At 38.5% G+C, this 544,917-nt stretch overlaps 1 protein-coding gene, 2 long non-coding RNA genes and 2 pseudogenes across 9 annotated transcripts; 2 read left to right on the plus strand and 3 right to left on the minus strand.

Moving 5' to 3' along the window:
• The first annotated feature begins 12,656 nt into the window (after window positions 1-12,656).
• On the plus strand, window positions 12,657-29,121 carry LOC144283770 (uncharacterized). Its single transcript, XR_013352342.1, has 3 exons — window positions 12,657-12,854; window positions 17,917-17,979; window positions 27,210-29,121. It is a non-coding gene; the product is annotated as an uncharacterized LOC144283770 (long non-coding RNA).
• A 562-nt stretch (window positions 29,122-29,683) lies between these two features.
• LOC144283041 (splicing factor 3B subunit 4 pseudogene) lies at window positions 29,684-39,436 on the minus strand (annotated as a pseudogene).
• A 36,350-nt stretch (window positions 39,437-75,786) lies between these two features.
• On the plus strand, window positions 75,787-419,655 carry SLC4A4 (solute carrier family 4 member 4). Of its 7 annotated transcripts, none has more exons than XM_077848312.1 (27): window positions 75,787-75,888; window positions 123,162-123,235; window positions 141,025-141,204; window positions 213,681-213,816; window positions 224,405-224,565; window positions 231,203-231,382; window positions 242,734-242,829; window positions 269,146-269,222; window positions 300,548-300,705; window positions 307,045-307,132; window positions 309,354-309,508; window positions 310,134-310,253; window positions 312,360-312,534; window positions 325,773-325,906; window positions 332,247-332,518; window positions 344,764-344,834; window positions 365,065-365,256; window positions 377,923-378,036; window positions 380,010-380,171; window positions 394,081-394,259; window positions 395,438-395,510; window positions 403,417-403,485; window positions 406,201-406,374; window positions 408,024-408,185; window positions 411,558-411,654; window positions 414,501-414,580; window positions 415,265-419,655. In XM_077848312.1, exons 2-26 carry the CDS (start codon window positions 123,163-123,165, stop codon window positions 414,542-414,544), a joined length of 3,342 nt encoding a protein of 1,113 aa, XP_077704438.1. In that variant the 5' UTR covers window positions 75,787-75,888; window position 123,162; the 3' UTR covers window positions 414,545-414,580; window positions 415,265-419,655. The 7 variants fall into 7 exon arrangements, with proteins under 7 accessions (XP_077704438.1, XP_077704435.1, XP_077704437.1 ...); XM_077848309.1 differs by lacking the exon at window positions 75,787-75,888 and adding an exon at window positions 122,664-122,810; XM_077848311.1 differs by lacking the exons at window positions 75,787-75,888; window positions 242,734-242,829 and adding an exon at window positions 122,669-122,810 and having other exon boundaries at window positions 231,203-231,355.
• Window positions 165,358-177,444, minus strand: LOC144283771 (uncharacterized). The gene is made up of 3 exons (XR_013352343.1): window positions 177,147-177,444; window positions 172,025-172,110; window positions 165,358-166,729 (listed from the first exon to the last, which is right to left on the minus strand). It is a non-coding gene; the product is annotated as an uncharacterized LOC144283771 (long non-coding RNA).
• On the minus strand, window positions 206,588-206,994 carry LOC144283812 (dihydrofolate reductase pseudogene; annotated as a pseudogene).
• Window positions 419,656-544,917: the final 125,262 nt, after the last annotated feature.

Here is a 544,917-nt window from a genome sequence, read left to right on the forward strand (position 1 = left end):
TATTATCAAGTTCTTTCTTCTTTTTGATTTCTTATTATTTCCTAGCCTCCTATTGCTATGAGCTCAGAATTCACAGGATCCTTACAAAAGATACTACTGCTGATGGGACAATATGGTGCCATTGGGTGAATCTGAATGAGCTCCTTCCCACAGCAGCCCCCCATCTTGTAGCAGTTTGTTTTGCAGTGATTTTACTTTGTGGTTTCTGATAGGAGGGAGCTTAGTGGGTTTGCCCTGGAGGTTATTGACTCTGGCCACCCTTGGCCTATGACTTTACTTTGCTCTTTACCCTTCCACTAGAATTTACTTCTGTTGAGAAGTAAGGGGAATGAGAATAGGATAGTGGGGAGTGTTGTGACCCAGAGACCCAGAACTAAAGCAAATCACAACACCCTCCAAAAGTAGAGAAGTCTTCCACACATGCAGAGAAGAAAATTTAGTGTGAAAAAGAATTAAACCTCTATTTCATTCTTCTGTCACTCATTATACACACAATAGTGTGGTAGCACCACACTATTTTAATTGGTGAAGTTTCAAAATAAATATAGTAGACTTGTTCTCCTTTTATTATTAATTTTACTTTTTTAGATACAGGAATATATCTAAAGCCTTATGGCTTTTTTCTTTTTCCAGATGCACTTTAAATTCCCTAACAGTATATTTTCTTAGTCCTGCTAGACTGTTCAGCAGCTCCTCCTGGGGAGTAGGGCAGTACAAACGCAAAATCTCAGAAAGGAAAGTGTTTTTTTTTTTTTTTTTAATATTTCAAACAGCATTTTTAAAAATCATGAAAAGATAAGCCAACAATTAACCAAAATTTTATCATATAATCTCTTAACAAAATGTTAATTTAAATGAAGACTTTAAAACCAATGGCAAATTTGAAAATAAATTGCCCTAAAGCAAATACAATCCTAACATATATCTTGATTATCAGTTACTTTGTTCTGCCCTGTACTGTTCTGTAAATGTTTGATGAAGCCACAGTTCACTATTTACTCTTTTTTGATCTCTCCACCAGCTAAATATATTTGTTTCTGTTTTCCTTGTGACTTTGCATTTGTACTATCTGAGATTGGAATTTTGCTGAATAGATGAGTTTTATTCTTTATGGGAGAGAAGGAGGAATGTAGATAACCTGTGTCCAAGTAGGTTGTGGTCAAACAGAAGGAGATCTCAGGCTAGTTTTTAGAAGTTGGGGTACAGTTTACATACAGTAAGCCTGTAAGTTTTAAGGAAACATTTTAAAGTGTGCATTTAACCACGAATCATCAAAATAGAGAACATTTTCAGTACTATGGGAGACCCTCAGATGTGCCCTCCCTGACATTACCTACTCCTAAGGATAACCACTATTCGGATTTCCATCACCATAAATGAATTTTGTCAAGACAGTTGTTTTTAACAGTGCTTTTCATAGAAAACATCATGAATGGGAATGACTGATACAAAGTTTGGGAATTGGGAGTAAGTTAAAATTCCTTGGGATGATGTGTATAACAGCTGTTGGGGTATCAACTGCTTCTTAAAAACAGAAATTCTCAACTTGTTCTACCCAGTTCCACATTGGTCAGAGGACAGAATTTTCCCTTAGGTAGTCATCTCTGCATAGGATGTCCAAAGTCACCACATTAAGTCCCACTTTCTCTTCACGGGATATTTTAAGAGTATCCAGGTTGGTGAGATGTTAATGTCCATAGGCAAAGGATCAATGGGGGGCCCACACTAAAAATAACTCATCACTGAATCCTTTTCTTTGTGTTCCTGGACCTAAAAAGTTCCCATTCCCACTTTGAAAGGGCCCCCAGTCCTGGACCCCCATTCAGGTCCATTCTCCATCGCTACTTGCCCTGATCTCAGCTTCTCTTTGTTACTCTTCAGTAACAAAAAAGCTGGAAGCATATATCCACACCTTTTCTGTCTCACACTTAATCTATTGGGTTTTGGGGGTCTCTGTTTCTGCAGAGGATGGAGATCCTTCTGTATCAGTACATAGAGATTTGCCTTATTCTTCAAAGGCTGCATAGAATTCCATTATATGGATGTATCCCAATTGTTCCAGTATTTTGATATTTTAAATAATGCTGCATAAATATCTTTTCTCACATGTATCAAATATATGGGATCAAATCCTAGAAGGATTTCTGAGTCAAAGACATATACATTTAAATTTTAATAGTACCAAATTACTCTCAATAGAGCTGGTACCATTTTATACTTCCATCAGCAATATATGTTACTTTTTATTCACATAGAAAAGCTGTTGTGTGTGTGTGCTTTTTAATTTTGCTTATAGTATTTTTATCTTGCAGGAATTTAAAATTTTTATGTATTTGAATTGATAATTTTTTAATGACTTCCAGGTTTCCACTCTATTAAAAAAATTCTTTCTTGTTTCTAGTGCTTTTTAAAAGTTTAAAACTTTAATGTACCAAAGGTTTGTTCTGGTATAAAGGATATGGTGTACATTTTTAATAAATGACTAACCCAGTTGTTTTTAAACCATTTACTTAATAATTTACCTTTTCTCCCAGTAATGTGCAATGTCACCTTTATACTAAATTCCCTAATATATTTATATGTATTTCTAGACCTTCTATTCTGTTTTATTCATCTGTCACTTATTCAGGGGCACCATACTTTAAATTGGTGAAGGTTCAAAATAAAAATAAATATAGTAGACTTGTTCCCTTTTATTATTAATTTTATATTTTTTAGGTATAAAAATATATCTAAAGCCTTGTGGCTTTTTTCTTTTTCCATATGCACTTTAAATGCACTTAGCTATTTTTCCAACAAATTTTTATGATATTTTCATTAGGATTTTATTAAATTTAAATATTTAAGTTAGGGAGAATTGCTGTCTTTGTGATGTTGAATCTTCCACTCATGAACTTGATATTCATTTTCATGTGTTCAAGGTGGTTGTACTCCAAAGGGTGTTTCAAAATTTCCTTCATAGTTCTTGAACATCTTTTGTCATATTTTTTCCTAAGTATTTTGCCATCTTTTATTGGCATTGTAAATGGGATTTTGTCTTCTTTTGTATTTTTAAATTGGTTGTTTGTACTAATCCATAGGAAGGCAATTAATGTCTGGATATTAATTTTGTCACTGTTCACATTGCTGAATTCTTTTTTCATCGTAACTGGTTCCTCCATCTTTACCTTTACGTCGAAGCAATTGATAGATAATCTGTAAATTGTGATGTTTAACTCCTCATTTGCTATGTTTAGGAAAGATTTTATTTACTTGGTAGAGAAAGTGCACAAGTAGGGAGAGTAGAAGAGGGAGAGGGTGAAGCAAGCTCCCTACTGAGCAAGGAGCCCGACTTGGGCCTCTATCCTAGGACCCTGGGATCATGACCTGAGCCGAAAGCAGACACTTTACTGACTGAGCCACCCAGGTGCCTCTCTTTTGCTATTTTTATACCTAATTTCTATTGACCGATTTCATTGGCTGCTGTCTCCTCCAGAACAATGTTAGATAATAATGTTCAGAGTGGTCATCCTTGAGCTAACATATTTTGAATTTGTGTAAAGTGATCCACAAGGCTATAAGATATGTTTCCTTAAACCCACCACAGAGAATATGTCTTTAGAGAAGAAATGACATGAAGCCAAAATGCTCCCTGAAAGGGTATTTTATATGTTTAAATCTTTCAATTTGTTCAAGTGAATCTTTTCAGTGACACCTTCGCTGACCACCTATTTAAAATTACACTTGCCCTACCCCTAGTCCTTCTTATTCTCCTTTCCTGGCTTACTTTTCTCCATAGCGTTTATCACAATTTCCCAAGCTATGTATTTCATTTATTTAATTTTATGATGTATGTTTCCCTCCACTGGAAACAATAACAGGGATTTTTACCCTTTTTTGTTTACTGCTGTGTCTCCGGCACCTAGAACAATTGACCTGGCACATAGTAATGCTCAACAAATACTTCATAGATGAGACTCCAAAAAAAATCCAGGAAAGGCACTATGAGAGAGATGCGCCTGCCTCTAATTAGATGACAGGATAGAATAGGAATTAATTACCTGAAGAACTAGGTGGAATTTAAAAATGTTTTGTGACATCATCACATTTAAAATTTCTGTTACATTGTCTTTTTCTCCTGTGATGAACAGGAAATGAGAGTGTTCATATCCTAGGTGAGTCTGGGGAGATAAGGACCAGGTGGTGGTAGGCTGTGACTTGAGGCAGCAGGAATTCCCATGTAGCTCCTTGACTGGCATCCATTTTGAAGGACAAAATATTCTTCATCGGTTTTGCAGCAATGACCACAAAAGTATTTCACTAGAAAGAGAATTCATCAGGAGGACTTGAGCTGCAATACAATCTTACTATTGCTCAAAACAGATGTTCTTTTGTACCTAATTTACATTAAAATTAAACACAGTAAGAGGTCTTTCTTTTACTAAAGGAGTGAGAGACTTCATATCTAAAGGACACCATTTAGGCCCAGGATGTAACTATGATTATTAAGAGAAAGGAAGGGAGGGAGGGAGGGAAGGAGGGAGGAAGAAAGACAGGAAGAAAGGGAAAAAGGTTATGAAATTTAAACAAATTAGCTGGTGAAATTCTGTGCAAGTTCTGTTAGAAAATTGTTCTAGTAGCCTCAATGTGGGAAAATGAGTTTTTTTTTTTTTCTGTTTTTTGAAAATGAGTTTTTGCTAAAAATACAGTAACTAGAAAGATGAGGTTGCTGCATGTGGCACATTTGCCTGGCCAATGCTTGGTAGTTCTAGGTTCCAGCTCTGGCATAGTGTCAGCACCTTAAAGTTTGTTCACCACAGGATAAGGATTAACCTCAACCTGGAGGACATGTAGCAAAGCTCGATTCAGAAGCAAAATTTGGGGATCTCTAGCTCAGAGATGCTCTTCATATTTGTGCTATTATTAGCACCATGATTAGGCTGGATTTAGACTAGCATTTCTATTTCACCTGATGGGAAAATAGGAGGTTACTGCATTTAGACTGAAGGAAATCATGAATGTCACCCTGCTATTAACAAGGTTTTCAGATAAAAATTGCAAGAGCCACATGTTATGATCTTGGAGTAGATTTCAAAGCAGTCTGTTGTTCATCAGGACTAGTCTGTTCTCTCCTTGGCATTGTGATTCCTGTAATGTATTCCTTCCTTCCTTCCACTTGATCCTAGAAAGAAATAAACGACTGACTACTTCATGAGGGTAAAGGAAGGATAATCCCATCTTTTGTCTATCATTTCAATCAGAGACAGGAATAAAGACCTTACCATGCTTCATGAGGTACTTAATATCTCCTACTTCATTTCTTACTACTTTTCTTCTTGCTCATTCACAGCAGACTGGCCTCAGCTAGTCCTTGAGTATATCAAGCACCTTCTTGTCCCAGAGACATTGCTTTGCTAGTCGCCCTTGATTGGGGTGCTTTCCCTTCAGATCTATTCATGGCTCTCTCCAGCACTTCCTTAGGTCTCTGTTCGTCATCTTATTAAGCAGGTGTTATCTGACTAACCTGTCTGGTAGCATCCCCTTCTTCCTGTTTCCCACTATTTCCTTTAACTTGTTTTATACTTGGTTATTATTTCTATCCCACCTGTCAAATATATATTTGTTTATAGTCTGTCTTCTTCCACTAGAATGTAAGCTCCATGAGGACAGGGACTTATTTTGTTTGCTCCTCTGTTCTCAGTACTTAGAATAGTATCTGGTAAATGAAGCAGATGCTTGTAAATATTGGTTGAGTGAATAAGAGAATCTGCTTTAATCCTTGGCCCTTCAATGTACAGGTTTTTCCTATACTTAATATACTTAATTCTTAGGTCTGTGGCACATGGTAATGTATTTGTTACATAGCATTAGTAGTTATTTATTTTTATAAAATGTTTTATAGGGATCCCTGGGTGGCGCAGCAGTTTAGCGCCAGGGCGCGATCCTGGAGACCTGGGATCGAATCCCACGTCGGGCTCCCGGTGCATGGAGTCTGCTTATGTCTCTGCCTCTCTCTCTCTCTCTCTCTCTCTCTCTCTGTGACTATCATAAATAAATAAAAATTAAAAAAAAACTTTAAAAAAAATAAAATAAAATGTTTTATAAAAATGAACTTAAGAAAATTAAATATGTAGGGTATGTGTGAAGGTTCTGTATGCAGTTGGTTAATGAAATTTGGTCCTGGACTTTTCAGAGTATATACTTTCAATTTTGGTTTCTATCTTTTCCTACTTATCACACTCTGCTAGGTAGACAATGATAAGGACCAAAGTAACATATATATATACTCAACTCTACATTATCTATCCTAATGAACAAGCTGCTAGCTGGAACTATTTTGCTTGTGTTTGTTTTTATACTTTCCCTAAGTTAAGGAGGATCAATGTTTTGGTTGAGAAAGTTTGGTTATAGGCTACATAGGGGAAGCATGTAAATAAGAAAAAAAAATGGGCTTTATAGCAGAAGATTTCATTGTTACCTGTTCAGCTTAATGATGCCTGAGAATTTGAAAGCAAGATTTGCTATGGATCATGCTCCTTTTATTTTTTCTCCTACTGCATTCCCTTGGTTTCTTCCAACAAAAATAGATAATTAAGAGTTTTCTATACTATAACAGACAAAAGAATTACTATCCTGCAAATATGTCTAATGACTAAATATGCATTATTTAGAAAAATCAGTACAAATATATTTATGTTAACCCAGTATGAGTGCCAGGAAAATGCATGTTCAGATAGAATAGGTCTTCTTTTCATCCCAGTATTTAGAAAATCTTGGTAAGATAAGATTCTATAAGAAACCAGAAGAACTATAAGGAAAAAAAAGATGTATTCTATGTAGAAAATATAACATTAGGAAAGATTTGGATATAGGAGAACTGTGGCCCTATGAGGGGGTTCTGAAAGTTAACCAACACGTTGTGGGCCCTCAAAATACATCAGACTATCTTTGTGCAGTTAGCATTCATTTATTCACTTATTTTTCATTATCAGACATTACTGGATGCCCCCTATGTGCCAGTTTAGTTTGTTTGTTTTTGTATTTAAGAATACAAAGTTGAGGAGCACCTGGGTGGCTTAGCGGTTGAGCATCTGCCTTTGGCTCACGGTGTGATCCCGGGATCCAGGATCAAGTCCCACATCAGACTCCTTGTGCAGAGTCTGCTTCTTCTGCCTGTGTCTCTGCCTCTCTCTCTGTGTCTCTCATGAATAATTAAATACAATCTTAAAAAAAAAAAAGAAAAAGAATACAAAGTTGAGTGAACAATAGGACCCTGCCCTCAAGTTGCTTACAGCCTACTTCAGAAGAGAAATGTATCAATCCAGAGGTATAATGAGTTGCTTAGAAATCTATACAAGATTATGGGGAAGTGGTAGAGTTCACCCCAGAAGAGAATTATCAATTCAAGCTAGGATGGGTTTGTTTGAGGGAAGCATCAGGTAGTGGAATCTAGGAAAGACTCAAGGAAAATGTCTTGCATGTCAAGGAAGAGTTGGAATGATGTTTAAAATATTAATCGATGCAAGAAAAAAATGCTTTGGACATCATCAAAATAAAAAATGGAGTGGGAGAAGATATCTATAAATGACATCTGATAAAGGGTTAGTATCTAAAATATATTTAAAAACTTAAAAAACTCAACACTGAGAAAACAAATAATCCAAATTAAAAATGGGCAGGAGACACGAATAGACATTTTTCCAAAGAAGACTTACATCTGGCCAACAGGCACACGAAAAGATGCTTGACATCACTCATCATTAGGGAAATACAAATCAAAACTACGATGAGATATTACCTCACACTTGTCAGAATGGCTAAAATTAACACAGGAAACCAGGTGTTGGTAAGGACACGGAGAAATGGGAATCCTCTTGCACTGTTGGTGGGAATGCAAACTGGTGCAGTCACTGTGAAAGACAGTATGGTGGTTCCTCAAAAAGTTAAAAATAGAACTACCCTATGACCCAGCAATTGCACTACTAGGTATTTACCCAAAGAATATAAAATTACTCAGAGAAATACATGCACCTTGATGTTTATAGCAGCATTATCTACAATAGCCAAATTATGGAAAGAGCCCAAATGTCCTTGACTGATGAATGGATAAAGAAGAAGTAGTATATGATATGATATATGATGGAATATTACTCAGCAATAAAAAGAATGAAATCTTGCCATTTGCAATGATGTGGCTGGACCTAGAGGCTATTATATTAAGCAAAATAAGTCAGAGGGGTGCCTGGGTGGCTCAGTTGGTTAAGTGCCTGCCTTTGGTTCAGGTCATGATCCCAGGGCCCTGGGATGGAATCCTGTGTCAGGCTCTCTGCTCTGTGAAGAGCTTGCTTCTTCCTCTCCTTCTGCCACTTCCCCAGCTTGTACTCTCTCTCTCTCTCAAATAAATAAATAAAATCTTAAAAAATAATAAATTAGAGAAAGACAAGTACCATATGATTTCATTCATATGTGAAATTCAAGAAACAAAACAAGCGATCATAGGAGAAAAAAAAAGACAAACCAAGAAACAGACTTTTAACTATAGAGAACAATCTGATGGTCATCAGAGGGGTGTTGAATGGGGTATGGGTTAAGTAGGTGTTGGGGATTAAGGAGTGCATTTGCTGTGATGGGCACTGGGTGTTGTATGGAAGTGCTGAATCACTATAGTGTACAACTGAAACTAATATAATGCTGTATGCTAACTAATTGGAATTTTTAAAAATATTTTTTAAAAATTTATTTATTAATGAGAGATACAGAGAGAGGGAGTGAGGCAGAGACACAGGCAAAGGGAGAAGCAGGCTCCATGCAGGGAACCCGACGTGGGACTCGATCCCGGGTTTCCAGGATCAGGCCCTGGACTGAAGGTGGTGTTAAACCGCTGAGCCACCGGGGTGCCCACTAATTGGAATTTAAATAAAAACTTTAAAAACTGATTCAAAGGATGCCATTAAGAAAGTAAAAAGATAACCCACAGAACTGGAGGAAATTTGTGCAAATCATTTGACTGATAAGGAACTTGTATTTAGAATACATAAAGAACTTAAAGAATTTTAAAAATGGGCAAAGCATTGAATAGACATTTCTCTAAAGAAAGCATACAAATGACTAATAAACACATAAAAAGATGGATAATATCACTAGCTATCAGGAAAATGCAAATCAAAACCCCACTGAGGTAATACTCTGTACCTACTAAGATACCTATAATCAAAAAGACAGATAACATATTGGCAAGGGGTGAGGAAATGGCATTATATTCACAAATTCTACTCACCCAAGGGGAGGGGATAATAGGGTCTGTTTACCAGGGGTGGGAATCTTGGGGATCATCTTAGAATTTGCTTACCACACTTACTTTTTACTCTGTCCAATTTTTTCTTTATCCTTTTGTTCTATTTACTGGGGGATTTTTTTTTTTTAATTTCATCTTCTAAAACTTGGGTTGAGTGTTTTCAAAATTTTGGAGATTTAACTTCTCAGGGTACTTTCGTGTTTTGTGAGTGTTTAATATAATTTTTTAAAAGATTTATTTATTTATTTTAGAGAGAGGGGAGGGGAGGGGCAAAGGGAGGGAATCCTCAAGCAGACTTCATGCTGAGTGCAGAGCTGGACCTGGAGCTCAATCTCAGGACCCCAAGATCATGACCTGAGCCGAAATCAAGGGTCAGATGCTTAACCAACTGAACCACGCAGGCGCCCCTAAAATAATTTTTTAATCTAAGATAACTTGTATGTAATAACCTCTCTTATCTCTCTGAGCTTAATTATAGTTAAAAAGCTTTTTATTCTGTACTTTGCATCAACCATTTCCTCGGAATTTATTTTGTTTTGTTTTTTCTCTGTATTTTTTTTAAAGATTTATTTATTTATTTTAGAGAGCAAGAGCACGGAGGAGTGGGCAAAGGGAGAGGGAGAGAGAGTCTTAAGCAGAGTCTGCGCATCTCATGACCTTAAGATTACAGCCTGAGCCAAAACCAACAGTTGGCTGCTCAGCTGACTGTGCCACCCAGGCACCCCCCTGTTTGTATATTTTAGCCTGAGTTTCATGTTGGAGATGATCCTTACATGTTTGGTGATTCTTGACTATTCACTTGTATTTAGAAGAGAGTCACGGAGAAGGTAATGAGTTTAATGAATATAAACTCTATAGGTTTATATTCTTGTGGGTTTTACCATACAGTAATTGGACAGGGACCCAGCTGTTCTGTTAGGACTCAGAAATGCCAACTGCTGTAGTTTCTTCAGAGAAGAGTCCTCTAATGCCCTGCAGAGACAACTAACTGTCAGCATTCTGGAAGCTGAATGGAGGGAGGTGTCGTGGGTTCCACAGTCCAGCATGATTTTCATTTAATCCCTCATCCCTGCCCGTAGCTGGAACACAGCTGTTTTAATATCTTTAGTAAACCTGTCTTCAGCCAAGGAGGTCCCTGATGATATGGGTTGAGGAAGGGCATCTTGGCTTCCAGCTTTCTAATAAAGACACAATCTTTCTGTTTCAGCCACACTGAGGGACAAATACAAGATTAGTCGGGCATAAACTTGTACAATTTAGGGGCTCTCCTTTAAAAAGAATGCAAAATTAGTTACCGGGCTCTGGTAGAGGCTGTGTAGGAGAAGAAAACTTCATTGACCTCCCTCCTCAGGTTGCCTTTCACAGGAAGCAGGGCCTTCAATGTTGCAGCGTTCCAGGGGGTGAGCAGAATGATTTCGGTGCAGCTACGTCAATCTCTGCTCAGCCAGATCAGTTTTATTTGTCCAGGAGCCTTCTACCTCCAGCTCTTTTGTTACCATCTCTTCATCTCCTATTATTTTTGTTGTTGTTGTCCTTTTTTTCTGGTGAGTTTTTAGGAGGGAGTAAAGAAAAACAAGAGTGTTTGTCAAGTTTAACCTGAGCTTCTGTAAACTCATTGTAGAGTCGGAAGAAATCTCTGAGACCATCTAGTTCAGGGATGCTTAACCTGGATTGTAAGGAGGTTTGTGAATCTCCTCCTTTCCAAATTACATGCAGATTTTGCATGAAAGTGTTCGTATTTGTTTTTCTGGGGCAGAGGAAGAGCTGTAGCTCTTATCAGATTCTCCAAAGTTAACATGCCTTGATACTCACAGTTGGGGAAATTGTGGTCAAGAGTGACAGACATTACACACCTCATTGATTCTGTGTGTCTGACGATAAAAAAAAAAAAAAAAAAAAAAAAAAAAAGCCTTGATTCTTAGTCGAGAAGTCACTGAAGGAATTTTTCAAGCTATGAGCTTTCCGACTCTGGTTTTTCTCAGTACACTCTAGTCCTCTCTCAGGTGTATAAATATGGACACGTGTAAGATCTTTGCTCTTGCTTAATGGAATGCTTGCTCCCCCCGTTTAATTGTCTTCCTTTGTGAGGAAAAGTCATTTTCCTTGATGGAATGATGTCCATGATTGTAAACAAAACAGGGAGATCTCAATCTGTACCTTAGCTGTGTTTATCTTGGGTTTAGCCACCCAGAAGGCCTTTGTCTTGGGATCCTCTAAATTCACAAGGAATCTGACACTGCACCTACATAGCCTGCTCAGCAGTGACTCATTCTAAAGGAGTAAGAGCTACAGGCAGCCTAGAGTTGGTGGGAAGGGGTAATTTTGGGGCATTGGGGCATTCTTCATTCAGCTCATGCTCTGTCCAGTTCCCATGGATCCTTGTCTGAATGCTAGGGAGAGACTGCAAATAAAATCTCAAAGGGATATTTTCATGAAAACCTCTGAACACTGGAAGCACAAAAGCATCGCTGCTTTGGGATTGTATGACACTTTCAAACTGAAATTGTGAGAAATCATTCCCTATTTTGGTAGAATTGTGATGCAATGTTTAGTTTTCAACAGCTTTAGGGTATTTCTACGGCAAGGGTGAGAGTCTCAGAGGGCTTGGCAGTCATCTTAGGGAACCAGGAAAGCAGGAAAACTGTTGTCTGGTAGCTGAGAGAATTGTGACCATCATTGCTTATGAGATACCTCCTGGGGAGGAGAGGGGGCATCTGGGGTGTTAAAATGTTTAGACATTCCTGTTGTAAGCCTCTTATTTGGTCGTGGCAGGAGAAACATGAGACACATGCCATGTGTTAGGATACCTATAATGAAGAGAAGGGATATGTCTTTTTGTGTTTTGAATTTCAGGTATGCTATTTCATTAAGAAATCTGTAGTCAGTATGATCTCCAAGTATCGCTGAACCTTCAAGTCCTAAGATGATGGAGGATTTAAATTTCACCAAAAGGATTATGTGATTTGCATGTGGATCATATTCCACAGAGGTAAGGCTGCCAACAAGTCATCATATGGCATTATCTGGAGATACACTCCTCTGCGGACACTCTCTAAGTCTTCACTGGAATCAGTAAGAAGGTGGGAAGTGTGAGGACTGTGGGGCTGTGTCCCCCACAACATATAAATGCTAATGATCAGCTCTCCTTCCTATGTGATGCCAACATCAGCCTTCTCTGGGGGGATTAATATATTGATTGGCCCTCTGGATGGCAGTGACCTTCCCAGTGGGAGAAGTCTGGCTAATCCCTTAGTTTCTCTGACAGCAGGTCCGGAAGGATCCTGTTGCCAGGAATCGAAGGTAGTTGTTACCTTGACAGCAGGACTGCAGCATGCTTGCGTCTCTCCTGGTCCCCATGTGATCCTTTGCTGTGACGCTTGTGTGTTTATACCTGTGCAAGACTCAGGAAGGTAGAGACAGCCCACGTGTGTCCCATATGCCCTTTTCGGGAGGCTGGGCCCGCTGGGGGCAGTGTGCATTCTCTCTGCTGCTCTCTCAGTCCTCAACAGATGGGACCCTTTAGCCAGAGGGGGAACTCTCAGGGAGGACAGCATGGTTCCTGATATGGGCAAAAGGCTGGGTAAGTAAGCACACTTACACTTTCAACAAGCCAACTGGCTAAAATGCTTCCCAACACGGGGCACGCGTGAGAGGACGACCGCCTTCCCCTTCTGGGTGGCCCGCGTGTTGCTGGACATTTCTCAACATCACATCGGAATTGGCTCAGGGGTTTCCACCACCCCTCTTTCTCACTTTATTGTTTCTTACTTTATATATTCAAATGCTTTATACACTGCGCATTGCTGGAGCTATGGGCTTATAAGTGTTTGGGGGTGAATTGGGGGCGTTTTAGATTTGAGGCTGTCCCTGTGATTACTGTTATTGCTTAGCTCCTTCTCATTTCACCTGGATTTAATATACTTAGTTGTCCTGCTGCAGGAATGCTGCCACGTCTTGTCTTTCACCTCAAGCTTCAAACTAAATTCTAGCTTTTACACAGAGTTCCACTTAAAACAGTCTCCAATATGACCTGCTTCTCACTGTGTAACTGAAGAGATCGTCACGATGACATATTCATAAGTGGATATATTTGGTCATTTGCAGTTTCTTCCTCTTTCCCTTCCCCCTTCCCATTCCTTTTCTTAACCAAAAATCCTCTTAGAAGATTCCATATCTTAGAGGGATGTAAAAACATTGGGCAGAATGATCTAATTCAAACTTGTGTTTTATTTTATTATGTTTTCTTTTATCCCCCTCTGAAGCACAAAGTCTTTCACAAACATGCTGTGTTCTGCAGCAGCCAGTTACGGGGACTTGGACATCGCAGCGTTCCCCACCCTGGGAGCACAGGGGCGTTCACAACTGGATTGCTCTGCGCCCCCCCCTCCCCCCATTAGGGTTCCTGTGCAATTCTCCTCTTCCATGTGCTTGTGGAAATTCCCCCACAAGACGCTTTTCATTTGTTCATGCAGAGCCCAGGCGAGAGCTCACACCCGGGGCTTCCCAAGCTGGGTTGCCACAGCTGCCAAAACTGGAAGTCTGCTGTTGCACTGCAGTCTAGCTGCAGATCCCAGTGAAAGGTTGGTGCCAGCACAGCCCAGCGCTGCCATCGCCGCCTTGCTGTGGCTCTTATCTCAGGCACCTGAGCCAGGGGAGCTTCTGCAAAGTGAGGAAAAGAATACCTCCTTGCTGTACATTACAGTGAAGACAAGGGGTTCTAGAACGGGCTTGGTTAGTGTTAAAGCACAATGGTTAGATAGACAGCGCTTTCTTCTGAGCTCACCTGCATTGCTTCTGCTACAGCCAGAACTTCCACCTGGAACTAATCTGGTTGGAACTCTGATGTTGCAGCTGCCTTTTGAGCCTGGTAAGCTGGGACCTTGCTGCCACCAACACCTTCTCATTTGGGATCCCTGCTAATATCTTGGCCAATTCTGTTCTTGAAAATGAAAACTAAAGTGTTTCTTCCGTCAGTTTTGGGAATGATGGGAAGTCTTGTGCCACAAAGTTCCTAAGTTGTGAGCCAGCTGTTAATTCATACGTGCAGGGCTCAAACATGCTGCTGGAATGCCTGGGTCCCCCTCGGTTCTGCTCTCAGCTGTTCAATCTACTGCCCTCCAAACCTGAGGTCCTATTGCTGAATTTACTGCAGCAGACACCCTCCTCCCTTTGGTAAATTTTCTGTTATCTCTCATTATATCTTACTTTATGTGAGGTTCCCTAAGTTAATCAGACATAATTGTATACATATAAAACCTAATTGTGGATTTGATTTAATTATTTTTCCAAGGGGATCCAGGTCTCAGGTAATCTAGTTTATGCCAATAGATTGTGTCTGTAAGAAGGATAAAGGGTGGTGGGTATCCTCTTATTCTCTCTAACTTGGGTGTATCTGAGTCTCATCTCCAGCCCAGCCAAGGCTGTGCATTTGCAACCAGTTATAGTTCAAGTTTCGAATATTTATTTATATATAGCTCCCCCACCGATAAGACACTGTATTCTCTCATCTTCCTTTTTTAAAAAAGAATGATAAACTATTTCAAACATTCAGAAAATTATGCTGAAATAACTATTTCGAACATTCAGAAATGTGTAGAAATGAACACAATACCATGTAGCCGTCTCCTACATTTAACTAGTGTGAACATTTTGCCATCTTTGCTTCAGATATTTTAAAACAAATACAATGTTACAGAAATAGTCAAGGTCCTGTACATACTTCTCCCCAGCCCATAACTCCCTAAATACCCCAGAAGTAAGCATTCCTGACATAGACTTTTCCTTCCCATCAGTATTTTATGCATTTTGTTTTTATGTGTATATCCATATCAATACATAGTATTATTTTATGGGCTTAAAACTTAAATGTATGCTATTATTCAGTAAATAACATAATCCAACTTGATATTTTCTGTCAAACTAGATTTTTCAGGTTTTTTTTCCATGTTGATACATTGGATGCAATTCATTTGTTTTTCTATTATAGTGATTATCTTTGAGAATATACCACAACTGGATATATACGTCTCTCAGTTGATAGGCCATATGGCTACTTTGAAGAAGAAGCTCCCTTATTTTCTATTCTTCCAACTTTTGCCTTATTACCTCCAAAATGTTTCATTATTTCTTATGATTCTGATTATTTTTTAAAAAGATTTTATTTATTTATTCATGAGAGACACAGAGAGAGAGGCAGAGACGCGGGCAGAGGGAGAAGCGGTCTCCATGCAGGGAACCGGATGTGGGACTTGATCCTGGGACTCCAGGGTCACGCCTTGAGCTGAAGGCGGGCGCTCAACCGCTGAGCCACCCAGGTGTCCCAGTGATTCTGATTATTGGCTTAGATTCTAGAACCCTTCTTACCTTACTTGGCTCCAGTGTTGGAATAAGTAAATTGATACCTGAATTGAAAGACACGGCAATTTATGGACAAGAAAGGAGTACATAGTTATAAGTTCTGAAATGATGACTTAAAGATGCTCCAAGGGGAATGCCTAGCTGGCTCAGTCAGTAAAGCATGAGACTCTTGAGCTTGGGGTTGTGAGTTTGAGCCCCACATTGGGTATAGAGGTTACTTAAAATTAAAAAAAAAAAAAAAGAAATAAAGATGCTTTAAGGCCTTATATGAGATTGGTACAGATGCTGTAACTGTAGTGGGAGCAAGTGTAATTTTGGCAATTCTTTCTAAACTCTAAAAACTGACCCTCAAATTATGGGTAGCTTATGGAGTTGTTTTGGGTATTAAATGAAATAATTCACATAAGACTTATAGTGAGTGCTTGGCATAGGGTGAGTATTCTGTTCATCTTCAATATGAGTGACAGTTATTAGATTATTCGAAGGTAGATACCTTTATTTTGTTAGTGGGGCCTATAGATAATTACTCTGCTTCTTGGCTAGAGCTGCCTATTTGTGTGTTCAGGGAGGGATGCAGAGGATGTAATTGCAAAGCTCTTATAGGGGATCCCTGGGTGGCGCAGCGGTTTGGCGCCTGCCTTTGGCCTGGGGCGTGATCCTGGAGACGTGGGATCGAATCCCACGTCGGGCTCCCGGTGCATGGAGCCTGCTTCTCCCTCTGCCTATGTCTCTGCCCCCCCCCCCCCTCTCTGTGTGTGTGACTATCATAAATTTAAAAAAGAAAAGAAAAGCTCTTATAATCTTAAGCTTATATGGAAGATTCCTCAACTGTGCTTCAAAGGCAAAATAGACTTTTGGATGTGTTGAGAATTCTGTATAAATTCAAGGGAATTGTTCAGTATCCTAACGTCTTTTTTTTTTTTTTTTTTTTTTTTTTTTTTTTTTTGAGACAGAGGGTAGGTGGAAAATGTGGGGGAGAGGGGCAGAGGGAGAGGAAAAAAGAGAATCTTGAGCAGGCTCCATGCCCAGCTTGGAACCTGATGAAGACCTTGATCTCACAACTCTTGAGATTATGACCTGAGCTGAAATCAAGAGTCAGGTGCTTAACCGACTGAGCAACCCAAGTGCCCCTCTCCTAACATCTTCTAAGAGCATTATCTATAAAGGGATGCAAATACTGTGTTGAAATATATTCTATAAAGTAACTTCAATAATTCCAGTATACTAAATATAATCTAAAATGATTTTTTCATATGTAAGCTTACATACATGTTTACAGCCTGTTATGTTACTAGCTCCTAATAACTAGTCTTATACCTGTGTTTGAAAACTTCATGCATTATGAATAATAATGTCTGTAATAACAACTAAGATAACATGAAATTCTTTTACTTCATTTGTATAATTGTTAAATCTTTGGGGACTATATGTGCAATTACTTAGGAAGGCAATATAGAGATGATTTTCATTAAGGGACATAAGATAATATAAACATACACAGGATTGAGCAGTCTGTTAAGTAAAGATAATCTGGCCACCACTTTTTTTTTTTTAGATTTATTTATTTATTTGAAAGAGAGAGGGAAAGAAAGAGAGAGATCAGGGGAAGGGGCAGAGGGAGAGAGAGAAAATCCTCAAGCCGACTCCCCGCTGAGTGTGGAGCCCCCTATGGGGCTCTATCCAGGACCCTGAGACCATGACCTGAGATGGAACCAAGAGCCTGATGCCCAGCTGACTCAGCCGCCCAGGCACCCACTGGCTACAGTTTCTATACTTCATTTTAAGCATGATTTTTTTTTTCTTAGAAAATTCAAGTTCTTATGATTGATAAAATCTAATACATTTTTATTTTTATATATTTCAATAGCATTATTTTTTTCCTCCATTTTCTTATAGGGACTTTTTCCTTTTAATTGACATCTAAAATGAATATTAACATCTAAAATGAGTATTTATATGTTTCAAATCTCAGTAAGAGATTAGGAGTAGGTAGCTTTGTAGAAGTTCCTGTAGAGTCTTGCTTAGACATATTTCCTATATATTTTAAAGGAAGAAATAAGTGATTTTCAATATTTTTCCAACTAATGGAAATTTGCACATTGCATTACCACAGCAATAAGAATGCAAAAGTCTAAGAATAGGATGCCAAGAACAGAACCTAAAAGAGGGCCAAGAAGAGAAGAAATGAAGAAATTCTTATATTAATTTAGGTATCATGAGTTATTATACTCTCAATGAAAAACTTTGAGATTCATCAAATAATTGTTATTTTTTTCTTCTTACAGATACCCATACCTGTTTCATAACCGCCTCTGGCTGTAAACCTGAACACCGATGCTTGACCTGTTGTAAGTCAGAAAGTCATATATGGAAAAAAACAGCTTTGCATTTTAACCTCTGTCCTATCTTTACTTAAAAAAAAAAAAAAAATTAGAGGTACCCCGAGAGCTCAGTTAGTGAATCATCTGACTCTTGATCTCAGCTCAGGTCTTTATTTCAGGGTCGTGGTTAGAGACAGAAAAGCCTTTTTTGTGTCTGTAAGCAAATGTCTGACCTTGTTCTGAATTGATTAACTGCATAGATCTAGCTTTACTAATTTAAATTCCCAGAGCTCCTCTTGTGGTACTGGTTGATTGTCAATAAATCATTGCTATTGTTGTTGATGATGAATATAGGTAAGAATGTGGAGACGCATTTTTCCCTTTGTGGCTTGATATAAAAAATTTCCTTTTCAAACCATTATAGGGAGATATCTATTATTTGTAGATCTTACAACAGTGAGTCATTTATGCATCCCATTATAATTTGATGTAGATACAATAGTTTTTATCTTTGCGTGGAAACAAATCAGAGAGAAGTAATAAGGCAGCATTTGGAATTGTTGGCAACTTTAAATGTTCAAAAAAATGAAGTCACAAAAGCAAGAGAACAAAAGGCCTCATCCTGGCTGATTAGATGATTTAACCAGCAGTTGGTGTTGGCACCAAAACATCAACCAGACTGTTTAAAAATAAAACAAAAAAAAAAAACCTTGGGGGCTAATAACTCTGTCCTCTTGGGGGAAAGATCTAAAGTATGTCCCTCATTATACCTTTCAGTACACATATTTCCCTTATGAATTTCTAATTGGAAGAAAAATATGAAGATATGGCATTGTAAGAAAAACCAAGAGTGGGAAACAGTAATAAAGTGTTGTGGCCCTTGTGCAAGGGAGTTTTATCCTTTGCAATTTGGGAGGCAGTCAGAGACTCAGGTCTTGTTATCAGAGTATCATCTCCTCTCTTCATCTAAGCATCCATGGCTCACGTATTGATGCTCAGAGGGAGAGATCCCAGGAAAAATGGATTGGAAAAGTTGCCACATTTATTGTAAAGAGATTTTGCAGTGTAGAGTGGCACATACAGGATCTTTCTCCAAACACTAGGCAGTGTGTGTCTATTTTTGGCATTACATGATAAATAGGTCTTGTGCTTGTAGTGATACAGAAAAAAAAACACTTTTAAGAGAATTTATATTCAGCTTTACTACTTTATGATATTTAAGGCTCCAATATTTTCATAGATGATGCTAATCTGTTAGTACGTTTTATTACTGTGTAAGTCTCAGCCTTTAGTACATATAAGGATATGTGGTCTGGGAAGCTCTGAGTGTTTTCTGACAGATCCTCCACATGTTAATAGGGAATATTAACCACACACAGTGAGGTTAATGAAGTTCTCTATTTTCTAGGGGTGTTTTTTTTTTTTTTTAAACAAATTTTTTTTTTAATTTTTATTTATTTATGATAGTCACAGAGAGAGAGAGAGAGAGGCAGAGACATAGGCAGAGGGAGAAGCAGGCTCCATGCACCGGGAGCCCGACGTGGGATTCGATCCTGGGTCTCCAGAATCACGCCCTGGGCCAAAGGCAGGTGCCAAACCGCTGCGCCACCCAGGGATCCCTCTAGGGGTGTTTTTTACACTTTTTTTTGGATTACAAGAAACTGGATTTTTGTGCATATGTTCAGCTCATGTGACAGTCTTCATTCTTTCAGGAGAAGAAATGTCTCTTTCTTCTCCTGCAGTCTTCAATGAAGTCACCAGGGCCAAGTCCTACGTTTTCTAGCTTGAAAGTCTTGACTTACATTTTACGTATGTTCTATCAGTTTTCAATGGACAGGCTAAAACTTAGGCAATTGAAGGTTTTTTGGGTTTTCTTTGTTTTTGTAACCTGTGGAACTGGACTTATTTCAAATTGTTGACCAGTAAGACCATATGTTAGTCTTATATACTGTATAATATGGCTTTCTGTTGGATCAGTGTAATATTTTCAGAAGAGCCTTATGAATCTAACTATGTTAGGAAAGGGTTTCAAACTTCACAGTGAGCTTTTGGGATCTGGAAAACTTGAATTTCTTTCCTACTGCTGTGTGAAGCCATCCTGCACTACTCTTGATGAGATGGCAATAGCCAGCAGACGGAAGCAAAACCTCTATATCCTGGGAAAGATCAATGGGCAGAGCATTTGATCACAGAAGAGCAGAAATGAGTTTCAGGAGGAATGCTAAAGGCCAGATGGCCCTGCAGAGGTCTGCCAAGATTTCAGAGGCCACAGGACAATCAAGCCAACAATTGGACTGTGCTCTGCCTATTATACAGACAGCATTAGAGCAAGGAGTACAGGTTATTTAGAAAAAAATATGTGTCCAAGATAAGAAAAAAAGTGGGAGTTTATTTATCTGCTTCCTAATAGTGGCTGGACTTTGTGACCTCTGCATCTGCTGCCTTTTGCTCTTGGCTTAGTTGCTTATTGATTGCACAGGTTCTATTTGGATGATGTTTGATTCTCGCTGACTGGCCTCCTTCCCTTACATAATTACTTATTGAGTGACTGATAAATCCTGGGCACTGTGTTAGAACTGGATGTATATAATGAATAAGATGTATATGGCTTCTGCTCTCATGGACCCTGTGGACTAGTGGGGAAGATAGAAAATGGAACAGATAGTTATAACAATGTATAATGAGGGATATGAAAGAGAAGGTACAAAATCCTATAGGTACACATAGCAGGAGATCCTAATATAATTTAGAGATCAGAAAAGGTCTCCCTGGAAGGGATATGTAGGCTGAAACTTTAAAGATAAGTGGGAGTTTGCTAGTAAAGTAAGGAAATATGCCAGATGGAGAGGTATATGAAATTGTGAAATTGAGAAATAATTTGGCATAGTTGAGCAACTGGAGGCTAAAGTGGAGGGAAGGTAAGATGGAGGGCCTGAAGGGTGTCTATTTCTTTCTCTCCCTACCCGTACTCTAGGGTATGAGGCAGGAATGATAGAGGTGGGGAAAAGGTTTTGTTGGGTACAGAGGTTCAACTTTGGCAGGAGAAAGTACTTTATTGGAAGTGGGAAGTATGATTCCAGAATGTGTCGTGGGAACAGAAATTGACCACAAAGGCAGAGAATTGGAGGCTAGAGTAGGTTTAAATGATCTATGTAGGGTGGCTGGAAACAGTTTGAGACTCAATAGAATATGGAAGTAGCTGAGATAACCCAAGTGGTATGTGTAGAGAAAGGGGAAAAGAGTTAAAAAGAGCCCTAAAGAACTTCGACATTTAGTTAACAAAAGAAGAACAAAGAAGCAAAGAAGATTGAGAAGCCAGAAGGAGAGGAGGAAAGCTAGCAAATGGTGATACCAAAGAGATGACACAAAGAGAGTCCTTTCAGGGCTGGGACTTGCCTCAGGTCACAAAATGTAAGAGAGTGCCAAAAAAAGTCTAATTAAGGTAAATAATATTTTAACACAATATTAAAAAAAAAAACCTAAGTTAAAGCAAAAATTGGTGATAAGCAAAACATCAAACTTCTTTTTTTTTTTTTTTTATCAAACTTCTAAATAAAGACAAAATCAGAGGCTAGATTAGGTTAAGTGGCCAGATTAGCCACCTGGATGGCTTAGTCAGTGAAGCGTCTGCCTTCAGTTTGGGCCACGATCTCGGGGTCCTGGGATACAGCCCCACATTGCTGGGCTCCCTGCTCAGTGGGGAGCCTGCTTCTCCCTCTCCCTCTGCCCTTCTCCTCTCACTCATGCTCTCTCTCTCTCTCTCTCCCTCAAATAAATAAGTAAAATCTTTAAATAACTCTGTTAAAAAAAAAAAAGACAAGATCAGGATTACTGAATTTCCTGTTGCCTCAGGCTTCAATATGCCTCCTCAGGACACATTACAATATTAGATTTAGAAATCTTTTATATTTAGAAGTTTGATATTTTGTTCATCTAAAAAGAGGGAGTAATAAATTGTGTTGGGCAGCCTGGGTGGCTCAGCGGTTTAGCGCGGCCTTCAGCCCAGGGTGTGATCCTGGAGACCTGGGATCGAGTCCTGCCTCCGGCTCCCTGCATGGAGCCTGCTTCTCCCTCTGCCTGTGTCTCTGCCTCTCTCTCTCTCTCTCTCTCTCTCTCTCTCTCTCTGTGTCTCTCATGATTAAATAAATAAAATCTTAAAAAAAAATAGTGTTAAATGTGGCAGAGAAGTCAGTAAAAAAATGGGTTAAAATGAATCCATTTGGATTTAGGGACCAGGTATTGGTCCCTAAAAACCAGGTATTTTCTCTACCTTGTTTTAATAAATCAAAATAGAGGTTATCTTATCTCTGCAAGCCTAATCACCACCTCCTAAGAAGCTAAGTCTTTTTCTGAACGGAGATTGTGTAAACCATAAACATATGTTTTGTTGTTTAAAAATGTTTTTATTGTGGTAAAATGGATATAGCACAAACTTTACCATCCTAACCATTTTAAGCGTATAGTTCAGTTATATTAAGTACCTCATAGTGTTGTGTAAACATGCCACCATCCATCTGGAGAATTCTTTTCATCTTGCAAAATTAAAACTATATATCCAATAAAAACCTTTTTAAACTTAAATTCTATTTTGTCTGATGTAGTATAGTCACTCCTGCTCTCTTGTCTGCATCAAATGTCTTTTTCCATCCTTTTACTTTCAACCTGTTAGTATCTTTGGATCTGAAATGAATTTCTTGTAGACAACATGTAGTTGAACTGTGTGTGTGTGTGTGTGTGTGTGTGTGTGTGTGTTTTCCATTTTGGAATCTCTGTCTTTTGGTTGGAGAGTATAGTCTATTTACATTTAAAGTAATTACTGGTAAGGAGGGACTTCTGTCATTTTGCTATTTGTTTTCTATATGTCTATAGTTTTCCTGTGTCTCATTTCCTGCGCTAGTAAACACGACGTTATAGTCCGAGCCTTCCCCTGGAAGTTACAAGCCTTTAATAGTCTCCGAGTTCCCAAATAGTTACAGCAGACAAATTCTGCCAGTGTGATTGTTTCCTGGGTGGGGAGACAGATTCCTGATGCTCTTTACAGCCTCTTTATAGCATCTTCCCAGGATCCTCTTTCCTCATCTCTACATTTTTAACCTCAAGGTATCTTTTATGTTAACTTTAGAGGGAAGGGAGATAATTCCTTACTTTAATGAAGTCGTCTTTCTAAGTTCTCTGGATGGATCCTTGTTCTTACCTAAATCCCTGGAGCAGGCATATCTGAGGGTCAGAAATGTAGGCTGGGGTGCCCGATAACTAAGTAGAATTGCTAAGAATGTCTGTCCGTGTTGACCTCTGAGAAAGAGAAGTCCATTTCTGTTTTGTTTGTAGCTTGAAAATGAAAACACAAACACAAACTAATTATTTGGGAGGCACGAGGCTCTTATTTTTTTGGCACTAGTCTGTTTTTTAAAATAATTTGTTTCTTGACAAGTTCTTTAGTTTGAAGTACTATGCACAAATCAGTGCTATGTACAATACAATCCCCAGATCCCTCCCTAATAAAGATGTTTATGTACATTCCTTCTCAAGTGCTCTGATGCTTATTATTTAGATTATACCTTTTGCCTTAGGCTCCAATAAAGCTCATTTTTTTGTTCATATACTATTTTTTATTCTAATTATTGTTGGGATACCTCAGAAGATTAGAAGTAACTTGTCACATTCCAGCCACATGCCCAAAATCTGGGGAGCTCCAGCTTCACTTCTCAGTGTGTCAAAAGTCTAATTACATTTATAACGTAAAAAATTTTCATTTAGGTCTCATAAACTCAACCTCTGGCCTTAGGATGACCAACTGTCAGGGTTTGGCTACAACTGTCCAGGTTTTAAATCTGAAGTACTGTGTCCTGGTAAACCCCTTAGTGCTGAGCAAACCTGGGCAATTAGTCACCCTATTTGACCTACAAATATTCCTGGACTGCTTTATTAAAGTCATTGCACACTTCCGGTTCTACAAGTAACAGATGACTTTGCTAATTTTACATGTTCATGTTCTTGCTGAATTTCTGAGGACTCTGTTCAAGGATATTGCACAGTCATGGACGGCTGGTGGTTTGGAGTGAGAGGAGAGTTAAGAGATCCTGCGCTGCAACCATCTCATTTTATAGATAAAATCCCAATTGCAGTGGAAAGTTTTAGCCATCTTCGTTTTACTCTGGCTGCTATGGTACCAGATTTCTGCAATGTCTTCAAACATCTCCTTTCCCACTAATTAAAAACAAATGATTATGTTGGAACATCAGCTACAGTAAAGGAAAAAGTAACATTCAGCTAGTTTTAAATTGTCCAATAATCTTTTTCTAATGCCTCTATTTGCGTCACAGGCATTTTAACTTCCCTCGTGTCTAAAGTTCAATGTCTTTCATGGATTACTCATATTATCTGAGTGTGAAGATAAATATGGTCAGGTTAATTAGCATCGATTTTAATAAGATCCCAAAGTAATTTTATACAATGCTTCCTGGAAAGAAAGAAATTAAGCTTGATAACTGAGATGATGGGATTTAAAATAGAAGCAAAGCAAGGGACACCAAAGAAAATAAGCACAGAAAAAGGAGAAAGATATTGCATATCCTGTGTGTGATATATGGACAGGTTTTCTTTTCAGAATTGCACAAAGGACCTTTGTTATTTTGCCTTCAAGGGAAGTCAGAGTCCAGTGGTTTTCAAACAAGCAGAACAAGCAGACTGATCTTGTAGGCTTGTTGAGAATTCAAATACCTGGCTCCCATTCTTGGTCATTCTGATTCAGTAGCTCTGGAGTGGGACCGGGGGATTTCTATTTTTAATAAACTGCAAAGTGGCTCAAATGCAATTGGTCTGGGAACCAGTAATCTAGGCTATTTGAAAAGGCTTTCCTATTTTTCACTTTGGGAAAAATATTTAACGGTCATTTCTCAGACTTCACTTAATGAGATGGCAGGTATCATTTTGCTTCTTTTAAAGAGAGGGAAATTGAGGAAGCTAGAGTCACATTTTAATGTAAGAATATGAGAAAATGAGGATCTTTACACCCCAGTTTCGTCCTGAAGAGTATATTAAGGTCCTGAAATAAGATCCACTACAAAGAGCAAGGGTGAATTCCTCCAGAGGGCAAATGGGACTGTGCAAAGCCATTTGTATATTTTACATTTGGCCATAATGAAGAGACTGAGTAGGAATGGCCCTTGAAAACTGCCCAATAGTCCAGCATTTCTCAACATTAGTCTGACTTGTACTGTAGAGGTTGTCTAACCCTAATTGAGTGAAGAAGAAATGGCCGAAGTCTCTCTTGTTCACTATTCATAGTAGAAGTATCTATTAAGTGCATGTTTACGAGGCCATGTACACACATACCCACATACCCTGAAAATCCTCTGGGAAACTAATATGAAGCCCCAAGTTCTTAATTAGCAGAATAGATTCCCCAGCCCTGTCACTTAATAGTATAGCAGAAGATGTGCTTGGCAATTAATTGGATGAGCTGTAAAACTGGAATCCTGACCACTTGTGGTCGTTAAAGATCCCAGGGCACTTTCCTTATGGCAGGCGGAGTCTTAGAATAATTCCAACCCTGATAATTAAATTAGATTCTGCCCAGCTTCCGTTTACACTTTCAGTTGGACTCTGTTCCTTTTATATCTCTAATTGCAGTGAATTTGTACATTAGTAGAGAACCACTGGATTCTACAGATGCTTACAAATGGTAACAACAGCATCTCCTGACTTTCAGAGTAAGGTTTACTGGTTAGTGGTCCACAGGTGTACTTTGTACAAAAGTGAATTGTTGCACTGGCATCTAACAGGACCCAGTATCACTCCTGAAAGATTAAGCCTGTTAGACATTTCAGTATATGATTAAAAATACATGTCCTAATAACACTTATAAATCATTTTTTTGGATGATATATTTCTATAAACAAAATAATTAATAGGTATACTTAGTAGCAGACTGGAGCCATATGTTTCATAAAAAAATCAAAATATAAAAGGGCTGATCTTAGTTACTAGGATAGGGTAGGGATATGCACAGTGAGACATGCTGGGAACCAATTTGCTGGCATGGAATTTGTTGATGCAGAATTTTACTTCATGTTCTTCATTATACACAATTGGCTCCTAATCTCCTATTACATTTTTCCAGAATGAGGTTTGGAGGGTAGTGATTATATATATGTATATATAAACAGTTACATTTTTTACTACCACAAATTGTTTTGTTAATACAGATGTATTTTCAGGCAAATGAAAACCCAGTGAACTGTATGTTTACTGCAAATATAGTGCTATTATATAAGGTGAGCAAACTCTTAGACATTATTTATTTATTTAATTTTACTTATTTATTTTTAATAGATAACACAAATATTTAATTTAATTCTACAAGTTATTATTTGGTAGGTTGTTTCTGGGAATTAAAATTCTCACAGAAACATTTTTAAAGATATGAATGAAATATTATTTTCTTATTGTGGATAATAACTTTCTACACTTGAAAAGTACTTAACCCATGCTCTGTTAATAAACCAAAAAAGCACTTTATTTGGTATGCAGATTAACTCATTCACATACAGTAAAATGTACTCCCCCCAGTTTATGTGGTTTGTTAACATGTTTGAGACTAAGTTCAGTTGAAGATTGTTTTTGTCTGCTTTTGTTATTGTGAAACTAATTTTCTGTTTCAAAAAACATACCTGGCTCAAAATTTCTTACCTTTCACACAAAATTGATCAACACACATATCCATACACTCTCCATCCCTCCCGCCCCCCAATGCTTAATACTTGAGAATTTTATAATTATTTTCTGTGCATCTGTTCTCTAACCCATAATACTGTTTCACTTCAGTTGGGTAAAAGAGGAAAAAATAAATCAGAAGGTAGATACCAGCTGGTTCTCACTGTAAGAAAACTCTTTTTATTACCTGGGTTAATGGAGGAAGAATTTTTTAAAAGTGCATTTAAGGGTGCTTATAAAAATATTTTAAGTATAAATGAAATCCTATAATGAAAAGAAGTGAACTTTTGTACTTAGAAAGTCTTTCAAAATAGCAAAAATTCTGAGCAATATAGATGGCTTGGAAATGAATCTGTCTTGTGTTTGAAAAGAAAAAAAAACTGGGTAGGGATTGTTTGTTTATTTAAATGGTAAAAATGGAAAAGCCTAAAGAAAGGAAAAAAGGGAGAAATAGTGCATCAGATTGTGTTCTTATAGCTGTTTTAATGGAATTTTGCTACAACTGGCTGATTGAAACATGTGTTCATCTTTTTTTCTTCTAGAGACTTCTCTAAACTGAAAGTAATAAAAACTCCTCACAGTCTGCAGTGTCAAAGAGAATGGGGTGCCATTCTCCAGTGGGAGAAGTCCCACATTCCTAATGTGGCAGAGGGATCTACCTTTCTAAGGATGAACTGCTAGCCTTTCCAAGATGGAAGAGTTCTGATGTAGTAACTCTATTGTAGTTCGAAATAATTTCTCATTTCCATTATGATTTCCTCTTCAATAATGCAAAATTCAAAGTTTATTTCTTACCTTCCAAGCATATTTTCTAGTTGTCTTTTTGTTATTGATTTCTACCTTAATTGTTTTTGGAAATTGTATGCTCTATTTCTATTCCTTTAGTGGTTTCCCTAGAAATTACAACATGAATATTTAATTAATCAAAGTCTAAAAGTAATCAATACCTGTATTGTCTTCTTAGACAATAAAGGCCCTTAGAACACTTTAACCTCAAATATGTCATTCTTGTTTGGACAGGTGGTATTATTGTATGAGTTCATTAACCCAAAGGATATTACTATTGTTATTTTATAAAAATGTCTTCTTAGATTTATCTATGTACTTACCACTTTATTTGGCTCTTTATTTCTTTTGTCTTCTTTAGCATTCTATCTAGAAGTACTTTTCTTGTGCTCGAAGTTTACTCTTTAGAATTTCCTTTACTGAAGATTTATGTGTGGCGAAGTGTCTCTGTTTTTGCTTTTCTTAAAATATCTTTATTATGCTTTTATTCTTGAACAATTACTAGTTGTAGAATTCCTGTTGGCAAATATTCTCTTTTAGCATGTTAAAGATATAATTCCACTATCTTCTGGCTTCCAATGTTGCTGTTGAGAAGCTAACTGCCTGTTACTTATTTTTAGTTAATTTCTTTCTTATCTCTGGAAGCTTTTATGATTTTTAAAATTTATTGTTTTCTTTGCAGTGCTGCTCTTTCAGTCTGAATTTCTTTTTATTTTTCCTGTTTGCTATCTGTAGAGAAGTTCTGCATTTCTTCTATGAGGCAGCAGTGAATACCAGCCTGGGATCACCTTAACTGTGTTCATGACTCCAGGTTCCTTGATCCACCCAGGTGATAGTGCTCCCCTGTTTTAGGAAGTTGTAGTCCTTTGGAACCTTAATTTACTGAAGAGAACTTCTCCTATTGGAATCTCATGTCCTGGGCCTTTATTTTATTCCCCTGGGTTGTCAAATGCCATCAAGGCAATACTGCTTCTGTGCTGGCTTCTCTCTCTGGTCTCTGCTTTCCTTTCAATTTTAGCCTGGTGATTGCTTAATATCTTGTAACCTCTTTGATGCTTTAAAGAAGACTGAACAAATATTTGACCTGGCAATTTTAGTTGTTTTCATTGGGAGGGTGGTCTAAGTAACCTCTTCTGCCATTGTTGGAAATCAGAAAGATTTCAGCATAATTCTGGAATCAGCAAGTAGATGGAACAGAGATAATTGCTGTTGCTAAGTGGTATAATGGTAAATTTACCATTGAGTGTTTTCAAAAGAGGACATAGAATTATAGGAATTTGATTTGTGCCCACAGAATTTTGTAAAGGCTTCAGGTTCAGAGATGCTAAATAAAGAGGAGAGTGAAGGTAAGGAGTAGGGCCTTTAAAAAGACTGATTGCCTAACACCAGCAGCAAATGACTCCTCATACTCCCCCATTAGAACTTTCTTTCCTGAAGAAATTGAACTTTCTGGGGCTCCTGGGTGGCCCAGTTGGTTAAGCATCTGCCTTTGACTCAGACCATGATTTCAGAGTCCTGGGATCGAGCCCTGTATCAGGCTCCCTGCTCAGCGGGGAGTCTGCTTCTCTCTCTCCCTCTCCCTCTGTGTATGAGCTCTCTCTCAAATAAATAAATAAATAAATAATCTTAAAATAGAAAAAAAGAACTTGAACTTTTCTAGATCTCTACATGCTGCCTTAGTGTTTCCCTCTTCCTGTGGACATGTCCTTGCCTACCCACCACAAAGAGAAATCCACTGGTTAAAACAGTTACTATATACAGAACTTCCAACCATTTTTTAAATGTGTGTGTGCCACTTGTCAATATGAATAGAAACCAAGGAACAGCAAAAAGTTGTAGAAAGTTTGCTTTGTGAAAGAAGAGACAGAAATAAACAAATAGACAATGTAAATACGGAGGAACAGTAATACTGCAGAGAACTTCAGAAGACAAAACAAAATTAATTTTATTTATTTATTTATTTATTTATTTATTTATTTATTTATTTATTTATAAAGAAGGAGTTTAGTTTTATTTTCTCTGTGCATTTGCAAAACACTTAGGACCAACATAGAAACAATAATAAAACCTCCTGTGACAATTACACTAAAAAAAAAAAAAAAAAAAAAAAAAAAAAACCTGAGAAGGTTTAGTGCCTTAGCTCTAGGGAGCTATAGCAAATCTGATTGGCCCAAGGAATTGAAAAGATATTAGGAAGATAAGACGGAACAGGAGGTGAGAGAATTAGAAATTACTGAGGAAGAGGGCCTCGGAGTGGGCCACGAGGGGGAACTGGAGGCCCCGGGGGTGGGTCTGGGTGGAGGCAGGGGCCCCCACTGGCAGCCGTAGGGTGGGGGTCATGGAGGCCCAGTGTATCCACGAGGAGGCATTAGTGGAGGAGGTCCAAGTATCCCATGTGGAGGCATGGGACCTGGGTGACCCATGGGAGATCCAAAAGGAGGCCCTGGAGCGGGCATGCGCATCAGAGGAGGGCCAGATGAGGCATTCCAGGTGGTGGTCGGGGTGGTGGCTGCCCCCCCCGAGCCTGGGGGCCCAGCATGTGGGTGTCCTAGGCCAGGAGGGCCGTGGTGGGCCGACTGCAACTGAGACATCCCTAGATGGGGCGTCCCACTCTGGGAATGGGCGAGGCTGCGAGTGTCCATGTCCAGGACGTCTGCCCCTGGGGTTCCTGCTGATGGTGGACCGTGTCCTCCAGCCCCAGGAGGCATAGGTGGCGGGGGCATGGCTGGGGGTATCCCAGGTGGAAGGGCTCCAGGAGGCGGCACTGGGGGTGGGAAGGACCCAGGAGGAGGCATGCCTGGTGGAGGGAGCCCAGACCCCAACGATGATACGACAGGATTGGGGGCGGAAGGTGGAGGGGGCGCATCTGCAAACAGCTGGTGAGGGCGGTCAGCCTGGGAGAGGGGTCCTGGGCCGCTGGAAGTCGGCAGCTGCCGCGCCTTGAAGGCACAGGACACGGGGATGGGGCGGCCTCGGAGACCCTGCGCGTTCAGGGCCTCAATAGCTGCATCCGAAGCGTCAAGTGAAGCAAAATTAATAAAGGCATAACCTTTGGAGTTGCCTGTATCAGGCTCCCGCATAATCTTAGGGGTTTGTAAGATGACCCCGAAGGCGCTGAAAGTATCATAAGAAAGATGCTACTTTCATAAAACTAGAGCAGGATAAAATGAAAAGATAAAAGAGAACAAGAAGGATCTCCTGAAAAATTAAGATGTAATGGCTGAAAAAAATCAATTAGACAAAAATCTCTCAGTATAACAAAAAGTAAAAGAAAATGGGGGAGAAGCAGCTTAAAGGAGCAGTCAACTGATTGCTGTTCTAGGAAGAAATACTAAACAGAAAGGAGGAATATAACAAATATATAATATCAAAGCTGATGTATAGCAGATTTCTAGGTCAAAAGGGCACTTTGAATGCTTTTCAAAATGAATGCAAGACTCATACTAAGGCACATAGGTATTGCACTGCAATATGCTTGGGAAAAAGAGAAAATATGGTAAATTTCCAAAAAGAAAATTTAGATTACTTTCAAAGAGGAAGTACTCAAAGTGTCACTGAATTTCTTAAGGCGACCTATTGCTTGAAGGCAATAGAGAAATAACTCTAAAATTTGAGAGAAAATTATTTCAAACTTAGAATTCTATACCTAACCAACTATCAATAAAACTGTTAACAGAATAAAGATTTTTAAGATGTCCAAGGATTCAAGAAATTTATCTCTCACATACTGTGAGAGAATTTCTTAAATTTATTTTAAGAAATTTATTGAGGAAGTTTTCTAGCAAAACAAAAGAAGAAACTTAAAGATTTAAGATATAAAATTTAAAGGAGTCATCACGTCCCAGGGTAACTCTTTTGCCAGAGGCCTAGCATGTATTCAAATTGCAGTAAAATGCCAGAGGGCTCGGAAGGTTATTTCTCCCCATACCTCTAAGACATAGCATAATATTACTGATGGAGTTTTTAGAAATAAAAATGGAGAATAATTACAATAAAGATTTTACAAGAAGGAAAAAGAAGGCAATTTGAAACTTCAGGAAAAACATGTATCCAAGAAAGAAACGTCTGTTTCTTCAGTGAACAATATTTATATGCAAATATTATTTATAAACTTATTTAAAATACAACCAATAGTGTGCTGGTAAACATTTAACAAATTACTAAAATACACATATATCTACATACATACATAATTTATGATAACTTTTACTTGTATAAAGGATATATATGTAGCCCACCATTTACAAATAACAAAATAGACAAGACTCTTCACAGTAAGTTCTATAAAGTCATTGATTCTCACATTGTGCTTTTGTTGAGTTTTGCTGAATTCTTGGAACCATAGCTAACTTATGGTTGTGATGACAAATAAATATACTTCTGATATGTATGTTGAATTTTCTTTTATCTTAACAAGTAAGAAAAATGAGGGGTACCTGGGTGGTCCACTCGCTAAGCATCCAACTCTTGAGTCTGGCTCAGGTCATGATCTCAGGGCGGTGAGATCAAACCCTGCATCAGACTGTGCTGAGTGTGGAATCTGCTTGAGATTCCCTCTCACTCTCCCTCTGCCCCTCCTGCTTGTGCTCTCTCTGTTTCTGAAATAAATAAAATAACTCTTTAAAAAAAAGTAAGAAAAATGAAACAATGAAGACATATGTCAGAACTGCACTCATTTGCTAATGACACAAACAACTTCTTTGCTGAAATGAATACCGGAAAAGTACTCCTTCATTTTTTGTTCTGTTCACGATGTAATGGCTAGATATGTAATATACTTTAAGTTATACCTAAATTATTAAGCTTGTCTCCATTATTTTCCTGAGTCTAAAGTCTAGACAATTAACCAACCAATAAATCAAAGCCCAGATTTGTAATCTGCTGATTTCAACAGTGAAATGCTTCCACCATCATCAATATCAAGCTATCAATGTGCCACTGAACACGGAGTTGGGAAGCTACAGGTGGTAGCATAGCATTGTATAGTATTTCTACCATACAGTTACATTAAATGTAAGTAACTTCAACAGCATAGATAATAGTAAAATGTAGTAACATAATTAGGAACTTTAAATTTTGATGTTCATTACTTTTTAAAAAATATTTATTCATTTATTTGAGAGAGAAAAAAAGAGAGAGAGCTAGGGAAGAGGCAGAGGAAAAGAATATCCAAGCAGACTCCTGCTAAGCACAGAGGCTGACTCCGGGCTCAATCTCATGACCTAAGAGATCAGGACCTGAGCTGAAACCAAGTCAGATGCTTAACCAACTGGGCCACCCAGGCGCCCCTCATTATCTTTACTTTTAATATAATTTATTTAGTTATAAGTTCATGTAATTTAATTTTTAATAATGGCTATATTTAACACTTAATTGGCTTGTAAAATTCCTAAAACAATTAGCTTTTGCAAGTTGGCACAAGTAGGCTCCAACATACCCCTGGATATGGGGCTATTGTGTAGAGTGGGGGAAACTAGGTTGGAAGTGGTATAAAATAGAAAAATCTCCATTTCCCATAGTGTAAAGCAAAAATATCATGACTAAAGATGTTAAAGGCAAAAATATATTTTTCTAAAGATTTTTATATAGTCATTAAATTATTTAAATATGATTAGAGAGAGAAGGATTGGGAGGCTGAGTAGTTGTAGGGCAAGACAAAGATTTTATTAGAGGTATTTCATTTAATATTTAACCCTGGGTATGCACTAAATTAATTATTTTTTAAATTAAATTTATTAAATTAACCCCTGGGTATATACTCTAAAATATTAATAAGAATAAAATAAATGCAAAATATGTATTTAATAATATAGACATTTTGAAGTAGTGTGAGATGGTATTATTTCTCATGGTAAATGGTCTTATATACTGTTCCAGATGTTTTGTGTCAAATCATTATTTAGGTCTAAAATTTGATATAACTTTTGGATATTTTTGACTGAGCCGTTTTGAAGTGGTATTTAAAATTTTGCCAATTTTTGGTTGATAGTGTCAATTGGGACAAATTTGAGATGTTTCTACTCTGACTGTGTAATTTGCTGCTTTCTTTTGGCAGTCACTGAGCTCTTATGGTTTTAGGCCGTTGTTGGCTCACTAAGATTTTAATTAGGCAGCTGAGTCCCATATGTTGTATGCACTGCTTTAATTTCACTAGCATGTTTATTTGTGTGGTTGTGGCATTTTAACCCCCTGCTTTCCCAGAGGACATACAGACAGTCTGGTAATTTGATATATGATGTAACCATAGGACACATACCAGTTCATCAAATGTCCTAAGCCTACCTACAACTTTAAAACCTGTCTGGAAAGTGAGTACATAGTAAATTCTGTTCATTGTCTTTTATCAGGTCAGTTGATTTTGTTTCTTTTTTTTTATTCTCATTTCCACACTAATTTTCATTACAACCTTTCAGTTTTGGGTTATTGCATTGGCCTCCTAACTCATCTTTCTACCTTCAAATTCCACTGTTCAATCCATCTTGGATAGCATCAATAAACTAATTTTCCAAAAGTATCACTTTAGTGTCTCTACCCTTCTCAAATATCATTTAAAAAAAAAAGATTTTATTTATTTATTCATGAGAAACACAGAGAGAGAGAGAGGCAGAGGGAGAAGCAGGCTCCATGCAAGCAGCCAGATGCGGGACTCGATCCTGGGTCTCCAGGATTACCCTGGGCTGAAGGTGGTGCTAACTACATAAAGAAATATATATATTTTTAGGTAAAAAAGAAAATAAGTTTCTCATATACCGATTGATACAAAAACTGCCTTTCAGACTGTATGTCACATGATCATACCACTCACCACTCACGATACCTGAGATATCTTGAAGTAATTAAGTTTCAAAGTAGAGTATAGCAGTTGTTCCCTTATTTTTTGGGTTAACTTCCAGCATATTTTGATGTTTTTCTATTTAGAGGCATCTAGTTATGATTTATTGATTGTATGGTTTCATGAATATGAAAGAGGCTTAAGAAGATTTAGGAAAGAAAGCAGATTGAAGAGAATGGTAACTGCACGTGTAAGAGAACAACAAAAAAAAGGTCAAGGGGCAGCCCGGGTGGCTCAGCAGTTTAGAGCCGCCTTCAGCCCAGGGCCTGTTACTAGAGACCCGGAATCGAGTCCCATGTCAGGCTCCCTGCATGGAGCCTGCTTCTCCCTCTGCCTGTGTCTCTGTTTCTCTCTCTCTGTCTGTGTCTCTCATGAATAAATAAATAAAATCTTAAAAAAAAAAAAAAGTCAAGCTATTACTTCAATTCTTAATATGGCTTTGTAAGCCATATTATGTAGTAAAAATAGTGCAGCTAATAAGATCTGACAACAATTTGATCGAAAAGATTCAAAATTACTGAAATGACAATTTGAAACAAAAATTCATATCCTTATATTTAACAATACATTTCACTTTAAGCGTTTATTGTATTTGAGATTTTAGTTAGTGATAGTACAAAGCCATTAAATTAGCAAGATGTGTAAACTGTGCACCTAAAAAGGACATATTCCAATTTTGTGGAGCTTGAACTTCAGTTAGTTTTGGAGGATTCTTTAAGGAAAAAAACACAAAATGGTAAATGCAAAGTCAAGAGTGAAAGTGAACATTTATTTAGAATGAGAAGAAATCACAACAAATTACTCAGCTTAAAAAGCAGAAAATACCACAAACAACATAAAATCCGGAAAAATAACAGCGTTTTTATAGATGAACTGCTGACATGCCTCTATAATAGCGTCTTACTATCTTTTTAGCTACATCTTCTTTGAATACCCTTTTGTAAGACAATTACTTTGTAGTATTTTCTAAAGACAAAATAGAAGGGTACTCATACTTTAGCATAAGTGATCAAAACTTGTTTTTATTATCAATAATTTGCTACTAATAGTGTTACACAGATTTTTAGGACTGTAGTCAAATTTGGAGAAACTTTTATGTGAATGTTTGGGCTGCAAGATTTTGGGGAGGTTAATATTTTGTCACGTAGGAAAGACTAACTTGAAATGCTCTCTGAACCAATAATACCAACTGATCAGAGCAAATTCAAATGCTTTTTAAAAAAATGCCCTCATGTTGCAGTGAGCTACATAACTGTATAATCAAATTATTCTTATGCTATATATTTTGGCCTATTAAACAAACAAATATGTAGGAGTTCAGTTATAGGAACACCTGTTCTTTAATTGTTTTGCTAAATAATTGTTTATTATTTTGTATAGCAAAACAATAAAAACCACTTTATCTGGTCCTTCCAGATTTCATCAGGACAAGATACATGCAATAGACTCTGATAGATGGCAGACATAAACTGTGTGACTTCACACATAGACATACCGATTGTAGTATTGCTATACAATCAGTGCCTCACAAACACAAGAATTATAACAAATTCTGTTTCATGTGAATACAATAAAGAGAAAACAAAAACCTATGATTTGTTTAAAAATGAATATGGTGACAGAAGAATTTCTAATGAGAACCCAATGGTTTGCTTATAATGTTACATATCTGATGACTGGAAGAATTTTTCACAGATAAGCTTCTGGTTCCAGAATTTCACACATTGTTTCTCTTCACTTCCACATATTTTTGACACTGGGTGACACTGGCCATAGAAGAGATTCATATTGTTATATGACCTCTGATTGTGCACGTCACATCACAACCACATATGAGTCAGTAGAGTGGGCAGGAACATTCCTGGAAGGCACCTTCTACTGGGTTGGCTAGTGACCACCTAACTACACATGGAAGAGCTTAAGAATCACATAAAGACGTCCCACTAAACCCAAGCTAAATGTATTCCCAATTCTACTTCCCCTTATTCAGATCCCAAAAATGGTTGCATCCACCTATATTCCCTCTAGCACAAAGGACATGTAATAGAAAAATCAGTGTGGAAAAGAACATTGTCTTAGTTACAGCCAAAATATCTTACCTTTACCTCACCTCTGCAACCTTTTTAGATATATACATTGTGGGGGAAAAGCTCATGCAGGTGCACAGTCCTGCACTTAAGCTTTGTGAGCATTATGGTCTCTAACTTCAAAAAATGAAGTCAAGTGGCTACTAATATTTTAATTGTATTTAAAGCATTTGACACTTAACAAAATATAGAATGTTGCTGAGCTTAATGATAAATTCTTTTGCAATTCCTTCTTTATTTAAGAGTAAAGAAAAAATCCACTGGATATCTTTTGACATCTATGTCAGCCACTAAAGTCAATTATCAAAATAAAATGTGTAGAGCCAGATTTTGAATTGCTATGTCATAAAGTGTTATTCAAAGATTAACAAAAAGGGGGGATCCCTGGGTGGCTCAGTGGTTCGGCGCCTGCCTTTGGCCCAGGGCACCATCCTGGAGTCCCGGGATCGAGTTCCGCGTCGGGCTCCCGGCATGGAGCCTGCTTCTCCCTCTGCCTGTGTCTCTGCCTCTCTCTCTCTCTCTCTCTCTCTATATCATGAATAAATAAATAAAGTCTTAAAAAAAAAACAAAGATTAACAAAAAGGGTATTAAATCATATTGCTCTTTAAAAATGTTTTTTCACAGATGACGTAAAGGATTTTATATCATAAAAAACAAAGAATAAAAATATTAAAATATTATTTCATTATTTAAAATATATAAAAGTACAAAATATAGATTTCTTATACATATGTGTATAGATATACATATGTATGTACATGTGCGCATACATACACACATATTGGGGAGTGTGCTCAAAAATCTTTACATGGGGCTGAGACCCAGTGGCTCAGCGGTTTAGCGCCGCCTTCAGCCCAGGGCCTGATCCTGGAGACCTGGGATGGAGTCCCACGTCGGGCTCCCTGCATGGGGCCTACTTCTCCCTCTGCCTGTGTCTCTGCCTCCCTCTCTCTCTCTCTGTATCTCTCATTAATAAATAAATTAAAAAAATCTTTTCTAATAAGATGTACAATTCCAAATACCTGGGTATCATTGAATTAGGCATTAATGACCCTCAAAATTTGGCTCCAAAGGACTCCATCTCTTGAGCTAGGCTGAATTAATTATTCCTAGTCCCTAAAACAAGCCTTTATTTTCCTACCCCACTGCCATTATCCAGGTAAATCCTACCTCAGCTTCCAACTTGGAATATTTCCTTTTTTTTATGGCCAGCTCAAATCTTATCTATCTTCAAGGATCTGTTTTTTTAAAGCTTCCCTTGACGTTTTCAGTTTTCAGAGTTCTCTAATTTTGTTAAATGAATAATACTATTTTTAAAAGATTTATGTGGGATCCCTGAGTGTCTCAGTGGTTTGGCACCTGCGTTTGGCCCAGGGTGTGATCCTGGAGTCCCGGGATCGAGTCCCACATCGGGCTTCCTGCTTGGAGCCTGCTTCTCCCTCTGCCTGTGTCTCTGCCTCTCTCTCTCTGTGTCTCTCATGAATAAATAAATAAAATCTTTTAAAAAATAAAAGATTTATGTATTTATTTGAGAGAGAGAGAGAGAGACTATGGGGCAGAAGGGGAGAAAGAGTGAGAATCCCAAGCAGTCTCTGCATTGAGTGCAGGTCTGACACAGGGTCAGTCTCACAACCCTGAGATCATGACCTGAGCCAAAATCAAGAGTCGGATGCATAACCAACTGAGCCTCCCAGGTGCTCCTTATATTTACTGTTTTAATATGTTGTTAGCGCTAAGTGATAGCACACTGTAAGGCTTCTCTTTTATTGTATTATTTGTTTTAATGCAATGTAAATCATACTTTACAGCTTCTCAAAGGCAAAGGCTCCCTCTTATACTTTTGTATCCCTACAGCACCTAACACAAGCCTATGCAAATAATAGTTACCCTATGAAGATCTGTACAATCAGTACCTTTTTTGGAAAAAAATCAAGTTAAGGGGAGATATCTTTGGAGTTCATGAAACCCTCTTTGTGGGGGGGGCTATGTGTGAAGGCAGTCATAATGACAGCCTTTTTCTTCCCAGTGACACACTGGGAGAAAGTTCTTCCCTTTATACATCTATCCTGGCTGAGAACATCGTCCTCAGGATGAATATTAAGTGAGGCGTATACACTAAAATCTCAAACTATGACACTAAAGGGAAAGAATGGCTTCATTTAGAGTCCCGATGTGATTAGCATATTCTCTCTCCAAATGAGATAATTTTATCTTCTCCACCGCTTACTTTTCTTATTCATCAAAAGACCATATTCACTAACAATGGCAGATGGGAGGGTGGGGGTGTGTCTGTCCATCTCCCGCTAGTTTGGCATCTCTGTGGACGGAAAACAAACTGATAAAAAAAGAAAAAAATTCTGAGTTCCTTGTGAGCATCCTAGTGGAAGCTCCTCTGTGTTTTCCTTTCCAGAAGGGCACTGTACCTGTCCCTCTGTAGACGTTGCTTCTTTTTTAACAGCAGAGGTCCTCCTTGCTCAGCAGTCCTCCGGGATGGAGCAGCTACTCATCCTAAAGGCGTGAGAGAGTTGGGAACTGCATGACTTAGACGGATTATTAAAAAGCCATTGTTAGTGCTGTAACTGGGTTTATGATGTTTTTTCATCTCGACACCTGCCGACATCTGAAGGTTCTGATTAACTGTCAATCAGGGCAGAACGCTCAGCATCGTGCCTGGAATTACTATGTGGAAGTATATGCAAATTGATCAGGTTAAAGCTAAGAAAGAATCTGTACTTTAGAGAATGAAAAGCTATATTAATCCAGGATTATCAAGCACTGGTAAATGTATTATCGACTTTGTCATGACCCCAGATAGAATAATACTGTGATCTAGAGCCCAGATTTCCCGGACACCGGTAAAACACGCTGGCTCTGGCCTGAGTAGTTCTATTGGAATCTACAAGGAGTAGAAAGAACCAAGCCCCACTCCCCCTAATCGAGTATGTCTGGGGTCCCATGCCCATGAGATTGGGACAAGCTCTACCCTGTGCCACCCACCTTTTCCCATCTGTATCCATCTCCTACTGTGTTATCAGATGCTCCAGATGGAGCTTCCTGTGCCATTGTTAATTATTATTATTATTTTTATCTCTTCAACCCATAATGTCTCTAAATCTCCTGGCACTGCAACTGTTGTCTTTGTTGGAAAGAGATGATAGCCTTCTGAGACGGTGATGGTGGTATTTCTTTGTAAGCTCTCAGGAGCAATGTGGATACTATTCAAGTTTTAGAAAATAATAATTATGTCCTGACACTTTTAAAAAGTGAGTTTCTTTGTAATTAGTTCTAGTATTTAGGATTGCTTTGAAATTCACTAGGGTTTTTCCTTTAAACAAGACGAAAAGATTCAGCTTATTTCTCTTGTTTGGGATCCTTTGGGATGAAAAGCACTAAAGAAATGTAAGCTATTATTAATCCGCCCCTTCTCCAGGCACATGTCAACGGGGGCTCTAAAATGTATATCAGCTGACGATATATCTTGGTTCAAAGGAGGCTGCAAAATTATTTTTAAGCATGTACTTTGAATTTGCCCAAAGCCTGTCTATTTCCATGGCAATGGAAGTGGCATCCTGTGGCTAAGGCTCCTGTTGGTTTTAGCAGTTACAGCAGGTTCAGCTGGATGGATGCTACCTCCTGGATAATGCCTAGTGCTTTTCTAGAAGTGGTTTGTATAGAAAGGTTGGGGAGTGGGGTTGGTTCTGCTTGGATGCAGGGGGATGAACAGATCTTGCATATTTCCTCCAAAACTTTGCATCCTATAATATGGACTGTTGATGATTGCTCTCTCTTTTGCAGTTGTTCACAGCTCTTGCATAGTGAGAAGAAAAGGAAATCCTCATGTCTTGTCCCACATAGCTTTACCAGTTGTATGCCTAGTTGGAATTTTTATTTTTTTAAAGATTTTATTTATTTATTCACGAGAGACACAGAGAGAGGCAGAGACACAGGCAGAGGGAGAAGCAGGCTCCCTGTGGGGAGCCCCATGCGGGACTCAAACCACTGAGAGCAGATGGGATCACACCCTGAGCCCAAAGCAGACGCTCAGCCACTGAGCCACCCAGGTCTCCCTAGCTGGAATTTTTAAATAATACTTCCTTTACCATCGTTGCTTCATAGCTGGTGTTGACTGACCCCAACCAACCAGAAGTCATGGTCTCTGCTACCACTGTCCTCCGTGGGCCATGCAGCACCTGCATGTGTGTACTGGTGTGTTGGGCACTGCAGACAGAGACAGCTCGAGACCACTGCGGCGCAGGTGGACGTGTGGTGTGGAGAATGTGGTGGTAAGAGTGAGCTCCGAACCCCGTGGCAGTGGACGAGGCTAGAGATTTGTATCACTTGCCAGTTACAGTAATTTGCTTGTTGAACTTCCATGTTTACCACAATGGTATCTGTCGAAATTTGGGCTGTTCTCATTTGGAAATGAGTGAGAGCAGCAGAGCCCTTTCGAGGTCCCTGCCCTGGAACTTCTCAGGCAGAAGTTTTGGAGCCTGAGATTAGTAGCCCGGGAAGCAACGAGATGTCCTCTCTCCCACTTGGACTCTATTTTCCAGGTAGCTCGGTGAGGCTGTCTTCACAGCGTGCTTCAGTTACCCATTCTCCCTGAAACTCAGTTGAAACAACGATCATTTATTTGCTTAAGATTCTTCAGTCTTTTACTCTCTTTGCTTTTTGGCTTTTGAGGATTTTATTAATGTATCCTCAGGCTCAGAGATTCTTTCCTCAATTGTGTCCAGTCTACTAATAAGCCCATCATCAAAATAATTCTTTGTTTTGCTGACAGTAGGTTTTTCTTGTTTTTTTTTTTTTTGTTTTTGTTTTTGTTTTGTTTAAATCTCAGCATTTCTTTTGGTTCTTTCTTAGGATTTCCATCTCTCTGCTTACATTGCCCATCTGGTTTGCATGCTGTCCACTTTATCCATTAGAGCCCTTAACATCTTACTCATCATTGTTTTAAATTCCATGTCTAATAATTCTAACATCCCTGTTTCTGATGATGACTCTGTCTCTTCAAAATGTTTTTTTTTCCCTTCTGGTGTGCTTTGTATTATTATTTTTTTAAATAGCTGGGCATGATATACTGGGTAAAAGAAACTGCTGTAAATAGGACTTTAGTAATGTGGTGGTGAAGTATAAGGTCAGGAGGAAGCATTCTAATGATCCTATGATTCTGTGTTTGGGTCCAATCTTTCAGTGAGTCTGTATCTCTGGACTATGAACTTCACAAGTGTTTCTCAGATTTTGTTGTTGTTGTTGTTTTTGGTCCCCTTTTAGGGCAAGTATGCTAGAGTGCGCTGGAATTGGGTACTTCCCTTCTCTCATATGAAAGACTAGAAAAGCTGAATTTGGGTTATTTCCCTTCCTTAAAGTCAGTTGGGCTCTAATAATACCTTAGCAGGTTAACTAGTTTCTCCTGAGGGCAGGTCTTGTTAAGAACAGAGTGCTCTGGCTATTTAAAAATGGTTCCTTTTCCTCTCTCCCTACTGGATACACGAGATTTTTCTCCTATATTTACTATGGGAATCTGGTTGAGCACTTAGAGCTAAATCTCACAATATTGTGGGGAGCCTCCTAAGACTGGATCCCCCTGCAGCCTGTAACTCAGAGTTGTCTGTACTTAGTCTCCAGCAATTCCTCAATTACAATTCAGATTTTCCCATCCAGATGCTGGTTCCCATGGTGGTATCTGCCTGGGAGTCTCTGCTCCAATAGTTATTCTCTGTATTCTCCTATTGATCTCTCCAACCTTGGAGACGGCAGTTTGCCTTGTGTCCTCCCCTTTCCTATGGATCCAAGAAGAGTTGTTGATTTTTTAGTCTGTTCAGCTTTTTACTTGTTCTTAGGACAGAGTGGCAACTTCTAAGATGCCTACATGCAGAACTGGAAAACCTGCTTATGAGTCTTCATTTTGTCTATGACTTGGCAGGGGCAGCATGATTCTGCCTCATGTGGTGTTATCTTCCAAGATGGTTCACTCACACAGCTGGCAGATTGATACTCAAGTGGGGCAGCCAGCCATGGGCACCTCTGTTGGAAGGATTCCTGGGTTCCTCTCCATGTGGCCAGTTTGGGCTTCCTCACAGTGAGGTGGTCCACAGTGGTCAGGTTTCTTACATTTTGACTAGTTTCCCCCAGAGTGCAATAGCAGAATTGTGGACCTTTTGAAGGCTTAGTCCTAGATCTAACACGGCATTACTTTTGTCAGGCCTCAGGGCAGCTCAGATTCAAGGGAAGATATGACACAAGGATGTGAATACCAGGAAGTATGATTTATTGAAGGCTATCAATGTAATAATCATCCAGTTTGGCTCCCTGATTCTAGTGGTTGTCCTTGCCTTGATACCTCCTATTCTTAACTTGGTACTTTCAGTCCTCAGAATTTTAAGGTCCTGACTTCCTCTTGTCAGAACTTCCAAGAACTGAAGTCCTCCTCTCCAAACTTGATCCTCACGCAGCTACCAAATGCCTTGCTCTGCCTGGTTCTGCACAACCATTGATATCCTCCATGAAGTTTTCTGGGGACTGCCTACCAGTTTGCCTGGGCCTTCACTATATGTCTGACTCTCAAATAGAGGCCTGAATTCACCTACATATATGAAACAGTGTGCCCATGAGTGTGGGGAATTGCAAGAGGAAAACGGGAATCATCTTCCCTGAAAGTTTATTTTATTCCAGAATATAGATATTAAAAATTCTCATTTCATTATTATTTTTAATACAAAAGATATTCTATTAAAGTACATGTATATAAGCATATTCTATTGAAAGTTTAAGATAGGACCAAGGCTTTAAAGACACTTAAAGCTTAGTGTGGCTGCTCCAAACTGTGCCCCTGGACTCCCATATTACTACTAGAGATTGCCTTCTCATCTTGCGTATCCTGCCATCCACCCAGTTCCAGATTAGACTACATTATGGCCTGGGTCCTGACTAAACGGTACTTATGATGCTTGCCGACAGTCGCTTCCCTGTAAAGGGAGAAAGCTGTTCTGTGAAGGAGGAAGAAAATACCTTGTTTCTGTGTCCTCTTTCTGGGGCCCAAATTCTGTTCTAAACTTTGCTCCATTACAACTAGACACTGCCATCTGCTCTATGGACCTCCCATGCCACTTGCTTTCTCAACCTCTCAATACCACTGATTGAGAAAACTCATTCAATACAATACTGAATGTATTAGTTTGAATAGAAGCCCTCAAGACCAGGAATTTTCTTCCTCTGTTACTGAGCATGGCTGAGACGCTTCAGTAGTGCTGTTGGGAACTTCAGCAATTCTTCATTTTTGAATCCCCAGTATTCTGGGAAGACTCTGAAGGTTGTGCTGCCCCATAGTCTGAGTCCATTGCTGTGGACCACAGTCCAATTTCCCCAGCAGAGACAGGATGGTGCTTAGGGAGCTTGGTGGTAAATTTTAGATAGGCCCCAAGGATGTCAGCAAGTGTTGTCTCCTCTGTGTATGGCAGAGGCTGGGGCTTCCAACTCTAAAAGAGCCAAGGTGATTGGAGCCTTGGAGCCTCTAGGGAAGGTGGCGACATGAGGCAGTGGACTACAGTCAGTGCTTGCTGGAGATTACAGTTGTTGAGACTCCCATGTTGAGCTGCAATAAGCCTTTAAGAAACTACAGAGGAATAAAGTTGCTCTTTAGCTTGGATAAAATATCTTCACTAGATCCTGGAGGTAAATACTTGTCTTCTTAGAGTTGTAGAGCTGTTGAACCTCAGCCTAACCAGTCTCCTGAAAGAACTTAGAGTTTTGGATTTAACTAAGACCCTCAACACTTCTGGTGTTCTTCTGACTGAGTTTCCAAACCCTCACAAGCCTTGAGGTTCATAATGCTGCAGAAATAAGAATTTGGGGGAATCACAGAATCACAGATCTTGAATCTCCTCTTTTTTTTTTTAAATCTATGGTCCTCTCCCTTTGGATGGGTAGCTTTAGAGCCTAGTGTAACCAAGCCGTCTGTGAGCACAGGCCCAGGTGTTCATCTCAAACCTTGTTTTAATGTTTCTGAATCTGGTTTTAGTTTCATCCTAGGGTCTTTAGTTGGGCTCTCTGGGGGTAGGGAACACAGTATCATACACGTCCTTGATGACCTAGAGACCAACAGACCTCGGTTCAAGCCCGATGTCGTTAGAGAAGAATCCTCATGCATAGCTGAATGCTTTTCTCACTAATCTTATGTGGGAATATATGTTTTGAGTTCTCTTGAGAGAGAACCAGATGTTCACATGCTACTTGGAACAGATTAGAGTAGAGCTAATTTAGAGAGACCTTTAGTAATTGCAGCAAAGTCAGTGTTAGCATGGGGTTATCCATAAACCCCATATGTGATGTACACCATCCTCTGAGGAATCATCTGGGAGGGGTCCAAAGTAGATTCAAGACTCAATTATGGTTTCATATTTTCAAGGGTCAGTATATTATAAGAGCAAAGGTTCTAGTGTCAGACAAACTAGTTTGAAATACCAGTTCCTCCTGTACGAATTGTGTAACCTTGGACAAGTTACATAATCTCTTGGGGTCTCCCTTTTCTCCTGTATAAGTGTGTGGTAACAATAGTACTACCTCAAGGTGTGTTGGGTGGGCCAAATGAGATGATGTGTCTGGCATGTGGTAAGCCTTCTATAATTCTTGAAATAACAGCAGCAGCAACAACAACAACAACAACTTCAACTTAGAGTAAGTCTGGCACGGTCTTAAGCACATTACATGTTTTACATACAAAGAGGCTATGTTACTATCACCAGACTATTGTTAGCGGACAGATGGGGAAGCTGAAACTTTTTTTCCTGAATCCAAAGCCTGTGCTCTTAGTCCTGGCCAAAGAAGAGATACAGTAGTTGTGATAGAAGCCTCCATCTTGGACCCATGTTCTGGTAACAGGATCCCTGTCATATTTTCTTCTGTCTCCACCTTATAATCCACACTGGACCTTAGTTCAGGAGTCATCCTCTACTGATTGCCAATCCATGAAACTTTATCTGACAGCAGTTTGTTTTCTGGCCAGGATACCTGAGCAGTTTGCCCAGCATTCCTCCTATGGTATAAAAAGTGATGCCTCCAGAGGTAGCTTCTTCACCTGAATGGACATTTTCATTCATTCATTCATCCCATAATGTTTAGTGAACAGGATTATAAGCTTCTAGATCTCAAGATCCTTTAACCACTTTCTCTTTTAGGGCCTTCTCATAGCTTGACCAAGCCCTTATTTATCCTGACAAATAGCTCTTGACCACAACTTCATTCTTAGCTTCTTTCTGCATATTTTCTGGACATTCAATACTCATAGGATTGAAAATTTTCAAGTAGTTGCTACTTGTCCCCCTTGTAAATTTGAGCTCTGAGAGCAACTCTAACCACTGGTACCATCTGAAAAAAGAAGGAGAGATGAATAAAGATGCTGAGATATGTTGTGTTAACACAGGGAAAGACTTTTCTGTGTCTGGTTTGTTCTACTCATGAGCTTAAAGGCAAAGGAGTACTTTAACAGAGAGTTTCATCTACAAAGCAGTTTCATGAAATAGGCCCCAATACTTTGATTGGCAAGGGTGGCTCCTAACACACAGAGAAAATGCCCTGGAGATCTGCTCTTTTGCTGATATTGGGCTCTAATAAAATGATGGTGTTAGTTTTTTAATATGAGAATGCTCCACGGGTATATTTGCCAAATTCCTTTCTATATTTAACAGTGTCATAGCAGGGCTCCAAAAGACAGACTTCATTCATTATGTCAGTGTGGCCTTGGAATGACAAACCAAGTAGTTAAGTTGATTAATGAAGGGTATGTTTTGTCACCACTTCAAATAAAAAAAAGCCGGAGGGGTCAATAAGTGAACTCTTTCTGGAGGCCAGTGTTATCACCCCTATTAAAATATTAACACTATCCACTTCCTGGCTGCCTTACTAGTCAATTTAATTTCCGTATTAATTTAATTTTAGGCCAGCCTCTTTCCCAAACCTTGCCCAGGCAAACAAGATAAACCACAGGTGGCAATCACATCAAATGGTGGTCATGGGTATTGTCAACTTTCTTGCAAAACTCTAAGTAGGGTCTATGGGAAAGAACTGTCTTTAGTAGGAAAAGAAAGATGCAACCAAGAGTACACCAAGACCTTCCATCTTTCCAGTTTTAAGGAGTCAGTGGGTTATTAAATTTCACTCAGTTCATACTATCTTCAAAGATCTATACAGTCAGTGAACAAAGTTCTCTTGAGCAAGCATTATCTTAAGGTTCACAGATTATCCAAACACTGTTTCTTCTCTGCACTGATTATATCTATCCACCTTTGTCACAGTGATTCACACTTCTGAGCCAGTGAAAGTGTTCTGTTCTTTTCCAGGGAGGGAAGGAGGCTGATGGGGTATGTTGGGAGCCAGAGGAAAGGGTATAGTTGAAAGAAGAAGAAAGAAAGAAAGAAAGAAAGAAAGAAAGAAAGAAAGAAAGAAAGAAAGTCAATGATTGATCCATTTTTCTCTGTTTAACCAGAAGAGATCATTTAGTTGGAAGGGAAGTGGTAATTAATCTATTTCATCCAGTAAACTGCTTCTTTTTGGGATAGTTGTGATGCTTGATTTTTTGTTTTCTCTTTTCTTGGATTTTCCAGTCAAACTATTTTAAAACAGATTTTTTTAACAGTTTATAATATCTAATGGTAATAAATAAAACCTGCTAAAACTTCCAGATTTATATCTCAGAGTTTCACTTCTCTTTGATCTTCAGATGTCTGTATTGAAATGCTTTGGGTTTTCATTTGGATTTGTAATGGACATCACAAACACATTGTTTTGTTTTTTTTCCTCCAAAGCTGCTTCTCCTTGGCCCTAACTGCCTTATCTCATTAAATGTCATCATTTACATGTTACTATTGCTCGGGCCCCAAACCTAGGACTCATTCTCCATTTCTTTCTTCCACACTTCCCCACAATAGGGCAATCCCTTGATAGTTTGCTTTCAAGAGATGTATCAGATATGAGCACTTCTCATCACCTCCAGTACAGGAACAGTAGTTCCAGACACAATCAGTCATCTCTCACCTGGACTACTGTGGACTCTTAGGCTTCCACGCCTGCCCTCCTTCGGTATAATCCTATGGCCAAAGTGATCATGCAACTTCCTTGCTCAAAACTCTGGAATGACTTCCTGTTACATTTAAAATAAAATAAAAATTTCTTATCATGTCTATGAGGCTCTTATCTTTATGTTCATTTTCTGCTGTTCTTTTCCTCATGCACTCCAGCCACGGGGACTCAAACATTTCAAGATTTTCCCCTCTCAAAGCTTGTGCTCTTGCACTTTTCTTCTCTTGGACTGTGCTTCCCTCATACCTTCACCTGGCTTGCTCTCTCACTTCACTTGGATCTCAGTGAAATATCTTCAGCAATTAAAACTTTGTTTATATTTTGTTTTCCCCACTGGAAGTTATTTTTTTTAAAGACTTTATTTATTTATTCATGAGAGGCACAGAGAGAGAGGCAGAGCCACAGGCAGAGGGAGAAGCAGGCTCCACTCAAGGAGCCCAATGCAGGACTCAATCCCGGGTCCCCAGGATCATGCCCTGGGATGAAGGCAGCGCTAAACTGCTGAGCCACCCAGGCTACCCCCCACTGGAAGTTAATTCCAAGAGACCTTGTCTGCCTCCCTCATTAGTATCTCCAGTACCATAGAACAGCACCTGGAACATATTAGTGCTTAACAAATATTGAATAAATGGATGAATACATTTGTTTGTGTGTGTGTGTATATATATATATATATACACACACACACACACATATACACACATATATATACACATATTTCTTTTCTGTCTATATACACACCACAGTGATGCTTTTCCTTCCTTTCCCCTTGCACTTCTCCCGTGCATGAACCAAGGACTTAGGTTTGGTTTTGTGTGGGTTTTTTTTTTTTTTTTTTTTGACAACGTACTCTGATGGAGTAGAGTAGGAGGAGAGGGTGAATACATTTGTTTGTGTGTGTATATATATATATATATATATACACACACACACATGTATATACGTATATATGTATATACATATACACACATATATGCATACATAGATATGTACTAGTACATACATATATATAAATATGTAATAGGAATTCAACTGGAGAGAATTAACAGTATTAAGGATCAGCAAAGCTCTCAGGTCAGGGTTCAGTGTTGGGGGAATAGTAGGAGAGTGAATAAGGAGGAAAACAATACTGGTTACATAAATAGCTACTATCTAACCTTTCCCATCTTTTCATCAAAAAAAAAAGGCTTAAACTAAACTAAACTAAAATTCATTGATAATTTATTAAGTCTAAAGCATGGGAGCAGGGAATGCAAAGTTGCATAACACATAGCTCCAAATACTTATATGGGTGTGTGTGTGTGTGTGTGTGTGTGTAAGAGGGACAGGTCTTATTCAGAAAAGGAGAAAGGAAACTTCTTCCACAAACTGCAGGTAGTAATTGCTTTATAATCAGACCTAATGCATAGAAATGCTATAAGATACTATGCAGTTAAGAGTATAGCTCTAGGACAGAGCTTCCCAGTGACTGCCAGTTACAAGTGTGCCTCATGAGCAGCCTCCTCCTTTTTGTAAGACCAAAATAAACATATTAAGTGTAAAACTAAACACTACACATAAAAAAAAGTGGGAAGCATTTAAGCATAAAACAGGAGGGAGGTGTTTTAGAATCCACTGAAGTAACTACTCTGGAAACTTGTGGGGCCCATTTTAGGGTATCTATGGCATTTGAACTCAATCATGGTTCTTGCTGTCCCTCTGTTTTAGGAGAAAAGAGTGCCTTGGTGACTATCCAGCCATGGCATTGAGAGCAGAGGCTGCATCCCATTTGGGGGGTATTTACCAATATGAGTTTGGGTCTTTTTAAAGCACCTCCTATGCTCTCCTTGGAGATGATACCCAGCAGTTGGAAATGCAGTAGAGTGAATTCAACTCTCTGCAGTCATGCCCAAAAAAAGTAATCTTTTTTTCTTTCCTTTTTTTTTTCTTTTGAGAGAATTACAGGGGGTATTGGGAAATGTATGGGTTTTTATTGTTTGCTCTTTCTCTCCTCTCTCTCCTCTTCCTGTCCTCTTTTTATCTTCCTCACCTCTGTTCACTCTCTCCCCAGCGCTCCCTGGAGTTGGCGGTTGATGACAATCAGTGAGTAATAAGCAGTCAGAGAGATGAATTCCAAAGTCAACTGTGGGAAACTAAACCACACACCACAGTGATGCTTTTCCTTCCTTTCCCCTTGCACTTCTCCCCTGCATGAACCAAGGACTTCGGTTTGGTTTTGTGTGTGTGTGTGTGTGTGTGTGTGTGTGTGTGTTTGTTTTTTTTTTTTTTTTTGCCAACGTGCTCTGATGGAGTGGAGTAGGAGGAGAGGAAATAGGAAACAAATGGGGCTTGACTTAATCACACCAGTTAATTTGTCAGAATACCAAGTTAATTTATACCATCATGACACAGAACATCATATTTCAGGACACAGAGTTAAACCGAGAAGAATCTGACAGTTTTTAAGATAGGGTCTTTCTGGGGTGGTGGTGGCTGAGGAGTCATTGAAGCCATCTGCATTTTAGTCAGAAAAAGAGCTGTTTTCCACATTTCCAAGGCAAGATTTATTTTGGCTGGATTCTGTATGCCTGGCAAAGTACTGGTCTGGCCTGGTTGTCCTGAGGGAAGATAGAGCACTTCCAATAAGCAGTGACTCTGGAGGGAATGAGACTGGTTTCAAGAAAACAATGGGCCTGACCAACGAGGGATTCCGTTCCTTCTTGACTTTGGTAGCTCAGGTAAGCAACTAGATTCAGAGGCTTATTTCAGAATGTCAGGAGGAGACTCTTGGACCCACAGAAACTGGAAAGGACTTTAAAGGTCATGGACCTTACCGCTGACTGATGCTTCTTCCTTCCTCTCTCTTTCTGTCCTCTATCTGAACAGGGACAAGGAATTTCCCAGGTCATGACATAGCATAGGCAATACTTCTAATTTCCCAGACAGCTCTGATGATTGAAAAGCTCTTCTTCCTACTGAGCCAATATTTCTTTTCTGTCTAAAATTTTCCCACTGGCCTTTCTCAATGCTCTTCTGGGATCCTGTGAAACAAGTCTTAGACCAGTGTAAAGGGAAGATGGGTTTTCAGACCCTCTAAAGGAATGAATCATTAAGGTTCTTAGTAGAAACAGCCTCAACACTTAGAGCTGGGATTAAAGCAAGATGTACCATGAACTCAGTAAGTTTAATCAGAATGAATTTCTTGAATTTCCTCACTATTAGTTCTTCAGAAGATGTCATGGAAACACTCTTTACTACTTTACTATTATTAGTTTAAAACTAAGGCCTAAAAATAAATTCAACACTAAGAAAAAAATCATAGGCAAATTCTCTCCCCCAAATGATAAAGTCTTTTTTCTGGGATCTCTTCAAATATGATTCAGGGCCATTGGTTCAAAAAGGGGATAGAAACACGACACAGCTTTTCTTTGTCAGGCAACAGGAAGTCCTAAATTTTGTGTGCTCAAAGCATGGCGTGTGATAGCATTGAAGTCCTATAGCTGGATCAGACGAGACAGGGACCTCTAAACTTTCAGGTATGAGTCTGAAACTCTGTAACTATCCATTGGTGTATAGAGGTATTTTTTACTCAGTTTCTCATTATTTGCTCAACAATTTTTTTTTAAAGATTTCATTTATTTATTCATGAGAGACACACAGAGAGAGACATAGGCAGAGGGAGAAGCAGGCTCCCTGCTGGGAGCCTGATGTGGGACTCGGGCCTGGATCCCCAGACCCAGGATCATGCCCTGAGCAAAAGGCAGACAGACGCTCAACCACTGAGCCACCCAGGCATCCTGCTCAACAAATATTTATTAAGTACCAGTCACATGTCAGGCACAGTAGTCCAAATGGATAGAGGTGGGAGAGGGGCAATGTTCTCTTTTATCTTCCAAGGCTTGGAACTAGTTTTGTCAATTCTGCTGATAGGTTTGGATGAGATTTGCTGTTTGCTAATGGATTTTCTTTCCCTATCACCATGAAAATGCAGTGGGGCCAGAGTTTTACTGGCCTACTTTCAAGGATGGCATTATTTTTTGATTCATCAAATGGAGCCCCTAAATCCAATTAGCCATCTGGCTTAAGTTAACTGTTTATAAATTTAAGTGTGAATTCTATTATATATTAATATTACCTGCTTATACATACCTGTCTATAGCATATATGCTCATAAACCATTTTTATACTTGAATTCCCCTTAAATTTTATGGCTGAAAGAGAAAATACATTATTAATTTTGAGTATTGTTGCAAAAAATAAATATTGAGCCCTGACAATCCTTGGAGTGTCCAAGCAGTGAATTTCTGTACACAGTGATGTTGCCTAGGGAAACAGAGAGTATCTGGGAACAGAGAAACCAAACTTGGGTTTGGCTGAGGGTGGAGGAGGGAGGTGGCCAATAAGTTCTGGGTAGAACCAAGAGCCATATGGTAAGATGTGGCTGGGAAAACAGATGCCCTTCTCATAAATGGAGATGGTCTGCAAGTTGCCTTCCTCTGGGAACCAAGGTTTGGGTTCAGCCAGAAATAGTGGTACATAAACACCCTGATTCCCTCATGTGCAGGCAGAGAACTGAGCCAGTAAATACACAGAACCTTTTTTTAGTCCACAGAAGGCGAACGAAAGCTCAGCTAAGTGTGTTGCCTAAATGAAAAGGTAAATTCAATTTGCAAAATGCTATAAAGGCCCTGCCATTTTGCAAGAATAGCAGAAAAGATGATTTAAAAAATGAAATCCTTTGCCTATCCCATCAATTGTTTCCAACCAGCAACTCTTCAAATAGGTACACAGAGATGGGAAGAGGAGAAATGGAGGTGGGGGTGCAATGGGGCTTGCAACCTGAATTCTCCCAGAGACAGCTTGCTTTGCCCAAGGTTGCTGAGCGCTCTCGGACCACTCCCCGCTTTGGCTTTAGTTGACCATGTCTTTCCCATCAGCTTTCCTCATTTTTCCTCTTGTTTTTTTCTAGCTTCTCATAAGTCTAAAAGGATGTGGGGGTCATGGTAGAAGAAGAGTCATGGTGTGATCAGGTGTGTTGGAGGGAAAATATTTTACTCCTTGCAAGTCCATGCCTCAAATTGTTTCCATATGATTCCTTTTTCATTCCTAATTGTGGGGAGATGAGGATATCCTGCACTATCCAAGACAGTAGCCACTAGCCGCATGCAGCCAACCATGTGGCACTCAAACACTTGAAATGTGGTTAGTGTGACTGAAATCATTTAGTGATACATTTGAGAGGAATGAGGAGAAAATTGTACAAGAGAAGGTGCAGTAAAGAATTATTGCAAGAGCACCTGGTCCTCCAAGTACAATCAACAAGGAATCTGCATAAGTTAGTTAATAATTGGGGTTAATAGAATTAGAAAATCATTAAAACGTGTATTGGACTTGGCTAATAGAAAATAGAAATGTGAAAATACAATAGTGACAAAGTCAAGAGGACAAAGATCATAATAGTACAAATTATATATTCAGAAGAAACTGGAGGGACACCCGGATAGCTCAGTTGGTTAAGCATCTGCCTTCAGCTCAGGTCATGATCCCAAGGTCCTGGGATCGAGCCTCACATTGGTTGCGGGATAAGACCTGCATCAGACTCTCAGCAGGAAATCTGCTTCTCCCTCTGTTCTTCCTGTCCCCTCTGCTTGTGCTCTCTTTCTCTCTCAAATAAATAAAAAAAAAATCTTCAAAAAAAAACATTAAAAAAAGGAGAAACTGGAAAAAAAGTAGATTTATGCCAATTAAAGGAAAGATAGCTATAAATAATCAATCACTTATCATCTTTTATATTTGTGAAGGAAAATTTGATAATCTATACTATGGAAAAGATTAGTATAGAAGTCTGTTTTTGTATCATCCTTAAAATGAAAAAAAATTAGATTTCATCTATAATTCATTTCATTCTTATAAATTACCAAAGGCTGGGGTATTGCTTAAGTTTTTTTTTTTTTTAAGATTTATTTATTTATTTATTCATGATAGACACAGAGAGAGAGAGAGAGAGAGAGGCAGAGACACAGGCAGAAGGAGAAGCAGGCTCCATGCAGGGAGCCCGACGCGGGACTCGATCCCGGGACCCCAGGATCACGCCCTGGGCCAAAGGCAGGCGCTAAACCCCTGAGCCACCCAGGGATCCCCTGCTTAAGTTTTTGAACTGTAAGTTGCAACCCCCTGGTAGGTCACAAAATCAATTTAGTGGGTCACAATGAGCATTTGAAAATAGAATTATAGATATTATCAGAGTAATGCATTTCATAAGTTAAGGGAAATTACTGTGTTATGCCATTTACTTTTATTATTGTGTGTGTGTGTGTTTATGTATGGTTCATCTGTAGTTGAAAAAGTTTGAAAGCCACCAACCTAGATAAGCCCTAGTGAACCCTTTCAAATCTGGTGTATAATGATTCTGTATGTTGAACAAGTTGAGTTTCAAGATGAAAATTGTTCTGTAGGATTTTTGTAGTTTCTCCGTCTGGGAATAGCACTAGGTTCTGTTAAATGGAATTTGACTTAAGGAGTCTCCACATTGGACTGTAGAAAAAGAGCGTTTAATTATTAAAGAACAAAATAAAGAATAAACACCATTGGTTTCATCTTTAAGGTATTCCAAATATATGGAGCCATAATGAAGGGGAAACTCCCATTATATGAAAATATTTCTTCTATATTTCTGCTGTATTTCTCTGTATGAACTTATTAGAATTATCCAATTGGCATTTTAGACACACAAATTAGCATAAATGTATGATTTTTAAAAAACCTGTTTGGTATTACAGGTATTGGAAACATTTCCTTGCAATCTTTGGTAATTATAAGTATGCATAAGCTTCACACATCGTGATTCTTTACAGAGCAGTCAGTATTTGCAAGAATATGCATACTCTCTGCTGGCTTTTACACACTAATTTAATGAAAAAGAAGTTTACTCCATCTTTCTTTATTATGTTTCTTTGTCATTATTCATATAAACCCAGTTTTGGACATGTGGGAATAATGATGCACTGTCTAAACAGGCAATTCTGTGACATATAATTCCACAGAGTGCTGCCAAAGAAGTGTAGTAGGAGGGTAGGTTTCCTTATAGTCTGCACGGCTCATTCACGGGTTGGAGATTTTGGTGAATCTGATGAAGGATTTTGACACTTTACCTCAGTTGAATGAGGTGAATATTTTTTATCTGATTTCATTGTTATGATGTATTTTCACTGTGTGCTCAGCTATGTACACACCTCGTGTACACATGACACGTTTTTGGTATATCCTCATGCTCTTTGACTATTTTTACGCTCACAAGTCCTCACTTTGGCAGCACATATACTATGCTCATGAATTTTACAAGTAAAAATTATAGGGCTTTCATCACAACTGAATCTGATAGGATTAAACATATTGGTATAAAGACAGTAAAATTATACCTTGAGAGAAGTTGGCTTATGTCCAAAGAAGCACACATCTCGTGATTCTGCAGGCAGCTGATATAAAAATACCATATCAAAAGAGAAATAACAGCCCTTGAAACACTATTAGGCTTATTCGATAGTGAAGCCACGTTGGCTGCCACTAGTACTCTTCTATGGATTTCTTGCATTGCCTCAGCAGTAGTTTTTGGCTTCGTTTTAGCAATGCTGAGGTGACGTTTCCTTTTTGCTCTGAACCCTTAACAGCTTTAACTAATAGTACGTATTCAGCTCATGCTTAGCAGTTTTATTTTTGCAGAGTGATTTATAATCATTTTTATTAGTTATTCTAAATTGAGATTTAGAATGGCATGTCATAAAGAAAATGCTTCGTGTTCGAGAAAGGAGACTATTTCTACCCAGCATTTGTCTAAATAGCGTAATTATGGCTGCATTACTCATGGATTGTTATTTATTTATTCCTTAATCTGTAGAAGTAAATACACCACACCAACCTGCAATTATGGAAGGTCTGTCTATAAACCTGACATGTGGAGTTCAACTGATGATACCTGTAAGGATTCTTTTTTTTTTTTTTTTTTTTTTTATTGGTGTTCAATTTACTAACATACAGAATAATACCCAGTGCCCGTCACCCATTCACTCCCACCCCCCGCCCTCCTCCCCTTCTACCACCCCTAGTTCGTTTCCCAGAGTTAGCAGTCTTTACGTTCTGTCTCCCTTTCTGATATTTCCCACACATTTCTTCTCCCTTCCCTTATTTTCCCTTTCACTATTATTTATATTCCCCAAATGAATGAGAACATATAATGTTTGTCCTTCTCCGACTGACTTACTTCACTCAGCATAATACCCTCCAGTTCCATCCACGTTGAAGCAAATGGTGGGTATTTGTCATTTCTAATAGCTGAGGAATATTCCATTGTATACATAAATGATGATACCTGTAAGGATTCTTAAAGCAAAGTTGAGTATGTATCTACAGCTAAAACACTATCGAAGAAAAAGGAAGTTGGAGTAATGATATAAATTATTAGACGCTAATGACAATCCAAATTTAGTAGTGTGTATAATGATGCCATGCCATTAGAAATCAGGAGAATCAGAATAATATCACTTTTATTTGTTTAAAAGTGACACACATTAATATAACACATTTTTAAAAAATATTTTATTTATTTATTCATGAGAGACACAGAGAGAGAGAGAGACACAACACAGGCAGAGGGAGAAGCAGGCTCCATGCAGGGAGCCTGATGTGGGACTTGATACCGGGGGTCTGGGATCAGGCCTTGGGCTGAAGGTGGCACTAAACTGCTGAGCCACCCGGGCTGCCCCACTATAACACATTTTAATAAGATATGTATTAATGTATTTGTAACAAGAGCAAAACTGGTCATTGGAAAATACTTTTTCAGGTGATATGAATCAAGGTTGCCATTGGAATGCTTATTTTTGAGTTGGATTTTCTAGATTTTCATGTACCAAAGGACAAAAAATTAGCATAAGCAATATTTTAATGACTTTGCATTTATTACTTTAGCATACATTATAGAATGTAATGCACAAATTCAAACTTCTGAAATTAGGAAATTTGAAATGAAATGTAATGTTCCCATTACATTAACTCAGTTACAACTTTCAACTGATTTTGTGATTATTCAAATACCTTCTAATCTTTGGATTATATGTACTTCAGTTTGCCTTCTGGATATTATACTACACATGTTAAGAATCTTTATAAGTGGAGGCCTGCAGAAGGGAGAAGTAGTGAAACAGTGACCACCTTCCTTGCTTTTTGGTTATCTCGGACAATGAAAGCAATGGTAGCAAGAAGAAAACATGACCCTAAAGGACCCTAGATACCAGGAAAATGCACTCACTTGATCTAAAGACCTATTTTCAGAATTTAAATCCAATTTTCAGACCATCAAATGATGAGAAATGGATTTCATGAAAAGTTTTCTTTCCCTGGTTACCATGGTGTTTGTAAGAGAAAGAAACTGTGAACAACAACCTCGGTTTATGGGAAAAAACCCAATTAAAAAATCAGAATGCCAGGCAAACACATCCTTGACTCAGTGTGTCTCTTTTTTAGGAACGAGTAATATAAACATGTAGCCACACAGCATCTGCATAGATATTAAATATGATAAAAAGATTTACGAATGTACAACTGTGACCTGAATGAAAGGGCATGTCTAAACACAATGAATCCAATTTTCTGCTTACACTGGCAAAGAAACCAACCACTGTGCCTAAAAAAACAGTTTAGTTTTATTAGCTAAATAAACAGACTAATCAACACCACTGGTTCCCTGCTCCCACTTACCCAAAGCCTTTTGAAAAGCTAAGATGTTTCCCAAAGGCAAGCTACAGATTTTAAATGCTGAATTGAGGTTTTAAATACACAAAAATTCAAGTGATGGTTTCCATGGTGACCTTCTGCAGCCACTTACTTGGAATGGCAAAGTAACTCCCCTTCAAACATCAAATTCCTAAGTCCCTTTAGCCTTGTAGCAATGTGGTAAAAAAGAAATGGCTAGCTTTGAGAAGGGTATTTGGGATTGGCAGTCAATTCTTATGTCAGTATAGATTCTGATTCATCATCAGACCTGATTCTGGGCATTCTGCTAAAACTCCATCCTTTTTTGCCACCCATGGTGTTCTGGGTCTGGGCAGAAGTAGAATATGCATAGAGTGTGGGTGGGCCAGTAAGAGATGAGTTAGCTTGGTGCACTTTTCAGATTGCAAGTACTGAAATCTGATGTGAGCTGGAGAATAGAGTCCTGAAGTAACATGTTCCATTCTTTTCATTTGGGAGACCTTAAAAGTCCAATCTTTCTACCCAGAAAACACCTGGATGAATTTCATAGTGCCTCATACGTAGTTTATTTTAAAAATATATATTTAATACAATAACAAAATAAACATCAAGAGATATAACTAATCATAAAAGAAAAAATAGAAGTACAAAATTTGCATGTGTATATTAATGTGTGTGTGTGCGTGTGTAGCTATGCATCTATACAGGACTCTCCTGTATTGCCAGATCATAATAAACAGGCCTATGTGAAAATCTGGTTAGTTTTCCCGTGCATTTGGTTTGAATTTTATGTAGTATTAGGGGTTCAAAAAAGAAAGACATAGATCTTTGCAATTTGGAATCTATCTTAATAATGGCTATCATTTATTGAATGTTTCCTATGAATCAGACCTTCTAAGCACTTTACATCTATTTAATTCATGTACTTTTGGGGCACTTTTGGCTTAGTGGTTGAGCGTCTGCCTTCAGCTCAGGGCATGATCCCAGAGACTCAGGATCAGAGTCTTGCATTGGGTTCCCTGCAGGGAGCCTGGTCCTCCCTCTGCCTGTGTCTCTGCCTTTGTCTCTGTGTCTCTCATGAATAAATAAATAAAATCTTTAAAAAATAATAATAATTCGTGTACTTTTCACAAGTTTATGAAGTAGATACTTTTTACTAGTGTGGACACTGAGCCTCAGAGAAGTTAGGTAACATTGACCGGTCATGAGGGTAGTAAATGATGCGCCAGGATTTGAATCTACCTAGTTTCAATCTAGAGTAGACAGTCTTTTTTTTTTTTTTTTAAGACTTTATTTATTTGTTTGAGAAAAAGAAAACAAGCAGGGTGGGGAGGCCCAGAGGGAGAGGGAGAAGCAGGCTCCCCACAGAGCAGGGAGCCTGACATGGGGCTCTATCCCAGAACCCTGGGATCATAACCTGAGCCAGAAGCAGATGCTTAACCCACTGAGCTCCCCAGGTACACTTAGAGTAGAAAATCTTAATCGGACCTCATAGCACTCCCTCTTCCTTGATGGTCTCTATTTGGAAAGGAAATAAACACCTTCCCTATTGTTTTATCTTACATACATGTCTAGGTAAGTGTTAACTCTGGGACTCCCCCACCTCTCTGCAAAGAGATAGCTATTATAACTGTCAAATTTTGCACAATGCCATTTTTTTGATGCTTGACAAAATTGTAATTCTACTATATATTAGCTTTTCTTATGTGGAACTCAATTTTATTTCTATAGCAGTTTAATAGAGCAAAGAGACATTCACCTTATAGATTCAGAAGCCAGCTTAAACAATGAGGAGAAATGAGGGGAGACATCAGAGCAGAAGGGAGGGGAACATAATATCATGGAGTTGAAAGGGGATATCATGAGATGGATGACAGTATAGATGAAGGATAAGAAAAAGGTAGGAGCTTAGAAAAAAGGACAGGGCTTTGATAAAAAAACAAACAACAGACTTAGTCTAAAGAAAGCAACTAAATGAAGAGGATTTGGCAGAAATATCCACAGACTAGCAACAGTATTTGTGGCTAGGAACATATCTTTTTTTCACATTTGAAAAGTCCAAAAAAGAAAAAAAAAGGCAACTTTGATAATTTTTTTTTGATAATTTTTTTAAAAAAATGAGCCTTACACTAATTTCTCCTTACTGGCAACGCTCCTTTCATATACTGGCTAGATGTTAAAAATGAGGTTTTGATGAATTCTGAAGGAAGATCTATATTTTGGAGAAGTAGGGTAATTTTGATAATAAATATTCACCTTCCAGATAAATAAAAGATCTTAAGAATACATTATTACAAAGAAACTGTATTCCCACAGTATCCATTAGGGTTCCATGTCTGAGTGGGGATGTGTATATCAGGGAGCAGAAGGAGGAGAGAAGGGATGCCTGGGTGGCTCAGCAGTTCAACATCTGTCTTCGGCTCAGGGTGTGATCCCCGGGGGTCCTGGGATCGAGCCCCACCTTGGGCTCTCTGCATGGAGCCTGCTTCTCCCTCTGCCTTGTCTCTGCCTCTCTCTGCCTCTGTGTCTCTCATGAATAAATGAATAACAAATCTTAAAAAAAAAAAGGGGAGGGGGGAGAGAATCCAGTGTTTCCAACTGGACTTTCTTTCCCTTACGAAGACGGGAACATGAGTGAGCCATAGAGTTCTGACAGAGACAGACATCACCTTGAGCTCTTCACCACAAAGCAAATAAGCCTCTCAGGGTGCTTTAAATAAACAATTTGTGCGATTTCCCTAAAGGCAAGTACAGTGTTATAGAGTGAGAAAAGGTATCATGTGGCAATATGATTATTCATTAACTTACTCTACAATAACATTTATTGCCCCATCCAAGGATCATCATCCATATCCCATTGTTTGATTTTACTGAGGGAATGATGTCAGTGGCAGGGAATGTGAAGATAGGAAAGTCATCTCCAGTTGGCATCCCATTAGGTGTAGAGGTGATAGCTCACTAGACTTTGGAAGGACAGATCTCCATCTATTTCAATGATGACTATTGTCTAACCCTATTTGTAATTACTAAATTGCCTACTTGTATATTTATTTAATATTTATCTTTCATAGGAACTCTACTGTAAGCTCCATAAGGACAAGACTGTATCATGTCTTGTTGACTGTTGTTTATTCCCATTACTGAGCATAGTGTTTGACACATAAATGCTATAAATTGTTTAATGAACAAAAAACAAAGTCCACACACAAAAAAGTGAAACAGAATAGGATAATGGCAGGTGATAAAAGAGGATTATAGACCCTAGGTCCACCACTGTGTGTTAGGATAATTTATTAAGACTTTTTAAGAGTTGAAGGAAGAATGACATGGTATGATGGGAGAGAATAAGGTCTGCCCTCATGGACTATATAGTTCTGTTCTTAGAGTTTAAGAAAAGAGTAAAAAAGTATAGAAATGGATATGTTCCTCTCTTCTCTAATTTTGACTATACTTCCAAACCAATCTATTAATTGAATGTAGGATTAGAGTGAGGTTTGCATTTCCATAGGAAATAGGGGATGGATTAAATGATGAAGACTTTTCCAGTGCTTCTTTCCATGCCAAGTGGTGGCCTTAATTCAATCAATATCACTTTGAAGAGATAAATTTTTGCTCACTCAATTGAAGATAGAATATAGATTGAGGCATTCCATATGTCTGATGGACTGAGAAAGTTATTTGAAATTACTTTGGCACTAAAATTGTGTCTTTTTCTCTCATGGTTACTGAACTACTAGTGATACCCACACCGCTACCACCAGCACTGACAGTCTACCACCACCATAATAACAGAGATTACTCAGAGAATAAATAGTAGAAATGAGTTTAAAATCCAGGAGACTCCAAAACTCATGCTCCTCTGTTTCACAGTTGTTACAAAGTATGGTTTTTATCCTATAAGGAATGGGACAGTTATATTCCATTTGAGATCACTACTTTTAGGTAACTGCACAAGGATTAATCAGATCATTTCAAGGTTTTAGTGGTTTTAGTTCAAGGCTAAGCGGTAGAACACCTGAGTTCAGTTGCTGCTGACCTTGCCCTGATCCCTTGTTCATATCTTTTAAATGGAATTGTAGTTCATGAGAGTAAGTATGAATTACTAATGAATGTAGAGCATAAGGGAAAGTGGATTAGTGGATTAGCTCAGGAAAGAACTAAAGATTATTATTATGAGAGAACATTTTTACCATTATGCTTGATTTTGGATCAAGGTATCTTAAAACTTGGAAAGACCGTGGAAAATAAATGTAATTCTTTAAGACTACCATTTATGGTCAGAAGTTTTTTATGTAAGATAAGCAAGACAATACACTCAAGGACTCACTACATTTATTCATTTATTTTTTTAAAGATCTTTTCTGTTTATTCATGAGAGAGTGGCAGAGACATAGGCAGAGGGAAAAGCAGGCTCCTCACAAGGAGCCCGATGTGGGATTCAATCCTGCATTGGAATCACGCTGTGAGCCAAAGGCAGATGCTCAACTGCTGAGCCACCCAGGTGTCCCAGGACTCACTACATTTAATTGATATTTCAATTCCATTTTTTTTAAACCTATTCTATTGACTTTGTTGTAAACTACCTTTGGTAATATTCTTTTTCACTAAAACAATGTTCCTAAAATTGTTCTATCGTTCTTTATCAGTAATGATTCAATCTTTGCCAGAGACTATGGGGTCAGGGAACTAGAAATCTGAATCATATAGGGAGAAGGTAGATTTTTTTTTTAGCAGGTGATTGGTAACACTAATGGGAATAAGTAAAATTTTCAAGCTAGGTTGACCACATCAGATTTATTTGGCCATAGAAGAAGGCAGGTCATTAAATACTTTATAAAGTTAATCTTTTAATCTACTGTTTATCTTCACTTTTGCTTAATCATGAGAATGGGTAGGGTGTGGGCTTTATTTTTTGTCACTCCAATTTTATTAGGTTGTTTAATTTTAGTGAAATGGGAGTGTCCACTTCATTGTGTGTGATATTAGTGCCTCTGAGAGGTATACCCGCTATTAGCCACATCAGCTGTCAGTTTTTAATTTAGATGTAGCTACACAAGGTAATAGGATGCTTTGCTAAATATTCTGAACTAGTATTTTCACACCTCCCTCCAACTCTAAAATACTAGACATAGGCTTTTAGTCTGTTATTTTCTGCAGTGGTGTCCCAGAGTAGTTTTGTAGCATTCCAATCATTGGTGTAATACGATAATTGACTTATCTCAGTCTGCTGTAACACAAGAGGTGGGTTGAGTGAGGGAGCAGGGTATAGTCTGTGATAAAACAAAACAAGAGGTATAAAGAAAGACATACTAAGAAGATTTGAAAGGCAGATCTTTTCATAAACACGATATTCCAATATGTTTTATTAACGTAGTCTGCCTTTAGTCTCAACCAGGGCTTGGCAAAGTGTGGCCCTCTGTGGCCAAATGTGGCCACACCCATCATTTGCATATTGCCTACAGCTGTTTTCTCACAACAATGGCAGAGTTGAGAGTGGTTGAGACAAAATACATGGCTGGCAAAGTCAAAAACATTTGCTATCTGACTCTAAAAAAAAGAAAAAGTTTGGTAAGCCCTGGCTAAAACTAATTTCTTATCCTATTTCTTATTTGGCAGACATTCATGAAATATAACAAGCCTCTAAATTCAAACTCTTCAGCGAACAAAAAAATATTTGTTTTAAAGTTGTTGCAGTAGAGATTTAAAAAAAAATGACATGACCCTATGAGTCCCTAAATAAAAATTTCTGTACGGCAACTGAAACATTCTAAGGCTGTAACTTCTGATTATGTTGGTTTATTTCTTTGGAAAGAGATGAAAAAAAAGCATAAGCACATGTAATTACCAGTTTTTAGGGGCTTCCAAAATGTTAGCACTCTATTTTTTTTTTTTAAGATTTTATTTATTCATGAGAGACGGGAGGTGGGGGGCAGAGACACAGGCAGAAGGAGAAGCAGGCTCCATACTGGAAACCCAATGTGGGATTTGATCTTGGGTCTCCAGGATCACACCCTGGGCTGAAGGCGGCGCTAAACTACTGAGCCACCCAAATCTGCCCAAATCTTAGCATTCTAAATAGAGCACCAATATTGTTATTACCCATATGGGTGTAATAGTGAAGGTCGAAGTAGAGTCAATAGCCTTGAGTTCAGTTTATTTTGCCCACATCAGACTAAAAGTTTCATATTGATTACGGATCTGCCAGGGTAATCAAAACTTATTGGATCACTAAGGAGTAAAATATGGTCAAAGACCAGCACTGTCAGAGCCAGGAAGCAGAGGTCAAAGTAACTGCTACCTCTGGGGATGTAATTTATTGTTAGTGCTTGCTAAAGTCATCCATATGATTTTAATAAATATTTCTAGTTGTTGTAAAAGCAAAACAAGTTGACTTTAGTCACTTACAGGATAACAGGTACTAATGCTTAGGAAAATAATTTACTTTCAAAATTTAGTATGTTGTGGTTAAATAGTTTTCAAATCAAAGTATTATTTCAGAAGAAATATCCTAATATCCAAAGCCAAATTCTCCTATTTCATACTTTTTGAAGAAAAGAGAAAATATTGACTGTTAAGAAAAGAAAAAATGGAGATTATTTCTGAAAACAAAACAATTTTGAGTTCAAATTCCCTGTCACACCTAGGGATTTTAATACATAAGAAGTCTTTTCTATTTGTAGCTCCACTCACATAACTTAGAGATAACTGCAGGAGACCATCTTATGAAACGTAATGGAAATCGTAAGATTTGAAATGTAGATACATACATCAGGGTTTTAAAATTGGTTTCATTTGACACTAGTTGCTTATCAAAAATACGTACTTTACTATCAAACTTAATTTTACCAAGAAGAATTAGTTGCCAAATTTATGTTCGAACTTCAGAATCCTCCCGTAGTCACCACTAATATGGTTACTCAACCGTCATTTGAGTAAGTAAAATGATATTTAGTTTAAGAATCTTACTTGGAGATTGCATACTCCACTTAGAATTTAGTGTTGAACTGTGTAAACTGCATATGGGTAGGATTATAGCTTAAATGTATTTATTCTCCAAATGTTTGTTTAACTGCCTAATCTGGTAACTATCACTGCTTAACAAACTACCCAAACATTTTCCAGCTTACAATAATCATTTCATTACGTTCATGGATTCTGTGGGTCAGGACAGGGCACAGCAAGATGGCTTGTCTTTGTTCCTCAGAGTCTAGGATTTTCCTTGAGAAGATGCGAAGGCTGTGGTGGTTTGATGGCTGGAGGCTGGGATCATCTGGAAGCCCCTTTATTCACGTGGCTGGAGCCTATGTTGGGAAGACTTGGAGACTAGAATTGGCAACTGGACTGCCTATAGGTGGCTTCTCCATGTGGTTGCTCCAAGTGGCTTGGCTTGGAGCCATAGATGGCAGCTTTAGGACAATTGGATTTCTTACATGTCAGCTCCAAGCTCCAAGCATGACTGCTGCAGCAAACAAAGTGATAGCTACATCATCTTTTACGACTAAGCCTTGGAAGCCATACAGCCTCACCTCCACTATGTTCTTTTGGTCAAGGAGTCCCAAACCCATCCAGATTCAAGGAGAGGACAATTAAGACTCTACCTCTATATAGTGGAGTGGTAGGGTCACATTGAAGAAGAGGTTGTGGGAATCAGAGATGTTGCTAAGACCCCCGGTGGGAAATACAATCTGCTACATGGCCAAAGAAGTGGGGACACAATTAGAAAATATAAGTGTTCAGTGAAATGTTAACTGAAATGTTTTTGTGATGTTTATTACAATTAGATATCTAAAAGTCATCTCAAACCTATTATTTCAAAACAGTAAGAGTACTGTTTTCCCTTCAAACAGAAAGAGTGATTTTTGTCTTCTTCAAATCTGGTCCTTCTTATATGTCTCCCTCATAGAAGACTTGGGAGTCATCCTTGATTTTTCTTGTTCTTTCAACTTTTCCATCTAATTTGTCTACTCCCCTCAGTTCTAGCTCCAAAATGCCTCTTAAATTCATTCACTTCTCTCCATCTTCAGTGCTCTTCCCTTAATACAAGTCATCAGTACCTCTCCACTCCATTCTCCGTTTCGTAGTAAGAATGAACTTCCCAATCCTAAATTTGGTTATGTGATACCCTTTTTTAGAACTCCTCAGTAGCTTCTGATTGCTCTTCTAGCATTTGATGTTAATTTGTTCCTGTGACCTACAAATCCCTGCAAGATCTGGTTCTTGCCTGTTTCGCTAAACCTTCTCTTATACCACTCTCTCCTTTTCTTTTCTTTTGGTTGCACTCTTTTGTTTCACTCTTTTGTTGAAGAACATCGATCTATCTTTGGTTCTTCAACCCCCAAGAGTTTTTGAACCTGCTGTTTCCTCTGCCCGGAGTGCTTTCCCTACAGCTTTCTGCAAGGCTAGCTCATTTAAAGTCAGCTGTTACCTCCTCAAGCCTTCTCTGACTAGCCAATCTAAAGTATTTCTATCTTGTTACTCTCTCCATTATCATGCTAATTTCTGTAATAGAACTTATTGTTCTGTATGTTGTTTACTTGTTTGTTACCTCTCTTTCTAACCAGAATTTGAGCTCCCTGAAGGCCTTATCTGTTTTGCACCCTTGTTTCTTCAGGACTTCGTTGAAACTTTTGTGTAATAGACATTTCATGTTTTGAATGAATAAATGAAAGATTGTTTAAAGCAAGGAGAAATTATATGTTTATGTCTAATTTCTCCTGAAAATGTACTTACAGCTAAAGCCCATGACTGAACATGAAAGATGATTTTTACATTAATAACCACAGAAAAATAAAAACTTACCATTTTTTTTTTTTTGGTTCAATGTGACCCTTCAAGGTAGATCTTTCTATATTTGAGGTTGTAATTATCATTAACTAAACCTAAGCCTCATTTATTCATTCAGTTTTTAGTGAGAACCTCCTGTATGTATGGGATTACACTAGAGGAGGTGAAAAATGTAAAAGCGCATGACACATTTCCTATTTTCATATAGCTGACAATTTTGTGGGGGGAAAGGAGGAAAATAGACCAAAAGCCTCATTACATTGAGATGGTTCAAGTGACAGATAAGTGGCACTATCTAAATGCTACCAGTATGGAGGAGAAAGAGGTCTTCTGTGCTAAATGAATCAGAGAAGATAATATTGATTAAGTAGCATTTTAGCTGGATGTTTAAATATAAGTAGGCTTTCCATAGATGAAGAAGGAGATCAAAGAAAGAAAGACATTCCTGGTAAAATAAATTGGCATGAGCTAGAAACCAGGACCAAGAAAACACAACTCGTATTTGGATAATGGTGAGAAGTCTGGGTTGTATGGAGCATCAAGCTGTGTGTGGGATCAGTAGCAAACATAGCTGGTTGAAACCAGGTCATGAAAGGCCACTAACTCCAACCTAAATAACTTGGACTTAATTCAACAGCTGATGAAGAACATTGAAAGAGAGTGTTTTTTATCGGTTAGGGGAAAGCAGGAACTTAATCAAAATAATCCTGTTTTGTGTGCAGTTTAGATTGAAAAAAGGGAGTGTGAAGAGGAAGGGTGTGGAAGTAAGGAGTCCAGACTTTTTCCCTCATGGACCAAAGACCTTGTAATTTCAACTTTTCCATGTATCTCCCTAGAGGTAGATTGAGGAAGCCTGGTATAGTGGAAAGAGCAGGGGCTTACGTTTAGTTTCAGAACTCCAGCTCCATAACTGGTATTTGTATGATCTGAGGTGAATCACTTGACTTTTCTGACCTCTGTTTCCTTAATCGTGAAATAAGGATCATTTTTATCTTATCGTACAAGGTTTCCGTGAGGGTTAGGAAGTTCTTGACAAATGATAGCTATTGCTAATTATTGAATGCAGCATTGAATTTATTTGTTTACGGTCTTTTAGCATTTCACTGGACTACTTCCATTTGCCTTGATGAGTGGTCTGCACCAAAGGAAGAATGTGAAAGCAGTGTGTTAGGACAGCACCACTATACCTAGTATGTAATCTTTTCTTCAGTATTCTCTGAAAAATCACCTCCATCCACTTGATTACGCTGCTCTTTGTTCCAAATAGTAACTGCAGCATCAGCAGAAACTTTTGAAGAGTTGTTTCTCTAAATGGAATGTCTTTTACTCCCGCCAGGATAGACAAAGTGTTAAATAAGTGCTCAATACATATTGTATTTTAATTTAATCAAAGAAGCAGTAATAGCATCAGAGGGCCACTGGCTGGAGCAGAGAGATCTGTCTAGCACTCTTGCTTCTGATTTCTTCCATTTGCCTCTTATTCTTTAGGGTTTATTTTAATAACTTCCTTGGACTAAAATGTCAGGCTATTGGTTCCAAGGCATTACTAAACCTATGCAGAAATGTGAGTACCAAGAAATGATTTGGAGTTAGTTACCCTGGATCAAAGTTGCCAAAGTACTCACATGGCAAATTGAGAGGAAAGGAGTGTAGCTTTCAGTAATATGAAAATCACCTTTCTCTTCCAATTTCTGATTTACCATTACATATGCTAACACACATTTTCTGACACATTTTTGCTACATACAAATTTTTGAGTTTAAGCAAGTAAGAATTGCTGAAGGAAACATGTGACCTGTTTCTGTGTAATCCTGGATGAGATGCTGGTTTTTGGTAGAGAGATATAAGGTCTAAAATTTAACTTAAGGATGAAGACTGCTAGTAGCAGGCCCAGGTCCTAAATAACAAAACAACAATAACAGTATCAGAATACTAAGAAAAATATTTCCTTTCCCTACATATCTTAATATGAAAATCAAAATGTCAATGGGGAAAAGCATAAGCAAATACCATGGTTTATCGGTCCATGGAAGTTATTAGTGGCCTTCAAACATGTATGTTTGCATTTCTGTTGTGTGTCCTATAGGGATGATTGGAGATAGCACATATATGTGATTAAAGTTAAAAGAAAACACCACTGAAAATCTCATTTTCAATGGCTGTGATGAAAAAGTAGCCATGTTAAAAAAGAAAATAATACCAAAGTGTAGTGTCCTCAGCTTCCAAAAATTCTGGTTTTGGATAGCTGAGTTTTCAGAAGTATATCCAGGTGTTGGTATTAATATATACGTGCTGCTGTCAGATTTGGTTGGAATCGGAGCAGTAAATGGAATTCAGCTGTTACTTTGTGGGCATTTGCCCAACAGTTAGTTAACTCTTCCAGATTAGATGTTTAAGTTCACAGAGAAAGACAAACCCTCAATTCCAAACTTCCTCAAATTCTGAAGAAATCTGAAACAGTTGATATGTATGATAAGGTATGGGTTCTGATGTTCGTATTGTTTTTTTTTTTTTTTTTTTTTTTTGATATTGGATAATGCCACTGAGGGGGTTATTATGAAGACTGAATGAGTGAGTTCATTTATGTTAAATTATTAAAATAGTCCCTGGAGCATGGTAATGACTATGTGGGCATTGGCTATTTGTTTTAAATGATACTTTATTTTTAAAAATTTATTTATTTGACAGAGAGAGAGAGAGGAAGAGAGAGAGTCCAATCAGGGGAAGTGGCAGGCAGAGGGAGAGGGAGAAGCAGACTCCCTGCTGAGCAGGGAGCCCGTAGTGGGGCTTGATCATAGAACCCTAGGATCATGACCTGATCCCAGCACCCCAGGATCATGACCTGAGCTGAAAACAGATACTTAACTGACTGAGCAGGTGCTCCTAAAATAATACTTAATTTTAAAGCAATCTCTAAATGCAAAGTGGGGCTTGAATTTATAATCCAGATGAAGTCACATGCTCTACCAACTGAGCCAGCCAGGCACTCCAACATTGGCTATTCTGATCATAAGTATTAGTACTGTTAGTGGGGTAGTCAATATTTCCATTACCAGAAAGCAGAAGCTGTCAATATAGACCCTGTTCCATATGAATTTTCACCAGCAGCAGGGCAATTCTGGAATTGTGCTGAGATAAGAGGCCAGTAGCTATCAACTGGACTTAGAAAGATGGCACCAGGGCAGCCCTGGTGGTGCAGCGGTTTAGCTCCGTCTTCAGCCCAGGGTGGGATCCTGGAGTCCCAGGATCGAGTCCTGCATCAGGCTCCCTGCATGGAGCCTGCTTCTCCCTCTGCCTGTGTCTCTGCCTCTCTCTCACTCTGTATCTCTCATGAGTAAATAAAATAAAATCTTAAAAAAAAAAAAGAAAAGAAAGAAATATGGCACCAAATCCGGATCCTACCACTCCCCCTTTTTTTTCTGGCTAGAAACTTGTGTTAAAAATATGCCAAGATATTAGCAGTCTTCTCTGAAAGAGGATATTTCTCACTGCTGTTCTATTTTCCTCTATTTTACAAATTTTAAATAATGAAACTATATTAGTTTTATAATGGAAAAAAGCGACAGATTTTCAGTTTTGAAAACCACATAGCCATCATCAAAGGTGCAGCAAGATGCCCAATAAAATATTATTTTAGGATTTTTGTACTGATTTTATTTGCCCAGGTGCAAGAAAAGCAGAAATACCCTTTTGAAGATCTTTTTGTCCCATGACACTGATTTGAGGTGGGCAGTGAGCACAGTTGGCCCTCAACAGTACCTAATAACTATGAAGAGGCTCAGAGGCTCCAGCCCTGCCAATGGTTTGTAAGAATATCAACCTTATTGTTTATCAGAAGAGTTTCTGTGTAATTATGGTACTTATTCATATGGAGAAACAGCTCCAAGATGTAAATGGAATTATTTATGTATCTTAAATTCAAAAAAGAACAAAGGATACATTGAAAAGTCTTCCTGTGATCACATAATTTCCTTTCCTGGAGGCAAATAGTGTTTTCAATTGCTTATGTATCCTTCTGAGATATTTTATGCACATGCAGATAAATACATAGATGTAGTCTAAAAGTTCTTGTTTCAGAAGAATGATATCATAAGGAATATGTGGAATCTGAATTTATCTTAATGGAAATATATTGTGGTTGACTAAACCTCTCTAGTTTTAATGTTCCAGAATGAGTGGATGTAATCATTCTATGAATAATTACCGAGTTCCTACTATGTGCAAGGCAGCCTGCCAGGTGTTGTTTGTTGTGTCAAGTTGCCTTTAAAATTTTTCATATTTATGCATCTTGTCATTCTGATCTGTGTGCTCAGACATCGCCACGTTAGAGAGGCTTTCCCTAACATCACCTGAAAGTAGCTCTCTCTTGTCCTCTCATTGTGTTTTATTTCTTCTAACGCTAGGGTGATTCTAAATCTCCTTTTTGAGAGTAAGGGGGGATGGTGTTATTAAGACCCAGGGATTGGGGATCCCTGGGTGGCTCGGTGGTTTGGCTCCTGCCTTCGGCCCGGGGTGTGATCCTGGAGTCCTGGGGTTGAGTCCCACATCGGGCTCTCTGCATGGAGCCTGCTTTTCCCTCTGCCTATGTCTCTCTCTCTCTCTCTCTCTCTCTCTCTCTGTGTCTCTCATGAATAAATCATTAAAATCTTAAAAAAAAAAAAAAAAAGACCCAGGGATAACAGGGGTAAACTGGAATTGTGAACTGGGATGCTTGGCCCTCCTATTCATAGCATTTGCTATGTCATAGAGTTCTGTATTCTAAGGAAATGGAAATTTTCTTGTTATTTACTTATTTGTGAGCTCCATGAAGCAGGACTTCGGTCTGCTTGTTCTAGGAGTCCATCACCTAGAAGAGTCCTTGACACATAGTAAGTAGATTCTTAATAAATATTTGTGGATGAAACAGATGATCCCGTTATGCTCCGTGTTCTGTGTAGAACTGAGCACTCTTTGGTCAGCAGTGAGTAATTGAAAAGCCATAAAGCGCAAATTTTCTCAGAATATTTCCTCCCTTAAGATAGGGGCAAAAGGAGCCAACTTTTAAAATTCAGATTTTAATCTTGCAGCATTTCCTGTAAAGAAATCAGTCTGGCAAAGGTACACTTGAAGTGTCAACTCTTTTGTTACTTTCAAGGAGACTGAGGCGCTATGGCCTCCATGATAGGCCTGGTCTGGGGAACAGACCAGTGGGACAGGAATGGGCACGGCCCAGGTTGATGCAGTGGTGGGTTAATCTGTGGAAAACCTGTCCCCATGTAATGGAACAACTGTGTCCACGTGACTCAGTTAAGAGCAACTTCAGAGCAGCCTGCCATCTGGGCTTATTCATCCCCTGAGGAGGCGGGGAGGCCAGAGGGATACAAGGAAACAAGCACCTTTCTATGCCCGGGAGATGGCTGATGTGGACACACACATACACGCGCGCGCACACACACACACACACACACACACACACACACACGAGCAGAATCCTTGGGGCCCCGAGTCCGTTCTGGCAGAGAAGCTTGACATAATTCTCTACTATCTTACCTAAAACCAGACCAATCTTTTCACTCAGGGGGTTATAGGTGTAGTAGCTTGATTTAAATTTTCCTTTCCAAATAGCGAGGCCTGTGTCCTATGTTATGCTACTCATGGGAGAATTTCTGTAGGAGGAAGAGGTTGGAACTCTGGCCTAGGGTTATTAGGCAGAGCTTTCATAATAAATGTGTCAATACCATTCCTGAAAGATTTGCATGTTTCTCTCACAAACATTCTCCAAATTTTATTAAAGAAAAATATTCTGGTGTCCTATTAGAATCATTATTATTATTTAAGAAAAAAAAATCTCAAGCCCCTTGATTTTACTGCTGAGGGAACTTAGGCCCAGAAAGATTGAAAACTTGCCTTCCTTGACATTAACAGAGGTAGGCTCCTGTTTTTAGAAGTCAGAACTTCTCCTAATATTTGAGTTTAGGTTTGTGTTTTTAAAAATGACAGTTGGATACATTGAGAGTTTAGTAGTTTAAGCTAGGAAGCAACATACGACACGTGTTTAACCCAATAGAATTATTTTCCCTAGCTCATTCCATGTGGACAGCTTACAACAACCGTGTGCACTTTTTTTCTTTCCTCATAGGAAAGGGGTGGTTATTTTTATACCTCAGATTTGAAGGAGGGAATATAGATTATAAATCTAGGTTGGCTGAATTTATTCAGGAATTTGTCAGATTGAATATGAAATTCCTAGAGTGTAAATGAAGCAAAAATGAGGCCTTTAAGGGATCTCTTTGTCTTTATCTATATCCATCTTCAGTTTCATCCCAGGCTGGTTCCTGGATGAGAAGAAAAAGTGGTTTTCTCTTTTGTTGCTCTTACGTCATGAAGCGGTTGACGAAATTGATTACGGAGCAGAGCGGCAGTTTTAGTGACCATTCTATTGCAATGTTGCTTCATAACAAAACACCTGCAACTTAAAACAAACGTCAGCACAAAGAAAACTATTGTGTACAGCAAAATGTTTGTCAAACTTCTACCAATGAGCCCCGTATTTAAAAAGAACCTGATACTGAGAAATAATTCTGATTATTCTTTGAAGTTTGTAGTAGTAGGATATATCTGCTGCTGCCTTTGTGTTTAGGCCTCCGAATGAGATGTGTCTGATCATTCAATAGTAGCAGCACTCACCGATCTAACTATTATATTTGGAGGTCTCTTCATTATTCCATTTTATTAGAAAAAAAAAAGAAGGTGAAAGATATCACTGACTGTTTATCCTGGAGTCATTAAAAATTATAGCAAGTGCTTTACAGATAACATTTGGTGATAATGCATCACTCTCCTTATTATATGAGGAAACTTAAATACGGAAAAAAATCTTTTTTAAATACAGAAATTTTTAAGTGCAAAAATACAGAGGTGTGGCTTGAGGAAACACTTTATGGCAATAATCCTGTCTGCACGTCACCTCTGCACCCTATTTACTTTGAATAGTTAACAAAGGGCCTACTGGTTGTATTAATTTACCACAGACAAGTTTCTTGTTTTAGAATCCAAGAGTGCCATGGTAGTACATGACCCGGGTGCCTGGACTGCCTGTGCCCGAACTTCATCTTCATTCCTGTTGGGCTTTATGCGGTCTGGAGGTTTCATCACCTGCTGCCACTAGATGGTGCTTGTCATTGAAACAAAGGTTCCTTCTCCCATCTTGCTGTTTTCTTTCTGTGCCTATTAGGACCTTGGCTGATATGAAAGAAACTTGATGGATAAGCTAAGTAGTGCGAGGATATTCTAGAAGGTCATTTCGTACAAAGAGGTATTGACTAAAAAATAAATCATTATCAGTAAAGATCACTTATGCCGTTTTTAAAATTCCATTAATTTTTCTGTTCATTCTCTTTGTCACCAAGCTGTGAGAACCCCAAAACAAAAAGAACAAATAAATCTTTCTCTGGGCTCATGGGAATCAAGGGACATAACTCAAGTTTTATGATAGGTGAAAGAAAGATCTCAGGATTCATTGTCCTCACCCAGAATAGCAATAGCAAAGGTGACCACATGCAGAGTTAACAAGAAAAGTTAATCAATGACCTTTTAAAGGAAAAACACATGTATCTCAATTACTGGACAATAATCAATAGGAAAGGAAATGGAACATGCTCTTTTAATTGTGGGATAGCAAACATCAAGTAATGAGAATGATAACAAAGGTTGTTGGCTCTTTGCCAGAGATAACTCTTTTTCTCATTAATTTCAGGCACACACAAAACCTCAGTGCTCTAATTACCCCCTGCCTCTCGCCCCACACACCAATTTTATACCCCTTTCAGGGTGAAATTGTGCCAATCTCAATAGTGAAATGCTTCCAGGGGTTACCTTGGTTTGTGTGAAGGATGATTTAATATATTTGCAGCAGAAGTTTAGAAAACGTAAGTTTCTTGCACTTTTCCTTTCCCAAACGTCCACCAACGCTGACCATTCATGGCTGGTTCACGATTATAATGCGAAATTGCCAGCTATGTTGAAATACATAATCCACAGTGTGAAAAACTGCTGAACAGCAGCGTCAAATTCTTAATACAAAAGTGGCTTCCCTTTGCTTGTGAGCTCACTTTGGGGTTGCTGATTCTTGCTAACTGTGTGCTCAGGGATTGAAAGTCAATTTTAACGTCAGTCTAAAAACAAAATGTGACTATGTAGGCACAAGTGTTAAGGTTAATTCCCCCCCCCCCCGCCCCCTCAATCTTCGGTTTTGAATTTCCCATGTCACTGCAGTGGGTTATGTAGAATATGTGAACATACATGCGAGACGGATGTAACCAGAGTTGGACACACGGCATTAGTACATTTTAATCAGACAACATACAACTTTGGGTGGTTCCTGGTACCTTCTGATCACTGATTGAGGATTTTAAATATATGCCTTTTTTTTTTTTTCTTCCTTCTTTAAATACCTGCTTTCTAAGCACTGGTGAGGTACAGTGGGCCTCTTCCAGTTTTAAGCACTAGAAGGAGAAGCTTCTGTCCCTGTTATTTTCCCTCCCCCTGAGGTCTTATTAGGTATTGCCTGGTATTGGAGAGGGATCTGGAACCGGGAGCAGGTAGTCTCCCGGTATGGGAAGTTATTCTTCTTGAGTATTATGTGTTTTGGTGGCGACTGCTGAACGTGCAGTTTAGTCAGTGACTTCACACGTATTACACATATAATGCGTAATAACGGGAAACTCCTATCCACCTGCAGCGTACACGTTGTGGCTCAGGTGCATCAAGCGGCTGCCCTAGCAGCTCCCCGAGCACTGCGGGGGCCTGTGCTGGGCCCCTTGATCTCTTCGCGGTTTACTCAAGTGCTGGTGCTAATGGGGCTGGGTCACTGATCCATCATCGGGATTGTCTGCTTAGCAAAGGGTGCTCCAGCCTCGGTAATCAGGCTTAGGAGCAGAGTAGACACAAAGCCCCCCTTGGACGGCTCGAGGGGTCGTGCGGGTGCCCGGGAGCCCGAGGACGGCGGACGGGCTGGGGGCCCCGGGGCAAGGCCGGGGTCGGGCTCCCCGCAGACCCGCGCGCGGAAGGTGACCCGCGGCCGTGCGCCGTGGCCCGTGCCCAGGTCCGCCGGGGAGCCTCGCCAGGGGCCTGGGCCGGGAGGGCGGGGGCGCGCGGTGCCTGGGGGGGCCTGGGGGGGCCTGGGGGGGCCTGGGGGGGCCGTCCCCGCGGGGCTGCGGTGCACCGGGCGGGGCGGGGGCGGGGCCCTGGGGGCGGGGGCGGGGCGCGGGGGCGGGGCGGGGCGGCCCCGGGCCCAGGCCCAGGCCCAGGCCCAGGCCCAGGCCCCTCCCCCCGGCGGGCCTCCCGGGCGCCTGACGCCGAGCCGAGCCGGGCCGGGCCGGGGCGGCGGGGCCGGGCGGCGCGCGCGAGGGCAGGGCCGGGGGCCGGCCGAGGCCACGCGCGGCTTTAAATATGGGTCGCGGGCCCGCTCGGCGCACAGCCTCCCGCGGCCGCCGGCCCCGACCCCGCCGCCCCGTCCCCGTCCCCGCTGGCTCCCGAGGGGCTCCCGAGGGCCGCCCGGCCGGCCCCGCCGCTGCAGCGCTGGTCCCTGGCGGGGGCAGCGGAGCCCCGGGGCTCCCCGCGCACAGGCCGGAGCTGCGGGGCGCAGAGTAGCGTGGACGCCGCCCCCCCCGCCCCCTCCCGCCCCCTCCCGCCCCGCGGCCGTCGGCAGCCGGTCCCGCTCGCTCCGAGGACCCTCCCGCCCCGGCGCGCGCAGACACCCGGCGGCAAAGTTGTGGCCCGCGCCCCGCTCGCCCCGCGCGCCCCGGCCCCGCGCCCCCCGCGCCCCCCGCGCCCCGCGCCCCCCGCGCCCCCCGCGCCCCGGCCCGCGCCTGCGAGCGCTCTGCGGGCGTCCACGCAGCCCAACACCCCGCCGTCAAACTGGAGGAGCGACGGAAGGCGGACCCCGGGAGGTGAGCGCCGGCCGGGCGGCGGGGGGGGCGGCCCCGAGGGCGCTCCGGGAGGCGGAGACGGGCCCGCGGCGGGCGGGCATCCCGGGCCGGGCGCCGCAGGGGAAGGGCCGCCGCCGGCCCCGGCGTGTGCAGCAGCCGCTGGGGGAGCCGCTGGGGGAGCCGCTGGGGCAGCCGCTGGGGCAGCCGCTGGGGGAGCCGCGCCGTGCAGCCCGCAGCGCCCGCAGGCGGCGTTGGCCCCGGCGCAGGGACACGCGTGGACGCGGGGCGGCCGGGCACCTGCCGCACGACGCCCGCAGGCCCGGGGGGGGGGGACGAGCCGGTGAGGCAGGCGCAGTCCCCGCAGGCGGCGCGCACAGTCGCTCGGGCTCGGGCGGGTTTGCAAGGGGGCGGCCGAGGTCAAGCCGGGGTTCCCTTGGCCCGCGGCGGCGGAGCTGTTCCCCGGGTACCCGCCGGGCGCCGAGCGCGTCGTGGCCAGGATAGGTGACTTCTGTCCTCCTAAGTGCACTGTGCCCAGCCTTTGCCAGCCCCTTGATAGCGCCCCCCCCCCACCCGCCCCGAGAAAGGCAGCAGTTGGGAACCACATCTGCAAACCGCAGCAAGCCCTGCAAGGGGAGAAAAAAGTTCCCTAAGAACAAAAGAACAACGACGACAACAGCAGAAAACAAACAAAACCCACAACAAACCCTGAACTTGACCTGAAAGATGGAGAGGAAGCCACTCCATCCCGGTTCAAGCACCGCAAAGCATCCCCCCCCCCCCCCCCCCAGCTCCTTGGGAGAGTTTTGCTTTCCATCCCTCCTCCCCTCTCTCGGCCCTACCTTCTCGGCAGGATCCCCCCCCCCCCCCCCAGCTCTTTTCAGCGTTGAGGATGAGGAGCATGAGGAGCTCTTACCCCTCTGCCCGGCCTCCTTCACCTCCTCTCCTGCTCCCCTTCAGTGTTGGAGGAAGTTGCTCCTGATGGGAAATAGCGAACTGAACGCTACTAACACACGTTGTCTTAAATCCGGGAGTAGCTCCTTTCCTGAGGGACACCGCATTTGTGCAGGATCCCCCCCCCCCCACTTTTTGTTTTTTCTTGCATCTGGGACTTGGACTTAAGCTATTTCCCGAATGAAAGTGTACATTGCCCATTAGGGTTTATCTTTTTATTTTTATTTTTTTTTCATTTTGATTTGAATAGCTTTTTCAGTGCGGTTAAACCGGTAATCAGTAGCGTCTTAAAACCAACCTAATGTCTTTGGGAAGGTATCTAAGAGCTCTGCTTCCATCCGTCACATTAGCATTTAAATAATTCTCATCATCCTAGCACTTAGATCGAGGTTATTAGCACAACTTCATTCAGAGCAAGCGCGTCTGCTTATTTTCCTGTACTTTTAATAACAGGAAAAAACTTTTACTTTCATTTTAAAGTTAAATATAGGGATAGGAATCTGTTCTCTTTCTATGAAATCGGGAAATGGAATTGTTTTGACTTCATCTCAGAGTCTCTGGGAAGATGACACAAGGACTCCCACATGCAGGAGCAGAAAGAGGAGAGTAGTCCTCTTCAGAGCTGGGGAGGGAGGCATGGGGCATCCTTAAGACTGGGAGTGGGAGGGATAAGATGGGATATTTGGATAGTTCCAGGCCTGTCTGCCTTTGAGGAAAAAGGAAACTAAGCAGCCCCTCTCCCCCAGAGTGTTTTCACAATGAGGTGTTTAGTGTCATTTAATGTGTTGAGGTTATCTGGAGACTTAGGAACTAACAGGTAAGGCACCTCAGCCGACGAGATGGATGGGATGTGCTCTGTTTGTAATGATGTATCTTTCAGTTTAGTTTCTCAGCAGAAAATCACTTTAAGTGTTTGTAGTGTTACCATTTTAATCTTTTAAAGGGTTAGGATAAATTTGGAGTTGACAGTAATGTGTGAAAAGAATACAGGCAATCATTTAGAGAGAAAAAAAAAAAAAACATGTGATAGAACTCGGGTGCCCTTTGGGACAACTTCCAGTGTGGTCTGATGGTGATTTCATTTTTCACAGAGCCCTGGCAAGTGCAATTTTGAGGTTCTGATAACAAAAACGACAGCCTGGCCGTAGCTTGCATCGTAAAGAAAAACCCAACACTTAAGGAAAGGAAATGCACGTTAGAGGGTGACTCGTGCAGATGATCAGGTCTCTGCTTGCCTCTGAGGGCGCTGCAGTCCGCGAGGATGCGGGATGCTCGGGTTGAGGGTTGAGGGAGGGCGCCCTGGGGGAGCTCCCTGCTCCTCTCGGGAGGTGCGGCCGCGGACCTCATCTGCCCCGGCCTTGGAGGTTTCTTGTGTTCCACTCGTAACAGCAGGCGTACGGTTTATGGTCAGGGCTGATAGCAAGATTGGGAGTGGGGAGAAAGAACTGAGAAGAGAATCTAATGACGGTGAAAGTTTCACTGTACTTCTTCCTTGATTGCTAAGTGGAAAGAACCAGGGTACATGATCTGATGCGACAAAGCGAAGCTCTAAGCAGAACACGTGTCTCAGTTCTTACTGCCGGTGCAGTTTCTGGGGCCAACCTCTGATTTATGAGACGTATGCCTTTTGGGGGAGTCATTTAGCAAAATGGAGAGTGTACAAACATCCAGGAAGTTAGCAAGACTTTAACAATTGAGGTCTTGCTATCTTCAGGATTTTTTTTTTTTTTCCGTAATGCCGGAAATTTAAGGGATGGGAAAATAACTTCTCTTTCATATAAGGTCAGGGGTAAGTTGTATTCCAAATATATTTTGCCTTTCTCCTGATTGCTCTACATTGATATGTTTGAGTCACAGAGTAGAAAATATGCTTACCGTCCCTCTAACATAAAGATGATATTTTATATGCCTGTGGTGCATGCCTTAGAAATTTTTCCAGCAGTGGAGATGGATTTTCCTAACCTACCCTTTTACTCATTTTGTTTGTATGATGTGTACACACACACACACACACACACAAATGTGCACATACACACACATACTACTCTTGTAGAGATGACTGATTTTATTTTACCTAAAGCCGTATTTATGACTGTCATAATGATTTTGTGACAATGACTTTGTTACATTTCTCTAGTCTCGGCAGTACAATGGCATGTCAAACAAGGCATCAAAAGGATGGGCAGCTCTAAATGGTGATGGATTTATTTACCTGGTGTGGCAAAGAAGAGAGAAAGTTTTGCTTTTCCAGACTTTTCATGATGTTCATAATCTTATTCCTTATTGATCTTACTTGCTTTTGAATTAAGTTTTATATTCAAAAAAGATGATTGTATGTAGAAATAGGCATGGTGACTCCATATACATCTGCAGTTGTTTTCATAAGCCAAAATCTCATCTTGTTCTTCTTCCCTGCAAATTAAGTATATGTAAAGGATTGTTATACTCGTTGAAAAAAGGAGGAAACTAGGCACAGAGAAGTTTGTATTTCTTTTTCTTTCTTTCTTTCTTTCTTTCTTTCTTTCTTTCTTTCTTTCTTTCTTTCTTTCTTTTTTTCTTTCTTTTCCTCCCCCCCTTTCTCTCTCTCTCTCTCTCTCTCTCCCTCTCTCTCTCTGTCTTTTAGTATGATTTCTTAAACTAAAAGAAAAATTATTGGTGGAGGTGGGGAATGAACCTTTTTGAACTAATGATACCTATGTATTGAATGAGTGTCATCAAATGAATGAATGTTACTTTAGTCATAGCTGAAGATACTAAAGCAGAGAAATGTTTTTCTTGGTTTGAAGGGATGGTTCTGGTTCCTTGTTAAATGATTCTGCTCTGCAGCAGTGCCCATGTGCCTCAACTTTATTTCTTGTCCATTGGTGCCAGGGGGCATTTCATTAGTGAAGAATGTTCTGTTTGTGTGGAGCATTTTTAGTTCCAGTTTTTAAGAGTTAACTTTTGTTTTTCATGGAGAGTAACACAAAAAGGAGTTATGTGCAATTAGGATGTTAAAAGAAATAAATAACCACCAACAGATATTTTGGGATTATTGTGTAGAAAAAGGCTTATCCTCAGTTTAACTTGAATTTTTGTCTTAGAATGCTTAAGACAGTTTTATTTATTTATTTATTTATTTATTTATTTATTTATTTGCTTAAGACAGTTTTAAACAAAACTTGTAGTGGTATACTTTTGGGGGAGTTTAAAAATCAAAATTAATAAAAATACATAATGAGAAAGGAATATATTGTCTTTTAGAACTGACGGAATGTTCTCTGAGTAATACAACTAGAAAAGTTCTTCATGATGTCTTGTATAAGAAGTCATGGTTTCTTTTATTCTTTTTGGAAGTGTATTCATTGATAGATCACGTCCTTTATATTATTTGCAAATAAGTAAACTTGTGGGATCTGGCCTTTTGCCTTAGTTAGTTCCAGCTTTGGCCTGGAGACTAGTATTCAAGATAGGATCTGGTAACAACTTCATCTATTTGGAACCCCTATATTTGGCATATTCTTCAGAAAAAAAAAAAGCCTCTCAGCAGGCAAAATAAAGGGTTACAGAAAGACATACATTGAAGAGGATTCACTTTACTCATAGGAGATCCCTCTTATTTTACTCTTAATTCACAGACAGTTCTAACATGACTGGTTATAGCATTTCTAATCCCACAGCAAACACTGAATTACACAGGAAAAGACAGGACTGGTCTGATTTTGGCAGCTATGTGGCTAACGTTGAAAAGTGCCGGGGGGGAAAAAGTGCCAGGGGTAGTAAAGGAAGAGTTAGACCAAGTACTAAAAGCAGATGTAAGAATTCTAGCAAACACAGTGGTAAGGACTATATTAGGTGTTTCCAAATAGGTCACTTTATACTCTCTTCTCCCTCCCTCCCTATATTTTTCTTCCTTTCTTTTTGCTCTCCTACCTGCCCCCGCTTCCTATCTTATCTAGGTATCTATGTATATATGTATCTATCTATCTGATGTTTTGCATTCCAGCTATATCACCTATTAATTGTGTAATCTTGAGTAAATCAAAGTACTGCTCTTTTTTTAAAAAAATATTTTATTTATTTGACAGTGCATGCACAAGCAGGAGTGGGAGAGGCAGAGAGAGAGGGAGAAGCAGGTTCTTCACAGAGCAGGGAGCCAGCCCCATGTGGGGCTCCATTCCAGGACTATGGGATCATGACCTGAGTTGAAGGTAGATGCTTAGCTGACTTGAGATATAAAATGTGTAGAGAAAGTGTGCATGTCATTGAGATATAAGCGAGTGGTTTGGTGATTTATCTAAATAAATACACTAAGGCCAAGATATAGACCATTGTCAGCAACTGGAAGTCCCCTATCTCTCCCGCAAGTCATTATTTCCACAAAGATAACTTCTCTCCTGGCTTCTGAGACTATAGGCTATTTTTATCTATTATTGAACTTTCTTTTCTTTTTTTTTCAAAGATTTTGTTTATTCATAGAGACACAGAGAGAGAGAGACAGAGACAGAGACAGAGACACAGGCAGAGAGAGAAGCAGGCTCCATACAGGAAGCCTGACCTGGGATTCGATCCTAGGTCTCCAGGATCACACCCCAGGCTGCAGGCGGCGCTAAACCGCTGGGCCACTGGGTTTGCCCTGAACTTTCTACCAGAATATATGTTGTGTATCCTTGTATCTGGCTTCTTTTGCTCAGCACTGTGTTTGTGAGATTCATTAATGTTTTGTGTGTAGCAGCACTTTATTGTTATTGTTCTGCAGTATTCTGCTTTATGAGAATGCCACACTTTAGTTAGGATTTTGGTCTTGATGGGTATTTGGCTAGTTTCTCATTTTTGGCTATAATCAATAGTGCTGTTATGAACATTATTACATGTCTTTTGGTAATCATGTGGGGATACTAGATAGTGCCTTCTTTCAAAAGTGGTACCGATTCATACTCCTACTTGCATCTTATAAGTGTTTTGGCTTTTCCACATCCTTACAAACCACTGGTATTATCTTTTTTATTTTAATCATTTAGGTAGATGTATAGTTGTATCCCATTTGTGGTTTCAATTTGCATTTCCCCAGGTATCTTTTGTTCCTTTTCATATGTTTATTGGCCACAGTCTTCTGTGAAGTACTCGTCGTTCAGGTTTTTTGCTCATGAATTTTTTGTCCAGTATGTTATCCCAAGTAAGAAAGATTTTAGTATCTGGGAAGTAAACTTTTTTTTTAATTTGTTTAAAAAACTCCGATAACCATGCACACTTATTCACTGGTGTTTCCATATAATAAGTAAGATAATGGGTGAAGTTATTAAGAACACTTTGAACTTGTAAACATCACAGACTGGATCTGTGAAACCCTGTCCTTAAAAAAAAAAGCACCAACTTTAACACGACACTCACAAACATGCAGAACTTGTCTTCAGGGCTTAACATAAAAGTAAAGAATTTTGCAATTTAGAATTGCCCAGTGACCAAGAGAGATATGCATTTGGAAGATACGGGTTAAAGACCCAGCTCTCTTACTTGCTGGTTATTTGATTTGGGGAGTTAAAAAAAAAATCATCTTTCTTTCTGTTTTCATTATTAAGCCGATTGTAAAACCTAGCTCACAGAGGTGTTAGGAAGGAGGAAGGGAGTGATTGTTATGCAACCTTGTTCAGAATTGTAAATGACTATACATATGTTAGTTATTATTGTTGTTGTTGTGTTCTACAACATTCCTTATTCTTGCATTGAATTGTGCCAGCACTGAGAACGGTTCCTGACATATTAATAAATGGTTGTTGGCTGAATGAATGAACAACACTTAAGTGTCTTTTTTGAGCTGTTCCTCTGAGTGATCCAAACTCAGAAAACATTTTTTTCTCTTGGATTTTTACTTTTTATTGCTAAAGTTGAATTGGGAACAGAGTTTATTAAACATCAGCTTGAAAAATTGAGTCTAATAGCCAGCAGTTTGAGATCACCCGTTTCACTGCATCGCTCATATCAACTTTATGCCCCAAGTAACACACACAGGACCTGGAGAACCCTTGAAAATGATTACAGTGCTCTTCACCTCATGGGTGATCCCCGAAAGCTTACACATTGAATATTTTTAGCCTCTATAATTAGAATGCTGGCCAACGATTTCCAGATTTAAAATATTGTCATGGCGTCTCTAGTGCTGATACCTTGGAAACCATATTTCATGAAAAATTGAATGTTTAAGGATGAGTAATAGCTGCAAACTAGGGCTTGTAGAGAGCCTTTTCAGCTTAATATGGATAAGGCATTTCCCATATATGTTGATTATAATGTCAAAAGCAAACTTCTAGAGTAAACCTTATAAACATTTGTGTAAAGCAACAATTGAAAGGTCTGATTCTCCAGGACTGTTTGACTTTGACCTCGACTTTCTTTATGTGAAAAGGGGTTTAGGCCAAATATTTGTTTCTAAATTACATATAACTAAACTTTGTATGATTTTTGTTTTCGAGAGTTATAAGACAAATAATAGGAGGTATCCCCTTGCAAAATCAGGCCTGCCGCAGAAGGAACTTGGATTTTGATGTGGAAATCTAATTAATTTTTTTAACCCACAGACTGATTTTCCTTTCCTTTTATTTGATGGGTTTTGCTGTTGTTTTTCTTTTGAGAGCCAGTGGTGGTCTTGATTGATTGGCTTTTATCGTTTAAATATAACGGTTTTGCTGTCCTCAGAGTACTGAGTATATACCGTAGTACCTCAGAATAAAATAAGTCAGTCTGCATTTTTGAGGATGTTTACTTTTTAGGTAGCATCTCTCATATATGCTTAACCCAAATGTGGTTGCTTTCGCGTGCTTCAGCGGAACATGGAATCATCTGGTATAGTAGACAGCTTTTGTTTTCTGTTGCAGACAAAATGCTATGGAAAATTGAAATAAATACAAAGGGTAATTATGGTGAGCCTTGTTAAACTACTGTTTTAAAAACGGTGAATTTCAGAAAACATCCTCTGTTCTGGGTGCTTTCATTCCTGTGAGAAGTTAAAGTGGGTCGTTATAAAACAAAAGCATCCAGGCCTGTCTGGGGATTGCTGTGTTAAATGCTGGAAGCAAGGCTCCTCCCTTTGGTCTCTACTCGGCCCTGGAGACTTTCAAAAAACATTGGTGCTAGGATTGGATTGAGGGAAGAACAACTATTTAAGGAATAGGATCATGACAATAATACCTAGACCGTGGGCCTGGGATTAGCTCTTCCATCTCTCCCGCTCTTCAGCTTGGAAATGTTGCCTCAGTGGCCCTAGGACAATCTATAACGCCTTGAATACAAACCAGGTTTTCGTACCTGCTCCCTAGGATGATCGCGAATGAAGTTCTGAAGGGCACGAGCTGGTGAACCGCGTTTGCCGGGAGTGAGGACTCGGTGGGTTCCTCAGTCCACGAGAGGGTTGAGTGGACCTCGAGTGCTGATGCTGCCCTCGGGGAGCCTCCCTCGAGGCCTCAGGGTTCCATCTCTGCAGCTGCGGGGAGGCCTCCCAGGAGAGCCGCCTTCGTTCCTTTGACCTCCAGAGGCCGCGGAGGCCTTAGGAATGTGCGGTGAGAGCTCGCCCTGTCAGCAGAGGAGGGCCTCCTGGTAGGAGATGCCGAGGTCCTGAGCACAGTCGCCCTCGGAACACTGCTGCGCCTGAACATCAAGCAGAAGCACAGGGCTCACCCGCTTGCACTTTTTACAAGTTGAGCTCCTCCACCAGGGAAAAGAGAGAAGGCCCTGTCTTCAAAGATTTAGATAAATGGGATCAGATAATTTCCCCTGAAAAATACATTAAGAAACGGAACAAAACACTCATCTAGAGACATCAGAAGAAAATATGGTTCAGGCACTCACAGGTTTTTAGTGTGCAAACTTTAGGCCGTGCTCGCGGCTCTGCACGGCCCTTTCTATCACTGTGGTCCTACACTGCATGCTTCCTCGCTGTGGCATGTGTGGCGGAGCATCTTTGGTGGCTCCTGCAGTGGCTAGCATATTTTATAGAGAAAATCCTTATTTAGTGGAATGATAGTCACTTAAAAACTCTGGATAAATCCGAGATGCCCAGTCATTATACCCAGCTTCATTTGAACTCTATTTTGTCTAGAGGTATTTCTCCAGTGTAGTAACTCTGATTGCTGCTGTCTAGTCTCTCAAATATTTCCTGTGGAATTTGTCATAAAGTTTGAAATCCAGTACTTTGGGGATGTGTGTGTGAAACTTTGTTTTTAGGGTCTGTGATGTGTTATATAGTTCCTTGGAAAACTTAACTAACTTTTCTATATAGATAGAACTATATGTCATCTGTTCTCCGAATTGGACACAATTTTATTTACTATTTTTCTTGAGATTAAAAGTGAGTTGTTATTGGTGAGGATGTGGAGAAAGGGGAACCCTCTTGCACTCTTGGTAGGAATGCAAACTGGTGTAGCCACTCTGGACAACATGTGGAGATTCCTCAAAAAGTTAAAAATAGAACTATCCTGTGACACAGTACCCAAAGAATCCAAAAATACTGATTTAAAGGGATACATGCACCCCAGTATTTAAAGCAGCATTTTTTACAGTAGCCAAATTATGGGAATAGCCCAAATGCCTATTGACAGATGAATGGATAAAGAAGATGTGGTATAAATATATATACACACTGGAATATTACTCAGCCATCAAAAAGAATGAAATAAAACAAAACAAAACAAAAGAATGAAATCTTGCCATTTGCAATGACATGGATGGATGGAGCCAGAGACTATTATGCTAAGTGAAATAAGTCAGAGAAAGACAAATACCATATGATTTCACTCTTATGTGGAATTTAAGAAACAAAACAAATGAGTGAAAGGGGGAAAAAAAAAGAGAGAGGCAAACCTAGAAACCAAACTCTTAACTCTAGAGAACAAACTGATGGTCACCAGTGGGAAGTGGGTGAGTGGATGGGTGAAATATGTGATGGGGTTTAAGGAGTGCACTTATGATGAGCACCAGGTCTCCTATGGAGGTGTTGAGTCACTATATTGTACACCGGAAACTAATATTACACTGTATGTTAACTAACTGGAATTTAAATAAAAATTAAATAAGAGTGAGTTGCTAGTCCTTATTTTTTTAAATTTTGAAATAATTACAGGCTCACAGAAAGCTGCAAAACTGTAGTACAGTTTTCACACAGCCTTCCCCCAACTTTCCCCAATGAGTATTGCTTTTAAGGTTTTAAAAAGACATTTACCTAAAAAGATTTATGAGGAGTTGCGATTTTTATGCCTTCTCTGAATAATATATAGTAAGAAAAAAAAAAAAGACTATGTAGTAGGTATTGTAAAAAATCCAGAATTAGACACATCTGGTGTTTTCTGGGTTACAGTTAGAAAGATGCTCCTGTGGTAGACAAGGGAGAAGAGTCATTTATTCGTTTATTCACTTCTGTGAATTATGTGTTTGCCTCATTTTTTAATGTTCATTGTATTTAACTGGGAAGTTTTGAGTCCAGATATTCTCAGAAAATCTCTAAAAGATATAAATGAGGGCTATAGAAATCTTTTATGGGATGCCTGGGTGTCTCAGTGGTTGAGCATCTGCCTTTGGCTTGGGTTGTAATCCCAGGGTCCTGGGATTGAGTCCCACATCGGGCTCCCTGTAGTGAGCCTGCTTCTCCCTCTGCCTACGTCTCTGCCTCTCTGTCTATGTCTCTCATTGATAAGTAAATAAATCTTAAAAAAAAGAAAAGAAATCTTTTATGGTACTCTTATTAGGATACCATGATAATAACTGGATTTTATGTAAAAGTGAGAGGATATCATTGTACTAGCTATCTCTATGTTAGGTGTATCCCTTATACTATACATGCCTTACAATGTATGCAAATGCACAACAAATTGAGACATTTTAGAAGAGATGTTTTATTTATTATATATACATTATAATATTTCCAGTGAAATGTCAATATGTTTCACTGTTCTTTACATTGATAAATATTACATTTGAATACATTTTTAAGTTCAGTTATCACATCTTCATAGGTATCTTCTAATGCTGTAAGTTTATGTTCATCCATGTGTCTGAACCTTATGCTGTATTACCTAGAATGTTCCCTCAGAGGTAGGTCTTACACCTTGAGACAGACATACCTGCAAAGGTCTAGAGAAATGCACTGCATATCATGGGAATACAGGCTCTCCCAGAGGACAGACAGAAGTTGGTCTGAATGCTTATAATCTTCAGTAGTGAGGTCTGAAAGGAGCTCTCACAGCCTAATGTTATGAACACTGTACTCCAAATCCAAGAACATCAGAAGTAGGAGGACCATTTACAACTCTAAGAAATAAGTTTAGCATGAATCAGTTTAAATTTATGTCATGGGTAATGACTGTGAACAGTGTTTCACTCCACAAGAAAATGGCTTCTTCAAGAGGAGAAGGTCCAGAAGAAATCTTTGGGTAGATTAAGTATTCATAAAATGATAAAGGGAATATGGATGGTATTCTCTCCTTATCCAGGCTTTCTCACATAACTTTGCTTATGTCACTTACCATTTTGTAGAATAATTTCTTGTTCTTTGATATCGCTCAATGTTGGCCTCTAGTATTGACTAGTTTGACTTCATGCAATGTTGCCTATAAAGTTTACCTGCCTCAGCTATCTTATTTCTAGACCTTGACCAGAAGGCACTAGTATAAGTGCATTCTTACACATGAGGGTAAAAAGTGATCAGATAACTTAGACCTCCTTGTAAAATTTCCCTGAATCTAGACCACACCTTGCTGCTGATAAAATGAAATTGGATGTTATTTCTGAATGGAAACCAGCACCTTTGGGATAGTTCCACTAATCTGAAATAGTTTGCTTTTTCTTTTTTTTTTTTTTTTTTAAACTTTTTATTTATTTATTTATTTATGATAGTCACACACAGAGAGAGAGAGAGAGAGGCAGAGACACAGGCTCCATGCACCGGGAGCCCGATGTGGGATTCGATCCCAGGTCTCCAGGATCGCGCCCTGGGCCAAAGGCAGGCGCCAAACCGCTGCGCCACCCAGGGATCCCTAGTTTGCTTTTTCAATTAAGTGAAATATATTTTATTTTGTGCAGGTTTAAAAATCATTGTGTTAGGATCCCTGGGTGGCTCAGCGGTTCGGCTCCTGCCTTCGGCCCAGGGCGTGATCCTGGAGTCCCGGGATTGAGTCCCACATCGGGTTCCCTGCACGGAGCCTGGTTCTTCTTCTGCCTGTGTCTCTCTCTCTCTCTCTCTCTCTCTGTGTCTCTCATGAATAAATAAATAAAATCTTAAAAAAAAATCATTGTGTTGGATAGCTTTCTTAGGTGTAATATTATACTCATAAATTTAAAAAAAAATTATTTATTCATTCATAAGAGACATGGAGAGAGGCAGAGACACAAGCAGAGGGAGAAGCTCCCTGTAGGGAACCTGATGTGGAACTCCATCCCAGGACACCGGGATCATGCCGTGAGCTGAAGGCAGACGCTCAACCACTGAGCCACCCAGGTGTCCCTATACTCATAAATTAAATAGAATTTGGAAAGTCCAATGCCATATATTTCTGTTTGACCCACAGCTTTTACTTCTGTTATAGAAGGACTCTGGTATTAATGGGCTTGAATAACACAGTGTCTTTTATATAAAAACCCAGAGCAGCAGAAAACAACAACAACAAAACAGGCTAGAGCATGTGGCCCAGTCTTCAAGCAGGTTGCTGCTTGAGTTAGTAGCTGGTGGAATAATGTCTTAGTTCTGTAAAGACAGTGAGGGATCCATTTCTAAGTTAGGTGTCCATATACAGGGCCTATAGAACTCTGATGACTTGGGAACTGTGAGGGGATGGTGTTAATGCTTGAAGTGTGGGCAGTAGGTACCATGAGTTTCAGAGTCTGTAGAATCAAAGAAGAGGAAATAATATTATAAGGAGGCTGTTTCCAGGAAATTGTGAATCTGTCTGCTTAAATTGCAAGAGTGGTCTATTTTTTTTTTAAGATTTTATTTATTTATTCATGAGAGACACAGAGAGAGGCAGAGACACAGACAGGGGGGAAAAGCAGGCTCCATGCAGGGAGCCTGGTGTGGGACTCGATCCCAGGACCCCAGGATCACGCCCTGAGCCAAAGGAAGACATTCAACCACTAAGCCACCCAAGTGTCCCACGGAGTGGTGTATTTATCTACTGTAATTAGAGCGTATTTAATTGAATTTTGCCATAATTGAAGCTTACTCAATTAAGTATCCAGACTAAAATTGTCTTAAAATATGTTTCTGATGTACATCATTCCAAAATAAATTGCACTTTCTTCTTTCTTAACAAGATATTGAATATACTTTCCCCTTTGGCTCATCTCTCTTGGTCATCATTATGCAGTTCCACAAAGCTCTCAGGGCTTGAGATGTGTGAAGCTGTTGCTCCTACACCAGGTGTTCCTGTATTTTTGTGCCTTATCCATTGTTTCACTTATGTTTTATGTTGTGAAGAGGGTGTCTTAGCTGTTCCTAAACAGGCCTGAGGGGCTCCCTCTTCTCTACATGATGGGCAGTGATCCCAGGTATCTATTTTCATGAGTTGAACATGAGGAAATGTGAGGCTGGCCCAGAGGTGGGCGAGAGGGAGAGTGAGAAGAATTACGCTGGCTGCTCCCTTTGGTCCCCTAGAGAGGAGGCCTTAGTTCTCCTGGGAGAGAGGCTGTAAGACAAGGCTGAGGTAGTGGGAGAGGTGGGCTCTGAGAGCTGACGTGCCCACGCGGGCGACCGGGCCGGTGTCTTGGTGAGGTTCTCCGGGGAGCGTGTTGCGGCGTGACCGCGGGCCAGGTGGCTCCCTGGGCCCAAGACCGTTGCCCGAGCAAGACAGCGCCAGGTGGCGGCTGGATGGATCCTGACCCTGGCCCTGGCCCTGACCTTGGCTGTCGCCCTGGCCCTGAACCCTGGCCCTGGCCCTGGCCCTGGCCCAGGCCCTGACCCTGACCCTGATCCTGCCCCTGGCCCTGGCCCTGGCCCTGACCTTGGCTGTCGCCCTGGCCCTGAACCCTGGCCCTGGCCCTGGCCCTGGCCCAGGCCCTGACCCTGACCCTGATCCTGCCCCTGGCCCTGGCCCTGGCCCTGCCCCCGCCCCTGCCCCCGGCCGGGAAGCACCTGCGTCCCGAAGGGAAGATGTAGGCCGTGCACCTGACACCTGCCGGCTCCGTGGCTCATGACTCAGGTGACTCCGCGCTTGCAGTTTTTCGTGAAACCCTCATTTTTCTCCTGGGGTTTCAGTAAGTGAATATATGTGAAATGCTTAGAAAAGTCTGTAGCACCTGGGAAGTATGCTTCAGGCGTTAGTTATTATGCTCATACCTAACTTCAAGGGCGCTACCTTTCCCTTATAATTCTTTTGATTCACAACGAGTTTGACGGTGAATGCTCTCATTATTAATTTTTTTTCTCTAATTTTCTTTGCAAGAGAAAACATCTGACAATATCTTAGTAAGAAATAATTTGAGGTACCATTTTTTTTAGTAGTATTTGCATTTTTAGTTTTTTACCAGAAGAAAGATGCCAAAAGGACTAATCACTGATGTTGAAATTTGAAGGATTTGGACATGTGGTGAATGAAATTTTTAGGTGGGTATGTATGTGAGTTCTTAGCCTCCTTCAAAGTATCTTACATAAGGATCTTCTAAATTTACAGGGAGTGACCTCTCTGCTGAGTTGACTGGAGGAATCATTCAGTAAAAGCATTTCATGACCAGGTGATAATGTCCATCTGAGAAGGTCCTTGGAGTCTTTCTTTCACTCCAGTTCTAGAGCTGAGTGTTGCAACATACAATCAAAATACAACATTGCCCCTTAATTAAATTCCTTCATTTCTTAAAAATTTCAGAATCATTTTTTTTCACTATTTCAGCATATAAATTAATAAATATAGGGCAGATCACCTGGAGTGTTTTAGAAATTTGGTTTAGATTCAAAGTAATGTTCTCATGGAGGCTCAGTCCCTGCCAATTCATTTCTTACTCACTTGGGGACATGTCTAATTCCTTTGGACAGCTTTTATCTCCTTCATATTCACATGCATGGAAAACATTTAATTTGAAATGACTCCCTACCCCCATATGGCAATTGTATCATATTTTTCATTTTTAAGGAACTATCCGATAGTCCTGTTAACATTAAAGCAGACATAGTTAATATGTATGCCCCCAAATAGTTCTTTAAAATGTAAAATGTGGGCAGCCCTGGTGGCTCAGCGGTTTAGTGCTGCCTTCAGCCCAGGGCGTGATCCTGGAGACCCGGGATCGAGTCCCTCCATGGAACCTGCTTCTCCCTCTGCCTGTGTCTCTGCCTCTCTTTCTCTCTCTTTCTGTGTCTCTCATGAATGAATAAATAAAATCTTAAAAATAAATGTAAAATGTTCCTGTTCCTTCTGTTTGTACCAGTAGCCCATTGTTGGCACATCCTAATAAAGTCAGGAGAGCAGAGAAGGAAATACTATGACACCTCCTTTGAAAGAATTTTTTTTTTTTTTTGAAAGAATTTTCTTAAAAGAGTCTTTTCTGGATCCATTTTCCTCTTTAGGTTTAGATTGCTTATAGATGTTCCCTTCCTTCAAAGTAAGGGAGATCTTTAATGGAAAACCGTTATCTTTTTTTAAGAATAAAAAATTTATCTGCATATTTATTATATAATGATCCGTAGAAGATGAAGATTATATCATATATATATGGTAAATATCAACCTGAATCAATGAGAAGATTTCTTCATTTTTTTAAAAATATTTTTATTTATTATTCTTGAGAGACAGAGACACAGGCAGAGGGAGAAGCAGGCTCCATGCAGGGAGCCTGACACAGGACTCGATCCTGGGTCTCCAGGGTCACGCCCTGGGCCGAAGGCAGCACTAAACCACTGAGCCACCTAGGGAATCCCCAATGAGAAAATTTCTTAGCTGTTTTGGCATTAACCTGTTCCGAGTAGAGCAGCCTATTGTGGGTTCTCTGCAGAATTCCATAGTTACATTTGTCATGTGAGCCAGGGGCCTGATTGAGATCATCCTGCTAAAACAACCAGCAGGCCCCCCCCCCCCCCCCGCCCTTATTGAGATTCAGAATGTTGAGCACATTAAGATTTCACTTCCACATTTTTTTTGGGGGGTGAGATCTTTGGAAGTTGAATATGGATAAAAGATTGAAGGTTGACTAATAGATGTGTAAAAGGTATTAATTTAAAGTGCTAAAAACCATCTTATAACAAAACCTTTCTAAAAGCAATGATGACTTTTAAAACTGTGCATTTTGAGATTAAAATACATAAACCCTCTTTTTAGAAAAATGTTATTGAGCTCCATCTAATGGGTAACAAGTCCCACATCCAAGAAGATTATGTCAGTACAGCTTTTAATTTTCAAAACCATGAAATTATGATTTTCTACATATGATCTTTCACTGTGGGGGGATATGAAGTAAAAAAATAATATTTGGGGCAAAATTATGTATTTCTTCCAAAATGGACAGCGGTATGAATGAGTTCTACTCTTGTGTATTTAATCCAAATTGACCACAGTTATTGTGTGATGGCTTTGCAGAGTGTAGCCTGCTAGTGACTTTCCATTTAAAAACCACTTAGTCACTTAATGCCTCTTTTTTTTTTTTGCGTGGATGCAGGTGGGTTTTTAAGTGGATTTTAGTTATACTTTGGTGAAAAAAAATCTCAATCTTGGGTCACTGTTTTGAGTTTTAAAGTGAAAAATATAGATAAGAATATATTATAGACGGGGAAAAATTGTCTAAGCAAATAATTTCTATTTTAATAGAATAAGAGGGGTGCCTGGGTGGCTCAGTCAGTTAAGTGTCTACCTTCAGCTCAGGTCATGATCCCAGGGTCCTGGGACTGAGCCCCATGTTGGGCTCCCTGCTCAGCAGGGAGTCTGCTTCTTCCTTTCCCTCTGCAGTTCCCACTGCTTGTGCGCACGCTCTCTCTCTCTCTCTCTGTCAAATAAATAAATAAATAAATTCATTCTTTAAAAAGTAAATAAAATAAGTTATTACTTTCATTTAGAGCATTAATCAAGGTTAATCAGTTCTTAGATTGTTTATCTAAATTTATACATGTAGTGTAATGCAGCTGTGGACACTTCAATAAATATGCTTTCTTAAATGATAACTAATACAGTAGAAGCACATTACACTAGATTTTAATTTCACAGTTTTACAAATGAAATCATTAGTAAATTCACTGTTTATTTTATTACTTAAATAAAAGGCAGAAGAGGAATGATACCTAATATGCATATCACTGTAAATTCTGGCAAAACAACATTATTAGAATTTATATTTCTCTGAAAATTAAGGACTAGTTTTTTACTCAGAGGACATTTAAAGGTTGACCAAAAGGAAGGAAAGTTCCATATGGGTGTTGGTTGTTTGGTCTAATGGTCTAAGTGAAATGGAAAAAGAAAGCATAATCTTATACTCAGTTTCCAACAGTAAACCTGGTGAGTTCACTTTAAGTGTGGTTTGCTGAAAATTGATGATGATTTTTAGCACTTAGCTTCTTATCTCCAAAGTACTTTCCAAATGTTGAATAATTAATTGCCACAGCCCCCATGTGGGGGTAGAATAGCCAGCATGTCTTTCTGTTTACCAGAAAACCATTAAGGCAGTCTGGAAATGTTGAGTTTTATTTTTAGAGGTTTCTGTGTTTTCCAAGGTGACCAGCGTTTTAAATACTGTCCTGGTTTCCAATCACAGGGTCATGGGAAAAATTACCAAGGATGTTGAATACTTGAAACCTTTCTCTTCCCGTTGTTTCCCTGCAGATTTTACCCTTCATCTCACTTCTGCATGTTCATCATTTGCAATATACTTTAAAAAATGGAATATTAAGTATTAGTAAGTTTACTCTCTGCAGTTTTATATGATCTCTTCTCACCTGATAAGTTGAGAATTTGGAAAGCCTGGTGGAAGGACAAATCTAAGTGGCAAAACAGTTGCATTCTGAAATAGGATTTAATAAATCAAAGGACTTACTCTTTCACACAGTAGTTTTTATAACTTCAACTTAATCTTGGAATCTGAGGAATAATCAATATAGACTATATTTGCTTGATAGTGTATTATAAACAGTTGAGCTATGTGACATTTATGGAGGACAAACTTACATTAAAAAATTGGATTAACAAGAAAGAATATGAGAGAGGCTTAGTTAGACAAAATAAGTTTAAAGTGGGTAATTGAATGCTGGAGTTAATAAATCCAGAAGAAGTTTAAGAAGAGAGAGGTCATGATCGAGGGTGTGACAAGAGCCTTGGGAAGGTAGGTGGGTAGAATTTATGAGATTGGTTCCGGTGGTGACTGTGGCCTACCAGATACCTACATTAGCTAGGTCAATTCCTGACTTGTTTCTGTTGCCAGCATCAGGATGTCTGCTGATTAGCTCTCTGGAGAGATGCAGGATGAAGTCACCCCAGCAGATGCAGAAGACTGTCCATCCCTCAGGTTCTCAGCCTTTGAAATAGAAAGAGCCAGTGCTTTTCTTTGAGATCCCTTAATCCCTTTGTGCCTTGAGAAACACCAGATAATAAAGAGAATGCCACGGTAATTATTTTTGATGAATGCTGAGTTTCTCTGCATATGATTAACGTCTTTAAAGGCAGAGTAAGGGGAATCCCTGGGTGGCTCAGCGGTTAAGCGCCTGCCTTTGGCCCAGGCCGTGATCCCGGGATCGAGTCCTGCGAGTCCTGCGTCGGGCTCCTGGCATGGAGCCTGCTTCTCCCTCTTCTTGTGTCTCTGCCCCTCTCTCTCTCTATGTCTATCATGAATAAATAAATAGATCTTAAAAAACAAGGCAGAGTAGAGTTTGATTCTTCTTGTTGTTTCAAGGAGATGAAGTCCTAGAAATCAGAAGTGTTGGTTCACACTTGCCTACTTAATGCAGGAGGGGTAAGTTCTTAATCTTCAGGTCTGGAGTCCACAGCAGGGCTCTATGGGGCTCATGAGCCCCCCAGGTATCGTATATAGAATTTGTGTGCATATATGTTTTTGGAGGAGTGCATCCAAAGTATTGATGATGTTGCTAAAGCTCTGACATGCACAAGACATTTAATGTTTAATATGGACTAGTGTCCTTTAAGAATGTTTACTTAGGGGATCCCTGGGTGGTGCAGCCATTTAGCGCCTGCCTTTGGCCCAGGGTGCGATCCTGGAGACCCGGGATCGAATCCCACGTCGGGCTCCCGGTGCATGGAGCCTGCTTCTCCCTCTGCCTATGTCTCTGCCTCTCTCTCTCTCTCTCTCTCTCTCTGTGTGACTATCATAAATAAATAAAAAATTAAAAAAAATTAAAAAAAAAAAGAATGTTTACTTAGACCCCTCCGAATAACAGAACAAAATATAATTTCCAGCTGTCTAGTTCACCAAAATCTGGATGGAAAGGAAGTGAGAGCCTATCAGCTCCAGGATATCACCTCTAAAAATCTAATGTTTTTGTATTATCAGAGACATCAGAAAATGCAATGATGCAATCAAAGCCAGTGAACATGGTTATTTAACTACAGTACATTAAATTTAGAAGGATAGCGATCAAGTCCACCTTATCTATAATCAGTCATGGGGCTTTCTTACTATCAGATCTGAAGAAGGTGTGCCCATAAGGATAAGGCATTTATATAATGTAGCTTACTTTCAGACATGAGATGTTTTAATAGCATTTTTGTGGGAAACTGCTCATTGAAATGTGATAGAACTTGTAGGGGAAGTAGAGGGAATTCTTTGCCTCTATATGGTTCCTTTTATAAGCAGTGTAGCTGTTTTCCTGAATATTTGTAGATTAATTAATTTTTTGTAAATAATATTACATTTATGTGAATTTTTTCAAGTAAGGCCTTGATTACAGCTCATTAGGGGAAACTTGATATTTAAAGAATACTGCAATGTAAGAGAATTGATAAATACTAGTACAAAATAAGACCAAAATATTAGGTTTTTTTTTTTAATGTGAATTCATGGTTGGTTTTTGGGGGACAGGGATTCAATAACCTCATTAAATTATGGCAACATTTCCACAATGGACATAATCAAAACCCAAAGAAGTTAAGTTGGGAATTTATCAAAATTTTAAAACTTTGCTATTAAAAAGACGCATTTAATAAAGTTAAAACTGCAGGCTTTAAAAAAATAATTACATAATCATAGATCCATTTTATTTTGAGGTTAAAATCCATTGTTCATCCGATTCTCAAAAGACCCATGGCCCCCCTAAAAGTTAAGAATCATTAGCTTATAATGCCAGAATCTTATATATGCTTATCTAAAAAGAAATCTTCTACAATTTTGAAGATTTTGCTCATCTTTAGAAATTTGAAGACAAGTCATTGATAAGGAGTAAAATGGCAAAACAAAATTGAGTTCAAAACTATTAAGGGCTGCTATGATGTGAATGTGTTCCCCTCAAATGCGTATGTTGAAATCTTAACCCTCAAAGGTGATATTAGTAGGTGGAGCCTTTGGGAAGTTTTTAGGTGAATGGGATCTGTGCCCTCTAAGAGATCCCACAGAGCTCCCTCAGGTCTGCCCTGTCACTATACGGTGAGAAGTCTGTGACTTGGAAGACGGCCCTCACCTGGCCATTCTGGCACCCTGTTCTCTAAGATTCCCACCATTCAGAACGCTGAGCAATGCATTTGTCTATAAGCTCCTTGTCTATGATACTCGGTTTCAGCGACCTAAAGGGACTAGGGCAAGGGTTAAAAGTTCTGGAGATCTATTGCACAACAATGTGAATTTATTTAATACTACTGAACAGTACACTTAAAAATGGTTAAGGTGGTAAATTTTATGTTATATGTTTTCTATCCCGATTAAAAAAAAAGTGTTTAGGGCTGAGTATGGTGCTTGATAAATATGTATTAGATTTGACATCTGTGGGACGCCTGGGTGCTGCAGCAGTTGAGCGTCTGCCTTTAGCTCAGGGCATGATCGGAGTCCTGGGATCGAGTCCTGCATGAGGGCCCCAGCAGGGAGCCTGCTTCTCCCTCTGCTCCTGTTGCTGCCTCTCTCTCTGTGTCTCTCATGAATAAATAAATAAAATATTTTAACAATTTTGACATCTGTATAAGAAGATAAGCAAGAAAGATCAAACCAGTAACAATTAACTGAGGGTCAGATATTGAATATATGGGTTGAAATCTATGGGTAATCCATAAATCTCATTATGACAGTAGTTGGAAGCATTTTACCTATTTTACCTATAGCACCTTCATTTTGATTAAAAAAAAGTAGGTTTCTTACTTTAGTGATGGGTTAGGGCTTCATTTCCTCTTACTGTGGTTATCTACTGGAGGCAAATCATGCAGTGGTTAAGTATTCAGGTCTGGCATCAGAGTGGATGGCCCTATTGCATTGCCATTTATGACTGTGGTCTTGGGAAAATCACTTGACACCCCCATGTCCCTCATCTATAAATTAAACAGAGCAGAATTACGGATCCCATAGGGTAGTTGTGGAAAATCAAATGCTCCAGTGTATATTGACAACAGTGTCTGTCTCATGGTAAGGACTTAATAATTGTTAGTTTATTACTACTTTTGGAGTGATGTCTGCCAATAAGTTAGGTAAGGTAGTACAGGCTGAAAGGACACAAAGAAGAAACAAAGTGTTGGCTGTATTCCAAACACTATAACTATCCCTTGAATAAATGAGAATTGACAGTTTATGTTACTGATACTAGTCTGAAGTCTCACGGAGATTTTTCATTTGATTTAATATGCCTAGACACATGGGTCTTCCAAATAAAATATTTCTAAGCTTATTAAATCAGAAATACAAAAATTAAAAAAATCTGTAATTTTTTTTAAAAGATTTTATTTATTCATTCATGAGAGACACACAGAGAGAGAGAGAGAGAGAGAGAGAGAGAGAGAGAGGCAGAGGCACAGGCAGAGGGAGAAGCAGGCTCCATGTAGGGAGCCCGATGTGGGACTCCATCCCCGGACTCCAGGATCATGCCCTGGGCCGAAGGCAGGCGCCAGACCCACTGAGCCACTCAGGGATTCCTGTAACCATGTTTGAAGATAAATTTATAGGATATGTTTCCATGTCCTTAAAGGAAATTAAATCTATAGGTACAAATCACTATTGATTTTAAATATGATCTCCCCTCATTAGGTGGGCATTTAGCTTTCTTTTGTGCACGCACACACATGCAGATGACTTTTAAACCTTGAAATCAGATCATCCCCCAGTGAATAAGCTTAATTTTCATCTTTCTGTAGTGGTAAAGGAAGGTCTGAAGTGGTAAAGGAAGGTGTAAGTGGGAAGGTGATGCAAACTTTGCTACTTCACATTTGCCTTCATGATTGACTTCTTGGCGGTTAAGATGACTTTGCATTTCTAAGAACTTCATGGAAGCTCTTTTTTTAATGTAGAAAAAGTTGATGCTTGAGTTCTGTTTTCTCTCTTTTCGTTTACATTTGAGTTTAAGAAAATTTCAAAGGCTTTCTTCCATTGAGAAATTAAAAATAATATGATATAACCAGGTTATTCTTATAGACATCCAGATATGTTTTTGGCTAGTCATATCTCCAGATTAAAAAAAGATTATTGGAAATAAAATCTAATATTGCACAGTTTATCACATCACATTAAAAGGACTGTATTGTATGTGGAAGCAAAAGTGGTTCCATCTTTTTTTGTACCAAAATCTCGTGATCTCATTTTATTTGTCACTTATGGTTTTCTTTACTCTTATGGTCCTTGCTTTCATTATCATCAGCTGGAGTCTTCTGTTTTAAATCACCTTCCTGTTTACGATTACCTGAAAAGCAAGGTAACCTAGTTGAGTTGGATTCTAGGATGCCTGGATCTGTTTCCCAGGTTGTTTGTATCATCTCTTGAGGATCCTGGGTGGAATTCAGATAAACCTCACGTAGATCTAGGGTAGTTGGGTGACCAAAAAGATGTGACCAAAAAGATGAATCATTTTTCAGCTTTTTTTCCCCTGGAGTTTTCAGACTTGAAAATGACTAGTAATTGGTTGGAATATTTTTATGACAAGTGAGTTTAGTAATATTGGTAACCTTCTGATCTTTAGAATGGTCCTATGCTCTTTATGCAATGCTAAAACTCTTCAGAAAGTCTGTGTTGGGGACGCCTGGGTGGCTTAGATAGTTAAGCGTCTGCCTTTAGCTCAGGTCATGATCCTAGGGTTCTGGGATCGAGTCCTGCATCGGGCTCTTGGATCAGCGGGGAGCCTGCTTCTCCCTCTGCCTGCCGCTCCCCATGCTGTCTATCTCTGACAAATGAATAAAAGCCTTAAAAAAAAAAAAAAGAGGGAAAGAAGGAAAGTCTGTGTTGAATATTTCCTGCTCTTGAGGTTTAGTCTGCATGATCAATATAAATATGGCCTAAGTGACTCTATATGACATGAGCACATATTTATTTTTCAGTGCTCGGTATAATATGCAAATTAGAAGGACCTACACTATATGTGCTATTGGACACAATATATTTTTACTTTTGAAATTTTTATTTAATAGGCATCTCTTGTTTTGAGCATTGTATTAGGATCTTGGTAGAAAGAAGAAGCATGGCCATGCCCCCTCTAATGCCTAACAGCCTATTGGGGGGAGATAATTCAGACACATTTAGAAAGCAGAATGCTACAACGATGCTGTAGAAACAGGTTCAAGAGCATGTAGGGTAATGAGGTACAGAGGCAATTTTTCTTTACCCCTCTTTTTTTCTTCTTTTGAATACAATGCTGAGATCACACAGCTTCACATAATAAAGATGCATCATAAAATATGGGTAGCAGTAAAATCTATGTAATACATTTTGGACACTCGAATGTCCAAATGCAGGATTATCTGTGAATGTGTCTTTCTACCTCCGTAGCCTGTAATCTCTTCAGTGAAGTGGTCATATCTTATTTTTTATATCTCTGCTCTTTGGTCTGCCATAGGGTAAGTCCTCAATAAAAGTTGCTCAAGTGGATGGACCTGGAGAGGTACAACTGCAGCAGTGAAGATGAAAAATAATAAACAGTATTGGATAATGAAAGTTCCAAAGAATTGTCTGAAAAATCTGAACAGACTTTATACCAAATGTATGACAAAGATAACTCACATTCAGAATGTTTTTCTTTGTAATTTATCTTGGGAACATTTATTCATTTGCAGATCCACGAGCTTTTTAGAGTGCTTTCAAACAAGATCTTTGTATGTCAAGGTGACTGCATCATATACTTTTCCCACAAAAACACCTTCACAAAACAGGCTTTCATAATTACCTTCCCTCTTTTTTTTTTTTTTTTTACTCCTACAGATTTTCAGCTTTGGCTGATGATTTAAAAAGGATTTATAGTTTATTTGCTTTTAACGATAAAAAGACATAGTGATTCTCCTGTGATTCTATACCATGGCAAATTTAGATCTGTCATTACATGCTTTATTTAAAATACAGTAGAGAAGTTTTTCTATACCACCTCTGAAACTCCACAGTTTGCAAAATGGTAACAGCAAAATGGTACATGATAGCTTATATCATTGCTAATTTTTTTTTTTTAAATCAGGGGGATAGACATTTTAGGCCTGTAACGCAAAATATTAACATTTAGTTTTCGCCTATGTTTTTGAGAATATACCAGCAAAAACTAGCAGCGACCTTAATGTTGCTGCATTCTGAAGTTTTAAAAACATGTGGGTATTTTTAGCAGAGCTTCCTGATAAACGGGAGCTTGAACCTGAAGAGATGGAACCCTACCTTAGTCAGGTAGACTGACTTTTATAAATCTGTGGGTAAGAAGGTGACAATTTAAAGTCATGTCCTCTATAATTTGAGAGTAAACACACAGTAACAGTAGCTCTTGGATTTATTCGATGATTGTGTGTGTATGTGTGTGTGTGTGTGTGTAAGGAGCTTATAATGCCTCATGGATTTTATGAGCACCCCATAGTATTCTTAGGTCTGAGATTGTGCAAAAGTGAGCTTTGTCTCTTGTAATCAAGGAAACAGATACAAGAAAGCAGAGGTTTTTTTTAGAGTCACTTAAGTTAGGGTGGTAGGAGTGACAACCAGCTTTGTGGATGTGACAACTGCAGTGCCTCATCACCAAGGAAGTCAGCCAACTGTTAGGATGTCTCATTGGCCATTTAGAGAGACAACTTAGGTGCCATCTAAGAAAATCTAACCTTCCACCCTTTGCATGTACAAGTGTGTCTGCCCTCAACGAGTTTGTCTTCCATCTGAAATAATAAATTCAGGCTTCATTCCAAAAATATCTGATTCTTCCCTGAAATTTTGAGGTCCATATCTCTATTATTGTTATTTTTTATCTCGAAGAATTGGATTTTGCTTAGATCCTATGCACTGACCTTTGGTTTCTCACTTGGTTAAATTCAGGGTTAGTTTTAATACAGTCGCCATTCTGTGTTTAATCTTCAGGATTAGGAATAGATCTAAACAAAATTGTGCCTGACTGGAAAAGCAGGAAGGAAGAGGCCCATGATACCATCATGTCATCATCATCATCATCATCCTTTAAAGGAATGTAGTTATAACCTATCATGATACCTTTGATGACAAGACCTCATTGAATACACATCAATATATGCATTATAACATATCAGTGTCTGTTCATAGTATGGGCTGTTGAAGGAAAACACAGTGAAGAAAACTCCTCTGGGACTAAGCAGAAGGTTGGGGTTGCCCTTGCTTGGAGCCACAGGGTGGATACCAGTTCTGACATGCACTGGTCAGAGGGACTCATGAGTACTGAGAGAGAGAAGCCAGGAGGTCCCTGAGACCAGAATTGGGTTCCTCAGGGCAGAGCTACATTGGATTGGAGAACTATGGAATGTGAAGACGTGAGGCAGAGGTTGGCATTCACTACGTGAATGAGGGGTGGTGGCCTATATTTTAATATACATAAACTGTGTGTGTGCATGTATGTATACACACAGGCATGCATGTATGATTAGGATACTAGGTACAGTTTTGGGCAGGTCAGGTCACATGAAAAACTGGGGTGGGATAGATATTCGGGAGCTAAGCAGAGTGATTTTGCCCGAAGTCAAAGCTCCTCCAGTGTTTGGGGAAGTTTTCCAAAAATGAGAACTAAGTGTAAAGCCTAATGACCTCTCAGAATTCTCTGTCGTCTGATGTGCGCTTTGTTGTTGGCTTGCGTGTAATTTGTACTTGCTTTTATTTTCATTACTAGTAGCAATCCTGAATTTTGCCTCTTAAAAGATTGGCCTGTGACTGCAGCTCGTGACCTGTTATAAGGAGCTAGTGAGGCAGGTAGGGGTGTCTCTGTTCTTGTTTTTGGGATTGCGGACACAAGGGACTTCCACAGCTGGTGGGTTTGAAGGCAGGAACTTCTTTTGCCACCACACAGGCCCGTCTTACTGGGGATTACTGAGTTTTCACTGCACACCAGTTGCTTTTCATAAACAGCCATTCCTGTGGCTCTCTTTGGGATTGCGCACCTGTGTATCCACAGATGTCATGAAAAATGTCAAGGTAAGAGGGAAACCCCTTTCCTCTCTGCTCCCCACTCAGGCTGTCCCCTTGTAGTATGTTTGTGACTATTCAGTTGGCACTAATGCTTCAGTCATTTTTTTTGGTGTGGCCTCCTGGCATCCAGATCTATCTTAGTACATTTTGTGAGTGGCCTGTGTGGAGAACTGAACTGTCTGGGGCTCCTTCTTTGATACAGACTGATCCCGTCCTGAGGGCATACAGATGCCTTTAGCTGTGGCCTCCTAACTTGGTTTATACAGCCTGATATACGGCACTTGAGAAAGTGTGTCATCCTCAGCCTGGGGTGATGCTGCCCAACGGCTGTTGGAGAAGTAATGGCCCCTGTGGGGAGGGAAGAGGATTGAGAGGGAATGGTTATTCACTCTACTCCAGGCGCATTTTGGATTTTCTAAGCTGTTAGCATTTCTTGGTCAAGAAATTGGTGAAACGATGGATACATTTACTAATGTTTCTGAAGCTTTTTCACGTCATAGAATACTTAGTAAGTAATAATATTTGGACAGCACTCTGGGTAAACAATCCAGACATCTTGCGGCTGGAGGTCACTGGCCTGGGACTCTGGCTGTGTCTGGCCCTGCCTGGTAGTCCCCAGGAATGGGGAATGGACCTCTCAGTCCACCTGTAAGTATTCCCAGGACACTGATCAGAACTATCAAGATTCACAGTTGACACAGTAGCAGCTTTATCCAGTGAAGCAAATCCTATGCTGGGAGCTTAGGTAATGGTTTTGCTTCTACTGTGATTTCTTCATGTTCTTAGAACCTCCTTTGGTCTGAATTGTGTTATCTCTAACCCAGACTCAATATGATACCTACCTTGTTAGCTGTTAGGCATGTTGAAAAAAATAATTTGTGTGAACTCTTTGAGCACCTTGAAAGTGTATCGTAGCCTGTATGATACGGCGGTATTACAACATTTTGTAAGTATTTTGTCTATCCTCCTGTCTTCTACTTGGTCCTGTTGATTGTACAGAGTAGATGAAAACAACACAGATGGGCTTGGTTTTTTAATTGTTTTGAATTCATTAATTTGCTTTTGACTGCTTTTTTTGGTTTATTAAGAACTTTGTATTCTGGTTCTGTCCAAGGTGCAGATGGTCATGCTTTCAAAACACCGTATTGTCATAACAGCACCCATTTAAAATAATCAGTCCGCTGCTCTCAGTTTCACCATTTTCAGCACCGTTGATTTGGTCCTTGAGGAGAAGGTGATGCTCTTCCCTGATACTCTGGGTCTGATCCTCCAGGAACCCCCAACCACTTTGTATCTTTCTCAGGTTACTAGGGAGGGAGAACTAGACAAATGAACCCTGTGCTGGGCACATTCGCAGCCCATAGGGGATGGCAAAGGTGTTCGAGTCAGACAGTTCTGAGTGTGAATTTCCATTCTTCCCTTTTTAGCCTCTGTACCCTCAGGCATTCTCCTTATGGCTCTCAGACTGCATTTCCTCCTGTGTGGAATGTAGCTGGTCGTAACGGCAGGGAGTGTGTGTTGTTGTGAAGATCATAAGTGAACCATCTATAGGGACCGGCAAATAGTAGGTACACAACAAAGCGTGTCTGTGATTATCATTATAGATAATTTCTTAGTGTCATATAGAGCCAGTAGTGTTACTATAAACTACCAAGTTTGTTATTTCTATTTTAGGAAATTACTAATTTCAGAAAATTAGTTCTTACCAAAGATATGTTAGTGAAGACCCCAGAATACGTTCTTTTCCCCTTTATTTTGTTGCTTTTATCCCTCAGTCACGTCCATCCTTAAATTTTCTTTTATTCTGACTTAACACATTAACATTTGGGGTCATTTTTTTAATTTTTTTTTTTTAATTTATTTATGATAGTCACAGAAAGAGAGAGAGAGAGAGAGAGAGAGAGGCAGAGACACAGGCAGAGGGAGAAGCAGGCTCCATGCACTGGGAGCCTGATGTGGGATTCGATCCCGGGTCTCCAGGATTGCGCCCTGGGCCAAAGGCAGGCACCAAACCGCTGCGCCACCCAGGGATCCCTCATTTTTAAGTTTTTTCTTGGTCTACAAGCAGGTCAGTGTTTCACAGTGTGACCACCTATCAAAAATACTCTGCTGACTTATTTCTAGTCCTCAGCCATGTTCCCAGTTAGCCCTCTGAGTATTATCAACAAGTTGTGAAATTTGACCTCTGGTATATCAAGAGGTAAAAGCTTGATGAGTTCTTTCCTTGATGCCCCTGTACTTCCTATAAAGTTAGGAGAGGGAAGCTTCCCTCATCCTTCCCTCCTACTCTGGACCTCGTAAGCTTAGAAAAAGACTTTAGCAGAACTACCTGGTAGTTCTGAGAAGGAGGCTGGCATGGGAGTGCTAGCAATAGGCAGAGCTGGGTTTGAGTTCCATCTTGGCCACCTGCTAGCAGTGTAATGTTCATAGACTTGTGCCTATCTGCGAAAAGTTAAGGACCCTGAGCATCATAGTGCCAGCTGTGTGTGTTGCCTGCAGCTCTTTGCCGAGCACTGAGCATACAGAATACTTTGTTCACAATTAAACAATGTTGGGATTACTAAACCCATTTATCAGATGAGGAAATTGAGACCAAGAGCTAATAACCTGAATTACATTCATTTTATAAAAAAAAGTCTTTCCTAAATTTTTAAAGGCAAGTTTGTGAGTGGGACAAGGTTGGGAGAATCCGAATTAGACGAGAAATTTTAGACTTGCCCAAACATCAGCATTTAGAGTGTATTAGACTTATCTTTCCTGAGACTGAATAATAAGATGTTTCTTCTATTGAGTGAGTGGTCAGTGCTAATGCCAAGCAGTGCCCATCAATAATGTAACGAAGCAGTGAATGAGTTGGCTACCAACAAAGTGGCATTTATATAGCTTAGTGAGTAGTTTTTATGTGTAGATGCTTATTATATGCTTGCCTTTCAAAGCCCATCGTAAAGAAAAATGGATCTGTGAACATAACAGAGGCAGGTAACCCTAAGCCGGTCATCACTTCCATTTGGTAGAAGAGTGACATCATTTGCACTAAGCTGGTCTTTCCTGGGGTCGACTGTTGGTTTTGCAAAACTCTGAGTACTGGCAGGAAGGCCAACAAAACAGACCTGGAGGTCTCTGTCAAGGCTGGAATGTGGTGGTGATAGTCTGACTGGCACGGTTTTGGCTCTTTCCCCTTCAGCTTGGCTGCAGCTGGTAAGTTGGGGGGACTATGAAAGTTCAAACAAGGGGAGATTGGACAGAAAGGAAGCTAAACTTAAGACTCTTCTTGGCAGGGGGAATTTTTCCTAATATTCAGATGAAGACATAGGTTTTCCTTTTTAACTAATGGTTTGAGAACTCGATTCGAGTTGGTAATAGTTTGCAAGCAAGTCCCAGAGGTTCAGAGAAGGGATGTTGTGACGCTGAGCAGGTCTTCAAGAATGAATTGGTGTTTTTACTTTGGTCTTTATGTGTCATGTGTTTGTCCAGATGATTGATTTTTGAAATAAGGAGCAAATTTTTTTACATTTGAAACAAATGTAAAAAGAATTGCCTTAGAATATAAGTGTACGTTGTTTCTTCTTGGGGTAGGTTTGTCTCAACCCAACTGATTGTAGTTAATTTTATTTGTGATTATCTGTTAGAGATAACACTAGTATTTATCCTCTGATTGCCGCTATTCGTTTGATGACCTTTCTAACCAAATGCATTCTGCTTTTAATTTGTTTTTGGAATGCCATCATTATATATGGTCGTTTGGAACTCAAACTGTGTTTCTCCATAGGAAACAATGTTAGAGTGATGCTTTGGGTTTCACTGAGCCCAAGCAAGTCTGTTTCATCTGTCATGTACCTAAAGTGATCCTTTTGGCATTGTACTATTATTAGTTGATTTTAATACTACTAGTTGATAACATATATGGTTCTGTCACTTAGAGACTTTTTTCCCCCTGGTCAACTCACTTATATCTTTAAATCTCTATTTCATCAATTGTACATCGGGGGTATTAATACCATTTATCTCATGGACTGATAGTAAGGTTCAAATATTGTCCAAGCAAAGCCCTTATTATATTAGCTTATGTTATTATTACTGTAATTTGGCCACATTTGTAGTCAGTTGATTTTTGTGAGTTGGCTTTGTAACATAACCAAAAATGTAATAATATTTCTTTGGGAAAAATTGGTGTCCTGTATTTGGCAAGAAGGGAAGTATGGTGTCACCGAGAACACCCTTCCTGTGCTTTTCCCTTGGACCCCATCAATGTCTAGCAACAGAAGGACTATGATGGTTTTTAGATACTTTTTGTTCTTCCAGGTGCCGGAGAAAGCTCACTGTCTCAGACACAGACATCATGTATTTGTCCGTACAGGCAGTCCTGACTTTTCATAGGTTCAGCTTTCATACAAACCATACTTGGATATATGCGAACCCCCATAATTCACCTTTTGCATTCTGCTGGTGTTTTTTGGTATGTCTGCTAAGAAGTGGAGGGGCATTAGCAATGACTTCTGTTTGGCTTTGCACACAGCCAGTGGTGCAGAGTTGTCAGCATCACCGGGCTTATGTGCACCTCTGTGTTCGTTGCCGCAGGTGTTAGAGTGCTCCGTTGCATTTTCCAGTGCAATTTTACACAAATAAGGGGAGAAATTAAAAGTGCTGATGCTAATACTAAGAAACATAGGTCTCATAAGCTTTGCTTGTTTTGACTAAGATGGACAGGATGAGCCATGCCAGTCAACCAAGTACTTGTTGGATTAGAGCCTATATATTAAGAAGGACAAGAGAAAAACATGTTGAAATGCCTAATACACACTTTTATTAATTATGTCTAAAATGAAGGATATGAATGTGGTTTTAGAGTTGTTATATTCTTTAGATACAGAGCTATCTTTATAACAGGTAAATATATTTGTTGTGACTTTTGGATTATACTTGTTTTCTGGAATGCATTGGCAGAGAAGAAGAGAGACTTATATAGAATAGTTTTGAAATTTTTTTTAAAGATTTTATTTGGGACGAATAAAATCCCAAGGAGCCTGGGTGGCTCAGCGGTTGAGTGTCTGCCTTCAGCTCAGGGCATGATCGGGCTCCTTAGAGGGAGCCTGCTTCTCCCTCTGCCTGTATCTCTGCCTCTCTTTTTGTGTCTCTCATGAGTCTTTTTTTAAAAGAGATTTTATTTATTTTGAGAGAGAGAGAGAGAGATTACAAGCAGGAGTGAAGAAAGAGGGCAAAGCAGACTCTCCCCTGCTGAGCAGGGAGCCCGATGTAGGACTTGATCCCAGGACCCCAGGATCATGACCCGAGCTGAAGGCAGATGCTCAACCAACTGAGTCATCCAGGTACCCCACAGTTTTAACGTTTTTAGAAAGCATTTTATTTTGGCAGATTTGAAACATGAACAAACAAAAAAAGTGAAGAAAATAGTACAGTGAACTCCTATGTACCTATTACCCAGCTTCAACAATTACCAACACGTTGACAGTCTTGTTTCATATTCTTCCTCCAACCCCTTTTCTTGCTGGAGTATTTTAAAGCAAATCATAAATCATACCATTTCACCAGTTAATAAATACGTCAGTGTTTATTTCTAAGAAATAAAGACATGAAAAAAAGTAACCTCAATTCATTATCATACCTGATAAAATGAACAGTTCCTAAGTACATCTAATAATTAATACTCAGGTTTCCTTGATTGTCTTAAAAACATTTTTAAAACAATTGATTTGTTTGAATACATATACTGCATTTGATAATTAAGCCTATTGGTTTTTTGTTAGCTACCAGGTCAAAGAAGGTTATTTTTAGGTTGGGGAGTACCATACTTCTGCAGGGTTGGCGGCTACTGGATAACAAAGGAAGCCACTAGAGCCAAAGAAGCATTTATTCCATCCGTAGGCAAGAGATGGCAAGCCAAGGGCATTTCCCCTCAAAATACAATAAGCATAACTATGGAATTGGCAGTCTTCCTATGTCCTTCCCATTCTTTTTAAACATTTTTTTCTTTAAGCAGGGTGTGGAGCCTGACATGAGTTTGAACTCATGACCCTGAGCTCAAGACCTGAGCTCAAGACCTGAGCTGAGATTATGAGTCAGACACTTAACTGACTGAGCCACCCAGACTCCCCATATGTCCTTCTCATTCTTATAAAATTAATCTAGAAAAGTTATTGTTAAAAACAGCTTCAAATGTGTTCTTTATTATTTAAAGCATAGATTTGAATCATAGGTGTCAAAAAGCCATCAATAAATCAATTCCATGCTATTCTCCCCATATCTGCCTATTAATCATCTGCTTTGACATCTTCTAACATTGCTACTGCTCTCTCTGGGGTCAGTTTAGGTAGACAAGGATTCAGGTGGCAACTGCTTGAGTCATGAACTCCAAGGCTAGTTAGCAGAAGTTAATAAAGATTGTATGGATACAGGATGCCAGGTGGCCTTAGTTCTGAGCACTGATGCATTGCTCAGTACCTTTGCAAAGCTGGCATTAGTGTGCAGACACTGGACACTGGGGTCAGCCTTCTGTGGTGTGCTGGTCTACCCATGGCTCTGCAGACACAGGACTGGGTCAGCTCTGGCAAGGCTGTCATAGGACCCTGACCCACAGACCCTGCCTGTAACTGCTCTGCTACATTCTGAGTGGAACGATGTTCCAAGAAGGACCTTGCTGGAAATGTTTACATAATGACAAAGATTTAAAAAGTAAAGAAGACCGTAAGCTTGAGGAAAAAATCACTTCTGTTCAGAACTGTTCAGTGGTTCGTTGCTCAGAGTAAATGTCAAGCCTTTAGAACAGCCTCCCAGGCCACGCAGCCTGCCCTTTCACTGCCTATACATCTCTGACCTTATCTTCTAGCCTCCACGTTCACTCAGCTTTAGCCACTTGTCTCCTTGATGTTCCAAGAATCTGCCAGGCTCTTTCCTGCCTCAAGGCCTTTTCATTTGCTCTTCCTTCACACACTCACTTCCTCACCTCCTTCAGGAGGTCTTTGCTTAACTACCACTCAGATATTCCCTAAGTACCTATTTAAAACTGCCCCCTCCATATCCCGCCCCCATCCCCATCCTTGGCCTACCAGCACATGCTAAATCTCTTTCTTGCTTACATTTCCTCAGAGGAGTGTCACCTTCTATAGTACACAATTTACTTTTAAATTTTGTTTATCATCTATTTCTCACCATGAGTTTATCCTTAGTGCCTAGAATAGTGCCTAGTTGTAGTAGACACTCAAGAAATTGTTTAAATGAATGAATAAATGAGTTAAACTCTGGAAAATTTGATCACAAGTATACACAGAAGGATTCCTTGTGGGAAATGAAGGACACACTTTGAACAACCTTGTGGAGAGAGACCCTTTAGTAGGGAACAAAGAGTAGAGATGTGTCTTCATTATTCATGTAACAGTGAAGTGTGCTCATAAAGTTTGTGGGATAAAAGTTGTTTTTCTGTTTAGTGGCGTAGCCCATATGGTAAGTGATGTACCCTTCTCACATTTGTTACAGTAGATCCTTGGCATGTGTGAACCTAACAATTGTGATTTCAGCTCTTTGTTGGCGGCCCTGAATGGTTATATGGTGTAGACGCTGCTTTATAGCAGTGCATGTGGTGAACTGTGTGGGTGGTGAGCCCAGAGTGAGCCTAGTGGATGGGCTACCTCCTGCATTGCAGGTCATCCTGGTTGCTTTCTTTACCCTGAGGATTGAGAAACTCATAAAGTTATACTTGACTACATGGTATATCAGAAATTATGCTACAGGGATATTTGTGAATTTGAGTATTTGCAAAATTAGGTTGGGAGAGACAATGTTTCATGAATGTCAAGGGTCTGTATGGTCTATGGGTGACCTGGTTTGTCTTTCAGCAAAAGTCTGTTTAATATTTGTGATTCCAGGTTCCTAAAGGTTTAGAACAGATTTCAAAATAGCCAAAGAGAGGCAGCATGATAGATAGTGGCTAAGAACACAGAACCGTAGGCCTAGACTGCCTGGATTCACATTCTGACTCAACAGTTACTAGCTGGATGACTTTGGGCAAGTTACTTAATATCTCTGTGCTTAAGAGATAATGAAGACAAAAATGGTACATACATCATTGGATTGTTGTCAGAACTAAATGAGTTAATAACACTTGTCTAGCAGTTACAGCAGTGGCTGGCAAATAGTAAGCTCAACCTAAGTGTTTGCTAAGTAAGAATAAAGGCATTTATTTGGGAGGCATGTTAGAGGATGCTTAAGTCTTTGGCCAGTAGGCACACCAAGAGAGGGAAAGAGGTGAGAATAATTGATGTAATTTGTAGACATATTTCAGTTAACCAATATAAAAAAAAAAAAACTCGAAGGTAGTGCCTAACAGGCATGGATTATTTAATTATACAGGAATAGAGTAGAGTGGATGTAATTGTGGATTGCTTTAGATGGCCTGCTTGGTCTTCTCACATCACATTGTACTGTGTGATTTGTGGTTAATTATTTAATGTCAAACTTTAAGTCTAAGATGGGTTTGTGAAAAGTACTTACCTCATGGAGTTGTCATGAGGATTTAATAAAAAAAACATTGTAAAGTGCTTAGCACAGTACTTGGCATGTGGTAAGTGTTTAAAAATGGGACTCTTTTTTTTTTCAAATTAATGGATGATGAGAGTCCCTAATCTCAATTCCTACATTGTTATAGGTGTTGAAATCTTTTGGCTAAAAGTCTAAGGCCTATTCTGTTTCTGAACCAGTCAGACAAAATTTCACAGCGTTGAGAAAGAAATAATGCGTGCTTGAGGTTAGCTAACAAGAACTCAGCCAAATGCTAGGAGCCTCATCTCCACCAGTGGCTGTGATGGTTCAGGACGGAAGATGTGAGCAGTATGGCTGCCACATTGGGTAGAGGTTGGCACCTTTCTCTGGAGTCAGCTCTGGGTGTTAGAGGTGGGTAGGTCAGGGGCTGTGCCTGACCAGTGCCATCCAGCTGACTCCCAGTGCTGTGTCCTAGAACGAACTCCTGCTCTTGAGTCTCTATTCACCTGTCAACCAGGATCTTACTAGAGGTCATGGTAAAATCCACAATAAATGTATGTGAAATCATCATCTAAAATGAAACGTATGACAAATCAAAACCACAATGAGATACCACCTCACACCTGTCAGAATCTAAATCTAATCTAAAATTAACAACACAGGGGATCCCTGGGTGGCGCAGCAGTTTGGCGCCTGCCTTTGGCCCAGGGCGCGATCCTGGAGACCCGGGATCAAATCCCACATTGGGCTCCCGGTGCATGGAGCCTGCTTCTCCCTCTGCCTGTGCCTCTGCCTCTCTCTCTCTCACTGTGTGCCTATCATAAATAAATAAAAAAAAATTAAAAAAAAAAAAAAACTTAAAAAAAAAAATTAACAACACAGGAAACGATAGATGTTGGTGAGGATGATGAGAAAGGGGAACCCTCTTGCGCTATTGGTGGGAATGCAAACTGGTGCAGCCACTCTGGAGAACAGTGTGGAGATTCCTCAAGAAGTTAAAAATAGAGCTACCCTATGACCCAGCAATTGCACTACTACGTATTTATCCAAAGGATACAAAAATGCTGATTCAAAGGGGCACGTGATCCCTAAGGTGCATAGCAGCATTATCTATAATCGCCAAATTATGGAAAGAGCCCAAATGTCCATCAGCTGATAAACAGATGAAGAAGTGGTATATATACACAAGGAAATATTACTCGGCCATTGAAAAGAAATGAAACCTTGCCATTTGCAACAACGTGGATGGAGCCAGAGTGTATTATGCCAAGCGAAATAAGTCAGAGAAAGACAAATACCATATGATTTCATTCATATTTGGAATTTAAGAAACATAACAGATGAAAACAGGGTAAAGGAAGAAAAAATAAAATAAGATAAAAATAGAGAGGGAGGCAAACCATAGAGACTTTTAACTATAGAGAATAAACTGAGGGTTGCTGGAGGGGAGTGGGTAGGCAGATGAGCTAAATGGGTGATGGGTACTAAGGAGGGCACTTGGGATGAGCACTGGGTATTATATTTAAGTGATGAATTACTAAATTCTGTCCCTGAAACCTATACTACACTGTATGTTCACTAACTTGAATTTGAATTAAAATTAAAAAATGAAATGTTTGAATTAACTGTGGATATTAGTTATCTGTGCTATTCCTGTGCCAATTACCATAAATAATTAACATTAACTATGTATAAATGTAAGGTTTGGCTAAAATTTCCAGTGCTCAAGATTTATATTGACATTTTAAATCCTAATTTCCTCTTCAAGTAGCTACTATGAGGGTCTTTATTGGTTTACCTAAACAAGTTTCAGAATTTTATTTGTCTAGTTACAGGTCTCAGGAACAAAATTGAACTTTCTTTATAACTTCTTATACTTCTTCAAGTTTTTTTTTTTTTTTAAGATTTTATTTATTTGAGAGAGAGCATGAGCAGAGGGAGGGGGCAGAGGGAAAGGAAGAAGAGACTCCCTGCTGAGCAGGGAACCAGATGTGGGGTTTGATCCCAGTGGATCCCAGGACACTGGGATCCTGACCTGAGTCAAAGGCAGGCATTTAAATGACTGAGCCACCTAGGTGCCCCATTCTTCAGGGTATTTTTAAGGCAATTTAAGCTGCAGTTTATTTTTAAGTTTATTCATTTGTACATTCATTGAACAAATATTTTCTTAGAGTCTTCTACAAGGCAGGTCCAGGTGCCTCTTAACTTTTTAGTTTAAACAGATGGGGAAATTCTGATTTGAATTTCATTCTGCCTTTACATATTTCAGTCTAGTTATAGTCTCTGTGAAGGGTTAAGTTCTTAAATTAGCCAATAAGGAGAAGAGTAGATATTTAAAATCATTCTTAAAAAATACCTTAATTCACCCACAGACATAACATCTTTCAGAGAATACAACATAGCCCTTTTCTTCTTGTTTTGGAACAAATCACTGTTTTCTTTTTTTTTTTTTTTAATTTTTATTTATTTATGATAGTCACACAGAGAGAGAGAGGCAGAGACACAGGCAGAGGGAGAAGCAGGCTCCATGCCGGGAGCCCGACGTGGGATTCGATCCCGGGTCTCCAGGATCACGCCCTGGGCCAAAGGCAGGCGCCAAACCGCTGCGCCACCCAGGGATCCCAAATCACTGTTTTCTTTAGTTGAATACCAAACCATGTAATTGGAAGTTTGCTCATGTATATTGTTTTTTAAAAATATTTTATTCATTTATTCATGAAAGACACACATACACACAGAGAAGCAGAGAGACAGGCAGAGGGAGAAGCAGGCTCCATGCAGGGAGCCCGATGCGGGACTCGATCCTGATACTCCAGGATCATGCCCTGAGCCAAAGGCGGATGTACTTAACCGCTGAGCCCCCCAGGCGTCCCTCGTGTATATTGCTTGAAAAATACTTTTAGGACCTTTAAACTTAGAGATGCATTTAGTACCAAACAGGTACCTATCCTCATTGTACCCTTTCTTCATTGGTTGGTTCATTCATTCATTCATTTGTTCATTCATCAGCATTTAAAGAGCACTTAGGATATATAGTGACTGTGCTTTACACTGGAGTTAAAAAGAGCATGGAAAGATGATACCTGCTCTCAAAAGAGTTCATAATGTGGTGGGGATGACATGTCCAAGTGCAGGCGCGTGAGCTTCAGCGATAGTGACAGCGTAGTGTTGTACGTGCCATATGAGAAGCAGACAGGTTCAGGGGGCTGCTGAGAACAGAGGAACACAATGGCTTGGTAGTCTCTTCGGGGCATGCTGTGGCATGGGGGATGACAGGAGCTAAGTGTGACAAGCTCGTGACAGGCCTTAAATTCCATGTCGAGCAGTTTGGACTTCATCTTCAATATAATTGAGAACCATTGAATGATTTTTAAGGGGGCGCGGCGCGGGGGGCGGGGCGGGGCGGGCGAGAAAAAAAAAAAAATGAATGATTTTTAAAAGGCGAATGATACCAAATGGTATTTTTATAAATGGATGGGTTACAGGAGAGTGGGTTCAGAGCGGGGGACGAGTTAGAGCCCATGGGTGGGAGGGCAGGGAGGAAGCCGCCCATCACATATTGACTTCTAAGCCCGAACATACTGGAGCGTCCCTCAACTCACAGCTGTCTTGCAGGATGGTTTCTACTATAGATATTCCCTTTCCCCATATTACCCTGAGGTTTATCTTCTTCTCTTGGCTCTGCCGTCTTTATTCTGTGGCTGGTTGGGCTCTGGCTTTTGGCTGAAGACCTGGCAGTGGTGAGGAGGAAGGGGGAGAGGAGAGACTTGCCCACAGCTGCCCTCCTGGTTTCTCACATGGAGTATCCCCAGCCTTTTCCTCTTGCCTTCACCTTCTCTTAGGACCTTTCTGATTTTCACACCAGAGCATATGAAAAAGGGCAATTGAAAGTTAAAAGAATTGAGAAGGGAGCCTTCTTTCCCTGCCCCCAACAGTAAAAACTGAGAAAGCTTTCAAAGGACAAGGTGCTGAATCTCTGCATTTAGAGGAATGAGACCATTCTGTTCTTCAGGTGGAACTCGGGGCAGAAGCAACGCACAGTGGTTGTGGAAGCGCATGGAAAGGGCCACTAACAAAATCAAAGAGGGTGTGGCTGCGGGGTGCAGGCTAAATGAGGCGAGTCGTGCAAGTCATTCCCTTCTTTGCACACTTGATGCCCTGTCTGGTTACTTCTCCCTTCATCTATCACATGCCCTGAACCTCCATTTCTTTCCTCACCCCCTAATTCCTGTGTCCTCTCTGCTACCAGTTCTTTTCTTGTCCTTTGTTGCTGAGTCTGCTGCAGCCTTTCAGAGCTCAGTCAGCAGTCTGGGGACAGAGAGTAGAGCAGACCTTGCCCCAACATAGAAAAGATGGGACACAGGAGTTGGGGCCTTTTGGTGATGAGCGGCAGTTTATCTGTAGTCTCCCCAGGCGACACTCCCGTGCCTTTGCTCTTAGAGACCGAATTAAGGCCATGGGGTCTGTAGGACTTGATTCTCTGGTACTTTCTGGGCCCTTAGGGACCTTAGATTTAAATTCAACTAAAACTAATTGAATTTATCTACTCCAGGAACTTCTTTAATTCCTTGAATGTTATGAAGTATTTTTAGGCTCATTTTAAAGGCCGCTGGAGTGCGATGGAAGCTGACGTTCCGGGGTTAGCACAGAGCGCGCCTGGGACTTGGGCTGGCCGGCCTGCTTCTGCATAGATGTGGAAGGGCCAGTCCTGGTATGTGACCATCATAAAAATTGTGCTCCAAGGGGAAATTTTTTTAAAAGAGCAGATTCGTAAATGAGCTTTTAGTTTTTTTTTTTTTGAAACTTTTGTTGAACTGTTTATAGATGCACATGCATATTTGAGAAATAATACAGAGAGATTTCTTGTACACTCTGCCAGTTTTTCCCAATGTCAGCATTTCTACAACTTTAGTATAATATCAACCACCAAGATATTGGCTCTGATATGATACACTGAACTTACCCAGATTTCCTCAGTTTCACCTATCCTCATTTTTTCTTTTTTTTCCCTAAATATTTATTTATTTATTTTGGAGGGAGGAAGAGAGAGAGAGAGAGAAAGACACAGAGAGAGAGAACACGGGGAGGTGAGCAAAAGGGGAGAGAGAGAGAATCCTTAAGCAGACTCCCTGCTGAGTGGGGAGACCAATGAGGGGCTTGAACCCAAGGATGCTGAGATCAGGACCTGAGCCGAAATCAAGAGTTGGATGCTGAGCTGACTGAGCCACCCAGGCACCCCACTTACCCTCATTTTTCTGTGTATTTGTCTGTATGTATTAAGTTCTATGTAATTGTATCACTGTGTGGATCCATGTATCCACCACCGTAGGTAAGACACTGAACAGAGCCAATTTCACAGGATCCTCATGTTGTTCTTTTATAGCCACAAACACCCTCCTGTCCACCCCCCCAACCCCCCAGTTTCTACCCCTGGCCACCCTAATCTGTCCTTCATATCTAGAATTTTGTCATTTCAAAAAATGTTACATAAATGGGATCATACAATACATAACCTTTTGGGATTAGCTTTTTTCACTCAGCATGACCGCCTGGAGATTCATTTAACTTGTTCTGTGTATCAATAGTTTGCTCCTTTTGTCACTGCGTGGTATTCCATACTTTGTTGAACTGTCACCTGTTGAGAGGCGCCTGGGCTAATTCTAGCTTTTGGCCATTGCAAATAAAGCTGCTGTGAACCTTCATGTCCAGGTTTCTGTGTGACCGTAAGTTTTCATTTCTCTGGGATAAGTGCCCAAGAGTACAAATGAACTTTTAATGCAGTTCATAAATCCAGATTTATGTTTGGCATGATCCTGCCCTGGATTACGTTTTCACCTTTTATCCAGTCTGCAGCCTGATTCCATTGGGGCTGTCACCCATTTCTCCCTGGCCCTGGGCCTGTGTAAATTTCCAGACTGATTAGGGCCCTCCTGAACTCCGTGGCGGGGTTTGCTTTGCTTTGTTGCTGGCTGATCTCGGGGAGTTGCCTCTGGCCATCGGTCATGCCTGTCAGGTCTGTTGCATTGATGTCTCTTTACCCCAACGATCACGTCCGGAGCTCCAGCGGCCTCTACAGTGACACCCACAACTGCCGCCTTGTCTCTTCCTCCCTGGGGAGCGGAAGGCCCCTGGGAGACCCGCTGAAGCTTGGACCCAGCGGGGTCGCAGCCTTTCTTCTGCTCTTGCCCTCCGCCTCCCTGTAGTGAGCACATGTTGCCAAAAGGTGGCACTGCTCCTTGCAGCCACCGCTGTGGCTTGTCCCCGTCGCCTATGGTTTGGAGACTCGATACTGTTCTTGAATTGTGTGTTGTAAGTGTGGAAAGCAGATTTCCCGAAACCGCAAAGGCACCAGTAAAACACTGTGCAGTTTAAAAAAAGATTGAAAGAACATATCATGCTTGCAAATGGTGCCTAATGAAAATGGTCCCCCGCTTCTTAGAAATGACTTGAATAGGGAATAGAATTCAGAGATGTGTGTCTGAGTGTATAATTTTAGATGTCAGGACTGATTGTTGCTTTCTGTGTGGCTCCTGAAGAAGACCTGTGAAAATGCTGCTTTTTGCCTTCCCTGTGTCCTAAGACCAGCGAAGTAGGAGGGCCGGCCTGCTTCCGAGCTCCGAGGCCTGAGATTGGCACCTCTTCGTCCTGGTGGAGGCCCTTATGCAGGCCGAAGATAGACTTTTCAGGGCGGCAATGGCTAAAAATAACAAAACTCTTTACTTCTTAGTATCTGTCTGCCCCCCTGTGTGCGTCACTTTGGTGTGCGTGAGGGCATGTGGATAAAGAACTGTTTAAACATTTGCTGTGCACTGGCAAGCTGTTGTAAAGTGCGAGATTATGGGGTTCATTAGACGTCGTAAACACATCAAACTAGTGAGGAGAAAGCAGGGTGGCTTAGAGCATGAGGTGAACTAATGCACTTTTTTTCTGCCTGAGCAGAAGGAACCGTCATTGTCAAACTCACGCAGGGACGTGCAGGAACTGGAGCTATTCTGCGCCCCAGGATGCCATCCCGTGCTGCCTTTTGGAAAATGGGCAGAAAGGCCCGGTGTGGAGGGTGTGGAGGGTGTGGAGGAGGAGGGTGTGGAGGAGGAGGGTGTGGAGGAGGAGGGTGAGCCGGCCCTGGGATTGGGGCTGCCAGCCCCGGAGCGGGTCCTTCGCGCGCAGCCTGCTGCCGGGCTGGACGGTCCGTTTTGGCCCCGGGGAGTCTCGGTGTTGCTGCTCCTGTGACCCTGCAGCTCACGACACGGCGGGGGGCAGGTGGCTCCCCCTCAAGCCGTGACCTCCTTGCTGGTGCATCCTTTGGCAAAAGCCTTAGGTTAAGAGGAAACTCGCCCTGTATGAAGTCATGACCCTGAAACCCGATGCTATTACCCTAGAGACGGTGAAAGCCGCCCGGGGAGGGGGAGGGGGAGGCGGGCGGGAGGGCAAGTGAGGCGAACCTAGAGGCCAGCACCCCCGGAGACCTTCAACCTTTAGCAGCGCCCTGCCCTGCAGCTTGGGGGCTGGCGGCCTGCCACCTGCTGACTGGCTGAGTGGCAGCTGCTTGCGCGGCGCGGACTAGCTGGTGAGCACGTTGGCAGTTGGCGAGGGCTTCGGGGTGGGAACTCGCAGGGCTGGAATGCAGATGGGTGCCCGGGGCCCAGCGGCTGGCAGTTTTGCACGAATGTTTCTCGTGCCGGGCTTAAGTCACCCTTACAAGCCCGCTCAGCGATTAGGAGCGGCTGGTGAGAGCTGGTCACTTGGCAGCGGGTTTGACATGTGTTGCGGTTAAATCATGTTAGTGCCCCAGGACAGTGGAGAATAGGAGAAAGCCCCACGTTGGCTGTGGACTTTGGAGGAAGGGGTCCGACTTCTGCTGTCAGAGCCACCGGTAAAGGAAAGCTGCATTGGCCCTGGGCGGATCTTGCACTGACTGGGGTGACCCTTATCCCCGTGATGCTGGTGAGAAGCTTCCAAATCTATTCTGAACTTTGCCTCATGCTGGCGATGTGAGCAACCCAGGGAGCTGTTGAGAGGCTTGCTCCTTCCTTCCTTTGTTTTCAGCAGAGGCAGCTTGTGTGAAAGGAACACGCTGCAAATGGATTCGGGGGGCCCGATTAGGGATTAGATGAGCTAATTTCTCCCTACTGATAAAAAGGAAAACTGGTCGGGTCAGCCCGTCACGTCAAAAGATATCTCTGTCTGACTAATAATAGCAAGCGATTGCTGAGAGGCCTCAGGAGGGGAAGGCAAACCCAAATACTCGATGTTTGTTAGCATGAAGATGGGGAAAAGTTGTAGAATCCCTGTGCTTGGTGCAGGAGCCTGGATGCACCTTGCTTTTGAGGAGGAGAGGGCTGGTCTGGGGAAAGGCCACTGTGGACCTGCAGGTTTTATATTTTCAGTTTGTGGCAATCTCTCTTTTTCCGCTTCCTACAGGGAAGAGGCTGCTTGCAGATGCTTTGTATTGTCTGTCAGAAAGAACTAGGTTTCTAATTACTTGCTATGTATAGTCTCGGAGGGAATGTGAAATATGTATCAAAGGGCCAAGGAATGCACCCATCATTATTCTCATGAACTCAGAGGGAGCACAGGATGGAGCTTCAATTAGGCCGGATGGTTACTCAGCCCAGGAAGAAGGCTCTCTGGTTATTAACATTTCTTTGGTCTCCTTTAGTTGTTACTGATCTTTCTCCTTTACTTCTGCTTCAGTTGTTGGTTGCATACAGTTTTGGGAGGGGCTTAGGAGCAAAGGCTAAACCTTTTATTTAGGAAATGTCTAAAAAATTGATGAAAGACTTTAAGATTAGCTTGGTTGTGGTGGGGTGCAGAAATGATGTTCTGTAGGAAACTATGTTGGGTTCTATAGATTGATAAGGCAGGAAAGGGTTTGTGCTGAGAAGTGTGGGCTAACATCCTGTTTGTTTGTTTTCCAAAGGGGAGTCAGTCCTGTTGATGTGCTTGCAGTAGTACAGGCTTCCAGGATTCTCTTGTGCTTTTCAGGTCTTTAAAAAAAATTCCCCCGTTAAGCTGCCATCCTTATGTATGTCTGAAAATGCCACGTGGCTGATGACTTCTTGCTCTTTGGACTGACTCTCCCAGACAAGTCCTCGAGGAGGCAAGTGTGATTGACGCAGAGCCCCTGATCTGTCCTGTTCATCACGGTGTCTCCAGGGCCTAGCAGTATGCCTGGCACCTAGTCCATATCTGCTGAGTGGATGAGGGACGGAAAGAGAAGAGGACTAGATCTGATGGATGCCCTCTGAGTGTCTAGCACTGTGTTTGGTATGTTTCAGGTGCTGTGGTCATTGTGGCCAGTGACCTCCATGTTGCCACATTGAATTTTCACTTCTCTGCCTCCATCCTTCTTAGCCTCTCTGTAGCAGTGCTTCCTTGACATCACTCTTTCCTGGTTTTTCTTTGGCCTCGGACTGCTTTTGTCCTTCTGCTCTGCTTATAATTGTTGACATGCTTCAGCATTTGATCTTAGGGCTACACCTCAATTTCTGTCTTTTCTTCCTGGATGAACTCATCTAATAATGGCCGCAGATTACCAGCTTCATTCATTGATTCTCCAGCTCTAGGTCCCCAAGCTCCAGACTTGGACATTTAGTTGTAAGGCTCCTTTTGCATATATAATAAACATCTCAACCATAAAGCGGCTGGAAAAGAACTGTTGATTCCTTCCCCAAAACCTGTTTCTTCCACAGCCTTTCCTGGGTTCCTAAAATAGTTTCCTAGTTTCTTTGGTCTCCTGATTATCCACATTTCACATACCAGCCAGAGGGATTCTTTAAAAAGGTAAAACAGCTCAGGTCACTTTCCATCTTAAAATCTTAACTGTAATTAGTAATACTGTATTGCATATTTGAAAGCTGCTAAGAGGGTAGATCTTAAGAGCTCTCAACCCAAGAAAAAAAGTCTTGTAACTGTGTGGCGACAGATGTTAATTAAACTTATTGTGGTGATCATTTCGCAATATATATAAAAATTGAATCACGTACATCTGAAACTAATATAATGTGGTATGTCAGTTTTACCTCAATAAAACAAAGCAAAACAAAATTCTTCAGTGGCTCCTGTAACACCTAAGATTTTTGTCTGCTTATCATGGACTGCGTGGACCTGTTTCCTCCAGCATTGCCCACTACCATTGACCTTCTCTCTGTCTAGCCTCACTGACCTCATTTCCTTCCTGGAACATGCTAAACTTGTTCCCACTTAGGGCCTTTGCACTTGCTGTTCCCTTTGCTTGGAATGCTCCCTGCACTCAGATCTTCAAATACCTGGTTCCTCCCTGTCATTTCTGTCTCCACTCAGATGTCAGCTCCTCAGAAACCTCTTCTGAACCACCTTATGCCAAGCAACCCTTGCCTCATTTTATTCTGTGCAGAGCACTTAATGCTATCTAAGAGTACTTTGCTCATCTATTTATTATTGGTTTCTTAGGAATTTTGTCTGTCTTGTGAATGAATGTATTCCCCCTCCTTCTGAGGAGTGCCTGGAACATAGCAGACATTAAATATTTGTTGAGTTGGTAAATTATGTGTATCATTTAATCTTCCTGGTAAATGATTTGACTTCTCAAGTCTTCAAGGCATTTTCTTTTCCACCATAATCCTGATTTCCTATATCCTATTTGCTTTTAGTTTTATATTTTTAGTTTGAGTATAGAGGAGGAAAAAGATATATATCAGGATGAAATTGCATACAAGACCCCTATCCCTAAAAGAAGATGTTATGCAAGTGTCCAAAGGTAACAAGTTTCCTAATGGCATTGTCTACCAGTAAAGTTCAGGGTAAGAAGAAAGAAGAAAAGAATAAAGGAAGGAAACTTATCTTTATTGACCATGTAGTAGGTGCAAGGCACAAAACTGAGTGTTTTCACGTTTGTGAAATTCAGAGCAATCCTGCAGTGTTGATACTGTTACCCCCAATTTCATTGGTGGAAAAACTGAGGCTCAAAGAATTAAATACTCTGCTTCAGGTGATACATTTATTAAATGGTAGCGCTAGATTTTTAAAACCCAGGTCTACCTGACGCTCAATTTCTGACTTTTTACACTCAGATGGTTGCTTTGAAAGATGGATATGCTCTTAAAATAGAAAAGAGGAAAATGTGAATTCAGCACATATCCACATAGATTATAACAAATATCTGAAGCACAAGAATAAGTTATACGGACAATATGGAAAACAGACTTACAATATTCAGTGCCTGAGCATATAATTGGATGAATAGAATACAGAGTGAACATTTGGTTCTCTGGCAGAGCTTATGTACGGTATGACATAGAGCAGCTGTCTCCAGAGAAAGTTCTTTGTTTCTAGACCGGTGCGACACAAGCAGCATTTGAGCAATTCGGGATTTTTTTCTGCTTTCACTATAAATAGAGTTCATGGAATTCTGCGTGTTGAAGTTAATGCAGTGAAAAGAAGTCACAGAATTTGGAAATCAACCTTAACTCATCCTATAAACTAAGAAACATGTTTGGCATCAGGGGCCGTAAAAACGCTGTCATTACTTGGATGGATTCTGAGGTCTTATTTAGCATATGAAATTGCAGAGCAGATCCTATTATGTAAGGAGGCAGGACAGACAGCATAATGTGGCTACAAACTGAAGAACTTTGTGCCCTTCAGGGAAGAGTTAACAGGACAGGTATACACAGGGATGTGTGATAAGAACGTGGAAATGAATGAATGGGTGGCGTATATACATGACTGTTGCTGGAGCTGGGTTGCTGGATAATCCTCAGATGTCAGATTTCCGTAGGGCCAACATGTGACTCAAAGCTTGCCACTCAACAGAGAATCCTGGGCTGTGCTGGTATTAAGAGGCTGGCTGGAAGCTAGGCTCCCACTGTGCACTAGCCTAACTCCCTGTCGTTTGCTGTGTGTGGGTGGGTGTGCGTGTGTGCGCGCGGGCGCGCGCGCATGTGTGTGTGTGTGTGTGTGTGTGTGAGGGTATACATTTTTATGCAGTGGGTGTTTAAAGAGCTAAGCACTGAAGCTGGATTTCCACAAACGATCATCACGAGCACTCCAGACAAACCAAACTTCCTCTCTTGGTATTTTTTTTTTTTTTTTTTTTTTGCTTTCATCTTTTCCCCCCTGCCTTTTTGCAAATCCCAAAGGGAGAGCCCCCAGCATCCAGCCTATAGGATTGAGATGATTTTCTCTCACCTGTCCATGTGGGTGCCCTCTCAAGGTTAGAACTGAAGCTATGTGGGACCGGCATATTTTCAAGCACCAGATGAGAGGAGCTGCGTGAAGGAGTAGCAGACACCAAAGGAAGAGTGACTCTGCCCTGTTAACATGAACAGCAGCCTGCAGGTTAACCTGCCCAGAAGCTGGGCTACTTCAAGTGGCTCACTCCAGGAGAAGTCTGAGCATTCTTTTTTTCTTTTTTATTACTATAGGATGGAGGATGAAGCTGTCCTGGACAGAGGGGCTTCCTTCCTTAAGCATGTGTGTGATGAAGAAGAAGTAGAAGGTGAGCTTAATGGGTCTGGGGAAGTATATATTCATATACTTATGTCTTTGTAGATGATAGCACTCATACATTGCATATAGCTATAATGTTGAAGTTAAAAACTAAAGCTTTTCTATGGGGTTTTATTAGTCTGCACATTTTTGCTTCAACACAGAAAGTAATTTTAAGAACTTCATTGGGCCATTAGAATCTGAATCAGTGTGGTCCTGCATGGTTAAAAATAAGGGGGGAGGAGGTGTCTTACTTTTGAAGCAGGTGCCTGTGTTAGCTGTGCCTTTCTGTCAAAAATAAATATTTTGCCAGATACTTACCACCTTGTAATGACTAATTCAGAGAGGCTGCTAGATTTATATAAATGTATTTGGCAGCATCTTCTAATATTCTTTCTTGTAGCTTGCAGGGTAGAGAAACAGATGTTACAGAAGAAGGAGAATGATATCATTGTTGCAGGAAAAATGGGTATAAACTGAGGTTATAAAGAGGGGTAATCATGGATGAACTTCAGTGAGGAAATGATGGACATTTTTTACTTAAAAAACCTTCAGGACCTCTTTTGTTAATGTTGCCCAGTGCCTGTTAAAAACCAAATACGAGTTAAATTTTAGTTGGTGCTCTCATGCTTTCAGTGTGCCTCTCTTCTCTTGTCTTTTGACTTATCAGTAATGTGGGAACAATACTATTTGCTTGATATGAGAAGACAGGGCTCAATTAATATTTATTAAAGTGATTAGGTGAAGGCATCACAGATAAACAAGATATTATTATTTACAATGAGATTTAAAAAAAATCAGAGTTGTAGACAATACTCATCAAGTTAAATGAAACTTGCAAGTGAACTGTGTCATATATTCTTCCCTTTAAAATCACCTGAGAGACAACTTGTATGTGTTTTGGAAACTCTAGTCTGATTGGTGCTGTTTGGTAAACATGTAATGCTTACCAAAAACTTGGACTAGTGGGGGTGGAGGGTTTGGAAGAAAAAGGGTGGGTATTTCATGTTCTGGAGTGATTCTTCAACCAGACTGAACAGCAGGTCCTGGGTACGTGATGCCTCCTCATAACTCCTAGAATAGTTGCAATAGTATGGCCATCATGACGTTTCTTATGTTTGCATACGAGGTTTCTTCTGTGTAGTCCCCTCGCCCCGCCCCCCCCCATTTCCCTCCTTCCCTCACTTATGCTCTTGACTCTGAATAATAAGAATTTGATGCCTAAGTTTCTTAGGAAAAAGGAAACTACAGTATTTTCTTTTATATTGTTTTATGGGTTCCTTGCACTTTTACAACATGACTGTGGGAAAATGTCAGGTTAGTGTAGGCAAAATAGTAAAACTTCTGTCTTAAGATTCTTGTGCCTCTGGTGTTAAGTCTCCACTGTGGTGACTGTCACTGCCCCAGTGTCAGAGACGAAGTAAAAGTCTTATAGCATATGAATGTAAGAAATATTGTAGATTGAATGAATATATACTTTTGAGACAAAGCAGAGAAATCAGTGAGAAGGTTTGGGAATGAGATGTACTCTGTGTGTGTGTGTGTATGTGTTTTCCTTGAGAATAATGTTCGTGCTAAGTTCACAGGAGATGTAAATCATTTCTTGAGTTTGTAAGGTCTGTAGGATTGACAGCACTCTACTGCAATAGGATATTATACATGGGTTTCTTAAAGCTTTGACTAAGAAGTTTATTTCCTAAAGTATTTTCCTTGATTTTCAAGCACAAAATTAAAATAACAATGTAATGAATAGCATACAAATATGTAGTCAAGTTTCTCTAAGAAGAAACAAAAAGACAACAAAATATGGTAGAAACATCTGTAAAATTGTTTGGCTTTGTGATAATTAAACTTGCCACATGGATATTGTGTATTTTTGTATTCTGATAAGACTTCTGTTCTAAGATTATCTTTCATGTTGATTGGAGACTGAGCTGATTGCACTTTTTTTGAGGCATATTTAGCTAGTTGCCTGTTACTGAATTTTGGATAGTTGCTTTTGGTGCCATTATTTGGTGGAGAATATTCAACAGTGCAAGCTCTTCTGTAGTACAAGTTTTTTTTTTCTTTCTTTCTTTCTTTCTTTCTTTCTTTTTTTTTTTTTTTCTTTTGAGAGAAAGCTTGAGCAGGGGAGAGGCAGAAGAAGAGAGAGAATCTCAAGGAGACTCCATGCTGAGCATGGAATTGGACATGGGGCCCCATCTCATGACCCTGAGATCATGACCTGCAACAAAATCAAGAGCTGGTCCTGTAACCAACTGAGCTACCCAGGCACCCCTACAGTAAAACAAGTCTTGAAACTACAGTTAGGGACTATTCATTTCTAATTTAGTGCCCTCTTAGTTGACCCTCCCTTTTTTCTTACCTGGCTTTATCTGGTGGGAGTGGGATCACTTAGATATTATAGTAACTCCAGTTAAAATATAAAAAAGTTGAAATAGCTGGGTTCATGGCTTATTCATGGTCTCAGTGGTTGAGAGTGAAAATTATCAAGACCTCTAATAAGGATTCATTGTTTGAGCAAGAATGTCTTCCACAAGGACACGAGTCCATCTCATATTTTTAACTGCATAGAGAAGGGTGTATTTAGAGGAAAACAAACTGTTATCTTGTTCTGAAGTAGTTTCTGGTACATTTATGGCAGAAGTAAGTGCTCCATTTTTAAGGATCAGAAATCCAAAGGGCAAGGAGCTGGAACACCTTTCATTTATTTTATCAAATGTTTCCTTTGATCCAGGTGGTTCTTTCTCTTGCTCCTAGGATAAGCATGGCTAAAGCATAATGCAGCACACTTGGCAAAAGAAAACTTAAAATTTTGTTTTTTGAAGTAATTTGCACAAATAAGAGATTGAGTGTGACTAAGGTCCAGGAGCTTTAGTTACTTTGAAAGGGTCCTGCTTTAAAAATTCTTCTGAGGGTCCCTTAATTTGTGATAGTCGGATTCAGCTCAGCCTGAAGGTGAGAAGAACTAGATGCTGTCTCACAGTGCCTTCTCTGCCAGAGTTCTGTGGAGAGGAGGGAGACTGAGACTTCCGTCCACGCCCCCAGCTCACCTGGTTCAACTTTACTCTCGGTGGGTGGCATGATGCTTAATCCACGGTCTAAAAACTCAATAGAAAACCATCAACTGCAGAGCTCACTAAGAATAGAGTGAGTCAGAAGAGGAGTCATCTTCTGTTTAAATAATGAATTTATGTGGGATATATTTAAAGACCTAAACCTCATTTTCACATAATTTCCTTCATGTACATTTGTGTTAATCATTTAAAGAGATACTCTTTAAAGAAGGTGACCAAGTGCCAATTTTAATCTTTAACATAAAGAGAAGCTTTTATGTCTGTTCTTCCGCTGGTTATTTTACATCAGTGTCTATGTCTATCTGTAGTTTTATAAAGTTAACATTTTTGTCATGGAGGGGCTACTGTGGATTAACTCATTTAAAACTTTCAAAGTTTCAGATACTCATACTTGTTTCTATATCAAAAGACTCCAGCTCCAGCCCAGGCAGTTCCACAGAATTGGTCTGTAGAAGACAAATTGACGTTACCAGATGACCCAGAAATGCTGGCCACGAGGAACAACACTAAATTTTCATTTCAAACGCACTTAGGGGAAATTGCCAAATTTTACTGGGTGAACCAAGGTTGAGATCGGAAGAAAGAGTCTCATGTAGCTCTTTCCAACTAGGAAGTCCTATGGATGTTTTATCCTTAAAAACCCAGCCAAGATTTTGGATCTGTATGATATAAACAGATTACTTAATATTCTCATATTTTGCAATAGGGGAAAGGAGCAAACTCCACCTTATCCTTTGAGATAAGGCCTTGGCTCTGTAGGGCTAGGTAACTTCCCAGCAAGCCTTGGCAACTCTGACTTCATGAGGAGGGGCCTTTTCTTAACATCAAGTCTAACTCAGGAAGCATAAAATACAGCAAGACAATATTGGCTGAAACGTGTCTCCGTTTCTGAAGTGTGATCAGTGCACTCACAGCTATTATGGTACATTGTGGTGGTTTTCCTCTTCCATTGAAAACGAAGTCTAGAAGGAAGTGCGCTCCCATCTGTCCAAATGGAAGAATAATTTTACAAATTCCCATGTGTACTGATGGACATTAAGAGAGAGAATTGTTAAAAATTCATGGAATTTATGGTAGGATTCTTTTTAGGGAAACAAAGGTAGAAAAGTAGAGCAGAGTCTGGAACAGAATAGGTGTTTACTAAATATTTGTTAAAAGGGAGAACTGAATACACGAATATGTAACATTAAGTAAAGCGCATGCAGAATTACTTTATATAATCCTCTAAAGACTGTTTAAATTTTTAGTCAGAAATTTGGTTCCCTTAAAAAAAATCTTCTTTTTTTGAAGATTCTGTTTATTTATTCATGAGAGACACAGAGAGGCAGAGACACTGGCGGAGGGAGAAGCGGGCTCCCCATGGGGAGCCCCATGGGGGAATTGATCCCAGGATCTTGGGATCCCAGGATCACGACCTCAGCCAAAGGCAGATGGTCAGCTACTGAGCCACCCAGGTGCCCCTCCCTTTGTACTCTAATCAAATGAAGCAATATAGCCTCTAAAGATCCTATCCTTGCTATTACTGCTATTTGATTTTGCAGAGATCGTTGACATATTTATACATATTTATGTTGTTTATATATCTATATTGAGAAATTAAAGAGGCCCCTAAATCGTGTTTGCATTTTTCTTTTCTACCCTGTCCTTCGAAGAGAGAGACTAAACTAATGAAACCACGATGTTTGTGTTTTTGGAGGTCAGGATCTCAACATTTTACAGACATGAAATCATAATGACTTAACCCTATTTTTCACTAGAGGATATCGTGATGACGTATTTATGTGTATCGGAGGAGGTAGTATTCTAAAGAAAAAGTGGGGCTGGGTGGACATTTGTTAATAATTACAATGGTAAAAAACGTAATTGCCGAGAAGAAGTGAATGAAAACCTATCGGATGGGAAGGGAGGGGCCAAGTTGGAGCTGGGGCTATTCTGAGCGCTGGCTATAAGTGTCCGGTTGCATTTTGCTGACCTCTTCTCTGGTGTTCACTCTGATTGCTCAGAAACTGTGTGTACAGAGGAAACGCTCAGGCAAATATTGCCGAAGGAAAAGCCTTCTTAAAAGAAACCTGTATCCACCCATTGGAGAGCTTTAAAGAAATGTGGTGAGGTGTGTAAGGGTTGGTACTTGAACAGCAAGTTGGGTTTCCCAGAGCAGGTTGTGCCCATACAGACCCCTTCTCAGCGCTCTGCTTCTTTCTCATCATGGCCTCAGCTGCAAGCCCACCAGGGTCCCTAAGAGCAGACAACACGTAGCTTAGGAGCTCTTTGACACCTGCTGTATCGGTGAAGTCAAATATTTGCATATAGATTTCTTTAGCTTCAGGGGCTCTGAGGGTAATTCCATGGGTTTTGAAACTGGAATCAGACATTCCTTCCCAGAGTTTTCCAGTTGTAGAGAGTTCCCTGGTAGTACAGTATGTGCTAAAGTCCTCTTGAAGACACTTTCTGTCCTAGGTGTCCACATTCTTTTTACACAGTAAACCATAAGAAATTGAACTTGGTAGTTGGTTGTGTTTTGCAAGGATCTAGAAATTCTGAAATGATATACCTGCAGCAATTTTTGTCTGTAGGTTGAGTTTCTTTTTAGAAGCTTTTTATCTGGTCATATTTTTGAAACTCATTGATACTTATTTTGGGGACATATTGTTTGATGCGCTTTTTGGTCTCATTTTTTAAGTTAAAATGATTGTTGAGGTTGTTAAAGCAGGGTGGCTAAGCATCAGTCTGGGAATAAAAGTTTTAAGACTTTTAACTAATCTCTGCCGAATCATTACATAAGTGAAGGGAGAAAATTACAGTTTGGATTTTGGGTTTCTCGCTCTGTAAAATGGGAATAATAGAATGTGCCATTTCCCATAGAACTGTTTTGATAATTATCAGAAATTATGTTGCTGCCGTACTGGGCGTTGGGAACAGGAGTGCTTTATACTGCACTGCTTTCTATACTTCTTTCTGATTGATACAGTTTTCACCAATAATTTTCGATGATTATCATTCCAAAAATTGTAATTGGCCTAAATGTTTTTTATTTGCTTAATTCATTTTTACCAACACCTATCTTTTGCCTTCCTAACCATACTTACCTTTTGCTTCTTGCATTGGAAAAGGCAAGATAGAATGGTCAAGTGAAGTTTCCCAAGACCTACTCTCGATTTCTCTTTGGACTCATTCTGGTTCTCTTTAGGTTCCGGGTGTGATATCTGATTTTCATGATTAAACTGCTCTGACACATATCGCCCCTGATTTGTAAATTTGTCTTCTTTCCCAAGTAGAGGCATTTTAACTATAATTGTATGCAGGTTAAAATAAAGTGTGTGCCCACTGTCTAATGAAGCCTGTAAAATTGCTTCCTCTGGAAAACACATATAAAGTGTATGGTATTTTCCCACCAATGAAGAGGATTCAGGGATTGTGATCAATCTAATTATTGATCTATATCACATATATAGAATATATATGTACACATATATATATATTCTGTGAAATGTATATATTCTATGAGATGTATACATTCCTCCTCCCCACCCAACATGAACTAGAATAATTCTGTTCTTTGTTGGTTATTATATAATTTAGGTACCAATTAGATGAGATTATGCAATAGTATAGAAATAAACCTGAGCTAAATATTTCCCCATTTTTGTCATCACAAGATTCAAAATCATTAGGGGAATTGAGAATTGGGTCTGACGGGGGAGAATAGAGTAAAACTAGGATAAAGCTGAATAAAGCTCAGATGAGGCTCTCTCGTTGCTGTGGTGAGCTTCTTGGTGGGATTTTATTTTATTTTCTAAAATCTTATTTTACTTTTTTGGCTGATAGCATTTAGGGGACTGAGGTGAGGACCTGCCATGACAGGAGCTCACAGGAGGTTCCAAGCACTTTGCCCCTAATGCTGCTGATTGCCAGGTGGGATGAGGTGAAGGTGGGGAGGGTGGTGAGTGACATGCATTGAATCAGCAGTATAGGTGACTTAAATAACTCCCTTCTCTGAATAGCTGCAAAAGCTTTTAAATCCAGTTAATTGTTTTTACCTTTCCGTGGAGTTAGAATTAGAAGGCAGTACTGTATCCAGTGTGTTCACCTTTCTTTATACTCTGCTGACTTTGGAAGGAGAATAGACCCTACTTAAGCCTCTTGAGACATTATTTTACTGACTCTTTTCATGGTAGAATGCTCAATACCATTTAGCAGGCCGAAACTTCTGGGAAAAAGTAGGTTTCGAATTTTATTAATCTTGGCCATCATATCAGCTTTGGAGGGCCAGAACTGCACATTTGTAGTTTAGTTAAATCACCACCCCACCTTTAGGTAATTATTCAATTTTCAACAAATAATTCTATTCTTACCGAAAAACAGAGAAAATGCCTTGGATGCAGAATGAAAGCTCATAATTGAATCTGATAGATACATATATTCAGCAAATTAGATCAGTATTTGATTGTTCAGGTATTTCTATCCAGTCTGTGCCATGGGTTGGAGAACCAGGAGTCTTAGAACCTATTTCTATTTCTGTCTGTGCCCTCCCTTTGCGGGTGACATGAGGCCACTCATGCTTATATGGTTACATTTCCTTTATGCAAAGGGCAGTTAGTAATCTATCTTCTTTTTTTTTTTTTTATTTATGATAGTCACACACACACACAGAGAGAGAGAGAGAGAGAGAGGCAGAAACGCAGGCAGAGGGAGAAGCAGGCTCCATGCACTGGGAGCCCGACGTGGGATTCGATCCCGGGTCTCCAGGATCGCGCCCTGGGCCAAAGGCAGGCGCTAAACCACTGCGCCACCCAGGGATCCCAGTAATCTATCTTCTTATCCAGCTACCAAAGATGCTCTGAGGATTCTTGGATAATATGTAAAAAATACTTTGATATTGGCAGTAAGCCATTGACAAGTTACCTAATTTCTGAATATCAGTTTGTTCTACAAAGAAATAACACTTGTGCCTCCCTATCTCCTACTTTCACAAAGAGTATAAGTAAACTAATTTGAAATCCCCAGGATGAACCCTATAAATTTAAGATACCATCTCCCTTGGATATATTCCCTGCCTACAATTTATTACCAGTGGTTGGTACTTTCTTGCCAGTGGTTGCTGTGATTCCAGAATGCTCTCAGGCTAAAGGTAATACTGATATCTGGTAATCAACAAATTAGTTGATTAGTATCTATATTAATTCTTTTTACTAACTTTAAAACTGAGGCAAAGCGGTTTATTTTTCTTTAAGTTTATCAAAATGTTAAGAACAATTGCAGATATAAACTCAAATATGTTACTTTTCCAGGCTCATATGGCTCCTTGAACATGATAAAACATTCTGATTAAGGCCACAGTTATTGTTCAGTCAAATAAACCAGTCATTATCTAAGCACGAGTTTGGCTGATATGATAATTTAGAGAGTATATCATGTATGTGGGTGAGTGTATGTGGGAAACAGAGGTATATATTTCCCATAGAGTGACATTAAGTTGAACCCTAAAGGATGAGGTGAGAGTGGCCTGAGGTGGATAGGACCCAGTTAATGCATGGCCTTTTATGCTACTCGAAAGATTTAGGATTGTACTGAGTGTGCACTGGGGAGCCATTGCAGGAAAGCGACCAGACAAAATTTGCATTTTAAAGAAGATCCCTTTGGCTGATACATGGGGGAAGCATTCCAGGAGGACTGAGATTGAAGTGGGGAGACTGTTGCTAGGATTCAGTTGAGAGATTATTTTGAGTTAGACTAGAGTGGGTACTAGACAAGACAGAGGTCAAGACAAATGGGTTGAATTGCCAGGATCTGCTGATGGACAGAGGCTGCAATGGGAGCCATTGCTTCTGGATTTCTACTGTGAGCAATTTGGGAAATTCATATGCCATTTTGTGGAGGCTTGAGGACTGTTCCCTCTGGAGCCAGTAGGGAGCTTGGAAAGGGAGATGGATGAGAACTGGAAGAAGCACCTGGAAGAACAGGAAGTGGGAAGAACTGGGGAGAGGAGGATGATAAGTGTCGGAAGAGCTCATGAAAAGGCGAGAGGAAGAAGAAACAGCCTGGTGGGCCCCACTTTTGTAAGCTTTTCATTTGGGGGATGAGCACCACGCTGAGAAAGTGTCCATGTCCTTGTTATTCCGGTTCCTGTCAGTGTCGCCACAACCGATCACTTTCACCTCTCCAGGCTCCTCCATTCATCTGTGAGGTGAGAATGTTGAGCTGTATTCTCTCTAAGATCCTTTTGAGCTCTAAAAATTCTGTAACCATTCTAAATATTTTAATTGATTGAGTGTAATGGAGCACATAGAAGGAAAGACTAAAACTTTTTCTACCATTTCTCGAAGCGATCAGTGGTGATCAGTGGAGGACAGATATCATAGCCAGAACATCTTCATATTTTAGGGCAGTTTATGGAACCTAAGGGTTGTGGATTTAAACTTGTAATTCTAGGGGCACCTGCATGGTACAGTCAGTTGAGTCCTCAACTCTTGGTTTCAGCTCAGGTCATGATCTCAGGGTTGAGAGGTTGAGCCCCCACTCTCCCCCCCAGTCAGGCTCTGGACTCAGTGGGGAATCTGCTGGAGATTCTTTTCCCTCTGCCCATCCCCCAGTTCATGTATGCTCATGTGTGTGTGCATGCTCTTTCTCTCAAATAAATAAATAAATCTTTAAACTTGTCATGCTATAATTATAAGAGAGAAGCATTTTCAGAGACTCCCTGATCCCTTTTTTCCTTCTAGGTAGTTACAAACTTGAAAGGACTAATTTTTTTTTTTTTTTTTAGTCATGTTTTGCAGACAGTGGAAGGTGGGAGGAATCGTGGTAGTGGTGGGCTGGCATCATGGGAGTGGGAAAGTGGTAGAAGAAACCTTACCTATCTAGGAGCCCCAAGAATTCCAGTCTTCACATTATTAACTGGCTATTTGGCTTTGATTGCCTCAACTGGCAAATGAAATTGAACCATGTAATGTTTAAGGTCATTTCAACTCTAAAAGTATAATTATGTGCTCCTGTGTCAGTGAATGCTGTCTTCTTTTCTGGATGCATGTGGAAAACCACCGCCATGGAGATTCTGAGATTGGTCTTATTTAGGCTAATTTAAGTCACTTGGAGCACTTTCTTCGTCATTGTTTCAATCTTACAGCATTATCCATCTCTCATTTCCCTGTGTATAGGTATGTGAGAGGAGGGAATTATGTGAACTAATATTAAATATTTGATACCTGATTGGCCATGAGTGCATTAACTATATGGTGGATTATCTGTCTATAGCAAGTAAAGACTATTCTTCCTATTGCCCAGCCAGGGTTTAGGCCAGTGTTAAAAGGGAAGCCATAATAGAGTCAGAGATGGACAATGTGGGTAGGATGAAGAGTGTGAATGTGTGCATTTATGTGTCTGTCTCAGCTGCCTCTCTGGCTGCAATTGCAAATCCAGTTATCAATGACAATTGGATTAGCCATTGTTTTCTCTCTTCCAACCCTGTTTCCCATTCAGTTGTGCAAATGGTGACCGTAAGAGAAATAATGGAAACTGTCAGTTCTTCGTGATTGGATCATGGGTGGATTTTGTTTGACAGTATGTGTAGTTCACATTAAAAAACCACCAGGTCTTTTTGGGTTCTGGGGTGTCAGGATGAGTGGAGAGATCATCTCTTTCTGTTGGATGTTTCTTCTTCACTCTTAGCACTGCTCTACCTGGCACTGGCCTTCCCAGGTCTTTTGGTTCCAATCTATTCTGCTCAATCAAGTAAAGGGATAACAGCTCATGAGGGTTGGCACTTACTGCGCGAACGCACTGGGTGAAACTCTACCCAGAACAGGGTGGGGATTGCCAGGCATGTGTTTCTGGGCAGGAAGAGGGAAGATTGAGTTTATGCAGGGTGTTGCCTCTGTTGAACATTGAAACCCTGTGTAATGACTAAAGCAGCCCACCGAAGGGCGAGTTACACTTGGTCTAATGTTGGCCCTTTTGTCCTCAGGAGTGCCTTTGCTAGTGGAGGGGATTTACAGGTTGTTATCAGGGCTCAAAGGTGATGGGAATAAGAAGAAATTGTGCTCTGTATTTCCCTCCTTGGAAAGGGAAGGGAGAAGGAAGATCAACACTTGTGTGGCACTTTTGTGTATTGTCCATGGCAGGAGACATTTTATTGATATGATTTGATTTGGATTGTCCATAAAAAAATGACCTCTCCCTCTCTCTTCTCCCTATATATGGAGACTATATAGATATCTCTGTATATGTCTATATATTATATCAATGTAGATATAAATATAGAGATATAGATTATGTTTTATGTCTACAGATGAAAAGAGATTTTGCTAAAGCAAAGTTAAAATTACTTGGGAGAGTCAACTTTTTAGAGATTGTGAAGCACTTCAGGGTTTGCAGTTTATGAAAAATAAGATGACTTTTAGTCTTGTTTACTCATTAGGTAGGTTTCTGTATTACCTTTCAGTGCTTATTCTAGCCTAGATATTTTAAAATAATTGATGACTACTGAACATATTAAAGTTATATTTCGTTAAGAATATTTGGGGTGCCTGGGTGGGTCAGTGGTTAAGCGTCTGCCTTTGGCTGAGGTCATGATCCCCAGGGTCCTGGGATTGAGTCCCTCATTGGGCTCCTCATAGGGAGCCTGCTTCTCCCCCTGCCTATGACTCTGCCTCTGTGTATTTCAAGGATAAATAAATAAAATCTTAAAAAAAGAAGGGTATTCACTAATTCAAACTTTTTATCATGCTAGTCATTTTTTGCATCCTATTAGCTATTAATAATGGTAACTATAATGGAAATTTAACCTTAGTGTGTGGTCTTCGAGTTCTCTAAAGACTATAATTAGAACTTTGCTAGAAATCAACACTTAAAAGACAGGTGGAGAAGTTTCCTGAGCTAAAGGACAGGAGGTTAGCTGGGTAACCATAAGCTTGACTCCCCTTCAAGACCTTTTTCCTGTAGCTATTTGTTCCTGCCTAGAGATTGTAATCATCATCATCATCATCATCAAATATTAAATATTAAAAGCACTATACTTAGTAAACAGCTGATAACAAGCTAAGATTTCTTATCAGTCTCGCTTGGGGAACCTCAGGTCGCCTTAAGGTTTTCTGGGAGGCTTTCAATAGACAAAATTCCCATGCAGTTCAGTGAGAAGAAAAGTATTTCCCTGTTTTTCATCGCTTGCACTGGTTATTTGCTTGCATGCCTAATCTTAAGTGTAATTGGTGGCATTAATATTAAAAGAGATTATTCATCAGGATTCAAAATTATTTATAAATAAATTACATAGGCAATATATAACTTCCTGTTAATAAACATATGCATCATTATTTTTTCTTTTTTCTCCTTTTTTTTTTTTTTAAAGATTTTATTTATTCATGAGAAGCACAGAAAGAGAGGCAGAGACATAGGTAGAGGGGGAAGCAGGCTCCCTGTAGGGAGCCTGCTGTAGGACTCGATCCCAGGACTCCGGGATCACGACCTGAGCCGAAGCCAGATGCTCAACCACGGAACTACCCTGGTGTCCCTATCTTTTTTTTCTGTGATAAGTGACTTCTGTCTAAAATACAAAAAGAGAAATCATGCCTTGTTTTGTGTAGTAGCATATGTTTGAAATATGGACCTTTATGCCAACATTTCATCAGGGCTGACTTTCCCCTTGTTAATTGCAAAATTGTATCATGCTCTTTGAAGAGCATTTTCTTTTCATGAGCTGGTATTTATGCCCCAGTAAATTAGCAGTTACTTGGATTATATCTTATTAGAGCTGCTTATGGACACTCCTATGTGTTTGTGAGTAATAAGCTAACAAATTACTTGTATTTCATTTATTAAAGTATTTTGGATTATATGTACCGATCTGTATTTTTAAGAACATGTAACAACTTTATTTTTTTCTTCCAAGGTTTTATTTAAATTCAAGTTAGTTAACATATAGTGTAGTATTGGTCTTAGGAGTAGACTTCAGTGGTCCATTACTTACCTATAACGTCCAGTGCTCTTCCCAACAAGTGTCCCCCAAGTGCCCGTCATTGTTTGAGCTCGACCCACCTCCCTTCCAGCAAAGTGTCAGTCACAGAGCCTCTGTGCATCTGACTGGAGGTTCCCTGAGCCTTGGTTCCTTTGCCTATACAATCATTATCATTTTTTTAAAAAAAGATTTATTTATTTATTTATTTATTTATTTATTTATTTATTCATGAGAGACACAGACTGAGAGAGAGAGGCAGAGACGCAGGCAGAGGGAGAAGCAGGCTCCTCACAGGGAGCCTGATGCAGGACTCGATCCCAGATCCTGGGATCATGACCTGAGCCAAACGCACGTGCCCAACCGCTGAGCCACCCAGGCATCCCAGCCTGTACAATTAGGATAGTAGTGTTTAATTTGTACAGTTGTCATAATTGCATGAGGTAATGGGTATAAGAGATCTAGCTAGAACCTGACACATTTGTAAGTATCCAACAAATAGTTACTCTCATCTGTATGTACAGTAAACACAGTAATATGTTTCTTAAAGGAGCTAATAGATCTATCTTGCGTATAGAGGCATATGGTCTTTAATTATCCATCCCTTTCTAGAATTTTGAGGTTGGCTGACATAAAACCCTTTTCTGGTTTGATAGGTTTAATTCTACAAAATTCTAAATCATCCTTGGTAATGTCTATGAAAACCTCTTTAACTCGAATGGCTGTAGAGTTACTAGGTTACTAAGTGTAAGAGTTCTCTGTTGGTCTGAAAACATGATAGCAACTATCAATGACATTAATTTAGAACTATTTCAGGAATTGGAAGAATTGGACATGATAACATCACAGTACTTCTGCTTTCAGCTGAGGTGGAGCAGGTGAGGATGGGAAGATACAGGCATCACCTAGTGATAATTTCTGACATTCAGAGATAACTAGGAAAACCATACTTTCTTCCCAGTAGTATTGGCTGTGGGATGGATTATGAGATATTCCCAAGACATTTAGAGTTTGTTGGGAACTTACACCATCTGTCAGAGAAAGGTATGTAGGGTATTTATTTGAACACATGATACTGAGGCCACTGCCAAATCAAGGACTGAATGCCCTTTGACTCATACCTAAATGAACTGTCAAATGTAGATTTCAGTAGTTTTAGTTTATGCAATTTTAGTAGCAAAAATGCAAACTTTATTTTAATAATATTTAAAACAAGCTTTTTCTATTTGAGTATAGTTGAAACAATAACCTTCTCTTATGAATTATAGCTATTTAAAAAATTGTTGCTTCTTAAGAAGTTTTTGGTGAAACTTTGGAAACAGTCTTCGGTGAAATTTCTAGGGGAGGGATTTTATTTTATTTCTGAAGTCTAAAATTCTCTTCAAGTTAAGCAGGTAACTGTCCCTGATTCTTTCAGCATCTACAGTTTTGTAGACTCTTGCTGGATTGGAAGGCTTGTCTGTCAAGTTTCTCATTTTTTATTTTATATATAAAATAATACTATGCCCTCAACCTTTGTAGATTTCCTAAGTGCTTGCTGTCGTTTTTATGAGTTACAATTTTAAAAATAGCCATCATTCTTCATGACAGATCTCTGAGACAGATAAAGATACTTTATTCAAAATAAATATTGAAATCCATCTATGAGATTCTTTTCAACAATAGTATATTTTCATCAGTAATTCTGCTTCCTGAAGACAGGTATTCTGTGGGAGCAGCAAGAATGCTTCCATTTGAGCTCATTTTACTTTCAGTATTTTTGTTACCTGGCATGTACAGCTTATGAAATATTTGGTGATCATTTTGAGAAAGCCTTCCCCTTCACTCTCCAGGGCAAGGGTGTCTTGTTCTCCTCCCCTGGGCAAAGAAGCTGACATGGAGAGTGACGGAGAAGTAATTGATGAAAACACAGCACCTTCCCTGAGTTCCGGTTTATTTAACTTCAGGACCGGGCTCTTTCTCTTCTCCCTGAACCCAAGAGAGAAAAGGAAAATTTAGTTACTGGTAATGTGTGAGAAGAAAAGGAGGGTGCTTTGAGTTTTGCCCAGTGTCATGATCGCCTCTGGCAGCTCTTGGAAAGCAGGATCTTCTTCACTCAGGAAATATGCTGTTCTGCTGTGCTGTAAGGGTCCCCGCAAAAAAGTCATGGCTATTTGGGTACCAGAGTATTGTAGCTTCCCAGAGGCCATCACTGAGAGTATCAAAAATGCTTAAGAGTGGTTATATGGAATGGGAGTGGGAACAGAAAGTGCACTACTGGATGGGTGGAAGTATTCTAAAATTGATGGTGATGGTTGCAGAACTCTGTAAATAATCCCCAAATCATTGAATTGTATCCTTACAATGAGTGAATTTTATGACATGCAAATTATACCTCAATAAAGCTGAGAAAAAATGTCTGAAATTTGGGGTGTCTTGCAAGGGACCACGGTTCTGCTTGGTATTTGAGCTGCAAAGAGCATCATCATATCTGAAAGCTTCCCCACTTGTGTGATAGTGTGTGATAAAGTGAGTGAGGTGTGTGTGTATGTGTGTGTGTGTGAGAGAGAGGGACAGAGAGAGAGAGAGAGAGAGAGAACCTGAGGCAGGAGCTAGAAGAGATGGGGATAAGCTGAATCTTCTTCATAGGGGTGGGGTGGGGGACGGCATGTGATCATGATGTGAATAAGATGACACCATATTTGTGATGTTACACCTCCAGTTAGGTCCCAGAAGTTAAGGTATTCTCCTCTCCATGGGCCTTGAAAGCTCACTCTCTGAATCACCCACCCTCTTGGTTAGGTTGACAACAAAAAGAGTTTATAGTCAGAAATCTTATCTTAGAATCCTATCGACCCATATAAACTATTTTTTAAATGACTTATCAAAGACACTGTGCAGATTTGGGTAGATACATATAAAGATCTTTCTGTGTAACATCAATTTGACTAATATAGCTTAACTGCCCCCCCCTTTTTTTGCTTAGTTGCCATTATTTAATAAGATATAGAAAATATTTAATGTGATAGGCTTTAAAATTTTCCAATTTCTTAATTTTTTTCATGACGTTTTCCTAATTCCTGAATGAAAGCAACCAAGCTCTCAGTGTTTGATTTACTGAAGAAATTGGTTGGCTTTGCTTACATATATTGTGTGAGTTGAGATAAAGCTGCAGGACTCCCTTGGTAACTGGAGCACAGGAAACAATTGACACTGTTTCTTAATTCACATTGTTTCTGAGACATTTCCTACTTCCTAGTATAATATAGCTTTCCCATGAGAACAATTTGCTTGCAAATGGTTAGACATGATAAATTTCTCATTGGCACTCATTCTGTGAAGAGAATTTCACTGTGCTTTGTAATAGTTGAGTTGGTGTGTGTGTCTATGTGTGTTGAGGGGAGTTTCATACTTTATATAGATGCCTCCAACTTCATTCCAAATACCAGATTTTTTTGGAATGCTAACCCATTCATTTAGGGATCTGCATTCCTTAGTTGGAAGCTTTCTCTTGAAGGAGCATATAATTGTTTTAATCCTTCCAATTTAAGGGAACATCCCTGTGAATTATAGTGTTTTTAGATATGCCTGATGGGTTACTGTGGAGAGTAACTCGCAGTAGTTTATATTAGACGTACTGCATGTATACGTATTGCATGTTAGGTGTGTGATATTATCTGTGGTACTGTAAAGTGGTCATCAAGGAGTAATTCCAGAATAGGAAATGGGAAAGATGAGATAATCTAATCTAATTTGCAGTTAAAAAAAAAGTTTTCACATTTCTTCCGAGATAGTGGTTCCCACATTCAGAAGTTATGCTGTATATAAAGTGAAAGTAAAAGTTTCCCATTTTTTTTTAAAGATGTGGAACTTTGAGTTCCTTTTTTTCCCCCGTCTTATCAGATTTTGTAAAAATAATACCACTTGTCAGTTTTGCAGCTTCTTCCATCTAGAGAACTAAAAGCATTTCACAATCTTTTTTCCTCATGCCCTTCTCTTCAAGGCAATTTTTGCTGGGCTGGGTTTATTTTTATCATTGCAACAACCAGTTTTTAGAAACTTTTGGAAACGAAAAAAGAAAAATGAGAATGGCACTGTAACTGACATTCATTTTAGCTGTTTCCTAGTGTGAACATTTGAGTATTTCTAAAATCTTCTCTCCAACTATGTCTTATTTTTTCTCAATTTGTCCCAGTTCTAAGTCTCTATTCTGCTGATTTGGTTAAAAAAAAAAAAAAAAAGAAAGAAAAAAAAGTTTTAATGCAAGAGCTTATCTGCAGCAGAATGACTTCTTGAACTTTGAGTTAGATCTTTATTTTTTTGCTGCTCCCAGACCTCCTTTTTCGGTACCCTGAACAGGACTCAGGAGGGTTAGAACTGGAAAGGTCTCCAGGGATCACCCAGTGTAAGCCTCTTGCTATACAAATGACGAGATTGAGGCCCAGAATGGTTAAGGGACATGCTCAAGGTCAAATAGCTAATTGATGACGGAGGTATGGCTGGATCAGGGATTCCTGATTTCTGGGTTGGCATTTCTTGGCTTCCCTAAACTTTTAAAAGGAGTCTATCTGAGTGGCACTGGAGTACACCCTCACAGAATCCTAGCACCAGCCAACAGATTGAATTATACTCTAGCGAACTGAAAATTGGGAAGAGATTTTATTTTTCCAGTTTATTTGTCAAATATAAAATGGTAATGAATTCATGGACATTTTCTTCTGACCTGAGGAGCTTGTGAAATTTATATGCAGCAGAGAATGTGATTTGAAATGACTGATGATCTGTGACCTTTCTTAGGCCACCATACCATCTACATTGGGGTCCATGTGCCGAAGAGCTACAGGAGAAGGAGACGCCACAAGAGAAAGACAGGGCACAAAGAAAAGAAGGAAAAAGAAAGAGTCTCTGAGAACTATTCTGATAAATCAGATGTGGAAAATGCTGATGAATCCAGCAGCAGCATCCTGAAGCCTCTCAGTGAGTACTCTCTGGGTGTTGCTCCCTTTCACCACCTCACTCTATATCTTTGGGAAAGACATCTTTTAGGATCTTGTGACTAATGGGAGGGGCACAATGGTAGTGGGGTGGTCTCCTCTAAAAGATAGTGTCTGTGGGACTCTTTTTTTTTTTTTTTTTTTGTCCTAGCAGGTTGTTCTAGCAGGGAATCTGGTAGGAAGGATTCTGAAAAGATCTGATGAAATTTAGGCATGCTTGTGTATTGTACATTTTGACTAATGAAACAGGGCAGAGTGTTATAGATGATGGTATTTAACTGTAGGAATCAATAGTAACAGGAAGACTCAAAGAAATTTTTGGATTGCTTTTGCTTAAAATAGGTTTTATTAAGACAGTAGATCAAGATGAGAACTATATATACATATGACATTGATAGGGTTATAGATGACATTTAACCAGGTGGTGGGCCAGGTTGATGATTTGAAAGGGAGGAGTGGAAAAACATCCTGTAAGCCAGAGAAGAACGTAGATTGGTACAGTTCTTGAAACGTTGAGGATATTAAATATCATACATTGGATAGAAGCGTTATTAAGAACAGAGTAATAGGAATTCAGAGAACAAACACTCAAGGATTCAATTGATAGGGTGGACTGTATGTTTAGGTATATGCATATGTTGCTTTTGCTTCTTCTGATGTGGAGAATATTTGGCTATCTGGGGAGCTTTGTGGCTGAAGTGAGAATGAATATGTGAAGCAGGGAGAAGCGATAGAAACACATGCCAATTTTGGGAGATTCCCCAACAGGAGCTACATAGTGACAGCTTTTCATGTTGGCAGAGCTCTGTACATTCTTCATCTTTTCGCTACAGTTGCAGAAATGTGGAACCTGCAATAAAATGCACCATGGGTGGCACAGATAAAGATCTGGCTCAGTCATTGCAGGTGATGAGAGGCCAAATTAGAATTAACAGCTCAGGAGTGTTGAAAAGTGAATTTACAGAGTTAAATTAAAGACGGTGTGAAGTGTGGTGATGTGAATCTGCGAATCTTGTAGTCTCACTACCGAAACTGAGCAGGTGGCTTCGAAGCTAGTGAAGTACTATCCGGAGAGGAACAGCACAGATGGACCACCAGATTAGAGAGCAAAGGTTGGAGGAAAGCTTGGAGATAGACCACAAAATTAAGACTTAAACATATTAGAATAAATGTAAGACAGAAAGGATCAAAGGGCAGGATATAAGAATTCTGTGCTTTTCATCAGAACGTTGGGGAAAAGCCTTTCTGAAAGGAGTCCTTCACATACCGACTAAAATAATGGGGTCTGTTTCAAGCAAAGTCCTTGGGGCAGCCCGGATGGCTCAGTGGTTTAGTGCAGGGTGTGATCCTGGAGACCGGGGATCGAGTCCCGCGTCGGGCTCCCTGGAGGGAGCCTGCTTCTCCCTCTGCCTGTGTCTCTGCCTCTCTCTCTCTCTCTCTCTCTCAGTCACTCTCTCTCTGTGTCTCATGAATAAATAAAATCTTTTTTTTAATAAATTTATTTTTTATTGGTGTTCAATTTACCAACATACAGAATAACACCCAATGCTCATCCCGTCAAGTGTCCCCCTCAGCGCCCGTCACCCAGTCACCCCCATCCCCCGCCCTCCTCCCCTTCTACCACCCCTAGTTCATTTCCCAGAGTTAGGAGTCTTCATGTTCTGTCTCCCTTTCTGATATTTCCCATACATTTCTTCTCCCTTCCCTTATATTCCCTTTCACTATTATTTATATTCCCTAAATGAATGTGACCATATAATGTTTGTCCTTCTCCGACTGACTTACTTCACTCAGCCTAATACCCTCCAGTTCCATCCACGTTGAAGCAAATGGTGGGTATTTGTCGTTTCTAATAGCTGAGGAATATTCCATTGTATACATAGGCCACATCTTCTTTATCCATCATCTTTCGTTGGACACCGAGGCTCCTTCCACAGCTTGGCTATTGTGGACATTGCTGCTAGAAACATCGGGGTGCAGGTGTCCCGGCGTTTCACTGCATCTGTATCTTTGGGGTAAATCCCCAGCAGTGCAATTGCTGGGTCATAGGGCAGGTCTATTTTTAACCCTTTGAGGAACCTCCTCAGTTTTCCAGAGTGGCTGCACCAGTTCACATTCCCTCCAACAGTATTAGAGGGTTCCCCTTTCTCCGCATCCTCTCCAACATTTGTTGTTTCCTGCCTTGTTAATGTTCCCCATTCTCACTGGTGTGAGGTGGGATCTCATTGTGGTTTTGATTTGTATTTCCCTGATGGCAAGTGATGCAGAGCATTTTCTCATATGCATGTTGGCCATGTCTATGTCTTCCTCTGTGAGATTTCTCTTCATGTCTTTTGCCCATTTCATGATTGGATTGTTTGTTTCTTTGGTGTTGAGTTTAAGAAGTTCTTTACAGATCTTGGAAACTAGCCCTTTATCTGATACGTCATTTGCAAATAGCCTCTCCCATTCTGTAGGTTGTCTTTGAGTTTTGTTGACTGTATCCTTTGCTGTGCAGAAGCTTCTTATCTTGATGAAGTCCCAATAGTTCATTTTTGCTTTTGTTTCTTTTGCCTTCGTGGATGTATCTTGCAAGAAGTTACTGTGGCCGAGTTCAAAAAGGGTGTTGCCTGCGTTCTCCTCTAGAATTTTGATGGAATCTTGTCTCACATTTAGATCTTTCATCCATTTTGAGTTTATCTTTGTGTCTGGTGCAAGAGAGTGGTCTAGTTTCATTCTTCTGCATGTGGATGTCCAATTTTCCCAGCACCATTTATTGAAGAGACTGTCTTTCTTCCAGTGGATAGTCTTTCCTCCTTTATCGAATATTAGTTGCCCATAAGGTTCAGGGTCCACTTCTGGATTCTCTATTCTGCTCCATTGATCTATGTGTCTGTGTTTGTGCCAGTACCACACTGTCTTGATGACCACAGCTTTGTAGTACAACCTGAAATCTGGCATCGTGATGCCCCCAGCTATGGTTTTCTTTTTTAAAATTCCCCTGCTATTCGGGGTCTTTTCTGATTCCACACAAATCTTAAGATGCTTTGTTCCAACTCTCTGAAGAAAGTCCATGGTATTTTGATAGGGATTGCATTAAACGTGTACATTGCCCTGGGTAACATTGACATTTTCACAATATTAATTCTGCCAATCCATGAGCATGGAATATTTTTCCATCTCTTTGTGTCTTCCTCAATGTCTTTCAGAAGTGTTTATAGTTTTTAGGGTATAGATCCTTTACCTCTTTGGTTAGGTTTATTCCTAGGTATCTTATGCTTTTGGGTGCAGTTGTAAATGGGATTGACTCCTTAATTTCTCTTTCTTCAGTCTCATTGTTAGTGTATAGAAATGCCACTGACTTCTGGGCATTGATTTTGTATCCTGCCACACTGCCAAATTGCTGTATGAGTTCTAGCAATCTTGGGGTGGAGGCTTTTGGGTTTTCTATGTAGAGTATCATGTCATCGGCGAAGAGGGAGAATTTGACTTCTTCTTTGCCAATTTGAATGCCTTTAATGTCTTTTTGTTGCCTGATTGCTGAGGCTAGGACTTCCAGTACTATGTTGAATAGCAGTGGTGAGAGTGGACATCCATGTCTTATTCCTGATCCTAGGGGAAAGGCTCCCAGTGCTTCCCCATTGAGAATGATATTTGCTGTGGGCTTTTCATAGATGGCTTTTAAGATGTCGAGGAAAGTTCCCTCTATCCCTACACTCTGAAGAGTTTTGATCAGGAATGGATGCTGTATTTTGTCAAATGCTTTCTCTGCATCTAATGAGAGGATCACATGGTTCTTGGTTTTTCTCTTGCTAATATGATGAATCACATAGATTGTTTTATGAGTGTTATAAATAAATAAAATCTTTAAAAAAATTTAAAAAGTCCTTGAAATGCAGATAAAAAAGGTCATAGTTAATACTCTGCATAGTTAATACTCTGCACCCCTTTGCCAAATAAAGTGCTACTGTTTATCTCTATTTGCTGTCTGTTTGGGCAAAGCCTGTGCCAGAACCATAGGTGCTCTCCCCTGTGTGTGTGTGTGTGTGTGTGTGTGTGTGTGTGTGTTATAAGAGAGGGAGAGAGAGATATCTGACTCTTTCCCTCCCTCTGTCTCTAAGTCATCTCTCATTTTGCAATGTAGGAACAAGAGCGTATCGTCACTGTAAATAATAAAAGGGTGAGAGATGCTCACCTAGACGAGTGGGCCAAGGGATTTTGAGATAATTATGTACCAGCTTTTCAGGAAGGGCAACAGAAACAATGCCAGTAACACTCAGATAGGTAAAAGGGAACGAACAGATCAGAATGGTACTGAGACTAAAAGTGCATCAGTCATGGGAGCATTCAGGGACCAGTTAGAGCACAGCTTGTAAAAGAAACAAGGCCGTCTATTCTCTTTCCCTCTGAGGCCTCCTCCCTGAGGGAGTACTGCGTTGTGTTGTACACTCAGTTTCCGAGAGGGTCCTATGGAGAGACTATTGTTAGGGACCAGGTTGTTCAGTGATCATAAGAAAATTATTTGTAAATGTACATTTTATAGTTAGTTATTTCTTGCCAGTAAATAAGTTATGCTATATATATACACCTCGACGTATTTGACATGTGTTATTCATTTTTTTTAAAAGAGCATTGCTGATTTTATTTATTTGTTTGTTTATTTATTTTTAGAGGGAGAGAGAGCGACAGAGAGAGCAGGGGAGGGGCAAAGAGAGAGGGAATAAGAGAATCTCAAGCAGGCTGCATGCCCAGCACAAAGCCCAATTTGGGGCTTGATCTCATGACCCCGAGGTCGTGACGTGAACTGAGATTAAGAGTTGGACGCTTGGGTGCCTGGGTGCCTGAGTTGGTTGAACATCTGTCTTTGGCTCAGGTCATGATCCCGGGATCCTGGGATTCAGCACCACGTCTGGCTCCCTGCGCAGCGGGGTCTGCTTCTCCCTCTGGCCCTGCCCCTACTCATGTTCTCTTTTTCTCTCCCTCAAATAAATAAATAAAATCTTTAAACAAAAAAGAGTTTGTTGCTTAACCAAAGAGTTGGATGCTTAACTGAGCCATCCATGCACCCCAGTGGGTCATCCAATTTGATATCAAGGTCCCTTTAGAAATTTGTATTTTCTCTACTGCTTATCATGGAGACTGAACGGATGGGTAGCTGGTTTATCTGGAACTCTTGTATGTGAAAGTCAGAATTTTTGCACCCGGGTATAGAAAGGCATTTAAGCCTAGGTTTTTGGGAAAGCTACAGGGCTCTGGCATCAACATGACAATAAAATCCTTATGGGAAAACTCACTGAAATATCTGCCTAGTATACCATTACTGTTTCTCAAGAACAACCACGCACAGTTTCTGTTATTCTTGGATCCAGGGTGCTTGAGTTCCTTATGCACATACAGGCATACCGTGTCCCATAGATCAGATTCCTGCAGGAGCCTGACATTATATCAGGTGATGCTTGTAACTTCTGGAAAAACCCTGTATATAAATAGAGTAACTTGAGAGTCATCTCTGATTTTTCCCTTGTTTCGTCCTCATATACAATCCATTAATGACTTTCATTGGTTCTATTTCTAAAATATATCTGAATCTGTCTATTCTTTTTCAGTTTAGCTGGCACATTCTGGTTCAGAGACTCATCATCTCTTGCTTAGACAATTGCAACAAGCTCCACTCTTCACATCTTTACCACCCAGAGGCAACAAGAATCATCATAAAGTACAAATTGGGTTAGGCCCTTCTTCCCCTGAAAATTTCCTCTTGTCCTTAGAATAAAATCTTGATTGGGCATCTTGGCCCACAGGGTCTCACCAAGTCCTGTTATGTGTCGTCCTCATCTTACTTTACTTCAGCCACGCTGATTTTTCAGTTCACTGGTGCCCAGACCTTTTCTGCCTCAGGGCCTTTGCATATCTAATCCTGTCTTCCTGGAATGGTCACCCCATTTTTGTCCTGGTTAGTTTTTCTTTCTCTTTGTGTTCTAGCTTTCAAATGTTATGGAGACAGGCCTTTTCCTATGACTCTATCTAACATAGGTTCTCCAATGTCACTCTTTCTCAGCTCTTTCTGTCCTTCCTAATTCATGCTCCAATTTGTGATTTTGTGAGCCAGCAGCTTTGTCTTGTGCTGATGCTTGATTGTTAGCGCTGTGAGGGATAGGATCAGATTTGACTTGTTCACTATGTTATTTCTGGCATTTGGCACAGTGCCTGGCACATAGTATGTGCCTAATAAATTGAAAAGTAATTGAGTGAATGGATTACTACTGCAGAAAACATAAATATTGCTTTTATTGGTCTGAATATTTCACATTAACTGATAAAGAGCTAGCTGATTTTCTTGTTTTTAATTCTTACACATCATCTTTGTATTTCCCTGCTCTGCCTTCTTCCCTTGCTGCATAAAATCTGGTCCTAACTTTTAATTATTCCACTTTGGAAAGTGCCTCATTATTTCAACTATTGCTAAAGTGGTATTTTGGTTTTGGGTAGATGACTCCCGAGTGTGTTGAGTTGCTTGTCGCCCACAGCTGATGGAAGGAATTCATCCACAGGGCACATGGATTCATCGTGTACACTTAAAAATGCTTACTATTCTGCACAGAATTCAGGCAGCTCAGCTTCAGAAGCCATGTTAAAGAGGCATGGAATTCAATAATGAAGGGAATTTAGAAGAAGAAATAAGCCTAGTATCTTCCAGGATTTAGGCACATCAGCAGGATGACATAATTAACAGGTTCATTTGGCTCTTAATAGAGATGCTGCTTCTTTTCTTCATGGCTCCCATGTCAAGGCAGGGCTTCTAAAAAGTGAGTGTTTTGATTCCCACACATCTGGAGCCTTGAGGTGGAACTAGATTTGTTTCTCTGAGCTTGGCGGCAGCCCTGAGTCCTTACACAGCTGTTCTTCCCACTGTGGTGTCCGAGCTGCCGGCCCAGCTTGGGACACTGAGAAGGAAATGCATGTGAGAAGGTGTGGTTCACTGAGCAACGGGGAGAGAGCCTGGGAAAGAAGAGTGAAATGGAAGAGCAAGCAGGAGGAGAGACAAGGGAATGAGGAGGTGGTGTGGAGTGGGTGGTGGAGAGAAAAGTTAGATTGTGCTCTTTCTTAAAAATAATCCTTTTTGCCTCCTCCACCATGCACTTTTTTTTTTTTTTTTTAAGTTAGCAGCTGCCATCCTCTGAGGGTTGCCCAGAAAGTGGGTGGGAAGGTGGTCTTTGATGAGATAGGCCCTAGAAACACACCACAACTTCCCACCACAAATGGTTTTGACCTCTGAACCTCTCATTTTGTTAGTGTCCTGGGATATTTGTGGGGGAATCACATGCCACTGGGAGTGCAGAGACTCTGAAGATGTGTAAAATGTTAGGAAACAGAGCTGCAAACAGAATATCCTGCTCAGCATATTGGTCTGATGTGTAATATGTTTTTTGACAAGCTTGAACATGCATCAGTGCTTGGAGGGGCTAACTGCTTCTCACATGTATGACATGCCTGTTGTGGAATCATATTGCGACGTATGTGCATATAGACACTCATTCAGTCTTGTGGTATTCTTTTTTTTTTTTTTTTTAGCTCTTTGGATATGTACCAGAACTGATGGATTTATGCTAGTGAACATTGTTCTGTGAGCTGGGAACAATGGATGCCAGTTGGTGGTCCAGTTAGATTCAGGAAACTGAAACAGAGAAATGGGGAGCTGCTTTTGTTTGGTGCTTCCGGGTAAATGAACAGAGTAACTGTTCATAAGAGCCAAGATTATTTGGGGTTTTGTCATTTGACTTCCCCTTTTCCCACCCCTCTACCTGACTTCATTCTTTTTTTTTTTTAAATATTATTTATTTATTTGACAGAGAGAGAGAGAGAGAGAGAGAGAGAGAGAGAGAACAAGCAGGGATGGAGTCCCACATAGGCTTCCCTCGTGGAGCCTGCTTCTCCCTCTGCCTGTCTCTGCCTCTCTCTCTCTGTGTGTCTCATGAATAAATAAATAAAACCTTAAAAAAAAGAAAAGGGATGTGTGTGAAATGAGGTAGATTCTGTCCCCGTTAAGAGACAAAACACAGCACAAAAGAACTATGTGGTCTCTTTCACCCTCTTCTCATTTTTTTGTCTTATATAAGTAGGAGGAAGTACTTTTCTTTAGGTCTGAAACAAAGGCTCTTTATATTTAAAAAGTAATTTGAAAACAAACTTTTTAGAAGGGGCACTTGTGATGTAATTTTACTGAGAAGGCAGTGGTTAGGGACACATATTCGAGCCAGATTGACTTTGAATCCCAGCTCATATCAGCAGTGCAACTTTGGCAAAGATACTTAACCTCTCTATACTCTAGTCTCCTCATTTGTGAAAAAGAGATAATCCTAGAATTTAATTCATATGGGACGCCTGGGTGGCTCAGCGGTTGAGCTTCTGCCTTTGGCTCAGGGTGTGATCCCACCGTTCTGGGATCAAGTCCCACATCGGGCTCCCTGCATGGAGCCTGCTTCTTTCTTTTTTTTTTTTTTTTTTATGGAGTCTGCTTCTACCTCTGCCTATGTCTCTGCCTTCTCTCTGTCTCTCTCATGGATAAATAAGTAATAAAAAAATCTAAAAAAAAAAAAAGAATTTATAGTGTTCTAAGGATTAAATGAGTAGTGCATCTGCTTAACAATGATGGTTATCAATTATTATTTTGAATTACTCTGAACAAACTCATTTTCCCCATCATTATACACAGGTAACGCCAAAAAGCTTCAGACTAAGACTTTGTAGAGATTAATATCCTGTGAACACTAATCACTATTCTTTACGCTTTTCTGAACTTTTCTACTACAAATTCCCGCTGACTATTGCTTCAGCATGGCTCCTCGATCTCAATGGCATCATTGAGAGAACTAACCTAAGTTTAGTCTCTTAACTTGCTAGTGGTGTCACCTGGATGGTGACTGGTAGGTAAAAAGCCCAATGAAACAAGGCTTTCAAGGGGCAGCAGAAGTGACTCTGCTTACTGACTCTGTTCTTGATTTTCATCAACAGTTGGGATTCCCAGTTCTGGGTCCCTGCAAGTAAGTGGGCTGTTTGCTCCTTCATGAGAAGGATCTCTTTCTGGCTCTTTGTGTTTCTCAGTGAGACTAGTCCAGTGAATGGCTATTGGGTGGGACAAGTCAGCAACTTGAAGGCAGTGTTGTACAGAAAGGAAACATGTTTAGCATATTTGTGTTTTTGGTGGCACTGGGTTGGCTCAGCAAATGTGGTGTTTTGTGTGGTACAAATAATTGCTGTTTATTCCTCTGTGACGCTGGTGAATATAGGAGGACTGTGTTGTGGTGCTTTTGTCTTCTTTAGCCAGTTAAGCATATACATCTCTCAAGGAGCTTTGAATTTCTGAAATTCAGTTCTCCTGAAGTCACCTTGAAGTGCCCTTCGAATGGCAGTTCTTACACTGTGGAAGGGTGTCCTTTCTTGTTGCCTCTGACTATTCTATGACAATAGTTATTCCGTTTTATCCTGCCATAAGATGTTATGAATAGTGTGTTTACATGTGTCATGGGAGAGTTGATGTTGTTTCTATATATAGTGACTCATGAGTTCAGGAGGCCTCTAAGGGTTCTACTGTGTTCCAGGTGCTAGGGGACTCTGGGCTAAAAGGAGGTTGTGATTTGGGATGGAAAACAGAGGAAACCCCAGCAGTGTGTGGAAGTTAAGATGTAAAATATACTTTAATGAAGTGAGTGGGGGTGTGAGTGACTGTCTGCCATAGGCATTACCACTTAAGCAGAAGGCAGGACGTGTGCTATGGTTTAGGTTCAAGTTTCTAACACAGGAAGCTTGGGGGTGTGAGTATATTTGTGAGCATGTGTGTGATTATTGGAATTGAGTGGAATATTGGAATATTTCTTTTTAGTCGAGTATAGTTGACACATCATGTTGCAAGATTAGTTTCAGGTGTACAACATTAAACACCTCTATATGCTATGCTGTGCTCAGCACAAGTGTAGCTACCATCTGTCACTGTGCAACACTATTACAACATCATTGACCTTATTGCCTGGTAAGGATCTTCCTGAAATGGTATTCTGTTTAGGAAATTTCTCATATTGAAGAAAATAGTTCTTAAAGGACTACATGTGTTCTTGATACCAGGGATTTAGATTCCAGCCTTTATGAGTTTGAACTGTTGATGCAGTAGTAGTTGAGATGAGGGACCATTGAAGGCCATGGATATATTCTACAAATAAGTTCTCTGGAATTCTTCCATGACCACAATCTGGAAGCAGGGATGTTGGGTTCTTTTAATAACTTCCCCATGCAAGGGGAGTGTTACTTGATTTTTTATCACATTTTTATGAAGGTGTTGTGAGCATAGAGTCCCTACTCTCCTGGTTGCCTATATAATCAAAATCTCAATTATCCTTGACTCTTTCCTGTTCTTTTTCTTCCATAGCCAGCCACTTACAGAGTCCTATTGGTTTTTCCTTCACAGCCTCTCATGTCTGCCCTTTCCTTTGAATTCCCAAGGCAACATCTTATTTGGGTTTTCAGCCTTCAGATTTTTCTTTGAAATAGAAGGGACTTTTTTTTTTTTTTTCAGACAAGGCTGCCAGATATCTTAAATGCACTTTATCTTGTCTTTCTTTAATTAAACAAGCAAACAAACAAATAAGCAAAATTCTTCTAATGCTCATTACTTAAAGCAGGTTTCTAACTTGGGGTGCTTACACATTAAGAGTAAACTGACAATGTAATGGCGTTTCCTCTATTATTTTTACTATCTTAAGTTGCTTAATGAAAATTATAGGTTTACTCTGTTTCTTCAAGGCCTTAAAGACTGCATTTGTACCAACTCATAACAGCTTTCCCAGTTTTTGAACTTCTGTGGCAAGTATCACCTACATTACATGTTCTGGTACTTAGGTTGGTAACGCTTCCCATACTGACTTGCCTGTTTCATTCAAGTGTGTGCCATCTCTCCAATAGCATCTTTAGAGCTTCAAGGGCAGGAGCAATATCTCATACTTATTTTGAGTCGTTTTCTGAAATAGCATATCCTTTGCATGGATGCATAAATAAAATGTCCAGAAATTACCAATTAGTTTAAAATATTCCAGTCTGTCTGAGAAAATAAAAACTGAAGAGGAAAGGTTATGTGATGATTCAGTATTAACAACTACTTTAGTTAAAAAAAATGCTACCCCTTCAACCTAAATCTTACTGAAGTGTGATTAAAATAGAAATCACCAGTGTTGTGCAATAGAGTGAGTTGAATGATGGTGAAATGACAAGAGAGAAGGCCAGGAAAAGTGATCTTGCTCATGCCATATAGTTCTAAAACTTTGTTTTGCAGTGACTAATTAGCACATAAATAAAATAGAAATTGTCAGTGTTTTCAAAACAGAAATAAAAGTGCTACCCTGCATGTACTTTTCCTCAGGGGGAAATATTCAAATTTTTGAAAATATGCATGTTAATGTAAGCATGCAAAATATAATTTAAGATGACATTTCTCTAAAGAACCATATAGCATGTTGAGTTGCAATAAGCCTGCCTCTGCTTACGACTATTCATTTAGGATTCTTATTCCACTGTGATGAGTGAGGATAGTATGTAAAAGAGGCTACTTAGGATAGTGAGATTTGTTAATTACTGAGTGTGTCATCAAGGCTGTTTGTGGACTGTCTTACACAGGGAATCTTAAGAGTTGTTTATTTGTGTGTATCATGGATAAACAGATTAATCTATGTTGCTGCAGAGGTGAACTTAGATGGCCTTTGTGCATCCTTCTAGAATTAGAATTTAGTGATTTTGAAACAAGAACATCCCTGAAACTCTTTATTCTGTTGCTGTTTGTCATTTAAGCAAAATTCCATTAAAAAAAAAAAAAAAAGCAGGATGCACTTGCTACCCTTACTTAAAGCTACTACTAGTAGAGGTGTTACTGTGATACAGCACTCAGTATTAAAATTATTTTTTATCAGTTACCAAGATTTTATCACAAAGGCCACAAAAGAAGGCAGTTATATTTAATTGCTTCTGCTTCATTTATGAGGCTTTGGGAAGGGATAATTTAGGTGTAATGGAAAATGTGACTTCTGAAGGCAAATTCACAGTAAACATGTGGGCCATATAGCTAGCTGTGTTTGTTTAAGACCCAAGTTGTTTTCAGTAGAAAATAGGCTGATTTCTGTTGCCAAGGCATGGGGATAGCAACTCCTATAACTATAAACTCACTGCAGATTCACCCAATATCCAGAACACATGCATGAGCAACTATAAAATCTTAAATCAATTTTTGTCTCTTATTTGGTTACTTCTTGTGAAACTGCTGAGAACCCCAAACAAAAACCAAGGAAACAAACAAGCAAAAAATTTCAGAAAGGCTTTTGGATTATTATGTATTGATGTCCACACCCAAAAACAATGAATATTCTCTCTTGTTAGTCCAAGTCTTAAATGTAGATTTTGAACAAAAGATAACTTTAGTTTAGAAGAATTAAAGGGCGATAACTGGTATTCTACTGGCCACTTCATTTAGATCAAATGCTAATCAAAATTTTTGGAAGTATGTGTGTAAAGTGTTGCTCAAGGAAACTTTCCTACTCTTTGCATGCTCACACCAAACTTGGAAGGATTACAGATTTTATTCCCCCATGAAACTGGCTGGAAATCTGTCTACACTGCATTCTCTTTAAGCTCCCTTTCTTATTTTGTGGTTCCTTCTGACATTTGTAAAAACATGGTGGTAAATAAAATGGGGTAAATTTGAGGAGCTTCTTTGCATATTTTTGTATAGAGGCGCACGTGCCAGAGATGCTTTTCTCATTTTGGGGGAGGTGGCGAGAATGCGCTGTCTTTAAGAGTGGGAATGGGGACAATTGTTTTAGTCGAAGGCTCATACTAGTTTAGATGAAAAAGAAATCAGTCAAGAGCAATATATAAGAAAGACCAAGCTGGAGAATATAGTTCTTTCTAAATAACAATTTGGTTTTCAAAATGTCATTGAGTTCTATATTTTGGCCAGTTGCGGGAATGGGGGGAGAACAAACATGAAGGACAGTGAAGGTGAGAAGAGACAAAGGAGATGACAGATTATCAGAAAGAGGGAGTGGAGGAACCCTCACTATCAAGAAAGGCAGTGAGATCAAAGAAAAGCGGAAAAATCCCTGGGCTGATGGCAAAGGGTGACATGTCACCACCCCTCAAAGTAGAGCCCTATCACCTTAGCAGGACCAGGTCTCTCCATAGTCTCCTCAAACCAGTTTTGAGTAACCTCTGCCTGACTTATCTTTAGTTCCCTAGGGGTAGCTTTTTCACTATGATTATGTAATGATTACAGTGATTCTGTAACTAGCTTCCTTTCATTTTTATATTATATTTCTTTTTTTCATATTGGTTTTAGAGTCCTCTGTACAAGGCGATCCTCTTTGTAAGAAGTTTGGGGCTTGTCTTGTGGCTACAGTAGTCTTTTTCTTGATATTTGTTTTTGTTTTGGTGTGTGTGTGTGTGTATGTGTTTATACCAGAGCACCATTGTGTAAATAAAATAATTTTTAATATTCTAAAAATGTTATTTTAAGTATTCTCTATTCTTCTAGCTCGTCACTTATTATAACTCTGCAATTCAATTTATACTCCTTATAAGAGATTACCCCCAGGGATTTGATCAGCCACAAGACAAAACTGGAGGAAGTTACTTACTTTATACCGAGGCTACCCTTAGTGTCCACACCAAATCCAAGTCTGGCCTCTTAGTAATCTGCCTGATGACAGTGGAAATTCAGAGTGAGGCAATGGGACTTTTTTGGAAGACAGCTGGGTCTAGGGGAATTTTTGTAAGCAATGAACCATTCTTTAATTGAAACCACTGGATGTGGTTAGTAGTTTATTTTAAAAACACCATATGTTAGTCCATTCCTATACACTGTGACAATCATAGTTAATCAAAAGCTGCTTGTGACATTCCTGCTCCGTGTTCATAAAAGAGTGGCTTGCTTCCTTGAAATCCTGAACTCTGTGCCAAATGCCAACATGTTCACAATTGCAGTTTGGCTCTTATAGGCAGTTGTGTAACTTTTTGAGTATGTGGTAGGTTTTTATTTATTTTTGTCACTTTCACTAATTTGTCATATTCTTAAATGGAAAAATGTTTTCTCAGCCTTTTGTTTGGTAAACAGTGACTTTTATTCCTTTCTCCATGGTTCCCCTGAGAGGAAATAAGCTCATGTAACTGCTTTTTGACCCTCCTTTCTGGCCAGAAAGCCACGCGAATGCATGATCTCATTGAGACATGATCTATTCTTATGAAGCATAAGCTTGTAAGCTTGTCATCATCCTTCAGGGTGCTTGGGCAGGCACCCGGTTAGCCACCACGATAGGGTGAGAAGAGAGATGCAGCCACATCCGTGATCCTGCAGTGCAGTAGAGTGTAAGTCAGTTCATTTCATTTAGGTTTAATTCATTTTGATCCAATCCAAGAAATGTTTATGGACTACTTCTTCTCAGTTGTAGTCCTGGACAATGGGCCTGCAGAGATGAAAATTTCATGGAAAAACTGACAGTTTAGTAGAGAAAATGATGCCAATCAGGCAAATCTAGGAGAATGTCAATAATTGCTCTTGTGGAATTATACCCAAGGTGGGATAAGAGCATAAAGGATGTGCCTAAATTAGGCAGTGGGAGTGTGTTGGGAAGTAATGAAGGGAGGGTGAGGAGCTGCCCCTTCATTCAGGCGTAGACCAGCACAGATGGTGAGCAAGCCAAGGTGCTTCCCCCAGAACATCCCTTCTCCCTTCAGAAGGAAGGAACATGGTGGTTTTCTTTGTACTTAAATAACTGGGAAAGTCCATTTGGGGGGACTCTGCTTAGTAGTCTGTCTGATGTTCATTTTCTTTTTCTTCTTTATCCCCAGAATCCCAATTTTGTTCATGAGAGCATTGTGACAGCTAAAAACCTTGATTTCCTTGTGCCTAGAGATGGCCGTGTGACTCGGCCTGACCAGTAAGATGGAAGCTTAGGTGTCCTTGGTGGTGCTTGGGTGAAATGTATCATTTTCTGATGGAAAGGGTTAGGAGGCTGACACACATTTTAATGGGTATGGTGAATTAATACTTTAGTTCAATTATTTACTTTGTAAATAGTAAAAAATTATCATATGATTTTTACTTCCAGGGTGGAAGACCTGGTATCTCTTAACTCTGTCATTATCACTGGAGAGCCTGAGTAACCCCTTATAGTTTCTAGGTTAATCTGTTTATGTTTGTTTACCCTTTCTCTTTCTCTTCTTATTAAGGAAGATTACAAGAAATAATAATAATGAATTTGTGTATAAGTAGCTTAAATTTCTTTGTCAAATGTTGATAATAATAATAAAATTAATATTTATTGAACATGCATTGTCGTCTAGGTCCACTGCAGGTACCTAAAATATCTAACTTTAGTTTTCCTCATCAAAGTCCTCAGAAGTTGATGTCCTCTTTTTGGGGTTGAGCACATTGAAGCTTGCAAACATGAATGACTCACCGGGCATTACACGGTTGGCAAGTAGCATTACTGGGACACTGAGGTCTCTTTGACTCCAAGCAAAGGCTTTTAACCATTGCACTACAGTGATTATGAAAAAGGTTGGATTGGGCTTTTTCACAGTTTTATGCTAGAGTGAATGAAACTGGAAAGACATTGTACACATCCACATTCCATTTGTGTTGACAATATCGATTCTTACTAATCCAAAACCCGCACAAATAAATGTTAACTTGCATGTATGGTAAGTGCTGTAGTTGAGTGTGGCCTATGGTACTATAAAATCTAACAGTGAGAGTTGAACCAAATTAGAGAGACCAGGAAATAACTGAAGTCTCTGAGAAAGCCATGCTTGAGTTGAGTTCTGAAGGATGAGAAAGAGAAATGTGGTAAACGTTGAGGAGAACAATACAGTAGGTAAAGAGAAGAGCATAGAACAAGGCTCTGTGCCCCTAGGAGGCATGATGAGCCTAAGTACTTTTGTTTAAGACATGACATCAACACTGCCTGAATATGGGGAGGCCTCACTGAGAAAAATTTCGACTAAAAAATAATTTCGGGGGCACCCGGGTGGCTCAGTTGGTTAAGCGTCTGTCTTCGGCTCAGGTCATGATCCCAGGATCCTGGGATGGAGCCCCGTGTTGGGCTCCCTGCTCAGTGTGGAGTCTGGTTCTCCTTCTCCCTCTGGCTCCGTGTGCTCTGTCTCTCAAATAAATAAATAAGTCTCTAAAAAAGGATTTCATGTTTTTTTGGACTAGTATTTGAGAAAATGAAAGATACCAATTTCAGGTTAATAATTAGGCACATACAATGCCAAACGCACGGAGGTTAAGTTAAAGCATCAATTTTTAACCTAAGTTTAAAAGCAGAACTTTCTGCTTTCCAACTTCACATTTTGTTCCCACTGCTGTTTTATCTTCTGGATCACCTCTAACTTCTGCTTATGTGACATTACCTTCTTTTCTGCAAATACTGCTTCCTACTATATCAGTATGTCAAAGAAAGCATTTGTTTTTGAGCCGTGAGTGCGTCTCAGCAAAAGCTTTTGGCGTTGGCAGGAGAGGTACATTCCTACCTTCTCTGGTAGCTACATGACCGTCTGCTTTGACGTAGTACTCTGTTGGCAGTCAAGATCATCTCCTGAGGATACCAGTTCTACAGTTTAGAATACAAAAGGGTAGAGGGGCAAACCATTCTGGGAGAATGTTTCAGGAGCATTGACTTTAAATCATACACATGCCTTTTCTATCTGTCACTCACATGATGTAAGGAAGAGAAGGAGGATTGAGTGACAGGGTCAAGAGGATAGAAAACCTCAGCCCTGCTTCTGCTTACTCAGTGATTCCCTTCCAGGGTGACTTTACATATATCACCACAGCATGGAAGGGTATCTTACCCTGACGATTTATACTGTGGTTTTGATTTATTACCTTTTTATGTCAGAGCCAGGACAAGAAGAGAAGTGTCTGATACAAAAGGAGATTTTGTTTGGCCAGAAGGATTTTGAAAACTTTATATACTAAGGACATCAGTGTATTTTTGCTCACTGTACTTTTGAAATCTGTGATCAGGAAATGTGTATAGTCCCTAAAAAGAAATCAGAAAAGGTCCCAGGAAGGCCTTATGACTACAGCAAAATATATATTTTTATATCACTTTTCATGTTCTCACACTTTGCCTTTTCTTTCTTTGCCTCATGTTGCATTTTTTCTATCAAAGTTATTTTGGATGGCATTGAAAGTTTTTCCCTGGGCCCTCTGTACACAGTTCAAAGGGCATTCAGAGAGTTGAGTAAGCTGAGTTGACTATACATTGCAAAATATTTTATTTTTGTATAGTGCTATATAACTTATAGAGCTTTTTATACACGATATCCAATTGTGCCATAACTCTTGATGCAATTAAAGCAAGCATTATTCCTGTTTAAGAAATACGAATCAGAGGCTTCTTCCGCAGGCTAACAACCTGCCTGAGGTCACATCCTGGACTGGAGGAGTCAGGCTTAGTATGGGGTCTTTGGACTCCTGCTCTGGCTTCCTTTATACTGTATCACGAAGCTGTAATACTGGAGTGGTTGGGCTGAAAATGAGCATTTGATCGGGTGCAATCAAGTCCTGGAGGATTCCATTATTCATTTCTCCAAAGCTCAGTGTATTCAAAATTAGAAAATTATAGCTATGAATAGTTGTTTTCCACTTGATTGGTCTAAAGTCAACTGAATCCTAGAGAAAAATCCTTTGCAAGTGGGTTGCCTTGGAAATGGATGAGCCTAGCAGTGGAATAACTTTTACTGTATTTGAAATTCCAGCAGTTTAGGTGACAGTTGTGTCTTTCTGAAGAGTGTGGGCGGACTCTGAACGGGCTTTTCCCATTGCTCATCAGCCTGGCCGTCGGTACTCTCGCTAGCAGCAGTCACTCATTTTCACAGATGTCTTTTAAAAATCTTTTTTGGTTGTTTCTTTCTTTCCTTTTTTTTTTTTTTTTTTTTTTGAGTTCAGAATATGTAGAAGTAACTTCTTTTTGGCATATCGCACCATTTGTCCTTGCTGAGCAAATAGTTGATGCTAGGAGATGCATACTGACTTGTGTAGGAGCCTGCCACATTTGTAGAGTACTTTAGACTTAATAAAGGGCTGTCACTTCCAGGATAAATGTTTGATGACCTTGTGAAAAATCTAATGTCCATTTTATTATTCCTTTCTTTTACAGATAAGGTAAAGCAAGATTTACAAAAGCAGTTATTACACAGTGGTTACGACCACAGGCTGGGAATCTTGCTTGGGTTCAGATCCTCGTATACCTTACTTACCAGTTTTTTTTTTTTTTGTTTGTTTGTTTGTTTGTTTTATGGTGAGCAAGTCACTTGACACTTCTCAGAGAGTCTCAGTTCTTAAAATCTATAGAGTAAAGTTGAGAAAGGTGCCTGTACTCATTGGGTTGTAAGGGTTAAGTGAGTTCTGCGGCTTCCACAGGATACCGGCAAATAACAAGGCTCAGTGTAGAGTACTTATTATTAAGTGACTTGATCATATTCCCACATTATCAGTGAGCAGGGTTGAGACTTGAACCCATGGCCTTCAACTCTCCCCCTACCTCATCTTTTCAGCAGCTTCCTTCTCTCCTCCACTAGCAGGTAGCTGCTGCCCTAAGTTTTCAGTGAGGGGAATGGGGTTTTTGGAATAAAAGACTTCAAGATGCTCAGAGAACATTTGAACTCCTGGAATAAGTTGGCAAATTATTCTAAAAATGGAGTAACACCTACCCTCCCTATTATTAAAAGCTGCTTGGTTCTAGCCCAAATTTAGCTTTTTAAAAAATCCCCCTCTCTGAATTACATTAATAGTATATGAGTCCTTCTGGATGTACCAATTGATGTGACATATAAGGTGTCATTGGGAAGGGATTAAGGGGAGTGGTTGGAGTCCCACATTGTAAACTCCCTTGCGACCCACAGCCTGCTCCTGTGATGGATCCTGTGAGAATGAGGGTGCAGCTCACAGGCTCGTGAGAAACAGAACACGGTCTCATTTGCACTGTTCTTTACTCAGATCAGCTTAGATCAACGGCCAAACAATTAAGTTGGCTTGAGTTATTACTGAATTAGAATTGTTCCTTGAAGCGTTTACATTTATTTCCACTGTGCCCTCTTCTTTTTCTGGTGGGTCCTGCTGGAGCTTTCTAGTGAGCCTAGCTAGTGAGCATGGTAGCTGCTTCTACCCCCCCCACCCCCACCCCGCATACACATCTCCCATGTTTGCCTGCAGGGGTCCTCAGTCCTGAACCATATGTGTGTGTGCATGTGCGCGTGTGTGCACATGTGCTCTCACTCCTGCAGACACTCACCCCTTCTCAGATGATGAAAATAATAATATCTAGCCTTATATAGCACTTGACAGGTGACAAAACACATTTGTATATGTAAATGAATCTGAAAGGTCTTCAGAGATCATTGTTCCTACTTGACATGAGAGACTATAGATCTGAAAGGCTCAATGAACTGTGCAGAGAGAGGGGGTAAATGTAAGAAATAGGACCTGAAGGCCTCAAGTCTGGTACTCTTTTCCTAATACTTAAATCAATATTTTCCCCTGGACTGAATTAATTAGCTAGTTAGTTAACAGCTTCTCACGCCGTACAAAAGATTTAGGTGTCTTGTAGTAATTACGTAAGGGTGAAAATAGATGTTAAAACCAGGGAGAATGTTCAGTATGCAGAACCACTAGTACTGATGTTGTTACTAGAGTTGAATTTATTTTGTCTCTGAGCTTCCTGGCAGCCAAGATAAGAGAGGGAGAGGGAGAGGGGGAGGGAGAGGGAGAGGGGGAGGGAGGATATATATATATATATATATATATATATATATATATATATATATATATATATGTATATAATAGGTTACATATTTCATATCAGAAAAAAAAAGCATGCTTAAAGGAAAATAGGATTAGTAATTTTTCACTTGAGCCTTTAGATAAGGGGCAATAAGAATAATGGAAGATAATGACCTCAACCAAATTTTATAGCTGTACAATACCATAAAAATGTATTGCAAGGAGGCTGACATTTGTTGGGTTCCTATTATGCGTCAGGCACCATCTTAGGAACTTTGTAATGTATGCTTTATTTTAAACTCTCATAAACATTTAATTATTACAACTGTCTATCTTTTAAAGGTATCAAAGGTATACCTTTTGATGATGAGGAGACTCTGCCTTGAGGAATTGATATAACTTCCTCAAGGTCACACAGCTGGTAAGAAATAAACCTATAGTAAGGCCTAGACCTGGTCTGATGCTGGACCCCATGCTCTTCGTACACTATCATGCTGTTACAATGTTTTAAGAAGATAAGTATCTAGAATCAGGTTTACCATCTTCTCGTGGTTCTATTTATCCAGGGATATGTTTTTAGGGGATCCAGATTAGAGGATCATCTGTAAGCATTTCTTCTCTTATCCAGGCTTTAGTAGGAGGTGGGTAGTAGAAAAGCTCCTGTTCTGTTGCTGCTTGACAGTCTTTTCCTAAATTAGGGATCATGGTTATTTTTTGTTGTTGTTGAATGGTACACACTTATTCAAGTTACCATCTTTAGTCTTCCCAGCAGTCCAGTGTGGAAAGTGCCATTATTATTCACATTTTGCAGTTGGAGAAAGTGAGGCTTGCTGAGATTAAATGACTCACAAAGGATCACAGCTGCTCAGTAGCCAGATTCAAATACAGGTCTCTTTGGCTCTAATGAGAGCTCTCATGAGTCTCTTATTAAGAGTGGTAAAGTCATTAATCTCCCGGGAAAGCGGAGATCCTAATCTAGATTCTTCTCTGAAATGAAGATCATTCCACTTTAGCGCTGAGATAGACTGCAGGGATACCACCAGCAAGTCTGAATTTCCTGGAAAGGCAGTTGGGTCACCTTTGGCATATGTTCATACTTTAGTGTGTAGAATTTCACATCATGGATCATGAATAATATGACTTTGATATGGAGAATTTTCAAAGAAGATGTTCCTGATAGTTTTCACACCTATGGGAGAACCTTAAAAATGTTTTAGTGGATTTTATTTTATGGGGTCCCTGAGGGGGAATGAACTACTAAATATTGGCATGTCAAGAATTGATATGAGTAAGTTTAATTTTGGGAAATGCAGCCAAATGTAATGATTTTAGTTTAGAATAGTTAATACAGAATTGTTCTGACAGTTCTTTAATACCACGATCAATTATGTAGGTAAAGTCACTTTCATTTTGTGATTATTCTAATACTAATAACCACCACTTTCACCATCACTATGGTAAGAATTCTTAACATTCACTGAGTATTTTTCTGAGTGCTTGATAAGTAGTAACTCATTTAATCCCCATAGCAAGCCTATGAGGGAGGTGTAATTATTAACTCCATTCTCTAAATGAAGAAACAGAGAGAGTTGAGTAAGTCACCCAAGGCAGACAGCTGATGAATGGCTTGTGCACTGCACCAGTCTGCTCTCTGTATGGTGGATTGAATAAAGGAAATCATATTCCTTTTCTGTGTTGCAGGTTACAAAGCAACCAGTTCATAGGCAAGACATTTTAAACCCTTAAAAATAGAAATTAGTAATGGGGGCAGAGATGCAAAAAAACAGTGTAAGATTGCTAGCTCACTTAGGAGGAGACCACTTTTGCCCAGCCTAATCCTTGTTGTGGGGAAAGAATCACATGATGGGGAGGCTCCACTGAGCTCATGTAGTTTGGTTCATAGTTGGTTTCAATCCACAGAATCAAAAGTTGGTTAAAAGCCTAGAAAATTCAATCTTATGACATTGTTCTTGACAGGTATCTTCACAGGGTAGGGCACATTGTTTCAAGGACTGATAGTAGCATACTTTTGCCTAAAATTCACCTGATCCTTAAGCTGAGTTTTGGATTGAGAATTCTAGATGTGCATGCTGATCAAGAAAAAACTGGCATATCATTTTGAAGGAATAGTCAAGTGATAAGAAGTCTGCAGGTTTGAGAAGTATATTGGTTAAGCTTGAATGCTGAAATCAGATTGACTTGATTAGATGTGTGGCTTGAGCCATTTTACTAACTTCTCTTAAGTGTTAGTTTTCTCATCTGAAAAATGGGGCTAATACTACCTAACTCAGAGTGATTGTGATGATTAAATGAAGTAATCAATATGAATTGTTTTGCCTATCACCAGCAGATTATAAACTCTGAATAAATATGTGCCATCTAAGATTGCCCGGCAACTCAGAATGGGGTAATCTATGTTCTGAGTCCACTCAAATAGAATTAGACATGAAGAATTAGAGCAGTTTGGCAAGGAATGGGGGTCACCAAATAGAATATTCCTGGGTAATTTAGGTGTCAGAATTTGTGTTCTTATATGCAGTTAGTACCTTTGGAGAAGTTTGAGGCTCTAATTAGCAAACTCTGTAGAATTTCTTTCCAGCCTGCAAGGGAGGAGGGTGGACTGTGGTAAAGTGGGGAGGGCCCTGAGCTGGTACAGAAGCGTTCTAGTCTGGCTATGCCACTCACCAGCTCTTTAACATTGGGCACTTTCTTGATGGTTTTGGGCTTCAATCTACTGAGCTGTGGAATGAGGGTTTTGTAGAGGTAATCTCTAAATTTTCTTCAGCTCTCACATTCTACTGTAAATTAGGTTTTATGAAAACTAGATAAACTAATCAGTTAAAAGTTGTCAAAAAGAGCTTTTTTTTAAAAAAATAGTCACAAATAAGAAGAGAGAGAGAGAGGGGAAATAAATAAAACAAAATAAAATAAAAAGTCTGAAGTAGGTTGCTAGAGATTCTGTGTTTTATTCCAGGGTGTCCCTTAGGGCCAAATGACCCTTTATTGTCTTTCATTGATTCCTTTGGAGAAATGTCCTCAGCTCATTCACAGGCCGGGGATCTTTTGCTTCCTTCCTTGATTGAAAAAAATGCTTTAAAATTCTTTCACAGCAACAGCAGGAGTGGCCCCAAAGGATGCAGGCACAGGAAACGCCTTTACTTCCATGGTTGCCAGAGGCAGTCTTTTCTGAGTTGCCCTGAGCTGTCACCAGAGTGAATATATGAATGAATCAAATGAATAGGGAAGATAAGTCCAAATAACAGAACACTGTTTTGTTTTGTTTGTTTTGTTTTTCTTCCTCCCCAAGAACAATTCTGTCTTGAGCAAAGGGTCATTTAGCCTGGAGATGTAGTTGGCATAATGCCTTGAAAAGTTTTGTCCCTTTCTTTCTACAATTTTTCCTGAAGCATTTTCCTTCCATTTGTGACTTATTCCAACTGGCTATCGTAATTTTCCCTAGAATAATGGTGACAGGGAGATGATTAAATGAAAGTACATTCTAGAACTGATTTTCCGCCTTTCAGAGTTTCAAGATAGTAAGATTTTCCTCTGAAATTTAGCTCTTCTTTTTCTCATAGTGCCTTGAGGGCAGTAGTAATGGATGGGAGGCTGACATATAAATTACACAGTTAAGCCTCCACATTTAATGTATCAGGTGACTGAGGAAAAGGGATTTGGCCAAGGTGGCCTGAAGAGTTAATCTAGGCCTCTAGCATTCAAACAAGTGTTTTCTCTACCACATTTCCTTCCGTTATTGGGCAGCAGTTTCTAATAACTTGAATTTCCACCAACATCAGAACTTTAGAAGAGTGGAAAAAATTACCTTCTTTCTTCAGAAAGAATGAGGTTGAGGGTCAAATCCATGAGGATGTGGCTGCCAAATTCTTCTGAAGCTAAGAGACACTGGAAGAGCAAAATGAAAGCAAATGGGGGTAGAACTAGAGCTTCCAAAGCAGTTAGTGATGGAGTGAGTTCTAAGTTCAGGTGGAGACCTTTCCAAGGGGAGGGACTGTGGCATTCAGTCTAGAATGATCTGTGGCAGTTCAAACTAGAATAATATAGTTTTTTAAACTTTTTTTTTTTTTAACTTTTATTTATTTATGATAGTCACACACAGAGAGAGAGAGAGAGAGAGAGAGAGAGAGGCGGAGACATAGGCAGAGGGAGAAGCAGGCTCCATGCACCGGGAGCCCGATATGGGATTCGATCCCAGGTCTCCAGGATCGCGCCCTGGGCCAAAGGCAGGCGCTAAACCGCTGCGCCACCCAGGGATCCCTAATATAGTTTTTTAAAAAGAAACTTTATTTTGAAAAAAAATAACAATTTACGAGAAGTTGCAAGAGAGTATATACAGGTCCTATGTACCTTTTACTTCATTTCCTGCCATGGTTACATCTTATATAATAAGAGTGTAATATCAAAACCAGGAAATTGACATTGGTATGCTATAGTGTGTTATATAGTTCCATGTCATTTTATCACCCCTGTCTAAATTGACATAACCACCACCACAAACCACGAAGACCTTCCTAGGGCTTCTTTTTTATAGTTACAACCTTCCCTTTCACACCCTCCTCAACCCTTGGCACCTACTAATCTGTTTTCCACTTCTATAATTTTGTCATTTTTCATGAATGTTATATAAATGAATCATATGGTATGTGAACTTTTTAGATTCGTTTCTTTTTAATCAATGTAATGCTCTTGAGATCCATCCAAGTTGTCGCAAATTGTTTTTTTATTGTTGAGTAGAAAACTATGGCATAGGTGTAACACAGTTTAACTATTTACCTACTAAGAGACATTTTGGTTATTTCTATTTTCAAGTTATTACAAAAAAAGCTACTGTGAACAATCATGTACAGGCCTTTGAATGGCCATCATTTTATTTCTGTGAGATAAATGCCATGAGTGCGCTTGCTCAGCTGTGTGTTTAGTAAATGTGTGTTTAGTTTTTTAAGAAACTGCCGAACTATTTTTCAGAGTGGTTGTACCATTTTGCTTTCCTATCAGCAATGTATGAGCAATCCTGTTTCTTTGCATCCTCACCAGTATCTTGATGGGGTCACTACTTTTCATTTGGATTGCCTAATTTGTGTATAGGGATAATCTTAACTGGCATTTTCCTAAAGGCTGGTGAGGTTGGGTATATTTTCATATTCTTGTTTGCCCTTTATATATACACTCTTTGGTGGAATGTCTTTGTATATTTTACCCATTTTTATTGGGTTATTTATTTTATTTTATTTTTTTTACTATTGAGAGTTCTGTATATATCCTAGGTATGAGTTGTCTCATATGTGATTTACAAATTTTTTTCTCCCAGCCCATAGTTTGTCTCTTCATTGTCTTAACAGGGTCTTTCACAGAGCAAAAGTTTTAAGTTTTGATGAAATCTAGTTTGTCAAGTTTTTTTCTTTTACGGGTTTTTAAATCATGTCTAAAAACTCTCCACTAAGTCCTAGTTCTGATGATTTTTCCCTTTGTTGTTATTTAAAATCAAGAAAATTTTACAATTAAATCTGTGATCTATTTTGAGTCACATTTTGTATCAGGGGTGAGGTTTAGGCCAAGGTTTGTTTTTAAAATTAATCTTTTCCTTTAACAGTTATTGTCTACATCAAAGTGTAGGTGTAATAAGTCCATGCAAAGTTGTTATGTTGTGTATTTTTTATATCAGACAATATCTCCTGCAGAGAAGTGGGTGCTGCAAAGAAATAAAAAGGAAGAAGTTAATATAAATTTGATACCTTGTTTTTTGAGGGGTGCTGCTGAATACTTAAATAAGTGAGAGTTAGAAGATACCAAACAGAACAGGAATCTAAAGAACTCTTACATCTCCCATCCTAAATTTTATTTCCTGATTGCTACTTGAATGCATTGTCCTTGGTTGGGAGTTGGACGACAAAGCAGGCACTATAGCTTGTGTTTGGCACTGAGGGTCCTGCAGTGGGCCTGGAGTCAGTGCAGGGCTCTACTTAAGGTCTGCAAGGTGGCGTTGGAGTCTGACTTCATATTTAATACAATGCTGAAGAATGATTAGGTAAGATGAGTGCATCTGAATTTTGTTCTGAGGAGAACATCATGTAGAAGAAAGAGCAGCAAGGCGATATCAGGAGGCCTGGATTAAATATTTGCCAGACCTGTAATAAGTGTTTTATGGCTTCCTGTAACTTAGATAATCAATATGAGCTCCAGGGTCTTGGTCCCTAGCTGATCTCTTCCATATTGGTATTTCATAGTTCTGTGAAATTTCTTTGTGAAATGGCAGCATTTTCTCTTGTTGAGTTGATTACGATTCAGCATTCATTTTCTCTTGATTAGAATATAAAACCTTGATATGAGAAATGATAATTGATGTTCAGTAGAGCATTTTTAAAACTGTAATGCGTTGTGGAAATGCCCCCTTTGATATATAGAATATGTATTGTGTCAAGCATTTCCATGTATCTAATGCCACAGTGATTAATTGATTGATTCTCTCTCAGAAATATTTGCCACATTAAATATTGTGTGTTGGAGTTGACAGTCCATTAGAAATATCTTAGTATTGCCAATGATACGCAGTCTGTTGATTTGTCTTGAACAATACACAACATCAGGGATTAATAGTAAGGGGCATTTGCCTTATTTTCTCTGTTTTTTGTTTCCCTTTAATTTCCTGAGTGAGATGACTGCATGATGCACGTTATTTCATTCTTAGATTTCTTGTTTCAGAATATCAGTTCTTGCTCAGTGGTACAAGTTCTGAAAAAGAGCGTCTTTTTAATGAACCCTGTTAAAAAACCTTGAAAAGTTTACTTTGGGGTTATAACAGAAAAGTAATGGAAAAACTATTTGAGCTCTTAGGAAAGAAAAAGCTGTGGCTTGGTAAAGTTACAAGTGGGCTCAGTGGAAAGCCAGAAAACAACCCATTTGGCCAGTGTATTGTAGTGTATGGCAAATAAACAAGTAGCTGCATTAGGGGAAAAAAGCAGCCCTAAAGCTGATTTTAACTGAACCACGACCATGCCACTCACTATAAATGATTGAAACACCCATGACTGGTGACTGGATTTTTCAAATATGCAAAGAAAATGGCACCAATACATTTAAGCTGAGGTCTAATATCTAATAGACTTGGTTATAAATATGATGAGCAAAATTTTATTATGTAAATACCTACCCAATGTCCTGCCACTCTGTCTTTTATGACAACCTAAAACTGTTGCTCTGGCTCTGTGCAGCAACAAACAATGACCATGGCTCTGCTGATGTGTTTTATATTTCTTTAATATCTTTATGACCTTCATCCTCTCTCTCCTCCTCCCCTGATCCTTATTTCTCTTACATTGTCTTGGGAAGCCTTTTAATGAAAACCTCATTTCTATCTTTGATCTTTATGTGCCTTTTTATGGTGATGTCTCCTGGAATAAGAGCATGATCTAGGTACAGAGTGTCTTTAGAAGCTGAAATGTGTGCAGTCCTGACATTTGACTCACAGAAGGAGCTTCTCAGAATCACACAGACTGAACTAGTTCTGCCTCAATTGCTTTGAATGTCTTAGTCTTTGTATGTGGGCAGGCAGCAGAATCTCTGCAGGACCTGGTATGAAGGCCACTCTTGTCTTATAAGTGCAAGTCCATGGTCTCTGTATGTCATTTTCAGGGAAGAAAATTTTAGGCTGTTGGGAGAGTGGCTTTTGAGTCAACATTATTGCTCTGTCATCCCCACTTTCTTTTCTTAAGATTCATGCCTGTTGACCACCAAACTGTACCTGTTTGTTAATAATTTATTGCTATTTACAGAAATCGGATTGGGTCCGGAACTTTGATTACTCTTCTTCTACAAAATTTCCACTGGTTTTGTATGTGTTCCAGGTCTTAGGGAACTTCTGTGCAGAGTTCAGTGTAAGCTGATCCCAGGCTGGTCCACGGTGTCATCCTTTCAGACCCAAGTGAGCTTTTTATAGTCCTCTTCCTGCAGGTCCCTCCTTCTTTTACTTTTCTATGCTGAAGGAGGAGAGTGAACAATCATCTCATATTTTCTCAGTAGTGAGCTTTCAGGAATAGGGTCCTTTTCTTCTGTCTTTGTCTTGACTTATAAAGTCTGTAAACTTCTGTTGGAAACTTAACCCATGGTGATAAGGGTAATAGGAGTAGTGCTAGTAGTAGTATGATGTCATAGGTAAAAATAAGCCTCTATCAGTTATATTCCCAGAATGGAAATAAAGGGCTTCTACTTGTAATTCAGCCTGGGATCATTTTAGATGTTATACTCTTTGCCAGATTCATTACTACTCCTTTCATGGTAGAAAGAGTTGGTTTCTCCCAAAATATTTTTTGAAGAATTTTGAGCACAAAGAATTTAAAGGCCAGCTACTCTCATCAAAGCAGAAATCCTTGTGACGACTTTTCCAGCTGACCATAATTCACACTCCTAGGGCCAGAGAGCTCATTGCTTGCACTGTGGTCCATTCCATTTGTGGACAAATTTAATTGTTAAAATGCCTTTCATTACATTGGATCAGAGTCAGCCTTCCAGTGGTTTTTTGACCCTTTGGTCTTAATTGTGCCCTTCATAATACAATTAATCCCTTTTCCTTTTCTCACATGATAACCCTTGAAAATAAGAAGGAATTGTAAAATCTCTTAGCTTTGGGTGACTCGATGTTTTTATAAGCTTATTCTAAGTTTCCAAGTCATTGCTAACAATGTCAAATAGAATAGTGCGTTACTTCTCTGAGCTGGTTGTGGTTCATCAGTCAGCTCTCTTTGTGTTTACATCTTTCTGAACCTTTGCCTTTAAACGAAGACGATGACCCACTTATACATCCTGGTCTTGGAACCTCTTTGCTCCCGTGAGTGGTTTTGCTCCTCATTCTTTTCTTGTATATTTCTGTCTTCTTATACTTTGAGTTTTCTTCTTATATCCAGTTTCACACTAGTCCTCTAGTCCTCTTTGGTTTTCTGGCGTTTCCTGCTTTAGTCACTTTGGGTAAATACCTGCCAATCTACATCTCTCACTCATTGATATCCAGACTGGTGCCCTCAGTGGGGAAAATGGTTAGACCATTGTGTAGTTATGGAGTGATATTCCTTGGAGTATGTTTCCCAGCTGACATCCTGCAGCAATAGATTAAAGATGTACTGAGAAATGGATCTTTGCAGTTCTTGGGTAGCTGGGCAGGGCCTTAGTGGACCCAGGTGTCAAGTAGTTTTATCTCTCTACTTGAGTGTGACATACAAATGTCATTCTTTGTTTACTCTATGAGGGACCAAAGCCTAAAGCGCTTCTTCAAGGGCTTGTCATAAGGTAACCACTAAGTAAGTTAGTTATGGGGTAAAGTTAGATATTTTGCTTAATTCAGGTTAATGATGCTGTGGTGATGATTCCAATTTGGTTAGTATTTCTGTATCTCAGTGCAGCATATTTTTTTAATGATTACAGTTTTATTATAAAGGATACAAATCAGAACCAGCCAAAGAACAAGACGCAGGATGAGGTCTGGGCACATCCCAAATGCTGTTTCTTTGTCCTTAGGGATGCATGACTCTCCCAGCATGTAAGTGTGACTACATTAAAAGAGTATTGCCAATTCTTAAATCTCCAGCTCCTCTGCCCCTGAGGAAGTGGTGGTGGGCCTTTCTTGGGGCCTCCCCCCCCAATCCCTCCCATAATGCTGTCATTTAATCAGAAAGAGAAATGAGGCTATTTTGGTATAGCACATTCTCCGTGAACCCATACTGGTTCCTGGTAACCTTTCAGGCTGAAAGAACTGGTGTGAATGTGACTAAGCACTGTCAGCAGTATTCTGAGTGGAGATACTCCCCACAGGTTCACCAGGAGAGTGTGAAGGCAGATTGCCTGTGTTGATTATAATCCTCTCATTAGATGTCGCTAGCCTCAAAAGATGGGTGGTTGTGTTTCAGGCAAGTTCAGTGAAGGCTGGGGCTTGAAGCCTTGGAACTTGAAGTATGCTGATTTTTAACTTTTGTTGAAAGAGTTGGCACAAACAAGTGTGCAAGTGTTAAGGGGAAGCAAGTGCCAGTATCTGGAGCACAGGGAAACCGGACTATTGAATAATGACCAGTTGTAAATCAATGTTTATATTACTTTATGAAATGTCATTGAAAAGATATATGTAAGAGAAAAATCTTGATTTTTTAAAAATCTTGTAAGAGAAAAACAATCTTGATTTTTTAAAAATCTTGTGTACCCCATCCATTTCAAAATTTGTACTTTGATTAAAATTTTGGGGTGAGATCTATTTCCTCCTTTTTTTGGGGGGGGGGAACAGTTTTCCATAATGACAAGTACTAACTGTGCTTATTTGTGATTTTTTTTTTTTTTTGTAACAAAACTTTGAGGCAGAAGGTCTCAAACTTGATTGGATACCAGACCTCTTGGAGTCTTGTTAAAAATTCAGATTCTTGACCTCACTCCCAGAGATTTTGACTAACTGGTTGGGGTGTTGCTCAGAAGTGTCTTATAAAAGCACCCTGTGTGCATTCTCTTGCAAGTGGTCAGAAGACTGAACGTTGAAAAGCATTGAATGTATAAGTTGATGCTTTCCTACTTCCCTACTTTCCTATTTACTTTCTACTTCCCTACTCTCCTACTTAGATGCTTTGTATTGTATTGTCAAAGGATCATTTGCTTTGGAGACTTTGGTTTTTCCCCTCGTGTGTGTTTCTCCTTGTGCCCTACTGAGATAGAGAAACACTAACCAAACTGGAATCATCACTAGCAGTTTCTATAACCTTGTGCAAAGTCAGGTCAAGCATTATATGTTGCCTTTGGTTATAGCATCTGGGAAACACTCGGTTTATTAAGTTGAGCAGAATAATGTTACCCTCCTTTTGTGTATACCTTTTGTGTATAGATATACCGTCAAGAAGTATTTTCACTGACAACATCTCATCAATCTTTGTAACAATCTTGTGCACTTAGTATTGTTATTTACATTTTATGAAGTAGAAAGTTTAAGGTTATGAATAAATGGTAGAAGTGATGCTCTTACCTATATTATTTTTCTTGAAAATTAGGCAGGATTTATCATGTGCCAGGGACCATGATGTACATTCTGTTTATCCTCTCTTAAAAACACTGTGAAATAAATGTTATTATTTGTAGATTCACAACCTTTTCTTTTTAATTGGCTCCAGATGAGGTTAAAAGTAACAGTAACTTCTTCAGGTCATGCCCTTAGTGAATGGCAGAGCCAAGATTTCAGCTAGGTTTGTCTGACACCAGAGTTCATGCTCTTACCCTGGGTAGTGTGAAGGCAGATTGCCTGGATTGATTACAGTCTTCTAATTAGATGTCTCTGTTCTCAGAAGGATGAGTGGTAGTATTTCTAGGCAAGTTACCAGTGCACATTACAAGTTACCCATATGCATTATACAAAGCCATACTATATAACTCACTCTAGAAAGAACAGAAAGTAACTGGGAGATCTAATTAGAAGGAAAGTATACATTCAAAGTATAAAAATTAAAACCAAATAAAAGGAAATTGTCCCTTTTTAGAAAAATTGGTAAAAAGGACATTTTATAGTCTTCAGTCACTGTGAAAGTACAAAGGGTGAGAAAGGCTTAAGTCTTGGTCTACATACATTCTAATAATGTTAGCCATTCTTCCTGAAGAAGCAATAGAATTGTCCCATGTTTTATTGGCTTTTGGGTGTCATTCAATCTTTCCTTTATGGGATCATATTTTCATTACTAATACCAACTGGCATTTAACCCTTCATGTTTATGCCTTTGGCAGTGATCATGTCTATATCTTCAGTGTACAGTATGGCCTTAGTGTTTTAAATCAGAAGTTTGCTTTCATCAGATATATCTTATGTTGTGCTAGGGCTTCCCTCCCCCACACCCCCACCCTGGATAAGTTTCATTGATCTTGTACTTATCCTGGGTTTCCTTATGAAATTTGAAATTAAAAATTTTGGTTTTGGTAGTTTTGGTTGTAATCCAGTGATCATTTTTAATACAGAAAAAATAAACAAAATGCTTAATTTTTTTTTTTTTTTTTGTTCTGTATCCTACTCTGAACTATGGACCAAAACAAAGTATTTTCTATTTACGAAATTTCACCAAGATTCAGTGTGAACAAATGACTTGAAGCATCTTTTTTTTTTTTTTAAATCTAAAGTCAAGCTTTCATTATGTATAGCTTGTATTATCTATTACTGATCGTGACAGAAATTCCCAGGATCTGATATATTGTTCTGATATCTTTTAATTCTCTATCTACCAAAGTACATTTAGGAACTGTCCATATCCATCTGGCTTTTAATACTTAATGATGTCATATTAATACCTTTTGGTTTTGATAGTCTATTTAATTAATATAAATATTTATATTTGCCATAAAGAAGCAGCATTCAGAAAGAGTCTTACTTAAATTCGTTGTATCTTGCGCGGTGCCCTAATTGAAAGCAATGAGTGGAAGATCTGGGATACATCAGTTTAGGCCTGTGTTTGCTAAATGTTTTTCTTTCAGTCAGAGTCATTGAAAATGTCAGAGGCCTTGCTTTCTAATGGATACAGACCATGCAGCTCTTGATGATTTGGCTTGAAAACAAGGAGTCAGGAGTGCAAATGCAGGGTAGGGCCTCTGTAGGAGCTTTCAAGGGCATCTTGAGCCACCAGGCCAATATCCTCACTTGAGACATCTTGCATAGTTCAGTTATTTATCCAATTAAAAATCTCCATGGAGATGCTATACAGAGTATTCTGCTTTTTCCCTCACTCCATTCTGAGTAAGAGAAAGTCAATTCTAATTGTCTCTCTTTCTCCTTTGTATGGCTGACATCAGAATATGTATGACTGTTTGTATCTTTCATTCAAATGCAGGTTGCTTCTTGATTTCTGGGTGGCTGGTGGAATTATATTCTAGGTTCTCAAACTCCAGGGACTTAAGGAGAGGCCTAGGCTGACCTTGAAAATAGGCTTTCTTATGCCTGTGAGGGTAGCACTAAGCAAAGTAGATAGGAGAGCCAGGCTTCCAATACAGGCAGGAGCAAGTAATTAGGTTAGGTAAGAAATCATTCCTTTTCTTTTTAGCAAGTAGATGAGTTAAAGTGGGGAGCATAAAAAAAATAAAGTTAATCTGAAGAGAAAAAAGGTCTATAATGGAATATTTTAACACTTTTTATTGAAGAAAATTGTATCTCTTTTGACTACTGGTTGAAATGTGCATTGAATGTGTAGTATTTCTTATAGGATCTGGATATAGGATTATGACGTTGACCAAACATGACACTATTTATAATTAACAACTAGTTAGTGGATAACTGCTGGTCATGTACAGTACAGAGCACCAAAATGTTATAGATGTTTTTCTACAAGCACTAAAATATTATTATAAGTAAGAGATATTCCTTGTTTCGGAGTTTTGTAATCTAGCAGAGATAAAGATAACATGTACATATGACACAAATTGACATCACTTGCCAAGAAGCATATCAATAAGTGAAAAGAACATAGCGTGAGTTGAATATTTAAGTATCAAGCAATTAGGGGAGAGGTGGTAAAGATATGGGGATAAGGGAAGAAGGAACTGAATTTTGAACTGGATAATAAAGAAAGAGAGAAACATAAATTGGCAAATAGAAGTGAGGATGAAGAGTGTGAAGAAAGGTGTGCGAGGACACAGATTTGGAAATGACAATAAGCAAGTCATAAGTGGTGGTTCTTAAACACATTGGTTTGGTCAAGATGAAACTTCCATGGCTATTGATAATTTGTGATTAATTTTATTAGTGATTTGATGGAGCAGACAGTAGGAACATGTCATAGGTTCTGAATGTATACTATGTGCTGAAATTGATAGATATGGTAGTTATTTAGGCAGCAGTGTTCATGATGGATTGGAGTGGTAGACCTAGAGGTGGGAAGAGTGCTAGGGGAGTGTTTTGTAATCCAGGTATAAGATAATGAGGACTTTGTGTGGGGATGCTGGGAAAGTCTCAGGGGGTGGGAAAAAAATGAGCTCTGTCTTTGCGATGTTACATTGTGGATGTCAGGGGTCATAGCCTGAGATGACCAGTAACTGGTCAGTTACTGGATATGGAATAGATGGTCAATAACTGGATATGGAATCACAATTAGAGATGTCAAGCCCTAATGGGTGATTTTGGAGGCATCTATGCAAGGCGATAGCTCATTTAGTGCTGGTGTAGGCTTCATAGTGGTGAATACTGAGGGAAAAATGCAGAGAGCCAAGTTCTGAACCTTCAAGCTGTTGCCAGCCAAGGGGGTGGAGGCAGGCAAAAAGAACAGTCAGCAAATGAGACAAAGAGGTAGTAGAAGAACACAGAGAACATCCAGGGAAACCATGCGAGGAGAGAATTTCAACAGTGCTAAATGAAGCATAGAGGTCAAGGGGATTGGAGGCTTGAGAAAGGCCTATCAGATTTGTTAAGGGAAAGATCTTTGGAGACTCAGAAAAATGTGTTTCCAGTAAGGTTTCAGTGGAAAAGTGCATCAGGGATTTTTCTAGGTACTCTGCCATGACAAGATTAATGTTTAATAAATAATCCCTTCTATAATTGCTTTAGCACATGTGACTGGGTATCTGGGTCTTCAATATTTCAAGAAAAATTATGAGGTCACTTGAAGGAATTGAGGTTAGAGTTATTGTATACCTACAGACTGATCAAGTGATTTGATGTGTTGTTATGTGAGAGAGAAACTTTCAAAGCTGAACTGTTGGACTTACTTGGGTTCATAAGATCATATTTGGCTCTGGGGAAAATCTGGGGGAAAATGTAAAACCCAAGCAGTATTGGAGAGCATCATCGTGGGTACTGTTATTTGGTGTATGCTAATAGGTGATCTTGAAGTATTTGTCACAAATGTTGCATTATGGAAAATAGATTAAAGCTTATAAAAATAATTAATATTAATTTACATGGAAGTGGAGTCACCAAAGAAATTTTGGTCAGACTGAATCAAAGCTCTACATTTAATGACATATTATTGATGCTATGTCAAAAGCACATAACCATTTTATAAGAAATATCATCAGTCTAGTTGAATAAATGGAGGTGCAATTGTGTTAGATATGGTGAAGAACTTGAATTTTAAGGCAGCAGAAACTTTTTCATGACTCAGAGGGAGAAAATAGTAGAAAGAAAAACTTTTCAATCTGTCTCCTTTTCAACTAATTAGTGGTGGTCTCCTTTATATTTATAAAACCTGAAATTATAGGCATAAGATGATCTAATTTGGATGTAATTATATGAAAATGTGGTGCTTTTCTGGTGAATTAAATATGTGATATGTGATTTTGAATATTTTATAATCATATTTCAAAAACTAATTGAGAATGGATGAAAGTATAGATGAGTTTTAAATTTTTTTATTTCTTTTAGCTCATATTTTGTTATGTTCAGGGGGTAGTTGCCCAGAACTAATGAGGGGCTAAATATAGCTTGCCTATAATTGAGGATTTAATGTTTCTATATCTTTTCATGTCTCTTCTAGTAAAACATGAATTTCTTGTGCTGCTTCTCTAATATGAAATATACTGTTTTCTAGTGCTCTATATAATGTAATTTAGATAGGTGAACTGGAAACTGTGCTTTAAACTTGGATTGCATGGGAATATGAAAATTTTCTGCTCATCTCTTCCAGTTAATACTTGACTGTGATGCATATGGTGTTGTGTTTCTTCTTGATTTCCCAAAAACTGCTGTTTAGTATAGGATGTATAGTGAATCGAGCCAGTAATTTTCAAAAGGTCTAATAACTTTCTACATTTACTTATTTGAACTCCATCTTATTACCAGAAAGAACCAAGGTGACATATAGTTATTATAGAATCTAAAAGAATACAAAAAAAAAAAAAGGTAAATAAATGAGAAACGAAAGGGGAAGGAGTGATAGAGACTTCTGGAATCAAGAAGAACAAATAGAAACCATTGAGCAGTCATGGTCACCTGGTATATGTGGGCTTCACTTTTGTTATTAAGTTTTCTTCCAGCTGGGGAAAAATACAAAACTTGATTACTTACTGAATTTATAGGCATAATGAATTAAAAACAAGCCATTTGCTTAGGAGAAGCAAAAGTGTCGCCAACACAGAATCCAGAAAGAAATAAAGAGGATTTTATAGAATACAGTGAAAGATACCTTTAACAGCATAGTGATTGGAGACCAGTTAGGTTCCCCAAGCTCCACTGGGCTGACTTCTCAAGTCCACAGATGGCTGGTGTTAGGTGAAAACCTCCTTCTTCAAAGTCAATTGAATGGTGGCTCTTCAGATCAGTTAGATAATTCTCTTAGTTCTTACACTGAGAGTAACTAATTTTTCTTTTTACCTCATGTGTTTTGGGCTTTCAGGCATCCATTATATATAACCCAGGACATATCCCTGGCACTCTTTAAGTTCTGAGTCTTTGCATAGAAACTCATTCAAGTATGAGTTTTCTTTTACTGTGAGCCAGTAGAAAGGGTGAGCTTTCATGAATTAATGAAGGAATTAGGTAATTATTACACAATTGGTTTTGGAGTACATGATAAATTCCAAGTAAAAAGTTAGCTTCCTCAGTTACATCGTGGTTATAAAGGAGAACTTAACCTGACAGAAATTTCTGGAGATAGTTTACATGTTTCCTCCAGAACCAGGAGACTATTAGTAACTACCATAAATTCTTTCTGGAAGAAGGTGTAACATTTGGAAAAATTAAGCTCAATGGCAGTAAGATTTCTATGAGATTAAGAGAGAGGCAAATTCTCCACTTAGGAAAGGTTTCCTTTGTCAAGCTGTCTAATAGTACAGTGGAACAGATTCCCCTGACAGGTATGAAATGCATCTTTATTCTAGAGTGGCCTGTTCCTTGTTATTTCCCTTGGCACGTGATTAAGGTTGTTGGTGACTTTGGTAGACTCATAGTAGATCATGGATTGATGTAAGTTCATGTTTGGATGCTTTACATCGGTTGGAACCTGACTAGGGGGAGGAATGTATGTCAACAACTGGCCTTGGAAGAGATTAAACACATTTGAAAATTTTTTTTTTTTAATGGCAGTAGAGGGGGTAGTAATCTTTCTTTTGCAGTGAGCTAGCAAGTGTGGCCTGTTAGGAGAGCATTCCTGTACACATGATGAATCAGAGACTGATTAGCTGTAGTTTAAGTAAGGCATCTGGAAACTGCTTGTGAGGGAGATTTTGCCATTAATTATAGAAGATACACATGCCACCTATTTAAGGACTAAAGACAGATTACTCCTTACCAAACTTAATTCTATCTCATTTTATATTCTCTTTTAATTTAAACTTTAGGACTAGCTGCCTTAAAAGTCATTGGCTTTCTTCAGCCAATGATATATAAAGAATGAATGGAACCCGCAGTTGTTACAAATATTATGTTTACAGCTATATTTAATTTGAAACATCACTGGTCAAAAAGATAGTTTTTTTTTTTTCTCCAAAAATTTCAATCTTGTTCTATAAAATGTTCTTTACAACTCATTACTTTTTGGAGACTATTTATTTTCCTTTCTATAGTTTTGAGCATTTAGGTATGCTAGAATTATAAAATATGCTTATTCTGGCTTTAAGTTTTTAGATATGGAAGACTGAGGGAAAGAAGTTTAATGATAGAAGTGGAGAACAGAACTCACTTCTGTAGGAAATAATTGGAGACAAAGGACTAAAGTTTAGGAGCATAGTGGTTGTAGATGTAGATTTGTGAGTTATGTATTTTATTTCAAAAATATTTTTCTTACTGTAAAAGTGGTATATATAAGTACTAAAGGAAATATAATTAATATTGATAAGCAAAAAAGGAAAACATAGCAATTATATAGAATTTGTAGTCATTAATATTTTAGGTATAGTCTCCTAAGTTTGTATATTAAAACATATTTTTTATAAAAATGATATCATACTATAAATACTATCTTCAAAGTCTGCTCTTTTCTCCTAACAGTGTCTCAATGAACATCTTTTTAGATTGTTATGTAGTTTTATAACAAACCCAATGTTATTTTCAATGGCTTATTGTAGAGATGTACTATAATTACTTAAACCATTTCCCTGTTTTGGAGTTTGGGTTCTTCCTCATTTTGGTTACCATCAATAGTGCTTTATCAAACATTTCTGTTGTTAAATCTTTGAGCACATCCATGGATATTTCTTCAGGATAAATTCTAAATAGTAGAATTGCTGGGTCAAGGCATAAACAGATCTGAAAGTTTTTGTCACATAACATCATGGTTTTTATCCACAAAATCCGTGTCTATTTACTGGATGGTCAGTGGTGTACAAAGAATATATCAAAGTGGCATCCTCTTTCGAGGTAATAGCTGAAGCTTTGCCATTATGATGTAATTTGGAATGATTGGCAGTTTGGCTTAGCAGTTGGGACCTCCTTTTGGAGGTAAGCATTCTTCAGCTCCTACTCTATTGTATCTGGTAATATTTTAGTTTGACTCCTTTTTGAGGCAGACTCCTCATTACAAATTAAAACCAAATTTCTGGCGCTGCAAATAATACCCTAGGTATTAATGTGGTCACTCTGGGCTGGTTTACCTTTGGTTTGGAATATTCAGATCCTTTGTAATAGCAATATAAGAGATTTTCAGGGGCTTTACCTTGATTTTCCCAAGAGAAGAGGCAATCGTGGAACTGAATTCCTTTTCATGATTCTTCACCATTGATTGGAGAGGAAATGGAGAGGATTGGAGAAGGTAGTCCCTTCTGCTTTTTCACTTTGAGAAAGGCTTAATAATGTCATTTACCTTAAATCGACGTGGGTTTATCTATGGCAGCAGCTGCCCATTTCTAAAGTGTTGTGTCCACTCAGAGATTGTTCTAGGTTTTTGGTGGTCCTGATTTGAACCAAATCTTTCTAAATTTATTTTGTTTTTTCATTTTCTTCTTTTTTTTCTTTCTTCTTTCTCTCATACAAATAAAACTTGTGGGGCAGCCCCTGTGGCTCAGCGGTTTAGCGCCACCTTCAGCCCAGGGCATGATCCTGGAAACCTGGGATCGAGTCCCACATCAGGCTCCCTGCATGGAGCCTGCTTCTCCCTCTACCTGTGTCTCTGCCCCTCACTCTCTCTCTCTCATGAGTAAATAAATAAAATTTAAAAATAAAATAAAATAAAACTTGTGTTTTTATTTCTGTAGTTCAAACAACATGGAGCAAGAAGCAATAAAATAGAATAAGTAATGGAGCAGAAAATCAAAGCCTGTCTTCATTGTTTTGCTATCAAGTTCCCTCTCGGGTTTTCTTTCTACTCCCTTCTCTTTGGATTTATATGCATTTAAATGCATACATAAAAAGAGATTAACTTGTGTTTTGCATTACATATAATTAGTAATTTTTTTTTTTTTTTTTTTTTAGGCACAAAATGAACATTTATTTAGAATTAGAAATGTCAAAAACCCCAAACATTTTAAAAGCTGGTAAATACCACAAATATCACAAAATTCAGAAAAATGACAATTAAAAAAGTCACCTAACCATACCTCTTTAAAATACATTCTTTCCTACATTTTAACTGCATACTTTTTTTTTTTTTTTTTTTATTGGTGTTCAATTTACTAACATACAGAATAACACCCAGTGCCCGTCACCCATTCACTCCCACCCCCCGCCCTCCTCCCCTTCTACCACCCCTAGTTCGTTTCCCAGAGTTAGCAGTCTTTACGTTCTGTCTCCCTTTCTGATATTTCCCACACATTTCTTCTCCCTTCCCTTATTTTCCCTTTCACTATTATTTATATTCCCCAAATGAATGAGAACATATAATGTTTGTCCTTCTCCGACTGACTTACTTCACTCAGCATAATACCCTCCAGTTCCATCCACGTTGAAGCAAATGGTGGGTATTTGTCATTTCTAATAGCTGAGTAATATTCCATTGTATACATAAACCACATCTTCTTTATCCATTCATCTTTCGTTGGACACCGAGGCTCCTTGACCTACCTCAGTGTAACAATTGATGAACTATTAGTCTAAAATTCCAATTTGTACCTTTTGGTAACATGCAACATTTCTTTGTTATAAGAAACGTCTGGATAAATGGCAAAGCTCTGGGCTTCTTGAGTTTATTTTATTCAGAGTTGGTCATATTTTTTGTTTTGGGGACATTAGTTACTTTTAGATATATTAGACTAACTCATAATTTTTAAGCATCAAAAAAGTTGGAGAGACTGAAATATGATTTGATGTTTTTTACTGATTACATGTACTATCCTTTTAATATTTTCCTAATTTTATTTTATTTTTTAAAAATATTTTATTTATTTATTCATGATAGATAGAGAGAGGGGCAGAAACATAGGCAGAATGAGAATCAGGCTTCCTGCAGGGAGCCCAATGCAGGACTCTATCCCAGGACCCCGCCGAGATCATGACTGAGCCAAAGGCAGACACTCAACCACTGAGCCACCCAGGTGCCCCAATATTTTCCTAATTTTAAAAGTGGCTTACTTATGTATGTTTAGCATATCATGGAGTTGCTAATTGCAAATAATTCTCCACTTACTACACATACTTGAAAAATTTGCTGTCTCAGGTTAAAAGGGAGAAATACTCTGTCCCTGTAGATATGTCATTTTACAGCCATATCAATTTGCCTTATTGACTGGGTGATAGGAAATAAAAGGCAGAAAATAAATTATTTTCATTGGATATTACTTTGTTCTGGATTTTAAAGCATTATTGGCAAAAAATATCCCCTAATCTTTTATTAAAGATAAAGGACAAGCTCATACAAAGTATAGGTTGTTTACAAGACTGAGAAATATTGGAAATATGTCTTGGCTCAACTGCTGGCCACCCTTGAGAGCCAGTGTAATACCCAGTGGCTCAGCTTAGTTGTACTCAGTGGCAAGAGACATTGTGAGGTTTCCCATGTGTTGGGAGGGGGCCCAAGACAAAGAGGTCCTTGTAAAACTCAGCTAGAGATTTGGCTGTCGGACAGAGTCCTTGAAGAATCTACGTTAACTGTGCTTTGCCCGGTGGCATGCTGCTACAGACCCTGTGCTGTAAACCATCAATATCATGGAATGAGGTGGCGTCTTCAGGTAGACATGCTGAGCCCCTTTGACTTTCTGATCCCATTATTATCCCTGATACTGGAGCTACCCTTGCAGCATCATATGCCTTTTTTGCAGAATCATATCACACATTAATTGTTAAAAACTGCTTACTCCTTTTGTTTTCTCATGTGTGGTTGTTTATGGAGAAGATGATTATTTATCTTTACATATACTTGTCTGGTTTGTCCTATGTGTGTGTATATATATGACATATATATATATATGACATGCACATATATACACTGTGCATGTATATATTGATATGCACATATATATACAAATACATACTTTTTAGTATATTTATAAACAAAGTTGTAAAATTTAACAATTTGTTAGTTTCTCTTGTGACTGTAAAAAGAGCATAGTATTTGAAATCAGAAGATCTGGCTCAAGTTCTGCTTCTGCCCCTTAATAGTAGTATCAGCTTCTGAGGCTTTGTTTCCATTTCCCTTTTCTATCATAGTTGGGAATTGTGAGTCTTAAATGAGAAAATGTATTTAAAAGTACTTTGTGAATAAAATCAGGCCACTTTCTTACACCATACACAAAAATAAATTAAAAATGGATGAAAGACCTAAATGTGAGACAGGAAATCCTCAAAATCCTAGAGGAGAACACAGGCAGTAATCTCTTTGACATTGGCTGTAACAACTTCTTACTAGGTATGTCTCCTGTGGTAAGGGAACAAAAGCAAAAATAAACTCTTGGGACTTCATCAAGATAAAAACTTCTGCACAGTGAAGGAAACAATCAGCAAAACTAAAAGGCAACCTTTGGAATGGTCTCCTATATTTGCAAATGACATATCTGATAAAGGCTTAGTAGCCATAATATATAAAGAACTTCTAAAACTCAACACCCAAAAACCAAATAATCCAGTTGATAAATGGGCAGAAGACACGAATATTTTTCCCAAAGAAGACATCCAGATGGCCAACAGACATATGAAAATATGCTCAACATCACTCATCATCAGGGAAATACAAATCAAAACTACAATGAGATATCACCTCACACCTGACAAAATGGCTAAAATTAACAGTATAGGAAACAACAGGTATTGGCTAGGATGCAGGGAAAGGAGAGCCCTCTTGTATTGTTGGTGGAATGCAAACTGGTACAGCCACTCTGGAAAACAGTATGGAGGTTCCTCATAAAGTTAAAAATAGAACTACCCTATGATCCAGCAATTGCACTATTAGGTATTTAAAGGATACAAAAATACTGATTTGAAGGGATATATGCACCCCAATGTTTATAGCAGCATTATCAACAGTAGCCAGATTACGGAAAGAATCCAAATGTCCATTGACCGATGAATAGTTAAACAAGAGGTGGTATTTATATACAATGGAATATTACTCAGCCATCAAAAGAATAAAATCTTGTCATTTGCAATGATATGTGTAGAGCTAGAGTGCATTATGCTACATGAATTAAGTCAGTCAGGGAAAGACAATATCGTATGACTTTACTCATATGTGGATTTAAGAAACAAAACAGATGAACATGGGAGAAAAAAAGGAGAGAGGTAAACAAGGGAACAGACTCTTAACTATAAAGAACAAACTGAGGGTTGCTGGAGGGGAGGTGGGCAGGGAGTTGGGGTAAATAGGCGATGGGGATTAAGGAGGGCACTTGTGATGAGTACTGAGTATTGTATGTAAGCAATGAATCACTAAATTCTATACCTAAAGCTAATATTATACTGTATGTTATTGAACTAGATTTTAAATAAAAATTTGAAAGGAAAAAGAAGTTTTGTAGTTTTACATTTTACATTTAAGACAATGATCCATTTTGTGTTAATTTTCCATAAGAGGTAAGGTTTCAATAAAGATTCATGTTTTGCCTGTGGATTTCCAATATATGACATATTTATTTATTTTTTAACTTAAAAATTTAAAAAGATTTTATTTATTTATTCAAGAGAGAGACACACACAGAAGCAGAGACATAGGCAGAGGGAGAAGCAGGCTCCCTGTGGGAACCTGAAGCGGGACTCTATCCCAGGACCCTGGGATTATGCCCTCAGCCGAAGGCAGACGCTCAACCACTAAGCCACCCAGGTGTACCCAAATATTAGTAATGAATGTTTCATCTTAGGGAAGACCTATAAACTTAATATACTCTTCTTTGGTGGTTAAAAGACATATTTGTATAAAGGCTACTGTTAAGGAGTGAAAAATCACAGGTGTGCTAATTTTGTACTGGAGTTCTGCAGGCAACTTTGGGTTGAGAAAGGAGGAGAAAGAGAACAGATATCAGTAAAGGCTTAGCTTTTACAGCCTGGTGAAAAACTGCATTTTGAAGGATTGAGTTTAATTGTTAAGGTTGATAGTGTTTTACTTTTACATTGATGCTTAAATAGTAGCATTTATCAAATTTTAAAACAATATTTTTTGTGAGTCACCAAATGCACCATAAATGATTAGATGTGTATTATGCTTTTCAGAGAAATTTTCTAGTTTGAGTGGAAGTGAGAGTCCTTTTTTAACACAGAAAACAGTACTGGACAGAAGATTCAGAATTTCCTAAGATGAGTTTCACATCCCAGAAAATTTATTTCCTCAGTTGGACACTGGGGCCATCTTCAGGTTAGAACGTGTCAACAGAAAATAGTTCGGGTTCAGATATGGGTAGGTTCTGTGTTTCTCAGTTTTTGGACAGACTTCTGATTTTCATTTGGGACTTGGTTTTCATCTATCCAGTTTTGTAGATGAGTGGCCAGTTTCATTTCATCCTTTGGCCTCATTCAATTTATTTGTTGTTTTCATTAGAAACTCAACTTTTCTGATGAAAATGTTATCTGGGGTTTAATTTTAGTAAAATCTTATTAATTTTCTTTATTAGTTTAGCTATTATGTTTATTTTTATAACATCTTTTTGAAGCAGAACGTCTCACAAACTAGATGTTCATAATATGAGTATCATTTATATTTCCGAAGAGAAGTTTTATTCTGGTTTTGAATAAACCATTGAATTAGTCAAGTTAAGAGATTAGTTTTTGTTATCTGTGAGGCAGAAAAGTGGTAGAAGGATATGTGACTTCAGCCAACTGGCACTGACAAGCTTCCCTGTTGTCTAGGTCATAGGAAATTAGGCATTTGGAGACAGGTGCTGAGGAAATGAGTTACACTTACTATGATAAGTCTGACACATTCCCAGTTTTATTTTCTGTATTTGGTGGTTGGTGCTTTTGTGGTATAGCAAAAGATAGTATAGCTTAATAAGGTACTATTTATTTCAGTTTGAGGTAGGAATGACCTTGATTATTGTAGATTTGAGGAGGAGGCACATAATTTGATTTTGTAGGTGTTGTGTATTTAGTCTTCTGGGCTTTGGAGTGGTGGTGATCCCCCCCCCCCCCCCCCCCGCCCCGCCGTCTTAGCAAAGGAAATATCCTAAAACTTCAAAACAACCAAATTATTGATAAAGTGTGTTATAGTGGTAGAAAGAGCTATGTGCTGAGAATTATGAATTTAAAAAATGGTCTCTGCTAATGACTTGCTGAAAATGGGCATTTAATGTCTCTGAACCTCTTTTTCTTGTTTATAAAATGCTATTTTTGTATAACTCCTAAGGTCTCTTCTTGTTCTAAAATTCTGTGACTTTACGCCTCTTCTCTATGACTGCAGTGATTGATTCTTTCCACAGAGTAGGGAGGTAACGGATACTCCTTATCCATGAAAACAGCCAATTTTGTTGGAAAAGGAATGTGTGGAAGTGGACCTGTGGGTCTTGGATCTAACTGCATTGCTTGTAGCTCACTCTTTTTGAAATGTAGTACCTGCATAGTGGGCTCTTGGCTGTTTGTTTCTTCCTCTCCAGGTATGCTGAAATTCTGGAAGGTAGGCACCCGCTTGAATGCATAGTTTTCAGCAACCTGTTTCTAGAGCGGACATTTGTATTTCGATTGTGACCTTTAGTGGTGATGGTACCCTGGTCTTCCCTGTAAGACCCATAGGTAACACTACGATTGGGAGTTTGCAACCTTATGGGAAAGGAGGATGGTGCCATGTTAGGCCTAAATAAGGTGTTTTGCATTTGCAAAACATCATACACTCTACCTAAACATAGATTTTGGTAAATGGATTTTAGATGGCTTTTCCAATTCCATCATGTTTCCTTAAGCCATTTTCACTTTTTGCAGTAATCATTTTTCCAGTGTTTGCAATACATTCTGTTATAAATGAGATTTATCATCTGTCAAAAAGAAAAGCATAAGAATCAGGCTGTGACCACCTCTCTCTCTCTTTTTAAAAGCTTTTATTTATTCCTGAGAGACACAGACAGGCAGAGACATAGGCAGAGGGAGAAGCAGGCTCCCTGTGGGGAGCCTGTTGCTGGACTCAATCCTAGGACCCTTAGATCATGACCTGAGCCAAAGGCAGATGCTCAACCACTGAGCCACCCAGGCATCCCACCTTTTTTTCTTTTAAAAGTAATTTCCATCAGCTCTTCTTTTCCTTTGCTTTACTATCTCCTGTGAATGCATTTCAGGAACTTGAAGGACATAATAAGTATAAATCTGTGGACTGAGCAGAAGGGAGGAGAGAGAAATGCTAAGATGGAATAGGAGGGCAGTAGATCGATTATTCATATAATGCTTCTTTGGGAGTAGAGAAAAGCAGATTCATTGTTTATAGTAAAATTTAGCCCAAATGGCCTCTGCACAATGGGAAGGTCTATTTCAGAGCAATGCAATATGCCTATTAGTGTTTCAGACAAGTCTCTGTTTCTCTGTCAGAATGTTTGCTGGTGACTTTGTTGCTCAGACCTCAAGGTGCTTTTTGTCTCCTAATGTCTTTCCCATAGACCACTGCTGGAAAACAACTCTTCTAGCATACATGGACAAAAAGTATCTGTTTATGATTCATCCTGTCCACTTTTCGATTCTTTGATTAGGAATCACAATTGCTGTTAGAATCACAATTCTCTATTAGCAGAGAGAATAAAACAGAAGGCCATAGTTAGCCATTGTAATCCAGGATCAGAATCACAAGGCCGTGTGTGACTTTGAAGCCTACTTGTTCTTTCTCAACACAATTGATGTTATAACATCCAAGATAGGTTTTATTATTTCCTTTTCTTGTTTTTCCCTCCCCCTTTCATCTTCTACCTTCCTTTCCTATCCATCCCCTCTATCTTCGTCCCTCTCTCCTTATATCCCCTCTTTCTTTTCCTTCCTTTCTTCCTTCCTCACTGTATTTAAGTACTTGTAAGAAAATGGGCAACAACACTTTGTTTTGCTGCATCTTGTGATCTCCAGATTCTGTCATGAACATCTGTCACGTGCGTGTTATATTCCTGGCTCCATGCTAGGCCCATTCCTGTGCATTGTCTCATTGAATCCTCAGCGGTCCTGTGAGAAAGCGGTTTCATCCCCTGTTCCATCGATGAGGAAACTTTGGCCTGATTCACAGAGCTGGTATGTGGCAGAGCCTGAATCTGAAATTAAGTCCTCTGGATCCTTCCTCTACTGGGTAGGAATGCTGTTTCATTTTGGAACTGCTTTTAGAAAAAGAGCCACACCTTAGTATGGAAGCAAGGCAGCTGTGAATAAATGAGTACAACATGAAACTAGACTCTGGTTCCAGATTCCCCAATGACTGAGTTGGCCTTGGGCAGGTTTTTAAACTTTGTACTTCAGAGTCCTTTTTAAATAAGGATAGTAAAAAGACTTCCTAGAAGAATGTTAATCTATAGGTATCTCTTTTCATTGTGGAATCTTCTGTTTATCTTTTTAATTTTGTGGAACACTCCAGAACTCCTAGTCAGGAGAGAAATTCCAACATAGTTGTCTTTATAGCACAGCATTTCATAGAAGTATTATTATCTAAATTGATTGTTAACAAATGTGCTGAACCATTAGTCAAATCTGGTTATTAGTTAATGGGCCATCAATACTTAGTTATTGACTACCTGCCGTGTGACTGACAGTTTATATTTATTATCTCATTTAATCCTTTTATCATTCCTATGAGTTCTCTTTCAAGTTCACAGATGATAAAAATGAGGCTCATGAACTCATAGAAATAGAGAGTAGAATGGTGGTTATTAGGAGCTGGGATGTGGAGAATGGGGAGATGTTGGTCAAAGGGTACAAACTTGCAGTTATAAGAGGATGAATAAATTCTGGGGATCTGATGTACAGCATGATGACTATAGTTAACAATACTATATTATATACTTGAAAGGTGCTAAAAGAGTAAATCCTAATTATTCTCCCCCCCCACACACACACACACACACACACACACGGTAATTATGTAAAGTGATAGAGGTGTTAACTAGCCTAATTGTGATAATCATTTCAAAATGTGTACTGATATCAAATGATTACATTTTGTACCTTGAACTTACACAATCTTATATGTTAATTCTATCTAATACAGTCAGGAAAAAATGAGTCTCAGAAAAGTTAAATAAATTCCTCAAGGTCACATTCTGGTAGAAGGTGGGGGTGATATTTGGATCTCTGAGAGCACAAAAATAGTACAGTGGTTATTAGTGTGGGATTTGGAGTTAGATTTAAGTCTTGGTGTGTCTCTTACTAGCTGTGTAACCTTGGACAAGTGACTTGACCTTTCTAAACTTTCAGTTTTAGAATGGGTTTCTTCAGCATACTCTTCTGAAAATTAAATTGCAGATATGCATACCCTGAAAATGGTCTAACAACAGAAATTGAAGTATGCAGTCGCCCTGCCGACAATGATTTACTATGTCAAATGAGAGATGAAGCATAAAGATGAAATGGGAACACAATTTTATGTTTCATAATGTATGGTAAAGTGTGAAATCATGCAGTTTTAGCCAAAGAGAAGATGCAGGTAGTATATTAGAACTTTTGACTAGGTGGGGCTGGGGTATACAAACTGTTTTCTCATCTTTGCCACAAGTGTACTGTGAATCATAGAGCAAGTTATTTCACTTCTGCATCCCTCTCTCTGTGTTTCATTTGTTCACTCATTCATGAAACATCTGTTGAGAGACAGAAGTGTGCTGAGGCACTACTAGGAAGCTAGGTACTGCACGAGGAGCTGAGACTTGCTCTCTGTTCCCAGAATGCGTCATGGAACTTAGAATATCTTGGAAGAATAGGCAGACATATGAGGATTTCATTGTAATGCAGTGTGAAAAGTGACACACTAGTGCTTGAGAGACATACACAGAGTCCTGTGGGTACTTACAGAAGACATTGATGAAGTCTCTTTGGAGTCAGGGAAGGGCTCGTGAAAGATGACAGTTGAATAAGCAGTGAAGATGAGAAGGGACTTTGTCTTATTCATCTTTATGTTAATATTTCCCAAAGCATGGAGCGCAAGTGCAGTGCCTTCCTACATAGTAGGCCCTCACTAGTGGATTGGATACTGAGTTATAAGCCTGACTTGTTTTGAAGATCCTTCCTGTGTTTTTGGTCAATGGCTATTCTATTTCTGACAAACACAGCTCAAGTCTGTACGTCCCTCAGTGTCAGAGCAGAGGCTCTGAAGTTAGACTTCTCAGTTTCAGTTCCCATCTCTGCCACCAACAGTCTTTGACCTTGGACAGGTTTACTTCTCTGTGCCTCAGTTTCCTCAGCTAAAAAAATCTACATAATATGGTCTTGGCATTATTAAATGGGAAAAAATCAAATGCAGAGAATTTAGAATGAGGACTACACATAAAGAGTAGTAACCACTTAACCAGATTATCAGTTTGTATTTTTCATTTACATATATCTTTGCCCTGAGTTTATCAATAATGCTGTTCCACAAATACTCATTGTTAATTGCTAAAATAGTACCTTTTCTGTATATTTTCTGATTGACAGAGGACAAAAAGAGAAGGTGACTTATTTTAGGAAACAGGTTGCTTATTCATGGCCTGTTCTTGCTGTAAAGCTCTGATCATAAGTTTCTGGTTAACGCCACAAGGAACTCGCATGTATTTTGCTAATTACAAGTCATGTTTCTTGGCGGCCCCTTTTACTGTTAAAATGACCTCCAGATTTGGATTTTTCTTCACTCTTTATTAATGGTTAACAAACTGTTTAAGGCACAGCAGGAAAGCCAAGTAAGCCTGAAGCGTTTAGAAAATGGCATGTGAATTAGTTGTAAACTGTTTCAGTAAACATTAAATGGGTGGCAATTACTTAAAGTGATTGCCTAAGTTTCGTTAAAGTATTTAAGATAAAAAATATGTGCTTAATACTGTTTTAATTATAAGGAACTCATTAGAGTAGCTTCAATCTAGGGTTTACCAAACCAGCCTAATTCTTAACCTCACCTCACCTAGGGTTTCTCTTAAAAAGACAGATTCCTGACTCACCCCTCTTCCTTCAGATCTACTGAGACTCAGGAACCTCGTAATCTATATTTTGAATAATCTCAGGTGAATCTGATGATCAAGATTGAAAAATACAGCTCAGGTGTTGTCTGGCTAAAGGCCTGCCTTAAATTTTCCTTGCAACAGTTGGAAAAACCACTTAAAGATACTTCAGTATAACTGATTATCAAGGGTTAACAGTGGTGAATGTAGAATGAAAAGTAGCTAAGAAAATGGAAGTCTTAGCTCTGGATTACCTTCCTAAACTCATTGACATCAGAAGCAATACCACTGGATGCTGGACTATAGCAGGAAATGCTATATATTTAGATTTGCCACAGTTTTTTTTTTAGGTAGGTGAAGAGTATACATGAAAATAAGGTAATCTTGTAAGATGTTGCCTAATAACTGAAAGTGGTGCATTTATGAACGGAGTTGCAGAAGAAATGCTGAGTGCTGAGTGCACCTTTGAGGGAAGGTAGCCTTGCCACGGACGGTTGGAGATGAACAGCAGGAAGCTACATTCTCAACATGTGTGCGGCCAAGAACACCCAGATGCTGAGCTGCAAAGAGCAGTCCACTTGAATAGGTGTTTACAACTACCAATCACAGCGCTACAGATGTCTTCATCGTGGTAAGAACTGCTGAATACCCTCCCTTCTTGCCCCCACAAACTATGGCATTGCCTACACAGCTTTCTAAAATACACACCTGCTCTTGCCACTTCCTGCTTGGGGCTCTCAGTACTTCCCTATTGGCACCATAGGATAAAGTCTAAATGCTTTATCAAAGTATATAGGACCATTCATGACTTATATCTATTTTTATAGTCTCCTCTCTCTTCTCTTACCATGCTCTGTGCTTCAGCCACATTGAGATATAGACTTCCAAAGTGCTTTAAGGAAAAAAAAAAACATTATTCTGTTATAGCCCCTAGCATAGTGCCTAGTAGGGGCTCAGTTCACAGTAGGTGCTTAGTGAGTGCTTATTAGATGAATGAATAAATCAAAAGCATTTTGCACAATTACTATAATTATCTGTTTACATGTCAGTTTTTCCCTTTCGAGATATGAGCCCACCCGGAGCACTATAGTGTGTACATAGTTCCTGGCACATCAGAGATACTTATTTCAAATTTGCGAATGAATTAGTAGCTTGATAGGATCACAGATTACAGGTACTTTGCATATTCATTGTCAGTCCTTAATTATCCATGCTATTTAAGGCAGATTGGATAAGTCAAGCATATTAAATAATAGTGCGTTTGATTTTCTTGGAATTTATAAAATTATCAAGCCAAACAATGACTATCTGAATCTTGAGAGACTGGAAATTTGGCTGACTTTTTAGGTTCCTCCCTTTCCCATGGAATTCTTTGTTTTTTCTCTGTATTCTATGTTCAATTGCATCAAGCTTAAGATTCCTTATAAATACCATAGATTAAGGCAGAGCTGACCTGTCCCAACTCACTCTGTTAATAGTTCACACCTCACCAAGGTTGAGAAATTGAACTGTTTAAGGACTTTGGCTTGAGCTGAGTTTCCTGGGAGAACAAAAATAGATAAGAGATATTGAATGTCATTATATTACTTTATCAGAGTTAATGTGGTTATGACTGTGTTTGTCGGATCATTGTCACATGTCGAGCCATTGCAAAGCCAAGCTGCAGGCGTTGATTTAGAGCTTCTTTAGTAGAGGCAGAGAAGACTTCCTTTTCAGAGTGGGCTCCAGTTGCTCCTAGGATTGGGTAGATAAGCATATAATATTTATGTGAAACATCACTTTTACTTGGATATTTGCAAGGAAATATTTTTATAATAAAACAGAATTATTAATTTTAAATGTGAAATCCATGAGAGTCTTTAAAGTTTAAGGATGGAGATTTACAGAGACATTTTGACACTGGGTAGGTGCCTCAGTTTTCTCCTCTGATTAAAGTTTGGAAGAACATGCACATTAGAGGTTTGTATTGTGGAAGATTTAATGACCACAGCATAGGCATTTTGAACTTAAAGAACACATCCGATGATAAAGCCCTTGAAAGTCTTAGTTTTTAGATTTCATCACTGAGGACCCTGAAGTTCTCTCTCACTTGCTTCTTGAGCATGAAGGGCTGTGGTACAGTCTTTAGCTTTACTTTGTTGCATGAAAAACCATTTTGGAACCAAAGCTTCAGAGAAAGAGATGCTTTCCTGTTTTTGAGAACAAGTTAAATTATGAACTGCTTTATTTCGAGCCAGTTGGAGGTAGTATACTGCTGGCAATTCCAAACCATTTAAAAACAAAAGTTACGGTTATTAATTTTTGAAGCCACAAAAGCATGAATCAACATTATAGCAGTGTCAGTATCTCAGTAGGAACTGTTTTCAACTGAACTGTGGCAGCAAAATAAATGTTTGCAGATTGTTTTGACAAAATGTCATCTACTGGGCTTCAATTTATTCTCCAACAGCCTTGCTTTTGAAACACAGTTGCTGCACTTGAAGTAGAGAAGAAAATCCTCCCTCTGAACCTTTCTGGGCCTTAGCAAAGAACTCTGTTTGCAAGCATTTGTAATGCAGATCTCCAAATGTTTTCAATAGAAACCAAATATGTTGCTAAGAGATGTGCCGGTAAACATCTGTTTGGCATATTTCACCATGGCGGAGATTAGGGAAATGGGCCTGTAAAGCAGAGTGGTCAGCTGGTCACCACAGTGGTACAGGCCATTTTAAAACACAGGTCATATGTGTTTTTAAAGATCTCTAAACAGGGCTGTAAAGTAGAAAGGTATTTTTTTTCAGCTAATGTATTGCATTATTATTCTAAGCATTTATTGACCCTTGACAGTCTTAAAAATTATAATGTTCCTTAGCGAATTTTTATAGGATACTTTTTTTTTTTAAACTTCTAAGATTTTATGAGGGTGTGTATGCACTGTTAGTTGATTTTATTCTTATTTTTCAGTGTACACCCATCGTAGTAGCTTAGGCCCATGCAAACCCTAGGGTAGTTTTATTCCTGGAATGAATATTTTTTATTTATTTATTTTTTATTTTATTTTTTAAAAAATATACATTTTGAAAGTTGTTTGATGAGCTTGAAAATAATTTTCCAAAATAGTTGCATCAGTTTTACACAAAACTCTGCTTGTGTTTGTTTGCATGTCCTCTGACTCTTAAACAGATCTGTAACCTCCAAAGTTAAAACTGACAAGTTTATAGGCTAAGTTATTTGAACTCGGCAATGGATTTAGACAGCTCTTAAAGCCATTTACAATCAGAGGAAAAGAAATGAAAAGGAATAGAATGGATGGCTTGTTGAAAAGTAAAGGAATAACAGCTCAATCCTAAGCTTAATGTAGGAAAATTTTAACACTCATTGGAGGGCGTTTGGTAATATATAATGCTTGGTTACTTTACAGAAAAAGATAAACATTGTTATCAAGATCTCAACATCTCTCACTTTCAAAGAGTTCAAGTCAATGGCCAGTTATGTTTTTGAGATATGGAGCATGGGTTCTTGAAGGGAGCCCTGTGTTCTGAAATAGAGTAGACATAGAAATGGAGCGGAAGCATGCTGTAGTAAAAAAGAGTATAGACTTCAGGGTCAGACAAATCCACAACTTCATGCTAAGTCTAGATCCTTCCATTACTGGGTCTGTGACTTGGATAATGTATGTAACTTCCTGGAACATGTTTCATTTGAATGTTGGCATAATAATAGGTTATAGGAGTGTATAGAAGTATTTCTTAAAAAAGATAATATATGTTCCCAGTAGGTGCTGTTTACTGATGGATGTCCATATTGAGTAATATTTCTAATCAAGTGCCCAAACTAACACAAATATTACAGTTTAAAATTCTTGGCCACAAAAAATAGAAAGCAAGCTAACAACTCCTCAGTAAACCCTGTCTTAGTAACTATTTGAAGCAGCTTGTGAGTGGTGATCAGTTGGGAAAAGAATGAAACCTTTTGATAATGGATGATAGAAATATAAATTTTGGAAGAAAAGACTGCAGTGCTTGTGTAGTCCAGTTTGCTAATATGTGATTGTATCCTATATAAGATTATAAGACAACTGATTGCTCTCAAAGTCTTTGATCATTTGAAATAGGACTAGATTCCAGATAGGAAAGAAACTCACTTTTGGAGTTTGATTTTGGCATGTGAAAAGATGCATTTTTTTTTACTCAACTTAGATTCCACAATCAGAGGCAAATTAACCAATTGTCATTCATGGTGGGACATACCAAACAAACATTACAAAACTATTTTAATTGTAGTTGATGTTTTTGAAGTGAATCCTTGGACATAACCATCTATATGACTTGGATGAATCACTCTATAGGAGAAAATTTAGTGTCGATTGATTTAATGTCCAAATAATGAAATTTTGAATGTTCAGGCCTATTTTATATTAGTGGCCAGGGAAAAATAATTAGGAATTGACTTTCAGTATCCTTTTTAAGGGAATCATTTAGTAAGATCACAAGTAATTATTTAGTGACATTTTTGGGTGTGTTTTAAAGTAGGATTAAATGAATATAACATTATAAGAACTGGGCATTGGCCAACTTTTTTTTTGAGTATACAAGGCAGAGTTTATTTCAGAGGTTCAGAGTTTATTTATTTATTTACTTATTTATTTATTTTTCAGAGTTTGTTTAATGATGATAATTTATTTTTACGTAAACTGACAGTGGAATCTGTAAAAATATTTGGGCTCTTGAAAAATTAAGACTTTTAAGAAACCTGGTTAAGGACTGATTTTACGTTTTATTATTTATTTATTTATTTATTTATTTATTTATTTATTTATTTATTTATTTATTTTAAAGATTTTATTTATTTATTCATGAGAGACACACAGAGGCAGAGACGCAGGCAGAGGGAGAAGCAGGCTCCATGCAGGGAGCCCGACGTGGGACTCGATCCCGAGACTCCAAGATCACACCCCGGGCCAAAGGCAGGCGCTAAACTGCTGAGCCACCCAGGGATCCCCCTACATGTTTTATTTTAATATGAACTTTGTTCTACTGTAATAGAGAATCCCAGTTCCTAAAAATCTGTCTTAGGCAAGAGTAGAAACTGGGTGAGCCTATCTTAGGGTAACAGTCTTAATGTGTGCATAGCTTTCCTGCAGCTCTGAGATAACCGATGCTGTTAAGTATTTATTGGGTATCTCTAGGGTTGCCGATTGTGTATTTGCTTTGAAGACAGGCACAACTTGAAGAGACAAAGTAGATGGTTGTCAGTATGACTGACTGTGCTCTACACAAAATTCTCACATTCATTGCTTAGTCAGTTACCCTTGTATCACCACACATTCTTTTTATCTGTGAGCCATCATGCATGCCTTTCCCTTTCTGTCTTTGGAAATCCCCATCCTTATGCTTTATTCTTCTTTCGGTAAAATCTCAGCTTTTTAATCATCTTGAGTACTTAGTGCTTACTTAGGTCTCTGGAGTTGGTTATGTGCCTTTACCAACTGTAGGTCACTGTCACAGAGGTTTATTTTTGTTGCCACAGTTGATGGTAAATTCATTGAAAAAGGAAGAATAAATATCTTCATTCATTTTGCAACTCCTTTTCGTAGCTGGTATCTAAATACTCTTAGTGCTTACTACACATCTTTGACTAAATAATAGGAGACATAAAGGGGATTTGCTCAGGATTGTTTTTTTCCCTCCAATCTTTGCATTTGAAAATCTGTTGATACTCTTTCTCAAAGGAAAAGATGAGATCAAAAGTGATAGAATGAATAGCACTGTCTCATATCTTGAACAGGTTTTTGTAAGCCAGAATAACAAAATTCAATTCCACCATCCATGGATGTGCTTTGCAATCTCTTCTTTCTTCCGGTTGTTATTAAACATCAACCAGATGAGGAAGCTGAGTCAGAGGGCAAAGAGGGATTTGCTCAGATGGAATTGGAGCTGAGCATGGGATCTGGGTCTTACAGTTCTGAATCCATGACTCCAGCCATGATTACTGTTTATTTAGTCATGTTGTCTTGAGTAAATTCCCTGTGCTATCACTAGACAGGAGAGCATAGAAAACCCCATCTGAACACTGAATGCTCCTTAACTATGAAGATCCATTTCTTCTGAAGTTGTGAGAACCAGTTGCTGAGGACATTTCACTAATCACTTGAAGGAGTATGTCAACCTATCAGCAAGGTTTGTAGGGTCTTTAGTATCTTATGTGAGTCCTTCCTAAAATTTATTGAGAAGACTTCCCCATCATGCCCCCAAACAACACTACTTCTTTAGTTCATTTTCACATTATTAAACAACTTTAGTATTTATATTTAATATTTGCCTTGACCTTTAGGTCCTACTGACTTGGTAACTTGACCTTGATTGATTCTTCCTTCTGTCCCTTTAGGTTTGGTGTTTATATTTCCTGGAGTTGGCATGTGTACTTAGGCTTTTCTCACTTTTTAGGCCCACAGCACCTTCTGTTGCCTTCGTATGAGTTCCCTCTCTCATTCTTTGTATCTTTCTATATCTGAATCCCAATGATCCCAGTTTGCTAGTGGCTTTTTCCTGCATAAGGAAGGCAGCAGAGGGATTTGCACAGTTTTCAGGTGAATGCCCAATCTCTGCTTCAGAAGGCTGCTAAAGCATTTTATGAGCATAGTTCTAGGAAAGATAAATTTGAACTTATGTAGTTCTAGAAAAGTGTGGTTAAGTTGACAAATGTTATTTCTAAACCAGCTTAAACAAATTTGTGATTAATCTAAAGAAGGAGTGGTCTGGGAAGGTAAAGAAACTCTTAAGTTTTATGATTGATATTTAATTAATTGGAAATTCTGCATCCAATTAAGGAATAGCCATGCCTTACACCTCACCACAAGTTTTAGAAGTGACTAAATTCTCTGCCTGTCTTTTATGAACAGGAAGCTGTTAATAATAAATCTCTTTTGAAGTGGTGCTCATTTACTTCCCCTGATAACAGAGGTTATCCCCAGATGACTCAAAGTGTTATGTATAGGTTCTTTATGTAAGGGATTAAGAAATGTTAGATGGGAAAATTATAGTGAAAACATATTTTGTTGAAAAGGGTGATTCCTTTACTTTTATTGATATTACCCTGTGAAGTACAGAGATTGTTCATACCACACCTTCATAGGAAATCAGTCCCTAACAAGCCCGCAAGTGTTCCTCTATTTTAAAATAGTTCCAAAAACTAAGCTGATTCCATCTTATTGTTTATTGAAAGTGGATTTAGCAAATCCCTGTTGACATTTTGGGAAAGCATTTAATGAAACAGCATGAAAATTTAGTTGTTTGCATTAATTAGGCTCTGGTCATTAATATGCCATTTTTGTACATTGAACAAATGTACAAGTACTCAACCTGAGTAGTTGAACTCAGGTTTTACAAGTGGTCCTTTAGATTCTGGTGTGATTTTGAGCTCAGTGCTGACCAATGGACATGTGTTGCTGGTTGACTTCCCTATTACGGTCTTTTGGGTAGATAAAGCCAGGTAAATGAAGAATTATGTTGTCTGAGAACACTGAAACTAGAAATATCAAGTGGATGGTGTTGGAGAACGTGTTAAATAATTTTTGTCTTTACTGAGAATTTAATTAAGACGGGTTAGGACTCGTTGCCACTAATTTTGGATCCTCAACTCAGAGCAGACTTTTTTTTTTTTTAAAGATTTTATTTATGTATTCATGAGAGACAGAGAGAGAGAGAGAAAGAGAGAGAGAGAGGCAGAGAGAGAAGCAGGCTCCATGCAGGGATCCTGGGACTCCAGGATCACGCCTTGAGCCGAAGGCAGGCGCTAAACTGCTGAGCCACCCTGGGATCCCCCAGAGCAGACTTAAAAAAAGCAGAAAAGCTTGTTGTAGAATCTTATTAACATTTCTGTATTATGTCCAGAGTTTTATCAAAATCTTTAAAAAAAAAAAATCTTTAGAACATTGATGGAATGTCACCATTTTTCCTTTAGAAAGAACCAGCACCTATGTAATGTTTCCTTGATTCTTGCATTCTTCGATCTCTCCTTTTAAAATGGGATTATATTCTGAATCACATTTTCCCTTTATTGCTATCCAGGAAAGATGGATAGGATTTTTTGGTAATGTTGGGATGAAGTCAGACATCCTAAAGATTCCTTAAGGCTTGCTGCCTTTATATTCTTTCGCATTTTGAAAGAGAGTCTGCGGGAGGGAGGAGGTCTTTGCTTGTGGAGGCATCTAATGACAGCATTAGCATGGTAGTTGTGATACTAATTTTGGAACAATAAATTTAGCTACTTTTGTATAGAAAGTAGTGGCACTTGAGCAAGTCTGTAGAGTTTATTTTGAGAATCTTGAAGATTTCCTAATGTTGATGAAAATTAGGTCTGACTTTAGAAACCTCAGGGTATAAATTGTGCTGTTAATTGTTCTGAGTTGAACCTGGAGAAACTGCTGATATGTTCACTCTTAAGCAGAGTGATTCATCATATAAACCTTATCATGGACAGCTCTGGCAAAGCAAAGAGAAGTGAAGTAGGGAGTAAGAAATTAAAGGAAAACAGATGAGAGCTGTGACATGCATTAGGAACTTTGAGGTCTTTTAGGAAGAGGTTGCTGGGTAGTCTTATTCTTTACCATTTTCATGGGTGAGTTCCTACTTAGAGAAAGCATCCCACCTTTCCATGCTACCTACATGAAGCCCCTTCCTACTGTCCACATTCTTTTGCACCCATGGGATTATCTTTAGAAATGTGTGGCTCTTCAGTCTGCTAGGTTTCAGATCCATGGCCAGTCCTGTTAAATGGTTCAGAATAGGCAGTTGGAGTCCCTGGGCAGCAGTAAAGACAATACTGGAAGACTTTGTTTTGGACATTTGTTAAGAAAGATAATTGAGAATCTGCAGTTTCAAGTATTGCAGGGAAGTGTTTGGCACTAATTTGACATGCCTATCCTTGAGTTAGCAAATAAAGATACCATAATTCATTTATTTTCCTTATAATAATGACATTAATGTTAATTTTAGAAAATTTGTCAATTACACGTAAACACAATGAGGAAAATAAGAATCATCTAGAATTCCATTATTTAGGGATAACAATTGTTAACATTTGGTATACATCCTTCTGATTTTTTTTCGTATTTGCTATGTAAGCCTTTGGGTTGAGAGTGCTATAAACTCAATTATAACTGGAATAAATAGGCAAGAATTTATTAAGAATTTATTGGTTGACTGAAGTAAAGTCTAGTATAGTCAGCTTTTTGGAGAAAGTGATTTGATCTGAGCAGAAGACTAGAAAAAAGCTAAACACAAGAATAGAAGTTAATTCTTATTCAGATACATAAGGCATTAGGTAACTTGTTAAGCTTAATATCATGGTAGGTAAATGTGAGGAGATGGACATGGTCACAGGAATTCTTCTTCCTTACTTGAGTCCTTTTCTTTTCTTCTGGAAATTTCCTGATACCTGGTAGGTGTCCAAAGACATAATTTAGGACTTAAGCAGAGGCCAGACAACACAATGAACTCTGTACTGACTTAACAAATCCACATTTGTCTGTCATGGTATTTCATCCAGATCTCTTTGTCACTGACTTTCTTCTTTTTTCTTTTTTCTTTTCTTTCTTTTCTTTTCTTTCTTTTCTTTTCTTTTTTTTCTTTTCTCTTCTCTTCTCTTCTCTTCTCTTCTCTTCTCTTCTTTCTTTTCTTTTCTTTTCTTTTCTTTTCTTTTCTTTTCTTTTCTTTTCTTTTTTTTCTTTCTTTTCTTTCTTTCTTTTTTTTTTTTTTTTACCACTGTGCTGCTTTGGTGCTCAGGGCCTGAGTCCTAGGGAACTTTGGGAGCTGAATGCTTTTGCAGACAGAGGTCATCAACAATGGGGCTGGAGCCACAAGGATGAGTATGTGTGAAATATCCCTTGGAGACTGGACAGGCACTTTGCAGTTGAATTTATTAGTGGGCATGCAGTCTTGTAATATGCAGCTGGGGCAGAGTGAGTGAAATTGGTTATTAGTATTTCTCTGAGCCTGTCCTCCCTTCAAAGGCTCATGAATACCATGCAAACCTGATTAAATGAAATAGGGAAAATAGTACTATGGGAAGTAAAGTCCAGGAAAAAAGTAAAAAAGTTGAGTCTCATTTAGTTTGTTTAGTTATTGTATTAATCTGTGAGGGTTGCCATAGCAATATACCATAGACTGGATGGCTTAAAAAATAGGAGTTTATTTCTGACTATTCTGGAGGCTGAGAATGCCAAGATCAAGGTGCCAGGTGATTTAGTTCCCTAATGAAGGCTCTGGCTTGCAGATGGAAGCCTTCTCATTGTATCTTCACATGGTGGAGAGAAAGAAGAAGCAAGGTCTCTGGTGCTTCTTATAAGGGCGCTAATCCCATCATGAGGGCCCCACCCTCATGACCTCATCTAAACCTAATTACCTCCCAGAGCCCCATCTCCAAATACTATCACAATGAGGGTTAGATTTCAGTATGTAAATTTTAGGGGACACAATTCAGTCTGTAACAGTGACTTGATTTAGGTCACTATTGAGGATGTTTTAAAACCTAAAATGATTGATGGGAATTTTGTGTCTTTCTGGTAGAGATTCTAGAAATATTGAAATAATATTAATAATATGATTAAATTGGAATAATTAATAAAAGACTTGGCAGGCCAAAAAGTCTGGAATTTCACAGCTAAAATTTGTTTGACCGCTACAACCATCACTGAGACTACTTCTGGGGAAATGGCTTAGTACCACTTAAAAAACACACATTAGCACTTACAGGGAGCTTTTTAAAAATTTTCCAACTTACTATGTTGGCAGAAATTATGAAGGAGGGAGACAGAAGAAGTTGGGGGATGTAAGGGCTAACGCCCTTTTGTAGGAAGCTCTGGGTAGCGCATGCTTTTAGTGGACTGCATCGTTAGCTGATTTTACTTTATATTTGCAGAGTAATTAACATTTCTAATATTTATTGAAACAGCTTAATTTGCACACCCTGTATTGTATACAAAAGAATAATGTATAAAATATGAGAATTAAGTTTAAGTTAGAATTGTGACCCTGATTCTTTGTGGCAGAACTTTCCATTGCCCGGCTTTCTGAAGAGTTCAGCGAAGCTCTTAGTGCTTCCCGACATCTGTGCCATAACTACTTGAAAACCTGCAGGTTTCCTATCATTTTTTATATCAAAATAATCAGTGTGAACCGTTGTTGGACCTGAGTCCGCAGATATTTGAGGTGATGGGAGCCTCCAGACGTCTGACTAGATTCACTAGCATGTGCCTTTTGCCTGTAACTCTTGAGTTTAGCAAAACCTTTAATTCAGAAGTCACTTTTTTAATGTCATCACGGTCGATTCCCACCGTGTTTGGATTCTTTTCCTTTGGATTCCCGGCCCTTTTGTTTTAAATAATTTTCAGTATCTTATGGCTATGACTCAGATCCTGATAACATTTTTGTAATGTAAACACTAGGTAAATTATTTTTCTGATTATTTTGAAGACGAAAGGCTAAGGACACGATATTTTCCCAAAATGTCTCAGCAAACTCTGGTTCTTCTCATTTTCTGCTAGCTGAAATTGAACTTACTCTGGTTCTAAGATAGCTTGGTAGTATTCTGAAATTCAGGCTTCTAGCACTGTTGACTTTCTATAGCTGAATAATAATGTCATGGCATATTAAGGATAATTGTGATAATTGACAGCTTTTCATGTGTGGGAGCTTATTAATACATGGATACCTAAGTATTTAAAAAATTATCCATCTTAATGCATGCTATTTGGCTGTTTCAATTTCTTAGCTAATTTGAAATAGAAAAAGTAACCATCTAATTTACCTGTCTAGAGCTTGCCAGTGTGTAAATCAATAGTCATTTTCTGGATTTATTGAGGTAGAGCTAGGGTTAAGGCATGGAGAAAGTCTAGATGCCTTGTATAGATCAATCCAAGAAAATCTTTTTGCTATAAAAACAGGTTTTTTGATGCAATTAATTTGAAGATGCTAATTTGTGAATGACTAATATGAGCTCTACTGCAGCCCAATAAAATGGAATCACAGGCATCTATATATCAGGACTCTTTTTGTTGCAAATGACAAAAATAAAATTTCCTTAGATTACTTTAAGCCAAAAAGGAATTGTCATATATGGTTGAGAAGTATCTGACTTCAGACATGGCTGAATCTAGGTGCTTTCATAATGACATCACGAACCTTTCTGCCTTGGTTCTTCCATGTTTACTTTATTTTCACACATGCTCTTCCCTTTGAGTTGCAAGATGCCATCTGCACTCAAAGCTCTTATCACCGTCTTAGCACCTTAGCATAAAGTGGAAATTTATTTCCTGGAAGTTCCAACAAAAAAAGGCTGACACTTATTTACTCTGATTGGCCTGAAATAGGTAAAGGGTCCTCTTAAAAATTAATTATTATGGCCAAGATTTGTGATATTCTCATTCTCCAGGCCTGGGTCATAGGGAATAATTCATCCTCATTGGACTTCAAAGTGTAAAAATGGTTCTTCTGAGGAAAGTGGGATGCTGTTATCAGAAAAAGAGATGAGGCGTGCCGAGTAGGCAAGAGTTTAACAGATAGCCACTACAATGCATGTGTGTGTTTTAAAGATTTATATATGTAACTTTATTTTAGGGATTTCTCATTTCTTACAGTAATGAATGTGAAATTGAAATTTGATGATTTTATATATACATTCAATGTATTTTTTAGATACTATAATGGTATCTAGATGCTTAGATAAATTGTGGAAGTTTTAGCAACCATGGCATTGATTTACAGACTTTTAACTCAGAATGGAGAGAAATAAATATTTAAAATGATAACTGTATAAACCAGTTGGTGATAGCACATTGGTAACTTAAAGAAATAGGAATTTCTTTTTATTAAAAAAAAGATTTATTTATTTATTTGAAAGAGAGGGTAGGGAGAAGTAGAGGGAGAGAAAGAATCTCAAGTAGATTCCCTGCTGAGAGGAGAGTCCGACTCAGGGCTTGATCCCACAACTCTGAGATCATGACAGGAGCTGAAATCAAGAGTTGGACACTTAACTGACTGAGCCACCCAGTTGCTCCAGTTAATTCTTTTTATAGTTTCTTTTGAGAGCTAAGACTATACCAGTCTTATATATATAAGACCAGTCATATATATATATATATATATATATATATATATATATATATATATATATACCAGTTGGTGCCAAGGAGAAAATACAAAATCCCTAAGTCTCCGTTTAACTCACAGAAGAGAATTTGCATGTAAACTTGTCATGCTCAGTATGAATTGTTCATTATGATCATTATTTCTATTAAAAAGATTTTTTTATGGTAGCCTGTAGGGTGGCCACAGTGGGATATTTTCTAGACCAAAAACAAAAGGGCACATTCACCAACTGCCTTTTGGTGGATAATGAGCCAAATGTTCAGTTAATTTACTTTAGGACTATTTCATATGCCATTATGATTTCTGCCTCTTCTGAAATCCAGTAGCACATTTACTGTCTGTATTGTTCATATGGCTCTCTCTCTCTCTCTCTCTTTTTTTTTTTTTTTAATGAGATCATCTTTTAGAGAGTGGTGGCTTGGCAATAACACAAGTAGGCTTGAGGTTATATCACTTAATACTTGTGTGATCTTGGGAAGTCCCTTAGTCTCTAAAATACTGTTTCCCTGTTTGTAATATGAGTAATACAAGAGATTGGTAACAGTAGATATTTCATATTTTTATGTAAAACAAATGATATAATAAGTGAAGGGCACTTACCACAGTGCCTGGTACAGTGTAACCATTCAAAAACATTAGTAATTGTATATTACATATTTATTGATAGAATTTTCCCCATTGTCCCTTGAGGACAGGGACCTTATCTTAAAAATACTTTGTGTACTTTCAACAAATACCATAGTGTCTCTTACACTAAAAACAAATAAATATTAATTATCAAAATGAGAGTGTAGAACTATACTTCAAGCATTGCTAAGCCTCAGGGAAGCAGAGGAAAGGAGCAAAGAAAGATTTTTTTTTTTGCATGAGAAACTGGGATAGAATAAATATTGTAGATTCTTAGCATTCATTTCCTTACTTATTCTTTTATCCATTCTTTTTTTGTGTAACTTCACTGTGCACAAGGTAGGGACCAAGAGTAGTTTAGGTAAGTGAAGAACCAGGTGGTTGCCTTAGGGAAGGTGCAAAGATAAAGTACAGCAGTGGATAAATACACAAAGTAGTAGATATTAAATGTCTTAATAGAAGTGCAGATTAAATGTTGTGGGACCTCAGGGTCCCTCAGGAAGAGATTGCATCTACCAGAGGAAAGTAGCTTACTTCAGGTGTTCATCCCTTTATTTGTGGCTTACTCAATAGGAAATGGTGACTGTGTTTGTGGTCACTGTGCAGCTAATGGAAAGGTGGATTAAGGGAAAGGATGGAATAAGGACAGTTTCCAAAACTTAGATATTTTCCATTTCAGAGCTCTTACAGTAAGCTTTCTTTTTGCATATGGTTTTGTTTTTGTGTACTTGAAAATGTCCAAAGTTTATTCATCCATATCTAATTCATTAATTTAATATTTCGAGTGATGATAAGTGCATGGTACTGTGTTGGTCTTTAAGGAAAGTACATAGGCAGACCCTGTCCCAGGAGCTTGGTGATTATTTGGAGAGAGGTCATATCACCAAAGGTTAGGCAATAATGACCAGGTTATATACTTGTTGGTGCCTAAATGATAATTTAGACAAAGTGTTGTTATTGTTTGAATAAAGGAAAAATTCACATTTCTGTGAATTGTTAATAAAGGTTATTAGAAAAGATAGAATTTTCAGTTGGGCCTTGGAAATTGAGTCAGAGTTCGGTAGAAAGGAGAGAAAAGACTATAGGAGATGGGAAAGATGAAAAAAGATCTGAAAATGAACAGGTATATTCTCTAATTTCTTTCTTTCTCCCTCTCTCTCTTTCTTCCTGTTCTTTTTTTGGTTGTTTCTTTATTGATTGACATTTGGGCTTCTTCCAAATTTCAAAAAATGGTGCCACATATACTCTTGGGTCCATCCCCTTGTTCAGGATTAATTTCTAGAAGTGGAAGTTCTGAGTCCAAACCCAGAATACTTGATTTTTCATTGATACTGCTAACCTACACTTTAAAAAGTTTGTATGAACTAACAAGGCAGAAAATGCTATTTCTTTGAATACCTAACAATTCAAATCTTTGCTAACATGACAGGTAAAACATGTTTTAATTCTAATTTTTAAATCTTGCGATGTTTAGTTTCTGACTTACTAATTTTGGTTTCTGGCATTATCCATTTCAACTTATTACCTCTTTGAAGTTTTAATTTTATCCATAGCTTATTATTGGATTACTCTTTTTTTGTAAAGAGCAGCTTATTTTTCTATCATTGCACTGTCCCATGGAATCTCACCAAAGATCAGAAACAGAGTTTTTAGAGGTCTCAGACCTTCTCTTTGAACCTTCAAAAACATATTCTCCTACATGTTTTTTTACTATCCATATGGAATGTACTAGAGTTCTCAACTACTGCTTTCCTAAGTGAACAGAACTTTTTTTCGGGAGTGTGATATGCAGAGAGTAATTCATAGTTCCTATTTTGATCTCATTTTCTTTTAAGGTCTGAATTCTAGCTCTTTTGTGTATTTATTTCTGACCTCTGGACCAATCTATCTAGCTCCTATCTCTATGAGCCCCGGTTTCAATTCCTGGTATCAGGGGATTTTCCCACTTTAGTGTCTTTGTAGATACGTAGGTGATAGGTAGATAGGCAGGCGAGCATCCTTGACGGGCATTCAGAGAGCCATAGCAAGAAGTGTTCCACAAATAGCATCTGGTATAATCTAGTTAAGATTAATCTTAATTGTAGTCTAGTTAAGATTAATTAATTAATAAAGACATTGGCTTAGAATAGTTATCCTTTGATCTAAAGTCAACAAAAGTCTTTTTTCCATTTTTTTTTTGTTTTAAGATTTTATTTATTTATTCATGAGAGACACACACACACACACACACAGAGAGAGGCAGAGACATAGGCAGAGGGAGGAGCAGGCTCCATGCAGGGAGCCTGATGTGGGACTTGATCCTGGGACCCCAGGATCATGCCCTGGGCCAAAGGCAGGCGCTAAACCACTGAGCCACCCAGGCATCCCAAGTCTTTTTTCCTAATATTAAAATATGTAATTGGAGGGCAGGGGGAGCAATTTGAGATAAATCAGAAAACACCTTCACGTTAAGCATTCTTTTTATACACTTCAAATTTCTACTTAATACTTTTTTCCTCCCGGACATCAGAAAGAACACTTGGGTATTCTGGAAGAAGCTTCTATATCTCCAAATCATTTTCTGGAAGAAAAATGTTATTTTCAAATGCCTGCGTGATCCCTGTCACCAATAGTTTGAGATGGCCTGGCTTGTTTGTGGCTTCTTTATACACAGAACTGTCTCCCACTGTCCAAACCATGTCCGCTTTCTTTGTTAATTCTGGTTGGTTAATAAGTTTTAAGGCATAATCCAGACTTTGGCTAGAAAATAAGCTCCTTATGGAGGTCCCTTGAGTTTTCTCCTGAGAACTAAATTAATTCTGTCCTTTAAAAGTCAGTTCTTCTAGGGAAGAGCAAGTCATGTCTTCCTTCCCATAATCACAAAATTCTGTTTCCCTCTACTGAGGTTGTGGTCATTCTTGGGAAATACCTGAATTCGTTCCTGAATGGGGGCCAGGGTAGGTTTCTGTTCTTGCCTATGCTAATGCTAAACTGGGACACAGTTTAGCAGATGAACTGTGACAGCAGCAATGAACACCTCTGTGCTTGCTTGTGGCACTGGGATTCCTGGCTGAGGCTGGTGCAGAATGGAGCAGGTGTGTTCTGTTACAATACACTTCTGGGGGGGACGCCTGGGTGGCTCAGTGGTTAAGGTCTGCGTTTGGCTCAGGTCGTGATCCTAGAGTCCCAGGATCAAGTCCCACATCGGGCTCCCTGCATGGAGTCTGCTTCTCCCTCTGCCTGTGTCTCTGCCTCTCTGTCTCTCATGAATAAATAAATAAAATCTTAAAAAAAAAAAAAAAAAAACACTTCTGGGTTGTTGTGGGAGAAAGGTTGGATGCCCAGATTAGGGCCACAGTGACATGAAAGGCACCCTGAGAGTTGACTCTCTAGCCAGGTAGGTGTCATTGGAAAGGTGTCCTCTCACATGCCATCTTTGATTGATGGACAGTGGCTGCTCTGAAGCCAAGTTCAGTCTCAGCAGGAATGGATATGATGCTGTGTAAGTGCTTGCACGCTGTGGTGTTGGTGGTGGGAGTGGGTATGGCAGCAGTCCTGCCACATATTATTTGCCTTCCTTCTTGTCAGTACTGGGGATTTGGGAACACTGGGTCTCTCCAGCCATCATAGACTCTATGACATTGTCACCCTGTGGTAGATGCTGGTCAGAGATAACCACACTTACGTAGGGCCTTCCAGGAAATTCTGCAGCTACTCCGGGGGGCGGGGGGGGGGACAGCCAATCCCCCACCTCTTGCCCAAACCCCAAAAAGACATTCTAACCAGAGGGTAGAATAAAAAAAGAAAAAAATCAAGGCAGATGAGAGGCTTTAACTTGGCTTTGATCTACAGGCCTTCTGTTCTGACAAAGGTGATTGGATTAATTTGACAGTTTTTCTCTCTGTCCCTCGTTTCCTGCCTCCCTGTCACCCTCTCTCATTTTTCTCCAGGTTCTCTTTTATGATGAAACTAGGTTAGTTATTACTTAGAATCATCATCTAGTCATCTGTAATATAAGTTGATTTTGTGATGCTTTCTCCCCACCCAGGTATTAAAGTGAGACTAAAGAGGATTCATTGTTTCCCCCCTGTTATCGGCTGTTTCCCAGAAAGCTACACCTGAGTTCTCATTGCCAAAGCTACTTAATTCACAGAAGTAACACATGCAGAACTTTTGACTTTTTTCTCTCCTATCTTATATGTTCTCAACATACAGGGGCTCTCAGGGCCAAAATCTGTGAGCGTTTTCTTTCTTAGAAGCGAGGCAGGTTTTGCTAGTAAGGGCTGGCAGTTTTTAAACTCATTTAAACCTTGTATTTTACCTACGATAATGGTCACCATCACCATATTGTTCAGGTGAGGAACTTGAGACACAGAAAAGTTAATTAACTTGACTCAGGTCATACAGCATGTAAGTAAGTAGCAGAGTTTGGATTCAAATGTAGGCAGTTTGGTTCCAGATTTCTATATGCCTAATTTCAGTGCAGTGCTGGGTCTTCTGTTTAGCTCATTTCCCATTTTATCAAAAGTTATGGGGAAAAAATGAATTCCTGATATCCTTCATTAGGGAGACTCTCACTCTTCCTCTTCATATCTTTGTGTTAAGAATGATGTTAGAAATTGGGAAGGGTGTTCGCTGGCTATGGAGGATTTCAGGTCTATATTTACATTACAATTGCTGTGGCCTCTTCTAATTCCTGGGGAAGCTTAGGGGAGCAAGCTAGTTTGTGACATAGGATTTTGGAATTTTATCCCAAAGGGATTATTACACTGGTTGCTCAGAAGCTGTATTTAATATGCATAAAACAGCTTACCCATGAGACTCAAAGAGTAAAACCTAGAGGTAAAGTCACAGCCTTCTATTGGATTATGTGGAAGCCACAGCTGAATCTCTGATAAGCAATGAGTTGTGCTTTCCTAACTTGAGGTTGCTGGATCTCAGAGTAATGCTCCACGGATCAGAGCTGAACAGAAGCATGTTCTGTTTCTCTGCAGGAGACTCTCCTTTCTAAGGAGGAGAAGGTTGATTCATCTCTGTTAGAGGTGGGGACTAACTCATTTCACATTTTTAGAAATGGACAAAAAATTGATTCTCTTCCTGTAGATTTTTCTCTTCCACAGTAGTTCTACCTCAGGGATCTTTGATGTTGAATATTGATCTGTGATTGTCAGTTTGGTAGGGGAAGCAGTATGGTAAATAACCACATTTTGAGTAGTGTGAATACTCTGCTCCTGAGAAGTCAGCTAGATTCCAAATTCTGTGCATTTCTTGCCTTCCCATCATTTCTTTCATGACTTCCATGATATTCTAAAATAATTACACATTCCATTTCTTGATTGGGAAGGCATTGAAAGTATTTTTACACAAAAGTTCTGGAACTTTAGGTATTTTTTCCCCCAGAGATGATAAGAAATTTCAAAGTCACCTTTTTTCTAATTACAGGAATTAAACATACCGTATCCTATATTAATATATATTCAATTATCTTATTTGAATGTCCTACAAACACAGAACAGTTTGCAGATTTTTTTTTTGTTGGTTTCTATACTAATTCATTCATTTACCCAATTAATTATTCACTAACTAATTGGTTAACATTTGTTGCCCCTCTTACAGCATGTACACTTGAAAGAACAACGATCTTGTGAAGGTTTTTGCTTTATCTTCAAAGCCTGAAACAAAGCCTATTTAGAGCAAAGACAGTACTCAATAAATATTGCTGAATGAACGTGTGGATGAATTGTGCATATTTTAGAACTGACAGAAAAGTGAAAGGAAGAAAAGAGAAGCCGTAGAAACTGTATAACATTTATAAAACATATTTATAGGCAATCCTTGCTTTGGATGGTAGTGCCAGGCCATAAATATGACTCTTCAAGCTGAAATTATGCAAAAACAATCCTAATGATCAATGTGAAAAGTTACTATTTTACTTTGACCTTTAAAAATTTTTGCCAAATCATTAAGAATTCTCTTGCTGTTGATTATAAAGGTGTAGGGAAATGAAAATAGTAAAACTAATATTTAGTATACTCTAAAACATCAGAAACATTGAGATTAAAGTGTTTTATTTCTTTGTAAAGTCTTACTAGAAGTCATTTGAATAATGCTTGTCTTCTTCCTGTTGTACAACTTATGAAATAGAGCGAGCATCTTTTCTATGCCCGGATGAATTGCATACTCCCTCCTAAGTTTGGATCAACTTCCAGTTTTCTCCTTTGTGCTTTCCATGTCAAGAAATATCTCTGAGAGTTCCTTTAATGTGAAGTGCTTTTTTTTTTCCTTCTCTTTTTTTTTTTTCAGCATCACTTCTTTATCATTTTGGTCCAACCATTTTTCCTTATTTATGTTGCTAAGTTTGCCTTCACTGTGTGCTTTTTCACTGTTATCCAGGTTATCTCACATGGTAAAGGAGCAGTATGGTCAACATTCCCATGGGCAGCTCTGTCTTCTACAAATCCATTTACGTCTGACACAGATTTCATTTCCACTCCACCATATCACTTTTGTTTTTGTCTTCTACTTTCATTTCTGTTGGTCACTTCCCTCTTGTGACATGAAGGCAGCATGGGTACACTTTGCTGTCTGTACATGAACTGGGTAACAAATGTGCCGTGACCAATCACTTCACTGACAGATTTTGCAAGAAACATTATTATTGGTCACTGACCACGAGGCATGTATGTTATTTACATAGGAGTTTATGGACTGAAGAGCTGGCAGCGAAATTTGTACTTTATGCAATTACTCCACTAATGTACTCTGCTAACTGAAATTTAAACTGTATTGTTGGGGAACTGGCGTTCTTTGAATGGCCGTAACTGAAATTCATGCCCATTGGAGCCATGCACGATGAGGGTTCCCTCAATATGGGACTTTATTTTGTGGATATATGTGCATTTTTTTCTTCCTAACGTGGGATCACCTTATTCATATGACTTTGCAATTTTATTTTTCATTTGATATTATATATGTGTGAAAAATGATAATTTTGACTTCATGTTTTATAACTACATGGTGACTTACTGAACAGTTATATTATAGTTTATTTAACCAGTCCCAATCTTCCTTTTTGGATGTTTAGGCTTTTTCTATTTTTCTCAATTATAAACAGTGTTGCAGTGGTCACCTCTGTCTTTGAGGTAACAACTATTATTTATTTGAAATGAATGTCTTTCTAGTGGTAGAATTACTGGCTTACATGATATTTACACATTTATTTATTTATTTATTGGAGTTTGATTTGCCAACATAGAGCATAACACCCAGTGCTCATCCCGTCAAGTGCCCCCCTCAGTGCCCGTCACCCAGTCACCCCATCCCCCCACCCACCTCCCTTTCCACTACCCCTGTTCGTTTCCCAGAGTTAGGAGTCTCTCATGGTTTGTCACCCTCACTGATATTTCCCACTCATTTTCTCTCTTTTCCCCTATAATCCCTTTCACTATTTTTAATATTCCCCAAGTGAATGAGACCATATAATGTCTGTTCTTCTCCAATTGACTTACTTCACTCAGCATAATACCCTCCAGTTCCATCCACATTGAAGGAAATGGTGGGTATTTGTCGTTTCTAATGGCTGAGGAATATTCCACTGTATACAGAGACCACATCTTCTTTATCCATTCATCTTTTGTTGGACACCGAGGCTCCTTCCACAGTGTGGCTATTGTGGCCATTGCTGCTAGAAACATCGGGATGCAGGTGTCCTGGTGTTTCACTGCATCTGTATCTTTGGGGTAAATCCCCAGCAGTGCAATTGCTGGGTCATAGGGCAGGTCTATTTTTAACTCTTTGAGGAACCTCCACACAGTTTTCCAGAGTGGCTGCACCAGTTCACATTCCCTCCAACAGTGCAAGAGGGTTCCCCTTTCTCCACATCCTCTCCAACATTTGTTGTTTCCCGTCTTGTTAATTTTCACCATTCTCACCGGTGTGAGGTGGGATCTCATTGGATATTTACACTTTTAAAATGTTTCCATATCCTTCCAAATTTTCCTTCAGAGAGATGTTCCCAAATATTTAGGCTTCTACCAGTGACATAAATTGAGAGGTGCTGGTGCATGTGTCCTAAGTCTCTGGCAACAGTGGGATTATCTTTTTAAATTTTTTTTGCTATTTTTGTAGGTAAGACATGTATCTTATTTTTTTTAAAGATTTTTATTTATTTATTCATGAGAGACACACGCACACACAGAGGCAGAGACTCAGGCAGAGGGAGAAGCAACATGTATCTTATTTTAATAATTAGTTTTGATTAATAGGTTAAATAGTTTTTTATGGGTTTGTAGAATTTTTTGATCTGTGGAATTTCATTCTGTCCTGTATTATAGTAGTTTTCAGATGGTAGGGATTTTCTTGTTTTGTTAGATTATTTGGGTACATATATTTCTATAATTTATGTGTGTATTTATATATGTGCACATCTGTGTGTATATGTGTATACACACATATATCTGTGTACCTGGACTACATTCACATGTATGCACCATTTTTTAATCCAAAGATTTTATTTATTTATTCATGAGAGACACACAGAGAGAGAGAGGCAGAGACACAGGCAGAGGGAGAAGCAGGCTCCTGCTAGGGAGCCCAATGCGGGACTCAATCCCAGGACCCCAGGATCACAGTCTGAGCCGAAGACAGATGCTCAACCTCTGACCACCCAGGTGCCCCTGCATACGCCATTCTTGGTTTTACACAAGGATTATAAAAAGTATCTGTGGGCCTTAGTTTTATAATATCATTATTTTCCAAATTTTTCCTTTCCTTAAAAAAAAAAAAAAAAAGAAGGGGCAAATAACCAATAACTCGAGGGAAGTTCTAGTTAATTTTTCATTACATGATTTTCAGAAGATAGGGTCAAAAGGAGCTAGTAGGGCATTCAATTATGTGCTTCAGTGTCAGAAAAGATTTTTTTCCTCAGGTGTACAATATTTTACTTAGGCTTGTTTTTCAAGTGCATTGAAGTGTGACTAAACATTTTTGGGTACTGCCCTTATGTAGGGAAGAGGCCCCATCTTGTTAAATATTCCTTCATCAACTTTGCACTTAGCCAGTTACCAGCAGTGAGGCTCCTGTGAGGGCATGAGCTTTAGGCATTGGCCAGAGGGAAGGTGGGTGGGAGGCGAGGGCCTGGGGGAACTCAGGATTGGGATGCTCTGTTGCCCCCTCCCACTGCTATAGAAAAAGTGGTTGGCTCAGGCTGGTTTCTGTCCAATAATTTTGGATGGGTCATAAGTGGGGTAGGAGGGAAGGTCATGCGGTTGGACCTCAGCTCATCTGAGGGCTAAAGGTTCTTTGTCACACATCACACAGAACTGGAGCCTTGTCCTGGAGAGTGGTGGCGAGCTGAGACCTAGCGTAGGACGAAGATACAGAGAAGGGCTTTGAGTTCTTTTTGTGTGTAGGTTGGTGATAAAAGAGGCTCAGCAAAGAGGATGTCCACGGAAAACGTGGCCGGGAAGTCCAACAGCCTTGGGGACAGAGGAAGAGCTCGAAGCTATACTTTCCTCAGGGTTGTCCAGCCTGTGTTTAACCGTAGTATTTTCACTTCTGCAGTTTCTCCTGCCGCAGAACGTATCCGATTCATCTTGGGCGAGGAGGATGACAGCCCAGCACCCCCTCAGCTCTTCACTGAACTGGATGAGCTGCTCGCCGTGGATGGGCAGGAGATGGAGTGGAAGGAGACAGCGAGGTGAGGCATGGCTGGCTGTGCAGTGGCGACCTGGGGAAGCAAGTGCAAGGCAAGATCGTTGTCTGTGGGCACCTTTCTCTCACCTTCACACTTTGAATAACTGAGGAACGTCATGTTGACTGTGTTAAGGAATAAAAGGAGTCTTTCCTCTTTTATATTGATGTGGATGCAGGACACCCTTTATTTCACTGCTAGAGCATTGTTACATTGATTCACGTTATTACAGTTTTACCCTTTTTAAGGAATTAGAAGTAAATCTCCATTCACATGCTATTTAATCGTAATATATATATATATATATATATATATATATATATATATATATATATATATTAGAGATTTTATTTATTTATTCATGAGATACCCAGAGAAAGAGAGGACAGAGACAGGCAGAGGGAGAAGCAGGCTCCCTTTGGGGATCCTGATGCGAGACTAAATCGCAGGGCCTCAGGATCACGACCTGAGCCAAAGGCAGACACTCAACCACTGAGCAGCCAGGTGCTCAATAGTAAAATATCTTAAAGAGATAAACTCAAGCACCCAAACATGATAGCTTAGAGATATGTGTCCACAGTTTCTACATGCCAAGGTGTCTGGTGAAATCATGTCTGATTTGTTGTTAGCATTTATTAGCATCCATTTCCAGTTAGCAGGGAGGTTGCAATGTTTACCCACAAACTTGAATTATTCCAAGTAGAAACCTGTCATCTTTAAGTATCCACAAAAGCAAGAACAAGGCTCACTTGAACTTGGAGTATAGAGACCTGAGTTCAATTTCAGATTCTGTTATCTGTTAGCTGGATAGCACTCAGTTTCTCAGAACTTTGATTTCATAATCAGTAAAAAGTGGATAATAATCTACTACATATAATATATATGTATGCAATATAAGGTACGTAACATATGTAAATGTAGTATTATTTAATATTTGTCTGATTATGTCACAGATATTTATATGCATGCCTATATGTATATATGTGTATATATATGGAAATACCTTGTAAATTGTTAAGCACCACGGAAATATCTAAGATTTCATTAATCTCATGGTAACAGAGCTTTTCTTTCTTTCTACATATAGGTTATTTACTCCATGCCTATCTTCTAGAACGTAGAACAATTATGTAATAGAAAGAATTCGATATAATGCAGTTACTAGTCTCATTGTCATACTTGCATGGAGATTCAATATATTTCCCTTTCACAAGCAAGATAATGTCGAGATACACCTTCTATAGTCTGCAACTTAATTCAAATAAAATTCAACTGGTGTTTTTTGAATGCATAGTATATGTCAGGCAGTAATGAAATACTGGGAATAAAGATGTGAGCAAAAGAAACTCACACACAAATCATGGTATCTTACTCAAGTTTCAAGTGTGTTCAATTTAATATCTTTACAATCTGAGGAATGAGGCAAATCAAATCCTTATTGTAGCTTTGGGTTTAAAATAAGAGCAAAAGAACTGAAGGCCTTCTTCTGTGGATTAGATGGAAAAGAGATATGTCTGTTGTTCCACTACTAGCTAGGTCATTCTAGAGTGAGAAAGAAATATATTTTTTATCATCTATGATTAGTAAAAGTTGATGAGATGTAAAGAACCACTAACTCAATGGTCTTTTCTTCTCTGGATGAGATTCTTTTGAGAATTAAAGAAAGAACTTTTATTTTCTGGGACATATCTTTTTTTTAAGTTTATCTATTTTTAGTACGCTCTACACCCAATGGTGGGACTTGAACTCATAACCCGAGATCAGGAGTTCCATGCTTTTCCACTTGAGCTGGCCAGGTGCTCCATTTCTGTAGCATATTTTATTTTTTATTCTTTTTTTTTAAAGATTTTATTTATTTATTTATTCATGAGACACACAGAGAGAGACAGAGACATAGACAGAGGAGAAGCAGACTCCCTGCTGGGAGTCCAGTGTGGGACCCGGTCCTAGGACCCTGGGATGACGCCTTGAGCCAAAGGCAGAAGTTCAGCCACTGAGCCACCCAGGTACCCCTCTGGGGCATATTTTAAAAGCTTCATGTATCATATCATTTGTAATCAAATGTTCATCAAGTTATTTGGATTTTTTAGGTAATTTTTGTTTAGTTACTGAGACTTATGCTCTGTAGGTTTATGGGTTTATTATTATTGTTGCACTCCTAAGTACTATTGAATGTCTTTAGCCATTTAGGATTTTTAATAATAGAGAAGCTTCATAAATTAATTTGTTTGATAATGATAGAGTAGCTTTTATTTCTCACTAAGAATTTCTAGGTAGTTTGGCCTTGTGGAAACATCTACTTTAAAAGAAAGTTCAATGGAAAAAAAAAGTTTAGTAGAATCCATTGATAATTTCATATCTTCCAAAACTTAAACTGTGCCCAGAGAAGAAAATCATTACATTTTACTCCTGGCCGTCCCAGTAGCATTAAGGGGAAAAAACTTAATCTTAAATATGTTATTTTCCATTTGCTGGATAATTCTAATATGCAGACCCATGTTTTACTTCTTCGGTTAATATTTTCTCCTTATCAAAAAGCTATCTGTAGCATGTTTCTGCTTCTCTACCTTTGATGCTCCCCCTTGGAGCTCTTCATTTTTGTTCTTTCAAGACCTCTTTCCATGATACAGTAATTCTCATTCCCTTCTCTTAGTTCTAATAACCTGGATATTAAAAGTACTACATAAAGTATACTTTTGGTTCATAAAGCATCCTCCAAAAAAAAAAAAAAAGACTTTCAAAGTAGAATCTTATACTAGTAGCTCCATTTCATGCTTTCTTTTCCTTCTTTCTAATAGGAAAAACAAAAACAAAAACAAAAACAGAATGAAAATTGTACTGGTGCAGCCTGAACTGAGTGTTGGGGAGATTTTGGTCTAGTCTTGGCTTTGTTGCTGACTGGCTACTTCACTATGGGCCAGTACTCATGGAATCTTCCTGAGCTTGAGTGTTCTCTTCTATCCAATGAAGGATACTGGGTTGCATCTCTGTAACTTCATGTATAGTTTATAGCTCTAAAATTCCAGACCTTTGTATATGCTGGCATAGTCAGTCAGTTGTGGCCAGAAGAGCTACTTTGATTCATACTATCTTCTTGAAATTCTGTGTGAGTGCCTATCATAGAGTAGAATTCAGGTGTAGCTTCCTGCTTTTTCTTTCAGTCCAAGGCAGACTATATTTTATATGATCTTTGGTCTCAGAAAGGTGGAGAGGTGACAGTTCACTGTGTAGGTGATTCAACATTGAGTGAGGTGGACATAGCACTTTCATGTAAGATTCTTGAAGATTAAGATAATTTTGAATACTTTATAATACTTAAAATCTTTATTTCCTCAAGAATTCACGTGTCATTTTTGGTGATGTCATTAGTCCCCAAGAGACTGTACTGCTGGAGAGAATGTGTGGTGGGAGTTTTCCATGTGTTGGCAGTGGGAAGAAACATACTCATACCAGTCTACACTCTAGGGCTTCTGTACAGGACTTGCTACAATTACTATTGGTTAGTTAAATGTAAACGTGATATTATTATTTTCATTTTGTCTCCTTAATTACAATAATTCTTCCAACTGAGGACCATCATGTCTGTCTTTCCCTATTTTACTCCCACAGCTTCACTGTGCTATGTAGTATTTGTTGAGTGTGAGTAGTTGAGAACTGATTGCTTTAGAAATAGCTGTTCTAAATATAATACTTTCTAAGGTATATTCCTTGACCAAAGTTGGAGTTCTGTGGTAATTTATCTCTTTCTGACTGATGGACTGCTGAATGACAGACCCAAGGTACCTAGCACACCACTGATCAAGCTCATAAGAAGACCTATGTTTGAAGTTTCAACCTAATTCATTAATATGCTGCTGCCATCTACATTAAGTTCTCTAGCCCAAACTTTTGTCCTTATATGATTGAAAATAAATGAATAATAATTGAAAATAAATAATAATAAATAATTGGATGGCTAATACACTTCTAAAAATAACATGTCTAAAATGGAGCTTCTGATCTACCTGCCTCAGATCTGTTCCTCCTGCAGAGTTCCCCACCACAACGAGCAACTCCATTCTTCTAGTTGCTCGAGCCCAAAACATTGGCATCTTCCTTGACTTCTTTCTCTACCCTCATTACTTGATCCATTGGCAAACCCTATTTGTTTTACCCTCAAAGATATTCAGATATTCAGAATCTCACCACACCTCACATTCAGTACTGCCACAACCCAGATGCAAGCCACCATTATTTCTCATCTAGATTATTTTAAATACTTCCTAATTAGTCTGTATCTCTGCATCTGCCCTTACCTACCTCATGAACAATCTACCACGATCTCGTTGATCATCTACTTTTCTCCCTTTTGTTCACTCGCTGGCCAGTCATGCTTCTGTGCCAGGGACATTGCACTTGCTGTTCCCTCTGTCTGAAATGCTTTCCTTGCTACACTCCCCGGTTTCTCCATGGTTCATTTTCTCACCCCCTCAGGTCTTTATTCAAATATTACTTTCTCAGTGGCTGCCCCATCTAAAATTGAAACCGTCCCCCAATACTATCTAACCCCCATCCTTCATTATGTTTTCCTTGACACTTATCATCATTTATTTATTTATTTTATTTCTTTATTCATAGACACACAGAGAGAGGCTGAGACATAGGCAGAGGGAGAAGTAGGTTCCCTGTGGGGAGCCTGATGTGAGGCTCAATTCCCAGGACCCTGGGATCACGCTCTGAGCCAAAGGCAGACACTCAACCACTGAGCCACCCAGGTGCTTCAACACTTATCATCATTTAGCATATTGCATATCTTGTTATTTTCTCTTTCCAATAAAATTAAAGTTCCATGAGGGCAGAAAGTTTTGGCTGTTTTATTCATCACTATGTCTCTAGTGCCTTCAACTACCGGGCATACTGTCCACAGTCAAGAAGTATGTGTTAAGAGAATTAGCTCCACCTAAATCCTGTTGGGAAGTTGGAAGGTGATTGTGCCTCCAGAAATGATTCATAGTTTTACTAATCTCTAGTTCCTGCAACGTACCCTGCTTAAGAACGTTTTTGCAGTAATTTCTGATTGCCACTTATGATATCCATTTTCTAGAGATGATAGGATTTTTCCTGCCATTAAAAATTCTCAAACCTATCAAACTAATAAAAGTTTAATACTTAGAAGGGATTGATTTTATAAATGAAAATGTGCAATGAATATTTTTCTGGCTAACTTATAAAATTGAGATCTTTGGTTTTTTTGTGAAAACCCCGATTCATAGACTGTTTTATTCCACAGAGAACTAATCCACTAGACTTCTCCAGCTATAGTTTCTACTGTGAGCCCACAGCCCCACAGGACACAATACCACCCCTTTTAATATTCTATACATTTTAGGTAGCTAATGATTTGATTTGACCAAAAATATCCTACATTGATTCTCAACATTACTGCAGCTTCAGTTTTAGTTAGGAAGTTCGGGTTATGCTCTGTCTCAAAAAATAGAGAATGGTTTCAGTAGTAGGAAAAATATCCCAATTTAAGTCTTGGAAGGCACAGTAGTCATGTAAAACTATGAACAAGGGAAGTCTTTATTTATATGAAGTTTGAAGTTCAGCCAACTCCACCACCACCACCCCTTTTTTCCACATCTTTCCCTTGCTTTTCCCCTTTCCTAAAAATTAGAACTTTTAATTTTTATTGGCTCTTCCAACATAAAGCACACATTGAAGACTGGGCAAAGGATAGGATGATTAGACCTGAGAAATGTATATGATCAGTGGAATGCAGAGAATACTCTTTCTTTAGAGAGTATTCCTGAGTGTTAGGTAAGTACTGACATTCAGTAATACAGCAGTGATCACAGTGGAGAATTTGGTATTAGTGAAGAAGTCTATGCTCTTTGTTAAGAATTTCTAGGTGGCTAGGCATTAGCTGACAGGTTCATGACACAAACTAGTGAAAGAATAAGTCATGGTCCAGCTTTGGTGTCGGCCCAAAGCCAGGATCAAGGGCTACTGCTCTTCCCTACCACCCTAAGCTCTTTATTTCTTTGAGACAGCGCTGCCTCTGCAAAAATGGTTATTGGCTCTCTGTCTTCCTTCAGTGAATATTCAGATGGCTAATGTCGGATTTCGCTGTTATAAGAATATATGTTAAAGGTCAGTCCAGTGTGATTCAGTTTTTTGTTGCCAAACCTGGGTAAAAAGGACCGTCACAAGTTCCAACAAAACAAGGAGCCAACAAAGGAAAAGGGCATTGATGTTTTACTTCTAGCAGGACAGCACAAATGAGCACCCATCTGTGTTTCTGCTTGGCAGACTGACCCAGCCTACCTCTGGAAAACCTGATTACAGGGCATGACCATCAAGCACAGACATGCATACTTACCCTGGGGATTTGGAGAGAGATTGTCCTTTTCCCAATCTACACCAACTTCTCTGTCTTTTCTCTGCTAGATTACTTTGGGACATTCCATTTCAGAACAAGTTTATTTCTTCTGTAAGAAAAAGGCTAAAGGAAATGGAATCTAATCATCTACATAATTACACGTAGTTACATATACTGCTTTGCAGTAGCTTTCACAGTTGATCTAGAAATCTAAGAGTTCTTTTTAAAAACATAATTTATCCCAGATACACACTAGCATTGGCTTCTTTTAGGTAATGAGGCACTTACTAGTTAGCAAGAAATATATTACTTTAATCTTATATAGTTAGGTTATATTCTAGGGCAAAAGTCATGTCTATTTTCCGCTGTAAAATTGGTATGTTTTTAAGTTAGAGGTCTTGTCTTTTTAAAATTATATTTAATCATATGATTGGAAAGTTGCAAAATTCAGTGATTCCCAGTGGGCCTTCTATTTCTTTAATAAACGAGAAAAATGCTGTTTGGTTGGCAGTCACTCAAGGTGCATTAAACTGAGCATGCTGTATTCTTCTTCGTCTAAGACCTTGAAATAAATAAACTTTACCTAATAAACTCTTCTTCCAAGGTTACAACAGTTTTGTAATTGCAAGCATTTAAAAACTAACTTCTGAAATTAATTTTCTTGTAACATGTGGAGTACCAAGACAAAAGGAAAAGTAGGAAACTTATTGCAAATATATTGTTATTCACAGTCACTATAAAGGGTAGATAGTAGCTTATATAGAATGTTTTTACAGTAAAAACGTCTGTTTTTTTTTATAAAGTGTAATTACAAGGTTTTAAGGCACCTTAACAAATTCATTGGCACTTGGGTAGGCTGAACTTTGGTACCTTTGCCTTAGCCTTTTCTTTAATGGGTTCTGATTTGAATTGAGTAATTTTCAGGTTTTTTTCAAATTTGTCCTTGATATGTGATGAGTTAGACATAGCATGTGTAGTTTCTGGAATGAAACTGCATGCAAACAATCTGTAAGTGGGAAACCCACATAAAACTTTATGTCTGAAAGCATACGTTGGAAGCATACTCCGTTCCTTGAACAATCAGAGCAATACATTTTAAAGGAATTTAATAGTCATTATCCCAGAGTTTCCCTTATGCTGTTAGCTGTGCTATGATATGACATCATCACAACAGTCAATATTTACTAACCTCAGAGTGAAAAAGATGCTAAACTGAAGTATGAGATAATACTTATCCCTTAGGAATGTAGATTCTAAGGAACTTGCTAGTTTTGAGATTTTACATTTTCATTCCTTTATGATTAAATCTTGACCTAAAGGACTGGTGTATGCCAGGAGGGTGAGTAATGCTATTCCATAAATCCAAGCTGGTTGGGATTTATGATTTCTAAATATACTGTTAAAACCTCTTTAAAATCATATTTAAGTCTAGTCAGCTTACCTACAATACAAACTATGGAGAGGAATGAAGCTAAAGATTGGTCACAAAAGAATGTAGTCATTTTGCTCCTTTTTGTTTTTTAAAGATCTGTTTACTTATTTGGAAGAGGGCGCCCACACACATGAATGAGGGGATGGCAGAGGGAGTGGGAGAGAAGCAGACTTTCCCCCTGAGCCTGGTGACTCAGGGCTGGATCTCACAAACCTGAGATCATGACCTGAGCTGAAACCTGAAGTCGGACGCTTAACCAACTGAGTCACCAGGTGGTTTTTTTTTTTTTTTTTTTTAAAGAAAATTTTATTAAACTTACATAGTTTGGACAATTGAGAAAGATGGCAGAAAAGACCCATTCTCACATATGGATGTATTTGGTAGTACAGATTTATGGCAACTGACAGGAAGGGGGTCTCATTGAGTAGAATTAAGAAGGAAGTGAAGGCTGTATAAAACACTCCCATTTACTGAGTTTCTAGCTGGCCTTTGTTATTTATCTTGGGTTTAATTTATATCCTATGATCTAAGATTTATCTCTCAGCTAATAAGACTTCTCTCAAGAATCAAAACAAGGAGTCACTACACTAGAGATAACATCCTTATATGTAATCCTGAAATGGTTTTATATACTATAGAAGCTTTTAATATACTAGAGTCTTATCTTGAGTAATAAATTATGACATCAAATGTAAATGTGACTGACTGTAATGTACATCTGAAATTAGTAGGATATAATTAATTATTAATTAATTATACATCAGTTATACTTCAGTAAAAATACTCTTCAAAAATTATTTTAAGTTTTTATTTTAATTCCAGTTAACACACAGTGTTATATTAATTTCAGGTGTACAATATAGTGATTCAACACTCCATATAACTCCTAGTGCTCATCATGACAAGTGCACTCCTTAGTCCCCATCACCTATTTCACCTATTCCCCAAATCCCAATTTTTGAAATAGTTTAAAATTATTTTTAAAATACATGATTTATGTAACAGTTATCAACAAACATAGTTAGAGATTGTGTGAGCAAGCCTGAAAAGATAATATACCTAAAGTTAACCAATGTAATATACACTGTAAAATGATTACTCTTGAAATAACCCCAGTCACCGTTTATCTTTTTGGCAAATCCATAGGATTCTTTAAGAGTATGATGTAAAATTGTTATTTTTCTGCCCTTTCGTTCTATTTCTGTGGAACTAATAGCAACCAAAGGGAAGAACTATTCATTTAATTACACACACACTCATGTGAATATTAAGGGTCTTTTATTCTCTCTTGGAATGTTTCACAACTACTTTTATAGGCAGACATGAGGTCCAGTTCTGAAGTTTTAGAATTTTGGTGGTGATGTGGGCTTTTTAACTTGTGAGGAAAATATGTAAAAATCTCCACTGTTTACATTTTGGGGGGATACAGAGGAAAGGAAGAGGGTCTGGGAGTTGAGGGTGAGATTGGAGAGAAGGTTACCATTGACATGTGGGAGCCCTTCCCGAGAGGAGTGCATACTGAGTTTCTGGATATGGCTAAACACTTCTGGATCACATGGGTATTGGGCTTGATTAAAATTCTAAAGTTTCTTTGACTCTGTGGCTGATCTTTTGATCTGCGTTCACTCTTGGTTCTACTAATGTGTTTTCTTGCCTCCTCTGGGGGTGGTGAGCAGTCTATAAATAATACCTTATGTAGAGCTTCCTCTGATCTCTGCCCTTTGTTCTCTTCTTTAGTGAGCTAGGTGAGCGTTTAGCTTTTTCTAGGAAAACATTTTTCAATTATTAAACCTTTGAGTGAAGAATGTAGGAAAACAATTTTTTAACCCCCTCTGTATCTTTTTCAATATCTTTCAGAAGATTTGAAGTGAGAGAAAGAAGCATTTTTTTCTTTGGGTCATAATGAATAGCAAAATGGTGATGCTTTTGGGTTCTCCTTTACCAGTGTAGAGAGAGTCTGTATGAGCAATACATGGGATACAAAGACTGTCAAATGTGTTTTGTTTTCATTTCCATTAAACTTTTAAAAAGTTGCAGTATATTGGGAAGTTATTGGAGTATCTGGAAGTCTTAGAAAGAAGGAGTTATGAAATTGGTTTGTTTATTCCATTGTTAAGGTTGATAGGAGATCTGTTATTGGAATCGATGTGTTGTTCCCTGAACTTGTGTATTTTTAAATGCATGTGGAGTGAGACTTGAAGGGTAAAGCTCCCATTAGAATCTCAGTGAGAATGGAACATGTGTCATCTGAGAAATACAAGCCGCACATGCTGGCCTTCTTTAAGTGTTGAAGGGAAATTTTATATTCATCCAAACACTTCATGCACCATGTTTTTCAAATAATTAAGATAAATATTGGTTTATAACTGATATTTCAACTTATATAAACTTGCCTTGTGAAGTCACAACAGAATTCTCACAATGGTGGTTATTTTTACACAGTGTGGGCTTTCATGGAGAATTTTGAAATGCACATTTTTCCTATGTTATTTTAAAAATTTAGCAAAATAATCATTCTTCAGGATTTCATGGTTACATATAGACAGATAAAAAACCAAGAATCCTTTGGATCATTTTGGTTTATTTTCTTTCTCTCTAACACCAGGGGAAGGAGAGTCTAGTGACTCTGTTTGGTGTATTTATAAAGGTAATGCAATTAATGATATAATAAGCTTTTAAGACTCCACCAAATGAGACATTTTGGGAGTGCTGGTGGGGGTGGAGATGGAGGGGTTGATGTAGCTATTTCCAGAGGAGGTTGGAATACTTTTAATTGCTGTTCACTAATCTCATGTTCCTAGGTGGATTAAGTTTGAAGAAAAAGTGGAACAGGGTGGGGAAAGATGGAGCAAGCCCCACGTGGCCACATTGTCCCTTCACAGCTTATTTGAGCTAAGGACATGTATGGAGAAAGGATCCATCATGCTTGACAGGGAGGCTTCTTCTCTCCCACAGTTGGTGGGTAAGTATGTTGTTTTAAGTTTTTATCATTTCTTTAGCTACCTGTCTGTGGGTCTCCATTAATGCAGATAACTTCTAGTGTAAAAAGAGTTGAATATTCTACATTTATTTTTGCTCTTTTTTATATTACAAAAATAGTAACATTTTTCTCAGAAGATTTGGAAAATACAAATATTGAGAAGAAAGTGAAAAAAATCTTCCATCATACTTTCATAGCCATTGGTACCATTGTGGCATGTTTCCATCCAACTTTTGTTTCTCAGTCTTCCCTCTCATGCTTTTAATTTTTCATGTTATTTTTTTAGTGGGATCATAATGTGTATACGTACAGAGTTGCATTCACTTCTACCTTGTAAGGTGAATATTTTTAATATAGGCTTCCCCCCTGCATCCTTGTTTATTTTAAACTGGAGATCTGGGGACTCGATTTCTAGAACTCTGACCTTGGACATTTGCACTAACCTTTTCTGGTCCTTACTTTCATCATCTGTAAAATAGGGGGCTTAAGTCCTATCTAAACAGGAAAATCATCTAGTTGCTGGGTTGGGGCTGATTTTGTAAGTGGAAGTCAAGATGCTTTAACTGTATGTCAGAAAGGTTGTGTGGGACAAGAGGCTGGCTCACCCTGGTGGGCTAGTGACTGATCATGTCACATGATGATGCTGATCATCAATCTACAACCATCACCAAGTCACGGAACCTCAAGGTGCAGGGCAGCATTGGTATCTTTGGTAATTAGTGTTGGTTAGTGAATGTGAGTGTACCATGTTGAATATCTGGGACACACATTACTACATTCCGAACAGGAGTATTGTTTTCATTTTCTAACAAAAGCCTGGTCTGAACTGCCTTATTACCCTTTGGATCTAGATGTGCTAAAGATCATGTTTTTCTCAAAAAGGAGTATAGGGGCTCTGTTTGGCTTTCCTAGGAAAATTCATGATCTAGATGACCGCTGGACCTGTATGGATGACCACACTTTCCCCAGGGCTCTGCAGGGTACCTCATTTGGGATTGTGGGGAAGAAGTGGTGGATTGCAGCCCTGTAGAAAGTGACCAGTGTAAAATTCTTGTGTAATTTCAGGTTTACTACAAAATTTCTTTGGATATCTATAGTCAAAAGGCTTACCTATGGCATCTGTATTTGTTTGTTTTAATTGACAGTGGGAAAGCTATAGCATGTGTATGGAAGAAAAGATTAGTTGTCGAATGAGGCATGTATCTTACTGATGTGTATGTATCAGATTCTTCTTCAGAGAACTGGTTAGTTCCATTTGCAAAGGAGTCCCATACATTTCATGAACTTGAGGTGTTTAAAGTATCAGTGGAGAAGGGGTAAAGGCTAATGTGAAGATACTGGATGGACAGAATTAACTAGTTCATGCAATAATTATTCAGCAGTGGTGCATGAGCTTCTGCGATGTGCCAGTCATTGGAATTAGGTTTGCAAATCGGTCACTTTGTAGATGGGATAAGTTACAAATCCACATCCACATGGTGGGAAGATAATGTAGGAAATAATCTCTATGTAGAATTTTTCATATTTGACAAGGCAAGTTAGCTGAAAATGGATATATTATTGTGGGAAAATGGATATATTATTGTGGGAAGATCAGCCCATCTCCAAAGACAGAAGCAAACAGAAGGGATAGTTTTCTGGGTGATTTGTTTTATTGCAAGGGAGTTTGTTATTAAAAAGAAAAATCGTGGTTACAAAAAATCTGTCCAGTTTTGGAGTGAGAATTGCAATTTCTGTGTGTTCCGACTTTAAGAACTAATCTGGAGCAAAGATGTCTGAAATTAGACAAATTGAAAAAACAAGTCAGAACGCATGAATGCTGGGTAAAATGAAAGTTAAACTTGTGACTGGGCAAGATATAGGCAATCTCAGGGGAGTATATGTATTGTGGCTTAAGGGTCACTAGAAAGGTTCCAATATTAAGAAAGAAGAACTTGGGCTTTTCTGTAAAACTGTCTTTGGGATCTTTAGTATCAGAAAGAGCCATCTTAAGGAGTTTCTGCTCATCAGCAATTGGCTAGTCTTTTCCATTCTCTAGAAGACAGAATCCCACTTTATATTGGAGCTTTGTTAGCCAATGGCCAGAGAAAGAGGTTCTGGTATTCACTAGATTTTTTTTTTTTATTTTTTATTTTTTATATTCACTAGATTTAAGAAAGGTTTATTAAGCATGTTAAATTCTCACTTTAATGTTCCATTACTTTTTATTATCAGTTGTGGACTTTTTTCTCTAACCATTCCTATTTACTTTTAAAAATGTCATTATATTTTAAAATTAGATACCTAACCAGGTCACTTGGAAGTGCTGTCACTCTCATTCTAGAGCTGATAATACATAAAAACAATTCAAGGCAAAAAACACACATTAGAAGCAGAAAGAGGAAGGAAGGATGGAGGGAAGGAAGGAAAGAAAGAAGGGAAGGAGGGAGGGAGGAAAGGGATCAGATTTGCAGGAATGGAGAGAGTATGTTTGAAAGAGTATAACTGAAAAAAATATTTAAAAATCCTCAAAGAATCAAAACCTTACAGAGGATTAAAACACATGAAGGCCAAAAAAAAAAAAGCGCGCCCTAATTTCATTTTAAATGACAGAAATGGCACAGTGACTTGAAGGGTTGTGGTCATTATTTATTTAGTTATTTAAAAATCCTTTTCTAGCAGAGGCTGAAGTGGTTGTTTTGTTTTGCATCATGCCAATAATTCAGAGTTGAGAATTATGTACAGCTACATCTCTAAGGTGCATCTACCCTCCACCCCATTCTTATCTCCACAAAAGAGAAGAGAAATAAATAATAGTGGGTGTGATCATACAAACAAACAATAGCGTGATTTGTATCTTCCTTGCAGTGCACCTGCTCCTCCTGCTCCGTGGCCTGTCTCTGAGAGGCGGCCTCCGTCTGCAGGTGCAGACTGTCACCACGTGATTGCTTAAGCAGGTGCTACCTCTCATCTTTACACGCAGCTTTCAGCCTGATCCTGATTCTCCTTGGGGCGTCTCCATGTTTTCTTTATGAAGAACCCCCTTTGAATGTTAATAAAAAATTTTATCTTTAAAGCAACTAAAGGATAAAACAATATTTTCATGGATTATTTTAATAGCTTGATTATTACTGTCATTGTTATAATCCTACAATTAAAGAATGTCATTCCTACATGGAGGCAAGTGCATGAGAATTTTCCTGCCCTCCTAAATTAAAAGAAATTATAAGCCACCTCAGGTATTTTATTATGATGGTGAATGGGTTAGGAAAGCGTAGCTCTATTTTTGGAGTTCTCATTTTTATATTTAAAGGCATTCCTGAGCTGTGCATGTTGGCAGATGTGTTAGTCATGTTGTTTCTTGCTTTTAACACCTTTTATATTTTCAAAATGGCTATGTATTTATTTTTTATCACAAAACTAATGAACATTCATTTTTAAATAATCCAGAAAAATAGAACACACAAAAATAAAAATGCCACCATTTACAGTTACCCTCCCAGCAGTTTTTCTGCACATCTCTATTTACACATATGAAATTTATTTTACAAGTGGGATCATACTATATATAACACTTTAATCTGCCCTTCTTAACTTAAAAACGTGAATTTCTTTCCATGTGATTAAACATAATTGCACATGTCATTTTAATGGCTGCAAAAATATTTAGTAATCTATTACTGAGCATTTAAGTTGCCTTTCTAATGGTGAAATATTCAAAGAGTTTGAACATATTAAAGGGTTTTATGTCATTTGCCAAAGGGCTTCAAGTAAGGTTGTACTAGTTATGGCTGCCATGATCAGTCTGTGGGGTTCCCTGTGGCACCCATCCTTCACATCAATGTGGATTGCTCTTTTACATTTTGCTACTTTGATAGGTTTCAAAATCTCACAATTGGTGACATTTATATAGATTTACTTAAATTGCCCTTGTTAGTCCTGAACAAGTCCTGAAGTTTAATATTTCTTGGGCCTTGTATTTCTTTTAAAAATGTTTCTCACTTTTGATCATTTTTTGGTTGCATTCTCCATTCTTTTGGTTTGCAGAAGCTCTGGATATAGCAACAAAATAATATATTTTTTTGGTCCAGAGCTTCCTTTTTTAAATAAAGAGAAATACTGTATGATATGGAAAAAGATATGAATTATGTGTTGGAAAACCTGGTTTTACTTAGTGGGGGGTTGTTAGGCTACCTCGGAGGGCAAGTCACCTCTTTTGTCTTTTGCCCTCTCTTTTCCCATCTGTACAACAAGAGGTTGCAAACTTGGTGTTTCCTGAGGTTTCTTTCAGCTCTGCTCTTATCTACAGTTGGCACGTTCTCTCCCGATTGGTAGTGTTTGTGGAATTTTGAACACTGAAGGCTTAATTTCAGTGTAGCTGTGAAATGTTACTGCCCCCACTTTCCTTGAAAGGTTTTGTAGTTTGTGCTTAAAAAGATCGCTGTAATGTGGGCCGTTTTATGGAAACTTAATGAAGGGCATAAGCCACACAGATGTCTTAACCTGTTCTAACCGGTGATTTCCAGGCATTAGTAACAGAGGGTCGGCTGTGTGTATGTACAGATAGGTTTGAGATTACAAGGGAAGGCAAGTGTAGAGGGAGGCCCTGCCAGGAAGGATAGATAAGAAACACTTTAATCCACAGCCCTGGAATTATAGTAGGAGCTTGATAACATGTGCCTCAGATATGCTGGGGCTGTTTGTTTATTTTTATGGTTCTTCTGTAAAATGGACCTTCCACATTGAATAAGACTTCAAGGGAAAGTAGAGTTGCACCTAATTATTTTACTGTGGAACAGATCAGTAATTATAGGATCAGTTCTGAGAGTTTCACTGAGAAGGGTTTGTGCAGTTAAAAACATTCAGAGCTAAAGGCCACTCTCAAACCAAAACATTCCTATGGGAGAAACTCTTCCTGCCTTGCCCAAGCTCCCCCACCAAGTGGCCCAGTGTTATGTGACATTTATAGCATCTGTGTTAGACATGGGATGGAAAATCCTGGGTTCAGCCTCTGCGTGGCTCCCAAGTAGTTGCTTGTATACTACGTAAGTTGTCAGTTTCTAGCTATAGGCTGTAGGGCAGGTTCTGCGAGTGCTTGTGATTAAGATGGTCTTCTGGGAGGCACAGTTGTGACCCAGCAGAGACCCTAGAACATTTGTAACTTCTTTTAGGAGATGTTGTTATCCTACCAGTTCCCATCACTTTTTTTTGGTCAGACTTCTGCAAGAGAAGAACTTTTGTTCCCATCTCCACTTAAAAAAAAAAAAGATTTATTTATTTACTTATTTATTTATTTATTTGTGAGAGAGACCCTGTGGGTACAAGCAGGGAGATGGGCAACAGGAGAGGGTGAGAATCTCAAGCAGACTCCACGCTAGCACTGGACCCTGATGCAGGGCTTGATCCCAGGACCCTGAGATCATGACCTGAGCTGAAATCAAGAGTTGGACACTTAACTGCTGAGCCACCCAGGTGCCCCTCTCATTTCCACTTTTGTATACTGGGAAGTTTGCCCAAGGGGAGAATGTTGAGGTGCGCTAGATGCACTCATATACCTGAAAAGGTAGGCGTGGGATCCACTCATTGTTCTGGTTCTGTGCAGGGGTGAAAGCTCCACCTGTGTACAGTGGATGAAGTAATCTCCTGCCTTGTATAGTTTCTGTTATGATTTGGCCAGAACTCTATTCTGGACAGAGGAAATGTCGACCTGTTATGTGATGTTAGAGAAGGATGCACCAGGCTACATTTATGCCATTCTGCTGACATGCTGGACTTGGGAGCAAGAGGATTTCTTCTTTCGGAGTAAAACTTGTCCTTTAGCAGAGTCACCCATGGAGCAGTTTCTATTAAACACAGTTATCTTTTTCAATTAAAGCCATTCTAAAAACAAGAACTAATAGAAATGACAACTTTTTGTAGTAAGACTGAAATTTTATATAAAATTCTGGTCACTTTATATTTTAAAATGATTACTGGAATATATTGAAAAGGCTTTTGTTGGATCCAAAGAATAGCCTCCCTTTTTAGAAAAGATGAAGGCATAGTTTTGTATGTTAGTGTTTCTTTCATTGGATTGATTGGTGTTCAAATAACCTGATATGGGCAACAGTATTGTTTTCCTTTGTCCTATTTTAAGGAAAATATATCATTACAGAGAATTGGGAAATCATCTAAAAAATTAATAATGTCATTATATTAAATTTTGCATATCTCTTCAAGTTTTTTTGTATAATTTATATTTCTGGCATACTTGCTATGATAGAGCACATGAAATTTTTCTAATCTTTTTTTTTACTTAATTGAAAAAATGTAAATTACTGACTTACTGTATTACTCATAGAAGAATGTGATTAATGTGAATTCACTATTAACTGGGATTGGATAAAAGAGGACAAGATGATTCTTCCTCTCCAAACATATAAATTCATAGTGGAATATTTATCTCTCTCTCATTAACACCAGGATCTTTGTGTCCTGTATCTTTATCCTTCATACAAAGGGGAAAGTTGAAAATTTGGGGAAATAGCATATTGATAGTAAGTTTGAAGGTGATGTCCGTAAAATCAGAGTAAAAAATTAACGTTGTGATCTTATAACTTAGTTTTGCTTTTTGTTTTTGTTTTGCTTGTTTTTGTATCAGAGATGATTGTTGACCATCAGATTGAGACAGGCCTATTGAAACCTGACCTTAAGGATAAGGTGACCTACACTTTGCTCCGGAGGCACCGGCATCAAACCAAGAAATCTAACCTTCGATCCCTGGCTGACATTGGGAAGACAGTCTCCAGTGCAAGTAGGATGTTTACCAACCCTGATAATGGTAATGCAGGGCCAAACAGCTGCCCCGCTCTCTTTCCTGTCTTACTCACCTTTACTCCATCTCACATCATCTGTTGTTTTTACCCCCTCCATATTTCTTCTTTCCTCAAGTTCATATGCCACAGCCATTTCCTACTGACACTTTTACCCAGTTGGGCAGGTTTGCAGTCCTGTTGGAAAGATTTCAGCAGTTACTAAGGCTGCAGATGCCAAGATGCCTTGCTTGCTCCATATACGTCTATTCTGATTGACTGAGATGGTTTGGTAATGTCACTATGATGAAACAACTGAATATTTCAGAGGAGTCATCAAATTTGTTTTTTGAGTATATCAAGGAAAATACTTTTGACTTGGGGATGTGTAAGAATACGGAGGATAGACTAAGATAGGATAAAAAGCTCTGAATTCTAGTATCATAGAGTATTTGCTGGGTATGGGAGATGGTGTCTACTCTATAAATGACTATTTATCCAAGTAAGGCTCAGTATTACATTTATTACTTAATAAAGTCTAGGCCTACAAAAAGAAAGAAAAAGAATCATCTACTCTTTTGTTATATAAAAATGATGGTTTGATGTGAGAATAATTATTCAAGGTGGTATACTACCCCATTATTTAGTAATAGGAAAGGCACCGTGTCTTATTTATGCTTTGTTGCATTTAGCAGAGTTTTCTGTAAAGTATCTATCTTTTGTATCATTGTCTTTATTTCAAATAAATTTCATGGCTGCCTATAATCTGAGAAGGGAGAAGCTAATTTCCAGGAAGAATGGAAAATGAAAGCATGACGGGAAGTGTTGCTAAGCACCGGGCTGGTAGAACCGGGTCTCTCTCATCCCACCCTGGTCTTTTTTAGTACAAGAGAAATGAGTAGGTAAGGGAGCATCAAATTCGTTGCCTTCATCTGTACTTTCAGAATAGCATAAAAATATTTTGCTGTGGAAAAAGTGGACTGAATGAATTGTATAAACTGAATTCTAACTTGGTCACTCCGTTTCTGGGAATTGAATTTTCTGACTTGATATTAAAACGAATGGTTGGCTCAAAGAGAGCATACTGTTAGCAAATTTTCTCTGGTGTATTTTTGAACCATTCCATTATTGTAGTTTCTTAATGAGTCGTTAAGTAGCACCAAATGAAAAGTTCAGTTTTATTGAATGACTTCTACATTGATTTAACTGCTACCATAATTTTTTTAAAAAGCAAAACAATTTATAAATAAATACTTAAAATAGAAGTGCTCCTTATGAAAAACATTCACAAAAAGAAGAATCTAATCTAGAATATTCCTACTACAGTTTGATGGTTCTATCATTACTTGTCATATTGCTGCTGATGGGAAATGTTTTATTTCTTGTATATGTCCTTTGTTTCCTTTTTGTTTTTTCAATTGTATTTTTGAAGGGCTTAATGGCTGGAAATGTTATGGGATGAACAGTGGGTTACAACTGATGTCACAAATACTTCATTTTAAAAGCAGTCCCTGTTCTTTAAATTAGGGCAACTAAAGTAAAAATCTGACTTTTATGGTTTTTTTTTTTAAGGTTTTATTTATTTGAGAGAGAAAGGGAATGAGGGAGGGGGAGGGGAAAGGGGAAGAGGGAAGGAAAGAGAGAGAGAGAGAAGCAGACTCCCCGCTGAGCAGGAAGCCTGATATGGGGCTCTATCCCAGGACCCTGAGATCATGGCCTGAGCCTAAGGCAGATGCTTGACCAACTGAGCCACCCAGGTGTCCCTTTTATGTTTTATTTTTTATCCTCTTCTTCATTTAAATGAAATTCCATGATTTGGAGATTAATTTTTTTTATCATGAAGTTGGTACTTATTGTTAAAGAAGCAAGACACTGCATTGTTTTCAAACATTGCTATGTTTGCAAAGAGAAGCGGAGTGGAAATGGCAGCGTAAGGGTGCCTTCTACCAGTTTGGTCTGAGCTTTGTTTTCATGAAGTGCCAGGCAAAGTAGAAATTAAGAACAGATGGATCTTGTAGGCCAGTACTTTGTGCTTTAGGAGAAAGTATTTGGATGTGGAATACAACTGATAAGTTGACATCATCCAGCATTCAATCTTTTATCCTATCAGTAGATCTTTGTACTTCAGAGCAAAGTTGAAATTGCCTTTGTCATTCACCTTTCACTTGTGAAATGTTATATATGCTGGGCAGAAAGCAAGTAGGGAGGGCAGTCAGTTCTTCCTTTCCAGCTCTTCAGCTGATCAGCTTACACCCTGAAGCGTGGAATATGATTAGGCCTTATTAAACATGTTATTATTGGCCTTTGTGTTACTTAACTCCTTTTAATTATCCAAAGGTGAGATTTGACTTTGAGAGATTCTATAGTAATGCCTTTCACGTACCTCTAAGGTATGTTCTTATAAATTATCAGATGGCAAATTTTTGTTTCTTTTAAAGACACTTTTTCTTACCTTGCAAGTTTACACAGTTACCTCGATATGTTAGGGTTTAATTACTTGATATCTTTAACAACTATGAAATGTTCTTAGAATAAATTTCTAAGACAAAGAATTATATAATTGTGGCTACTATTTTAATAAACGAGAATCTTCTATCTATTGTTGGAGCTAGATTCTAACACTGTATCTGCATGTAAAATCTAGATAAACCTCAGCCACTTTAATATTCCAGTATAGGCTAGAGATTAGACATTGCTTGCTTTAGTTATGATAACAACAGTGCAATTAATAGCTGAAATTATGGAGATACTTTAGGATTGGGATTTTTTTCATTTCCCATTGGTGTGCTGGAGCTACTTCTATTTATGCACAAGAGCCAATCAGGAATTTTGCAAGCCAGCTGTTTAAACACAGCTACTATTAAAAATTAAATTATGTATACATACAATTAAATAGTGATATTAAAAACAAAGATAATTACTCAAAATTCATCATTTCCTACTTATTTTATTGCAGTGTACTGGAGTTTATACTCTTTAGGTTATCTATTGTGTATATATGGTGGAAATACTATAAATTGGTATGGAGTCACATCTTCCCAACTCTGTATTCAGTGACTTCATTTTGGTAGCTTAAAATAAGCTGTGGTGGTAGCATTTGCACCATCGAAATCAGTGAATTCAAATCAGGACTTGATTTATTGTTGCATCATTTGTTTATAGGCTTTAAAAGTGATGGAGAAAATGCTAATAATGCAGATTAAATTTAAGTGTACAGTGTCTATGGCCATTGTGTAGTCAGTTTGAGCTCTTAACAAATTACCATACACTGGGTGGCTTAAACAATAAGCGTTTATTTCACATAGTTCTGGAGGCTGGGGAATCCAAGATCAAGGTGCCACAGATTTGGTTCTTGGTAAGGGCCCTCTTCCTAGCTTGTAGATGGTTGTTTTCATTGTATCTTTTACATGGCAGAGGGAGCTCGATCATCTTTCTCCTCTGTCTTTTCATAAGAGCATTAATCCCATTCAGGAAGGCTCTGCCCTCATGATCTAATTTCCTCTCAAAGGCCCCATCTCCTCCTATCATATTGGGTGGAAGGGTTAGGATTTCAACATATGAATATTGGGAGGATAGAAACATTCAATCCTTAACAGCTTTTAAAATGTGAAAAGCAGAAAGAATCCATCCAGTAAATACCTGGCCAGTATTCAAAAATTATTATCCAGTTTTAGCAGAGGAGTCACCACATCATTGAGGAATGAGTGAAGTCTGACATATGTCTTCATTGTTTCACTTTTGTCCTACTTGTTAACATATATGATAATGGATGTTCAACATGGGTGTTGCAACTATGTTTGGTTTCCAGTTGCAACAACAAGTTGGCTACTGCCAGAGGAGTTTGGTAAAAATTAACAAAAGCATTCTATGAGAATCAACTGACTACATGCAATATACAACAGAGTATTATATGTTTTCTTATTATGTATATGTGTGTGCCTGTCCTTTATATCAGTAAAATTTACTATGCACACACACACAAAAATGCTTTTTCTCTAGAGAGCTGGTCTTCTCAAACATTTATTATTAGCAGCATACCCATTAACAGCCCACCACTGTCTTTCCATAGCTAAAGATTAACTCCCGTTTTTTAGGGTTCTGATGTAGCTTTGGGTTCAAGATAATTTAGTGTTTTAAAAAAGAAAGGAAAAACATTTTTAATTGTAATAAATCAGGAAAGAATCAGGCTAGCTTCCAAGATGTTAATTATGATGAAATTACGACTTGTCTGAGGCATCTGTGAATTTTGATAGACATGTCTGCCAGGTACTAAATTTTAGGCAAGTGATATAATTTCCCAATATATTAATTGAGGTGTTTCTGTGGAGTTAGTGTTAGGTTTCCATTTCCTCTGGTGTTAGATTTCCCTTCATCCACTCTTTTTCTTACTATTATTTTAGTTTAAGCCATATGAAATTGCCATTTTGTAGGTAAAATAAAGTTGACTGTCAGCAATTTCATAGAGTTCAACTTAATAATTTGGTTTGAGATATGTAGGTAATCTATATTATTGCAGTTTACCATGAAAGAATGACATGTAAACCTAGGAACTTTCCTTGGTAGTATTTAAAAATCAAGTAAGATATATTTCATTTGCTTTTTATTAGAAAGTAAAAACAAAGTTTATACTTAATTGGTATGTATTCAAAATATTTAGTAAGATGTTTATGACAAGGTTATCTGATAACTGTTTTAAAGAATCATGGTTTGTAGGATGATCTAAAAACATCATTTACCACTTAAATGGATAGTTTTGATATGTAGTGTCTAAGCTTATAAGAGATGAATGAGACCTGATTTAAGGACAAAGACCAACTAGGAACCTTAATTTGAAAACTCAGCTTGTACTACCTCTGTGGAAATTTGGGCAGTGCCATCATCAATTTGTCCCTGTTCTTTTTTCTCCCTGGCTTCTTCATTTTCTTACCCCTACACTATTATAGAAACTTTTTCCTTACCCTTCATTGTCTGTGAGTATGCATGCCCTTTATTTACTGCAGTGACTTTGGTTATCCAGTTAAGCCTAGACTATGAATGTCATTTTTTTCCCAATCCAATTTCATGACCCCATTTTTCTTTAGGTTTTTTTTTTTCAACAGAAAGTTAGAAATATAATTTAGTACTTAGTTTCCATGCCTGTAAAACAGAGATAAGGAAAATTAAATGAGATAATATAGGTAAAATGGTGACTGGCATGTAGAAACGAAACAAATCACTCCACAAAACACAATTAAGGAGGAAAAATCTCATATTGAATAAGTGGTTTGTGGAATGATATTTGTTCTGTAGCTTATTATTTGGGGAGAGATTCAGGATACAGTACTGAGTTATTTCTTCTGCTCTTTGGTACTGGTAGCTAATACCAAATGGGATATGAGAGAGGAAGAAGCCCTTTCCCATCACAGCCCCTTACAAAGAGTCTTTCTCCCTCATTCATTTTACTCTTTGCTAAATGACTATCAGGGAAACCCTAAACCACACTGAGAACCCAAGAATATAGCTGCTCCGGCAGGTAGATGAGGCGTGAGGAGAGGTGTCACCTCCAGAGCCAGGGCAGCTGGTTCTTAGGCCTCACACTGCTTCCCCCATGTTTTTCCTGGTGCCCTGTGGCCTCTTCTGTATTGATAAGGACCCATGGCTTGTTCCTGATTGAGCCTCTGGGTTTTCTCTCCAGTTTGGCACTTTTTTTTTTTTTTTTTTTCCTGTCAGATAAGAGAAATGGGACCTACTTGCTCCCATCACTTGTTGCCATCACTTACTTTCTCCCTGGATCCTCTTTTCATTGTTACCAGGCAGGATGCTACTTCCTCACTAGCTCTCACACTGCTTCTTCTGACATAAGCACACAACAGCTTTAGATATTTTAAAAAGTGTAGTCTAGTGCTGTTACCTACAGTAGTATAGACTGTAGTTAGCAACATAGAACAAACAATGGAAAGAAATCAATTTTTTTTGTTAATAGTAATTCTAGGCTCCATTGAAATGTAAGTGGAATTAGCTAGGCTTTTGTTGCTTTGGATCTGATTTGAGATTAGGCATATTCAAGCTATTTGGTTTGGATGTTAGATCAAGCTGCCTAGATACTGGCACACAGTAGATCTGGCTGGGACCACCGCCAGGTTTGGCAGCTTTCTCAGTCCCTTTAGAAATTCTTAGCTTTTGTCTGGGTTTTGGATTCTGGTTTATCCCAATTGTTTCTGGCTGGGTTGTTCTACTTTGCAGCCTCCCCCTTCCCTGTTCCCTTGAATTCAGACCTGGTCCCTGAATCAATGGGTAGGGCAGGCGCTTCCCTGACTTCCCTCAGATGGTCTGCTCCTCTGAGGCAGGCCATCATGTTTCTCCAGTTCTGAGATGGATCAATCAACATTTTGTTTCTCAGGCTCACATCACCTTAAAATGAGAGTCCTCTTCCCAGGTGCCTTTCTGCATACAATCAGTTCTCTCCAAAATCCAACAGCACACATCCATCTGTTTTGTTCAGGGCTCTAATTCTGCGTTCATTTGCACAGCACAGATGAGTGTCCTGGCCAGAGCCCAGTGAATGATCAAGCTTTTCTCAGCCTTAGATTAAATGAACCAATCCATGGAAAGTTTCTAGAAAAGTGCCTCGATATTCCTTGATAATGGTAACTTACTAAAAGCAGTATTTCTAATTCATCTATCAGATACCACTCTTAGTTTCTTTCTCTTCCCTAGGCAGGTGACTGATCTTCCAGATTTATAATATTCAGATCTTTTAATAAAATAACACATTTTTTTCCCAATAGTCTTTGTCACCCAAGTATTTGGTAGTCTGTTCTGCTGTTTATGGTAATGAAGAGTCAGGCTTAAGGGATATAACACAAGTGTTTCATTTTTGGCTTTATAATCTTCTTGGACACATGGTGCCACCTTTTCTAAAGGCTTTGTTCTAGTCTTGGGCTAATATTTAGTAGTAGTGTGACTTTGAGCAATTTATATAATATCCTTGAACCTTGATTTTTTTTTATACCTGTAAATAACGATAGTAATATCTTACTCTAGTTATGCCATCAGGAGTAGATGAGATATTTTTGTGATAAGTATTTAAGAAGTATAATGTGAGATACCACTGTAAGGAATGGCTATTCAGAAATATTTAAAGAAGATTTAATGCCTTTCATATTTAAAACCAAGGACAGAGACTCAATTCACCACCAGTATTTTGTATTCTGTTATTTTTTTGTGCCTCTCAATTTTTTTTCTCCTACTCCTTCAAAAATGAAAACATTCTTGGAGTTTTACTTTTAATACTGTGCTTTCACTATCACCTTTAGAGATGCCAAATGATACCTAATGAAAAAAAATACCTAATGAGGTGTCACTTTTGGCTGTAGATTTTCAATTAGGTTATAAAGATTGATCAATATATCTGAGTAATGACAATTGTTATCTATCAATAAATAATATATAACAAGATGTTACCATGAAATAAACATATTTTTAAATTTTATTACTTGCCAGTCCACAGCCAGGGTTATAGATGGAGTAATGGAATGGAATAATTCTCTGTGTCATACCCTACTATACAGGGAAAAGTGATATACTTAAAGGGCCCTTAACTGATTTTCTGCTGCCACCCCTGGGTAATTGTCTTTCTGGAGATACTTGATAGAGTCACTTTTGTGAAGTCCTATTTTCCCCAGCCTCATCTTTCTCTAAAGAGAAAGATCTGGGACCACATCCTGGTCTCTATAAAAGATAAATAGTAAAGGAGAGGGAAGGACAGGAAAGTGTGAAAAAGAAAGGAATGGGAAGAGGAGATGTGAACACTATGGACTTTGGGAAGACCCTGTCTTCCCAAAAGAAAAAAGAAGGAATAAAATTAATGTCTGCCAAGAATGATTAAGCATGCCTCACCTACTCAAGCCTAGTTTTGGTACAAATAGCAAAGGGCAAAAAGAAGATCTGTTTAGGTTTATGAACCCAATATCTTAAAAAGCACATTTTGATTTTCAAGTTGAATTAAATTAGGACATGGTTTCTGTCTTTGGTGTTTTCTAATACCTTACAGGATGCTGAGCAAAAGAAACATCATTCCATCATTGATATTAATGATAGTAGCAACAGTAATATCTCCTATTAATTGAGCACTTATCATATACCAGGCATTGTCATCCATGATGTTTCTAATGTATATATCATTTCCATTTGCATATGAAAAGCCTGAGTTCAGAAATGTAAAATAATTTGCCTAAGCATAAAAAGATGGAGGAGCCTAGTATGTTTAATAACCATATGCAAATTAAACTGCAAAGGGTAATGAGCTTCTTCAACCATAATTATTTCCTACACATCAGTTGAGTCCACGTCTTTTATTTTGTGTAATCTTGTGATGTTGAGGAGATCTGGAAGTCAACCTATGTATTGGTTATATAGGCAGTTGTATAGGCAAGGTCGTATAGGAAGGAATACACTCCAAACTTGGCAGTTGGGTGTCTTTTTATTGGCTTTCCAAATGGAGATTTCTAGACAACATATTTCATAGGTTTACAGGTGAAATGCAGCTATCCTCTTGTGTTGAACTTTTTGACTAAATAATTGTGGAATGCATTATACATGCTCAGTGACTGCTTTTTAAAAGTTTTTATTAAAATTACAGTTAGTTCCCATATAGTGTAATATTAGTTTCCAGATGACTGTCTGCACATCCAATATTGCAATCCTAAAAGAATGCTAAAACTTGAACATGAGTAGAATTTATTTTTTCTTAATAGGATTGTTAAGAATGCATTTTGCTAGAGAGATATTTTTGGTTTATATGCATGATTCAACTAGGGACACCTTCACTTGAGCAGATTGGGGTTGATGGTTTTGGACAAGTTGATCTCAAGGGTAATGTGAAGTCATTCAAAAAACTCACCACACTGTTTTCTACAGTCTAGATATTGGAAACTATCACTCTGAAATGTTTAGAGCTGTAGATCTTTAGATCTTTCCTCATCAAGTCACAATAATATTAACCAATTTCTACCTTGTTTATGCCTGGAGTCAGGCAAAAGTGATTTAGAAGAGAATGTGTAAGATGATAGCAAAGCCAAGTTGTTTATTTTATAGCTTAAGTGCAGAAGAAGTACAATGGAAGCATTATCTGGGAAAGGCGTACGTACTATGTCATTATCATGGTATAATTATAGAAAGTTCGGCTCCAGCTTTGGGAAGGACTTTTCAAAATTGTATCCTTGAAAAATTTGTGCAGAGAAAAAAACATAACATGAAAGGGTTACGGAATTTGTATCTCTTCCTGCACAGAAGTCCACAGAGGGTCCAACAAATCAAAATGTTGGAATTTGCCAACATAAGTAATGGATGCTGTGAGCCTCCCAGTTTTCATGAGAGTAAGCAGCCAGATGGCTCCAATCAGCTTTGCTAAAACACAGGTGCCAAGTCTCTATGGGCAGTTTCATTTTTCATGCCTGTCTTTGGAGCCAGGTTCTTTGCTGGTGTGTGTGCCAGGCTTCATTCCACTGTCCCCTTGATGGTGCTGCTCAGCGTCATTGGAGGCTGTATCTGCAAAAAGGAGTTTCCAGCTTTCACTCCCCACAAATAACACACTGACACCTTGGGAGGAATAGAGGAAAGAGAAGATGTTGGAGAAAGTTAGTTATCAGCACCTGAGTTTTAGAGCAGCTGCTGCCCTCTTGTACACACTTTCCAGGTAAGCCCTGGTATCAGTGATAAAGTTTGGGTAGCTTCACACTGCTCAGAAGCTGAAGAATGTGGACGTTCCTTTGAGTTTACTTTGTACTTGTCACCTCTGTCAGTTCTTGTTGACCTGGAATTTCAGTCGATCCTTGCTCAGGCCTTGATAAATGGCTGGAGATGTCCCACATCTCTCATTTCCTTTAGCTAAGTCAGCTGGAATATTGACTCCTTAAGCAGATCACTCAGCTGTCAGAAGAAATAGGAGGTGAGACTTGGTCAGTGTAATAGTGTATGTTTCTAATTGCCTCCTTCTTGACAAAAGTAATTTTGGAATAATCTCAACTGATTCATTTCCCTTTTTTCATTTTTCTTAGTGCAATAAAAACTTGCAAAGAAGTTCAGTTATGGGAAACAATTAAAAATTCAGATTGCAAAGAGAAGACATCAGATTTGCCTCAAACAGGTGCTGGCACAGATGGCCTGCTCACAAGTCCTGGCTTTATTTACAGCTTTTAAACACAGACAGATAAATTGACAAAAATGTTTCTAGATTTTATAATGTGCTGAATGCCCAAATTTGGCCATAAACTTACATTAATTTGTAAATGATTCCATTCAAAATTTGACCTCCCAAGTCACCAATAGCCTTAAAAAGACGATTTGTCTGCCTGGTTATTTGTATACTTGTGTGAATACATTATCTAATCTTTGCTTTTGGTTGGATATGCTTTGTTGCCTTGATTATTTACTATCTCTAGTATTAAAATTCTCTTAAATTGTATGTAGTCTGATGGTTAGATATTTCCTACCTCAATGTTCCTTGAAGGACAATTATGCTGCCTATTTCTTACTAGCCTTGGACTGAAGTATTTGATGAGAATAGCAGAATAGATGACGTGAAGCTCAAATGAAATTATCTTGAAGCAGAAGTTTGTGATGCTCTTCAGTTGATGAAAAATATCTAGAGGAACCATACTATGTATTTAGCTTGCATCGTTAATCTTTGATTTGGTCTGAGATTTGGCATGGATGTGCTGAATATTAAAATTATAGTAAAATAAGTATTAAAGGGTACCAGAAATTGAGCATGCATTTCTGAATTGGTTTATATTAAGGTGTTGATTCATCTGTATCCCAGTCTCATATTTCTGAAGGGCTGAAAAACAGAGGCAAACATAGAGTTCTGTGTTCATCAAGGAAACTATTTCAGAAGTGGAAGTATGAAATGTTGCTTTCTGCCTTTCTGTACAAGATCCACTGGAGGGTCTGTAGGGTAGATCATAAGAAAGCTCCTTACTAATGCCCCCTGTGCTTTACAAAATTGTGTGTAACTTCCCTTTGTGTGTGCTTTTGTGGTGCAAAATTATTAACGGTCTTGATCTTACATCTTAAGATTAGCATTTGTTATGTAAATCTTTCTTCTGGATACAATCCATGTGTGTGTATCAGAACTGAGCAGATCATTCAGTGGTACTTGGAGAGCTATAGTGATTGAATGTATTTTTTTCAAAGCTTTTTCATTATTTGTTGGGATTTGCTCTATCTAAGGGTCACGGGAGGGGGTATGTGTGTCAATGTAATATGTCACTGTTCTTCTTTAACTCGCTTGTGTGATTTGCTTTAGTATTTTTTCTTCTTAATTAATGCTTCCATCCTCATCCTTGCTGTGGCTGCTCATGTGTCCTCCTCCTCCTGTCTTCTGCTTCTGACACTAAAGCCCGCAGCCCGCTTGAGAACTCAGTGCCCTGCCTAGCAACCCGCACCTTGGACGATGACCCCCGAGTGCGGCGCACTCCCAGCGTGGGATGGCTAAGTAAGTCCGTGGCTGGGGAGGGCAAGGATGGTGGCGATGGTGGGATGTGGGGGGTCACAAAGGCTGGGCTCATGGTCACTGAGTGGAGGGCATCCTTAAGAATGCCTGAAAGGAGATAAGCCGTATAGATTCCTACAGTTACTGATTTTTCCTTCTACCGCCAGGGAGTAACAGCAATAATGTATTTTCTGGGTCATCTGCCATCCTGAATTCAAGCTGAGTACCTTGGAAGGCAGGGGAAAGAGTTCCAGACTCAGGGTGAGAGGCCTGTCACAGGTAGCGCTCCCTTCATAGAATGCATCTTGGAGCCTAGGTTTCCTAACGGGGGGTGGGGGTCCATGAGGGGTGGGAGTCATGATGCCGGACCTCTTCCTTCAGAAGATTGTGAAGAAGATCACTTGAGATGAGATCTCTAATCAAAAGCATTCAAGTGTTGGGTAAGAGGAAGAACTTACTAGGTTAATGGTCTTTAAAAAAATTCAGATTCTCTTTATGCGTAAGAGGCAGTAGGCTCCATGGATATAAGTTAGAATCTTCTGGGTTTTTTTTTATTTAAATAAAGAGTTCATCAAAGAGACAGGATTTATTATACCTAAATCCAAAAAAGAAAAGAACATGCACGAAAAACTATATGGACTTTTTTCCAAATTTGATTATATGGGATACACATTTCTTTCAGTTGTCAAGAAGCCCATCCACAATGACATCATTAGGCTTTTAACTGTTTATTATCATCTTTCTTATAATAAACCCATTGATTTATGCTTTTTATTAATTTAACAGGAAATTTCACTTTCCTGGGAAGATGAGATTTCTTTCTCATGTCTTAATGGGGGAAGTTTTGGCTCATCTTAAAATAGTGTGTGTTGCACTACATGCTTCCAGGGCTTTTCTTGGAGTTAACTTGATGTTTTTGGAAACTCTTTTGATAATTTCTGTGTCCATAGAGATAGAAATGTATGTGCTGCGTGTCACTACATGCCAGGCACCGTGAGAGGCAGGGAGTATTTAGAGATAAATGAGTCCCTGTCCTCAGGGGACTGCCTTTCTAATAAAGAAGGCAGGACACAATGGGTAGAATTGTATAAAATGTTAAGTGAAATGACTGAAAATCACATACACACACTTAAGATTATGGAAATATCTGCTTGGCCTGGGAGTTGTGATGGTAGAAGAGGCTTCTGGAGGAGATGATTTTAGGGCTAGATCTTTAAAGGAAAAGTAGGAATTGGGTGTTGGGAGACTAGGACAAAGGGACCCTTATTCAACTCAACCTTGTAATCATTGCTGCTATGTCTACAAAGCTTGAATATTTATTCTTGAATAATAATAAAAGTTGCAAACATTAACTTCTTAACTTTTCAGTAATAAACCCTGAGCTAAGTATCTTATGTGATACCATTTAATTTTCTACACCATCCTGTGAAGTGGCTATTGTTACCCATTTTTTAGAGATGAATACATGGGGCTTAGAGAAGTTAAGTAACTTACTCAAATGATACAAATCTCAAGTGTCTAGGGCAGGTGTTGAACTTCCTCCTATGGTAGTTTCATGAGTAATATCTCATTCAACTTAAAGTACAGGAGATTCACATGGTTATATTGCCAAAGAAATAGGCTGACTCCACTATGCTATGATGTTCTAACACTCACATGATTTTCTCTGCAAGTATCATACATTCATTCCTTCTAATAATTTTTTTTTTCAGTGATACCTCTTGGGCAAAAATACATTTAGGTATGAAGTTTAGTCATTGATGGAGTTTGGAATCAGGCAGGATTGGGTTTGAATCCTTGCTGGCTTCCTGACTTTGGGCAAGTTACTTCTCTACTGCAAATTTGGGTTTCTCAACCATAAAAGTGGGTTGATCTTACCAACATAGGTTCGTTGTGAGAATTAAATTAGAAATATGTAAAGTGTTTATCATATTTCACAGCACTCAAAAAATCCAACATTACTGTTACTAGCAAAGTGCTTATCGGAATTGCTCAAGAAATTGTAGACCTTTTATCCTCTGAAAGTTTTATTTATTCCATGTCAGGGATCTAGATTATTGCAATATTGTTGTGGATAAAGCTTCAAGGAGATTGACCAAAACGTTCAGTTTGTTGATGATGGAAATACATCAACTAGTTGGAAATCAGCTTTAGGTCACATCCTGCCTGGGCCAGTCCTTCTAAGAAAACACATTTTAGTCATGAGAGAGGATTCCTCTTATTGTCTATTTATATGATATATTCTCTCCTTAAATAAACAGCTTTAATTCGTAATCTCAGTCACCCTCCCAGGGCTCCCTATTACGTACCACATCAATTCAATAAATTTAATATACACATATAGATGGTCTGCAGCTTAATGATAGTTCAGCTTACCATTTTTCTACTTTAGGATGGTGTGAAAGTAATACACGTTTAATAGAGACTGTACTTTGAATTTTGAATTTAGATCTTTTCCAGGCTGGTGATACGTGGCACAATACTCTTCCATGATGCTAGTCAGTGGCAATGAGCCACAGGCCCTTTCAGCCATGCAATCACGAAGCAAACAACCACCACACATGTAACCATTTTGTACCCATAAACCGTTCTGTTTTTTACTTTCAGTACAGTGTGCAATAAATAATATGATATTCACCATTTTATTAAAAATAGGCTTTGTGTTAGGTGATTCCATTAGATGATACAATAGGCTATTGTAAGTGTTCTAAGCACATTTAAGGTACACTAGGCTTGATGTTCAGGAGTTTGGGTGTATTAAATGCATTTTGACTTACCATATTTTCCATTTATGATGAGGTTATCAGGATATGACCCCATTGTAAGTTGAGAAAGATCTGTAATACATAATAAAGATGTGCAAAGTGATACTAAATTCTGCTGGTTGTACCTACCTATCCAATTTCATTTTCATGTCTTCCCAGTAAGAACCCCTAGTCTTATCAGCTGTTCTTTTTCTTCTGGCTTATATCATGGTAAGTTCTACTTCCATGCTTTAGTTGATTCCTCTGCCCTTCCAGGAATGCCTTTTCAAGTATTCCTATCCAAATGTATTTAGTAGGGTCCAAATGAAGTGCGGTTCTCATGGATGCAGAAGATCTTAAAATTCCATAGCTCCTATTATCTGTGTCTCACCACTGGAAGATTTATAGTGTATTGTTTTATGTCCTCTGTTTTCATTGTTTGTATTTTTCATTTCAGCTATGTAAAAAAAGCTCCTTTAGGGCAGGGCGTGTAAGTCATGCTTTTGTGTCTCTTTCAGTGCAGTGTAGATGCTTGAAACATGGGATTTGTTCAGTAAACATTGATCAATCCTTGATTCTCCATCATTTCACTTAAAGCAACCAACAGCCTCATTTTCACTGGGGCCCATCTTGACCATAGTAAACTATGAACCAGAAATAAATATTGTTTACCTGCAAAAAATGTTTACCAATATCTCTACTCATCCAGGTCTGATGAATTTGGTTATTTTAGTTTGCTCTAATATAATATAGAATTATTTTTCACAAACACTGTCAAAAATATCAGCTAAAGAACAGACTTCTGAACAAGGTTCCATTAATTTAATCTTTCAGTTTTCTTAGCAAGATATTTCCAGGCTTAGTGTAACTTGAAATAACTACCTTTTAAAAAAAGCTACATTTAAAGTTGCTTTTGGGGCATAAGCTCTCATCATTTTTACATTGTGTGCTTCTTATCTTAGTTGTCACCTGAGGCAGATACGAGTTTACAGCTCTTATCCATTTCAAATGCTGCCAATGTATTGAATTAGAAGTTGGAACAAAACCAAAAATGATTTCCTCTTATAGATCTTACTGGCAGGTCTGAAACCAGCCTGGGCTACTGAGAACAAAAGAAAAGCTTTCACCTCTCCTTTTCTGGACAAGTTAATACCCACCTAAATGCTTTGCCATTACTGGAGCCTAGGAACATACTATGTCTTGGAAGATTCCAGAGTGGCTCTTCACTGTACACGCTTATCTTTAAATTCAGTGTGAGACATCTAACAACTGGTATCTTCTGAGCCCTTAGAAAATACTTGCGTCCTTTTGCTGTTATTGGCAGTCAAGATCAGCTGCTTCAGACTCTTAGGTCTGAACTTTAAAGAAGAAAATGAGGTTTAGGGCTTTTTCCTGCCATCTTTTGAATATTCCAGCATCTGTCTTCACTTTGCTCTTTGTGTTATGTCTGCCTGTCTGGTTTGTAAATCTACCAGGCAAGGACCTCTTGGTCATGTTCAATGTTTTGTTTTGTAGGTTCTTATCCAGTGTTTGATATTATCACCATCCTTAAGCATTAATATTAGATCATACTATTTTTTTTGTAGGTTTTTTTTTTGTTTTTTATGAAACCACAGTGGCGTAACTGTAGATTCTAGTTTCATCCTACAACCAGGTTACACAGTTAACATTAGAATTTAAATAAATGAATTGCAAATGGGACCTTTTTTTTGCTTTTTTTTAAAAGAAATTTAAAAAATTTCCTTTTGGGTATTTCTGGAATTAAGCAATTTGAAGTCTTTCATCTGTTAGAAAGTTTACTGACTAAATAAAAATTGTAATTTTCTTGGGCTCTAGAGTTTTCTTAAAAAGTTCTGAAACTTCTTTAGGAAAGTAGTGAACCCAGAGAGTTCACTTTAACAAATTCAGGTCAACAACTGTTAACTGAGCTCTTACTTTTCTCATTCTGTAGTCCAATTGGAGAGAAGGAGATGAGGGAAATTCACAGGTAACAATGATTTGAGAGAGGCAATGGTAAGTATCCCCAGAAGACTTTAAAGACAGACCAGTTTATCTACAGTGTGTAACACGGATGCATGCACTACACTCTCTGGAAATGCTTATCAGAAGACTGGATAGTGGGGCATAAAGAGAGAATTGGGAAATTTTTTTTCTTAGAGGAGATAGACTTCCACTTTTTTATAAACTGAGGTATAATTGACATATATTTTATATTAGTTTCAGGTGTACAACATAATGATTCAATCTTTGGATATATTGCAAAACGACCACCACCATAAGTCTTGTTAACAGCCATCAGCACACATAGTTAAGTATATTTTTTCTTGTGATGCGAACTTTTAAGATCCTCTCTCTTAGTAACTTTCGAATATGCAATACAGCATTATGAACTATAGTCGTCATGTTGTACATGACATCCCCATGACTTATTTATTTTAATTTTTGACTTATTTATTTTCTAGCGGGAAGTTTGAACCTTTTGACATCTTTTACCCATTTTGCACCCCCCACCCTTACCCCACCTGTAGCAGCCACCAGTGGGTTTTCTGTGAGATCACTTCACTGGATCTTAAAGGATGGGTTGTACTTCCACAAGTGGAGGTTGTAGGAAAAGTAGGATGAGACGTTGAAAGGTTGTGCTAGCTGAGGGAGAAGTAGAAAAGCAAAGTTGTTGAGAAAGCATAAAGAAGGAGTTTTTGTGAGGTCGAGTAAGTGGACACACTTAATTAGCAGAGAGGGCAGGAGAACGGAATATGTGGGTGGTAAGGTCGCAAAATAATTGAGCCATTTTGTGGAAGGTCTGGGAACAGTTTTTTAGCCTGGAGGTAGATTGGTCAGAGCTGCACGTCAAGGAAATTAATCTGCCAGGGGTTATTTGAATGGAATAGAATGGGAAGCACTTGAGGTAGGGAGAGAGTCAGGAAGGGATCACAGTGGACCAGATGGAGAGAGTGAGGATCTGGGCTTGGATTGTGACTGTGGGAATGGAAAGGAGGGGATCATGCAAGAAATGTTAGGGATGGCATCTGTAGGACTTGGCAGCTAATTGCATGTTAGGAGAGAAAGAGAGGAATCCAGGATGCCTCAGGGTTTGAGCTTGCAACCAGGGAGCTAATAGGAAAGCATTTATGGAAAAAGGTGAGGGGATATCCAGGAGCACCACAGTGTACATATCTGTCCCTGTCGTGCATGCTGCAGCCATCTTTGGAAATATAGTTCACTAGGAGATTTTTAGATGATTTATCATGGGTCAAGATTCTTATAGATTTTTGCTTTGTTATCACATTCTCACTTTATTCTGTTGAATCCATCTAAACCTTTCTCTCGGGTGCAGAATCACTACTACATCTTAGTTTTCCTTAGGCAACTCATACATTTAGAGCATTTTTGTCTTGATTCCAGGCATTTCACCTTCCATCCCTCTTTCTTCAGCAGGTTTAAGATGTGGGTCTGTTCTTGACTGGGAATCTTATTTGGGTCATTTATTGTGTCATTCTCACAAATGTTTTTGGTCTTTTAAGAGGCAAAAGGAAATTTTAAGTAAAGCTTTCAAAATATCCTCATGGTAACTTTTTAAAAGACTAAGAAATAAAATCTTTCAGCAACCTGACATCAACCATCAGACTTTTTAGTTAACAAAAGACATTCAAAAAACTTATGTGGTATCCAAGAATGAGTTACAACATTCTTCAAATAGAGACAGTTCTAACCACTGTTTTTTTTTTTTAAAACAATGAGAGTTTGTTACTATTTATCTGAGCTTCTGAAAGAAGTCTCATTAGGTTTTTCATTGATATCTAGTATTTACAGTGAGCTAAAGTGTATGCTGACTCTAGAAGCCTACAAATGGAATCAAAGTGGAGAAAGAATAAAAACTTAGAAATTCGGTTGTATTTCAGAGTACTGGGGCCTTGGAAGAGATTTCAAGAGGCACAGATTTGGAAAAATTTTGACAATGTGCTGGAATTATAAAATACATTTTTTTTTCCCACCAAGGAGGGTTTGGGATTTGTGAGCATCAGACTTGTACTTGGCAGTATGGTGATATGCGGAATATGTTCATAATCAAACTCTTCCTCTGATCACCAAATCTGTCCCCTTTCCTGACCTTCCTGCTCCTTATTTTCTCTCTCTTCCCCTCTCTGCTCAGTGAACCACTAAATCTGTTAGATGTTACCTCTGTAATGTTGCATGCCTTCCTGTCATTCTTTTTATTCAGGTCCTTTTTTCCTCTTGTTAAGTCTAATCCAGTAGCCTGTCATCTGGGGTCACTGCTTATGGTTGGGCACCTGCAAACACCTCCTGTACTTTGCCTTCCAGTTAATCGTATCATACCTGGCTGATAAGTTACCTCCCCTGTGGAAATAGTCAGGGACACCTCAGTGGATCTCAAACAATATCCAAACCCCTGGGCCTGGCACTGAAGGCCCATTGCCCAGTGACCTAAATTTGAGTAAGTAGCATTTCACACTGCTGTGTTTCCCTTTATTTTCACTACATTCAGGAGCTACTTGCTATTACTTGAACTTACTGAGTGCTTCCCTCTGTTAGTGTCTTTGGCGTGAACATTTTCTTTATTTGGCATTCTCTCCTTCCTCTTGAAACTTTCTGTCAAAACCCAGCTCATCCTTCAGTGCCCACATTCTCCTTGAAACCTTCCCAATATGAGATACTCTCTAGTGACCTTGAACTCTAAAAGCATCTTTTTTGAGATTTCTCACATGTATCTCATTCTGTTTTAATAGTATGTACTTACTACCTTACTTAAGGGTAGGACCCAAGTCTAATTTGTTTAGGTACCTTCTATCACAGGGATGGATAAACTAAGACCCATGGAGCAGATTTGACACTTGCTGCCTAGTTCTGTAAATAAAATTTTACTGAGCCAAGCTCAGTAGTTTATATATTGGCTGTGGATGCTTTTATACTACCATAATAGTATAGTTGCAATAGAGATTTGTGGCCCACAAAGCCTAAAATACTTATTATTTGCCACTTGATACAGGAAAATTTTTCTGACCTTTGCATTATAGTACTGGTTTTCAAAATGGGGATTGGATATCCCTGAGACCCTTTCAGACGGTCTTGGGATTTTCTTTCTATTAGTCAACCAAAATAACATATCTCAGTTTATTGAACACAGAAGCAGACATGAGAATCAGATGTATTTCATTAAGCCATACATTAAAAAGATTTGTAAAAATGTGAAATAGTGGTGGTTTTTTGCTAATTTTTTTACATTGGAAAATAGTTATTTTTCACAAAATATATTACTTATGTTAATATACAATGGGTTTATGATGTAATTTTAAATCAATAAATATTTTAAAAACTTTAGTTTTAATTCCTAATATGCTAAATATTGATAGGCATAACTCATATAAACAAATACTCTTAATTTTTAAGTGTGTAACGGTATCTTGAGACTAAAAAATTTGACAACTGCCGCTCCATTGTATCTAGTGGAATGCCTCCTACAGAGCAGTAAGTCAATAAATGTTGAACAAATGAATGCATAATGCATTGATTAGGCATGGTGGAATGAAGATGAATTGAGGTGGAATGAAGAAGAGTTGGTCTTCCTGATTTTCTTTGCTGTTTTCGTGACAATTAGTAAGTCAATCAAAAATCCATGGGCTGGATTTTGCTACAGTGACAACTGACCCCCAGAGTGTCTAAGTTATTTAACACCATGGAAGCTTCTTAGTCTTCTTAGTCTTACTCTATGTCTGATGTGGGCCTTGAGGAAGTTCTGCTGATCATTGTTGGTCAGCATCTAGGCTAATGGCGGGCTTCTCTCAGTCTGTGCTTCCACAATCACTGTGGCAGTAGGAAAGGCTTATGGTGACTCCCAGGCCTCCTCTTCAACTTTGGACCAGCAATGACACATATTACTTTCACTCACATTTCATTTGCCATAGTGAGTCATGTGTCCACAACTAACTTTAAAGAATTGTTATCCTACATGGGCCCAGAAGGTAGAGACTCAGAAATATTTGGTGGGCAGCACTAATGACTACCACCCAGTTATAACAGAAATTGTAGCCATGACTTTGAAGTGTGTCCTTGGCAGTGCTGAGAGAAATGTGAAGCTACGTAAGGCCAGTATACAGCAGATCTGTCCTCCCGTGTACTCTTCTTGATGGAGGATGAGGGCTTCTCATAGTGAGGACAGCCTGAGGTTACCAGTTCAAGGTCTACTGAAACCACTGGGGCTGTGGTTTTACAGGAGACTTCTGAAGCAGACTAGATTAATTTGAAACTGATGGAGAGTATTTCATGCCGATATACAATAAACCACTTTTATTAGACCAAACAATGTCTGGATTTAATTCTTGGAGACAACTGAAGATCTGACTACTTGAATTAGTATGGCTGTACACATGTGAGTGAGGGGAGGCCAGAGGAAAAGCAAATGCAGTATGTCAGCTGTAGATATCAGTTTCAAAGTTAGTAATGAAATTTCTTCTTGGCAGCAAACAGTAGAATTTTACTTTGATGAAAATTGCTGGCAGAATCTTCAGAAATACGGCTTTTCTTTCTGTGGTAAACTGAATGTTTATGGTGTTTATAGTTGTTCTGGTAATTCAGATACCAATTCTCCTCTGAATGCATCCTCCACCTCAGTCGCTCCTCATCTGCCCCTCATCAGGCCAAAAGCCCCTGTAATCTTTGGACTCCTCCTTATCCTCCAGCTGTACCCTCTGGCTGTTTTCCTTATTCATTTCTGCCCTTCTGTGACTCTCCATTGCAACTGCCCTACTTCAGATTCTCATCATCTCTTGTGTGAACTATTTCACTTTCCTCCTATTTTCCCAGTTTTTTTTTTTTTTTTTTCCTTACCCTCCTTTAAATCCATCACTCATTACTGCTGGAAGGAACTCTCTAAGTCTCAAGTGCAAGCATATCACTCCCTTTGCTCAAAAACCTTTAGTGACAGTTCTCCATCTTTTATATGCTCAAGCCCAAGCTCCTTAGCCGGTTGATATTTAGAAGATCAAGTCCAAGTTCTCTAATCTGTGAGATGCCCCCTGACTTGCTATCTGCCCAAGTGTCTAATCATCCCTGACATTTCCACTCTTGAACTACAGGCTCTGGTAATATTTGGATTCTCATATTCTTAGGTTCTATGTCTTTGAGTCCCTTTCCCTTATTCATGCTGTTCCAGCTACTGTCAATTGATGTGGCTAAATTTAGCCTATCCTTGAAACTCTTGCTTCTCCCAGGATACTTTTTAAAAAAAATCATATCCCTCTTTTCTCCTTTTCTCTTCATCTCCCCAAAGCACCCCTCCCCCCTTCCCCCACATTGCTTTATCATCACACCATGGTACAAGTATGTTTCCTGCATGATTGGCAAAGTGCTCAAGGAACCTGAACCACATTCATCTTTGAATCCCCATTGCCAAGCACAATGTGACACTTAATAGATGTTCAATAAATTTATTTTATTTTATTTTTTTTAATTTATTTTTTATTGGTGTTCAATTTACTAACATACAGAATAACCCCCAGTGCCCGTCACCCATTCACTCCCACCCCCCTCAATAAATTTTAGATTGGACTAATTCATCCACCTGACTCTTGCATGGGCATGTGTTGGCTAAACATGGATTGTCAGTTACACTTGCATCTCCTTTGTCTTGACTGGATTGCTATGTCCTCATTAGGTTGATGTGAAAGATAGTCAATCTAAAAACAAATGAGAGGAAATAGAATATGTAGCATCTACTTAACTAGAATGTGTAGTATCCATTTGCCTATGATGATGGGTACTCTTGGAAGGAATGATGATAAACTTCAAATTTGTCTATATTTTCTTATTTGTAAGACTTGCCTTTTTTCCTTTTTTTTTTTTTTTTTTTTAAGATTTTACTTATTCATGAGAGAGACAGAGATACAGGCAGAGGGAGAAGCAGGCTCCCCACAAGGAGCCCAGTGCGGGACTGGATCCCAGGACTCTGGGATCATGCCCTGAGTGAAAGGCAGACACTCAACCACTGAGCCACCCAGGCGTCCCTTCTTTTTTCTTTTATTGTGAGAGATGATGATGGTGTAAGGAGCTATTAATGGGCCATGAATTGTGATTCTTCTTGCATAGATTGGCATTCTTTTGTAGAAAACTGTGATTTGTTAATCACTCAGGGCATAATAATGCCCAACACACAAACACTTAACAAATATTTGTTGATTAAAGGAACAATTAACCTTAAAATAAGAAAGGACTGAAAAGAATATGGAAAGTTAGAGCATGAATGATTTTTCTGTATTTGTCAGGTTATAGTCTTCACATCAAAACTAACCAGCCTCAGTAGCATGAGGGAGGCTCTGCTGCTTTTCTGTGGCTGCTGATAGTAGTAGGAATTTGAGAACTGCATTCTTTGGCTACCTCCATTTCCTACTGACTAGGTCATCGATCCACGGTTGACGTGCCCCCACTAAGGCAATTATGACTACTGTGAGCTGACATTTATCCAATCTGGTGCTGGTGCTTTGGAACAAACGAGGACTCTTCTTCCTCACCCACTTGATGTTAGGTGTGACCACATGACTTGGCCTTGACCAGTGAAATGTGAGCAGAAGTCATGAGTGTCATTCCTGGGGAGAGCTTGAAGAACCAGTACATTCTCTAGTTTCATTTTTCCTTCAAACCAGCAGCATTCCAGGAAGTGGCTGTTCCATGCATTTAGGTCCTGGCCTGAGGACAGAGATGTAGAACCAAACCCCAAGCTAATCCACAAGGGACATTATCCTGAGAAGTAAAGCACTGTTGTTTTAAGCCACGAGATTTTGAGGTGGCTCTTTCACTGTACCCTTGCCTATCTGGCAGAGAGAGTATTTGAGGTCACCCAGTAAGTGAGGGACCAGGGTTTGACCTCAGGTGTGTAGATGTCAGATGGTACAGTTACTTTTTATTTCTGTCTCTGCTTCTCATTCTCTCTGCCTTTAGGTCTCCCTGCTTTCAGCAACATATAGTGCTCCTGTCTGCTGACAAGAGGTGTGGACACTGATGACTCAGAGTTCTGTTGTTTCAGGTCAGAAAATGAAATCCCTGGTGTGTTTCAATGAGAGGCAACAAGTCAGCATTCAGAAGTGTAATTTTTGGGGATGGTTCTGTTTTCTAAAGCCCATTCTTATCAACCGCAGGAAACAGCTGGAGCATATACACTTATGGGCCGTGATCAGCTTTGGCCTCAGGAAGAGCCATGCACTGATGGGTTCTGCAAGTAGTAACCATGGTTACAAATCAACGAACAGTCTTGTTAGGCGAATATAGTAGAGGGACTAGTATCAGCATCCTTTCTGAGGGGGAAGAACCGGAAAAATTCAGTTATAATGGCAAGTTTTCACCCTAGTAAAAGTTATACTTAAAAAAAAATTGATTCTTCCAGCACATGTGTAAGCTGGGGTCTGGATTTTAGGAATTCCTGTAGGTGTCAAGGTTGAATCATCTCCCCAATTTCCAAAGGACATCTATGAATGATTTTTGTCTGTGTTTCTAGGGAAGAGCCTAGAGCCTGTGTGAAAGTGGCATTTCCTCTTAAGCAGCTGGTAGCTTAGGCTGTGTAGACTGACTGTTATTATTAGTTGTAATAATGTCAGTGATAGTTGTGACTGTTGTCTTCAGTAAGAATGATTATTATTACCTTGGATTGGGAGAGTGCCTTTCCCTTTAGTGGTGATAATTTTATTCTATCCAGTTACAGTGATAGAGTTTTGGGGTGTTGTTATATTAATTCATTCAAATTGTCAATTCATTCCCTTAAATATTTTTATGTACCACTCTTTTGCCAGGTGCAGGGAAAATACAGTGAAGAAGGCAGACACAGTCCCTACCTTTAGACACCTACTAGTCAGGCATGTTTCCCAGGAGGAGGATGATATTTGTGATAAGCTGATTCTCCTGAGTAGAGGGGGCGGGGGTGCTTATAGAAAGAGTGGGTCATCCCTGAAGGGGAAGAATGAGCACCTGGAGACTATCTAGGAGGTGAGCAGACAGTGAGGGATCTGACTCAGCCATTGGATGGTGATTAGAGAAATCAGAGAAAGGGCAACTTAACTGGTTTATGTGGGCTGGCTTAATACAAATATGTAAGCACAAGCAGACTTTGCTTTGGTTCTTCCGAAAACAGGCCCTATGGGCAAACATTTTAGGAAAAAAGATACTGACTTCACACTCTAATGTTTGAGATAAAGATTTGAATGTAGTTTTTATTTTTATGATTCAGTGATTCATGAATTTCAGTGATTTTCTAAAAGATTAATGATCTGATGCAAGTTCAGGCTGGTAAAGCCCTGTTGGCAAGGATTTAGTCCCATCTCTCTTATGTGAGGATGCAGGATTTTCCCATTAAGGGACTTTTGTTTGCCAATTTGGGGGAGGGGATGAGAGCTACAGGGACCAATTCCTCAGTGCTCTATAGAGAGTGTGAAAGGAAAAGCAAAGGCCTCTAATTATGAAGATGTATGGTTAAGCCTGGAAACATATGATGTTGTATATTATTTCTAAGAAGCTATGTGTATTTAAATGAAAGCCAGCTCTTTATGAGCATGTGTGTGCTTTGGTTGGCATATTCTATTTCCTTTTTTTTTTTTTTTTCTTTTTACTTTTTTAAAAGTAAGCTCTATGCCCAGAACTCATGACCCGTAGGTCAAGAATCACATGTTCTACTGACTGAACTAGCTGGGTACCCCAGCTATTTCTTGATTCATGTAGATGCTGCTACTTACCTGGAAAATTAAGGTGGTTTACTGCATATAAGAATGAGCTTTATTACAATGAAATAGATTGCTTAATTATGTGGCAAGTTTCCTGTCATCAAAAGTATATAAACAGGTATTAGGAGATTATGTCTGGTGTTACAGGAGAAGAACTGCTTGATAGAGTTGTTCAGATGATCAGCCAGTCCTTTAGCTCTGTCATTCTGTGATCCATGTCGATAATAACATACCCAGTCCTCCAGATTATCTACCCTGTGGGGCATTTAAACTTATTATATCTACCCTCTGCATTATAGCCTTGCTCCAGAGATAATGCATAACTGTGAGAAGATTCTAGTAGCACTGTACTAAAGAAGTTTCTGAAGCTAACGTTTTGACACTGATTCAGATTATTTCTGATATGAGTTTCTCATTCCCTGCTGCTTTTTTCTTCATTTTGGTTCAGCAGAAAATGGTTTTTTTTTTAGAAAGTACCTTTGCCCACTGATTTAAACCATCTTTAAACAGCATACTAGACCCGGTGAAGCATTTTTAGAGTCTCTGCATTTTTTTGTTGTTGTTGTTTGAACCTTCCTGTATTTTACCACTTTCTTTTTCCCCTCCATACTACTTCAGTGGTAAATATAGAAAGGAGTATATTGCTCTCATATCAGAATGACAGGTCTAGAATGAGCTAAGATCAGAACACATTAGAGATTACCTAAAGAACCTTCTGTCATCATGATGTAGCATCCAAAGTAAGGGTGGTACATATCACATAGTTTTCTCAAGTAAATAATTACTAATGACCTCTGTGCTCAGGGAGGCACCTCCCACATTTGCTAGACGCTAACAACTTTGGTTTGCCTGAGGTCGCTGCATACCCACGATGGGATGAATAACAGCTACAGTTAGGCCTCAGTCCTCATCTCCTGAGTGGACTCAGATAATTCCAACCCTCAGCTGCCACCTCTCAATTCTCTGAACTCATCTCCTTGGACTGGAAAAGTATGGATGGTGGGATTCTGCTGTGGCAATTGTATTTCAGTTTCCTGGGGATCTTGAGGTAGGAGAGGATTTATGTCCATGATTATAGGCCAAAGAGGAAAAGAAGAAAATGAACACCTATTGAACATCTGTGCAGGACATTTGCTCATGGGTTCCCTTGCTTAATCCTTATAGCAATCCTATAGGGGATTATTATTATTATTATTATTATTATTATTCCATTTTACAATCTTTTGTTAATCTAACTTTGTCTAACTTGCCATGCTGATGTAAATTATCTCTTGGGTTCCTTTTATATTTTTCCTTATGAACCCATTATGTTCATGTGAGAGAGGTAAGGTGTGAGCTACCACCTTGTACCCCGCCCCCCCATCCGCAGGCCAGTCAGAAAAATGCTGGCTGTGGCCGTTGGCATCATGCAGGTCAGTGTCATGGAGTTAAAGAACCCCACCCTTGTGGTTTCTTAGAACTAGATGTGATTTAGGAGCCAGATGGTATCAACTCAGAACTGCAAGCGTCTCATCTCAGCTTGGGCTTTTCAGTAAGAAGGAAATCCTGGGCCCATCTTAATTCTCGTCAGAACTCTCCAGAATAACTAGGATCGCTTGAGGCCTTGCAGCTACCACATCATTTGGAACCTAGATACCACTTTCACTGAACTTATCATAACATAAACCTCTCCACGGGGGAGAAACTGATATGAGCAAATGCACAACCAGGAAAGGTGTTGCACCCTTCCTTTGCTCTTCGTCAGATTTGTAGAACTTAAATGTGGAGAGTCTTCAAGACCACTTATGTGATAGAGGCCCTGTGGGCCCAGAGATGTTGGTGCCCTTCTTTCCGGGAGGCTGCTGGGTTGTGGGCGACTTGTGATTAGCACCTGTATAATGTGTATCAACCAACTGGGTGTGCATCAGCAAGGCCATGAGGAGTTACTACTTGAGGAAGCCGATTTACATGGCTCTTCTTCAGGTCACCTTTGGTGAGCCATAAATAGAGCAGTGAGGAGAGGCTACATTTGTAACTGGAGGACCAAACAATGTGTCTATCTATTGATTAATCTTTTAAAGTTTTAGGGGCATTTGGGTGGCTCAGCCAGTTGAGCATCTGATTTGTGGTTTTGGCTCAGGTCATGACCTCAGCATCATGAGATCGAGCCCTGCATCAGGTCCCATGCTCAGCACAGAGTCTGCTTGGGATTCTCCTCTTCCTCTGCCCCCCTCCACGTGAACACTCTCTCTAAAATAAATAGATAGGTAATAAAGTTTAATATCTGTGTCTATGCCTGCGTCTGTATCTGTATCTAAATCAACATTGATGTTGGCATCCGTGGCTATGTATTTATTTGGATACAGATGTAGGACTATGCTAAATGGCTTAATTTTTCTGCCCATACTTTTTCCTTTTTTTCTGCATAGACTTTTCAGGTGTAAAGGTTTTTAGTGACTAAAACTATATATTGGAATCTTTGGTATTTGAGACAGAGCTGTCAAGAAAAATTTCCCTTGCCATAATTTTAAAAATATATGTAAATATTATTTCATGGGGCATGTTAAAACTACTTAAAATTGATTTTGAACTCTTAAAATTTTGATTTCCATGTTTATATTAAAATTTGACTAAATCTCCCAACATTGTCTACTCCTTAATAAAGGCTCAAATTGGGACCCCTGGAGTGGCTCAGAGATTACCACCTGCCTTCAGCTCAGGGCGTGATCCTGGAGTCCCGGGATCGAGTCCCACATCGGGCTCCCTGCATGGAGCCTGCTTCTCCCTTCGCCTATGTCTCTTCCTGTCTCTCTCTGTCTGTATCTCTCATGAATAAATAAAATCTTAAGAAGAAAAAAAGGCTTAAATTAATTTCAGGTACTTAGATATAATAATAGTAGCTTTAACTTTCTTATAGATATTTTTATTAAAGTATAATGTGCAAATGGTTATGAAATTGAAGAAAAGCATAGGACTTCTAATGAAAAAACAAGCTCCTTTGCTTCATCTTGTTTGTTCTAAGACCTGTCCATTTAACAACCACTTTTAATTCTTTGAATTGTCGCTAAATTTTCTTTTTGTAGTTTTTTCGTAGTTACCTTCGTATCTCTGTATATTGGGCTTATCTTGCTATTTCTGATTAATTATTCTTAGATATTGTTTGTTGGTTTTACCAGCTTTGTACATTTTTCCTCCCTCCAAATAGGTTTGTATCATTATTCTTAGTTCCATTATTATTTATATTTGTAGTTTTAGGTAATAAGCCTATGCATTTTTGTTTGGTTAGTTGGTTGGGGCTTTTTTGGTAGTAAGTATTGATGGGATCTTTTGACTATTTACCTCTCTCAAGGATGAGAGAAGGAGGCGAGCTTCCCTACTCTTCTTGCCCCTCTCCTCACTACTTCCACTTCCAGACTTCTGTTATTGGTACTTCTATTTAGCATCAGTATTGGTTAAATTAACATTCTTGCCTCTATAAATACATTTTGTGCTTTCTCAATCAAGTGATTCTAAAGTTAGAAACCTATAAATAGCATTTATAATATTATGACTATATTAATATGGCTTATTCTAAAGCTATATAATGTGTTTTTCTTGTATAGTTTTTTTAACCTAGAGTTTAAATTGCATTTTTTAAAAAATTAGCTATTACTGTATTCCTGAACTCTTTCAGTATGTCAAGGATGGTAATAAACCCTACAGATACCTTCTACTTGCAGATCCATCCCTCCTGTTCCATAGGAAACCTGCTGCAGAACTGATGTCTGCCATTTACTTTTATTGCTCCTCCTGAGCTGGAGACCATATATCGTCCTTTTCTTCATTTTTTCCTTCATTTTACCTAAATCACATTTCAAGTAAGTTCGTATGGAAGGGCATATAAGGATTGACTCTTTTTTAGAATTTTTATTGTTTATTTGTTTTTTTTTGTTTTTTTTTTTTTTTGCTTGAAGGTTTCATTATTTTTTTTCATACTCAATTGATAATTCGGATGAGTGTAGAATCCTAAGTTGAAAATAATTGTTATTTCAGGACTTCGACACCACATGCTTCTATTTTTTTCCATGCATTCTGTGTTGCTTAAGAGAATTCCCAAGCCCAATTCTTAGTTCTTTTCCTCTCTAGATGGAAAATTGTAGGAGATTCTCTACATTGTCAGTGTTGTAATGTTTCATGGTGATTCATCAACATACAAGGCTGGATTTGTGTGTATATGTTGTGGAGGGAGGAGAGTTGTGTTATTAATATTTTTGTAGGGAACCTTGTGATTTGAAGAAACATATTCTTTAGCTCTGGGATAGTCTCTTTAATAGCATTCTGTCCTCCATTTTTCTTGTTCTGTCTTAGGTGGACTCCTAGTAGTCAGATATTGGCCTTCCTTGAATTGATTGTCTGTACCTCTGATCTTTTCTTGCATATTTTTTGGCTCTTTGTTTACCTCTCCCCTTACTTTCTGCAAGATTTTCTTGATTTACTTTCATACCTTTATATATATAGCAAACATATATGTTTTTAAAAAGTAATTATAACTCTAAAACACTTGTTCTGTTTGTCATAACATCCTGTTTATGTTCTGTGGATGCAATATCATCTCAACTCTCTCCGTAAACTAATAAGAATTTTTATTTTAGGTTTTCTAAATTACATTTCTTTTTCCTCCTCCTCCTCCTCCTCCTCCTCCTCCTCCTCCTCCTCCTCCTCCTCCTTCTTCTCCTTCTTCTCCTCCTCCTCCTCCTCCTTTTTTGGTGTCTGTTTTAGTTTTGGGCTCTTCAGTTGTCTATTTGTATTTAAGAAAGAGGATCTGATGTAGAGTAAGAATGGTTATCCTGAGGGGCCCTCTAAATTCTAGAGTTCAGAAGACCTTGGTCTGAGGTACAAACACCTGCCTTAGTTGCCCTGGTTTTTCTGAATACCTCTTTAGCAAATAGCCCTGTGGGAAATGCTTTGGCTACTGTGCGTTCTGCCTGGGTGATGTTAAACTTTTATGGATAGACTTTCCATAAATGCATCCCTTTTTAGCCTGTGTCTTACTTGGGCTTCCATTATACTTGGCATCTTCCAGTATGGAGTTTCTTCAGAGTTTTGCAGGGAAGATCTTTTCTGTTTTGACTACATGTGTCTCTGCACATACTTTACACTGCAGTTTCTCCATGATATGAGTAGTATCAGGTGCTAATACTCTATCTGCTCTTCTTCTGGGAAGTTTTTGGTCTGTTGGCCTTCTACCAGTTCTTTCAATTGATATGGCCTTACATTTTCTTCAAAAGTATTTTTTTTTTTAAATCTAACATTTTTTTTTTTAAAATCTAACATTTTGAAAGTATCCAGGAAGAGAGAGGGATAAACTCATTTGCTGAATCCTATAAGTTGAACTGGTAGCCTTTTAAAATTATTTTAAATATTGACACTTCATTAATTTAGAGAGCCTCTCCATTAATCTGAATTAGCAAAATTTTACTATATTTTGGATCTGATGTCTACATAGATATAAGAGAGTATGTCCCACTTATGGAATCAGACACTGGTACCTGTGCTTGGAAAGATGTGGCTGTAGGAAATTAATGAAATTCCTCCTTAACTTGGCTCAAGGACATTTAGTAAGATGACTCTGGGTCATTGCCTATTTGGAATGAAGGCAATGAGATATTTGTTTACTTCTGACATAATCTGCTGTGGTCTTCTGTACTTTTACTAGTCAGCATAGTCTTGCCGATGGTATTGTTTTTTTCTGTTTGTAGTTTTTTTGATATAAGGTCACAAATTATTTTATATACTTCCATCTGTGTGCTTTGGACAGAATGACTCTTTGTAGTTTTATATTATGCGTGTTTGTGTGCATGTGTGTGAGGCACAGAAAAAGAAGTATTATAGAATCACAAATACCGTATGTAATCACAAGAACCACAGATGCCTTGGAGTACTTTATGTGGACTTTACTATTTATATTTAATAAGTGTCCTAGTCCTTGTTTGTTTCGGAGTGTTTCCTCAGCTGAGTAGAGATTTTTTAAATGTCTTTTTAATTTGTGTGTGTGCCCAGAGAAAGAGAATGAAATTTTTAAAAATTAACTACTTGTTTTAGGTCATAATAAAAATTAAATATCCACCCTGAGTATTACTAGAACAGGAGTCGCTATGATTAGAACATTTTGCTTTTTGCTGGTTGAAATTTAAAAAGAATTAGAAGAGATGAACCTTGCATATTTGGTGTTGAGATGCCTAAGACCTAACATTGAGTTTTGAGGAAAGCCCACAGAATAGTAATAAATAAGAAAACAGAGAATGGGATCAGAGAAGTTGAGGTCAGATAGATTATCTACAGGCAGGTTGACAGCAGAGGTCTCAAAAGGGTAGAGAATGATCTTTAAAAGACTAGAATAGCATTTGTGAGGATTTATTGGCGTAGATGTTCTGTGTGTTGTTGTTTGGCTTCTGCACACTTCCAGTCTCTCCAGAAGATGTCTTCTCCATTACCTTTGTCCCATACGTTAGAGATGACTTCAGCTTGTGGTTGGCACTTGGTCACGATACCTTGATACTTACCTGGATCTTTTGACGTCTTCTTCCTTCCTCTAAATTTGCTTTACTTCCCAAGTCAGTCACATTCTTTGAGTTATTTCAGTTCCCCCAAACTCCTCTCTACTCTTCTCTTTCACTGAGGTCCAGCCACTCTCCCTTATTTCTCCTCTCATTTTCACCTCCTGATCCTTCCTTCACAGGGGGTTTCTCTTTTTTCCCCTTTATTGTTCTCACGTCTGTTCCCACTGCTGACTGACAGGCTGTTAGTCAGTTTGGCAGAGTCTTTTCACTCTGTTAGTTCTGGGCCAGCTACAAACTTCTTCCGTATTTACTCTACGGCTTTCCAAGTCTGAGGGCTCTTGGAGTGTGCACACAGCATCTCCCTTCATAGGAAATGGACTTTGAACAGTAGTGTTTATAATAGTAACTCCAAATGGAAGTAAAATGATACCCAGTTGCTATTATCCATTCATTCACAAATATTTATTAAGTGCCACTTAGTGCCAAGCTCTGAGGCTAAAACTGTGAATAAGACGAACCTAGGGCTTTGACTCTGGGCTCTTGGAGTTTATATAATATTAAATCATGAACAAACAACAAAAATTTTCTAAACAAAGCAATTAAAAATGAAATAAGTAAAAACATCCAAACTGATTTTCTCTTAGTAATAAAATTCTTTCAAAGAACTCCTTCTGATGATATTTTTAACTTTCTTTCATCTAATATTTGCGATTGAAATATTTCTGTATTTTATTTGAAGGTTGGGAGTAAGAATGGGTTGGAGGTCTTAATGGCAGTTGATGTTATTATTATTTTTAGTGGGGACAGGTCTTGATATTTTGTTGCCATGGAAGACTAGGAAACTGGGGCCCCTGGGTGGCTCCATTAGTTCAGTGTCCACAACTCTTGATTTTGGCTCAGGTCTTGATCTCAGGGTTGTGGGATCCAGCCACATCAGACGCCACACTCACTAGGGAGTCTGCTTGAGATTCTTTCTCTCCCTCCCCCTCTGCCCCCCTACCGCCAGTCATGCACTTGTTTGTATTTTCTCTCGTTCTCTCTTTCTAGATAAATAAATAAAATCTTAAAAAAAAATAGAAGACTAGAAAACTGGTCTGACAAAATCTAAGCTTCTCTTTTAGCCATTTTTTCTAGACTTTCTCCAACTCATTGCTAGAGTCCTAGCTGATTTATTCTGCTTGTCCCCTTACATTCCTATTTTTAGTAGTTGAAATGGGAAGAAATTGCTGTTGGATTAATTTGAAATATGGTAGAAAACCAATATGGAAATAATGGAGAATTGGCTGTATGTACATAGTGGAATTTTACAAATACTTGGCTACGATTATGAGGTAGGACATTGAGAAGCATGTGGCATTATTGCTTTTATATTTACATTGCTGTTGCTTTAGCACTCTTTCTCCTACATCACAAAGCTGTAGTTTGGGGCTACTATTTAATCACAGTGGCAAACAGTAGCTGAGTTGAGTTTTCCCCGCCTTTTTCTCTTTATGAAAATGAAAAAGTAAAGAAATGTATACTCTATTTCTGGGAATAGCTAAACTGGAAATCAAAAACATTTCTGCTTTAAATATTCTTTATGATATTATATTGCACATAACTGGCATGGAAATAGAGTATATTCTTTGTGGCTGAATATTAAATTTTCTCTTTATTAGAAATGGTGAAGTTTGTGTCTTAATTTTAAATAACATAGGCCATTTTTTTCTCAGAAGCAATGGGATTGGTATTAAGAGATCCAGATTTAAATTATAGTTTACTTGCTGTGTGACCATGAACTTAACTTCTTTGAGGTTCATTTTGTTTATGTGTAAAGTGGTAATAGGAATAATACTAACTTCAATGAGCATTATATGAGCATTAAGAAAATAATAATGTAAGTTAAAGTACTTAGTACTTAAAAGAATTAGTTGCCCCTTAACCTTAGATATGGATGATTTCTAGTAGAGTTGTTATGTCAACAAGGGGGGGAAAGAGTATCAGCCACTGGGGTACAGAACACGTTAGCATGCATTCTTCTAAAACTACATTTATTATTAGTTTTATGGTCTCAAACAGTTCAAATTAGATCCATACCTCCAAATTTTCTGACATGGACACCCAGATTCCCTTATGTCTGTTGTATGTAAGTTACCTTAGTTATTTTTCATGCTAAAAATAATATTTAATTAAGAATAAAATATCCAGTTTATTTCATATCCAAGGTGATCTTTGTTTTAGCTTGTTCTTAGGTTCTCTATTGCTTCATGGTAAACGTATTAGGTGAGGAAGTTTATGTGTTAATTGCATTACATACATATTTACATTTTTATCTAAGGCGTACACATTTAAATATCTTCCTCTTCCAACACTGTAGTTCTCCTCATCTCTTTCCATTGTATCTAATAGATATAATCATAAAGGACTTTATGAATTGCTACATGTGTGCTAAAGAATAACAATGATTTTCAAAGTTAGTACAGAATGCAATCAATTTTTATGGAAGACAGTGTGTACCTGCCAAGTGTGTACTTTCAAAATGAAATTGTTTTTGATTGTGTGAAACTGCCTAAAATGTGATTCTCCAAAGCTTTCTTTTTCTTATGGCCAAAAAACAGTGATATAATTTAAATTAATTATAATTATGTACCTGAAGCTGATTCTTTTTCTTTTGTAGAAGTCAAACTTAAAAAAAAAAAAAAAGTTTCTTTGGATCAAGAGAAGTTATATGAAATTTGTGTGCCCTGGATTTTGATGGAAAGGGCCGACTAGTGGTAGCTTTGAGCAGAATGAATCCCTACTTGTGCAAGAAGTAGGGTACTCAGGGTACTCTTGGCATTTCACCTTTTTGGTACAAGCTGACATTTTCTCTTACTAGCACCATTCATTCAGGATTGCATGAGTTTGCATTATAGGCTCAAACTGTAAATAGAGAACGTCGATTTATCCTGATAACGTGTCTTATTGAATGTCAGGTGCAAAATATCTACAATAGAATGTTGTTAGGGATCAGTAGCATAACAGCTTCGTGGGTTTGCTAAAATGCCATGCACAAATTTCTGATTCCGGATATAATCGGGTTTGTAATCTCTTTTTGGCTCTTGTCCTTGTCTTCTTTGATTTGAGTGATATGTTTCTGGAAAAGGCTGATTAAATAATGAGTTTCCAAATTATTTATTTATTTGATTGTGCAGGTGAGGATTTAGAGGAATAGCCAAGCAAGACACTTTCTGTGTGTTGATGTGATGAGGTTGCTAATTTAATGATTTCTTGAGATACAATAGTTTGGAGCAGTGGCTTGAAGGAGGGCAAGGTTATCAGAACTACCCCTCTGTCTACTTCAATTTATATATTTCTTTCAATTCCAATTCTGACTGGGACACATCCTCCTCTTAAGATAACTGGTTTATTTAGAGCAGTGGTTCTCAAACTTTAGCATGTTTCAAAATTACTTTAAAGGTTTGTTAAAACCTCATTACTGGGCCCCAAACCCAGAGTCTTGATTATATTGTAGTTCCCCCTTATCTGCAGGACCTATGTTCTGAGATTCCCAGTGAATGCCTGAACACTATATATACTGTTTTTCCTATACACACATACCTATGGTAAACTTTACTTTATAAATTAGGCACACTACGAGATTAACAACAGTAGCTAATAATCAAATACAATTATAGCAATGTACTGTAATAAAAGTTATGTGAATGTGGTCTCTCTCTCTCTCAAAATACCGTACCGAACTCCCCCTTCTTATGATGTGAGATGATAAAATGCCTATGTGATGAGATGATGTGAGGTGAATGGAGTAGGCATCGTGTCGTAGCGTTAGGCTATTATTGACCTGATGATTTGCCAGAAGGAGGATCACCTGCTTCTGGACCACAGCTGACTAGAGGTAACTGAAACAGCAGATAAGGGGGAACAGTGCATTTAGTCTAGGTTAGTCCCAAGGAGTTGCATTTCTAATAAGTGCTCAGGTAATACTAATGTTGTTGGTCCGGGCATCATACTTTGGGGACCACGGCATTGGGAAGCACTTGTTTTTGTTTTGAGGTGTTTGGGCTCAGGGGTGGGGAATTTGCTAGGAGGGAGGTGGGAAAACAGGGGAGCATGTTTATCATCTTGCTTGGGGTTTACCTAGAAGTGTTGACTTCTGGATTCCTCCATGTATTACAAAGTTACACCTCAGTGATGCTGTTGATATTACTAATCACTAATAAAAATGAGAATCAGATAATGGTAGGAGGGACAGTAGCCTACTTAACATTTGCCTACTTTTCCCCATCTGGTTCCTGCATCTTCCTTGAGCCTGTGCCTTCTTTGGACATCCCCGCCCCCCTCAAGTACAAATACATCCATACTATCATGAGAGAAATGAGGAAGCAGTTATGAAGTTTCTTGGAAAAGTTGTGACGTCAGTCAAGATTACCATTGTAATAAAAACTTCACTAATTTGGCTTCTTCCTATTTAGATTTTGCAGCAGTAGGACAGTACTTTGGCTAAAATGTACCTTTGTAGTCTTTATAGTTTCCAAAGCAAATCGATGAATTTAGGATATTGCCCCGAAAATTTAAAGCACTTAATGAAACTTCTTTCACATTATTTCAGGACTGCCACTTACATCAATTGATTTTATAATTAGAAATCAGTCTTATTTATGAATATATGTAAGTTATTTTTAATTCGTGGTGAGGATTGCCATAGCTTAATTGCTTTAAGAATATATAGTTCAGATTTCCTCACTTACGCAGGTAGAATTTTCACCCAGTTAGTCCAAATAACTGCTTTTGCTTTTAATGTAAGGTGTAGAATTATAGCTACTCATCATTTCCTATTGCTTTCAAGCCCAGCATTATTTGAGAGCATTCACGTTTGTACCTGGTGTCTTTTGTTTTGAGTGCACGCTAGAAACCTGGTATGTAGTTCAAAGAAGAAAATGTGGCCTTCAAAAGGTTTTTTAATTTTGCTCATAAAGCAGTTTTTCAGATGTAACTTTCCTTTGAAAAATGTCCTGTGCTCAAATTTTCCTAGAATAAAATGTCCCACCAGGTAAAGGGTTTAAGAGATCTAGGCCATGCTTACTCAATGAAATGCAGCAGAGTGGAAAATATCCTGTCTTGCCAGCTCAAGAAAATTATGATTTTTCTGATTTAGTAAAGACAATTATACTATTGAAAGAGCTGCTTTCATATAGACATTAAATTATTAGGAATAGATTTTAGTCTGTTAAAATTTTGTATTGAAGTTTCTACCTAAAGGAATTGAAGTCTATAAACTAAAAAGTAATTTGGAAGCCAATGTGAAGCTGTGTTCAAACTTTGGTGCTTGTTTTTCAACCCTTGTCCTTTTGGTGTGAAGACCAGCCTGAGTCAGATCATTGAGGATTAATGATGAATGCCTTACTCAGCACCCTGCAGGGACTGGGTCAAACACCCTGGCTTTGAAAAGTTACTCTTTTGCTTAGTAAGCCTAGAAATTTCAAGTCCAACTGCAGAATGAACAGAATGTTATTGTTTTGATTAACATAGTCTCCTTGAAGATGGCTATCACTCTTTCAGATGTCCCTCTTCTCTTTTTTGTGTCACGGGGTCTAAAGTCATTGTCTGGATTGCCAGTTGACTTGACCTACAGCCACTGTATTGCCTGGGAGGTTGGTTCCCATCAAGTATTCCTGATGAAACCCATTCCTTAATATGAATAAGAAGATTGGCCCATCAAGGGAAAAGAAGGGATATGCTTATATTAGTCTGGCAAGTGGGAATGCAAGAAGTGAGGGGCCTGCTATAGTATTACTTTGACACAAAGAAGATGGATTCTGGATCAGATGCCCACTAAGGAGAAATCTTCTTGATTAAAGCGTTAGCTAGAGAAGGGAACACAGATGGGTTTTCGGGGTGAGTGATACCTAGGAAGGACTGCAGAGGCCTGGAGAGAGCAAGTCCAGACCTGTAGTCTGTGGCCATCTCTGCTGACCTGAGGAAAGAGGCCATCTCTATAGGGGGTAGGAAAAGGAAAGGATACCAGGTACTATGTAAAGGGCAGTGACGAAAAGTAAGCCAAATGAGAGTAAATTCATTTTTATGCTTATTGTTTTAGATGTTTCTTTCAGAGTTTAACTCATCTTGAAATGAAGCCAGGTAATAAGACTTAAACATGGTATTTGGGATTTTACATACTTTTCATTTAACCATCTTTGTGCTCCAACCTGTACTCTGGAAAACTCTTCAGGAGAATCCCAGTGGAGCTAAAGCATCTTTGTCATTCTCATCATCATCTACAAGTGTTTACGAAGTATACAACCAAAGTCTTGTGTTTTTGAAAAGAAGTCTTTAATTAGGGTTCACCTTTGTTTTTTTCAGGTAGTCCAGCTATGACCCATAGGAATCTGACTTCCTCCAGTCTGAATGACATTTCTGATAAACCAGAGAAGGACCAGGTAAGCAAAGAAATCACTGATATGTGTAGATGGTTTTGGGTTTTTTTTGTTTTTTGTTTTTGCGTATTATCTGAGGGAAGGGAAAGCACTATGTGAAGGGCTTTGAAGTTCAAAGATAAGAATTGGTCTTGACTTTAACCTTCACAGATGTATTCTCTTGGGCATTTTAAGTCTTGGAGCTACAGTTGTCTCCGCTCTAAAATAGTAATAATAATCCCTACTGCAGGGTTATTGTGAAGATTAAAAGAGATAATTTAAGAACAAGTGCATTGATAAATTATAAAGGTTTAAGAAATGCTGGCAATGGTTAACTTTTGAGGGATACATCAGATAAAGGTAATGATAGCTTTGTTGGCTGTATATGTTTGTCTATTAAACCATAGTAAGTAGCCTATTTGACATGAAGAGCAATTAGGTTTTGAATCTTGATTTACTTAATTTTTAAAAACGATTTTCTTTATTTAAGAGGGAGAGAGGGAGGAAAGGAGGGAGAGAGAGAGAAGGAGAGCACAGGGGCAGGGGGAGGGAGAAGCAGACTCCTGCTTGCTCTTAACCTGAGCCTAAGGCAAATGCTTAAACCACTAAGCTTCCCAGGTGCTCCCAGGTGCTCCTTGTTTTACTTTCTCTTAAGAAGAATATGGTAGAATCTGGGCCATTTTTTTTCAGTCGAGTGGGTATCTGGACATAGAAAATAGTGACTGGGCATAATTTTGTACTTTACATTAAAGAAAAAATGAGTTACTTTGGACTAATTGGGTGAAAATTCCACCTGAATAAATAAATCTGAGTTATATATTCTAAGGCAATGGAGACTTACGACGATGTGCCTCTTTCATGGGCAGCACTTACAGTAGTGACAGAGGTTTATAGGTCTTGGTAAATTCTAAAAGGTACAGGAAAGGTGAATTTATGTTCCTTCTTGTGAAATGGCTTTTGGATTCTTTTTCCTTCCCTTCACCAGCAACACCCTATTTGGGCCTTCATCATCTCAGACTGGATTTGCTAGAGAAGCTTTGCAACTAATCCCTTGTCTCTGTTTTCTCCTATTTCAATGACATACTTTTCCTATAATTGCCCTTATGTTTCCCTCCTGGATTAAGTTTAGAGTGGCTTCCCATCAAGTGAAGTTCAGATTTCCCTGCCTGACTTTCAAGATTCTCCGAAATCTCCTGTTGTCCTTCTTATTTTATTTTGTGTTTTTCATAAGAAGAACTCTCTGCTTTGGTCAGGCTTAATTATGTCCCTTACATTGAGATTGATTCTTGATTGCTAGAGCTGTTCTCCCTTCATATGCTAATATGGATAGCTCTCCTCCCTTGTATTTGCCTCCCCCTTGAAGTGACAGGAGAAGTTCATTTAAATATAGGATACACTAAAACTCAATCCACTAGGACTTGTTTAGAGTTGCCCTCAAAACTATTTGGCAATTTTGGCTCTATTCAATATTTACCAGTAACGTTCTATTTCTGTGGTTTGCCAAGGGCTTTGATACTGGATAAGGTAGTGCACTTGATACAGGATAAAGCAGAGTTAGGAATATCTGGTTGACAGACTTTTTTGAAAAAAACAAAACAAACAAACAAACAAAAAAAACACAACTTCTTTTATTATGAACAGTTCTCCTGCTAGGAATTTGCCAATAAGCAGCTGGTAAATGCTGGCTAAGAGAAATTTCTTACCTTTTTGAGTGTCTTCAGATCTGGGCATAGGCAGAAGGAATTTGATGGCTTAGGATGCATATTACATAAGCTTTTGATTCCAGTGTTGGATGAAATATGTTGGAACATAATGATTTGGGGGTGTTGATTTTGCTATAAAACCTGTGTGATTATAGTACTTGAAACCAGAATCTTTGATGCCTATTATGAACATCTCATATTCATCGAGGTTCATATTAAGAGAAACCAGGAAGATTTAATTCAGGAGTTTTGTTCTTTTTGTTTTCAATGCTGGAAGTGAAGGTTGATGAATATATCATTAAAAAAAAAAAGATTTTATTTATTTGAGAGAGAGAGAGAAATACTAAGAGTGCAGGGAGGAGGAGGAGCCGAGGGAGAAGGACAAGCAGACTTGACACTGAGGGTGGAGCCCCAGACAGGGTTCCATCCCAGAACCCTGACTGAGATCATGACCTGTGCTGAAACCTAGAATCTGACACTTAACCAGACGCTTAACCCACTGAGCCACCCAGGTGCCTCTATTTTGTATGTTTAACAAAACACAATATATCATTTTAGGAGCAACTGTCCATCTACATTGTATCTATTATAGTACCTGCAGTTAATCCAATGAGTTCTTCATCCCACAAAGAGGAAGAAACTTCCTTTCTTTGCTTCCCACCAAAGAGTTTGAAAAGTTTTGGAACTGACCCATGATCTCATCTACAGCCAGAGGCAAATTAGAAATTCAAAGTAATATTTTTCAGTTTCTGTACATACTATTTTAGTACTTCAAATACAGAAGTCTCTGGATCATTTTAGGTTGAGAAAAAAAATGGGTTTGTAAAGAAGATAAAGCTATGGCAAAAAATACCACACAGACTAAACTCAGGCTTTTATTTTTTAACCTTTTTTTTTTTTTTTTTCTCTGTTTGGGTAGGAAGAAAAGGTTGCCAGCCTCAAATTTGTTTTGAAAAAGCTTTTATAATTAATTAGCCAATGTCCTGGAAATGATCTTGGCAGCAAAGTCAAACTTGTTCTGTATGCTTTTCCAAGTTGGCCCCAAAAACTTCCATCCGACTGGAACCGAAGTTTCTGATTGACTGATTATTGTGCCTGGCTATGATTTGAACAGTTGCAGGGGTGCCTCTCCACCTCCTGGAGCTATATAACTTCCCAGTAGCACAAGAACTCTGGGTTTAACATTCAGAGTTATGAAGAGGAGCAGAATTTCTTTGACAGCAATATAGTGACAAAATTTGAGGGCATATTTTTTATGAGATTCTGTTTTGGGAAAACAGAAGAAACAAATCTGTGGACTGCACTTTTTCTCTTTGGCTCTGCCAAGCCTATGTACTTAGGATTTCAGTAGCGGCTGCCTTATTGAAAAATAGCTCAAAATAGTTAACAGCAGAGGAGCGTAGCCAAAATTTAGGTGATTCAATGCTTCAACAATATTCCAACTTGGATGTTATATTTATTAAGGAGAAAAGCACCTGGGGAGAAGTAGATCAAAAACGAAAAAACACATCTGGAGCTCATCTACTTGTAAATCTACATAAATAATCTCTTCTATTTTGTTGCTAAGGACAATTTTTTTTTTCATTATCCAGTTACCTTTCCCATTTACCTTAGATTGATTTGTTTTTCTGTCTCCTTTTATCCCTTTTCTGTTTTCAAAAGAAAAAACTTACAAGCACAATGAGTGCTTGTCAAATGCAGTGGCTTCGTTCTGATTTGCATTTGAGTATAAAATCAGCTGTGAGAATATCTTTTTTATCATTTTACTTCTTAGCTTTAACTCTAGTAGAAGTACCATGCCAAGTGGTACAATGACTTTAAAAGGGCTTGACGTTTTTTTCAGGTTATCAGTAATAGAATAACTTCTCACAATTACATGATCAACCTTCAGTGAAATTGCAGTCTGGAGACTACAGTGGATGCAGTAGTTGTAGAAATACCTTGCAGATTCTCAGGGAGACACTGCTCATATAACCTTGTAACTTCTTATCTAGTTATGACTTTAGCTAGCTTAGCTGAGAACCTGTCTATAGGTCTGCTGGTGGAACTTGGCCAAGGTTAATTTCTAAAGTGTATTATAATCATTTTTGCCTATTGCCTATTATCTCCCAATGTATTTGCCTATCTAGATTTCTGTTTTTGAAATCCGTTTTTTGGTTTGTTGTTTGTTTTTTGCAGAGATAGACCTGGATTTAAATATTTTGTCAGGGAGTAAAGGATGAAACCATTAAAACCATGTATAAGTTTGAAATTGCTAAGCCATGACTACTTAAAATAAAATCTAGAAAGACACATTTCGTGATCAAACAACCCCTAATCCTTTTCTTACACATATGTAATATGAGAAGGAGTCAGCTAAGTTCAGCTGAGATGATTTCTTCATCGTTTTGAAGGTTTCCTACCTAAGGCTCACATTAAGCTTCCCTTTGCATTAATAGCTATTTCATATGCACATTAACAGAAAAATGCAATAGCATCTCCTTTTCTTTTTCACAGCTCAGCCAGAAAGCCCTCTAAGTCATACCAAGCACTGGGTGGTCCCGCTTCCCTCCTCAGAGAAGGTGCTGTGGCTCAGAAAGGCTCATATTTTCTGAGGTTATAATACTTGTCTTTAGCACATTTTCAGGGACCATTGAAACACTGCAATGTTGGGAAAACTCCAAATGGAATCACATCTGTGAAAACCTGAGAACAAAGGCATGTTGTGAGGAGGTGGTTACATTGTTAGATGTCATTAGTCACTCTGGTTTGAGCTTCCCTGTGGTTCAGCGATGACAGCTTTTCTTCAGCCAGGTGTCCTTAATGGGACTGGTGCAGCCAGTGCAATGATTATCTTTGGAGTCTCTTTCAAAGGGTGTGAGCTAGCCACTTAGATAATTAACAGGACTGATATTTGTTATCATCTTTTCCACAAGAAATTTGACCTTATATAGCTTCCTTTTCCTGACACTCTCCCATATTCTTAAAGAATTAACAATCAGTGGTTATTAGTAGTGTTTGAGAAGTGATGTACTGATTTCAGAAACCTCGTGTCTCGTTGAAAATTGGGGCAGTTGAATTTTCCCATTTTCATAATGCTTTCATGAAAGCACTTTCATGAAAGCTGTTTATTTGAATCAGAAGGCTAACGCTCATTTAAAAACAGGTGCTGTGTCAGCTTGAAAATGAAGGAGATTAACCTGTCTCAAGTAAACTAAACTCTATCTTGTATTTTCAGGTAAAGAAAAGGGGAGTTTATTGTCAAATTTAGGATTGTGATTTTAAGTACTTGTGAGGCTGCAATAAATTTGAACTTTTAAATCACCCCATAACTGTATGCTGCTGTGATTTGAACTAATTCATTCATTCAGAAAGTATATTCTGTGCTAGAAAGTGTTCTTGGAGGTAGATATAGGGTTCCAGAGATGAATGAGACATAATTTTTTTGACTATAAAGCTCCCATGCTTTTGAGGACTGGTAGACAATAAACGATAAAAACAAGTAAACAAATGAATAGTGTGATTTCACACAATCACAAGTACTGCCTTGAAAATATAGCAGGGTAATGCGAAGAGGTACAGGACAGCTATTTTAGGTAGGAGGTTTAGCCAGAAAGAAGATACAGGGGAAGAGGCTTCTAGGTTAAGCAAAAATCAAGAGTAAGACTGAAGCAGGAATGAATGTGATGTATCCAAGAAATTGGAAGAAGAAAAAAATAAGTCTAGAGTGGTTGGAGCAAAGGTAGCAGGTGTGAAGTAGTAGGTGAGGCCAGGGAAGTTATACAGGGGCACCTTTTAATTTTTATTCTAAGTGCAGTGAGACACTGTTTTAGGAGTTTTACCTGGAGAGTTGGATGTACTGATTGACATTTTAAAAAGATCACTGAAGGGCAGCCTGGGTGGCTCAGCGGTTTAGCGCCGCCTTCAGCCCAGGGTGTGATCCTGGAGACCCGGGATCGAGTCCCACATCAGGCTCCCTCCATGGAGCCTGCTTCTCCCTCTGCCTGTGTCTGCCTCTCTCTCTCTCTCTCTCTGTGTGTGTGTGTGTGTATGTGTGTGTGTGTCTCATTAATAAATAAATAAAATCTTAAAAAAATAAAAAAATAAAAAGATCACTGAAGATGCTGTGTGTTAGAATAGAGATATTTGCCAGTGTTCTGGATCCCCTGGGGGTGTTCCTATGATTAAGCATTGGATGAGCACCACAGTGCATTTAAACTCTCAGCTCTAAAGACCCAATAGCCAGTTTCTTAATATATTTACCATAGATATCAAGATCTTATTCTTGTCAGTGAGGGAAGTTCTTCTGTTTCACAAAGTATTTTAAGAAAGAAAAAGTTTCTGGGGCGCCTGAGTGTCTCAGTGGTCGAGCATCTGCCTTGGTTCAGGGCATGATCCTAGGGTCCTGGGATCAAGTCCCTTCTCCCTCTGCCTATGTCTCTGTGTCTCATGAATAAATAAAATCTTTAGAAAAAAAAAAAAGAAAGAAAAAGTTTTCTATTAATTAGGCTACATTATTAATATTAATAAAATATTAAACTATTTTAATGCATCAGAACTGGACATAGGCCACTAAGAGTGGTGAGACTGAGCTTTTGAGTGATTGCTTCTCCACCTCCAGTTCTCCTATTAAGGTTACTGCTGGCTGACATCAGACAGGTCACGTGGGTGTAACACATGACTCATGTAACCTTCACTGGAGGCCTCTCTGAAGAAGTGACAAGCATCTTAGTCTTTATTGTTCAGAAAGGAGGATTAGTGTGTAGGAACAGGACAGAGCAGCCGAGTGGGGATCTTGGGCCCCACTCTTAGCTGTCCCTGTGAAGAAGTCCAGGAGAACTATAGGGCATTTCCATATTTGGAAGGCTTCATGTCTTAAATAATTAACTGGCATATTTTATATTCGATGGCACTTTTTTTATTTTATATTTTATATTTGATGGCACTTTTCCCCCTCTCTTCAATAGGTAGCATTCTACCTGTATTCCAATACCATGAGTATTCTTAATATATTTAAGAGAGTCCTAGAATGTCATCAACAATTATCTTTGATGGATATCTACTCTCACGTCACATGTTACCTATTTCTGAACATGACTTCATTAAAAAAATAAACAACTTTTTTCCCTTGGAAGTGGCAAATTGTTACACAATCAGAAAATAGCAATGCCTGTGATGAACACCCTAAGAGCCTGGTTAAAAAACCTTTATAATAGTTGTAAATATATACATGGAGTTATTCTTTATGTACTACAGTAACATTATTACTTGTACATTTTTTAAACTTTAGCTTTTTTTCTGATTCAAAGGCATACAAAATTGCTGTAAAGAATCAAACAAAGCAAATATGAATAAAATAGTGAAAATTCACAAATTCTCACCCTCAAAATAACCATTATTAGCAGTTTGGAGAGTCCTCTAGATTTTTCCTATGCATAAAAATTATACACTTATTTATATAAAATACAAACAGGATCATAATGTTCTGTAGCTGGATTTTTTTTAAGCCTAACAATGCCACAGACATCTACCTTATTCTTTTGAGAGGCTGTAGTCCACATATTTTATTTAAAATCATATTTTATTTAAATGATATTCTATTATAGATATTTAGTTATTTTCATTTCTTTGCAATTACAATCAAGCTTTTAAGAAAATTCCTTATGGTAATTTTTTTTTCTTGCATTCTTTAGTGAGTATTTCTGGAGGAGAAATTTTTATAAGTGGAATTGCTGGCTCACTGTGTATTGCCAATTACCTTCCCAAAAGATTATACCAATTTGTGTCCTAGATTTTTTAAACACTTTAATAAATCCTCCTCCACTACTGGGATGCTGTATGCCAATCAGATTTGAGTTTTTCCTTTATGATTCACTCCAGTAAAAGCTTAGCGACTCCAGTTGCTAAAATGAAAAGAATCTCAGTCCCTAGCATCTGCCTCCCAGATCACTTTGGGGGCTTTTTTCAGAAGCTTAAAATATTGAGGATAAAACTGGGTTTATTCTGCCAGTCTAATTGGATCTCTGAGCTGGCTAATCCTCCTGTCTTCTGAGGTTAAGAGGTGAGAAGTACAGTGACAGCTGACTTGGCCACCTGTATGTTTCTTATTGCTTCTGCTAAAGGTGTTGCTTTCAAAGAAATCCTTCAGGCTTTGTGGAAATTTCCTTGGCAACCAGGAATGGCTTCATCTCAAAGGCCCTTCGTGGTGGTCAGCATTTGGAATAAAAAGGGAAATTGCAAGAAGAGTTGGGTTAAGTATCCTCTTTGAAGCACTGTTCAACACTCTTTTGCAGCTTTTCTCTGCATCTTCTTCCTCTCCCTGATATCCCACCTCCATGGGAATTTTGAATGAACTTACATCCAGACTATAAAGTTAGTTAAATGAAAAGTTCATGCCGTATGCGGAAGTGCTTTATTAGGGACTTTGAAGGAGTGTTGTTGTCTGGGATAACTAATAAGGAGATCAGCAAACCATTCTTTACATGTTAGGGAGTATTTGCAGATTTTGCTCTTTCTTTATTTCCCTCTCAACAGGGAATGCCTGTAGAGTAGATTTGCCAAGAGGCCATTCCATGGGAGGAAATTTTTCTTGCTCTTCTTCAGAAAGAGAAGGGCTCCCCACTGTTTTCCAGCCCACTTGTCTGATTGATCCAGTGGCTAGTTGATTTATTTGCCTCAGCAGAATCTCATGACCTTAGCAGTCACCAGCAGAGCTTCCTGATTTCTCCATGTGTTACCACCAATGGTCTGGTTTCACTCTCTAGAACTGAACTGAAATGGAAACAACCATCCTTTCTTTCCCTTCTGCCTCCATGTTAAAAGAAGAGCAGTAATTTTTTCCTACAGTCTGAAAGACAGTAGTTAATTATGCCAAACTGGCATTATTGCCTCATCAGTATTCTATGCATACACATATGAAAGGCGAGAGAGTAACAGAGTCATTGTATAGGGAGCCATTGTAATAATTTTGAACTTCAAAATGATCTGCACTGTCGTTGATTCAGGGGGCTTTACCTGATTGTATTGAGTCTATTCCCCTTTAAAGAATAATTAATAATAATTAACAACAACTAATATAGTTAGGCATTCACAGTAATGCTTTGGAGTTGATGTGATCAACCCTGTTTTACATACTGGCAAACTTGAGGCAGAAAGAGATTAAGTAATTTCCTCAAAGTTAAATAGCATCTAAGTAGTAGAGCTGCATTGTGGCCCTGGAGCCTCTCCTCTTCTTAATGAGTACAGGGATTTTACCTATTTGGATTAGGGTCTTTTCTAGGTCCCAAGGCACAGGTGTCAAATTGATAGTTATTGCCCTTCTGTCTGTTGTTGAGGCACGCATTTTGCTGAATAGGCTAATCACCAGAATTACTACTAAATAAACCAACAATTTAAAAAAATCTGAAGGATCCTGTGGTGACCAGATGTTTGTGCTTCCACAGTGGTTAGAAGACTCAACCAGTAGTAGTTTGGTATGTGACCATACTCTAAGTGGAGGTCAATGAGAGAAGGCTGATATAATTAAAAGTGTAATAGATGATCTTAGATTGTGAGTCTATCCAGCTGGAGAGACCAAATAAACTATGTAGTGCTGACAGTAAAGTGCAGCAGTCCAGTGAGAGACAAGATAACTGTGTGGACCAGAACCATCAATCAGAGAGAAACAAGGGATTTTAGAAGCATCTTTCCATTTTAGAGAACATAAAGGACAGGAGATAAGAGTTTTAGCTAAATAAAATACTCTTCTTTGGAGAAAAAAGTAAGAAATGGGGGAAATAAATTGGGTTGTAACTATCTGCAGTTTAACCATACAAGTGAATGATTTAGTTTATCCAATAAATGGAAACTACTGTGATTTAAGATTTTTTGAAATCATGACCCCCAAAGCTCCCAAATTTAATGAAATACAACCAGATTTCAATTTTTTTTTTTAAATCATTGGAGTTTACTTATAGAATTAGCAAAAGTAGATTAGTTAGCTTGTTGATTTGCCATGTACCATCGTGGATACTCACTTCATTTACAGATCCTGACTGTGCTTTGCTGAAACACCCCATGGTTCCTTGACTTTCAGGTTGTTTGGTATTCATTCTCACTATAGATATGTTCACCTTTTGACCATTAGTGTGATAGATACACATCATTATAACTTTCATATTTTTTTTCTGGTAAGAGGAAAAGCAATTATTACTGATTTTTTTTATGAAGATGATTGCAGGAGTAGTTTAAAGACTTAAATAAGCATGTTAAACCTTAACTGCTGTGAATCGTAGTTTCCTGTTTCATAATACAGGTATTATGATTCAGTCTGAACTGCCTCCTCCACAGGGTTGTGGTGAGAAAAGGAACATGCTTAAAACTTTAAAATACTATACAAATTTAATTATCGCTGTCATTTTCATTATTTAAATGTGCTACTGGTTTTTATTTTTGGTTGGTTTTGCAGTAAGATTGGTGGGATGGAAGTCAATTTCATTTCAGATTTCATTCCTCACCTTTCAAATTTACATTGCTAATTTGGCTCTTTGGGGTTTCATACTCAACTTTTGCACTCCCTGCTCCGCCTGCACTCTACTGAAATGTGTCTGATTGTCCTTCTGCGAATATTGTTATCGCATGCATATTTCCATCAGACCCAAACGTCGCTTTTCTTCTCTGCTTTTCCAAGTCCTACCTCTTCTTCAAGACCCGAGTTAAGTGCTACTTTTTCTGTACATGCATCCTTGAACATTCTGGCTCACGTTAATTACTCCTCTTGTGAATTTCTGACACCACCTGGCACTTACAACTCATCATTTCACAAGGATGCACTTGTTTGCTATTTTTTTTTTTTTGCTATTGTTTTTTATATGTATGTCTCATCTTCCTGTGTGCAGAAGGGAGGCAGAGGCAGAAGGTTTTACTTATTTATTCATGAGAGACGGAGAGAGAGAGGCAGAGACACAGGCAGAGGGAGAAGCAGGCTCCATGCACTGGGAGCCCGACGTGGGACTCGATCCCGGGACTCCAGGATCACACCCTGGGCTGAAGGTGGTGCTAAACCGCTGCGCCACCCAGGGATCCCTGTTGATGATGATTAATCAAGAGTGAATCAGCTTCCACTTACCCTTTCTTGAGACCTTTTTGTTGTGCCCAAGATCGCGAATCAGAGCAATCTTGGGCACAACACTTTTCCGTTTTAAAGGCTGAGAAATTGAGTATGAGAGTTTCTCAGAGAAAGGTGATTTCTAGAGTATTGTTATCTTTTTCTTTGGTGACTTTAAAAATTAGTATTTCTTATGATCACTGATAGAGTATTTCATTAGGTTAACCAGTTGCTTGAAATGAGCATTCTTGCCCATCTCGTACATTTAAAGTTTCTTTCTTTCTTTTTTTTTTGGCTAGGACAATTATGCAAATGCTAACATTTCAAATATAGTTTGCTCTTTCATTTGTTACAATCCATTTACACATTTTTCTCATAATGAAAGCTCAATAGAACATAGTTAACTGGCTGATTGACATAGCTTAGAGAAAACATCAGTTCTTTTTTTTTCCCCTTTATTTAAAACAAAGTGTAGTGTGGCACAAGGACATATTGGAAAAGCCAACTGTCAGCACAGAAAGATGTTCTATTGCAAGATGACATGATATTGCTCAGTTTTCCCAAGCATAGCTCATTTAAATTATGGACTATCCAACATTCTACTTTTAGATATGAGCTACTTCACTTTGTATGAAATTAGTGAGAAATTAGGGGTAAGACATATCAAATTTGGAAAGAATTTATTATTGACTGGAATTTATTATTAAATTTACAGTTCCATACATTATTATAACCCGGTTTTGCTTATGCATTTTTCTATAGTTTAGATTGCCAGGACAGCATTTAGGGTAAAGATCCAAGTATATTATTGAAAATAAGAAAGAACAAATCAAGCTGAAATTCATGTATTAGGATGACTTGTTTCAGAAAAACCTTTGGTCAGAGTGAAATGTTGATCTTTTCTCCTGGTGTTTTTATTGCATTACTCATTGTTTCACAAATGAAACTTACTGGTAAAGCCTGTTTCAGTATCAGTTTATTTGCGATCTTGAGAAATAAACAAGGGGAATTCCAGAAATTTCAATAAGTAGTCTCTATATGATGGTTTTGTGTGAGGAAAAACTAGGTACATAATTTATTGCCTTGTTGAATTATGATCTCTAAGAAGGCGTCCTCAGACACTGCACCTAAGAAAGAAAATCTTGTTTAGAAAAATAACAACTGCTACTAGTATTTAAAATAGTTGTGGGGACGCCTGGGTGGCTCAGCGGTTGAGCGTCTGCCTTCGGCTCAGGGCATGATCCTGGAGTCCTGGGATCGAGTCCCACATCTGGCTCCTTGCAGGGAGCCTGCTTCTCCCTCCGTCTATGTCTGCCTTTCTCTCTGTGTCTCTCATGAATAAATAAATAAAATCTTTAAAAAAATAAAATAAAATAGTTGTGAAACTCTTTTTCTAAGTGCAGGATTCTCATGGAGTAACTGTTGTCATCAGGGGGTCATGAAAGCCTCTGTAAAAAATGTCAGGAAGGGATTTTCTTGGGATGATGGCAGTGCTGTTCCTGTGCACCCCATGTCTTCATAGGACTCTGCAGGAAGTCCAGCTAACGCAGGAGAGTGTGATGAATTCTTTTGAAAACCCTGGATTCATGTCACATTTTGGTTTCTAGTTATACTTCTAAAAATTCCTGTGGTTTTTCATTTTTAAAAGCTGTATTGAAGTAGGACAACATGCAGGTTTTATTAAAATAAAAACCAGAATAAATGAAAATGAAAGGCTTTTAGAAGATTCTCCCTTTTCTAAAATTATAGTACAGACTGTATGCTCCTGTCCATATATATTCTCTAGTCTGTGCTTTCATGGTCTATATTATGTGTTATGGGTTGAATTGTCTCATTTTAGCTGTGCGTTCTTGATCTAAATCCCCAGTTTGTAATATCTCAGTATGGAAGGACTTGGAAAAAAGGATTCAATAAAAGGGATGGAAGATTTAGAGTAGTTTTACCCCACCAGAATTTTCTGGATAATAAGTGTGTTTTGCTTGAAGTAGTAGCGAAGTCTGGGTTTTATAATCCCAGAGATGTTGGTTTAAATACTAGCTTCCTTACTAGCTGAGTGATCCTGTGCAGGTACTTAACACCTCTGAGCCTTAAAAGAGTGAGTAGAAACCTTGCCTCTCTGGCCTTTTGAGATAATGTGTGTGAAGTACACCCTGGAGAGAGATGAGGTGCTTGCCTTCTCCTGTCTCCCTGTGAGTAGCGCAGTAGGATAAACCATGAAATAAAGCCGTCACTGGAAAGTGGAGCAGGTAAAATAAGTGAAGCAACATACTTTTGACTTTTGATGAGATTCAAGAGCAAGTAGCAAAATAGAACACTGGGGTATTTTAAATTTTTATTAGAATAGCTCTTAATGTAGAAGGATTCTATATTATATAGCTCCTATATGAGCATACACGTGAAATTTTGTAGCAGTGTTTTCTTTTTCCTCAAAGTAACAGGCTCCTAGACAGTTGATAGTACGTTAAGAATTGCTTTGCGTTCCCACAAACCATGATGGTTTTTCAATCTGAGAGTGTAGAAGACTGATTAAGCACTACGAGGAAATCTAGAAAATACAAGTCAGGCTTTGCGCTGAAGGAGAGTGCCAAGAGCTCCACTCGTGGCTTAAAGCCAGTTGGTGGCTGCCCAGTGCCTTTTCTGATGAACCCAGGATCCCGAGCATAGCTTTTAAAGCCCTGCACTGTCCTGCTTAATTCCTCTCTTCAAAGTCATTTTTCAAGGTTCTCTCCCTCATTGGCTGTACTCCAGCCATACGAAAGTTCTTTTAGGTCCGTGAAGGTGCCAGTCTGCCTCTGCCTTGGGGCCTTTGCATGTGTTGTTTCCTCTGACTGAAATGCTCTTCCTGCCCAGGCAACTGGTGTTCACTCATTCCCCTGTAAATGTCACCTCTTCAGAGAAGTTTCTGGTGACTTTCCAATCTAGGTTAGAGACTGTGGTTGTAGGGTCTTGTTGCACATTGTGCTTTTCCACCATGATACCTACTACAGCTGTCATCGAGTAATTGCTTGTTTTAGTTTTTGGTCAGATGCTTGTCTTCACCAATAGGCTATTCACTTCAGAATTGCAGAGATGATGTCTGGCAAACAATGGATCATGAGTCACAGACTGCCAGTGGCCCAAAATGGTTAAGCTAAGAACAGTTAACAGTCTTAAAGTGTTGTTTAAAAGTAGAATTTGTGACAGAGACTGCATGCTACTTGCAAAGCCTAAAAATACTACTATTTGACCTTTCAAAGAAAAAGTTTGCTAGCCTGTGATCTAAATCATTGCTATGTACGTTAAATAGAAGAATTTAGATAAATTTTTGACCACATTTCTTTTCTGAGCAGGCCACCTTGATTGTAGTAAGCATTCGTAGAGTTTGTGATGATTTTATAAGCACTTGGATGAGCGGAGGGCTGTGTGATCATCATAAGGGTTTTAGCTGGAGAAAAACTATAAGTATGTGGATTAATAACCAATGTAAATATGAAATTCCTTGGCATTTTTTAAGCTTGTAGTGCTCCACTGAGCAGATTTATTAGCAAATTGGATTAAGACACAATGTATGCTTATCAGAGTCTCAGAGGACACAAAATCAACAAGATTAGCTATCTACATTTCAAATCCTAGAATCAAGAGGAGAATGGTCTTGAGGCTGAAACCACAAGGAATTTAACAAGAGCAAAGGTAAATCATGCAAATTCAAAACATGAAGTGAATAAGAACATACGAAAAATCCTGCTTTATTTGGATAGAAAGTTTATGAGTTTCATCAGAATCACATTTTTCAAAGGTGACCATTACTCAAAAACAATTGAGGGGATGTGGCTATGGTAACTAGGATGGTGAGATGCCTAGGCAGTAACCTCATGAGAATAATTGAAGTAACTTTTCCAAAACTCTTGGGGATGAGAAGACTTGAGGTGTAGGAGGGTCATGAAGTTTGCTTTATAGTGAAAGGAGGTAGTTGCCATGGACATAAAATATAATAGTAGGTGCATGTTTCATGGAGGCAGTTTTTATTTTAATATAAAGATGAATTAGATAGGTAATAGGGGTTTACCACTACTTTATTTATGAAGCTTTTATCAAGTCCTCCTTTTCACAGAACACTGTATTGGGGTTCAGGACTGCAAAAATGAATAGGATGCAGTCTCTGCCTTTTAGGAGTTCTGATGACAGACTGTGAAATAAATCTGTAAATTAGGTAGGGTGGTAGATGTCTTTGTGAAGAGAAGGTAGTATGAATTTTGCCAGGGGCTGGTGAGTGGCCCACTGTAACATTTGGGTAGTGTTTGAACTGAATGCTTTCCCTATAGTGTTCAACAAGAAGAAAATGACTATATGTTAGGACTATAAGTCATCGGGTGGGAAATTGGACTAGAGAGTCTTTGAGTTCTTTTAAGATTTTATGATTTGATAAATATCAAATGAATAGCACATGGGGATTCAGAAATTCAAAATTCAAAAAAGAGGTGGAACCTAGCCCCGGAACTAGGGAGCAAGGGATAAACGAACCTTCAGGCTCAATATTCATGTCAGCTAATGTGGTCATAACCTCCTGCTGCCCTGTCAGAACCTACCAGGTGCAAGTGAAGAACTTCTCAAGGGAACTCTTGAATAGCTGTTGTCTGCTCTTGTGTCAGAATTTTTTTCCCATAAAAAAAAAAAAAAAGGAATTTTATTTCCCTCAATTCTCTTTATCCACTTCTTCCATATTTTCTATTGTTCTAATTTGGTGCATGTTCTCAGAGACCTCAGTGGAGGGTACATTAAAAAAAAATCTGCTAAATAAATAATAGCATGACTACTACAGATTTAATTATAGCTATACAGCTGCCTGTTTAAAGTGTTCTGCTGGGGCCATATGGTCCCTTGTACATCTCAGCCCTGGAAGGACCTGGTTTAAATGTTTCCCAGCTGACAGTATTAAATTCTCAGAGAACTGCTAGCAGTCATTTGGAAGTCAATAGATGGTATGCTTCACCTCTGTTGTCTCTCTGGGATGGACATTTTATTGACAATTTCTTAGTAGACTCCCAAGTAGTCAGATATTAAAGCACCCCCTCAGGTCTTAAGAGTATGTCTACTTGTTAGTTTTGCAGGCTGGTTTTTGTCACTACATTTGATGTGCTAAGCAGAAAGTACTTCTATATTTAACAACTTTCACTCCCTAGCTTTTCAAATACAGTATTTTAGTGGGTGATTATTTTAATTATTTTCTGTCTTGGTGGTGTAGGGGAACAGAAGTAGAGCGCTCAGGAGAGGGCATCTATTGTGTCCTTGTTGCTTCTAGGAGTGTGACCTTGAATGAATATTTAGATTCTATGGGTCTCCGGAGAGCCAGACCTGGGCCCTTCTGGATCCCTTTTAGTTCTCAGGATTCTGCAAGAAACATCTAGGGAGCATGTTCTTGCCAGTGACAAGCATCTAGCATAGGGGGATGCTCTTTTCATTGTGGCATTCTGTGTATCTCTTTTCCTAGTACAAATTTCCCATTCCTTGGACCACAGAAAGCTTTCAGTATGAACTCTGTATACAGAGGCCTAAACCTCAAAGAGTAGCAATTTTGGCCTTTGTTACATACTTTTTCAGTTTAAAGACTGTGTAATGCAATGGTTTTTATGTTTTTTCCATGTCAACAATCCATTTAGTTTGTGATGAAATCATAGTTACTTTCGCCAGAGAAATGCACAATAAATGTATAAGCACAAAAACTTGCATATAATTTCAAAGTGCCCATGGACCCCCTGGATTCCCACTGGGGATCCCAAGTTAGAACCACTGCTCTGTGCTTTGACAAGAGTCCTGCGTCTTCCTTCTTGTTCTGAGTGAAAGGAACTGCAGAGGTGAGGTTGAAGACAGAGAAGTAGAAGGTTGAAGCCTGAGGCACCAACTCCGAGGTCCACAGAGTGTGAAGAGCAGAGCCTGGCCAACTCCTGGTCTGCTCTGGGGTGGAGCGCATGGTGGGGGGGGGGGGCAACATTTTCTCAGCTTCTGTCCAAGAAAAGTACACTGCATCAGTGTTTGTTGAGCCATTAACTTCGTTGAGTACATTACCTGTGATGATCACACTATCCCACTTTCCTTGCCTTGCACTTTTTGTTTTTAAAAGAGCAGTCTGAGGGATCCCTGGGTGGCTCAGCGGTTGGGCACCTGCCTTCGGCCCAGGGCGTGATCCTGGAGACCTGGGATCGAATCCCGCATCGGGCTCCCAGTGCATGGAGCCTGCTTCTCCCTCTGCCTGTCTCTCTCTCTCTCTCTCTCTCTCTCTCTCTCTCTCTCTCTGTCTCTAATGAATAAATAAAATCTTTATTTTTTTTTAAAGATTTTTTTTTATTTTTTCACGAGAGAGGGAGAGAGACAGAGACACAGGCAGAGGGAGAAGCAGGCTCCATGCAGGGAGCCCGATGCGGGACTCGATCTTAGGTCTCCAGGATCATGTCTTGGGCTGAAGGCAGGCGCCCAACCGCTGAGCCACCCAGGGATCCCTAAATAAAATCTTTAAAAATCAATAAATAAATGAGGCTCAGAGAGGAGCAAAGTTAGGCACAGCCAGACCCAACAACACAGGAAGAGAACTTGTGCCCCAGGGCAGGTAGGGACTAGGCTTGATCAAAGGGGCAGTTCTTGTCATTGGACCGGTTACCTGCTAAAGCAGGAAGGCCACGAATTAGCACAGGTGGATGCTCTAACCTAAATTGGTCATTAAAAAAAAAAAAAAAGAAAGAGCAGTCTGTGTTTTCTATTAGCTGCCTGTCTGAGATGTGAGCAGAGGAGAATACACATGAAATAGTTCCCCTTAAACTATAATTTTCTCTTGAAGTCATTAACCCTGTGATGCTAATTTTTGTTTTGTCTTCATTTGATTGTTCCCTCTCCAGCCCCTCTCTCCCAATGGCAGCTGGAGATTGTGGGGCTGAAGGAACAAAGGAAACCCTATGTTTAGGATCTTTCTTTTTGGGGTAGGAGAGGGAAGACTAAACACAGATACTGGTTTTTAGATATTAATAGGTAGGGTGAGAGAAGTAAAGCATTTAAGGTTTTTTTCTTCTTCTTGCTGAAAACATGGTCATTCAAGGACAAGTGTGTCATTTTGAAGGAATGCAGTTAAAATGGCCCTGTTATTGTGAGGAATTATGTTTGTTTTACTATATAGCTGCACTGATCCACCCACGTTCATGTCAGCCTCCCATTTATTGATCTTGTAGCCTTACCATGGGGAATGTATCTCTGCAGCCCTCTTTAGTTAAAAGTCATGCATCTGTAAACTTGGTAGAATGAACTTGCCTACAAAAGTCCTATACTGGTTGGATATATGTACTTAAGTCTACAATATAAACTGGGGAAGAGATTTCTTCCTAAAATTCAGAAAATTGTATCTGAAATTATTTTTTTTTGTATCTAAAATTAAATATGGTGCCAATCTTTTTCTTTATTCCTTTGGGAGAGAAAAATTTTATTGTGCCAGTAAACTCATTCCCATATATTCTAGGGTGATATTAAACCTCTAAAAAAATAATGATTGTTATGATTCTGTTGCTGAGGTTAAAATAAAATCAAACTTTAGTGTGCAGGTATTTTTTTATTGCTCAGCCACATTTTTAGTGTTGAATCTTAGTATTGGTGAAACATTTGTTTTTGATGTTTGGAAAAATATAGTCCTAATGTTGTGTTCTAGATTCTTCCTTCTAGACTCTTCCTTCTCTTTCACTCCCTGTTTCCAGGCATTGAATAAGTCCTGTATGTTCTGCCTTTTAATGTTTCTCAAATCTCTTTTAAATATGATGTTCATCTGTCCCCACTGATGTTCTCTTGGTTCAGAGCCTAATAAATTCCTCCATTTAACACATTTCGTGAGGGGTCTGTTACTTGCTTAGCACTGTGCTTAAACATGTTCAAACATCATTCATCTATTCCTCTTAATTCTATGATAGTGGTCATTAATTGTCCCCATTTTATAGATGAGGAAACTCAGCTTAAAGAAATGAAGTCATTTGCTCATTGGTCCACAACCAGGAGGAGGAAGGACTGAGGTTTGCTTACAGCTCCAGCCCCAAAGCTTATTCCTTCTCTCAACCTGTATTTAAAACAGCTGAAGAACAATCACTGAGCTTAGCACGGTGAAGCTCGGACTCGGGATAGACAGGCTTCGGTTTGAATCCTTGCTCTGCCTTTTCTAGTTTCATGACCTTAGGTTGTATAATCTCTCTAAGTCTCATTGCTTCATGGGTAAGTAGTGACCACAGTAACTTGCTGATACGAATGTGGTGAGGATTTAATAAGATAACTCATGCAAATTTCCTGATATCTGGCCTGAACCATTGATTAAAAAATGTTAGTAGGGACACCTGGGTGGCTCAGTGGTTGAGTGTCTGCCTTTGGCTCAGATCGTGATTCCAGGGTCCTGGGACTTAGTCTTGCATCGAGCTCCTCACAGGGAGTCTGTTTCTCCCTCTGCCTGTGTCTCTGCCTCTCTCTCTCTCTGTCTCTCATGAATAAAAAAACAAAAAATCTTGGAAAAAATGTTAGTAACCATTAGTATTACTCTTAGTAATATAAAAATCATTATTGAAGGCCATTGTGTCTCTTGGTGATGGTGCTTTCGAATGCGGTTTTATTAAATGGAGATTTGAAATTTTAAATTAAGAGGTAAGTCAACATGCAGCTATTCTCCAAAAGCAGGACTTCTTTTTAAAATTTTCCTGATAAATCCCAGAGAAGAGTAGGACTTTCAGGCACTTTAGTAGGTTTTTTTTTTTTTTTTTTTTTTTTAAGAAAACAGTGAATGGTGGCTACTAAGCAACCCAATATAAAAGTTATTTTTTTCATTGACCTATGTTCCTAAGTTTTAGAACCAGTAAAACCTCTTTGTTTCTCACCAGAGACTTTACGTTTGTTACCACCAAATGGAGCACCTTTTCTGGGCCTTCCGTGGCCTTACCTGTATTTGTGTGGAGTATAAGGACACTACAACAGAGGTGTGATCACATAGATTCTGGCATTTAACAGACATTTAGTAAACACTGCAAGGCCATGCCCTTATAAGGTGCCAGGGGAACAAAGTGGAATAATACGTGCTTCCTTTTTATTGGCTATTTTATTTACTTTAAAAGTATTTTATTTATTAGAGAGAAAGAGCATGTGCTCAAAAGGAAGGGTTGGGGGGCAGAGGGAGAGGGAGAAGCAGACCCCTCACTGAGTAGGGAGCTGGATACAGGGCTAGATCCCAGGACCCTGGGATCATGACCTGCACTAAAGGCAGATGCTTGACTGGCTGAACCTCCCAGACACCCCTCTAGGGTACTTTAGAGCCCTTTATTTATTTATTTTTTATTTTTTAAAAAGATTTATTCATTTATTGGAGAGAGAGAGCAGGGGAGGCAAGAGACATAGGGAGAGACTCCCACAAACAGACTCCCCACTGAGTATAGAGCCACATGCAGGGCTCGATCCCACAACCCATGAGATCATAGACCTGAGCAAAACCAAAAGATGGATGTTTAATGGACTAAGCCACCCAGGTGCCCAGAACCGTTTTCAAAGGTGCTTTTCTAATAAAACTCACAGCCAAGTCCATCAGTGCATGCATTGTGTGTGATAAGTGTAATCACAGGCTAGGGCCTGCAGTAGAACAATGTCAGGGAAAGTTGGGGGCCTCGAGGTCAGGCTTACTCTCCTTGTAATTCTTCGGTAGAGTTTGGAGGCATAAGTTGTATTTAACATCTAAGGGATAGGGTAGGGAGGGCAGGCATCCATGCAAAGGGCATTTCCCACCGGATAGATTAATGAGTATTTCAAGTTTCCTACCTTAATGCATGGAGCAGGTGACCTGCTTATATGTACAGTGAAATTCATGACACAACAAAAAAGGAGGAAAAGTAACTTCTAAAAACATTATCTAACCCAACTAGCACCTGGAGTTTACAGATTCTTGATTTACTTAAATACATTTTAAGGTGCTGTTCTATTTGGATTTTCTACCTTCCTTCTCTCTCTCTGACCCATTTTATTTTTATGTAATTAAATCCTGTTAAGTGCTTTAAAATGTGGTCAATTAAATTTTTTAAAGATTATATAGAGCCTAAACTATCTTAGGTGCTTGACTTTAATGTTCTGTGTAAGAGGCTTAGAAATTTCAGAGCACCATCTTCTCAGTTTTAGGTAGCAAAAATATATATTAGAAATATAGGGGGTTCATAGTCAAATGCACATAGTATAGTGAAGTGGACAGAGCCTTAAAAGTTAGAATTCATGTCCTAGCTTGGGCATTTAGCTGTAGGAATTTCATAAAGTCCTGCAGTGTCTTGAACTTTAGTTTCTTTTACCTGGAAAATGGTTTAATAATATATTTCTTGTAAGCATGATGTAAGAATTCAAGTAAGGTAGTAAATATGGAAGTATTTTAAAGACTAAATATAAGCATATTGACAGTATGATTTTTTAATGATGTAAGACATAAGAAAATGTGACTAGAGATTTTGACAAGTTAATTTTTAAACTAGGTCAGTACTTGAAATTTCATCCTATTTAGGAAATCAGAACTAATGGATTGTACTTAATGTTATATTTAGTTTAATAGCCATTTGTGAATGTGCTGCTTTGCAGAATCATTTGCATTAATGGTGGTAAGATGTCTGTATTTGGAAGGAAAAATTAGAAAATCAAATTTTCACCCTAAAGGGATTGTTTTCATTTTGTATTTTAAAAAATGGAATAAATGAAAGGGCAAGAGTGTTCACAAAGTAAAAACATGTAGCCACAGAGCCTTTGGCATCTTGTCTTAGTTAATAACTTTGTACTCTTTCTTGTGTATGTATGTTATACACTCTGGAAATCTTGATAATATCATAAATGTTCAGTTCTAGTAACATTAAAAGTGCCTAGATTCTCGATTCTGTAAGTGATCAGACAATTGCTCCTTTTTCTTTTGTTTAGGCCTCTTAGACGTTGGGGCAATAGTTTTTAACTTTAGCCTTTGGAAATATTCTTCTCAATCACAGCTTGAAGATAACCTAAAAGGCATCAGAGCTTCCATTAAAAAACAAAACAAAACAATGTGTGTAGAAATTATTCCAGCAGCTCTATTACACCAAAAAAGTCCCACAAATTAGCTTAAGGGATGAGTAAAGGATATCTTCATGGAATGGAAAAGTTTTAAGATGATTTTTCTTATGTGGTCTTGAAATAAAAAAGCAATACCTGGTTAAGCTTATGAAACAGTGATTCTTATCTTTTTCCTCCTTCTTCCATTTCCTAGTTGGGCAACCACACAATTGACAAGAAAGAAATGAGATTTAGCAGTGGAGTGCTGGGATATGTTTGAGAGATGATGTTTGTCCAGGCCGTTGCTGTTCAGAAACACCAAACACTTGTCCTCAGTGCAATACTCTCTTTAGAAGATCATCAAGGGAAGTGTGGACACAGAGAAGCAAAGGCCAAGAATCCTTTTATTACTGGCCAAGGCTTTGGCTGCAAACCCCAAAGTACAACCCTGGTGAATTAGGTAGAGCCTTCTGCCTCATCTGGGTAGTTGTAAAGAGCAAAGAAGCAAAACAAGCTCCTTGTACTAGGAAGGAACACAAGAGTAGGCCGCTTTTACACTGGGAACCCTCGGTTACAAAGGCCAGCATAGAGCTTTTGGTGAGGGTAACTATTTTCCCCATACCTGGGGGACAAGCTGGTGCAGGTTGACTTTTTTTTTTTTTTTTGTATATTTTTTTTTATTGGAGTTCGATTTGCCAACATTTGGTATAACACCCAGTGCTCATCCTGTCCAGTGCCTGTCACCCAGTCTCCCCAGCCCCCCACCCACCTCCCCTTCCACTACCCTTTGTTCATTTCCCAGAGTTAGGAGTCTCTCATGTTTGTCTCCCTCTCTGATTTTTCTCACTCATTTTCTCTCTCCTTTCCCCTATAATCCCTTTCACTATTTTTTATATTCCCCGTATGAGTGATGGACTTTAATTTGACAATTTGAGATCAGCTCGCTTCTTCTCTGTATGTGGCATGAGAGGACTGCTGAAAAATGGGGAGGAGGATGGGACATAGGGACAGTCTTCAATTAACCATAAAGCCATCCGTAGGCAGTACCCTAGTTCCCAGCCATTACTCCAGGATTCCTGGAGTTTGAGACTAGAAGTCTGCTCCAAGTAATACACGTAGCTCTCAGTAGGTCAAATATATTTCAGAAATTATTCCAGGGATTCATTTTCACAAGGCGACTTTTCATGATCTGCTTATTCATGCCAACACTGTTGGAAGCTAATTTTAACCTAAGGACAGTATACTTAATTAAGTTATATTCACATTGAGTAGTGGGCTATTAATGGCATATATACTAATGGAAGATAAAGGCAGGTGTATATCACCTCAGACATAACACAGTCAGGTAGTCTCCCTGATGTACAAGATAGGAAGAGTGAAGACAAAAGGGAGGTTTACTTTTCATGTTGGAGAACCAAAAAGAATGGAGAAGGAGTAAGCCCCATATTTCTGTTTTTTATATTGCTAGGTATTTTACTGCTGATCTCTTCCAATCTTTACAAAAGCCTTTATGAGTTAGGGCTGTGGAATATGGTTTTGGTTTTTTTTTTAAATATTTTATTTATTAATTTATTCATGAGAGACAGAGAGAGAGAGGCAGAGGGAGTAGCAGGCTCCCTACAGGGAGCCCGATGTGGGACTCGATTCTAGGACCTGGGTTACGCTCTGAGCCGAAGGCAGATGCTCAACCACTGAGCCACCCAGGTGTCCCTGGTTTTAGTTTTTAACTGTCCTTGATTCCCTTTAAGTATTTTGTGCCAAGGGAGAACTACATGTAAGCCAGAGTTGCAATGAAATAATAGTTTATTTATTAAGAAACTCATTGTATAATTATTTTATTAAAGTAAAATATGTGTGTGTGATTTATATATACAGACATATATAAATCATAAATTACTTAATGATTTTTCACATTGTGAGCACATGTGTATAATTGTTACTCAGATTATGAAATAGAACATGTCTAGCATAGTAGATTTTCTTTGTCATGATTTCTTCTCTTATTTTTATTATTTTCTTCTTTATACCTTCTTTGTGTTTCATTTTTTGTCTTATTCTCACTTCATGAGATAATATATTTAGATCATCAAACTGTGGCTTTTTTTCTTTTGCAATATTTGCATTTATGGCCCTGTATTTTACCCAATGCACTGTTCAACTATATTCTACAAATTTTGATACGTCATATTTTCATACTATGAATAATACTGACTTTAATAAGTCAACTATGCATGTTTTAATATTGAAGAAATCTACTTTGTTTTTAAAAATAATTCTGAAATTCTCTAGGTTATAATCAATATTTTAAAAATATTACTAAGTTATTTCAGAGTGTGTCTGATACTTACAATATGTAGCTCTCCTTTGTTTCTAATTTTTTTTTAATCCCTTGGGTCCCAGTCATTTGATTTTATCTACTAGTATGCCTAGTAATTCTGATTGAATGTCAGATAGAATATGTACATTGTAGAGATGATTTGATACTCAGGATGATATTATCTTTCTTCAGTTTGTTTCTTTTGCTTTGGGATGGGCTTTAGGTGTGGGGCAGGTCACCTTAATATTCAGTGTAGAGGTGAACTGATTGGAAGCTGGGTTTCAGTTTCTTTGTGGATTAGTCAATTACTAGTTTGCCCTTAAGCCTGGGTCTTGTCCTTTAGCGGCCCCAACTAAATGCACGGCATGCTTGTCCATTACTTTGAAACTACTGAAAGCTCTCCTCAATTCTGAGCTCTGCAGCTATTTAAGAATCATTAAATGCCTTTAAAAGGAAATCAGAGCTGAATTTAAGCCTCACCTCTGAGTTTCCTTTTTCAGGGGTATTGGTACCTCAAGTTTTTAATGCCACTGTAACTTTCTGAAGCCTTTAAGCAGATTGCAAAAATTCTTCAGTTTTTCTTGCTGGAAGGGTTGATGTGGTGCAAGCTAGTTTACCAGAGCTGAAAGTGAAGTCTCTTAGAAACATTTTTTAGGTTGGACATTTTTAGTTCGCTAAATACACAGCTCCAGGCCTACAACCACCCACACAGACTCTAAATCCTGGGATTCATAGACTTAAGAGACATGTGTTATGATAGAGAAATGTAGTTGAGCCTATGAAATAGATTCTGAGTCTCCTTGCCTAACCAGCCACATGGATGAAGATGTAGAGTCAGTCGCTCTCTCTCTTTAAATCCATTCACTTGTCTTGCTTAAAAGAGAAAACAGCTTGCTTCTTGTAACCTTCCCATTTAAAAAAAAAGGTACTTGGGCAGCCTTGGTGGCTCAGCAGTTTAGCACCGCCGTCAGCCCAGGGTGGGATCCTGGAGTCCCAGGATCGAGTCCTGCATCAGGCTCCCTGCATGGAGCCTGCTTCTCCCTCTGCCTGTGTCTCTGCCTCTCTCCCTCTCTATGTCTCTCATGAATAAATAAATAAGATCTTAAAAAATAAAGTACCAATGAATTTGTCAAACTCTACTCCATCAAATTGGCCATTTTTCCTCCAAGATGTAGAGAAAGGGAGTGGCCAGAGGCAGAATCCCCACTCTGGTGAGTGAGAGCACTTTTTTCCTAGTCTAATAGTTAATAGTGTTTGCATATGGTAAATGAATAGATTTATACTCAAGTAGCATAAATAATTTACTAAGATATTGTTTGACCTAGGCATTCCCTCATACTTACTTTTGAGTTCCTTGAATCTTCAAGGTTCTACAGCATGGATATATTCTCCAGAGCCATATCTTCGGCATTGCTCAAGAGTCAACCTCAGTGAAATTAAAATATAGGGTGACCATATAATTTTTGTTTAGCACAAGACACTTTTGAGAATGAAAGAAGGTAATATTAATATCAGGACAGTGGGGTAAACTGGGACTATCATAAAGAAACCGATAGTTATGGTGATCCTACTTTAACACATTTCTTTGCAGTGAAAGGACATGATCCAGGAATGATCTAATGATTTTGAGCTTAGCAAGTGGATTTGGGAAGGAATAAGAGCTAGCAATTTTCAAAGAGATTGGAAGGGAGGAAATCAGCAAGAAGAAGAGACAATAAACTAAGAAGAAAAAGAGAAAGCTAGGAAGGAACCCCAGTAAGAAAGCCAGGAATAAATTCTTTGCCCAGGAAAGCAGGTGGATGTTAGCAAGTAGACATGAATCATTAAGCAGGGTGAATTGAAAATAAGCACAGTTTGGAAGATTAAAATTATTCTCATTGAGAGGAGAAGAGAACGTATGGAATTGGGTAGCACTAGGTATAAACTGTATAAAGAGAAAATATCCTCAAGTTTATATGATTTTTAAAACATCACTTATAGTAAGGACTTTGAACAGCCCATAAGTTCCATTCTAACAGATCGGATTCAGATGACAACTAGGAGTACTCCTGGTTAAAAATGACACTTCCCAACAGATGCACTTATCTTAACATGCGCCAATAAAGGCAGACAAAAAGAAGTAGTGTTTAAATGACTAAGTGGCTGACGAATATTATGATAGTCTGGACCTACTTACCAGGTAATGCTGTTGGTCTGAGGGTGAAAATAAGGATAGTGGAGGGCACAATATTAATCATACAGTCATCCCAGGCAGTTAACACTGGTTAGTAGTTAGTAGTGGGTGCGTATACAAGACCTAAAATCTGCCTTCATAGAAGATGGCAGGAGAATGTAGGACCTGAGTAGAGTATAGAAGATTGACTTTTCAATTAGCTATAGATGATGCATATCACTTGTGCGAGTAACTTTTCTATCACCTCACAGAGCTATCATTGTTTGTAACCTCTCTCTTTCATAATCAGTCCACTTGTTCTGCTCTATCCAGTCATGATCTCTAGATTCTTGGCAAGCTAATACTGTGATCACTAAGTTGTTAGAACACCACTCAGAAAGTAAGGAAGTTTAAGAAATTATAAAAATGAGCCTATATGGCAGAGGGCAAGCCATATCCTTCTGAGTAATTATAGCAAGCTCTTTGGAAGGAAGAAATACAGCTAGTATGAAAGGGATCTGAAATGCACACATCTGGATTCACAGAGTTGTTGATGTTCCAGTTGTAGCTACACATGGCAGCCATTTGAAATCTATTTCTTTGAGATCAAGGTTGGCTAAAGGAATTTGTATTCATTCTTAGTTGACCTTGCATAAAATCCAGGCTGTATATCCCTTAGAGAAGTGACTAGTGATCTATAGGAAAGAAATGTCAAACTTTATCTTGAGAATTCAATCCAGATGAGTGTATTGGGTAATTTTCAACCTGATTTGAAAACCTTAGTCCATTCTTGCTTTCATTATCTGTTATTGTTCTTTTAATTCTGATTATTCTTCACCTTTTTGCTTAACGTTTATAATTTTTTCTTAGAGTTGAGTCTGTCTGTTCTCTGCAGTGCCCACCACCAGGCCTTGAACGTTATAGGCATCCATAAATTTTGAAGAGAATTAGATGAAGTTGAGGGTGGATTTTAAATGGAAAGCGAGAAAATTTGTTCAAAATAACATTTTAAAATCCGTTTTCATATCATAATGTGCCTTATTTATCTCCTAATGGGAGATAAAGCATTTCTAGGCATCTAGGCATAGTCAAGGCTCTGAGAGTTTCTGTGCTACAGAAACATTTAATCTGGGATGCCTGGGTGCCTTAGTGGTTGAGCATCTGCCTTCGGCTCAGGGTGTGATCCCAGAGTTCTGGGATCGAGTCCCACATCGGGCTCCCTGCAGGGAGCCGGCTTCTCCCTCTGCCTATGTCTCTGCCTTCTCTGTGTCTCTTATGAATAAATAAATAAAATCTTTGAAAAAATATTTAATCTTATTTAACTTAGTATTCCTCAATTTATTTGACTAATACATTTTTGCAAAGGGTCTGGACTCTTCAGTAGACAGGAATTAATTTAAACCCAACATGGAATTTTCTGGCTACATAAGAAGTTAGAATTCTTGATGAGTTCACAGAATGGAGAAGCTGCAGGGCCTCAGGACTTGGAACTTGGGACTCAGCAATCTCTCTTTTCATCCATTTTTCTCTCCTGCTTTTGTCTGTTACCTTTTGGGTGCTGACCTCATTCAATCCTAGTGTGGACAGTCCCATGACAGGCCCTTTCAACATGGAGGGGAAACAACCTCAGGTAAAGGGAAAGTGTTGATTGTTATACAACCCAAATATTGGTAAATATTAGTTTCTCAAAAGGATTTGATTCCTGCCTGAGTCACACATCCATCCCTTGGACCAATCACTCTTATCAGCGCAGGAATTTACTAAGATTGGCCATATCTAGGCCTTTTGTCCATTTAGATGGCCTGGTCAGTGATTATGTCCAGAACCTTTAAGAGAGGAGTTTAACCAGCTTATTGGGAAGAGCAGAAATAATAACCACCATTCATTCATTGATTCATTCACTCACTCATTCATTCAACAGATGTTTATTCAACCTTTCTCTTCAGGCACTCTTCATGGCATTAGAGATACAATACTGAAGAAAATAGATGGATTTTTCTACCTTCATGGAACCTATACTCTATGGGGAGTCAGATAATAATGATGATAAGTAAAACATGGCATGTTTGACTATGAAAAGTACAGAGAAGGAAAAAATAAAGCAGGGAAAAGAAGTAAAAATAATTACCTGCCTAACTTGATAGAGCAAAGAGTCTGCTGAACAGAATGGAAAATAAAATCAGATTATTATAGAGCTGTTGGTAATGAGAACTCTCCAGAAAGAACCTGAGGAAGATGATTGTAGCAGTGATATTTTATTAGGCATTTGTACCACTTAGCCATACTGTACTCTGTGTTGATAGAAAACAGTTTATTACCGCAACTTCCTTAGGTGATAATAATAGTTTTGGCAATTTGATGTTTTTAGACCCTTCCCATGGCTGCTCTTTCACTATTTATAGAATCAAACAGATTTTTTTTTTAAATATTAACATTTCTTGGAGGACTAATGGTATAAACTTTGGAAAATTCCTTACTGCTTAGAAGTGGTCATGTTCCTAAAACATCTAAATATCTTGCCTTTGCTTTTTTTTGTTTGTTTCCACTAAATTATTAACCCTGATGTACTTGCTTTTTGCTTTACAGTTTTCTTCTTATATGAAGTGCTAAATTAAAGAAAAAAAATTCTACAAAGATGCTAGTGAAAGTGATGGAATTTTAGGGCTCACGTCTCATGTCACTTTATTTTCCCCAATTAAAAACTCTGTAAATGGGGGCATCTAGGTGGCTCAGAATGTAAATCATGTGAGTCTTGATCTCAGGGTCATGAGTTCAAGCCCCACATTGGATGTAGAGCTTACTGAAAAACAAAAAGAAAAGAGAAAGAAAACTCTGTAAGTAGAAATTGTTAGGGATCCCTGGGTGGTGCAGTGGTTTAGCGCCTGCCTTTGGCCCAGGGCACGATCCTGGAGACCTGGGATCGAATCCCACGTTGGGCTCCCGGTGCATGGAGCCTGCTTCTCCCTCTGCCTATGTCTCTGCCTCTCTCTCTCTCTCTCTCTCTGTGTGGCTATCATAAATAAATAAAAAAAATTAAAAAAAAAAAAGAAATTGTTACTATAACCTCTATAACGTTTTTTTTTTAATTAATGGAGAAAATTGAGTCATGTCTGCAACTTCCCATCCCAGCAGTAATCCATGGCAAAAAGTACTGAATTCACTGGTAACTTTTGACCTAAGGGGAAGGGCATTTATATTAATATTAAGAATATATCAGAGGTCTGTGCCTTTCATGTGGTCCTGCAGAATTCTCATCTCCAACATCCACAATTATTGAATGTTTTCTTTGAGCTGTGGGAGGTGTTTCCTACTCACTGAAGAGTGCTTGAATAGGCACTCTTCTAAGTGGGAATTGGAGAAGGCAAGGAGAGGGACGAAGAACACCTACAGGATAAGCTTTCCAAATAACTATAAGAAGCAACTTTTACTCCCCAAGAAAACCACTTTATACCTTTACTCCTCTCAAATTCCCATATGCCCTTCCCCTTTCCTTCATCAGCTCACTTTTCAGTTATCCTTTCCATAGTTCAGGGTTGCTTGAGCTGTTTTTGTGTTTGTCCCCCGTGTCTTCTACAACAGTAATATGTCTCATTAATAATCCAAAGTGTTAGCACACTTGCCATTTAAAAGAAATTCTCTATTTTATGTTTTCCTTTACCTGTATTCCTATTCCTTGCCTTTTCTTGGTAGCAACATTTCTGAAAATAATTATCTCTGCTACCTGTCTCCACTTCTTCACTTCCCATTCTTCACTGGGCACTGTGGTGTCTACTGTAACTGCTCTTGTCAAGATCACCCAGCACCTTCCTCTTGACAAATTCATTGATTCATTCTTGTTTCTCATCTTATTTGAACTTTCAGCAGCCTATGACTCAGCTGTTATACTTTCATCATTGAGCCCTTTCTTCACCTGATTGTTGGCATATCTTGCTTTTCCTCCAACCTCACTGGCTGCTCTTTGAGGATGTCCTCTGCCTAGATCTCCTCCCATTCCTATAAAGATAAAATGGCCCTGGATTTAATTCTTATCCCTCTTTTCTACATTCAAGATGTCATTTGTCTCATGGTCTTAAATTCTGTTTACGTGGTAATATCTTCTAAATGTGTCTTCCTACTACACCTTTCCACCTGGATTTTTAGTAGGCAAGTCCCACCTAAAACATCCCAAACTCCTTACCATGGCTTGCAAGGCTCTTACCACCTGCCCCCACCACCACTACCTACGTAACTTCTTTTGCTATTTCCTCTTCTTTTCTTTTTTTTAAAAACATTTTATTTATTTATTCATAGAGACACAGAGAGAGAAAGAGGCAGAGACACAGGCAGAGGGAGAAGCAGGCTCCATGCAGGGAGCCTGATGTGGGACTCGATCCCAGCTCTCCGGGATCATGCCCTGGGCTGGAGGGGGCGCTAAACTCGCTGAGCCACCCGGGCTGCCCTCTTCTTTTCTCCTTTAGCTCCCACTACACTTACCTTCTTATTATACCTCACTCTCTCTTTTTTTTTTTTTTTTTTGCCTCAGAGCCTTTGCACTTGCTGTTCCCTTTGCCTAGAATTCTTTGAGATCTTTGCATGGCTTGTCCCCCTATCCAATGTAAGATGTACTTCTTCAGAGGCTTTCCCTGACCACCCTGTCTAAAATAATACCCTCTAACCTGTTTTATTTTTCCTTCATAGCACTTCTCACTACTTTAAATCATATTTTATTTCTCCCCTGGTGAAAAATGACCCAAGGAATATAATTTGTTGATCTATCCCTGTGTCCCTAGGGGTTAGTTGGGTCAATTCCTGGCTCATAGTAGACTCTCAACATATGTTTATTGAGTGAGTGAATAAATAAATGAATTGTTTTATACATAAACATTGTTTTATATGTAAGTCATGTGACTGTATCCTCAATATTTTTGAATTCAAAGTACAGAGTAATGTTTATTATAATAGAATGATTAAACATAATAGAAAAATGGCTAGCTAGAGCCTGTTGTGTATTGACTCATATAAAGGAATTTTCTTGAGTGATATATGCAGTGTTTCTTGTTTCCTTCTCTGGAAATAAGTTGTGTTTTCTGGGTTCTTCCCATGCAGCTGAAGAATAAGTTCATGAAAAAACTGCCACGTGATGCAGAAGCCTCCAACGTGCTTGTTGGGGAGGTTGACTTCTTGGATACTCCTTTCATTGCCTTTGTTCGGCTCCAGCAGGCAGTCATGCTGGGTGCCCTGACTGAGGTCCCTGTGCCCACAAGGTAAGCTGCTCCCTGACCTGCTGGGGTCTACAATGTGCTTATAGGGAAGTCTTGGCTAGACAATCAATAGAATAAGGATACATCATATTGGAAAGGTTTAATCTAAATAATGATTTAGCGTATTTTTATGCTATCAAATCACTTGGCACTGGTATATTAATTATAATAATTAATTGGGTCACGTGCTAGTTTGTTCTTAGTATAACTAAGAAAACTTAGTTAATTCTCACAATAATATATATTTTTTAAAGTTTATTTATTTTAAGTAATCTCTAGACTCAATGTGGGGCTTTAGCTCACAACCCTGAGATCAAGAGTTGCACGCCTCTCTGACTGAGCCAGCCAGATGTCCCTCTCATAATATTTTTAAAGTCTAAACTATAGGTGTATGGATTTTATAGATGAAGAAACTGAGTCTGAGAATTTAAGGAACTTGTCCAAGGTAGAGAAGTTTGTAATCTTAAGGTTGACATCATAAAATTATCATGTGACTAGGAACTTTTTTTGGGGGGGTGCTTTTTGTGGGTCCAGTGCAAGGACAGGTAACTTCTCTCTCTTTCAGGTTTCTCAGGTGAGCAGGAAGGGCTGTGAGTCCTCCTCAGTGATCTCAGATGGTCTTGGCATAATAAACTGACAGAGACACAGGGACCCAGGTTTGCTTTGAGCCAAGTTAAGGAAAATCAGAACATTATTATGGCCTCCTGATTCATAGATTACAGGCTATTTTTTCATCATATGGATATTTTCTCCTTATTTTTATATTTCTTAGACACTTAAATTAAGAATGATACTAGTCACTAGTCACTGGACAAATGGCAGAGGAAAGGAAATGCTCATGGATTATTCAATTAATGGGATCGTCATGATTTGTGTTTTCTATAAGTTAGTTGTTCACTTGAAAACATTCCAGCAGAGCTTTGCAGTTCTATCTGAGCAATCACCTGGCGAACTGCTAGCTGACTCAGATCATGGCTGAGGTCCAGCTCTTGTACCCCTTTGGCTTTGTTTATGTCTCTTTGGACTAATTTTGCTGGGGCTTGAAAGAAAAAAGCATGCCAAGAGGTGCTAAATTGCTCTTGCATTTTCATTTTTCTTACACTTTTTCTCTCGAAGCTACAAGTAAAAAATATTTTAAAGGGCTTTTTATTTAACAATAACATGAGTTCATTGAGTAGCAGATCATGACTGTTTGTGTATCCCTCTTATCATCTGCTCCTGTCTGGCTCATTCTTTTCTTCTGTACAGGAGAGCATTACTAGCCTAGAGGGTAAAACACAACATCATTTGAATTAGCAAAAGGAGCCTGGCAATTCAAGGAAATGTAATTCAATAATGTCATAAAACTACTTCAGGGCAATAATCTGGACAATATACCCAAGCATGTAACATTTTTCCGGGAAACAGTTTTATCCATTTGCTGTCCTCTGGGCCAGTGCATGCTATAATCACTGAGTAGGGAGCCTCATTAGCCTTTGTGTGTATGAGTGATGTGGGGCCATTTACAGTGGCTGCATCCTGCGAAATCCAATCAAGGAAATCCCACAAGGAATGTGGTGGGCAACGTGGAGGACTGCCTCTGTACTCAGCAGTGTGCTTTCACGCACTGCCCTGTTGTACCGCAGGGAGACTTGGGAAGTTTGTTTTTGTGGACATTTGGCAACGGTCACTTTTCTTTTAGAAGGTGGAAGAAAGCTATGCTCTGATATTTAGTATTGTTATTGTTGCGATTTATAATAAGCAGTATTACTGCCATGCACCTCTTATGAAGCACGGATCTAGCAGCTGCCCGTGTCTAGTGTCCACAGGTTTCTCTGTTTACCCTGTAATGGGCTAAATGTACTTGAGCTTTGTGCCTGCACCTGGCCTAGTGCCAGCTGGGTGGACGTTATCTGCTTAGGGTCCCTTCTTGCCACCCACGTGAAGGCAAACTGTTCTTTGCTATTTGATGACTTGGTAGGATGTGCTGATTTTTCCCAGCATCTTGCAGACATTTTGCTCGCCATCATCTTTTATCTGTCCCCAGAGGTGCCACTTCTCCATACTTCTGAGTGATGTAGGGGATGAGTATTATTACTCCTATTTCACAGGTGAGAGATGGTGGCGAAAGGAGGATTCATAATCAGCACTAGAAATAGAACTGCAGATTTCTGACTCTGAAGCTAGGCTTTAGGGAGGATCTGAGGAGCTACTTAGAATGGATTTAAACAAAATACTTTAGAGTTTTCCCATGAAGAAAAATAAAAGCCCCTGATCAGTTTGTTTTTTTTTCTGATTTTGATTTTCACATTTAAGACCAATATTTAGTCAGTAAATTCTAGTCCCCTGAAAATGAGAATGTTTACTCCTTTCGTATCACTGTAAGTTCATATGTATTTTATGTTATAAATGATGATTTGCCTGAAAGAAGCAGTTTGTGCATAATTATCGAAACCATAGAAAATCTAACCATTAGAGGGATTGAGATGGAAGTCCTGCTGGTTCAAGTCTGTCTTGTCCCACAGTCCAGTGGCCAGCTGCTATTTACTGTATGTAACGTGGTTGTTTCTGGTGGGTTTGTGGTCCTCACGCATCTATAGTGGAAGCTGCAGTTTAGCCATGATTTCCAAAGCCGCTAAATATGAATAATGGCTTATTTGATTCACTGCTGTTTTGAGAGCTGGGAGTAAAGGATTGGTGCATGCTGAGTTTATTCTAGAAATAGCTGTGATATATCAGGAAGGAGGAGGGTGCATATCCTTTCTGAAAAGATCGAGTGGTTTAGGAAGGCTTGGCTCTTCTTCTGGTATTATGCTCTGATTCTGCCTGTAATTATTTTGTGAATGTGAGTATAGTCCATTGGTTCCGGACAGAGATCATCTGGTACTTATTTTCATTATGGAGAATGCTAGAGGCATCCTCCTCAGGCATAATTAGTATGTGAAAAAGCTCACAAGTGTAGAGGAGCCTCATGATGATTCTTGAGACAGCTAGCACTGTTAAAAATTCTATGACTTTGTTTCCAGTTATGAGTGAATAAAAAGAACTCAATAACATAAATTAATTTCGTTTCCCCAGCTGTCAACATGGTCTGTGCCCTTCCAGCCACACGAATGTGATATTTACCCCAATTTGTTAATAAAGAAAAAAGCTTCTGGTCAAAAATAACATCTGTCCATTGACAAAAAACAGCTTGGGTCATGAAAGGAGTTTTCAGTATGTTATAAAAGCTGAGTTTGGCAAGACGTACTTCTATCATGAAAGTTGTAGCAGCTTTTGCTTCTTCAGGGTTAAAGGGGAAAGAACATGTTTCAGGCAGAGGGAACTTCAACTTCCCTCTATTCTGTGTTGCTAGTTTTCTAGATCCCTCATCTCCGTTTCAACAATGCAATCCAAATTAGGGGCTTTTTAAGGGTTTCTGTTCCTATAGGTGAAGTTCTTGACCTGAGGTGATGTTTCCTTCTACCTATAGATAGAGGCCAGATTTCTTCTCTGGATCATTTTAAAGGGTTGAATTTATCAAATGGTTCCTGACTGGAGTAATGGGAAAATTTCCCTGATATGATTTTATTTCTATTTGGCACCATTAAAGAATAAACATAAGTGTTAATAAATACTTATTATATATGATATATATGTGGTTATCCAGGAAAGAGAAACTATACCTTGATATCTGAAGTTACTGTAACAATGTAATTCTCATAAATTGGGTTTATTGCTGTAATATCTATTCTAGTCACTATTAGTCTGCTACTTTCATTCATTCTTTGGTCCTATTTAGCAGAGACCAGAGTAGATATTTACAGAAAATGAATGCCCTCCTCCCACAAGGCTTTAAGTTAGAGGCTCCATTACTCTATCAGCCCTTGGGATGGTTACCCATCCTCTGCCAAAGTTTATATTTGAGGACCACTGATAACTGAGCGTTTGTCTCACTTTCTAACAAGATAGTATTTTGGCTTTGTTGCCATATAGCCAACCTGATCATTAATTCGTGTGTCAGTTGAGAAACGTGTATTTCCATAATGTGTATTTGTAAACCATAATCGTGATGAAGATGCTAGGGCAAGGTGGGAAGAGGTACAGGGTGGTTCTGAAAAGTTCTTAGATACTATGCCTTACTGAAAAACTAATATTTAGACACATTAAAATAACAAAAAAAATGGTGGGTAAAGGCAACCCATGATTCAAAATGTGTCCAGTAAAGGATCCAGGTGTTGCATATGTTCTCTTGCTGCACCACATCTGCCCGCTTTGCCTAAAAACTATGTTCTTACTAAGTGCCCTGTCTGAGAGCTGGCCATTTCTCGACAGGCAAATAGGATTGAGAAATGTGGCCAGTACTGTAGGTGCTCCTTATGCTCCTTAATTGGATTTATATTTTGCTTTAGTGGTTAAATGTTTTTTGCTTATGTTGCACTCAAATCAGACATCAGTCATTTTAGTAAAGTACATTTTAGTGTCATAAAGAAGCACTTTATAATACTTGAGGTAGTGGTATATAATTTAGGTCCAGCTTCAAACAAGGAAAAATTCTAGTTTCAGTTGAACTTCGCTATTAGAAGAACTAAAATCCACTTTTAATAATGACTTCCTTCATACTTGAACAGACTTTCATGCCTGCTGGTTGCTTTTGCTTTTTCATCTACTGTGGTAACACTTAAAAGTGAGTGTGCCGCCTCATGCCAGAACTGGTTTCTAAGCAAATAAGTATTGAACAGTTTTATGGTTATTCGGGTTTAAAATTGAAGCATTCAAACTTTAAGTAATTTTCTTACATTCTTAGTTTCTGGTTGTTTTCCTTTCCTCTTCAGATTGAATTTTATAATGAAAAAAAATTATTTATTCAAGGACCTTTTAGAACAGACCCTAACACTTTGGAGAGAGTACTTGCTGTCAACCCATTTTTTATTTAAAGAGAGGTATATAAATAAATGAGTAAAAAGAAATTTTATTAAGCAAGTCCCATAATAACCCTGGTCCCATAAAATTTCACCTAAGATTTCTTGACCCAGCTAAGCATCAACATCTTTCACCAAGGTGACCTATGGGAGTCATAGGTTGGGAAGGCAATATTAGGCAGAATTGTTTGCTGAAAAGAACAGGACGTGAGAAGGCCTATCTACTCTCTCTCATTTACTAGGCACAATCTTTGGCTCATCCCTTGATCTCCTTGAGTCTCAGTATCCTCGCCATTAAACTGGAATAGGATACCTGTCCTTATTGCAAAAGAGTATATGGAGTTTAAATGAGCTGATGAGGGGGATCCCTGGGTGGCGCAGTGGTTTGGCGCCTGCCTTTGGCCCAGGGCGTGATCCTGGAGGCCCGGGATCGAATCCCACGTCGGGCTCCCGGTGCATGGAGCCTGCTTCTCCCTCTGCCTATGTCTCTGCCTCTTTCTCTCTCTCTCTCTCTCTCTCTCTGTGTGTGTGACTATCATAAATAAATAAAAAATTTAAAAAAAAAATAAATGAGCTGATGAATACGAAATGCTTTGCAAGCTTTAAAAAGCTGAGCAAATGTGATGTCATCATTTTTGATGCTCTTATTGTCTCCGTGTTAGGTAAGACATGATCATAAGCAAGGCGGATATGTATCCAGTGTTGCCTTTTATATATTGTTTCTTAATCAGTTACTGGGTTTCTTCCTCTCTTGTTGAGACACAAACCTAAGTGGGGATGAGGCTCGTTACTGCAAATTCCAGGACCTCCTTACTGTGGAGCAATGCGTGTACATTATCAAGAAAACAAGTTTGGAAAGGAAAATGAGGACACTCACAAAAGAATTTTAACTGTCTGTGAATGATGCTTTATTTTGAATTTCTCTCATATTTCTCTCTCTTTACTTTGGCTGTCAGCATGTGGCTTACTTGTAGAGGACTTGCTTTTTGCTGACTTCCAGTCACTTGTGAGCAGAAATATTTCTTAAAAATATGGAGAGAATCATTTGTCACTGCTCATATTGAATAAGGAAAAGTCAGAGAAATCTGAAGATGTACTAAGTCTTTCTGGTTACTGTACTTAATGGGTTTTCTCCAAAGATTCTGAAAGTCAGTAGAAATGGAGAGAAAAGAAAATTTAGAAAAAAAGATTGAATGACTCCCAAAGTGAAGTTCTCTTGCTCAGTGAGAAACTTCTCAGGGTTTCCATGGTAAATTCTTTCTTGCCTCCAAAGAAACAACAATTTGTGTTTCACTGTAGTGTGAAAGACCATCTTTTGTGTTACCGAGAATATTACCTTTGTTTTAAAGATGAATTCTAGACTTATACTGTTTAAAAACTAGGATAGATGTGTCTCAGGTTAATGTATATTAACTTTGATGAAATGTGTTTTATAGCTTTTGCTTCTTTCCTCTTCCTTTAGGTTCTTGTTCATTCTCTTGGGTCCTAAGGGGAAAGCCAAGTCCTACCATGAGATTGGCAGAGCCATTGCCACCTTGATGTCTGACGAGGTAGGCGATCTGGAACATGGTGATCTGTGAATGTTCCACTTGTATAGTTTTCATACTGTGAATTGGCTGTCACAATTTATTCAGCTAGAATTATGTGGTTACCAGCCTTCTTTATGACATGAGGCACAGCTTTCTTGGCAGATGAGCTGATATCTGCACAGGTTTTCAAAAAATAAATTTTATGTTGGAATAAAATATGGTTTCCTTTCTTTTTCTAAGCATTTGCAATTCTTAAAACTGACATATGTTAAATATTCTTTAAAAAGTTCAAATCACTGTATTAATTTAAACTTTATCTCTTAAAATGTTTTATATATTCATTCTGGGAGTGCAAGCATCCATATATCATATTGTTTCAGAAATAATGGGTTCTATAAAGTAATGCATAATAAAATGAATCATGCATTTTTTTCTTAGATATCAGAAAGTACCTGTTTTTTATGGTCTTCTTATCTTGCAGGAAAGAATTCTACACACTCTAAAATGCATTAGCAACTGTTACTGCAGAGTATCTAGTACTTTGGCAGCATAACCTTACTCTCATAACAGCTTGAATGTTGTTACACACATTCTAGATATGATGAAACCCTTAACCCTAGTCTCAGTAGGAGAAATACAAGTAGGATATGGGATCACTGATTTCTGCCTCTGTGTCTTTTTAGCTTACTGTTTCCCCAAATGTTTTACTTTTGCTTTATTACTTGAATTGTTAGCTTCTCCAAGTGCTAAGTGGAGAATAGGGCATTTAGTTCTGGAAGTTCTTTTTGGTGATTATTCAGATGGTTACTTAACGTGGGACTGAGAGCGTTGATGCATAGCTTTGCTGGTTTTCCCCCTTGAGGCAACAAAACATCTCAGGGGGCTCTTTGATTTATTTTTGTGTGTTTATATTTTCTTAAAAAAAAATCATTCCTCCTAAGATGTAACAATTAGAAATGCTTTAAGCTCTAAGTGACAGAAAATCCTGTTTTATAGTGGCTTAAACTACTTGGGGTTTGGGTTTTTTTTTTGCTCACATATCAGGAAATTTGGAAGTAAGTAGTTACTAGAGTTGATTTAACTTAACTGCTTATGATAATCAAGAGCCAAGGCTCTTGCTTGGTGGTCTTAAGGTGGCTACTGCAGTCAGCTCCAGCCATCATCCCTTCTGTATTCAAGGTAGGAAAAAGGGGGCAGGAATGTAAGCTGTATTTGTCTCTTTTAACAGGTATTCTAAAGGTTTCCAGACAGCTTTTTTCTTTTATCTCATTGGTCAGAACTGTCAATCCTTATCTGCCTGGGAGGCTGGAAAAGTGACCCTTTGACTTTCCAGCCTCTCTTGTAGCTGTACCCGCCACAGATGAGGTGCTGGCACTTTGTGCTGCCCTACTCTTAATCTCTTAACCCTCAGACCATTACATGTTATTTGTTTGACAGCTTTTAAAAATTCTTGTCGAAGACAAGAGATTTAGTAGATGATCTTTAAGAATGTTAAGCAGGAGCCATCTTTTCTCCTAGAGACCAAAGAATGAGGTATGAAAAGGTAGAAAGGACTTGCAGATCATCAGCTAGGTTAGAAGACTGGAATGATTGGCAAAGAGGATTATGTATGTACATTCTGGATGCTCCTTCTTTGGATATCCATATCAAAGACATGAAGCATTGCTACCATGGATGGTTTAGTTACTGCCTTGTTTAAAAGGTTAGACAGATGATCACCTGCTTAAAGCCCTTTGTTTTTTGTGTTACCAGTATAACTTAGATTTTTCTTCATTTGATAGCTAGCATTATTTGTGTGTTTGAGAGTTGCAATGTTGGGGTCTTATTAACCCTATCTTAACACTCAGCTTGAACTTTTCCTTTTTGATATACCAGCAATGGTTTGTCCCAGTCATTTTCATTTCAGAGAATGACTTGTATATTTCTCCAAACCATTTTCATCTGGCTTCCACAGCAACTATAGCAGTAATGGCACATGCCAGTGAGAGATGAAAGGCAATGTTGTGTTACAGTATTGATTTAAAAAAAAAAAAATATATATATATAAAAGAAACACAGCTGTTTTCTCATGCCTCTACTTATGTTCTTTGGGTTCAAAATCAGAATACCAAAATAGTTTGGGACAAGCTGATAGGAAATATGAGAATATGATTATATTAAATATATATTAAATATTAAAGTGGCTCGACATGCTGTGAGGCATGTAGAGAGTTCTCTTGTTGGATCTCTTATTATCCTCTAGGTGTTCCATGACATTGCTTATAAAGCAAAAGACAGGCAGGACCTGATTGCTGGCATTGACGAGTTCCTGGATGAAGTCATTGTCCTTCCACCTGGGGAATGGGATCCAGCAATCAGGATAGAGCCTCCTAAGAGTCTTCCATCATCTGACAAGAGGTAAATTATCAGGCAATTGGGGTGTTTCATCCATTAGAAGGAGGCTGTATTCAGAAAAGGAAATGGGGTCACGTGACTATCCTAATACTGTGTTTTCAGGTTCCCATTTAACTTGATGTATTCTCTCAAATGAATCACATATGTGCTTTGGTTTGACATTTCGTTGACACTGTAAAGTGAATGTTGTATGCTGTTATATTCTTCAGTGATTGCAAATTAGAGATCTCAGATTATGATATTGGGATACATTATAGATTTTTGGAGGATGTGTTGGGGACTTTCCATACATAAAGAAAGATTGGTTTACCCAAGAGGAGTCCCTATAGATTTGAGAGGCTATTGGGTAAGATAATTTTGGAGAAGGCATTTTTTTGAAAATCTGTTAATTTTCAAGTGAAACAGTGTACCCCTTGTACAGTATACAACACATTCAGCCTTTTATTCAACAGTCACTGTCTTCCCTCCAAGTAGAACACTTTAAGAGTTGTCTGGTAGGGTGGCAGAAGGATGTAATGATCTTTCTCCCAAAGGTTTTCAGTCCGTCTCTTCATTAGTGCATGACACAGCCAAGAAGCAGATGAATAAAATGAACTAATATTCTCTTGGGCTCTGTTGTCTTGCTTAGAAAGAATATGTACTCAGGTGGAGAGAATATTCAGATGAATGGGGACACCCCCCATGATGGAGGCCACGGAGGAGGAGGAGGGGGACACGCGGATTGTGAAGAATTACAGCGAACTGGACGGTAACTGATGGATTCTTTTGCCATTCATGATGAGGAGCTATTTGGATCTTAATTTCCTTTCATTTTCCTATCAGCATTTGACTCACTGGTTTGTGCATTTGTTCAGCCAGTGTGTGTGTGTGTGTGTGTGTGTGTGTGTGTGTAGATAGATTAGTTGCAGGGGTGGGGGTTGGGGTGAGGGATGCAACAGTAACTTAAAAAAGCCCTTGCATTTTTGGGTCTTCCTTGGTAGTAGTGGGAGACAAACAATGAGAAAATGAACAAATGTGATGATTATCTGAGGAAAACTAAAGCAGAAGTACAGAGTTTGGCGATGGGAGGAAGGTATTCCAGTTTAAATAGGTCCAAGAAGGCCTTATGAAGAATTGCAGCATTGAGGAAAGTCCTGAAGGAGGTGGAGGAAGACCCAGAAGCTGTGGAGGTGGGGATAGGGGACAGCAAAGTGCCTGGTATGTGCTAGGTTGGCGTCTAGGCCATGAAGTGAGGGAAGAGGTGCCCGAGAGAAAGTTAGCAGGACTGCAGGTGGTGTGAGTGAGTGGCGGGAAGGCAGTCATGTGCCAGTCTTCCCTGTTTGGCTTCTGTGATCCCATCCTTTCCCTGGACATTTACATGCAAGTGGGTAACATGTTACAGAAATGAGGAACTCTCAGGTGATGGTCTCCTGAGCCTGCAGTTGGAGAGTCAGGTTTCCCAGATTGCTTTTGTAAATCTCTTAAGTAATATTTTAAATAGGATGCTTGTGTTATGAAGATAGTCCTTTTTAAGGACATTGAGGGTTTTTTGAAAGCACCAAGCTATGTTTTTTTAATATGCAGTTAAATCTGAATGAAATGATTTTATTGCTCTGATACCCACTTGGGTTTCTCTCTGACATTAAAGGCACATTATTTCTCTCCCCTTTTTTCTTAAAGAATAGAGAACATAAAACCTCCCCCCCTATTTTTGTTCTTAATAGTTCTTTACAAACTATTTTTAATAGGAATATCCTTTTCCTTTTCTATAGATATGAGTTCTGGGATTCAGCTCTTATTTAATCAGGCTGGACTTTCATGCTTATATAGTTCACTTTTTTCCTGAATGCACTGCGTGTGTACAGCATGCCCAGTCCCATGCTCAGCCCCGTGCATACTGAGAAAACTGCAGTGGGGCACCGAATGCAGCGAGGGCCAGCAAGCCTTCCCGCCACCATCTACTCTCAGCCCCAGACACTCCGGATAATGTATGATAGCCTACGGTAGAAATCTGAACTCTGAGTGGAAGGTCAGAACTGCAGAGAGCTGCTGAGTTCTGAGGGAGGACCACCTACGCAGCAGGAAGGGCATGAGGAAGGCTGAGATGTGACGTTTGGTTGGGAGGGAGGGAAGTTGACTGATGCACAAACAAGACCACTGACTACCAATGTGCGGAATGGGGCCGAGCTTGCAGTGCTCTTCCACCACGTACCGGCACAGCTTCCTCCCTCATTCCTTCGGAACTTATCCCAGAGTCACCTGCTCGGGAGGCCTGTTCTGGCCACTCCGATATATTCAATATTTGCTTCTCTAGCACTTAGTAGCCCACTTAATTTTTCCCTTGATTTTTAGCGCCATGAATTTGACTCATATGGGCTGTCACCCATGTAGAAAGTGGAATCCCTGAGGGCAGGTGTTTTTGCCTGTGTGGTTCACTGTTGTGTCTTCAGCACCTGGAGTAGTGCTGGGCATATCGCAGGTGCGTAGTAAACACTGGTAGAATGATGAGTGGGGCTGAAAAGGAAACTGTGGCAAGATTATAAAGGGCCTTCCATGCTTGGCTCTCACATGTTTGGATGTTTTTCTTCAAACAGTGAGAAATTTTCATTCATCTACACAATTCGCTCTCATCTAGAAACCAACTGTCTGTTCTTTAGGGAATGTGACACCCAATTTAGTGACCAAGACAGAGACAGATCGAAGCAAATGTATTGTTCTACAGTTTTCTGGTTTTATATCCAAAGTGGTTAAGCAGAGCTTGTTGATTCAGACACTTTGAATACAAATTCTTTGTGGCTTAATAAGTTTAAATCTCATGTTTAATTTGATGTCAGTTTGTTTTACATTGTCACATTTTTGCTTTCTCCCTACCCAGGTTCTGTGGTGGACTAATTAAGGACATAAAGAGGAAAGCACCATTTTTCGCCAGTGATTTTTATGATGCTCTAAATATTCAGGCGCTTTCAGCAATTCTCTTCATTTATCTGGCAACTGTAACTAATGCTATCACTTTTGGAGGACTGCTTGGGGATGCCACTGACAACATGCAGGTGGGTTTGGTTTGGGGGAAGACACAAATAGTACAGCCCAGATTGCCTTCCTCACCCCTATAGCTCAGCTAGAAGCAGATGGCCTTTCAGTTACTCAGCGTGATTTTCTTTCTTTTGCTGGATGCTGCATTTTACTTTGCTTCTGGCCTGCTGCTATATTTCCAGCATTTTAGTAATTACAAAAATAGCTCGATGAAATCTGGCTTGAGTCACAAGTGGGGAAAAGAAGGGAAGGAAATGAGGATATACAATTCTATTTGGGCAAAAGCGTATCAGCTGCTTTAATTTTGTGCAGGGCACCAGGTTTAGCTCTTCTACTTACTACCTTGTGTGCGCGGACCATATTCTGTGAAACTTGATGAACACACTCTTTCTGGGAATGCATGATTAGCTTCATTTTACACATGAGCAAACAGTCATCAAAAAATTGAGTGATTTGCTTGAGGTTGGATTTGCATATCTATCAGTAGAACTCAGCTTTAAGGAATGTAAGTTAAGAGTTGTTTCTCCTGTTCTTGAATCTGCCTGTCATTAAGCTGTAAAGACCCTGGCCTGACTTATTTTGTACGAAGCACAGTTTGTTGGTTACTCTGCAGGTGCTATTTGTCTTCCTTTTGTGTCAGTAACAGCTAAAGTTTTAGTGCTAGAAAGGATATTTTGGATGCCTTCTATCCATCAGAAAAATATAAACAAAGCTAAGAAAAAATAAGCATTGTGCTAGGTGCTGAATATAGGGTAGTGAGTGAACGTGCTATTTTTGTTAAAGGTTTATTTATTTGAGAGAGAGAATGAGCGAGCATGGGTGGGGGGCGGGGCGGAGAATTTTCAAGCAGACTCCCTGCTGAGAACGGAGCCCTGAGACCCAGGAGATCATGACCTGAGCCTAAACCGAGTCAGATGCTTAGTGACTGAGCCTCCCAGGTGCACCAAAGCTGGTATTCTTGTGAAAAGAATCAGATTCAAGCCCTTCTCAAGCCCCGTCCTTCTACTTCAGTACTTGTTACTGATTGACCTATGTGACATTCATCAGTGCTGCCAGCGAGCTTATTAAAAAAAAAAAAAAAAAATACAGGTGATTCCAAAAGATTGCTTTTCTTCTACCTTTGTTTTCTCTGTGCAGTCATGCTTTAGGTTCTGCCAAAACACAAAAAATTGAAACAGAGACTACGTATGACATCTTTGTCAACCCGAGTGAAAAGGGAGAAGTTACTTTGAACAACTGTTTTAGTCTGTTCAGAGCAGTTTTTTCTTTCAGCCCTTATCGTTGCATAGCACGTGAATCCAAAACGTAGAGGCTTGGAACAGGCATTTTACACTTCCTGGGGTTTCGGAGCCTGATGGACTTGTCTAGGGTGCTTCTCTCTTTGGGCCTCTTACGTTTGTAGTGAGGTGGCAGCTGAAGTTGGAGTCCCCGCAGGCTTTTTTATTCATGTGTCTGGTCCCTGGATTGGGATGTCTGGAACATTTGGGGACTAAGGACTCTGAACATGACTTTTCCACGTGGCTAGCTTGGCTTTCTCACAGCTGGGGACTGTGATGACCCCTGAGAGCGCATGCTCTATAGGAAGGGGGCACTTGCCACTCAACTTTGCTTGCTCCCATGTGAATATGTGCTCAGTATCACTTCATTTTCTGACTTTCAAAAAGAGACCAAAACCTCAAATTCTTACGTGAAAGCTAGTGATTTTTAAATATTGGAAACTAATTAACATTGAAAAAAGTAATATTGTGCTGGCCAGAACGCACGTATGTGTTATGTTCCCAGTGAGACAGCTGCAGTGTGGGGAGTGAAACAAAGTGTGGTCCGGTGCAGAGATGAGGAGTATGGATAGGCTGTTCCTCCCCGTTGTCCTCATTCATAAAGATAGGAATGAACGCATTCAACCTTAACAGTGATGTCAGTAGTAGTATTTTTATAAGTCTGATCTGTATCCAAATTGGCCAGTTATGCTTCATCCAGATGAGAGCCTAAGGAATACTACATCAGATCATTCAAGAAAACTAGTGGAAAGAGAGCTGTGGGGAAGCACCCTAAAGCCAGCACGAAGAACATGAGCAACAGGAAGCCATGCTAGCAAAATACAAAAAAGCTGTGATTTTGAGAGTGGCAAGAAAAACCTTTCCCTGCCTTTCAGAATACATGGAGACTTCCTGTGCAGATGATTTTTTAACGCATAGTTTTCCATGAAGGTTCTTTTCATCGAGATGGAGAAATTGCGACACTTCCTATGTGTTAGTTTCCTGCCTTTTTAAATTGAATTGAACCCTTTTCCAACCTCGTAAGCCTTCGCTTTAAAACACCACATCTGAGATGAGGAAGAAATCTGTTCAGATCTATTGTTGGCCCTCCTATGTGAATTAACTTCCACATGTGCACATTTTGGGGAAAGTAAAGGATTCTACTGTGTAACATATGTGGTTCTCATGAGTATTTCGTCTGTGATGAATGTTATGGGAAAGGCCTTGCTGGTGGAGTAAGCAGTTTTCTGAGTTCTACAGACTTTCAGAGAAGCAAATGCTTTCAGCGTGTCTGGACGTTAGGTTGTCCGCTCAAAGGATCTTTTGCTGGATGTCACTCCTAGGAGTTGACTTAATTCAAAGTATCAAATTCAGACCTACGAGGATATTTGCCAGACATGTTCTGCTTACTTTATTAATAGCTTTTGTGACCTCTGTTGATTATTTCACTGAAACTGTGAACTCAACATTTTAAAAGTCTTTGGAAATATCGAAGAGCATATTTTTCTCTCACTTCTGGTCTTTTCCTTTGAAAAAATGTATTGGCAAAATACTGCAATTTGGTACTTGTAGAAGTCACAGTAGGTGGTGGAAACATAAAAAGGATAGAAAATTAATGATTGTTAATATATATTTGTTGAACTGAATAGTCTATTATCTGTTTCTTTGGGGCAAACTAATGCTATTAGTGGATGGGTGCATAGATCTGAGTGCTGGATTTATAGCTCTAGAATGATCTAGAAATTAGTGTGCACATGCACACCCATGCACACTCAACTCAATAGTTTTAGAGTGGTTTTACATATCCCAGTATTTTAATAGGAAGCACTGGTACAATGACTGAAGGTACTACCATCACTACTTGCGGTGGTAGATGACTTAAATGAATATTTCTATTGGTTGTCTATTTTAAGGACTAGAGAGTAAGGTAACTTAATATGTTGAAAAGCATCTCAGAGCAGGTACTAGAACATACAGACGTTTTGATGCTCTAGCAGTAGAAATCTTAACTTGGCATTAGGATGAAATATTTTGTGGATTTGGTGTGAAGTCGCAGATCATTTCCCAGGTCCATGGCAGAAGTTGATTTATTCCTTTGCAAATATTTATTGCATGACTACTGTGTGGCAGACGCTATTTTAAGTGCCGGGGGTACAGATAAGTGACCAAGATAGATAAGAACCCCTATTCTGATGGTATTTACAGTCTAGGATGTTGATAAGGCATTATTTTTTTTCTATGTCCCGAGGAGATACCAATAGTGGTATGTAGTGGGCTTATTTAGATGGTAGTCCTCTGCATCTATTTGACTTTCCAAACACTAGATCCAGACTAAGCAGGGCATTGGCAGAGCTTGAGGTGATCTTCAATTATATCACGTACCTTTATAATGTGGCAGCGGGTTATTCTCAAAAGCTGTGCTTTTGAACAAGTAGCTCAAATGAGTCAAATGAGAATAGTGTCCTTGCTTTTAAAGGCAGGCAGCTCAGAGATGGTTCACATAGGGCCTTTATTGTCAGGCTACAAATAGACATGGGTGCTGGTACAAACATGTTGTGAAAATACAGATGAGTCACTGCACTGTTGTTGTCTAAGCAGACTCTTCTGCCAGCTTCTGTGCAGGAGGTCTTGCCTGCTCTAAGACAGAAATTTACATTTACGCATTTATTTCAGAGCTAAAAAATATGTGTGTAATATTAATTATAATGAATATTAATCATAATAAAATAAGTGCATGTTTAATATTCCTGCAAACACACTTGTGTATCTGTCCCTACATCATTAGAAGCAGATCTTGGGAGCCATATTGATCATTTTCCATGGACCTAAGTTCAGAATGAAAGAATTGAAGCTATGATGGCTCCACATACAATCAATTTATAATGGCAACATAGATGACTGCACAAGTTTCTCAATTTGGCATACACGTTTGGGTCATCAATCCTTCTCTGAGAGGACTCCAAGGCTTTTGGCGGGGGTCTTCATGGATTCCTTAAGTGTAGACAATTAAAAATTTAGCTTGGGCCTCTGTGGTGACTGAATTGCTTTGCCAAGAGTTGACCTTAGATTTATCCAAGTAGGATCCAGCCCTGGGTTGAGCCTATTTCCTGTTCCTGTTGTTCAACAACAAAGGACTAGAGCATATGCTTTCTGAGACCCAGGAATTATGCAACACTTTTATTCTTCTTCTCAGTAGGTCCCGCTGTAATAATGCTCTGGTCTCCTTGCCATGCTATGAAGTAAACAAAGGGTTTTCAGCCTCACCATCCTAGAATTATATCCTTTCCAAAACTAAACTCTGTGACCATGGATGCTAACTCACTGTACCGTATTTATATTCTTGGTTGCCAAGCAGGCTTACTGCTCTGTTCATTTAGATACTTCTGATTAAAATGTTAAACATTGATTTAACAAATATTTGTAGATAGCTTAGTCTATGGGCAAGATGCTTTGTGGCAAGTCTTTGTGTTTTTAAAAGTTGTTTTTAGCTTTATGACACAGAAAAATCTTTTCACTCAAATCAACACTGTTGATTGTGAATGACTGAACATAGTCTAGAATGAAGAAAGTCATTTTAATTTCTTTCCCTGGAGTAAATATAATCCTATTTTCACAAACCTTTTAGCAAAAGGATACAGTAAGACTTTTAGAATTCTGTGAATTTTGTGATATTTATGGAGCCTAACGGAGCACATTTTAAGGAAATTTGTCTCATAATAAGGAACATTTATAGCTGGCATCTCCAAATTTGAAGCTTTATTTTAACATACTGCTGTGCTGAGAATATTTAATCAATCTGCTGAGGTTGTAAATGTATCATTTCTTATTCACATATGATATTCCTCCGTAAGAGAGATGCTTTTTTATGAAGTTTATAAAGTTTAATTTATGACAGCAAGATTAAAGAAAATTGATAATTGCCTCATTATAGTGAAGACGACCGTTTAGTAATTTCAACTTACCTCAATGTTGCACTTTGGCACCAAAATGCATTTCTTTCTTGAAATGGAAATGTAAGGTGACATCTTAATCTGCCTGAAAGTGTCTTCCAGAAAACTGTGACAGTCTTAAAAAGTTGGGTAGAGATAGTCTGTTGGAATGATATAGTTGGATTGTTTTGGTAGGCAAAAAAAATGGGTATTTCATGTCAAAGTAAAGGGCTTGCATTCCTTTCTTGCCTCCAATGTGTATGCTGGCTATTCTTCTCCCAGGAAGGAACTTAACAAAATAATTTGCGTCACTTCATGTACAAGTTCTGAATTAAGCCTGTTTGATTAAGGTTAAGCCAAATATAACCAAATTTTTCACTTACCAGAACATATTTGTTTCTTTTCCCCACTGAAAGACATTTGTCAACTCTTTTTTCTTGGTGATTAAAAAAAGGATAGTGATTTGGGCAGGCTGATGATCCCAAATGTTGTGACATTCTAAAACTATTTTGTGTTTGTTTTGCAATTATTTTGAGTTACCTTTATTTTTAATAAGATATAATTATGCATTGTAGAAAATTCAAACAATGCAGGAAAAACTACATAAAGGGTAAACTTGCCCTTAAACTCATCACTCAGAAATAACCATTATTAACATTTTCATGGACATCTTTCACACATCTTGCAATGCATGTGTAAATAGATAGGTTGATGTATAAGATTTTGTATAAATGAGATTATGCACTTGCTGTTTCATAACATGACTAGTATTTAATGGAAGTTTTTCCACTTCGGTATGGATCTTGAACATGATTTTTAATGACTACATCTATTTATACACATGATAATGCATGTCCTATAATTTACCTAATAAATTCTCTATTAGTACATTTTCAGTTTTCCCAAATTTTCTCATTTATAAGCAAACTGTAGTGCTTTTTTTTTTTTTTAAGATTTTATTTATTCCTGAGAGACACAGAGAGAGAGGCAGAGACATAGGCAGAGGGAGGAGCAGGCTCCACGCAGGTAGCCCGATGTGGGACTTGATCCTGGGACCCCAGGATCATGCTCTGGGCCAAAGGCAGGCACTAAACCACTGAGCCACCCAGGCGTCCCCAAACTGTAGTGCTTAACCATGTTTTCATTCTTTGTAATTATCTCTTTAGAGTAAAATTCCTAGCAGAATGTTTGCAGGATATGCTTATTTTATTTTTTATATTTGTTTTAAATTGCGCTCACAAAGGTGATACCAGTTTATATTTCTGCCAATAATGGACAAGACTGTCCACTTGTATGCACTCTTGCAAAAACAGGATTTTGTCCCATATTCTCATTTTTGCCATTCGGTGGGTTGAGGATGATGGCTTATTCTTACTCATTTCAAATGTCTTTGATTTTTAGGGAGGATGAATATTCTTCCACATTTTTATTGACTATATGTCTTTGTATTTGTGTCCTTGGCATATTTTCCCTTTAGGTATTTGGTTTTTTTCTGATTGGCTCATAAGAACTCTTTGTGTAATAAGGATATTTTCCCCTTTCTTGTCAGAAATAACATGAATCTATTTGCCCTAGATCTATCTTGTGTCTTTCCACCTTATTCATGATTTCTTTTACCATACAGATTTTAATTTTTGTGTATTCAGAATCTTCAATCTTTTATAGTCTTTTTATTTTCATTATATATTTAGAGAGATTTCCCCACTCCAAGATCAGAAAAATATTTACCCACCTATCTTAGTACTTTTATGTTTTCATTTAATTTTTTTATCCATCTGGAACTGATTTTTGTGTAAGGTCATACTGGCATTTGATGTTTGGGCACTTCAAATGATCTAGGTACGTATTAATAGCTCTTCAAACAAAAAAATATCGTAAAGCCTCCCATTTTGCCTATCCATCCTATCAGACTTGGAATTGTGGCTCTTTGCTGAAGGCTTTAGCTCATACTTTTCTTCAAGCAAGGAGCTACTTCATCTTTCAGTCTTCTCTCTTCCTTCAGTTCTTGCTGGGCAGTGTAAACAGAAATCCTGTTCATGATGACAAAGCACTTTTAGGCAGAGTAGATGGCAATAAGGATTTGGGAGCTGTAATCTGTCAGGACAGAAATCACTGATTTATTGACTGTAGCTACACAGGTGAAATAAAAAAAAATGAGGGTTGGATATCCAATCTTCTTCCCCAGTGTAGATGAATGGTCTATGTAAGTGGACCTTAACAAATGCTAGCAAGTAGTTCTTATTTTGAAAGAGGAAGGGAGTTTTTCTAATGGGTGTATCTCAAATTTGAGCCATATGAGAATCACCTGGCGAACTCTTAAGAAACTACTGACTCCAGGTCTAATCTTCAGAGATCTTGAGTTAATTGTTCAAGATAAAGGTAAAGGTAAATCATTATTTTTTCTTAAAAAAAAAAAAAAAAAGCAGAAATAAAAGCTTCCTAGTAATTGTCATATGGCCCAAATTTGATTTAGAGAGTTGCATCATTTCTTCACTTATTTTTAATCATGTGGCTTGGGTCATGTGGCTTGGCTTTATGCTGGGGACCTGACATCAAAACATCAGATAATTCAGGTCTGACTACCTATTTCTATTGACCATGTTTAAATGGCATTAGGCTGCATCATTTTTCTTGGCTAAATTTCAGATCCAAAAAGACGCAGCTTGAGAAATTTAATTTTATTATTCAACATTCTACACAGTCCATATAAATTACCACGAGCATGGGCTGAAATTTCTTTTTATGGTTAGAAACAGTTTAGTTTCTTTTAAAAAGCTTGAAATTTTACAGTTAAGTCTGTGAATACTTTACCATTTACTGCCACCAAAATATTTTATTTTCCAAGTTTTAGTTGGTTGAAAATTGTCAAAGATAGAAAATTTTTGTTTTCTTGGGCAGTTGTGCCACTTTTCTCCTGTTTTTGCCATCCAAATTCCCTAGATGGTTGTGATTATTATTCTAAATAATGGATTTCTTAGTAAAAAGGACATAAAACAAGAAGCGCCATTCTTTAGTGTCATATGAAGATGCTAAATTGCAGTAAAGTCAAAGTTGACAGCATAAATTTTTAATTTTTAATGTTTCATCATCTTTTCAATGTGCTTGTTTTACATTAGTGATGACAGGGATGATGGCCTGGCAGCCCTTGTCACAGGTAGCTCAAAGACCTAAAATGCTGGTGTTACCAATTATGGTTGATTTTTTAAAAAAAGATTTTATTTATTTATTCATGAGAGACAGAGAGAGAGAGAGAGGCAGAGACACAGGCAGAGGGAAAAGCAGGCTCCATGCAGGGAGCCCGATGCAGGACTCGATCCTGGGACTCCAGGATCATGCCTTGAGCCAAAGGGAGGCGCTAAACCACTGAGCCACCCAGGGATCCCCTGTTTTGTTTTATTAAAAGAATTTTGTTCCTATAGTTTGACTTCTTTTATGCTTTATTTTTCTATTATGGGACTTGTGCTGATTTTCTTGGCTGTTTTGTAAAACAGGGTTTAACTTCATATCCTGGTGGAAGCAGAGTGATGTTCATAAATTGTTTTGGATATGGGTTTTGACTTCACTGCAGTAAAATAAAACAAACTCTTCTGTTTTGTTATAGTTGATTCCATGTGTTTAGTAACACAAGGAATGAAAAGAAGCAATTTTCAATGGCTCTAGTGTTGTCCCCCAGGCTTCTGTTGATTTGGTATTTGCTCTGGGGAATATTGAAGATCTAAAGAGCGTTTTTTCCCACATTTCCTCTGAGGACTAATCTTTTTTTCTTTTCACGTCACTCCTTTCAATGTTCTCTCTCCATCTTTTCCTTCTTTTGATGAAAAGAAATAATAGAGGCAGACTGGAGAAAAGGGGATGAGAAGCAGCGAAGGAAAGCAAACCTACTTTTTATCGTATCTCTATTTTTAGCTTTTTATATATTATCATCTTTCTTAGCCCAAATAATTTTCCTGTGAAATAGCAATTTATTCGACAGAAGAGACAATTAGAGTGTGGAGAAGTTGGTGACTGGCGGACCTGAGATTTAACTCAGATATCCCTGACTCCAAGACATGCTGTTTGCGCTGAGCCACCTGGGAGAGTTGTTGGAAATCATCTGAGTTCAACTTCCTATATTATATATAAACAAATACATTATGTATACGTTACTATTCATGAAAAACGTGTTCTATATCGGAGACTACGCCAAACATTTTACATGTATTATCTGATATGTATACCGTTTAAGACATAGATGAACTTGCTTAAAGTCGTTGATTGAGTGAAAGGTATAGTCTAGAGTCACTTTGAGATTTTTGACTTCAGAGTCCATGGTTAAACTACATCAACTCCACTTCTCTCCATGAAGAAACTAAAATTGGCAAGCTTTAAGTGACCTTCCCAAGATCACCAGCACTTTGGTGACAGAACAAAGTCTAGACTCTAGATTTCTAACTGCTGGTTCTTTGCTCATTCTTGTCTTCAGGGGTTGATGATACTTGATCAGGAATGGAAGGACATGAAAGCCTAACCAGACAGCACTGGAACACTTTGTCCCACCAGATTCTGTCACACGTATTCTCATGAACTAAAAGAGAAATAAGAGAGGCAGGAGAAATCAGGGTTAGAAGTGTCTTTATGAGTTACAGCTATTAAAAATACACACACACATATTATTTTCCTTTTTTTATATTCGTGAATCCTGAATATAATAAATCAGAAAAGGGGTTTCTTATATATTTGCCTTATAAATTGCTTCAAATTCTAGTTAGTTCAACTGAAGTTATTCATTGCATGAGATTATTTTTAAAGTTTCTTACTATCAAGAGTAACATATCAAAATGTGGTGAAAATAGTTCTTTTTCTCAGAAATGCTGCAAGCATCTCTACGTTTAAGCAAGTTTCCAGTGCAGTGTATGTAATAAATCACCTGTCTCTGTTTCAAAAATTGTCAGCAACAGAATGGAAACTGCAGCACTTACCAAAAGATCAAGTACTGAAATAAAAATAATCTCTCTTTTAAGAGTCACATGGTTTCCATAAATCACAGCCATTTTCTGGAAGAAATTCGTTGTTATCTTTACTGAGTGAGCAACAATGGCTGTTGACCTTTGATTAAATGGAAGCGAGGGTATGATTTGGGTATTTCTTCTTCAGTTCCTCTGGTGTTTCCTGCATGCCTACAGAGCACATGCAGGGCTACTGCAAAGCTTGTTGAGAGAAGGAAAAATAGGAAGGCCCCCAGAGACCCTGTGCTTGCCCTCAGAGAGATTAATAGCAATGTCAAATCAAGTAGAGGATTCTTTTTTTTTTTTTTTTTAATTTTTTTTTTCAAGTAGAGGATTCTTAATCTCGTATTTCTGACTTCCTTCATGTTCTCTCTTTCGCTCAGGCTGTGTTGTATTTTGATCATGCAGTAGTAATAAGAAGTAGGCACTTTTCCATGCTTGATAAAGGATGATACAGTAACTTTGCCTGTCAGATATATCCAGAGTATGGCTTGTCCTGCCACATGGAGCACTCCATTCCTACTCTTTCATGTTACACACACGAAAGTAAGTTATAGAGAGAAAGATCTAAATGAAAAGACATTTAAGAAGAAAAACCCAAGGTCAATGCACAGAAGGTGAAAAACTGCATGTCCAAGAATATTCCAGCTGAAAGCTTACCTTTTATCCTTGCTATGGGTGAGGCAGTAGTTGGATCGGTACCATACTCCATACACTTGTTCCACATTGAATGTGGATTTGTTCATATCATTTAACTCTCCTGAATCTCAATACCTTCACATGTAAGAGATCGAAACTATTTGTTGAGCACAGGGGAGTCTCTTCTCTGCATAAATGCAACCTGGTTCTGCTAGCCTTGCTGGTTATTCTTCATTCTGTCCCTCTAAAGAAGAATGAGGTGGATACTCTGATTATGTCTGGAATGACTATAAAATAATGAAGTGACATTCTTCAGTCATGTAGTAGGACTCACATCTGTGGAAACCACATCCCTTCCTGCCAGCCTTTCAACCTAGACTTCTTACATGGGAATAGTTCTGGATTGTTTCAGAATATGGATGCTCACTATGCGAGAAGCCAGTCTTATTTGTCAACCCTTGTGATTTTTTGCCCTTTCTCCACCCAACCCCATTATTACATAGTGCTGTTCTAAAAAATTTTTAACTGTTTTCTGAATTGAACTCTACCGTTCAAAGAGGAGGATGTACTATTGCCAGTGTCATTGTAAGGAGCCACTGCTGGCTCTGAAGCAGTGTGAAAAACATTTTGAGTAATCATCATCATAAGGGTATCTTAGGATGGCTTTTTAAATGACTATAGCACTTAGTGTATTTAAGTTCTGAAAGTTGATTTTTCTTATTTTGATATGTAAACTTTTATTACTTAAAAAAGCATTTTTAAAATTTGAGTATAGTTGACATAGAATGTTACATTTGTTTTTGGTGTAGAAGGAACATAGTGATTCAACTGCTCTACATGTTGTATTGTGCTCACCATAAGTGTAGCTACCATCCCTCAAAATGTGATGCTATTACAATATCATTGAATGTATTTCCTATGTTACGCCTTTTATTCCTGTGACTTACTCATTCTATAACTGTAACTTGATTTAAAAAACAATTCCTTCATAATCATTTCATTGTATTATGTGATAAGTGAATGAAAGTTGCCGGAGAACTGTTGGGGCAGTGGAAAGAGGTGGATGTAGGGTGACAGGTAGATAGGTTAAATGTTTGGTGGGGGCTGGGGATGACTGAGCTGTGTTTCAGGTTACCCAGAAATCCATTCTGCTCCAAACAAAGGGTGGTTTAGATTAAGAGATGGCTTGTTTTATGTAAACATAAATCATACTTTGATGCACATACTTTAACTTATTATTCAGTTGAAGAGGGAGATCTTTTTGGTACCATTTTATTTTAATATACACATATAGAGATCACATAGTTTCGCTCTCATGTAAATTAATCTACCATTAAATATATATATATATATATTTGTGTCTTTTATATATATATTTGTGTCTTTTAAAGCTATAGAATATTTACTCATTTGAAAAAATTTTATCTTACAAGATTTATGGTCTAGATGTATACACTTATGTATAAATAAAAGGACTCTGTCATCTTTTTATATTTAAAAAATCATCCCTTGATAGAATACTATTTCAAGTTTAGAAAGGGATCCTCTTACTTTGTGCTTTTCTAACTAAAGTTCGAACTGATGAAAGATAGAGGAAATGGGCTAGTTTGCTATCGTCTGAGATGTTGGTCCCAAATGACATCATTAAGAAAGTTAGGATAATCTTATAAATCAGTGATGCTTGATGGTTCATGTTTCCTTGTTCTTGTTAGGCTAAAGGAAAATTATGGGTTGAGTTTCCAGAGATACAACTATGGGGAGGTGTGGCCACAAAGATTTAGTTACTCATGTTCCTACATATGTATTTCCTCTAAAATAAATTAAAGCTCTTCTATAAGTTTACATTGGACAAAGAGTATGTAATGAGAATTTTTTTTTTTTTGGAGTTGGTGTCTTAGAGATTGCAGGATAAAGGGCAACTAACTTTTTTTGTCCCGCTTTGCTCCCCTCTCAAATCTTTCCTTTAGAAAAATAGCTTTTGTGTATAAAATGTAACTACTTATACATACCTACTATGTGCAAGTGAAGTCAGGCTGAAACAAACACTGAAGGTAACCATGAAGAGAAAAACATCACCAAAAGTACGGAATCACTTCTACCCACTTGGTGGTATTACACAGTACGATTTAACATGCAGAAGCTTCGATTAATATTTTTAGGATGGATCAGAGTCACCTTTTGCCTTCTGTAGTCAACCACCAGTCATTATAGTTACAAGAGTTCTTTGGAGCAGATCAGCCCTTGGAGTAGGGAGGGATGACTAAATCTTACAGTGAAATAAATGGTAATATTTATACTGGTAAGAATCTTAATTCCTCATGTCTATTTGCTATGTTTGCTATGGCCCTCATAATAGCATATTCATGTGCTTAATTTCCCTAGTGACATCACACATGGGAAGAAAAAAGATGTGTTTCTCTTAACAGCTTTATTTTCTTTCTATTAGGGTGTGTTGGAGAGCTTCCTGGGCACAGCTGTCTCTGGAGCCATCTTTTGCCTGTTTGCCGGTCAACCCCTCACTATTTTGAGCAGCACAGGACCTGTTCTAGTTTTTGAGAGGCTTCTATTTAATTTCAGCAAGTATGTATATACATATCTAATTATAAATTAGGATGGTTTGATCGTAGAACATTCATAGTCTAGACTGAGTGTAGAATAATAATTAGATCAGTCAGCATATGGGAATTTTAAGATGTAGGTTGAAAGGCCCTTTGGGATTACGTATTCCAACACTCATTTTACGTTTGATTCAGCTGAGGCCCATATGGCATACTATCTGCTTCTCTCATCATCATTCTCTGCCCCTGTAGTCTTGCTTTGTGCCTCAGGGGCTGCCCCATGTGGATTGCAACACCTAAACTCCTTTGCCTGCTGGCTTCTTGGGTTTAGTAGTGCATCAGTAGGACAGGAAGGGAGAGAGGTAGGGGTGTGTGTCTACCTTTCGGCACCTCACTGGCCCTGCTTTAACACAGCAGTCTGACAATAGCTTGTTCCCTGACTGTAGCCCCTGTAAGGTGGCTCCTCTGTTCTGGTTCTGGCCTCTCCAGGCTCTGATGACTCTATTTCTTCCTTGGTCTTTTCAAGCCAGGAGGTAAAAGTGGCTTCCTGATTTTGCTAGTCCCTGAGTACCTTGCCATTCTCTGTTACTGACACCTTTGTAAATAGCCCATTTATTAAGTTTTCTTTACAATTTCCATTTGAGAATGCCTTCTATTTCCTGCCATGATCCTGATGATACATTAGAAAAATGAAATGTCTCGTTCAAGGTCACATGGCTCATTAATGAGAGACTAGTGGCTCCAGTGATCCACTGCTCCTAATCCTGTTTTCAGTTTTTTTTTTTTTTTAAGATTTTTATTTATTTATTCATGAGAGACACGGAGAGAGAGAGAGAGGCAGAGACATAGGCAGAGGGAGAAGCAGGCTCCATGCAGGGAGCCCTACATGGGACTCGATCCCAGGTCTCCAAGATCAGGCCCTGGATGGAAGGTGATGCTAAACTGCTGAGCCACCTGGGCTGCCCTGATTTCAGTGTTCTTAACTAAAGATACGTCTTAAGAGTCAACTGAGTAATAACATTTGTTGAGTGCTGATCACGTACCAAGATACCAAGTATTATCCTACGTATATTGCATGGATTCCCTCATTTGAGTCCTGTAGCAATACTGTGAGGTGTAGGGACCATACCCTGTTTTATAGATGAGAAAACAGGCAGGGAGAGGGTGAGCGCATTGCTGAAGGATCCATCATCTGTTGTTTGTAGGCCTGGAATTTGAATTCCTGCTGACTCGGGAGCCTGTGCCTCTTATGGAATCACTAGACACTCCCAATGGACATAACGACTGTGATATCATATTTTCTTTTAGAAGTTGATGGATCATTTTAAGAAGGAGAAAAATCAAGTTAAGCGAATTATCCAACTGGCCACATTAACACACAAATAGATTCAAAATCAAACTGAGTATTCTGGCCTCTTTCTAATGAACTTGATACCTCTCAGAATTGCCTATCCCAGCAGTTCTCAATCCTTAGGCAGATTGCAGAATTTCACATGACTTGCTGACATTCCTTGTTGGAATTTCCATATTCTTATATTGTTATACATTTTTAAGAGTTTATTATTGGAAATTTTATTACCTACGTGATACCTCATGGACTTAGGTACTGGCACAGTAGCCTTTGAAATTGTGTGTGCCATCAAAAAGAATTACGAGGTAGAAGAAGGAATGAGGATTTAAAACTAGTGTTTTGAAAACTGGGTTGAGAACATCAGCAAGGGTCTTATGAAAATTTAAAGTTTGAATTTTAAATAATATGAATCTTCTGTAGCTCATCACTACAAACCCTCTTCCATCATAGTTCTCAGAAGGACATTGGAAAGAATTCTGTTCGTGTCAGTTTATAGAAAGTTAAACCGTTTTTATATGTTTAAGAAAACACTGGGAGACAAGAAAGCTTTTGTGGAAGATGAAACAAGCATGTACTATAAACAGGAACAAACATGTGCAACCTTTGCAGAAAGATTTATTGGATGCAATGTGATCAGAGTTTTAATATACAGAAAATGTTTGCATCCCAGTTTACTTTAGATAATTGTAGGATAGAGGTTATTTCCTTTCACTAAGCAAGTTCCTTTCTCACTTTCCCTTCTGTTTCATCATAATTGGTAATGTAAACATAGTTCCAAGTGATTTATTTGAAAACAGTTGTAAAGCAACAAGAAACATTTGAGAAACTGTGCTTTAAATTCATCACCAAGTAGCATGTGGTGCTTATGTGGCAAACCTTAGTATTTTATTCACAATGCTGTATCATTTGCTTAAATATTAGAATAACAGTGCTAATATTTTGTCTAGAGACAGATTATTTGTGTAGATCACTATTTCTCAGAGTGTATTTCCTCAACTTCTAGTCCCATTTTCGTTATTCAGTGGACAAAAAGCTGCTGTGATCCCAATAAATCTGGAAAGTGCTGTATATTTTATCTCCCTCCCAGTAATTCACTTTACACTTTCGCTTACTAAGGAATCTGAGAAATCCTTCGGTAAAGAAACTGGTCTAGTCTGTCTTGCCCAGATTTTTCCCCAACATATTTTACCATTTTTTGAGAAGTAGATAAATCCTTGTTTTGTAGCTTCAGTGGACTCAAACATAAACTCCACAAAATCCACAGATGTCCTTCTAACATGGGATACAGTTTTAATGTTTGCCCTATAAACTGGAGAATCATAAAGGAATATGAAAGACATAATGTCACCTCCTTTTAAAATCCATGACAGAACAAAGGAAAGAGCTTACAAGTTTCCAAATGTCAGTTGTAGTTTTATTTTCCTAATTCTGCAGCCTCCTTTGCGCTGTTTTCACACATTCTAAGCCAGTAACAGAGAATTAGATGCCTTTTCTTTTTCTTGAGTGAGGAATCTGAAAGAAGTTTACCACCATGGTAGCCTCATAATTAAAGTTGGAGTCTAACCTGCATAATTGTCATTTGGTCATTCAATATTTTTTTTCCTTCTATTCTTTGAACAATTTACTTAAGGGTTTTCAAATGATTATTTTCTTCTATTACTGGATTTATTCATGTAGTTTTAGGGAGTTTATATTTGGCATTGACTAAACATTAATTTCTGTAGCATGTTTCAGATGAGTTCTTCAGTTTGTACCTTGGTTCTATGCTGCTTAGAAACAAACTATAATTCAAAATATCTAGGAACACAGTGAAAGCATAAGTATGTAAACCCATTTTTTCATTTGAATTCACAATAGTTTCTTTTGTCTTTCCTATCATTTCCTGTTACTTTGTATAACTTAATTGCTATTTAAACTTGGCACTAAAGGGACTGATAATCTTATTGGATGTAATATTGCCATTTTATTGTAGTCATTACTGTTGATCAAGTTGTTTTAAAAAGTTTCTCATCTCTTATTCCTCTTTCTTATTGCTGCTGTAAACATCACTTTTACAATGAAGTGCCATGGGTTTTAGTGATTTTATTTGGGTTTATCTTATAGAGCTACTTTGAGAATATTTAAGTATTTTAGAGGAGCTATTTTGGTATATTGTTTAGATCCTAAGATTTAAGTTTATACATGCAGTTTTTTCCTTTGTACTCAAACTGAATGTTCCTAACCCTTAGCTAGTTATTGGATTTGTTTCTCATCCTGTCCTGTAAACATCAATACTCTCAGCAACCATTAGCATTCCCAGAACAAATCAAGATTGTCCTAACTTCATCCCGTTAAGGAAGCTAAAACTAGATAATTGTTAAAAATTTTTATTTTAAGAAAAAAGTTTGCTGGCTCAGAAGTACTGTTTCTTAGCTCTATTGAAACTTGACTCATTCTGTGATAATGTAAATTATCTCAAATTCCTAGAATTTAGCTTTCTCTATAGTCCACTTATCTCACAAAGACATGCACAGGATTAAGCAGTGGGGTTCCAGATGCAAAGGGAACTATAGGAGAATGCAAAGTTGTCTTCAGAAAGATTCCAGGAAATCCATAGGTGATAACTTTCTACCCTAGTGTCAATAATATCCTGCTTTGGTAAAATTTATGTGATTTGGTGAAAAGAGGGAAACAAAGGACAGTGATTTTTTTTTTGAAAGGTCCACCCTAAATACAAATCAGGTAGGGGAATGATGGTGTAAATTTTTTAAAGGACCAGTCCAGGAATGTAGAGATTTGGTTTCTGGTTCAGTTCTGCCATCAAGGCTTTGGCACTGGATAAATGACTTAACTTCCACTGGCCTTGGTGCCCTCATCTATAAAATGAGACCTATTTGACTAATTTGTCTCTGTATTAAGGTTCTCCAAGGAAACTACCAATATGATAAAGAGATTTATTTAAGGAATTGGCTCACAGGTTATAGAGACTAGCAGGTCAGAAATCTGCAGGGTGGGCCAGCAGGCTGGAGACCCAGCAGAATTGATGTTCCAGTTCCAGTTCAAAGGGTGTCTCCTGTAGAACCAGAAAGAGGCGTGTTCTGGATAAAATCCAAATGCAACCTACTGGAGAAAATTTCTTGCCTGGGGTTGGCAAGTATTTTACTTTATTTGGTTGAAGAACTTGATGGGGTGAGTTTCACCCACATTGTGGAAAGCCATTGCTTTATTCAGAGTCTGCCAACTTAAATGTTAATTTCACCAAAACCACCCTTACAGAGACACCAAGAGTAATGTTTCACCGAATATCTGGGTACCACGTGGTCCAGCCAAGTTGACACATAAAACTAACCATCACAGTATATAAGGAACTTGTAATTCTAATATTATGTAAAATTTTCACTCAGGATCTCCTGGCTCCCTGTGATGGCTCGTAGGTCATGTCAGTAACTGTTTCAAATCCTAAGCCACATAGGCATACCTTAATTCATCTAGCAAGTTTTCACTGGAAACCTATATGTCAAGCATTGTGTTAGCTTAGAGAATTTAAAGTTTATTCTAAGATTAGTGTGAAGCCATCAAAAAGTTTTAAATGGAGGTGGGGGATCTTATTTACATTCTAAAAGATTAGTTTGGCTGGGATGTGGAAAATGACTTTGGTCAGGGCAAACATGGATGTCCATTAAGGACTTATAATTAAGCAAATACTTCTTGGTGGCCCAAACTTGGTGGTGGTGAAGATGTTGATGTCATTCCTTTAGCAAAGTATTAAAATATATCACTATCAGAAATCCATTGTTTAAAAGCAAGACTGTAGAGCTTCAAGCATGCAGGATCCTTGATTTAGACTTTTTCTTGTAGGAGAAATATGACTACTACTATTTGCTTTTTCATCACAAATGATGAGAAAAAGATACTATAAGTAATCTTCACATAGTTTTAAAAGAATCGGTATGAAATGGTAAAATGTCAACACTTGACCCATCTTTTCTCAAACGTGAACTAATTTACTTATAAGAAATGGAAAAGCCTTCAAAAAAACAATGGCGTACTCTGATGGAGGCAGCTTATTCTAAGACTGCTGTGGGATAGGAACAGACAAAAAACAAGGTGGTGGCAAGATGCTTCACACACAACTTTAGCAGGAAGATATGTCTGTGCACAAGCTTCATGAGAAGCGGCTGCATCTGGCTATTGCATGGCAAGGCAGCCTTTCTCGCTCTGACTACAGTATACTAATCCTATTTACCCTTAATTGCTTTGAGTTTTTGCTGCAACTCCATTTGTCCCCCCAGCCAGAATTAGTTGTTCTTCTGGGATACTCTGTAGGAATCTTTAGACATCATGTAGTATTTTATGGTGTGATTATGTTTATCAGTTTGTCTCTCTCAGGAGACTGCAATGAGGTGGGGTCAGAGACTATATTTATCTTAGTGTTTTCATTAACCAGTAAAGCGCACAAACATTTATTGGGTGCATACTGGGTATCAACATGACACTTTCTTTTTTTACAAAGATTTTATTTTAATTTATTCGAGAGAGAGAGAGAGAGAGAGAGAGAGAGAGAGAGGCAGGCACAGAGACACAGGCAGAGGGAGAAGCAGGCTTCCTGCAGAGAGCCCGACATGGGACTCCATCCCGGGTCTCCAGGATCACGCCCCGGGCTGAAGGTGGTGCTAAACTGCTGAGCCACCCGGGCTGCCCTTCCAAAGTGTTTATTTTATAAACTCCATTAAGGCAGGGACCAGATTTTCTGAATGAGAAAATTGAGTTATTTACATACAAATGGTATGACTACTTTTGATATGCCATTCTTAAACTTCTAGGATTATTTCCTTATGGTAGCATAATAATGTCACTAGATCACACCTTCAAACTTAATATTTTCTGGATGAAACTAAGACTAAGCTTTATATCTAGAGGCTAAAAGTGAGTGCTTATTTTGAGCAATCATTCTGAGGTCATTGGGCAGTTTTCTATTATTCCTTGAGTTCCATGGAGGAGGAGTCTAAATACCTTTCTTTCTTCTTTCCAGGGACCATAATTTTGACTATCTGGAGTTTCGCCTGTGGATTGGCTTGTGGTCAGCCTTCCTGTGTCTCATTTTGGTAGCCACAGATGCCAGCTTCCTGGTTCAGTACTTCACTCGCTTTACTGAAGAGGGCTTCTCTTCTCTGATTAGCTTCATCTTCATCTATGATGCTTTCAAGAAGATGATCAAGCTAGCTGACTACTACCCCATCAACTCTGACTTCAAAGTGGGCTACAATACTCAGTTTTCCTGTGCTTGTATGCCTCCCGACCCAGGTGAGGACATCATGCTTAGTGTTTGTGCTTACCCTGTGTTTGGAGAAAGGTATAGGCTCCATGCATGCAAATTTTTATCATGATCCTCAGGAGAAGGTTTTTATTTTCTCTGAGAAACCATCCTGCTGAATTTGAAATCTCATCACCCAAGGTATCTTAGCCATGTGATGCAATCGGGAAGTGAAACCAGAAGCTCTGAAATGTGAACATAATTAGCTCATACTTTGAAATTAACTCAAACTGTAGTATTTGCAAAGAAATTTAGTGTACATTATTCTTGAAATTATCTGATAGTTGAGGGAACCAGGTACAAATATTAACAGATATAAGGACCAGACCAACTCAGTAGTCCTCTGAACTTTTGTGCCATATTTTGCTGTTTCCTTATTACTATAGGAATCTCTTCCAAAAGTCTAAATAGATGGTTGTAAGCTTTTAGAAGAAACAAGGTACTCATTCACTGTATATAATTTGAAGCGTGAAAAAAAAAAAAAAAGATTCAGAGTGGAGTCACCTAGTGGTAAAGTAGAGCCTTATAGTTCATCTGTGCTAGAAAAGGTAAATAAGAAAAGGAAAAATGAAAGAAAGAAAAGAAGGAATGTTATGCTCTCAGGGAAGATTTACATTCTGGAGTTCAGAAAGGCATAAAAGTAAAAAGTAAGTTTTGAGTAAGGAATATGATGCTACACATCTTAGCACTTTAATATCCATCTTGTCAAACCTGGGTCAGCATCAGGACTTGTCCCCCAAAAAGTGCTCAATTTGGTCTTTGGGATTTTTTTTTTTGGAGTAATGCATCATCATTTTATAATATGAAAGGCATTTTGGGAGAAAAGATTCACAATGGGGAAAGTTGTTTTATATTTGCTCTGGGAGGATGAGGGGTAGACATTTGTGTCAGACTGATTATAACTAATGGTGATGATGTTAGTTATCCCAGGTCATGCAATTAGCTACAGGTCATTGTCCCTTAGAATAAATAAAAATTCACGTACACTCCATGCTTCTGAAAAAGATCTTGTAGCAGCAGGAGCACAACAGTGTACCGAGGGCTGTATAAACCTGAGCATAGATGTGGTGGGGCACATGTATGCAATGTGTACTTCTACTTAGAGATTCTGAGGAAAAACCTCTTTTTTTTTTTAAACTTTATTTATTTGTTCATGAGAGACCCAGAGAAAGGGAGAGACATAGTGAGACTCAGAATCTCTAAGTAGAAGTACACATTGCATACATGTGCCCCACCACATCTATGCTCAGGTTTATACAGCCCTCGGTACACTGTTGTACTGAAGGGAGCCTGCTGTGGGACTCGATCCCAGGACCCCATGATCATGCCCTGAGCCAAAGGCAGATGCTCAACCACTGAGCCACTCAGGCATCCCTGAGGAAAAAAACCTCTTAATTACAGTAAAACAAACATGGATGGATTATAGACTAGGAGGCAAACAAAATGATTATGAATTTAAAAACGAAACAAGAGACTACAGAGAATTTTAATGCTTCTGACAGGCTGTGTCAGATTGCTCTCAGATATCTTGGTGTCGTATCTGAATTCTTCTCTGCCACTTTGGTGGAGAGATTTTAGAAGACCTGCATACATCTTGAGTAGTAAGAGCCAAGAGAAAATTGGGTCAGTCAGTAACACTGAGGAAAAGATAGGGCATCGTTGGGTTTTGCGCTCATGGATTCTTTTGTCTTCTTTAAGAATAGTAAACACGCATTAAAACAAAACACATGCTTAAAAAGCAGAGATCGGTATAATGCGGAAGTTTAAAGATTCAGGCAACATGAAAGACATATGGGTGCAAAAACTTATTGTTAAAATATATACTGATTACAAATATTTCATAACTTAAAAACTGCTTGAAGGGCGCCTGGGTGGCTCGTTTGGGTAAGCATCTGCCTTTGGCTCAGGTTGTGATCCCAAGGGTCCTGGGATCGAGTTCCGAATTGGAGAGCTGAGAGCCTGCTTCTCCCTCTGCTTCACTTTCTGTCTCATGAATAAATAAATAAAACCTTAAAAAAAAACTGCATAGAAGAGAGTAAGCTCTCGATACATGATAGATACTATCATTAGGGTCAATTAAATATGCTTGAAACAGATGTTACCATTACATAACCATGGAGAACTTCTCCTAAAAGAAAAAGGAGGTTATCCTCCATTGTGGACCTTCAGGAGAAGTCCATACTATGCATGTTCAAAATATTGGCTCACAGATGTATTTAACTATAGGATTTTTTAACTTTCCCCTTCATTTATTTCTGTCTTTATTGATATGTAAGTATTTATATGAAAAAAGTCTGTAATCTGACTTCATAGGCAAATTTGAGTAGTCATTCAACAAAGTTTTCTAAAGGAAAAAAAAAACTTTCTCAGTTGTTTTAAGGTTTGAGGTATTCATAAAGCCCAATGAGGGCTTTGCCAGCACACCTGGAGCAAAGAAGATCTACCTACCTGAGGCTAATGGAAATTGGTGCTCCTTGTTTTAATTGGATGCTGGCGGAGGGGGTAACATGAAGCCAAGGAAGACATATTTGAATGGTTTCAGCCATGAAAATATATAAAGATCTTACATGTAATTTTCCTTCCAAGAAGTATCGTTTTCTTTTTCCTTCCTCCCTCCCTCCCCTCCCTTCCCCTCCCCTTCCTTCCTTCCTTCCTTCCTTCCTTCCTTCCTTCCTTCCTTCCTTCCTTCCTTCCTTCTTTCCTTCCTTCCTTCTTTCCTTCCTTCCTTCCTTCCTTCCTTCCTTCCTTCCTTCCTTCCTTCCTTCCTTCCTTCCTTCGTTTATTCATTCATGAGAAACACACGCAGAGGGAGAAGCAGGCTCCCTCTGGGAAGCCGGATGCGGGACTTGATCCCCGGACCCAGGATCATGCCCTGAACCGAAGGGACACTCAACCACTGTGCCACCCAGGGGTCCCAGGATCATTTTTTCTTATAAAAGTTATCTTGAGGCTTGAAACATGCACAGTGAATAGTAGCTGAAGGTGGAGATAGCTTTGCCTTTGACCTGTTTTCTCTAGCTTGTATAAAAAGTCTGTCTTGGAAGAACTCTGACAATTCCTACTACCTCTAGGTGGTACCAGTAAAGCAGTATAGCAGGGATTTGAAGTCAGAAAATCTTGTATTTAAGTCCCAGCTTGGCTACTAATGCCCTATGTGTGACTTTGGGCAAGTTCCTTTTCCTAAGGAAGCTTTGCCTCACCTTCCTCATTGGTAAAATGGGGTTAATAATAGTGTGTACCTTATAGAATTGTTATACTGCGTGGAGAAAATGAGGTATTTCAGACAAAGTACTTAGGACAGGTTTTTTTTTTTTTTTTTTTTTTTACTTAGGACAGCTTCTGATAAGTAGTTGTTAACTGCCATTGTTACTGCTGTTATTATTTATTAAAATTTAAGGTCAGCAAGTATGAATGATAGAACCAACAAACCAGTCTTCTTCATCCCCCCTCTAAGCAAACATTGTTGGGCAGTTGGCTTATTCTGCAACAAGATTGTTGGTTGCACCCAGTATTTTTAGAGTTGTCTAGATGAAAGGCACCTGTGAAGGATGTGTATATGATTGTGAAGGATTATTTTAACCTATGGAAATAAAATCTGTTTCTGGTTTGGAAAAGGCAAATGGATATCTCGATTTTCGTGCAATCATATTTTATAAAACCCCTTAAAATGAGTGTTTGTGTGTCTCTCTCATAGCCTTAATATTTTTTGAGAGAAAACTATATGCCACCATAAACTTAGTACTTCGTGATAACAAATTGAAAAATGATAGTTGAGAATAATACAGTTACACGTACAGCCACGGTAAGTATTCTAAAGACAACAAAAGCCTGGCCTTTCATCACAACATGCACTCCTAATAAAAGAATTCGGTCAATGAGTCAATAATATTTAAACTGGCGGGTGACTTGTTTTTCAACAGAGACAGTATGTAACAGTGAACCAGAAACTACACAGATGGAGTCATGATCCTGCAAACTGAGAAATGATTTTACAGGAAGGGAAATAGGGGTCACTTAATCACTAAGGAAACTCTATTCATGGCCACGATAATATTGTTGAGTTTTTTTGTGCTTTGAGAAGACAATTTTTCCTCCTCTTCTTCTTCCTTATTTTTCTTGTCCTCACTTGCTTCTGTAAATCTCCATCACTTCCTGAGTTTCAATTTATTCATACATCTTTTTCTCCTTTCATTTTGCCCCATTTGTTGTTCAGGCGCCAAAGTCATGGACTTACTTAGGCTCTCACTAAAGAACTAAGAAAGCTCAGGTGCAAGCGCTAAAAGGAAAATTAGCCAGGGTGGATACATGTTTTGTGCTAAAATGTCCTTTTCTTAGAGTAGCTAGTAATTGATCTAGTAGAGGTTATATTTCCCCACTGTGCCTTGATGCTTATATAGCAAAGCTGTATAAGAAAGATGATTCAGTTCAGAAGCCAACAGTAAAAATTAAAAAATATCCAAATGATAATTCACAATTCTACATTTCATCACCAACATCCCAATTCGGGAAACAGTTGGGGTGATAAAGTATAAACAGTATGTGCTTTGGAGTAAAGGAAAGTGAGTGTGAATTTAGCTCTCGCTAGCAATGCGACCCTGGACTAAGCTAATTACCTAATTATTTTTTTTTTTATGACCTGTGAGCTGGGTTAGTAATTGTATACCTACTCTGAGAAGTTATTATATGGGTTTAATGAAATAGTATACATAACATTGTGTGACACCTAAGTAAAAATTTGTTCTTTTTCTCATTGCTTCACAAAAGATGAAACAGCCAGTTTTATCTTTCAGTTGCATTCTTTAAAAAAAAAAAAAAAAAGATTTTATTTATTTATTTATTTATTTATTTATTTATTCAAGAGAGACACAGAGAAAGAGGCAGAGACACAGGCAGAGGGAGAAGCAGGCTCCATGCGGGGAGCCTTATGTGGAACTCGATCCCAGGACCCTGGGATCATGACCTGAGCCAAAGGCAGGCAGGCACTCAACCACTGAGCCACCCAGGTGCCCATTTTAGTTGTATTCTTTTAAAGAGGTTCAAATTTAATTTTCCCTGTGATTTTCCTAGAGAAAGATACTAACTAGGTTTTTCCTGGAAGCCTAATTAACAACTAATGTGCTGTTGTAGATAAATGTAAAGCACTGGACCCATATTTAAAGAAAAAAATGCTAAGGAGTTCAGTATATAATAGATCACTTAATCTTCCACTGAATCTCAAATCTAAAAAGTGTTATATACTGTTTATAATCATGTAGAAGGCTTTAAAGTCCTAGAACTGAAATGTTCAGTTCTTTTAAGGGGATTTGGTCTAATTCACTCAAAAACATAAATGAAAGAATTTTGTTATGAACTCTGCTCTATCCTTTTCCCCTTCTTTCCCTCTTTCTCCTGCTCTTTTGTCTTTCCCCTTCTGCTATCAACAAAAATTTATAGAGGATCTATTCCATTTCCTTTTAAGAATTGTGCTACTTGGAACGAGGTGGACTACACATATCATACACACACCCAGCACACACATACATACCTATGCACTACACCATACATGCACACCACGCTGTATACACCTATACACTACACCACATACACCTATACACACAAACCCTTATGCACCATATTGCACACACACACACACACCTGTTCATCACACAAATGCACACCACACACATCATACTACTCATACACCACACACATACCTATACATCACACACATACTCCTGTACACACATGCTGCTATATACCACGTCATACACACCACACACACACCACATGTACCTGTACACAAACACGCATACATATACACCATACTGCACACACACTATACTACGTACAACTATATACCACACATACAGACACCACACCACACACACCTATACATCACACCGCACACGCATACCACCCTGCACACACACATCTTAACACCACACACACCACATCATACACACTTATACACTCCGCCACACCACACATACACACACTCATACACAGCTTTTTATAAAATGTGTTTTTAAAATGGTGTTAATTACTTTTTGAATGAATGAGGTCAGGTTTTCATTTGACCTATGCTTTAGAAATACATTTCCACTTTGATACCTGTGTTCATTTGCCTAATGTGTCAAGGTTGCAATGACTGTACTCTCAAGGGCATATTAATATTTTAGAAAGGGTCAAAATAAATTTTCCTACCAAGTGAAGTGTGGTTTTGTATCTGGAGGGGAAAGAAGCCTTGCTAAAAATGATAAACAAATTAGAAAAGCAAGAAAATCGCCTCAAGGGAATAGATACTATGCTTTATTATTAACAGAAGGGATATGTTTTATTGATACATTGTTGACTGTTCCAGGGAGAGCATGTTTAATAATTGGTGAATGATTAAGAGGAATAAATCCTTTCTCAGGCACTGAGACATTTTTATCTCTAGTATCTCTAAGTAAAAGATGGCTTTCTCCCTGGTATAAAACTGTAAGACCAAGTCAAGTGATTGAAGTAGCCATGGCTTCCATTTCTAGACCTTTGTTTTATTCACAGCATGAGGGGACTTCCAAATACTCTAAAATGGTTGTCACTAGAGTAGAATCTCATTACCATTTCTTTCTATATAATTTTTCTATTATCGTAATAAATGCTATGCACCAATATGTTGCTACCATTAAAAAGAACTGCTGGATTGTGTCTCCTGTGGTCCCATGTTATAGTCAATATGTGTTTCATAATTAGAAAGCCCATTAAAAGAAAATTAGGAAATAAAAGATAAAATTAGGAAATAAAAGATAATCCTAATTTATCTTCCATGACCTGCATCATATTCTATGCAATTATGTTTTTATTATGTACCATTCCCTTTTTGGATTATAAGTAGGTTTAAATCATAGACTAATGGTTAAACAGAAAGTACTAGGCCTTCTGGTATAGGACCACTCAAGCTTTGCATTTGCAAGGAGACTCTACCAACTAGCTGACATTTAATCATTCACGGTAATATGGCCTTTTGAGAAAACCATAGGAATTTGAAACATCCATCATTATAGTTTCCTTTTCCTCTCCTAGACTAATAGTTTAGCAGTTTCTGTATAATACTTGCAGGAATCAGAAAATGGGAAGCAATTAATTTGGATAATTACCAGACCTGTGTAATTCTCTAGCTCTGCATTTGTATGAAAACAGATTTGAAAACGTATCCATAGTAATGTCTATACACATCTGAAATGTAATGATGAGTGGCTATGGAAGAGAAGGTTTTTTTGTGTGTGTGTGTGTGAAAATAATGGCTAAATACATCCCACTTAATAGCAGATAGTAGCTCAACTTTTTGGCTTCCAGTGTGGTCTCGTAGATGCACATGTGAGAAAGTGTCCATGGATTGGAGAGTGTCATAACTTAAACTTGTTTAGTTGCAGTGAAAACCTCAAGCATGAGTTTTGGTAAAAATACTTAGGAAAATGAAAAGGGTAATAACAAGAAAAAATGAAGAACATTTTTCTATTGATTTTATTTGTTTTAAGGCTCAAGGCTGAGATAGTAGCAGGTAATTTCCCTAAGAGCTATTTCCCCCAAAGTTTTCTTCATTCACCTTGTCATCCCTCCAAAGATCATTTTTGCCTTTTATTGATCTAGACATTAAATTATAAATATTTGGTTTTATTAAGAGGAGTTCACGTGCTGAAATTACCCAGGACCCTTAAATAAGGATGGTATGACCATGCAAGCAAGAAACTTACTCAAGTTTTATTCCATATCTGTTTTCCAGTTACTCAGTTTATTCAGATTAGCTTATGTAGAATGGAATAAAACAAACTTTCATTATCATGGAGAATACTCTTAAATTTTTTTCTTATTCAGACCAAGTTAACCAATTCTGCATTATTGTAATCCTTTTTTTTTTAAATAAAGATTTTATTTATTTATTCATGAGAGACAAAGAGAGAGAGAGGCAGAGAAAGAAGCAGAGGGAGAAGAAGGCTCACTGGGGGGAGCCCGATTTGTCACTTGATCCCAGAACCCTGGCATCACACCCTGGGCCGAAGGCAGATGCTCAACTGCTGAGCCACCAGGCGTCTCCATTATTGTCATCGTAAGAAGCTATGTTGTGGAATAGGTTCAGATTTGGCTAATATTTAAGCACCATCCAAGTGTCAGACATTTTACTAAAGGATTTTAATACACTATATTTCAATATATTATATTGTATTATTATAATATAGATGTATGTAATCATCACATAAACCTCGTAAGGCAGCAAACCCTTTTTACCCCCAGGGGTGAATTTTTGCTTTCTCCAGGTCATAAAGCTAGTAGTAACCTTAGCTATCATCTATTTCAGTTTTACCTGTTACTGGATACTGTGCTTAGAGCTTTGCCTACGTTGTCTTATTTGATCTGCATAGTAACCTTATGAGGTAGATTGTTTCAAATCCAACTTCGCGAATGAAGGACCTGTGGTCAAGAGCAGTGAGGTGACTTCCTCGAGATTATGTGGTGAGGTAGTCTGGGGACATTATGCTCCCGAAGGTGGTCAAGCCAGAGGTATAGCTCAGCTTTCTTAGCACTCCTGTCTCTAACTTGTGATTGGTATGTTGAAGCAGACAGATTTCTGTCTTGATGGCCATTTGTTGCTCATAGTTGACCATGTAGCTTTCCTGCAAATTCCTAATGCTACAGTTCCTGCTGTGTAAAGCAGAGGAATCATGGGGTAGTTCCAGGTGCCAGGTACTAGAGAATAAGGAAGGACAACCTTAAAATTGAAGTTGATATTTCTTATGCAGGAGGTATACTAACATTGACACATGGATGTCACCATTTTCTTCCTGCTCATGGCTCCTGTACTCTGTTCTTTCTGTAGATCTCTCATTAAACATGGAGAGGGAAAAAAGTGAGCTTAAGATAGGAGCACTCACAGGCACATTTAAAAATGTCTGTTTACTGACAATGTTCATTCCCCTGTTCCAGAGGATCAGCTAGAATTTGATACATGGGAAGGAAGATCAAGGGGTGAAAATCCAAGGACCATAAAATGAACAACCTGTGAAAACTCCCTGAAACCAAGTATGGGACACAGACTGTCCCAGTGACAAGAAGCTAATTCTACATTAGCCAGATTCCCAGGGCAAAGACTTTCTTTGTTTCCTAAGCCATGGTACGAAGCAAATAGTGAAGACCGACAGAGTGCAGTGTGTTTATGCTTTTCTATTTGACTTTTTCAGAATCCTAATTAAGGATATTACAAATTCCATATACATAGATCATTCTACACTTGGTTGCCAAAATACTTGCATTGTATGTATCTGGATCCAAAGGGTGACTAGTGGTTCTCGTAGACCAAACTCCCAATTGGAATTGATCATTTTCTCATCTGTGAGCTTAAAGAAATTTACTTTTAATATTACTTATGGACCCTACCATATTCTGCCAATATAGATTTATGGAAGTGCTTGTTTGTATATTTATTTTGAAATTCTCTTGAAGCAGCTACATACTAAAATAAGGCAGGAAAAGTTTACTGTCCTTTTGATTCTAGTCTTTTGAGATTTTGAGAGCCAGTATGCCTTAATAGCTTGTCTGAAAGGAAAATTGAAAAGATAGAGGAATTTAGATGAGTAGAACTGATGTGTATCTAGAACTTGAAAGTAGTTACTGAAAGTTCAGATTGGCTTCACTTGTGGACTTTATTATCTGTCATTCATTTCACATACACACACAAAAAAGGAGGCTTGGATATCTTTTTCCCTCACTCCTGCTCCTTGTTTTTATACAGAAAATTATGTTGCAAAAAGACCTTCACTCTTATGACAGGAAGCTCATAAAATTGCATTAAAGAATCTTGCTTGGGAGGAAGAGCAGTTTTCCAGACACCATCTAAATAGAGCCTATGATTTCATATATGCCCTTTTCTTTCAAATGCTCAGACCAGTCAGACAAATCAGTGCGCAGTGGAGATTCACATATTCACATCATCTGACATTGGAGAGTGTTATCCCACCTTGAATTCTGTGGTTACAAAAATAAAATACTGGGTAGGAAAAGAAAGAATGCTGAACAAGATTTTAGTACCAATTCTACTTTTGGTTGACTCCACAATCCTGTGCAAGAAACTTGGCATATCTTGCTTCAGGGTCCCATTCAACATAAAATGGGTATGAAAATATATCTGTTACATGCTCTCAGGAGTTTTTAAAAGAGCAAATGGAATAATGTAAGAAAATATACTTTAGGCTTTAAAAAAAACAAAATAGTAATGAAAATCTAGGTTTTGTTAATAAAAAAAGTACTAACATCTTCTTCCTTTTGGGAATAGAGTCATGTTTGGCTTTTTTTTGTTTGGGCCAAGCATCCTTTTAGCCTGTTTTGATTTTTTCCATGGCCTGCACTGAAATAGAAAAAGAAAATAATTTGCACATGTGCTTGTTTTACTGTGGAAATAGGGATGCCCTAGCAGCAGCTAGCTTTAGATTAAAAGTTTAACGATTCCAGAACTTTCAAAGATTAGAATGGATTCTAAAATTGAGAAAAACCAGGGCTCAGGCTAAACATTTTCTCCCCTTTGTTTTCTTTATTTTATTTCTTTTGCCTTTATCTGCTCTCATTCATTTGTAGTCATTAAATGGTCCCTATTTTAGCCTCATTTATTGATAGTAAAAAAGTATTTTTTCAGCTCTATTCAAGTATAATTGACAAAAGTGTGATATATTTAAAGTGTACAGAATGATAATTTCATATATGCATACAGTATGAAAGGATTCCCACCAAGTTAATACATCTATCACCTCACTTATTTATTCTATTTTATATTATTTTATTTTATGAACACCTAAGGCCTACTCTCAGAAAATTTCGATTATGCAACACAGTATTATCATCTATAGTTACCATGCTATACATTAGATCACCAGACCTTATTCCTCTTATAATTTAAAGTTTGTATCCTTTTATTAACCTCTTCCTATTTCTCCCAACCCCTGGCAACCACCATTCTACTATTTATTTCTATGAGTTGTACTTAATTTTTCTGTGAATTTTTTTAAGAGTCTACCTATAAGTATTTGTCTTCGTCTGACTTATTTCACTTAGCATAGTGCCTTCCAAGTTCATCCATATTTTTGCAGATGGCCGAATTTCCGTTTTCTTAAGTTGAATAATAAATATTTTTGAGTTCCTATTAGTTAAGTGCCAGACTGAGCAGATTCTGGGGAAAAGCAGTGAACAAGACATGTTCTTTCTTCATGAATCTTATATTCTCAATTTCAGCAATCAAATAAATCTGTTTGTTTCTCCTTAAGAGCTTATGCAGGTAAGACCTAAAATATGACGAGGTAAAAAGATAGTATAAGGGCTTGGGGGCAGGAGGGCACAGGCAGGAGGGGAACAATTAATAATTATCAATTTGGATGTTAAATGTGACACTCAAAGATGAAAACGTGTCATTTTACAGTATTTCCATAAATCAGGGATATTCTCTTAGTAACAATTTATTTTATGACACATAAAGCTTTACGTAATAGGAAAAAGGTTTACCTGATTAAAAGAAAGGTTAATTATAGGGTACTTTTAAAATAGTTTTAATTTTAGCCACATAAATTTTAAAAAATGAAATATTTCCAAGAGGAGGGTTGGTTTAATAAGTAAATTAGGTTTCTTTGAAAGTAGCCTCTTAATAAACCTATAACTCATGCCAAGTTATATGAAAATAATTTTTAAAATTAGAAAAATGTTTATTCCCATATTTATATAATTTATTATGTATTTGAAAGATATTTTGTTTTGTTTTCTCACATTTTGCAAAGATATACTTTCTCACATGCAGTCCAAATTACCAAGAATCCCAAATTGGTTAATTAGTGAAATTCCATTTTGTGAGATTTGACTATACATGAAGCCCATGATCAACTTACTCTCTTACTAACATCCATTTCTTCCACTAAGCAAAATATATTGAGTATCTGTTAGTAATGGTGAAGTTTTTTTCTTTTTTTTTTTCTTTTTTGAACCCTGAAACAAATTGTAATACCATTTTCTTAAATGTTTGCCATTGTTTCTTATCAGATTAGAGTTCAACAGATATGTCTGAATCTTTGGTAATTCTTATCTAGGTGAAAGGTGAATATAATTATAATAAAGAAAAATTCATTATGCTTTATGTTATTGTTGAAGACATTTTTAATACTTAGCTTTTTTAGATTTTGAGTTATGCAGTTAGGTCATTTTTATTTTATTTTTATGGTAAAAGATTGTCTTTTTCTTACAGTTAATATCTCAATATCTAATGATACTACATTGGCTCCAGAGGATTTGCCAACTATTTCTTCTGCTGACATGGTGAGTTAATATTTCAAACCGCTTGTATATGGTATACTCTAATTATAATATTCATAACATGATGTTTCCTACCCATCAGCAATCTGAGTGTGAATACAACTTTAATAATCAGTGATAATGGAAGGATGGAAAAAAACACTTTCCTTGCGCTAGCCAGTTTTTTTTTCTTTTTTAAAAAAACTCAAGTGAATTTTTATCCCTATAACATGCTTTTTAAATCTGCTTAGGAATTTAACTACTATATCCATTCATTGTCACCTTGAAATATTTTCACAAGTGAAGAAAGTCGAAAAATGAGAGCATGGTATCCTCTCTCTGTTTTCAGAATGATTAAGAATTCTTCTGACTACCAGAGTGTTGTGTTCTCCTCAGTAAGGGTGATTACAGCAGGACATTTCCCCTGTCACTTAGAAAGCACTGTGCCTCTGTCACATGATATCCTTTCCCATGGCTTGTAACCAAGGATCTTTAAGAGACTGGAACTAAGCTTTAAAAATGAACTGTTTTGCATGGAAGGTCACACACTGGAAGGAGACTTTTGTGTTGGAGAAAAAGGAGAAAGTGCTATTTCAGGCTTCTAATTGTGTTCCTTCTACACTGGATATGGAATCTTACCAGAGAATATCAATCTCTCAGTTATAAAGACAGAAACCATAATACCTTGTATTGATAGAGTGCCCATCTCTCCGGAGCCCAGAACACTTCTGCAGATATTATGCAGCGAGTGCCCACAACTCCCTTTCAAAGATGATGCTTTTTATCTTCCCTGGGCAACTCTCACTTGACCCTAATTCTCTCTTGCTTTCATATTCTGTTGCTCCCTTGACTTCTTTCCTTACTGGTAAAGTCCTCTCTGATTTTCTCCAAACTTTGCCTGATTATTTATGTTTGATTGTGTATGTGTGTGTGAGTGTGTGAGTGTGTTTGTGAGGGGAGAGTATATATGTTTTAAAAGCCACATACAGAAAAGAGATCAATTTTCAGTCTTTGAGTCAGCCAGTCTATTGCCTACAAGAACTTGACTAAAATACAGAGAAAAACAGTTCCTTCTAGACTTGAAATAATTTTAATTAAAGTCTAATTAAAAATTTAAAATACTATATAATTAATTAAAAATTTAAGTTAATTTGCAATTAAAAATTAATAAAACACGTCCATTGGCTTAAAAAGAGATTATTTCTGACTTAATTCCTTTTGTAACTAACCAAGGAAAGCTTTAAAAATTAATGAATTTTTAAGCCCTGTCTTTGGGCAAATTCTAGAGTGATTCTAGAAATTGACATGTAATTATAAGGTCACTATAAGATTTATGGAAAACAAATGGAAATTGCGATTGACTGCTAGTATGACTATGATAAAAGACATAAAGGCACAATAATGATTACAATTTAGCTATCATTTATAGGGCATCTACTAGAGACTAGGTGTTTTACCCATGTTCTTATCATTAACACAAACTACCATGTATAATTCTGTTCATTTTATAGATGAAAGAAAATGAAGCTTTAGAAGGTAAATAAGCTTTCTTGCTCGGTCATGTAGCCATAAATTATTAAATCATAGATTTGAAATGAAATCTGAGTGGTTCTACGACCATTTCTAGCACACCATGATGCATGTTTGCAGATAGAAAGGTTTACACTTTCAGTTCTTATGCATGTCTATACTCCAGAAGTCCCCTCATGTGTGTATCACTTACATACCTTACTTAAAATGTTAAGTTGCTATGTTCAGCACCTCTAGAGAAGAAATTAGGAAAAAAATGTGTGTATGTAATTATGAAGGACTTTTTTACTATGAATTAGAACTCTTATTCTATCCTTCATTTCTTCTTTTCTATCCATTTCAATGCCTTTAGGTATACTTTGCTGATACACACACACACACACACACACACACACACACACATATAATTTGTATATATACAAGATCCAGAAATGAGTATTAAAGAGGTAATATGATTTATTTTTACCAGTAATAATTACCATTTTTGAGCACCTACCAAGGGCCAGGTTCTTCACATTGTCTATTTATTATGTCTGAGTTATTATGTTACCTATATTTAAAAAAATTAATTTAAATTCAATTTAGTTAACATATAGTGGTTATTAATTTCAAGGGTAGAATTTAGTGACTCATCAATTTCATGTAACACCCAGTGCTCATTGCATCTCATGTCCTCCTTAATGCCCATCACCCAGTTACCCCATCCTTTCACTCAACTCCCCTCCAGCAACCCTCAGTTTGTTTCCTAGAGTTAAGAGTCTCTTATGGTTTGCCTCTTCTCTGTTTTTATCTTATTTTTTTTCCTGCTCTTCCCCTATGTTCATCTATTTTATAACGTTACCTGTAATATACGAATGAAACAGAAGCTTAGAGAGGTTAACTGTTCTCTCAAAGGCCATGTTGTCAGTATCTGTAAAATCAGGAGTTGAACTCCGGGCTTTCTAACTCCAAAACCTGCCTATTTTCATTATTTGGGGAAGCAGAATAGTGTTTCCTGTAGAAGGACTTAAAAAATACTGAGTTCTTATGTCATGCTGTCCAGAGTCAACTTCAGGGATCCACTACTTCTCAGTTTCCCATTTGTAAAATGGTGATGATAATAGTACTTTATCTCACTGATGCTATAAAAGTCAAATGAGTAAGCAGGTGGGATGTAGCATAGTGGCTGGCACATACTTATTTCTCAGTTGGGTTAGCTAATGTTAATATTCTCTTTAGGTATTATTATCATTCCACTAAGTCCATGTTGCCACCATAACTTAGGTTGGTAGAGAAAATAAACTGGATGCCAAACTGGTCTGACAGTCACCTGGGCCCTCTCTCTGTTCAGCCATGCTAGCTCTGCTACCCTCAGTCTTTCCTGGGACATACAGTCATCAAGGATTTAATGTCCATCTTTTATTCAGCCATAATTAGATTATGAGAGAAAGTACCGCAAAACTGACATGTAACCCTGGGGCACCAGCAAGACTCCCTCTCACAAGGCTCTGGGAACACTGTCAGAGGAGGGAAAGCTTTTTCTCTTCAGCTTCACTAGCATGAAGACAACTTTTCTGCTTCACAGGAATATGGGTGTGTTTTCAGGAAGAATGTACATTAGAGCATTTAGACTGACTGTAACTCTAGAATAACCATCCCTCAAGATAAAAAGGCAGGTTTTCCATTATTTACATTCATTGTTGGATTCACTGCGTTTTTAATGCTTCTGAGCTTCAACAGTTTTCCTGTAGACTTATTGGTAGGCATATCCCTTCAACCTGCAAAAAAATTTTTTTTGAAAGGTTCCTCTAAAACGTTGAGACCAGCCACAACTTATCCGTACTGTATCAACACACTGAGTCTTAGGGTCTGCTGGCTTCCACTTACAAGCTCTCAGAGAGAGAGAGACCAGATTTCACAGTCTGACATTGAGGCTTCTCCAAGGAGGTGATTGAATGGATTAGTTACTTTTTGTTTTTTACATTAGATTCTTTTTTTTTTTAAATGTTATTAAATTTGAGGTGCACTTTAAAACCTACAGTTCTTACATGTCCATTGCAGTGAGTTTTGACATTTTATAGACTCATGTAATCATTACCCAAAGCAAGATACATATAGAACATCGCCATTATCCCGGAAAGTCCCGTGGGGAATGCTCTTTGTTTTGTTTTATGCCTCAGCTTCGGAGCCATGGGAGATCTTTCTTTGCTCAACTGCTCTGCCCTAGCCTTCAAAGGGAAGATGCCTTCAACTCTTCAGAGAGTGCTAGAATTCCACAAAGGGGTTTTCCTCCACTCTCTTGCCCTGCTTCCCATCTTAGGAAGATGACTTGTATTTGGTAGAGACTCTGTGTCTAAGGGGGGATTTCTCTCAGCTCTCTTATCAAACCTCCTGCCTTTTGTGTACAACCTGTGTACTTGGCGAAGCCCATGAGAAAGTTTGGTGGATGGATAAAGGCTCAGCCTAACGCCTAGGGCTCCTTGGAATTCTGATCTGTCACCCCAGTCTGCATGCAGCCATTAAACACTCATTGAATATTTGGCTTATTTTGCCCCACCTCCATCTGCATTGGGTTTATCTTCCATGTGCCACTCTGGCATGCATGAGGTAGCCATGGATTTCTTCTCTTTCATGAAGGTCTTGTAATTTTTAGAATTTATTTAAGTTTCTTTATATCTTCATCTCTCTGGTGGTTTTTTGAAAACTATGATTTTATGCCTTATCCAGCTTGGTTGGATAGTTTAGAAATGGCTCCTTTCTTTCTCTTTTTTCTTTTTCTTTTTCTTTCTTCTTTTCTTTTCTTTCTTTTCTTTCTTTCTTTCTTTCTTTCTTTCTTTCTTCCTTCCTTCCTTCCTTCCTTCCTTCCTTTCTTTCTTTCTTTCTTTCTTTCTTTCTTTCTTTCTTTCTTTCTTCTCCTTCCTTCCTTCCTTCCTTCCTTCCTTCCTTCCTTCCTTCCATCCTTCCTTCCTTCCTCTCTTTCTTTTCTTTTCTTTTCTTTCTTTCTTTCTTTCTTTCTTTCTTTCTTTCTTTCTTTCTTTCTTTCTTTCTTTCTTTCTTTCTTTCTTTCTTTCTTTCTTTCTTTCTTTCTTTCTTTCTTTCTTTCTTCTTTCCTTTTTATTTAAATTCCAGTTAGTCAACATACAATATAATATTGGTTTCAGATATATAATATAGTGATCCACCACTTCCATACAACACCCAGTGCTTATCACAAGTGCACTCCTTAATCCCAATCACCTGTTATTTAACCTATCCTCCCCTTCCACTTCCTCTCTGGTGACCATCATTTTGTTCTCTATAGTTAAGCGTCTGTTTCCTGCTTTCTCTCTGTCTCTTTCTCACCCCTGTTGCTTACTTGTTTTGTTTCTTAAATTCCACATACAAGTGAAATAATATGGTATTTGTTTTTCTATAACTGACTTATTTAGCTTAGCATAATACACTGTAGTTCCATCAATGTTGTCATAAATGGCAAGATTTCATCCTTTTTGATGGACAAGTAATACTCCATTATATATATGAAGCTCATCTTTATCCATTTGTCAGTCGATGGATACTTGGACTGTTTCCATTAACTTGCCTATTATAGATAATGCTGTAATAAATATTGGGGTGCATGTGTCCCTTTGAATTAGTATTTTTGTATTCTTTGGATAAATACCTAGTAAGATAATTGCTGAATTGTAGCATAGTTCTATTTTTAACTTTGTGAGAAACCTCCATAGTGTTTTCCAGAGTCACTGCGCCAGTTCGCATGCCCACCAGTAGTGCAAGAGATTTGCCTTTCTCTACATCCTCGCCAACATTTGTTGTTTCTGGAGTTGTTAATTTTGGCCATTCTGACAGGTGTGAGTGATACTTAATTGTGGTTTTGATTTATATTTCCCTGATGCTGAGCGATATTGAGCATCTTTTCATATGTCTGTTGGCCATCGTATGTCTTCTTTGGAAAAATGTCTATTCATGTCTTTTGCCCATTTTTAAATTGAATTATTTGTTTTTGAGGTGTGAATTTGATAAGTTCTTTATAGATTTTGGATACTAACCCTTTATCAGGTATATCATTTGCAAATATCTTCTCCCATTTTGTCAGTTGCCTTTTAGTTTTGTTGATGTTTCCTTCACTGTGCAGGAATTTTTTATCTTGATGGGGTCCCAAAAGTTTACTTTTGCTTTTGTTTCCCTTGTCTCAGGAGACATACATATCTAGATAGAAGTTGCTATGGCCAATGTCAAAGAGTTGCTATGGCCTGTGTTCTCTATGATTTTGATGGTTTCCTGTCTTACATTTGGGTCTTTAATCCATTTTGAATTTATTTTTGTGTATGGTCTGAGAAAGTGGTCACTTTCTATGTCTTAATCACAAGTAGAACAACCAATTAGTTTTGATATTTCACAATAACACATACAATTATAGACAACCGCAGCTCAAATGTGTTCTTTAGATCGTAAAGTAAGATTGTGGATTACTGCAAATCTGGCCTACTTACTGCAGGGAAAGAAAAACCTGAATGAGTACATTAACCACTTAACCTTGAGACTTTTATTTATAGCATTACCTTCATTTGTATATATTTTAAAAGGCATATATTTTACTAGTTGATACCTAAGGAGAGCAATATAGAATCTTTCATTTTTATTTATTTTATTTTTTTGCTTATTATGTTACCCATTGAAGCATATCATGTCTACATGGAGATGCTGTTAATCATGGAACAAAGAACTATTATAGTCTCATAAATTCTGCTTGGCAGTCAGACATGGAAGCAAAAGTGCTTTGATTTGATGTACCTTCAGGGTGATTTTAGGAGTAAGCATTCATTTTCATGGGAAATAGAATGTCATATTAATCTTCTTGTGCATAACATCTTTGTGATTTTCTCTCACCGAGAAAGTCAAGTGTCGTTCTGTCCTTAAATCCCCTTGAATATAACATGTTCCTACTTTTAAAAATATTATAGAAAATTTAAAACATGCAGTAAAATATGGAGAATAGTACAGTGAAACCCCATATACACATCACCTAGTTTCAAGGACTATCCACAGTCTGTTCATCCTCTCTCACATACATATCCCCCACTTTTGTCTTTGGGAGGATGCTGTAGAATTTTAAATTTTAAAATTCATTTGTCAGTATACCTTATCTTTTAAGATTTACAAACAACTCCATTCAAAGTAAACAAAATAATTCTCTAGAAAATGACATCCAGCAATATAGATTGACATCTCTTTTTCTTGAGATTGACCACAGTTAAGATCCTTCACATCTTGGTCCCATTTCTCTTACACCATTTTTTTTTACTGCTCATTTGTACAATCGATCTGTTTTGGCTCACCTCGTCCACTCACTGCTAGTTTCTGCACATGGTGAACATCCAATAAATTTTGAAAGGACTTACCAGATAAGTGAAGGAAGCATTGTATATACCTGAATCAGCATCTTTGCTCATCTTCCTGTGTAATGCTCTATGTCTTTGTTTGTGCCAGTGCAGAAAAAAATATATATCCAAAGCTTTCACTTTTTTTAAAAAGATTTTATTTATTTATTCATGAGAGTGAGAGAGAGAGAGAGAGAGAGAGAGAGGAAAGAGAGGCAGAGGGAGAAGCAGGCTCCATGCAGGGAGGCCGATGTGGGACTCCATCCTGGGACTATCACGTCCTGGGTTGAAGGCAGGTGCTAAACTGCTGAGCCACCCAGGGATCCTCAGCTTCTCACTTTTATTTCCTTTTCTACTCACTTTTGTTACCCTCTCTGTCATTCTTTTTTAGTTTTGTTCTCCTGCCACTCTTCTTTCTACACTTTGGAATATGAGTGTTCTACAAGGACCTTGTTCTACAAGCCTCTTTCAAGGCTTAGCTTAAATTTTGTTTTCTCTATGCTAAATGAAACCGATCAGTCCTTTTTCTAATCTACTGATCTCTGTACCATTCATTTAGACAGTTCGTTTACTGCCTTGCATTATTAATTACTATTTAAGTGGACATATTTTATTTCTCCAAGGAAACTTTTAAAAATTGTTTTATTCTTCTTTATTGCTCCCTTAACACTGTCTCAGTTCCTTTATTTAATCAGGACCTAGTGTATTTTCTGTTTTCTTTTGGCCACATTTTCTATTTTCCACATGCTGCTGTTACTCAGAGTGGCCTATATCTAATTGAAATAGCAACTGCAGAGTTAGCAAACAGAACAAAACAAAACCAAGGGTCCCAGTTACATTTGAATTTCTGGTAAATATTGAACAATTATTTTAGTATAAATATGTCCTTTATATTGCATATACTATTTGCTTATACTAAAAATATTATTCACTGTTTATCTGAAATTCAGATATAACTAGGCATCCTATATTTTATTTGGCAACTTCATTTTATTTATTTTTTTAAATTTAAATTCAAGTTAGTTAGCATATAGTGTAGTATTGGTTTCAGGAGTAGAATTCAGTGATTCATCATTTACATATAACCTCCAGTGCTCATCCCAAGTATCTTCTTCAATGCCCATTGCCCATTTAGCCCATACCCTCACCCACTGCCCCTCCAGCAACTCCCAGTTTGTTTTAAGAGTCTCTTGAGGTCTGTCTCCCTCTATTTTTATCTTATTTTTCCTTCCCTTTCCCTATTCATCTATTTGTTTTCTTAAATTCTACATATGAATGAAATCATATATTTGCCTTTCTCTGACAGACTTATTTCGCTTAGCATAATACACTCTATTTCCATCCACATTTTTGCAAATAGCAAGATTTCATTCTTCTTGATGGTTAATATTCCATTATATGTATATGTGTGTATGTGTATATGTGTATATATGTATGTGTGTGTATATATGTGTGTATATATATGTGTGTATATATTCATATATACACACCCTACCTCTTCTTTATCCATTCATCGATAGATGATAGATGGACATTTGGTCTCTTCCATAATATGGCTATTGTTGATAGTGCTACTATAAACTTTGGGGTGCAGGTGCCCCTGTGATTTTTGTGTATGGTGTAATAAAGTGGTCCAGTTTCATTCTTCTGCATGTTACTGTCTAGTTTTCTAAGCACTGTTTGTTGAAGAGACTTTTTTCCATTGGATATTCTTTACTGCTTTGTTGAAGATTAGTTGACCATATGGTTGAGGGTCCATTTCGGGCTTCTCTACTCCAATCCAGTGATCTATGTGTCTGCTTTTGTGCCAGTACCACACTGTCTTGATGATTACAGCTTTGTAATACAGCTTGAAGTCTAGGATTATGATGCCACTGTTTTGCTTTTTGTTTTAAGTATTACTGTGGCTATTAAATTATTTGTTCTACCTCTGTGAAAAATGCTGGTGTTATTTTTATAGGGATCGCATTGAATCTGTAGCTTGTTCGGGGTAATATGGACATTTTAACAATATTTGTTCTTTCAAACTATGAGCATGGAATGCTTTTTCCATTTCTTTGTGTCCTTTTCAATTTCTTTCATAAGAGTTCTATAGTTTTTAGTGTACAGATCTTTTACCTCTTTGGTTAGGTTTTTTCTTAGGTATCTTATGGTTTTTGGTGCAATTATAAATGGGATTGATTCCTTGATTTCTCTTTCTACTGCTTCCTTACTATTGTGTAAAAATGCAACAGATATCTGTATGTTGATTTTATATCCTATGACTTTGCTGAATTCATGTATTATTTTCTAGCTATTTTTTGGTGAACTCTTTTGGGCTTGAAATGTAAGGTATCAGGTTGTCTCCAAAGAGTGAAAGTTGGCTTCTTTGCCAGTTGGGATGCCTTGTATTTCTTTTTGTTGTCTGATTGCTGAGACTGGCACTTCTAGTACTATGTTGAACAACAGTGGTGAGAGTGGACATCCCTGTCATGTTCCTGACAGGGAAAAGCTCACAGTTTTTCCCCATTGAGGATGATATTAGCTATGGGTCTTTTGTATATGGCCTTCATGATGTTGAGGTATGGTCCTTCTATCCCTACTTTTGTGAGTATTTTTATCAAGAATGGGTGCTGTATTTTGTCAAATGCTTTTTCTGCATCTTTTGAGAAGATCATATGGTTCTTTTTTTTTTTTATTAATGTGGTGTATCATGTTAATTGATTGATGGATATTGGACCACCCCTGCAGCCCAGGAATAGATCCCACTTGATCATGGTGGAAAAATCCTTTTAGTCCTTTTAATGTACTGTTAATAATTTTTGCATTCATGTTCATCATGGATATTGGTCTGTAATTCTGTTTATTGGGGTCTTTGGTTTTGGAATCAAGGTAATGTTGGGCTCATAGTTTGGAAGTTTTCCTTCCATTTTTATTTTTTTGGAATAGCTTCAGAAGAATAGTTATTAATTCTTCTTTAAATGTTTGGTAGAATTCCCTGAAAACCCATTTAGCCTTGGACTCTTTGTTGGGAGACTTTTGATTACTGATTCAATATCTTTGCTGCAATAACTTCCTGTTTCTTTCCTGTTTTAGTTTTGGTAGTTTGTGTTCCTAAGAATTATCCATTTCTTCCAGATTGCCTAATTTGTTCACATATATTGTTTAATAATAGTCTCTTATAATTGTTTGTATTTCTTCAGTGTTGGTTGTGATCTCTCCCTTTCATTCATGATTTTATGTATTTGTGTCCTCTCTCTTTTCTTTTTGATAAGGCTGGCCAGGGGTTTATCAATTTTGCTAATTCTTTCAAAGAACCAGTTCTAGTTTTGTTGATTTGTTCTACTTTTTAAAATTTCTGCATCATTTATTTCTGCTCTAATCTTAATTATGTCCCTTCTTCTGCTGATTTTAGGCTTTATTTTCTATTTGTTGTTCTTTTTCCAGGTCCTTTAGGTGTAAGATTAGGTTGTGTACTTGAGGCTTTTCCAGCTTCTTGAGGAAGGTCTGCATTGCTATATATGTCCCTCTTATGACTGCCTTTGCTGCAACCCAAAGGTTTTGGACTGTCATGTTTTCATTTTCATTTGCTTCCATGTATTTTTTTTTTTTTACTTTAATTTTCTGGTTAACCCATTCATTCTTTAGTAGGAATATTTTTTTAGATTTTATTTATTTATTTATTTATTTATTTATTTATTTATTTATTGGGGGGGGGGCGGTGAAAAAACAAGCACATGAGCCAAGGGAGAGTGGTGGGGAAGGCAGAGAGAGAGGGTGAAGCAGGCATGGGGCTTGATCCCAAGACCCTGAGATCATGACCTGAGCTGAAAGCAGATGCTTAATTGACTGAGCCATCTAGGTGCCCCTAGCAGGATGTTCTTTAACCTCCATGTATTTGTGGTTTTTGCAATTTTTTTCTTGTGGTTGACTTCCAGGTTTCATAGCACTGTGGTCTGGTAATGTTTGATATGATCTCAGTCTTTTTGTACTTGTTTTTTTTTTTTAAGATTTTATTTATTTATTCATGAGACACACACAGAGAGAGAGAGAGAGAGAGAGAGAGGCAGAGACACAGGCAGAGGGAGAAGCAGGCTCTCTGGAAGGACCCTGATTCGGGACTTGATCCTGGATCCTGGGGTCACGCCCTGAGCCAAAGGCAGACGCTCAACCACTGAGGCAGCCAGGTGTCCCTTTGTACTTGTTGAGACCTGATTTGTGACCCAGTTTGTGATCTCTTCTGGAGAATATTCTATGTGCACTCGAAAAGAATGTGTGTTCTCCAGCTTTAGACTGAAATACTCTGATATATCTGTTAAGTCCATCTGGTTCAGTGTATCATTCAAAGGCCTTGTTTCCTTGTTGGTCTTCTGATTAGATGATCTGTGCATTGCTGTGAGTGAGGTGTTAACATTTCCTATTATCATTGTATTATTATCAATGAGTTTTTTTAAGCTTGTCATTAATCAATTTATATATGTGGCCGCTCCCAAGTTGGCAGCATAAATATTTACAAGCTTTAGGTCTTCTTGTTGGATAGACCCCTTTATTATGATATAGTGCCTTCTTCATCTCTTATTACAGTCTTTGGTTTAAAATCTAGTTTGTCTGATGCAAGTGTGGTCACTCCAGCTTTCTTTTGATGTCTATTAGTGTGATAGATGGTTCTCCACCCACTCACTTTCAATTTAGAGGTGTCTTTGGGGGTTTAAAAGGAGTCCCTTGTTAGCGGCATATCTATAGGTCTTGCTTTTTTATCTACTCTGATACCCTCTATCTTTTGTTTGGAACATTCAGTCCATTTACATTCAGAGTAATTATTGATAGATATGAATATAGCCATTGTACTACCTGTAAAGTTGCTGTTCCTGTAGATTTTCTCTGTTCCTTTCTAGTCTTTGTTTCTGTTGGTCTCTCTTTCCCACTTAAAGGGTCTCCTTTAATATTTCTTGCAGAGCTGGTTTAGTGTTCCCAAACTCCTTCAGTTTTTACTTGTCTTAGAAACTCTTTATCTCTCCTTCTGTTCTGAGTGATAGCCTTGCTCGATAAAGTATTCCTGGCTGCATATTTTCCCATTTAGCAGATTGAATACATCATGCCACTCCTTCTTGGCCTGCCAGCTCTGTGTGGACAGAGCTGTGTTTACCCTATAGTTAAGGACCTTTTGTCTCTAGCTGCTTTCAGAATTCTCTATCTTTGTATTTTACAAGTTTCACCGTGATATGTTGTGGTGTTGACCTGTTTTTGTTGATCATGAGGGGAGTTCTCTGTGCCTCTTGGACTTGAATGCCTCTTTCCTTCCCAGATTAGGGAAGTTGTCAGCTATAATTTGTTCAAATAAACCTTCTGCCCTGTATTCCCACTCTTTTTCTGGGATTCCTATGATATAAATTTTATTGTGCTTTGTGGAATCACTGAATTCCCTAGGTCTATATTCATGATCTAATAATTTTCTTTCCCTCTTCTTTTCAGCTTCATTATTTTCCATAATTTTATCCTCTATATCACCTATTGATCCTCTACTTCTTTTTTCTTGATCCTCTACTTTTTATTTTTTTATTTTTTATTTTATTTTTTTTTCAAATGTCGTCGTAAGACAGGCTTTTCCTTCTGCTCTTTTATGTTTTTATTTATTTATTTATTTATTTATTTATTTATTTATTTATTTATGATAGTCACAGAGAGAGAGAGAGAGAGAGAGAGAGAGGCAGAGACACAGGCAGAGGGAGAAGCAGGCTCCATGCACTGGGAGCCCGACGTGGGACTCGATCCCAGGTCTCCAGGATCGCGCCCTGGGCCAAAGGCAGGCGCTAAACCGCTGCGCCACCCAGGGATCCCTGATCCTCTACTTTTTAATCCTTGTGATTACATCTAGTGGATTTTGCTTCTCAATTATAGCTTGCTTTTTTTTTTGCCTGAGTATTTTTTATCTCTGCCACCAGGGTTTCTCTGGTGTCTTTTATGCTTCTTTCAAGTCCAACTAGTAATCCTATAATTGTTGATCTAAATTCTTGTTCAGACATATTGCTTATATTTGTTTTGAGCGAATCCCAGACTGTGATTTCTTCTTGATCTCTCTTTTGGGAAAATGCCTCCATCCTGCCATTGTGTCTTGGTTACTGTCTTTTGCGTATTATGAAAGCTTGTTATGTTTCTTGCTCCTGAGAGTAATACTCTATTAAGAAGGGGTCATACACTATCCAGGGCCTGGCTCTTTAGGAAATATTTCTGGTGTATGCTGTGTACACTCTGCTCCTGTGTTTTGGCTGCTCTTTCCCACAGGTCAGTCCCTACAAAGTTCCTCCTCGCTTACATTGGGGAGTGTTTGTACCTTTAACTAGGTGTGCTTTGATTTGTTTGTTAAGATTACCCTTATTATTATTTTTTTTTAAAAAGGCTTGATCCAAGAAAAAAAGGAAAAAGAACAAAAAAGCAAACAGATGAGCAAAAAACTATAATCCTGACCAGAATGAATGAATGACTGAATAGAAAGAAAGAAAGAAAGAGAGAGAGAGAGAAAGAAAGAAAGAAAGAAAGAAAGAAAGAAAGAAAGAAAGATAGATAGATAGATAGATAGATAACCTGGTCCTGTTTTTATTAGAACTGAAGCTGACACTTTGGAACACTTATGATCAGTGGACTTGGTACATGCAGTGGCTGAGTTGGTCCTCTGGGAGGGAGGCCCACAGCATGGGTTCACAGTCAGACCTGCCCTGGTAAAGATGTTCCTGCTGGGCGCAGGGCAGGCAGAATTTGGTATAGAAGAGACTCTAGCCTCCTCTGGAGCTGCTGTTTTTCTCTCTGAAGTCCGACCGTGCTGCTTGGGGGAGTGTGCTGGTGGAAGAGGGCATCGCCTTGCCTTGCCCTCTTGACTATGCTGGTTGGGGAGGGAAACCTGTGGCTGCTGCTGTTCAGGAGGCTTTCACAGAAAAGCAAACAGTCAAGGCATGGACTACTCTTCTGCCCTGGAAGATAGCTTCATAGTGATGTGCCCAGCACTGTTCTGTCCCAGGAAAGCAGTCAGATGGCACGCCACACACACACACACACACACACACACACACACACAGTGGCTGGAATCAATTATGACAATCAGTGAAAAGCTGGGACTGGGTTATCTGCCCTCTGTGTGCACCTCTGTCCCCTGCTATTGAATGGCCACTCAGAGGCTCCCAGCAGGCCTTTTGTCCCCGGAGAAGCAATATACCCTGTTCCACATGTACTTCAGGAAGGTGATCTATCTCTCCCAGGGCGACCCAGGGGATCCCGTCACCACAGCATGCGCTGCTCTCTCTCCTGCTCTCTCCTCTCTCCCTGACTTCACTCTATGAGAAGCACTCTCTCCCTTTTGCAACACTGAAGCTTTTCTCTCCATTCACATCTCCGGACCTCACACGTTCTCTCCATCCAACTGCGCAGATTCTTTTCTGAATCCTCGGATAGACTTCTTAGTTGTTCACACTGTTTTGATGCTGCTCTAGCTGTGTTCAAGGGACCAGGCAAGCCTAGGGTCCCCCAACTACTCTGCCATCTTAACTCCTCCCTTTTTGGCAACTTTCAATTTAAAGTTTATTTTATTTCAATTTTGTTCTCCAGATAAATAGGGTAGATAAATTGGTAGGCATCTTCCTTGAATATATTAAACAGTTGGATCTTGATGAATGATTTCAGTTAACTAAAATTTCTTTGGGAGCCTGATGTATCATAAATTGAACCCTGCCTCTGTCTTGGTCTGTTCTTCTTTCCTTTTTTTTTTTTTTCCAGTCTCACACAGTCCCTTTGGTCTGCATACCCTATACTTCTGTTACTTCTTGCCTTTACCCATCTCTGGTACAAAGAGTTACCAAAGCCCTAGTCAGTCTCTCTCTCACTTAATCTTTCATTTTCCTTTCCCCATTCTTTTTTTTTCCAGCATGCCCTCCTTCCTTCCATTCCCATAGCTGGGTTCTTTCTTATCCATACATAAACACTGTAGAAGTCTTCATCAGCCCTAAAGAACTTGCCTTGATCTTGTAGTGCTCACAAGCTATAGCCTATTTACTCTCCTGTTTCTTGAAAAAATAGTCTGGGATTACTTTTTCAATTTTTTCATCTCACTTCTCAACTCAGTTCTCTCCTTTGAATCTCCCTCCAGTGTTCAACATTAGGAGTTTTCAGTTAGTTATGAACATGTTAAATTTGAGGAAAAAAAACAACGGATTTTACTGTCTTCATCCTTAATCATCTTTGCAACACTAGACTTTCTCCTCTTTCCTCCACATAGGACCCTTTCCTCCTCCCTTGACTTTCAACATTCTCGTGTACCTTTCCTTTTACACAGTATTCTTATAGCATTTTTATAATCTTTTGAGATATCTCCCTTTATGTTGGTACCTTAGATGTTTTACACTCTTCTCCTTCCTCTAAGTTGATGTCTTCAAACCTGACATCTCTTCTAGATCCAGGTCTCCAGACCCATTAGACATCTCTCTGTGCAGAAGAACCACAGTGTTCTTGCAATGGAAAGTTACAAGCGTCATGAGAAATAGAGATAACATGCTCTGAGAGTTCTGACAGAGGAGACTTCTGAAATTACGTTCCCTCTTGTTTTGTTCTTAAACTTTTGATGTAAGCAGTAAATTGTGATGTATATAATTCTGCATGGGAAATAAAGATCAAAGCCATAGGCGGGTAGGGATCACATATAAAGAATAAAGGACAAAAGCTGTAAGACAAAAGCCTCCTGAATGAAGCTCAGGGAAGAAAATGGCTTGTATAAGTGGTTATGGGTAAGATGTAGTCCTATTTGGGATGTTGTTTTTTTTAAATTTTAGGATACTGAGGTGGCTCAGTTGGTTAAGTGTCTGCCTTTGGCTTAGGCCATGATCCCGGGGTAGTGAAATTGAGGCCCACATTGGTCTCTGATCAGCAGGGAGTCTGCTTCTCTCTCTCCCTCATCCCCCCCACCTTTGCTCATGCTCTCTCTTCCTCTCTCTCTCAAATAAATAAATGAAAAATTTTAAAACTTTATAAAAAGGTTTTATTTATTTATTCATGAGAGATGCAGAGAAAGAGAGGCAGAGGCATAGGCAGAGGGAGAAGCAGGCTCTCGGCGAGGAGCCTGATGCAGGACTCAATCCCAGAACCCCAGGATCATGACCTGAGTGGAGGTAGACATTCAACCAGTAAGCTACCAAAGTGCTCCGATAAATAAATTTAAAAAAAAATTTTATTTTTAAGCAATCTTTGCACCCAGCATGGGGCTCAAACCTACATCCCTGAGATCAAGAGTCACATCTTCTATCAACCGAGCCAACCAGGCACCCCTAGTTTTGGATGCGTTTTGAGATCATTTTTGCCATAATGTGACATGTGAGAAAGAGAGGAATTAACAATGACTTCAAGGTTTTCTGTTTTTAGAATCTAAAAGGATGAAGTTGCTATTAACAGATATGGGCAGGGTCCTAGGGGGATGGGATTTAAAGAGGGATTAGAAATTAGTTTTCAACATGTTAAATTTAAAATGCCCCTGAGGATTCAAACAGGATGTAGTTTACCAAGAAGTAGTTATAAAACAATGAATCTTTCCTTGATTTGGAGAACATTTGCTGATGAGTTGAAAATCATTGTTAGTCTTGGGATCGTGAATTTGCTCTCAGAGTAAGTGAGTGTGGTTGACATACAAAGAGAATGTCTATTATGAGGATGGGATAATCTCACTTATAACAGCACCAGAGCAGTACTTTTAAAGCTTCTTTGCATCATTGCTTCCTTTGAGATTCTAATGACATCTGTGGTTGCTTTTCCCAGAGACATACTCACGCACACAACGTCTTACATGATATTTCAGGGGATCAGGGATTTCTTTTTTCAGGTCACTTAACATCTATGCTGGATACGTCCAACGCAATATTGCCCTCTTTTAGAAGCCCGTGTTACTTGACTGTACATTTTCCACCATAACTTACTGAGTGGGATCAGAGTGGTTTGCGTGTGTACAGGAGAGTACTCTTCTGTATTGTGATAATAGTAACCTTCATAGTACTCTTTCATCAGACTCCCTGCTGATCAGAGACCAATGTGGGCCTCAATTTCACTACCCTGGGATCATGGCCTAAGCCAAAGGCAGACACTTAACCAACTGAGCCACCTCAGTGTCCTAAAATTAAAAAAAAAAAAAAACAAACCAACATCCCAAATAGGACTATATCTTACCCATAACCACTTATACAAGCCATTTTCTTCCCTGAGCTTCATTCAGGAGGCTTTTGTCTTACAGCTTTTTTGGTGATATGAATGTTGCCTGAAGTCCTAAGGAGTAAATCTTCACTGATATCTGCTTATATGGAATAATAACACAGAAATAACACAAGTAATATGGGTACCTGGGTGGTTCAGTTGGTTGAGCGTATACCTTTGGCTCAGGTTATGATCTTAGAGTCCTGGAATGGAGCCCTGCATCAGGCTTCCTGCTCAGCAGGGAGTCTGCTTCTCTCTCTTTCCCTCTGCCCCTCCCCACCACTCATTCTCTTTCTCTCAAATAAATAAATAAAATCTTTTAAAAATTTTTTAAAGATTTAAATTTTAAATTTGAAAGACTTAATTTAAAATAATTTTAAAGATTTTATAGATCTTCAGTGATACTTAAATAGAACTATTTATTCGCTAGAGTTAAACTTATGGGAGTGGGAAACTATACACACACACACACACACACACACACACACACACACATATCCTGAGATGTCTGTGCATGATGCCTAAAGCTTTTATACTAAAGTCCTTATATAGTTTGGAGACTAACTTGTCTATATGATGATTCAAAGAATTATTTAGGCTTACAAAATAGTGATATTGGCATATTAAGTTGATGTAAATGAGAAAACATATCTATCATTTTTATGTACACATGTATTGTTTTTTGCCTCATCCTCAATCTTTGTCAGAAAATCAATAAAAATTGCCTGTTGGGATTGTCTTAACACAGCTTACTTGTTTGTGTTATAAAGAAGAAATCTGTTGATATTAAAGTGCTAAAGTGATATTATGGTAAATTTTTGCTGATCTTAAAGAAATCTGTTGCCTATCATGACCTCTAAACTTTAAATGTGTTCTGCTAAAAACATCCAAATGCAGAAATCTGAAAGACAAGATGAGACATGATTAATTACCTCTCAGAAGAAGAGTCTGATAAAAGAATAATTATGTAATTCAGCTGTTTATAAGTTGAAGCTTAATACTGAAAAAAAAGATTTCAGGGAATGATCCAGGTTTTATTTTTTTTTTTTATTGACTTATGTAAGCACTTTACCTATTGAGCTCTATAAAAATATGAACTCTTTCTGGTCAGAGAGTCTTCTTTTACATGTGTGATCTTTTATGACTAGGTTACTTACATCACAAAAATTCATTGAATAGTAAAGGATATTGATGATGTGTTTGGTGTGAAGTAGAACTAACTCTTGCCCCAAAGGACAGGAGAAATTTATCTTTCCATATTTATTTGCCAGGTATTCTCAAGTAACTCTCCTGTTAGCACATGACATACTCATTAGCCCTGGACCAAAGAGGAAGTCCAAGACCACGGCAATGGCAGATTCAGTGTCTGATGAGGACCCAGTTCCTAGTTCATAGACATCCTTCTTCTCATTGTATCTTCATATGGTAGATGAGACAAAGCAGCTCTCTGGGGTCTGTTTTATACAGGCCTGAATCTCATTCATGAAGGTTCCTTTCTCATGACCAAATCACCTCCCAAATACCATCACACATGATTTCAAAACATTGAGGGGGAATTTTAGTCAGCACCCCCATTAGTGTTGATCTGTACGTGGCTGCAAGAAGGCATAGCATTTTAGGTGAAGTAGCTCTTACGTGACTGAAGACGGTTCTGTAGAGAAGGAGGCAGGTATGAGCTGGCAGGGGCTTAAACTCTGAGCAGCTAGGGGATGAGTGCCCTGACCTCATCCACTATGTAAGCAGAAGAATTCTCCTGCATATTAGAAACAGAAAATAGGAACAGGAGTTAGCTGCTATAGAGATACTGACAAGGGGTGCTTCCGTGGCTCAGTTGGTTAAGTGTCTGCCTTCGGCTCGGGTCATGATTCCAGGATCCTGGGATCCAGCCCCACATCGGGCTCCTCGCTCAGCGGAGAGTCTGCTTCTCCCTCTCCCTCCCCTTCTCTCCCTACTTGTGTTCCATCTCTCTGTCAAATAAATATATAAAATCTTGGGGCCCTGGGTGGCTCGGCACTTAAGCGTCTGCCTTTGGCTTGGGACACGATCCTGGAGTCCTGCGATCAAGTCCCACATCGGGCTCCTGCTTGGAGCCTGCTTCTCCCTCTGCCTATGTCTGCTTCTCTCTGTGTGTGTCTCTCAGGAATAAATAAATAAAATCTTAAATAAATAAATAAATATATAAAATCTTAAAAAAAAAACAAGTATTTACAACATGATAGTTCATGAGATAGAAGAATATTTGAAAATTGACTCATGAGCTTGAGCTCATATAATATAGGAATAGATTAGACATCCTCCACACAACTCCGTAGCCCATTACAGCATATTCCAATACTGGATACTCATGAAGCTGACCTGGAGTCAACAAGAACAAAAGCTATATTTTATCAGGGTATGCAACTAAAACCATCAGCATTTTTATAGTTTAATTCCTTAAGCCGGGATCCCTGGGTGGCGCAGCGGTTTGGCGCCTGCCTTTGGCCCAGGGCGCGATCCTGGAGACCCGGGATCGAATCCCACATCAGGCTCCCGGTGCATGGAGCCTGCTTCTCCCTCTGCCTGTGTCTCTGCCTCCCTCTCTCTCTCTGTGTGACTATCATAAATAAATTAAAAAAAAAATTTAAAAAAAATGTTAATTCCTTAAGCCACCAGTCTCTAGTTATTTAGAAAAGAAATAGCTCTTTTGTAAAAAGTGCTGGGTAAATTCATGGTTAACCCAGTAAAACTTTGAGAGAGCATTCACCATAGGGCCATCAGCTTGAATCCAAAGAAGCTGTGCACTGCAAAGGAAGTAGTTTTTGAACCACAAAGGTGTTTCAGAGAGTCTCACATTTTGGATATTAGTGTGTCTCAGTTTACTCTCAGGAAGGGTGACAGGAAAGAACGACTTTGTGGTTTGCTTCTGTTGAACAAATGGATGATTGTAGGACTATAGATCAAACTAGGTAAGGGATTGCATCATTTTCATTGTATTTTCAATAATTGCTAGCCTCTGGCCTCCCTTACCTGTTATTGCATTAACACTTCATCAAGTTTCACCCTCCAGTAGTTACCTGCCAACTGTTCTACAGAGACTTTTAGCCTAATCCCTACATAACCCTTCAAATATCAAATACTGCTTTTGATGTATTGATGTTCTCTAGAAAAATTTTCATGTTTTTCTTTTTTAGTACCATAATGCTACCTTTGACTGGGCACTTTTGTCAACGAAGAAGTGTTTGAAATATGGAGGAAAGCTTGTGGGGAACAACTGTGATTTTGTTCCTGATATCACACTCATGTCTTTCATCCTCTTCTTGGGCACCTACACCTCATCTATGGCTCTGAAAAAATTTAAAACTAGCCGTTATTTTCCAACCACGGTAAGTACCTGAGCTTTAAATAACTTTCACTGAATTTATACTGTACCAACAATAATACAGTGTTACAGAATGAAAAAGTCACCTGTAATTCAGCTTTCACAATACAGTCTTGTGCATTTAAAAATTGATTTCCAAAAAAAAATAAAAATAAAAATAAAAATAAAAATTGATTTCCAGTCTTTGTCCATATGCGTATTATGTATTTTTAACCTAGTTGCAGTCGAGCTTTGAAAAGCCTTCCAAAGATTTTGCTCACATAATTCTGTCATAAAGTCTATCATAATTCTTATTGTACTGAGGGAAAAGGTGGGATGTATTCTAGCATCTACAAATGCATGAGTAAGAAAAAGACCCTTTAAATTCATAGTTTTAAAGTACATAAGCAAAAACTCTTCATATTAGCAAGGAGTTTTGATGTAGGATTTCTTATTCATGAGCTGTACTTTGGTAATTTAGTAGTTGAATTATGGGCTGTGGGAGTACACTTAAACTGTGTTGTTACACCGGTATTGGGATAAGATATGAGCGTCATCTGAGCCAAATTTTCCTTCCCATAATGATGAATGCCGTAGTAGAGAAAAACAGATAATTGAGCTGGGTTGTGCAGACATCCTGTCTCCCGTTAATATGCTTGGGTGAACATGAAGTCAAAACTGTGGTTCATGGACAGACTACAAGATAAGACCAACATTTAGTTAATGGCATTTTGTTTTTTAAGCTGCAGAGTGAAACTAAGATAATCCTTTGCTTTGCAGTTCAATTCTCAGTGTTCAGGATGTTGATATTTCCCAGGTAATCTTGATTATACTTGATTTTTATCAATGAGCTGCTCTTTGCAGCTGGAATCTCATGAAATCTCTCCCCTTGTGTTTTGTTTTTGGAAAGATTTTAGTAGACATGGGATGCAGTTGCTGAAATACCTTTCTTTCAATTCCTATGGAATGAAACATAATATATCCACTTTAACCTAGGATTTTTTTTACTTTTTCTTATAAAAATTTGTTTTTCTTATAAAATTGGAAATTAAGGGAAGTGTTAATAATTGTTTTTAGTCTGTTTGGGCTGCTATAACAAAATACCAAAAACTAGGTAGCTTGTAAACCACAGAAATTTATTTCTCATGGTTCTGGAGGCTGGGAAGTCCAGGACCAGGTACCAGCAAGGTTGGTTGAGGGCCCTCCTCCTGGCTCATAGCCAGTGCCTTTCACTGTGTCCAGTGTCCAATCATAGAGGAAGGGCTAGGGCTCTCCATGGGGTCTCTTTTATAAAATTATTAATCTTATTAATCTTCTTGGGGACGACTTCTTCCTTGCTACTGAGAATTTTCCTTCTTAGTTATTAATTCATTAGACCTCTCTCTCTCTCTCTCTCTCTCTCTCTCTCTTTCTGTCACACCTTGGGAATTATTACCCTTTTTATCTCTTCCACTTGCCAAAGCCTGAAATTATATAGACATAGCCGGTAAAAAGTAGAAAACTTGTGAAACAGATGTAAGTTGTAATTTGCAAAATAAACTTGTTTCAGCCTTAAGATAATAGAGATCATTTCAACTACCCATGTAGGCATCACCTTTTTCTTCCAGCGATAACTCCCAGATTGAAAACAAACTTAAAGGAATTTTCACTTTATAAGAGCACAAGCAGGTCATGTCTCAGGGTTGATAAATGCTGCTAAGAAAGTCGTGAGCATGTGAAGACAGAATAATGATAGCATTTCCAGTTATAATTCCTATGAAGAGGTTTCTTAGCATAGTTTACAGTTGTGTATAGCGACCATAAAATAAACAGGGAGGAGAAAACATATGTGACTGATTTCTAAGGAGCAATGTTGAGGTGTGTAGGCTTTCAGACCATTATTTCTCCTACTCACTTTATATTTACAACTAAATAATTGCAATACATACATAAATTCATATGTGCACGAGTAGTAAGAACATCTTTTTTTCTCTCTCATTTGCCAAAATATAGTTGGATTGAAACTCTCATTTAGAAAGGTGATCTCCATAGATAGAGAGCAATAGGTTTATAGATTCTTAGGCTTATGTATTATGTTCAAATAAAACGTGTATGCTTAAACACAGTAAATTGGACAGTCCTCGATTACTGTGACAACAATCAAGCCAATTGTCACTACTTCCTCTCTCACACAAACAATTGACATGAAACCACTAAAATCTTAAAATGCTAATGCTGGATGACAGTGCCCTTGTCATCCAAGATATCCTGTTTTCCTTTAGCCTGGCCAGCCATTTCTCTCTTGCACTCTCATTTCTTTTTTTTTTTTTTTTTTAATTTTTATTTATTTATGATAGACAGAGAGAGAGAGAGGCAGAGACATAGGCAGAGGGAGAAGCAGGCTCCATGCACCGGGAGCCCGACGTGGGACTCGATCCCGGGTCTCCAGGATTGCGCCCTGGGCCAAAGGCAGGCGCCAAACCGCTGCGCCACCCAGAGATCCCCTGCACTCTCATTTCTAAACATTTGTATGTTAGTCAATTAAGACTGTAAACTGCTGGAGAACTGCTTTACTTCTATTTTATTCTTCACATCAATTAGCACAAGGCTGGACACAGACTAGTCCATACTGGATGACTAGTGGAGTGGAGTGAAGTAGGGATAAATGCTGCATTTGGTGGAAAAAGCACAGATGTGAGAACCTGGAGGCTGTAGATTGTAGTGCCAGCACTGCCATTAACTCACAGTGTGCCCTTTGATAGCTAACTGTGGACTTTCGTTACTACACCCATAAAATGAGTGCTCAGCTAGAAGACAATTAACATCCTTTTGAGCTCTAGTGTTGTGTAATGTTAAAGAGAGTTTGCTGACTCCATCTCCTAAATTAAATGAATTCTCCATTTTAAGCTAGAGCTTACAGCAATGAACAGGACTTACAAATTTAAAAAAAATTAATTATTATCTCCATCTTTATGCAGGTCTGATTTAGCACTGCTACCAGCCTCTCACTGTGGATGAGCCACAGTTGTTATATAGCAAATTCAACGTGTGGTTTTTCTTTCCACATTTGAACGTTCCTGTATTCTTTATCTCAGCTAATAATATCACCTACCCTCCCAATCACCCAAATCAAAATCTCAAATCATATTCGGTCTATCAGTCTATCCTCATCAGGAAACATTATACACTCAGATGGGGTGACTTGAGGGGTTTACCAAAAGCATTATTTATAGAAGTGCATTTAGGTTTAGGGGGCCCACAAGGGAGAGTGTAGTGTCCAGTGCTCATACTGTGGAGTTATTATTATCTATCCTTGGCCCAAAGGTGTCGCAAAGGGAGTGGTTTGCTGGAACCCAGAAGAGTCTCAACCAAAGGGTGGAAAACACTGTCCTGGCAGCTGCAGTAACCTTGGGCTGAGGGATGTAGCTAGCCTGAGGCAGCGTCCCAGCTATGGGAATAAATACTTTGATCTCTCTTTTCCTTCTGATGGCCTTCCCAGGCTACTCCAGGCTAAACCCAGCTAGAGAGCAAGAGAACCTACTGCAAACCACACAGTCCGTCTCCCAAGGCAGGGAGCCTGGTGACAAGGAGTTCAAAATAGATCTGGTGTGACAAAAGATGATACTCATTGCAATTGCCTAAGTTTTGTTTTGTTTTTTAAACAAATTCAACTGGTCATGGTCCCCTCGGTTATCCTGCTCTAGTCTCTTTCCCTTATACTTAGACTTCTATTCCCCTAGTTTAGCCAGTCATTACCGTGGCCAAGACCAGGGTCAGTTATCCATTCTTCTCTCCCTGAGGAAGCTAGTTGTAATCCATCAGTGTGAGCACTTAAGGCAAAAGAGTTTGTTATCCTGTGTCTATCAGGAAGTTAATTTGTATATTGGGCACATCTAGAGAACCCTAATGCTGAGGGGAACACGAATGGAATACCAGTACTGCATTGCCTGTCTTCTTTGTGCTCTACATTCTTTTTAGAGGGGTGTATCAGACTGTTACCCCATACAGTTACTCGTCTGCTACATCAGCCTCAAGTCTTTAGTCAAAGGCTTTTGGCATCAAAGCTTTCTGTAGGAGCATCACAGCATCATCTGTGATCTTCTGTGGCAGATGGCTGGCTCAGGGTGTGGACATGAAATGTTCTTCCAGAGTGCCATACCAATGAGTGATCATATGCATGCAACAGAGATGCCATCTCTGCATATGTGCTGGTAAAATGAAAGCAGTGGCTTAGAGCAGAATTGTGATTAGTAGTAGATTGTGATTAGTAGTAGTAGAACTCATAAAGCCATATATCCTCTGAATTGGGCAAAATTTATTGATACTTTGATACATAGTCAAATATGGTGTGGCTGGCTGATGTACATATTTGGTATGAAAATGTCTCTCTTAAGGAACTACTTTATTTCCTCTTTTCCCTGCATTAGAATAAGTAACAGTTTTGACCCTCACATGAATTGATGTAATAGTAAGATTTTTTTTTTTTTTTTCCGAGAGGGGAGAGAAATAGAGGAGGGGCAGAAGGAGAGGAAGAGAGAGAATCTAAAGCAGGCTCCATGCCCTGCTGAGGTGGAGCTTAATCCATGACCTTGAGATCATGGCCTGAGCTGAAATCAAGAGTCGGACACTTAACTGACTGGACTACCCAGGCGCCCCGAGATTCTTTTTTAATATGCCTCCTGATTGTTATTGTCAGTTAAATAAATACCAGATAACATCAATAGCTGTGACACTTTCTACACTTTATTTAGATGACACTTGAGCAGAATGTTCTTTGATGTCCTTAAAAAAAAAAAAAACAGTATCCTATAATTAGTATATTCATTCCATATTGAAAAAATATTGTGACCCTAATGTGTGCTTGTTACAATACTGGGTGGTAGGGGTACAAAGACAGGTAATTCATAAACCTGGCCCCTAGTAGGAACTAAATATATATTGTTGAATAAGTTAGATTTCTGGGTTTTCAAATGTGTGTGACTCATTTTGATCCTTCTGCTCCATTCATGCTTACTATCTTCTGTGGAATCACACTTTGGTGCTTTCCTGTCACCTAAGTAAATTGATGGTGGTCTTTGAGGAACTGGCTATATGAATAAGAAAAAAGTATAGGGCTTCAGGAATTTTAGTGGAAATATAATGAGCATTATAGTTAGGTGATACATTTAGTCTTCATCCATGTGGAACACAGACTAGAATTCCACAATTTACTATATTTTTAACTCCATGACTTTTAGTTGACATTTTGGCCTGTGACAGTTCTATTAAAGTTAGATGTTTTTAGTTGATTAAAAAAAAAACCTTTATAAGAATCAGGTGACATCCTTTCTGTTTTCTTTTTCTCCCAGAAACTCTCTTGATGAATGGTAAAAACTATCAAACTAAAACAAATAATATATCCAAAAATTAGTAAAAAATAGGCATGTATTCTCTGTCCCATTCTAGTGTTAGTAATACTGGGTGACATTTAGCTGGCTTTTGCAGAAACAACAGACCACATCATGCCATTGAAGCTCATTCAGAAAATGGCTTTGTTGATAGTGAAAGGGAATCAGATTTTCAAATTCTTGTGTTATTTTGTACCAAGGAAAGTGATTTTCGAAGTCAAATTCGTTTTATCCAAAATTGATTTTCATATGTTTTTCTTAAGAGTGACAAGGGGATATTTGATTATAAGTACAACTCAACCTCTTAAACTTTTAAGAAAGATATAAATACTTCAATTCTTATAGATATATGACCAAAAAGGCAGTCAACCTAAATTGAGCCCTAAGAAAAATAAGGCTGGGAGCACAGATCTGCCAAGTGTTTTGTGAGCGCTTAAACGGTGCCACAGAAGCAATCTGTGGACAATAATTTTGATCCTGGTACTTTGTTGGTCCTAAACACTTTCACCTTACTTGCCCATCATAGAAAAGTCACCAGCGTTGAAATCCACTCATTAACACAAAATGGTCTCCTACTCAATTTTCAAATAGTCTTATTTATATATGTGACTTAATTCTTTGCACTGGGGGTTATTCTGTATGTTAGTAAATTGAACACCAATAAAATTTAATTTTTGTATCTTAGTATTATTATAAAACCAATTTTTAAGTCCTAGAACTTTTTTTTAGAGGTAATTTATTTATTTTAGAGATAGCACAGGTATTCAGTAGGGTGGGGGTAGGGGAGAGCCAGAGGGAGAGGGAGAACAAGAATCTCAAGCAGGCTCCCCATGGAGTGTGGAGCCTGAGCCAAGGCTCAGTCCCAGGACTCTGAGACCATGACCTGAGCTGAAGTCAAGAGTCAGATGCTTAATTGACTGAGCCACCCAGGCACCCCTGGCACCCTTTATTATAATATTTTCTGCGGGGATATATCAAGAAGACCCTATTTGAGGGCAAAGAAATTTTGATAATTGAGCCTTAGTCATTGCATTTCCGTGTTGGGCCTTTGAATACCATGTAGTCCGATACTGCCTCTTATTTCTGACAAGTGGTCATCTGTGGGCTGCTTGAATGCTTCCTAGGACAGGAACTCCTATCTCTGAGGGCATTCCTCATAGATACACAAATCTTCTCTGCCACACCCTCTGTCCATGGGGTCTGCCCTTGCCCTCAGAGGCTACACAGAACAAGTTTGTCTTTCTTGCCTGTGACAGATTTCACATATTTGAAAACAGTTTTCCCCACAACTTCTCAAGGGCTACCATTGTTTTTAATGCAGTGAGTTTTCTGGAATCCTATTCCTCTGGTACCCATCTCTGGATCAGCTCCAGATTTTCACTTTCTACTTAGAATATAATGTCCAGATTGAGACACAGTATGTCCCATGTAATTTGATCATTTGCTTCTGGCACACACTTACTAGGTTTGTTTTGCTGTTGTTCTGCTGCTCAGTTTTGAAGCAGGATGCAGGAAGAGGCCCGAGTGGGCTGAAGTCTCACTAGCATTCCTGCTGACCCACTTTGTAGGCCTACACCCCTCTGTTCCATGCTTGGAAAAACAATTTTTTTAAAGGTAGACTTCCATCGGGAAGCTCTAAGAACCGCCCAGAGGAAGTGCCCAATCCAATTCCCTTCTTTGTTCCCCAAATCTCTGACTCTAAAATTCACAGCATTTAAATCCTGGAGTCTAAATCAGACTTTCCTTTTATTGAATTCTAACTATAGTGGGCTTTATTGATTCAAAGTACAGTGTATTATGATTGCTACACTGATACCAATGCTTATTTCTTTTTTAGTGCTATGCTTTGGCTCCTGGGGGGGGCGGGGATCAAATTTCAAAATTCTCATAGTATTTTGTACTTTTTCATGATTGCCAAAAGGCACATATTTGTCTGGTATACATATTTGTCTGATATACTTTTTCTCATCTACATTAAATGCTTTTTTTCCACTGTTGTTTAGTGGTTTCCAAGCACCACCATCGTGAGAGGAATTGACATCATGAATTAATACTTATTGAGAACCCACAGGGTCCCTGCTGCTGTACTTGTCTCTGTAACAGCTCCATCCATTGAGAGCAGCTCTGCAGGCTCACAGCCTTTCCCCTGTTAATTTAGGAGCAGCTGCAGCCCTCACAAAGTGAAAACCAAATGTCTTCTGGGGCTTCAGAGAAACCAAATTCATTTTTTCCCCCTGCAAATTAACTAGTTTCTCCCTGCTGGTGTCTTCATAATTATGACTCTCTTAATAATTAATAAGCACCATCTTTCATGAAGAGTATGTTTATAGTAGATTTATTAGGTGGTTTTTGCCCCAGAACAAGAGAACAGTGTATGGTTATTTGAATTTCTCTTCCCATCCATGTAATATCTTCTTTGCTTTGATAGTTTAAATATTTAAGGTTATTTCTTATTGTTTCTTATTTGATTAGTTGAGAAATTTTATAATTAATTCTGCAGAGGACAGAAATATTTTTCTTCTTTTCATTTTTATAATTAAAAAATGGTAAACAAAAATAAAAGAGCTTGGGGCACCTGGGTGGCTCAGTCGGTTAAGTGTCTGCCTTCAGATCAGGTCATGATCTCGGATCCTGAGCCCCACATCGGCCTCCCTGCAGGGAGCCTGCTTCTTCCTCTCCCTCTGCCTGCCACTCCCCCTGCTTGTGCTCTCTCTCTCTGACAAATAAATAAATAAAATCTATTTAAATAAATAAATAAATGAGCTCAAAACCAGTCTGATATAAAAGGATCTTAGTTGAAACACACTTTTTTTTTGCCTTATTCATGAATGGAGATAGGAATTGTCTTACATTTTAGCACATCTGTGTATCATTAAAAAAAAAGAAAAACAAAATTTTTTTTTAATAGCAAGCCCTTGCTATATATGAATTGTCTTAATTTGTGTTTAACTTAGATTGTCATAGTTTATATTCCTAGGATATTGAAGTTGGACCTTGGAGGGACTTAGTATTTGACTGGAGGGACAGCCACAAATTATATCTGTCCAAGCTAGATTTGAAGCCCTCGAATCCACAGAATTGTGTATGAAATCTTGTGAAAACCGGTTTCTCACGAAAACCTTGGCACTTCTAATCATTAGCAATAAAAGCTAGAAAGGAATTAAGAACTATGAGTTTCTAATTTCATTTCTTTATATATTGGCACAAAAAAGGTTGTTGTTTTAGAGTTTTTGCGAGAGCTTAAGTTTGATGAAAATGGAAAGTAAAATAAACAAAAAACATGAAGGGGAATTCATGTTTTTTTTTTTTTTTTTCTAAATGTGCTTGGAAATGTGAGAATGACCTCAAGAGAGTGATTCTTATCTCCTTAAAGTTAAAGCTCTTGTTCACAGGTCCTAGAGTGTATCTAGTAAAAGCTGTATTTACTCAGCACTTGACATTTTTAGGGCACTTTATAGTTCTACTGTCAGTTTTCCCTCGTTCAAATTAAAGTTTAATTTTAGTATAAGGTAAGACCTGAACAATCTTCTAAAATAGCACCCCGACATGCTTTCTCCAATTAGAAGATTTGGAGTTGAATACAAAAGTAGCCTGGGAAAAATCAATTTCCGTACTATGAAGTTTAAACTGGATCCAGTGTCTTAGAAATGCATGTCTGATGATAAACACTCCCCAGGAGTGATTTCTGCTGTACCTGAACTGTACTGTACAATTTAAGGGAAAGGAAGGGGAAATAGAAGTGAATATTTTATATGGAACATATCACCCTGGCTGTGATTTTTAATGAGGTTAGGCAATATTATTAATAAGGTAGCTTTTTTCCCTACAAATTTTAAGAAATGTAAATGTAAGAAATGAATCATATTAATAGTTGTCTTTTTAGCTACTTTTATACTCATGATATAATAGTGTCATATTTGATAAGAATACCATTGCTGAGGGTTTCTTCCAAATATATAATATTTTGCCCACATATGTATTGGATATATTTCTTCCATATATATTACATGCATCAATTTAGGAAACTAATAACTAAACTAAAAGATAATCTATTTATATTAGTTTCCTATGGCTCCTATATCAAATTACTATAAATATGATGGCTTAACACAACACAAATTTATTGTCTTAAGATCTAGAGGACAGAAGACTGAAATGGGTCTCAATGTGCTAAAGTCAGGGTGTTGACAGGGCTGTGTCCTTTCTGAAGGCTCTGGTAAAGAATGCATACCCTTGCCTTTTTCAGCCTGTAAAGGTGACCTGCATTTCTTGGCCTGTGGCCCCTTTCTCCATCTTCAAAGCCAGAAATGGCCAGTTGGGTCTTTCTCACAGTGCATCACTCTGTCACTGACTCTTCTGCCTCCCCCTTTATTTTTGAGAATCCCGGTGATTACATTGGAGCTACCAAAATCATTTTGGATCATTTCCCCAATCCCAAGGTCATTTGATTAGCAGGTTTAATTGTGTGTGTGATCTAATTCTCTCTAGCCATGCAACATTACATACTCATAGGTTCCGGGAAGCAGAACCTATACATCCTTGGGGAGGGCATTATTTTGCCTATCACATTATGTGACCTAAATTTTAACATGATTATACTGATTACCCTGACAATGGACTGAAGGGGGCAAGTACAGAATCAGGAAGATGAGATAAGAAGCAGGAAACCACAGAAGATAAAATGGTGTCTTAGACAAGGGAGCAGTGGAGGTGGTGAGAAGTGACAGCATCCTGAGTACATTTTGAAGGTAATTTGCTGACCTATTAGATGTAGGATATGACAAAAAGAGAAGAGTTATGCGGGTAGTTAAAAGTTTTTGGCCTAAGCAATAGGAAAAAGTAAGTTGCCATTAACTAAGAGCAGGTTTAGAGCTTCAATGTTCAGTTTATGGAAAGCTAAGAATGCCTCTTCTCCTAACTAAAGAAGCAACATGTCCCAGGTGTCTGGTAGTGGTTCCAGTCATACAGGTCTATTCCCTAGTGGGGCTAGGGGCACACACCCCCTGGGGCTCTCTGCCAAGGAATTAAAGATTGGGATTCATTTGCTACTCCCTACTTCTCTTCTGTTTATGAGGAAAAGGAGAAGCACTCTCCTTTAAATAGCCATCTCCCCTCCACTCCTTTGAACAACTTCTAGTGTATCTAAATTGTCAACAAATTGGATTTGCTGGATAAAAACTGGGGAAGATGAAAAAAAAAAAGAAATAACTTATTTTTTGCCTTTGCAAAAAGACTGCTGGTCTTCCAGTGATTTATAACCTACTGGACTGGAAAGAATATATTCATCAACCTGTGTCATATGGCCATCTTTGCCAGACCATCCTGAACTGCCTGTGTCAACACTTAACTAACACAAAACTTAAGAGTTGGGAGTTTCCTCTAATACTGAGCCCTGGGAAACATCCTTTTCCTGCAGGGATTCCAGATACTTCCAACCAAAATTAGTTGAGTGGCAGTTCCATATTATTACTGGGCTTTTATATCTTGTTTCTTGGAATTGATGATTCCTTCTAAAGACCTCCTGATGGTAGATTATTTAGTTATTCCAGTGGTTTCTGCAGCCAAAGAGGCCTCATGGAACTTGAAATAACAACAGTTAACATACATTAGGAGAGTTTATTATGTTCCAGATGTTATGTTAAGCACTTTCGTGGCTTATCTTATTTAATTCTTATAACAAACTGATGAGGTTGTAGGGATTATTTTGGCTACATTTTGCAGATGGAGTAATTGAAGCTAAGAAAGGGTAGATGTTTACAGATAGGAAATAAATGTGTTAGAGTTCCAACCCAGGTCACCTGACTATAGAAACTGTGCTCCTAACCACTGCACTCTATTTTTCTCTCCAGATTGATCCCTGCCATCTTTTTGTGCTTGACATCATTGTATGATTGGTATTCACTTGCCCTTAACATAGCCCATAGATGGCTTTCTGTTTCTTTGTGTGTACTTCTCAAGAGAGCTAAACCTAACAGAACCCAGCTCTTCAAAAGGAAAGGAACTCCTAGCCAAAAGGCCATCTCTCATCTTGCTGCTAGTTAGGACCCAAGGCTCCTGGCCCTGGGTCTAGAACAGAGCATGGTCCTGGCCTTGAGCATGCCCAGTCCTTGCCCAGTCCTTGGGCAGTCCTCCCACTTCTCAGTTCCGTTCCTGCTGAACATCTAACTGCAATCTTCCCCGTGCTACAGAGCTGTGTAACCACTCAGCCTCCCCCTGATCTCGCTCCATCTAGCAGTACCAGAGCGCTGACTGCTTGCCTTGAGGAAACTGGATAACTGCTGAATCCACCTTGGTTGGTTTAGAAGCAGGTGTTTTTGAGTATGTGACATTCATGAAGACACGGTTTGTGTCCATGTTGTTCACTGTGGTATCTCTAGTGCCAGTCAAAGTAAAGGCATTGAGGAAATTCTTGTTGAGTGATCAAATTATGTGCCACCATATGTACATACTTGCGGGGTAGCAGGCGTCTGTGCTCTAGCAGTGCTCCGAGGCCATTGTCAATGCCACTGGATACTGCAGAGGAGCCACCAACAGTCTCAGGCTCCCCTACTGACTCTAAAATGACCATTCTTGACTCACTCCATGGGAAAGGTTTGGGGTCAATGCTACATCCCATAAGCCTCAGCCCTTGTCCTGATCAGAGGTAGATACTTAGAAAGCTTCAAGTTTGTCAACTAATGGCAACCGTATTTAAGAAGCGGTAGAGGGGAGATGCCCCACCTACAGGAAACTTTAAGCACTAGCCTACAGTGAAAAATATTTTCTTTGATAAAGGTAGTTGATATCATATTTCTGTCTTCATCACTTCATGTTTCTCTGAGGTCTTGAGTCCACTCAGTCACCTAGAACTCGGAAGCACTTTCCTGCTAGATTCTCAGTGTTTTCAGGTAACTTTATGCAGTTATCTTGCCCTGTACACACAGTGCTATTTCTCAAATAATATAAATCTGTATTTTTTGTGTAGATTTTCACAATATGCCTTGAGACTTCATCCTTATCTAGATATCCTCTATGTTGCACACAGGAAGAGTGTACAGTATTTTGGGAATATATTACTTATGATTCCCCTCTCCTGCCTACACACACACACACACACACACTGATTTGTTCTGTGGGATTAGATTCTTTCTGGTCAGAAGAAAATGTGATGCAAAAACAATTTGAAAAATAATCTCTGTGCAATGTGACACCTCCTTTAATATGCTGGTGATGCTGTTACTGTAGACTGCTAACAAACACAGAATTCTTTGTGTTCATTTCCAACACAGGCAAATATATTAATCCAGTGCTAAACAGTCCTTGGTTTTCTTTTTTGTTTTTTTCAGGCAAGAAAACTGATCAGTGATTTTGCCATTATCTTGTCCATCCTCATCTTTTGTGTAATAGATGCTCTGGTAGGTGTGGATACTCCAAAACTAATTGTGCCAAGCGAGTTCAAGGTAGGTGAAAGTCTATTTTTGGTCATACCTTGGACTCTGTAGCTTTCTTTCCTTTCCCCTGTTGTAGTTTGTTGTATGTTTTTGAATTAGTTTTGTGTGATTATCTGTTTTTTGTTTTTGTTTTTTGTTTTTTTTTTTTAATTTTTATTTATTTATGATAGTCACACAGAAAGAGAGAGAGAGAGAGAGGCAGATACATAGGCAGAGGGAGAAGCAGGCTCCATGCACCGGGAGCCTGACGTGGGATTCGATCCCGGGTCTCCAGGATCGCGCCCTAGGCCAAAGGCAGGTGCCAAACCGCTGCACAGCCCAGGGATCCCTCTGTTTTGTTTTTGTTTTTTATTTCAGAAGTGGTCCTTTGCTAGGTACATCTATATGCTTTGTCTGTTTCTTCACTAACAGGCCTGATTAGGATCCACTGCAAGGTTCACATTATATTAATTTTTATTAAAAATACAAATTCTGCGTTATATTTTTAGAGTATTTAAGATGAGCCAAGTATTTTCATATAACTTCTAACCTTGATCCATGTAATAATTCTAGGATGTAACATAACTATCATCACCTCGATTTTATGTTGATGTTGGAATTCATAAAGATTAAGGAAAATGCTCAAGATTATATTCCTAATTCAGTGCTCTCTTCCTGCTACCAAACTACCTGCCATACACACAGACGTTTGTATGTAATGTGCATTTTGATTATTACAAAGAAGATCTAAGAATTATTCATTTTATAAATCTGTTAGTATGTGCAGGCCTTAATGGATAAAATGTACATTCCAGTCATTGATACATCTCTCTCCCTAATTTTTTATTATGTTTTTCCCTTATTTTGTAGAACACTCCTAGCCTCTCTTTCCCCGTCACTGAGGCCGTATAGTTGCTAAGAAAAATTGAACTAACTACAGTTTTAGCTTAATAACTACTTCATGAGGAAGGGGTATCTGTGATGTAGCAAACAGAATGTTTTTTGTATTATCTCTGCCATCACATATTCATTTAAGAATACAAAGATAAGTTTTCAATCATTCAATAATTAGTTCACTTAAGTTAATATCAATTGAATGTTTGCTTTGAGTTAGGCCCTTTAGAGGGGATTTGAAAGGCACTGATGAAGAGGAAGTTCCTTCCCTTCCAAGTTCTCAACCTGATAATGGTAGTAAAATGAGGATAGATACAGTGATGTAGTTATGAGCAGAGGGAGACGGAAGACAAATATCTTCGGAGAAATGAGACTTTCTTGATAGTAAATGTAGAGAACATAATTCATAGGATTCTGTTTCAGTTCATTTGCATTATTTAATATTAGGAAAAGGAAAGAAAAATGTTTATTTCTGTAGTGGAGGTGTGATCTGACCAAGGTTAGATGGAGAACTGGAAAAATAATCATATTTTTCATTTTTGGTAGTATTTCTGAGTATTTAACCACTTATTCTGGCCCATTTTTTTATATGAACAAGAAAGACTAGAGTTTTTAAGCAAGCTCATAACATATAAAAATATTTGTCGCCTTTTCTATATTATGTGAAACTATTACAATTTGGCAGTTGTAGAAGCAACATCAGTATAACTGCAAAAACTCATGGACAAACTTCACTGTCACTTTGTAATTTCTTGCCTGTGTCCTTACTATTATATTTGGGTTTTTCTTATGGCTGCCTCTTAACTTAAATCTCTGTTTTTCCTCTTAAGTCCTTATCTTAGATCATCCTAACTGCACAATATGGCATTTACCTGTTTCCCCTCAGCCTCTTCCTTCGTTTAAAATACTGCCGTAAGAATAACCACCTTTAGGTAGTTTTTGGTAACTGATCTTCATTTAACCTATCAGGGAGACTGTTTCTGTTTCTGGCTATGTTGGCTCTCCAGAAATAAAATTGTCTCTCTCTTATTGAGTTTTCAGCAAATAGTATGTACTAACATACTGTTTTGTATTAACATGTTTTGAAAATATTCTCTCTCCTCTTCAAGCCAACAAGTCCAAACCGAGGCTGGTTCGTCCCACCATTTGGAGGAAACCCCTGGTGGGTGTACCTTGCAGCTGCTATCCCTGCCTTGTTGGTCACTATTCTGATTTTTATGGACCAGCAAATCACAGCTGTGATCGTAAACAGGAAAGAACATAAACTCAAGGTAAATGGTCAAGATGGTGGTTATCATTGCCTTTGATTTTCTTTGCAGTACTTAAAAATACTAATTTATTCAAAACCAAGACCCTTTTATTGAGAGTTAGATTCTACTTAATGTTGTTTATGACATGGCAGGGTCACAGATCACTCTGTGTTGACATGGGTCCTTGGTGTAACACTTTAGGAAGACCTCATTTAAATCTGAAAAAGTTGAAATCCTGTTTCCTTCACCACCAAATAGGGCTATATAAACTGTTTCCCAATCAGCCTCTCTCATTCTATTTCTGATTTTAATATGCTACCTGTCCTTAATGAAGACAATAACAATTTTTCTGACACTACTGAGATAAAAACATGTATATTTGTTTTTAATCTCTTGACTTGTTGAGCTACAGTAATAGATTTTCTGTTGTTGAACCAACCTTGCAACCTGGTAGGATAGAGTTCCTTTTATACATAGCTTTTATATATTTATAATAATTATTACATAATTATTATAATGTATAATATATAGTATATTGTAATATATATATTCATCTAGTCTGGACTTTTGCATCTCTAACATTGGCTCTCGATTTTCTTTCTTACTGTGTCCCTGTCTGATTTTGGTATGAGGAATATATTATCCTTATAAAATGAGCTGCGAAGCATTTCCCCTTCTATTCCACTTCTATTCCATTCTCTGAAATAGAATATAACCTCCTCTTTATCCTGTGTAACATGCCAATTATCTTTTCTTTGAATGATCAAACATGCTTGTAAAACTATCTGGGCTGAGTAGTTTTTGGATGGAACTTGTAAAACTGATGATCAAAATGTTCTAATGGTTATAAAACATTCATAATTTCTATTTTTCTATCTTAGAAACTTATATTTTTCTATATTTTATTCCATTTTCCTAGTATTTTCAAATTTATTGATATGTTGTTTATAGTATTTTGTTATTTTTCTAATATGAATCTGTTATTTTCCCTTTAAATCCCTAATGTTGTTGACTTGTGCTTTTTATTTACCTTGATCAATCTAGCCTGAATTCTGTTCATTTTATTAGGCTTTTTTCAAAGAAGCAGTTTTTTACTACCGTCGATTTTTTTGTACTATCTCATTGTTTTCTGTTAATATTTCCTTATTTGTTTTGAAGCCATGTTAAGTATCTCCACACTTGAATTTAGTTTATCTTTTCAGTGAATTGAACATTTTATGTGACTCTCTTTGTTTCTAGTAATACTTTATGCCTTAAAGCTTATTTTATTTTGTTCTAATAAAACTAAGGTAACTTAATTTTCACTTATCTGATACATATTTTTCTATTCTTTTACTTTCAGTATACCTTTTGTCTTGTGTATCCTTGTAAATCACACAGAGGATCCATTTTTACAGTCTTTTCTCTTAACTAAAATATTTAATCCAAATGGATAGTGGCGACTAATAGATTTGGATTAATTTTTACCACATTATTTTTGTTTTCTACCTGCCTAACTTTCCCTGTGTTTGTTCTTTTTTATTCTCCTTTCTTGCCCTCTTTTAGGGTGATACTATTTTAATTTTTGTTGTCTTCATTCTAACTTGTTTTTTGTTAATTTGGAAGTTACATACTTTATCTTCTCTTAGTGATTATGTTGTATATTTTAATATCCGTATTCAAGTTCTGAAGTTAGCATGTTTATCTTTCTGCTGAAAATGCTATGGCTAAAGAATGCTTTAATGTCGATACTCCTTTCTGAGTCATATGTTATCATTACCCAGATTTGATTGCTTCCTGGATTTTAAAATACAATTAGATGTGGTCACTGTTTTTAGAATTATATAAAGTTTTACCATTTTCTTTTCTTTTCTTCTTCTTTCTTTCTTTCTTTCTTCTTTCTTTCTTTCTTTCCATTTCAGCCTTTTGTTTTGGAATATTTTTCTTTAGAATACATTATTTCCCTTAAACAGTTCTTATTTACTAGACTTAAAATTTTTTTCTGTACTGATCTTTGGGTGGTGCATGATCTCATTTATGTTTGTCTAAAAATGTTTTTGTTCACCCTCATTCTTGAGAGGCAGATTCTCTGGATATATAATGGTAGATTGAAAGCTCTTTTATTTTTTTCAGCATGTAAACGCTATTTTCCAATATTTTTCCATTATTTCTGACTCATAAAAGTGAACTGTCAATATACATTATACAATACAATATATATACATTCTTTTATAAGTAATCATTCTTGTCTTTTGGATGCTTTTATTATCTTCTCTTTGGTCTTTATTCTGAAGTTTTACGATAACTTGTATCAGCACAGATTTCTTTTTATTACATTTTGGATAATTGGGTTTCTAATCTTTTATTAATTATTAGATTTTATCAGTATTCCACAATTTTATCAAGTCTGACTCTTTCAATTTCTAGTACACTCTTACAGAATTCTGAGTAGAAATTTTATTGTATATCCTCATCTTGTGCTCCATTTCTATTAATCTGCTTTTGGTTTTGGGATTTTTATTTTTGCTTTTGTTTTACATTTCCTGTCTTTTGGTGCCTGTGTTATATTTTGGGTAATTTCTTCAGATCTTTCTCTTTATTAAATTCTTTCTTCTGTTTCTATCTACCAACAAACCAGCTGATGAATTTTTCCTTTCAAGAATTATACTTTCTCATATTTAGAAGTTCTTTGTTCTTTTCCAAATCTTCCTGTTCAGTTTTGATAGTTCTGAACTTCTTTATTATTTTTCCATACCCTCTTTTATCTATCATTTTATACATTTACTGTCTTTGCAGGTTTGATTTTGAACCTTTTTTCTTGGCTGACTCCTACTTCTGGTGTCTGTCTTCCTCGTGTATTTTTTTTTTTTTAAGAGAAAAAGTTATGAGCTAATCTTCCTGTGCAAATGCTTCAAAGCCTTCCAGAGAAGTTTATTTGCTGGGAGGTATAGGAGAGTCCAACCAGCCAAGGAACACTTTACTTTTATTTATTCCTATAAAAATATTTCACTGTGGAAAATTTTAAATGTATATAAAAGTAGACAGATGGTATAGCTCCAGATGTTTATCACCCAACTCTAACAATTATCAACTCATGGCTAATCTTCTGTCCTTTAAATCCCCATCTTCTTACCCTATAATACTTTAAAGTGTAGACAGCATTTCATATTATCCATAACCTTTAGAGTATGTACTTCTAAAGATAATCTGGTTTAAAAATTTTGTTTATTTTAGAGAAAGAGAGAGTGTGAGAGAGCGTGGGGGGAAGGGCAGAGGGAAAAGGAGAGACAGAATCTTTAAGCAGACTCCCCACTGAGTGGGGAGCCCAATACAAGGCTTCATGGCAAGACCCTGAGATCGTGACCTGAGCTGAGATCAAGAGTCATCTGCTCAACCTACTGAGCCACCCTGGTGCCCCAAGATAAGCTCTGTTTTTAAAAGCATGACCACAACACCACTATCAGTCTGAAAGAAGTTAATATAATTCTTTAATATCAACTATCCAGTCAATACATTAATTTACAAATGTGTTGTAGATATAATAAAGTTTAAAAATAAAATTTATTTGATTAAATCAGGATCAAAATTCATTTCAAATATATTCTTAAATCTTTCATACACTTTTAGTCCATAGGCTTTTCTCCCCTTACCCTTCCTCAGTCAATCTGTTTGGTTTCCCTAGTGATTTATTTGTTGAAGACAACCAGTTTATTTTCCAGTTTATCTTTTGCCATGTCACAAGCCACCTGAAAACTTAGTGAAAACAATTTATTACCATCTCTTACATTTCTTTGTGTTGACAGGGTTCAAATGGATACTTCTTGCTTTAAATCTCTCCTGAATTTGTAGTAGTGTCATCTGAAGGGTTGACTGGGCTGATTATCCAGGACAGCTTCTTTACTCATTCCCATGTCACACATACTTAGTACTTTGATATTCCTTGGTGTGTCTATATGGATTAGCCTTCTTGCAGCTTGGCAATCCTGAGCTATTTGTACTTAGTACAGGGAAACTGACTTTCCAGAATTAAGAGGGAAAGATGCAAGGCCATATCATGGTTACACCTGCAACTGGCACAGCCCTATTCTTTTGCTATTGTTGATGGGTCAAAATAGTCCTAGGCCCAGCCTCCTTTGAATGGGGTGAGGAAGGGCTCCATTGTTTGATGGAGAAATGGCAATTTTACACTGTAGAAAAGTGTGCAAGTTAGGAGATATATTTCCAGTTGTTTCTGTAAAATAAAATCTGCTATATTTGGGAGTGCCTGGGTGGCTCAGTTGGTTAAAGGTCCAACTATTTTAGTTAAGGTCATGATCTGAGGGTCCTGGGATCCAGCCCTGTGTCTGGCTCTGCACGTAATGGGGAGCCTGCTTGAGGATTCTCTCTCTCTCTCTCTCCACCCCTCCCTCTGCTCTCTTCCTCTCTCAAATAAATAAATCTTTAAAAAAAAATCTGCCGCATTGCACTGTAGAATTTGCCATAGTCTAATCTAGATCATGATGTTTGTTTCCCTGTAGTGTCATTTAGCATGCACTTTTGATTCTATATTTTCTTTAAATTGGTCATTGGATCCAGAAGTTTGATGAAGAATAGTTTTGTCATTTTATGTCTATATCTCTTTATTTTTGAGGGTAGATTGGCAAGGCCCTCAGGACAACTTTACACTATACTTTTGACTTAAGGTTTTCTAGACCATAGAGATAATGTGAATTCCAACTTCAAACTTAATTGTACGCTTATAATTAGAAATATCTTTCAAGATTCTTTTTTTCTTACAGCTTTATATCTAGAAGCAAGGCCTAAAGTTGCATATATCCCCACTGTCTTTCTCTATAGAGTGTCTTATTTCCTAGTTGGCCAACTGAGTATGCTGTGTTTAGAGTATCCTAATTTCATTTCAAGGGATGTCTTTCATTTATACCCTTTCTCCCATATTCCTAGAGTGGTCTTCTGTCCCTAGAGTTCAGATGTTCATTCTAAATCCAGGTCCTAAGGTCTCTGAGGGTGGGCCTAATCTCCAGGGTTTACTGACGCCATAGATTCACTCTTTCTTGTTACCATTGTTTTTTCTCTCCAGTTGTTTCTTTTACTTTCCGGTAGACAAGCCATGATTTCTAAAAGATATTTTCTTTTTTTTTTTTTTAAAGATTTTATTTATTTATTCATGAGAGACACACAGAGAGAGGCAGAGACACAGGCAGAGGGAGAAGCAGGCTTCATGCAGGGAGCCTGATGTGGGACTCGATTCCGAGTCCAGGATCAGGCCCTGGGCTGAAGGTGGCACTAAACCACTGAGCCACCTGGGCTGCCCTAAAAGATATTTTCTATATTCTGTTAAGCATTGTTAGATACTTTTTACTGGGAGGATTTCAGTTTGATTTAGTTTTAAAGGCTGGAAATTGATGATAGCTAATATATTTTATTCTGAAAAGAGGAAACATTTTAAATTTTGATATAATAGTTGATCTATATATAAATTTGCTGTGTGTCTTTGGAGGTAAATTCTTGTTCACTTTTGTTCATTTTCTTATTAATAAAATTCCAAATTTCAAGTTTAGCAAATTTAGAATTTATAAGATATATATTTTTTTAATACTTTTTTTTTTAAGTTATCTCTACACCCCATGTGGGGCTCGAACTCACAATCCCAAAATCAAGAGTTGCATACTCCACTGACCGAGCCAGCCACACAATCCTGATATAAATATGGAATTTTTAAAATTCTCCTATTTCCTATAGAAAACATGGGAAAATCAAGACATACTAGGATTTACCTCTTAAAATAGGAATTGAGTATACAGAAAATAAGTTTTCATCACTTTAGGAATTGCTTATTTAAAATAATTTCTTTGAATGACAGTAGTTACAGAATAAGTGCCAATCTTTTGACACAAATCTGTGGAGATACATCATGGATGAAAGACTTTTTACTCTGGATATTGTTTTATTCACATTTTGTTAGGAAAGGTGGCTGTGGAATGTGAAGATTGGAGATCCTGTCTAAAATTAAAAGGCCCTAAATGCTATGAAATTGATTCAAAAGAGAAACCTGAAACAGTGAGAGGGATGGAGGCATTATAATATTAAAAACAGCATGTTTTGGGATGGCATTTGCTTTGGCTAGGTGTCAAGTGGCCCTGGCTGGCTGATTGCTCTGTTGGAATAGGATCTACCTTTCCACTCTGTTGAACAACTCTGTATTAATGTAGGAGCGCCAAACCACTTGGCTTTTCTTGGCTATCATTTTGGTTAGTTATGTCCCACATTATCCCTGCAGAGCACTCAAAAGCAAACCAGGTTCAGCAAGGTCATGGCTTCTCCAAGGTTACTTCCTAAATTATTGCAGAGGCAGTCTGAGCTTCAAACTGCAGAGCAAGGGATACTTCTCACAAGGAAGATGATTTTAAGTATGTGGGAGGGAGAAATAGTTTAGGATAGGTATCTAGAAATAGAGATAAGTTGGTGTATCAATAAATTTTCTGATATCTGCTGTAGTAAAACTCTGATTTGAGGTCATTTTATTGGATAACTCCAAAATTTGGCTTGTTTTATTTTTTCTTTCTATTCCTATTATAACCTTAAATCCAGTCCTCTTATTTCATGTCTAGACTTTTCTAACTGTTTAGCCATGAGTTAATAATCAGTTTCCCTTGCTTCATTTCAAAAGCAGTAATTTTTTAAAGTGTCGTTCTTATATGTCAGTCCTATATTTCTAAACCTTGGCCCTCTAAATTTTGCCTCTTGAAGAAAGTCTATTTGCCTTAACCTGGGATTTAAATCTCTTTGTGATATTTTCTCAACCTAAATTTAGAATAATGCTCTTCACATACTATACAATGCTCAGATCAATGGATTATTGGTTTCTCCTCAAATCTGTTAGCATTTCCTGCCAGTTATTCTAACTCTGTTCTCCATTCCTCGATGATTACCACTTACCAAAACCCTTCCCATCTTTTAAGAGCATCCAGATATAAACATATCAGTGTAGCCTTCACTCCTAATGTAATTTCTTCTGTTCTTATTTTTGCTCTTACTATATATGTATCACTCTGTGGCGCTGGTCACATGATATCTTGCATGGAGGTTAGGTTGTATAATTACCTTTTCTCCTTTTCTGGCCCAAACACTTTTGAGGCAAGGACATGGTTTAGTTCTTTCTCCACCTCTCTTGTGGCCCATCACAATGATTTCCATATGGTAGGCTCCGTAAATACATATTAAAGAATTTGGTTATCCTGGACCTCATGGTTATCAGAGTTGTTGTACTGTGTTAGACAGGTGATAGCTGAAAACATGTCAACCCATCTCCAGTTCTCATAGTAAGTGTCATATTATTCAAAGCCCTGTTTAGATGTCGTCACAGCAGGAAGTTTTTGTGGGTTCACTCTAGACATTGTTGAACAGTTTATCCTCTGTACTTTGGGTGTCTTTTCCAAGTATATTTCTCTTTGAATCTCTGTTTAGAGTGCATTATAATTTGTGTACAAATCTGGTCTCCTCATCTGGTTGTTAGCTCCTTGTGGGGAGGAACTTTGTCATGGTTCTTGGTGTCCCCATAAACCAGCTTATTGTCTGGATCGTGGGGGGCTCCTAGTATGAATGTTTATTCTGTGTCTGTGCATGTGTGTGTACTTCTCCTGACCCTTTGTTATCATCTCTTTGTCAGATACAAACGTTAGGCAGTAGATTAGTCTTTTTTCTCCTGTAGATCTTGATTTCTGTGGGTTTATTCCAATTGACTTTTGTTCTGTATTAGCAAGGCATATACAATACCAAAAGAAAGTAAAATTTCACTTCCTGTCCTGCTACTTAAAACAATCTCTAGTTTCAAAAAGTAGAACATCCTTTAGATTTATATTCACAAAGACAGGACTTTTTTAAACTTTAAAGGACATACATAACCTTTTGAGCATTTTTTGAGTCCTTGCTATATATGGAACACTTGTGTTAGTTGTTAAAGATAAGAATTGTTATGGTTTCTGCTCTGAAGGAGTTTAGTGGATTTTTCCCTATTCACCCCTTAACTCCACCACCAAGGTTGGGATTGACTTGGTTTTCTTTGTGCCTTGTGTCTTATGCATACAATAAATTATTTGCTTTCATATCTGGCTTCAAATAATAATATCTAAACCCCTTAGGGGCACAAATTCTGTTTTATTATTTTATCTAACACAAAGCCTAACACAGCATAGGGTGTTCAATGGGTGCTTATTAAATAACAGTTTTCCAAGTAAAGATATGAGCAAGTGCAAGGGCCTCAGGGTGGGAAGGAGCTTGGTATGTTGAAGAACAGATAACAGACCAGTGTAACTGGAACAAGAGGAATTAGTGATGCATGATGAGGTCAAAGGGCGTAAGGCCAGATCACGTAGAACAAAGGTTCTCAACTGCAATTCTTTGTTTGTCGTGGCTGTCCTGTGTATTGTAGGCTACTTAGCAGCATCTCTGCTCTCTACCCCCTAGATGCCTCTCTTTCCCCTAAGTTGTGACAAACAAAAATATTTCTAGACCTTGACAAATGTTCCCTATAGGGCAAAATAGTTCCAGAAAGAAACAGCGATATAGAACCTTCAGACAATTTTACTGTGTTTTATTTTGGATGGAAACAGGAAGCCACTGGAGGGTTTTGAGCAGGGAAATGTCATATAATAATGGAGATTTTTAAAAGACTACTCTGTAAGGAGAGTGGGCTGTCAGGGACAGGACTGAAGCAAGGACTTCTATGGTGAGGACGGCATTGAGGGCCAAGGGTTGCTAAGTGATGTCAAGGAGGCAGGGGAATTTGAGCTGGGCCTTGAAGAGAGAGAATGGACTTAAACAAATGTCAAGACTTAGAAACAGGATACCAGTTTGAAGAGTAGGGTGGAATGTGCAAGGCATGTCTAAGGAATGATGAGGTTTCAGGAATATTTGTGTGCCCCTATCATACTATCAAATGAGGAGCATCCCAGCATGGCAAGCCAGGTGTTCATTATGACCAGTTCTGTCCTGTTTGTCTTGCTCATCTCCTGCTGGCCTTCCCTGCTTCCTCAACATTCCAGCCTGGATGGATGGTACCAGCACTGCATTTAAACATTCTTGCTAGCAGCATTAAAGTTGGGTGGGAGAGGTGCCAGAGTGGGAGTAGGTGGAGGGGAGTGGTTAGGAGGCCCCTGAATAATCCAAGTAGGAGATTATAAAATCTGCAAAAGGCAATGGCAATGGGGAGGAAAGGGTAAGGAACAATTCACATGCTATTTTTGAAAAATGCTGTTGTCTATATTTCTTACAGTACTGTTTCTATTAAAAGTTCCAATATTTGAATACTATTTTTATTCCATCTGTTTCTACTTATTCAGATACCTTTAACTAAAAGAAACATCTTAGGGTTGGCTTGTTTTCATATATATAGGTTTGTTTTGCAGGAACAAAGTCTCTAACATAACCATTTGGGCTCTGGGTCTTTATGGCAATAGTTGGAGCACTTTGAATTTTTTAGGATAGCTTTTACTATTCTAGTCAATAAATATGTCTCCGGTGTTCACTGTATGTAGGATACTGTACTAGATAGACATTGTAAGCCTCAAACATTGAAATTTGGCAAAATAGGGATCCCTGGGTGGCGCAGCGGTTTGGCGCCTGCCTTTGGCCCAGGGCGCAATCCTGGAGATCCGGGATCAAATCCCACATCAGGCTCCCGGTGCATGGAGCCTGCTTCTCCCTCTGCCTGTGTCTCTGCCTCTCTCTCTCTCACTGTGTGCCTATCATGAATAAAAATAAAAAAAAAAAAAAAAAGAAAGAAAGAAATTTGGCAAAATAAATTCATTACTTTTCCCTCTTTGGACTCACAGTTTCCTTAATCTGTCCCATCTGTCCATTGTCCTTCCCCATCCTATTACTTTAGTTGGAACTGTGCTATCTCCGGCCTGGACTATGGCAATGCTGTCACATCCATCCTCTCTTCCTCTAGTCTTGACCACTTCCAGTATATCCTCTGCAAACCCACAGAGCCATTCTTCTAAACAGATATCTGATCATATCACTTGCCTCCCTTAAAAGCCTTCAATGGTTTCTCTTTGCTCTTATGATAAAAATTCCAAAGTCTTTAGCAAAACATTAAAGTTCTTAACTTCTGTAGCCTTTTTTCCTACCTCTCCCATCTCCTCCTATGCATCAACTCTATTTCTTTTCTCAAAATGGTGGCTTATTTGCCTAGTTTATTTCTCCTACTTCTCCATATCTTGCCTCCCAGATGCTTATGGCTCACATTTTAGAACTCAGCTTAAATACCACCTTCTATGAATACCGTCTTTGACTTTGGGTTTAGTACTCCTTCTGCACGGCACCTTACCATGCAAGCTCACCCCAAATATAGAACACCATAGTATTGTAAATGCCTCTTGATTTGTTCAGCTCTAACACTACATTGTAAGCCATTTGAGGACAACAATTATATATTATCTATTCTTTTCCTTTTAGGATATAGCAGAGTGCCATTGAATGTTATTCATTTACCCAACAAACATTTATCTGGAGTGTTTGCTCTATGATGGGCACTGTTTCAGGTTCTGGGGGTTCAGTGGTGGCGAATAAAAACATACATGGTCCTTGTTCTCATTACAGCTTCTGGTCCATGAGAATGAGAAGTATAATTCAAATAATCATGCAAAATATGACATTGCAAATGTGGCTAGTGCTGTGAAGGAAGGAGATGGTGCTTTAAGAATCTCTAAGAGAGCATTTGGCCTACTTTGGGAACTATAAGGAGTTCCTAAACTGGTGGAACTTACACTGATTTTTAAAAGCATTAGTAGGAATTAGCCAGATGAGGCTAGATTCCATTCTGGCACAGGGATCACTATGTAAGTACAGGCTTTACAAGAGAAGTAACCTGACAAGAGTGAATGCCTGATATAATCCAGTGTGGTTGCCCTGAGAGATGAAGAGTTGAGGATGGAGAGGGAACCACACAGAGGCAGACCTGCCAGGGCCTTCAGGTCATGTTGATGATTTCCCCCTCCTCTTAACAGTATTAAGAAGTCTCAACATGGTTGAGGGAAAGGAAGACACTTTTGAAGAGAATGATGTCAGGGCACACAGTAATTATGTATCTATAATTATTTTCTCCCAGAGCCTTTATTTATTTTGGTGGTTTTGCATAGTTTCCTTTGTATTCTACTTTCTAAAATCCTCATTTCACCCTCTTTGTATTATGTGGCCCCTTTTTGCTAGTCTCCAGGATATCTTGTTCAAAATTGTTTTTGTTGAAATAGAGCAAGAAAGCATGGAGTTGGCTCATAGTAGCCTACATGATTTTTCCCACAACTATTCTTGTGACCCATTGATCTGGGCAATGTGTACATCCTTAGTTATTACAGTTTCCTTGATGCCAAGATTAGGGAATCCTGTCCATTAATTACGATGATGGTACCTCTAATATAGTCTTGAGTGGTTTAGTCTATATAGGGCTTAAAACGGACATTTCTAGCCGTTGTCCACTGCCCCCCCTCCAGGTGATTCACATTTCTACCAATTAACAAATCTAGTTTTAATTTTTTGTATGGCTGATTAAGAGTCTATATTTGCTACTCAGAAAAATGTATACATGCTATTTGTGGTTCGTTTTTGGTAAATGTTAATTGAGAATTGAGTGTGCTCCATGAACTCTACTTCAGTATTCAGGATAGTCTAGTACCAAAGACTGATAAATACACACATAATTTCAAAACAGTGTGATGAGTGCTGTGGTGAAGGAAAGTGTAACGCAATAGCGGAACATAGAAAAGGAAATATAACTTAACTGGACTTACCCATCTCACTTGGCTTGAGGTAAGAAAACTAAAAGAAAATAGAAAGGCTGATTTAAGTCTTAAGGATGAGTAGGACTGATTCAAGGTAAAAGGAAGGAAGAGTAGACATTATTCCAGGGAAAGGGTACTATATGGACAAAGACACAAAGGCATTAGTATGAAAGATACATTGAAGGAATTGTATGTGATTGAAAGTGGCCATGATATAGGATCTGGGCCGGCGAGAGGTGAAAGATGAGGCTACAGATGTGAACAGAGGCCAGATCATGAGTGGTCTACAGCAAGGACATAAGACATGTTCACAGGCGATGAGCAAATCCTATAGATTCCACCTTAAAGTGTAGTTAGAATCCAAACGCTTCCTGCCATCTTGACTGCTAACACTCCAGCTCTAAATGTCACAGTTTCTTGTATGGATTATGGTAGCAACCTCCTAACTCCTAACTGGTCTTACTGTTCTTGACTTTCTTTAGTCTGTTCCTAACACAGCATCCATAGTGTTTAGAACATAAGCCAGTCATGTCACTCCTCCATTTAAAACCCTCCAGTGGCCTCCATTACACTCAGCCTACAAGCCCAAATTCTCATAGTTCTACTTTGTACTTAGTACTATTTAAGATACTGTATAGTCTACAGTTTACTTATGTTGTTTATTGTTGTCTCAGTAGAATGGAAACACCTTGCATATGGGAATTTTTGTCTGTTTCATTCACGGATATGCCATTAACACCTAGAATTGTGCCTATTAATAAATTGGTAGTAATATTTGTTCAAGGAATGGAATGATTGAGACCCAGGTATATCATGATACTCACCTCCTTAGTAATTCTTGAACAAGTTTATTTCAGCTAATCTCCACCCTGTGCTCTCCTTTCCCTTACCATATCCCACTCCCAATTCAAACCCTATGGTTTCCAACCATTTGTACTGAAATGAACTGCTTTTATGAATATATATTAACCTTTGTCTCCCAAGGAGACTTTTGTTCATAGTCAAATGTGGACAGAGTCAGTATATGCTTTTTTTTCTTGTGTCAACCCTTGCCTATGATGAGTTCTCTGAGAACATGATTAGACCTATGTTTGTGAGCCAGCGGTGAAATCTTGGCATTTCAGTGAGAAGAGAGCAGAGTTCTAACTAACTGTAATTGGATCTGCATGATAACAGTCACCAGGTTTCTAGTATAAATTACATTCTCATTTTTTAAAGGCAACATCTCCATTCCCTCAGATTGGTCATATCCTGGCTCATGGTGTTGCTGCTTCATGCTGTGAAATTGGACTGCTCTATTTTCTCAGGCTCCGTAGGGGTATTAAGCATTTGGTTTCTTCATAAATAGAGCAGAGAAATATAACCACAGGATAACATTGTGGACACATTTAACACTATTTATATAGTGAGTAAAAGAGAGAGACCTTTTGTTACATCGTCTGCTCTTCCAGTCAATAAATGGTATTGTGACCATTGGACAGTGTTTGAAATCAGCCTCTTCTGATGAAGGGTGTATTAATTACCTTGATGATCATGTTGAATAGGTTATTGAACAATTATTTTCATATACTGTGAAAGGTGAGAAATCATCTTATGCGTACCTTCTTAAGGTTGCTTTCAGATCTCTGGTCTACATGTGCTGAATACTGTCTAGGTGAACCACTTCTTGCTAGACAGTCAAACAGAGAAGGATTAGTGCCTGCTTTTAAGGTGCTTTTTGTGCTTGTATTAACAATAACCAGTACCACCACAGCTATCATAACTGTTTTCTGAGCTCCTACTATGCAACAACCACTACCTTTTAAGTTCCTATAAGATGTTTTGCCTCTGTTTCTTCACTGAATGGTCATAATAATGCTTCAAAGTAGATGTCTGTCTCCATTTTTCTGATTATAAAATTGGATACAGAGAGGATAACTAACAAGCAAATGATACGTAAGCTGCGACCTCAATCAAGCTAGAGGAGGTGTCATGTGGCAGCTCTGTGTTTAACTGTAGGGGGATAATATGAGGAAGATAAAGTTCTCTTACTTGAAAAACTTACCTTGAAGTAGATATTTTTAGCAAGCCATGTGAGTTGAGGTTTTTTGGTAATCTTAATTCCCATCTGGAAATTGGACAAGATAGATGAGTATTTTTTTTCCATATGATTTTGTTACCTCTTTGTACAGAAAGGAGCTGGATATCACCTGGATCTCTTTTGGGTGGCCATCCTCATGGTGGTGTGCTCTTTTATGGCTCTTCCGTGGTATGTGGCTGCTACTGTCATTTCCATTGCTCACATCGACAGTTTGAAGATGGAGACAGAGACTTCTGCCCCTGGAGAACAACCAAAGTTTCTAGGAGTAAGGTACGTTAAGTCAGAAGAAAATGGCAAAACACATCATGCCATGTCAATGTGTCATCCATAGGAAATGGGCGGAATGGGAGGAGAAAAGGCTGGTGATGATTAATTTATTCCTGTACTTGCTGTTCCAGAAAGGACTAAATTTTCCTTATAAAGTCTTCAATAATTTTTCGAGTTCACTTCTTATTTTACATAAAACATTTTTGATTAATGAAGGCTAAATGATGCAACATAAAAGCACAAACAGCTCATTCATTTTCTTCATCATGCAGCTTATTTCGGTGCTGTGGTACTTACTCTATCACAATCCTGTGTAAAGGCAAAACCCTTTAACCTTTCAGCTCTGCTGAGATTCCCCAAAACTCTTGAGTCTCCTTGTGATTTTTAAGATTCTGCAAAGGGAAAGGAATTCTTATTTTCCAGTTCATTTTCTGTCCCCATAAGCACTGAGAAACCTTGACCTCCAGCTGTTAAATTTGGGTAGCCATGAAGGACTTGTCTAAGACCTTTATACTTTGTTGAATACTTTTTATAGCAAACCCTGCTTCTAAGTGCTTGAGTGAATAGCTTGCAGGACAGAGCCATTGTTTCCCACGCCACAACAGTGGGTGATTCTTTCTTGGGGGCTGGGGGAGGGGGTGTTGGATGGGAATCCTATTTATTAAAAAGTACTCTTGTTGTTGTAGATTTGGAAATTAGACTGATGGGATTTATTGCACTTATGAAATTTCCCTGAGCTGTTTGTTAATTAGAATGCAGGACAATGTAATATCTGTCTCCTGTGAAAGAAGGTGTAATTACACAACAGTACAAGTCATTTAAAAAATAAGGGCTTCAAAGAGGCCAGGAATTGATGGACTAAGAGCAAGTGACATTATTATTATTATTATTATTATTATTATTATTATTATTATGAAAGGAGCAAAGGATTTAACAGAATCACTTTATCACTTTTCTCTTGAATTGAAATCACATTATACAATAGTTTTAAGAGAATTCTATAGTTATGTTGAGCTTATATGTTGTCCTTGAGGTATTAATTTCTATAAGATATCAATACATCTGCTGTTTTCGTCAAACATTAATTTGGTCAATGGATAATCTTTTTGGAAGGTGAAAAGACAAGAGCATATTTATAAAAAAACAAGGGGTAAATTGGTAATCTTTTTATTTGGTTTTAGGGAACAGAGAGTCACTGGAACCCTCGTGTTTATCCTGACTGGTCTGTCGGTCTTTATGGCTCCCATCTTGAAGGTAAATATGTGAAATATTTACCTCTTTCTCCTCCTCAGTACATTGACAGGTAATGTGCGAAGAGTAGAATTCCTTATCTGCAAGATTCTCATCAGTTCTGGAACACACTGAAGCAGGGGTCAGTAGAATGAGGACTTGAGGACTTTAAAAACTTTCATTTTGATGTCCTTCTCACTCCTTCACTCCTTCTATTATTAGTTATTATTATTATTATTATTGTAGTTATTTGATTGAACCACATTAAATTACCAGTATTTAGGTTTTTTGACCTATGCAAATGGCAGTTCCACACAGTTTAGTCAATTGATTTGCCCCTCCTCACTATGTTTCTTACTCCCCTTGTATCCTTTCTTCCCATTATTTTCCATTTACTTGTTCCTAAATCCTGCTTCCACTGCCCCCCATGCACATGCACACAGCAGACTCCTGGATAACATGATCATTTTGTAACTTTTCTCCATTCTTTATTATTGCTGACCGCGTTTCTATTTTCTTTGAATCAGAAGGCCTGGAGAATAGAGTAAAATTACTGATTTCTGACAAGAAAACTTTAGAAATGAACTTCTGAAGAAGAAAAAAATTATATGGTAGATTTTTTAGAAAGTCAAGAGTCAAATATGTAGCTTTGATTGATGGGGTGACTATCTGCGAAAATAGATGAATACGAACCCTATGAGAATACCTATTTAGAAGACGAGATAGGGTTAAAAGAGCAGGTTTAACTTTCATGGAGCTTCCATTTCTTTTTTTGTGATACAAGCATTTTCTTCTTCTATTATATAACAATACTGGCCAATTATTGATAATTTGTGTTTGATACTCTGCACCACAGTACATATAAAGCATAAAATTACCTATATAGATCTAGAAGCTATAAACAACCACTGTTAATATCCTTTCAAATTTGTCTCTGAAAATTCTTGTGTATTTTATTTATTTTTTAAAATATTTTATCTATTAGAGAGAGAGCACGAGCAGGGGGGAATGGCAGGCAGAAAGAGAAGGAGAAGCAGGCTCCCCAGTGAGCTGGGAGCCTGTTGTGAGACTCGATCCCAGAACCCTGGGATCATTACCTGAGCTAAAGGGAGACTCTTAACTGACTGAGCCACCCAAGCACCCCAATTTTTGTTTATTTCTCAACAGTTCTCATTTTTCAGATTTTTAAGATGCTTAACTATACAATACAAGTGATGGAGCAGTACATTTTTGTAAAGAATTCAAACAAGGGATCCCTGGGTGGCACAGTGGTTTAGCGCCTGCCTTTGGCCCAGGGCACGATCCTGGAGACCCGGGATCGAATCCCACGTCGGGCTCCCTGCATGGAGCCTGCTTCTCCCTCTGCCTATGTCTCCGCCTCTCTCTCTCTCTCTCTCTGTGATGACTATCATAAATAAATAAAAAAAAAATTAAAAAAAAAGAATTCAAACAATACAGAAGTACACAGAGGGAAGGCAAAAGTCCTCCACTTCTCTCAAGCTGGCACATTTATAAGTCAATTATCATTCAGATGAATTTGAGGAAAGTGAAACTATAATTTCTTAGCCTATGATTAAGACTGGTTTTGCCCCTCAGAGTATTTAGATGAACACATACATTATGCATAAAATACTTGGTAAACAGTTGAAAGATTTAAATATTCATCTCTTATCCCTGGTTTCCACAATGTCAGTTAACTGGCTTAATTAATTTATGACAGGAATCATGAAGGAATATGCATTTCACGTACCATATAGGAAAATAAAATTTAAAGTAACCTCAAAAAAGTTGTTTCTGGTCACATATGAAGAAACTTAAGAGAGTCTGGGTCTTAACATTTTTCAGGGACAGAGGGAAATCTATGATCCCTTTTGCCTATACAAAGCAAGTTGTAGGGTAGGTTTGAAGTTGAGTTTCATAGCATCAAATCCACTACCAAAAGGCTTTATGTTCCTTTGTTGCCCCACGTCACCAGCACATCAACTGGTGGAAAAGTCTGACAGCTTTCGACCACACAGGCAATAGAACCTCATCTGGACAGATCCATTTTTAGAGAGGTCATTGCAGGCATTTATGACCTCATGTTATGGGAGGATATATAGGAATGAATTTGCCCCTGGGTTCCTTAAAGGTGGGCTCACATGACACAACTGCAGAGTTTTTTATGGGGTCTCTTAGTGCTTAGCTACTAACTAGTAGGGCATAATAGAAATCTTTTCATCTGTTCAGATGAACCCTTTAGCCCATCAGCCCCCACCCATTTTTTCTTTTATTTTTGTATTATGTCTTTTCATTAATACAGTGTAAAATCCTAACTCAAAAAATTCAGATGTGTTTAAAAGCTTTTTTTTTTTTTTAGCTGAGTAATCGTGTATGATCCCAAAGGGACACAGAGAACAGATACTGTATAAATTGCTATTTTTAGGAAAAGATGCAAGACTCACATTTTCAACAACGCCTCTTCCTAACTATTTTCTAACCCTGCACCCAAATGTGGCTGCAGAGGAATTAAAGCTGAAAGCCCTTTTGTTCTTTATTTTGCAATGATTCTTTTTGCCCCGATATGCAAAGCACCTGAGTATTTGCAGGAACAGTTTAGAATATTGAGAAAGAAGCAAGAGAGATGTAAGGGATCAATGAGCATGAGCTTGCTTTTCCTTTTGACCTTCCTTAAGTTCACCTTTGTTCAGCTGCTGAGGTTTATAATTATGGGTATTTCCATCTGGCAACTTTGAGTCAATGCAAAGAGTCGTAAGAATTAGTGAAAGGGGCACCTGGGTGGCTTGGTGGTTGAGCATCTGCCTTTGGCTCAGGTGGTGATACCCAGGTCCTAGGATTGAGTCCCACATCAGGCTCCCCGCAGTGAGCCTGCTTCTCCCTCTGCCTCTGTCTCTGTCTCTCTCTCTGTGTGTGTCTCTCATGAGTAAATAAATAAAATCTTTAAAAAAAAAATGAAAAAGGTGGTCCAGCAAACATTTTTACTAGGCAGTGTTTGTGCCCAAAGTGTGGGAAATGAAATTATTTTATTACTATAGCTTCCAACATATTGTGGGAAGCCTAGATTTTAAAACAACAAGAATAAAATAGTCCAGCATTCACAATTGTGATTCCAGACTTTGATGTAAACTATTCTTTACTTCGGGAATCATCACATTAGCTCATTTCAGATCAAGACCTTCTTACCATTGAAATCGGGTAACTTAGAAGCATTCACCACAGAATTCTTGGTAGTTCATGTAAAAAGTCAATACAGGAAGAAGCAGATGAGAGTATAGTTTAACTAACACCTAAGTAATGACTAAGTAAGAGTCAGGATTAACAATTAACCTCAGAATTTACACAGAAAGAGAGGTATCAGGGGTTACTTAGGAGGAGGGAATCTTTTTCTTCCACCATGTGACTTATGTGTGTTTTAAAAGAACAGAGGACAACTTTAGAGGATGCTTTTACTTAAGAATCGGCCTTTGAAAGGCAGATCAAATGAACCGGGATCAAGAGAAATATGTGCCTTTCACTTTTTAAAAATGACACGGCTCAACGCCTTCCCTGCCCACCCCCCCCCAGTCCCACAGGTCTAGGGGCCTCAGATGTCATGTTCTCCCTGCTGTAAGCAGGGTGGGTACTTTGCTCTGTGCCTCCTTATGGCGGCTTACTTTGATTTGACCTTGCCGAAGTCAGTCTTTTTACATGGAAAAACATAAGGAGTAATAGTGTGTTACAGCTTTAAGTTCATGGGGATACCCTGTGACCCTGGCCAGCTGCACTCATACATGCCTCGACCCCATCACTGACTGAGTACGGAACTGTTTGGAAACAGGAAGCACTGGCTTCCCAGGCCAGTTAAGCAGTTTAGATCTGGGTCTCTGCAGCAGAAACCCTGCCTGTGAAGCTAGTGCTCTGCACGAGGATATGAGGGAGACCACAGAGCAGCAGCAAGATGAAAGACTCTTCCTAGAGCTTACTTTTTTTCGTTCTTTTGACGAACTTAAAGAAATAAAGATCAGGTCAAGTTCACTGCTGCTTCTGTTGCCTTTGCTTGAATTAGTTCATCTTTAACGTGAGGTGTAGCCAAAATTTGTCTTTCAGGTTTGTTTAGGGTTCTAAAATGTGGAGGCTAGCACTGAATTTCTACCTGGCAAGCATTTGTGGAGCTCCTACAGTGTGCCCCATGCTCTGCTCAGTAACAGGGAACCAAGGAGACATGGTAGTGAGGATGATGATGGTGGTGGTAATAGCGGCTCCCATTCATTGGAAGTTTGGCATTAGACCCAGAACTCCTCACAGACTGTTTTTATTTAGTTGTCCAATAAAACCTATGAAAAATATATGTATAATTGCATTCATCTTACAGATTAAAAAAAAAAACAAAGTATAAATGACTTGCCAACTCACAAAGTTCTTAAATGGTAGAACCAAGGTTTGAACTCAGGCAGTTCTAACTCCAAAGCCTGACCTCATAACCATCGTGGTTTATTGCCTTTTAAAATAAAACAGTATTGCCCTCAAAGAGCTCATTTACTTTCATTTCCCATGAGATGATCTTCCCCAGCTTCTTTGATCCAATTTCCAGTTCTCTTATGTAAAGAGAAATGTGGCATTTTCACAAACTCTTCATCATAAGCGACTCCATGGTTTCTTCAGTGACTAGGGGCCAGATTGCAAGTCGGCAGCTTCCTTATGGTTCCAGATTTTTAAGGCTTAAAGGCATTAGGATGTGATTTTAATAATGTGTTCCTGGAGACAGTTGTTATAGTTGAAAGGACAACATTGTAGAGCATATAGAAAACCGAGGTTTCGAGTCGGACCTTTGCAGCCATCATTCTGGCCTATACTCCTCCTGCCCCCACCCCCTCCCACAGAGGAACCAGAGGGAGCAGTGCTGGGCAGTTGCAGGCTTCTCACTTGCCAGTGAAGGTCCTGATGCTAATAATGACATCAGTACCACATTGATCATTTCTTGAGTATCTATTATGAGCCAGTCCCTGAACCAGATCTTATATATTATATAATCTTTATCGTGGCCACCATATAGGTGAGAATACTGAGGATAAACATTGACAATTCAGAGTTCCGCAACAGGTATAGTCAGAAGGAACCCAGAGGTGGCCAACTTCTGTGCTTCCATGCTCTTAATCAGTACCTCGTTCTGAGTTTTACACACACGCATGCACGCAGGCACACAGGCACACACACGATGGTTATTATCCTGCTGGGAGGCCTCACTCCTGTACTGAATTCTGCACTGTGGGCAACTACCATCTATCTTTCTTACTAAATTTATCCTTTCACATTTTTTTTTCTTATGGGAATATTCTAACACTATCAGGAAATCAAAACGGAGGGCCAGGTAAAAAAGAATGAAACTACATTCGTCAGAGTTTAAAAAATTTGGTGACATAGTCTGAGTATGCTAAATCTTCACTGACTTTAATATAATTTTCTATCTGGCTGTAGAATCAAGCATTTACTTTTTCATTTTTAATGTTTATTAAAAGCATAATATTTATATTGGGCTTTTTGGTTTTCTGGCTATATTTATTTATATAATTTTATTTGCATAATTTGATAATTCTTGAAATACCTATAATCTTAGTATACCTTGAGTTTTTTGTGTTTTAATTTCTCCGTCTTGCTTTATAAAAATGCCTACCTGCTACTGCTATGTATGTTATGCTAATTTAACTTAAAATAGGATCACATCTTTTTGAAACATTCTTCTTTTTCTTCCTTTGGGAAATTTCTATTGTGATGAATGATTCTATTGTGATGGATTTTTAAGGATTGACCTTTTGATATACTCCTGAACCAAATCCAATAAAAAATATCCTCTAACCCAGTAATTCTGTCAGATTTCATCAAGATTTCCAAACTCAAAGATTTTTAGTGAGACACTGCACTATCTTAAAGAAAATGGTGCATTTCTTAAGATGTTTGCATTACATTGAAAGTGACCAAAAATTTGAATCAATAGACTTCCATATATTTTCCTTTTTGCCAAAGAATATATTTTTTTTTTTTTTTTAAATCATCATCTCTAAAGCTGTTTTCCTACCCATACACCATGCTGAGTTAATGGTACCTTCTGATTTTATTTGGCGGTAGATTTGGTGAAATCTGGCATAAATTCAGAGAGCATAGACCTCAACACCATGGTACAACTTTCCTTCATTCTGATCCTAGAATTACATTAGAGAAAATATTTAGCTAAACTTAGAGGAGGGGTGGAGATAAGGCTCAGTATCACCTTTGTGATTACCTTCTTCCAAGCCAGAAAAAACACTTTATTCAGATTAAAAGTATCTACTACAGGATTTCTAACTACTTGGCCAACTATAAGAGAACTATACTTCTCTTTTCCCCTTCTGCCTTTCTTTCCTTCCCAAGAAATTAAAAATGAAATGACAAGAAAGGAATCATCATATATTAAAGAAAAATGAGAGTGCCTTTGCCTGCAAAAGATATTTTTAAAAATTGAAAAATGAGTTAAAGCAGTGAGATGGTTTCTTTGTTGGTTATTTTTTGGTCAATTTGTACAGAGGAATGGAAATATGTACATTCTACAGGAAATAAAGGCACGTGTCAAAACTCAAGTGGCTTGAATGTGATGTGCTCACCTCTTTGTGGTGATTGTAGGGTATTACAGCACACTTGGCTTCCCCAACACTCTTACTGTTGTTCCTCCTACCTTCTCAACATTCAATGTTCAATAATTTTTTTCTGAAGTCAAGATCAAATTAGCTATGTCACAATTACTAGTTTTTTCCTAGAAGAAGAATGTGATATTTTATGTGACTGAAGATATGTATTACATATAAATTTAACAATTCTTGTAGCTAGCCAATAACAATTGGAGATAGCCATGACATATTTTGAATTTACTGATTCTCCAGTAGTCACCACAGGGTTTCAGACACAGAACTGTTTTAGGTAATTCCAAGGAGAGACTGATAGAAATTGTGTTTCATTTAATACATGTCATAGTTCTTTAAAAATTACTCTGAAATCATACTGTTTCCTGGCTACAAAGCCTCCTTTATGTAGATTTGGTAAGATTGAACTTAATTGATTGTGGTTTTTGAAAACCGAAATTACTTGGACTTCTTTTCAAAATCCAAGCTTGAGAACCTTTTGTTGTTCAAATAAAAGCCTTCCCAGAAACAGAATCATCCTTGAGTTGCTTAGTTTCTAGAGTACTAAGGACATTTCAAAGGTCTAGGAATAGATAAAACATAAGGAACATTGCATTGGAACTTCCCCATTCTTAAAACACTTTGTATTATTGTAAAAGACTCTCGCTAATTACTTCATGAAAATGTATTAATTCACTTTTTAAAAATGTGTACTACTGCATGTGTGTAATTAATTGCTTCCGTATGCTCGATGCTCCTTTCAAGCAGTGTTCTCATTAGTTAGTCCTCTTAATATTCCTGAGAGGAAGAAAGGGGACAGCCGTTTCATGTTTGCTTAATTGAAAGAGGCATTTACACACCAAGCTGATAGATCATTTGGCAAAAATTATTAAGGAAGAAATCAACAGACTGTTGGAAAGGAACTTGGTCTCAGGAGCGAAGCAACTGTCTACCTTTCTCTACCTCTCAGTTCCTGCAAACATCTGGTTTACATAATCATTCCTTTTAAGGGGAAAGGGAAACAAACTTTTTTTCCCCATTAAAAAAAATTTTTTTGAGGTCATGCATGCTCATTGCTTTAAAAAAAATGCAGGCATCAAATAAAAGTTGAAAGTCTCCCTCCACTTGTTTCAAGTATAGCTTAGAAGTTTATCAGCGATGAGTAAAGCCCACTAATTAGAGGTCCCTGTATTATTATGTCCTATTGTTTACTTTCAGATTTGGCCTTTATTTAAATTATCCTTCTTTATTACTGTTTTTATTATTGTTGTCTTTAACCTTCCTCCTTTTTTGCTTTCTAGTTTATCCCCATGCCTGTACTCTATGGCGTGTTCCTGTATATGGGGGTAGCGTCCCTTAACGGTGTACAGGTGAGTTTTCCATAGCAGTCTAAGTATAGTCTTGGTTTTTTTCTAGTAGTAAGAGTAGTCCAGTAACAAATCTTTGGCAAAAAGTGCTACTCATTAACTACTGGATTTTTAAAATGTGTATATTTGCAGAAAACAAAGAGATGGTTGCCCGAGGGGAGATAGGTGGGGGGATGGGTGAAACCAAGAAAGGAGATTAAGAGTGCACTTATCATGATGAGCACTGAGTAGCATATAGAATTGTGGAATTTTTTATATTGTACATCTAAGAGAATATAGCACTGTGTCATAGATAGAGCATTTGTTTTCTACTTTCTCTGCTTATTTATGATTTAATTAACAAAATTAATTTGTGCCAACAAACGCTGTCAAATGTACCCATTCTTGAAATAATCTGTTAAAGGCCATTTAACTAAGGAAGTGAGAGCTATGATCCTTTCTTCCTCCTTCCTCCCTTCCCTCCTTCCTTCTTTCCTTCCTTCATCTCAAGAAGGAAATCAAACCCTTTCAGGGTGTTCCTCAGGATACTGTTTATCCATTTGCCTTTAAACTATACTAAGAACAGGCTATTATTTGATTTGCTTTTCACATGGCTGAGATCAGTGATCAAAAGTTCTGCACCAATAAAAGAATAAAGTCAGTGTGGTTTAGTGCTACTTTTGTCCAAAACTTCAGCTATTCACAATTTGGGTAGAACCGGCCCCTTTAAAAAAAAAATCATCAGGAAAAACTTTGTGAGGGACTTTGTCTTTCAATTGAGGTTTAATTTAATTGGCACCAGGAAACTGGAAGTACTTCTGCTGCTTTCTGGCACCTTGTTAATTGTAGCCTTATTTAGCACTTACTAATGTTTTAATGGGAAAAGACTGCATGTTCTGTGACCATCATAAGAATTTATTTAAACCTCTTCATAATAGTCCTTGCCTTTCATTTATTGAATTTAGATTAATTTGGTTTTAGAGTCAGATAGAGCTGGGCAGGTGGCCAGACCCCCAAAAGCAGAAAAGGCTATTTTATTTTTCCCCTGTTTAGGTCCCCTCTGAGTAAAATTCTTCACCATTTGGATATTTGTCACAAAATACAAGATGGTGCTGGTGGATTGGACTAGATGAATGTGAATGGGGGCTTAACTGTGCCTGTGAAACTTTGGGCAGTACAAATATATAAAAAATATTTTTACCTGACTTTGTAAATATTCCTTTTTCCTCTAAATGAAAAAAATATGAAACTAATATGGCTCCCAAACTAATAGTTTTTTGTTGTCGTTGTTGTTTTGGGTTTTTTTCCTTAGTAGGTCCGTCTAGATCAGAAGTTTGATTTATGTGTTCTAGGGGCTTCACTAATGGTTGGAGCTCAGCACGTGTTTATTAAATTAAATAGAAGGCAAAAAATCGCCATTTCATAGTGATGGGGGAAAAATCCTTTGCTAAAGGCACAGCCAGTGGATTTCTTAAATTCTGCAGTGCTGTTGTCCCTCTTGCCTTTTCTGTTGACTCTCCCACTTTTAGACCTTTTGGCGAGATTTGACTTAGCAAAAATGTTGTAACCCAATCTTTATAAACAGCAAGACCCCTTCCAGTCAAAAAATAGGCCTAGAGGGAGAAAGAAAGTTTGTTACATAGGAAATAGCTTCCAAGAAGCTTGTCTGTTGTAGTCTAGCTTATTGTACATTTCTCCCTTTCCTTTGGAAAGAAAGCGGAGATATTATGCCAGAGTCTTATTACTTAATAATTCAATTCAGCAGATATTCACTGAGTATCTTTGATTTAAAAGATCCTAGGGTAGTTACCTAAACATCATTTTTCTCATCATCCATGTAAACTCAGCAGTTAATCTTTGAAGCAGGGCACCTGGGCACGGAGGGGCATGGCAGCCAGTTTAGTACCTGTTTCTGCACAGCACTGTGATAGCCTCTCCTAGATTCAAATATCTAGTTGTTGGACACTGAAACTCATTGTAATCGTCATTTGGCTTTTCTTTGAAAAGAAATGATAATGAATTGCTGAATGTTATTAGTTAAGTCGTGCCACAGATAAATGTGGAATTTATGAAAATATAAGTGCATTCCCATTTTCAGATTGGATACTTCCTTTGTATCCTTGAGACATCCCTGAAATGTCTAAAGTAGCACCTTCTCTTCCTCCAGTTAAGGTGACTGAAACAGAGTAAGATACACGACTTAGAGGTTTTCCTTCATTTTTTTAAAGGACTTTATTTATTTATTCATAGAGACACAGGCAGAGGGAGAAGCAGGCTCCATGCAGGGAGGCCGATGTGGGACTTGATCCCGGGTCTCCAGGATCACGCCCCAGGCTGCAGGCGGCACTAAACCGCTGAGCCACCGGGGCTGCCCGAGGTTTTCCTTCATTGTGAAACTATTCACAAGGTTCTCTCTCTGGAAGAGACTCAGATAGTAAAAAAGAGATGAATACCTAGAATTTATATTTGGCTTTGTGACTTCATTATGGTGGCCACTATATCTCATATGTCTGCATAATATTCTATGCAAAGTAATAGGAATTGGAAGATTCCTAATATGTTCTTACTATACTGGACTAAATTCCTGTGTTCCCTGACCAGGGTCCTCTGCAAAGGACACTGCTTGCCTAAATTATAGAATATAAATCACTGGTCATTGGTTAGGCATGGTGGAAATGGGTTTGTGTAATCAGCTCTTGAAAGTAATACAAGTGTCCTCTCGTCTCCTTTCCTCCCCAGTTCATGGATCGTCTGAAGCTACTGCTGATGCCCCTGAAGCACCAGCCAGACTTTATCTACCTGCGCCATGTGCCCCTGCGCAGAGTCCACCTGTTCACTTTCCTGCAGGTGCTGTGTCTAGCTCTGCTCTGGATCCTCAAGTCAACTGTGGCTGCTATCATTTTCCCAGTCATGGTAGGGACTTCTTTATTTGAACCTACCCATGAAGTCATACCAATGTCATTTGTCATTGTAATATAGAAGACACATGTGTCTTTTCTGTGTGGTTCTCATTTTTCCCAGCTTTGGCCAAATAATTTTGATTTGATTAGTTGTAATTTAAGGTTCCCATGTCTATGGTCATGTGCAAGAAAATGCACATGCATACACTTGACGCAAGTCACCAAGCCAGCCTCGGGTCTATCTGTCTCTCCCACAGCTTTAGAAACAGAATTTTCATATACAAACATAGTTTATTATGTATAAAACTCCTCTTATTCTTAGCCAGAGTTATTATTTTATCTTATGTATATTTGTTGTTTGTATTTTTTTCTCCAAGGAAGCAGGAAAAGAATGATGTAAAATACTAGTGATATTTGTAGAGTCATATCTTTTTTATGATCATCCCTTCTGTCTCCTTTTTTTTTTTTTCCCTTAAACTCTATCCACTTACTGAAAAACACACTGAGTGTGAGAAATGACTCCTATTTGCCTATTGATATAGTCTACCTATTAGTTTTGCTAAAGACAGGAAAACAAAGTTTAGACCTGGGTAAATTTTGAAATATGTCCAGTAAATCACTTACTGCTTGTGGTAAATAATAATTTAAAAATGCATTCCCTTTATAAAGTATTTTTTATCTTTCTAGAGCTCTTACTTGATCACAAAGCAATAATGTCAGATCAGTAGGGCCGATGTTGTTAATTTCTCTAGGAGATGAAGAAACGGACATAGAGCATGATGAGGATAAACACAACTGTTTAATTTGAGACAAAGTCATGACTCTTATATCCTAGTGCATACTAATTTTACTCTTGAGCAAAGGCATCTTGGATGTACCTTTAGAAGTTACTTTTCAAAGGTAATTCATAGAATCAAAGATACATATTTTAAGAATACTGATTTTAGAGGCAGACAGCTGGGGCCCTTTATTATATTTTTTTCCTTACCTGGCTTTGTGATCTTGGATGACATACTTAAGTCTCCAAGGCTTGATTTCCTCAGTTGTAAGATGGAAGTCATAATATCTACTTTCTGAGTTTGTGGTGGGAATAAATGAGAAAATACTGCCTAAGAGTTTAGCACAGCCTCTGACACACTGTATGTTTTCTGGTTGTAGTAGTGATGGAAGTTGCCCCGTAGATAAATGTCTCTAGCACGCTCAAGTACTGCCTCATTACAAGTTAGTTCTTTGTAGATGTAACATATTGTACATTGTACAGATTTTCCTGTTTTTCAAAAACCTGTATACTGTTTTAATTTTGAATAATTATAAACCATATGCAGGTTTTTTTTTAATCTTTAAACTCTCAGTCATTTTATTAAAATTCTGACATGGAAGAAAATGGTTTAAAAAATAATCTCACGTTGACATTCTAACTGAATGTGATCATACATTTCAGTGAACAAAGTAAGTTTTACTTAAGACTTTCATGACCCACTTTCCCCATAAAGAAAATGTTTATGGTCCAGCTAATATAAATCCATATAAGCAAGATGGGTTCTATCACACTCTAGCCTTATACATGATAGATTTCTACTGCTTTTCATAGAGTGGTATCAATACTTATTATGACTTCATCTGACTTTGTTTCTTTCATACTTTCTATATTTATCCTTTCAGATCTTGGCACTTGTAGCTGTCAGAAAAGGCATGGACTACCTCTTCTCCCAACATGACCTCAGCTTCCTCGATGATGTCATTCCAGAAAAGGACAAGAAAAAGAAGGAAGATGAGAAGAAAAAGAAAAAGAAGAAAGGAAGTCTGGACAGTGATAATGATGATGTAAGGAACTTTGCAAAATTCCAAAGTAAAGCTAAAGAAAGAAACGTGAAAAAAAATATATGTGAAACGTGTGTGTGTGTGTGTGTGTGTGTGTAAAATCCTTTATGTGAGATATATGGCTGAGTTCCAACAATATTCACCTGGCTGTGTTACCTGTGAGTCTTCACCTTCCTTTGCCCTTCATTTTCTTTCTTTAGTTCTTTATATTTTCCAAAGTTTTTCTGTAGCCATTAATATACTAATAGTGATAAAATGACTTCTAAAAAAAAAAAAAAAAGGCCCACCACATCTAAATAACTCTAATTTCCCATATCTCGGATAAAAATGACATTTGCTTCATAATGTTATAACTGTATCTGGTTCACTATTGGTAATCCAGGATTTAAATTTGAGATAATAATTCAGTTTTATGTAATTTTAAGCCTGATGTGGACAAATACCTGTGACTTCACCTCCTGTGATCTATGTTTTCATTGGAGTAGGCTTTTGACCAAAGTTCTCTGCTCTTGTACTTCTCTTCACATTGAACTTTGCCATGATTTAAGGTAATTTCTCTGTAACCCTTCAATGAAAAGGAAAGGCAACTGGAGCTTAGATTTTTGGGTTTGTTTGTTTTTTTTTTCTTTTCTTTTTTTTTTTTTACATAATTGTAGTAGTCAGTTCTGTAGTCCAGGTGACCCTCCTGCAATTGGGTGATTAAGTTGAGAAATAAAATTGCCTTTTTTTTTTTTTTTTTTTAAATTTAGGAGACCATTTCACAGGTGCTCCAGTAGGGTTCTGTAATCAGAACTAGGGGAACAGCTGGGATTATTTAATACACACATGGGTTTATCCCAGTAGCCTTTTGAAAGGACTGCCAAAGTGACATTTCCTAGGTGAAGATTTGTTGTGGATTTTACTCAGTGCAGTATCCCCATTCTAATTGGATCCCTTGGTATACAGTTTTAAAGTGGGAGTATAGTTAGGTTTTGGTGTCTACTCTGTACTTGATCATTTTGATTGATCATGCGTACTTGTCCTTTGATAAGAGCTCTTTATAGTACATGTTTTTGTTCCTATTTTACAGGAGAAAATTTAGATTGAGAAATGTTAAGTCATTTTTTCTAAGCGTATACAACCATAGTGGCAAAGCCAAAACTCCAGTCCAGGCCCATCTGGTTATTTCCAGCTGGTCAGGCTGTCTGATTGTATTCTTTGTGGAGAATTTAGAAATAGTACAGTGAGGGAAGGCAACAGACAAAATTGGATTTCAGATAAATTGATCCAATAAAAAGAGGCTAAATATATGAGGTACATTTAGCTAAAGAGAAAAAGAGTCTCGGAGCTTTTGTGACTGTCATCATCCATCTTCAGTGAGAACAGGTGTATAGATTTTATGTTTCCAGGGATGACAGAAAAAGAAACTGTGTTTGAATTACAATACAGATTAGGGTACACTGTTAAAAAGAATGATATGTTTAGACATTGAATAGAAATCAAAATTTGAAATTAATTTCTAGACTACTCAAGAAAAAAAGAGAAAAAAAGAATGGCTGAAATATCGACATAAATAAAGTAATATTTCATCTTGAATTTTCAAAACAAGTATGGCAGTTTATGTACATGGACACCAAACTTAAACTTTACTACATATTGCTAATATATGAACTAATATTATAGAATCCTCATCTCTAATAGTTTTTAAGAAAAAAAAATAAAATATCAACTATTGAGAACGTTTTAAATTTTGTTCTCTGGTGTGAAAAGTTGGATCAAATGAGCTCCTGAGAAGTTCTTCTAATTCTTTGTTTCAATTTTTAATGAATTGTATTTTATTTGGACAATTTCATTAATGATATTTACCATTTCCAGCTCTGTATTTCCAACAGATTTCTTGAAGATAATGTGTGATACTTGTTTCTTTTCTTTTCCTTTTTCTCTTCTTCCTCCAGCCCCCTTCAAAAAAACAAGCTTAAGTATTTGTCTTAGTGAACTCAAGCAGGCAATTTCGAGTACATGTGTATAATAAGTTCTCTGTGTTGAGCTCATTATTTGGGGGCTCTATATTTGGAGGGTGGCTCTCCTAGTGTTCAGCTGGTAATCACGATGCTGGGGTCCATGTATAAAGAGAGCCACACAGGGGCATGGTGGTTACAGAACTTTAATGAGCAGAAATAGTGAAAATTATGGCTTGCCAATATTTTGAGCCACTCAGTCATTTTTGGATTTGCCTGGTAGGCTATGATTAAGGGTTGGCTTCCAACCTATTCATCTATAAATGCTATTATTTGGGGGAAATGTTTGAAATACTGTGATTAAAATTTGTCCTTCTTGGCATCCTCATAAAGGTACATGCATGTGGCATCTTCATTTTTTTCAATATAAATGCAATATCTTATTCCTTTAAAATAATTTTGTGGCTTATTACTCTCTTCAGATTCACCTTAAAAGATTTTCAATGTCTGTATGTTAAGGTTTATTTTTTCTTTATTTTCTTTGACCTCTAGTTCTTTTTTCATTTTTTCCCCTCCCATCTTTTTGCTAAAGGCTATTTCTTTGGTACTTTCAGTTAAGGGATGGATTTGATCTTTTCGGTCCAAACATAGACTTGTATTCAATATAATGAATTCTTTAAAAAAGGAAGGTGGTAATCCTATGAAAATCCCCTATAGTTTTGGCTTAGGTGACCTGTTTTTTCAAACAGCCCCATGAATAGCCTGATTTTGTCATTTTATTCTGGTTGTGATTCTTCTCTGCTTACATGACAATCATAGATACCTATACCTTCCTTTTGATTTTTATTTTTTCATGTTTTGCTAAGTTTCAGATATCTTTGGGAAAAGCAAATTGAAATGAACCTTTAATGTAAACTAGTTTTAATACAGTATTAAAGTAAGGGGGGTAGTTATTTTCAACTGTACATCGAGGGCTCCTTGATAGTGAATATTAGTCTTCTACCTGTCTTTGACGGAAAGTCTCAGACATGGAATCAGAAAGCATAAGTGAAAAAAGAATTTCAAGACCATGTTATAGTTGAGGAAGTTTCCTAAATTTAATCTTTCACATCAAGATTCTATATTTTACCCTACAGCAAACCCATAAATATTTGCTGTTTGGGAATCCAGCTTATAGAAAGCCTTATAATTGTTTTAATTTGTAGTGATCTCCCTTTGGTGTGTTTCTAGTTTTAATTGATTTATCCCATTAACTCAGAAGCGTGGAAAGCAAATGTGAGAAAAATTGTGTAGAATTTGAAAAATTGGCAAGTAAGAATGATTATATCAGAGTCCTTCTTAGTGTAAATGCTAATATGATAGGCTTGAGCAATAATGGGAGGTAGGGAGGGCTGTATAGTAAAAACTTTCTAAAAACTGTTGTACGTTTCTTTCACAGTCTGACTGCCCATACTCAGAAAAAGTTCCAAGTATTAAAATTCCAATGGACATCATGGAACAGCAACCTTTCCTAAGTGATAGCAAACCTTCTGACAGTGAGTAGAACTAACCTCTTGCATGTCTGCTCAAATATGGTTTGCACGTGCGGAGAAAAAAACTTTAGAATTGTCATTTACATTAACTTTCCCTCTATTTTCTTTTCTGCTTTTCCATTTGGAGATTTACACTTAATTACTATGAAGTCTCATTTTTACATTCCTTGAGCTTAACTCTTCTTCCTTTGATCCATAACCTTTTAAGTTTTTGTTTGGTAGTGTTTTCTCTGATCCAAGTTATCACCAGTTTCTTTCGATTGCTAAACTCGTAACCATGTTTTTAATTGACCCCCCCCCCCCACTGGTATTTAGAATTGCAGCTTATAGTACTACATCACTGTCTGTTTCTGTTTGCTTTAGCCAATGACCAAATGAGCTCAAGAGAGAAATTGCATCATGAGCCTCTAAATAATCAGTAAATCAATTTTCATATTCAGCATTTGGAATAATTATTATTTTTAATTAAATTAGCAATCATAGGGTGTCTGGGTTGCTCAGTTAAGTGTCTGCCTTCAGCTCAGGTCATGATCCTGGAGTCTGGCGATCGAACCCCATGTCGGACTCCCTGCTTGGCGGGAAGACTGCTTTGCTGTCTCCCTCTGCTCCCCTGCCCCACATCCCACTCATGCTTACATGCTCTTGCTCTATATCTCTCTCAAATAAATAGGTAAAATCTTTTTAAAAAAATAACAAATAAATAAAATAGTAATAATAAAATATTAATAGAACTTTTTAGGTATTACTTATAAAATATATGCAGTTTCTTCCTAATTTCTTTATTCCTTTTCTGCTGTTTCAAAAACACCTTTTTAACTGGACTGGTCTTTTTGGGCAATAGTTTGGTGGCTAAGGTGTAATGCTTTCTGACATATCATCTTTTCTTCTGTAATTGAGTTAACAGGCGACTTGAAAAAGGGAAAACCTCTGTAGTAGTGAATATCTCCAGCTTTTCCAATAGCAAGTAGCAATTGCTTCCAAACTACTTTCACTTTGGGTTCTCATTTGAAGAAAATATATTCTTTTAGATCCAGACTCACTTCAAAGTCTACTAATCTATTATGGGGAAAAGGATAGTTGAGAAACTTTTATTTCTGTTTGACAATGCCAGTTCGACTTCAGTAAGAGGTTACCAAGAAAAGTTTGAAATGCATGACTATTTATGAAAAATAGATGTATTACTTATCTGTTGCTATGTAACAAAATACCACAAAACATAACAGCTTAAAACAACAAATATGTATTATCTTATATAGTTCCTGACATTCAGGAATTTAGGAGCACATGATTTAGATGATTCTGTCTCCAGGTCTCTCAGAGAGAGACCTTTTGGCTGGGACCAAGCTTGAAAACAACTGGAACTGGGATCTGCTTCAAAGCTCATGCAGAAGGCAGCAGTTGTTCAGTTCCCTGGCCTATGGGCACCTCCTTAGGGCCCCCTCATGGTGTAGTTTCCCCCAGTGAGAACAGAAAGAGAAACCAAGATAGAAACTGCTGTCTTTTATAACTGAATCTCAGAAGTGACGTGCTATCACTTCTTTGCTATATTCCATGAGTCACACACAAACCAACCCTGGTCCAGTATGAGAAGGAGTTACACAAGGACATGGATACCACGAGGCTCAGGGAGCATTGAGGGGTTATCTTAGAGGTTGGGTCACTGGGTTTAAAGAACAGTCAAAGCAATCTCAGCTTTGGTGCCAGTCAGTAACCTATAACTTGTAACTGAGGTTCATTTCTTTTTATTTATTTATTTATTTATTTATTTATTTATTTATTTATTTATTTTTTCTGAGGTTCATTTCTTTTCAGTTCTGTCAGTAGGATTTAGTTAATACTTCTTTTTTGAATTCAAGCTCTTCAAACCATCTCCTGGCTTCATTTTTCCTTATATTAACACTAGAGCATGAACAGCAAAACAAACTGCGAAAGGGACACAGCACATATGTCTTCTGTTGGCATCATGACCTGGTATAGCCATTCTAAGCAGAGTTTAAAGGCTACTTAAAAGATAAAAAATAAAAAAGCACCACCAGTTAGAATTTGAGGTTCATGGAAAAAGTTTATGGCAAATCAATTATTTAATGCTAGTTGTTATTCGTTCTCTCAAAAGCCCCTTAGAAGGTTACATGGAAAATTGACATAATATTAGCAATTTACTTAAGCAAAATATCTTTGATCATTCTAACTGAAATCTTCTCTAATGTCATATTAATCTTTTATAATCCATGAAAGAACAAAATAGTAGAGGTGCAGGATAATTAAGTTCCTCTCAGTCTCTTTCTCCCTCACGAATAACAGCAGGACAAAACTGTAGATGCTAAAAATGAAAGGAAATCCAAGGGCAAGACTTAGGATATTAAGTAGATCCTCTAAAATTGATTGGCCTACTAGCCTTTCACGGATAAAAACAAAGTAGTCCATCCCAGAACACCTAGAAAAAATGAAGCTAACAGATTTTTATCTTCATCATATTACTTAGTTTCTTAGCTTAATACAATGTCTCTTGAAATTATCTAGGGGCCCCTGGGTAGCTCAGTCAGTTGAGCATCTGACTCTTGATTTTGGGTCAGGTCATGATCTCAGGGCTATAAGATCGGGCCTCACTCCACGCTCAGCCAGTGTCTGCTTGTCTCTCCCTCTGCTCCTCCCCCTGCTTGCATATACTCTGTCTCTCAGATAAATAAATAATTTTTTTTTTTTTTAGAAAAAGAAAAAAGAACTTGTCTAAATTTGTCTCTCTCTTTCCAACTGTAATGCATCAATTTTTACGAACGTTTTTATTTTTACTCTAATTTTATTCATTACCAAAGGGCAGTTTCTGATTTAAAGAAATTTTTCTTTTCCAGGAGAAAGATCACCAACATTCCTTGAACGCCACACATCATGCTGATAAAATTCCTTTCCTTCAGTCACTCGGTATGCCAAGGTAAGGACAGCTCCGTGTTTTACATTGCTCTGTGGGATGATTGCCCCACAGAAATGCAGTCCATGGCGGATTATTGGCAGAACACCTTGTTTTCCTTCCTGTCTACAAGCTATCTTAAATTAGTTACCCAATCCCCAGACCTCCCCCCAGCTTTTATGTAGAACATAGTTGAAAAGACCTACTATACTTAGAAGTAATAGAAACTTTCAGTATCATTAAGGTAAAGCCCAGGATCAACATTTGCTTTTATCATTTCTGACTTAAGAGATAATCACTGTTTTCTGGCAGCTCTCCAGTAGTTTTCTCCCTCATTTTAACACGGTTCTAGACATTTGACATCCTCCTCAATCTTCCAAAAAGCAAAATCTCTGAACATTTTCTTCATGTACATCTGTTAGTCTTTTAATTTCTGACAGTATCACCTACCTGGCAGTCCTCCTTCTTGATTTTTGTGGTGGTGGGTTTTTTTAAATCTAGGTATGAAATTTTTACTTGAATATCTATTTTGTACATTCATCCCATTTAAAAATATTTGTTTTTAGTACAAGGAGAGTAGATAGGTATTTAAAAGAACAGAGGACGTGTTCAGCTTCTGTATAATGCATATACATTTGACAGGCAAGAAAGAGAATCTGATTTACTTACCATTTCTTTTCTCTTCTTTTTTCTCTTTTTTTCCTCTAGTCCTCCTAGAACTCCGGTAAAAGTTGTGCCTCAAATTAGGATAGAACTTGAGCCTGAAGACAATGATTATTTCTGGAGGAGCAAGGGAACAGAAACTACATTGTAACCTGTTTGTCTTTCTTAAAAGACTGTTTTTGTTGTTAACGTTCTTGGGTTTTGTCTAGTTGTCTATTTTTTAATTTTTGTTTTGTTTTGGTTTTTGATCATTGGCCAAATAATATAGCACTCACTCTGCTTCTCTCTTGCATAGGTAAAATCAAGACAATAGCGCACTGTTCCTTAAAACATATCAGAAGAATCCCCTTTTCCTTTCATATTTTCAGATGTGTCCTCTGACAACCAAATTCCTCTGTCACTCAAGACACGCACAGACCCTGTCCTTTTCCTTTATTAAGCAGAGGGCAAAAGTATTAAGGATTTTGTAACACCTTTTATTAAAATATTGAAGGAACTTACAACTTTGGCTTTGGAGCTGTGCTTCTGGCTTGTATGTCTGTCTGGGAGAACAAGCCGTGACCACCAGGCAGCGCCCCTTCTTGCTTGTGGAGCTCTCCAGGACTGGAAAAAGTGCTGCTATGCTACCTTGCTCTCGCTTGTAAGCCCTAATTGTAGAGTTATCAAAAGAAGAAAAACTAAAGGTACTTTACTCCCTGTAGAGAAACTATTGCCATCATTGTAGCAAGTGCTGGAATATCCCTTTTTTCCTATGCAACTTTTTTTAACCCTTTAATGAACTTACCTGTTAAGTACATTGAAGAATATTTTCTTCGTAGATTTTGTTGTTTAAATTATGGGGCCTAACCTGCAACTTATTTTTTGTCAATTTTTTAACTTTTTTTTAATTACTGTAAAGAAAATGAATTTTTTCCTGCAGCAGGAAACATAGTTTTGAGTAGTTCTACCTCTTATTTGTAGCTGCCAGGCTTTCTGTAAAAATTGTATTGTATATAATGTGATTTTTACACACACATACACACACACAAATACACGATCTCTAGAGTAAGCCAGAGGGCTGGATCAGATTAAAAACACCATGTTTCTAAGCATCTATTTTTCCCTTTCTTTAAAAGAAATTTGCTGTTCTATGAAGAGATTGGGGGAGAAGGAGAAGCTCCTATGTAATGAGAATAACTGATGTTTTGATAATAGTAATATCCGGGCATAGATGCTGATTGTATTACCATGTCGATGTCCTATGCAGTATTGTTAGATTTTTTTTTTTTCATTTTGAAATATTTGTGTTTGTGTACATACTCTGTGTGTGGCTGGTGTACATATGTGCAAAGTTGGAAAGAGACAGAGTGAAGGTAGGCAATGGGCAAAGTTATCCATCCTCTTGTGTCAGTTTTCATAAAACCCAAACCATGTATGAAAAATTATCAGAGGTCTAAGGGACTTACTATTATGTAAATGAGGGTAAACATATTTTATTGGCAGATACCGTCATTGATCCAAGAGCTCATATTTATAATACAAAACCTATAAGAATATTAATAGATAATTTACACATCTATACAGTGTTTATGAGAATGCAGATAGATCTGCAGAGGTATATGAGGTATATATATATGTGTGTATATATATACACACACATTTTAACAATGCTCACACGTGGTTTTAGGATGGAAAGGCAATATTCCTTATGATTGGGACGTTTAGAATATTTATACATATGTGTGTACGTGTATTTCAAAGCACCATATTGAAGATTAGAAAAAAAAAAGAAAATTAAGCCTTTATTAACCAAATTTAGCATGTTATTTAAATGTAATGTTTTTAATAGACTGCATTATATATTATGAATCTGCATTAAAAACATTTTAAATGCTAAAGCCATGATTTTGGATTTATATAGACATATTTGTAGTATATCTAAACTAAATATATATAACTAAAACAGATTGTTGGAGGAATACCAGAAGCAGGATGAAACCATGTATTTTGGTTTCATAATATGCACATAGTAACTCCTACTCATTCTTACATTAATTAAATTATAATTCTGTCCTCTTAACATTTTGATTATAAAAATTTTATTATCCTAAATTAGCTGTTACTTTTATAGTATCTGCTAATCTTAAAGCTTTAAATTTTATACAAATTAGATATAAATGACCTGCAATTTTTTCATTAAAATGAAAGCAGCAAATTACATGTTATTTGTTAAAACCTTACATGCCAAGTTTTGGCATCAAATTTGTACTTAATGCTATCCTTAAAATGATTATATAGTCTTGTTTTTTCATAATATAAAACTATAAGAAGCTTTTTCTTTTTCTTTACCAAGGGAAGCATCAATAAAATGTCTAAGAGCCACACATAATAAGTTTAGTCTAACCTATGATCTTGTTAAATTAAAGACATTTTTGTTCACTTTTATAAAAGCCCTAGATGTAATACTTTATTTTTCTGATCATGAATCAAATATTTGAGGATTTGTGCTTCTCTACATCTCTTTCAAAGAATTCCTAAAGGAACTTAACTCAAAATTTCAGCCTTTGAGTAGATCTAAAAGTTACCTGCACCTCCACTGATGATCCATATTCTGTGACAAAAGATTGAAATTCATGATATGAATGCAGAACAGCACCTTCCATTTGCTAAAAGTAACAGTTAATATCATACCTTTTCAATATTTTGGAACCCATTTTAAAAAAAGGTTTTAAAAAATCATTACTTTCAGAGGAACAGAAGTAGTTACCAAACAAGCAAACAAAATCTGAAGTCCATACAGAGCCACCAAATAAATTATCTGTATTCTAACTGAATTTACTCATTTTCTGAGAACTAACCAGATTTTTTTTGATGGTTTTGTTTCTATGTAAACTGGACGCACAGAATACAGTACAGTGGCAATTTTTTTTAACTCAGTCTCTTTCCCTGATGTGAATACAGAGACATGAAATATTCAAGTTGTTAGAAGAACAAGACTAAGTGTACACTCCGAAGCTGTCAAGAAGGAGTCCTGTGATTATACAAACTTACTGTTGAAGAGATCAGTAGGCCAAGAGTTGACCTTATCAAAGGAGCATAAAGGCCATAGGTTTTGCATTTGAAAGAAAATCTCTTGGAAACACTGTTTTCCTTGATAAAGATCACTCTTTTCTACTGTGTGAGACAGTGACTTGGAATCCTAACTATTTTCTCTACCATGCACAGTGGTGATCCTGCCTCTTCTTCCAGTCAAACAGTGGAGTAGGGGGTGGAAGATGGAGGCTTAAAGATGTACAAAAAAAAAAAAAACCCAAAACATAAACCCTCTCTAATCAGCCCCCACCTCAAAAAGTAGGGGATGAGGAGAAGTGATTATCTGCTGTGAGTAGAATTTGTGTAAATGTTATGCACATGCACCAACCCACACACAGAGTAAATCTTTTATCAGCTCAAAATTGCTGTTTAATGCAGAGAATGATTGTCTTCCGAGTTTTTAGTTCTTTTTTTTTTAACTGTGTTAAAGTACTTGAAATGTATCAACTGCTGACTATCCTTTAAAAACAAAACAAAACCATTTGAGTTGTATTACAGAGGTTGACATTGTTCGGGGATGGGACAAAGCTTTCTTCAATTCTTTTCATACCACTTAATGATTTTGGTGCAGGCACTTGATATTTTCTTATTTATTCCGTGATATTTCACATCCACCCTTCACAGCATGAGCATAAAGCCCAGTGGCACCAAGTGGCTGAATACAATCAAATGATATTTTATAGCACTTGACTGTCTGAAGAACCTTGGGAGTTTTCAAATGATGACTTCATTGAGCTTCATTGCAGCCTGAAATAAAAATGTTGTATGATAGATGCTAACAGTCAAGTTGCATTTTGACTGGAAATTTTGATATGACCTATTTCTTAGCTCATTTCTCTGTGCTCTATGGGTACATACAAAAATCCTGAATTCTGTTTCCCAGGCAGATCATTGCAACTCAGGGCTAAAGTCATCCAGTGAAACTTTTAGAGCCAGAAGTTAACTTTGTCCCAGTCCCACAATGTGAAAAGAGTGAATAGTGGCCTCTTTTTAGCCATTTTCATGGCTGGTACATATCTGTACACCTTACTTTTCAGAATTAATACGCACTTTCAGATATTCTTATTTTTATTCTCTTAAGTCTTTATTAACTTTGGAGAAATGATGCATCTTTTTATTTTAAATGAAGTAGATCAACATGGTGGAACAAAATGATAAAGAACAGAAAACATTTCAATATATTACTAATAATTTTTTTCCAATATAAAACCTAAAATTCCTATAATATTATAGTATTTTACAGTTTTATGAAGCTTTCTATTGTGACTTTTATGGAATTAAGAGATGAAGAAGATGAGATATTTTAGCATTTATATTTTTCAAAATTAAATGTATACTTAAAATAAAGTAACTTTATGCATTTATGAGTGTCTAGTGCTTCTGTTCAACTCTTCAAATAATTATAAAGTGCCTATTATTTTACTCTTGGGTGTTATAGGAAATACAAAGATTTGAATAAATTAGAGTCTCTGACTTCAGATGGCTTTTTAAAACTCCACGTAGGAGGATAAAATAAGTGTCCAAATTACATGAAATAAGAGATTGTAAGAATTATCTATTCAAGTATTGATGAAGTAGTATCATGCAAGATGCAAGGATTCAAAGCAAAAAAAAATGTCCAACTAAGAGCAGTGGAATAATAACTGATAAACAGATAAAGTAAATGTGGTATAGCTATACAATGGAATATTAGTCAATTATCAAAAAATGAAATCTTGCCATTTGCAATAACGTGGATGGAGCCAGAGCATATTATACTAAGTGAAATAAGTCAGAGAGATACAGACGCCATATGATCTCACACATATGTGGAATTTAAGAAAGAAAACAGGTGAAAGTATGGGAAAGGGGGAAAGAAAAAAGGAGAGAGGTTAATAAGCCATAACAGACTCTTAATGATAGAGAACAAACTGAGGGTTGATGGAGGAAGGTGGGTGAGGGGCAGGCTATGGTTGAAAAGTATTAAAGAGGGTACTTGTGATGAGCCACTAAATATGAGTGCTGTATATAAATGATGAACCACTGAATTTGACTCCAGAAACCAATATTGCACTGTATGTTAACTAACTAGAATTTAAATAAAATTTTTGAAAACGCAATGGGATGTTTCATTGAAAAAGTAGTGTTGTTATTCTTCTTTTATAAAGTTAGTGAAGTATAAAATGCCATTTTCTTGAAACCAAGATGATACATACAGTCATGCGGGCTGTGTGGTGCAGTTGGTTAAGTGTCCCACTCTTGGTTTTGGCTCAGGTCATGATCTCAGGGTTGTGAGATCGAGCTCAGCATTAGCCTCTGTGCTCAGTGCAGAGTCTGCTTGAGATTCTCTCTCCCTCTGCACCTCCCCCTGCTCATGCTCTCTCTCTATCTTGCTTGCTCTCTGTCCAAAATAATTAAATCTTAGAAAATTGCTAAGCATTGAGCACTTGTTAAAAAGAATTATTCACATGAACAAAATCTTGGAATGGTACTCTTCAGAAGATACATAACACATACTTCTTCCTGCTGGACCTAACCAGGCTTCCATGTATTATTTACAATTCTCCAGGAAACTTCAGTTCAGCCCCAAGTTATAATCAGAGAATGGTGGTTGGTTGAGGCAGGCAGGGAACAAATGAAGGGGATAAGAAGGAACCATTGGTAGCAGTAAAAAGTACACTGAAAAAAAAAAAAGGGTAATGAGACAGAGACATTGACTAGAACAATCTTTCAACCTGGCAATTGAATATAGAGGCAATAGCTCTGATAGTGGTAGTGGTGTCGAAAATGGGGTTTGGATCTTATTACTGAGCTGGAAGAAGCACAGAAGCCACACTCAGAATACATAATATTATGGAAGAATCTGATTAATATTTCAATGTACCCACAGAGAAGTCTAAATATTGTCATGTATAACAATAACTAAGTCAAGAAATTAGGATCAAATTGTATTTATGTTATGGGGGAAAAAGGGGCACTTCAGCAGCTCCTCATTATGTAACTTCACCTGCTTGACCTACCTGAGAATAGGGAAGTAAAGTGCTGAGGCCTCTGAACTACCAAGCTATGTGTCCCAGGGTCTAGGTACCACAGCTGGAACACTATAGTTCCGAAAGAAGAACTCAAATCCTCCCATGGGATCTATTTACACTTATTTTATTCAAAATGCTTGAATAGGTTAAGCTTGGTCATCTGTGGCTTTCTCAGAACATAGGACCTGAGAAATAACAGAGAAAGTTACTGATAGGAAACTGAGTTAGCAAGAATTAATAGCTTCAACCTGGTAGGAAGAGAGAAGATATTTTTACAGCTATAAAATATACTTAAGAATTTAAGAATCAGGCTATTTAGCCACCTGGGTGGCTCAGCTCTTGACCTTGAACTTGTGAGTTCAAGCCCAGCTTAAAAAAAAAAAAAAAAAATCAGACTATTTAGTACAGACGCAAGGACACCACAAATCTTAAAGTCAAATGTATTGGTTTTATATTGAAATGATTACATCGATTACATGTCTTGCCTGTTGAAAATATATACTTCTTATTCTGCCTCCAGGATAGTTTTCTTCTTTTTTAATGTAAAATTGACTTCTATACAAATTGGTAAACTGAGATTTCTTCAAGACTCCATTTAGATGATGGTAAAGGAATAAAAAAAAGTTACGGAATGTGGCACAGATAGACCAGAGACAGCCCCAGATTCTAATGATGAAGGCAAGTGCATGTTTGGATGATAAAGCAGACTGCAGGAAGCTGCAGCTTAAAACATGTACAGAGGAGGATGCACTCAAGGCCATGGATGGCCAAGAGAATCTCAGTAAGTCCCAGACTCAGACATTGCAGGTAGGGTCAGGGATGGGAATGGGAAGTGGGCGGGCTGAGAATGGGTATTTACAGGATGTATGTGTATATACGTAGCACTCCCTCTCCTACCTCTGCCTGTCGATCAGCCTGATGCCTACCTCTTATCTTTAGGTTAAAAAAAAATCAGAGAGTTCTTAAGATAATTGAACAAATTGCCTTGGGAAAAAGTGGAAACACTTGTTTAAAAAAAAAAAAAAAAAAAGTCCTCATCTGACATTAATGAAGAATTACCCTTCAGTACACTGAGGCAAGGCCTGAGAGTCAACAAAACTCACCCATAGGCAAAAAGTTCCCTGTCCGATATTTTTTTCTCATTCTAAAATGTGGAGGTATGTATGAACAACAAGAATCACAATACATTTGAGGAAATCCTTCAAGCATTGAGAAAGACAAATATTAATAGAAAAAATTAATCCTATGAAAACAAGTATTTCAAAGACTAGAAGAGAACTTAAAAAAATAATTGTAATTTGCTTTATGCTTGAAAAAACACTATCTATACAAAATATGAACAGGATCATTTGAAAGAAAACAAAGAATAAGAGAACACTTGGAGATTTAAAGTACCATTCCCAATTTTTTTTACAAATTACAGAATAGTTGGAACATAAAGTTTATAAAATATCCCCAAATAGAGAATCAAAAAGAGAGAATGTGTAGGAAAAGGCACGTGGTATTTATATATAAAATAAATCTTTTCAGAAATGAAGGTAAATACACATCTCCATATATAAATCTGAATGGGCAGAACAATAAATAATTGTATACACGTAACATTGTGGAATTTCAAGTAACTAAGAATAAAAACTTCAAAATGCAAGAATAAGAATATCTTAAAATTGTCCATAAAAAGAGGCCACATACTGAAAAATCAAAACGAAGACTACAATCCTTTCAAGAGCAAAATTGGATGCTACAAGATATAGTGCAATGTTGTAAAAATTTCTGGAGGAAAATGATTTTAAACTTCCTATTTTTTTTAAAAGACTTTATTCACGAGAAGCAGAGAGAGAGGCAGGGACACAGGCAGAGGGAGAAGCAGGCTCCCTGTGGGGGGCCCAATGCGGAACTTGATCCCAGAACCCAGGGATCATGCCCTGAGTCAAAGACAGACACTCAACCACTGAGCCACGCAGGCGTCCCGATTTAAACTTTCTAGATGCACTAGCCTATTAGTAGAGTGTAAGGCAGAATGAAATATTTAGAAACCAAGAAATTCCAAAAGGTTTACCTTCCCAATTAGCTGTTCTTAGGCTAGGATATAGAATAGGTATATTCTTAGGCAAGAATATACCTCAAATGAGTCAAGTGAGAAAGAAAGTCACAAAAAACAATCAACCCAACCTTGTTGAATAGTAAAGTCCCAGAATAATAGGTGTGCCTCAGGCATAGAGAACAACCAATCAAATCTAAAGTAGAAGAGTGGAAGACTTTGGGAAAGGACATAGAAAAAGTATTCCATGGAATGGCTAAAATGACTGGAAATTTGAAAAACTTGAGTAAAAGATGAGGGCATTGAATAAAGGGCAATTAGAAAATTCTGGAAAAATAAAAGTTGTACAAGAAAGTCATGGTCCAAATATTAATAAACCAAATTGGAATAGAAAGTAGCAGATTTCGGGATCCCTGGGTGGCTTGGCGATTTAGCACCTGCCTTCTGCCCAGGGCGTGATCCTGGAGTCCCTGGATCGAGTCCCACATCAGACTTGCTGCGTGGAGCCTGCTTCTCCCTCTGCCTGGGTCACTGCCTCTCTCTCTCTGTATCTCTCATGAATAAATAAATAAAATCTTTTTTTTTTTTTAAAGTGGCAGATTTCAAGGAAAGAGGGCACTAGATTCCAAGAAGGAGTAAGAATCTGGAAGATCTTGAGGATATGGTAAAGAAGGCATATGTTTATTTTCTCAAAGAGGAAACAAAAGCAATCAGAAAATCTAGGAAAAAAATTTTTTTAAATACTGTATGAGCAGTAAATACTCCAAATATGTAGTTGACTCATATTTTGAGCTATTGATGGAATATAAGGGAAGGGAATTTACTTGAACTTGACATTTTCCTTTGAGTGCCTCAGGTGTAATTACAAGGTATATGTAATTACATCCCACTACTTGGGTCTACTAGAATATTAATGTAGTCATAATATTAATATAGACTATTAACATAGTCATAATAATGGAAATATATTTTTTGGTTTCAACATTCAAAAAATGTTAGGGAACCAGATTCCAATGGGATTAACTGTGACCATGTAAAAGGCAGCTGACAGAAGGTTGGGCCATAGGAGTGAAAACGAAAAGATGGAGAGAAGTGCAAGGACACTGTGTCCATCAGCAATGTGTTTGGACAAACTAATCACTTTTATTTGGGCTTATATAGTCTGGGATTAGATAGTGTAGGTGCGGGCAGAGCTGGCATCTCTGTAATTCTCTTGGTTGTTTCATTTATATCCAAAGAGAGCTGTGACATTTACAGAAACATCAGAACAGGAAGAAGCAAGTAGCTAGACAAAAGGTTTTCTCTTAGCGAGGGCTTTGCCTTTGTATTTGGGAAAGAAGCTCTGTCCCGTAGGCTTCCCCCACATCTTGTTGGGTAGATCTGAATCACCCACCCATGTTTACATCAATCGCTGTCCAAAGGAATTTGATTAGCATCTTCTGGAGGTTAGGCTAGGGTTGGAGCCTACCCTTCCTGAGCTCAACATATCTCAGTCTAGTACCTAAGCAAATTGGAGGTGGGGTGATGCGGTGGGAAGAATGGTAGACTAAGGTGAGATAGCACCATAACATGTTCTGAAAACAGACATGTCCAATGTCGGGAATGTTCTTGTCTTCTTTTACCTGATTCAACCTGACTTTGTATGTCAGGCTGACCTGGTAAAACTTTAGCTCAGTTGGGATGATTTCAAACATTGAGATTCAGTGATAGAATCGTCAAGGGGTACATAGGTTAAGCATTAGCAGTTATGGAGCTTCAGTTATTGATTAGGTCTCTCAACCGGCAGACACAACTGCTGACTCGGGGTAGAACTACAAGTAACTATGAATTAGTGGATTAGGGACTATATAGGCTGTTTTTAAAGGATCAGCTTTTTGAAGGGTGAGACTGTGCAAGATACTATGATTAGAAAGTGCTGAGTCTATTTACAATGCCATGATATACATCTCCTCCTACTAAATATGTAATTTAATACAAAATGTATCTTTTTATATAATGCTTCTGGAATACCAAGTGAGCTGACATCCACCATGTGAATGTGAGTTAGGTTTAACATTTCAATATCTTATTTATTGTCTAAGATGGGAGACTTGAATATTCCATTAACAGGTTGCAAAATGATACTGTTGGGTTATTTATGAATCTTTACGAAGGGTAACTGGTAGCCTACATTTTCTTTGATTGCAGTGCTTAAGAAATCAAACAGATATTTCAAATACTTGGAACAGCTGAGTATGTGGTGACTTATATGGGAGGATGCAGTGGTTAAGTGTCAAGACTTTGGAGTCTTGCAAACCCTTCTGAGTCTCAGTTTCCCATCTGTAGACAGAGGTAATAGCAATAAAGTATTTATCTCCTAAAGTGGTTGTAATGAGAAATGCATGTGAGATATTTAGTTCAGCACCTGTCAAGAATTGTAGCCCTGTTAGTCATCTTTCAGCAATTCAAAGTAATAATAATTTGAATAAAGCCTGAGCTGAACTGTATATGCATGATTGCTGAAAAGCTGCTTCCAAGCAAATGAATACTTAAGATTTTCATGGAGAACTTCTGAACTGTATGAGAATTAGCTGTTCAGGGATCCCTGGGTGGCTCGGCGGTTTGGCGCCTGCCTTTGCCAGGGCGCAATCCTGGAGTCCTGAGATCGAGTCCCGCGTCGGGCTCCCTGCATGGAGCCTGCTTGTCCCTCTGCCTGTCCCTCTGCCTGTGTCTCTGCCTCTCTCTCTCTATGTCTATCACAAATAAATAAATAAATAAATCTTTAAAGAATTAGCTGTTCAGTTAATTGAATTTTCCAACATTTAAAAGCACTTTCAGACTGACTGTCACCATAGAAACAATTAATAGACTAATTATAAAGCTCCCCATCTATTTGTTAAAGTATATTCCATGAAAACTTCCACTGGGCAATTATTTATTTAACAGTCACTTATATAGTCTCACTATGTGGTAGACGATGTTCCCAATGCTTTACAAATATTAATCTGTCCTCATAACAACCCAACACGAGAGGTACCATTATTTTTCCATGTTATAGTAAAAGAAACCAAGTGATTAAGTGACTTGCCCTCAATTACTGTCATGCTGCAGGTTGCTTCTCAGCACTTCTTCAGAACCCAGGCTCTCATTCTAGGTGTGTTGGGGGCTGACCGTCAGTGCCCCTTACCTAACTCAGGACATCTCTGAAACCATTCCAGCTACTGAGCAACCATGGGGATCAGCTGAAGCCCCTGTTGCAACTATGTCATACTCTAACTTATTCTTCCACTCAATCGTGTTCTCTTATTCTCTTATGAGTATTCATCCTGAGAGCTCCTTCCAATAAGTCTCCTGCATGGAAATCTCTGCCTCAGAGCCTGTTTCCCAGGAGCCCAACCTAAGACAATCATATATCTAATAAGTGGTAGAGCTAATTGGGATAGGCTAGCTCCAGGATCTCTCCTCTTAGCCACTAAGCTGTGCTAATACATAATAACAATTTGCTTTATTTATTTTTTTATATTTTTTTTATTTATTCATGAGAGAGAGAGAGAAGGAGAGGCAGAGGGAGAAGCAGGCTCTATGCAGGGAGCCTGATGTGGGACTTGATACCAGGTCCCCAGGATCACGCCCTGGACTGAAGGTGATGCTAAACCGCTGAGCCACCCGGGCTGCCCATTTTGCTTTAATAATATTCTTTGTAAAGTAAAAGTTTTTACTTAAGAAATATCCCATAAGACAGATTTTTTAGTAATCCATTTTTCTTGCATATTCATCCAGGCAAGGCTATTGATGCTGTTCCTTTTCTGAATAAATATTCTGAGATATTTTAGCTCTGTTATACCTCAGATCCCACTACAGTGACAAGCCAATGGACTCAACAAAGGGCTCTCTGACTAAGATGATAAATACATTCCTTTAGTGGTAGTTTAGAAGCCAATAGATGGGGAACCAGCTCTACAGTTGAAGCTCTTCAAATCCTCTTAGGCACTCAGGACTTTTGAGTTTCTATGACACTATGAGAATAAATTCAGTTTTCCAGTTTAAAACAAGCACAGACAATGTGCTGATGGTTATTCTACTCTTTTAGAGTAGGTTTTCCATCTTTGTGCAGTTCGTTAGGAATACTTCTTGATCCCAAGCCAAAGTGGAAATGTGTTGAGCTAAGCTTCCACAGGTCCCTTCCCCAACCTCGATGATGTCATGAGAACACAAGAAATCAAGCCTAACTCTCCCAACACTACATTTTAGTACTTATTCTTGTAGCACAATAGAGAGTCTCACGTTCTCAACCAACAGCTGAAGCATCTGTCTGGTCAGGTGAGTGCTACAGGACTCAAGTATACCCTTTAGCAAGGCTCCCAACGAAGAAGAAAAGCCCTACCAGTTAGCTTAGGAAAAATTATGTTGAGGAACAAAGGCTTCAAAAACTCATAGGATTATAACAACAAAAGACAAAGGTTTGTCTCTGATTTCCACAACAAGTCCATTATAGGTTGGCTGCAGCTCTGCTGCACGTCCTATTTGCTTCATGATCCAGGTTGATGGAAATCCCATCCATAGGTGGATATAGCTGAATTCATGGCAGAGTGAAAACAGAGCACAAGAGAATCATGGATAACTTCTGCTCATAGTGCCTTGTTTCAAGCAAGTCACATGACCAAGCCTGAGGTCAACAGGGAGAGGTACGTAACCCTTCCTCAGAGAAAGAGAAATGAAGAATAGTGTAAGATGTGATATAGCATGGTTCCAAATTTTATTCAGAAATATTTGCTTCCCTCCCAGAGCACACAATATCCACTCAGTTCCCTCCCAGAGGAGAAAAATCCAAAAGTTCAGGAGTAGCATCAAAATGAAAGTAAACCATTTTGGGATTGTCTACTATATCAAGCCTTAGTGTGGCTTCTCTTCATTAAGAGACCTATAAATCCAGAAGTCAGTGATGGAAGACAGGATAATTCCAACAAATATTCCCTTTCAGAAAGAGAAATAATGAGAGACATGAAGCAATTCTGAAATCACATGGGGTAAATGTTTCAAGAATGATCCCCCTGCCCTCCGAGAATAAGGAACACTCCTTGATTGGACTCCTCTTCTGTTCTCAGAATGTAAGCTCCCAGGCTGTTATCCTCTGTGGCTCTTGGCTCTACATGGTGGAATGTTTCTCTTTCTCTCTTATCCTTCTTGGCCACAAGAATATGTCCTCCTTGGGGGCTATGCCTACTTTCTCAGCCTATTTCTATTATATACAATTTTGGGGACCCCAAGGGTCATTTTTAGTCAAGATTAGTCACAATGATATTTAGTCCCAACTAGTACAATACTCTCAGAATTAGGCTTGTTTATTAATTTGATTCCATCCAGCTTCATGTGCCTATAGCCTCATCCCCAATTCTTTTCAAGACATGCCTCTTTCTCTAAACTTAATTACAGATGACTTTAGCTAATCAAGTTCCCTGGAATTGGGAGGTCAACTCATCCACTTAATCTCTTATCCATGAGCTATTTTATTCAACTGAAAGGACTCCATATTAATTAATTCAAAAGTTGTGACAAGGAATATAATGGCCATATATTTGATTTGGTTCTTGAAGTGAGGTTAATTTTATTTGCCCTTTTGTAGGTCAAATGCCCTCTCAGTTTTGACTTTTATGTTTAGGGAAGAGAAACAAATATATCTTCCAATTCTATTCCCTTTCATCTCTGATTGCAAATTGACTCTTTTTCTTAAATCAATCTCTGTCTTGTAATCTATAAGAAGTAGGGTGTGCCACTGATTTTATTTGCCAACCTCTATACCTAAATCCAAAGGTCACTCCATTATATTAACTATCTCCCAACTAAATGCAGACAGCAGGCTTAAATGTTTTGCCAATGCATAATATGGATTGTCATCTCTCCAGACTCCATTAACAAAGTTTCCTTATTGCCTACTGGCTGGCCCCTGAACTAATGTGACATAGCTTACTTAGGTTTTTGTTAGGGTGGGGGTAGTATTGCATTTCTAGGTACCAGTTTCTACATAAACCAGTTTAGGCTAAATAATGCTATACTAATAACTTAAAAATCTCAGTGAATCTTAACATCAAAGATTAATTTCTCAGACTACTTATCAATATGGTCCTCCACAAGGTTGTCTTTATTCTAGAACCTAAGTTGAGGGGGCAACCTCTATTTAGATACTGCCAGTCTTGTGGCAGAGGGAAGAGAACATCTAAGAACTTCTGCTCACAGGTAGCCCACAGTTCTTCCAATCACTTTTCATTGACCAAAGCAAAATGATGTGGCCACGACTGGAAGTGGTAAAGTACAATCCTACTAGATGGAAGAGGAACACAACTCTACAAATCTATACAACCTATAAATCAGTGAAGTCTCACAGCTATAACTTCATTGGCTCTATAATATCAAGTTAGGGTAAGACACATTTTATCTATCCTATAAACATATGTTGTAAAATTCTCTTGCTTTGGCTAATCAGTAACAAAAATATAATCTATGGGGTCAGAAGATCAATTGATAAGGTTCTTACTGAAGATTGCTAGCACAAGCACAATTTTGCTTATTTCTAATGGAATATTTTTACCAAGTGCAATTCCTATTTCTAATGTAAGATAACACACACACACACACACAATCACACACACAAATGTTTCATCATTTCTATGATGTCTTTTTATGGCTGAAGCATACAGTACACTAAATCTAAGTATTCAGTGCAAGGAAAACTTACGTTTGTATATACCTGTGAAACCACCATTTAGATCAAGATATAGAATATTTTCAGAATTCTGAGAGGTACTTTTGTAAGTTTCTCAAGCAATACCCATCCCATCTCCTGTGTGTAACCACTATTATGACATCTGTGACCGTTGGTCACCTTAATTTTGTCTCTTCTTAAATCATATATACACTCTTCTGTTTAGCTTCTTTGGCTGAACATAGTATTTATGAAAGCCATCCATGTTGTAGTGTGTATCTGTAATTTGCTTTTTTTTTTTAGTGCTGTGTAATTTTCCAGTATGTGGGTTACTTCCAGTTTTTTAAAAAAGATTTTATTTATTTTTTCATGAGAGGCAGAGAGAGAAAGAGGCAGAGACACAGGCAGAAGGAGAAACAGGCTCTCCGATATGGGACTCGATCCCGGGCCCTGGGATCATGCCATGATTCAAAGGCAGATGCTCTACAGCTGAGTGACCCAGGTGACCCAGGTTACTTCCAGCTTGAAGCAATTATGGATAAAACTGCTACGACCACTCTTATATGTGGCTGTGTGTACTCTAGACACTAAAGTATAGACCAAAGAATGGAATTGCTAAGAAATTTCCCCCAAGTCTGTGGCTCACTTTTTCATTTTATTAATAGTGTTTTTTGAAGAGTGGAAGTTTTAAACTTTAATGCCAGTTTGTTGATTTTTTTCTTTTAGATTTTGTACTTTTTGTGTTTTATATAAGAAATCTTTACCAAACCCAAGGTCACTAAAATTTTAGAAGTTTTATAATTTTAGCTCTTACTTTTAGTTCTGTGGTCTATTTCAAGATAAATTGTGTATATAATATGAAGTACCAGTCAAGGTTCATTATTTTGCATATGGTTATCCAATTGTTCCAGCACCATTTGGCAAGTACTATTCTTCCTTCATGAAATTGGTTTGCATCTTTGCTAGAAATCCATTGACAATAGGTGTGGGCATATTTCTAGGCTCTTCATTCTGTTGTGGGCATATTTCTAGGCTCTTCATTCTGTTCTACAGATCAATTCATCATTCTTGACACAAATAGTATACTATCTTGATTAGTTTAGCTTTATAATAAGCCTTAAAATCAGGTAGGTCATGTCTTCCAACTCTATTTCAAAACTGTTTGGACTATTCTTAATCTTTTGAATTTCATGTATATTTTAATAAGCATGTCAATTTCTTTTTTTTAAAGATTTTATTTATTTATTCATGAGAGACACACAGAGAGAGAGAGACAGAGACATAAGCAGAGGGAGAAGCAGGCTCCCTGTAGGGGAGCCAGTTTTAAAACTCAGAAAAATATTTTATTTTTCTTTTTAGAAATTTACATGCTGGGGCACCTGAGTGGCTCAGTGATAGTGTCTGCCTTTGGCTCAGGTTGTGACCTGGGATTGAGTCCCACATCCGGGTCTCCACCGGAAGCCTGCTTCTCCCTCTGCCTACGTCTCTGCCTCTCTCTCAGTGTCTCTCATGAATAAATAAATAAACTCTTTTTTAAAAATCACACCATGCTGAATCTATAGGAATTTGATTCCTAGTTATACATCCAAGAGACATTGCTGCTCATGTGTACTGGACACATGTACAGGGAGGCCCATATCGGTATTTTGTATAATTAATCCCAAATTGATATAATAATAATACCAAACAAAACTACCATCCATTAATATTAAAATAGATAAATATATTCTATACATAAAAGGAAATGAACAAACTATGATTATATTCATCAATGTATTAGGGTGCCCCAGATAAATAGGACCAATAGGATGTGGAGAGAGAGGGGGAGTGGGATTTATTATAGGAATTGGCTCACAGGATTATGGAGGCTGACAAGTTCTGAGATCTGCAGAGTGAGCTGACAAATGGGAGACATAGTAGAGTCAATGGTGTAGTTCCTTCCAGTCCAAGTCCTCTGCCTAAGGACCAAGAGAGCTAATGGTATATTTCCAGCCTGAATGCCAGCAAGCTCAAGACCCAGGCAGAGTCAATGTTTCAGCACGGGTCCAAAGTTAGGGGAAAAACCAAACAAAAAGAATATCATAGCTCGGGCAGCCCTGGTGGCCCAGCGGTTTGGAGCCGCCTTCGGCCCTGGGTGTGATCCTGGAGACATGGGATCGAGTCCCGCGTGGGGCTTCCTGCATGGAGCCTGCTTCTCCCTCTGCCTGTGTCTCTGCCTCTCTCTGTCATGATAAATAAATAAAATCTTAAAAAAAAAAAAAAAAAAAGAATATCCTAGCTCAAAGGCAGACAGGAAGGAGTTCTTACTCACTGGAGTGTTAGATTTTTTTTCCATTCAAGCCTTCAACTAAATGGATGAAGCCCATCAGCATTGGTGATGGCAGTCTGCTTTATGTACTGTACCAATTCAAATGTTAATCTTATCCAGGAACATCTAGAAAAATGTTTGACCAAATGTCTGGGCATCCTGTGGACCAGTGAAGTTGACACATAAAATTAACCATCACAATTAACATAAATCAATCTCTCAAATAGTATGTTGAAGGAAAGAATCAGTTACAAATAATACTGGTATGAATCTGTGTCTGTGAATTTTTAAAAAGGCAATATAAAGTATATTTTGAGGGATATGTATATACTTTACCTAATGGTAAAAGAAGTCTAAATATTAGAATTATAGTAACCCCTAGAGGTAAGGGAAGGGAATATGAATCAGTGGTTTCCTTCTATAGTACTGGCAATTTCTTAACCTTGGTGGTAGCTACAGAATGTTTATTTTTATAACTCTTTTTTATTTTAACCTTGGTAGTTGCTATAGAATATTTATTTTATGATTATTTTATATTATATAATTGTTCTTCCTAAATATTTTTCATATATACACAAATAAGCATATATGTATGTGTATATGTTATACATATTCCTTATGTATGATACTTATCACAACAACAACAAAGGAAAACATGGTTCCTACAAGTTTTGTGGGCATATACTTGTGGTGTTGTGTTGTGAGATTCATTGTAAGGCGGGCTGACTGGACCTCTTATGCTGGGAATTTCAACCATCACTACTTGTGGGTCTTTTCTTTTGGTTTATCCAGAAAGAGATCCTCCAACTTCGCTGATTGTGCTCTGAGAGACAAATAAGGATGGTGTTGGGAGGTCTCAAAATTTCATGAAGAATCTTTTATTTAATTAATCTTGTTTTCAATCTGAAACTCCTTCAACTAAGCCTACAGTTCCCAAGTCCAGAGTTCTTTTGGTTGAACTTCTCTGGGGAGAAGAACTCCAGTTCTGTGCTAGTGTGGGAAGGATATTTGTCTGGATGTATGTGGTGTGGGAGGGGAACTAGGATCAGTTTATAATATGGCCGGTTATCCACTCTTCTCTTGTTGGCCTATCTTCACTTCCATTTTTCAGAGGTAGCTTGTTCTTCTAATTCCAAGTCTTCCTGAGTTTCTGTGATGACCAGTTGGCTTGCTTCTTCTGTATTTCTGCCACTGCTGGCTTACTTTTTATTTTTCTGTTTGTTAAGATATTTTCCAGTTGATCAGTTACTTTCCAGCTTCCATTATTATTTTTTGACTGTTATTTCTTCTATATTTCTTCTTTCCTTGTGTTTTTATCTCAGGTTATAAACACACCGCAAAAACTCCACAGCCAGTGTTCATATCTTGGTTAATAATTACTGTTCTCCCATAAAATGAGGCAGGGCTCACTGATAAGTGGTTCTAGGACTGGTGCATGGATAATACAATGTGATCTGGTGGCATCTTGTGCCAAAAAAGCAAGGAAATGCTAAAAGAATATAAATAAGGGGGTCTGTCACAAAGGCCATAGGAGACGACCAGAGAGAGCTCCCAATGGCCAAAGCTGGAACATTTGAGCAACAAAGTGGATACTGCAGTATTGGTTAATGACCTGAAGTTAAATTTATTTGTCCCAACTGAAATAAGTAAATGAGGGAGAAGGAAAAATCATCCTTACAAAATTATTCTAGTGGTATGTGTAGACACTCTTCCCTTGAGTGTAGATTGGACACATTGACTCTTTTGCGAAGAAGAAAGTAAGAAAAGCAAGACTTAGCAACTTTGTTATACTTGGCAGATGCTACCTTAACCTCGTGAAGGGGTTAGCATCAGCGGTGCCAGGTCAGGTTGATACCATGTATCTCTGATGTGATGCAACAAAGACACTTCATGTCTGTGATTTTCTTCACCCAATTTCATAATTCCAATTCAATTGTGAAAAAAACACCAGAAAAGCCTAAATTGAAGGAGTTTTACAAAATACACACGGTCAATTCTCTTTAAAATTGTCGGTCATGGAAAATAAGGGAAAACTGATAAACTCACAGAGTGGAGCAAGCTAAGGAGACGTGACAACTCAATGCAATGTCGTAGCCTGAATTGGATCCTAGAAGAGAAGGATATTCACAGAAAAAAAAAATGGTAAAATAGGACTAATGGTTGTTGTTTACTTAATAATATTACACCAATGTTAACTTCTCAGTTTTGATAAATGTACCATGGTCATGTAAGATGTTAATATTAGGGGAAACTATATTTTTTTTGTAACTTTTTTTTTTTTTGTAAATCTAAAATCATCCCAAAACAAAGAGTTTATTTAAAGAAAATCCATGTAGAGGAGTTCCAAGAGGGTAAATCCTGGCAAAGTCCTCCTTACGCTTCAGGACTCAGCTGAACAGTGACTGCCATGGGGATGTGTCCTCTAACTTCCCCAGGCTCAGGGTTTCCCTCACACCTTGTACTTACCTCCTTTAATAGGATGTATCGCACGGTCTCCCCGGGAGACTGGGCAATCTCAAGGGCAAGGACCACGAGCTATTCATCATCACATTGTGTTCGGTATCTGGTAAAATGCCTCTGGAAGGTATACGTGCTTTAATAAGTACATGTGTGTTTGAGCCAAGTTGGTTTTGAAGTAAGCGCAGCCATTTCAATGAAAGAAAGTGAAGAAAACCCACCAATTTCCTTAAAAACCAAGTTCCCACTGGAATATTCCTTTCTGTTTACTGTTTGCTCCAAAACACCATATATTTCTTTGGAAGTGAAATATAGCCCCAGACCATCGCATCAAATTGTAGGGAACTATAGCAACCGGAGCTAGATAATGTGATGAAAAGCAAAAATTTAATTGGCCTCGTTCCAGTGACATTTTCCCTGGTAGTAAACTATGTACCCTGAGAAAAATCCCCCTCCTTGTTATGAGGGGAATTATGCCTTTAAAAGTAAACCCCAATCAAATGATGTTTAACGAGCCAGAGATGTAGGAAATATTTGACATTGGTAGCCTCTTGGTGTGGTGTTTTATCTTTGTTAGCTTCTTTTCCATTAAATGATCAAAAAATTACCGTGACTTTATTCCTATAGGCTGAAAATTAGCCTGCTAAGCTTGAGCTCAGATCAGATTCTGATGACTAAGAATTAATCTATTTTAGCAGAAGCGTGTCTAACAGAAATCAGTATAGCTCTTCTCTGTCACGGCAGAGCAGTGGCTGCTGTCACCAGTGATTGATATGCAGTAGCCAAACGTGGCAATCATTCAAGTCTTTGTTCTCTGGCCAGTATTGATCACATTTTGTTTTCCCAGAGTACATCTGTTCACATGCACAGCTTTCACAAGGTTAATGAAACCTTCACTTGGAAGGTTAAAAAGAAGTGTTTTAAGAAGTATTTGAATCCCTTTGGAATGACTACCCGTAGCAGCGATTTTCCAACCCCGACTTTGTGATTCTGGTTGACTCCAGTTATTTTGAGAGATGGCAGGAAGTTGTTATTATTTTTAATTCAAAGTTTAAATCTTTTAAATTCATTTGTATTTTAGTACATCACAGGGAAAATGGCAAATGATGAAACGGTAGGATAAAAAACTGTAACTCTAGGGGCGACTGGTTTTGGCTCCAGTCGTGATCTCAGGGTTGTGAGATCTGGCTCACATCTGGCTCCACACTCAGCAGGGGCTCAGAGAGTCGGGCTGGAGATTCTGTCTCCCTCTGCCCCTCTCCCCCGCCATGCACATGCTTTCTTTCTCTCTCCCTCTTTCCCTCTCGCTCCCTCTCTCAAAAAAAAAAAATCTTTTAAAAAACAAATTCTAAAGAAGCTACACATAGGAGCTATTTATTCACAATGTATTCAGCATTCATTTGTTAAATACAGACCTTTGCTAGATACTGTGGCATATGCTTAATATAATCGGTGGATAAAATAGCTGCCATCCTTACTCTCCTAGGGCTTCCAGTCTGGAGGGAAAGAAATGTAAATGATGCCCCTGTTGGATTTGCACTTGCTCTCATTACTGCATTTATCTACTGATGAATAGCATTTCCCGTGCTTCAGTCAGAGACTCACTTTTAAACATGTCAAGATGTGAATACACATCTTAGAGTTGGTCAAATAGAAGTTGATCTATGTGGTATGACTTGTGGGTTCTGCCGCTTGAAAATATCTCTTCAATCCAGTCATGACACTGTCTAACTTCCCTGGATTAGTAATTCTTTTTAAAACACAAATATTCCTAGGAATATTACAAACCGTTTCTTTTATAGTGTCTCCCTCCACTCACCTGCATGCACCTTCCCCTCAACCAACAGTCTGTGCCCTGGAGTCATTCCTTCTGCCTCCAAATCCTTCCCTTCTAGTTTATCTTTTAACCAAGGCCCATATCAAATGCTACCTCTTCTTCTATGAAGCATTCCCTGATATCATTTTTTATATTAGCCTTATTTATATTATATATTTGATACCTAATATGTCTTGCCTTGTATCATAGCAATTAGGCAATTGATATATTACATTTAATGCGTATCTTAGAAAAGAAGAAAAGTATGAAATCAATGATCAAAAGATTTAGCCTCAAATAGAAAAAAAGAGTTAACACTAACTAAATAGAAAGGACATAATAAAAATGGAAAACAATATAATTGGAAACTGACAAACATTGGAGAAAATTGACAAAAACCTAGAACTGATTCTTTGAAAGGATCCAAACTGATCATTCTCGAGGCTAGACCAATCATGAGAAATAGAAGAGTGAGTCACCAATATCAGGAACGAGACAGAGGTTATGCCCACAATCTCAATAGACAAGAATATTTAGAAACAACTTTATGCCAACAAATTCAACAATTGAGATGAAATGAGGAAATCCTTTGAAAAACATAAGTTAACTAGTTAAGTAGAGACCTATTGTAATGGGACATTTTCTCATTTGGTGTTTCTTTTACTGTTTCCTTTGTGTTTGGTTCCTTACATTGTTAGATTGTAATTATAGCAAAAACGTTCTAGAAGTTATTTACAGTCCACAGTAAATTTTGTCCTGTTACATCATTTGTGTTACATTCACCATTATTTACAATTCAAACTGCCTCAGAAGTAGCTTCTTTTAGTATTTTAGGGATAAATTCTCTGTTACAAAGTTTATACTACTTGTGTTCTCAGTGCAAATGATACACTGAATTAGGTAGTCATTAAGTCCAGAAATGTTATATCACCGTGATTTGAGAAACTATCTCAAACCACAGAGAAAAGCCTGCAGAGACATGATTCATATACAGAACGTCTATAGGGAGAGAAATTTCCCTTCCACACTGTTGACAAGCTTCTCTTCTTCATCTTCACAGACAATAGGAGAGTCATTATTACAATCCTAGAAGAGATGAGTCCTGCTTATCTCCCCGTTCCTCATCTGCCATGGTTCCTTGGTTAAGCACAACAAGGGAAGTATGCCCACTCTTGCCACTTTTATTCAACATAGTATGGAAAACCTAGCCAGGGCCACTAGGTGAGGAAAAAGGAATAAAATGCATCCAAACGGGACAGGAAAAAGTAAAACCATCTGTTTGCAGATGGCTTAATCTTGCATATAGAAACCCTAAAGACTCCACCCCAAAACTTCTAGGACCCCAAAACTTCAGTAAAGTTACAGAATACAAAATCGACATACAAAAATAAGTTGTGTTTCTATATATTAATAATGAACTATCTGAAAAGGAAATTAGGAAAATACTTTCATTTACAATAGTATCAAAAAGAACAAATACTTAGGAATAAATTTAACCAAGGAGGTAAAATATCTGCACACTGAAAACTTCAGGTCCATGATGAAAGAAATTAAACAAAACCCAAACAAATGGAAAGATATTCCATGTTCATGGATTAGAAGACTCTACACTATCCAAAGCAATTTACAGATTCAGTGCAATCTCTATTAAAAAAAACTCAATAACCTTTTGTACAAAAATAGAAAACAACTTTTCTAAAATTCATATAGAGGCATATGGGTGGCTCAGTCAGTTAGGCCTCTGTCTTTGCTCAGGTGATGATCTCAGGATCCCTGCTGTGGGGCTCCCTGCTCAGCGGGGAGTCTGCTTCTCCCTCTGTCCCTCCCCACCACTTATGTGCTTTCTGTCTCTGCTCTCTTTCAAATAAATAAACAAAATCTTAAAAAAAATAAAATTCATATGGAACCACAAAAGGCCTGACTAGTCAATACAGTCTTGAAAAAGGACAAATCTGAAGACATCACATCTCCTATTCAAAAATATATTATGAAGCTATAATAATTGAGAAATTTGTGTCCAGCATAAAGATGGGCACCTAGACCATGGAACAGAATGGAGACTAGAAGTAAATTCACACATTCATCTTCAACAAGGGAACCAAGAATACACAATGGGGAAATGATAGTGTCTTCCACAAATGGTGCTGGGAAAACTGGATATCCACAGGCAAAAGACAAAAATGGACCCTTGTCTTCCACATAAAAACACATGGAAATTGACTGAAAGGATTAAAGATTTAAACTTAAGACCTGAACCTGTAAAACTCCTAGAAGAAACATACAGGAAAATCTTCATGACACAGGCTTTGACAATAATTTCATGGATATGACTGACACCAAAAGCATAGGCAACCAAAAAGCAGCCTAGACAAGTGGATACAACAAATTATAAAGCTTTTGTGAATCAAAGTAATTGACACAGCAAAAAGGCAACCTACAGAATGGAAAAATATTTTTTCGATATCTCTAATAAGGGGTTTATTTCTAAAACATATAAGGAATTTCAATAACTCAATAGTAAAAAATCTAATAACTAAATTTAACAAATGGACCAAAGATGAATATTTATTCAAAGAAGACATACAAATGGCAACAGTTATATGAAAAGATGTTCAGAATCACTAATTATCAGAAAAATGCAAATCAAAACCACAATGAGTTAAAACCTCACACATATTAGTTGGCCACTATTGTACACTGTTGGTGGGAATGCACAATGGTACATCTATGAAAAGCAGTATAGAGTTTCCTCAAAATACTAAAAATAAAACTACTAGATGATCCAGCAATCCCACTTGTGGGTATTTATCCAAAGAATTGAAATCGAGATCTTAAGAGACATAAGTGCTCTCATGTTCACTGAAGCACTATTCTCCATAGCCAAGATATGGAGAGCCTAAATGCCCATCAACAGATGAATGATAAAGAAAATGTGATATATATACAATGGAATATTATCAGCCTTAAAAAAGAAGGAAATTCTGCAATATGAGACAACATGGAAGAACTTTGAGAACATTATGCTAAGTGAAATTAGCCAGTCACAGAGGGACAAATATTGCATAATTCCACTTATATGAGTTATCCAAAAATAGTCAAACCTATAGAAGCAAAGAATAGGATGGAAGTTGCCAGAGGCTGGGAGAAGGAGGAATGGAGAGTTGCTAATCAGCAAGTGTAAAATTTCAGTTATACAAAATGAATTCGTTCTAGAGATAATGAGGCTGTGTGGTACACTTAAGAATATGATAGAGGGGGATGCCTGGTGGCTCAGCAGTTGAGAATCTGTCTGCCTTTGGCTCAGGGTGTGATCCTGGAGTCCCAGGATCAAGTCCCACATCAGGCTTCCTGCATGGAGCCTGGTTCATATATTGAGTGTTCCTAAATTTATAAATAAATGAATAAATAAATAGGCAGTTATAAATGGTGAAGAATAATAAGAACACAGATTATATAGTATTTGCTATGTGCCAGGCACTCCTCTGAGTATTTTCCAATTACAACTCCTTAATCCTCATAACACCACCATAAAATAGTATTATCCCTCATTTTAAAAATGAGGATTATAGAAACCCAGAATGATTACATTAATTGAACAATTATCAAAGTGGTCGAGGACAGGAAACTGAGATTCATTCCAAAACTGGAAGCAGGATTCTGGCCAAGAAAGATTAGTACAGGTGGGGTCTCAGCAGCCAGCAGAGACAGGAGAGGATCACAAGGAGAAAGTAAGCTGTATCAGGAGCAAAGTCAGACAAGACTTCTCAGCTGTGGCAGAGGCAGAGACCTGACGGAGGATGATGCCCGCTGCTTTCTCAGACTGAATGCTTCAAAAGGTCAGCAACCAATAATCTTCTACTTCCCAATTAGATGTCTGTTATATTTCCCTCATTTTCCCTTTCTGGTAAGTGTGTAGACCTCAGGATTGGGTACACGGGTGTTCACATTGTCTCTTCTTATTAGCTGGAGTTCATTGCTCCCTACCTCTAAACCAAACCCTAACCCTAAGCCAAAAACCTTAACCCTAAACCTAACCCAAATCTTAACCCTAACCCTATCCCTAACAGTAACCATAACCTAACCCTAACCCAAGCCCTAGCCCTAACCCCAACCCTAACCTAACCCTAGCCCGAACTGTCACTGAAGTGGCCATGTTAACCCTTAGTCTCACAGCACCCCCAATAGGGGATATAAGAAAATACAAGGGTAGATGTAAACTATGATTCCCAGACTTACCCGAATGGCCTAGTTCCAAGGAAATATACACAATGTCTTCCTGATCTAGGCTTCTGAGAGATAAGGTGGGAGGGAGGCAAACTCACATTTCAATTACTTCACACTTCGGATGAAGGGCAGCTTGGGCCATCCTGCTCCCACTCATTTTGTGTGGAGTGGCACCCACAACATGCAGGATTCTGGGGGCAGATCTAGAGTTAAGAATAAGATCAATGAGGCAGCAACAAACTGGGTAGCTCAAACAAGCAATAGTTTCCCTCAGAAAGATGTCATTAAAAGCTAGGATGATCAGACTTTGAATTAGTTTGGGTCTAAAAAGGAAAAGAATGACGGCATGGGAGCTCCCCTGAGGTAGACAATTTTGAGATTAGTTGGGGCAACACAAGTAGACTTTAATACTTTAATACTTTTCATTTATTCTGTCCAACAAATATTTGTCTGGCATTTGCTGTGTGAGGAGCCTTCTCTGTCTGCGAGGGGCTTACAGTCTAGCGGGGGAAGATAGACCTGAGCACACAGTGCAGTAATGGATATTATCTTTGCTCTAAGTGGGACTACTTCATCTGGCCTAAAGGAGGCTAGGAAAGCTTTCTGTCTTTGCTCATAAATCCAGAAGGCGAACACAAGTTCCTGATTCCCAGGTCTACAAGTCTGCTAGTGTATATGGCCATCTAATATGGCCACATAGATCTTGGCGGGGCACCTGGGTGGCTCAGTCAGTTAAGTGACCGACTCTTGATTTCGGCTCAGGTCATGATCTCAGGGATGTGAGATCTAGCTAACCCAAGGTGGGTGTGGAACCTGCTTGAAAGTCTCTCTCCCTCTCCCTCTGCCCCCTCCCCACTGGCATGTGCTCTCTCAAAGGAAGAAAGAGAGAGAGAAAGAAAGAAAGAAAGAAAGAAAGAAAGAAAGAAAGAAAGAAAGAAAGAAAGAAAGAAAGAAAAGAAAAGAAAAGAGAGAAAGAAAGAAGAAAGAAAGAAGGAAAGAAGGAAGAAAGAAAAGAAAGAAAGAAAGAAAGAAAGAGAGAGAAAGAAAGAGAAAAAGAAAGAAAGAATCTTGGAAATAAATTTCTTGGCCTATCTCTAGGCCCGGGGCCACTGTTACAGCCCTCACCCTTGCCCACCTTCCCAAGCACCTTCTTCCATAATACTCCTCACTCCCGCCTTCTTAATTACCGCGCTCTCTGCCTGATTAGTTAGAACTCCTACTGAGAAAGGGACCTTTCTGATAACCAAACCCCCTTCCAACCTATATTCAGGGACTCTATTAATCAATTCCCTCTGTTTTATTAGTGACTTTGCATTAAGCTTCGCTAATTTCAAGATTTGGAAGTGCTTCAAAGTGGTCACATTGTTGGCTCTCTGTGTGTTCCTTGCCTTAAAAGACAGGACTGTTTTTGCTTTTCCCAGCAGCTTGAGAACTGGTATCTTTGTGGTTTTGATTCTGCTGAAAGAGACTTGGTATACTTTTCCAATCATTTGTTCTAGCCCATTGTTCCTGATTTCTAGAGTTCTCTTCCAAGCATCAGTGATCACCTGTGGCAAGACAGTGAGGACATCTGCATGGTTTATTACTCCGATTAACCCCGTTGGAACTACTCCAGAAGTGACAAGGTGACAGGACTCAGAGGGACTCTTCCTTGCCTTGAGTGCCCAGGCTCAATATATAAGTAACTCTCAGAGGTGTCGTGTTCCATCATTTCATGATAATCATTCTTGTTCTGAATTGCAAACCATCCCCCTAAACCCACCACAAATACCCCCCAAATCGAGGCAATACAGGCCTCTGACTGCTGCTAACCATCAATTCCTTCATTTGCATGTGGTTTTCTCATTAGGAAGCCACTACAAGAGGAGCTGGTATTGGGGCTGGAGTGACTCAGGGTTGACTATGTGCAGCGCAGTTTTGATGGACATTTAGCTCCACTTGGTCTGTTCTTGGCTCCTCTATTGTGACAAAAGGGTACAAATGAGTCTGCCTGATTCCTCTCTCCCTTCCTGAGTCCTGGCCGGCAGGCAAAATGCCTCCGAATTTTGTAATCAACTCTATTTCTACTGGGTGACGTTGAAACATTTCCCCCTTGTCTAGAGCGGAGATTCCACCTCTGACATTTTCTTCCCAGAAAATTGCTGGGAGTCTGTGATTTACTCTGGCACTTACTCTCTATTGTTACCCTCAACTGTAAAAGAGTTGAGACTCTGAATAAATGGCATGTTTTTAATATAGCCAAACACCACTACATTTACCTTGAAGGCTGTTTTCTTAAAATTTTTAGATAACTAAAACTTACAAAGCATTTAAATCATTTGCCTCTGCTGAGAAGCGCCCAGTAGTAGTAAAAGCTCTGGACAAGGAGTTAGGCTTGGATTTGAAATCCACTTCGGGCAATTATTGCCTGCAGCTTTGGAGATTTGGACATGTTTCCTAAAGCTTGTGAACCCTGCTATGATCCTCTGTAAAGGTTAATAACAAAATCTGCATCACAGAGACTTTGTGTGTTGGAACAGAATGGGAAATACACATGCGGAGAACCTTAGCCCATGATAGGGCCGCTAGCGGATTCAGACAGTGGAGGGCAGGAAATCTGGTGTAGCATCGATGGGTGGTTCCTGACGATGCCATCCAATGGTTATGTGAGAGAGCAATTTATCATCTTTCTGCTCCAGTGTTCTCATATGTTAGATAAGACTGCCTGCCTCCTAGGGCTGTTGTATGGATTCAATAGGATGGTGAAAGTAAAGTGCTTATTTACCACAGTTCCTACCAAGCAAGTCAGTAAATGTTCAAGACATGTTAGCTAGGTTAATATGTTATCTCATAGCTATTATTATCACTTGCTCAATAAATGTAGCTACATCTAAATTTAACAAAAAGAAGCTTCTCTTTGGGGAAAAAAAAAAACCCTCTTTTGACACAGAAACAGGAGGCACTGTGCATGATCTGACTAGGAAAAAGGCACTCATTTAGGCAGCCTAGCCCATGATCATGAGTCATTTTATAAGAAGCATCCACAAATCTTAGAAAAATCAGCATTGAGAGAGAATCATAGAAGTTGGCTCAGTTTCACTCCGTATTACGATGAAACCAGAGACTGGGACATGGAAGGTGTTCTACTATTTGTGAAATAATGGCTGTTGTAGAGCAGATGGGTATTTGAAAAAGTTTTTAAAGTGTTTATCAAAATATATCTTTATTTAACATGGATGGCAGGCATAGGGTATGATATTTTCCTTGGCAAAGACAGACTCAATCTCAAGGTTGTTTTTCCGTAAATGACCTGAGGAAAGGCTGAAGTGGAATTTACTCCAAATGAAATGCCATGGTATACAGGTCATGTTTTCACAGAATTATCTGAATTATCTGAATGTTTTCTTGGAACATGTTAATATTATTTTCCTCCATTTGAACACTTGAGAGGTGAGTAAATGCCATGTAAAAGACAATTCCAAAACTCTACTTGGAACAGTCTGAAAGCAGGTGGAAGGGTCCTCTTTTTTTATTTTTTTTTAAACCTTTAAGGCTTTTCATTTTCTCATCACAGGATAGCTAATGTATAATTGTTGTAGTTAAAAGACCTCTTTAATCTCAGAATTCCTGAAAAACCATTGTAAAAGTTGATGTATTTGCTGGTTTTATAGATACTATTTATTGGTATCTAACTTATCGGTTGCACTCATAGAGAATAAATAGGTCTCACAGTAGCATAGCGTGTCTCCTCTCTGCACACTTTATCTTCCTAACCCCTGCCCTGTGGGGAAATGCTCCCAATCAGGAGTTACTGGTAAATATTTAACAAGCTACTCTGTTAAAAAAAAAAAAAAAAGTATTGGATTGCAGTGTATGCTTATTTCTATTGTGTAAATACTCCCACCATGACTGATTTCAGTTCAACGCATCTAGAATTGGGAAGAAATGTATACACTTAAGGCCGAGGGAGCTAGAGCTGACCCCAGCCTACTTATTGCTCCTATTCCGTACCCAACATTGCCTCTGGTGGGGCTGACATTAGCAACGCTCTAAAGAAAAGGGTAGACACATGAATGAGAAACGGCCAATCTTTGCACCTAATTCCTTTGCCCCAGGTATGCTACAAGGGGGGACATGTGGCCCAGTGAGGATTAATCAAGGTCTTTTTTTTTTTTTTAAGGAATATGATATTTGAAAGCTAGAGAGTTCTTTCTTTGTTCTTGAATAAAAATAGCTGTATTGTCATAAACTCAGAGCTTCTAGATCCTTGTTCTCCACGCATACATCGTAGAAGAGAATGAGGGCCAATAGAAATGGGGAAAGATGAAGGATGGAGAGAGAGAGCGAGAAAGAGAGAGAGAGAGAGATTGACAATATATTTTCAATATCTTTTCTGGCTACATGAGGCAAAATTTCCATTAATTGCTTAACTTGAATTCGGTTTCTCTAACTCGCCATTTAGTACATACCCGGCATAGTCAAGTGATACAGTACTACAAAAGTATGAAAATGATGATATAGGAGCATAATAATTCATGCTTGATTTTTCTACAATAACCTTAAATTTTATTTAGGATTTTTAAAACTCTCCTAAAGATGCATATGGATTAAAGTCATATGTTTTCTATGGCTTTTGGATCCCTCTGTCCCTTGAAAATTATCACTTAAATGGGCCAAATGATCCATACTATGCACATACTATTTTTTCATTAAAATGGAAATACACATATCCAAAATACCCACAAAAAATAACCTCAGACCCCAATTTGAGTTCAAGACACACAGATCTAGAAAAACAGTAGGTAGAGATAGCTACATTTTTCTTCCAAAAACAAAAACAAAACCCAAAACCCTTCTCCCAATACTGTATACATTATCTTAGAACCATCTGTTTCCATGGCTGCTCAGATAGCTATATGATTCCTCTGGTGCCAGAAGTTAGAATTTTGATTCCAAAAATTTCCACAAATACCTCTTGCATATTTTTATTTATTAAAGAAGCTGCCGCAAAGATCTAAATGTTAAGGCACTGTTGCATCATGGTTCAGAGCCATGACTGAGTCTGCATTGTGGCTTGGCATTTCCTAGTTCTGTCATCTTGGGCAGTATTTAACTTTAAGACTCAGTTGCCTCACATGTCAAAGAAGAATATTTATATCCTAGGAGATTATTATATTTTCATCTGTCCTGAAACCCATGCTAGCACTTTGAAATGTTCCCTTTCCTACCTGTCATCTACATGACTACCCTAGAAATTGCCAAAGTGGTGAAATAAGGGCAAGTTTTTCCACTCTTCAGCCCACTCAAATACCCACTGGGGTTTCACCTTTTCCATCACCGCTGTATTTGGTGGGTCTGGTTTCCTAGGCTCTGTTTTGGGGTACTTTATATCCTGGGCTGATGATAAAGATAGTGTGTGGGCAGCCTGGGTGGCTCAGCGGCTTAGCGCGGCCTGCAGCCCAGGGCCTGATCCTGGAGACCCGAGATCGAGTCCCACGTGGAGCTCCCTGCGTGGAGCCTGCTTTTCTCTCTGCCTGTGTTTCTGCCTCTCTCTCTCTCTCTCTCTCCCTCTCTCAAGAATAAATAAATAAAATCTTTAAAAAAATAATAAAGATAGTGTGCACAAGAGGCTTTGTGAAGTTAAGGCATAGATACATGCTCCTTCGTTGGGTAATACCTGGCTAAAGTAGAGGCAGCTTATAATGGCAGTCAGGCTCTTCCTGGTGGTGATGACAACCACTGATATAGCTTTTCAGTAAGCCCAAGGATAGTCTACAATATTGGCTTCCTCTCTGCTTCCTAGAGCTGGCCACTTTATGATGATTGGCCATATATTCTTTTCTTTTAAAGATTTAATTTTATTTATTCATGAGAGACACACAGAGAGGCAGAGACATAGGCAGAGGGAGAAGCAGGCTCCCTGTGAGGAGCCCAATGCGGGACTCGATCCCAGGATCCGGGGATCACTACCTGAGTCAAAGGCAGATGCTCAACCACTGAACCACTCAGTGCCCCGATCAGCTATATTTCCATGCTAACTTTTCATGCTAACTACTTCCCCTGTGCTCCTTCTGGTCTGGAGATTCTATCGTCTTCTGAAGTCTAGGCTCCACCATTCCCTCATCTCTCTCTCTTTCAGCCCAGTTACCTTCAACCATCTTTCTCCTAAGTGTAGGAGTTATAGTCATTTCCTTCCCTCTTTTTGGCTTTTTAATCTTTGTTATATAAACTCTTTGACCCATTTTCTTTGAGGAGGACTTCCTTTTGAGTCTCAAGACTCTAGTTAGGGAGCATAAAAAACAAAACAAAATCCAACCAACCAAAAAACCTACAAATGAATGTAAATGTATTTTTTTCATTTTACTTTCCTTGTAGAAAAATGCTTCTAGGGATCCCTGGGTGGCGCAGCGGTTTAGCGCCTGCCTTTGGCCCAGGGCGCGATCCTGGAGACCCGGGATCAAATCCCATGTCGGGCTCCCTGCATGGAGCCTGCTTCTCCCTCTGCCTATGTCTCTGCCTCTCTCTCTCTCTCTCTCCCTCTGTAACTATCATAAATAAATTAAAAAAAAGAAAAAAGAAAAAAAAGAAAAAAAAGAAAAACGCTTCTACAAAAAAAGCTTCCAAAAAAGCTTCTGGATTCCTCTGAACAATTGAGAGAAGGATGAAAGTACATGAAAGAAAGTAAAATCAGAAAGACATTTCAAGATCTTATTGCCTTAATATTAACAGGCATGACCTACTGCACACTGTTGGTCTGGTGTTGGACATCTAAACTTTGATTAATAGTGTCCCTTTCCAGGAATATTAGAATTGCAACTCAGAAATGATAGCCTTTTTTAGGTGTTAAACGTTTAAGATGTAAAACTTGAGAGTTGGTAGTGTTTTTGTTTCCTGTCATAGAGATGCAGGAACCAGAGGAAATCCACCCACACAACCCAGAAAGAACAGTGTGAGAGGTTTGCAAAGGGAGCAAGAGATGACAGACCCAGTGAGGATCTTGATAGAACTTCTAGAACCTGATGCCAGTGAGTCCAGGTTCTAACTACATTCCTATTCTACTGGGTTTTAGGAGTTTGGTTTCTGTCACTTGTGACCCAGAGTCCTATTACTAATATCCACTTTGTGTGGGGTTTCTGTGCAGTTTAGGCAAAGGAAGCTCTCTTGATTTCTTGATATAATATCTGGCACTTAATAAACCCACAGGATGTTGTTGATATTGTTTAAAATAATTTGCTTTTTGCCGTATGACTTGTGGTGTCACAATTTTCTTTCTTTCTCTTTCTTTCTTTCTTTCTTTCTTTCTTTCTTTCTTTCTTCTTTCTTTCTTTTTCTTTCTTTCTTTCTTTCTTTCTTTCTTTCTTTCTTTCTTTCTTTCTCTTTCTTTCTTTCTTTCTTTCTTTTCTTTCTTTCTTTCTTTTTTTTCTTTCTCTTTCTTTCTTTCTTTCTTTCTTTCTTTCTTTCTTTCTTTCTTTCTCTTTCTTTCTTCTTTTTTATTTGAGAGAGAGAGAGAGAGAGAGCATGAGTAGGGCTGGGCAGCAGGAAGAGGGGGAGGGAGAAGCAGGCTCTCCGCTGAGCAGGGAGCTGGAAGTGAGGCTCAATCCCTGAGTCCCAGGACTCAGATCATGATCTGAGCCAAAGGCAGATGCTTAAACAACTGAGCCAACTAGGTGCCTCTGGTATCAAGATTTCTTAATGATTACCTATGCGTGTCCAGGACAAAGTGACTTATTCATTTACCATCCATTCTATCCATGTTTAAGGGAAGGAATCATTTCTGGTCTTTTTCACCATCACAAAGCCATAGGAACCACTACTTTCTCAGGGCAGTGTCTGACACATAGAAAGCATTGTTCAGTGAACATGTTTGGGATGTAATACAGGAATAATTGATTAATTTCTGTGATTTAAGAACAAGCAAATTAAGCTATCACTCCTAACTGTTGCCATGTATCCTGAAATCAACATCAACATATAGCGTTGCTGAAAAAAATGTGATAATTTCCTTGACCGTATCTGCTAAAGCTTTTGTTGAACAAATGATATTTTCTGTAACAGAAGAGAGAATATTTTTTTAGCTTTAATTTCCCTGTTTGGAAGTTTCTGGCTCCTTCCAGAATACTTTTAGAGATTTTTTTTTTTTTTTTTTTAGTATAACCTATTGATTCAGTTTAGTTTCAACCTTTGTAAGTCTTATGAAGTATTAAATATCGGTTCTTGGTTTTGGTTTTGTATTAATTCAAAAAGCAGACCTACTCCTGCAAGTTTGGGATTATTTGATTAAAATCCACAGTAGGTGATCATGTTCTGAACTTAACCTAATGGAGGAAGATCAGCTTTACTTGGAGCAAAAGGTGCAGAATATCACCACTTAACAAAGTTTGCCACATATCTTTTACTACATATTATGAATTTAAACTTCCTTGTTTGCAGATTTTAGAGATATTTCCAAAATGGCCTCTGTTGTGCATTTGTTATGTGATTTATGGTAAGGAGAGGGTAATTTTCTAGGAAACCATGTTAATATTAACCTCTACTATTCGAGAGAAATGTTGACTTAACAAAAGTACTTTCCTAATGACTTACCTGGATTGACATTCCATTGTGATTCCACTTACTACCGTAGGAGCTACACGTTATTTATCAGCAAGTTTTGTACGTTATTTTACTGCTCCAAAGTGAACATAAACATCTCTAAAGAGACTTGTACTTTGGCCTGTTTCCTTCCTTTAACCATTCCTTTCAATTGTTATTCTTTCTACTGAAGCTTTGTTTGTCTCTCTTTTGGAGAAGAGAATGTCAAGGTGTTATCTAACGAATGACTTCAAGAATAAACTACATAAATACAAGGGGAAAAAAAAAACAACTGTGTTCGATCTTATCTGAAGACAGATGGGGAAGATCCAGAGTTTAAATTATGGAATGAGAGAATAAAAACCGGCTTTAAAGCAGTGAAAGTTTGTTTTGTGATGTTTTTGTCTGTCATGGATGCCTTCAAGAAACTGCTGAAAGCTGTGAGTCCGCTCCCTAGAAAAATCTATGCATCAATATACATAAAATACGTTTGAGACTTCACAAACAGGCTGAAACTCTTCTATGAATTCTTTTTTCTTTAGAGATTTTATTTATTTATTTGAAAGAGTGAGAGAGAGAGAGCATGAGCAGGGGGAGGGGCAGAGGGACAAGTAGACTCCCCCTTGAGGAGGGAGCGTAATGCAGGATCACAACCTGAGCTGAAGGCAGATGCTTAACCCACCAAGCCACGCAGGCGTCCTTCTTCTATGGATTCTGTGTTAAAAATACTTGCTTTACAGAACAAGTTCCAAGTAATAAAGATTGTTTAATACTTAACTAAGTTGCTTTCCATAAAGATCGGTTCAAATGGGAAATCTAGCCTTTGTGTTTCACTTCTGAACTTAGTATCTGTTTATTGGAATGCTGCAGTACTAAAGACATGGCCTACGCTGAGTCTTTGAGAGATGCTTTTTGTGAAATGCATGTGCATTCATATTACAAATACTGAAACGGAGGGAAGCATCTGCTCTGTCTGAAATAGTACCTGCTATAATGGGACATTCATCATAATTTTGGGAGGAGAACGAATTTATAAAGAGTTGACTGTATAGGATTGGATGGGAAATTAAATTTAGGTTCATTAATCATAAAGAAGCCAATGCACTGAAATCTTCCAAGTATTATCTTCTAATATCATAAATAAAATTGGGATGAGTTATTGTTTTACAGAAAATAATAAATAGAGAACACAAAAATGGCCTGGGGGGAAATTTGTTGTTATTTTATGGCTAGAAGACTTCTGCTGGCAGTAATGAGTTTGTACATGGCTTACCAGAGCGTTAATCCACAGGGACTTCTCAGCCCCTCTAACAATATGTGTTTTTAAAAATACGAATGACCATCATGGCAAACAAAGGATATTTGATAGCTTCCTTCACTAGTGTATGTTTAGAAAATCACCTGATATATATATAATAATATAAATATCCATAAGATGCCTCTGACGTAGATACTGGCAATAAATAGTTGCCTTTGATGATACTAAAATTTAAGAAGCACAATTACTTTATCATGAAGTCATTAGATCCAATTTTCTCCACTTCTATTACCATCATTATAAAACAACTTGCCTTATGCACCACCATCTTCCAGTCAATGTTCTTATTTAAACACATCCATCCAAAGGATTTTAACCCTACTGGCTCCTACTTTAATTTGAAAAGCACAGAATACATGCCTTTTATTTTTATCTATTTATGTTTCCCCACCCTTTAGATTCTTGCCTGAGAATGCCACATACAACTGTTTGCTTTTGATTCTCATATCAGAGAAGACTGATATTTTCAGAGTACTTTGGAAGGATCTGAAGTCAATGTCTACTTCTAGATTAGTGTTTTTTAGAATTTTTTGAGTGAGGCCCTGAGTAAAACTACATATGCGTGAATTATTACACTGTATATATACATAAAAACAAAAATTTCTGAAAAATGTATTATGCTTGCCTTCTGTATTATTTAAATACATATTTAAATGAAGTACAGCAACTTTAACATTTAGTATTCCATTCTTTCTATTTTATTGTATTTTTAAAAATATTTTATTTACTTGAAAGAGAGAGAGAGAGAGAGGAGAGAGAGAGAGAGTGTGTGCCCCTCTCTACCTGTGCTTGAGCACAGGTAGGAGGATAGAGGAAGAGGGAGAAGTAGACTCCCTGCTGAGCAGGGAGCCTGGTATGGGGCTGGATTTCAGGACCCCGAATCATGGCTTAAGCTGAAGGCAGACAACCAACTGAGCCACCCAGATGACCCTTCTATTTTATTTTAATCTCTTTCATGAAAAATTCTGTCCTCTGAATGGATTTCACAACCCCTGAAGAATGAAAACAACCTTTTTTTTTTTTTTTAGATTTATTTATTTATTTATTTATTTATTTATTTATTTATTTATTTACTTATTCATGATAGACATAGAGAGAGAGAAAGAGAGAGAGAGGGGCAGAGACATAGGCAGAGGGTGAAGCAGGCTCCATGCAGGGAGCCTGCCACGGGACTCCAGGATCGCGCCCTGGGCCAAAGGCAGGCGCTAAACCTCTGAACCACTCAGGGATCCCCTGAAAACAGCTTTAAAAATCCTATTAAAATCAAAGATTCTCAAAACTTGCTGTGCAAAAGAAAATCTCAAGGAACTCTTTCAAAATACAGATTATTAGGCCCACCTTCAGATATTTTGGTTCACTAATGCAGTCCAAAAATCTAGAATATTTCAGAAGCTTCCAAAATCCTTCCAATGCAGATTTGGAGAAGTAGGTTCTATCTAGTAATCCACACTCTATTCTTGGATTAAGTTAGATCAGCTGAAAATATCCTCTGACCCTAGGCTGTGTCGACTTACTGCAGGATTACTTTTACTGAGACAGGCTTTGGTGTCTTGTCCTCAGTCTTCCTCAAAAGGTGCAAGAAACAATTTAGTATTTACTTTCCTAGGCATGTCATTGAGATAAAAGTCTTCACAGCAGAGCAGGGTTGCCTATGCGAAGCCTCAGGGAAAATTATTCTCAGTACTACACATGCAGGAAGGCTTTTCTTCCCTTAAAGAGTTGCTATTTTCTCTTATCAAGAAAATATCATATAACTATTTTCTCTTATCAAGAGAATATCATGTACTGAGTATTTTGTGTCACAACAGCCAAGACTTCGTTTTAACTATTGTATTCCTAGCACCTAGAACAATTGGCTCATAGTAGATACTAACAAAATAAATATTTGTTGAATTGAATTGAATTGAGTTGAATCCTTCCTTTTCACTTTGGCTACCAAAAATATTGGAGACAAATTCATAACTCAGCTTTGACACCATGAGATCTTATGACCTATATATATATATAAATAAACATTTACTACCTTTGTGATTTTTGACAATCTATGATGATTTGTGTGCTTCTGGGTTTTTATGTGGCCAACTTATATATGTGGCAGTGTCTATATAAACAGCTATCACCAACAACAATTATGAAATTATTTTCACGTGTATAACTTTTTCTCCTCACAAGAAGTTGATATAAAAAATTAGATTGTTTTTACCGAATTCAGACTAATATTTCTGCCTATATGATTCATATTCTTTGCATTATGCTGGAGTTGACAATTACAGACCATGGCCCATGATCCATACAAAACATTTTTAACTAATTAAAAAAAATTGGAGGAAGATTAATATTTTGTGTCATGTGAAAACTTTAAGAAGTTTAAACTTCAGGGGTGCCTAGATGTCTCAATCAGTTAAACATCTGCTTTGGCTTAGGGTACAATCTCATGATCCTGGAATCAAACCCAGCATGGGGCTCCCTGCCCAGTTAGGAGTCTGCTTCTCCCTTTGCACCCCCCCCCACCCCCCCGCTTGTACACTCTCTCTCTCAAATAAATAAATAAATAAATAAATAAATAAATAAAATCTTTTAAAAAAAGAAACTTAAATAAAATTTTTTGGAGAATAACCATGCCCATTTGTTTATATATTGTCTATTGCTACTTCCAAGTTGCAATGGCAGAGGTGAGTAGTTGCTACAGGGGCAAGAAACCATATGTGTGGCCTACAAAATCTAAAATATTTACATCTGGAACTTTACAGAAAATTTGTCAACCCCTGCATTTACCTCCTGTTTAAACCAACCTACTTCTTCTTCCAAAAATGTTGACTTGCAAAAGAGGAGTGGCAGAAATGGTGGCTATCTCTGAAGTAGAATATTTACCTGGATTTTAGATAAGCTGCATAAATAAATCTCTGCTCAAGTGTAAACTAATTCTGCTGTTTTTTTTTTTAAATTAAGCTAAACTATTCCTTGATATTTCTGTTCAATTTATCATGCTTGCCAAAATTTAAGTAATTTCGTATTTGGTTAATAGCCATCTTTCAAATAAATAGACATTCATTTTCATCTTAGTGGGTCTATGCTTTAGTATTTTCTCAGGGGGTGATCTAGTTTGTATAAGTTGACCTAACGTGTAAAGATAATAATGTGCTTTGAGGTAGAATTGTCCCCAGTCTACTCTTACCAGGTCTGTGGAGTAAGGAGGCTTGGGGGGTCTGAATAGGGTTATCTCCTCTTAAAACATAGGGTTTCTGTTTCTTGAGCCTTGCAGTATAGTTTCAACCTCATCATAGAACGGAGGATAAGAGGGATAAATGTAGACAAAGGAAGCAAGACTAAAGAGAAAGGTGGAGATGGTTAGAGAGAGTTGAACAGGTGATCCCCAACTTGTCTTCATAAACTCATATGAAAGTTTGGAGCTCTGGCTTTTACAACTGGAAATAAACTGTGTCAAGCAGTTTACTCAAGGTCATGATCCACCCCACGGCTCCTGAACTCTTGGTTTCTACAGTCTACCCCTCAGCTATGTGTGTCTGTCTTGAAATTCATAATCCTCTCAAGCCTTCCAGAGAGATTGAGGACTTGGATAAAATCATTACAAGAATAACATAAGCCTGTGGCTATAGAGTTTTTGTTTCCCTAAAAATATTCTGGAAACTGAGCCACTCAAGTGGGCTGCTGAGAGAGAGTTGGAGACAGCAGTGTTTGTCTAACTATGCTCCAGACCTGTCTTCTGAATCATTTCCCCCTCTCCACTCCCCATTTAATGTTGAAGCACATTATGACAATGCCTTGTGACGCAATCATCTGGAGTATTCTCAGGAAAAATCGCTCAATGATCCAGGAAGATCTGTTATGGTACTGAACATGATATTTAAAGATGTGAAGTCACAACCAAAAAGGTTGCATCAGAGCAAGAAAGTTAGCACCCGTCTACATTTTTCCAGTGTATCTTCCTGTGCTCTGCCATAAATTTTCATCCTGTTACTCTAGTCCAAAAAAGAAGGAATAGGGGCCAGAACTTTTAAATTACTTCTGGGTAGTTTTGCCGTGAAAGAGTTTCCAGATCTAACATTATTCTGGGGTGAGGGGCAGCCTGGGTGTGGCTGAGCCTCAGCGGCCTCGTGGCGGGGGAAAGCCCAGATGTCAGTAAGGCAACTCCCTTGACTGCCTTCTCACTGCCACTGGGGGTCTGGCTCCCATGCTTTACTCTTTCTCATCCTTTCATGCCAACATAATACTTTCACAAAATTGCTAAAAATGTGCCTCTGGTGGAAAATGTGCTGAGGGAGAGAAACAACTCCCTCCACTCCTCTCCTGTGGAGCTTCTGCCCAGTACGCAGTCGAGTCGTCCACCTATTGGAGCACTGGTGCCTAAGAGGAGTCCATGAACCCATCGCCTCTGGTCGTTATGCCATGAATGACTACCAACAGGGAAACAGGTATGGTGGGAGGAAAAAGAAAAGATAGAAGTGAACACTTATCAAGTATTTCCTAAGCTATGTGGTTTAAGTGCATTTTTTACTTGATTTCGGAATGAGTCACAAATGTGATTAGCTCCTTGGAAATGGCCCTAGTGGATATTATCATTCTTCACACTTTGTAGATGATACAAACTACTTCTCAGAGCAGTTAAGCAACTTGCCAAAACCACAGGCGAGTGAGTGGGCAGCATGTTTGCCTAAATTCAATGTCTCTTTCCACCAGGTCACATGCACTCGCAAACCTGAGAGTGGCAAGGATGGGCACCTCCACCTTTTCTGAAGGCAGTAGTAGTAAATACACTGCAGGGTTGCTGCGATACATCATCCAGAGGGTGTGTGTACACTCCTTTACAGGGAAATTGTATTAGTGCTTATCTGTTTCTTGTTCTGTACTGATTTAGGAAGAGTCCAAGTTTGTTGTTTGGTTTTTTGTTTCTTCTTAGTGATTTGTAAGTACTGCCCTATTAGGATACACCAACCATTCCAGAACTTTTTTTTTTTTTTTTTTAAGATTTTATGTATTAATTCATGAAAGACACAGAGGAGAGAGAGGCGGAGACACAGGCAGAGGGAGAAGCAGGCTCCATGCAGGGAGCCCGATGCGGGACTCGATCCCAGGTCTCCAGGATCAGGCCCTGGGTTGAAGGTGACGCTAAACCGCTGAGCCACCCAGGGATTTCCCCATTCCAGAACTTTTTACTGTACAGACCCTGGTCCTTATGTATCTGGAATATGTATCTGAATTTTCCAGAGAGGCTTTTCTTACCTCTTCCCAGAACTTCTGGTTATTCCCTCAGGTGCAGGCCTCAGAGTTTCTCCCCTAGTTCTATCTAGTCCATCCTCCTGACAGACTGTCTATAACAGAAAGTAGGGCCCAGGGCATATGGTCCTTCATAACGCAAGGAAGAAGGCATGAAAGCAACAAAGGATGAAGGAAAGAAATGGTCTATTCACTGGCAGAATGAAAAAAGCAGCACAGCTCATGGTAAGAGGGAATACATCTGGATTTGAGAGGAGTCTTTGAAGCTTAGACATAAAGGCTGGCTATTACTGAACTCAGCGTGAGGTTACTTCCCTTCTATCATCTTAGAGATTTAGATAAGCCCTAATGGCCACCTCTTTTTTGATGAGTGGCTTATTTCTTCTTTATCTGTGGTAATTAAATATGCTATTTGAATAAATCTCCCAACTGAGATGAAAAATCGATGAAGAATGAAAGAGACCCAGCACCTGACCGGTCACTAACCAGTAATCTCATTACAGTTCTGGAATAAATTATGTAATTATTTCACATTACACGTGGTTCAAGCCAATGGAGCCTAGAGTAATTTACACCCTCATATGCTCTTTAAAGAATGCCTCCCCCCCCCAGTTTTTATAAATACATCAAACAAATTAAATCTTGGGGTATCACAAGGCCTTTCAGTCATCATTCTGAAAAATGATGGTAAAACAGGTAAAAATAAATTCAACAGTCCTTTGGGAGAAGTAGCATGCCTTTTGTGACTGTTCGTTTTGGGATCATGTAGACAATGGGCTTGACTATCTTCAGTGCATGCTTTGCAGGTGAAGTGTGCTTCTCTAGACCATGGCATATCATTTCTGCTGAAGTCAAGTCACTTTTTTGCCTCTTGTCACAGAATTCCACAGTAGTATGCTTCTGAGGTAGACAACTTCGTTTGATTAAATCAGTTTTAGCTAATACACTCAAACTTAGACATTTTCTTTTTCTTTCTTTTTTTTTTTTTTGTTGTTGTTGCAGAAAATATATATTGTGACCCTTGCAGGAATTTAAGGCTGATGTTTTGAAAAATGTGAACAGCGATGTGTTGATATCAAGCAGCAGTTGCATACTTATGGATGTTCATTTTTCTGTGTCCCAGCCTCCTAACCGTTTTAGATAAAATTTCTGCATATGATGTTAATCATGGCTCTTTACTATTTTCTAATGATCCCTCTATGCTGAATTTTAACTGTTATGGGAAAGAATTGAAATAAATTATTTCCCTTAGAGAGTGACTTTTTAAAAAAATATTTTATTTATTAGAGACACAGAGACACAGGCAGAGAGAGAAGTAGGGTCCCTGTGGGGAGCCCAATGCGGAACTGGATCCCAGGACCCTGGGATCACCACTTGAGCCAAAGGCAGACGCTCAACCACTGAGCCACCCAGGCGTCCCTCCCTCAGAGAGTGTCTTGCCTTTCATTCATTTTGGCTGAGCTCACAGCTCTCACCATATCGGGCGTCACCTGGTTTCCCACCTTTTTCAGGTTTCTCTTCTTCCTCCTGGAGTAACAATGGCTGATCCATGTGCCCATTTGGTTAGAATTGATCAAAGGGAAAAGTAAAGAAGAAAGCAGAGTGTTTTGGGAACTCTCCATGATCCAGAAAAAGTAATGAGGCATTAAATCAATACAGAAAACAACTCGATGTAATTCACCGTCACTCTTTATTCCACAATCTGAAACACTTTCCACAGTCTGTGAACATTTCCAGGTTTTATCAGTGTTTGTATAATATCCAGTCATCCTTCCCTCTATGGCAACATGAGAAAAGAATGCTCTTTTCACATCTGAAAGCTAGAAAGGTCTGCCATGGTAGAGATGTATTATTTATATAGCAATATACAGAAATGTTTCATTTCTGATAAATTGTAATCCCATATAAGAGAATTTTTGTATCATTAAACCAAAACCTTAGAAAATACATCAGTGGCAGAAATCCTAGAAATAACTTTCATTTTTTCAATGATTCGGCATTATCTTTACAAATATTAAATCTCTGTACTCTTCTAAATTCTCTCTTGGTGGATTGGTAAGTAGGTCCTATACTAGTAAAGATTAAAAAAATACTATTTTCTGATAACATACCAAATTAGTTTGCCAGGACTATCATAAAAATATACCACAGGTTGAGTGGCTTAAACAACAGAAATTGATTTATTTTCACAGGCTGGGACTGGAGGTCTAAGATCAAGGTATTGGCAGGTTTTGTTTTTTTCTGAGGCTCTTTCCTTGGTTTGCACATGGTCACCTTTTTGCTCTGCCCTCACTCCTGGACTGGATTTTGGCTCAGACTATGGCCTCATTTTAACTTAATCTTCCTTCAAAGGCCCTGTCTCCAAATATGGTCACATTCCAAGCTTCTTGGAGGAGAGGCTTCAGCAAATGAATTTTGGAGGTATACAATTTTCCCTTTAACACATACCTACTGTTGAATTCTGACAATTACCTTTATAATTTTGATTCAACTCAGGAAAAGTTGTGAATAACTGAGATGTTAGGAAGGGTTGAAGAGAAAAATGCCAAATGACTCTTTCTTTTAAAAAAGTATATTTTTAGAGTTATTCTCTTAATCTGTCCTTCCCCTGAGAATCTGAGCCTGAAACAAGGTAATTTAGTTGGGAAATGATCCCAAGGAACAGGAGTGGGTGACCAAGACAAGTGGAGGAGAGAAAGCCAACACAAGAGTCTGTTTCTGAGTCTGCGCCACCTTGGCAACTGGGGCTCATTCTTGCTGAGACCCTCTGAAAAGCCATGTAGAACAAATGTTCCTCATAATCTTCTCTTGGGAGGATAGAAGAAAGGAAGAATTACCTCCTCACTTCTAATCTGCATTGATTAAGACTCGACAGTTAATTTACTTTCAAACTGTGCACACATGGGCGCTCTGTGCCAAGTCAGAGGAGTACCAGATAATGTGGTGGCACTGAGGTGAGGGGTTAGTGGGGCTCATCTGTATGATGCTCAGGGCCTCCTCAATGGCTGGAGGGACAGATGGGCAGAGAGGCTATAAAGTAGGCACAGGAAATACCCAAACCCTTGATGAAAATCACCTCCCCCCACTACCAGTATCATTATTATCAAGATGGCTACCAACATTGTAATATATAGGGACACCTGTTGATGGAGATGCTTGAAATCCCATATCTTAGTTACTGATGTCTGGAAGCAGGTGATCCTCCTTCTGACAAATCGTCAGAAGGTCAATAGTAGTCTAACTCTACGTCAAGTTATCTCCTAGGTATTTTATCTTCTCACATCATCATAAGAAGAAAGTGAGTAAAGTACAATAAGATATTTTGAGAAAGAGAAAGAGAAAATCCATATAATTTTTTTTTGAAAGAGAGAGAGCAGAAGTGGGGAGGGGCGGAGAGAGACAGGGGGTGGAGAGAGAGAATCCCAAGCAAGCTGTATGCTCAATGTGGAGCTCCATCCCACAATCCTGAGATCATGACCTGAGACCAAATCAAGAGTCAAGATGCTTAACTGACTGAGCCCCCCAGGTGCTCCCTCATATAACTTTTATTACAGTATACAGATGGTCCCTGACTTATGATGGTTTGACTTATGATAGTGTGACTTTAGGATGGTGCTAAAGTGATATGCATTAAGTAGAAACCCTACTCTTAATTTTGAATTTGGATCTCTTCCTCGGGCTAGCTGAGAGGGATTATACTGTCTGGAGAATCCGGGAGCAGCAGCTGCAGTCAGCCACACCATCATGAGGGTGAACAACTGACACACAAGCATTCCCTACCCATACAACCATTCTGTTTTGTACTTTTAGTCTAGTATTCACTAAATCATGAGATAGTCAACATCTTATTATAAAATTGGCTTTGTGTTAGGTGATTTTGCCCAGCTCTAGTCAAAGTGTTATGAACACATTTAAGGTTGGCTAGGCTAACCTATGATGTTTGGTAGGTTAGGTGTAGGAAGAGCATTTTTGATTTATGATGTTTTCAATTTACAATGGATTTATCAGGATGTAACCCTATCGTAAGTTGAGGAAGATCTGTATTGTTATAATTGTTCTGTTTTATTAAGAGATGTTTTTAGGCCCTCACTGAGCGCAATTTATAAATTAAACTTATCAAAGGTATGTGTGTATAGGGAAAAACAGTATATATAGGGCTGGTTACTATCTGTGGTTTCAGGCATCCACCAGGGATCTTGGAACATATTCCTTGCAGATCAGGAAGGAACGTATCGTTATCATATGCAGAAACATTGTGCTACAACACTTATTCCCAATCTTTGAAACTCAGAACACAATTTCATTATTTCAAATTATGTTAGGGGCTTGTATATGATCTATGTAATCCAGAATGTCACCCTAACTATAAAATCCCATTCACATATTCATTTTAGCAGGTATTTATGGAGCCTTCACCTGGTGTTAGAGCTATGTGAATTGCAAGATTTTAGAAACAGGAAGAGCCAGCGTTTGCTTCCAAGGAACTCAGACAGTAGCTGTTGGGCTTACTGATGGTGAGCAACAGAAACCTACTAAATGTAACTTATAGAATGAACATGGGAGGATCACAAGCTTGAGAACAGGTGTGGAGAGAGGCAGTAACCAAGGGCCCCCCGGACAATAGAAAGGAAGCATAGCACAGTTCCATAGCAGAAGCTGGTTGGCCAGCAGCTGCCACAATGATGGGTGATGGATCTCTCCAACCATTTCTTCCCTCATGTTTTGAGTCAGTCAAGATTCAGAGCCCCAAGAGAGTGTACATAAGGGACAAACCTCAGTTTCTAGACCTGTCCCTTGATTCCTTAAGGCAGAGGGGAGACCTGTTTCCTTTGGTCTCCTTTATGAAACAGGAAGATAGATGTTCCCTTCCACCAGAGACTACCCATGACCAGTGGGGAAGAAGCTGTGGTATGCAGCACTGGCTTGTACTGCTCATAAGAGCCAACTGCTAAATCTTCAGGAAGTTTATAAGCCAGTAGTTTAAAACAGTAGTTATTTAAAATTAAATGATATCAACTTACAGTTAAATAAATTATACTGAAACAAAGATAGTAAATACTCAAAACTTTCCAGCATCACATTGGTAGCTTGAAATTGGCCAGGGTGGGACTGTTTTATACCATACACATTCACAAATGCTATCAAGTAGGACTTGATTTGCTATTTTTTTTTTTGGTTGTTCAGATTTAAGAAAGTGATGGGGAAATAATGCAGATTAAACTTAAAATTGTGTCACATCTGCAGCCATTACATTATGAAGATTTCAAGAAATTGAGGAAATATTCTTTCAGTATTCAAAAACTACTGTCAGAGTCAGCAAAGAATTTGCCATTGACAAAAAGAGTTCTGACATACGTCTCTGTTGTTTTCCCTTTGCCGTACTCATTACATACATGAAAACACCAATAACATTGGACTTGTAACTATACTTTGTCATCACCTGCAACTGTAGTTTGGCTATAAGACTTACAGAAACAACAAAAGCATTCTGTGTGAATTAACTGCTATTTGGAATTTACAACGAAGAGACAGTATTGCATATTTTCTTATTATTTATAGATTTACATATTCTTTATATGAGTAAATTTATAATAAAATGTAAATAACATATATAATAAAAATTTATAACAAAATAAATAACTTATATAATAAAATATATTATGAATATAATAAATATATATAAATAAAATAAAATATAACAAAATAAATAACTTATATAATAAAAATGTATAACAAAATAACATTTTGTTATTTTTATTTATTATTATTATTCAAAATTATTATTCTTATTATTCAAAATACTATTTAAAAATATTTTTTCTCCCTGGAGAGCCAGTTTGTAAACATTTATCAGCACACCACTGGGTAAGAGTAATTCCCCAAGAGGAAATCAAGATGCTGAACAGCCAAAAATATAAATAAAAAATGTCCCCTAAGACACAGATATATATGCAGGCAATTAGCACAACACATAGAGGATACATGAGCAAGAGAGTTCAAAAAAGAAAACAATGTAAACTTAGAGAGAAGAATGAAGGGAGCTAAAGGACTGAGTCCTGGTAATAAAAGCCAGAGGGAGGTAGATACATCGTCAATCCTGTATTTCAGTCATGAAATATGAGGCTACAGTACAGCCTTTGGAAACGTGGTGCTGAGGTGAGGGACGGGGGTTGATGAGCATGGCCAATGTTTGGAAGAGGTTTTCAGGCATATCTTAGAGGGTGCTCTATCGTATTATTTCTTCTAATGCCCAGATAATACTTTGTATATGGCAGCTTCAGTAGCTATTTGGCCCTTGCATGTATAAACCCACCATCGTATGTGTTATATACTCTGGCTTCACTATTTGCTGGCTGAGTGATATCAGGCAAATGAATCTCTCAGGCCCTCAGTTTTCTCATCTGTAAAATGGACATAATAATATTAGTTAACTCACTGTGTAGCTTTGAAAACAGAAAATGTTTGGTGCATGCAAGGAGGCCTTAGAATCAGCAGCCAGCCTGCTGCGGTGGCTTCCTCCAATTTTCCCTCCTCCCTTTCTTCTTCTGCTTCTACTTCTTCTTCATATTGTTATTATTTTAGCTCCATGTTTTCTTCCCTCCCTTGTGGAGTGTGGTGATTACTCCCTCTGCCTGCAGTGTCTGCCTCTTCTAGGACTACTTATCTCCTTCCACCTTTTTGGTGGAAAATTGAAAAATAGCCCCAATGGCAAGCAGATCACAGTATTCTCAGTAGAACATGAGTGTTGCTAAGAATAAGCCGGACACAAGGCCGCTACCGGACCACAGAAATGACTAAACACCCCCCTCTTCTGACTAACGTGGATGATCCCTGCCTCCTTCCCAAGGGCAACTGTAGGCTTGCCTTAATCCTCCACCTCTTAGATGGGAAGTGCTAGGACTCTCAATCACTGAATTCCCTTTGCCTTTTGACAGCTTTCAATCCAGAATTGGTCCCGGCTCTTTTAAGTCCTCAGAATTATCCAGCATGAACTCAAATCCCATAAGAAGCCTTCCGCAACTTCCACTTGCTAAGATGCTCTGTGGCTCCCGTTGGGTGCCCTGTCCCTTGTTAGAGCAAGCTGAATACACTCAACCATTAAATTTAATTAATTAATTTTTATTTTAGTGTGCTTCTGGCAATCTTGGCCTGTCACCTTCAACAGTGATTATATAATAAGCCATGGCTGAAAAGACTGAAAACCAAGTATGATTTGTTAAGAACTGTGTTAAGTGAGAACTGGTGTGACTTTTAGGAAGTTGCCAAGGGAAGCAGTATATTGCTAGGGGTTTGAAAGATGAAGATCTCCTTGTAGTGTATTTGAAATCAGGCTGAATTTTGGATAATTAAACCAACGTGTAAATATGGTATTATTGTTTCTTTCTTTGCTTGGAGGAAAAATCCCAGCCATCAGAAATGTTGGATCTATAGTAAGTACAAAGAACTTTTTTTTGTTTTTAAGATTTTATTCATTTATTCATGAGAGACACAGAGAGCAAGAGAGAGAGAAAGGCAGAGACACAGGCAGAGGGAGAAGCAGGCTCCATGCAGGGAGCCCAACGTGGGACTCGATCCTGGGCCTCCAGGGTCACATCCTGGGCTGAAGACGGCGCTAAACCGCTGAGCCACTGGGCTGCCCACAAAGAGCTTATTTTTGAGTAAGTTGCTGATATGCTCCAGCACCCCTCAATGCTTGAATGTGTATTTTCTACAAGAAGGAAATAACCACAATACCACCCTCAAAATTAGGAAATTCACATTGATGCCTTACTTCTCTTTCATCCTCAGATCACATTTAAGTAATATCCTTTATAGCAAAAGGATGAGGTTCAAAATCACGCTGCATTTACTTGTCATGTCTCTTTAGTCTCCTTCCAACAGGCGCAGCTCCCCAGCCTTTCCTTGACTAATGATCCCGACACATTGGAAGATTTTAGGCCAATTATCTTACAGACTGTTCTTCTATTTAGATTTGTCTAATTTTTTCTTATCTTTAGATTCAAGTTCTGCATCTTGGCAGGAATATTGCAAAAGTGGTGCTCCATTCCTTTCTTTGCTTTCAGGTGGGGTGGGGTGGGGTGGGGGCGGGAGGCACACAATTATACTTTGTCCTGTTGCTGGTGACATTGGCTTTGGTCACTTCAGTAAGGTGGTGTCTGCCAGCTTGTCCACTGTGAAGTTACTCTTTGTCCCTTTACCGTTATTTTGTTTTTTATTGAAAATATATTTTGGGGATCCCTGGGTGGCTCAGTGGTTTGGCGCCTGCCTTGGCCCAGGGCGTGACCCTGGAGACCCGGGTCGAGTCCCACATCAGGCTCCCTGCATGGGAGTCTCTGCTTGTGTCTCTGCCTCTCTCTGTGTGTCTCTCATGAATAAATAAATAAAATCTTTTAAAAATATATATATATTTTGAGACTGTAAAATCCCATCTCATCATAGTTCCAATTTGTGTGTCTGCTTGTGTCTCTCATGGATAAATAAATAAAATCTTTTAAAAAAAAGAAAATATATTTTGAGACTGTAAAATCCCATCTTATCATAGTTCCAATTTGTTTGGTCAATGGATTATTTCTATTAATATGGGCTCATGATTTCCTATTTAATTTGTTTTTAAAAACTGTTTTTTTAGAAGAGTTTTAGGTTCATAGCAAAACTGAAAGGAAGGTACAGAGATAGCCCGCATGCTCCCTGCCCCCACACATGCATAACGTCCTCCATGGTCAATATCCCCCAAGAGTGATACATTTGTCACAACTTCATTTAATGAAACTGGTTCATCTGCTATTTTGACCTTGAAATTATCTCTGACTTGGCCAGTGGGAGCTCCTCCTCCAACCTAGTTTTGGCAGCTTTTGACAAGTCCCCATCATTTTTTGAATACTTCCTCTTTTCAGACACAATAAAATATTCTAGGCTCATGTGTTTTTTTCTTCCCCAGCCTTTGAATCAGTTGTTTCTTTAAAGAAGCCCTATTTCCAGTGGATGAGAGGCTTTAGAAACCAAGGTGTGGCTGCTAGGTGTGCAGATCGCTTTTGCCCTTATCTGGCCCTTGTGGGGGACAGAGCTGGGAAACTTGTGTCAACACGCACACCACACACTCACAAGCGCGTCTGCACTAGTGTCCCCTTACCTACGGGTTCTCTTTCCATGGCTTCAGGTACCACGGTCAACCAACCGCAGTCTGGAAGCAGATGCTCTTCCTTCTGATGATCAATCAATAGTAACTTAACAACCATGCTACAACGCGTATGTCATTCCCCTCATTTCATCCCTTCACACAGGCATTTTATCATCTCACGTCGTCACTGCGACGCTGAGCACAGTACAGAAAGAGGTTTTGAGAAAGAAAGACCACATTCATAGAACTTTCATTACAGTATATCGTTACGATTGTTCCCTTTTATTATTACCATTGTTAATCTCTCAAGTCCTGATTTATTAATTAAACTTTATCATACAGGTGGATGTACAGGGAAAACCATGATATATACATAGGGTTTGGTACTATCTGGGGGTCGTGGGACATGTCTCCTGCGGATAAGGAGACACTACTGTATATTTATTTCTCTACCATGTAGTAATTTTATAAAGGCCTGAGTTTACACTGACATCCTCAATTCCAATCAATTAGGGTTCCTGTCCATATTTGTAACTCCATTCTCCGGCAGTGAAAAACCTGCACCACTATTTTAAACATACTTAGTGTTTATTTTACATACTGAAGTATATAATGTATATGACTCACTCCTATCATTGACCCTGCCCTCTTCCCTCCCAGGGATATCTTCCCCACTCCATTTGGGTTTTAAGTCCTTGTGCTAGGCAGCTTCTTAATTCCAACTGGGCTCTTATGCCCCACATTGGGCCGCCCTCCCAACAGAAACCTTCCTCACCTCTCCTGAGCACTGACACTCTACACTGAGTCACCTTCACACTCAGACAACCTCCTCACCCAACTCTGGCTCCAGTTCCCCACACCAAGTCACCCTCCCTTCACAGATGCCCTCCCCATCCTGCTTGGGCTTTGATACCCCGTGGCAGGTACCCTCCTTCATGAGTGTCATCCTTACCCTCTTCAGGTCTGATATCATGCACTGGGCTGCGTGTATGTGGAAATACTCAGGCTCTGACAGCTTATGCCAGGCTGCCCTCTCCATGGATGTCTTCCCATCCTTCCAAAGCACTGACATCCCACCCTGGGCTGCCTCTCTGAGCGGACACTCATCTCCCACTGATCTTGCTCCAAAATCCCACTCTGGATCCTTGTGGCTCTCGCTTGGTGAGGGGACACCTACCATGCTCAGCACCTGACTCTCTAGGCTGATATGTCCAAGTAAGTGAATGGAGGAGGAAGAGGGCTGTGGGTTTATTCCAATTAGGAATTTCTAACATCTGACCTTAGATTTCCATATGTTTTGATAGGTCTGGCACTTTTGTTTTTCCATAGTAGAATCTGTGGACCTAGCTTTTTAAAACATAGGAAGTACATGGAATATTTTTATTTTTGTTAGACCAAAACTATCATTGGCTGCCCCTTGATCAGATTAGGTTGAGCACAGGCTTTTCTCAATCGGGTCCCAACCTGGTCCTTTTGCATCCTCTCCTTGTGTTTTCTGCCACGTACCTGAGTGTTTCACCTCCTCTGAACTCCTTGCCCTACCACAAACACATCATGCCTTTCACACAGGTGTATCTGCTTTTCCTTCTTTCTGGCATGCCCCCACCCCCTTTCTGTCTGGAAACCTCTGACCCATTCTTTAAAATGCGGATCAAGTTGTCACTTTTCAGTGAAATTTTTCTTAACTCCCCAAGGACTGGTAGGTCCTTCCAGCTTCTGAAGAGAGTATTGTGAGCACATGCATTAGACTCCTGCCACTGACTGGTCCTGTAGCCTTGGACAGTTGCACAACTTTACTGAGTCTGTTTCTTCATCTGTGAAGTGGGGATAATAGCGCAACTGTTTCGACTTCATAAATTTGTTATAAGGGTGAATTTTGAGAATACGTAACCCGCCACAAATCCACAAAATGCTAGTTATTGCTATCATGATTATGATCTAATTTTATGTCTCCCCGAAAAGATCATATGTTCTTAGATATAGTCCTAGAACTTGATCCAACATCCAAAACACGATGTGATAAACATTTTCTGAGGAGTTTATTCATTCTGCAAATATTTGAAAGTGTGTATTCTGTGAGGCATGTGCTATTCAACATTGTGATGAAAATAGGGATGCCTCCTGACCTCGTGGGATTCATTGTTTATTTTTTATTTTTATTTATTTATTTATTTTTAATTTTTTATTTATTTATGATAGTCACAGAGAGAGAGAGAGAGAGAGGCAGAGACATAGACAGAGGGAGAAGCAGGCTCTATGCACCGGGAGCCCGACGTGGGATTCGATCCCGGATCTCCAGGATCGCGCCCTGGGCCAAAGGCAGGCGCCAAACCGCTGCGCCACCCAGGGATCCCGGATTCATTGTTTAGTGGGAAATAGAGAATTTAGAAAATAATCATACAAAAATATAAGTAAATAAATGCAAATTGCGATCGGCCTCCAGAAGGACAATATTTGTAAAATCAGGAAGAGAATGAAGAGGGTGCTGATATAGAGTAGGAGGTAGAAAGTGTTTCTGAAAAAGTAATATTTGCCTGAGACCTGAAGGCTGAGTAGAAATTAAACTGGTGAGAAGTGCCAGAGGGATAGTGTGAGGGATGGTGGGAGGCAAGAAAGAGCTTGACTCCAACGAGCCGGGTTTCAGGATGCGGAGAATGGGGATGAAGGGGAGGAATGGTGTAAGATGGGATTTAAGAGGTGGTCTAGATGGTGTCAAGTTGAACTAAAGAAACTTTGTGGATTATAAAGCCTATGATAGAAAGCCATTGAACTTTTTAGTCAAAGGTATGACCTGGTCCTCATTTCTCACAAAATCCTCCAATGAGCATCTACAAGAGAGGCACCACTAAGAAGCAATGGTGTCTCAGGGAGATGTAGGCCAGGTTGGGACAGTGGAGACAGCACGAAGGAGAGCGATGGAAATGCATCAAGAGTTAGACTAGACAGGACTGTGATGGCTTGGGTGCAGTTTGGTGAGTGGCAGGGGTTGTTTGGGATGACCAAGGTTCAGGCTGCAGTGAGAAAAAGAGCAAGCGTGGAAGGGCAGTTTACTCTGATGGTGGAAATGGGAGGAGAAGCAGTTTTTCTTTCCTTTCTTCTCTTTTTTTCAATATTTTATTTATTTATTCATCAGAGACACACACACACACACAGAGGCAGAGACATAGGCAGAGGGAGAAGCAGGCTCCCTGCGAGGAGTCTTATGCAGGACTCAATCCCAGGACCCGGGGATCATGACCTGAACCAAAGGCAGACACTCAACCACTGAGCCACCCGTGCCCCAAGAGGAGGAATTTTTAAAGAGAAGATGAACAGTTCCATTTTGGACATATCAAGTGCATTTGAGATGACTGCATTTTCCTCCTTGAGGAAATATCAAGGATGCAGCATAGATGGAATCCCCAACCCATCCCCCCTTCTCTCAGTATTGCCAAACCATTAATCTTATTTACTGTCATCTTTCAGGATAATTGTCATATTAAATGTAATGTATCGATGAGTTCTGGTTGCAGAAAGCTGGTGGCGTTCTCTGAAGGGTAATGCAGTCAGTTCTGCTGTAGCACCATTTATGTGGTCCCCCAAAAGGAAAGTGACAAAAATTGGGAAAAACGGGTCACCACACTCAAAGACTTCATCAGTGACACGTTTAAAAATAGACAAGAACTGGATAAAAATGATAGCATATGGATAAAAATGATAACACGTGTTAGATGTATAAGAAATGCATCAAGTACCATAATCAATATAGCACTTTGTTTTGAGAAGGACCTGAAGTTTCCTGTTCACAACCTTCAATCCTACGGCATGCTTTTCTGCCTTTGGAAAGTTTTTGAGGCTTTCTTATGTGTACTTATGGCTTACTCAAACAGCCAACAACTTTCGAAATTAAAGCCATGTTTAAAACCACTGAACATGCCACTGAAAGGAGTGGCCTAAAGGGAGTCACTTGCAGAGTTTAGTGATTTCTGTGTAAAGTCTTTGCATATAGATTGTATTTTTCTCTTTCTCTTTTTTTTAATGAAATTTTCGTATTTGGATAATTGTGAGAAAATGACAGGAAAACAATCTTAAGGGACCCCTACTCTGAACAGAAATCTTTACATCTTGGCCAACGGGGAAAAACAAAGAGCTTAGAAAAAGTGCTTTCTTTTTGATTGTGAAAAAGCGTGTTTCCATTTCCAGTTTTCTTACGGTGTGGTCTTTAATCCATATGCTTGACGATCTCTCTACAGTTTCGGCTTCTTGAGGCCTTATTATTGACTTTTCAGCACTTGAGGTTGTTCCAACCAGAAATTTTTCTTTTATTTCCTAGTGTTGTCTCTGGTGCTTGACAAATATCACATGTTCTCTGATTTCTTTCAAAATGCCTGATGATTTCAAGCTTCTCTTCGATCTTTCAGGCTCTCCTTTTGCATGTACAGATTGGCATTCTGAACCACTTAGACATATCTAAGATGATGGATAGATTTTTCTTTTTAAATAGACAAGTTTACAAATGCAAAATAACAGCAAAAAACTCTTCTGCTTAACACACCCATTGATTGAAGTTGTTAGTAGATGTTCAAGGTCTGTTCGTGATGCATTTGGTATGTTCGACTCGTCTCAGGTCAGGTGGGTGCAGGTTTGGTTTTGTCGTTTGTTTTGTTTTGTTTGCCGTTAGGTGGTGTTTTCTGCAGATGAAATCATGCACAAACAGATGTAAAATTCATATTATACTCTAACTGTTTGCTAATATATCAATTACTTTAAAACAAATCTTCATTTTCAAAAAAAGTATTGTAGAAGAACTGACTCTATTTACTTTCCTTCTTCTCAAATTTTCCCAGTAGAATATCCAAGGTTTGGAAACTAGAAATACGTACGCTAGCCTGGCAAACAAGTTTTACTCCTGAAAATTTGCAGTGAATCTATTCTCAATGAGATGGAAATGGTGGTGAAATGAGTAGTAAGTGCATTAATTGATTGATTCATACTCTAGATCTTGAGTGACTTTTTCTTTAAATCTCCACTTTGTAGGAGATTAATTGACTTTCAAGAATTGACAGTTTTTGTTTATAAGTGTATCACGAAAACTCTGTTCTCTTCTTTTCCTTCCTCGTTATCTACCTATTTATCCATCACCGATCTACCCATTTGCCTTGTGCCAATTCAGTCTGAATAGCTGTGTATACACAACAAATATTAGAACCCCAGAAGCACTTTTTAGATCATTTTAGTTAAAAACTCTCATTTTTGGTATACTAGAAGTAATCTAAACATAGAACTTAAAAAATCTATTGACCTTTATGCAAACCATATATTTATTTTACACATATCTCTATAAAGGATCTGGTGTTTTAATTTTGCATCTGGTAATGAATAAACATTGGTTGCTGTATATGACAAGGTTTATTCTGCTTGATAAGTACCAAAATTAGAATCCTTAACAGCTGATGATGAAAAATTCACAACTTATTTTCAGAAAAATTACAGATTATTTATTTCTATCATAAAATGAGCCCAAGTTTAGTAAAACTAAACGTTTAATACAAATCACACACACATACGCACGTGCACACACATGTGCACACACACAGAGGATTGGAAATTACCATTTATCATCCTGAAAAGGTAATTTTTTAAATAATAAATTTATTTTTTATTGCTGTTCAATTTGCCAACATACAGAACAACACCCAGTGCTCATCCCATCAAGTGCCCCCCTCAGTGCCCGTCACCCATTCACCCCCACCCCCCCGCCCTCCTCCCCTTCCATCACCCCTAGTTCGTTTCCCAGAGTTAGGAGTCTTTACGTTCTGTCTCCCTTTCTGACATTTCCCACCCATTTCTTCTCCCTTCCCTTCTATTCCCTTTCACTATTATTTATATTCCCCAAACGAATGAGACCATATAACGTTTGTCCTCCGATTGACTTACTTCACTCAGCATAATACCCTCAGTTCCATCCACGTAGAAGCAAATGGTGGGTATTTGTCATTTCTAATGGCTGAGGAATATTCCATTGTATACATAAACCACATCTTCTTTATCCATTCATCTTTCCATGGACACCGAGGCTCCTTCCACAGTTTGGCTATCGTGGCCATTGATGCTAGAAACATCGGGGTGCAGGTGTCCCCGGGTTTCACTGCATCTGAATCTTTGGGGTAAATCCCCAGCAGTGCAATTGCTGGGTCATAGGGCAGGTCTATTTTTAACTCTTTGAGGAACCTCCACACAGTTTTCCAGAGTGGCTGCACCAGTTCACATTCCCACCAACAGTGTAAGAGGGTTCCCTTTTCTCCGCATCCTCTCCAACATTTGTTGTTTCCTGCCTTGTTAATGTTCCCCATTCTCACTGGTGTGAGGTGGTATCTCATTGTGGTTTTGATTTGTATTTCCCTGATGGCAAGTGATGCAGAGCATTTTCTCATGTGCGTGTTGGCCATGTCTATGTCTTCCTCTGTGAGATTTCTGTTCATGTCTTTTGCCCATTTCATGATTGGATTGTTTGTTTCTGTGCTGTTGAGTTTAATAAGTTCTTTATAGATCTTGGAAACTAGCCCTTTATCTGATACGTCATTTGCAAATCTCTTCTCCCATTCTGTAGGTTGTCTCTTAGTTCTGTTGACTGTATCCTTTGCTGTGCAAAAGCTTCTTATCTTGATGAAGTCCCAATAGTTCATTTTTGCTTTTGTGTCTTTGGCCTTCGTGGATGTATCTTGCAAGAAGTTACTGTGGCCGAGTTCAAAAAGGGTGTTGCCTGTGTTCTCCTCTAGGATTTTGATGGAATCTTGTCTCACATTTAGATCTTTCATCCATTTTGAGTTTATCTTTGTGTCTGGTGCAAGAGAGTGGTCTAGTTTCATTCTTCTGCATGTGGATGTCCAATTGTCCCAGCACCATTTATTGAAGAGACTGTCCTTTTTCCAGTGGATAGTCTTTCCTGCTTTTTCAAATATTAGTTGACCATAGAGTTGAGGGCCCATTTCTGGATTCTCTATTCTGTTCCATTGATCTATGTGTCTGTTTTTGTGCCAGGACCACACTGTCTTGATGACCACAGCTTTGTAGGACAACCTGAAATCTGGCATTGTGATGCCCCCAGCTCTGGCTTTCTTTTTCAATATTCCCCTGGCTATTCGGGGTCTTTTCTGATTCCACACAAATCTTAAAATAATTTGTTCTAACTCTCTGAAGAAAGTCCATGGTATTTTGATAGGGATTGCATTAAACGTGTATATTGCCCTGGGTAACATTGACATTTTCACAATATTAATTCTGCCAATCCATGAGCATGGAATATTTTTCCATCTCTTTGTGTCTTCCTCAATTTCTTTCAGAAGTGTTTATAGTTTTTAGGGTATAGATCCTTTACCTCTTTGGTTAGGTTTATTCCTAGGTATCTTATGCTTTTGGGTGCAATTGTAAATGGGATTGACTCCTTAATTTCTCTTTCTTCAGTCTCATTGTTAGTGTATAGAAATGCCACTGACTTCTGGGCATTGATGAAAAGGTAATTTTTTAAAAAGATGATTATTAAGGGGAGAGATTACATAGCTTTTGCACTAATAGTGACAATCAACCAGGGTTCAATTACTAAAGAACATTCCCAGGACTGAAAGTGACAGTGTTTTCAAATCTAGAGTTTTGTAGGATACAATGTAGCAGTAGCATTAAAGTAAAAATATCTTACTTTAAAAAAAAAAAGATATTTATTTATTTATTTATTTATTTATTTATTTATTTATGAGAGAGAGACAGAGAGAGAGAGAGAGAGAGAAGGGGAAACAATCTGAAGCAGACTCCACAATGAGTACGTAGCTGATGCAGGGCTTGATCTCACAACTCCAAGATCGCGACCTGAGACTGAAACCAAGAGTCTGATGCTTAACCGACTGAGCCATCAGGCACCCAAAATATCTTATTTGAATACACTGTCCAAACTTATCTTACATGAGGAGTTCACAGTGGCCACTAGGAGGTCCAATTATCCCATCTTTATTAAAGGCTAGATGGATGCAATTGTTCCCTTAGATCAGGAACCATTAACATGGGTACCGTACACCTCAGAATCAAGAGGACATTTGGAAGTCTTGGTTATGGTTTCTTATACCCTGCTGGTCATGTAGCCGTATTCTTGCTGTGTAATCACCACTAATGCTGTTGATATCGTATGCTTTTCTTGCAAAACTGTAGATTTGAAAACACTGTCCCTTTGGGTCTTGGGAATGTTTTTTAGTTATTGAACTCTGTGAGACTGTCACTACTGGCATCACCAATGGCAGAGGGATCCCATGAAGATTAGGTATGAATCATCAGTCCCACCATTATCAATAAACACTGCTAACAAGCTGGTACAAACTTCCCTGAAACATTTTGAATCCATGGGTACAAAACAACATTATAATCATATGTTTCATTCCTTGACCAGGGATAAAGGATTTTCGATAGTTCTTTTATTTGATAAAATAACTTGGGCCAATTCTAGTCTTGCTAGAATCAATCCATGAACAGCCTGAAATATTAGGAGTTGGCAAGGCACGGAGAGCTGACATTAAATTTGGGGTGACTGTTTCCTCAAAGAGTGGTGAGTATATCAGTAGCCCTTCATAGACTGACTGATCCATTAACAGATCCAGCTCTTAGACTGTGCTGTTGACTGCATATCCATCTTGAAACTAGCACTGCATATGTGCACAGGGAATCTATCAGAAGCATCCTGGGACCTGAAGGACATAGTTGTGAATTGTTCATTTAAATGCAAATTAGACCCACCAGCTGCTGTTGATACTAATATTAGCAAACTTAAGGAGACATTTTATCCAAGCAACCAGAGAGGATAGAGGTAATAAATTTTACTTTTATAAGAAAAAAAAAAAAGGTCAGAAAGCAGAGGAGCAATATTTCATTCAAATTCATCTATTCAACAAAAAACCTTTTAAATAGAATTTAAGAAGCCCACAATCAATTGCTTCAAAAGATTTTAGCAAAATAACTGTCATCACCAAATGGACGAGGTCAACAGTCTACAACAATATTTGCTAGGTTTTTTCCAGGCAGTGATTTTGTTTCAAAAGTTAACAGAAACTGAATGAGTGGAGTCAATAATTTAACTTTCCAGCTTAAGCTCACCAGTGTTGATAAAACCAAATTTGCATGAATTGTCTTTAACTTAGCCAAAATTATTTTTAGATTATTAGGTGGATCTTCTAGTTTACATGGCAAGTATTTATTTCATGGTCAGTGTACTTCTTGGGAAATGACCATCAAAATATTTTGACACTTAAGCTTCAGACGGATGAGCTCTTGACATGAGGGACTGATTCTCACTTGACCACAAATAGGCCGTCTTTCTGAGCATGTTCTTTGTGATTTGGTATCAGGTTTTATCATTTATCAGGCTGTTCTTGAAACTTCACTTTCTGGAGTCCAAGGCTTAATCATCGCAATTTTTGTAAGTAAATTTACGACAGTTTTCTACGAGAACACATTTATGTGAAAATTATTTCTTTCTAGAATGTCTGGAAATATTTTTGTGAGTATAATTAAACTGTGTCTTTTAGCACTGTGATCCCATAGCAAAACTCAGACAGGTAGGTTGGTACGGAGGTACGTAGGTAGGTAGATAGAATTTTTTTTCCCCAAGAGGCTTTTACCATTTTGGAACTTTCCTAAAACCTCAAAGGGGAGCCTTCATTATTTGTTACAATATGGATTTTCAGAATTGTACATATTCTAAACCTGCAACACAAAATCACTACTATTTTCTAATTTATTGCTCTGGGTCTCAGTTTTTTTGTTTTTTTTTTTTGTGTGTGTTTTTTTGTTTGTTTGTTTTTGTTTTGTTTGTTTCTGTTTTTATATGAAGTTAAAAAAATCAGTGTTCAAGTGTCTTCATGATTTTGTTTCTTATAAAAGTGTAAATGATTTTTTTTAAAGATTTTATTTACTTATTCCTGAGAGACACTGAGAGTGAGAGAGGCAGAGACACAGGCAGAGGGAGAAGCAGGCTCCATGCAGGGAGCCCGACGTGGGACTTGATCCCCCGGGTCTCCAGGATCATTCTCTGGACTGAAGGCGGCGCTAAACCGCTGAGCTACCTGGGGCCTCCCAAATGTAAGTGATTTATCAACATTTTTCAGTTATCTGTGCTGATCTACAAAAAAAAGCTAGGTTATTGATCCAATCATATTTTAATCAATATTCCTAAGCCTAAACTGTTATTTTTATACTTTGTTTAAAATATTAAACAAAATATTAAAATATTTTTACACTTCATTTTATCAAACGAAGTTCCTGGTTTAGTTGGACTTTGAGTTTTTTTAATCCAATCAGTCTTAAGAGGATGATCAAGGAAAAATTTAAGATGAAAGGATTTATGTAATTCATAAAAGAAGACATAATCTGACCATTCCCTGAGCAACTGAGAAATATATATATGGCGACTAAAGCAAGTCTTGTAACTAGAATCAAATGATATCTAGAGCAGCTTTTTTCATTTAGAATATATAACTTCTTCAGAATATGTTGCCGATCGGACTGTGTGACTGTATGCCTCCTTTGGCCTCTCTTGGGTATTTTGAAATCCTTACGTCTTTCACGGTCCTTTTGACGGTGGAACGGGGCTAGCTGAGGACAAAGCACAAGCCTGGGGCAGCACATTGACCAGTCCTTGAAACAGGCAGAGGGACATTCCTCTATGGACTCAACTGCCTTGATGTTCATACTTAGCTAAGGGCAAAGGGCAATCTTTAGCCCGACGCCCAGGATCCTGTAAGTCTACTGACAGTCTACTGTAAGTAGTCTGTATAAGTAAGTCTACTATAAAAATTCTTTTAGAAATTTCCCTTTATCTCTAAACCCCCAAAGTACATGTTGGAGACCCATCCCCCAAGCACATGGCCCACCGATATACACCTGAAGGGTCTCATGACTCAGGTTTTATTAAATGGTAATAAATGACCTTTTCTCAACAATAGCTAGCCCCCTCGAAGTCCTGGAAACCTTGCTTCCAAAATACCTTAGAGAGCACACTCTCCTTAATCCCCTCCCAACTCCCAGGTATATAATCAGCCACCCTTCTCAGGCCCAGAGCAGCAGGTCTTCCTGCCCACAGGTCGTGTCCCTGTGCTTTAATAAAACCACCATTTTGCACCAAAGATGTCTCAAGAATTCTTTCTTGGTCGTCGGCTCCAGACCTCACTCCACCGAATCTCACCTCTTTCCAAAACTTCATCACTTTGCACCAACTTTTTAATTCCTCAGGGGCTGATTTTACAATTTAAAGATGATCTAGGCTGGTAAGATAGTTCTGTGGTCAAATCATTTTGAAAAACCCTGGGGAAGTAATTCTAAATAAATCTTCACTGTAAATTCGTTATTGGGCTAATGCATTTGGACAATATCTAAAAGAAGGGTAGAATACACAATAAAGGGATATCGTGTTTCTCAAAACTATATAATATAAATAATATAGTTATATAGTTATAAAACTATATAATATAAATTACCTATAGCTACATAGTTCAGCCATCCTCTTTTTAGAGGAGAGCCCCGTTGTACCTGCTGGAGCTACCTCTTACTGGCTTGTGAAACCTGATTGTGTGTGTCGCTTCCCAGCTCCTCAGTGACATCAGGGAGGTAGCTTGAAATCAGCCACCATGGGCATATTTACACCATGGGTATCAGTGAAGTCTATAAAGCAGAGCTTTTTGCTTTAAACAACTGGTTGTTAAAGATTTACCATTGTGATGTTCATAGGACATACATTGTCTCATTCACTGCTATATTCCTGGCATTCAGAGAAAGTGCCAGTCATATATAAAATAGACATTCTATAAATATTCGTTGAATGAATTGAGGCTATAGTAAGTCATTCAGAAATAAACAATCTGTTTTTGCTTTTCTTAAAGATCTTTCTAGGATATATATTTTACCATCCCTCTTCCCTAAAAAACCAATAACTTCTCTCATACCAGATCTTTGCTTCTTTTTATGCTGACATTTAAGAATATCTGTAATCTTTTCTATCATTAGGAAGCTAGAACAAAAGTGGCATCTTATTGTGACAAACTGTTGGCTACAAGAAATTGTCACACAAAGTTGGAAGGGATGTAGTCTCCTGTTGAAGGGTGAATTAATGGGTCTCTCAAGTGGAAAGAGTGTATCATATCTAGTTTCTATTAGTGACATGGCAACCAGGTTGTATCATATTGTGAATTTAATATGGGGAAATTAATAGGTTTGAATAACCAATTATAAATCCAACCTGTTGTATTCTGAAGCTGCTTCAATTGATATTCATTCAGAGCTTTACTAGAAACAGAGTAGGAAGCATTATATTTTGGCATTTGGATTAGAATCATGCAAAGCTTCTCTCAGTTCACCTTCTTTTGCTGTAAAGTTCTGCTCAGAAAGTTAACATGCCATTCAGCTTTTTGCCAAGATAGTTACTGTATGATAGTGTGACAGACATGCAGTTAAACTTTTGATTCATGCTAATATGACTTTATAAATTTCCATTTAGAAAATATTAACCTAAAATGGATGATATTCTAGGAATTATTACCTATCAGCCAGTTAATGATACTCAAATCTCTTAAGAAAGAATTTTAGTAGTATTGTATTAGGCCGTGGTCCTCAAACTTTGGAGTGTATCAGAATCACCCGTGGAGTTAGTTTAAAACTCAGTGTGAAGAATTTCTACTAGATTTTTCTGAAGTTATCTGTAATTCCTCTTTAACTTGATGGCTGTTAAGTACTTAACATGCATATTTAAAAGAAGGGGAAATATATTAACTATGTTTTTGATTCATTCACTCCTCTAATCCTCATTTTGTATCAGTCAACAAGTCCTATAAATTCTCATTAAGATCTTTCAAAACCATCCCTTTCTCCATACCATCTTAAGTATTGCCTTGGTTAATGCTCTGGAGATTGTAATAGCCTCCCAACTGATTTCCCTACATATACATATAGTCCTCCCTCTTTCTAATTCCTTTCAATCTCTGTTGCACGGTTATCATATTGATATAAAATTATATACATAACTATATATAATATAAATTAGCAAATATAGATTATCTATATCTATATATGACTATGTCCACAATTCTTCAGTGGTTATTCATTATAATCTTTTCCAATCTGGACAATGCATAGCACTAGTAGAATAAAACAAGATTTTTAGGTAGGATGTGGACAAACATTTAAAAAGTAAAGATTTGAGCACCTGGGTGGCTCAGTGGTTGAGTGTCTACCTTTGGCTTGGGTCATGATTCCAGGGTCCTAGGATCGAGTCCTGCATCAGGATCCACATAGGGAGCCTGCTTCTCCCTCTGCCTATCTCTCTGCCTCTCTCTCTGTCTCTCATGAATAAATAAAATTTTTTAAAAAATTAAAAAGTAAAGATTTATTTTTATGTGTATTAAAAAGTATAATTGGTACCTTCTTTTTAAGGCAACAGACAAGTTTTCAGTATATGGTAGTAGAGCAGATGCTGTCAATACCTGGCCTGATTTTCCTTGGCCTATGTGGATCTTACCCACAGATGCTCTGAGTTATACAAACCCATCATTTCTGCCCAACTGTCTGAGGAAGCATATTTGGCCTGTGCTTGAATGGCATAGACAGTTAACTCTTCTCAGAACAACCAACAAACAGGGTGAGTCAGGAGTTTGTGGATACCTTCCTTGCCCCTTGGTGAGACAGTTCTGAGGTGTATTTGACAGTTTCTCAGAGAATATCAATTGCCCACCTTGATAACCTGCTTTTTAACATTCTATTTATTGGTTTTCCTCCATTTCCTTTGACAATTCTCTACTCCCTTAGCATGCTTCCTGAAATTATTTCCCAAGGATATTTCTTATACCTAAATCCTTGATCCAGAGCTTGTTTTTTGGGAAACGCAGTCTAAAACAGTTGTTAGCACAGGTAATCTTAGAAAACAGATCCTTAGGATGCGAGTCTAATTTGATCATTCTCTGATCAGATAAAATAAAGATCCCATTGCTGATACTAATTGGGATGGTGGTAATACTGGCATGTCATAGCATTGCTATTACAAGCTTTCCAGGACCCTAAAGGTCTGCAGAAACAGCCCTTCTCTCTGGCTGGCAGCTGCTATTGCCTAGAAGCTATGCAAAGCCTTTACTTGAAGACTTTCAGAAATGATGCTTGCCTTCCTTAAGACCTGCTTATAAAACTTTTCTCATTGTTTCTGGACCAAGAATTAGAGTCAAGTCTTAGCATGGAAAGAGAAAAGACGTACAGTTTCTGATATTGGAAGAAGTGAATTATTAAAGACCTGAGTACATGGCTAATACTGACAAGAACTGGGGGAGCAGTTGGGAATAGCATGGGATGGTGGCAGGGGCAAAACATAAAAGTAGATAGGGGAGTTTATTCCTATGGAGATACTTTCTTGTAACTCAGATCTTAATATACAGGCAATAATGCCTGGACCTGGTCCTCATATACTCCTTGTATCTCTCCTTGAAACCATGGAGATAGCAACTACATAATAAACGAAGGGAAGATACTATAACTGCCTTGGTAGACAAATGAGCAAGGGATCAGAGATTCCAAGGAGTAGAATAAATTTATTAGAATAAAACAATTATGTTCCTTTGTAGTGTGCAGATGACACTTCCTTCACTTAAGCAATGAAGAATAATACACTGGTGAGGGGGACATTGAAAGTAAGTTGATGTAGGAGTTGCTACTATGGAATTAACTGTAGTATCAATGGGGATAATAGGATTCTAGAATAGAGGAGGACCAATGGTGGACTTAACCACCAGGGGTAGTGTGGACATAATTACTGGAATGAGCAACATGGTTGGATAGCAACCAAGGGGAAATGATATATGGTATCTGTGACCATGGTTGATGGCGTGTGGTTTCTTAGGGTCACTAGAGATAGGCAACCAGTGAGGGTATTACTTGAATAATATAACCATGTGTTAAGATCCTGCAAGTAAAAGATTGAAGTCAACTGCTACAATAGAAAAAAATCACTTCTATCCACTTTCCAGAGCTGAACCTATTGACTGAAAAGAAGAAGCCAGTTCCCCTTAAGGAAGAACTATATATTACTACAACATGTATTTCCAGAGGCTATTAACCAGTATTACCAGAGGGCTTTATGGCCGTGTACTAATACACATTAGAACAGGATTGGGAAGATACTCAGATGTTGGATATGTGGCTGAGCCAGTACTGATGCCAGATGCCTCGTGCCATTGCCATGCTATCATGGCGTCCTTATTTGATTTGCTAAATATGAGGGCCAAGAAGCAAATGGAGTCCTGGCCCATGCTGAATGTACAGCAGTCCAACTCACCACCCTCCTGTGATGCTTTATTCAGTTTCTGAGTGCATAATCATGGTGGCTACACTCAGCATATGGCTGAATCATTGCTTTGGTTTCTTCACCTGGGCAGGAAGAGCCATCCTGATAGGAAAAACAAGTGGCAGCCTCTCAAATAGTACTCCTGCTCCCAACCCCACTAACTCCCACCGTATACTCTGGTAAAAATAGTAAATCAGAGTAGCACCACAGTGCTCCATCCCAGGAGGACCTGCAGGAATTCTACCAAAGAATAAGAAGATGCAAGGGTAGCAGCCTTCATCCTAATTGAAGTTGAATTCATTTATACAGCCTTTATGAAAAACCAGATGGATCGTGGTAAATGCAGGTGAACTACAAAATGGAGCAGTGCTTGCTTATGTTAGTCATTATTATTGTTGTTATTACAGTTATTCTAGAAGAGAAATGAAGAAGCTGTTTCCAGGAAAATGATGTGATCAGCTGCGTTGTATGCTACTGATATATCGACTAAAATGAGAGCTGAGACTTGACTATTGGGTTTAATAGCCTGAGGCTAACTGTTGACCTTGGCAAGAGCTATTTTGGATAAAGTAGTGGTGACAAATGCCTGGATTTGGTAGGGCTCAAGGAAGGGGTCAAGGAAGAATGAAGGAGAATAGCTGGTGATCAGAAATATAGGCAACTCTTTTGAGGAATTTTTCTATAAGGAGAGGAGAAGCTAGAAGGGATATGAGGTCAAAAGGGTTTATTTTTTAATGGGAGAAATTACAGTATTTTTATATAGATGGGAAATGTTCAGAAAAGAGGATAAGAGTCGTATGGGTTAGGGGAGAATTGCAGCAGCAGTTTCCTTGAGTATTTAAAAAGAATTGGAATCCGGTGTACAAGTGGAGGGAATCAATTTCTTTAAATTGCTTTTGAATAGATGAGGTAGTAAGTAAATGAATGAAATGAATGGAAAGTGCTCTCTTTAGATAGGGGTTGCTAGTAGCAGGTAAACATGGCTTCAGAGAATATCATGCTTAGGAGATTTTCAAAAATTTAGGATATCTCAAGCATCTTATTATCTGTAATTGGTAAGTTTTGAAAGTTGGAGATGCAGTGCTGTAATTATGTCTCCTATCACTCCTGTAAGTGGTTGAGCCTTCACCATTCACTAAATGTAAAAAGTACTCTACTCTTTAACCTTTTTAAATTTCTAACATATATTCCAAGGGACACTGCTATGATATTCTAATAATTCAGATGAGACGAGATTAATATTTTTCCACATACATCTAAGTATGTGAGTAAACTATAACTCTGGCATTTTCATATTCCCTTATTATGAATTTTTAAGCTTTGTGTCCAACCTTCAAGAGCAAATCTCTGAGAAGTGATAAGGTTCTTGGTCATTTGGTGTAAGTTAAAAGTATATGGGGAGAGAGAAAATCTCAGGAAGACTGAGCATCTATAAAAGTGCTGAGAAACAGACTTTTCTGGGGTGAATGACCTCAGAAATCACCTCGCTCAAACCCCTTAAGTTTGCAGAGAAGGAGAGTCAGGGGGATTAAATAATTTACCCTAAATGACATAATTAAATAATAACAGAGCCAGAGTTAAAAGCAATGTTTCCTGACACCTAATCCAGTGCTCTTTCTACTATACCTTTCCTTCTGAATGCTAAATTTGCAACAAAGTCAACGTGTCAAATCTTAGGATATATATTATTATTTTTAGTATAATTTTTAGGCACAAAGAAGGAATTTATATAAATGACTCACCCACTATTTCTTTTATACAGTCCAACATAATTTTTGTTTTAGAATAAAATAACTTGGATTTTTGGAAAATGATGTTAATTAGTTTTGTCAAAGAGTGATTTAGGGCCAGAGGTATTTTTCCTGTTTTGATACAAGTAGGATGTTAGAAAATAGGAAACTATATTGTTTTTAAAAAAAGCAGGGAGGAAAAATGCTTTCCATCAGGTACTATGGTTAGATTACTAAGCAAGAATTTATATTTATTATTTAATTTTTCCAAAAGCTTTATAAATAGCCACTATCTCCAATGTACATGTAAGGTAACAAGCTCATAGAGATTAAGTAATGGTTCAAAGGTAAAACATCCAGAAAGTGAGGAACTAGTATATATTTTTTAAATTTTATGTATCTATTCATGAGAGACACACAGAGAGGCAGAGACACAGGCAGAGGGAGAAGCAGGTTCCATGGAGGGAGCCCGATGTGGTACTTGATCCTGGAACTCCAGGATCACGTCCTGAACCGAAGGCAGATGCTCAACCGCTGAGCCACCCAGGCGTCCCAGGAACTGGTATTTCACCGAAGAAAATTTTATGAAATAAAGGAAATCATTACTGACCTCACAATTTTGTGCAAGTCTGGCTGTTCTATGTGACTTTGCTCAAATTTACTCTGCCGTGAATAATGGAATAATAAGAACAAAAAGGTATGGGCAGTCATTGAATAGCTGATTAATTGATTGATTGTTGTCTGTTGTATATTCTTTCACCCAACTTCTCTGTGACTGTAAGAAAGTCGCTTAACCTCTCTTTGTCCTCATCTAATTTTTGAGATCAATTTTGTGTTCCAATATTTATGGGCTCATAAATCTCCTGATAATTTAAAAATTTTTATAGAATAGATATAGTATTTGTAACATTGAATATTTTGGTGAGTATTCTGATTCTATTTCTATTGAAGAAATGTTTGGACCTCATGCAAGCTAGCAATTTGACAGATGCATTGACTGATTCACAGGCTATTTAAAAAGACACTGATAAGTAATATAGAAATAAAATAGAGGTGTGTGGTCTTTTTCTGTGAAAAGGAGAAGGAACAGAGATATTTCTAATTTTAAAAAATGGTATAATATGTATAGTAATTTCCCCAAATCTTCTAAGGAAATAGCTAGTGCACGAGAATCCAAAGGTACACTGGACCTGAAATCAATATGAAACTTTTGTAAAATATTGCTTTTAAAACTTGGTGATATATAAACATAAATATGCCAAACTCACTAGCACTTCAGCCAGTTTAGGATATATTGAATTATAACATTAAAAACCATAGGAAAAGAAATGAAATTGAGAAGCCCTTTGACCTTAAAGTGCTGCTTTATGTACCTATCTAGGAAAAATCATGAAAAATGGAAAATATACCGTCAAAATCTTTTTCCTCCCCTTCTTCAACATTTATTTCTGTAAGCACTTCTCACACAAGCCGTGGTGTTATTAGGTGCTCTGAACAATTGTAAAAATGGAAAAGACATTACTATTCTCTAATGTCTTAGGGTTTAGCTGAGGGAGTAAGTCAAGTATACATATAAATGTGAAGCAAGTGGGAGAATTTGAGAAGTCTCAGAAAAGTGGTAAAAAATCTGACTAGAATTGTAGTTGACATGACATTGAAATTACAGATTTTAAGTCACCCAACCATGAATGTGTAGTATCTGTCCCATAAAGTTCTTGTGAATTCCTTACAAGGTTAATTTCAGTTCATATTACTATTGTGAATGGATCTCTATTTTGTAGTTTGTTGTTGCTGGTGGGGAGGAAGCTTCTGATTTTTCAAATTGTTTCTATAGAATTTCCTGATTTATTTAAATTGCTCTAATAGATGTTTTTGTTTGTTTGTTTGTTTGTTTTTAGATGGTTGTTTATGCTGGTATAGAATTTTGGTGGTTAGGCCTTAGGAAACTAAGAAAGTTCCAAGTTTCTATTCTTAGTCTCAGGAAAACATTTTAGTTTTTAAGCAATAAAGTCAAATATTGTTCTTTATCATTGGAGAAATCACATAATTTTTCCAGTTTGCATTCACTGATGTGGTGAATTATAATTGATAGACTTTTCGGTTATTCAATAAGTTTTTTCAACCCTGGGTTAAACTTTACCTAATTGCTATTTTCAATGCATATTGAAATTGGTAGGCTAATATGCTATTATGGATTTTGGCATCTATGTTCATAAGTGAAATGGTTATATACTTTTCTAGTATAGCCACAAACTAATTCTGGAATTGAGGCTATACTAGCATCCTAAAATCTATTAGGCAACTTCCTCCCCAACCATGTTTAAAATTATGTTGGTATAATGCAGGGTTACGGGTTCATTGTGAGATTTGTAGACCTTACCTGAAACTCTTTGGGTGTGAGTTAATTGCTTTGTTACCTACATTTAGGGTATCTATGTATTCTTGCATCAAATTTTGGCATCTCACATTCTGATAGAGTACGTATTGTTTGTCCATTTAATCTAGATTATCCATTTTAATAGGGTTGTGAAAATTATCTGCTTATTATTTTAAAAACCTCAGGTATGTCTATACTTATTTGTCTCTGTTCACTATTTTTGTGTTCACATCTTTCTATTCAGAAAAGAGAAAAAAGCAGTTGCTTGAGGAGACTAACCAAGCCTTCATGGATCAGTTGCCTTATGGGAAGGCAAGATTGCAAGAATAAGGTGATATAAGTAGACAAATGTACATGAGCAATCATGAGGAATTTTTGTTTTTGTAACAGAAGAAGTGGAGAGAATATTATTCAATATGCTTGGAGTGTAGAATACATATTATAAGGAAAGGACCTGGATGAGAATGCTTTACATATAGGTTTGGCACTTGGGCTAGAGAAAAAGAACTAATTTAGGATTTAGATCAAGAGGTAATGACCAATGGAAATTTTTTGAGAAAGAAAGTAACAAGATTAGAGGTGGGGAATTACCTGGCGTAGGTTGTAGGAATAACAGAACAGGTGACAACCAAAGAAGGATATTAGTTATCCACGCACGGTTATGAGTTATATTAATCCAATAATTAAGAACCTCCTGAATTACTACTTTATTTTTTATTTTCCAATTACTTTCAAATTTTAAAAAAAGTTTGACTGCACTTACTGCCCTCACTCATATAGCGCTTATTGTTTCCTGAAGTTTTTGCTATCTGGTTTCTTCCTCATCTGTTCAACTCCTTGAAGACATCATGGACCCACTGTTGCCAAGTCAAATAACATGTTTGTATTTTTCATCTTACTGAAAATTCTGTTAGTCTTTGCTTCTATGACATTAAGGCAAGTTTTTCTTACCTTAAGCTTCTATAAGACTTGGTTATTTTGCTTTTCTTCTTTTCTGTAATTGCTTGTTCTATGGCTCCAGCTTTTACCTTGTTCTTCTCTACCCGTGTGTGTTCATATTTAACAAGAGTTTGCTTTTGGGCAGTTAGGGTTGAGTAAAGGATTCTAGGCAGTTTTATTTCTTCTCATGGCCTCGGTCATAACTTTTATTACATTAACTCCCAAATCTAGATTGTGAATTTACTGAGAGCCTGGTCTGTATCTTCTTCACCATTGTAGGCCCATTGCCTAGCATTCATTCAATAAGTATGTTCCAGAAGCCTGCACTAAACCAGGAACCTAATAGATATTAGACATACAATGGCAACAGGATGGGCATGACCCCTGGAAGATTATAGTAATAAATCACTTCTGAATTGGTGAATGGATGCCTGTCTTCAGCCTTAGTACACTTTTAAACTCCACAACTGTCAGATATTTTAAGCTGGATATTCATGCCAAGGTATCAAGAAAAACATATCTAAAACTAGTGAATCATCTTCTCTAAATTTTTCCTCCTCTTGTGTTTTTGATTTCAGATGATTTTACTCCTCTTTTCCAAATCTATTAAGTTAAAATATCCCAATCATCTTTGATGTTTTTCTCTTTTGACTCTCCACAGCCAACTAATTGCTAAGTTCTTACTGATACTTTTCTGGATCAAGCATTGTCATGCCTTCACAAACATTCTAAGCATTTACTAATGAGTCTTCCTCCTCTCAGTTTTCCCCTATAGTATGTCTTATGCATTGCTACCAAATTGGTAGTTCCAAAGCCCAGCCCTGAAATGTTACTCTACTGCTTGCAGTACTGACTAACCACTGCCAAATAAAATGACTATGTACTTTCTTTTTACTGCCCTACAGGTACTCTGTGTTCTAGCGAAACAACTACTTAAATATGTTCCACACATTCTGATTTCTAGGCCTTTACTTTTTTTAAAAAAAAGATTTTATTTATTTATTCATGAGGGACAGAGAGAGAGAGGGGGGGGGTGGGGGGCAGAGACACAGGCAGAGGGAGAAGCAGGCTCCATGCAGGGAGCCCGATGTGGGACTTGATCCCGGGTCTCTAGGATCATCCACTGGGCTGAAGGTGGCACTAAACCGCTGAGCCATCCAGGCTACCCGACCTTTACTTTTGATGTTTCACTCACTTGAGATATCTAGCTAGCTTTGTCTCTACAAGTTAAAATCCTTTTATTATTTAAGGCCTACCTTAGGTGAAACTTCTCTCATAAAAACTTTTTTCTTTTATAATGCTCTAGCTTTTTATCTCTCCCGAGTTACACAGGCTTTTATTAATATGTCATCTTTACTAAACTGAATTACAGGAAGTTTTGTGTCTCTATATTATAGCTTGAATTACTTGCCCAGCAAATAGTTACTATCTTCCTCCACTACCTCTGGTTGGAATATATTTCTCTGCCCCGTCAATGTTGGGTTTGGCTGTGTATCACTTGCTTGGTTCACGGCATGCTGGTGGACCTGACATGAGCAGAGGCCATAAATGTGTTTGTGTGGTTTGGCCTGGATCTTGTTCTCCTGTCTTTGCCATGAGATCATGTCCTGGGGAAAACATATGAAGCAGACTTGAATGCAACATTTAGCCTAAAGCCAAGTGCAGATGAACTATAGCCTAAGACAGGACACCCAGCTGAGCCAAGACCAGATTACCTTCAGTATGAACTGGAATTAACCTCCAGATCCACGAATGTGAGAAAAAAAATGCTTATGCTGTAAGCCTCTAAGATTTATTTGGTTGTTTGTTATGAAACAAAAGGTAATTAGGATACTATCCTATATAATTCAACACATTCTGATTGAAAACCTGCTATGGGGCAGCCCCAGTGGTGCAGTGGTTTAGCGCTGCCTACAGCCCGGGGCGTGATCCTGGAGTCTCGGGATCGAGTCCCATGTCGGGCTCCCTGCATGGAGCCTGCTTCTCCCTCTGCCTGTGTCTCTGCCTCTCTCTCTCTCTGTGTCTCTATGAATAAATAAGTAAAAAATCTTAAATAAAAAAAAGAAAAAAGAAAAGAAAACCTGCTATGTATGTCCCAAGTGCTAAGCTAAGCAAAATTAATCATGATTCCTGTTCTCATGGACATTACAGTTTATTCAAGGAGGTAGCAATTAATATAATTATATACCTCTGGGGGCAAAAAAGGCATACCTTTGGGACATTTAAGATATGGACCTTATCTATCCATGGGCTTCAAAGATTTCCTGAGGAAGCAATTGAATCTGAGACTTGAATGAAAAGTAAGGGTTGATGAAGTAAAATCATATATAAGCAGGGGGTGATTGGCTGAGGTTTGGGGGAGATAAGTAAGGTGAGAAAAATGTCTTTGTAGTTCAGACAGAGGTAGTAGTCACTGTAGCAGCCCATGATAAATAGGCATGTTGTATGTTCTAGGACCATAAAAAAGGTCAATGTGACTGGAGCTCTATGGTAAGTGTGATAGAGACATAGGAATATGCCGAGTGTAGACAAAGATTTTGGGTTTTAACCGACAAATTTTTAGAAGCCATGGAAAGTTTCTTTTATGTTCTTACTAAAACAAAGTATTAAGCAGTGGCACAATCAGATTATGTTTTGAAAAGAATAGCTTTTGGATGGGGAGTAGATTGGGTAGGGGCTCTGGATTTGATTGTAGAGAGATTAATTAGGCAACTATTGCTTATGATGGGCTAGAGCTAATGGTAGCTGCCCTGGTGGAGGAAGTGGAGATAGAAGAAAGCAAATGGTTTCAAGGTATTCATAGGAAGTACATGTGGCAGGAAAATATCATAGTTTGCATGTGGTTCTGAAGAAAAAGGAAATGGCAAGGAGCTTCTTGGGCTTCTTATTTGCCTACCTCTATGAAATTTGGTTCCGTTTCTGGGAAGTAAGAATGTTTGCTTTTCATGAAGCACCAGGGAGGCACTACAGGTGACATTAAAGTTGGGATGTTGAATAGAGGTCTGGGACTCACATGCCAACCTCACTCCAAGACAAGCAACTTTATGAACTTTGTGTTCACCATCCCCTGAGAGTAGGTTTATCATCATCTTTTTTTTTTTTTAATTTAAATTCAAGTTAGTTTACATACAGTGCAACGCTGGTTTTGGGATTATTATTAAGCAGAGAGTGGAGAAGAATAGTTTGGAAGTGGCAGTGGGGAGCAAAGAGACTTTAACCTCAACTACTGACACTGAGGCTGCTGGGAACATGGGGTCCTAAGTGAAGAACCATGAGTTAAGGCAAAGAGCAAAGGTGCTCAGAAAAAGAAGGGGAAGGTAGAGGATTTGCTGACTATCGAGCAATGGTTCCAGAAAACAGAGATCTACATCTGTCCCTCTGAGTAAAATTTCAGCCAATTGAGGCAAAGGAGGGGATAATTAGATGTTGTAAATATAAATTAGGGAGGAAATCTCCAAGGTCACATCCAGACACATTATTCTCATCTGTTTTACCACAAAACTTCATTAGAGAATTTAAAGAAAAGATTTGGACAAAGTTTGGCTACAGCTTTCAATGTCTTCGAAAAGAGTAGACAGTATATCATTGACCTTTGTTTTTGACTCAAAAAGTTGGACTAAAAGAATATTTTATATCTCCTCAGAATCTGAATTTCTAGATTTTTAATTATGCTCTGGTTCTCTTTTAAGAGAAGTCTGAATGAAATCTGGGAGAAAAGCTAGTTCACCTTTTTTAGAAAACATCCTTTCTCCTGGAGGTTGAATCTTGCCACTAGCTTCAGGTACAAAACTTGAAGTCCACTCATTCTCAATTCGAACCTGCTTTTCCAGCTTTCTACTCCTTTGAGGAAACTAAAGGGCTGATACCAACCAGAGAAGGGGCCTGGAACACTATAGGGAAAAATTACTTAGCCTGGATTGGTTAGAGTCAGGGAAACTTCTAGGCATATGGCAAGGGGACCCCTTGTGTAGGACTAGACCTCTATTTTTATCATTTCTTGTGGTTTTCTTTTATGTTCTTACTAAAACAAATAAAGTATTTGATTCCTCGAGTTTGTTTTCCATTAGGCATTAAAGTGACAGAAATGACTTTGGATAATTTTTTGCAGTAGTTAATTTATCCTTGAGACCACTTTTAACTACCTATGTTGATCAAAGAGCTCCTCATGTTTCACAAACTCCTTTTTATGTTCCAGAAACACTTTATGATTGTAAAAACATTTGGTGGTCAAATAAGTTTGGCTGACACGGATATACCACATCCTTTGAGCATCTGAGATTGACCACATCAAGCCCACATTCCTCTTCGAGACTTCCAGATAAGCTATCTTTATGTGAGTGCTTATCTCCAAGTTTCCCTGTATCTCTGTTAACCTGCTCCATCAAGTGTTCCTCGTGACCTTCCAGAACTTTCCATTGTGGCATCCAGAACTCATGGCCTATCACAAAGCCAGATGTAAACTGGCTTTCATTTTCAGTGTTTTCCATGAACATTCCTTTCACATTCTTACTCGAACTGAAAACTGTGCTGACATTAGTGCTCTCCCTGTGATTTCTGTCCCTACACTAAATACCCCAGAACCTGGAATTGGGGTCAGTATACTTGGCGATTCACTTTATTGTGAAGATCTTGTTCATAAAGTCTTCCTTTCCTCTTTATTTGCACAATTACCCTAATTTGAACTCACTAAATGCGTCTAAATCCTGCAATAGTCCCCTAACTGCATTTTCAGTCCCCAGTATGGCCTCCTTTCAATCCATTCTCTACACTGGTATGATATTGATCTTTTTAATCACACCTTTTCCTTACTTAAAATCCTTCAATAGCTTCCCACAGCTTTCAAGGACAAAGTTCAAATTCTTTCATTTAGTATATAAGGCCTTTTGTGACCTCATTTCTTTCTATATCACCAGCTTTATTGTCTGCCACTCCTTCATATTTACCCTTTGCTCCAGCCATACTGAGCAATTTGTAGTTCTCTGCAGTTTCCTAGAGAACCAGACAACTTTCCAGGACCACTCCCTCCCAGGTTGACTCTGATGCACTATGCCTGTGCCCCTAACACTCTCCATCCCCATCCATCTGTTACGCACTTACTGCACTGTGTGTGGTCTTTGATTTTCAGGTTCTCAGGGTGACCTCCATGTCAGTCAGACTTGAATCCCTAATATTGATAGATGTTTGTTGGATAAATGAATTAAGGAAAAGATACCCAGAGGGGCTCTACAAATATTCATGGGGCATAATTTTGAGTTGGTATTTTTTCTTCAGAAGTGGAGCTGGTTTATGTCGACTTGTTTATTTTCTTTCTATTGGTTTCCATGAAGTGAAGTGTTATATGTATATGTCGGCTGGTGTTGGTGGTGATGGGGAAGAGTATGTGCCTGTGTGTGTTGTGTGTGTTTGTGGATGGGAAAGCTGAAGGAAAAAAGGACTTTCCTGGAGACACCCTCAAAAACCCTGCTCTCAAAAACAGTGGAGAATAAATCCCCGGGACTACCTGTCCCAGAATGCCCTGATGGTTTGGGATTAAAGTCTTTTAGGGTTCTTCATTCTAGTTTCTCCATGCACATTTTTTTGGCAAGCCATCAAATTAACATGAGGTTCTCATTAACATCAAAATCTAATCAACCAAATTTACTGTTCACAGAAATAACCCTTAGAGATTTGACATGGACTAACTAGTTAATGAGGATAATGTACTTTAAAATCAGACTGACTTAAAAATTAGGCAGTGAAGGTGTCTTTCATGCTCTTCCCTTAGCTGGAAAGTCTTCTCTTTGCTTTTCTGTTTGGCAGACTGATTTGTTCTCTGAGACTTCCTGGAGTGGCCTTGACTGACAGCATCTTCCCATGTTTTCCTTACATGGCTCTTAATTGACAGAGCCAGAACTTAAACTTTCTTCCAAAAGTATCCTTTTCCTGATACTTGGAGCACTGACTGAACTGTGAGGTCTTTAAGAGCAGGGATCATGTGCATGTGTGTATCTATCCTGTTTCTAGTATTATGTCTAAAGCATAGTAGAAGCTAATGAATATTGCTTAATTTCTGGATCTGAAGATACAACAAAATCTGATGATGGCTATCAGAGAAATTACTTGCATATACAATAACTATATACTTGTTTATATGAAAATATAGTGAATTTGGAACATTTACATGAAAAAGAACATTTAAATTCTCTATAATCTTCACATCTACTTGGGACAATTACTGTTAACAACCTGAATACTTTACTTCTGTGTACACACAAAATTTGAGGGTCTAATTTAAATATTCATGGCACATTTAAACATTTAGCTTAACTTCAGATTGAATCGAGAATCATAAAATGTGATGCACTCCTAAGAAATCAAATACTCCCTTGAGGCAAAGCAGTTTCAAGGACAGGAGGGACATGTGAGATTAAAAAAAGGAAGTTCAATTTGGGGAAGCATTTAGCCTTGAAGGAGCTATTTACCCTGTATGAGTGAGCATTTTATTCTGAAACCAGATTTTATTTATATAGGATTAGTCTTTTAATTTGTTCCTACTTTTCTAAATCTGTTTTATAAAGATTGAAGAATCAGTTATTCTAATCTACAGGGACCTGTTTATCTAGCTCACTAGCTGGGTGGTAGCTGGCAGCCAGGATGAAAAGAAATGATTCTGAAACTTTGAGTAGGGATTGTCAGGTGGCTCTTGGCTTCTAGCCCATGCAGTGATGCCCCAATTATTCCTAATATTACCAGGTATATATCCTGGCTCCTCAAAATTTGGTTTGCAAGACCAGTAGCAGCGATAATCACTTGAGCATTTGTTAGAAACATGGGAGCTCTACCACCCAAATCTACAGACTCAGAAATTACACTGTGACAATAATGCCAGGTGACCCTACAGACATTAAGTCCAAGAAGGAGGGACTAGTACATGATTAGTACTGCAGCTTACTGGGATCCTTGGAAATACAGTGGTAGATTATTTGTATTTGATGGTTTTGACTTTTAAACCATCATCCAGATCTGAATTTGTAAATGGGGTCCCATGTTGCTGTCTAGAGAGATGACGTGATGGTCACTTGTTTTTTTTCTTCGCTTGCATACAGCCTGATTATATTGCCTGGTATTGTTTCCATCATTGCTGCACCTTTTGTAAACCTTTGGTCATGAAATCCCTGACTTTCTTATACTCCTAGAAATTTCACTAGATGAAATACTCTTCCAGTGCAGTCAACAACTGTCTTTTACCTCAGTGTAGGCAGCTCTGTTTTGACACTATTGTTCTTTTGTCTTGTTTCTCCTTTTTATCTGCAAGTTCAACCCTTTTTAACTATGTGAGATGAGGCAGGTGCTTCTATTTTACAGATGAGACAAGTGAGGTTTGGAGGAGATACAGAATTTTCCCAAATTCACATGGCTCTTAATTGACAGAGCCAGAACTGAAACTGACATCAGCAAAGCTTCCTCAAAACATTTTGAGGTAGCTGGCCTCCAAAATGGCCTGCTTTGATCCTAGCCTTCGGGAATTTATACCCCCACCTTGTATCAGGGTTGATATGTGTGACCAACTGAGTATGTCAGCCGTGATGGTACATCATTTCAGAGATTAGATTCTAGAAAGACACTGTAGCTTCTGTCTTGGTTTCTCTCTCCCTTGGATCATTCATTTGAGGAGAGCCAGCTCTCATGTCATGAGCAGCCCTATGGAGAGGACCAGCTATTGGGCAACTGAAAGCTTCCTGCTAATAGCCATGTGGGTGAATTTAGAAGCAGACCCTCCATCCCTGTCAAGGTTTCAGATGACTATAGATCCAGCTGACATCTTGACTGCATCCTCCTGAGATACCCTGAGTTAGGAGTGCCCAGCTAATCTGTTTGCTCAGAAACAATGTAGGATTACAAACGGTGGTTATTTAAGTCACTGTTGGAGTAAGTTTTGATGCATCAGTAGATATCTGATAGGCATTCCATATTTTCTTTTTTCTCTATCAAAATACAAATGCCCTGAGGACTTGAAATAGTCATAGTAGCCATATAATTTAACTGAACCACAAGCATATGAGAAAAATATGAAAATTTCAAGAACAAAGACAGGTTATCTAGGATTAGAATCAGAACTAAGGCTGGCATATAAACAACCCTGAGAGGGATTGTTTTCTTAAATGTTGCATCCCAAGTGCCTCACTTGATTGACTGTACTCCCTCAATGTCTAGGACCAAGACACAATAATAAAATTGATATGAAAGCATTTGCATCAAATTTTAGAAAAATCCCAAATCTTAAAGCTCTAAAAATTAAAAGAAGGTTATCATGGGAAAGTAGCTCATATTTAGTGAATATCTTCCATATGCCAATACTCTGGAACATGTTACCCCATTAGTTATGTTTTAGTCTGGGCTGCTAGAGCAAAGTAGACCAGGTGTCTTATAAACAACAGAAATTTATCTTTCATAGTTCTGCAGGTTAGAAGTCTAAGATCAGAGTGCCAGCGTGGCTGGGTTCTGTCAAGAGCCCTCTTCCAAGTTGCAGACTTCTCATTGTATCCTAATAGGGAGGAAAGAGCAGAGAGATTTCTTGAGTTTCTTTTATAAGGCCATTAATCCCATTTCTGAAGATTTCATCCTCGTGACCTAATCACTCCCTAAAGTCCCCACTTCCTAATACCATCATATTGGGAGTTAGGATTTAACATATTGATTTTAGGGTGACACAAATATTCAGCTCATAGCATCCCACCCCTACCCTGCAAATTCATGTTTTTCTCACATGTAAAGTACCTTCATTCCATCCCAGTAGCCCCAAAGTCTTAACTTGTTTCAACATCAACTTTGTATAGTCTAAAATTTCATTTAAATAAGATATGGGTGAGACTCAAAGTACAATTCATCCGGAGACAAATTGCTCTCCAGCTGTGAACCTGTGAAACCACTATGTTATGTGATTCTAAAGTAGTATGGTGGGATAGGCTTAGGATAGACATTACCATTTCACAAGAGAGAAGGAGAAAAGAAGAAAGGATAAACAGGTCCCAAATAAGTCTAAATTATAAGGCAAACTCCATGAGATCTTAAGGCTGTAGCTCAATGTTCAGGCCCACTGAAGTACAGGTCCTACCTTCTAGGCACAATGTGGCGGGGAGTCCTGCCTTCTGGACGCACTGAGGCAGTAGTTCTGCCCCACAACTTTGCCAGGCAGGGGTTGTACCCTCAAAGTTCTAGATGGGTCCACCCTCATTTGTCATTTGGGGTTGAGGTCCCAAGCTTGTAGCCCTGTCAGAAAGTCCTGCCCTTTGAAATCAGGTGGAGGCAGCCATGCTCCCATGGCTCTCCCAGATGCAGCCCATGTAGCACCAGGGCCCATCAGAGCTGTGCCAAGTGTGTCCAAGAAGCTAGGAAAGGAGCCTGCAAAATGAGATGTCACAAGAAGGGTACACTGGTCCCATAGGCACTGATGTTCCCTCCTGTGAAGCCACTTTGCCTCTGGGGGCCCTTGTGTTCTGAGCCCGTGGTGGGAATGGCAAATCTGGTGATCTTTGAATTGCCTTTATCATCATTTTTCCCTTGTCTTGGAGAATAGCTCCTAACTGCTGTTCAGATTGGCGGGTTCATACTAATCTCCTTATCAAACAGTTGCTCAGCCATACCCCTAGCATTCTCTTTGGACCAGTTTTCTCATTTTTTACAATATAGATAGGCTGAGAATTCTCCAAATCTTTCAGTTCTGCTTTCTTTTGCTTGACAATTCTATCTTTAAATCATTTCTCTTTTCTGACATTTCGCTATAATTAGTCAGGAGAAACCAGATCGCTCCTTCAACATTTTGCTTAGAGATTTCTTCATCCAATCCTACAATGTCCTCATTCACAAGTTCTACCTCCCACAAAACACTAGGGCACAAACATAGGTCAGCCAAGATCTTTGCCAGTTTATTACCAGATCACCTTTCCTTCAGTTTCCAATAATACACACTTCATTTCTATCTAAGAGTTTATCAAAATAGCCCTTACCAACTGTATTTCTACCAACGTTCTGTTCAGGATTGCTTTGAGACTCTCTGAGAAGAGGCTTTCTCTGTGGCTCTCTTCTCTTCTTTCTGGGCTCTCACCAGAACTGATTTTATTGTTCATTCAAGGCAATGTCCGATTTTTCCAACATGCATCTCAAATTATTTCAATCTCTGTCCTTCAATCAGGTCCACAGCTGCATCCATGTTTTCAGGTATTTGTTATAGCAGCACCCACTTCTCTGTACCAATTTCTGTCTTAGTCTGTTCAGACTACTAAAATAGAATACCGTAGACTGGGTGGCTTATGGACAACCCAAATTTATTTCTTATAGTTATGGAAGATGAGAAGTACAAGATGAAAGTGCTGGCAGATTTGTTGTCTAGTGAGAGCCTGCTTATTGGTTCACTGACAGCCATTTCTTCAGCTTTTTGCTGTGTTCTCATCTGCAGGGGTAAGGGAGCTCTCTGAGGTCTCTTTCCAAGAGCACCTGTCCTACTCATGAGGGCTCCACCCTTGTGACCTAATCATATCCCAAAGGCCCCACCTCCAAACATCATCACATTGAGAGTTTGGATTTAATACATAAATTGGTGTCTGGGTTGTGGTGGTGGTGGTGGGGGACACAAACATTCAAGCTTTCTAGCAAGCTAATTGAATCCTCATAAACATTTTGTGAATAAGTTATTAAGTTCATTTTAGAGATAAGAAAATTAAGGTTCAGAAATGTTAATTCTTTCAAAGTTCTTACAAGAGTTTGGGAGAGAGTTCGATTCCAAGGCTGTATGTATCCTCACCACTACCCCACCACTCCTCCTGTCCTTGCAGTGTTAAGTTCGTTAGCTCTGTGAATACTAATTAAAAGAAATACTTAATTACATGAATATTTAATGGTAAGATTTATAGAGGAGAGAAACTGTAGATAATCTAAACACATTTATAGTTGATTTCGAGGCAAATAAACTTTTTTTTTGGTGTCCTACCATCATAATTTTATTTTCTTTTTAATACTATTAACATTTAGTTTTCTATCCATTGAGTGACAGGAATTGTTGACAAAGGTGGAGAAAAACCTGAATTGGCAATAAAAATTATTTTAGATAAATGCTGGCATAAACAATTATGGATGAGTAATTTGAAGCTATCTTTACAAATTCTTCTAAAACATCTACTTTTGAAACAATTTATCTTAAACTTGGAGAAAGAGTCCCATAACTTAGAAATAACACAGTTTTATTGGGATTTAATGAATTTTGAGTCATATCGTGACCAAATTAAATGGGTTTAATTAATGCAAATGTGCTACTGTATAATTCTTCTCAAATAAGTATCTTTGTTGGGATCCCTGGGTGGTGCAGCGGTTTGGCGCCTGCCTTTGGCCCAGGGCGCGATCCTGGAGACCCGGGATCGAATCCCATATCGGGCTCCCAGTGCATGGAGCCTGCTTCTCCCTCTGCCTGTGTCTCTGCCTCTCTCTCTCTCTGTGTGACCATCATAAATAAATAAAAATTAAAAAAAAAAAAGTATCTTTGTTAATAGAACTTGTACAAATTAAAGTTGAAGAACAGTTTGAATGAATAACCAGTAGTCTGTGGACTTGATCTCTAACCACTAACACATGGGCTATGGAGTCATTGAATTTCACTTTTAACCGTTACAAGGCTGAACATTCATTCAGTCAGCATTTAAAAAGGATTTCATGATCATTAATTAATTGATACTACATCCTATTTGATGGGAAAAATGAATTTCCTCCTTTAAAAGACAATCTGAGCAAAATTTGATTCTTTGAGCTAACATTGCTTTAAAATACAGTTCATTCCGAGGCGAAACTGAGGCTAAGAATGGAGATGTTGGACTGTCAGATATGGACTAGGAGTAAAAATTAGGTTACCTATTAGGTTACCAGCAATATTAGGTCTCTTGATTAAAAGAGAAAATTTAACTCTCAAAGAAATAGAAGAACAATAGCAAGTAAAAAATTTTTTTGGTACAATGAACATATTCAATAAACTTATTTAATACTTATATATGTATTATTTTTTGTTATTAGTTTCTCTTTCATTTACGATTGTAATCTCCCAGCTAGAAAGAAGTATATTTCTTGGATTTTCCATGGCTTCAACACATCATCAAATATTAAATAAAATAAATATCTTAGTAATCACTACAGGAAAAAAATCCATGGAATTAAAAATGGTATCTATCTCACTATACTGGATGCTGGATAAAGTAAATGAACCTAATGATGCAATTCTGTATTTTCTATGCAGAGAAATAGCAGAAAAATCTAATTATTGTTTGGTCATAAAATCATTATGGGAATTTTCTAACAAAAATATGAATATTTTTCTTACTCAGTTTCTCACTGATGTTTGAGGTGATTGCATTCACAATGGAGAAAAAGTCTGATCCAAGAATAGTTTCAAGGGGATGTAAAGTACCCCACAAAACACGATTAAAAGCAAAAATAACTAGAAGGATTGTTTCAACTAAGAAACAACATCTTCCTTAATTCTCAATTTCCTTTTAAGGCCCCCTTTTGCCCAGGAAATGTAATATCCCTCATCCCACAGCTAAGACCAAAATCAATAGAAACCTTAGGCAGTTATTTCTCATCTTATGAATCCAATGTCATTAAGTTCACCTAGAACCTTCTGTGGTCAATTCGGGTACATAGAGTCATCTAAGGGTAGGAGGCTTTTTTTTTTTTTTTGTGGAAGAAAATAATATCAACATTCTGTCATTGATTTATTAGTTCATTCAACACATATTTATCATTCCAAATGCTAAGTAGTGAATAAAACTGACCAAAAAATAAAAAAAATCACATCATCATTGTGTTTACATTTTAGAGAGGGGAGAAATCTAATAAACATGAAAAATATGAAATATATCAAATATTGATAAGAAGAAAAATAAAACAGGGAGAGAGGATAAAGGGTGCCAGATGGTGAGTATTAGGGATTTGCCATTTTATATAGGGTGGTCAGGAAGGCCTCAGTAAGAAGCTGACATGGAGCACAGATCTAACAAAAGTAAGGGATGGGACATGTGGATGACTGTGGGAAGTATGGTCCAGTTAGAAGAAACTTCATGTGCAAAGGCCCCGAGACAGAAGTGGATTTAGCATGCCTGAGGGACAGCAAGGAAGCCCAGTTGCAGAAGTGGAGGTAAGTGAGGGCAAGAGAAGTTGAAGGTGAAGTTAGAGAAATGAGACAGAGCAGGACTTGGGAGTCTATTTTGAGTTCTGTGGTTTTCCCTGACAGTGAGACAGTTTTGAACAGAAGGAAGATGTAATATACTTTATATTTTAATATAGTTACCTTAATTGATTTTTTTAAAAATATATTTTTTAAAGATTTTATTTATTCATTCATGAGAGACACAGAAAGAGGCAGAGACACAGGCAGAGGGAGAAGCAGGCTCCATGCAGGGAGCCCGATGTGGGACTCGATCCCAGGACTCCAGGATCACTCCCTGAGCTGAAGGCAGATGCTTAAGTGCTGAGCCACCCGAGCGTCCCTTAAAAAATATTTTTTTTATTTATTCATGAGAGACACAGAGACACAGGCAGAGGGAGAAGCAGGCCCTCCCTGCGGGGACCCCAATGTGGGAATAGTTCCCAGGACCCTGGGATTATGACCTGACCCAAAGGCAGATGCCGCTGAAACACCCAGATGTGTGTTTTGAGAAGAGATCATAGCAGATCTGGTCTTGTTTGAACCCAGTTCTGTCCTCGGGCAGTTGAGATCCTGTGTGACTGCTGGTTGCATCTATGGGAGGTACTGATGTCTCTACAGTAGAGCTGACAGAAGCCTGGTTTCCATGTCAGAAAGACTTGCGTTTGATTTTGGCCCTTTCCTTTACTTACTGAGTGATGTTTGCAAGTAATTTAATCTCGGTGAGTCTTCGTTTCCCCTAACTATAAAACAGTTTAGGGCGGGGTTTTTAGTGTAGTATCGTCCCCTAGTAGGCATTCAATGACTATCAAAATTATTGTGATCCTTTCCCCTCTTACACCAGAGGCCTTCGAGGCTTCCTCGTGCTTCAGTCTGGCCCCCAGCCTGTGCTCCAAACCACACTCGCTTCCCTGGTGCCTGCCGTGGACTGTGCTACTGCACCAGCCCTGACCTCTCTCGATACCTCACAGCATCAGCTGGTGGGGGTGGGGCCCAGTGCTAAACCCCCAGCCTGAAAGAGGAGGAGCGGCCTCTGGCTGTGGCCTCGCAGAGTTGCTTCTTAAATCTGTGTGCTCCAACGAGGGATGCTGGGGAAAAAGAAAACTATTCATTTGCAGCAGTCTCCACCCACCCCCTCCAACTACATGTAACAAAAAGAAGTTGCCTAGACTGATGATTCATAAACTTTCACGGCACACACACAAAATAATGATCCTTGCGTAGGCCGTTTGGGTAAATGGATGAGCCCCCCCCTGTGTCTGGAAGGTAGGGATTTAGGACCCTCAGCTACTCCAGGTGTGCCCTGCTGCTTCTGGAGCTGGGGATAGGACCCAGGCATCCGATAGCTTTAGGATAAACAATCATCTTGGTTTCTACACAACTTAGGAGTTTACTGAGATGAAATATTTTCAGGGCTGATGATGGGGAAGTCTCAGGAAAACTAGGACAAAACTGTCACCTACTTGTCAGTTGGAAAGCTTTAGACGAGACCACAGCCTGGGTCTTTTGCCGAATATGTGGCGGAAATGAAGAAGTGAGAGAGGTGGAGAATCTAGAGGCCACCTGGATTCATCCTGGCAAAGGCAGCGAGTCGCTGGTGGAAGAGGTCTGGCAAGGATGAGGAAAGGAGCCAAGAATTTTAAGATGCCTTTTGGGATGCATTCTAGAGAGATTACTTTTTGTGGAGAGCTTAGAGTGGAATAAAAGGAGACCTTGAGAACAGATGTTTTCCGATTATTTTTGGATCCTTGCACCTGTTAGCATGACTGGGGCTCGTGGTGACTCAGTTTTGTGTAGGTAACCCTGGGAAGTAGTCAGGAGGCCAGGAGAGCTGAGTCAGGGGTCATCTGAGGCACAGGCTCCGTGAGCTTCTCAACGTTGCTGTTTATTCTGATATTGAAAACTTTTCTTTAAGCCGAGCTTGTGTAATTGAGCTCACGTTCATGACAACAGGGCATTTTGTCCTTGGGATAGGCCTTGGTCTGAAAGCAGATGAAGTCCCCCTCACCCGGAGTCCTGAGTCCCTGCTGTGATGATACAGCCTCGGTGCTTGCTGAGCCTTTCCACACCTCTCCCTCCACCCAGCTCAGCCTTTGTTCTGCAAGATGCTGTTTGGGGATATTAAAAAGCCTTATTAACGTCCATTTAATAGTCTTTACATACACATTTTCCCATGTCCGCCACTGAACTTTAACACCCCTCACCTGACCAAAGGAGGGAATTACTGAACGATCGCTCTTGTGATTCAGAATACATTCTGCTTTACTTCTCTTATCATTTTATCTCCTCTGGGCCTGGGGCCCCGGAGGAAGGCTGAGGTAACCAGCTTTCAGAAGCACAAGACCCGGGGCACCGGGGTGGCTCAGTGGTTGAGCATCTGCTTTTTGGCCTAGGTCCTGATCCTGGGATCCTGGGATCGAGTCCTGCATCAGGCTCCCTGCATGAGGCCTGCTGCTCCCTCTGCCTCTCTCTCTGTGTCTCTCATGAATTAAAAAAAAAAAAATCTTAAAAAAAAGAAGATGAAGAAGCATGAGACCCAGCCAGAAGTTCACCCCTGTGGTGAGGAGGAAAGAGTAGTATAGTACGAGGTTAACACCGTCTATTAAGTAGCAAAAATGGTGGCAGCTGCCAGAATGATTTCTAAACCCTCAGGCCCAAGAAATTAGGAAATTGCTCGTATGAGTTTTCCTCATAGTCCTACCATATCAGATTTATGGAATGCCATTAACGCACCAGAGTTTTTCTCCCTTTACGAGTCGGTTGGCGGCATTACGTTGGATGAAGAGGTAATAATTCAGGAAATAATATGGGATTTAAGAAACTCAACAAGCTGAGGTGAAAGGACAAAAGGAGAAATTTGAAACCGGGAGCAGAGAAATGCTAACACAGGAGGGAGAAAACAGATATCTTCAACATTCAGGAGAAGGAGGAGACATCAATTATTTGGGGGGGGGGGTGTGACCACAAAAATATCTTGGGGTCTGAGCAGTCAGTAAGGTGAAAGGAAGTTGGGATTCTGTACTGACTGTCCCTTACTGTGTTAGTTTCTCTCAAAACGTGTGAGTTTAAGTTAATAAAGTCCAGCTGCGTCTTCAGTAGGATTATTCGATGACTCCTTGGCTTTTGCTAAAGTGGCCCTGAGTACTTTCTTCAGTGTCGGCTGAGAAACTTCCCATCAGCTTTGCATTCTCTAATTCTTTCCTAAAGGAAGTAATAAGTCTGCTCCCTCTCCCTCCTGGCTGGCTGACTGCAATGAAAATAATTCCTCTTGGTTTAATCCAAAGAGGTGTTGGAAAGACCTTTGTCCTCTGATAAAAGGCAAATCGTGAAGAGAGGAAATTCATTAATTTTTATTACCCAGTAAGGTACAGTTTCAGTGTGAAGACATCTGAGGTCATTTCCCGACAGCAGCCTGGGAGGGTGGGAGGACACGGCATCAGGAGGCGGAAGGCAGGAGGCAAACTATTTCAGAAGGCGAGGTTGGTCCCATGTCCCTTTTGCCAGCCTCCTGTGCCTGCCCTCGCTGAAACAGCAACTTCTGGAAATCTCCCAGGGCTTCTCTGCCCTCATGTTAGCTTTGCCGTATTTACTGCATGGTTTTCTATGTTTTAGATTTTGCTTCAAAATGGTACTTTAAATATTAAAAATAACAGAGCACAAATGTGTTTCTATCTGGATCCCAAAAGGAAGCGGGTTTCTGTGGGGCTCCCAAACCCTTGTATCTAGAAGAGTTACACCCGCGTGGTTCTGAGGATCTGTGAAATGTTTTGAAAGGAACACACACACACACACACACACACACACACACACACACACACTCAAAGTTACAGGTCACAGACAATGCAGGAAAATCAGGCTCTTGAACAGGCAGCAGCTCACTCTTGCGGACTGGGAGGTGGGCATGTCCCCCGTGCTCTGTGCAGACGGTGGAAAGGAAGCAGGCAAACGTCCCCGGGCCAGCCAGGCTTTCCGGTACAGAGTTCTTTATTTGGTTGCTATAAATATCTTCAATTCTTCCCTGGGGAAATTTGTCTAGTGTGGAAGAGAGAGAAAGGGGGGTGGGGATTTGACTTGAGAAAGATTGAGGTAGGATGAGCCTATAGATGCCATATTATACGATTTTCTCTCTTGGATTTATTATGGGAAACTAGAAATAGTTCGTGGGGCCTGTGGTCAAACATAATTTCCTCAGAGCTGCTTTAGATTAGAAGCAATGCCAGAATGAAAAGGGAGCCAGGATAAAAATGTTTAATAATTCTTCCTGTTATGAAATGTCTTTTTGCATATTTATTTTAGCCAATCTTAACGAAAGTATTCTATTCACTTCTGAAATTCAGCTTGTTTTGGGTTTTTCATCCTTGAAAGATATCCTGTTCTCTTTCATCCAATCAGTAGATCAGACAATGATTCATTAAAACACTATTTGGGTGCCTACTATGTGCCAGGCATGATGCTAGAGATGGAGAAACAAAAATGAATGGGGGCCATCGTATACTATTCTAAGGAATTTAGGCTTTATCCTAAAAGCCCTGGGGAGTCATAAAATATTTTTTAAGTGGGTGAATTACATGATCAAATCTATAATTCTTAGGGCAGCCCGGGTGGCTCAATGGTTTAGCGCCGCCTTCAGCCCAGGGCGTGATCCTGGAGTCCCGGGATCGAGTCCCAGGTCGGGCTCCCTGCATGGAGCCTGCTTCTCCCTCTGCCTGTGTCTCTGCCTCTCTCTCTCTCTCTCTCTGTCTCTCATGAATAAATAAATAAAATCTTCAAAAAAATTCTATAATTCTTAGAAAGATCACTCGGGTGGCAGAGGACATGCTATTGGAGGGCAAGACCATTACAATATTCGAGATCAATTTGGAAAGAACTGTTACCTAAATAATATTGAATCTTCCAATCCAGAAATACAGTATATATCTCGATTTCTTCTGATCTTCTTTCATTTCTCTTAGCAGTGTTTTGTTGTTTTCATGAATCGTTTCTTGCATATACTGTATTGAGTTTATTCTGCAGCATTTCGTGTTTCTGATTCTACTATGAATGCTATTGTTTTTACATTTCAATTTCCAACTGCTTGTTGCTAGTATATAGAAATGCAATTGAAATTTGCATATGTTAACATAGTACTCTTTATCATGCTAAGCTAGATTATTGGTTCCAGTAGCTTTCTTTAAATGGATTCCTTAGGAGTCTAAGAAATGGACACAATTATATTTTCTGCAAAGAGCTTTACTTTTCTTTCAAAATTGTATGTCTTCTTAATTTCTTGCCTTTTGTGCTAGAACCACCAAAAAATTTGAGTAGAAGTAGTTGTGGACATTCTGACTTTCTTCCTGAATTTAGTGGGGAAGCATTTAGTCTTTTACTATTAGGCATTAGGGTTATTCTGGTCTCTTTTTTTAAAATTTAGTTTTATTTATTTATTCATGACAGACACAGAGAGAGAGGCAGAGACACAGGCAGAGGGAGAATGCTTCCTACAGGGAGCCTGATGTGGGACTTGAACCCAGGACCCCAGGATCACGCCCTAGCCAAAGGCAGATGCTCAGCTACTGAGCCACCCAGGCGTCCCTTATTCTGGTCTCTTTAGGTCATTTTGTGTGTATATGTCAGACTCTGCTTTATTGTAATAGAGAAAATAGGTAACGGGAATCACATTTGGTACTGGCAGCTCTAGATCTCCTGCCCCCATACCTCCATCCCGTCTCAAGCCCTAAAGCCTGGGCCACTCCTGCCCTCATGGGGCTCTCTCCTTCTTTGGACCAGGAGAGGCCTCTACTTTGGAAAACTACACTGGGTAGGAGCTTCCAATGTGCACTAGCGTTGTGATCCGTGAAGAACTCCTACAGTGGCAGCCACAGCAACAGGACCGGACTTGACAATTCAGGGAAGGATGCACTGAAAAAAGTCAGGCCCACAGCACCACGTGTTAGCAACCACGGTTCCACTGCGGAAAGCAGGGCACTGGTGTGCACAGCCATGCTGTACCAGGGGCAGGGAGCACACCCCCAGGGGGCTGATGCTATGTGGTACCCCGGAGGGGGCATGGCACTGTCACTCCCAGGATCAGAGGGAACTAGTTGATTGCCTATGTTCGTATTCTCTGCAAAGCTAGTCAACTCAGGAGTTAATTCTATTTGCTGGAAAAGTACGTATCAGATAGGTATTATTTTTCCGTATGTTTAAAAGAATTCACTAGTGCAGCCATTGGGCCATGAGTTTTCTTTATGGGAAGAATTCTATAATATATACTATAATGTATGATATGATAGCAATAATATGATAATTTGATATATCAAGTTCTTTAATAGACTTAGGGTTATTGAGATTTTCTATTGCTTCTTAAGGCAGTTTTGGTGATTTGTGTCTTTTAAGAAATTTGCCTATTTCATCTAAGTTGTAAATATTTTGCCAACATTTTTTTGGTGATACTCTTTTTTTCCTTTTAATGTGTGCAGAATGCATAATGATGTCCTCTGGTTCATTCTTGATATTGGTAGTTTTTTCTCTTTTTTTTTCCCTAATAAGTTTCAGCCAGAAGCTTATCAACTTCATTGATTTTTTTTCAAGCTACTTTCTTTTGGTTTTGCTGATTTTCTCTATTTGCTTTTCATTTTTCTATTTTTCCTGATTTCTATTATTTATTCTTTTCATCCTTCTACTTACCTTGGGTATAATGTGTTCTTACTCTTATTTTTCTAGCTTAAATCTGAAGGATGATGGTTTGGCCACTCATTCAAGATCTTTTCTAATACAATTAATTAGAGCTATAAACTCCTCTCTAAGCAGTTTTAGCTGCATCCTCAGATACTCGTATGCCAGTTTTTATCTTCATTTATTTTAAAACATTTTCTTATTTCTCTTGTGATTTCTTCTATTATCAACATATTGCTTAATAGTTTAATTTCCAAATACTTTGGAATTTCTCGATGTTTTTTTCTGTTATTAATTTTCAATTTTATTTGGTTGCAATATAGTAGTATAAGTGATACGTTTTTATTTTTACTTTTTTTCAAAGATTTTATTTCTTTATTTATGAGAAACATACAGAGAGAGAGAGAGAGAGAGAGAGAGAGGCTGAGACACAGGCAGACTCCATGCAGGGAGCCCGACATGGGACTTGATCTGGAGTTTCCAGGATCACGCCCTGGGCTGAAGGCGGCCCTAAACCGCTGAGCCGCCCGGCCTGCCCGTGGTATGGTTTTAATCCTCTTAAACTTGTTGAAACTAGTTTTTATGGTATGACATTTGGTCTACCTTGATGAATGTTCCATGTGCACATTTGTATGAAAACATTTCATGATAACATTATTATGTTCACTTTGTCTGGTATTAGTATAGCCACTCCTACTTTGTTATGATTAATGTTTGCATATTATGTCTTTCTTCCATCCTTCAAATTTTAACCTATCTTTGTCTTATCTTTAAAATAAGTTTCTGGCAAACAGTATAAGATTGAGTCTTATTTTATAACCTGGTCTGACAATCTCTGATAATTAAAATAGTTAGACTATATACAATGTAATTACCGACAACTGAGTTTAAATCTACTATTTTAGTATGTGCTTTCTCTGTTTTCATTTTTCCTGCCTTGATTTTGTAAATAACTAAGATTCCATTAACTAGTGTTATATTTATTAGATTCCCTCAGCTTTCATTTCTCTGATTCAATTTTAATTTTTCCCTTTTACCCCAAGGATATTTTCACTGGATATAGATCATCTATTGATAGTTTTCTTCTCTCTGCATTGGCCCATAGCTTGCTTAGTTTCTGACAGGATGTCTGTAGACATTCTTGTCTTGGTTCCTCTGTGTTTATATGTTTTATTTCCTGTGATTGCTTTAAAATGTTCTCTTTGATGCTTGTTTTCAGCAGTTTGATCATAATATGCGTTTGTGCTGTTTTCTTTATGTTCATCTTGCTTGGGTGTCCTTGACCTTCTTGGATCTGATTGTTAATAGAATTCATCAAATTTGGAAAATATCGGACCATTTATTATTCAATTTTTTCTGTCCACCCTTTAGACTCCAGTCATATCCATGTTAAACTACTTTATATTATTCTATAGGTCACTGAGGTCTTTTCTTTTTTTTTTTTTTTTTATTTTTTTATTTTTTTATTGGTGTTCAATTTACTAACATACAGAATAACACCCAGTGCCCGTCACCCATTCACTCCCACCCCCCGCCCTCCTCCCCTTCTACCACCCCTAGTTCGTTTCCCAGAGTTAGCAGTCTTTACGTTCTGTCTCCCTTTCTGATATTTCCCACACATTTCTTCCCCCTTCCCTTCTTTTCCCTTTCACTATTATTTATATTCCCCAAATGAATGAGAACATATGATGTTTGTCTTTCTCCGACTGGCTTACTTCACTCAGCATAATACCCTCCAGTTCCATCCACGTTGAAGCAAATGGTGGGTATTTGTCATTTCTAATAGCTGAGGAATATTCCATTGTATACATAAACCACATCTTCTTTATCCATTCATCTTTCGTTGGACACCGAGGCTCCTTCCACAGTTTGGCTATCGTGGCCATTGCTGCTAGAAACATCGGGGTGCAGGTGTCCCGGCGTTTCATTGCATTTGTATCTTTGGGGTAAATCCCCAACAGTGCAATTGCTGGGTCGTAGGGCAGGTATATTTTTAACTGTTTGAGGAACCTCCACACAGTTTTCCAGAGTGGCTGCACCAGTTCACATTCCCACCAACAGTGTAAGAGGGTTCCCTTTTCTCCGCATCCTCTCCAACATTTGTTGTTTCCTGCCTTGTTAATTTTCCCCATTCTCACTGGTGTGAGGTGGTATCTCATTGTGGTTTTGATTTGTATTTCCCTGATGGCAAGTGATGCAGAGCATTTTCTCATATGCATGTTGGCCATGTCTATGTCCTCCTCTGTGAGATTTCTGTTCATGTCTTTTGCCCATTTCATGATTGGATTGTTTGTTTCTTTGGTGTTGAGTTTAAGAAGTTCTTTATAGATCTTGGAAACTAGCCCTTTATCTGATATGTCATTTGCAAATATCTTCTCCCATTCTGTAGGTTGTCTTTGAGTTTTGTTGACTGTATCCTTTGCTGTTCAAAAGCTTCTTATCTTGATGAAGTCCCAATAGTTCATTTTTGCTTTTGTTTCTTTTGCCTTCGTGGATGTATCTTGCAAGAAGTTACTATGGCCGAGTTCAAAAAGGGTGTTGCCTGTGTTCTTCTCTAGGATTTTGAACACCCGTAAAACAATCAATGTGATTCATCATATCAGCAAGAGAAAAACCAAGAACCATATGATCCTCTCATTAGATGCAGAGAAAGCATTTGACAAAATACAGCATCCATTCCTGATCAAAACTCTTCAGAGTGTAGGGATAGAGGGAACATTCCTCGACATCTTAAAAGCCATCTATGAAAAGCCCACAGCAAATATCATTCTCAATGGGGAAGCACTGGGAGCCTTTCCCCTAAGATCAGGAACAAGACAGGGATGTCCACTCTCACCACTGCTATTCAACATAGTACTGGAAGTCCTAGCCTCAGCAATCAGACAACAAAAAGACATTAAAGGCATTCAAATTGGCAAAGAAGAAGTCAAACTCTCCCTCTTCGCCGATGACATGATACTCTACATAGAAAACCCAAAAGTCTCCACCCCAAGATTGCTAGAACTCATACAGCAATTCGGTAGCGTGGCAGGATACAAAATCAATGCCCAGAAGTCAGTGGCATTTCTATACACTAACAATGAGACTGAAGAAAGAGAAATTAAGGAGTCAATCCCATTTACAATTGCACCCAAAAGCATAAGATACCTAGGAATAAACCTAACCAAAGAGGTAAAGGATCTATACCCTCAAAACTATAGAACACTTCTGAAAGAAATTGAGGAAGACACAAAGAGATGGAAAAATATTCCATGCTCATGGATTGGCAGAATTAATATTGTGAAAATGTCAATGTTACCCAGGGCAATATACACGTTTAATGCAATCCCTATCAAAATACCATGGACTTTCTTCAGAGAGTTAGAACAAATTATTTTAAGATTTGTGTGGAATCAGAAAAGACCCCGAATAGCCAGGGGAATTTTAAAAAAGAAAACCATATCTGGGGGCATCACAATGCCAGATTTCAGGTTGTATTACAAAGCTGTGGTCATCAAGACAGTGTGGTACTGGCACAAAAACAGACACATAGATCAGTGGAACAGAATAGAGAATCCAGAAGTGGACCCTGAACTTTATGGGCAACTAATATTCGATAAAGGAGGAAAGACTATCCATTGGAAGAAAGACAGTCTCTTCAATAAATGGTGCTGGGAAAATTGGACATCCACATGCAGAAGAATGAAACTAGACCACTCTCTTTCACCATACACAAAGATAAACTCAAAATGGATGAAAGATCTAAATGTGAGACAAGGTCACTGAGGTCTTGTTGATGTTTTAGTCTTTTTTTAGTTTTGTGTTTCATTTGGATGGGTTTTATTGCTATGGCCCAATTTCATTGAATTTTCTTCTATAGTGCTTAAGCTACTCTTAATTGCTTTTAGTAGAGTTTTACTTTTAGTTATTATAATTTTCATTTCTAGATGTTCCAGATGGTTCTCTCATGTCTTTCATTTTTTCCATTATGTTCATTTTGTCCCTTTGCATCCTTGAGTATTGGAGCCAATGTATGATATCATTTTAAGCTCTCAATCTTCTAATTCTTTCTCTGTTATTTCTGGAAATTTCTATGGACTGATTCTTCCAGTTATTTGTTAAGTTTTCTTGCTTCGTTGCATATCTAACTTCTTTTTAATGATTGCTAGACCTCTGATTTTTATGTTGATGAGGGCTGGATATTTTTGTTAATTTAGTGAGTTTTGAATTTTTTCTGAAGAAAGTTAAGTCACTTGTGGATGACCTTGATCATTTCATGGCTTGCTTTTAAGCTCTTATCTTGGGTGGATATAGAGTAGCTTCTATTCTAGAACTAGGTTTATTTTCACCTTTAAGCATGGCTCTCGTACAGTCTACTGTACTATGCTGTGTGTTCTCGGCAAAGTTTCTCCATTCTGGCTGGAGGGAATTCAAACTCTTCCTGAATGGTTCTTAACTTTAGGAACTATTCCTCTTATTCCTTAGAAAGTTTTCTTGTCTGTCCTCCTGAGATTTCACCTTCTAAGTAAGCAGATTGCTTTTTAGGTGAGACTCAAAGTGAGCCTTACACAAATTTCTGAAGCTCTTTCTGTATGTGATTTTATACTCTGAGGTATGTTGCCTTGCAAATTCTATCAAATTTGGCCTCTCTGAACTCCAATCTGTGTTCACTCAACACAGTGAGACTGCTGCATTCCCTTTTAGTTCTTCCTCCCTGCATCACTGCAGTTATGGTAAGGTTCACCTAGTTCCCACCCAATGCTTCCATTTTTCAAGAGTCATGAAGAGTTGTGCTGTTATCCAATAATTGAAAATAGTTGTTCCTTGTATTTTTTTTTCTTCTAGTTTTCTAGTGGCCTGGAGGGTAATTCCAGACCATCTTACTCTCTCATAGGCAGAAATAGAAGTATATTTTGTATCTTAGTCCTCAGCCAGTTCGCCATTGTTATGTTCTTTCCTTCACTACCCAATCCATCAGCATTTGTTTTTATCTTACTTCTTGGGGTGGGAGTGGTAGAAAGGGCCTAGAATTTGTGCCCAGGTCAAGAGAGATAAGGAGAATAGAGCAAAGCACTAAGGCAAGCAAATGTTTCTCCTTCCCCCCCCTCCCTGCCAACATTAATATATTTATCTCTGTATTTTTTAGAGTTCTTTTTTTTTTTTTTTTTGTCCAGATTTTATTTAAATCTTTGTTAGTTAACATACAGTGCAATATTGGTTTCTGGAGGAAAATTCTATGGTTTTTCACTTACATACAACAAATGTTTGTCCTTCTAAGATTAGTTCCTCCATTAACAAAATTCCCAATTATTATAATGCTAAAGGATTTTGTGTCCCCCCTCCTTTCAGCCTTTCTTACTATTGCGGATTGTTTTCTTCTCATAAGTCTGGTATATTATTATGCTGAAAGATTCTCTGATTTTTTCTTCTGTTTTAACAAAACTCATTTTTTATTTTTAAAGTTTCTTATTGCTTAGTATCCCAAAGGAGACCTCAGCAGGTAGTGAAGAGTGGAGAAAACCCTGAGATATTACAAAAGTGGGAGAAAAACTGGGTCTCAGGCACTGTGGTTATGAGAACATTCTTCTTGCAGTTAATGTTTGCTTCTCATGGAAGCATAGTTTTAATGTCTGCCCACAATCATTTATCATTCATATTTCTACCTGGGAGAGTATTTATTTAAGAGCTAGGGAGGCCAGCATGAGTACCCTGGGGAACGGACCCAGAAGATAAAGTAAATTTTTCCCATATGACCTGCTTTTTGTTATTTTTTATTTTATGACTTTGACATAACTGGTTCTTCCTTTATTTATCTCAAAAGATACTAAGGTTATTTTTCATAGGCACTGTTTTCTTTCGGTAGAAAGAAGTCACTTTACAAACTAGTTAAGCACAATATTTATAAATGTTTCTGTACCTTTGTATTTTCAGAAAATGGTATATAATATTGACAGATCTTTACGCTGTGTTGTAATTTTATTTTATGTAGTACATGTTATCATGCTATGTACTCAACTGGTTCTTACAGATTTACTCCTGCCTCACTGCAAGCTGTCCTGTTTGTTCTCCACCCTCTCTTCCATATTTACTCTTTGCCCTTTGCTGCCCTACTTTGACCTCCAGGTATAAAAAACATTCTCTGACTGTCTTGCCTTGATGGTTGGGTCTGAAAAATTGAGAGTCCTAGTAGAAGATTGGAGGGAGAAAGAGAGAAAGAAAAGGGTATTTGTTTTGCTCCATTTTCCTTCCCACAGTCTGTCAGTGGTGCTTGAAGAGTGATTTTCTTCTCTTACTTCAGCTCTCTGTGGTTCAGGTACCTTCTGTTTGTCCCTTAAGGCTTTGGAGTAATATAGCTCCTCACTGTTGTGGTCCCTAGGTAATTCATTAACACTTGTTGGTTCCCTCAGTCCTACCCCTTCCTCTATAAAAGTACTCCCTTTATTACATTCTCTTCAGTTAAAACCTTTTGAATGTGGCTCTTTTTCTTGCTGGGACCTTGACTGATATAAGTTCCTTTCCATATATTGTTCAGAAAGCACCTTTTAAAACCTGTCACTAATATTACTCATCTCCTTCAAATTCTTTGAAGATATTTTTTTTTTTTTTTACAATTAGAATCAGATCCAAGTTCCTTGCTAGAACCTCATGATCTTAACTCTCCAACTTCATCTTGTTCCAATGTCTCCCTCTCTTAAGCTGTTCTAGCCACATGGTCCTCTTTCTTTCCCATGAATATGCCTAACTTATTCATGTCTTGGAGCCTGTACACTTGCTGTTCTCTCATCCTTGTAAAGCCTTCCTCGGTCTTTACATGACTTCCTCATTATTCATGTTTTTCCTCAATTTTCACCTCCTAGGAGAGACCTTCATTGATCAACTTATCTAAATCAATCTCTTCTAATATTCTAAATCCTACAACCCCACTATTTGTTATTTTCAAATAGCAATTTTTACTATTAGAAATAATTTAATTCTTGAGTTGTTTATTATGTTTACCCTCACTAAAATGTAAGCAACTGTGTTCGAGATCTTTGTATGCCTTGTTCACTATTGTATCTTCAGTCCTAAACTAGTGTGTGGGCACATCATGTACCCTCAATAAATGTTTATTGATGAGTGAATGAAGGGCTAGTTTAATAAAAGATTGAAATAATCTGAAAAAATCAGAGAGTTCTTTAAAAAAATTTTTTTTACTTAGTTAACATACAGTGCAGTATCAGTTTCTGGAGTAGAATTCAGTGATTCATAAAAAGTCAAAGAGTTCTTAATCCTCTGGAAAGTGAGCTGAGTATATAAATCTGCTCCTAGAAGATGTATTCTGTTCCATCTATAATTCTGGAGACTTGAAGGAAGAAAGGAGGATTGAGTAGAATGGAGTTGAGAATGTGGCAAGATTGTGAGGAGAATGATCATGGACCAATGCTTTAGTGGGTAGAACTGCCCTGTTTTCAAGGGGGAAATGTAATAGAAAATAAAATCAAGCTAGATCCAGAATAAGTTGTCTCACTAAAGGCCAAGAAGAGCAACAGGAGCCACAAAACCAAACCAATTTAAAGTTAATGGAATAACTGAAGTCATGGGAGTATGAGAGAAGTACCCACATAAGACCCAGATAAATATGCCCCTAGATGCTCTAAGTGTAGTTCTATGGTTCTTTGCTTCTCCAGTGCAGCATCTGTGCCTCGGAGATGTTCCTCTTCTGTCATTTAGTCACCCATACTATTTCTGATCACCTAGCCATCAGCAGGGAAGACTTGGAGTTGCTCAGTTGGGTCTGTCAATGAGTGCTTTTTTTCCCCCAGGAGGGTCAACAATTCTAGCAGAAGGATTCCTTTCTCTTGAGATGCTGCTGTTCCGTTTAAAACTCAGTATACTCTGTAAATGTGGACTATTTTAGAAGCAGAGCCATGGTGTGTCTGTAGCGTGAGGAATGCTACCTTTTTACCTCCCATTTGAAATTCAGTTTTTTCACCAGCCACAGTAGATTCTCAAACCCTGGATCTTCTAAGTCACACCACTTTTAAAAAAAAATATTTTATTTATTTATTCATGACAGACACGCACAGAGAGAGGTAGAGACACAGGCAGAGGGAGAAGCAGGCTCCATGCAGAGAGCCCGACGTGGGACTCGATCCTGAGTCTCCAAGATCACACCCGGGGCTGAAGGCAGTGCCAAACTGCTGGGCCACTGGGACTGCCCCAGTCACACCACTTCTAAGTCATGCTGACTGCTATGTCCATCCTGTCTTTTTACAAAAGGATGGTATATCCCCTCTCTAGGCTGATTGCTTACTTACTCAGAGGCTGATAAGGCTACCCTAGTGTCCTAAAATTTAATCTCATTAGTCATGGATGAACAAAAGTTCAAATTAACTAAAGATACCAACAAAATGTTGGTTCCTGATCTTCATACCAAAAGAAACTCAGCCCTTCTCAGTGGCTCCTAAAAATCTCAGTGGCCTGGAGAACAAAGCCTACAGATGCTCTAGTACAGCATCTGTGTTTAGGAGATGTTCCCTTAGTAGGAATGAGGAGAAGCTGTGCTCGAGGAGTGAGATTCCAACACTTCTTCCCAACACCAAAAGTAGTAGAATTAATTTTAAATACCAGAGAACTATGTTTCCCTGAGGAAATTCTTCTAGAATAGCACTGTTTAGTAGAACCTTCTGTGATGATGGAAATGTTATATTTCTATGCTGTCCACTGCAGAAGCTATTAGTCATATATGGCAATTGAGCATTTGAAATGTAGGTAATACATCGAGGAACTAAATTTTAAGTTTTATTCAAATATAAACAATTTAATTTTAAATTTAAAAAGCCACACGTGGCTACCATATTTGACAACACAGCTCTAGAATCTGTCTACAAATACAGTACAATATAAGTGCAAGATTTTATGCTTCAACTTGTTTATGAGGTATAATTCAGCGAAGAGATTGGCAAGAATCAGAACTATTTTGGTACCACACATAAACAAGAATATATCTTGTTCAGGCACCAATTATAAAGGGTCTTATTCCTTATTCTATCACTCTGGAAACCATACTAAATAGAAACAAATAATGTGTTTCTACTATTAACCCCCATTTAATTTTTTGTGTAGTATTGATAAAACTTATAGTTAATATAGTTAAGGAAGTCTATGACATTTTTTTCTTTGTTTTGAGACTGTACTGACAATTCATTCTCAACTAGACCCTATGCTAATTCTTCTTCAATACTCACGTTTGCTAAAAAGTCAGTATCAGTTCTGACAAATCCAAATGTTACTGTTTCTTTGACATTGTTCAAAATCTATCCTTTAAAGTACAGGGTACTCTGCATTGGCTGTGGAGTTTCATTAGCTAGAGTCTAAAATTTTAGCTAACTCTGTTCGTATTTCATAAAGTTGTATAAATGCTGGTCTCTGGCTCTTTTCCTGTGTGAATGGACTCTACTTGTGTTATCTATAGAACTTTCTCTCAGTGTCTTCCAAGAAGCAGACACCAAGATGGGATTAAACATGCATATAAGGGTTTATTAGGGGAAGGCGCCTATGTGAAAGAAAGTAGAAAGATACCCAGAGAAAGTTGGGGGAGCCATGTGACCCCTATTCAAGTTTAACCAAGAGTGAAAAGAGGGAGGGAAGGAATGTTGGGTTGAGTGCCAGACAGTTTCAACAAATCTGTCAGGGAATCCTCTAGACAAAGTTAGGCAACAAAAATCTCATGTCTCTCTGAAATGGAATCTGTCTTAGTATCACTACTACACTTAGTCATTGGCTGGAACAGCCTAAGAGGAGTAGCCTAAAAGCAAATACTGGTATGGATTTCCAAAGCTGGGGCCCTTGGTCAACTATACTCTTTGTAGTAGAAGGTGGGCAAAACATATTGTCATGGCCAATGCCTGCTTTAGTTATGATCGATAGACAAGAAAATGAAGGATGAAAGATAGGATGGCTAGAAAACAAAAAATCTGAACATTACATAGGAGACTCTACTCCGTGATTACAATTATCTGCCCTCCCCCCCCCTCCTCACCTTATTCCCTAAGGTTAATTCCGATTCTTCTCTATTAGGTGTTTCTATTGGCTGCAAAACTAGGGTTAGCAGCCAACTTCTCACCATCTTTTTGGACTTTTTGGTTAAACAGTTAACATACCCATTTACAAACTGGTCACAGGGGATCTGTCCAATCAGGGCTACATTAGTAATGCTTGAGAATGGAAAATCTAGACCAATATTATTCTTATTCGTATTCGTATTCTTATTCTTATTCATTTTAAAGATTTCATTTATTTATTCATGAGAGACACAAAGAGGCAGAGACACAGGCAGAGGGAGAAGCAGGCTCCATGCAGGGAGCCCAACGTGGGACACGATCCCGGGTCTCCAGGATCATGCCCTGGACTGAAGGCAGGCACTCAATCGCTGAGCCACCCAGGTGTCCCTAGACCACAATTATTTTTAAAACACTTCTATGCAATTCTACCTTTTTAATTTTCAGAATATACCAAAGAGTTTTTTTCTTTTTTTGTGTGTTCTGCTTGCAAGCTACTATTATCAATTTATCTGTAGTTTTGAGGTCTTTGAAGGGGACTAAAAAATAATAAACTGCTTCCTCACTCAGTTTTAGAATAATTGAGAAATGAGAAGAAGGTTGGTAGAAAGAGGACAAAAAATGCCCTTAATTATTGACAAAAGTGCTATTGGAGAATTTGATTTATGTCTATGGACAAATTGGCTTTCTAGTGCTGACTCTAGAATTAAGAGGTTCAACTGTTTAGTTTTGCCTGCACTAGAACAGAGCAGTTATCCCTATCTCCAAATGTATCATCTACAAACACTATAGAAGAGAACACATGTTTCCTGAAAGGTCTCAGCAGTTTCTCTATCACATTCAACAGTTAAGTTAAGTCACTCCTATTATTGCCAGGACTGAATTAGTTAAAGAGGTAGAAAGGGGCCAGGAATGTTAAATTAATTGAAGGCAAGTTCAGTAGTGGGGAAGATGCAGGCGGTCCCTAACATGAAAGACAAAGTACCAAAATGACATAAGTGAGGGAATACATGGACACAGTAATGAATCAGAGGCCAATTATTCTTTGTCCTGGGGTGTCCAAAACAACTATTTTGAGAATTCTGCATTCAGCTAATAGCTGTATTTATATACCTTTCTCTGTGGACCCTTGAAAAATATGTTTTTCTTTCCTGTTTGGCTCAAAATTTTGGGTTATTTTTAGAGAAGCTCATGAAAGCTATGGATTCTCTTCTATCAAAAATGTACACAAACTCGGGATCCCTGGTGGCTCAGTGGTTTAGCTCCTGCCTTTGGCCCAGGGCATGGTCCTGGAGACCCAGGATCGAGTCCCACATTGGGCTCCCTGCGTGGAGCCTGTTTCTCCCTCTGCCTGTGTCTTTGCCTCTCTCTCTCTCTATGTGTGGATTTCATGAATAAATAAATAAAATCTAAAAAAATATGTACACAAACTCAATTTCTGCCTTAGGTAAAAAACAGATTGGATTCTTTCTTGACTGAAAACTTCAGGTCTCTTTTCCACCCTGTTTCTATTTTGCATTCACACACACACACACTCACACACACAGTAAACCTGAGGTTCTAAAGGCCCTTTCTTTCATTTCTGCTTTTCTTAAGCTCACTTGAGATGAGCCAAAATCATTATAATCCTGACTTTTGAATTTGGGGAGCTTATGTGAAATGGCCCATAAACTCATTCTAAGAAAAGATTACTTAATACCATTTCTGTATTATTGTGGAGTTAAATCCTCTTTCTCAAACTGACTTCTACATTATCTTTCTCAGGTCAGAAGATTAACCTGAATTTTATAGATTTTTGGAAAAATTATAGTAATTGAGTCATTCTATATTGTGAGGTAGTATAATGCATCAGGTAGGAACTCAGGCATTGGAGTCAGGTGTAGCTATCCTTAAATCCTAGCTCTTTGACCTTGTTCATACTACTAGACCTCTCTGGGACTTCAGTTGTTTATAAAATGAGGAAAATGACAGTATGTACACTATAGTGCTATGGTGAGGATTAGAGGAGATGACGTATGCAAAGCATTTAGTGTGGGGCTTGGCATATAATCAACAGGCAATAAGAATAAGCTATTCCTATTGTTACTATTATTTTTATTCCACTTTATTCAACAGCGTCCACCACAGCAGTTGACACAGAATAAATGCTGGAAGAAGGATTTACTAAATGAACAACTAGGATGAGTCTAGTCACTTTGTTCCTTCTGTGCTCAAGAGCAGAAGGCCTTACTATAGTCTATGTCATATATGATGGAATTCAAAGCAGACTTGCCATCCTTTAGTCCTTCTGTGACCAACAGAATCCATCTGAAAATACGGTACCCAATAATGTAGTATCTCTAGCTCTTCTCCTATTAAAAGACTATCTGCTAAACTCACATTTACTCAGAAACTTCTCTTTCAAATAAATCAAAATGCTTCCACTCAGTAAACACACACTAAGAGCTTTATTGCAGAGAGATTTCTGATCTAAATTGGTTTGACTCTTTGAGATCAAAAGTCAAACTAAGTTAGGCTTGACTTGAGAGGTAGAAATAATCTACCTAGAATTATTTTCTCTTTTTCCCCCTTTTACAAATATATCCATATCTATAAGGATAGATAGATATATAGATGTGCATGTTTTGAGATTAACTTTTACTATTCCACAGATTCACCATAATTATCATCAAGCCTCTCACCTCAGTACATCAGCAAAAGTTTTCCTATCAGTAAACCCAGGTTAAATGAATGTCTTTTAAAAAAACTGCCTCATTCCTCTAGTGTTTTTCTCACATGATTTCCCTCATCTGCCTTTCTGGACAGATAGAATCTTATGAGGATGTCAGCTTGCCAAATAATTGAAATTCTTTTCAGTAATATAGGATCCAAATCAAAAACATTCCTGGAGACTAGTAAATTTACAAATGTTATTGCTTATACAGATGTGTGGTGGAATGAAATAAAATGTTAGGTATGACAACAACAAATTATAGAAGTATGAGGGTGCCTTAAGGCACATGAATATATACATGAGGATAAAAATATTTTGGTGGGAATTATTACTAAGGATGTGGGATCTTTGAAACAGTATTTGAGAACAGAGGATTCCAAGTTAAAATCAAGGGACCCAGTTAATAAATATTTCTGGAGCACTAATTATGTGCCAATCACAGAGGATCCGGCTACGAGTGAGACAGACAGTCCTACCCTGGGCTTACAGGCAGATGCAGAAGACAGGCATTAAGTAAACAAATAAATAATTCAGGAGGGCACAGTGCTCTGAAGAAGTTCAGGATTCTGTTGGGTTTATGGTAAGTTTAGGTTAGAGAGAAGAGGAATCTTACCTATTCTGGGGGTTAAGGAAGGTTTCTCTCTCAAGGAAATGGTGCTTAAAGCAAGACTTAAGTATGGCATGGCTAGGAAAGAAGGGAAATTGCTCTATGTAGGTGGAAGGTATAGCCCTGGCAAAGGCCCATGTAGAGTTGAGAGAAATCTAGTGCATTAGTTTGCTAGCGCTGCTGTAATAAAGTGCCACAAACCGGGGAGCTTAAGCAACAGATATTTATTGTCTCACAGTTCTGGGGGCTGGAAGTCCAAGATCAAGATATCAGCAGGGTTGGCTCCCTCTAAGGGCTATGAGAAAAAATCTGTTCCATGCTTCTCCTACAGCTTCTGGTAGATGGCTAGCCCTCTCTGTGGTTGTTTGACTTGTAGAAGCATCACTCTCATTTCTGCCTATCTCTTTACATGGCATTCTCCGTGTGTGTGTGTTTATGTCTAAATTTCCCCCTTTTGTAAGACCACTAGTCATGTTGGATTAGAGGCCTACCCTACTCCAGAGCGACTTCATGTTAACTGACTACATCTACAATGACCCTGTGTCCAAAGAAAGTCACATTCTGAAGTATTGAGAGAACTTCAACACATGACACAATTCAACCCATAATGCCCAGCATGTAGAGCCTGGGGAGAAGGATGAGATTCGTGTTTTGATGTGACATCAGAAAGATAACTAGGGCCCATAACACATTTTTAGGTCAGGTTAGGATTTTGTACATTTTTCTAAGGGCCATGGTAAGCCATTTTCTTCAATTTTAAGCAGGGAAATGACAATGATCGGATCTGTGTTTTTAAATGATTGTTCTGGCTTCAGTGTGGGAGACCAATTAGTAGGAGGATTAGACACTAACTATATCACAACTGTCCACTTCTCTTTTTTTTAGTGTTCCATTAATCCTTCCCTTAGATCTACTTCTCCTTACTCCAAGGCCATGAATGCCATTTACCCAGTCTTTGGGGTACCCAAATCTCTCCCTTGTGTGAAATGCTCTCTTAGGAAACTTTCTATGCTTCTGAGTTTATCTATCATCCATGATGTGTTTTTCTCCTTTAGACATCAACTGATTGCAAAGTTTAACTTTGCACAAAGAATGTAACTCAACTCTTGATTTTTTGAGATCATTGATACTTCACATTGAGTTCCAGTGAACAGATTGCTAATAAAAATGTTTAACAATAGGAACGCCTGGGTGGCTTAGTGGTTGAGCATCTGCCTTCAGCTCAGGGTGTGATCCTGGGTCCCTGGATCAAGTCCTCCATTGGGCTCCTTGTGGGGAGCCTGCTTCTCCCTCTGCCTGTGCCTCTGCATCTCTCTCTGTGTCTCTCATGAATAAATAAAATCTTTATATAAATATGTTTAGCAATGAATAAAAAGACAATTTGTGTGTGGGTATAAAATTTGAATAGAATCAAGTATTTAAGTCTGGGCTTTTACAAAGCCAGGAGAGGGTTCCTTAAGTTCCTTTTTGGTCACTGACTTGCATAAGCAAAAGCAAGTCTGATTCAGGTGACTTTCCCAGAGCTCCTTCTGGCTGTCCCATATAAGCTGCAGGATTTCAGGTTGCAAACCCCACATCATCTGCAAGCCTTCCCTGGTGCTTTATGCTGATAGGCAGAAAACTACTTCTAGTGATCTAATCTTCTCATAGGATTATGCCTGGGGATAATAAAACTTTACTAAATGCCCGTGGGAACTTAAAGATAGCCTTTGTAGTGAAGGTAATCTATTGTCATACTGCATGGTGGTAAACTGGAAGGATATTGAAAGTGATTAACGGAGCAATTAAAAGATATAACGAAGGGGCCTGTGAGTCTAAGTTGCTAAGAAAGAAAGACCATCATTTAAAATCGATCTGAAACTTTAACATGTGCTTCTGTGATCACCCTTGTCCAGATAAAAAGGTTTACTCTTTCTGTTTTATTCCCTAAAGCAAAAACTTCTCTGTTTCTTCTATTTATTGACAATCAAAACTTCAATGTTTAGTGATGTCTGGCAGGAGCCCAGGCTGCTGCTATCCTCATCCTGTGGCTCCCAGGCTGGGTCTAAGGTAGCCACAGTTGTGGTCAGTTCCCGGCCAGTGGGAATGGAAGGAGAGTCCAGGCCAAGGGCTTCATCATTCAAGAGATGATATGAAGATTGCAAAATCACCTTAGGTATTTGATGACCATTCCTACCTAGAACGATCTACCCCTGTGCCTAAATAACGCATGGGGGGTTTATTACTACAAACAAATGCTGGGGGGATGTAGGGTTTATATCACACTTTCATCCCCTGATAAGGGAATTGAGACCCAGAGAGGGGAAATGAGTAGGCGAATGTCCCATGGCTATTGAAACTTAGATTTCCGGACTCTCAGTAGAGGACAAACTTTACTAAATGTCCCTGGGAATTGGCCCTTGTTCTCTTGCCTTCATGTTGCTGATATTAAAAAGAACGGTGGACAAAGGTCAAGAGTTTGTCATTTGGTTTCCAGGGATTTCTAGGAGTTAATTAATTTTAAGGATTGGTCTGAAAAGGCTTTTCAATTTACTAAGCTGTTTGTCATAATAGAGAGATGATGGTAGGCTTCTCTTTACTGGCTTTAGAATAGTTTTCTCCATACCAGTGTGCTGCGCTCAACCCTAAATTCACATTGACCCATCTTTGCTTCTTGTACACATTTTCAAATTTAAAAATCTAGCTTTCTGAAAAAGTCTTTCACTGTTTACCCTACTTAGCTTTTTTACATATCACCTTTCATTCTGAAATTATTTGCTCAGATAAACCAAGCACACGTAATTTGACATAAAATGCGCTCATTCTATTGCTGTTAATAGAAGTCCTTAATTCCCATTTTCATAGATATCTTCCCCACCACTTCATTGAGAGATTAGATAAACTGAATAGACAAGTATTGGGTATGAGATTTTGTCAGTGTGGAAACAATGAACTATAATTCATTTTTTAAAAATATCAGTATTAAAAGTAATACTTTTCAAAAAGACTAATATCCCTGTTTTATTCTTAGAATCATATTGCCTTGGAGGTAGTTTCTGACTAAAGTTAAAAAATCTGCGTCTAAGGATGGTGCTTCAGATTCTCTTGGGCTTTGTCAGGTAGTAAGATTTTAGTATTCTGTTTTCTCTTGACCACCCCTGGGCAAGCTTGCTTCCTCTTTACAGCATAGCAGCACTGTAGCTCCAGAGATGAAATCTGTCTCAGTTATAGGCTGGACAAAGCCTGGGTTTGTGTTTTTCTGAGATGAAGATGCTTCCGTACTACATGTCCCCTTATACAACTATTCGATGTGTTTGTGACTAAATATTAAGTCTTTAAAAGACTCTTAGGAGAACAAATGTTAGGATAGCCATTGTTTTCTTTAGATATAGTAGGGGAGTTTTTCTTGTCCCTTTCTTGAATTTCCTAAATTTGCTTATCAAGTCTTGCCAACTCTAAGAATAAAATACAAAGGTGGAAGTGAGGGGGCACCTGGGTGGCTCAGTGAGCTTTTGGCTCAGGTTGTGATCCTGGGGTCCTGGGATTGAGTTTTGCATTGGGCTCCCTGTGAGGAGCCTGCTTCTCCCTCTGCCTATGTCTCTGCCTCTCCGTGTCTCTCATGAATAAATAAATACAATCTTTATTGTAGTGGGAAGTGAGAATGCGGGTACTTAAAATAATGCTCAGATTATTTTATTCCCAAAGTCAAGCATTTGCAATTTTATTTTTCTTATCTTGGTTCTTTCTTTATTTGAGAACTTTGTTCTGTACTGTTCTTGCCCCTCCCCTCCCCTACTGTTCTTGCCCCTCCGTTTTCATCTATACATTCTATAACATACTTCCTTATTCAGATCTAGACACACCATGCTGCTTTGTCTCTATTTTGGTGGGAATCACATAAAAACCGAGGAGGTGAAACAGGAAGCTGGCAAAATAGAAAGCTCCTGCTTGTTACTGGTTGGCACGAATTTCACTCAACCTGGCCATGTTATCAACCCCTGCGCCATATACTTTCCTGTTTGCTGTGACCCCTTATACTCTCTAAACTGATTTTTGACCCCTTGTGAGCCTTTGTCTTCTAGAATAAATGCATGCTTCTGCTGCCCATGGCTCAAAGGGTTCCAGAACACCTGAACTTAGAGGCTCCGAGTTCTCTCCTGAGTCTGACCCAATTCTGTAGACCATCCTAGGTCCTCAGCCTTATCTCAGCTATCCTAATGATCTCATGTCCATGACCAATATCATCTCTTCTTTAAAAAGTTATGAGCAAGCAGCTATGCCATGTCAGAAATTTCAAAAGTTTAGGGAATATATAATAATATTGCATGTTCTAATGAAAGCTTAACAAAATTAAATCAACTCATTAATATAATATAATTTAATTTAATTATATATAATTTTATATATATAATTCATTTAACTATATACATAGTGTTTATTATGCTAGGAATAACATTTTATTTCATCTTTACTTCTTTTTTTTAGAGACAGAAAACATATGTACATACAAGCAGGGGTCAGGGAAAGGCAGAGGGAGAGGGAGAGAATCTTAAACAGACTCAGTGCTAAGCACAGAGCCGAATGACAGACTTGTTCTCACAACCCTGAGATCATGATCTGAGCAGAAACCAAGAGTTGGATGCTTAACTGACTGAGTCACCCAGGTGCCCCTAGGAATAACAGTTTAATAGTAAGCTATTCATTTAAATGAAAATAATATTTAAGGTAATATTAATAAAATAAATAAAATAATTTATTGGTTACTTTATTTATTAATTAAATTATTTATTGCTTACTTTACTTTAATAAAATAAGGTAAGTAAGATAGTCTAGAAAGCAGTTCAGAGATAGGAGAATACCGTTACTTTGGTTTTCTCTTGCCTTGATCAATTTCTTCTTCCCCAAATCCAAAGATACTATTTTAAGACAGTTTCTGCCCATACTCAAGCATTTATTTTGAAAACTCCTTAAGACAAGGCAAGAAATCATTTCCACCTGTTCTAAATTCCCAGAAGCTGGGGTAGGTAAACAAGTCAGCCAAAGATTAAAAGGTTCAACTATGCTCAGTTTAGTTTTCCAAGAAACAGAATAGCCACTTAGAGAAACTCATTTATATGATTAAGAGCTAAGTTGACAGATGATAATAAAGAAGGAAAAGAGGGGCACCTGGGTGGCTCAGTCTATTAAGCATCTGCCTTCAGCTCAGGTCATTATTCTGGGGTCCTGGGATCAAGCCCTGCTTTGGGCTCCTTGCTCAGCAGGGAGCCTGTTTCTCCTTCTATCCCACACACTCCCCCACACTCTGCTTGTGCTCTCTCTTGCACACCCTCTCTCTCTCTTGAATACATATTTAAAAAAAAAAAAGAGGGAAAAGAAATAGCATGCCTATTGGAGTATTTTGGTTTTTTAAAAATCTATTTTTAGGGACGCCTGGGTGGCTCAGCAGTTGAGCGTCTGCCTTCAGCTCAGGGCGTGATCCTGGAGTTCGGGGATTGAGTCCCACATTGGGCTCCCTGCAGGGAGTCTGCTTCTCCCTCTGCCTTTGTCTCTGCCTCTGTCTTTCTGTGTTTCTCATGAATAAATAAATAAAATCTTAAAATTAAAAAAAAAGTATTTTTAAAGTAATATTTCACTTTTATTATAATTTTAAATTATTAAAAATTAGAAAATAAAAATTAAAAAAAGGAAAAATGTCATTCATAGACTACTACCGTTGTGAGGAATTTTATTCTTAGGAAGTAACTCAAGAAGGAGGTGACATTTCATTGGGAAGTAAAGATGAAGGGCACAAAAATAGCAACATTTTCACAACACTGTAATATTATCATTTAATCAGATTGCTTTCCTAAAACTAGCTTTTAAAAAAAAGCAGTGTGGCTAAGTAAAGAGGTAGTCTTGGTAGGCAGACGGAGTGTAGGATTGCGAATTTTTATGGAGAGAATCAGGAAGGTGCCAAAGAAGGTAGTCCAGAGACAGGAAGCAGTAGAACCAAACTTCTCTACTTGGAAATGTTGCTTGTTATTGTAGGCCTTGCTTACTCTTCTCTCAGACACTTAGGCATTTAATTCTTTTTTCAAGTCAGTTCTTATACTACTTCCTCTTCTTTCTAGTACCTTCTCCTACACAACTCTTCCATAATCTCAGCTCTGGCAGAAATAATAATAATAATAATAATGCTGAAAGTAACTGCTATTTCTATGGCATATTTCATATATATGATCTCACTTAATATGTGTATTAGCATTAATTCGTCCAACTAATATTTAATAATCATTGGCTAACTTTCCAAGTGAAATGAAGACTCCTGAAAAATTAGATGTTAGAATCCTCCTCTTATACGTGAGAAAATAGTGTGTAGCAAGAAGACATAGCTTTTACTTAATTCCAGGATTCAACTCTAGGGTTTCTGAGTCTAAGTGTTCTATTTTTTTTTCCATGGTGCCTTGAATAAGGGTTAGTGAACCTGAGTGTCTATGACCAGGATCTTTGGCGCTCTATAAAAACAATTTGTTTCTGATTAAATTTTAAGCCCTGACATTTGTTTAGATCCCATTTTTTAATGGATACCATGTCCCAAATTCATTTTTATATAAATATCTTATGCCAATAGACACTGAAGAATTTCTTTGATTCAGACATGATATCTTGCTGTAAAAATCCAGGTGGCTTTTCTAAGATCCATGGACAAAAATAGTAGATATTTTACTTTAATTTCTTAATTCTTACTTTTGCATATATTATATATACATTTCATTAGAGCAAGGCTTTGTGTGTTTGTGCAGGGCTGTATTCCTAGTATCTAGAACAGTGATCCATAGAATATGTTCAATAAATGCTTGTTTGAATGAGTGAAGACACATTGCTCTTTATTGGTATGGAGGTAAAGATGAATGTAGAGTGTTTTGTATACATCATCCATTTAACCTGTTAATCACCTGGCTAGGTACTGTGCTATAGGTAGATTATGACCTGGTCACATGATTTTTTAAAGTCAGGACTTTTAAGTTGCAGGTGATGGAAATGCAATAAACTTGTTTAATAAAAAAGAAAAATGAGGGATGTGTGGGTGGCTCATTGGTTGAGTGTCTGCCTTTGGTTTAGGGCATGATCCTGGGGTCCTGGGATCTAGTCCCATACTGGGCTCTCCCTCTGCCTGTGTCTCTGCCTCTCTCTCTGTGCCTCTCATGAATAAATACATAAAATCTTAAAAAAAAAAAAAAGAAAAGTGAAATGCATTGGCTCAGATAGCTGGAAAGTTTGAGAAATGTGGCTTCAGGTATAGCTTACCTAGGAGGTTCATGTGCTTGCTCTTCCCTTCTGTGTTCCACTTCCTTTGTGACAGTTTTCTTTTTAGGGGCATTACTCTTAAAAGACAGCAAGGAAGGAAAACAGTTGACCTATAGTTTATATTTCTGACATACTTTTAAAAAATATTTTGTTTATTAATGAGAGACACAGAGAGAGAGGTGGAGACACAGGCAGAGGGAGAAGCAGGCTCCATGCACCGGGAGCCCGACGTGGGATTCGATCCCGGGTCTCCAGGATCACGCCCTGGGCCAAAGGCAGGCACCAAACCACTGTGCCACCCAGGGATCCCAAAATTGTCTCACTCTTGATGAAAAATCATATAGTCATCCTACTTAGGATGGTTTCTTTTTTTTCTCACTAGCAGTAGAGGTGAGATGCAGGCACATGTTTGAGGGAAGGGAAAAGGTATGAAATAGCAGCTATGGAAGATGAAGAGTAAATGAATAGAGCCAAAAAAGCTATACGATGGTACTGATAAGGCCCAACTGAGTTGGGGTTCTGATTTTCTAGAAGCACCACTGTATTTCTATCACTGTATGATACCCTCTAGGATCTATATTAAGGTATCTTTTTCCAGGTCTGACAGCTGACTCTATAACTTGCTCACATTCACAGCAATGAGCGGTAGTTGGATTTGAACCCATATCCTTAGATTCCAAAATCTGTATATGTAACTACTACCTTGTATCATCACCAAAACTCTTGAGATTTAGGTAGTATGAAGCACTACTTATGCTGTTGGCTGCCATGCTATATGGTACAAGCTTTCTTATGATATAGAGTTATTATTGCTTTGATTATACCCATGTATTTACTTTCTATTCCAAATCTGTACCTGTGCTTTTGGAAAATACTCCTTTCACAGCATGTGGAAGTTTGGAAACAAAACTAGGAGAGGGAAGATCTTAGGTTAGAATGACTGCTTTGTGCTCTCAGCTGGAGTGTCACAACACATGGGATGGACCATCGATTGTGGGGGAAGATCAGTGTCGATATGTTACACCAGTTATCACATGGCAGTTTACATTCCACTTCTCTTAAAAAATGAAAAGAATTAGAAGATATTCAAAATTATTTTTGCATGTACGTCAAAATTAGTTTTGCATGTACCTTGCTGGTTAGTAATTCCATAAAAAGACAAATCATCTCCTTCCCTTCCTTTAACAATGGTTTGGGAAACACTTTCCACCTGCAAAGCTGCTGTGTGTATGCAGGGCAGGAGAGGTGGGGAAGGCAGAGAACTGATCTGGATCCTTTGCGGTGTTCAAGGAAAAAACCCTGGAACTGCCAACAGCTCTCATTGGCACTTTGTGTTGCTAAAAATAAATTCCTTATCATTCTGGGGAAAGATATAGATATAGATGTCATTTTGGTTTTTGGAGTAAACATTTGCATGAACCTTTAGTTGTGTAAAGGTAAAATAAGATCCTATTTGATAATGTCGGATTTGGAGTAAAAGAAATCCAACTAGTCTACAAAGCAATGCAAATGACTTTTCTGGAGTCACAATAGCATGTCTGTAAGACTGTTATGGGGTTAGCCAGTTTGATTTCTCCTGGATGGCTAGAACAAAGTAGGAGTTTTCCTCAGTGGGAAGAATGAATGGGTCCTGGGACTTCAGTTGTGAGTTGAGGAATGACTAACTGATTTTAGGAGTAGAGTTTCCTACCGTTTTGTGCTGTCATTGCCTTATGTTTCCAAAAACTTTGCATGTATTCAACAGGCTTTACTACATGCCAGGCAATATTCTAGGTGTCTGAGATATATCATGGAGAAAACAAAGATCTCCAACTGAGGGTGACTTATATTGTAGCAGGACTCCTTTCGTGAAGTCCTTGAAGAATAAAGTCTCACATTAGCTGTGTTTTGGAGAAAGAAAGGCATTGTCTAGTTTCTGAATGAGGCTAGAGCAGAAACAACATCACCAGCATGGAGAACAGTTGTGAGATGGTGGGGTTGGGGGAGAGTGGCAGGGAAGCCTGGCATAGCCATAGCCAGGATGTCAGCTCCATTTGCCGATTCTCCCAGCTTGGGAAGGGGTACTTTGGAGGCCCAGATGGTAACTATTTTGGTATTAAAGAGAGGGAGAATTCAAGAAGTTAGTAGGTTCTTGTGTTATGCCTATAATAACAGGAATTTGATTCTCAAATAGTTGACTATATTATGTGGAGTGAAAGAAAGAGGCAGCATCAGAAATATTGTACAGGAAATTGAGCTTAAATCTCATTGATGATGATTGCACGTATAAGTACTGTCCTCTCTCATGAGCACCCTCTGTGGAAGAAAGCATGAGAATCATTTATCTGTTTCCCAGGAATACATTTACTAACATAGAGTAACAGTCACTTGTCAATACTGTCTATTGACAAGCAACAGAGACACCCTCTATCTGATAGAATCCTAGATTACACTTCTCATTAGCTACTGCCAGATGGAGACGTTTTTATTTTCAAAGCAAATAAAAACCGAAGGTGTTTTTATTTTCCTTGTAGATATTGCTCCGCTTCACCCAATTTGGTCATAGATATATAATTAATCAAATGATTATTCTTCAAAAACACACATTGTGAGACTCCTGGGTAGCTCAGCGGTTGAGTGTCTGCCTTCAGCTCAGGGCCTGATCCCAAGATCCAGGATCGGGTCCCACATCAGGCTCCCTGTGAGGAGCCCGCTTCTCCCTCTGCCTGTGTCTCTGCCTCTGTCTCTCTCTCTCTGTGTGTGTGTGTCTCTCATGAATAAATAAATAAAATCTTTAAAAAAAAACACATTGTGTAAGAATAATTTTGATATTTTTCCATCCATTATTCTATTTTCTTCCCAGAGTTTTTTTTCACCAATGAAATTCTATTTATTTCAGGTACCTCAATAAGTTATGCCTTTTTGTGTTCTGTGATTACATTTATCATGTTAAACTGGACTTCTAACTTCAGTTTAGGCTTATATTTTATAATATGTGATGCACTCATTGGTTTCCTAACCACACAGAACACCAAATGGACTTTTAATTCAACCTCATGCTTATGGAGATATGGACCCAAAAACAGTTATTGACCTTTGGGTAATATTAATGGGGTATGGAGATTTTATAAGAACAAAAAATTTCAATTTCCAGTCATATATACGCAAGCTCTCTTTGGCCTATGTATGAAACCCCTCCTTAGCTTCAACTTTGCCTTAAACATCCCAATATCTTTTTTAATTCCACACTAGATTCTTAAAATTCATCAGTTACTAAGGACTGCTACGCCAGACACAATAATGGCCCCCCAAAGATGTCCACATCCTAATCCCCAGAACTTGTGAATATGTTAAGTTACACAGCAAGGGGGAATTAAGGTTGCAAATGGAATTAGTTGCTAATCAGCTGGATTTAAAATAGGAAGATTATTTTGGATTATCTGGGTGGGCCCAACTGTGATCACAAGGGTCCTTAAAAATTGAAGAAAGAAGAAGAGTCAGAGGAAGTGTAATTACAGGTCAAAGGCACAGGGAGATGCAATGTTGCTGGCTTTGAAGATGCAGGAAGAGGCCCATGAGCCCAGGCATGTGGGTGGCCTCTAAAAGCTGCAAAGGGCTATATGTAAAGGATTCAGGATTCACCTCTTGAGCTTTCAGGAAGGCAGACCTGCCAATGCTTTGATTTTGGCTTCTGACCCCCAGAAGGGTTTCATCTTGGATGAATTTAGATATTACAGAGTTTTTGAGCAATTAATTAGCTTATTTCATCTGTTATTTCCTCAAATTTATGTGCGTAGACGTCTGTGTAGTGTCCCCTCATTTTTCTTTCACTATCTGCCAAGTCTATTGTGACAGCCCCTCTTTTATTCCTATTTTCTGAGGCTTTGCAGTCCTGTTTGGATTTGACCTGTGCATGTACCTATATGTGCAAGCCTGGGACCTGGGCAATAATATAACCTTTAATTTACTTCTTGGAGTCTTTCCTCCAGTGTCTGGGGCCAGACCCGTGCATGCACAGCTTGGGGGTGAGCCCAGGAGTACACAGTCAACTCCTTAAGATTGTTCCCTGAGCTCCTTCCTCTCTGTGACTTCCCCATTACTTTCCATTTCCTCAAGGCCCCCCTTTACAGTCCTGCTGCCAGAAATCTGAAATTTGATTTATTCTGCTCTGCCAGCATTTCTCATGACACCCCCGGTGTTTGTGGCTTGGTGGCTGAAATATAGGGAGGAAAACTGTGAGGTTTCACCTCTCCCACCCCACTCTCTTAGGTCTTTAGTACCATAGCTCTTCCAAGTGGGGAGCAAGGGTTTCCTTCTTCAGGGTTTTAGGCCCCTGTGGGCTGTCTTGCACCGTGCTGCCAGGCGGCCCCCTAACCACTACGCAAGCCTAACCGAGACAGCTTCTCCTGGACCTTTCTCCATCATCGCCGATGCTTACTTCTAGGTTTTAGGCAGTTTGGCGATTAGGCCAGGGGCAGCAGTGGCAAAGAAGGGTGAGCACCGTCCTGCGTCAGGGTACTGCCCATCTCACCTTCCCTCCAGCCCACCTGCTCTGACTCCCCCATGGGCTGCTCCGGGAATCCTGTCTCAGTTTTTAGCTACATTCAGCGGGAGAAACAGAATAGAATGTTTATTCTGCCTCCCCCCAAACTGGAACAGGATAGAAAACTTTTATTAGACGAGGGCGTAGTGCACTTTGAAGAGCCCCTTTGCAGTCGTACGTTGAGTGGAGGACACTAGAGGCCTGACGGGCCGGTGCTGGTGAGTGGCTGTGTGCAGGACCGCCGACAGCACTTCTTGCTAACCTCACCCAGGCTGCCTCAGCCCCCAAACAGCCCGCACCCCCCCGCCAGGCCCGGGGGCACCACTTACCAGCAGCCCCAGCCACAGCAATGCAGACGGGGCATCCCAGAGGTCCCCCCCAGGGCTCTGTTTTCCCTGCCAGCCCTCTCTCCTGATGATTTCATTTGTCAACACTTGCTCATTTCATCATCTTCGTGTGACATCCGTGGGAAACTTGAAGACCATTACATATACAATTTTTTGGATAAAGCATAAGGATCCTTATATTTCTATAGCCTCCCTTTAAGCTGTTTAAAGTTTTTTTTTTTTTTTTTTTTCCCAGCCTCTCCGTTAACCAGTTCAGCAGCATGTTGGAGCGGTGAGAGTTCCTGCTGCTCTAAAGCACAGAGAAAGATGATTACATGTAATTTGCCGGAATCCTCCTTGAGTTTATGTCACTAGTAAATCTCCTGTAAGCAGTTTAGTTGTTCACACACTGAAAAGTATGTGGATTAGGGAGAGTAAAAGACCCTGTGGGAATTTATACAGATCAGGAACGCTGGCTGGCCCTTGTGGAATCCAATTTTCTCTTCTTCACGATCAGCTTAGAATCAGAACATTATTGCTGAAATGGACTATTATTGCTGAAATTAGACTGTTAGTCTAACTTATGAAAAAAAAAAGAGCAAAATTAAATGACTTGCTTCAGGTCACACAGCTCGTGAATGACAAGACCAGAGGTAGGCTATAGGTCTCCTGACTTGCAGCCTATTGTACCGTGTTTATGAAGCGATTCCAGAGCATTCACCAGTGGTGGGAATGGTGGTCAGGGTGCCAGTGGTTCCAGTTGCAACAGCCCTGTGGGGAGTCTACATCCTTTGAAGCCTGTATCCTGGCTTCACTTCTTATTTGGGGTGGTTGCATTCTTTGGTATGTTTGTATGTGAATTCAGCTCAAAGAACAGGGGAGGGCTAAAAATCAGGGGGTTTATGATTGACTCAGCAGGACACGATCACTAACTTCTGCTCTCTCTATATACTCAGTTGATCATCCACGACAACAGTAACCAAGGCGAACCTTCATTGAGAGCATGTGAGTGCCAGGCACCAGACTGGTTGCTGGTGATAAAAAGGGCAGGCCAGGTTCCCTCGCTGCCTTTACTGAAGTCAGTGTGGTCTGGTCTGTGTTAGCAGAATTGTTTTCTGAGCTAAAGGATGCATAATTGGAGGCTGGCCTTTTCTCTCCCCCCCACCCCTTTCTTCTATTTTGTGTTTGTTATTCTTTCTAAAGGTGGGATTTGCATCGAAGAACTATTTTAATCTCTTTTGTAAAAGATTTTATTTACTGAGAGAGAGAGAAAGAGTAAGTGGCATGGGGGGTGGGGTGGGTGGAGAGAGAGAAGCGGGCTTCCTGCTGAACCAGAACCCTACACCAGGCTCCATCCCAGGACCCTGGGATCACGACCTGAGCCAAAGGCAGGCGCTTAACTGACTGAGCGACTCAGGTGCCCCTATTTTAGTTTTACGTGTAGTTTTGAAGGCCCTTTAATATCTTTGGTGAATTAAGAATCAGTTGTGTAAGCAGATAGATTATTAATACTGCCTCATGAAAGGGATAATCAGAACATTTTTCTGGTTTCTTCAATGCCCTGACAGCCTCAGATCTGGGAATGCTCCAAAGTCTCGAGGTTCTTATCCTCCTCCCTGGTAGCATGTAAAGGGTTCTGGGTGTTCTAGACGCACCTCATCCCTGGTTCTGCTTTCTCATCATCTGCTCTGATCTTGGGTGGCATGTTCTCTGATTAACCACTACCTGTCAGCACTGATATCATGACTGGGCTCATCCCATTACACAGAACAAGCTATTATGTACATCTATATTACTGCCAAATGAATTATATACCAAACATAGAATTACAGAAAAAAAAGAGAAATTTGTTGCAGTGTAGTTCTTTGGAAAGAGAGATGAGGAAGTTGGGGCACCTGAGTGGCTCAGTGGTTGAGCGTTTGCCTTCAGCTCAGGTCATGATCCTGGGGTCCTGGGATCAAGTACCGCATCGGGCTCCTCACAGGGAGCCTGCTTCTCCCTCTGAATATGTCCCTGCCCCTCTTTCTCTCTCAAGAATGAATAAATAAATAAATAAATAAATACTCTTAAAATAAAAAAAGAGAGTTGAGGTAGTTAAGGGATGCTTCCCGGTGGTGACTACGGCTAGTTTTGCTTTGCATCTGAATTTCTCTAGGTTATAACGTCAAATATTCTCAAAGTGATGAGACCTAATGAAGTCAAAGAAGCACACTGACTCCTAGGAATTTTGTTTTGATGACTTGATGCCTTTGGTATCTTTAGAATAGGCTTTAAAGCAGTACCTGAGAGGGTGTGGCAACTCTTGTCACATAATATATAACACAGTATTTTAACTCAGAAGTAATATAATTGATGATTGTGATAAACAAAGCCAATTTAAGGAGGAGCCAGCTGCATTAGCTTCTGCAATCTAGGTTATTGGTATCTCTCAGTTACTAGTCTCTGTAGTGTTTCGCTAAGATTAGAAGCTCACCACGCCTACCTGGTGCCTTCAGGTTGACTCTGCATTCCTTGAGGAGGAATCCACAAGGCTATGGGTTACAGTTCCACATCAGAGGGCCCTTAGGGGACTCTTTCAAGGAGCTATAGTGAGAACTGATTGAGCCAGAATATCGAGATTCCTTCAGGACTTAGATATCCAAGGCTTGGAACTTTCTGTAGCCACTTAGACTAGGGAGGATTCTGTGAGGTATTTCTGGACCATGAGCTGTTCTGTGCAGACTCTGACCCTGTGAGAGTCAGCCTAAAGCTACTGGCGTACACCCTCAAACATCAGGAGAAAGGGGTGGTAGGAATAGTAGGTCTGTGAGAGTCTAAATGCTATGAAACAAAACCATAATGACAAAAAACATATTGAGGATAACATTTATTAATTGCTTTACTTGTCTTATCTATTTACTCATTATAATACCCCTTAGAGGTACTATTATTTTTCCCATTTTACAGATGAGGAAATAAATATATTGTTAATTGTCCAAGGTCTTACAGAGAGAAAATGGAATTTTTCTTTATGCTAAATGAAGAAGATTTAAAGGGTTTAAGGTAGAAAAAGAGGACATAACTATTTAAATGTATCATGAGGGTCACCTGGGTGGCTCAGCAGTTGAGTGTCTGCCTTTGGCCCAGGGCATGATTCCAGAGTCCCGGGACCGAGCCCCACATTGGGCTCCCTGCATGGAGCCTGCTTCTCCTTCTGCCTGTGTCTCTGCCTCTCTCTCGGTGTCTCTCATGAACAAATAAATAAAATCTTTTAAAAAATAAATGTATCATAATCTTGCTATGGCTATAATATTCAATCATAGCATTAGATCTGGAAGGTGTCCTTTGATTTTGTGGTAAGTAATCAGAAACTTGCTCATTTGCCCAAGACCATACAGTTAACAAATAGAGCCGACAGTGAAAACTCAAGTCTTTTGACAACCAAGGCAAAGTCCTTCCATCAACTTTCTCATAGTGGAATTCAGGATGGTATGACAGTGGAATTGGCGCCCTGCAATCATACAGTAACCAGGATTCTGCTACCATCTAGTGTGTCAGCTGAGTAATATTCTCTAAAAAGCTTCAGAAACTGGGCACAGAGCAGCACCCACAGGCACACAGTGGTCAGAGATACAAGGGGAAGAAGGAATTGGAGTGGTTATTCAGTGTACTGGCAATATTTTGCAGGTGGGAGTTGGGAGGTTTGAAAGAAATTTCCGCAGTCACACAGTGTGATGGTGAGACTGAGATAAAACTCTGGTCTCTTCACTTTTGTTCAGTTCAGTGCTCTTTTCCTCTGTGACTCCACTGATGGGAAACAAAAGTTCCTTTCTTTTTTTTTTTTTTTTTTTAAGATTTTTATTTATTTATTTATGAGAGAGAGAGAGACAGAAAAGCAGGCTCCATGCAGGGATCCTGATATGGGACTCGATCCCAGGACTCCAGGATCATGCCCTGGGCCGAAGATAGGAGCTAAGCCACTGAGCCACCAAGGGATCTCCCAAAAGTTCCTTTCAATTCGGACTCCAAAATCAGTGTATTTTCCTGAAATATTGTGAAGCTTTCGGCATGTGCAGTACCAACCCAACTTTCTTAGTTATGTTAATGGAAGGGAAAACTGGTGTGTGTAATACGGACACATACCCATGTCTCCATATCTATATATTTACTGGCTAGGTCTCTACCTTGATCGATACATATAATCTTTTTTTGGTTAACATTAGAATAAATTTCCTTTTCTTGGGCACTTGATTACTTATGACAGCCTTCAAATACACTGCTGGTCAGTATTTTTTAAAAGTTAATCAGCTTAGGGACACCTGGGCGGCTCAGTCAGTTAAGTGTCTGACTCTTGGTTCTGGCTCAGGTCATGATCTCAGGGTTGTGAGATTGAGCCTCGCGTTCATGCTCCATCCTCACTAGAGAGTCTGCTTGAGATGTGCTCTCTCTCCTCTTCCTCTGCCCCTCCCTCTCACATAAATAAACTTTTTAAAAAATGTTAAGTTTTAAAAAGGTTACTAGAGTATGCATAACAAAGATACGGTATACACCAATAAAACATACTTTATGCCATCATAGTCTTAGCAGTATAGGAGATTAAAGCAGGTTTCAAAGATGCTTATTTCAAAAATAGATTTTTATTTCTACTTCTGATAAATTTATTTTTCATGTCAGGTACAATACACAATTTAGCACAATGAACTTTATATATATATATATATATTTTTTTTTTAATTTATGATAGTCAGAGAGAGAGAGAGAGAGAGAGAGAGAGAGAGGCAGAGACACAGGCAGAGGGAGAAGCAGGCTCCATGCACTGGGAGCCCGACATGGGATTCGATCCAGGTCTCCAGGATCGCGCCTGGGCCAAAGGCAGGTGCCAAACCGCTGCACCACCCAGGGATCCCTATATGTATATTTTTTTATTGGAGTTCGATTTGCCAACATGTAATACCCAGTGCTCATACTCGTCAGGTGCCCCCGTCAGTGCCCGTCATCCAGTCCCCTCATCCTCCCACCCACCTCCCCTTCCACTACCCCTTGTTCATTTCCCTGAGTTATGAGTCTCTTATGTTTTGTCACCCTCTCTGATTTTTCCCACTCATTTTCTCTCTTTTTCTCTTATAATCCCTTTTGCTATTCTTTTTACATTCCCCATATGAGTGAAACCATATGATGATTGTTGTTCTCTGATTTACTTATTTCACTCAGCATAATACCCTCCAGTTCCATCCACATCGAAACAAATGGTGGGTATTTGTCGTTTCTAATGACTGAGTAATATTCCATTGTGTATGTGTGTGTGTGTGTGTGTGTGTATATATATTCGATTGTATGTATACATAGACCACATCTTTATCCATTTATCAGTTGATGGACACCAAGTTCCTTCCACAGTTTGGCTATTGTGGCCATTGCTGCTACAAACATCGGGTGGTTGCAGGTGTCCCAGCGTTTCACTGCATCTGTATCTTTGGGGTAAATCCCCAACTGTGCAATTGCTGGGTCTTAGAGCAGGTCTATTTTTAACTCTTTGAGGAACCTCCACACAGTTTTCCAGAGTGGCTGCACCAGTTCACATCCCCACCAACAGTGCAAGAGGGTTCCCCTTTCTCCACATCCTCTCCAACATTTGTTTCCTGTCTTGTTAATTTTACCTAGGAATAAACCTAACCAAAGAGGTAAAGGATCTATACCATAATAGACTTTAAAATATTCTTAGGAACTGGCTTGTTGATTCTATGCATGACATGGACAGTAACTTAAAATGGTGGCTCCTTCTCTCGTTGTCACATTTGCTGGTTTATTTCTTCAATTCTTTTAACTAAAACACTGTAGTGACTATCTGGAGGCGTAGGAACTGTTCTTGTCTTTTTTTTTTAATATCTTGGCCATAGGGAAAGTTTTAGATATTTTCTTGATTTTTACCTCGTTTCTATATGTTCTCTATATAATTCTCCAGTGGATAGAAATTATCAAGTGTCTTATCAGTTAACATCTTCAATTTTGCAAAATGCTGGACACATTTAAAAAACTGTGCCGTATCTTCAGCAATTTTATAGCAGCACCAGAAAGGAAAGAAAGGATGGAAGGAGGAAGGAAACTTTAAAATCTTCAGACCCCCCCCCCAAAAAAAATAAAATCAAATCTTCAGACCCACACAAAAATATATGAAATGAATCAGACTATTAGAATATAGCCTGATGAGTGGGTAGGAAATTCTTTTCTGACCAAACCATGAAAAGTTTCTTCTACCATAACTTTGGCATAATAAGGAAAAGCTGCCTTTTTCTTAACTGCCATGCCCAGTGGATAGAGAACATGAGGTACACAAGTTGAGCACATGGCTCCGAGGTCAGCCTGCCTGGCTGTGAATCCCTGCTCCACCACCATATACTAATGGGTAGCCTTCAGCCAGTCAGTTAATCTCCTATGTTGTCAATTTTCTGCTTTATTAAATTGGCATAATTACTGCAGCTATTTCATGGAGCTTTGTGTGTGTGTGTGCTGGAATGAGATAGTGTAGTTAAAGTGTTTTGAACAATGCTTGGCACACAGTAAACACTAATTTTCAGCTATTATAATAATTGTTATTAATGGCTCCAGCTAGGGATCTTGAAGCAATTAAAGTCTAGGCTTAATCGGTGGAACCATGAATCAGATAACCTTTCTCGTGAACCAATCTCTGTTTTAACACTTTGGACGAATTCTGTTCCTTCAAGAATAGTTCTTCGATGTTCTGAAAAGATCAGAGTTTCCTCTGACTGTGTTAAATCTGGCTCTCCTCTACAACGCAGGGGCAGGCCTCAAACCGGGGGAGCCATTATCCCTTTTCTTTCTCAACAATTGTTAGAATTGCTTGGTATTGCAAGAGTAAATGACAATGTAGGTTACTCTTCAACAGCACATGGAAGATGCTAAGTTTTGGCCTACTCCTTGCCTTACTGGTCCCTGGGCAGGAGACTACAGGCACACCTGATCTGAGAGCGATATCTTTATGGCAGGTTGAGCCTATACCAAGAAGACATGAGTACTGGATCCCTGGGTGATACACATAGGAATTTTTTTTTTTTTTTTGTATACCACATAATACCATCCTCACCTCCTTCAGCTATTATCATAGACCACAGGAGAGGTATTGGAAAAGCAGTGGACGGTGTGGAGCTGGACTATATCGCTGTAGGAATGATGAAGTCCTGGCATAGCATTTTGAGCTTTCAGGCCTCAATTCCATATCTGAGTTGGAATCGTTTTTCTTTCTTGTTGGATCTCAAGTGCAGAAGGTTAGTTAATCATGTTAATCATACTCTTCGGTTAATGCACATTATCATCTTTGGTTCATGTAAAGCTCAGCTCCTGTTTTTTTTTTTTTTTTAAAGATTTTATTTATTTATTCATGAGACACACACACACACACACACACACACACACAGACACAAGCAGAGGAAGAAGCAGGCTCCATGCAGGAAGCCCAATGTGGGACTTGATCCGGGACTCCAGGATCACACCCTGGGCCAAAGGTAGGCTCTAAACCGCTGAGCCACCCAGGCGTCCCAAGCTCAACTCCTTTTAAATTTACCCCCATTCCTCATACCCCCACTTCCCTCTGCCTGTAAGTAATCATTCTGTGTGCTTTCTATGTATACTTTCATTGTATCTGTTCTGGTTAAATATAAAGATTTTGTTATGTGTTATGTATTTTTAATTGGAATAGTTGGTCATGTGTAAGAACATCACTGTGTTTTGTAATGTTTTTTTTGCCAGCACTGTGATTTTAAGATCCATCCATGTTGCCATGTGTACATTGTTTTGTACATTTAACATCTGTTAATATTCCACAGTGTGCATCCATTACATTTTACCTGTTTCTTCTTCTAGGCTAGGGCTGGATAGTCAGTTTTTGTTTGACTGTCTGGCTCCACAAATAGATTACCCATTCCTCCTGATACTATAATACGCTCTAGGCTCATTTGGAATATTTTCTCCCTTGGTTGTAGGATAACCATTTCTCCAAGGATCCCTAGTTCCTTGTATTGGAGAGAATTATCTTAGAAACTTAGGTTGGAGTGTTAAGCATGTTCATTGCTTTTGGGTTATCATTTCTTTGAGGCCTTCTCTACTGACAGAGCATGCACATATGTGTGTATACTAAACCTTGGAGATATATATATATCTCCATATATATTTCTATGTGCATTGGGGCTAGGCAGGGAAAGGGAAAGGAAAGGCCCAGAGTCAGGCGCCTACCCATTCCAAGAAAACAGAGATAAGACAGTAAAAACAGAGAAAAATAAGAAGCCTGGCTCCCTAGCTCCGAAATGTTAGGGAGTATCCCCCTTTAATGGCTACTAAGTAATCACAGAAACTCACCAGACCACAAAGAAATATGTCATTAAGATGTTATCAATAATCCCTCCTCAAAAGAAGACTGCACAAGAATCTCAAGGTCATGGGCTCCGTGGCTAGGTTCTCCATAAAAGACGGCCACTAAAAGCCTTCAGTGGCAACCCTGTGGGGACCCCTCCCACTTCTGAGAGCTTTCTCTGTATCTCTGCTTAATATACTTCCATCACTTTGCTCACTCTTTGTTGTCCAAGAGATTCATTCTTTGACTTCGTGAGATAAGGACCTCTCCCATATCATCATCTGTAACTATCTAAAGTTAAACATGAGTTCTTACTGATGTCAGTAACTCTACTCCATTACCACATGGATTATTTCAACCTCCTCTCTTGGCTTATTTGTAAATGTCCGTTCCAACAGTGAGCAACCTGGCTCCTACTGTCTTTCATCCACTTAATTAATCATTCAGTTCCAGGACACATGTATAGCAGCATCAAAATGATTAACATGCATCCCCACGGGAAATAACTTTATCAACTGGAGCACAGTGCTTATGCGCGACTCTGTTCGCCTTTAGTCTTCCAGACTTTGTTTCTGAAGTTATGGAGGTTGACCATTTCCCCTAATCCTTCTGGTGAACTTATTTCATTCATTTGTAACACAGTTAAATTCTCTTGTCACAGTCTGCGTTCTTTCCTGTGACCTTTGACTTCATACATGATGTTTTTAAAGTTGCATACGTTGAGGTTCACTATTTGGTTGTGGGTTTTGAAAATGCATAATGTCATTTGTCCAGCATCATAGAATCATGCAGAACAGCTTCACTAGCCAAAAAAATCCTGTGTGGTTCCCCTTGTCATGCATTAAAATGCATAGTATTTTAATTTTTTTCTTTGTGGATTTTATTTTCTAATTGTTGGTTGAAAACCTTGTCGGTTTTCAAATTGCAAATGTATATATATATATTTTGTGTCTGCATATGTCTGTGAAGTTTACCATTAGTATACTTTGTTGAATAGAACTCCTTAACCTTGATGTAGTAAAATTCATCACTATTTTGCCTATGATTTTTCCTTTTTGAATTTTTTAAAGTAGGCTATTCCTGACCCCATGTTATGAATATGTTTACTTACATTTTTCTCTATTAAATCCAGAGCATTATAATTTTACCTTAAATACGTTAGTCCATTTGTATCTTCACATATGTTGTTTGACAGCATCCCAATTTAATTTTTCTATACAAAGAAGAAAAATTCTACATCTATAAAATAATTCAATCTTTTCACATTGATTTATGATGCCATCACTATAGTTTTAAGTTCCCATATCTGCCTGGATTTCTATTTTATTTTACTTAACTATTTGTGTATTATTGTATTATTTATTATTTGTATGGCTTTGTATTATATCTTAATATCTGTTTATGTACATTCTCATTCTTCTTTTTTTTTAGGCTTATTTATTATAGATTTTTAAATTTCTACATACATTTTTCCAAAAAGGATTTTGAATGAATTGTTAAAAAACTCATCTAGAATTTTAATGGGGGATTGTATTTAATTTATAGATAAATTTGAAGAGGATTCATATTTGTGTAATAGTGAGTCATTTACTTCAAGAGCATGGACTGTCTTTTCACATATTCAGCCATCTTTTATGATTTTATTAGCATTTTAAACTTTGCTGAATGCACAAGCAGATTTTAGAAGCTTTCTTCTGCTTACTCTGCCCGAGGTTGAATCCACTACAGTTCAACTTCTCTTCCCACTCTCCAGCCTTCAGACTCTCCAAAGAGTCTCATAATTATTGTTCTATGGTTGTTAGTTCTTCAAATCATTTTAGTTTCCTTTCACATTTGTAGTTTTCCAGGCTTGGAGGAAAGAGTGCTAGCAGCTTGCTTTAAGTCACCATCCTGAAGAGCCTGATACAGTTTGTTGTTAAACCTGTGTGAATGAGGCTGTATATGTTGGGGGAGTAAGGGAAGAAGTCACCTACTTGATCCATTTTGGTACCTGTAAAACACATATCTGACCTGAAACTGCAGGCCCAGGGGGAAGAGCACAGATAGAAGCCCTCATAGCTCATCTCTAAATAGTTGAAGGTTTGCAATAAATCTGACAAACTGTTAAAAAAATATGTTCTATCCTCCTTGTTTGGCAAACAATTTTATAATGACCTGAAAATCCAGGTTTAAGCTTGAAATTCTTAGATCCCTCTGAATTCTGTAACAGAACTTGGCAAAATGCAGAAAGCCAGCCTCTGCCCTGTGGCCTGTCTCTGTTTCCTTCCCAGATCCAACTCTGTCTGCCTCTGTGATGATCTCATCCATATGCATATGCATACCTTGGTCCACATGTCTAAACCCTGTCCACATCCTCTATGAACAACTGCCTCTTGGTCCACCAACAGCGTGGTCTCCCAAGAGATTCCTGTGCAGGTGCTGGAATGGAATGAAATTCTGGCATCCTGTGTATTAGAATGAGGTCTGGAAGGAGGAAGAGTAGATCTTAGGGTGGGCATGTTCCTTTGGCTCCATGGATGCCTGGCTCCACGGGGAAGGTCCTGGTTGGACAAAGTTGAGAATAAGGTACCCTAAAGTATGGTGCCCAGAGCTGGAGCTCTGTGTGCTTAGGTCTAAGACGTGTACCGGTCAAGTACTATTGCTTCTCTTAGGCTTTGAGGAAAGGCATCCCTCAGCGAAGCTTGATTTTAAGGTCACCTTTTTCCTTGTTCCTGAACACCTGCCCTCCTCCGTTCTTAGCCTTTGTTTCAGGACCCCAGGACCACGCTGAACTAGACTATGGCTGGTAGCATGTACACAGTTACTGCTGAAACTGGCTAGATCCTACATTTCTTATAAAAGCTGCAGCCCCTGCCTCTGGGAGGGCTTGCAGGTTTTGAAGGCATAGCCTGCTGCAGCCTCCTTTGCCTGGCAAAGCAATAAAGCTAGTATTGTTCCTCTTTATCCCAAACTCCGTCTTCGAGTTACTGCTTGGATCCAAATCACAGAGGTCAGTTATGGACAACACCACAGTGTTTAAAAAGTGAAACACTCTACTGTATTTTACATTTTCTTACCTAATCTTAGCAGGAGTTTAATACTGAGATGATAATCATACGCCATCACTAATGTTATCTTTTAAGAGAGAAAAATGGGTTAATTTTTTTTTCTCAACATTTTAAACATTTTCAGGAACAAAATGAAACATTTAGACAGATCATTGGGTCTGTTGTGTACAAAGTTGCCAAATTCACACAGCTGTTAAAATCTCTGAGAATAAAGTTTGAAAATTCTGTATCTTGTTAACTTGACTTTTCATATTGTTCTAAATAGAGCTGCAACACAAAGTAAGCATATTCCAGGTGATTAGGCACTGTCCACTTTACGAAAATCTGGTTCCAGAATAGATTTCTGCACAGCCATCTGCATGTAGGCCTGTCAACCACAAGGTGGAGGCAAAGATTTTTTATTTGAAACAGGCATGCCCTCCCGAGTCTTTCTTGGTGCAGCATACAGCAGTGTAAAGATCCATATTTCTAGGATTGTGGCATGAGAAAAGGCACCTAATTCATTGTTGGAAACTTTCTTATTGGGGCAGAAGCAATAGAGGAATTCCAAACCCCTCATCTGTGGATGGGTGACTAGGTGCTATTGTTAATTGCATGATAGACTTAGCCGAAAAGCATTAATTATAAAATGAGGAGCCATGTGGTGGTGTGTATAGTGGAAGAAATAATGAGGTACTTTCTTGGCCTAATGGAGAAAAGAATATCTCAGATCCTGAAAGAAATGGGACAAGAAAAAAAATAGATTCTTGGAAAGTCCATCTTTTGACTTGATTATCTATGACTGGATTTTCTTTAACGCTCCCATTAAATATATAAATTTCATTCCATAACCGACAGTGTTTTCTTTTTTCTTTTTTTTTAAAAGATTATTTATTTATTTATTTATTCATAGAGACAGAAAGAGAGAGAGGGAGGCAGAGACACAGGCAGAAGAAGAAGCAGGCATCATACAGAGATCCTGACGTAGGACCCGATCCAGGGTCTCCAGGATCACGCCCTGGGCTGCAGGTGGTGCTAAACCACTGGGCCACCAGGGCTGCCCCTGACAGTGTTTTCATAATGCAATGGCAGACTGAGAGAAAGTGATATTAGATTTTCACTCTTGCTCAGTATCACCACTTAGCCAACAGGTCTGTAACAGGTTGATTTCAGATGCTTCCTTTTCTTTAATTTGAGTGGCAGTGACAAGCTTCAAAAGCAGTGACTTGCAGGCTTTTGCCCAGCAGGTTCCATTCAAGGCAGATTAAACCTGAATCTCTGAGAGTCACTGAGCACTGAAGGTGAGACTTTGGTGGTGGGGAGAGGTGCACAAGAGGAAGACCAGAGTCCTAAAAACACAAGCTTCTAGGCCTTCTTATTTATTTTTAGCTATTTGGAAATTGTGTAAATTGTCAAGTTGACTCAGTTTTGTTTCATTAGAGCACATTGCTGTTAAATTAAATGACATAATAGAAAGACTTTCTCCTTGTTATGTTTTAAAATTATAATCTCCATAAAAAGGAACTTTTTAAAAAAGAATTTCCAGGAAAAGGTATTAATACAGTAATCTTGTGTAGACCATTTAAGGGGATGGTTCTCAAATGATGGTTTAAGAATCATCTGTGGAATGACTTAGGCATCTAAGAAAACACAGGGAGGGTAGGATTATAAATTGAAAGACATCAAGCCTTGTAAAGGACAATGCAAGTTATAGAAGTTTTGTATGCTGGCTAAACTTTATGGGCCAACTGGACTAGGCTATGGTGGCCATTTGTTTAGTCAAATATTAGTTGAGATGTTGCTGTAAAGGTATTTTTTGGATGCGATTAACATCAACCACCAGCTTAAGTAAAGGAGATTAGACTTGATGATGTACATAGGCCTCAACCAATCAGTTAAAAGTCTTAAAAGCAAAATTCTACCCAGTGTAGACTTCTATCTCAAGGCTGCAACACAGAAAACTGGTGCGAGTTTCAAGACTGTTGGCCTGCCTCTGGGGACATCAGACTCACTAGCTCCACAACTGTGTAAGCCAATGCTGTAAAGTCTTTCTGTTTCCCTAGCTTCTCTTAGCTCTATTTCCTTGGAGAACCCTTATTCATTGATATAGTTTGTAAGTGCCATTTTTAGAAAGAAAGGATTTTGTTTCTATCATGATGAGTACTTCGTTTTTGGAAGAAAGTGATAGGTCATGCATAAAAAAATAGACATTAACAAGTAAAATCAGCTATAGTTGACAGTAGATGGAAATTCAAAATCATCTCTCTAAAGAGTTGCACTTAGGAAGTAAGAGTAAATTTTGGCAATATCTTTTCAAAAGATCTCTGCTTCTCATAAAAATGGAACAAATGCAGCCATAAATAGTTTAGTCTTATAAATAAAGTCTAAAAACTTGTATTAGAATGATGATATATTTGGGTCAGAGATTCTTGATATAAAAAAATGGAAGTTCAGAGTTTTCTGGAAAATATATTCAGGAGAACCATGAATACATTACTCCAACCCATCATGTAATATTTATTGAATACTTAGTGACAAAAAAAATACCTGGTTCTACTTGGTCAGGTACAAAAATGCTTGACCAAAATGGGCTTGTTTTAATGGTTAATGAATAACTTGCAAACATAGTTTCTCAAGAAGGAGCAGAATTTTCCAGGATTAATTTTACAGAGCAATAAGTCTGGGTGATATTCAAAGAAAAAGGGATCAGTGGTTAAATTTAGAGAATACTAAATTGTATGCAGTCAATTGTGACCTTTCAAGAAAGATACATTATATTCTTTCCAGAACTAATTTCACCAAGGAAAACATTCTTCTAGTATGATGGTTAATCTTGCATGGCCTACT

The sequence above is a fragment of the Canis aureus genome, chromosome 14, assembly GCF_053574225.1.
Source record: "Canis aureus isolate CA01 chromosome 14, VMU_Caureus_v.1.0, whole genome shotgun sequence".
Taxonomy (NCBI): Eukaryota; Metazoa; Chordata; class Mammalia; order Carnivora; family Canidae; genus Canis; species Canis aureus.

Bases quoted from the DNA above. Each gene is read 5' to 3' on its own strand.
- SLC4A4 (XM_077848309.1), top strand. From the start codon at position 122,677: ATGTGTGTGTGTGTGTGTGTGTGTGTGAGGGTATACATTTTTATGCAG. The intron at 310,254-312,359 runs GTAACTGATGGA...CTCCCTACCCAG, and splicing joins GAATTACAGCGAACTGGACG to GTTCTGTGGTGGACTAATTA. The intron at 403,486-406,200 runs GTGAGTTTTCCA...TTTCCTCCCCAG, and splicing joins CGTCCCTTAACGGTGTACAG to TTCATGGATCGTCTGAAGCT.